We start from the raw sequence: 576,716 nt of genomic DNA on the forward strand, positions 1-576,716 counted from the left end.
CCACAGAAGGAGCAGGTGTACTTGGCATGTTGACTGATCTCGATTTTTTTCACCATTTTGCGGAGTGATGCTCCATAGCGAGTGCCGTACTTGCCCACAATCCCCACCTTCTTTGTCCGCTTTGCCTGGCACAGAAATTCAGCAGTAAAATCAACAGCCCATCCGGCTCCCGTCCCCTCCCCTCTCTTTCATTTTGCCCGCATCCCACCCCTGGGGTAAAGAAAGCGGCCACACGTTGGCACCAATAACGGGCAGGACTCTGCAGGTGAGGCCGCATCCACTGAAAGCAACATCATCCACTGGCCTGAGGTTGCAGAGCCCCAGTCACCTCTGTCTGTCCATCCCGCAGCCTGAGACACCCTTTCCCCGAGCCTCCAGCCCACCATTACCCCCCCCCCCCCCACCGTCCCCAGAAGCCCCCAAACCTCCCACAGACTCCAGGGAGGATTCCGGATTGGAATGTTCACCCCTGATGCTTCCCAACTCTTCCAGTAGTGGATTCTGCTCCAGGTTCCTGCATCTCATGTGGCCCTGATATGTTCCCTGCTCCACCCCCCAACTCCCGGACCCGGACCCGGACCCGCTCCGGCCCCAACTCCTGGACCCGGACCCGCTCCGGCCCCAACTCCCGGACCCGGACCGGCCTCAATCCCCGGACCCGGACCCGCTCCGGCCCCAACTCCCGGACCCGGACCCGCTCCGGCCCCAACTCCCGGACCCAGACCCGCTCCGGCCCCAACTCCCGACCCGGACCCGCTCCGGCCCCAACTCCCGACCCGGACCCGCTCCGGCCCCAACTCCCGACCCGGACCCGCTCCGGCCCCAACTCCCGGACCCGGACCGGCCCCAACTCCCGGACCCGGACCGGCCCCAACTCCCGGACCCGGACCCGCTCCGGCCCCAACTCCCGGACCCGGACCCGCTCCGGCCCCAACTCCCGGACCCGGACCCGCTCCGGCCCCAACTCCCGGACCCGGACCCGCTCCGGCCCCAACTCCCGGACCCGCTCCGGCCCCAACTCCCGGACCCGGACCCGCTCCGGCCCCAACTCCCGGACCCGGACCCGCTCCGGCCCCAACTCCCGGACCCGGACCCGCTCCAGCCCCAACTCCCGGACCCGGACCCGCTCCGGCCCCAACTCCCGGACCCGGACCCGCTCCGGCCCCAACTCCCGACCCGGCCCCAACTCCCGGACCCGGACCCGCTCCGGCCCCAACTCCCGGACCCGGACCCGCTCCGGCCCCAACTCCCGGACCCGGACCCGCTCCGGCCCCAACTCCCGGACCCGGACCCGCTCCGGCCCCAACTCCCGGACCCGCTCCGGCCCCAACTCCCGGACCCGGACCCGCTCCGGCCCCAACTCCCGACCCGGACCCGCTCCGGCCCCAACTCCCGACCCGGACCCGCTCCGGCCCCAACTCCCGGACCCACTCCGGCCCCAACTCCCGGACCCAGACCGGCCCCAACTCCCGGACCCGGACCCGCTCCGGCCCCAACTCCCGGACCCGGACCCGCTCCGGCCCCAACTCCCGGACCCGGACCCGCTCCGGCCCCAACACCCGGACCCGCTCCGGCCCCAACTCCCGGACCCGGACCCGCTCCGGCCCCAACTCCCGGACCCGGACCCGCTCCGGCCCCAACTCCCGACCCGGACCCAACTCCCGGACCCGGACCCGCTCCGGCCCCAACTCCCGGACCCGGACCCGGACCCGCTCCGGCCCCAACTCCCGGACCCGGACCCGCTCCGGCCCCAACTCCCGGAGCCGGAACGGCCTCATTCCCCGCATCCGGACCTGGCCTCAACCCTAACCCCACTCTGGCTTCATCCCGCCTCCTCCAGCCCAGGCCGAGCTACCGGAGCCGGACCGGGTGCCCAGGCCCAGAGCGAGGCCACAGAAGCGCTCGGAAAGCGGCTGCGGGGCTGGTGGGGGGCACGGAGCGACTCTCGGGGCCCTGGGCAGCAGGAGATGGGCGCCGATGGGCCGGATGGTGGCGGATGATTCCCCGCGGCCGCCGCCATCACTGCTCACCATTTTCCTCAGGAACGGCAGAGAGGGAAGGCCGAGGCGCGCGTGCGCAGAAAGGGGCGCCGGCCGAGCGTGGCCGTCGAGGGACGCGTGCGCAGAGAGCGGCGCCGGCCGAGCGTGGCCGTCGAGGGACGCGTGCGCAGAGAGCGGCGCCGGCCGAGCGTGGCCGTCGAGGGGCGCGTGCGCAATGGGACAGGTGGAGGTGGGGAGATCGTGGAGGGATGCAGCAGCGGGTGGGAGGCCGCCGAACGGGCCAGGTCCCCGCGGGATGGAGGCTGGGATCCTGCCCTAGTGGGGTGGAGTGGGTTTAAGGATGGGTGGACGGGAGAGGCCAGAGGGTAGTGGTGGATGGAGCTTCTCAGACGGGAGGCCTGTGACTGGTGGGGCTTCAGGGATCGGTGCTGGGACCATTGTGGTTCGTTGTCTATATCAATGATCTGGATGATAATGTGGTGAAGTGGATCAACAAGTTTGCAGACGACACTGAGATTGGAGACGTGGTGGAGAGTGAGGAAGGTTTTCAAAGGTTGCAGAGTGTGAGAAACAGAAGAACCTTCACAGAATTTGCTCCAGACAAAAACTGAGAACAAAGAACTTTTATTCTACTATTACAACAATGCAAAGTTGGGTGCTTCCCCTTACCCTGGGAATACACACAGATACTGAGGCTGACCCAACTTTTATACATTTCATTTCAGTACAGAGATACCTTCCCCCTAACATTCTTCTGCCTCCTGGATTGGTTTAGCATTAGGTAATTCTGCCCACGTGGATTCTAACTTCTTATCAGTTTATGTGCCTTCCTGCAAACTTGTTAGCCAGAGAAGTATCATGTCTTTGTTCTTCACTTCATTAATCAATCCCTAAGACTTGCTAAAGCTATCTACTTGTTATCCTGTTTTGAAGATCCTTAGTTTATTACACTTTTACAACCCTTCCTCTCATTCCAGCATCCCTTCACCCTGATTTCACCCCTAATACTTCATCTCTAATGAGCACTTGCTTGACTCCTCACATTCCAGTATCCCTTCACCTTAAGTTAACCCATAATACTTTATTCTTAATTGGCACTTGCTTCCAGTATCTCTGGACTCCTAACATTCCAGTATCCCTCACACAGAGGAATCTGGATCAGCTGGAAAAATGGGCCAGAAAATGGCAGAAGGAGTTTAATGCAGACAAGTGTGAGGTGTTGCATTTTGGAAGGACAAACCAAGAAAGGACGTACGTGGAAAATGGTCGGGCACTGAGGAGTGCGGTAGAACAGAGGGATCTGGGGACAGATACATCATTCCCTGAAAGTGGCATCACAGCTGGACAGGGTTGTAAAGAGAGCTTTTGGTATCTTAGCCTTCATAAATCAAAGTACTGAGCCCCAGGAGTTGGGATGGTAAAGTTGTCTAAGACATTGGTGAGGCCAAATTTGGAGGATTGTGTGTAGTTTTGGTCACTCAACTACAGGAAGGATATCAATAAGACAGAAAGAGGGCAGAGAAGATTGACTGGAACTTCAGGAACTGAGTTACAGGGAAAGATAATTTCTTGACGCCCCAATTATGAATTCCCCAGACTCAGCCTCTTAACGATCGACATTCAACAGGGAAAGGTTAAACAGTTTCGGACTTTATTCCCCAGGGCAGAGAATGAGGGGAGATTTGATCGTGGTATTTCAAATGATGAGGGAGATAGACAGTAAATGGAGAGAGGGTTTTTCCACTGAGGTTAAATTCAATTGATTGTCATGTCATAAAGACAGTGCAATATTTGACGCAGTATTTGTTTTCATCTGCTCTAAGGCAGACAGATTCACCAGCTGAAATTGCCTGAAGAATCTTTAACAGTCAGAGAAAGAGAAGCACAAGAGAGTTTCACCAGAGTCACCAAGTGTCTTTGGATTCGCCTCTTGTGCTCCCGTAGTCCCTGCAGCCATGCAGAGTCCAGTCCACACCATGAGCAACTTGAGATCCAGATCCGAACCTCTGACTTGATCATCGGCAGCCTCTTGAACCCCAGTTAAAATATCTGGCACCCCTTTAGCCAGTTTCGAGCCAGTCTCTAACAATCCACAGCCCAGTGTGAATCCCTCAACTCCAGTCTCCAGCAGCCAGCAACCTACACAGGTTCCTCACCACGTCACCAACAGCCCCGCCACCTGTGCGTCCTTCAGCTTCAGAGCCCCTCACTGGTCCGCCCCTCCCTGGTCCACCACTGTCCATGGTCCTCGTCCCATAGGGTCATCTCCTCTGCTTCTCCTTCTCAAATGGGGGCTGGTCTCCCCATTACTGGTGTCCTTCACCAGTCCTCTGCTTCCCTGGACTCTAACGTCTTCTGGCTGAAGCCAAGTACAGGCGCCACCATCTTGGGCACAAATCCCATCCAATTTTTAAATAAAACTACCATCGGCTCCATTAAATGGCTGTTTAAAGCCTGTATGGAGTCGACGGCAGTCAGACTGGGTGGTTGGACTACCGGTCTATACCAACACCAGCTCTACTACACCATCTTTCCAGGTAAGGTGAAATGCAATGCACAGCCCAGGGGTTAAGAGTGAAAGGGGAAAGGTTTGGGGGAACTTTTTCACACAGAGAGTGGTGGGAATGGGAAATGAGCTGCCAGATGAAGTGGTGAATGCCTCACCACCATTCAAGGCCCCAAACAGTTCTTCCAAGTGTAATAACACTTCACGTGTATCCAAAGGAGGCATCTGGAGCTCCTGTTGTAGCCTTCTCTACATCAGAAAAACTGGGCGCAGACTGGGTACTCACTTCGCTGAGTACCTTCTCTCTGTCCGGATCAGTGAGTGGGATCTCCCAGTGGCCATTTTAATTCTGCATCCCACTCCTGTGCCGACAAGTCTGTCCTTGGCCTCATGCACAGCCCAACCAAGGTGACCCATAAATTGGAGGAGCAACACCTGATATTCATTCTGGGCGCTCTCCAACCAGATGGCATTAACATTGACGTCTCTGGTTTCTGCCGGCCCACTCCCCGTTCTCCCTCTCTTTCCCATCCCCCTGTCTCCTTTCCTCCAGCTCTCCACCTTCTTTCCGCTTTCCACAGAGATGTCTCCTCCCCCTGTCAATTCTGCAAAAAAATTTAGGAATAAGTATGAATTATTAAATAATATGTTCCACTGCTACTTTCAGATCTTTTCTATCGGACAAATTAGGTCGAACTATGGCCGTAGCTCCGTGCAATGACAGAGAAACCATGATTCAAAGGGGGAACACATGGAAGTTCATCTCGGCAATGTATTTCTTGCTCCAAGTGGAAGGACCTAAACCAGGCCCTCACAAATCAAGGCAATGGGGGGCGTGGCATGATGATGTGAGCAAGGGACCTGGGAACATGCCTCCTCTGGGAGAATTAATAACTGAACAAAAATAGTTTTGTTAGTTAAAAGTTATTGTGAATCTTGCCTGCACAGTTTTAACTGTGGAAAGCCTCCAACAACTAGAAAACTGGTTCTAAAACAAGTTGCAAGATTTGGAAAAAAATGGGCCTACCTCAACGTCGGAGCCTCGGGCTGGATTTTCTCCTCCTCCACGAGTGATGAGAGCAATGGCAGCAAGAGTTCAGGTGACTCCGGCGCCATCTCTTCGGGGAGCCAAAGAAGATGGCACTTGTGTCCCTATCTACAAAGTTGACAAGGACAAGAGCTTATGCTTGAACTTTCGCAGGAGGAGGAAGATGGAAAGAGATTGGAGGAGGAGACAGAAGAACAATATCAAGGGCTCAATTCCAAGAAGAGGCTGTGCAGGTAAAGTTACCTGAAGTTAAAGGGCAAGGTAGGACAGGTAATTGATGAATCATCTGGAAGCAATGAGCCTGAAAATGGATTTACAGTCTGGATTTATTAAATGGGATGTGAATACTCAATTTGAATTAGTTAAAGGAGAAATGAAGATAATTAATCAAGAGATGTTAAAGTGGTTGATAAAGTTAAAACGCAAGTTCACAAAGTTGAAGAAAATTTACAAAAATATGAAGTGGATCAGTGTACAGATGTGGTTAATAAGTTGGAAGATTCAGTTATGGTATGGAGTGTTGGAAAAAAAAGAACTTTTACAAAAAAATTGACACTTTAGAGCAGGGGTGTCAAACTCAAATTCACGGAGGGCCAAAATTAAAAACTTGGACTAAGTCGAGGGCCGAACTAAATATTTATTGAAAATTTTCAACAACATCTGCATGTTTTCTCTTCTTTCAACATATGTAATGTTAAACTTTAGGATATAACTTTAGGAGAATAATGTTACAGGTCAGGAGTAGGTAGCTCAAGTTCACCCTTTGCTTGACCTGAGGGAAACATATTTGGTCCCTGTGGAGATGTAGTCAGCATTCACAGGCTGTGTCCATTTTGGCCTGCATCAGGACTCAGCATTTCCTGCTCATTCCTCAGGCTCTAGGCCTCTATTCACCCTCGACCCACCATCCCTCTACCTGACCAGTCCTTTACCCAACCTCTACTCACCCCTCACTCCACTCGCTCTGCCTCTACCCACCCCATCCTATACATGCCTCTCCCCTCAACCTGTTCCTCCCACTACCCGTCTCTCACCCTCTAATCACCCCTCTCCTACTCGCCCTGCCCCTCCCCTTTTACCTCTTCCCTATCCACCCCTCCTTCTACTCATCCCTCCCTCTAACTGCCCCTCGCACCACCATAACTTCCCCTGCCCATTACTCCTCACCTACACCCTCTACCCACCTCTGCTTACCCACCCACTCAGGCCCAGCGCGCTGCCGATCAGCCTTTGCAGACAGCCACCATCTCTCTCTTCACGTGCAGGGCCGAACCAGCCGTCCCTGGGGTTCGCGCGGGTGCAAGCACTGAAGGCCTTGGCGACCGGGAGAAGTGCGCTCGCGCTGTGGAAGGGCCGTTCGGCGCCAGTCGCACGGGGCTCGCGCTGCCCGGGGCTCGCGCTGCCCGGGGGCTGTGCGCAGCCTGCCATGCCCGTCGCGCCAACAGGAAATCACAGGCGCTCGCCAATCCGCCGCACCGCTCGACAGGTGGGAGAAGTGACTGGTTGTGCGGGGAGCTTTCCAACCGGCTTGCTGGCTGATGACATCGACAGACTTCTCGTGTTACAATTTCTCGTGTTACAATGGGGAAGGATGTGCAATGAAGGGGGAGGATGGTTGGAGTGACATTACCAAAAAACAGCATCGGCTCTCGCTGCAGGGCGGGCCACCTCTAATACATTTTTGAAATGATCTTACGGGCCAAATATAATTATATCGCGGGCCAAATTTGGCCCGCGGGCCAGAGTTTGACATGTGTGCTTTAGAGAATCATAGTCGAAGAAATAATGTGAAGATTGTTGGATTGCCAGGAAGATTTAAAGGCCTGATGCAGTGCATTTTTTTCAAAAATGGATTCCAGAGACCTTGGGACCTGTAAATTTTCCAAATAGTCTTGAATTGGATAGAACATTTAGAAAGAAACTGATGTTGGGTCAACTGCCGTGCTCAGTTTTGATCAGATATCTTCGTTATCAAGATAAGGAGACTATTTTGAGTGTAGCAGGGCCCTTGATTGTGGCTGAAAAAAAAAGTAGTTTTTGATTTGAATCTTAGTGTGAAAGTGGTGAAAAGAAGACAGGAATTTAATCCTGCAAAATCTGTGATCTGGAAGAAGGGCTACAAGTTTTCTTTTCGCCATCCTGCAATACTCAAAGTTTTCTGGAGAATAATCAGACAAAATTCTTTGACAATGAGATGGAAGCTTTTGACTTTGCCAAAAGATAAAAAGAAAGTGTTTGCTTATTCAAAGAAAATTAGAGTTGATAATGCTTTTTTACAGAAAACCCATTTATCTGAGAAAGAACAAAAATTGAAAAGAGATTGGGTTGGACATATAGCTTCTACTTTTAATTCTAAAGTGAAGGATGTGGCAATTTTATTTAAAACAATGTAAACTATTAAAATTCATAAAGTATTTATTGACCTATGGGAAGATTTGTATTAGAAATTGTCAACTTTATTCTGAAGATTGGACTTTGATGAATATTTAGCACCAAATATAGATGATGAAGGGTTTATTAGAGGTACATTTATGCATTTAACTGAGACTCATCAAAAATATCGGTAGGAGAGATTTTAGAATTTGCCAATTCTCTTCCAAATAATAAAATGGATCAATAGGTTGATTTATTAACAGTGGATATACCACAGAATGGGAAGAAGCAAATGTCTGATAAGGAGATACAGCAGAAGATGGCTAACCTTGAAGGAGACGATCAAGTTAACAAGGATCTTGAAGCTGCCGCCTTTATCTGAAGATGATGAAGACTATCCAAAAACCCAATTATGGATAAAACAACTAAATCAGTTGTTCGAACTAAAGCAGCTAAAGCAATTTTGAATGTTATGAAAGATTTGAATTTAAAATATTTGGAGGATATTAAACCCTAAAGAAAGGGATTATTCTTTTTATTCACATAGATTTTATTCTTATTCTAGGATAATTTATTTTAAATTTTGGCACAATTACAAGGAAATGTTATGAATATAGATTATAAGGCTAGAATTTTATCTGATCATTCACCACTTTTTTTTAAATTTTTTATTTTTCACACCATAAATCACATTAGCCATGATATACACTATTTCTTTTTCACACATATACAGTGACTTTATCTCCCCCCACCCCTCCTCCCAAGCCACCCCCCCACCCCCCCCTCTCATCCATTTTAGGTATACAATCTAGGTTGCACTAAGCCAGTCAGACAATGTTGTCATTCAACAAAAATACACCAGAAATTCTACTGAGTCCATTCTTTTCTTTCCTTCTCCTTCCATCAACTTAGGTAATGTTTGTCCCCAGTAGGTTTTCGCTATTGTATTTAATGTAAGGCCCCTATACTTGTTCGAATATTTCAATATTATTTCTTAACCTATATGTTATTTTTTCTAATGGAATACATTTATTCATTTAAATTTAGTAGTTTCTTCCTTTTAATTTGGTTATGTATTCCATTAATATTTAAAGTCATGTAGTTCAGCGTAGCCCTTTTATATTTTGTTTATCTTCTCTTTCTGTTTTTCCATCATTACCTTTCCTCCTTTTCCATTTCTGTTTTCTTATTTTCAACTCTTTATAAGACAACATTCCTACAACATCCAACATTTTCCTTATTCTCCTATTTCTATCTTATTTATCCCCAATCTCCCCTTCCCCTCCTGAGTTGTCCTTTATCCCTTGTCGGACAACCACATCTTCCCTCTCCATTTGGATTTGCGAATCCACTCGCAAGCGTCAACTGATTTTGCAGTGACCGCTATTTCCACTCACCCCGCCCCCCCCAGAAAAGATTTCACTTTTCATATGTCATAAAGGTCACTCTTTTAATTCCCTCCTTATTCTCTCTATTCCATTACCTTCCCTTATTAATTCTTGTCTATACTATCTATATTTTCCTCTAAGTACAGATACATTCACGTATGCACATTGTCTCTATTCACTCTTATACCTCTTTACCCGCATACATATCAATCGTGATAATTTTTACTCTCATTACCCGTCTTCATCCCTCAGTCTATTTTTGTCTTTACCGACATACATATCAATCGTGATCATTTTAACTCTCATTACCCGTCTTCCTCCCTCAGTCTATTTTTGTAATTGTTCTGCAAATTTTCGTGCTTCTTCTGGATCCGAGAATAGTCTGTTTTGTTGTCCTGGAATAAATATTTTCAATACCGCTGGATGCTTTAGTATAAATTTATACCCTTTCTTCCATAAAATCGCCTTTGCTGTATTGAACTCTTTTCTCTTCTTTAGGAGTTCAAAACTTATATCTGGATAAATGAAGATTTTTTGCCCTTTATACTCCAGTGGTTTGTTGTCCTCTCTTACTTTTTCCATTGTCTTCTCCAGTACCTTTTCTCTTGTAGTATATCTTAGGAATTTTACTACAATAGATCTTGGTTTTTGTTGTGGTTGTGGTTTAGAGGCCAATGCTCTATGTGCCCTTTCTATTTCCATTTCATGCTGTAGTTCTGGACATCCTAGGGTCTTAGGGATCCACTCTTTTATAAACTCCCTCATATTCTTGCCTTCTTCATCTTCCTTAAGGCCCACTATCTTTATGTTATTTCTTCTGTTATAATTTTCCATTGTATCTATTTTTTGAGCTAGTAGTTCTTGTGTCTCTTTAGTTTTTTTATTAGATTCCTCCAATTTCTTTTTTAAGTCCTCTACCTCCATTTCTGCTGCTACTGCCCGCTCTTCCATCTTGTCCATTTTCTTTCCCATTTCTGTTAAGGTCATATCCATTTTATTTATTTTCTCTTCTGTGTGGTTTATTCTTTTTCTTAAATCCTTAAATTCCTGTGTTTGCCATTCTTTAAATGACTCCATGTATCCTTTAATAAGAGCAAGTATATCCTTTACCTTGCCTTTCCCTTCTTCTTCTATTTCCCTGTACTCTTCCTCTTCTTCTTCCTCTGGGTTGACCATCTGTTGTTTCTTTGTTGCCCTTTCCTCCTCTTCTTTCTTGTTTCTATTGTCTTCTGTGGTCTCTTCTTGCTGCAGGTGTTCTGCAGCTGTCGTTGCCGGCTGTGGAGATCGACTCCCCAGCTGGTCCCCCCTCCCGTCGGTGTGTTTTTTTTCATTCGCATCGCGCATGCGTGGTTGCGCACTTTTAATCATTCACCACTTTTAATGTCATATTTATTTTTGGAAAAGGAACAAACTGTTTATAGATGGCGATTAAATTCTACATTGTTAAAATGGTCAGATTTTTGTAATTTTATAAGAAAACATATTCTGGAGTTTTTAGAATTAAATTCAAATTCAGTTCTTAATAAATTTGTTGTTTGAGATGCATTAAAGGCAAATTTAAGAGGACATATAATAAGTTTTACATCGAAAATCACCTGTACCTCCAAAGATCTCATTTACTGCATCCAGTACACCCTCTGTGGCATTCACTACATCGGAGAGACCAGTTGCAGATGAGGAGATTGCTTCGCCCAGCACCTCCTCTCTGTCTGCAACAAAAGCGACCTCCCCGTAGCCAACCTTTTCAATTCTGAGTCACACTCTCAAGCTCACGTGTCTGTCCGTGGCCTTTCACATGACCCCACCCTGACCATCCACAGATTGGAGGAACTACACCTAATTTTTCGTCTGAACATTGAGTTCACTGCATTCCACTAATTAGCTGCCTTTTCCCCCTTCCCCCCCTTTAACTAATTATTCCAGTTCCTACTTCCTCTCTCTCCACATAGCCTAGACTCCATGGTGTTTCTTCCCCCCCACTCTCCACCTATCATCTCCCACCCCCTCCCCTTCTGTTCAGACATCTCTCATGTTCCCCACAAGCCCAAAACGTTGGTTCTGTATCTTCACCTTTATTACATAAAGGCACTGTCTGACCTGCTGAGTTTCTCCAGCATTTGTGTGTTTTATCACTTTATCACAGTGTCAACAGAATCCGATGTTTTACCCCATACCAAAGAGGTTAATCAATTAGAAAGGGGAATACAGGATTTGGAAAAGGCATTACGAAAAAAAACTTCAGATGAGATAAGAAAGCAATTAATAAATTAAAAGTTTCATTTTAATGTGATTCAGACGTATAGGACTGAAAAATTGATTGATAAAACTCAGTAAAGATTATGAATTAAGGGAAAGAGCTCAAAGTTTTAGCTTGGCAGTTTAAAAACTGAACAATTTTCTAGAATAATTAATGCTGTTAGGAAGAGATCAAAGATGATTACTTACAATCCTAAAGAAATTAATGATGTATTTAAAGTTTTTTTATTCTGATTTATATAGATCAGAATTTATTGGAGATGAAGGTAAGATTGATATTTTTTTAATCTCAGACAAATGTATCTAGCTTGACATATCAAGATCAGAAAAATTTGGATGCTCCTTTTACAATAAGAGAAATTAATGAAGTGCTTAGTTAATTACAGAATGGAAAATTTCCAGTAGAAGATGGTTTTCAGTCTGAATTTTATAAGAATTTTAAAGGACCTTTTAAATCCTCCATTCATGGAGGTGCTAAAGCAGGTGATGGAGCCCATTCTTTATCAGATTCTTTTTCAACTGCAATAATTACAGTTATACCAAAGAAAGATAAAGACTTGTTAAATCCTGCATTTTATCATTCAATATCTATTGAATGCAGATTATAAAATTATTGCAAAATTGTTAGCAATTGCTGGGCGTATTTAAACAGGAAATGGACAGGTATCTCATTAGTAAGGGTATCAAGGGATATGGGGAAAAGGCTGGTAATTGGAACTAGATTAGCTTAGTGCATAGCCATGGAACAGAACCCCGTAGGTCTAGTGGCCTGCTTCGGTTCCTTTATCTTGTGATCAAATAGATTATCTAACTAGCTGCCTTGATTTAATTCATGTAGATCAAACAAGTTTTATTAAACAGAGGTATTCTCCAAACAATATTACAAGATTAATTAGATGAATTAATTTAATTCAGAAGAGGAGATCGTGGTATTGCAGTAACTTTAGAAGCACATAAGGCTTTTGACAGATTGGAATGGAAGTTTTGGTTTAAAGTATTGGAGAAGTTTGGTATTAGTTCTATGTTTATACACTGGGACTTGTCAGCCACAAACGAGCCTGCAGCTGACGTGGACATTTACCCCCTCCATAAATCTTTGTCCGCGAAGCCAAGCCAAAGAAAGAAAGAAAGAAAAGAAGAATACACTGGGATAAAGCCTTATATAAAAATCCTTCAGAAAAAGTTAGTAATAATGGACAAATTTCTGCTTCTTTTCCATTAACTAGGTCAAGTCAACCAAGTTGTCCTTTGTCCCCGGGTTTATTTATTTTAGCAACTGAACCTTTAGCTGAACTTATTAAACAGGATTCTAAGATCAAGGGAATTAAAGTGAATCAAGAAGAATATAAAATTAATTTATTTGCTGCTGATATTTTGTTTATTTAACTGATCCTAAAAGTTCTTTATTACAATTACAGATTAGAATGAAAGAATATGCAGAAGTCTCTGGTTATAAAGTTAATTGGGGGAAATGGGGAGAATATGGCCTTAGCTGTGGCCTTACAATACAGATTGTAAAACAGTCACAAATTCAGGTGGCCAGACATAGGTATCAAATATTTAGTTATTAGAATTGATAATGATTTTAAAAAATATATAAATTGAAGTAATTACCCCTTCTTAATAGGATTGTTGTAGATTTTTAAAAGTGAAATAATTTACCTATTATTTTAATTGGTAGAGTAAACTGTGTTAAATTGAATGTTTTTCCTAGAATTCAATTCCTATATCAATCAATCCCTATTCCAATTCATTATTTTTTTTTTAAGGATTTACATACAGCGGTTAGGATTTTTTTAGGGGAAGATAAAGTTTCTTTGGAAACTTTGACTTGGAAATATGAGTTAGGGGATTTATGTCTTCCTCATTTTAAGAATTATTAAAATTAAATAGATTTCAAATTGATTTTTTGAGACTAGCATTAGCTGTAGCTAGAAAATGTTTGGCAATTACTTGGAAAAATGAGGCTGATTTGAGTATTCAGAGATGGCATTTGGAATTGAGATCTTGTATTCCACTGGAGAAGATAACATATAATTTGCATAATTATTTTTTTAAATCATAAAACATGGACCCCGTATTTGGATTATATGGGGTTGAATTTTTAAATCCCCTCCCCGCACAGTAGTGGTGTTACTTCGAACCATGGTAATTAACTGATGAATTTTGTTGTTATGGGTGATCTTTTTATCTTTCTTTCTTCTTTTGGGTTAGGGGTTGTAGGGGGTTAGTTTTAAAATATGTATTTTTAAATTGTTTTTAAATTTTATTCATTAACTATGTTTCAAAATATACATAATTTAATAAATAAAATGTTAAAAAAAGAATTATTATAAAGCAGCTCAATTGAGATTTATAAATGTTTAAATTCGATATATTCCAATTTGGGTTTCTGTTGACTTTTTTTTAAAAAAATTTTATTTTTCACACTATAAAGCACATTGATCAAGATACATACATTTTCCTTTTCAAATATATACAGTGTCGTTGGGTTTCTGCTGACTTAATGGAATAGTGATATGGATCCCCAAGATTTTATTTACACATAGAATCATCTATTTGAGTTGTGGAATAATATTGATAATGGAATGGTATGAAAGGCAAAGCTGTGTTCCCCTGGAGAAAATTACTTACAACTTAACAAAAAAGTAGTACACTTTATTGAAAATTTGGCAACCAGACAAATTCCATAGGAGCACAATTATAGTGTAGACCATCGCACCTTACAGCCCTACCTTCCCCACCTACTTTCAATTGGGTCCATCCGATTCTAACCAGGAAAGGTAAAGAGAAAACAGATGGAGCACCGGCTGCTGTGCTGTGACAAACCCATAAATCCCTGATATATGTCTTGTACCTTTGTTGTGGGTGTCTTGAATGTTGTGTGTAACTATGGTTAGTTAAGTGTTAAATGCGAAGGGGGGTGTTCCATGTAGCGATCTAATCATCTCTGAAAAGATCCCATTGCGCCGGCCTCCACTACTGTTGCTGGTACATTCCACGCACCCACAAAATAACTTTCATTCTTTTTAGAAATGGATCCTTATTGCGTGCTAAACATTGCATTGATCATCGAGATAATAAAACACTGAATCTCAGCATTATCAGGTTTGTTTTAAAAGTAGAAATGGAGCTCAGACTTTATGCCTGAGGCACGATGCAAACTTCAGTCAGATGACCTGATGCAAGGCCAATTTCACTCCAACACCACCCTGTGCAACACAGTCAATTTGTTTCAATTTTACTTACAAATTGTGCAATCAAACCGTGCATAGCCAGAGACCTGGCAGGTACTCACACATGCACCGGCCACCCAATGCTCACTCAATTCTGGAATGCTCGTCAATGTCCTTTTTGAAAACTGCATTATTTTCCAAAAAAATCTTCAATCCTTCGCTTCTTAACACGAGTCTCTGTTTGATCATTTTGCTCAGTAATGCTATCGGCGGCTTCAAGGAGAAGGGCTTCATCACTCACCTCTTCAGAATTATCCAAACTCAACTGGAAGAAGTCCAGCATTTCTGTTTGTTTCAAACCCTGTAGAATAATATAATCCTGGTTAAAAACAGAAAAAGGCAAATCAAGCCCACTTCCTGCAAGAATCTAAGACAGGAATCAACAGACAAGCAAAGGTAACTTAGCTGAGGAGTTCTTGGAATGTTTTCAAAATCGTTGTTTCAAGGAGCTAGTTCTGGGACCAACCAGAGAGCAGGCATTGCTTATTCCAGGTTTAGTTAAGGACCTTATCATGAAGGCATCTTCAGCTTGCAGCATTTAATTTGTTGGATAGAAGATCGAGAACCATTACTTTAACTTGTGATCCAGTAAATTAAAAGGCATTGGTCATTTGAGAAGCAGAGGCAGACACTTATGGGAAACCTACAGAATATCTAAATACAAAGGTACATTATTCCTCTCAACCTTTCAGTCCTAAGTTTCCTTATATGCAGATGATTTTTTTTTGCTGTATATTGCAGATCCTGATTGTTCGATTCCATCCATCCTGACACTGCTTCATCAATTTGGCCAATTTTCAAGTTATAAATTAAATCTTCAGAAAAGCGAGTTACACTTGAATTGAATTTTTCCGGTTCTTTAGAACTGCCCTTTACTTTAAGAGAGCTAAAAATTAATTTAATTATTTAGGTGTTGCTATTAAAAAAAAATTATAATAATTTGTTTAAAGAGAATTTTTATACATTATTGAATCATGTTAAGTCCTTATCTCAGTGGTCTTCTCTTTCAATGTCCTTAATGGGTGAATAATGCTGTTAAGATGAATATTTTACCTAAATTTTTGAACATTTTTGAAGCTGTTCTTGTTTTTGTTCCTAAAACTTTTTTTGATTCACTTGACTCATTCGTTGACTCATATATTTTGAAAAATAAGCATCCTCGTCTTAATAAAGTTTTCCTTCAAAACCTTAAAAAGGTGGTTCGGCACTAATGTAGCAGCGCAATGGTGGCACTACAACTCCCAGAAGGCATTGAGCCGGCTATGTGACGCCAGTGCATGATGAGGTCAGCGCGTGTCGGGCACGCGATTTGGGCTTTAAAAGGTTGCGTGAGTTTTGAAGAGTAAATCCATTTGATTCACTCTAGAAATGCCTTGCGTAGATATTTTATCATTTCCACTGTGATTCCAGTGGCCACAATTGGTGACCCCTGATAAGTCCAAAAACTTTTTTTTGGACAAACATGGACCCTGCAGCTGTTGCTGTGAAGTTGCCACCTTTCTGGACAGCTGTGATTCCAACAGACTGAAGTGCAATTTCACCTCCGCAAAGTCGAATTGGACACCACTCGTTATTACCATCTTGTCAGTGCCCTGGACCAGACCATCGCTAAATGCATCAGCGACTTTCTACAGGATCCACCACATAACAGCAAGAACGACACTTTAAAACCACTTTAATATGTGGATATGATGTGTCCAGTAAGGAAAGGGGAGCCAAACTACTACATCTCGATGGGTTGGGAGACCGCGCCCCTTCAGAACTAATGGATGAAATGCTGTTCCTGGCAGCTAGTGAAAGGCCCAATATGTTATTCGAGCAGCTCTTTATAGAGCGAATGCCAGGGGATATTAGGTTCTTGTTATCCAAGTGTTAATTTGAAGCCCCAAGGGCTGTAGCAACAGAGACAGACATTCTATGTCTGGCTAAAAAGCACAGCGAGGAAAAACAGGTCTTCGCAGCCAACCCCTCTGGTATTGGCCCCAAATCACACTCTAGTGCTCTTAGCACATTACTCCCTACAAGCAGGCAATGCCCCAAGACAAGCAAGCAGCGAGTGGACACCTTGTCTTGGTGTTATTACGATAGCGGTAAATGCCCAGGCCAACCGCCAGTAAGGGCTACGGCAGTTGGCGAGAAACCTGCAAGCCTACTGTATGTATGGGACCATTTTGGTTTACCGGCGCATGTTTCTTTGGATAAAAGACCACAACTTACTTCCTCACTGTGGCCAGCCTCGTCTCACTTGCTCAGTGCAACAATTCATCATACGAATGTCTATCATCTAGAATAGTAGAAAGATTTCATCAACATCTGAAGTCACCCTTGATGACTCGGTTTGATGGCCCGAACTGGGCTGATGAGCTGCCAAGGGTATTACTGGGCATTAGAACAACTCCAAAGGAAGACCTCCAAGCTTCATCTGTGAAGCTTACCATTCCAACTCCAATGACGATCCTTAGGAACTGCTGACCAAACTACGGGAGACCGTAGGAAAATACCACCATCTTCGTATGGAGACCACTCTTCCTTCATGCCTGAAGACCTCAAAAACTGAAAATATGTCTTCGTCAGTAGGGGAACACTTGGTCAACCTTTACAAATGCCCTACAAAGGACCTTATAGGATACTCAGACAAACTAGGTCGACCTGTATTTTGGACATTGGAGAGAAGACACAGTCTTTCACTATTGATAGGCTTAACCAGTTCATGTGGGCAAGTCTTCCCCACTACAGCAGCCAACAGTTCATTGCAGAGGTTGACCATCTAAAAGACAGACAAACCTTTCTGCCAGTTCTGGGGGAAGGGGAGGCGGCATGTAGCAGCACGATGTTGGCACTACAACTCCCAGAGGGCATCTAACTGGCTATGTGACATCAGGGCGCAATGATGTCAGCGTGTGATTTGGGCTTTAAACGTTTGCGCGGGTTTTGAAGAGTCAATCCATTTGATTCATTCTAAAAACACCTTGTGTGGTTATTTCATTGTGTTCATTGCGATTCCAGTGGCCTAACTACCTAATTTAGATTTTATTATTGGGCAGCTAATATTAGATGTATAATTTTTTGGTTTCTTTATAGGGACAGAATATATGCTCCAAATTGTATTAATTTAGAAATTAATTCTATTGAAAAATATTCTCTTATTTTGATACTTGGAGCACCATTACCTTTTTCTGCTTGCAAATTAATCGCTAATTTTGTTGTTAAACATAATTTGAGAATTTGGTTTCAATTTAGAACTTTTTTTGGATTTCATACATTTTACTTGCTAGCCCTATATTATTTAATTCAATTTTTCCATCTTCTGTGCAAGATTCTGCTTTTCATGAATGGTTTAAGTTGGGTATCCAACATTTTCAAGATTTATTTATTGATAATAATTTAGCTTCATTTGAACAACTATTTTTTAAATTTAAATTACTTAAATATAGTTTCTTTAGATACTTACAAATTAGTTTTTTTTAATTCACTGTAGTTGAGACTTCCTCAGGACCTTGCTATAAACACAATAGGGATGATTTATAATTTTAAACCAAATCAAAAAAAGTTGATATCAGGTATATATGATTTACTATTAAAGTCTAGGGATAACTCCCTAGATAAGATTTTAAAATTATGGGAGCAAGATTTTCAGCTCTCATTCTCAGATACTACATGGGATTCAATCTTAAAATTGGCAAATTCCTCCTCTTTATAAAGTTCAATTAGTTAAATTTTATCCTACTATTTCTTCGAATTGTGATAGATGCAAGACTGAAGAAGGTACTTTATTACATATGTTTTGTTGTTCCTTTCTTTCTAAATTTTGGGATCTTTTAGGATCAATTAAATGATTTGAAATTAACTGTGTCTCAATCCCATGTAGTTTATTTTTCCTTCCCTTATTGCTAGATGATCAATATTGATGAGATGGAAAGATGCTGTCCCTCCTACTCACACTCAATGCTTATATGTCGAACTTTGGAAAAAGATCAGATGTTCTGTAGCATTCGCGCTAAGTGAGCCATGGAAAATAAGACTGGTTTATTGCTCTGGCCGTCACACTTATATGGGCCCCAGGTGCTGACGTCAGGGCCTCACGTCATCGGAGTGCCGGCCTGGGATAGTCCAGCATTCCCCCAGAGTTACCCATCTTCCCACGATGTGGGAGGCTACCTGGGATGATGGCCGGTGTCACTGCATTTGTCTGCATGGTCACTGCATTTGTCGGCCATTTTTTGGGCTGGTCCACTTCGCTGTGCACGAGCTGCTACACAACTACCCCCACCTAAGAACTGGTGATCAGGTCATTGTCCATTGCCTTGGGTGCTCTGCCCCTGCGTTGCAGGGGAGGAGTGGAGACTGGCTCATTACAGTCCAGATATGTCAATTTCAGGTGGTCATCGGTAAAAGTCTCCTCCTTACCACTGACGCTGAGGACGAAAGTGGAACCACTGTTCCTGACAACCCTGTAGAGCCCCTCATAGGGTTATTGTAGGGCGGACGGTGTGTGGCCCTTCTCACAAATACGTACTGACAAGTCTTTAAGTCCCTGGGTACATTATGTTTGGGCTGGCCGTGTGGTGGGGGTTGCTGTAGGACTAGGAACCCCAGTGCACTTGTGCAGGTTTCTGTAGTTGTATCAGCCAATGGGACCACCTCAGGCCATCTTGTGGAGTGGTCAACCATGGTCAAGAGGTATCTCATCCCATGGGAAACTGGAAATGGCCCCACTATATCAATAAATACATGGCTGAACTTGCAAAAGTGTGTGGATGCTCTCATTTGAACCTGCACTTTAGAGGACTGGAAGTTTGTGCAAGTTTTGGCCCATTGGCTGACTTGCTTACGGAGGCCATGCCAGACAAACGTGCTAGCCACCATTTTGACCATGGCTCAAATTGCAGGATGCGCCAGATTGTGGATGGAGTTGAAAATCTGGCGCCTCCATGTGGCCAGGACGATGGGGCGAGGGCTGCCGGTGTAGACATCACACAGGAGTGTCAGGTTACCTGGGCCAATGGGGATGTCTTCCACCCTGAGACCGGAGACGGCTGCCCTATACATGGGGATCTCAGGGTCCTGCTGCTGCGCTTTGGCGAAGGCCGCATAGTCGACCCCTTAGGGTAGGGTGAGTACTGACTTGATCACGGGGCATGACAGAGCATCGGCTTCCACGATGCATTTCCCTGCGATGGGGTGTATGTCCATGGTAAATTCAGACACATAGCACAAGTGTCTCTGTTGTCGGGCTGTCTGTGGGTCTGATACCTTATGGAAGGTGAAGGTCTGTGGCTTGTGATCGGAGAAGACTGAATTGCTGGCCTTCCAAAAATTAATGGAAAAGTCTTACTGCCAGGCACAGCACCCATAGCTCTCGGTCGAGAGCGCTGTATTTGCGTTCCGGAGGGCGAAGGTGCTTAATGGAAAAGGCCAGAGGTTGCCCCCTACCTCTGTGCTGGAGGCGTCAACTGTCAGGGTGGTAGGTGCCGCCGGTCTGGGGTGGACCAGGAGGGAGGCATTGGCCAGCGTATCTTTGGCATTCTAGAACACCTTGGAAAACTCATCATCCCAAGTAATGTCTTTTGACTTCCCTGCCATCAGCATGAAGAGGGGGTGCATGCTGTGTGCTGCTGCAGGTATGAATCTGTGGTAAAAGTTTATCATACCGGCAAATTCCTGTAGCCCTTTTTTCATCCGTGCCTTGCTCTCGAGGCTGCCGTAGGAAATTGATGCTCCTTGCCTCTGTGTTCTGATCGAGGGTGTTCATATCATGGTAGTCGCGGGTATAATCTGAGACGATGTGTTGAAGCTGAAAAACTGAGGCTCGGCCTGCTTGAGCCACGTGTGTGGCTATGACACCCAAAACATTGGGAACCTGAGTGATACCAGAATATCAATCTGTTTTCTAAAATCTTTTTCAATTAGCCACATGATTAAATGATTATTTCCTTTTTTGGTTGATTGTTACAGATTTTCTTATACAGATCTTTCTTTTGTATGTTTCATTTTTCACATGACCTCTTTATATTTAAATACGGCTTCTACATTTTGTCTTATTATTGTAAAATTTAATAAAAATATTGAAACAGTCCTTATCTTAAACCCATGATCTCTGAATTTACTATTTATTTGACAAAGAGAAATATGTCTGTCATCATTTCATATACTTCTGCTTTGCCCAAAGGAAACAGCCTGGCTGACCCAGTCTTACAATGGAAGGATTCTATCCCATCAGCCCCATCACTTCCTATTATGCTCTAACCTGAACTACACACAATGTACCTGCCTGCACACTTTTAAATTTAGACATACAGCACAGTAACAGGGCCTTTCGGCCTATGAGCCCATGCCACCCAATCAACCTGGAGCCCCCGGGGAAAACCCACAAAGACAGAGGAAGAACATACAGACCCCTAACAGACAGCATAGGATTCAAACCTGATCCGATCGCTGGCGCTGTAACAGCATTGCGCTAACTGCTACACCAACCGTGCCACCCTATTATTGAAGTAGTAGTCTGGGGCACTCCACCCAGTCCTCATCGAGGGCTCAGTAGTGGAGAGGGTCGAGAACTTCAAATTCCTGGGTGCCATCATCCCTGAGGATCTGTCCTGAAGCCCCCACGTCGATGTAATCATGAAGAAGGCTCGCCAGCGGCTAGACTTGTGAGGAGATTGAAGAGACTTGGTACGTCACCGAAATCTTGAAACTTCTACAGGTTGTACAGTGGAGAGCATTCTGGCTAGTTGCATCACTGCCTGGTACAGAGACACCAACGCTCAGGATCAGAATAAACTCCAGAGAGTTGTTAACTTGGCACCAGACCTCACTCCACTGAGGATGTCTACAGGAGGCGGTGTCTTAAAAAAGCAGCCTCTATCCTCAAAGACCCCATCACCCAGGCCAGGCCCCTTTCACTCTGCTACCATCGGGGGAAAGATCCAGGAGCCTGAAGACGAGGCCTCAGCAACACAAGGACGGCTTCTTCCCCTCCGCCATCAGATTCCTGAATGATCCATGATTCAAAACACGGCCTGACTTGGGTTTATAGAAATGTTCACCCTGAGACGCTGCTGCAAAACAAGAAATTCTGTGACTTGTTCATGACAATTGATTCTGATTCTGAAGAGGTCACAGCAAAAACAGGTAATTTTGCAGAAAAAAATGCCCAATTTATTTATGTTCCTTGAAGTACTTACATGCACTGGAGAAAAGGGAATCAGCTGGTGTATTTTACGGAGATGCCCAGAAACATCTGATAAAGTGGTGCATCAAAAGGTTTGCTGCAGAAAGTAAATGTTCCGAGCAGGGAATTACTTCCTGAGTCTGGAGAGAAGGTTGTAACTGGTTAACCAGTCAGAGTTGGCATGTTGCTACAGTGGTGTGCCCAACAATCGGTACGGGGAACTCAACCTTTACACTTCATATTAGTGAACTGGGTGTTACTGATTACAAAGTATGTCGATGACACGTGGAAGTAACGAGGAATAGAAATGAATGAGTGAAGAAATATCTGGCAAAAAATGTAGGATATGAATTATCGAGATTGAGCTGGCTTCCCGGGGCTGGGGTTCATTGCAAAAATAGAATTAAGATTTTAATTTGTCTTGATTTTTGCTTTTAAAATAGGTTATTTGTTGGGGAAACAAGCTAAGTGCCTCACCTCAAGGTAAGTGCAACAGGATTACAACACAGACATTTGAGGTAACCAAGTTGTTATTTACCTGGTGAAAATAATCAGTGGTTTCAAACTCTGAAAAATTGTTTCCTGATAGTCCAGCTTGTCCCAGAACCTTCATCTTCTCCTGAATCATGGGCCTATGCAGTTATTGAAAAGGAAAGCTGAGAGTTATGATGGTAACAAATTCATCTGTCAGCAACTGAGGCATACGTTCTTTCACAGATCACTGTAATCTCCTTTAGCCTAGATCCACCCCACATAAAAGATGCACATGAATGCAGAGGGTAAATTTCTTTGGGAAGCCTGTATTCTAATATTTTGACTGTGATGGAACATATGTTTTAAAGATGGTTAAAGGAATTTCCTCAGTGAATGGCAGTTGGAGCGAATGTGCGAGAGCAGGAGAGTTTACGGAGGTGAGAAGTACAAGTGGAGCGGCCATTGTGTGAATGGGCCAGTGTTAGAGTGAAGCGTTGAGGTTTTGGCTCAAGAGGCTTCAGCAAGAAGAGGCCACAATGATAATTAAAAGATTTATAACAAACATGTACATCAAACTGCAAGAGAAAGAGAACGAGGAAACAAGCTGTAAACCCAAACAAAAGTGGGAACAAGATCTAAACATAAAGATAAAGAATGAAACATGGGAAAAGCTATGCTCCGGAACTCGGAGAAATACAATAAACACGAGGTTACGCATGATACAATATAATTGGTTACACAGGCTATACACCACGCCCCAAAAGTTAAATAAATGGGACCCAACAGTATCAGACAGATGTTTTCGCTGTAAGAAGGAAAAGGGAACAACAGGACATGCAATTTGGGCATGTGAGAAAATGGAAAAGTTTTGGGAAGATCTAAATCAGGTATTAAATAAAATCACAAAAAGCAACATCCCAAAAAATCCAGAGATCTTTCTTCTAAGAAATATAAGAAGTAAAGATTTAGGCCTCAAACTGGATGGAGCACAAAAAAGATTTATTATGGTAGCCTTAGCTAGAATGAGAGGTGGCAAGTGAAGGGAGGGGAGATTAGGGGAGACATCAGGGTTGTTTCTTTTACACGGAGAGTTGTGGGTGCCTGGAATGCATTGCCAGGTGTGGTGGTGGAGGCTGGGACAATTGGGATATTTAAAAAAACTCTTACACAAGCCTATTGATGCAAGAAAAACAGGGTGTTGCGGTTGTGTACTTACCTTCATCAGGAGCGATGCCGGCATCCGCTGATGAAGTAAGCGATGTGATGTGCGGGGATAATAGCCAGCATGCACAGATGTATTAAATATCAATATATGGGTAACGGATCTCAGATGTAGGAGAAGGAGAGTGAGAGGGTCAGGATCTCCCGTGTGGCAGTGAGCCAACGAGAAGGTCAGAGGAGTTTAGCTGGGTGGTGTTTGGGGAGTCTTGTGTCCAGTGAATAGTAAAATAAAATCAACTTCTTGGTGTGCTGGAAGAAACGAGAGAGGGTATTCTTTATTTGTAAGCTGTGGTAAATCAGAGCAGTTACAAGGATCTGGGTGTGAGGTAGGGAAAGTTTAGATTGTTGAATAGATTGACAGATGACCATGGGGCTAAGGGCCTATTCTGTGCTGTTATGTTATATGTTCTAGATACATTCAACTATAAGGCATGACAGTCAGTTACTGGTAATTCAAAGCTGATGCTAATTGAAGACTACACTGATGGTGGCATTTTGGGAAGTTAAAAAAGCCCAGGATTTGCACAGTGGATGACAGAGCCCTAAACAGGCCAGGATTTGCACAGTGGATGACAGAGCCCTAAACAGGCCAGGACTTGCACAGTGGATGACAGAGCCCTAAACAGGCCAGGATTTGCACAGTGGATGACAGAGCCCTAAATAGGCCAGGACTTGCATAGCGGATGACAGAGCCCTAAACAGGCCAGGATTTGCACAGCGGATGACAGAGCCCTAAACAGGCCAGGACTTGCACAGCGGATGACAGAGCCCTAAACAGGCCAGGATTTGCACAGTGGATGACAGAGCCCTAAACAGGCCAGGATTTGCACAGTGGATGACAGAGCCCTTGAACCACTATACTGTGGAGTACAGGTGGACAGTTCCTCAAAACTGGTAACACGTGGACAAAGTGATGAAAAGGACTCAAGGCACATTTACTTTCATTGGGCATGGGAGGGCCTTCACGTTACGGTTGTTTAAATCTCTGGTTGGGCCGCAGGTGAAGTGCAGTGTGCAGACATTTCGACAGGTACATGGATAGAAAAGGTTTGGAGAGATGCGTGAGAAACACAGGCAAATGGGATTTGACGATTGGCACCTTTCCCAGCATGGAGTCAGGTCAAAGGGCCTCTTTCTGTGCTACATAACTGAAAGTAATCTTATGCGTAGGTAAACAACCTCCAATGGGACTCATTCGAAAATAAACTAAGGTTTCAGGTACATCGAAGGCAAAGGCAGCAAATCCGAGCAACCCTGAATGTCAAAGGATATTTCATATTGTCCTCTGTGGTAGGTTCATCCAGAGAGTCATGAAGCATTGGATCCATAGAAACCTGGCTTCATGGTTTCGGAACGGACTTGTCCACTGAAGGCAGAGGCTGGTTGGAGATGGAGAGTGTGTATTCTGCCTGGAGTTCAGGGTCTCTCATGGTATTCTGTAGGTATCCGTTCTGGGACCCCTACTCATCTTAATTTTTATAAATGACGGATGAAGAAGTTGAAGGGTGGGTCAGTAAGTTTGCAAGTGACAAGGAAGTTTGTTGCAGGTTACAATAGGATAGAGATAGGATGTAGAGTTGGGCAGAGAAATGGCAGACAGAGTTAAATAGGAAGTGATGCACTTTCAAAGATCGAACATGAAGGTGCATGGTTTATGGCTGAATTCTTAAAAGTGTGAGGAAGAGCAGGATCTGGGGTCCGGGCCTGTACATCCCTCAAAGTTGATAGAGTGGTTAAGATGATGTGTGGCCTTCTTACTTGGGGGATTAAATTCAGGAGTCATGAGGTCATGTTGCAGCTCTATAAAACTGGTGAGACCACACTTGGAATACTGTGTTCAGTTCTGGTCACCTCATTACAGGAAGGATGTGGAAGCTGTGAAGAGGGTGTAGAGGAGATTGACCAGGATGTTGCCTGGGTTGGAAAATGCCTCATGAGACAAGGTTAGCAGAGCTGGGATTTCTCTCTTTAGAGCGAAGAAGGATGAGAGGAGACTTAATCTACAAGATTAAGAGATGTCTATAAGAGGTGTAGAGTGGATAGCCAGTACCTTTTACCCAATGTAGTGGCAAAGACCAGTAAATATCGTTTCAAGATGAGTGGAGAAAAGTTTAGAGACATTTTTAAAAAAAACAGAAAGTGATGGATGCCTGGAATGTATTGCCAGTGACTGGTAAAATAAGGACATTTAAAAGACTCTTAAATGGGCAGATGGATGGAAGGAAGTGGAAAGTTATGGGTGTGAGGGAGGGAAGGTTTCAAGTGATCATGGAGTTGGTCAACACAGCATTGTGGGGGTTGAGGGTTCCGGGCCCACAGTGGGGGGTTGAGGGGTCTGGGCCCCTGTTGCTCCAGAAAAAGCAGAAACTTCCTTCCCTGTCAAGACCTTTAAGATCTATGAGTTTTAACAATCTCCCCATTTCAAATTCTAGCTAATGCAAGGCTAAACCTTACTCCCACTTCTCTCCAATAGCCTGCATTCTTTCTTCTGTTTCCCAGCCTTACCTGGGTCCTTGATGTGTAAGTAGATGGGCAGATCCTCAACAAAGCTAAGTTGAGCTGAAGCGAGATCAAAGTTTCTCAATGTGTGCCATCAAAACACTCACCAAAGATAATCATCTGCAGTGCCCTTGGCCACCAGGTAGTGAATATCCACACAGTTTGTTTGCCCAATGCGGTGCACACGGTCTTCAGCCTGAAACAGGGTCTGAAGCCAGAAAAAAATACATGATGAACAGCAAGAGAATGAAGTTGAGACCCAATCCCGTAACCCTTCCCAACAGCAAGAGCTCAATGCAGGTGAACAGATACATTCAAACCTTAGCGTCAAATGTCAGAACATTCAGAATGTGCTTCCAAAGTTTGCCTTCTCTGCTCCTAGTTCCACCTCAGTGAACAAAACCCCTCCAGAAATCTGAGTCCATGGCTCTGAGCCACAATGTCAACATGCTGTGTTGAACACCTCGTGCTGTTCCACGAGAATGCAACGCACTGTGCACCAGATGTGACCCAAGTCTGTTCCCATTAACATGTCCGACATATAAATATCACTGAATAAAAATGCATCATTTAATCTAGGGAAATGCAAGTTAACCCTGCAGTAACAATTCATATCTCATTAATCTGATTACATTCACTTACGCCGGGATTCCAGAAAAGCTCAGCAATGACAACAAGACCAGCAGAGGAGAGAGTTAGGCCCATGTTGGCTGCAGTGATGGAGAGCACAGCTACACAGCATGACTGAGAACACTGGAACTGGTCGCTGAGAGACTGGCGATCAGACGAAGAAGTGGATCCATCAATGCGGATAAATTCAATCCTCTGTGGAGAAACCAAACGTTCCATCATGAATTCATACTTCTCACTACAGAGCTGAAATGGATTGATGGTATAAAGCACAGCTTCAAAAGGTGACTGAAGCACAAGTAGGAACAGAGAGGAATAGTAGTAAAGGGGTACAACAGGCAAGGGGCGCAACAGCAAAGGGGAATAACAGGAAAAGGGACGCGCCAGGCAAGGGACGCGCCAGGCAAGGGGCGCGCCAGGCATGGGGCGCGACAGGCATGGGGCGCGACAGGCATGGGGCGCGACAGGCATGGGGCGCGACAGGCATGGGGCGCGACAGGCATGGGGCGCGACGGGGAAGGGGCGCGACGGGGAAGGGGCGCGAAAGGGAAGGGGCGCGACAGGGAAGGGGCGCGACAGGGAAGGGGCGCGACAGGGAAGGGGCGCGACAGGGAAGGGGCGCGACAGGGAAGGGGCGCGACAGGGAAGGGGCGCGACAGGGAAGGGGCGCAACAGGGAAGGGGCGCAACAAGCATGGGGCGCGACAGGGAAGGGGCGCGACAGGGAAGGGGTGCGACAGGGAAGGGGCGCGACAGGGAAGGGGCGCGACAGGGAAGGGGCGCGACAGGGAAGGGGCGCGAAAGGGAAGGGGCGCGACAGGGAAGGGGCGCGACAGGGAAGGGGCGCGACAGGGAAGGGGCGCGACAGGGAAGGGGCGCGACAGGGAAGGGGCGCGACAGGGAAGGGGCGCAACAAGCATGGGGCGCGACAGGGAAGGGGCGCGACAGGGAAGGGGTGCGACAGGGAAGGGGCGCGACAGGGAAGGGGCGCGACAGGGAAGGGGCACGACAGGGAAGGGGCGCGACAGGGAAGGGGCGCGACAGGGAAGGGGCGCGACAGGGAAGGGGCGCGACAGGGAAGGGGCGCGACAGGGAAGGGGAATGACAGGCACGGGACACAACAGGCAAGGGGCACTTAGAACGTTAGATTGTCAGTCAACATGAGGTTATGAAAAGAAAATCACAGATAAAGGAACAGAAGTAGGCCATTCAGCCCATTGAGTCTGCTCCACAAACCCACCCTGAGCTAAACTGCTCTCACAGTTTGATAAACACTTATCTTTGAGGCTGTAACCTTCAGAATACAGGCCATCTAGTTGATGTTTGTGTTTGGGTATTCAGAGGAACTTTTGATAATGTACCAGGTACAATTACTCATCAGAATACACTACTGGGTTTGATATACTGATGTGGGCAGAATAGGCAAATTTGGGATCGTGTTGGGATGTTGTGATGAGATGGTGCTGCAGGGATTAGTGCTGAGGCCACAGTTGTTCACAATCTTTATCATAATGTTTCTTTCCAAAGCATTGTTTGCAGCAAGCCTCCCCGGCCTCCATCCCTCCACCTCCCCGGCCTCTCTCCCTGCACCTTTCTCGGCCTCTCTCCCTGCACCTCCCCGGCCTCTCTCCCTCCACCTCCCCAGACCATCTCCCTCCACCTCCCCGGCCTCTCCCCCTGCAACTTTCCCGGCCTCTCGCCCTGCACCTCCCCGGCCTCTCTCCCTCCACCTCCCCAGACCATCTCTCTCCACCTCCCCGGCCTCTCCCCCTGCACCTTTCCCGGCGTCTCGCCCTGCACCTCCCCGGCACCTCTCCCTCCACCGCCCTGGCACCTCTCTCTCCCCACCTCCCCGGCCCCTCTCCCTCCACCTCCCCGGCCCCTCTCCCTCCACCGCCCTGGCACCTCTCTCTCCCCACCTCCCCGGCCCCTCTCCCTCCACCTCCCCAGCACCTCTCCCTCCACCTCCTCAATCCCCCCCCCACATCTCCCTCAGTTCTGTCCCGTGCTCCCTCGGTTCCCCACCCCACCCCTGCCATCTCCATTTTCCAGCACAACTTGCTACTTTCATTGAAAGTTCTCTGCTAATCACCTCAGGTAAGTTGTCTTGTTGGAAGAAATAGTTTCTCATTCAAAATTCATGCCTTGGAAAATTACTAAAAAATGATCATGTACATTATGGCAAAATGGTGATGTTACCTTTTCTTCCAGAGCTGTACACAATGCATCCAGGACTAAACGATGATGTCCGAACACCAAGAACTTTTCCCGCCCACTCCTGATCAAATCCATCACATATTCTCTGAAAAATTGTAATCACAATAACTTCAGTTTGTTTTCAGGATATAAACGCCCACCAGGGTCGACAGTTACCGTATCGGATCGTACCACATAACAAACGTACAGTATGGAAACAGGCCATATCGGCCCTTTAGTCTGGGAAGGTTTTGGGACACTTTCCTGTTATGTACAAGGAATGTAACAAGACTGACCATGGAAGTTATCAGGTTACTAGCTCCAGTTAGGGTTATTTTTCTGATACTCACTCATGTAAAACACTTAGTGCAAAATTATTCTGAGGGTTGAGTCTTTGGTTGTGGTAGATGAATGCCTGACAAGGGAAAGGTGCAATCAGATCGGCCATGACCTTATAAAGAGATTGAGGAGTAGTGAAGGGCCGAGTGGCCCACTTCTTCATTCATGAGATTGTTCAAAGCCTCTTGAGCTCAGTAATAGACAGCGGCGTGTCTGAAATGGATCACTCCTGGATCATCCTCTCCTCATTCGACTTGTCAATAACGTTCAGGATCATGTTTCAATCAATCCCACTCTCTCAAGTCGAGAAATTTGAGCTGAGCCTGTCTGTTCAGTCTTTCTTTAATCAACATAACTTGCAGTCTAACTACTAACCCTGGGTATTGTCTCTGAATTCCTTTCAACATACTCACATTGTTCGTTAAGTACGGTACAGTCCTCCAGGCGGGAGCTCATCAATGCTCATTAATTAAATATAAACTCCCGACTTTTATATTCAACTCCCTTCGAAACAAAAAAATAACAATGTGAGGTTTCCTAACTCCTTATTACCTTAGGAGCCCGTCAGGAAATTATACATCAGGGCATCCAGCTTCCTCTGCAACTCAATGGGAGCAGGTCCTTCAGCCAATGTGACTGCATCAAACATGATGCCAAGATCAACTAAAACGCAGCTGCCTGCAGATGATCCCTGTTCCTCTATTCCCTGCTTATTCATGTGAGGAGTTTGAGGAAATTTGTTATGTCACCGAAGACTCTAGTAAACTTCTACAGGTGGACCGTGGAGAGCATTCTGGCTGGTTGCATCACTGCCTTGTATGGAGGTGTCAACTCTCAACTCGGCCTGCAACATCACAAGCACCAGATTTCACTCCATTGAGGACATCGACATGAGGCGGTGTCTTAAAAAAGCAGCATCTATCCTCAAAGGCCCCACCACCCCAGGCCAAGCCTTGTTCATTCTGGTACCATCAGGGAAAAGGTACAGGAGCCTAAAGTCAAGCACTCAGTGGCACAAGGACGGCTTCTTCCCCTCCGCCATCAGATTCCTGAATAATCGATGAACCACAATCACTGCCTCACTTTGACTTTTCATGCACTATTTGTAATTATTGCGCAAGGTGCTTTATAGGTCAGTTTGCACTTTGATACAAACTAAATTTTGTAACTTGTTCATGACAATAAATTCTGATTCTGTCTATCGAGAAGCCTTTTAAATGCTACTATTGTGCATGATTCCACCACCACCCCTGGCAGCCCATCCCGGGCACCCACCACTATCCATGTAAAAAAAAATCTGGTCCCATACTCCACCCCTCCCCCACACCTTAAAAACATAACATAACAATTACAGCACGGAAACAGGCCATTAGGCCCTTCTAGTCCGCACCGAACCAAACACCCCTTTCTAGTCCCACCTCCCTGCACAATGCCCATCACCCTCCATCTTCTTCTCATCCATAGACCTGTCCAACCTTTTCTTAAATAATACAGTCCAGTCCTTTCACAGAATGTGTTTCCCAATCTATATGTAGAATATTAAAATCTCCCATAACTATAATATGACATTTTTCAAATTAAATTTTTAATTTTAAATTTAAACATGCAAAACGTTAACAGGCCCTTTCAGTCCACAAGTCTGGGCTATCCAATTACACCCAAATGACCTACAACCCTCGGTATGTTTTGAATGGTAGGAGCCCCCGGGGAAAATCCATACAGATACAGGGAGAGCGTACAAACTCCTTACAGACAGTGTGGGATTTGAACCCTGGTCCCGATCGCTGGCACTGTAAAGGCATTGCACTAACCGCTCCGCTGACCATGCCATCTGTTACCTTGGGAAATAGATTTGACTGTGCACTCTACCAATGCCTCTCATAATTTTATAAACTCCTATAAGATATGAGGGAAGTAGGCCATTTGGCCCATCGAGTCCACTGTCATTCCATCATGAGCTGATCCACTCTCCCACTCAGCCCCACTCCCCTGTCTTTCTCCATACTCTTTGATACCCAACTTTTCAGACATCTATCAATCTCTTCCTTAAATACACCCATCAACCTGGCATCCACAGCTGCCCATCATAGCAAATTCCAGAGGTTCACCACTTTCTGACGAAAGAAATTTGTCCACATCTCTGTTTTAAATGGGTGCCCTTCAATCCTGAAGTTGTACCCTCTTGTCCTTGACTTTCCTTACCATGGTAAACAACTTTACCACATGAAGGTGTTCTAAGAGTTTGGATATAGAAGTAGTTGGATAGCCAGGGAGTGATTAGTGATTTGTGTGTGTAGGTCATGTTTAACCAAGTTGATAGTTATTCGAGGAGGTTGATGAAATCTGTGAATGTTGTCTACGTGGACCTTAGTAAGGCCTTTGACAAGGTCCCACATGGGAAATTACCAGTCAGGAAGGTTCAGACGCTCCATATACATTGGCTAGATGGGAGAAGCCAGAGTAGAGGTGGATGATTGCCTCTTTGAATGGAGGCCTGTGACTAGTGGTGCCTCAGGGATCGGTGCTGGAACCATTGCTATTTATCATCTATATTAACGATCGAGATAATAATGTGGTAAATTGGATCGGCAAGTTTGCAGATGACACTAAGATTGGAGACGTTGTGGACAGTGAGGAAGGTTTTCAAAGGTTGCAGAGGGAACTGGACCAACTGGGAAAATGGGCTGAAAAATAGCTGATGGAATTTAATGCAGACAAGTGTGAGGTGATGCATTTTGGAAGGACAAACCAAGAAAGGACGTACACGGTAAATGGTCGGGCCCTGAGGAGTGCGGTAGAACAGAGGGATCTGGGAATACAGATACATAATTCTCTCAAAGTGATATCACAGGTAAATGGGGTCATTATGAGATCTTTTGGCACATTGGCCTTCATAAATCTAAGTATTGAGTCCAGATAGACCCTGTCTTAAGATGGGGTTCAATTTCAGGAATCGCACCGTAAGTTGAAACAACACTGCACTCTACCATTTTTTTATATTTAAATTTAATTTAAACATTGAAAACCTTTATTACAACCAATTTAAACTGAAAAAAATTACTGCAATACACACTACTGTTTAATTTAAAATTTATTTAATGCTGAAAACCTGTATTATAACACAATTTGATATGACATGAATTTGATGCGACTGTGACGACGCGATGCAAAGCAAATTTGACAGGATGGCTGGTTTGCTGTACAGTACCGTACAGTGCACTCGTGATTGCTAGTATATTCTGGGTACTACTCTCATGTTATGCTGCAATTGTGAAGCATTGCAAGAGAGTGGCATCATTTTGTCATTGCACTGCGTATCGCAAGCGCAGGGAAACATCGTAACTTGAAACCAAAATGACCAGATTGTGACTAACATAAATTTGAAATATCGCAAGTCGATCTGTACAGTAGTTGCGATAATATGTTAAAGTTATTCAAGACTTTGGTGAGGCCAAATTGTGTGCAGTTTTGATCTTCTAACTACAGGAAAGCTATCAATAAGATTGAAAGAGTGCAGAGAAGATTTACTGGAATGTTGCCCAGACTTCAGGAACTGAGTTACAGGGAGGTTAGGACTTTATTCCCTGGAGTGTAGAAGAATGAGAGGAGATTTGATCGAGGTATTTAAAATTATGATGTGTAAAGATAGAGGAAATACAAGTTGGCTTTTTCCTCTGAGGGAAGGTGAGATACAAAGGGTGAAAGGGGAGAAATTTAGGGGGAACTCCTTCACACAGAGAGTGGTAAGAGTGTGAAACAGGCTGCCAGTTGAAATGGTGAATGTGGGCTCAATTTTAACATGGAAGAAAAATGTGAACAGGTAATTGGATGGAAGAGGAATGTGGACTGGGTGAAGGTTAGTGGGTCAAGGCAGAATAATAGTTTGGCACACATTAGAAGGGCTGAAGAGCCTGGTTCCTGTGCTGTAATGTTCTATGGTTTTATGTCCCCTTTTTGCCTCCTATTCTCCAAGAAATAAAGTCCCAGCCTATTTCAGCCTCTCTTTGTAATTCACCTACCAACCCTGTTGACATTCTCATGTGTCTTTCTGTAACCTTTCCAGCTTAACAATATTTTAGATTTCAGATTTATTGTCAGAGTATATAGGTGACATCACATACGATGCTGAGATTCCTTTTTCCTGCAGGCGCGACAGAATTACCACCTACTGGTAGTGCAAAAAATAAACTGTACACAGCGCGTACATGTAAACAAATGTAAACCAACTGACTGTGCAATACAGACAATCAATAACGTGCACAAGTCAGAGTCCTTAAATGAGTCCCTGATTGAGTTTGTCGTTGAGGAGGCTGATGGTGGAGGGGGAGCAGACATTCCTGAACTTGGTGGTGCAAGTCTTGTGTCACCAATACCTCTGTCCTGATGGCGGCAGTGAGCACACAGCGTGTGCTGGGTGGTGTGAATCCTTGATGATTGCTGCTATCCTTTGATAGCTGGCTGAATAAAACTGTGCACAATACTCTTCGATTGAAAACCAGCTAATTAGATCTAAATCTGATTTTTATGTGCATAGTGAGAAATCGGGTAAACTGTTGGCTAATCATCTGAAGAATATTTCAGCTAGACGCCAAATTGTGGAGATTCGCAAACAGAATGGAGAACTGACTGTTAACCAGGAAGAGATAAATCAATCTTTCCAAAATTTTTATACATCCTTATATAGTACAGAATCCCCTCAAGACCTTAGTAATATGTTTAATTTTTTAGAACATTTGAAACTCCCAAAAGTATTACCTCAAGATAACTTAGAATTAAGTAAACCCATTACATCAATAATACTATTTTCTCACTGAACTCGGGGAAAGCACCAGGTCCCGATGGATATTCTGTGGAATTTTATAAAGCTTTTTCTTCTACTCTCTCTCCCTGGCTGATTAAGATGTTTGATGAATCTATCACATTGGGTAAACTACCACAATCATTTTACAGAGCTACGATTTCTCTAATCTTGAAAAAAAATAAAGACCCGACCGAATGTTCTTCTTATAGACCTATTTCTTTGTTGAATGTTGATTCTAAGATCTTCTCTAAAATTCTAGCGACAAGGCTAGAGAAGATATTACCATATATTATCTCTGAAGACCAGACTGGATTCATTAAAAATCGTTATTCCTCCTTTAATATTAGAAGATTGATGAATATTATTTACACTCCTTCACATAAGTCTTCTGAATGTGTTATTTCACTCGATGCTGAGAAGGCCTTCGATAGAGTAGAATGGCCTTATTTATTTACAGTTCTTGAAAAATTTAATTTTAGTCCGATATTTATATCTTGGATTAAACTTCTTTATAATTCCCCAGTTGCCTCGGTTTTTACTAATACCCAAAGATCGCCATATTTTCGATTATTTCGGGGCACCAGGCAAGGGTGCCCCCTTAGCCCTTTATTATTTAACTTAGCTTTAGAACCTTTGGCAATTGCTATCAGAGAAGCACCCAATATTACTGGTATTATTCGTTGCAGGGATATTCATAAAGTATCACTATATGCAGATGATTTATTGTTATATATTTCCAATCCTGAAAATTCTATTCCTGCAGTTTTATCTTTATTAGCCCAATTTAGTAATTTTTCGGGATATAAACTGAATTTAAATAAAAGTGAATTATTCCCTTTTAATGGATGGGTCCCTATTTATGATAGTTTACCTTTTAAAATAGCTAGAGACCATTTTATATAAAGCATAAAACATAAAGATTTGTTTAGGACTAATTTTTTCCCTCTATTGGACCTGATCGGCAGTTTACTTACCAATTGGTCACCATTATCCCTATCCATGATAGGGCGAATTAATGCTATTAAGATGATGATCTTACATAAATTTTTATATATATTCCAAGCTATACCTATTTTTGTTCCTAAATCTTTTTTTGATAAGGTCGATTCTAAATTGTCCTTGTATATCTGGCAAAACAAGAATCCTAGATTGGGGAAAAAATATTTACAGAAATCTAAACTAGAGGGAGGGTTGGCATTACCCAACTTTAGAATTTATTACTGGGCAATTAATATTAGTTACTTAAGGTATTGGTTGAATTATTCAGAATTATCTCTAAATCCCCATTGGGTAAATTTAGAAATTAAACCGATACAAAATTTTTCAATTAGCTCTATTTTGGGAGCTGCTCTCCCTTTTACTCTTACTAAATTATATAAACAAATTGATAATCCAATGGCTAAACATACACTACGTATATGGTTTCAATTCCGGAGATTTTTTGGCCTAAGTCATTTTATCTTGGAAACTCCTATTGTACTAAATTTCCTTTTTTATCCCTCTCTAATTGATCAAGCTTATTTACTCTGGAAAGTTAAAGGTATAACATGCTTTTCGGATTTATTCTTGGATAACTCTTTCATGTCATTTGAACAATTATCCATGAAATATGATTTACCTCGATCTCATTTCTTTCGATATTTGCAGATTAGGAGTTTCTTAGTTTCAACTTTACCCTCTTTTCCCAATCGGGAGACTACGACTGTTTTAGAGGATATACTATATTCAAAATTCCCTCCAAAAGGTGTGATATCTAAATTATATAATATAATTACAAAAATAAATTCTGGGACTTTTGAAAAGTTTAAAAATGATTGGGAAAGAGAACTCAACCTTCATATTTCTAATGAAAATTGGAATAAAATTCTGCGACTGGTAAACTCTTCTTCTCTATGTGCAAAACATTCACTAATACAGTTTAAAGTTGTTCATAGAGCTCATATGTCTAAAGATAAACTCCATCGCTTTTATTCTCATATCGATCCTATATGTGATAAATGTCAATTGGAAATAGCTTCCCTTACACATATGTTTTGGTCCTGTCCCTCTTTACAGAATTATTGGAAGGAAATTTTTTCCATTATATCTACTGTTTTGAATATTGATTTACAACCACATCCCATTACTGCAATTTTTGGATTACCTATGATAGATTTGACTTATTTATCTCTTCCTGCAGATCGTATAATTGCTTTTCTTACACTAATGGCTAGAAGATCTATACTATTGAATTGGAAAGAGGTAAATCCTCCCACTGTTTTCCAATGGTTTACCCAAACTATACTATGTTTAAATTTAGAGAAAATTAGAAACTCTGTCTATGAATCCCCTTCTAAGTTTGAGTTAACCTGGCGACCATTTATTCAATATTTTCATTTGTGGTGAGTTGATCTGGCTCTGTTTTCTTTCTATGATTATGTATGATAATTGGGCTGTAAGATGAGATCGGAGTGATCGGCGTGGTTTAGCTATATCTGTAGGTTTTTTTTTAAGTTTTTTTTAAATTCAGATTTGTTTTTTCTTCTTTTTTGGGGTTTTTTTTTCTCTTTTTTCATATATTGTTATTAATTATATCTTTTTTTTTAGAGATAGTTCACACCCTAAACTGATCAAAAATTTTTTTTTATGATATATTTCTATTCCATTAACAATGGCGTGAAGCAAGGCTGTGTTCTCGCACCAACCCTCTTTTCAATCTTCTTCAGCATGATGCTGAACCAAGCCATGAAAGACCCCAACAATGAAGACGCTGTTTACATCCGGTACCGCACGGATGGCAGTCTCTTCAATCTGAGGCGCCTGCAAGCTCACACCAAGACACAAGAGAAACTTGTCCGTGAACTACTCTTTGCAGATGATGCCGCTTTAGTTGCCCATTCAGAGCCAGCTCTTCAGCGCTTGACGTCCTGCTTTGCGGAAACTGCCAAAATGTTTGGCCTGGAAGTCAGCCTGAAGAAAACTGAGGTCCTCCATCAGCCAGCTCCCCACCATGACTACCAGCCCCCCCACATCTCCATCGGGCACACAAAACTCAAAACGGTCAACCAGTTTACCTATCTCGGCTGCACCATTTCATCAGATGCAAGGATCGACAATGAGATAGACAACAGACTCGCCAAGGCAAATAGCGCCTTTGGAAGACTACACAAAAGAGTCTGGAAAAACAACCAACTGAAAAACCTCACAAAGATAAGCGTATACAGAGCCGTTGTCATACCCACACTCCTGTTCGGCTCCGAATCATGGGTCCTCTACCGGCACCACCTACGGCTCCTAGAACGCTTCCACCAGCGTTGTCTCCGCTCCATCCTCAACATCCATTGGAGCGCTCACACCCCTAACGTCGAGGTACTCGAGATGGCAGAGGCCGACAGCATCGAGTCCACGCTGCTGAAGATCCAGCTGCGCTGGATGGGTCACGTCTCCAGAATGGAGGACCATCGCCTTCCCAAGATCGTATTATATGGCGAGCTCTCCACTGGCCACCGTGACAGAGGTGCACCAAAGAAAAGGTACAAGGACTGCCTAAAGAAATCTCTTGGTGCCTGCCACATTGACCACCGCCAGTGGGCTGATAACGCCTCAAACCGTGCATCTTGGCGCCTCACAGTTTGGCGGGCAGCAGCCTCCTTTGAAGAAGACCGCAGAGCCTACCTCACTGACAAAAGGCAAAGGAGGAAAAACCCAACACCCAACCCCAACCAACCAATTTTCCCTTGCAACCGCTGCAATCGTGTCTGCCTGTCCCGCATCGGACTGGTCAGCCACAAACGAGCCTGCAGCTGACGTGGACTTTTTACCCCCTCCATAAATCTTCGTCCGCGAAGCCAAGCCAAAGAAAAGAATATTATTGTTTAATATCTCTGTATTAATTCATTACTTACTATGTATTTTTTTTATATCTCTTTGAACTGTATGTGTTTATAAATTATAATAATAATAAAAAGATTGAAAAAGAAAGAAAGAAAGAAAGAAAAGGAAATGGGCCAATGACAATTTTTCTCAAGCCAAATATTTCAGTAACAATTAGATCTAGAGCAGTGATTCTGAACCTTACCTTCCCACTCATACCCCACCTTAAGCAATCCCTTACTAATCACAGAGCACCGATGCAATAGGGATTGTTTAAGGTGGAATGTGAGTTTAGGGGACAGTTTAAAAAATCACTACCTAGATCCTGTTGAATATTTCATCAGTCCATTTTATTTTCATGAAGAATGTGCAATGACCTCAATTTTCTAGCCCATCGATTCCATTCTATCCCACCCCCACTAATTCTTCCAGCGTTCTATTTGTTCCACAGTCCCATCAATCTTCGATTCTATCATTCACCGATACAACAGCTAATTAACCCACCAACCTGCTGGAGGGGTAAGGAGCAGAGACTCATATTTAAGAAATATCTTGTCAAGCACTTGAAATAAAGCAACGGGGTTTCATATGGAGTTGCAGCACAGATGCAGTCATAATTTTATTGATTAGTAGGGCAGGATCAAGGAAACCGGAGACCTACTCTGCTCTATTTCTTAAAATTCTTGACAATCCTGGCAAAAGCAACTTGTTTATTTGAACAGAGAGCATTGAACATTACAGTACAGTACAGGGCCTTCAGTCCACAATGTGGTGATTGATGTAAATCTATCCAAAGTTTTCCTAAATCACATCTAGAATTCCCTTCCCAATTTACTCTCTCAAGTTCTTGCCTTATCGCATCCCTTCCCTATTTAAACAGTTTCTCATTTTGTCCACTCCTATTCTTGTCCATAGCTAAGATAAAGGCCAGGAGGTGTGGTCACTATGTCTGAAATGATCACCCAACAAGACGTCACATGACCAGGTTCACCACTTAGTACTAGATCCAGAAAGGCTTCTCCACTAGAAGTCCACATACTGTGCCAGTAACCTTGGACACACATGACAAATTCTGCCCCTCCAGAGCCTTTTGCACTTTGGAGATTCCAGTCAGCATTGGGGAAATTGAAGTCTCTCATAATTGCAACCCTGTTTGTTTTGCACCTTTACAAAATCTGCTCCTCTGTCTCAAGGGTGATTTTGGGGGCCTATAGACTACACCTAATACAGTGATTTTGCTCCCTTCTACTCACAATGACCCAGCAGGCAATCCCTCCACCTCATCCTCTTTCTGCAACTGTTATACTATCCTTGATCATCAATCCCACCCCCCCATCACTCTTGAAGCATCTGTACCCCAGAACTTGCAACAGTCAATCCTGTCCTTGCATCATTCAAGTCTCTGTAATGGTCACACCATCAAAATCTCATGTATTGATCCATGCTTGACATTTACCACCCTTATTCTTAATATTTCTTGCAATAAAATACACACACTTCAACCACGCCAACATCCTGCAATGAATGATGCCTGGTTTTCCTCAGTCTTACTGTGGATCCCATTGATCTGACCTCACACTCTTGTTATAGATAGAGAATTTAGGTTAAAAAGGGCTAAGTTAAAATGTGATGATTAATCATAAAAGGGGAAGCCAGAATAGACAGGGAGCTTACCATAAAAGTTCAGCTAGACAATGTTATAACAAACAGAGATTTTCATGGTCAGAGAGAGACATGTAGGAGCCAAAGATTGATAAAAAGAGTGAGAAACAGAATTTAGTGTGTGTAGAGTTCGTAGTGTACAAATGCAAGTGTACTTAGGATGATTTTACAAAAACTAACCAATTAAAACAGTGTTAAAAAGAAGGGGAAGGACAAACAAAAAAGGTATAAAAATCAATGCACTGTATGTATCGGGGCTTGACTTGGCGAGAAGCCAGTTGAGTCCAACTCTGCAGACTTGTAAATAAAGCTTGTCGTGTCATCAATTTTAAAGAGACTCATGTGTGAGAATTTGTATTTCTGACACTCTGGTTCACTGCCCAGCCAGTTCAAGGTTAGGCACATTCAGTTCTTCCATCGGCACCATACCCTGCAGTGTGTGTATGATCTACAAGTTTCACTGCAACAAACATCTTTTTTTCCACAGCACCTTTCAGTAGGTGTCAAAGGATATCACCACCTGCAAGGTCTCTGAGTCACACACCAACATTATGGGCAGTGAAAAAGAGCTAACAATATGAAGTTAGGTTGCAAAACAAGGAAAGAGGTTAATAAATGGATACTTGTTTCTCACACAATAGATCGAACTTTAGCTTCTCCTGTGCGATTGTAGAAAACTATCAGTGCCTCCTTTTGCTTGCGTTTCTGCAAGGAAGAGTAGAATTTTGGAATAAACACCAAAAATATGAAAAATATTTTCTCCTTCTATCCACTGACATTGCACTGGAAGCTGAGCTAATTCCTCCATTGAAGATCTCCTTCAGACCCAGAACCCCATGCCCTCTAACCCTCAGCAAAACAGAATTTAAGCCTAATGTTCATTGGCTGAAGCAGCAGGATAAAGCAGATGGGGAGATCTTATTATACTTTCCAAATTCCCCTTTGAGGAAAAACAGATCCCAGTTGGGAAGCTCAAGGAGATCCAACACAGAGCATTTCCTGACGACACTGGGCTGAAGGTTGGGTGTTTCAGGATCAATGAACAACAGTGCAAGATGACCACCAGTCATTCTTTCCTATGGTCAACAGGACAACACCATGCACAGAATGATGGTTAGCTTCTTGAATATATCATATATCGGGAGCTAGTTGTGATTGACTACGGCATGGTAAGAATCCTGATCCTTTCTGTTTCTGTCAGGAGCTGTGTAATACTATCAAACCATAAAACACCCACCGTTTTATGGCCTCTGGCCATTTCCTCTGCAGCTGCCTTCAATGCTGTCTTGGCTTTTGCACTCATGCCCTGAGGCTCCACCAACACTACCTTCCGCCGCTTGGCAGGCAACTGCGACAGAACGTCCGACTTCAGTCGTCTCACCATCAATGACTCCAGCAAAATGAGTCGTAGTTCCGGTAGATTAGATGATCCTGAATAGTCCCATCCCCAAGGTAACTATCAATCAAAGGTATAAAAGAATGAGCAACAAATGCTGAAGGATGAGGGGGAGGGGTGCTGAGTGATAAGAGAGTGGGCGGGGAGGGGTGCTGAGTGACGGGTGGTTGGGTGGGGAGGGATGTGAAAGGAGGTTGTGCGGGGAGGGGTGCTGAGTGACAGGAGGGTGGGAGGGGAGGGATGTCTCTCATGATGGGAAGTTGATCTCAATCAAGGATTATAATCTCTACTTCTCGGCCCAAGCAAACAATAGAAGCTGCCTAATCAAATACATTTAAACTGCAGAAATGGTTGACACTAAATGTATTTCTTGTGCACCAGGATAGAGGCAGCAGACAGGACAGATGCTCCATCAAAATTAAGCGATAGAATCAGTGCAGGAAGAGTTATGAGTAGCAAAGGGAAGAAAAAGTATGTGAACTGTATGAAGGTCTCTTGAGAGTATAGATGTAGGATATTTCATAAATCATTTAATTACAGAAGCATGCAACAATGGTAGTAAACACAAAAAGTCTGGAGACATTAAAGGTAATACATTAATCATGGATTCTTTAATCTGGACGTAGGCAGAGCAACCAGACAGAAATACAGCGGAGGTGTGAACAAGACAGCAAGCTGTATGAAATTTATCGTCAGTCACACAGCATTGAAATAGACCTTCAGCCCAAGGCCTCGTGACCAAAACACAAGGGCCAGTTCTCTGCTTGATGTCTGCTAAACATGTAGCTCAGTGGCTCTCAACCTTCCTCTTCCCACTCACATCCCACTTTAAGTAATCCCTAAGCCATCAGTGCTCTGTGATTAATAAGGGATGGGAAGGGAAGGTTGAGAATCACTGCTCGACACCCAATTGTTACTGCAATATTTTGCTTGAGAAAAATTGTCATTGTCCCATTTCCTTTGGAGTTCTGAAACCGTGCACAAATCGAGCCAATTGGGGACAATTCAAACAGTGGTTTTCAAACTTTTTCTTTCCACTCACATCCCACCTGAAGCAATCCCTTACTAATCACAGAACACCTATGACCTAGGGATTACTTCAAGTGGGATATGAGTGGAAAGAAAAAAGTTAAGAACTGCTGGTTTAGCTCAAGATAGCTGCTTTGCCATTCAGCAAGATGAGGCTGATCTTTTGCTTCTACACCACTCCTCAGAACTAACCCCACATCCTTTGATTCCATTTATAGCTTAAATCCTTTCTCTTGCCTTGAATAATTTCTTAGCACCTTTGCTTATTTTGAGACAGGGTCCCCCCCCCCCCCAATTCCAGACAACCCAGCCATGAGCAACATCCCCTATCAGGACTTAAAATAATCTTGTACAGCACAGTACAGGCCTTTCGGCCCACGATGCTGTGCCAACCTATATAAACCTACTCAACAATCTAAGCTTCCCTATCTCACACCTATAACCTTCTATTTTCTTACATCTATGTGCCTGTCTAAGAGTCTTTTAAATGTCCCTATTGTACCAGCCTCCACCACCCCTGGCAATGAGTTCCAGGCACCCACTACTCCCTGTGTAAAACACATACCCCTAATCTTTCCTCCTCTCACCCTGAACTCATGTCCTCAGTTGTTTGCTATCACACTAGGCTTCCTTCTGCTTGTATTTCCTTTATCATCCCATTATCTCAGATGTGGAGAAACTGCTTCTCCTAGATTAGAGAATCTGTGGAATTCTCTGCCCAACAAAGTAGTAGAGGCTCCCTCAGTAAATGTATTTAAGACACCTAGATTTTTGAATAATTTGTTGAATTAAGGCTTATGGAGAACAAGCAGGTTGTGCACAGCCAGATGAGCCACATTACTGAATGGCAAAGCAGGCTTGACAGGCCAAATGGCTTACTCCTGATCCTATTTCTTAAGTTCACATAATTAATAAATATCGAAGAAGACTTGATGGGCCCATTAGCATATTTCTGCTCCAACATCTTGTGATCCAACCTCTTCCTCACCTGCTTAGCTGCACAATAGCGCATTCCAAAGTTGTGAAAGTTGGGGAAAAGTGTGGGCCGGATGGCAGCGATTTGGCTGTACAGCTCCGCGGGTCGTGACATGGCTGGTGTCCCGGACAATAAAATGAGTCTTCTTGCAGCCTGGGAATAAGAATTATGAAGATTAATTAAAACCTAGGGAAGTACCTCTCCTGGCCCATGGCACTCCTGTCCAGAGCAGGCCAGTGGAGAGAAATCAGAGATCAGGGTGGCGCAATGGTGCATCTGTTCCAACACCTGCATTTGTTCCCGACTCCAGAAGTGCCTGGCTACAGTTTGCATGTTCTTCCTGGAATGGCCTGGGTTTCCTCTGGATAGATGACCACGGAATATTGCCCCATGTTTAGATGGGCAAACCTGGATTTTTATTCCTTGGAGCTTAAGAGTCTGGGGGGACAGCTGATAAAGGTGTATAAAATTTAGTCAGGGCATCAAGGGTTTTGGGAAGAAGGCTGGGGAGTGGGGCTGAGTGATAAGGATCGGCTCGTAAATAAATGGCAGAGTAGACCCAACAGGCCGATTGGTCTACTACTGCTTCTATATCTTGTGATCCTGTGAAAATCACGAGAGGCACTGAGGGGTGGACAGAATTTTTTCCCTAGGAAAATATGTCACACAGGAGAAGACTTGCATTTAAGAATCAGAATTTATTGTCATGAACATGTCACAAAATTCATTGCCTTGCAGCAGCGTCACAGCGCAAAACATTTCTATAAACCACCTTGCAACAATTAAAAAAAATAAAGCAAGAAAAAGGTCAAAGTCTGTGGTTCGTTGTTCATTCAGGAATCTGATGGCAGCAGGAAAGAAGCTTTCCTTGTGCAATGAGTGCTCGTCTTCAGTCTCCAGGACTTCTCTCCTGATGGTAGCTGATTAAAGAGGGCATGGATCCTTGAGTATAGAAGCTGCTTTTTTGAGACGCCGCTTCATGTAGACATCCTCAATGGAGTGAAGTCTGGTGCCTGTGAAGTCTCTGGCCGAGTTAAGAACTCTCTGGAGATTTTTCTTGTCCTAAGTGTTGGTACCTCCATACCAGGCAGAGATGCAACCATCCAGAATGCTCTCCATGGTACACCTGTAGAAAATTTTCAGAGTCTTCGTGACATACCTAATTTCCTCAAACACTTCACAAAGTACAGCTGCTGGCAGGCCTTCTTTGTGATTGTATTGACATGGAGGCTCCAGGACAGATCCTTGGAGATGCTGACACCGAGGAATTTGAAGTTCTTAACCCTTTCCACTGCTGGCTCAATAAGGACTGATTCATGTTCTCCAGACTTCCTCCTGGTCCACTCTCATTGCTTGGTTTGGCTAACTTTGAGTGAAAGGTTGTTGTTGTGACACCATTCAAGGAGCTGATCTATCTCCCTCCAGTACGTTTCCTCATTGGGGCTTGTGATTTTGCTGATAAATTGGCACTTGAATTGTGCCTAACCACACATTCACGGATGTAGCGTGAGTAGATCAGTGGGCTAAGAGCGCATCCTTGAGGTGCACGAGGTGCAGGACAAATAGTTTACATAGAGAGATTTGGGTGTCTGGTACAGGATGCCAAGAGTAGTGATGGAAGCAGATACACGAGTAGTGTATATCCCATCTCTTAGAACACCTTCCAATAATTTACCTACCACTGACGACAGGCTCACCGGCCTATAATTTCCAGGGTTACTTTGGAACCTTTTTTGAATAACTTGAGCTACCCTCTAATCCTCTGACACCACACCCATGCCTAAGGATATTTTAAACATTTCTGCCAGAGCCCCTGCAATTTCTGAGCTTATCTCCTTCAAGGTCTGAGGGAATATCTTGTCAGGGCCTATTTGCTTTAAGACAGCAATATTGTTAATCTCTGGATTACTCCCTGTGCCACGCGACAGTGTGAATAGAAATAGAATGAGGTGGAGGATTAACACGTGGCTGAAGGGGTGGAGTAAGGGGCAGGGTTTTAAGTTTCTGGATAACTGGGACCTTCTTTGGGGGAGATGTGACCTGTACAGTAAGGACGGGTTACACTTAAATCCCAGGGGGACCAGAATCCTGGCAGAGGTATTTGCTAGGGCTACTCAGGATCCTTTAAACTAGAATGGTTGGGGGGAGGGAACAAAATAGTACAGAGCAGTAAGGAGAAGGTTAGAATGCAAACAAAGAAAGTTTGTAGTATTTGAATATGGATGGGCAGGTGATAGAGAAGGGAAATGCTCTGGAAGAAGATGAAGGGCAATTGGCAGGAAAAGTAAATAATGTTGTTCTTAAAGATGAGGGAAAACAGGGATTAAAAATTGGGAAATCCCTGAAATTCATATATTTTAATGCCAGGAGTATTGTAAAAAAGGTGGATGAGCTGAAGGTGTGGATTGATACTTGGAAGTATGATGTGGTAGCAATTAGTGAGACATGGTTGCAGGAGGGATGTGATTGGCAGCTGAATATCCCTGGGTTTCTTTGTTTTAGGTGTGTTAGAGTCGGAGGGGCAAGAGGAGGTGGAGTCCCCTCTCAATCTTCTACGCTCCAGAGAAAAAAGCCCCAGTCTGCACAACCTTTCCCTGTAACTCAGACCCTGAAATCCTGTCAACATTCTCATGAACTTTCTCTGCACTCTATTTTGTTTATATCTTTCCTATAATTTGGTGACCAAAACTGTACACAGTACCCCAAATTTGGCCTCACCAATGCCTTGTACAATTTCATCATAACCTCCCTACTCTTGAATTCAATACTCCGATTTATGAAGGCCAACATTCCAAATGCCTTCTTCGCCACACCATCTACCTGAGTATCAGCCTTGAGGGTACTATTTACCATAACTCCTAAATCCCTTTGTTGTTCTGCACTCCTCAATTGTCTACCATTCAATGTATATGACCTATTTAAATTTGCCTTTCCAAAATGCAGCACCTCACATTTATCTGTATTAAATTCCATCAGCCATTATTTAATGCCAAATTAAAATATATTTTGAAATAAACATGGAATCAGTTAAAGACAAATTTATATTATGGGATGCAATGAAAGCCTTCATTAGAGGGCAGATAATAAGTTATGTAACTAAGATGAAAAAGGATTACAATCGGGAAATAGAGCAGTTGGAAAGGAAGATAGTAAGTACAGAAAAGGAACTAGTAAAAAGGGATGATTTAACGAAAAAGAGAATTGGCGGACAAAAAAATAAAATATGAAACATTATAAACGTACAAGGTAGAGAAGAACATAATGAAAATAAAGCAGAAGTATTACGAACTGGGAGAAAAACATACATCTTAAAACAGAACAAGCTAAAAGAACTGTATTGGCATCAAGGAAAAAGGACAAACAAATTACATATAACCCAATAGAGATCAATGAAAACTATAAGAAATTTTATGAACAATTATTCCAAACTGAGAACAAGGGGAAAGATGATAAAATAGAAGAGTTTTTAGCTAAAATTGAATTGGCGAAATTGTAAGAAGAGGAACAAAACAAACTAATAAAACCATTTGAAATAGAGTAAATACAGGATATATTAAAAAAAGCTGCCAAACAATAAAACACAAGGTGAGGATGGATTTCCAATAGAATTTTATAGAACATTTAAAAAGTTATTAATTCCTCCTCTCCTGGAAGTAATGAACCAGACAGAAGAAACACAAAACTTGCCAGATTCATGTAAGACAGCAATAATTACAGTAATAACAGACAGGGAAGGATCCATCAACACCAGCATCATATGGACCAATATCTCTACTTAACTCAGATTATAAGATAAGAGCAAAATTATTAGCAAACAGATTGGCCAACTGTGTACCAAAAATAGTAAAACTAGATCAAGCTGGATTTATTAAGAAAAGACGACAGCGGATAACGTCTGTAAACTTATTAATCTAATTCATGCAGTTCAAGGAAATAAGAAACCAACAGTGGCTGTTGCTTTAGATGCAGAAAAAGCCTTTGACAGAGTAGAGTGGAACTACTTATTTAAAGTATTACAGAGGTTCAATCTACCAGAAAAATATATTAATTGGATTAAAGCACTGTATAATTGACCGTTGGCAAAGGTAGCAGTAAATGGATATGTATCTAACCAATCAACTCGACAGGGGTGTCCATTATCCCCCTCATTGTTCGCCTTAGCAATAGAACCATTGGCAGAACTGATAAGAATAGAAAATAAAATAAAAGGGATAAAAATAAAGGAGAAGGAGTATAAAATCAGTTTATTTGCAGATAACATCATAGTATACTTAACAGAACCAGAGATATCAATAAAAGAATTACATAAGAAATTGAAGGAATATGGAGAAATATCGGGGTACAAGATCAACGCAAAGAAAAGTGAAGTTATACCAATGAGTAGTGCAGATTATACAGAATTTAAAAAAGAATCACCATTTAAATGGCAAGCACATGCAATCCAATACTTCGGTATCAGGTTAGATAATAACTTAAGCCACTTGTGCAAACTAAATTATCAGGCGCTAATAAAGAAATTGCAGGAAGACTTAGAACATTGGAAAGAATTGCCACTAACATTGATAGGGAGGGTAAATTGCATTAAAATGAATGTCTTCCCAAGGATACAATACCTATTTCAATCGTTACCAATTCCCTTAACAGAGAAATTCTTCAATGAACTAAAGAGAATAATAAGGAAATTTTTGTGGAAAGGGAGGAAACCAAGGGTAGCGTGAGATAAATTAACAGAGAGGTATAACCAAGATGGTTTGGAGTTACCAAACTTTAGAAATTATTATAGAGCTGCACAATTAAGGTATTTATCAGATTTTTACCAGAGAAGGAAAATAACAGACTGGAATAAGATAGAACTAGATAAAATAGGGGAGAAGGTACCGGAACATATACTTTATAAGTAGGATGAAAAGTTGGTGCAATATAAAAGGTCACCAGTATTGCGTCATTTACTTAATATATGGAAGAGGATCCACTTAGAAAGGAAAAAAAACGGATTACCAAATACCAAAATTATTATTGACACAAAATCCACTAATCCCTTTTACAATAGATAACCTTTCATTTAAAGCAGTGGTTCCCAACCTTTTTCTTTCCTCTCACATAAGTAATCCCAATGCTATTGGTGCTCTGTGATTAGTAAGGGATTGCTTAAGGTGGTATGTGAGTGGGAAGGGAAGGTTGAGAAGCAGTGCTTTAGAGAATGGGAGAGAAAAGGAATCAAAAGAATAGAAAATTGTTTTTTGGGTAATAATTTATTAACATTTCAACAGTTTAAGTACAAATATGGAATAACTCATGGTACAATGTTTGCATATCATCAATTGAAAGCGTATTTAAAGGATAAATTGGGAAATAGACTGAAATTACCAGAAGGAAGCAGCTTTGAATATGTGATTACAGACACAATGATAATTAAAAGATTTATAAGCTGCAAGAGAAGGAAAATGATGAAATAAGCTATAAACCTAGACAAAAGTGGGAAAAGGATTTAAACATAAAGATAAAAAATGAAGCATGGGAAAAGTTATAACATAAACATAACATAACAATTACAGCACGGAAACAGGCCATTAGGCCCTTCTAGTCCGCACCGAACCAAACACCCCTCTCTAGTCCCACCTCCCTGCACAATGCCCATCACCCTCCATCTTCTTCTCATCCATATACCTGTCCAACCTTTTCTTAAATAATACAATTGACTCCGCCGCCACTATTTCTCCCGGAAGCTCATTCCACATGGCTACCACTCTCCGAGTAAAGAAGTTCCCCCTCATGTTACCTCTAAACCTCTGCCCCTTAATTCTTAACTCATGTCCTCTTGTTTTAATCTTTCCTCCTCTTAACGGAAATAGTCTATCCACATCCACTCTGTCTATCCCTTTCATAATCTTAAATACTTCTATCAATTCCCTTCTCAACCTTCTACGCTCCAAAGAATAAAGACCTAATCTGTCCAATCTCTCCCTATACTCTAGATGCTTAAACCCAGGTAACATTCTGGTCAACCTTCTCTGCACTCTCTCCACTCTGTTTATATCCTTCCTATAAGTAGGCGACCAGAACTGCACACAGAACTCCAAATTAGGCCGCACCAACGTCTTATACAATCTCAACATCACCTCCCAACTCCTATATTCCATGCAATGATTGATAAAGGCCAGCATACTAAAAGCCTTCTTCACCACCCTATTCACGTGAGTTTCTACCTTCAGGGAACGATGTACCTTTACTCCTAAATCTTTCTGCTCTTCTGTATTCATCAATGCTCTCCCATTTACCACGTATGTCCTGTTCTGATTCTTCTTACCAAAATGAAGCACCTCACACTTATCAGCATTAAATTCCATCTGCCATTTTTCAGCCCACTTTTCTAAGCAGCCCAAATCCCTCTGCAATCCTTGAAAACCTTCCTCATTATCCTCTATTCCACCTATCTTAGTATCGTCTGCATATTTACTAATCCAATTCACCACCCCATCATCTAGATCATTAATGTATATAACGAACAACAATGGGCCCAATACAGATCCCTGAGGCACACCACTGGTCACCAGCCTCAAACCTGACAGACAATTTTCCACTACCACTCTCTGGCCTCTCCCTTTCAGCCAATGTTCAATCCATTTGACTATCTTAAAATTTATACCTAAAGACTGCACCTTCCTAACTAACCTTCCATGTGGTACCTTATCGAAGGCCTTACTGAAGTCCACATAGACAACATCCACTGCGCTACCCTCATCCACATTCCTAGTCACCTCTTCAAAAAATTCAATCAGATTGGTCAAACATGACCTTCCTCCCACAAATCCATGTTGAGTGCTCCTGATCAGACCCTGTCTATCCAGATGTTTATAAGTACTATCTCTAAGAATTTTCTCCATTAATTTACCTACCACAGACGTCAAACTTACAGGCCGATAATTGCCAGGCTTCCTCCTTGAACCCTTTTTAAATAACGGAACCACATGCGCAATGCGCCAATCCTCCAGCACTATCCCCATATCTAATGACATTTGGAAAATTACCGCCAGAGCCTCTGCTATTTCCTCCCTCACTTCTCTCAATGTCCTGGGGAAGATCCCGTCTGGTCCCGGAGACTTATCCACCTTTATATTCTTCAAAAGCCTTAAAACTACATCTTTTGTAATCTCTATATTCCCCATATTTACCCAATTTGCTTTTTTTATCTCACATCTCCCAATATACTTCTCCTTAGTGAATACCGAAGAAAAGAAACTGTTCAATATCTCCCCCATTTCTCTAGGCTCCACACACAGTTTTCCGCTCTGATTTTCTAAGGGACAAATTTTGTCTCTAGCTTTCCTCTTACCATTAACATATTTGTAGAACTCTTTTGGATTAGTTTTCACCCTGCTTGCCATAGTTTCCTCGTACCTTCTTTTAGCTTTCCTAATTTCTATCTTAAGATTCCTCTTACATTCAATGTATCTTTCAAACATCCCCTTAACTCCATGCTTCTTATATCTAATGTATGCCTCCCTTTTTCTTCGAACTAAGTTTCCAATATTCCTTGAAAACCACGGCTCTCTCAAACCTTTTGCCCCTCCTTTTAACCTAACAGGAACATAAAGCTTTTGCACTCTCAAAATGTTCTGGAACTATGAAGAATACAATAAACACAAGGTTATGCATAATACAGTATAATTGGTTACACAGGGTATGTATCACTCCTCAAAAATTAAAAGAATGGGATTCAACAGTATCAGACAGATGTTTTCGCTGTAAGAAGGAAATGGGAACAACAGTACATGCAATTTGGGCATGTACAAAGGTGAATACGTTTTGGGAAGAACTTATCATATATTAAATAAAATCACAAAAAATAACATACCAAAAAATCCAGAGATCTTTCTTTAAAGTAACATAAGAAGTAAAGAATTAGGCCTCAAATTGAATAGCGCGCAAAAAAGATTCAATAGGATAGCCTTAGCAGTGGCAAAAAAATGTATAATGTTAACTTGGAAAATGGAAGAGAGCCTGAGAATACAGCAATGGTACATGGAAATGAATAAATTATTCCATTGGAAAAAATAACATATAATTTAAAAAATAAAGTCATATTGTTTGAACAAATTTGGGAACCGTACATGGAACACAACAGGGAGAGCTTCCCTCGGACCTCCATCCCCTAAAATGACAAGAAGACCAAACGACTTGATCCAGTGTATAAAAACAGATGATGCATTTTTCTTGTTTATTTTCCTTTGTGTGAGGATATTGTTTTATGGTTTTATTGCATTGTATATGTGGATTATTTATGGGTTTTGGAGCGGGGTGGGAAGAGGGGAGGGAGGGAAAGGGGGAAAAAAGGGAGAAAATGCCACTGTGTATATTTAATGAGAAACGTTTGTACATATTTTGTTTGATATGGTTCACAGTGTGAAAAATAAAAAAAATAGATAATCCAAGGTTCCCTCAACTTTGCCTTTAATCCTGACAGGAACATACAAACTCCGTTCTCTCAAAATTTCACCTTTGAAGATCTTCCACTTACCTCGCACATCCTTGCCCAAAAACAACTTTTCCCAATCCACGCATTCCAGATCCTTTCTCTGATTTAGAATCTCAACCCAAGGCCCAGACACATCCATCTCCATAATTAACCTAAAACTAATCATTGGACCCAAAATGTTCCCCGACACATACTTCTGTCACCTGTCCTGTCTCATTCCCTAATAGGAGATCCAGTATTGGACTCTCTCTCATTCATGCCTCTATACAGGTATATGGAATTAGAAAACTTTCCTGAACACATTTGACCAACTCCAACCCATCCAGCCCTTTTACAGGATGGGAGTCCTAGTCAATATGTGGAAAGTTAAAATCCCCGACTATCACAGCTTTATGTTTCTTTCAGCTGTCTGCAATCTCCCTAGATTTGCTCCTCCAATCCTCACTGACCATCGGGCGATCTATAATACAACCCCATGAGTGTAGTCATACCTTTCCCGTTCCTCAGCTCCAGCCATATAGCCCCAATAGACTCTCTTGTCTGCCCTGCCTGAGCACAGCTGTGATATTTTCCCTGACGAGCAATGCCACTCCCCCCCACCCCCACCCCATTCTATTGTGTCTGAAGCAACAAAATCCCGGAACATTGAGCTGCCTGTCCTGCCCCTCCTGCAGCCACGTTTCACTGATGGCCACAATGTCATAATTCCACGTGCCAATCCACGCTCTAAGCTCTTCTGCCTTCCTTTCTTACAATACTCCTTGCATTGAAATAGATGCCCCTGAAAACATTTCCACCACGTTTACCCACTGACTTCTAAAGGTAAATGTAATTTTAACATCTTTTCCCTCCTCCACTCCTCTATCTGCTCTAACACTGTGGTTCTCCCAACCGCCCCCCCCCCACCGCAAAATCTAGTTTAAACCCATCAGAGTAGCACAAGTAAACCTCCCCGCAAGGATATTATTCCCTTCCAGATCAGATGCAAACCATCTCGTTGGAACAGGTCCCTCCTTCCCTGGGAGAGAGCCCAATGATCCAGAAACCTGAAGCCCTCCTTCCTGCACCAGGTCTTCAGCCACGTGTTAAGCTGCATTATCCTATTTCTAACCTCATCTGCATCTGGCTGCTCATCTTCCCTCTGAGAACGCCGTGAATTCAATCTGAGATATCTCAGACCCTGGCCCCAGGGAGGCAACAGACCATCCAGGATACTCGATCTCCTCTACAGAACCTCCTATCTGTCCCCCTAACTATGGAATCCCCTATCACTTTAGCCCACCTCTTCTCCTCCCTTCCATTCTTAGCCACAGGACTAGACTCTGTGCCAGAGACCTGATCTCCGTGGCTTATGCCTGGCAGGTCATCCCCCTCAAAGTTATTCAGGGGAACGCCCACAGGGGTGCCCTGCACTGCCTGCTTGTTACCTCTCCGCCTGCCTCCTAGTGTCCCTGTAACTCCTGTCAATCACATCCTCTGCCTTCTGAATGATCCGGAGTTCATCCAATTCCAGCTCCAATTCCTTAAATCAGTTTGTCAGGGATTCTGCTGGCTTCCTTGACAACACACATCCTGCAAGAGGAGCTTTCCCCTGCCTTGGCTGCCATATTCACACTCTTCTCTAACTCACTCTAACTCTCTCCCTCCAACTCTCTCTCCCTCTATCTATCGCCACTGCTCCTTTTGGATTAATACCACCCTCTGCCCTAACATGCTAGTAATGTGGCTCCTGGGGGAGGCAAAAAAACCAAAAGACCTTGGTTAGACCGCACTTGGTACATTGTGTTTAGTTCTGGTCATCTCATTACAGGAAAGATGGGTACAGAGAGAGTGCAGAGAGGAGATTTACAAGAATGCTGCCTGGTTTGGAAAGCATACCTTACGAGGAGAAATTGACAGAACTGGGTCTTTTCTCCTTGGAGCGACAGAGGATGAGGGGTGATAGAGGTGTACAAGATGATAAGAGGCATTGTGTGGACAGCCACAAGGTTTACCCCCCCAGTGCTAAAACTGTTAACACCGGGGGAAAAGTTTTAATGTGCTTGGGAGTAAGAATGGGGGGGGGGGGGGGGAATGTTCTTCACACAGAGAATAGTGGGTGAATGGAATACGCTGCTGGCAACGGTGGTGCAGGCAGGTCCAATAGGTTCTTTTAAGAGACGATTATTGAGGTACATGGAACAGAGCAAAATTGAGGATAATACGGTAGTGAAATCTAGGTAGAGGTGGTTATTAAGTCGGCACAACACTCTGGGCCGAAGGGCCTGCACTGTGCTGGACATTTCCATGTTCTATGATTATGATGGGAATGGAGAGAGATCTATCAGGTGCAAGCAGCAGATTTTTAGTTTAATTTGGATATAGTGTAAGGCACTGCAACAACGTGCAGAAAGCAAAGCAAAACATAACATGGAAAATATTATCAATTTTATTGTTAATTTTATTCGTTTTTTTTGTTTGAAATAAATTGCTTTCTGCCTTTGGAGATGGAGGTTGAGCCAGGAATCTAGTAATGAAGTCTTCCAAGTGCTGTTTCAGCTGCTTACTGTAGGTGACATGGAATCCAAGGCTCGTACAGAAGCAGCCAATCCTGTTCTTTTAAAAAACCCACCACAATATAATACGTAGAGCATTTATTTTTAATTTTGCTTTTGAAAATTGCTGTTAATGATCACAATTAACTACGAAAAACAAAAGGGCAAAAGGATGGTTGAGCCATAGGAAGGTGGTGGCTGTAGAAGAGCGGGTGCATGAGAGAAAAAGGCAGCAAGGGAGGGAAAGGTTGGGATCATACCTGAAGCAGAGGAAGAGCAGCTTTGCATCGAGCAGTCTTCATGTTCTTCAGAAAATGAGATTCATCCTGCAATACAAAGAAGAGCACAATGTAAAGTTCAAATAGAACAAAAGAACCATAGAACATGACAGCACAGAAACAGGCCCCTTAGGCCCTTCTTGTCTGGGCCGAACCATTTTTATTTTGCTAAGTCCCACTGACCTGCACAAAGTCCATATTGCTTTATACCTCTCCCATCCATGTACCTGTCCAAATGTTTTTTAAATGTTAACATTGAGCCCATATTCACTACAGTTTGTTCCACACCCCCATCACTCACTGGTGAAGAAGTTTCCCTTCATGTTCCCCCTAAACCATTTCCCTTTCACTCTTAACCCATGTCCTCTGGTTTATATCTCACCGACCCTCAGTGGAAAAAGCCTGTCTACATTTACTCTGTCTCATCCCCTCATCATTTTAAATACATCCACAGCCTTTCCTTCATCAACTTTCTTGGTAACGTCCTCGAAAAACTCTTTAAGATTGGTTAAACACAACTTACCACACACAATGCCAAATAACAGATACTTTCTGCAAAGCAGACTGGAGGTCAAAAGGGAGTTATGCCAGAGTTTAATCCAGAACGAATGATCCCAACTCTCAAGTTTTCAACAAACATTTGGAATAGTGCCCCTTTACTAGGAGAAGATTTTCAGTACATTCTATGTGCAAAAATAAAATTCGAAATTTGCAAAAGTTGAAAATCTGAGAAATAATGCTCAGGAATAGGAGTCAGTACCACAGCATACAAAATGGGTTCTTTGGCCACCATGGACAACATCTTCCCAGAAATTGGCCTGTTTCCTTTCTCACTCACCTCGATATTCTTCAATGCTTTGAGAGTCTCATATTATCACCTCAGACAAAGCATCGAGGATCCAACCACCATGTGGTTATTCCTCAGATTCCCTTCACAAGATTCCTACTCCATGGAGTCAGAGTCTTACCATACAGAACAGGCCCTTTGGCACAACTCATCCATATGGCCATACTAGTTCCATCTGCCTTCATTTGGCTCACATCCCTTTAAACCGTTTCAATCCATGGACCAGTCTAAATATCTGTCTAAGTTGTCCCTATTTCTTCCACTTCCTCTGACAGCTCATTCCATATTCCCATCACTCTCTGAGTGAAAACACCAAAATGCTGCAGAAACTCAACTGGACTTTCAGCGTCCATAAGAGACAAAGATATACAGGTAGTCCCCAACTTAAGACTGTAATGGGAACCGAAGAGTCAGTCATATCTCGGAATGGAGATAAGTTGGAATTGTACCTCCGCGCATGGAGTACTGAAGACTTTAAGCAAACTTTTCAATTAAATCTTTTTTTCATTGTACATTTGATGATAACAACTTAAAGCTTCCTGAATTTGTTGATCGACCTTCGTGAATCTTTCCACATTCTAGCCCATGCTTACCTTGTTAGTCAGCAGTCCAGGTTCCCAGGGCTGGGCATGACCATCTTGATTTCTGTGAGTCTGCACGATCCTTCGGTGGGTTCACGTATTGGAGTTTGGTTGGCGCATGCACAAGAATTAAGTTCCCTGATATTGAAAATGCATCATTAACTCTCGCGCATGCACCAACCAAACTCCAATACGCAAACCCACTGTGCATGTGCCTACCAAAGACTCGTACATTTGCACAAGACTCAAAATGGCGATGCCCAACCCCAGGTCCCTGGTATGTAACTAACAAGGTAAGTACACACATTTTGGCTCTTACATGCCCTATATCCCTGTTATAGTTTGAAATACAACATAAATTTTCTATTTTTTTTAATATATATTTTTAAATTTGGTTGTATGTGCAGATGGTCATAAGTCGTAAATCAGGGACTACCTGTACTGCCAATGTTCAGGCCTGAGCCCTTCTGTCTAAAATCCATGATGTCTCCCATAAACGTTCCTCCCTTAACTTTGAAGAGACACCCTTTACTACTCTTGCCCTGGGAAAAATGTGCTGGCTATCCACCCTATCTATGCCTTTCATAATTTTGTATATCTCTATCAAGTCTCCTCTCATTCTTCTAAGCTCCAAAGAGAAAAGTCCCATCTCTGCTCACCTTCATAAGACACATTTCCCAATCCAGGCAGCCTCCTGGTAAATCTCCTCTGCACCCTCTCCATACCTTCCACATCCTTCCTAGAATGAGGTGACCAGAACTGAACACAATACTCTGTGATCTTATCAGAGATTTGTAGAGCTGTAACATGACCTCTCGATGCCTGTACTCAATCCCCCTATTAATGAATCCCAGTATCCCATAGACTTTCTTAACTGTGCAACAACCTTGAGGGATGTATGGATTTGGACCCCAAGTTCCTTTGTTCATCCACACCCTCAAGTAACCGACCATTAACCCTGTACCCAGCCTTCTGGATTGTCTTTCCAAAATGCATCACCACATACTTATCTGGATTGAATTTTATCTGCCACTTTTCTGCCCAACTCTGCATCCTGTCTAATATCCTCTTTTAACCTTCGACAACCTTCAGCTCCATCCACAACTCCTCCAACCTTCAAATCATCCACAAACTTACTAACCCATCCTTCCACCTCTTCATCCAGGTCATTTATAAAAATCACAATGAACAGGGGTCCTAGAACAGATCCTTGCGGCCCCTCCACTAGTCACCAACCTCCAGACAGAATACTTTCCTTCCACTACTACTCTCTGCTTTCTATCTGCAAGCCAAATTCTTATCCACACAACCAAGGATCCATGGTTCCTGTGCCTTATGACTTTCTGAATGAGACTCTCATGAGGGACCTTGTCAAATGCCTTACTAAATCCATGTAGACCACTTCTACCACCCTACCTTCATCAATTATCTCTCAAAAAACTCAATTAGGCTTGTGAGGCACAAAGCCATGCTGTCTATCCCTGAGAAGGTACATCTCTAAATGCTGGTAAATCCTGTCCTTAAGAATCCTCTCCTATAGTTTGCCCACTACTGATTTTAAACTCATCGGTCTAGAATTCCCAGGATTCTCCCTATTACCTTTTTTGAACAACGGGACTACATTTGCCATTCTCCAATCCTCTGGCACCTCCCCTGTGACCAAGAAGGATGCAAAGATCATTACCAATGCTCCAGCAATCCTCCCTTCCCATAACAATTTTGGCTATATCTCATCCACTTCCAGGGACTTATCAATCCTAATGTTTTTAAGAAGATCCAGCACTTATTTTGAATATTTTATTTTTATGTAAGTGCAAATAAACAATACAAAACATTTATATAAACATACAATAACATAAGAAAAATAGCCTAGTGTAGGAAGTTGCTCCAGCAGACAGTGGAAGATGATACACACTCGGTGAGGTTATAGTCAAGACTGGTTTATTGCACTCTCTGACCCTGCTTATATAGGCCCAGTTTCCCACCACTGTGTCCAGTTTTCTCACTGTTGTCGACGAAAGTGACATCAGCGGCATTCAGGTTGCTGAATGGTCGATATTCCCGCCGCATGGGCAGTTGGCCGAGGAGAAAGGCCATTAGCCTGTGAGGGTCTTGTGCGATTGTAGCGTTCAACCACCTTTTTGTGTGTTGGGCCGCCTCCTGTGTAGTGGGTCGCTACACTAGTACCGTCGGGATTCATGACCTTCCTTAAAGTTCAAGTACTCCGGTTGTAAAATAAACCATAAAGGGTAAAAGATAAATAATAAAAATGAAAACACACATCTTCTGTGCCGCAACCCCATTTCACTCTCTCCATGCGGAACAGTTTGTTTCTTATCTCATTACTCGGGGTTGGGGTTGGACTTTAATGAACATATCGTACTTCTTTCACAAGTTATAAGTAATCTTCTCCCGGGGAATGCAACTCGGTATTTCCATATTCCAAAGTTGAGAGTCAGCCTTCAACACAACTGCTATACACCTTTTGGCTATCGACAAAGCGACCTTTACAAATTGAATTTGGTGTTTGTATAATCTAAATCGCACTTAACCAATGTCTCCGAGAAGGAATAGCTCTGGATCCTGTGGCAAATCCACTTCTGTAATTTTTTAAAGAATGTCCCCTAGGTCTGTCCAGAAGGATCTTACCTTCGTACATAGCCAGGTGGAGTAGACAAAGGTTCCTACCCCTACACCGCATCTAAAGGACATTTCCAAAATTTTTGACTTATTTATGTAATTTTTGCAGTGTGAGGTATAACTGATGTAGGAAATAGTACTGTACCAGCATGTATCTGGTATTGAAAATTCCCATCATGCTATTCAGACATAAGTCTTCCAACCAATGTACATTCATTCTTGTACCCAAGTCCGACTTCCATCTTTCCCTAAACCGGTGTAATCCCAGCTTTGGGCTCTCACTTTGGAACAAGAAATACATCCTAGAAATAAACTTAAACATATTCCCCAGTCAAATTAGAATCTCCATGGCACTACACTCTTGTCGTCGTTGGTTCTAATTTTTCTCTTAAAAAAGATCTTAATTGCAGGAAGCAGAAGAATGTTCTGTTGGATAATCCAAATTTAATCCTCAGTTGTTCAAGTAACATTAACTGCCCCTGATCATAACAATCCTCAATAAACTTGATCCCTTCTGGCACCAGGTGTCCAGGATCTTGTTGCCCAGTATCATGGATATTAAATTGTTCTGGGTTAAGGGCATATTGGGAGACAACCCCACCTTCAATCCAATACATTGGTGTATTTTTTGCCATGTCTGGCATACATGTTTTAATATGGGGGGGGTTATCCTTTATTTGGAAATTAATTTGGAGTTCCACTTGATTCGAGACTCTCCTGCAGTCCTTTCCCCTATCACATGTCGTCCAATTTGTGCCCAGGAAGGGGACCCCCTTCCCTCAAACAGTGAGATGATAAACTTCTCCTGGGACACTCAATAATATTTCTTGAAATCTGGCAGATTCAGACCCTAATTTATATCCCCATGTTAATTTTTCCATGAAGACTCTCACCATCTTCCCACTCCTCAAAAAGTTTCTGACACATCCATTGATCATTTTGAAGGGGCAACAAAATGGGCAACTTTTGAAAAAGATATTGCAGTCTTGGCATCACCTTCATTTTGATACAATTTACTCTGCCCAGTAATGTTATGGGCAGAGGTCTCCATCTAACCAAGACCTCCTCAATCTTCCGGACCAAAAGCGAGAATATTTAACTTATATACATTTGTCTACTCTTATTCCCTTCCTGTGGCCACTTAAATTGGCTTCCCTGTTGGTAGGGTCTATAATTACCATTTAGTCATAATCTCACTTTTGTCCAAATTTACTTTAAATCCTGAGACTTTCCCGTAATTCTTCAGTGTAGTAGGTCTTCAGTTTGGCCAACGAATCCCCATGGTCTGTCAAATGTACGAACACATTGTCAGGAAATGGATTGATTTTGTGTTCCACCTGGCCCACCTTCAACCCCTTTATGTCTGGATCCTGCCGAGTGGTTTCCGGCGACTCAACGGCCAATATAAACAAAGTTGGTGACAAAGGGCAGCCTTGCCTACTAGATCTACTTAGTGGGAACACTGTATACATCTGCCCATTTTTAATAATTCTGGCCTAAGGCGTGTGATACAATGTTCTCACCCAATTTATAAATGTTTGTCCCAGTCCAAATTTCTCAAGTACCTGAAACAGGAAGTCGCATTCCAAACTGTCGAAGGCTTTCTCCACATCCAGAGGTATAGCCAAGTCTGGGTCCACCCCTGACTGCTAGATGTATTAAGCAATCTAGCTACATTATCTGCAGTTTGCCTTTTTGGAATGAATCCAGCCTGATCCAGATTCGTCAATTTCAGTAAATGTTTCGCTAATCTATTGGCCAACCTTTTAGCTATAATTTTACAATCTGCGTTCAATAGTGATATAAGCCTGTAGGAGAAGGGCTTCAATTGTTCCTTTTTTGGGGGGAATTATTGCAATGATTACTGTCAAAAAAGACTGCAGGATGATATGAATTTCCACTGCCCGATCCACCACCTTCACAAGAAGAGACATTAAAAGATCCTTAAATACTCTATAAAATTTGACAGGGAACCCATCCACTCCTGGGATTTACCTGCTTGCAAAATAAAGTGTGTTCAATCTCTTCTTTCAAAAAGGGGCATCCAGCACCCCCCCCCCACCTCTTTCTGATCCAAATTTAGCAATTCCAAAGCAAGCAAGAAATCTTGTATTTTAGCAGGGTCCCCCCGATTCTGAATTATACAGTTCTTTGTAGAACTTACTAAATGTACAATTTATTTCTTTTGGTTTATACAAAATCTTGCCATTAATTGTCCTCGAGACCTTTAGGACAAGACTTTATGAGTCTTTTCCCCCAGTTGCCTTGATCTTAGAATCAACTTTTCCGTTTTGTATGTTTGCAATGTATGCTTTTGAGCTTTTTATTCACTAAATCCTTCTACTTGTCTTCAAAACCCGATTTTTGATATTCTTTTTCCATTTGATCTATGGCCTGTTCCAAATTATTAATTTCCTTCATATACCTCTTTTTTAAATTCCTGTAGAATATCTAATTATTTGTCCTCTTAAATAAGCCTTCAAAGTTTCTCTCTGCACAGGCGTCCGTGTGTAAAACAAAACTTAAACAAACTTATAAAACCAGAACCAGTAATTTAAAAAAAATGGATAAAAAGCCCCAAAATAATCCTTTCTTCAAAGCAAACTAAAAAGACCAAGACCAATAAACCTGAAATGACAAAAAGTACGCATAACCCCCCCCCCCCACCTCCCTCCCACTCCCCCTCCGTCTCGCCCATCCCTTCTGGCACCCGCATCCCCATAACTGCTGCAATTATCCTCTTCTTTGTCAAGCATGCCTGACACCCTCATCCACCTCCTGTTCTGTCCCTTCTCTCCCTGTCCATTCTCCCCTTATCCTCTTTTAAATCAACTTTAACAATGACACATAAAAAGTATAACCATAAAAACATACAACCATATAACATGATGGTATGAGACGGGAGTTGAGTAAGATTGATTGGGTGGTGTTTATGGGGGAGTTGACTGTGGATAGACAATGGAAAGCATTCACAGATCTAATGGAGAAATTGCAAAAATCGTTTATACCGGTTTGGCATAAAAATAAACCAAAAAAGGTGACTCAACCGTGGATAACAAGGGAAATTAGAGACAGCATTGGGTCCAAAGAGAGAGCATATCAATTGGCCTAAAAAAGTACCACAACCGAAGACTGGGAGCAGTTCAAGATGCACCAAAGGAGGACAAAGGGATTCATCAAGAGAGCAAAATTAAATTACGAAAGTAAGCTTGCGGCAAATATAAAAACCGACTGCAAAAGCTTTTATAAATATGTCAAGAGGAAAAGATTGGTGAAATCCAGAGTAGGTCCTTTGCAGTCGGAATCAGGGGAATATATAATGGGGAATAAGGAAATGGCAGACCAATTAAATTCTTACTTTAGTTCTGTTTTCACAAGAGAGGATACAAATAACCTCCCAAGGATGTTGGGAAACATAGAGACTAATGCAAGGGAGGAACTGAAAGAAATCAGTATCTCTAAGGACATGGTCTTGGGGAAATTGATGGGATTGAAGGCAGATAAATCCCAAGGGCCTGATAATCTACACCCTAGGGTACTCAAGGAAGGGGGGTAGAGAAAAGGCGGGGAATTATCGGCCAGTGAGCCTTACATCAGTAGTGGACAAAATGATGGAATCCATTATTAAGGATGTAATAGCGGAGCATATGACTAGCAGAGAAGGGATCGGACGGAGTAACATGGATTTACAAAAGGTAAATCGTGCTTGACAAATCTATTGGAATTCTTTGAGATGGTGACAGGTAAAATAGATGGGGGAGAGCCAGTGGATGTGGTGTACCTGGACATCCAAAAGGCCTTTGATAAGGTCCCGCATAAACGACTGGCTTCCAAAATCAAGGCTCATGGGATTGGGGGCAAAGTATTGATGTGGATTGAGAACTGGCTGGCAGATAGAACACAGAGAGTTGGGATAAATGGCTCGTTTTCTGAGTGGCAGGCGGTGACCAGTGGGGTACCACAGGGATCTGTACTGGGACCCCAGCTGTTCACAATTTACATTAATGATCTGGATGAGGAGATTGGATGTCATATCTCCAAATTTGCAGATGACACTAAGCTAGGAGGGGTTGTGTGCACGGAAGAGGGGGTCAGGAAGCTCCAGTGTGATTTGGATAAATTGAGGGACTGGGCAGATACATGGCAAATGCACTACAATGTGGATAAATGTGAGGTTATCCACTTTGGTAATACAAACCGGAGGGCAGATTACTATTTGAATGGCAATAGATTAAGAGATGGGGAAGTGCAGAGAGACCTAGGGGTACTTGTACACCAGTCTCTGAAGGCGAGCATGCAGGTACAGCAGGCGGTTAAAAAGGCAAATGGTATGTTGGCCTTCATATCAAGAGGGTTTGAGTATAGGAACAAGGATACCTTACTGCAGCTGTTCAGGGCCTTGGTGAGACCCCACCTGGAGTATTGTGTGCAGTTTTGGTCACCTTATCTAAGGAAGGATGTTCTTGCAATGGAGGGAGTGCAGAGGCGATTCACCAGGCTGATACCTGGAATGGCAGGAATGACTTATGAGGAAAGATTGCTCAAATTGGGATTGTACTCGCTGGAGTTTAAGAAGATTGAGAGGGGATCTCATAGAGACCTATAAAATTCTAGCAGGACTGGACAGAATGGATTCAGATGGGATGTTTCCAAGGATGGGAAAATCCAGTACCCGGGGCCATGGTTTGAGGATAATGGGCAAACCATTTAGGACCGAGATGAGGAGGAATTTCTATACCCAGAGGGTGGTGAATCTGTGGAATTCATTGCCACAGAGGGCAGTAGAGGCAGGTTCATTAAATATATTTAAGAGAGAATTAGATCTATTTCTTTAGTATAAGGGTATTAAAGGTTACGGAGAGAAGGCAGGGACGGGGTACTGAACTTTAAGATCAGCCATGATCTCGTTGAATGGCGGAGCAGGCTCGAAGGGTCGAATGACCTACTCCTGCTCCTATCTTCTATGTATCTATGTAACATGTAGCAATATAACTTATATACAAGCCCATAATCTATTATAATCATCCCCAATCAGAGGATATCCCCTTTTTCACATAATCCATTGCCTCCTTGGCATTTTTGAAACAATTCTTTTCATCCCCTACTGGCCTTTTTATTTTCAAGGTCGTAGGATGAAGGAGGGCATATTGTTAGGAGCCCAAAGGACTCCAAAACCCAGCATCCATAGAAATTCACCAAGACAAATAGTTACTTAAACAAAAGTTGGTTTTTATTTTCTTTAAACATAAAAACAGGTTCAAACTTTAACTTATTACTATTAACTTAACCCGTGTATGTAACGTGCACATGTTCAAGAAAGTTCTTTGTTTCACAGTCCAATCTCACTTCTCACTCCTCCAAGTTCCCCGGTATCAGGCAGTTCTTAGACTGAGCACAGAATTTAACATTTAATCTTTACAAGGTTCTGGTGCTTAAAGTTAAATGGTTACCACTCAGGAAGGTTCTAGTTGGTTTCAGAGAGATTTCTTGCTGTTGGACACACACAAACTGATTTCCTCTGATCACCCACTTCAGGGTCTTGCTGAAGAAATTTGCCCCATTCATGGATTTTCCAAATGATAACCTCTTCTTCCAGGTCATTACAGAGTTCCTCTTGTTTCCAATATTTCAGGAGAAACATCTAGCCAGCCACTTCCTCTTGTAAGGACCACAAAGGTTTTCAACAGGCTGAAATCAGAACTCACAATCCATCTTCAAAATGAGGGTTTTTCAACAAGCTGACAGCTTGCCATTTTGCAGCCTTCACTGCTTCTGTAGAACTGACTTCTATCTCTCTCTCTCCTGTTTGTTCTTTTCTCTCTCTGCTTGTAAAAACCAAAACCTCTCCCCACGCTCCAAACCCAATCCTTGAAAGATCTTATCAGCACTTGAGCCTGGACTTTTCCATTTGCACCTGCTTTTGAAATTCTTTCCAAAGAAGTTCCATTGTCGTTTGCAAAGCCAACTGGTGCCTGAATGTCTGGCCTCAGCAAAGCTCTTGCATTTTAAATGAGATGTCTTTTGTGAGGTTTTACTGTGTTTGTGAAATGACCTTCACTAAACCCCCCACAATCTATCTCTTTTAAACATCTAACAATATTCTATCCCGTTTTGTTTCAAAACATTTTTTAACTGCATCAAATTCTTTCCTTTGGCTAACAAGTGCTGCACTAATATAAGGGAAAAGGTGTACCCTATACCCCCCTTCCACATTATTGGACCACCCCTCTCCTACGCTCTCTCTGCCACCGCACGTAAAATTGGCTCCCTGCCCTAGTAGCGAAGGAGCTTGACCAGGACTGAGTGGGATTTTGGACCTGGAGCCAGGCAGGGGGGGTGGGGTTGGGGCAGCTGAAGACCAATGGGCCCTGTCAATTTCCAAATTACCAATTTTGTTCCCTCCCTGCACCTCTGGTATCCACTTTTTAAAGAAACCTCATCCTCCGGCCTCTTCTCTATCTGTTGATCATGGCCCTCCAGACCCAACATCTTTACCCTCTCCGCCATCGCTCGCCACTCCCCTACCAGGTAAGCTTTCTCTTGCTCCTGGGGGCCCCTCCTCCACCTTCACTGTCCCATTACAGTAACCCCACACTCCTACCACACTGCCATCCACTCCCATGCCCATGTGAGGGGGTCGCCGTGGCCATCCTCCTCGCTGCCCCGGGTCGCTGTTATCACTCACAGGTCTCTCGACGATTGCTTGATAACCCTCTCCGGGCTTCTCAGATCCTCCTGCCCTCCCCCAGGTGTGTTTCTGTCCCTCCGTGCAAGTCCAATCCCCCCCCCCCCCCATGACATCACCCCAGCCATTGGCTGCGTGGGTCCAACGTCTTCTCTCGTCGCTACCTTAGCTATAGCTCTCCTCCGGTTTTCTCCCAGGTCAGTCCTTCCTGGTGTGTCTTCGCTCAGCCCTCCAGGCGAGCTTTCCTCCCGGTGGGGGTTCCGCTGCCTGGATGTCGATGCTGCTGCCGTCCTCTGCCTCTGAACAGGCCGAAGTCAATCTCTTCTTGCCCATGCGGTGAGTCCTTTCCACTTTCTTCTTTCTCTAACCTCTCTACCATTGATAATTTTACTTTCTTTCCCATTATTTTGATTTTGTTTTACTTTTTAGTTTGTTTTCCAGATCATAATAATTTTCCAGGGGATCTACTTTTCTTTGTTCGTTATATCTATTTATACGAGGAGCTCTGGAATTACACTACCACCTCACTGCCGCACTTCCTCTTTCTTAATCTCAAGATGGTCCAGCACACAAATTTGTTCTATTCTGACTTCGCCTTGACCAAGGTCCTCTCTCTGGTGAATACTGAAGCAGAGTACAATGTTCATTTAAGACTTCCCCACCTCCAAGCACACGTTGCCTCCTTTATCCTTAAATGGACCTATGTTCACTCTTGTCATCCTTCTGTTCTTCATTTATGCATAAAATGGCTTCGGGTTTTCCATAATCTTACTTGCTAAGGCCTTCTCGTGTCCCCTTCTATTTCTCCTGACCTTACTTAAGAAGGACTTTGTCAGAAAGGTCTTTTTACTTGAAGTCCTTTCTTTAAGGGCATTTTTTTCCACAATCACTCCTCTGTCTGCACTGCCACTCTGGTTCCCACCCTCTCCCCCCCCCCAACCCCCCCACCATTATCATTTATTAAATTAGAACAGCCAGTGTACTTCAAAATAATTCTCAGTGGATATTGTGGGTCAGACAGTGTGCCAATGTTGCACATTAAGCCTCGGGAGGGAGGGTGTGTGTGTGTGTGTGTGTGTGTGTGTGTGTGTGTGTGTGTGTGTGTGTGTGTGTGTGTGTGTGTGTGTGTGTGTGTGTGTGTGTGTGTGTGTGGGTGTGAGTGAGAGAGAGCTAGCCGTCCAGGTGGACGCTGTACCTCACACCAATATGTTCAGTCTGGGGTGAAAAAAAGGCAATTAAATCCACCTACCACAATAATGACCTGAAACTGTCTCTCCATCAGCTGCTTGCTGAGTTTGGCAAGCAGGTCATGGCTGATGATGTTGACAGTGGAGGACGCGAGTTGATCTTTCCCTGTCTTCACCACATTTATGGTCTCAGCATTCACAGAGGGCAGCCAATGGCTGAAAGCCTGTGAAAAGACAGTAATGCTCATAAGAATAACTAGTCCATAAACTGCACCTGGTATTTTTAGCCTTTAATATGCATCACAAACTGACATATGCTCAGGAATTCCCTGCAAATCCCAATTCACTTGATATTAATAGGCTCAATCTGGGTCGATAAGAGACATGGAGACATTGATGTTCTTTCTTTCTTGCATTAAGATATCTCATTGTGAGCCTGAGACTCATTTTATAGAAAATATGCAGAATACTGAAATATCCTATTGACTGAAGAAGGCACATACCTGTGCCCAGGTGAATTGGACTGAAGATGGAGCCACCACAAGCACAGGCCATTCCTTATGATATACTGCAGCAATACAAATAGCCTGAAGAGTTTTCCCAAGCCCCATGTCATCAGCGAGTAGCAAACGACCTTCTTGCGAAATGGCAAAACTGACAAAACACAAAGCATCAATATACAATTTGCTAAGAATGAATGCAGAGTATATGAAAAGGTGATCATGTATGCATGAGACCATTCAGCCCATCCACCCACCAACAGCTACCAGTGATACTGCCCCAGTGACAGGGGTCAAGCTTTTGATTGCTGAGTCATGGTGAGAAGTTGACAAGGAGTCAGAGTTTTACAGCATAGAAACAGGCCCCATTTATACTCATCCTATGGACCAGAACTCAGTCCGTTGCACTTTGTGTGTTTGTTATTAAAGTAAGTGCCCCTCTTGAGGCATGACATTCCAGATTACTAACACCCTCTGAGGACACGAGTCACAATCAAAGAATCACCAGTAATGGCTTCTCTTCCTACCTCTTCACTTCACAATCACAACCCACATGGATTTTTCTTACATCCATACGCCTGTCTTTTCAATGTCTATTGTACCATCCACCACCATCACCCCCAGCAATATATTCCTAGCACCCATCACTTTATGTGAAAAACCTTACCCTGACTTCTCCCCTAAATGTTCCTCCACTCACTTTGAACAGATGTCTTCAGATACTTGTTGTTTGGCGCTGGCTGTCCATAATCCTCATAATCATACAGACCTCTATTAAGTCAACACTCATCCTTCTTCGCTCCAAAGAGAAAAGTCCCAGCTCCATCAACATTGCTTCACAAGGTATGTTCTCCAATCCAGGCAACATCCTGGTTAATCTCCTCTGCCCCCTCTCTAACGTTTCTACATCTTTCTTGTCATGAGGCAACTAGAACTGAATGTAATACAACCAGAGTTTTATGGAACTGCAACATTACCTCACGGCTCTTGAACTCGATTCCTGACTAATAAAGACTAGAGTACTATACACCTTCCTAATCTCCCCATCAACCTGTGCGGCAACCTTGAGGATCTATGGACCTGGACTCTTGGATTGTTCTGTACCTCCACACTGTTAAGAATCCTGCCATTAATCATGTTCACTACTTTCAAGTTTGGCCTTCCAAAGTGCCTGCTTCACACTTATCCAGATTGAAAGCCATCTGCCACTCTCTACCCAACTCTACATCCTGTCTATATCCTGTTGTAACCTGACAGCCAATTCTACGCTATCCACAACATATCTACCCTTCATACAACTGCAAACTTATTACCTCACCTCTTCACTTCTTCATCCAAATCATTTTTAGAAATCACGAAAAACAGAGGGTCCCAGAGCAGATTCTTGCAGAATACCACTTATCACTGACCTCCAGACGGAATACCTTCCATCTACTACTACCCTCTGCTTTCTGCAGGCAAGCCAATTCAATCACCTTGCCAACACTCTTCTTCCCTTCATGCTGCCTCAAGTATCCACTGAGGATTTACTTTACGGATCCATCCCGCTCCCAAAACCAAATCCTGACCACTGCTTCCCATGTTGATTGAATTTACATGAACCAAGTGCTGAGACTTACTTCACTCCATCTCTCTGGAAAGGCATTAGGCTCTGAACCAATTTAGAGTCAACATCAGACAGATCAGCCTCTATGATCGCCAAAGGTTCTGGATGAGTCTTTTCAAACTGAGGCAAGAATACCTCCAGCACCCCACGGGGCAATGGCTCCACCTGCACAGTAGAGATTTTCAACAGCTTCTCAACTGAAAAACAAAGAAAAATGTAAGGAAAATGTTCAACTTTTTAAAACAAAACAACACTTTTCATCATCTCAAGATTTCAAAGGGCAAAGTCCCATTTGATGGGTTCGCAACTGTTGTAAACGTACAGCAGTTTTATACACAGGATTTCACACAAAGACCTGATAACATGGAGTATACTGCGGTGTCCCATTAATCATAGCACATCCCCTTGGATAAGGTCTGAATCTGAGGGCCTCAGTACTTAGAAAATACAACATCAGGCCCTTCAGCTCACGATGTTGTGCCAACCTAGATAAATCTACTTCATAACAATCTAATTTTCCCTACCTCATACCTAAAACCCACTATTTTTCTCACATCCATGTACCTATCCAAGAGTCTTTCGAATGTTCTTATTGTACCAGCCTCCACAACCACCTCTGGCAATGCATTTCAGGCACCCATCACTCCTCTGTGTAAAATAAAACATATCTTTGACATCTCCCCTAAATGTTCTTCCACTCACTTCAAATGGATGTGCTCAGATATTTGCTATTAATGCTCCAGGAAAAAGGTGCTGGATGCCTATTCTATCTTCTTCTTCTTTCTTTCTTTGGCTGGCTTGGCGAACAAAGATTTATGGAGGGGTATGTCCACGTCAGCTGCAGGCTCATTGGTGACTGACAAGTCCGATGCGGGACAGGCAGGCACGGTTGCAGCGGTTGCAAGGGAAAATTGGTGGGTTGGGGTTGGGTGTTGGGTTTTTCCTCCTTTGTCTTTTGTCAGTGAGGTGAACTCTGCGGTCTTCTTCAAAGGAGGTTGCTGCCCGCCGAACTGTGAGGCGCCAAGATGCACGGTTGGAGGCGAGATCAGCCCACTGGCGGTGGTCAATGGGGCAGGCACCAAGAGATTTCTTTAAGCAGTCCTTGTACCTTTTCTTTGGTGCACCTCTGTCTATCTAGACCCCTCATCATCATGCAATCCTCTATTAGGTCACCTCTCATCCTCGTCACTCCAAGGGAGAAAAACTCTAGCTCTGTCAAACTTACTTCACAAGACACGTTCTCCAATCCAGACAACATCCTGTTAAATCTCTTCTGATTAGAGATAGTCAGAATGACTTTGGGTGTGGAAAATCAAATCTTACAAATTTGATTGACTTTTTTGAAGAGATGCCCAAGAGGATTGATGAAGACAGGGCAGTAGAGGTCATGTTTAGCATGGGCTTTGATAAGAGTCTGTAGGGTAGGGTAGTCTAGAAGGTTTGGGTATTACACGGTGAGCTAACAAAGTAGCTTAGGGCTATGCAGGGGACCAGTTCATCGGGGACGGAGCTTTCTTTGGTGTCATCCTGTCCTTCTCTTCAAACCGTGCACAAACGTTCAGACTGTCTGGAAGGAAGGCATCACTGTATTTAATTCACATGTCCTTCTCTTCAAACCATGCACAGAAGTTCAGACTGTCTGGAAGGAAGGCATCACTGTATTTAATTCACAAGGTTGACATCATCCCTAACAGTCTTGATCCCTTGCCATACTTGCCTCGTGTCACACAGCAGTCTGTGGATCTTCTGAGCATACCCCAGCTTTGGCTTTCAGTTTGCCTTTCGGGAGAATTCAGCCCTGGCTGATCTTAGTGTCATCTTACACCCTGTTCTGAAGGCAGCATCACGAATTCTGAGAAGGGCCCGACCTCAGCAACCAACCATGGTTTCTGGTTAGCATTTGTTCTCAGTGACATCCTCAATGCTGATGTACCCAGTCACTGCAGTTGTGTGTACTCCATGTTTACATACATTGTAGGTGGCCACCTCCTTGAAATAGCTCCAGTCCATATTCTCAAAGCAGTTTTGCAACACGACTATGCCCCCCCCCCCAACCCCCAACCACATTCTGAGCTCCCTGTGAACTGACTTAGTTTGTTTTGCCAGCAGTATGCCGGTGTTAGCAAGAAGATATGTGATCCGAGTAACCAAGGTAGGGGAAAGGGACATTGGTGTTCACCAGAGCCGGGGGAAAGGGACATTGATGTACACCAGAGCCGGGGGAAAGGGACATTGGTGTACACCAGAGCCAGAATGTTCTATCCTCCGGTGGCAAAGATCACATGCCTCTGAAACCGTGGTAAGACCGTTTTCAGGCTGGTGTGATTGAAGTATCCAACAACAATCATGGCACCATCAGGATGGGAGGTCTGGGCTTGACAGATAGCACCATCAAGATCCTTCATGTCTTTACCCTCATTAGCCGAAGGGTAATGCACCAATCAGCATGACCGAGAATTCCCAGGGCAGGTAGAAGGGTCTGCGAGAATTCCCAGGGCAGGTAGAAGGGTCTGCGAGAATTCCCAGTGCAGGTAGAAGGGTCTGCGAGAATTCCCAGGGCAGGTAGAAGGGTCTGCGAGAATTCCCAGGGCAGGTAGAAGGGTCTGCGAGAATTCCCAGGGCAGGTAGAAGGGTCTGCGAGAATTCCCAGGGCAGGTAGAAGGGTCTGCGAGAATTCCCAGGGCAGGTAGAAGGGTCTGCGAGAATTCCCAGGGCAGGTAGAAGGGTCTGCGAGAATTCCCAGGGCAGGTAGAAGGGTCTGCGAGAGTTCCCAGGGCAGGTAGAAGGGTCTGCGAGAGTTTCCAGGGCAGGTAGAAGGGTCTGCGAGAGTTCCCAGGGCAGGTAGGAGGGTCTGCGAGAGTTCCCAGGGCAGGTAGGAGGGTCTGCGAGAATTCCTAGGGCAGGTAGGAGGATCTGCGAGAATTCCCAGGGCAGGTAGAAGGGTCTGCGAGAATTCCCAGGGCAGGTAGAAGGGTCTGCGAGAATTCCCAGGGCAGGTAGAAGGGTCTGCGAGAATTCCCAGGGCAGGTAGAAGGGTCTGCGAGAATTCCCAGGGCAGGTAGAAGGGTCTGCGAGAATTCCCAGGGCAGGTAGAAGGGTCTGCGAGAATTCCCAGGGCAGGTAGAAGGGTCTGCGAGAATTCCCAGGGCAGGTAGAAGGGTCTGCAAGAGTTCCCAGGGCAGGTAGAAGGGTCTGTGAGAGTTCCCAGGGCAGGTAGAAGGGTCTGCGAGAATTCCCAGGGCAGGTAGAAGGGTCTGCAAGAGTTCCCAGGGCAGGTAGAAGGGTCTGCGAGAGTTCCCAGGGCAGGTAGAAGGGTCTGTGAGAGTTCCCAGGGCAGGTAGAAGGGTCTGCGAGAATTCCCAGGGCAGGTAGAAGGGTCTGCAAGAGTTCCCAGGGCAGGTAGAAGGGTCTGCGAGAGTTCCCAGGGCAGGTAGAAGGGTCTGCAAGAGTTCCCAGGGCAGGTAGGAGGGTCTGCGAGAATTCCCAGGGCAGGTAGAAGGGTCTGCAAGAGTTCCCAGGGCAGGTAGAAGGGTCTGCAAGAGTTCCCAGGGCAGGTAGGAGGGTCTGCGAGAATTCCCAGGGCAGGTAGAAGGGTCTGCGAGAATTCCCAGGGCAGGTAGAAGGGTCTGCGAGAATTCCCAGGGCAGGTAGAAGGGTCTTCGAGAATTCCCAGGGCAGGTAGAAGGGTCTGCGAGAATTCCCAGGGCAGGTAGAAGGGTCTGCGAGAATTCCCAGGGCAGGTAGAAGGGTCTGCAAGAGTTCCCAGGGCAGGTAGAAGGGTCTGCAAGAGTTCCCATTGCTCATTGACCTCCAGCCTCATCCCATTACTGCACTTTTTTGGACTTCAGCTTGTCATGTGATTGCATTTGTTCCTTTAATAGCCAGGATCCATTGTTCTAAAATGGAAAGACCCTAAACCATCTACTATGTTTCAATTGTTTTCCCAAACTACAGCATATTTAGAGAAAATTAGAACTGGTACTGTTGACCCTTCTGTTAAATTTGAAGAAACATGGAGGCCATTTATTCAACATTTTCAATGATGCAAGTTGATCCTTTCTGAATCCTTTTCAACTTTTTTTTTGAGAGCGTAGAGGAGCAGAATTAACCACAAAATAATTGTTTAACTGTTGAAACATTAGTAGCCCAGCTTTTGTTTTCATTTTTTGTTTCTTAGTTTAGAAATTGGGCCAGTAAATGGCTGATGGAATTTAATGCAGGTAAGTGCGAGGTGTTGCACTTTGGAAGAGCGAATCAGGGTAGGATGTGCACAGTAATTGGTCGACCGTAAGGAGTGCAGAGGAGCCGAGAGAATATAGATACATTGTTCCCTGAAGGTGGCATCTCATGTGGACAGGGTTGTGCAGAGAGCTTTGGGCACCTTAGGCTTTATAAATCAAAGTGTTGAGTACAGGAGTTGGGATGTTATGTTATACAAGTCATGTGTGCAGTTCTGGCCACACAGCAGCAGGAAAAATTGAAAGAGTGCAGAAGAGATTTACTAAGATGTTGCCTGGTCTTCAGGAGCTGAGTTACCGGGAAAGATTAAACAGGTTAGGACTCTGCTCCTTGGAACAAAGAAGGATGAGGGGAGACTTGATCGAGATTTATAAGATATATGAGGGGTACAGACAGAGTAGATGTGAGTAGGATGTTGCCACTTAGAGTGGGGTCATAGCTTCAGGCTGAAAGGAAACAGGTACAAGGGGAACATTAGGGGAAAGATTTTCACTCAGAGATTGGTAGGAGTGATGCCATCTGATGTAGTGAATGCAGATTCAATTGAGTTTTAAAAATAAATTGGATAAATCTATGGATCGGAGAGGTCTGGAGGGTGATGGAATGAGAGCAGGTGGTCAAATGGCTTGTTTTTCTATGCTGTAACATTCTACGGTTCTAGAATTTGATTCCTTTTCGTGTTTGACCTTTAAGAGACTGGGAGGCTCCATGTTTGTACATGTTAACCATTGTTAATGCAATTCTGATCTCTTTGTATCTTGTTTATTAATCTGAAACTTCATAGATAAATCTCCCAGATCAGATGGAATGCATCCTCGGGTTCTGAAAGAAGTAGAGGTAGAGACTATGGAGGCATTGGCAATTATCTCTCAGTAATCAATAGATTCTGGCATGATCCTGGAAGACTGGAAAATCGCAAATATCACCCCACTATTCAAGAATAGAAATTATTGTCTGGTGAGCCTGATGTCAGTGGTTGGGAAGATGTTGGAGCCGAAGGTCAAGAATGAGATTACAGAATACTTGGGAGCACACCTATTTGAACTCTTTGAAGAAGATACCAGCCGGCTGGATAAAGGAAATGTTCTTTATTTGGATTTTTTGACAAGGTGCCACATATGAGGCTACTAAATAAGATAAAGGTCCTTAGTATAACAGGAAACATACTAGCATGGGTAGAACATTGGCTGATTGGCAGGAAGCAGAGAGTAGGAATACTGGGATCATATTCTGGTTGGTTACCGATTGCTGGTGGCGTTCCACGGGGGTTGGTGTTGGGGTCACTTCTTTTTATGTTGTATATTAATGATTTGGACAGTGGCTGAGTTTGCAGATGACATGACAGTAGATGGAGGAGCAGGTAGTGTTAAGAAAACAGAGGAACTTCAGAAGGACTTAGATTAGGAGAATGGGCAGAAAAGTTGAAAACTGAAATGCAATGTCAGAAAGAGAACAGTCAATAATTTTGGTTAAAAAAAATGGCAAGACTCTTTATTAAATGGTTAGAAAATTTAAAATACCCAGATGCAAAGGGACCAGGGAGTCCTTGTGCAGGAGCCTGAAAGCAAACTTGCATGTTGAGTCAGTGAAGAAGGCAAATGCGATGCTGGTGTTCATTTCAAGAGGAATAGAATAGAAGAGCAGGGATGTGATGTTGAGGCTTAATAAGGCCCTGGTGAGACCACACTTGGAACAAGGTGAGCAGTTTTGAGCTCCTCAATCAAGAAAGGATGTGGTGACTTTGGAGAAGGTTCAGAGGAGGTTCACTGGGATGATTCTGGGAATACAAGAAGCATTTGACAGCTCTTAAACATAGAAGATAGGAGCAGGAGTAGGTCATTCGACCCTTCGAGCCTGCTCCGCCATTCAACGAGATCATGGCTGATCTTAAAGTTCAGTACCCCGTCCCCGCCTTCTCTCCGTAACCTTTAATGCCCTTATACTAAAGAAATAGATCTAATTCCCTCTTAAATATATTTAATGAACCTGCCTCTACTGCCCTCTGTGGCAATAAATTCCACAGATTCACCACCCTCTGGGTATAGAAATTCCTCCTCATCTCGGTCCTAAATGGTTTGCCCATTATCCTCAAACCATGGCCCCGGGTTCTGGATTTTCCCATCCTTGGAAACATCCCATCTGAATCCATTCTGTCCAGTCCTGCTAGAATTTTATAGGTCTCTATGAGATCCCCTCTCAATCTTCTTAAACTCCAGCGAGTACAATCCCAATTTGAGCAATCTTTCCTCATAAGTCATTCCTGCCATTCCAGGTATCAGCCTGGTGAATCGCCTCTGCACTCCCTCCATTGCAAGAACATCCTTCCTTAGATAAGGTGACCAAAACTGCACACAATACTCCAGGTGGGGTCTCACCAAGGCCCTGAACAGCTGCAGTAAGGTATCCTTGTTCCTATACTCAAACCCTCTTGATATGAAGGCCAACATACCATTTGCCTTTTTAACCGCCTGCTGTACCTGCATGCTCACCTTCAGAGACTGGTGTACAAGTACCCCTAGGTCTCTCTGCACTTCCCCATCTCTTAATCTATTGCCATTCAAATAGTAATCTGCCCTCCGGTTTGTATTACCAAAGTGGATAACCTCACATTTATCCACATTGTAGTGCATTTGCCATGTATCTGCCCAGTCCCTCAATTTATCCAAATCACACTGGAGCTTCCTGACCCCCTCTTCCGTGCACACAACCCCTCCTAGCTTAGTGTCATCTGCAAATTTGGAGATATGACATCCAATCTCCTCATCCAGATCATTAATGTAAATTGTGAACAGCTGGGGTCCCAGTACAGATCCCTGTGGTACCCCACTGGTCACCGCCTGCCACTCAGAAAACGAGCCATTTATCCCAACTCTCTGTGTTCTATCTGCCAGCCAGTTCTCAATCCACATCAATACTTTGCCCCCAATCCCATGAGCCTTGATTTTGGAAGCCAGTCGTTTATGCGGGACCTTATCAAAGGCCTTTTGGAAGTCCAGGTACACCACATCCACTGGCTCTCCCCCATCTATTTTACCTGTCACCATCTCAAAGAATTCCAATAGATTTGTCAAGCACGATTTACCTTTTGTAAATCCATGTTGACTCTGTCCGATCCCTTCTCTGCTAGTCATATGCTCCGCTATTACATCCTTAATAATGGATTCCATCATTTTGTCCACTACTGATGTAAGGTTCACTGGCCGATAATTCCCCACCTTTTCTCTACCCCCACTTCCTTGACTACCCTAGGGTGTAGATTATCAGGCCCTTGGGATTTATCTGCCTTCAATCCCATCAATTTCCCCAAGACCATGTCCTTAGAGATACTGATTTCTTGCAGTTCCTCCCTTGCATTAGTCTCTATGTTTCCCAACATCTTTGGGAGGTTATTTGTATCCTCTCTTGTAAAAACAGAACTAAAGTAAGAATTTAATTGGTCTGCCATTTCCTTATTCCCCATTATATATTTCCCTGATTCCGACTGCAAAGGACCTACTCTGGATTTCACCAATCTTTTCCTCTTGACATATTTATAAAAGCTTTTGCAGTCGGTTTTTATATTTGCCGCAAGCTTACTTTCGTAATTTATTTTTGCTCTCTTGATGAATCCCTTTGTCCTCCTTTGGTGCATCTTGAACTGCTCCCAGTCTTCGGTTGTGGTACTTTTTTAGGCCAATTGATATGCTCTCTCTTTGGACCCAATGCTGTCTCTAATTTCCCTTGTTATCCACGGTTGAGTCACCTTTTTTGGTTTATTTTTATGCCAAACCGGTATAAACGATTTTTGCAATTTCTCCATTAGATCTGTGAATGCTTTCCATTGTCTATCCACAGTCAACTCCCCCATAAACACCACCCCATCAATCTTACTCAACTCCCGTCTCATACCATCATAATTCCCTTTATTTAAATTCAGGACCTTAGTCTCGGTTTTAATTTCTTCACTCTCCATGTCGAGTGAGAATTCGATCACATTGTGATCGCTCCTACCCAAAGGGCCTCGTACAACAAGATTGTTGATTAGCTCCTTTTCATTGCATAATACCCAATCTAAAATGGCCTGCTCCCGAGTTGGTTCCTCAACATATTGGTCTAGATAACTGTCCCGTAAACATTCAAGGAATTCCTCCTCCTCTGTATTTTTACCAATTTGACTCGTCCAATCTATATGCAAATTAAAGTCTCCCATGATGACAGCTGTTCCCTTATTGCACCTTTTCTAATTTCTCTTTTAATGCCTTCCCTCACCTCTACACTACTATTTGGAGGCCTGTATTCATTGGAATTTAAGAGAATAAGTGGGCATCTCATTGAAACATTTCAAAAGGCATGGACAATAGATGTTGAAAGGTTGTTTCCCACAGTGGGAGAGTCCAGGACAAGAGGGCATAAATTCAGGATTGAAGGGTGTCCACTTAGAACAGAGATGCGGAGAAATTTCTTCAGCCAGAGGGTGGTGAATCTGTGGAATGTGTTGCCACAGGTAGTTGTAGAGGCCAGGTCATTAGGTGTATTTAAGGCAGAGATTAATAGGTTCTTGATGAGCCATGGCACCAGAAGTTATGGGAGAAAGCTGGGCAGTGGGGCTGAGTGGGGAAATGGATCAGCTCATGATTAAATGACAGGGCAAACTTGATATTTCTGCTCCAACATCTTATGGAATAAAGCAATCATGTAATATACTTCTGACAATAGATAAAGTCAGATGTGCACATTACCATTGGTATCCAACCAAATGTTCTGATGAATGCCTCATCTCAACCATCTACAAGGTACAATGGGATTGGGTAGGAAAGATAATTGGACAACACGAGGGAAAGAGGAAGCAGGGGAGGTGGAGGGTAAACAAAATAGATTATACATGGTACTCACTCAGCACTCTGTAATCCTCCAAGAGGAAACTCCACCGTCTTTTTGTCATATCTAGAATTCAATAAAACTGATAGACATCAGTTGCTGATTAAAGAATAAATCTTTAGACCCCCAACAATGCAGAAAGGATTTAACTTCAATGAACAAGAGTAGATGAACATTTCCCAGAAAGCATTTTGACAGCTGTTGTACGGAAGGCCACCTGACCTCTTCTCCAGTGGGCAACTGGTCACAATTCACCTCACCTGCTAGTCAAGGTTAGATCCACCCACAGGTGAAGCTGCCACCCATTTGGTTCTTTTAGATTGCATGTCACATGGACATATCTGAGCCGCACTCCCCCCCCCCACCCCCCCCACCCCCCACCCCAAGCTGGCTGCAGTATAAAGCCCACCACGTGAATAAACTCACTCTCTTTGGGCCTTGAGACAAGCCCCGAGCTTCACTCCAGGTTGCGAGGTGTATGCAAGCACAGGTTGGGGGCTACTGTGGCATACACCCAGGACAGACCTCTGTTTTCACCCATTAAAATTCTAACTCAATTATTGTTCCTGTACTTGCTTATTTCATAGGGTGTGGCAGGTATAGTTTGTATGACCCTAGCTTCACAATCGGGAGGATTAACATCCGATGTACATAAATCAGGTGTTAATGCTTTGTATGTGTGTGGGAACATGCTCCATGTTGAGAATTCCTCCATATGTAAGACTATTGTTTCGTGTCCAGAACTTGTTACTTCTTGAACCCTCCGAACATGTTCTCAAGAGCAGAGGGCACTGATGAAGGCAGAAAGGATAACTTAGAACAATATTGTGCTGACGTTTAGACCCTGCCTTCCACAGAACCCTCCACTTTAAATTCTTCCATATGCTTGTCTAGCAGTCTCTTAAAATTCACCAATGTACCAGCCTCCACCATTGACTGAGGTTGTACATTCCACACTCCAACCACTTTCTGGGTACAAATCCTTCCTCTCATATCTCCCATGAACTTCCCACCCTTTTTACCTTAAAGCCATGCCCTCTTGTATTGAGCAGTGGTGTCCTGGGAAGAAGGTGTTGGCTATCCACTCTATATATTCTTAATATCTTGTACACCTCTATCACATCTCCTATCATCCTCCTTTGCTCCAAAGAGTAAAGTTCTAGCTCCCTTAATCTCTAAACCAAGTAGCATCCTGGTAAATCTCCTCTGCAGCCTTTCCAATGCTCCCACGTCTTTCCTATAATGAGGCGACCACCTGAACTGGACATAGTACTCCAAGTGTATTCTAACCAGAGTTTTGTAGAGCTGTGTTATTATCTCACAGTTCTTAAAACTCAATCCCTCAACTTACAAAAGCTAACACATCCTAAGCTTTCTTAACTATCCTGTCTACCTGTGAGGCAACTTCCAGGGTTCTGTGGACATGCACCCACATTCCTTTGCTCCTCCACACGACCAAGTATCCTGCCATTAACTTTGTCCTTCCAAAGTGTACCACCTCACACTTCTCCGGATTGAACTCCATCTGCCACTTCTCAGCCCAGCTCTGCATTCTATCAATATCCCTCTGCGCAAGCCAACTCTGAATCCACATGGACGAGCTTTCCTGGATCCCATGCCTTCTGACTTTCTGAATAAGCTTACCATGTGGAAGCTTGTCAATGTAGACCACACCCACTACACCCTCATTAATACATCTGGTCACCTCCTCAAATAACTCTATCAGGCTTGTGACATATGATCTGTCTTTCACAAAGCCACACTGACTGACCCTGATCAGACCATGATTCTCTAAATGCACATAGATCCTAACTCTAAGAATCATTTCCAACAGTTTGCCTACCAAAGAAACAAGGCTCACTGGCCTATAATTACCTGGACTTTCTCTACTACCTCTTTTGCACAAAAGGATAACATCTTCCACCCTCCCATCCCCCGGTATCATTCCCATGGATAAGGAGGGCACAAAGTTCCTAGCCAGAGGCTCAGCAATCTCCTCCTTCGCCTCATGGAACAGCCTGAGGTATATTCCAACAGGCCCCAGGGATTTATCCATCCTAATGCATTTGAACTGCTCCAACACATCCTATCTCTTAATATCAACGTGCTTTAGAACATTAACCCCACCCATATTGTCCTCACCATCATCAAGGTCCCTCTCCCTGGTAAATACTGAAGAGAAGTATTCATTGAGGACCTCACCCACTTCCACAGCCTCCAGACACATCTTTCCACCTTTATCTCTAGTCGGAGAAATTCAAACAAGCCAAAGGGGGTTATGATTGCAGTCTTGGGGACGTCCTGGGAGTTAAATGGGATTTGGTGGTACCCCCAGATGAGGTCCACTTTGGAGAACACCCATGCCCCGTTGCAGGTTGGCAGCAAAGTTTTGGATGTGGGCCATAGGATATCTGTCAGGCATGGTGGCCTCGTTGACGCAGCAGTAGTCGCTGCAGGGTCTCCAAACCTCTGCTGATGTGGGAACCATGTGGAGGGGGGAGGCCCAGGGACTGTCCGAGCGCCATTCAATCCCCAGATTCTCCATTTTCTTAAAACTCCTCCTTCGCCAGCTGACCTCTTTAGGAGGTTCTTGGCATGCCCTGACGTGGACCGAGGGCCTTCGTTCAGAATGTGGTGCCTTACCCCGTGCTTTGGCTTGGCTGCGGAGAACTGTGTCGCCACTATCCAGGGAACTTGGCCAGGATGCAGGCAAACTCATTGTCCGAAAGTGTTAGAGTCCAGGTGGGGGGTGGGTATCTTGGCTTCCCCCAGAGGCAGAGTTTGAAATGTTCTGGCGTGCACCAAGCGCTGTCCCTGGAGGTTGACAAGTAAGCAGTGGGCACGAAGGAAGTCGGCTCCCAGGAGTTGATGTGCCACTTGTGCGAGGGTGAAGGTCCATGTAAAGCCAAAGCAAAGAGGGATGGTGTGGGTCCCAAAAGTCCAAATGGAGGAGCTGTTGGCTGCCCTCAGTGCTTGGCCCTGCTTGCCATTGTAGCTGTCGAGGCCTGCGAGGGGTTGAACACTTATCTCGGCGCCAGTGTTGACCAGGAAACACTTCCCAACAGTGAGTCCCAGAAGTAGAGGAGACTATCACATGGGCCAACCACCTCAGCCATCAATGACGGTTGGCCAGGGTGTGATGAATCGGTGTCATGCTGTCAGTCTTTCGCTGTTCTTAGTCTGCTCTACTGACATTGGACGTGTATTATCTCTACCACTAAAGACTCTCCCCTTGGGTATAACTGTGTTCGCACCCATTATCATTCATTATTGTACTACTGAGTTTCTACTAATAAAAGCCATGATTTCTGGTTAACTACACAGCCTTCAATTTCTTCATTAACTGGCACTTCAATTTTATTAGTAGAAATGGATGCAGCCCTCAAGCCAGAGTGGCTGATAATCGACCAGTCTGCCCCGAGGGCCAGAGAAATCTTCAACCACTGGATTACTTGTTTCGATTACTACATGGCTCAGAACAACGTGGTCGATGAGGCAATACAGTGGGGCCACCTGAATTCCTTTCTGGCGAGATCCCTTTTGCTGTAACTCGAGGGGCTACAACTCTGGCTGTAGCCCAGGAACAACTGACCACTTACTATGCGGCACCACAGAATGTGGCATTTGCCCGGCACCAGTTGTTGATTAGACGCCAGAAACCCAGGGAAAGTGATGCTGCCTATGCACTGGCTCTCGACTCACTAGCAAATGAATGCGATGTCATATGCTTTTGTCAAAGGAATCGACTCCAGTTACATCTGTCAGAAGCTATTAGAAACAGAACCTCTGACCTATGGAAAAGCAGTCACGCTAGCCAAAACACTGAGAAGTACTATGCAGTTCAGTACAATACTGGGAACTGAAAAGGAAACACCCAGGAGTGCTGGAACCCCGAAGAAGAGGAAGGGACGTGTTCGTCCTGGCAAATGTTACTTCTGTAATAAGAGTTGGCACCCCAGACAGAAGTGTCTGGCTTGATTCGCTACTTGCAGTTACTGTGGGAAACATGGCCACTTCGTTAAAGCATGTAGGGCGAAAAATACTCCCACTGATAAGAAGCAACAAAAAATTTCATCCTCGAGCCGCTGGAAGATGACTTCGGGGGGGGGGGGGGGGGGGGGTAATCTTCAGACGAGCCCGCTGAATCGACTTCAAGTGACAGCGAGGTGGGATCAACACAAAGTTGCCTTGTGATAGCTCAATTGACTGAAAATCTTGGGGGTTGTTACGGACTGGAACAGTTGACTATGAAGGGGGAGGTGAATGGTGAGACTCTCGATTGCTTAATAGACTCTGGGAGCACTGACAGCTACATTCACGAAAAGGTTGCTAAAGCCTTAAATTTGCGGAGATATCCAGTGAACCGATGGATATCCATGGCTTGTAGTGAACTTAAAAAGACCATACGGGACAAGTGTAAGATTACTCTTGAACTTGCAGGGACATTGTCTCGCTGATGTTTGGCTTTTCGTAATGTCTGATCTCTGCACTCCCGTGTTACTGGGGTTGAATATTCAATCTCAGATGAAAAGTGTAGTGTTAAATTTTGATGGGCCGCTACCCACACTTACCATCCCCCGCACTGGTTACTGCAGCCTGACCACACTAAAGATCAAAGCTCCCTCCCTGTTCAGTAATCTATCTCCCGAGTGTCTACTGATTGCCTCTAAGAGTCGTTCTTAAAGCAAAGAGTTTATTAAGGCTGAGACTCAGAGACTACTTAAAGAGGGGACGATTGAACCCAGCGGGAGTCTGCGGTGAGCCCAGGTGGTAGTGGTGAAAAATCACACTAAGAAACAACTGGCTATTGATTACAGCCAAATAATTAACTGTTATACTAACCTGGATGCCTACCCACTGTCTCGCATTAATGAAATGGTTAATCAGATAGCACAATATAAAGTGTACTCGACTATCGACCTTAAGGCAGCCTACCACCAAATCCCCACGCGACCAAGTATCCTGCCATTAACTTTGTCCTTCCAAAGTGACCACCTCACACTTCTCCGGATTGAACTCCATCTGCCACTTCTCAGCCCAGCTCTGCATTCTATCAATGTCCCTCTGCGCAAGTCAACTCTGAATCCACATGGACTGGCTGTACCAGTTTAGGAGGGTCCTTTGGGAGTCACTAACGGTGTGTCAGTTTCAGAGGGAGATGGATAAAATTGTCAGCACGTATGAGTTACAGGGTACGTTCCCCTTTCCCCTATCTGGATAATTCACTATCTGTAGGGAGACCCAGACCGAGCATGATAACACTCTAAAAAGATTTCTAGCAACGGCCAAAGAACTCAACCTTACATTTAATGAGGGTAAATGTGTTTTCAATGCAACAGAACTACCCATCTGGGCTACATTGTTCGTAAGGGCGAAATCCGCCCCGATCCTGAAAGAATGGCCCCCCCTTAAGAAGTTGCCATCCCAAGACTCCACAAAAGCCCTTAAGAAGTGTATGAGAGTCTTTTCCTACTACTGCAAATGGGTACGTGACTACGCTATGAAGGCACGCCCTCTGTTTGACACAAAATTTTTCCATCTCTCTCCAGCAGCCCTGAAAGCTTTCGAGAGAATTAAAGCTGATATTGCCAAAGCTGCATTCTCGTGGCAGTGGCCTTCTTCTCCCACACGCTACGCTGACCTGAACTTAAACATCCAGCCATTGAAAAAGAAGCCCAGGCTATCAGTGAAGCGGAACGCTACTGGAGACACTTTCCAGCTGGTAGAAAATTCACCTTGATCACTGATCAGAAATCTGTAGCCTATATGTTTAATACTAAACACAAAAGCAAAATTAAAAACAATAAGATGGCACGCTGGCGAATAGAACTCTCAAATTATAAGATCCTGTACAGACCTGGCAAGTTAAATGATCCCTCCTACACATTGTCATGATCTGCTGCTGGTGTTCAGCTTCAAAGACTAAAGGAGATCCATAGCAGACTGTGCCACCCAGGGGTCACAAGATTCTTTCACCATATAAGGGCTAACAACCTTCCTTACTCCCTCAAAGAAGTCAGAGAACTGACTAGAAGCTGCCCTGTTTGCACAGAATGCAAACTGCAGCATTTTAAAGCTCCAGGGGCCTAATGTGCGGACCTTTTGAAAGGATCAGTTTAGATTTTAAAGGGCCATTACCTTCTAACAATAAAAATGTGTTTTTCCTTACTGTAATCAACGAATATTCAAGATTTCCCTTCGCGATACCCTGCCCTGACGTCTCATTAAGGCACTTGACTGAATCTTCAGTATTTTTGGTTTTCTCAGCTACATTCATACAGACAGAGGCTCAGCATTCATGAGCACAGAGCTGCACTAGGGTCAGTTATGCAAGGGGACTGCCACCAGCCGCACCACAAGCTACATCCCACAGGGCAATGGGCAGGTCGAAAGGGCTGATGCCACTGTCTGGAAGACTGTTAACCTCGCGCTAAAAGACACATGGTTACCCTGTTACTCGGTGGCAGGAGGTGCTGCCTGAGGCACTACATTCTATTCAGTACAGCAACAAATCAAACATCTCATGAACGTATGTTTACTTTTCCTAGGAAGTCAGGGACTGTGATGGACTGGCCAGCCTGTCTATCTGAACCTGGAACCGTGCTGCTGAAGAGACACGCTCGGTTACGCAAAACAGACCCCCCAATCCAGCCAGTTCAACTACTGCACACTAATCCCAATTATGTCCATGTTAAATTTCCAGATGGGAGCACAGACACAGTACCCCTAAGAGATCTAGCCCCTCCTGGTTCACCCCCTCCCCACTCAGAGTGACCTTGAGAGGTTGGATGCACCATGCCAACCTGCAACCCCTAGTAAGGATTCAGCTGGCCATGCTGAGGCCCCACAGCCTCACGCTGGTGATTCTGGAGCAGGTCCAGAAGACCTGGCGTCTCACACTACAGACCAGGGAACTGCTTCAACAACACCAGTTTCCAAGGTCATCACTCCTGCAAAGCCTCCACCTGCTCCGATAAGGAGGTCTTCTCGTGTTCGAAAACAACAAGAGAGGCTCCACTATTCATAAATCTCTCGTTATATTCTGATTGCGCTGTTAGTTGCTAACCTTGTTTTGGCTATGTCAGTAAATTCTCAAAGCCATTTATTTGACTGTTTTGTGTTATGCTAACAGTAGAATTGCTTGCTTGCCCTAGAAGTTACCCTAGAAGTTGTTCTTTTAATATTAACCCAACTTCTGCCGGAGGGGGAGACTGTGACGAATCTGTGTCATGCTGTCAGTTTTTCGCTGTACTTAGTCTGCTCTACTGACATTAGACGTGTATTATCTCTACCATTAAAGACACTCCCCTTGGCTATAACTGTGTCATTCATTATTGTACTACTGAGTTCCTGCTAATAAAAGCCATGATTCCTGGTTAATTAAACTGCCTCTAATTTCTTCATTAATTGGCACCACATGGCGTTTCCCGGAATCCTGCAGGGTGGGCAGCATCAATGGGCCTCCGCACCCCATCACTGATGATAGTAGCATAGCTGTCCCGGGGTATTAACTTGCCTCTCCGTTGGTCTTGATCTCTCAGGCGACTGTTTGTGGGGCTCTCCAGAGCATGTCCGCCCAGGCTGCGACCCTCCGAGGGTCGCTAAAGTCCTCATCTGTGAGCAAGAGTTGGATATCCTCAGGCAGCTGCTCCAGAAAGATCTGCTCAAAGTGCAGGCAAGGTTTTTGGCCCTTGGTTAGAGCGAGCATCTCACTCATTAGGGCGGATGGGGCCCTGTCTCCCAATCTGTCCATATTTAGTAATAGGGTGGTGCACTCACGCCGGGAAAGCCCGAAAATATAGATTAACAGCTCTTTGTGGGCCACATATTTGCCTTGCTTCAGAGGCTGTCATAGGAAATCTACGACACTCGGCGCAGTGTCCTGATCGAGGGCGCACATGAAGTAAAAGTAGCAGGTGTTGGCGGCGGCGATGTATCGAAGTTGGAGCTGAGCTTCGACTTTCTCAAACCACACACGTGGGTGTGACACACAAAACGTTGGGACCTTAAGTGAGACCGCGTGGATGGAAACTGGTTCCGCTTGATCCGTCATCTTTGACTCCAACTGCCGGTTGGACCTGTCAGGATCACCAATATAGCATTCACTCTCCGTGGGCGTGGAGAAGAATGATATGCAAACCAAAGCCTTGGAAAATGAGACTAGTTTATTGCACTGGCTGTCGTGCTTATTGACATCATGGCCCTGCGTTATTGAAGCGCTGGCCTGGGACTGGCCGGCATTCCCGCAAGTTCTCCATCTTCCCGCTATGCGGAGGTCACCTGGGATGACAGCCGTTTCACCCCCAGGTCCGCGCGGTTGCCGCATTCTTCGGCCATTTTGTGGGCTGTTCCTTGTCTCCATGTATGGGCAGTTACAATACCTACAATATGTAAATATGGGCAGCAAATTTTTTATAAATGATCGTATTTATTTCTTAAATTATTTGTAATTTTCTAAAGGGGTATACAACTATGTATTTCAGCATTCCCTCTGTCCTTTCCCAAATGTGAATCTGATTTCCATGTCACTGCTATATATTTTCTTGTGACTGCTAATGCAATTTTCACAAATTCTTTTTGAAACAATTTAAGTTTCAGTTTTGGCCTTATCCCTGATATTTTTACCTAATAAGAAAAGCATTGGATATTGAGGAAATTTTACTTTACTGACCAGTTCTAAAAATGCTCCTAATTTTGTCCAAAAGGTCTCAATTTTCGACATGACCATGTGGAATATAATAAAGTACTCTTTTTTGCACCTACAACATTTATCTGATAAACCTGATTTCAATCTATTTAATTTCTGTGCAGTAAGATATAAGGGATGTAAAAAGTTGTATTGAATCGATCTAAATCTAACATGACACAAATCCAACCAACTTTTCTCCCCAATACTAATATTTAGATCAGTTTCCCATCTTTGTCAAGATCTATAGATTCCTTGTTTTTGTATTCCATTTTGCAATAGTGTATACATGGATGAAATAAGCCTTAATACATTTATCATGAATCAAACTTTCTATTTCACTCTTTTCAAGCAATGACGTTGTTGGATCCAATTTATCCCCAAAATATGACCATTTTATAATAACAAAATATTGTATTATTTTGTATCCATCAAATATTTTTGAAGAAGTGACCAAGAGGGTTGATGAGGGCAGTGGACATTGCATACAAGGACTTCAGCAAGGCCTTTGACAAGGTTTCACATGCAGGTTAGTCTGGAAGGTTAAATCACACAGGATCCAAAGTGAGCTGGCCTGATGGATTCTCAATTGGCTTCGTGGAAGGATTGAGAAACATAGATAAGGTGGACAGCCAGCATCTTTTTCCCCAGGCGGGAGAATCAAACACCAGAGGACATCCAAATAAACTGAAGGGAGGAAAGTTTAGGTAAGCCATCAGGGGTAAGTTTTTTTTACACAGAGCTGTGGGTGCCTGGAATGCATTGTCAGGGATGGGAGTGGAGGCTGCAATTATAGGAGCATTTAAGAGACTCTTAGACAGGTATGTGGATAGAAGAAGAATAGAGGGTTTTGTGGTAGGAGAAAGGTTTCATTTTTGTTTTGGTAGGTATATATAAGTCAGCACAATATCATGGGCCAAAGGACCTGTACCGTGCTAGAGGGTACCAATAGAAGGATGCTTCTCTGATTGAATGCATCTGTTCAGTGGTGTGCCACAAGGTCAGTACTGGGTCTACTGTTGTTTCTTATCTATATTAGCAATTTGGATGGCGATGTAGTTAAATTGATTAAGATGTTTGCAGATGTTACCATAATTAATGGTTTAGTAAACAGTGAGGAAGGAGATCCAAGTTTACAACAGTACCTAGATCAGTTGGGTAAGTGGGCAAGAAGTGGCAAATGAAATTTAACTATTTTAGATGGGGTGTTGCATTTTGCTCAGTGAAACTGGGGCAGGACCAGTCATCCTGGTTTGGAAGGAATTTACTAGGATGTTGCCGGAACTAGAGGGGTGAGTTCTAGGGAGAGGCTGGATAGGCTAGGTCTTAATTCCCACCTGTGAAAGAGTCTGAGGGTGATAAGCACAGATAAAGTGAATGCTCACAATCTTTCCAAGGATAGATGATTCTAGAACTAGAGGCGAGAAAGGTAAGATTTAGGAGGGACCGGGCGACAACATTTTCACTGAGAGTGTGGTCTGTACCTGAAACAAGCTGTCAGGGGGAAACTGTAGAACATTGACAAGGCTTTAGCCTAGCTAGGTTGTAGGCCTGTTCTACGTTTACAACTCTTGATCTGTCTCCCTAGATAGATGAATGGGATGTGGTGAGGTGAAGGGGAGAAAATTGCCAGGATGAGAAACAGCATAGGATGGAAATTACCAGGGCAAATAAAGAGAGACTGGAGATGAGAGAAGCCAAGAGATGCAATTACTCACCATAGTACTTGGAATTAATCTGTTTGAAGACATTCAGAACCTCTGCATGGTAAGTGATCTCTACCTCACAGCGGGATCTGGAGAGGAGGATGATTCGTCCCTGTATCTCTGCACCAGGTTTCTTCCAATTCTTTCCCACCATCACCAGCTGATGTAAACTAAGTGCCAAATTTTGTTTTCTCCCAACTTTTCGTGAATTGTTCGTAACACCATCTGTTTCAAGCATTCCAGCTAATGGTTTCAACACAACGTTTGGAATCCACTTTACCTGCTCCACTACAACAAGGACAAAGGATGGATGGTTACAACTCCTCATGGGAAATTTACACAATTTTGTAGCATAACAGATCTTACTGTTCGTAATCCATTCTGACAGTCCCTAACCTCCAATGACCTCTACAGTTCAGAATCCATTCTCAGAGAGGACATTTTAGTGTTCTCCTCCTCCTCACCCCCCCTACCTCAAGAAGCAATATCAACTAATGACTTTTTTTCAGTTAATAATTTACTGGAATCCCAAAACTCCCGCTGAATTAGTCACATTACACTCAGAGGATAAGATTCATCCATGGAAAGAGCAGAGTTAATGCCAGAACTGATTGAGACAAGAGACCAGTCCTATCAAAACAAAGACAGACTGCGTTTATGTTCCTTGGACCCAAGAAGAGTGAGAGAGGAAAGGACTAAGGTGTTCAAAATTATCAGAAGCCGAAAAAGATAGATACTGGGAAACCTTTTCTCCATAACATGGTTACCTCTTACTAGAAGACGTAACTTTAAGTCCTAGGTTCTGAGCTTCAGAGGTGACTTGAAGAATTTATTTCTCGGAGGAGTCACGTGATGGAGTAGTGGCCGGACGGTGAACTCCAGCCCTCTCCAGAAAAGTCAGAAAAAACAAAGCAAAACACAAAGGCACAAAAATAAAAATCAAAGTAAAGTGAATATAAAGGTGGAAAGAAGATGGCGACGAAAAAAGAAAAGTCGAAACCAACGGTAAGAAGAGAGGAAGACAACGGAAGATGAAGGAAAAGGCCTTACCTGTTCGAAGAGGCCCGCGGTGCAGAGAGAAACCCGCTCCCTCAGGTCGGTAGAAAGTGGACTACAAAAATGGCTCGCTGAGCCGAGTAAAAGTGCGCAACCGCGCATGAAAAAAAAACACACCGACGGGAGGGGTGACCAGCTGGGGAGTCGATCTCCACAGCCGGAAATGACAGCTGCAGAACACCTGCAGCAAGAGGAGAACACAGAAGACAACGAAAACAAGAAAGAAGAGAAGAAAAGGGCAACAAAGAAACAACAGATGGCCAACCCAGAGGAAGAAGAAGAGGAAGAGTACAGTGAAATAGAAGAAGAAGGGAAAGGCAAGATAAAGGATATACTTTCTCCTATTAAAGGATACATGGAGTCATTTAAAGAATGGCAAGCGCAGGAATTTGATGATTTAAGAAGAAGAATAAACAATACAGAAGAGAAAATGAATAAAATAGATATGACCTTAACAGAAATGGGAAAGAAAATGGACAAGATGGAAGAGCGGGAAGTAGCAGCAGAAATGGAGGTAGAGGACTTAAAAAAGAAATTAGAGGAATCTAATAAAAAAGCGATAGAGACACAAGAACTGTTAGCTCAAAAAATAGATATAATGGAAAATTATAACAGAAGAAATAACATAAAGATAGTGGGCCTTAAGGAAGATGAAGAAGGCAAGAATATGAGAGAGTTTATAAAAGATTGGATCCCTTGGATCCTAGGATGTCCAGAACTACAGCAAGAAATGGAAATAGAAAGGGCACATAGAGCATTGGCCTTTAATCCACAATCACAACAAAAGCCAAGATCTGTTTTAGTAAAATTCCTAAGATATACTACAAGAGAAAAGGTACTGGAGAAAACAATGGAAAAAGTAAGAGAGGACAATAAGCCACTGGAGTACAAAGGGCAAAAAATCTTAATTTATCCAGATATAAGTTTTGAACTCCTGAAGAAGAGAAAGGAGTTCAATACAGCAAAGGCGATTTTATGGAAGGGTATAAATTTATACTAAAGCATCCAGCGGTATTGAAAATATTTATTCCAGGACAACAAAACAGACTATTCTCGGATCCAGAGGAAGCACGAAAATTTGCAGAACAATTACAAAATAGACTGAGAGATGAAGACGTGTAACAAGAATACAAAAGACTGCGAACTAAAAAGACATAAGTTTTGAACTCCTGAAGAAGAGAAAGGAGTTCAAAACATCGAAAACGATCTTATGGAAAAAAACTATTCTCGGATCCAGAGGAAGCAAAGAAATTTGCAGATCAACTACAAAACTAACAGAGAGATGAAGACATGTAATAAGAGTAAAAATGACCACGATTTATATGTATGTGGGTAAAGAGGTATATGTGTGTATTTGTATAATGTGCATACATGAATGTATCCGTATTTAGAGGAAAATATAGATAGTATAGACAAGAATTAATAAGGGAAGGAAAAGGAATAGAGGGAATAAGGAGGGAATTAAAAGAGTGACCTTTGTCACATATGAAAAGTGAAATCTTTTCTGCGGGGGGCTGCGTGGGGGGGTGTTACGGTCACTGCAAAATCAGCTGACGCTTGCGAGTGAATTCGCAAATCCAAATGGAGAGGGGAGATGTGGTTGGCCGACAAGGGATAAAGGACAACTCAGGAGGGGAAGGGGGGGATTGGGGCTAAAGAAGTTTTAAATAGGAGAATAAGGAAAATGTTTAATGTTTTAGGAATGTTGTCTTATAAAGGATTCAAAACAAGAAAACAGAAATGGATAAGAAGGAAAGGTAATGATGGAGAAACGGAAAGGGAAGATAAACAAAGTATAAAATGGCTACGTTGAACTATATGACTTTAAATATTAATGGAATACATAACCAAATTAAAAGGAAGAAACTGCTAAATTTACTGAAAAAAGAAAAAATTGATATAGTATTTGTGCAAGAAACACATTTAACTGAATTGGAGCATAAGAAATTAAAGAGAGATTGGGTAGGACACGTAACAGCAGCATCGTATAATTCAAAAGCAAGAGGAGTAGCTATGTTAATTAGTAAAAATGTGCCATTTAAAATAGAAGAGGAAATAATAGATCCAGCAGGGAGATATGTAATGATAAAATGTCAGATATATTCGGAGTTTTGGAATCTACTCAATGTATATTCACCTAACGAAGAAGATCAAAAGTTTATGCAAGATATCTTTTTGAAGATAGCAGATACGCAAGGGAACATATTAATAGGAGGGGATTTCAACCTGAATTTGGATTCAAATATGGACAAAACTGGGAAAAAAATTAACAGAAAGAACAAAATAACCAAATTTATAATTAAATCGATGGAAGAAATGCAACTTTTGGATATATGGAGGAAACAACACCCAAAGGAAAAGGAATATTCATATTACTCGGCTAAACATAAAACATACTCAAGAATAGACCTATTTTTGTTATCAGCTCGTATGCAAGACAGAGTAAAAAAAACAGAATATAAAGCTAGAATATTATCGGACCATTCACCCTTAATATTGACAATAAAGTTAGAGGACATCCCTCCAAGAATGTATAGATGGAGATTAAACCCCATATTACTTAAAAGGCAGGATTTTAGAGAATTTATTGAAAAACAAATTAAAATGTATTTTGAAATAAATACGGAATCAGTGGAAGATAAGTTTATACTATGGGATGCAATGAAAGCATTCATTAGAGGGCAAATAATAAGTTATGTAACCAAGATGAAGAAGGACTACAATCGGGAAACAGAACAGTTGGAAAGGGAAATAGTAAATATAGAAAAAGAATTAGTAATGAAGGAAGATATAACTAAAAGAAGAGAATTGGCGGATAAAAAAATAAAATATGAAACACTACAAACATATAAGGTGGAGAAGAACATAATGAAGACAAAACAGAAATATTATGAACTAGGTGAAAAAACGCACAAAATCCTAGCATGGCAGCTTAAGACAGAACAAGTTAAGAAAATGGTATTGGCATCAAGGAAAAAAGATAAACAAATTACATATAATCCAAAAGAAATTAAAGAAAACTTTAGAGAATTCTATGAACAATTATACCGAACTGAAAACGAAGGGAAAGAAGGGAAAATAGATGAATTTCTAACAAAAATTGAATTACCAAAACTAAAAATAGAGGAACAAAATAAATTAACAGAGCCATTTGGAATAGTAGAAATACAAGAGATAATAAAAAAATTACCAAATAATAAGACACCAGGAGAGGATGGATTCCCTATAGAATTCTATAAAACATTTAAAGACTTATTAATTCCGCCCCTCCTGGAAGTAATTAACCAGATTGATAAAACGCAAAGCTTACCAGATTCATGTAAAACAGCAATAATTACAGTAATACTAAAGCAAGGGAAAGATCCACTCACACCAGCGTCATATAGACCAATATCTTTACTTAACACAGATTATAAGATAATAGCTAAACTATTAGCAAACAGATTAGCAGAGTATGTACCGAAAATGGTAAATCTAGACCAAACTGGATTTATCAAAAAAAGACGCACAACAGACAATATTTGTAAATTTATTAACTTAATTCATGCAGTAGAAGGGAATAAAGCACCAACAGTAGCAGTTGCTTTAGACGCAGAGAAGGCCTTTGACAGAGTAGAATGGAATTATTTGTTCAAAGTATTGCAAAAATTCAGTTTACCGGAGAAGTATATTAATTGGATTAAAGCATTATATAAGGAACCATTAGCGAATGTGACAGTAAATGGACATGTATCAAAGCAATTTAACTTAAGCAGGTCAACACGACAGGGATGCCCACTATCACCTTTATTGTTTGCGTTAGCTGTAGAACCACTAGCAGAACTGATAAGAACAGAAAATAATATAAAAGAGATAAAAATAAAAGACAAGGAATATAAAATCAGTTTATTTGCGGATGATGTTATAGTATACTTAACAGAACCAGAACTATCAATAAAAGAATTATATAAGAAATTGAAGGAATATGGAGAAGTGTCGGGTTACAAGATCAACGTAAATAAAAGTGAAGCAATGCCTATGAATGATGCGGATTTCTCAAAATTTAAGAAAGAATCACCGTTTAGATGGCAAATGCAAGCAATAAGATACCTAGGTGTACAAATAAACAAAAATCTCGGCCAACTATATAAACTTAATTATTATCCACTAATGAAAAAATTACAGGATGATTTAGAGCATTGGAAAGATTTACCATTAACACTTATAGGAAGGATAAAGTGTATTAAAATAAACAATTTTCCAAGGATATTATACCTATTTCAGGCATTGCCAATACAACTGACAGAGAAATTCTTCAAGGAGTTAAAGAAAATAATAAGGAAATTTTTATGGAAAGGGGGGAAACCGAGGATAGCACTAGATAAATTAACAGAATGGTATAAACAAGGAGGCTTACAACTGCCAAACTTTAAAAATTATTATAGAGCCGCACAATTAAGATACCTATCAGATTTTTATCAAACAAGGGAAAAGCCAGATTGGACGAGATTAGAATTAGATAAAATAGGGGAAAAGACACCTGAACACATATTATATAAATGGGATGAAAAATTGGTACAACATAGAAGTTCTCCAGCATTACATCATCTCCTCAATATTTGGAAGAAGATTCATGTAGAAAGAAATAAAACAAATTATCAATTACCAAAACTAATATTGACGCAAAACAAGCTACTCCCTTCTACAATAGATAACCTTTCCTTTAGAGAATGGGAGAAAAAAGGGATTAAAAGAATAGAAAATTGTTTTTCAGGAAATAGATTATTATCCTTTGAACAAATGAAAGATAAATACAATATAACTCAAGATACAGCACTGGCATATTACCAATTGAGATCCTACTTGAAGGATAAATTAGAAAGCAGTTTGAGTTTGCCAGAGGGAAGTAACTTTGAATATGTGATTACAGATACAAGATAATCAAAAGATTTATAACAAATATGTATATCTTTGGCTTGGCTTCGCGGACGAAGATTTATGGAGGGGGTAAAAAGTCCACGTCAGCTGCAGGCTCGTTTGTGGCTGACAAGTCCGATGCGGGACAGGCAGACACGATTGCAGCGGTTGCAGGGGAAAATTGGTTGGTTGGGGTTGGGTGTTGGGTTTTTCCTCCTTTGCCTTTTGTCAGTGAGGTGGGCTCTGCGGTCTTCTTCAAAGGAGGTTGCTGCCCGCCAAACTGTGAGGCGCCAAGATGCACGGTTTGAGGCGTTATCAGCCCACTGGCGGTGGTCAATGTGGCAGGCACCAAGAGATTTCTTTAGGCAGTCCTTGTACCTTTTCTTTGGTGCACCTCTGTCACGGTGGCCAGTGGAGAGCTCGCCATATAACACGATCTTGGGAAGGCGATGGTCCTCCATTCTGGAGACGTGACCCATCCAGCGCAGCTGGATCTTCAGCAGCGTGGACTCGATGCTGTCGACCTCTGCCATCTCGAGTACTTCGACGTTAGGGATGTAAGCGCTCCAATGGATGTTGAGGATGGAGCGGAGACAACGCTGGTGGAAGCGTTCTAGGAGCCGTAGGTGGTGCCGGTAGAGGACCCATGATTCGGAGCCGAACAGGAGTGTGGGTATGACAACGGCTCTGTATACGCTTATCTTTGTGAGGTTTTTCAGTTGGTTGTTTTTCCAGACTCTTTTGTGTAGTCTTCCAAAGGCGCTATTTGCCTTGGCGAGTCTGTTGTCTATCTCATTGTCGATCCTTGCATCTGATGAAATGGTGCAGCCGAGATAGGTAAACTGGTTGACCGTTTTGAGTTTTGTGTGCCCGATGGAGATGTGGGGGGGCTGGTAATCATGGTGGGGAGCTGGCTGATGGAGGACCTCAGTTTTCTTCAGGCTGACTTCCAGGCCAAACATTTTGGCAGTTTCCGCAAAGCAGGACGTCAAGCGCTGAAGAGCTGGCTCTGAATGGGCAACTAAAGCGGCATCGTCTGCAAAGAGTAGTTCACGGACAAGTTTCTCTTGTGTCTTGGTGTGAGCTTGCAGGCGCCTCAGATTGAAGAGACTGCCATCCGTGCGGTACCGGATGTAAACAGCGTCTTCATTGTTGGGGTCTTTCATGGCTTGGTTCAGCATCATGCTGAAGAAGATTGAAAAGAGGGTTGGTGCGAGAACACAGCCTTGCTTCACGCCATTGTTAATGGAGAAGGGTTCAGAGAGCTCATTGCTGTATCTGACCCGACCTTGTTGGTTTTCGTGCAGTTGGATAATCATGTTGAGGAACTTTGGGGGACATCCGATGCGCTCTAGTATTTGCCAAAGCCCTTTCCTGCTCACGGTGTCGAAGGCTTTGGTGAGGTCAACAAAGGTGATGTAGAGTCCTTTGTTTTGTTCTCTGCACTTTTCTTGGAGCTGTCTGAGGGCAAAGACCATGTCAGTAGTTCCTCTGTTTGCGCGAAAGCCGCACTGTGATTCTGGGAGAATATTCTCGGCGACACTAGGTATTATTCTATTTAGTAGAATCCTAGCGAAGATTTTGCCTGCAATGGAGAGCAACGTGATTCCCCTGTAGTTTGAGCAGTCTGATTTCTCGCCTTTGTTTTTGTACAGGGTGATGATGGTAGCATCACGAAGATCCTGAGGCAGTTTACCTTGGTCCCAACAAAGCTTGAAAAACTCATGCAGTTTGGCATGCAGAGTTTTGCCGCCAGCCTTCCAGACTTCTGGGGGGATTCCATCCATACCTGCTGCTTTGCCACTTTTCAGTTGTTCGATTGCCTTATATGTCTCATCCAGGGTGGGAACCTCATCCAGCTCTAGCCTTAGGGGCTGTTGAGGGAGCTGGAGCAGGGCGGAATCTTGGACTGAGCGGTTGGCACTGAAAAGAGATTGGAAGTGTTCTGACCATCGGTTGAGGATGGAGATCTTGTCGCTGAGGAGGACTTTGCCGTCTGAGCTGCGCAGCGGGCTTTGGACTTGGGGTGAGGGGCCATACACAGCCTTTAGAGCCTCGTAGAAACCCCTGAAGTCGCCAATGTCCGCGCTGAGCTGGGTTCGTTTGGCGAGGCTAGTCCACCACTCATTTTGGATCTCCCGGAGTTTGCGCTGAAGATGGCTGCATGCGCGACGGAAGGCTTGTTTCTTCTCTGGACAGGACGGCTTTGTAAGGTGAGCCTGGTGGGCAGCTCGCTTCTTTGCCAGCAGCTCCTGGATTTCCTGGCTGTTTTCGTCAAACCAGTCCTTGTTTTTCCTGGAGGAGAAGCCCAGTACCTCTTCAGTGGATTGCAGTATGGTAGTCTTCAACTGATCCCAGAGGGTTTCAGGGGATGGGTCCGTGAGGCGGGTTGCATCTCGAGCTTTGCTTTGAGGTTTGCCTGGAAGTTTCCTCTCACTTCGTCTGACTGCAGGTTTCCAACATTGAACCTCTTTCTGGGGGCTTTATTGTTCCTGGGCTTTGGCTTGAAGTGAAGGTTGAGCTTGCAGCGAACCAGCCGGTGGTCAGTGTGGCATTCCGCGCTAGGCATGACCCTGGTGTGGAGCACATCTCGTTTGTCACTTTCTCGCACCAGGATGTAGTCCAGGAGGTGCCAGTGTTTGGATCGGGGATGCATCCAGGTGGTCTTAAGGCTGTCCCACTGCTGAAAAAGGGTGTTTGTAATGACAAGCCGCTGTTCTGCGCAGAGCTCCAACAGGAGGCGCCCACTGTCGTTGCACTTGCCGACGTCATGCTTGCCCAGGATTCCTGGCCAGGTTTCTGAGTCTTTGCCGACACGAGCGTTGAAGTCGCCCAGGATGACAACCTTGTCGGCTGTAGGGGTGCGTTGGATGAGGTTGCGCAGGTCGGTGTAGAACTTGTCCTTTTCTGCTGGTTCCGCCTGGAGGGTTGGAGCATAGACACTGATGAGGGTGATGTGACGCTTATTTTGAAGGGGGAGTCGCATGGACATGATTCGGTCCGAGAGGCCTGTCGGAAGGTTTTCGAGTTTGGAGGCAATGAAGCTCTTGACCATGAAGCCTACACCAGATAGGCGTCGTTCATCCGAAGGCTTGCCAGACCAGTAGAGTGTGTAGCCCGCGCCGCGTTCTTGGAGGCTGCCTACATCTGCCAGGTGGACTTCACTGAGAGCGGCTATGTCGATGTCAAGTCTGAGGAGTTCATGTGCAATGAGGGCAGACCGACGTTCAGGTCGGTGGCTGTCAGCCTTGTCTAGCATGGTTCTGATGTTCCAGCATGCTCGCTTGAGTTTGTGAGCATCTTTTGAGGGGGAGGACGTGGAGGGGGAGGACGTGGAGGGGGAGGACGTGGAGGGGGAGGACGTGGAGGGGGAGGACGTGGAGGGGGAGGACGTGGAGGGGGAGGACGTGGAGGGGAGGACGTGGAGGGGGAGGACGTGGAGGGGGAGGACGTGGAGGGGAGGACGTGGAGGGGAGGACGTGGAGGGGGAGGACGTGGAGGGGGAGGACGTGGAGGGGAGGACGTGGAGGGGGAGGACGTGGAGGGGGAGGACGTGGAGGGGGAGGACGTGGAGGGGGAGGACGTGGAGGGGGAGGACGTGGAGGGGGAGGACGTGGAGGGGGAGGACGTGGAGGGGGAGGACGTGGAGGGGGAGGACGTGGAGGGGGAGGACGTGGAGGGGGAGGACGTGGAGGGGGAGGACGTGGAGGGGAGGACGTGGAGGGGGAGGACGTGGAGGGGGAGGACGTGGAGGGGGAGGACGTGGAGGGGGAGGACGTGGAGGGGGAGGACGTGGAGGGGGAGGACGTGGAGGGGGAGGACATGGAGTGGGAGGACGTGGACCTGTCCTCGGGCCTGCGCAAAGGAGCTTTTAGGTGGAGTGCAGTGCGCGCAGTACTGGCCCACCCTTTACACCCATGGTTCGTGTGCCGTGGCCAAGCAAGCTGGGACGTGGCAGCGAGGTCCTTGGGTCGTAGGTTTTATATCGGAGTGGCCTTCTCCTATGCAGGTTTCTTACCCGGGCTGGAGGGGCCTGCCTCCAGTTTAATATGTATATTAAACTGCAAGAAAAGGAGAATGAGGAAACAAATGGTAAAACTAAACAAAAATGGGAACAGGATTCAAATATAAAGATAAAAAAGGAAACATGGGAGAAGTTATGCTCTGGAACGATGAGAAATACAATAAATACGAGGCTACGTATGATACAATATAACTGGATACACAGGCTATACATTACACCTCAAAAGTTAAATAACTGGGACCCAACAGTATCTGATAGATGTTTTCGATGTAAAAAAGAAATGGGAACAACAATTCATGCAATCTGGACATGTGAAAAAGTAGAAAAATTTTGGGAAAATCTCAATCAGATATTAAATAAAATAACAGAAAACAATATACCAAAGAATCCAGAGATCTTTCTCCTAAGTAACATAAAAAAAAAAAATTTGGAATTGATTTGGAGGATGCACAAAAAAGATTTGTTAAGATAGCCCTAGCCGTAGCAAAAAAATGTATTATGTCAACCTGGAAATTGGAAGATAATTTGAAAATACAACAATGGTATATAGAAGTGAATAAATGTATTCCATTAAAAAAAATAACATATAGTTTAAGAAATAATATTGAAATATTCGAACAAATATGGGAGCCTTATATTAAACACAATAGCGAAAACCTACCGGGGACAATCACTACCTAAGTTAACGGAAGGAAAAGGAAATGAAAAGAATGGACTCAGTGGAATTTCTGGTGTATTTTTATTGAATGACAACATTGTCTGACTGGTTTAATGTATCCTAGATTTTATACCTTAAATGGATGGGAGGGGGGAGGTGGGGAGGGTGGGAGGGTGGGAGGGGAGGGTGGGGGGGGGAGAGAAAATGACATTGTATATGTGTGTAAAGGAAAAAATGTGTATCATGGTTAATGTGATTTATGGTGTGAAAAATAAAAAATTATAAAAAAAAAGAATTTATTTCTCCTGGGAGGGGTAACTGGAATCTGGACCACACTGCCAGGTGATGGAGGTAAGAGTTTACGCAATAAAAAAGTATCATACATCTGCTTAACAGCCCAGAACTCCCGAAATCTCAGATGCCTCCTAACACCAACTGATCATTCAGTAAAAAATTTATAGGACAACAAGCCTTATATCAGTAGTCAGTGATGGAGATGTTGAGCTTTACCAACAGAAACAGATCCAATCTTCCATACCAACCAAGTTCTCTGCTTTGGTCCTATTTACCTGCATTTGGCCTATTACCCTGTAATCCTTCCTATCATTCTCTCCACCTCTGCCACTTCCTCTGGTATATACCCAAACCCCTCTGTGTGACAAAGCTGTACCTTGGCTCCATTTTAAATTTTTCCCCTCTCAGCTTAAATATATGCCCTTTCATTTCAGATTCCTCCATTCTTTAAAAAGACAAACTTAAATTTAAATTTTAACACAGGCCATTTCGGCCCTTGAGTCCGTGCCACCTAATTTACACCCCATTAACTTTCAACCCCCATACATTAGGAGGAAGCGGAGCCCCCGGAGAAAACCCAGACAGTCCTGGGGAGAATTTACAAACTCCTTACAGAGAGCGTGGGATTCAATCTCCGATTCCAATCGCTGGTGCTGTAAAGGCATTATGCTAACTGCTACACCCACTGCGCCACTTTCACAGCTTTCCTTCATTTTCATCTACCACCCCACCAGCCTCCACATCCAACATATCTTAAATGGTTTTTTTCATCAGTATTCACTCAGGAAACAGGCACAGATCTGTGGGAAGTAAGGAAAACAAGTATTGAGGTCATGGAACCTATACACATTAAAGAAGAGGAAGTCCTTGATGTCATAAAACAAATAAGGGTGGATAAATCCTGACAAGATACTCCCTTAGACCTTGAAGGGTTAGAGAAGGAATTACAGGGGCTCTTGCAGAAATATATTTAAAAGGTCCTTATCCATGAGTGTGGTATTGGAGGATTGGAGGGGAGCTCACCATGTTCTATTGTTTAAAAAAAGACTCTAAAAGTAACCCTGGAAATTATAGGCCAATGAGTCTGATGTCAGTAGTTGATAAATTATTGGAAGGCGTTTGAAGAGAACGGATATACAAGTATTTGGATCCAGGATCTGATCAGGGATAGTCATCGTGGCTTTACGCATGGTAGGTCATGTTTAACCAGTTTTATAGATTTTTCTTTTTTAAATATTTTAATTAACTGGAGGGGGGGTGCGTGGCATGATGGTGTAGATTGGAGATATGGTAATACGCTTCTCCTGGCAAAATTAATCAAACCCGAATAAACAAACTTTTTAAAAAATGACAATATTGAGACTTGTTCTGAACTTATCTACAAAGGCTACAAATAAATCAAAGACTCAAATGGCAAAGAAAACGACTATTAAAGAGTTTAGTATGATTGAAGAAAAGGGGCCTACCTTAACAATTCAGAATTCTGTCCTCTCCCTCCAAGATTGACTCGCGCTGTGATGGCAAAAATCAATGTAACTGCAGCACTTCTTCTCTGGGGAGCCAGTGAAGATGGTGCTGAAGTTCAGAAGATCATTGAATTGCAAATGTCACAAGAACAAATGCGCATGCACGAACTTTCGCGTATGCGCACAACTGAATCGATGTCACTACAAGGAGCGACTAGCGTCGCTAGTCAGACCAGGACGAAGCAAATGGCTCACAAACAATGAAGACCAATTCCCCGATCAAGTGAAGAGGAAGGAGAAATGTCGTATGAACAACTGGAAGGAGTAGGATTATTATATCATGGAGAAGAGCCCCAGTTTACTCAAGGTATGAAGGAAACAAAGATTGAATATTCTCAAGTGCAGATCCTTCAATTCAGTTTTCTTTATTTATGGATCAAATGAACTGAATGACTAAACATATGGATATACAATTCATGTCTGTAAGATCTGATGCCAATACACAATTTCAGTATCTTAAAGGTGAAATTAATTTTATTAAATTAGAAATGGCAAAATATACTAAAACTGTGGATAAGGTTAAAGTTCAGAAAATTGAAGATTTACAAGATTATCATCTTGAAGTAGAACAACGTAAAGATACAGTTAATAAGATGCAAGTTTCTTTTACAGCTTGGGAAAATCAAAGGAGAGAACTTTTACAGAAAATTGATGTATTAGAGAATCATAGCCACAGAAATAATGTTACAATTGTTGGACTGCCTGAAGATTTTGAAGGTCCTAATTGAGTACAATTCTTCCAAAAATGGATTCCGGAAATTATGGGTCCTGAAAAATTTCTGAATGGACTGGAATTGGATAGAGCACATACAGCTAAAAGAAAGAAACCATTTCTGGGACAAGTGCCATGCTCTATTCTGATTAGATGTTTATGTTATCAAGATAAAGAAATAATATTAAGAATGGTTGTCCAAAATGCTAAGAAACAACAAGGCCCTTTAGTAATTGGAAACAATAAAGTATTTTTCTATGCAGATTTGAGTATGTCTGTTGTTAAATGAAGAAAAGAATTCAACTCTAAGAAATCTGTCCTTTGGAAGAAGGAATATAAATTTTCTTTTTTATATCCAGCTATGCTTCAAGCTTTTTCTGGAGAAAATCAATCGCAATATTTTTACTGATGAAGCTTTAGAATTTGCTAAACAAAATCTAACTCAAAACCAATTTGTTCAGAGGTGAAATTGAGTCAAAATAAGCTGCACAATAAACGTCAGTGTGGTGAATCTCTGATGAGCTGTCAGTCTCCCTCTTGCCTGGCCTTGCCTTACTGACATTGGCCATGTATTATCTCTACCCTTAAAGACACTCCATCCATTGTCTTTCATTATTGTACCATGAGTTTCTGCTAATAAAAGCCATAATTATTGTTTGACCACATCGTCTTTGTCTACTTCATTAACTGGCACTTCAGTCAGGTGTTAGAACGTCAAGAATTGATATTGATCAAGTGAACAAGGATCTCAAAGAAGCTCTTTATACTTGAATGAATGACATAAATGTATTTATGTGTATTCTGTCCAGGGGAAGCAGACTTTTTGTTTTCTCCTTCCATAGCCACGTGGAACTTAGTGGCAAAAGCCACTTCCCGTACAACAGAGGGAAATAGTACTTTTTTTATTATCAGTACTTTTTTGGGTATTTTTTTCTCTTTCTTCGGGTTTTTTTCTGAAGATGTCAGTTATTTTTGAAAATTTCTGTGGGACTGGGATTCACTTGGATGGATGGCGAGAATTATGTATTTTTAAAATTTGTGATATGGCTGTTACATTTTGTAACTTTTAATGTGAATGAGCTTAATAACCAAATTTAGTGAAAAAAATTGGCATATATTAAGAAACTGAGGGTTGATATTGTTTTTTTTTTACAAGAGATACATTGAACTGAAAACGAACATCAAAAATTAAAAAGAGAGTGGGTAGGTCATGTTATAGCTTTTTCTTTTAATTCTAAGTCAAAAGGAGTTGCTATTTTTGATTAATAAGAAACTACCTTTTAAATTACAATCTGTAGTTACAGATTCTGTGGGAAGATTTGTTTTAGTAAATTGTCAAATTCACTCTGAAATGTGGATATTAATATTGATGAACATTTTTTTTCTTTTTTACATCTTGTTGAAGCAATGAAAATGTATTAATTAGTGGAGACTTTAATTGTTGTTTAGATCCATTATTGGATAGGTCACAAAAATCAGTTAAGAACAAAAACAGCTAAAAATTTTTGACTTTGATGAAGGACTTGAATTTAGTTGATATTTGGAGAAAATTAAATCTGAAAGAAAAGGATTATTCATTTTATTCTCATATATATGATTTTTATTTAATTATAGATATGTTTTTAATATCAGGTCAATTACAAGGACGATTTATACATGCAGAATATAAGGCTAGGATTTTATCAGACCAGTCTCCTCTTTTGATTTCACGTATAGCTTCTGAAACAGGAAAATCATATTATAGATGGAGATTTAATTCTTCATATTTGAGAAATGTTGATTTTTGTAATTATATAAGAAAAATTCAGGAATATTTGGATATTAATACTGATTCAGTTGATAATAAATTTGTTTTATGGGACATCTTAAAAGCTTACATAAGATGTCAAATAAAAAATTATTCAACTAAAAGAAATAGGTACATTAGAAAAAGAAATAGAGAATTTAGAAAAAGAACATATCTGAAGGAAAAAAGTGAGAATAAAAAATTATATTAAAATTCGATACAAACTTAATGAACAGAGAAATTAATTGAGAAAACTAGACAGAAGTATTACGAGTTGGGGGAAAGAGCACATAAGGTTTTGGCTTGGCAACTGAAGACAGAACAATCTTCAAGAACTATTAATACTATTAAAAAAAACTCAAAAATTACTTACAAATCACAAGATATAAATGACTCTTTTAAAGATTTATATTTTAGTTTATATACATCTCAGTTCAATAATGATGATAAGATTAATAATTTTTTATCTGAAGTTTATCTTTCTTCTTTAAATTGCCAAGATTTAGCTGCCCTGTTTACAGTTTAAAAAAAATTATTAATGCTCTTAATTCTTTACAAAGTGGTAAATCTCCAGGGGAGGATGGTTTTCCACCAGAATTTTATAAGAAATTTAAAGATTTGATAATATACCGTGACAGAGGTGCACCAAAGAAAAGGTACAAGGACTGCCTAAAGAAATCTCTTGGTGCCTGCCACATTGACCACCGCCAGTGGGCTGATAACGCCTCAAACCGTGCATCTTGGCGCCTCACAGTTTGGCGGGCAGCAACCTCCTTTGAAGAAGACCGCAGAGCCCACCTCACTGACAAAAGGCAAAGGAGGAAAAACCCAACACCCAACCCCAACCAACCAATTTTCCCCTGCAACCGCTGCAATCGTGTCTGCCTGTCACGCATCGGACTTGTCAGCCACAAACGAGCCTGCAGCTGACGTGGACTTTTTACCCCCTCCATAAATCTTCGTCCGCGAAGCCAAGCCAAAGAAACAAGCAATAGAAACCCATTCTTTACCGGAGTTCTTCTCAAATGCAATTATAACTGTTATACCTAAGAAAGATACTTATTAACAATATAGTTATCTTATAGAAAAATATAGTTATTAAATGTTGATTACAAAATCATAGCTGAAGTTTTAGCAAACAGATTGACTAAATATTTACCAGATTTAATTTATACGGATCAATCTAGTTTTTTTAAAAAAAAATGACACTCTGCAGATAATATTGCTAAATTAATCAGTTTAATACATATGTCTCAGAAGAAATCAGAATTGGCATTGGTTTTAGCTTTAAATGGTGAAAAGGTTTTCTGTAGTGGCAGCTACACTGCTCCTGCATTAACAAACACACAACCAGACAGGTTGACCTCAGTGAGCACACTGGTTTATTGCAGGCTGCTGGGCTGCACTTATACTCCCAGTCCAGACCTAGCTGAGAACCGTGCTGGAGGGCGCTGACGTCACCCAGGCGTCACGTGATCCCACAGCGCAGGTTTCTGAGCCCCGTGCTGGAAGGAAGGGAAACCCCCGATGGCGCCATTTTGGTCGACTGCCCCGCCACGTGGCTTACAAGTGGGACTGGTTCGCCTGCCTCGTGGTGAGCCGCCACATAGCCCCCCCCCCCCCAGAACCGACACCAATGTCCTTTTTTGCTGGGTAGCCTCGCTTCTTGGGCTGAGCAACGACCACGGGCTCATTGGGATCGAGGTGCGCTGGCTTTAGCCCGTCCATGGTAAACAGCTCTCGCCTGCCGCCAATGTCCAGCGTGAACGTCGAGCCGGAACACTGTACAACTCTGTACGGCCCTGCATACGGTCGCTGCAGAGGTCCCATGGTCGGGCCCCGCCGAACGTAAACATACTCCGTAGAAAGGAGTTCACTGGGAATGTGAGACGGGGGGGATGCCATGCCTGGGTGGCAGTGGAGGTTCGAACAATTCCAAGTGTGCCCCGAGGTGACAAAATAGTTCGTGCGGCGACCGCTGGGGATTGTGAGGTGCGTTGACGAACTCACCAGGTAGTACCAGTGGTGCACCGTAGACCAGCTCAGCTGATGACGCCTGAAGATCTTCCTTAGGAGTGGAGCAGATGACCAGGAGCACCCAAGGCAGTTCGTCTGCCCAATTGGGACCAGTGAGGTGGGCCATGAGCGCCGACTTAAGGTGGTGGTGCAGATTTTTGACCAGTCCATTGGCCTGCGGGTGGTAGGCTGTAGTGCGGGGTAGCTGGATCCCCAACCTGTTGGCGAGCTGTGCCCAGAGCTCAGATGAGAACAGTGCACCCCGATCGCTGGTGAGATGACCCGGTACGTCAAACCGGGCAACCCAACCATGCAACAGTGCTCGGGAGCAGGAGTCGGTGGAGGCGTCTGGCATCGGGATCGCCTCGGGCCAGTGAGTGGTGCGGTCCACCACCGTAAACAGTTAATGGGTTGCCCCAGGAAATGGGTAAGGGCCTGACGATGTCCACGTGAATGTGGCTGAACCATTACCGGACATGCTCAAACTCCTGTACGAGTGCCCTGGTGTGCCTGTGCACCTTCGACGTCTGGCAATGGGTGCATGTTCTGGCCCAGCCCGCGATCTGCTTCCGCAGCCCATGCCATACGAACCGTTCTCCCACCATCCGGACCGTGGACCTGATGGACGGATGTGAAAGGTCGTGGATGTGACGGAAGACCTGCCTGCACCATTGCTGGGGAACTACTGCCCGTGTGGTGCCCAAGGAGATATCGCACAGGATGGTGCCTTCGCTGCTCGGAGTCAGGAGGTCTCGGAACCGCAGGCCTGTGATGGCGGTCTTGAAGGCCCTTATCTCCTCATCAGATTCCTGGTCCCGGACGAGCTGGTCTAAGTCGAAACCGGATATCAGCACGCAGATGGCCGGTCGCAAGAGTGCGTTGGCAACCACATTGTCCTTCCCCACCTTGTGCCAAATGTTGGTGGTAAACTCCGCCACGAAGGAGAGGTGACGCTGCTGGTGGGCCGACCAGGGATCCTTTGCCATCACGAGCGCCTGGGTGAGGGGTTTGTGGTTGGTGAAGATGATAAAAGTTCTCCCCTCCAAAAAATAGCAGAAATGCCGCACTGGGTACATGCCCAGTAACTCGCAGTTGAAGGCATTATACTTGCGTTCTGGTGGGTGGAGCAGGCGGCTGAAGAATGCCAGCGGCTTCCAATGTGCATTCACCTGCTGCTCCAGGACGGCACCGATAGCTGTGGCAGAGGCATCAACAGAGAGTGCCATATGCAGGTCAGTGTGCGGGTGGGCGAGCATGGTGGCCTTCGCGAGGGCGTCCTTGGTGGCCTCGAATACGGCGCAAGCTTCTGGGTTCCAAGCAAGCATCTTGTGTTTGGCCGCGATGAGGGCGAATAGCGGCTGCACGATGCATGCAGCTCCCGGGATGAAGCGGTTATAAAAGTTGACCATACCCGTGAACTCCTGAAGCCCCTTGAGGTTGTCCGGGCGTGGAACTCCCTGATAGCGGCAACCTTCGCAGCAGCGGGTGTGGCTCCTTCGCCCACGATGGTATGGCCCAGGATTTGCATTGGCTCTTTCCCAAACTGGCACTTCACTGGGTTGATGATAAGGCCGAAGTCAGCCAGCCGGGAGAAAAGGGCACGTAGGTGGGCCTTGTATTGTGCCCAGTCCTTGACGGCGACGAGGATGTCGTCCAAATAAATAAAGACGAAATCCAAGTCCCTGCCAACAGCGTCCATGAGGCTCTGGAAGGTCTGAGCAGCGTTCTTGAGCCCGAACGGCATGCGCAGGAATTCGAACAAGCCAAAGGGGGTGATGATGGCCATCTTGGGTATGTCCTCAGGGTGCACCGAGTTCTGGTGATATCCACGCACCAGGTCAACCTTGGAGAAAACCCTCGCACCATGCAGGTTGGCCTTAAAGTCTTGGATGTCAGGGATGTGGCAATGGTCAGGAACGGTTGCTTCTTTGAACTGTCGATACCCTGTGGTGCGGCGAGGCAGCAGAGAACTGTGGCTTGAGGAGTGTCGGGAACTCGTCCAGGATTCGCTGGATCAGGCGTGCTGATCATGGCCATCTGCGGTTGCTCTGAGCAGGAGGCATCGAGGTGAACGGCCTGGAAGGTACGGGTGTCCACCAGGCGCCTACCTCGAATGTCCACTAGAAGCCTGTGTGCAATGATGACGTCTGCACCCAGGATGGCCGTCGGGAGGGACGATACGGTGAACCTCCATGCAAAATTCCGTTGGCCGATCTAGAAGTGGACTGTCTTGTCTCCATACGTCCGGATTACCGTTGCGTTGGCCGCACGGAGGGGAGTTCCACGAGGGCAGTTCCTGGACTCGATGGCCGTGGCCGGTATGACGCTGATCTGGGCTCCAGTGTCAACGAGGAACCGCCGGCCGCTGACTGGGTCCCGCAGGTAAAGGAGACTGTGTCGTTGGCCAGCCGCCGCAGACATTAACAGCGGCCGGCCTGGTCATTTCCCTGGAACGATCAGGGCTGACCACATTTCCAAGCCTTGGCTCTCCAGCGCTGCTGGTAGAAGCAGAGGACTGGAGCAGATGCTGTGGCCTTGGTTATGCACATGGGGGCCCCTACAGGGGCCAGGTGCTCTACCACAGCGCTAGGGCCGGGCTTGGCGTGGTCGTGCCCATGCCTTGTGACCTGCTGGACCCTCCAGGAATTGGGCAAGCCATAGCTCTTGGGCCTTCTGGGTGACCTTCCTCGGGTCGGTGAAGCTCTCCTGAACCAGCAGCGGCCGGATGTCCCCAGGCATATGTTCGAGGAAGATGCGCTCGAAGAGTGGGCAGTTGGTGTGCTTGCCCATGAACGCGAGCATCTCGTCCATCAGCTCCATCGGGGACCTGTCCCCCAGGGCATCGCGGTGCAGCATCCGAGCGGCACACTGGTGTCTGGATAGTCCAAGGGACCCAGAGAGCCTTCGTTTGATGGTCTCGTATTTCTCCACAGTGGGTGGGTGCTGAACAAGGTGCAGCAAGCGTCTGGCGGTGGCCTGGTCCAGGGCAGCAACCACATGGTAGAATTTGGTCGTGTCGGACGAAATGTGGCGGAGGTGAATCTGAGCCTCTGCGTGGCCGAACCGGGTCTCCGGCTCCTGAACCCAGAATTCAGGCAGTTTCATGGCTATAGCGCTGATCCCAGGCTCGCTCATGATGGGTTCAAAGACATTTGAACCCGTTGGGTTCACCAATTGTAGCGGCAGCTACATTGCTCCAGTAATAATGCACACACCACCAGACGGGTTGAGCTCAGTGAGCAGACTGGTTTATTACAGGCTGCTGGGCTACACTTATACTCCCATCCCGGAACTAGCTGAGAACGGCGCTGGAGGGCGCTGACGTCACCTGGGCATCACTTAGTTCCCCAGCGCGGGTTTCTGAGCCCCATGCTGGAAGGAAGGAAAACCCCCGTTGGTGCCATTTTGGCCGCTATCCCGCCGCGAGGCTTACAAGTGGGGCCAGTTCGCCTGCCTTGTGGTGAGCCGCCACATTTCGATAGATTAGAATGGAATTATTTATTTAGGGTGTTAGAAAAATTTGGATTTGGATCAACATTTGTTAAATGGGTTAAAATTTTATATAAAAATCCTTCTGCTAAAGTTGTGACTAATGGACAAATTTCTTCAGGATTTCTGTTGACTAGATCGGCTAGACAAGGATGTCCATTATCTCCAGCTTTATTTGTTTTAGCAAATGAACCTTTAGCACAATTAATAAGATACTAATATTAAAAGAATTAAAGTTAGAAGGTGAGGAATTTAAGTTAATTTTTTTGCTGATGATGTGTTGATTCATGTAACAGATCCTATGAATTCTTTCCATTCTTTACATGAGATTGAGAGAATATGGTGAAATATTAACATAAAATTAATTGGAATAAAAGTGAAATTATGCCATCGGATAATGGGGATTATAATCAATGTAAACATTTTGTACATTTTAGATGATCAGATAATGGAATTAAATATTGAGGGATTAAAAATGATTAAAATTTGGATAATTTATACGTTGAATTATTTACTATTATTCAATTAAAAAAATTAAAGATGATTGAAATAGATGGAATGATTTACCTATATCTTAAATGAGTAGAGTAGATTGCATTAAAATGAATATTTTTCCAAGGATTCAATATCTCTTTCAATCTATTTCTTATAGTATGCCTCGGAAATTTTAAAAAGATTTGAATTCAATTATTAGGAATTTTTTATGGAAAGGGAAGAAGGCTAGAAAAAATTAACCTGGAAGTTTGAATTAGGAGGTTTACAACTTCTATAGCAGTGGTATGGCGCCACTACAACTCCCAGACGGCATCAAACTTGGTATGTGACCTCAGTGCGTGATGACATCAGTGCGTGTCGGGTGCGTGATTTGGGTTGTTAAAAGGTCGTGCAGGTTCTGAAGTGTAAATCTGTTTGATTCACTCAAAAAACGCCTTGCGTGGTTATTTTATCATGTCCACTGTGATTCCAGTGGCCACAATTGGTGACCTCAACGAGTCCAAAAACTTATTTTTGGACAAACAGACTCTGCAGCTTTTGCTGTGAAGCTGCCAACTTTCAGGACAGTTGTGCCTGAACTGTGATTCTAACAGGCTGAAGCACAATTTCATTTTCGCAAAGTTGAGTTCAACTTTGAGGCGTATTGGGTGTTTTCCAATTTATTATTAATAATTGTAATTATGGTTTTTTAAAACAAATAAAAGATACAAAATATTTAATTAATTTTAATACAGAACTTATACAGATAAATCAATAAAAGGATATGGATAATTATATAGAATTAATAAAACATTCAATGTAACAAAAACATACATAAGTTGTAAATCATATCCATAATTCCAAGTAGTGTGTGTATGTGTGTGTGTGTATGTATATATATATATATATATATAAAGAATAAAATATTAATATAAAGCAATTTGTTTGAATAAAATGTGGTGTGTACCTTGGCTGAAAATAATATGATTTAAGTGTAATTCCAGATGCTATATGTGATTAATATTAAAAGAAGAACAAAGGTAGAAAAAAAAGTTTTAAAAAATTGAAAAGGTACAATGAGACAATAAAGTTGTAAAGTAAGAAAGTGAGTCATTAATGACCCCATAATGTCTGGAATCTTATATTTGTTTTATTAATTGAATAACGAATATTTTCCATATTCAAACAGGACATGATGTCCTGCAACCACTGATCACGAGTAGGTGAGGCAGCATCCTTCCCTTTTAGTGGAATTGCGCGCCTCACCAAAAGAGAGACAAAAGAGATAGCATGACAGAGAAGAATTATTCCCTACCATTATGCCAAAGAAGGCCACCAAAGGATTCAGTATTAAATCTATGTTAAAATTTTTTGACAAAGTATGAAAAACCTCTCTCCAGTATTTTTCTAGACGAGGACAAGTCCAGAACATATGAATTAATGACACTTCTCCACTTTTACAACCGTCACAGAAGGGACTCATATCTGAATAGAAACGAGATAATTTAGCTGTAGATATGTGGGCTCTGTGTTCTACTTTAAATTGTAATAAGCAATGATGAGCACATAATGAAGAGCTATTAACCAACTTAAAAATTGTATCCCAATCCACATCCGATAGTCAAATTTAAATCCTGTACCCAAGCATGTTTAATTCTAACTAACAAAGTCTGACTTAAACGTAACAATTTCTCGTAAATAATAGATATTAAACCTTTATGAGAAGGTGTTACACTAAAAAAAACTCAAAAAATTTGATTCAGGCTCTCTTATAAAATCTGATAGTTGTGATTCATGAAAATATCTAAAAGAAAAATTAGATTTGAGCAGGTTAAATTTAGCAGAAACTGCTCAACTAATGTAAAATATCCATCAATGAACAGATCCTTAAAACTTTGAATCCTCTCTCTGTACCATCTTTGAAAAGTAGCATCATGTTGAGAAGGTTGAAAAAAGTGATTGGATATGATAGGGCATGAAAGAGAATAATTATAAAATGCAAAATGTTTTCTAAACTGTGTCCAAATTCTCATAAAATATTTCATAAATGGATTATCTATTAATTTAGTTGAAAATGGAAGTGAAGAGCCAGAAGTGCTAAATTAGACAAATTTTGGGGGGAATTCAGGTCCACTGATATGATCCAAAGTGATTATGAAAGAAGGACCAAAATGTAAGATTTTCGTATATTGAATGCCCAATAATGAAATTTAAAATTAGGCAGAGCTATTCCCCCATCTCTCTTAGGTCTTTAAAGGAAAACTTTACTAAGGTGGGGATTTTGAGTTTTTGAGGTTACCAGGAAACTTGACAAAGGAAAGGATCTGGATGTTGTCTACATGGACTTCAGTAAGGCCTTTGACAAGGTCAAAGGTTAGTCAGGAAGGTTCAGACCCTAGGTATTCATGGTGAAGTAGTGAAATGAATTCGATAATTGCTGGACATGTCAAGCCAAAGTGTAATGGTAGATGATGCTTCGCATTTTGGAGGCCTGTGACTAGTGGTGTGCCTCAGGGATCAGTCCTGGGACCATTGTTGTTTCTCATCTATATCAATGATCTGGATGATAATGTGGTAAATTAGATCAGCAAGTTTCCAGATGACACTAAGATTGGAGGCGTTGTGGACAGCAAAGAAGGTTTTCAAAGCTTGCAGAGGGAGCTGGAAAAATGGACTGCAAAGAAGGTTTTCAAAGCTTGCAGAGGGAGCTGGAAAAATGGACTGCAAAATGGCAGATAGAATTTAATGCAGACAAGTGTGAGGTGTCGCATTTTGGAAGGACAAACCAAGAAAGGACACAATGGTCAAGCACTGAGGAGTGAGACAGAACAGAGGGATCTGGAATACAGATACATAATTCTCTGAAAGCGGTGTCACAGGTAGATAGGGCTGTTAAGAAAGCTTTTAGCATATTGGCCTTTATAAATCAGTATTGAGTTTATGAGTTTAGATGTTATGGTAAAATTGTATAAGACATTGGTGAGGCAAAATTTGGAGTATTGTGTGCAGTTTTGATCACCAAACTACAGGAAAGATATCAATAAGATTGAAAGAGTGCAGAGATGATTTACTCGGATGTTGCCCGGACTTCAGGAACTGAGTTAAAGGGAAAGGTTAAACAGGTTAGGACTTTATTCCCTGGAGCGTAGAAGAATGAGGGGAGATTTGATAAAGATATTTAAAATTATGGGGGAGGGGGAGAAATAGACAGAATAAATGTAGTTAGGGTTTTTCCATTGAGGATAGGTGAGATACAAACTAGAGGACATGGGTTAAGGGTGAAATGAGGGGGAAATTCTTCAGAGAGTGGTGGGAGGGTAGTACGAGTTGCCAGCTGAAGTGGTGATGCAGGCTCAATTTTAACATTTAAGAAGAATTTGGACAAGTACATGCAGAGATATGGAGGGCTATGAAATGAGTGCAGGTCAGTGGGACTAGGTTAGTTGGCACAGGCTAGAAGGGCTGAAGGGGCCTGTTTCTGTGCTATGATATTCTATGGTTCTATATTCCCTGCTCTCTCCAGCACCTACAACAGGATCCCTCCCTTCTCCACTTTCTATCGGGTTTGATCCCTCCACGATTCCCTCATCACCTTCCACCATTCGGGGCCTTGGGATCTATACCCTTGACCACAAAAGTGTTACACTTGCTTTTACACCTCCTCCTTCACCATGATTCAGGATCCCAAACAGTACTTCCAGCAACACTTCACCTGTGAATCTGAAGGGGTCTGGTGCTCTGATGTGGCCTTTACATCAAGGAGACTGAAGGCAGCCTGGGAGATAGCTTTGTGGATCACCTTTGTTCTGATTGCTGTAGTAGCAAGGGAACGCCCAGTGGCCAACCACTTTAATTCCATTCCCCAGTGTCACACTGACATATCTGTCCATGGCCTCACGTACTGGCAAGTTGAGGCCACCGACAAATTATATTCCGTTTTGGCAGTCTCCAACCAGAGCATCAATACAGACTTCTTTCATTTCCATTAACTCTCTCCCAGTCTCCCCTTCCCCCGTCTCCCCTTCCCCCGTCTGTAACTGTAAACTGTAGTCAATGCTGTTCACATTGAAACTGATAAAGTTGATAGCTGTTTAAGTTTGGAAAATCATAAAAAAGAGGATAAAGAATTTAACAGAATGCTACCTGGCTTGAAGAACATGGCTCATGAAAAAAGGGTGAGTGAGCTGAGGCTTTTCTCTGGGGCAACAGAGGATTGGAGGTGACTACATAAAGGTGGATACGATTCGGAGAGACATAGAGGGGACAGTCAGCACCGTTTTCCCAGGACAGCAATGGCCAATCAGAATCAGAACGTATTATCATGAACATGTCATAAAATTTGTTGGCCAATGCCAGAGAATATCTGTTTAAGGCAAATGGAGGAAAGTTTGGGTGAAATGTCAGTGAAAGGATTTTTTTTTCAAATCAGAGTGGTCCACCTCAATGGGTGGTGATGGAAGCTGATACAATAGGGATATTTAAAAAGATAGATACATGAATGCAAGAGAAATGGAGGTTATGAGGCAAGAGAGGGAAGGGTTAGACTGATTGAGGAGGAGGTTAACAAAGGTCAGCACAACATTATGGGCTGAAGGGCTGGGACTGAGATGTACTGTTTTTGATATGCTCTGAAATAGAAACAAATTGCAGGTGGAACTCAGTGGGTGTAGGTTCTGCATCAGATTGCCTCCAAAGATAGTGCTCAATAGATTAAGTTCCTCCAATGCAGCAGCATTCTCAAGTCTCGATAACTGCAGAACATCCAAACACATGAGCAAGAGCAGGTATATGAAGAAGCCAAAGGGAAATTTTATGAAAACGAGATAACAGGGAAAAATTAATAATAAGGGATCTAGTACTTTCTGTAAAGGTGGCAAGTCTGGCCAAAGTGATACCCTGGAAACAAGGGCTCACTTGGGTCACTGTTAGAGAGTGACTACAGTCATGGGCTGAATGATCTCCATCCACACTACAAAATTCCAAAAGACTCCAGTACTCACTCAAGTTGCCATAATCGACCAGGGAGAAATTCCACGTCTTGGTGACTGGATCTGAAATTAAACAATGACAATGAAGACAAATCCTGATATTTATGTTGACATTGTCAAATTCTGAGTGTTGGTGAACATGAGCTGAAGCCCCAGCAAAAAAAATCTGGAATTGAAAAACAAAACCAAAAAAATGCTGGAAAACAAACCAATGAAGAATGAGAATTCCCACAGAGCTCTGGAAATGGTTAATGCACATGACAGCCTGATCACCAGTCAATCAAGATGACACGTTTTGTGTTTCCCATATTTTGGGCAATTTAACAAGAAGATAATCCAACTAATACACCAGACTGCCTCCTTATTTTAAGGAAACGTGATCCCAACACTCATGACTCGTACTTACCTTCCAACTTCACAGCACTGTCAAAAAAGTTTCTCAGATGAATCAGTATAATGTAACTTGGGTAGGAGCCTGCTGGTATGAGAGCAGCACATCTACAAAAGGCATTTGTAGATGGATTAAGAAAGCAGCCTCTATCCTCAATGACCCCCACCACCCAGGCCATATCCTCTTCTCTGCTACCCTTGGGGAAAAGGTTCAGGAACGTAAAGACGAGCACTCAGTAGCACAAAGACAACTTCTTCCCCACTGCCACTAGATTCCTGAATAATCAATGAACCACAGATTCTGCCTCACTTTGACTTTTCGTGCACTCTTTTGATTTATTGTTGCAAGGTGGTTTATAGGAATGTTTGCACAGTGACTGGTTCTGATAGTCACAAATCCAGAAACCCAGGATTGATTCAGGCATTGGATGTGGTCTGTGTGGACTTCAAACATCCCTTCCATGACTCCGTAGGTTTTCAAAGTTCAGATTTATTGTCAGAGTATTTCTTTGGCTTGGCTTCGCGGACGAAGATTTATGGAGGGGGTAAAAAAGTCCACGTCAGCTGCAGGCTCGTTTGTGGCTGACCAGTCCGATGCGGGACAGGCAGACACGATTGCAGCGGTTGCAAGGGAAAATTGGTTGGTTGGGGTTGGGTGTTGGGTTTTTCCTCCTTTGCCTTTTGTCAGTGAGGTGGGCTCTGCGGTCTTCTTCAAAGGAGGCTGCTGCCCGCCAAACTGTGAGGCGCCAAGATGCACGGTTTGAGGCGTTATCAGCCCACTGGCGGTGGTCAATGTGGCAGGCACCAAGAGATTTCTTTAGGCAGTCCTTGTACCTTTTCTTTGGTGCACCTCTGTCACGGTGGCCAGTGGAGAGCTCGCCATATAATACGATCTTGGGAAGGCGATGGTCCTCCATTCTGGAGACGTGACCCATCCAGCGCAGCTGGATCTTCAGCAGAGGTCAGAGTATATAAATGGCATCACATACAACTATGAGATTATTTTCTCTGTGGGTGGGCCAGATAGAATTTCTACTTATCGGCAGTGCAAAAAACTGTAGTCAAGAACAAATTTTCACCAAGAAGGATTTTCACCAGATGCTCTGCTTTCTTCCCACATCCCAAAGACACGTTCATAGGTTAAATGTCCCTTAGTTTAGATAAGTGGCAACCAAAACTGCAAATGATTTGCTGGGTCCAGGAGAACCTGGGGGATTGTTGGGGAAGAGGAAATAGGGTACCAGGAAAATTAGAAGATACATGAGGCTGAAATGGAACTCGTCCATGACATAAAGCTGACAGGAACAAGCAAAGATTCTAGTGGTACTCCACGTTAACAAAAAACATAGAAACAGCACATACCATTCAGATCAAGATGCCTATCTACACCATTCAATTTGCTCACAATAGGCCCATATCTCTCTCGACCTCTGATCCAAGTACCTGCATAGTGATTTTTAAATGTCATACAGAACAGGCCCTTCAGCCTAACACCCATGATGACTAATTTGGCATTCTGGCCAATTGACCCACATCATTCCTATCCACTTATCTGTCCAAATGTCTTTTGAATTTCAGCATTGTGCCTTCTTCTGCAGTTTACTCTGGGAGATCATTCCAAACACAGACCACTGTCAGAGTGGAAAATATTGTAGTCCCTTTTAAATTTCAGCACCTGGGTAGCACTCCGGGGACCCAGGTGTGATTACTGGGGCAAAGGTGCTGGAAGCACCTTTCAAAACGCAGGGGGGGAGTTGACCCATTGAATTGTCAACTCGGCAATTTACAAGGAATCCTGCTCCAACAATGACGCATCACGTACTCACGAGAAGTACTACTAGACCTTCAGATGCTGGCTGCCCAGTGATGCATGCACGCACGCTGGCCCTGATGTCACCAGAATAAGTGGGTCGGCCATTTTCCTGTTCAAATGGCCTGTTGAGATGACCTAGTTAAGTTTAACTGGGTTCACTGACCTGGTTGGATTCTGACGAGGTTACCTGGGTTGGACTGTTTCTAACTGCTATGCAACTTGGGTGCGAAGCAGGCAAATTACCCAGTTCACCTCATTTTACTTGGGGGTTTGAAAGGGCCGAGTATCTTGGGTCCTTCTTAAATCTCCCTTCCCCCCTACCTTAAGCCAATGCCCTCCAATTCAAGAATTGTCTACCTTGGGGAAAAAACTGAGCATTCACTTTATCCACATGCCTCATAGAACTTAGAGCACTACAGCACAGTATAGGCCCTTTGGGCCTTGATGTTGTGCCGATCCATATAGGTATTCCTTATATTCTGGGACCTCCCTTCTTTGTGAATTTTATAAATTATCTGGATGAGGAAGTGGAAGGGTGGGTCAGTAAGTTTGTAAATGCCATGAAGATTGGTGATGTTGTGGATAGACTGGGGAGTTGCCAAAACTTTATAGAGGTGCATTGATCGGATGCAGAGCTGAGAAGAGGCAAATGGAGTTTATACCAGAAAAGTGTGAAGTGGTTCATTTCATTAGGTCGAATTTGAAAGCAGAATCCAATGTTAATGGGAGAACTCTAACCAGTGTGGACAAACCGAGAGATTTTGGGGTTCGTGTCCACAAGGCACTCAAAGCTGCTGCACAGGTTGATGGTGTTATCAAGAAGGTGTATGATGTGTTGGCCTTCATTAACTGTGGGGTCGAGTTCAAGAACTGTGAAGTAATGTTGTAGCTCTGCAAAACCTGAGTAAGGCCCCACAGGGATTATTCTCTTTCGTTCTGGTCACTTCACTATAGGAAGGATGTGAATGTTATAGAGACAGTGCAGAGGAATTTACACAGAGGCTGTCTGGATTGGAGAGCATGTCTTATGAGGATAGGTTGAGTAAACTTGGTCTTTCCTTCTTGGAGCGATAGAGAATGAGAGGAAAATAGATAGAGGAGAACAAGATGATGGGAGGCACTGATCGTGTGGATGGCCAGAGGCTTTTCCCCAGGGCTGAAATGGCTAACACAAGTGGGCATAGTTTTAAGAGAATAAGAACAGTGTGACTTCTTCACAGCAAGAGAGGTGGGTGCTTGGAGCTGAGAAAAATGGAGGGTTACGCATTGGGGAAATTATAGGCAATTAGTTCTAAATTATTGTCAGAGTACATATGTATATGACATCCCACCCCAGGCTCCCTCCCTCCCACCCCAGGTTCCCTCCCTGCTCTCACCATAGCACCTGCTTGGGATGCTCTGGAAGAGAGCCAGCAGCTCTTCGTGGAAGCTGACCTCCACCCGGAAGCGCTGTGGGCCATGCTGCACGCATCTACCGTTGAGACCACCCTGGATCCAGGCTGTTGCCTCAGTTGATCGCAGCCTGTCCGGACCAAATGTGCCAGCTTGGTCCAGGGACCCCTCCCCCAGGGCCCCACAGCCTGTCCTGGCCCTGTCCCTCTGACGCCTCTCCCTCTGACGCCTCTCCCTCGGGTGCCTCACCCTCGGGTGCCTCTCCCCCCGGGCCCCGCAGCCGCCCCGGGCCCCCTCCTCCTGGGCCCCGCAGCCGCCCTGGGCCCCCACGTCCCGGGCCCCCTCCTCCTGGGCCCCCACGTCCCGGGCCCCCTCCTCCCGGGCCCCCACGTCCCGGGCCCCCTCCTCCCGGGCCCCCACCTCCCGGGCCCCGCAGCCGCCCTGGGCCCCCACGTCCCGGGCCCCCTCCTCCTGGGCCCCCACGTCCCGGGCCCCCACGTCCCGGGCCCCGCAGCCGCCCTGGGCCCCCACGTCCCGGGCCCCCTCCTCCTGGGCCCCCACGTCCCGGGCCCCCACGTCCCGGGCCCCGCAGCCGCCCTGGGCCCCCACGTCCCGGGCCCCCTCCTCCCGGGCCCCCACGTCCCGGGCCCCCTCCTCCTGGGCCCCGCAGCCGCCCTGGGCCGGGCCCGGAGGTAGCGGACTCAGGCCTCGATGCCGCAGCCTCTGGGCCCGCCGGGCCAGCGCTTTCTGGCGGTTCTCTTCCATCCGGCGCAACTGCTGCTCGCTGAGGCCGCCCGTCATCCCGCAAAGACGAGGCTTCCCGTCACGAAGGCCGCAAGGGGCGGGAACGAGTGGCGTCGCCAGGCAACTGTGACGGACAGGCTGCCAGCCAATCAGTGACGCCGAGGTGCCCAGGTCCGGTGGACAGGAGTGAGCCCCCCCACCCCCCACCCCCACCCCGAGGTGCCCATGGGAGACAGAGCAAGATCTACCAGAGACGTGTCCGGCCTGAACCCGAAACAGGTAACAGGAGCCACAACTTCTCACCTCCCTACAAAGCCTCTGACCCCGCCCAGAAACCCTCCATCCCTCCCCCCCTCCATCCCTCCCCCCCTCCATCCCTCCCCCCCTCCATCCCTCCCCCCTCCATCCCTCCCCCCTCCATCCCTCCCCCCCTCCATCCCTCCCCCCCTCCATCCCTCCCCCCCTCCATCCCTCCCCCCCTCCATCCCTCCCCCCCTCCATCCCCCCCCCCTCCATCCCTCCCCCCTCCATCCCTCCCCCCTCCATCCCTCCCCCCTCCATCCCTCCCCCCCTCCATCCCTCCCCCCTCCAACCCTCCCCCCCTCCCCCCCCCCCTCCCTCCCCCCCTCCCTCCCCCCCCTCCCTCCCCCCCTCCATCCCTCCCCCCTCCCTCCCCCCCTCCATCCCTCCCCCCCTCCAACCCTCCCCCCCTCCAACCCTCCCCCTCCCTCCCTCCCCCCCTCCCTCCCTCCCCCCCTCCCTCCCCCCCCCTCCCTCCCCCCCTCCATCCCTCCCCCCCACCATCCCTCCCCCCCTCCAACCCTCCCCCCCTCCAACCCTCCCCCCCTCCATCCCTCCCCCCCTCCATCCCTCCCCCCCTCCAACCCTCCCCCCCTCCAACCCTCCCCCCTCCAACCCTCCCCCCCTCCAACCCTCCCCCCCTCCAACCCTCCCCCCCTCCAACCCTCCCCCCTCCAACCCTCCCCCCCTCCAACCCTCCCCCCCTCCAACCCTCCCCCCCTCCATCCCTCCCCACCTCCATCCTATGTCCCTCCATCCCCCTCATACTGACCCTTCAACACGCCCGATGTCCCTCCATCCCCCTCATACTGACCCTTCAACACGCTATTTCCCTCCATCCCCCCTCATACTGACCCTTCAACACGCCCGATGTCCCTCCATCCCCCTCATACTGACCCTTCAACACGCCCGATGTCCCTCCATCCCCCCTCATACTGACCCTTCAACACACCCTATGTCCCTCCATCCCCCTCATACTGACCCTTCAACACACCCTATGTCCCTCCATCCCCCTCATACTGACCCTTCAACACGCCCTATGTCCCTCCATCCCCCTCATACTGACCCTTCAACACGCACTATGTCCCTCCACCCCCCATAGTGACCCTTCAACACGCCCTGTCCCTCCATCACCCCATACTGAACCTTCAACACGCTATGTCCCTCCACTCCCATACTGATCCTTCAACAAGTCCTATGTCCCTCCATCCCCCATACTGACCTTTCAACATGCCCTATGTCCCTCCATCCCCCATACTGACCCTTCAACATGCCCTATGTCCCTCCACCCCCCCCCCATACTGACCCTTCAACACGCCTGATGTCCCTCCATCCCCATACTGACCCTTCAACGTGCCCTATGTCCCTCCTTCCCCCATACTGACCCTTCAACACGCCCTATGTCCCTCCATCCCCCATACTGACAGTCTTAAAGCGCACAACCCCCAAGCAGAACTTGTCTTCATTCAATCATTTCTCCTTTGACTCATCCCACTCTCTCCAGGTCAAAGGGGCAGCCCATGTGCCCCAGCTCTACCTTTTTGGTGATTACACCGACCAATCCATGCTACTCATCTACACAGGTCTGGCCCCTCAACTCTTCCTCCGCTAGATCGATGACTACTTTGGGGTTGCTTCATGTACCCATGATGAGCTCGTTGGCTTTGTCCACTTCGCAGCCAACTTCCACCCCAACTTCAAATTCACATGGTCCATCTCAAGCAACACTGTCCCATTCCTCGATCTCTCTGTCTCCTCCATCCCGGGAGACCAACTCTCAACAGACATCATCTACAAACCCACCAACTCCCTCAGCTACCTCGACTACTCCTCTTCCCACCCTGTCCCCTGTAAGGATTCCATTCCATTCTCTCAATACCTCCGTCTCCATCACATCTGCACCCAGGATGAGGATGTCCATGCTACATCATTAGCTATGTCCTACTTCTTCAAACCACATGGCTTTCCCTCTACCACTATCAACTCAGCGCTCACCCGCACATCCTCCATTACTCACACATCTGCCCTAGTCCCCTCCGCAAGGACAGGATTCCCCTTGTCCTCACCTACCACCCCACCAGCCTCCACATCCAACACATCCTCCTCCAACATTTCCACCACCTACTACGAGATCCCACCACCAGACACATCTCCTCTCCTCCCCTCTCCACCTTCCGCAGACACCACTCCTTCCATGACTCCCTTGTCCACTCATCCCTCCCTACCAATCATCCCCTTGGGATCTATACCAGTGATCACAGGAGATGTTCCACTTGTGCCCGCACCTCCTCCCTCTCCACCATTTCACTTGTGAATCTGCAGGAGTCGTTGACTGCATCCAGTGCTCCCGCTGTGGTGTCCTCTACATCAGAGAGACTGAACACAGAACGGGAGATTGAGCATTTTCACTCAGTCCGCTGCAATAGTGTGGATCTTTCAGTGGGCACCCATTTCAATTCTCCATCCCATTCCATTGCTGAATGTCTATACATGGTCTCATGCACTGCCAACCTGAGACCACCCATAAACAACACCTCATCTTCCGACTGGGTCCTCTCCAACCAGATGGCATTGACAATGATCTTAGTTTTCATTAAAACCACCCCCAACCACTTCTTCCTCCACCACTGCCCCCCCCTCCGCCCCCCACAGCCACTTTTCACTATCTCTGTCTTTCCATTCACACAAACATGATAAATTCTTACCTTGTCCCTTATCATATCCAATTAACACCTTTTCTTGGTCTGGATTCCTCCTCCTTGTTTGAATTCTGAGATTTCCTGCTTCTGTCTTATTCTCCTTGTCCTTGAAGAAGGGCTCAGGCCCGAAATGTCAGCAATACATCTTTGTCTCCTATGGGCGCTGAAAATACCTGCCGAGTTCCTCCAGCATTTTGATGTGATTTTACTACAATCACAGCATCTGAAGTGTTTTATGTTTCACCCTGAAGAAGGCTCGCTGGAAATGAGCCAGCCGTTCCTTAAACAGGGGTTTATTGTCAGATACATACATGACATCACATTACAACTCTGGGATTCCTTTTGTGGGCCAGACAGAGTTACCACTTACTGATGATGCAAAATAAACTGTACACAATGCACACCTGTAGAGAAATGTAAACAACTGACTGGGCAATACAGTGAGGTGAAAATCAATAAGAGTCCTTAAACGAATCCCTGATCGAGTTTGTCATTGAGGGGTCTGATGGTGGAGGGGGTGCAGCTGTTCCTGAACCTGGTGGTGCGAGTCTTTCCTGATGGCAGCAGCGAGCACAGAGCATGTGCTGGGTGATGTGGATCCTTGATGATTGCTGCTGCTCTCCAATGGCAGTATCCCCTGCAGATGTTCTCAATGGTGGGGAGGGTTTTGCTTGAGCTGTTGGGGAGGGTTTAAACATTTGTCAGGGGGGTGGGATTCATAAAGGGGTGCGGAGATTAGGGTAGAAGAACAAGATTTGAAGGGCAAGAGGAATCAGAATGTTAAAGTTAATGGAGGGGGGGGTGGAAAAAGTGGGAGATATTCTCTTAAGTGTATATATTTCAATGTAAGGAGCATTGTAAGAAAGGTGGATAAACTTAGAGCATGGGGAATATAATATTGTAGCCATCAGTGAAACTTGGTTGCAGGAGGGGCATGATTGACAGCTAAATCTTCCAGGATTCCTTTGCTTTCGGAGTGATAGAACAGGGGGGGATCAAAGGTGGAGGAGTCGCATTGCTTGTTAGTGAAAACATTACAGCAGGGCTATGGCAGGATAGATTGGGGGGCTCGTGCAGTGAGGCTATTTGGGTGGAAACACTAATGAGGGTCTATTATAGACCCTCTAATGGGCAGAAGGAATTAGAGGAGCAAATTTGTAAGGAGTTAGCAAATATGTGTAATAAACATAAGGTGGTGATTGTTGGAGATTTTAACTTTCCACACATTGACTGGGACACCCATCCTGTAAAAGGGCTGGATGGGTTGGAGTTTGTCAAATGTGTTCAGGAAAGTTTTCTGAATCAATACATAGAAGAAGCGACTAGAGGGGTCCGTATTGGACGAGATAGGCCAGGTGACAGAGGTTTGCGTTGGGGAACACATTGGGTCGAGTGATCATAATACTATTAGTTTTAGGTTAATTATGGAGAAGGATCAGGCTAGGCCTAAGTTTGAGATTCTTGTTTGGAATAAGACAAATTTCAAGGTGATGTGAAAGGATTTAGAAGGTGTGGATTGGGATAATTTATTTTCAGGGAAGGATGTAACAGATAAATGGAGGATATTCAAAGGGGAAATTTTGAGGGTACAGAGTCGGTCTGTCCCTGTAAGAATTAAAGGAAATGTTAGAAAATATCGGGAGCCTTGGTTTTCAAAGGATATTACGAATTTGGTTCGGAGGAAGAGGGATGTGGACAACAGGTAGAGACAGTGGGAAATAGATGGAGTGTAAAAAGAAATTAGAAAGGCTGAAAGGAGAGATGAGGCTGCTTTGACAGGCAAGGTAAAAATAAATTCAAAGGGTTTCTACAGGTACATTAAAAGTAAAAGAATAGTGAGGGATAAATTTGAGCCCCTTGAGGATCAGAGAGGTTGGTTCAGTGAGGAGTCAGAGGAGATGGGGAAATTGTTAATGATTTTTTTTTTCAGTATTCACTAAGGAAAAGAATATTGATCAGGTGAAGTGGGGAAAACTGGTAGTGAGGTCACGGAAAATATACAGATCAATGAGGAGGCTATTTTAAGGAGAATAAAGGTGGATAAATCTCTGTGTCCTGACAAGATATTCCCTAGGACCCTGAGGGAGGTTCATGTAGAAATAGCGGGGGCTCTAACAGAAATATTTAAAATGTCACTGACTACGGGGGAGGTGCCGGAGGATTGGAGGGTGGCTCATGTGGTTCCACTGTTTAAAAAAGGTTCCAAAAATAAGCCTGGTAATTATAGGCCTGCGAGTCTGACATCAGTGGTGGGTAAACTAATGGAGAGTGTTGTTAGAGATGGAATATACAATTATTTGGAAAGACAGGGACTGATTAAGATTAGTCAACACAGTTTTTTATGTGGTAGATCAGAGTTTTTTGAGGCATTTACTAAGAAGATTGATGAGGCTGTGGATATTATCTATATGGACTTTAGTAAGGCCTTTGACAAAGTTCCACATAAGAGATTAGTCAGGAAGGTTCAGTCATTAGTTATTAATGTTGAAATAGTGAAATGGATTCAGCAATGGTTGGAAGGGAGATGCCAGAGAGTGGTGGTGGAAAATTTTCAGTTGGAGGCCAGGGACTAGTGGATTTGCCTCAAAGGTCGGTACTGGGTCCACTGCTGTTTGTCATATATATGTGTATATATATATATATATATATTAACGATCTAGTAGGCTGGTAAATTAGATTGGTAACTATGCAGATGATACAAAGATTGGTGGTGTTGTGAACAGTGAAGACGGTAATTAGAGGTTGCAATGGGACAGTTAGAAGAGTAGCCTGAAAGATAGCAGATGGAGTTTAATTCTGATAAATGTGAGGTGCTACATTTTGGTCGGACGAATCAAAATAGGACATACACATTAGATAGGAGACAATTGAGGAGTGTATGGAACAAAGGGATTTGGGAATTCTGGGACATAATTCTCTGAAAGTGGAATCACATGCAGACAGGGTGGTGAAGAAAGCTTTTTGCATGTTGGACTTCATTAATCATGGTGTTGAGTACAGGAGTTGGGATGTCATGTTGAAGTTGTAAGGCATTGGTCAGGCCAAATAGAGAATATTATTTGCAATTTTGGTCATCGAATTATAGGATGGATATAAACAGAAAATAGAGAGTGCAGAGGAGGGTTTGAATTACAGGGAAAGTTTGAACAGGCTGGGACTTTATTCCCTTTAGCGTAGAAGATTGAGGGGTGATTTGATAGAGGCACCTGTATTTAAAATTATGAGGGGGATAGATGGAGTCAATGTGGACAAGGTTTTTCCATTGGGGGTGGGGGGAGAGATTCAAACAAGAGGACATGGATTGAGATTGAAAGGGAACAATTTAGGGGAAACATGAGGGGGAATTTCTTCACTCAGAGGGTGGTGGGAGTGTGGAATGAGCTTCTGGCCAAACTGTTCAATGTGGGATTGATTTTAATATTTAATGAAAAGTTGGATAGGTTTATGGAAAAGAGAGGTTTGGAGGGTTTTGGGCCAGGTACGGGTCAATGGAACGAGGTGGGAGAAGATGTTCAGCATGGACTAGAAGGGCTGAACTGGCCTTTTTCTGTGCTGTAATTGTTATATGATGAAACTTGCCCCATCAGAGTTTTCCAGATGCTAACCTCTTTCTTCAGGCTACTAGAGAATACCCTTCTGTTCCTCTTATTCCAAGAGAAACATCAGATAGCACTTCCAGCCATCCACTGCTCTGGAACTTTCTGTTTCCATCCAGGTCTTCCTGGCTTGTTTCAGCTGTGACTCAACAATGAAGACACTGTTTACATCCGGTACCGCACGGATGGCAGTCTCTTCAATCTGAGGCGCCTGCAAGCTCACACCAAGACACAAGAGCAACTTGTCCGTGAACTACTCTTTGCAGACGATGCCGCTTTAGTTGCCCATTCAGAGCCAGCTCTTCAGCGCTTGACGTTCTGTTTTGCGGAAACTGCCAAAATGTTTGGCCTGGAAGTCAGCCTGAAGAAAACTGAGGTCCTCCATCAGCCAGCTCCCCACCATGACTACCAGCCTCCCCACATCTCCATCGGGCACACAAAACTCAAAACGGTCAACCAGTTTACCTATCTTGGCTGCACCATTTCATCAGATGCAAGGATCGACAACGAGATAGACAACAGACTCGCCAAGGCAAATAGCGCCTTTGGAAGACTACACAAAAGAGTCTGGAAAAACAACCAACTGAAAAACCTCACAAAGATAAGCGTATACAGAGCCGTTGTCATACCCACACTCCTGTTCGGCTCCGAATCATGGGTCCTCTACCGGCATCACCTACGGCTCCTAGAATGCTTCCACCAGCGTTGTCTCCGCTCCATCCTCAACATTCATTGGAGCGCTTTCATCCCTAATGTCGAAGTACTCGAGATGGCAGAGGTCGACAGCATCGAGTCCACGCTGCTGAAGATCCAGCTGCGCTGGATGGGTCACGTCTCCAGAATGGAGGACCATCGCCTTCCCAAGATCGTGTTATATGGCGAGCTCTCCACTGGCCACCGTGACAGAGGTGCACCAAAGAAAAGGTACAAGGACTGCCTAAAGAAATCTCTTGGTGCCTGCCACATTGACCACCGCCAGTGGGCTGATAACGCCTCAAACCGTGCATCTTGGTGCCTCACAGTTTGGCGGGCAGCAACCTCCTTTGAAGAAGACCGCAGAGCCCACCTCACTGACAAAAGGCAAAGGAGGAAAAACCCAACACCCAACCCCAACCAACCAATTTTCCCCTGCAACCGTTGCAACCGTGTCTGCCTGTCCCGCATCGGACTTGTCAGCCACAAACAAGCCTGCAGCTGACGTGGACATTTACCCCCTCCATAAATCTTCGTCCGTGAAGCCAAGCCAAAGAAATTGTTATATGTCCCCTGGTATTTGCGATTCCTACCTGGGGACAAAGGTGATGGCTGTCCACCCTATCTAAGCCTCTCATAATCTTGTAGATTTCTATTAAATTTCCTCTCATCCTTCTATGCTCCAAAGAGAAAAATAATCTCCTCTGCCCCCTCTCCACAGCTTCCACATCCTTCCTGTAATGAGGTGACCAGAACTGAACACAATTCTCTTCAGTGTGGTTTCACCAGAGATTTGTAGAGTTGCAACATGACCTCTCAACACCTGAACTCAATCCCCCTATTAATGAAGGCCAATATCCCATAGGCCTTCTTAACTATCCTATCAACCTGTGTGGCGACCTTGATGGATTTGGACCTCAAGGTCTCTCTGTTCATCCACATTCTCTAGTAACTGACCATTAACTCTGTACTCAGCCTTCTGGTTTATCCTTCCAAAATGCATCAACTTACACTTATCAGGTTGAGGCCTTTCACTCCAGGGCATCTAAAATGTCTCTGATAAATCCCTTACCCACATCATCATTCAGATGCCTTGCTGTTCAGCGTGGGCCATCATGTCTCTCCATCCAGCATGATCTCTGACCCTCTGAATTGTATTTGTTGCCTCTTCTCCTTCGGTGAAGGCTCCAACTTTAAGCTGAGACCATAGTCGATGTTGAGTTCATGATTATACAAGGGGAAAAAAACTAAAGTGGTTTTCTGTTGCCTTCTTCAGTTACAGTCTCCATACTGGATGGGTAACCCTGGCCATTGATCAGCAGATTCATTTGCATCATTTTTAGTTTTACAACCATAAATTCCAATTTTAGAATCTCCTTGTAAAAACCATCCACCATCTGCAATCTATGGCTTCACGTGACCCTGATTTGGAGGCTAAACAGCTAGTACACCTTGCCCACGGATGACCTGCAGGCTATCAGATGGAAGGAGTGCCTTACACCTCCTTTCACTGAGCAATTGTGCAGCACTGACACCAATGCCTCCTGATTAACCAGACATTTGAATTCCTAAAATCCAATGGCTTGACCATTGACTGTTGTCATTTCAGGTCACCCCTCTCTGACCCAGATTCACTGACTCTGTGTGTCCTTTACTTGATCCTCTTCTCGTTTCTCTCAACCCCACCCCCTCACTCCTTCAGGGATCTCCCCCGTCTCTACCACCTTCAATTGCCTATCACCTCCCGCCCCCTCTGTGGCCTGATGCCCACCTTTTTACTTTCGTCTGGAAAAAAGGGGTTCAGATCAATATATTGACGAATCGTCTTACTCCATGGACGTTGAATATCTCACAACATCCCTTCATCTTTTCATGATTTGCTCAAGTTTCCAGCATCTGGCGCTATTAGGTTGCTCTAAAATCCTGGTCTAAAATCTCTTGAACCCCCTTCTTGTAATTTCCACCATAACTGCATGCAATAACCCAAATGTGAGATGACATTGACGAGGGGAGGCACAAGGATCAAATGCTCTGAACAGTGGCGAGTCACCAGTGGAGATGAGAGCTTTGCTTGGAGCATGCATGCACCGCCTTCATCCAGAAGACCACCAGAGTTGTCATCCTTGTCAAGGAAGCCGGGCCAGCAAACCGGCTGCAGTTGGAAATGACAGAAAGCGATGGAAGGAACTGTTCTGAGCAAGTTCCTTCGGCTCGAGGACCAATTAGCAGCCTCCATGCAGCGGTATTTGTTGGTGTTCTCATCCCATCCTGTCTGGAAGAAGCGCATTGACTTTCGGTGGCTCAGGTGGAAGTGTTTCCCGAGTGAGTAGTTTGTCGAGTCAGTACAACCTTGGTCATTTTTGGCACGTCCTGTCCGATTGGGGATGAGAAAGCACAGGATGGAAGACGCCGAGAATGGAGAGAGGCCGCTTTAAGAAACTGGGGGCGGGAGCTCTCCGCCTGCTTGGTGCTGAATTTCTCCGGAGCGCCGCTGCACGTCCGATGGTAGGTCCGGCTCAGCCCCGGAAGGCGAGCTCGGAGTCGGACTGATTCGGAGAGCGGTCGGTGGGTCGATGTGCAGCGGCGCTGGGCGGGCCGGGTTGCATCTGCATCAAGAGCAGCGTGAACCCTGGAAGCGGGCCCGAGCCGAGCCGGGCCGGACGAGCCTGGGTCCGACCACCCAGTGGGTGGAACTGATCCCATCCCCCGCTGCTCGCTCGGGGAGCAGAATGCATTGCTTTTGCTCCTCTCTGCCAACATGAACATTCACCCGGGAGGTTATTTGTCAGATAACCCGGGACAGGTTCCGCCTCCGGAGACCCAGGATAACACGGCGTCTGGCCCGGTGCGATCGGCCTGATCCGGCTTGGATCCGACTTGCGGTGGGGACGTTCCTGCTTGGAGCCTGGGTTGGGTTCCCGTTTCCATCCGTCTTCCGTTGCTCGTCGTCGGGCCACGCCACGCAGATGTTGCGCCAACTCCGACTGAAGTGCGGCTGCCACATGCTGTTCAGTGACTTGAAGGGGTTGCCGCTCCGGCGACCTGTTCCCTTGGCTCCCGTGATGAATTACGACCAAATCTCACGGCTGCACAACCACGGGCTCTCGTCCAACAACCACATTCCGTCGCCGGTCGCCAAAGGGAGCAAGTGGCGGCCTGGCGGCGTCACACCGGCCGAGGAATGCTGTCAGGAGCACGGTTCCGGCCCCTGTGAGCGACCCACGGCCAAGACGACTTCTTCGGACGAAGAACTTTTTCGCCAGAAAGGCGAAGAGAGAGTTTCCCCCAGCAGCAGCATCGCGAGTGACTGCAGGTCGCCCCAGTGCCGGATCTGCTTCCAGGGTCCAGAGCAGGTGAGTGAAGACGGCCGCTCCCTCATTTGGACCTCAGTTCGGATCTTGGCATCTTGCAAGAAGTTTTGAAGGAAGTCTTCACACCCTTGTGAGGGGTAACAGGCCTGGAAATGACACTCAGCTTGATAGGTTGATATCATCTCTGACCCAGTCAACTGACAGCATGGTTCCCCGGAGCATGAGGCAGCTGAAGGGTGGCCTGATGCAGAAATAATGAGGGGCAGAGATCAGGAACTAGTCTTTTTCCCGGGATAGGAGAGTCTCAACTAGAGGGCATGCATGTCAGGTGCCACGGGGACCTGAGGCCACCTTTGTGGGTGTGTGGGATGAGCTGCCAGAAGAAGGGGGAGATGTGGTTCAATTATAACATTTAATAGATAGTCACACAGGTCCATGGAAAGGAAAAGTTTAAAGCAGTAGTTCTCAACCTTAACTTGGCACATTTGTCTGCATTTGGCCCATATCCCTCAAAAGTAGTGGTTCTCAACCTTCCTTTTTTCTGCTCACATACCACCTTGAGCAATCTCTTATTTACCACAGAGCACCTATGGTACAGGGTGGGACAGGTGCTCTGTGATTAGTAAGGAGGTTATGTGAGTGGGAAACGGAAGGTTGAGAACCACTATTTTAGAGGGACATGGGCCAAATGCAGACAAATGTGCCAAGTTAAGGCCTCTATTGCTTCAATAGTTTTGGGTAAACACAATAGATCCATAGAACATTGCAGCACAGAAAACAGGCCCTTCAATCCTTCTAGTCTCTGCCAAACTATTATTCTGCCTAGTCCCATTGGCCTGCACCCAATCCATACCCCTCCCATCCATGTCCAAATTCTTCTTGAATGTCCAAATTGAGCCCACATTGACCACTTCAGCTGGCAGCTCATTCCACATCCCCACCACTCTCTGTGTGAAGAAGTTCCCCCTCATGTTCCCCCTAAACTTTTCCCCTTTCACTCTCACCCATGTCCTTTGGTTTGTATCTCACCGACCCTCAGAGGAAAAAGCCTGTCTACATTTACTCTGTCTCTCCCCCTCATAATTTTAAATATCTCAATCAAATCTCCCCTCATTCTTATACACTCCAGGGAATAAATTTCTAACCTGTTTAACCTTTCCCTGAAACTCAGTCTCTGAAGACCAGACAACATCCTAGTCAATCTTTCTACCTTATTGATATCCTTCCTGTAATTAGGTGATCAAAACTGCACACAATACTCCAAATTTGGCCTCACCAATGACTTATACAACTTTACCTTGCTATCCCAACTCCTGGACTCAATACTTTGATTTATGAAGGCCAAAGTTACAATGTTACAATCTGCTGAAGGTCAGGTGGCATCAGTGGCAAAAAAAATGGTTGACATTTCTGGCCAAAACACTACATTGAAACCTCCAACAGATCATCTTTTGGTTCGGGTTCTACATGTCTCCTGCCCTTTTCTTCACTTTGTTGACAGTTGAAAGAAGTCAGATGAAGAAAAAATGAGTCTTGGATTTTACCTGAATCTTCCCTTCATCAGAACTTATATCTCAGTGAAGTCATCAAAAGTAATTGGAAGTTGCTCAATCACTGCCCAGATCCATGGTGCTAAGGTGAAGATAGCAGACATCTTTAAGTTCTTGGACATAAATATCTCCAATGCCCTGTTTTCGCATGGATATGATGGCCACGAAAATGCACCAACACCTTAAGTCTGAGAAAATTTGCCCTTTCCCCTGTGTTCCTCAACAGTTTTTACTGCATGACAGAGCATTGTGGACTTGCTCAAATTGTTGACAAAAGAACAAAATTAGGCACAATTTGAGTGATTGTCCTCAATATTTAGACAGTGGTTACTGGGACAGATAGCAATTGAAGTCATGGGAGTAAACGCTGCAGTGAATATAGATGGATAAGTGCCTCTGTTAAACTATGGTGACCTCTATGTTATTCTGAACTTCCTTGCTGCCCATTGTCTCTTTTACTCTTCAGGGGGATCTACTGAGCCCATGTCGCTGTGCTGGTTCAGTTCGCTGTACACACCAACCGTGCCTGATAAAATGGATAAGTGAGCGAGGATCGTGGAGTTGTGAGTTGTGTTACTATAAATACCACGTCATCGCTATCAGTGCCAAGAATCCTCTCCAGGTACCACACATCTTTCTAGTTTGGCTTCATTTTGCTCCCTTTTCTCTCACCTCATGGAAACTCTTAGTGCCTGCAAGGTGTTTCCCACAACAGAGCACCTGTTAGATGCAGTGCCACTTTAAAGGGCAGCGTCATCACCCAAAAGCATAATAGCACAGCAGTTAAGCAGTTACTGGCTCACAGCACCAGAAATCCATGTTTGATCCTGACCTCTGTTCTATCTGTATGGACTTTCCATGTCCTTCCACATCCCAAAGACATGCTGGTGGTGAATTGGCTGCCGTAATTTTCCCCTTAATGGCTAAAAGAATCAAAGGAAAGTTGACTAAGTTGATCGGGGTACAGGGACATAAGGAGGGCAAATGGAACTGCTGGGATTGTTCTAATGGAGATTTGCGTGCAGGCATTATCCAGCAGTGTTAAGGAATAAGAAATACGTTTTTTATGTTTAATCCAGGAAATTGCCACCTCCAAGAATGAAATGATCCACAAATTAACCATGTCATAAAAAGCAGAATTCTTCAGTGTCATTTTGTGTGCAATCACATTTAAAACAATATCCCACTGTACTCACTGGCATTCAGAATAGGAGGCGATCTTATAGAAACAATTACAATTAGGAAAGTGAGACTGGATAATGTGCCACCAGAAGTTTGGATATAGAACATAGAAGACTACAGCACAATACAGGCTCTGTGGCCCATGATGTTGTGCCGACCTATGTAAGCCTACTCAACATACAAAACCTTCCCTCTTCACATCCACAACCAATTATTTTTCTTGCATCCATGAGCCTGTCTGAGAGTCTTTTAAATGTTTTTATTGTATCAGCCTTCACCACTACTCTCCATGTAAAAAAACTTACTCCTGATGTCTCCCCTAAACGTTCTTCCCTTCACCTCTGATGTTTGCTCCTCTTGCTCCAGGAAACAGGTGCTGGCCGTCCACCCTTCCAATGCCTCATAATGTTGTAAGCCTCTATTAAGTCCCCTCCTAACCTTCGATGCTCCAAAGAGAAAAGCCCCAGCTCTGCTAACCTTGCCTCATTTCCCAATCCAGGCAACCTCCTGGTCAATCTCCTCTGCACACTCTCCAGTCTCCACATCCCTCCTGGAATGAGGTGACCAGAACTGAACACAATACTCTAACCAGAGTTTCATTGAACTTCAGCATTAGGTCATGACTCTTGAACTCAGTCCCCCGACTAATGAAGCTAAGCATCCCATAGGTAATCTTAACTAACCTGTCGACCTGTGCAGCAACCTTGAGATCTCTGGATAGGAACCCTCATGGTCCCTCTGTTCTTCCACACCGTTAAGAATCCTGCCATTAATCCTTCTGGGAAGACTTGGGGGACATTCTGAAAAAAATTACCAAAGTGGATTTTCCATTTTTGTCCCTCTGAGAGATATTGGAGATGTGAGTGTTAGACTGTCCACATACCAAATTCTGTTTGTGAAGGCTGCCATGTTGGTAGTCAGGTGGTGAGAATGGTTTTGTGGAAGTCTAACTCCCAACTAAATACCACACGATGGGATATAGAAATGCAGAGATACATCCCCCTGGAGAAAATCAGAAACAATCTAAGGAAGGAACACAACACATTCGTTAAGATGTGACAACCTTAACTGAAATATATTGGTACACAGATTGATTAGTTCCCCCCTCCCCTCGAAATAGGGGTACTGTAGCAATACATCCCTGCAGGGAAATGAATGGGATTAAGGAAGTGGGACATGACACAGGCGACAGGATTTTCTAGTTTGGTTTTTAGTTCTTTCTTTTTTACTCCTTACCTTTTATTATTTGGTCACTCTGGGTTTTTTTAAGGTTTCTGTAGGGGTAATTGACCCCACTGGTATTTGTATCTGTCGAATGTAAATGTCCGCATTCTTGGTTGTATTGGGGTGGGGCGGGAGGAATAAATGAGTGCTGAAAGGGATTGTGTAGTTTGTTTGAATTCTTGTGAGTCAATGAAAATCGAAAATAAAATATTCCAAAAAAGAATCGTAGCATTAACCACATGCTCTGCCTTCACGTCTCACCCTCCAGAATGTATCTTTCACACTTCTCCAGGTTGAACCCCAAATGTCACTCTTATATCCAACTCTGCATCCTGTCTATATCCTGTTGTAACCTATGACAACTTTCTACCCTGTCCAAAGCTCCTCCAATCATTGTTTCGTCTGTTTAATTACTGATCCACCACTCCACTTCTCTAACCAAGACATTTGTAATAATTACAAAGAGTAGGGGTCCCAGAACAAATTCCTATGGGCTCCATTCATCACTAACCTCCAGGCAAAATACATTCCATCTAAGATCATAAGGTATAGGAGCAGAAATAGGCCATTCAGCACATTGAGTCTGCCCCACCATTCAACCATGAACTGATCCAGTTTCCCTCTCAGCCCCACCGCTTGGCCTTCTCCCCATAAACTTTGATGTCCTGGCTAATCAAGAACCTATCAATCTCTGCCTTAAATACACCCAATCACCTGGCCTCCACAATCACCTGTGGCAACAAATTGCATAGATTCACCACCCTCTGGATGAAGAAATTCCTCCACATCTCTGTTTTAAGTGGATGCCCTTCAATCCTGAAGTTGTGCCCTCTTGTCCCAGACTCTCCCACTGTGGAAAACAACCTTTCTACATCTACTCTGTCCACAACTTTCCACATTCAGAATGCTTCAATGAGATCTCCCCTCATTCTCCTAAATTCCACCGAGTACAGGCCAAGAGCTGGCAATCTCTCCTCATGTGATAACCCTTTCATTCCTGGAATCATTCTTGTGAACCTCCTCTGGACCCTCTCCAACATCAGTGTTATGTTTAATGCTTTTATTAGCAGGTCTTTTATTTGGAAACCACTAGAAGTGTGCCCAGGGGCTTTTATGTTGAAACATTGGGACATTGAACCCTGAGTGAGGTCAGCAGCTTATGTGATGCCTGTGTAATGGTGGATGCAGAACCTCACATGCGGACAGTGAAACAAGGAATAAACAGTGCAGAAGCTCCCGGAAAATGGTGTGAACCTGGCCTTATTTACAGTAGGTCAACAAGCCACCACATGGTGTCAGAGTCATAAGGAAATCACTTGGGGAAAAAAGGTAGAGAAAATAATGGAAGCCTTCAGTGACCCTACCCCAAGGTTGGACTGGGAATCACCCAACCTACCTGACGCATGGCGGCGATTCAAGCAGCATGCCGAGCTCATGTTCGCAGGCCCGGTCAGAGGGAGAACGGAGGAGGAGAAATGCAGTTGCCTCCTGCTGTGGATCATGGACAAAGGACAGGACATAAGTAACACTTGGACAGTGAGTGAGGGTGATGCAGAAGTGCTAAACACATATTATGACGGATTTTCAGCATTATCTCACGCCGAAAGCGAATCCCATATTCGCCAGGTACAAATTCCACGAGAAGACACACAGGGGAGTGGTGAGTCCTTCGAGCATTTTGTGACTGAGCTCAAACTGCTTGTCAAAGACTGTAACGATGCAAATAGTGAAGAAATGGTCAGGGACTTTGTAGTATTCGCTACCAACTCACCTCGAGTAAGGGAGAAGTTGCTTAGTCAGGGACCGGAGCTCACGCTAGATAAGGCAATCCATATAGCCCGCTCCTACGAGCTAGCACAGGTGCAGCTCAAGGCCATGGCTAGTGACAGTAGTGAAGTACACGCAATACACCACAAGGCAGGAAAGCCAGGCACTGCAAGAAACACCAGCAGGCAAAACGAAAGCCTGAAGACGTCTAATAAAGCATGTAGTGCGTGTGGAGGACACCACAACAAGCTAGAAGAATGCTCAGCCACAGGAAAACAGTGTTTAAATGCTTCAACTCAACTACTTTACAAGGGCATGTAAATCGAAGTCCCAGACTTCAGGCAGAAAAGGACAGAGAGATGTACACACTGTCAAAAAGGGGAATGAAGATTTTGACTCAGAGTTGTTTGTGGACACTGTTATATCAGAGAAGGAAGATGAGGATAGCGTGTATGCAGGCATAGATTTGGGACTACAGAATTTAAAAAATGACATTCAAGTTGGATACTGGAGCACAAATGAGCACGATACCTGCAAAAGACTTTTAGAAGCTCATGCCCAACACGCCACTAATGACTAACAAGCTACTTGGCTACGGTGGGGGGAGGTGGGGGGGCATCTGCTGAAGGTGAATGGCTACTGCAACCTGGTAGGAAGATACAAGAATAAGTCAAACACCCAGAAGTTTACATCACAGACTGCAACAGCCCACCCATCCTAGGCTACAGAGCGTGTAAAGCCTTGCGACTCATCAGGTGGCATATACGGTCACCGACACCAATGAGGAAGAGTGCAATGTACTGAGTGAGTACACAGATTTTTTAAAAGGCGTCGGTGAATTCCAGGGTGAGTGAAGTTTCAGGATATTACCCTAGCGCGGCACCAGTGGTTTGCCCACCACAGAGGTGACCATTCGCCCTAAGAGAACGCTTAAGAACGGAGTTAGACAACTTGGAAAGGGACGGCATAATCTGTAGTGACTGAGCCCACCCAGTGGGCTAATGCCCTGGTAACATGTGAGAAGCCAAAAACACACAAGCTCCAAATAAGTCTGGATCCACGGCCCTTGAACAAAGCAATACTATGGCCATACTATCCCCTACCCACACTTGAGGATGTAACATCCAAACTGGCTGGGGCAAAATACTTCAGCGTCTTAGATACAAGATTGGGCTATTGGGCTATCAAACTCAGTGAGGAATCGTCCCTGCTCACTACATTCAACTCCATCTATGGCAGATATCGTTTTCTCAGACTGCCCTTTGGCATTGCATCTGCCCAGGACGAGTGTAGACGAAGCATACGAAGGCCTCAATGGAGTGGCTGGCATCGTGGATGACATCATCGTGTTCAGAAAGACAAGAGAGGAGCATGACCGTAACGTCAGAACCATGCTCAGCCGGACCAGAGAGAGAGGGGTGCGGCTAAACCCGGACAAATGCCGTATCTGTATGTCCAAAATGAGCTACTTCGGGCCGATGGCCTGAAGCCAGACCCTTTCAAGGTAAAAGCTGTCAGGGACATGCAGCCACCAGAAAACGAGGCAGAGCTGGAGATGATCCTTGGCGTGATGATTTACCTCGCCAGATTCGCTCCCAACCTGTCCGAGGTGAGTACACCGCTCAGACAGCTGCTAAGACGTGACACAGAGTTCAAACCCATGAGAAAGCGTTTCTGCAGATGAAGACCATGATCACAGCGGAACTGGGGCCAGTGTTAGCCTATCTCGATCTTGAAAAGGAAGTGACCCTCCAAGTGGACACGTCGAAAAATGGGCCTGGGTGCAGGCATCATGCAGGAAGGCAGATCAGTTGCATATGCATCAGGGCTGCTTAATAACAAGGAGGGAGGGAAGGGAGGGGGGAAAAGGGGAGAAAATGACACTGTGTATATTCAAGAGGGAAATGTTTGTGTGTATTTTGGTCAGTATGGTTCATAGTGTGAAAAAACAAAAAAAATTTAAAGAAAAGGCTGCTTAATAACACGGAACAAATCGACACTCAAATTGTAAAGGAGCTCTATGCAGTCCTAAACGGGTGTAAGAGATTCCATGAATACACCTACGGGCGATGAGTAACTGTGGAATCAGACCACAAGCCATTAGAGACAATATTCCACAAGCCATTAGCCCTCGCACCACCCTGTCTACAGCACCTGATACTCACACTGCAGAAGTACAGTGTAACACTTATCCACAGACCAGGCAAAGAGATCCCGGCAGCCGACACACTGTCAGGAAAATCCATGGATGACGAGGACAGTTCACTATCTGAGGCTATGGAGACACAGGTACACACCGTTTCAGTGCAGCTCCTGTGAGTGCAGACCGGCTAGGTGACATCAAGGCAGCCACAGCCCAAGACGAGCACTGCCCACCCTCAAGCAGGTAATTCGGTCAGACTGGCCAGAGACGAGGAAAAGGTGTCACCCACAAATCAGCGAATACTGGAACCACTGCAATGAGATCACAGAGACCTTCTAAAGGGTGAGAAGATAATTATTCCACAGAAGCTCAGAAGAGACCTTCTACAGTGTATACACACGGGACATTTTGGAGTGGAGGAAAGCAAACACAGGCTAGGGACATAATGTTTTAGCCAGGCATGAGTCAACAGATAGAGGAAACAGTAATGAAGTGTGACATATGCCAAACACACCGCAATGCCAACACCGAGGAACCCAAGCTCCCACAGGCAATTCCAGAGAACCCATGGCAGGATGTAGCAACAGATCTATTCGCCTGCAACTCTGAGTACTACACTGTCATATGTGACTACCTCAGCAGATACTTTGAAATTGAACGCCTGCACTGCATCACCTCAGCCGCTGTAATCCACAAAATGAAAACAGTGTTTACAAGACAAGGCATACCAAAAAAGGTCATCGATGACAATGTTACAACTCACAGGAATTCCAACAGTTAGCAGAGTCATGGGGTTTCCAGAATGTTACTTCAAGCCCGCATTACCTATGCTTCTCATAATCTTGTAGACCTCTATAAGTCCCAGCTCCGCTAACCTTGCCTCATTAGACTTGTTTCCCAATCCAGACAACATCCAGGTAAATCTCCTCTGCCCCAGAGGTGACCAGAACTGAACACAATACTCGAAAGCAGGAGGAAAATTTCTCCTTTTAGAGGAGAAATGAATATATTGGTCTGAATTGTATGAGGATTAAAATACAAAAATATAAAGTTTTCTGAAATTGTCCAATCTTCACTGGTTTTGGTGGATGCCCACCTGTGGAGCTGAGATTCACATTTGATTCTTGGAATCAGGTTTACTCAAAGTTGTCTGTATTTGAGGGGAAGGGGGTGGGAGAGAGAGAGAAAGAGAGAGTGAGCGAGCGAGAGAGAGAGAGAGAGAGAGAGAGAGAGAGAGAGAGAGAGAGAGAGAGAAAGAGAAGATCCAACTGAGGCAATGAAGATTCTGGGAGTGGTTGACAGAGTAGATGCTGAAGGGATGATTCCTTAGTTTGGCAGATGGAGATTCCAATAAGGTTTAGCTGAGATAAGGAGAGATTTCTATGTTCTCTACTTTAAATAGATTCACATGCCAGGTTATTGAGAATATTGAGGATGAAATCAAATTTTGGACCACAGGCAAACCAGAAGATATTGGGATCAAGCAGGAAAATGTAGCTGATACAGAATCAGGCATGATCTTACAGGTTCCAAGGGCCGTGAGATCTCTTCTCATTTCTTCAGTCAACCTTCCACAAATTGTACTAATTCGTACTGAAAAATCCACATTAATCACCATTTCTTCAGTTTTTTTGGGACTGTCTTCCAATTGCCTTTTCCCCAGAACTCCCTCCATAAACCTCTGCCCTAACCCCCCTGAATTTACCCTTCTCTACCTTTATATTTTGCAAATCCATACTCATTGACGATCGCTATGTGAATATTCTTTGCCAAAGTCTAATGTGCAGCCTTTATATAAGTGTGTGTTATGGAAGCAAACGGCCAGAAGCCCTCATTACTATGCACAGTCCTCCTACAATAAAGACTTTGATCTCTTTCTGCTCCCCCTTCAGTGGCAGGCAATATCCCTGACAGTGATTGAGAGAGTACAGATTGCAGCTGCAATCCTTGGCTCCTTGTTCCTCATCGCGAGTATTTCTTGGTTGATCTGGTCAACAATCAGTCCATCAGCAAAATGGCAGAGACAGGACCTCCTCTTCCAGATCTGCTATGGAATGTACGGATTCATGGACATTGTCTGCATTGGTAGGTTTTCATTGATGATACGACATTCTTGAGGGGGTTGGCCGGGTGGGTGCAGGGATGGTGATTCCTCTAGCTGGGTCCCAAATTGAGGGCAGTCTCAAAATAAAGACCCAGCCATTCAGAATTGGAATGAGAAGCAATGTCTTCTTTGGAATTCTCTAAACACGAGGGCCTTGGCAGCATAATTGCTGAGTGTATTCAAGACAACAATTGATGAGTCTTTTTTCTATCTTAAAGGAATCAGATGGACATTGTACAGAGAGTGAAGCTAAGTTATTGAAGGTTGGGCTGGTCGATGGGATGAATGAACAGCTCCAACTTGAATTTCCTATGTCCTGCATGTGATTGCCACAATGGACCAGAAGGGATATGTTCCAAAAGTGAGATAGACTTTGGATGGGGAAAAAGATCTGGATGGGATGAAACATGTGTAATTTGAGGCAAGTTTGATTTCAGTATTGGCCATTGTTCACCAACTAGCTTTTAACACAGAAAGAGCCTTGGAGGTTTGTAACCATCATCAGGTTATGGCTGAAGATATATTTTCCACTCTGCACTAAACACCAAACTGCTGGGAGGAACTTAGTAGATCAGGGCAGCATCGATGGTTCAGACCTGAGTCCTTCCTCAGGAATTTCCAGCACCCACAGACCCCTTGTTTACTACAAAGTTAAATGTTAGCTAGATTAGATTTTACAAAATGATGAGGTGTCTAGATAGTTGGAATCTTTTTTGCCAGGTCATGGGAGTCTGGAACTAGAGATCATAGGTGCAATGTTTTGAGGGGTGGGGAGATTTAATGGTGATCTGATGGGTATGTTTTTAGAAGGACCATGTAAGAAAGGACGTACACAGTAAATGGTCGGGCACTGAGGAGTGCGGTAGAACAGAGGGATCTGGGGATACAGATACATAATTCCCTGAAAGTGGCGTCACAGGTGGACAGGGTCGTAAAGGGAGCTTTTGGCACATTGCCCTTCATAAATCAAAGTATTGAATCCAGGAGTTGAGATGTGATGGTAAAGTTGTATAAGACATTGGTGAGACCAAATTTGGAGGGTTGTGTGCGGTTTTGGTCACCGAACTGCAGAAAAGATATCAATTAGAAAGAGTGCAGAGAAGATTTACTCGGATGTTGCCCGGACTTCAGCAACTGAGTTACAGGGAAAGGTTAAAAAGGTTAGGACTTTATTCCCTGGAGTGAAGAAGAATGAGGGGAGATTTGATTGAGGTATTTAAAGTTATGAGGGGTACAGACAGAGGAAATGTAAATAGGCTTTTTCAACTAAGGGTCGGTGAGATACAAACCAGAGGACATGGGTTAAAGGTGAAAGGGGAAAAGTTTAGGGGGATCGTGAGGGTGAACTTCTTCACACAGAGAGTGGTGGGGGTGTGGAATGAGCTCCCAGCTGAAGTGGTCAATGTGGATTCAATTTTAACATTTTAAGAATTTGGACAGGTACATGGATGGGAGGGGTACAGAGGGATATGGATGGGAGGGGTACAGAGGGTGCAGGTCAGTGGGACCAGGCAGAATAATATAAACACAGACCAGAGGGGTGATAGGGCCAGTTTCTGTGCTCTGATGTTCTCTGATGCTCAATGATAGCAGCATTGAAGAGATGCCATTCTCAGCTGTATTTTTGGCTAAGGTCTCTGATCAAAGTTTTTGGGCCTCCTTCCCTATGAAGTGGTCAAGTTTAATTGTTCTTTTTGTGTCCTATCGACTACATGAAAAACAAAGCAGGGTGGCTGAGATAGATCCATGAATATGCAGGCTTTGAATAGTACAGGACAGGATGGGCCATTCAGCCCATGATGTAGTGCTAACCTATGTAAACTGAATCAATGATCAATCTATACTTTCTCCACACCCCATAACCCTGGTTTTCTTACACCCCGTGCCCATATTTTTAACGACCTTGCTGTACCAGCCTCTCCCAGCAGATTATGTTTCCTTCTATTCCCTGCACATTTATGTGTCTATCTAGAAAACTGCTTCCACTACTAATCCTGCCCGCCTGTTCGAGGCATCCATCATCTTTAAACTCCCCCCATCTATCAATGCCTCTCTCATGCTATGAACTTTATTAGCTCACCCCTCAGCCTCTGATGCTCCACCGCACCCCAGAGCTCATACCTTGCCACAGGAGCTGTGCAACAGAGCGGACCCACAGAGAGTGGAGAGAGGAGACACAACATTACTCCGCAGGGTCATACCACCCAGTCCAACCACGTTCTGTACAGGCTTTAAACGGCCTGTTAAAGGGGCTGACGGTGGTTTATTTTAAAATCTTGCGACCGCAGGGTCTGGACCCAGGATGACGGCACCTGTGTTTGGCAGCAAACACGAGGGGTTGCAGTCTCCAGGGAAGTGGAAGACTGGCGCAGGGGACCAGAAGACAGGGAGACCTCACTCCCCGTTTGAGAAAGAGAAACACAGGAGACAACACACGAGACGATGACCACAGCAGCAGACCAGTGATGAGCTCTGAGGCTGAAGAACACACAGGTGGTGGAGAGGAGAGGAATCCATGCAGGTTGTGGGCTGCTGGAGGCTGGTTCAAGACTAGATGAAGGGTACCAGGTATCGGAACCAGGAGTAGGTGTTCGGCATGGACTAGAGGGACTGAACCAGCCCGTTTCTCTGCTGTAATGGTTATATGATGCAAGAGGGTGCCGAGGGCTTTTTAATTGTGTCAGAGGTTCTGCTCTGATCTGGCAATCTGAAGCTGAAGCTCAGATTGCCAAGTGTTTGGACTTATGGCTATGGAAACTCCATGGACACTCAGTGACTCTGGGGGGGGATCTTTCTTGCTCCTCTTTCTCTGACCGTAAGAGGTACCAGGCAATTTCTGTTGATGAGAAATCTTTGTCTGCCTTACGTCAACTTTGTGTAATATTACACCTGTTTTATTACATGACAATAAAAGAATCTTGAATCTTAAACCGGGCAACATCCTGGTAAACTTCTTCTGTCCCCTTTCCAAAGCCTCCACATGGTGGGGCGGGGCAACCAGAATTGCACACGGTATTCCATGGTGTGCTCTAACCAGTTTTATATCACTGCAACGCGACCTGACTTTTATACTCAAAGTCCAGCCCAACGAAATCAAACATCTCATGCATCTTCTTTATCAACCTATTATTGTGGCCTCTTTTATGAAAATGGGGACCTGGACCCCAGATCCCTCTGCACATCAATGCCTTTCAGAGCCCTGCCATTCACAGTTTACATTCCCCTGACCTTCGACCACCTCAAGTACAACACCTCACACTTGCCGGATTAAACTTCACAAACTATTATCTATTTCAACCAAATTTGGAATATTGTGTGGAGTTCTGGTTGCCTTACTACAGGAAAGATATCCATAAGATTGAAAGAGTGCAGAGAAGATTTACAAGGATGTGGCTGGAGTTACAGAGAAAGATTAAACAGGTTAGGACTTTATTCCTTGGAGCGAGGAAGAATGAAGAGAGATTTGATCAAGGTTTAAAAGATTATGAGGGGTATAGACAGAGTCAATGTGAGTTGGCTTTTTCCACTTGGATTGGGGAAGATAAATACGAGAGGACATAGTTTTAGGGGGAACATTAGGGGGAAAGTTCTTCACTCAGAGAGTGGTGGGACTGTGGAACGAGCTGCCATCTGATGTGGTGACTGCGGGCTCGATCGTGTGTTTTTAGGATATATTGGAATAGATTGGCGGGTTATAGAGTTGGAGCAGGTCAATGGGACTAGCAGGATAATGGTCAGCACAGACTAGAAGGGCCAAACATCCTGTTTTCTGTGCTGTAGAGTTGTATGGTTCTAACTGTTTTCTTTTTCTGGCTGGTATTATTTAGAACTGAGCTGTGGGCTGTCACTTTCAGTGGAGAGGTTCATGCTTGCTCCTGTACACATACTGTTTGGAACTGGTAACGAACGTTTCCCAAGTTTCTCGTCACTGGAGGATGCATTTAAAATGGGTGGGGGGGGGGGAAGGGAAGGTTAAGGAAGATATGTGGGGTTGTGGTGCAAGGTACTTTTTACACAGAGAACGCTGGGTGCCTGTCACAGGCTGCCAGGAGAAGTGGTGGTTAAGAAGCGTCACACAGACAGGTGAATATTGGAGGGAATGGGCAGGTACATATCACGTGCAAGTAGCAGAGCTTAGCACAGACACATGGACTGGAAGGCCTGATCCTGTGTTGGACTGGCCCATAATCTATCAATCTGAGGAAGACACCTTTCATCCAGAAAATGATTGAAGTTTGGAACACGCTGCCTCTCACATTGAAGAAGCTTCCAGAAGAGCACTAGAGTCTCAGAGTACCGAACATGCCCTTCCACTAAACTCGTGCATGACGACCAAGTTGGCATTCAGAGCACTCCAGTGGCTTGCTTTTTGTCCATGGATCAGCAAGGTGTGTAGATCTGGATAGTGCTGGTGAATGGGAGGGATTATTGTGGACATTGATGGTTAGTAGGAACACACTTGGCCGAAGGATCTAGGTTCTATTCTACATGACTCTGTCACTCAAATACTGTCAAGAATTAATCTGCTTCCTCAAGGCTCGATTTCAAGAGAGCTGCTCTATGAATACTGACTTGGAATGAACTCTTCTCCAATACAATGCTGTCTAGAATTAAAAATCAGAAAACCAGAAATGCTGGAATTTTTCAGCAAATTCAAGTAGTGACACGACACGTGAGAAAATATTTCAGTTCAATGATTTGCTGGAAGTCCATCAGTCTGAAATATTACCTCTCATCGGTGACTTTCTGATGAAGTCACAGTTCATGAGCCATAACTTCTCCAGAATTTTCTGAATTCAAGAAAGGACACAAGGAAATGAGAGCTGAGGGCCCCTGGAGCCTGCACTGCCATTCAATGTGCTCCAGGCCTGATCCCAGGCCTCAAGCTCTCCTCTCCGCCAAATCCCCAAAACCCTCAATTCCCCAAATTTTTAACAAATGATCCAACTCCACCTTAAGCACTTCTCATGATCTAGTCCCCAAAACATTCTGGGGCAGAGAATTCTTTCCCCACTTCTTCAAGAAGATATTTTGATGCCCCTTTGAGTTAAATAACCAACACTGTTCTTGCCAGATCATTTAAAACATTGTAGGTATTGAAATGACCTTGTAACAACATTCCCTGGATTGACATTCTCCCCAAAGTGAAAATATCTCAATGTTAATCTTGTTGTGACACCCAAGGATCTTGTACGTCTCAATATTTATTTTGTATTTCTTCCTATCTTAATTCTGGGTCAAAATAATTGTTTATTTTGAAGTTCAAAGCTCCTTTTATTGTCTCAAAATAATATATTAAAAATATAATATCTATGACATACTTTAACTTCTGCCTGCCAGAAGGCAAACACAGAGTCACCATGAATATCTCCCGGGGCCCCAACAATGGGAGAAAGAGAAACCAAAGAGAATTCCTTCAGAGTCACTGAGTGTCCGTGGATTCACCTCCAGGCCTCCTGCAGCTGCTCGGATTCCTGTTCGATCCATCGGCTGCCCAACCTCCGATACAATCAGGAGGCCTCCTTGCCGTCAGTGCCCTCTCGAACTTCGACTCTGTCTGATAACTGGTTCTCATGAGCCAGTCTCCAGCAGCCCTCACGGGTCCCCCAACCATGTCGTCGGCAGGCTGCGTGAGTCCCTCAGACGCCTGAGCCCCTCGCTATTCCGCTCCTGTTACGTACCAGACCACAGCAGCACTAGAAATTCACCAACCCAAAGGTATCTTCAAAACAATAATTTTTATTAATAACTATTAATAACAGAACACTTCTTACTTAAATGTAAACTTAACCCCACTATGCATGTGTGTGTGTGTGTGGGGTGGGGGGTGGGGGGGGGGGGGTAAAACCCAAAACCATTACGTTTAGGTACGATTGTAAAAAGAAGACAATTTTAAATTTCAGTCAGTTTTGTTTTGAAACTCAGCTTCTTTAAATTGTTGCTCAGAAGTAATTATGGAGCGGTGTGAGGCCTCAGACTTCTCAACACTCACAAAATTCTTGTAGAGTTGTTTTCAGAGAATTGTTTCTTCATATGAATGATTTCCCTCTCTTGGATGGAGATTTCAGAATCTATGTTTTCTTCCACGATGATTTCACAAACTCAGGTATGAGTCTGACGAAGTAACTGTTTTCAATGGTTACGATCCAGAAACAAGAAGGATCTTGGTTTCTTTTACCCAGAATTATTGTCAGTCACTAGTAGCTATTTAAAATGGCACCGTAGCCACTGCTCTCTCTCTTGATGAAGAGAAGCTGCAAAGTGGGTCATCCCTTTTGTGGCCACTGTCAGTCTGAATGTTATGGCATTTCTGACCTCAGAGGGGCAGGACTGGCAGCTCAGTATCCCGGGCTTCCAAGGTTTAGAGGGGGAGGGATGAAAGGGGGAGGAGAGGCAATGCTAGTCAGGGAAAATATCACAGCTGTGCTTAGACAGGACAGCACTATCGACTCACCTCGGAATGGGAAAGGTGTGAGCACATTCATGGGCTTGTATGAGAGACCACCCAATAGTCTGAGAGAATTGGAGGTGCAAATCTGTCGGGAGGTAGCAGACCGTAGTAAGAAAGTTGGGGTAGTCAGAGATTTTAACTTTATGCATAGTAAATAGGGATGCAATCCTGTAAAAGGGCTGGACGGCTTGGAGTTCGTCAGATGTGTACAGGAACGTTTTCTAAATCAATATATAGAGGTACCAACGAGAGAGGATACTTGATCTCCCATTAAGGAACCAGGCAGGACAGGTGGCAGAAGTCTATGTAGGTGAGCATTTTGGATCCAGTGACCATAATGTCATTAGTTTCAAGTTAATGATGGAGAAGGATAAGGTCGGGTCCTCGAGTTGAGATTCTAAATTGGAGAAAGGTCAATTTTGTGGAAATGAGAAAGGCTCTTGGAAGAGTTGACTGGAATAAGGTGTTTTCTGGCAAATGTGATTGGCAAGTGGAAGGCCTTCAAAGGCAGAGTTTTCATGTTCCTACCAGAATTAAAGGCAAAATTAACAGGCATAGGGAACCTTGATTTTCAAGGGATATTGGTGATAGGATTAAGAAGTAGAGAGAGGTTCATAATCAGTATAGGCAACAAGGAGCAAACAAAGTACTTGCAGAGTATAGAAAATGTAAGAGAATAGTAAAGATGGAAATCAGGAGGCAAAAAGAAGGCATGAGGGGGCTTTGGCAGATAATGTGAAGGTCAATCCAAAGGGTTTCTGCAAGTATGTTAAGAGGATGACGAGGGACAAAATTGGTTCCCTCGAGGATCAGAGTGGTCAACTATGTATGGAGCCTCACAAAATGGGGGAGAGCTTAAACAGTTGTTTTGCTTAAGTATTTACTCAAGAAACTGGTATATTTTTCTTATGGATGGAAGGGACACAAATAGAAATGTCATGACATTTATGATTAAAGAGAAGGAGGTGATTGTTGTGAAATCCACTGGGCCAGATATGATATTCCCTCGGACCTTGATGGAGATAAGTGTTGAAATTGCAGGGGCCCAGATGGATATATTCAAAATGTTCTTAGCCACAGGAGAGGTGCCGGATGGTTGGAGAGTAGCTCATATTGTCCTACTTTTTAAGAAAGGTTCCAAAAGTAAACCAGGTAACTATCAGCTGGTAAGCCTGACGTCAGTAGTAGGTAAATTATTGGAAGGAGTTCTGAGAGACGGGATATATAGGTATTTGGACAGCCATGGGCTGATTAAGGACAGTCATTGTGGGTTTGTGTGTGGTAGGTCGTGCTTAACAAATCTAGTTGAGTTTATCGAGGAAGTCGAAGTGTTCAAGATTGTTTTCTGAATCAATTAGTAGAAGAACCGACTCGGGACAGTGTAATACTGTATCTCCTGTTAGGGAACGAGCTAGATCAGGTATCAGACATTAATGTTGGAGATCCAATTGGGTCTAGTGATCATAATTCTGTTAGTTTTAAGGTAGTTTTAGGGAAGAGCAAGGAGGGGCCTAAAGTTGAGGTTCTGGATTGGAGAAAAGCAAATTTTGAAGGAATAAGAAGGGATTTGAGGAGTATTGAGTGGGACAGGATATTTTCAGGTGAGGGTGTAAATGAAAAATGGAGGATATTCAAAAAAGAAATTTTGAGGGTACAGAGTAGTTATGTCCCAGTGAGGATCAAAGGAAAGGCTGGAAGTCATAGGGAGGCTTGGATTTCGAGGAATATTGGAAATTTGGTTAGGAGAAAAATGGGGGTGTACAAGAGGTATAAAAAACAGGGAGCTGAGAATTTGAAGGAGGACTACAAGGAGTGTAGAAGGAATCTTAAGAAAGAAATTAGAAAGGCCAAAAAAAGGCACGAAGAGGCGTTGGCAGACAGAGTAAAAATAAATCCAAAGGGTTTCTATAAGTACATTAAAAGTAAAAGATTAGAGAGGGATAAAATTGGACCCCTTGTAGATAGCGAGGGTAGGCTGAGTGAGAAGTCAGAGGAAATGGGGGAAATTTTGAATGATTTCTTTGCCTCGGTATTCACTAGGGAAAAAAATATTGAACCAGTTGAGGTAAAGAAAAATAGTGGGGAGGTCATGAAGCATATAAGGATAACCGAGGAGGTAGTGATGGCTGTGTTGAAAAAGATAAAGGTGGATAAATCTCCGCGACCGGACAAAATATTCCCAAGGACACTCAGGGAGGCTGGTGGACAGATAGTGGGGCCATTAACAGAGATATGTAGGATGTCACTGGCCACGGGGGGTAGTGCCAAAGGATTGGAGGGTGGCACATGTGGTTCTGCTGTTTAAGAAAGGGTCTAAATGTAAACCTGGGAATTATAGGCCCGTGAGTCTGACGTCTGTGGTGGGTAAGTTGATGGAAAGTGTTCTGAGGGATGGTATTTACAAATATTTGGAGGTACAGGGATTGATAGGTAGTAGTCAGCATGGTTTTGTCAGGGGTAGATCATGCTTGACAAACCTGATTGAGTTTTTCGAGGGGGTCACAAAAAAGGTTGATGAAGGGAAAGCTGTGGATGTTGTCTATTTAGACTTTAGTAAAGCTTTTGACAAAGTTCCCCACAAGAGGTTAGGAAAAAAGGTGGAGGCATTAGGTATAAATGAGGAGGAAGTGAAATGGATTCAGCAATGGTTGGATGGGAGGTGTCAGAGAGTAGTGGTAGAAAATTGTTTGTCCAATTGGAGGCCGGTGACTAGTGGAGTTCCTCAGGGATCGGTCCTGGGTCCACTATTGTTTGTTATATATATTAACGATCTGGAAGTAGGGGTAGAGAATTGGATCAGCAAGTTTGCAGATGATACAAAGATTGGTGGTCTTGTGGACAGTGAGGTAGATTACTGTAGATTAAAAGGTGATTTAGGAAGGCTGGAGGTGTGGGCTGAGAAATGGCTGATGGAATTTAATACAGATAAGTGTGAGGTGTTACATTTTGGAAAGGCAAATCTAAATAGGTCATATACATTAAATGGTAGACAATTGAGGAGTGCAGAGCAACAAAGGGATTTAGGAGTGATGGTAAATAGTACCCTCAAGGCTGATACTCAGGTAGATGGTGTGGTGAAGAAGGCATTTGGAATGTTGGCCTTCATCAATCGGAGTATTGAATTCAAGAGTAGGGAGGATATGATGAAATTGTACAAGGCATTGGTGAGGCCAAATTTGGAGTACTGTGTACAGTTTTGGTCACCAAATTATAGGAAAGATATAAACAAAATAGAGAGAGTGCAGAGAAGGTTCACGAGAATGTTGACAGGATTTCAAGGTTTGAGTTACAGGGAAAGGTTGTGCAGACTAAGGCTTTTTTCTCTGGAGCGTAGAAGATTGAGGGGGGGGCTTGATCGAGGTGTTTAAGATTTTAACAGGGACAGACAGAGTAAATGTGGATAGGCTTTTTCAATTAAGAAAGGGGGAGATTCAAACTAGAGGACATGGTTTAAGATAGAAGGGGGAAAATTATAAGGGGAACATGAGGGGAAATTTCTTTATGCAAAGGGCGGTAGGGATGTGGAATGAGCTTCCGACAGACGTGGTCGAGGCGGGATCATTGGTTACATTTAAGGAAAGACTGGATAGTTACATGGAGAGGAGAGGACTGGAGGGGTATGGACCGGGTGCTGGTCAATGGGACTAGGAGGGTGGGGATTTGTTACGGCATGGACTAGTAGGGCCGAACTGGCCTGTTCTGTGCTGTAAGTGGTTATATGATAAGTTACCAAGAAGATTGATGAAAGAAGAGCTGTGGATGTGTCTACATGGACTTTAGTAATGTCTTCAACAAGGTCCTACATGGGAGGTTAGTTCAGACACTAGGTATCCATAGAGGGGTTGTAAACTAGATTTGAAATTGGCCGTGTGGGAGAAGCCAGAGAGTAGTGGTGAGTGGATGGTTGCTACTCAGACTGGAGGCCTGTGTCGAGTGGTGCACCTCAGGGTTCCATGTTTGTTTGTTGTCTATATCAATGATCTGGATCATAACATGGTAAATTGGATCAGCAAGTTTGCTGATGAACACTAAGATTGGAGGTGTTGTGGACAGTGAGGAAGATTTTCGAAGCTTTCAGAAGGATCTGGACTATCTGGGAGAATGGGCCAGTAAATGGATTCACACAAGATAAAAGAACAGAAGCAGGCCACTTGGACCATTGAGTCTGTTCCATAAATCTACACAAAGCTACTCTACACTAGTTCCAATTTCTGGCCTTTTCCCCATATCCCTTGATGCCCTCACTAATGAGATACTTGTCTATTTTTTGTTTAAATACTCCCAGTGATCTGGCTTCCACTGCTGTATGTGGCAGCGAGTTCCACAGATCCATGACCCTCTGACTAAAAAAGTTTTTCCTAATCTCTGTTTTACATGGATAACTTCTAATTTTCAGACTATGACCCCTTGTTCTTGATTGACCCCCCCCCCCCCAAGGGAAACATCTTACCCGCCCGCATCCATCCTATCTAAACCTTTCAAAATACAAAATGTCTCTATGAGATCTCCTCTCATTCTCCTCTACTCCAATGAATACAACCCAAGAACTGCCAAACGTTCCTCGTACATTAGCCCCTGCATTCCGAGAATCATCCTAGTAAATCTCCTCTGCACCCTCTCCAACAACATCACATCCTTTCTAAGATAAGGGGCCCAAAACTGCACACAGTTTACTCCAAATGAGATCTCACTAGAGCCCCATAGAGTCTCATCAACACCTCTTTACTCTTGTACCCTATTCCTCTTGAAATGATGCCAACATAGCATTCGCTTTCTTCACTACCAATCCCACCTAGTCATTAACTTTTAGGTTTCGCTGCACGAGGTCACCCAGGTCCCTTTGCACATCCGAGGTCTGATGCAGACAAGTGTGAGGTGTTGCATTTTGAAAGAGCAAATCAAGGAAGGACGTACCCAGTAAATGATCGGGCACTGAGGAGTGCGGAAGAGCAAAGAGACCTGGGGATACAGGTACATTGTTCCTTGAAGGTGGTGTCACAGGTGGACAGGGTTGTAAAGAAAGCTTTTGGCATCTTGGCCTTCATAAATCAAATATTGAGTATAAAAGTTGGGATGTTATGATAAAGTTATGTAAGATGATGAGGCCAAATTTGAAATATTGTGTGCAGAAAGGATATCAATAAGGTTGAAAGAGTTCAGAGATTTACTAGGATGTTGCAGGTTTCATTACAGGGAAAGATGGGAAAGATTAAACAGGTTAGGACTTTATTCCTTGGCACAAAGAAGAATAAGGAAGATTTGATAGAGGTTTACAAAATTATGAGTGGTATAGATAGGGTTAATGTCAGTGGGCCTTTTCCAGTGAGATTTAGGAGAGATAAATAAGAGAGGACATGGCTTTAGGGTAAAAGAGGAAAGGTCTCAGGGGAACATTAGGGGGAACTTCTTCACTCAGAACGAGCTGCCGTCTGATGTCTGATTGGGTGTGGACTCAATCTTGAGTTTTAAGAATAAATGGGATAGAGACATGGATGGGAGAGGTCTGGAGGGTTAAGAAATGGGAGCAGGTTATTGGGTCTAGCTGAACAATGGTCTGCAAAGACTAGAAGGGCCAAATGGCCTGTTTTCTGTGCTATAGCATTCTATGGTTATAAATAAAAGATGTTTTTGGTTCGGTAATATTAAACATACCTCTCGAAATGGCATAATCACCTGACATATTATCACCGCTGGCTTCTGTTTGAAGTTTATTTCTTCCAGAAGTTTATAAGTTTATATGGGTTCTGAATTGTCTGCTGATCACAAGTAAAAGCTTTATTTAAACAGCTGCCCTCTGAGGTTCCATTCTAACAACATGGGTAAACAAGCAGGGCCTTTTGTTTAATTAGATGCCCTCCTTGAGCAACCCCATTGCCCGAGATATTTCAATGAACAAACACTTCTAGTTTTATTGGGTTGTTTACCAGATTTTGCAACTCTGAGTGTAATTGTGTGTGTCTGTGAATGTGACCCTGTCCACCCATAAAGCCTTGGCTAAGAAATATTTTTAATAACTAAAGATCAATAATAACAATTCCATCATAGCTGCTGTGGTTACTGCCCTGTAACCACCCCACCCCCAGAGTCTGTAAACCCTCCGAGTCTGTAATTCCCCTACTGAATCTTTAACCCCTCCTGAGTCCATTACCCGCCCCAGAGTCTGTAAAACCCCGTCTGTAACCCCTGTCCCCTGGAATCTGTAACAAACCCTGCCCCAGGAGTCTGTAACACCCCCTTATGTAGTCTGTGAACCCCCACCTCGGAATCTGCAATCCCCCATCTGTAACCCCCCCTACCCCAGTGTCTGTAAATTCCCCCCCTTCCAGAGTCTGTTGCCCCCCCCAGAATCTGTAACCTCCCCCCGGAATCTATAATTCCCCCTGAGTCTGTAACCCCCCCCCAAGTCTGTAACCGCCCCCAAGTCTGTAACACCCCCCACTGGAGTCTTCACCCCCACCCTCTGAATCTGTAACCTTCCACCCCCTCCGGAGTCTGTAAACCCCCCCCCCCAGAATCTGTAAATTCCCTCCTCCCAGAGTCTGTAACCCCCACGAAATCTGTAATCCCCCCTTGAGTTTGTAACCCCCCCCCGGAGTCTGTAACCACCCCCCCAAGTCTGTAATCCCCCCTGGAGTCTTTACCCCCACCCTTGGAATCTGTAACCTTCCATCCCCCCTGGAGACTGTAATACCCCCCCTTTATGTGGTCTGTAAACCCCCCCCAGAATCTGTAAATTCCCTCCTCCCAGAGTCTGTAGCCCCCACCGAAATCTGTAATCCCCCAGAATCTGTAATCCCCCAGAATCTGTAACCCCCTTGGATTCTGTAACCTTCCCCCCACCCCCTGGAGTCTGTAACCCCCCACCCCCCCACCCGGAGTTTGCACCTTTTCCAGTTTAAAATACATCTTTCCTCTTTCTGGTGACCGTGTATTGTAGGGCCTCACCAATGTCCTGGCTAGTTGGCATCCCTGGTTCTGTACTTAACGTTTTCTCCACTAGACACTTCTGCCAAAAGCCTCTTCACCCTCTCTCCCTGCATTACCCCTTTCATGGAATCTGTCCCCTCGAGTCATGCTCCAATCTCAGATAACATTCTTCGTACTCAGTGTACCACCAGTTTCACTGTCATCTACAAACGTAAAGACTGTGTTAACGACAATGTCTGCTGCCCGTCAGTGGGAAGGACTCCAGAACCATTCTGGCTCCCTCTGACAACTTGTACACGAGGAAGCTACATTGAGCAAGTCTCCAGCAAAGGTGACAGATGGTTTGATGGGCTCTTTGTTGTTTTTTTCAGGATTGATTATTCATGAGGGACCATCTGTCTATCGTATATTTAAACGCTGGCAAGCTGTTAACCAACAGTGGAAGGTTATGAACTATGAAAAATCTAAGGACATTGAGGATCAGAAGGAGAACACAAACCGGAATCGGAACTCAGGGACTGAGCACTCTTCCAGGACACCAAACAGTCCCCATGGCAATCGACCAATGTTATCTGTGTCCACTCATTACTGTGCGTACACCATCTTGCACATTCTCAGTCACCTGAGGCCTAATGAACAGAGGTACCAAACAAGTACAGACCGGGAACTGGTGATGAGGGTGACGACTGTGTGATGCCAAGAGCTGCTCGAGGCGCCATCAGAGAAAGGTCATGACTGAAATTCGTGTGGTCGTGGAATACTGCTCCATGGTTCGACCAGCGCTGGCCGTGAAACCAACGACAACCGGTACTGAATAGTGGCATGGGAATGCTTTCACTTTCTCAATTACTGTTACTAAATCATCTGAACACCCGTGAAATGAGATCGAATCGCCACAGTGGTTTAAACAGTTCTCTGAACACTAATATTCTTTTAATTCAGATTCCAAGTGATTCACCAGAAATTCTACGTCCTGTAATAGCATTGAAATGAGATTGTTATCTATTAAAATATATGAATAATGTCTCAGTTTCTGAAGAGAAAGTGTTAATGGTTCTGGTGCAGTAAAACTCCAAATAATCCTGTTTGGAAGCCCAATCGTTCGGGGTCTGGCTCAGCTGTGGGACAACTTTTGCATTCACATAGAACTCACTGGGTTCACTGGAAGATTTTTATGGTGTCATAAAGGTAGGATGAGGAATAATGAACCCTTTACCCGGTGTACAAGTGTCACACTAGAACAGAGAACAATATAGCACAGTACAGGGGCCTTCAGTACTCGATGTTGTGCAAACCCATATAGTCCGGAAAAAAGTTTCCTTATCCAGTAACCTCCCTACCTTGTAACCCTCTATTTATTTCTATCCATGTACTTGTCTAAGAGTCTCTTAAATGCCCCTAATGTTTAAACCTCCACCACCACCCCTGGCAAATCATTCCAGGCCCCCACAACCCTGTGTGTAAAAAGAAATTACCCCTGACATCTCCCCTAAACTTCCCTCCTTTCACTTTGCACCCATGTCCTCTGGTGTTTGCTGATCCTGCCCTGGGAAACAGGTGCTGGCTGCCCACCCTATCTATGCTTTCATTATCTTGTAGACTTCTATCAAGTCTCCTCTCATCCTTCTCTGCTTCAAAGAGAAAAGTCCCAGCTCTGCTAACCTTGCCTCGTTAGACTTATTTTCTAATCCAAGTAACATCCTGGTAAATCTCCTCTGGCCCCTTTCCATAACTTCCTCATCCTTCCTGTAATGAGGTGACCAGAACTGAACACAATGCTCCAAGGGTGGTCTCACCAGAGATTTGTAGAGTTGCAACATGACCTCTCAACTCTTGAAGCAACCCCCCCTATTAATGAAGCTCAATATCCCATAGGCCTTCTCAACTGTGCGGTGACCTTAAAGGATATATGGATTTGGACCCCAAAGTTCCTCTGTTCATCCACACTTAAGTAACCAACCATTAACCCCGTACTCACCCTTCTGGTTTGTCCTTCCCAAATATATCACCTAACACTAATCCGGATTAAACTCCATGTGTTGAAGGTGATGAGAGGTGTTTGCAAAGAGAATGGTAGCCGCCTGGAATATCTGCCAGGGGAAGTAATGGAAACATAAAAACGTAATCAAGGTACTGTATATGAATATGTAGGAATCGAGGGGTACGTACGATGTACAATTTGGGCAACATGATTGATGTTCTCTTCCAGGTTCTTACTAAAAAAGGTGAACTGGGCTATTAATTGGAATAACATCAGAGAGTACCAAACATTTTCCAGTCCTGCACCACTAGTCATTCATATTCCAGATTATTGAAGTTTGACTGTACGTATAGACAGAAATCAAAGATTTGTAAGTGAAAGAAATTTTCTCATTTGCATTTATTTCAATGCAAGGAGTATTGTCAGAAAGGCATGAGGTTAGGGCATGGATTGACATGTGGGATTATGACATTATTGCTATAATGAGTGAGGCTTGGTTGCAGGAGGGACAGGACTGGCAGCTCAATGTTCTGGGGTTCCATCGTTTCAGACATGGTGGAGGAGGAGGGATGGAAGGGGGAGGAGTGGCATTGCTAGTCAGGGAAAATATCACAGCTGTGCTTAGACAGGACAGCCCAGAGGGTTCATCTACAAAGGATATATGGGTGGAGTTGAGGAACAGGAAAGGTGTGACAACACTGATAGGGGTGCATTATAGACAGCCCAGTAGACAGAGAGAATTGGAGGGGAAAATCTGTTGGCAGATAGCAGACCAAAGAAAGAAGCAGAAAATTATGATAGTTGGAGATTTTAACTTTCGACATATTGACTGGGACTCCTACACTGTAAAGGACTGGATGGCTTGGAGTTGTTAACTGTGTTCAGGAAAGATTTCTACCTCAATATCTAGAGGTACTAATGAGAGAGGATGCAATACTTGATCTCCTATTAGGGAACCAGGCAGGTCAGGAGACAGAAGTCTATGTAGGTGAACATTTTGGTTCCAGTGACCATAATGTCATTAGTTTCCAGTTAATTATGGATAAGGTTAGGTCTGGTCCTCAAGTTGAGATTCTAAATTGGAAAAAGGCCAATTTTGTGGAAATGAGAAAGGATCTAGGAAGAGTGGATTGGGATGTTGTTTTCAGGCAAGGACGTGTTCAGTAAGTGAAAGGCCTTCAAAAGTAAAATTTTGAGAGTGCTGAGTTTGGTAACTTTGCCTTTAATCCTGACAAGAACAAGTTACCAGGCATTGGGAATCTTGGTTTTCAAGGGATATTGGTGATCTGGTTAAGAAGAAGAGGGAGGTGTGTAGCAGGTATAGGCAACAAGGAGCAAATGAAATACTAGAAGAGTAGAGAAAATATAAGAAAATACTTAAGTAGAAAATCAGAAGAGCAAAAAGAAGACATGAGGTTGCTTTGGCAGATAATGTGAAGGTAAAGCCAAAGGGGTTCTACAAGTATGATGAGGATAGTACGGGACAAAATTGATTCCGTAGAAGATCAGAGTGATCGTCTATGAGTGGAGCCTCAAGAGAAGGGGGAGATCGCAAACAGTTTCTTTGCATCAGTATTTACTCTTGAAACTGGCAGAGTGAATAAGGAAGGAAGGGGAAACAAGCAGTAGTGTCATGGAACATGTAGAGATTAAAGATGAGGAGATACTTGATGCCTTACAGCTAATAAAGGTAGATAAATCTCCTGGGCTTGACATGATAATCCCTCGGACCTTGAGGGAAGCTAGTGTAGAAATTTCAGGGGCCCTGGCAGAAATATTTAAAACATCCTTCCTTATCCACGGGTGAGGTGCGGAAGATTGATAGCTCATGTTGTTCTATTGTTTAGAAAAGGCACCAAAAGTAAATCAGGAAATTACAGGCCAGTGAATCGGTCATCAGTAGTGGGCAAATTATTGGAGGGTGTTCTGAGAGATTGGGTATACGTATTTGGAATGTCAAAGGCTGATTAATGATAGTCAGCTTGGCTTTAAGCATGGTAGGTCGTGTTCCATGAATCTTATAGTTTTTCGAGATTGTTTCCAAGAAAGTAGATCAGTGGTTTTCAAACTGCCCCCCTAAACTCACATTCTACCTTAAGCAATCCCTATGCCACAGGTGCTCTGTGTAGAGCTCGTCAAAAGAATCAAAGACGTTGATCCAAACCAAGGCTTTTATTAGCAAAAGACAGGAGCTCTTCACAGGTGGCCGACCAGTCCGGAATGATCCGACCTGGCTAGGGACACAACCCTTTAAGGCCCAGACAGTAGGCGTGGCTTAGCTCTCAGCCAATCGCTGTAAGCACAGTCTAGATACTGTAACTATATACACTATATACATTGGTGATAGATCTGTACCATCACACTCTGTGATTAGTAAGGGATTACTTATGGTGGAATGTGAGTGGAAAGAAAAAGTTTGAAAACCAGTTTTAATCATACTTAATTGACTCGTCATGTGCACGGTTTCAGAACTCCAAAGGAAATGGGCCAATGACGATTTTTCTCAAGCAAAATATTTCAGTAACAATTGGGTCTAGTGCAATGGTTCTCAATCTTCCCTTCCCACTCACATCCCACCTTAAGCAATCCCTTACAGTGAGTTTGGTGAGACAACTTGAAAACCACTGAAGCAGATGAAGGGAAGGTTGTTGGATGTTGTCTATATGTACTTTAGTAAGGGCTTTGACAAGGTTCAGATACTAGGTAGCCATGGACAAGTTGTAAACTGAATTCAAAATTGCTGAATGAGAGAAGATAGAGAGTGCTAGTGGATGATGCTTCTCAGCCTGGAGGCCTGTGATGAGTTGTGTGCCTCAGGGATCGGTGCTGGGACCTTTGTTGTTTATATCAATGATCTGGATGATAATGTGGTCAATTGGATCAGCAAGTTTGCAGATGACACTAAGATTGGAGACGTTGTGGACAGTAAGGAAGGTTTTCAAAGCTTGCAGAAGGATTTGGACCAACTGGAAAAATGGGCCAGAAAATGGCAGATGGAATTTAATGCAGAGAAGGTTTTCAAAGCTTGCAGAAGGATTTGGACCAACTGGAAAAATGGGCCAGAAAATGGCAGATGGAATTTAATGCAGAGAAATGTGAGGTGTTGCATTTTGGAAGGACAAACCAAGGTAGGACATACACGATAAATGGTCAGGCACTGAGGAGTGCGGTAGAACAGAGGGATCTAGGAATACAGAGACATAATTCCCTGAAAGTGGCGTCACAGGTGGATAGGATTGTAAAGAGAGCTTTTGGCATCTTGGCCTTCATAAATCAAAGTATTGAGTCCAGGAGTTGTTTAAGACATTGATGAGGCCAAATTTTGAATATTGTGTGCAGTTCTGGTCACCGAACTTCAGGAAGGGTAGTATCAGTAATACTGAAAGAGTTCAGAGAAGATTGACTAGGATGTTTCCAAGTCTTCAGGAACTGAGTTAGAGGGAAAGGTTAAACAGGTTCAGACTTTATTCCCTGGAGCGTTGAAGAATGAGGGGAGATTTGATCGAGGTTTACATTATTAAATGTAACTCACCCTTTCCCATCTTTCCCCCTGAATGAATCCCTCAGCAAATGCTTGTTTCTGTCTTGACTCACTTGTCCTCCTCACTCCTCTGCCTTCAGATGTTCATCTTTTTCACCTGCTGTTGAGCAATCTGTTCGGTTTAAAATTCTTCTTCACAGAAGTCTCCTGGACCTTGCTCTTCTTCCTCAGATTGACCTCGGATGGTTGCTGTATAACCAGCAGAGAGTTGGACTCCTCACATTCTCACCTGTTCAGCATTCACAAGCAGTTTGCTTTTGGTGACTGTGCCACGGCCAAAACTAAGTAAACTTTTAAATTCACTCACTATAACACCAAGACTCCAGAGTCTTCATAGTTTAAGATGTTTAGTACAATGTAAATAAAAGTAGAAAAACAGCATTTGTGCAGAGAGAAGCAATATGTAAGGGAAACCTTCCTTCAGAACTGGGAACACAATTATAAAACCACATGGAGTTACTCAGCAAGGAAACAGGCCCTTCCACCCAATGTGTTCACGCCCAGCAACATTCCCTCCTACAATAGTTCCACCTGCCTGCTTTTGGCCCATGTCCCTTGAAAACCATCCCATCCATCTATCTGTCGAAATAATTCTTAAACCTTGCAATAGTACCAACCTTAACCATTTCCCCTGGCAGCCCGCTCCACACACCCACCATCCTTTGTGTAAAAAATTACGCCTCAAATTCCTGATAAATCTCCCCCCCAGCTCACCTTAAACCTGTAACTTCTGTAACCAATTCCCCTGCTTTGGGCAAAAGACTCTGTGTTCACCCGATCTATTCCTCTCGTGATCTTGTCCCCCTCTGTGAGGTCACCCCTCATCCACCTGCGCACCAAGGGACAAAGCCCTAATCTGCTCAACCACTCCTTGTACCTCAGGCCCCCGAGTCCTGGCGATATCCACATCAGTCTTCTTTGGACCCTCTCCAGCAAGGTGGCCAAAACTGAACATAATACCCCAAATGGGGCTTCAACAACATCTTACTCAATTGGATGTGACCTCCCAACTTCTCTAACTGATGAAGGCCAAGGTGCCAAAAGCCTTTTGACCACCCTGTCTACCTGTGACCATTTTCAAGGTAAATTCTGTACCTGCACTCTGAGATCTCTCTGCTCCACAAGATTCCCCAGATCCCTAACATTCATTGTGGAGGTTGTACCAAAATGCCACACCTCACACTTCTCTATATTAAATTCCATCATCCATTCCTCTGCCTAACAATCAATATCCTGCTGCAGTCTTTGGCCACCATCACTCTCGACAAGACCAGACAGTTCAGTGTCATCTGCAACATCAATTGCAGAGAATTAGAAGGGATGAAAAGAAACAAAAGGAGTGTCTGTGATTGGGTGAAAACTAAAGGTTGGTGATAAATTCTGCAATGAACAAATGCAGAGGAAGGAAAAACACCTGCTAGAATTGCTAGGTCGAGAACAGCACAGTCCATGTGTGTAATGAGGCAGGATGACAAGGTCATTTCCAGACTGATCATCAATTATTTGAAACTCAATCATACCGTGATCACTTTCCGTGAGGATCACCAACTACAAGATCATTCATTTTACCTGCCTCGTTGCACAGGACCAGATGCAAGATAATGTTCCCTGGTTGCTTTCACAGCATGCCCTTCAAGAAAACTATCAAGGATGCGATCTATGAAGTCCCCCTCAATACTACCATGACAAACTTATTTGATTAATCAGCATGTAGGTTAAAGTCCCCAATGACCATTACTGATCCATTCTTACATGGCATCACTTATTTATCTGATCGTTGCCTGTGCTACTGTAATCTTATTGTTTGGTGGCCCAGACCACCCCAGACCAGTAACTTTTCCCCATGCTTCTTCATTTCTACTCAACAAAATCAATATTTTGCTCCTTGAAGCTGGTATCGCAGTCTTTCAGACATGTCTTCAATTTAAACTTTTCAATTTTTAAGTTTTATTTCAGCATTTTATTTTTATTTAATTTGTAAGGTGGTTTATATAAACATTTGGACTACGATGTTGCCGCATAACATCGAATTTCATGACTTGTTCGTGACAATAAATTCTGATTCTGAATTCTGCAGACACTGCGATGTAGTAAGAACCAACATTTTGGTGTGTTTTTCAAAGGGGAAAGACTGGCGGGGGAGGAGTCCAGACCAACATACAAAAGGTGTTAATTGGATATGATAAGAGGAAAGGTGAGAATTGATTTTGGCTCCGTGAAAGAAGAGAGGGACAAGGGAAGAGATAGACAAAGCTGGGAGAAATGAGACAGGGTGGGCGGGGGGGGGGGGGGGGGGGGTGGAAGGTTTCTAATGGACACCAGAGAAGACGACGTTAATGGCATCTAGTTGGAGGGTGCCCAGATGGAAGATGAGGTGTGGTTCCTCCAATTTGCAGGTGGTCTCACCCTGGCTGTGCATGAGACCATGGACAGGCATGGTACAGCATGACCTTCCCCCCAGAGCTATGTCGACTTTCCCCAGTCTGGCTGTTGCTCTCCAAATTCACAGAAATCCTGTTCCTGCCAAGGATGTTGCCGCCAATTTTCTGGTTTAGCCCTCTTTCTCTTCTCGAACAAAAGGGCAACACGTGCCACTCTCCAGTCCCCTGGGACCCTTCCTGTAGCTGGTGAGGATACAAAGATCTTCCCCAAGTCCTGTTGGAATCTAGAGGTTAAAACATTATGAAAGAAATGATTAATTAATAAGTTTATATTTACTGCATGGTTCAGGGGAAAAGAGGAATGTGATTAAGTGGCAATCACAGCATGGAGCAAAGTTGGCTGAGCAAAAATGTCTGCTCCCAAATACAGGGAGAGGAAATGCATAAAACGATTTAGGAGGAATGCTCCAACTGAAGGAGGTGGGGGGTAGCACAGGAGACACAGGCCAGACCAGAACAAAGAATGGCCTGCAAGAAACAAAGGGAATGGAAAACCAGTCTAGGAGGAAGATTAAGGCAGGAGGAGGTGTTAAAGAGAACAGCAGAAATTGGCCAGACAGGGACAGAATGGTGATTAGAAATATCTGGGGATGAATTAATTTCTGATCCAATCAACAGGATAGTCTGGCTTGGAGGATTAAGATGGGAGTGCTACTCCCCAGATATCTGCAAAACAGGAGATGACTTGTGATAACCCTTATGCAAAAAGATCTAGCAAAGGAAGACAACTTTTGTTCTGTATGATAATGAAATCTAGCAAAGGAAGCTAACTTTTGTTCTGTATAAGGTTGATCTATATAAACTGAGCCAACTGGACAATAGGGGTCAGTCTTGGGGAAAAGCTCACTGTGCAGGTGACCTATGAACTAACGACTGACCCAGAGCTCTGTTAAGTTTTATTCTTGTGCTGTGTAATAAACTGACTGTCGAACCGAATACCTTCTCCTATCACTTCATTCAAAGAACACGCTGGACTCAGACCACACATAGACTAAATTAAGAGTAAGGTAAAGCCAGAGTCCGACAGTCCCTGCAATCACTTCACTTGCCTTTTTCAGTAAGCTGAAATCGATACCATCAGGCCCAGGCTACCTGTACACTTCCAAAGACCCAACACCATCACTTTGTTAATCTCACATGTCCTAACACATGAGCATCCTCCTCATGACGCCCCCGACACTGTCCATGTCTTTCTCCCTGGGAAATACTGATCGAAAGAACTCATTTAATACCATGCTCACTTCCTCTGACTCCAAGCAAGAATTCCCTCCTTGGTTCTTGAGTGGACCTATCCTCTTGGTTTTAATAATTATTCAACGTGAGGGGATTCTTTTTAATTCTGGTCACCAAGGATATCTCATGGTCCCTGTTGGCCTTCCTAATGCCTGGGCTTGAGATCTTTCTACAATTTTTACATTCTGCCTGAGCCCTGTCTGATTGTTGTTGACATATGGCCTAAACTTTTGATTAAATCATCCAAGTTTCTTGGACCTTGCCATCCCTGTAATTTGTTGGTCTTTGAACAACTTCCACATGTCAATTTTGGGCTTGCTGGAAAACATCTGCTTCCAATCAATTCCCCCTCTCTCCAGCTCATCATGTTAGAAATACCCTTCCCTAATATAGTACCTTCTTCCAACTCCAGTCTGGCCAGGATAATTTCCCAACCCAAGTGAAACTCACAAATGTGCTAGAGTAACCCTGCAAGTCATGCAACATCCATAGCAAATAAAAGTGCTGGGTGGAAGTGGGGAGGAGGGCAGAGGTTCAAGAGGGCAGCTCTGATAGAAGAAAAGGAAGGGGCGGGGGAGGAGGAAATATTAATGCTGTCTTGCTGGAATAGGAGGTGCTCTTCCCCAGCATTTGCAGATTTTCCTGTTTAACTCCATTTGCCTGAATGAGGTGTGATATTGCCCTTCCTGGTTGGGCAATTCACATGCTGCTTCAAGAAACTCTCCTGGATACACTTTAATTCTGCCCCATCTAAGTCGCTGGCACGATGTCCCAGTCAAAACTGGGGAAATTATGCCAACCCTGTTGCTTTTGCAAATTTCTATAATTCGTCTACATACATGTTCTTCCACTTCCTGGTGGCTATTGGGAGATGTAGAGTTTTGTGTAATCAGAGCGAGTACACCTTTCTCTACCTCACCCTTGGGTCATCTCGGTGAGACTCTCCCTTGATTATCAAAGCAACATTTCTAACTCTTTCACCTCTCTCTCATATCTAAAAATGTACAGCGAAGGAACAAAGGGCTGCCCATCCAGTCACCCTTGCAGCCTGGTCTCTGTAATGGGCCACAACGTCCACTTCTCTGTTCATCCCAACATTTCTACATTGGCTTTACGTCCTTTCACTCTCTACCCTCCGCTGGCTGCAGTACATCTATTAATAAAAACATAAACATGCCAATCGTTCAAAATCAACGTTTATTTTCTCATTTTAGACATAACAGCTACATGAAGCCACTGAATGTACAATCAGCCTTGAAATCTGTGGCTGAGGAGATTAGTACAAACATTCTTGAAGCTTCAAGATGACATTTTTTCTTCTTCTTTCCCACAGTCGTCTCTGGCATTTCGACAAGTCCATCTTACATCATATCGAGCTATAAAAAACATGGAGGGAAAATAAGTGCAAACTGAAAAGATTAAAACCCAAAGCTGGATCCAATTCTGAAACACGGCTGCTGAGACGTGGCTTAAGATTTTTACATTATAACTTTTCTGACTTGCATCTCATTTGACTATTTTTCATCTCAAACCATTTCCTTTTCTTACATTCTCTGTTACTCCAAAAAACTAGAATGGAGAATGTCACATCAAACATTGTTATTGCTATGGCAAGGGCAGGACAGGATATCCCTTGGATTATTTCAAGAAATGAGTGAAGAGATTCCTGGGGGATTGGTGATGATCTTTGTGTCCTCACTGGCTTCAGGAAAGGTACTGGAGGATGGGAGAATGGCAAGAGTTCCCCTTGTTTCAGAAAGGTAGGAGGGAGAATGTTAGGAATTAGAGACCAGTGAGTCTTATGTCGGTGGTGGTTAAACTATTGGAGAGGATTCTCACGGACAGGATTTACAAGCATTTAGAGAAGCAGAGTCTTCTCAGGGATAGTCAGCGTGGCTTTGTGAGGGGCAAATCATGCCCCATGAGCCTAATTTCAAGGAGGTGACAAAATAAATTGTTGAAAGTAGGGGGTGGATGTGGTGTATATGGATTTTAGTAAGGCATATGCTAACATTCCCCACATTAGGGTCATCCAGAATAAAATGAAGACTGTGACTAGTGGTGTGTCTTCAAGTCCAGGACTAGGTTCCTTGCTTTTAGAATGGCAGATGCAGTTCAACTCAGAGAAGTGAGAGATGTTGCATTTGGGTAAATCAAAACATGGCAGGACTTGCTCTGCTAGTATCAGTACCCTAAAGTGTGTTATAGAGCAGGTACACAGCTCTTTAAAGATGGCAGCACAGGTAGATGGCATTTGGGACACTTGCCTTCATTAGTCATGGCAGTGAATACAAATGGTGGGATACAATGTCGGTTATGCAAAAAGTTCATGAGCCGCAGTTGAAATACCATGTGCAGTTCTGGTCACCTTGCTGTAGGAAGGACATGATAATGGTGGGAAAGGTTCTGAAGAAAAGGCTTACAAAGTTGTTGCCAGGATTAGGGAAGTTGTGTTACTGTGAGAGACTGGAAAAACGACACCTGTTTTCCTTTGAGTGTAGGAAGTTGAGAAGGGATCTTACTGAAGTGGCATTGATAAGGTCATCAGTGAAATTCCAAGACAAAAGAGAATGACTGTTAAGTTGAGGGAGGTGGGATTTAGAAGGTTTTAAATTTAAATTAACAAAATACTAATTTAAATTTAGATGTTTCTTCTTTTTCTTTCTTTGGCTTGGCTTCGCGGACGAAGATTTATGGAGGGGTAATGTCCACGTCAGCTGCAGGCTCGTTTGTGGCTGACAAGTCCGACGCGGGACAGGCAGACATGGTTGCAGGGGTTGCAAGGGAAAATTGGTGGGTTGGGGTTGGGTGTTGGGTTTTTCCTCCTTTGTCTTTTGTCAGTGAGGTGGGCTCTGCGGTCTTCTTCAAAGGAGGTTGCTGCCCGCAGAACTGTGAGGCGCCAAGATGCACGATTGGAGGCGATATCAGCCCACTGGCGGTGGTCAATGTGGAAGGCACCAAGAGATTTCTTTAGGCAGTCCTTGTACCTCTTCTTTGATGCACCTCTGTCTCGGTGGCCAGTGGAGAGAAATTTAGATGTAACAGTACGGTAACAGGCCATTTCAGCCCATGAGCTGTGTCGCCCAATTGACACTCAATTAACCTACACCCCCAGTACATTCCGAACAGTGGAAGGGGAAAATGTACCAACTCCATATAGATAGTGTGGGATTTGAACCCCAATCCTGATCGATGGCACTGTATAGGCGTTGCGCTAACTGCTACGTGCCACCCTCAAGAAGGCATATAGAACGAGCTGCCACACAAAGTGGTAGAGGCATGAATGTTGGGCTTCCTTTCAGAAACAATTGGATAACTCCATGGATGGAGGGGATGGGAGGTTTATGGGTCTCATGCGGTTTGGCATGGACAATGGGCCTGTTTCCATGCTGCAGGACTCTTGCTATAATTCCAATTTATGCAGTTGGTCAAGTTTCTGGTCAAAGGTAAACTCAAGGTGTATTTCCTGTCATCCAAATTCTGTGACAGTATAATATATTTTATTAGAAGAATTTTCTATTTCATTGACATGAAAAGGTAACATTGACATTCTGAGCACATTTTAAATCTTTTTTCGTTTGAGCAACCCCAATTAACGATCATAAATGCGACCATCAGCAGGTTATCAGCGACAAAGTGTAATTAAGAACAGTGGGGAGACTATAATGTTATAAATAGGATCTGAACTTTCCATCTTGGGAATGTAAAGCAGAAAATGTGATGCAGTTTATCACAGCACTAACCAGATCATCCACGTCTCCTTCATCATTGCTCACCGCCAATTCTTCCACCAACATTTCATCTGGTATGAGAAACTGCAAATGAGACCAAAACAACTCAGAACCATGTGAAAATACAATAAACTGAAACAGATTCTTATTTATTCATTTATGTAAAGTAACTGCCACTGTCAAGATGGTCACTTACCTCTCGAGTCTTGCTTTTTAAAATAATCTTCATTTAAAACTTCACCGTGAACCACGTGTCTAACAATACAGGTACACAATCCTTTTTCCGCAACCTTTGGGGGACAGTGCGTTCCAAATTTTGGATTTTTCCGGATTTCGGAAAGACAGATTTAAGCCCACCCGAATTGTGCTGCCGTATCCACTCCCACCCGCTTCCAGTTGCACTGCCGTCTCACCCCCCCCCGCCCGACTTGTGCTGCCAGTCTACCCCCTTCGCCCGCCCGACTCGCGCTGCCAGTTTCTCACCCGCTCGACTCGTGCTCCCGGTCTCTTGCCCACCCGACTTGCGCTGCCCATCTCTCGCCCGCCCGACTTGCGTTGCTGGTCTCTCGCCCGCACGACTCACGCTGCCGTCTCTTTCCCCACTTGCCGGATTTTATAGCTTTCTGAATTTTAGATGACTGGATAAAGGATTGTGTATCTGTGTACACAGATTTTCATCATAAGAATATACAATGACATTTTCAATTTTCCCCCCTTCCTCTCACCATCCCCACCCCATATAACATAAAGTAAGAAATAAAAAGAAGAAAAATAAATAAACAATAAAAGAACACAAAAGAAAAGAAGAAAAAGAAATCGTGTCGTCCAAAATTCCATATTTAGGTATTTTCGTACTTGTATCTTATCATTTTAAGAGATGGCGCCTGAAACCGGTGGTTTCTAATAAACTCTATGTACGGTTCCCAAAATTGTTCAAATAAAGCATATTTGTCTTTTAGATTGTAGGTAATTTTTGTTAATGAAATGCACTTGTTCATTTCTATTGCTGTATTTTTAAGGTTGCCTCCGTTTTCCACGTTGTCATTGTGCCCCTTTTTGCTGCTGCGAGCGTGAACATAATAAATCTCTTTTGGACCCTGTCTAATTTTAGGTCCAATTCTTTGTCTTTTATGTTGTTTAACAGGAAGATTTCTGGATCTTTTGGTATCTCTTTTGTAATTCTATTTAATATTAAATTTAATTCCTGCCAAAAAGTTTTCACTCTTGAACATGTCCAAATTACGTGTAATATTGTTCTAATTTCTTGTTTACAACGGAAGCATCGTCCGATATTGTTGAATTTCATTCTTTTAACTTTTAACGAGTCTTGCTGAGCCATTTCAGAACAAAGTTAATGAAGAACCAATTAACTGGCTAAAGTGGGTAAGGACGGTGGTGAAATAGGGAATGATATCTGTTAACCCTATGGGTTTTTACGACAGTCACAGTTGTTCCTGGAAGAAGTATCCCCACAACATCTGTTTGTAGGAAATGAGGCCAGCTGCAGCACCTCTCAAACCACATGGAGCCGTACACTTGCATAGGCATATAGTTGTAAGAAAAATAAAAGGTTTTGGGTGTGAGGGAATGAAAAATTAGATTGTTGTGGAATGGGTGTACACCATGGGTCGAACAGCCTGCATTGTGCTATATTGTTCCATGTCATTCCTTTCCCATTCCTCAGTTCCACTGATAGTCTTAGTAGACGAGCCCTGCTGTCCGTTGTTCTATCTATATGACAAACAGCACTGTGGCCCAGCATCAAACCCTGTGATGCACCACTAGTTTGAATTAAATTCCATCTACCAATTCCTTTGCCCACTCTCCCAGTTGATCCATATCTGTGACCTTAGACAATCTTCTTCACTGACCAATTTTTGTCTTTGGCAATCTTACTAAACACACCATCAACATTCTCATCCTACATATATGACAAATAATCAGGGACCAACACTGCCCAGTTAATTCATCTGCCTTATTATGAATGCTTTGTGAGCTGAGACACAATGTGGAAATTGAAAGGCTTGAAGATGATCGCTCAGCCCGACCGACCTCTTTGTTCTCCACCTTTGCACTTAGTAACTTTTGTCTTTGTATCCCCTTTTTTTCCCTTCTTTAAATAATCAAGCTATTGGTACCATAATCAGATGAAAAGCAAATCAAACCTTTAGATCTCTCAAGGTTGCCGTGCAAGTTGATAAGGTGGTTAAGAAGGTATTCATTATGTTGGGCTTCAATGGTTGGATTGAGTTCAAGAGCCGTGAGGTAATGTTGCAGCTCTATAAAACTCTGGTTAGCCCAGACTTGGAGATTTGCTTTCAATTCTGGTCACCTCATTACAGAAAGGATATATATGCTTTGGAGAGGGTGCAGAGAAGATTTGCCAGGATACTATCTGGATTGTAGAATGTGTCTTATGAGGCAAGGTTAACAGAGCTAAGGTTTTTGTCTTTGGAATGATGAGAGGTGACTTAATAATTTATATCATGGGCATAGATAAAGTGGATAGTCAGTACCTGGGGGTGACATTAGAAAATACCAGAGGACATCTGTTGAACATGGGTGGAGGAAAGTGGAGGGAAGATGTCAGAAGAAAGTTTTTTTTATACATAAGAGTAGTGGGTGTGAGGAAGGAAGGGGTTAAAAGCCAGTGAGATTTCACAGAATTTTAGTAAGGCGGGTGAGGCAATTCAAAGGGAGCAATTAGCTCAACAACTAACTATAGGAATTTATTTTGAACCAATTAGCTTGAGCAATGTCTGATAAGAGGCTGTCAATCTTATGTTGTAACCTAATGTGTATGGAAGCAATTGCATTGGGTAAGAATGTATTGTGTAAACTTTTGATTGGGCCAAATGTAATTTGACCCATGTGGAGACTGAACAAAGGAATGTAGTGAAACATAAGTGAATCAGTCTCTGCTTGTTGCTTACAGAGAAAGCGTTCACAATTCTGCAGAATAAATCAGTCTGACCAGGACGAAAGTTTGAGTGTCGTCGTTTTGCGTGATCCACCGAACAAACTGGAATTCATGGCCGGGAGTGGTGGTGGAGGATTAGACAGGCACATGGATGTAAGAAAAAACAGAGGGTTGTGGGTGTGAGGTTGGGAAAAATTAGATTGTGTGGAGTAGGTTTCCCTTGGATCAGTACAACTTCGGGGCTGAAGGGTTTTTATGTGCTGTAATGTTCTACTGTATGATTTGATTACTGGCCTGCTTTATTCAGCTGCGCCTGAACAGGACTGCAATTAAATTGACGGTAAACAACAGTTACTGTCTGTAAAACTCAGCAACCATTTGACTGACATGGACACAAGTTATCACAAAATGTTAGTTTGACCTTTTTGGCCTCATCACTGGTCACTGTACTTCCTCTTTCTTCATCATTTGTGATGAGAGACACGGCATCTGTAATGAAGAGACAGGAGTGAAGATTACACTTAGGTTGTATATTCCATATAGATCAACTACAAATGTACAAGAACCCATGAAACACAAAGGATCAGAGGAAGTAATTCCAGAAAGCCTTAAGCCATACTTCATAAAACCATGCAGTCTATTTCAACCACAGTCAGTAGAGTTTGACAAGGTCTCAGATCTGAATGACCTACTCCTGCTTCTAGATCATATATCCAAGGTGCTAAATGCTATAAATACCAAGATATTGTCTTCAATTCATGCAGCAAACTCTTGCTCCCGAGCCAGTAACCATCACTTTCCTTCCAAATGTCTGAGGCAAAGAGACAGGGTCATCGTCCAGGTGATAGGGGCAGATCTTGCAACCCTCCACCAATAAATACCACCTATTTCCACCATTAAGCAATGATCCATAACTCAACATTTTGGTTGTAAATTCCAATTAAATTCTTTCAAGGCTAACACCTTTTTCCAATTGGCTCTAGTTTAAGAATGTTTCAGGATCCAGACACTCTGATCTCTTACTTTTCAACATTTGACATTGCAGGTGCTCCCCTACTTACGATGGTCCATCTTACAATTTTTCAAAGTTATGATGGTTTGAATCTGTACTTTCAATTTTGAATTCCAATCTGTTCCCGCATTTGCGATATGCCATTCGCTCCTCTCTCATGATGCAGTTCTCATGCATCCTCAGAAGAGTGAAATTGATGACCCTGTTGCTTTAGCTTCCCCCACCATCCAGCAATTAATTTTAGTTATATGTTTCAAACATTCTTCATGCCCAGTGTGCTTTCAGCTGTGTACATTAATGGTTTTTTTCAATGATGAGGCCATTCAAAATGTAATTTAAAAAAATGGTAGGTGCAATATTCTTTATTGACTTACAATTTTTTCAACTTGTGATGGGTTTGTGGAATGTAACCCCATTGTAAGTTGAGGAGCACCTGTATTGGAAATGTCTACAGTTGCCTGGGCCCCAAACTCAGTGATCCCCAACAAACCTCTCAGTCTCTCAAAATCTCCAACTTGTTAGTGGTTCCCACCTTGTACAATCAGCTTCCAGAACTCTTGAAACCCCTTTGCTTCCAGGGTCTTTTTCAAAGTTTCCAGTATGGCGTTGAAATGTTTGGATTCTCCTGCCTAGAAATGTAGGAAACAAGAAAATACAAGGTTACAAACAGTAATTACCATAAAATTAACACAATTACACCTTCTATACTGAGCTATTATAGACATCAGTGTACGTGTTGTGGAATTGCTGTACACGTTGTCGAGTTGATGTACACGCTATGGAGTCTAGTGCAAGACTGACACTTCCATTGTCTCTGTCACATAGACAGGAAGTGACATAACCAGTGATGTCATCAGCCCAGATTAAAAAACTGTGTTGGATGCAGGTCAATTTCCCATGTTTTCCACAACACACCCACCATTTAGGGAGCTGGTTCGCTTTCTGGTAAGTGGGTGCCACATGACCCCCCCCCTCCCCCCCCAAGAATTGGCAATCCTGCTGTGGACCCACAAAGTCTGTAATTTTTTTGTTTGGGTGGCCCTCCATCAAAGCTCCTGAAACACAACTGGTCCGTCCAGATCCAGATGGGCAGGTTTGAGATGGTCAATTGCAAAAGCTTCCTCTTTCCCTCTGATGTCAATTGTTCGTGGAACCATTGGGTCATAGTACCTTGAAGGGACCCTCATACGGATGCTGTAATGGTGCTCAGTGTGCTCCTTTTTGTACGAAAATGTACTTGCAGACCTGCAAGTTCTAGGGTATGTAGGACCTGGTCTGATCATGTTGATGTCAGTATGGGCGCTAAAGAACAGAACTTCTTGCTGAGCTGGCTTAGGACCACTGCAGGTGTCTACTCCTGTCCTCATGAGTCTGATACAAATTCTCCTGGAACCATCAAGGGCGTGGTCAAACCTCCGATACATCAGATCTAAAGATTGTAGTGGGGCTTTTGTGTGTTGCTGGATGTTGGATGTCTGGCAATGAGTGGATGTCTTCATCCAATTGCTGACCTGTTTTCGATGGCCATGTCACACAAATCTGTTGGCCACCATCCGGACCATCTGGTGATTTTAGGGGCTTACTGAAGAAAGCCAATCATTTTGAATGCCCATTGATGTACTGTTCAACCACCCCTCCTACTACCGTACTGGACGCATCCACTGTCAGGGGATGTCGGGATGTCCATTCTTGGATGGACCAGCAATGCAGCATTATCCAGTGCTTCCTTGGTGTTCTTGAATGCTGCCGACGATCCTTCATCCCAAGTGACATCCCGTGCCTTGCCTGACACCAGGACAAAGAGGGGCACATGATGTGAGCCTACTGATGATAGAAACTGGCAATGAAAGTCCACCATTCCAACGAACTCCTGGAGGTCTTTAACAGTGCTGGGCTTAGTGATGGCCGGATCGTCTCGACCTTTGCCGGTAGTGGCTTTGCTCCATGTTTGTGATATTATGGGCTAGAAAGTCAATGGTCGCTAACCCAAATTGACACTCGGCTGGGTTGATGGACAGCCCAAACTCGTTCAAATAAGTGAAAAGCTGGCACAGGTGGGAAAGATATTCCTGACAACTATGGCTAGGGATAAGCATGTCGTCTAGGTGTATGAAGGTAAAGTCGAGATCGCGTTTCCCACTGTCCTTTAAACATTGGAAAGTCTGTGCAACATTTTCCCTGCAGGTTGGATGATAAATGCAGTACCATGTAGCGATCCGGTGCAGTCACCTCGTTTAACCTGCAGTATTCACCACAGGGTCTCCATCCGCCTACGGTCTTGGGCACCATGTGGAGTGGGGAGGCCCAGGAGCTATCAGACCCTTGTACGATATCCATGTCCTCCATCCTTTCAAACTCCTTTGGCCAGATGAAGTTTATCTGGAGGGAGCATGCGAGCTCCGGCATGTAGTGGAGGCCCTTCTGTTGGTATGTGTTGTTGACCCCATGTTTCGGCATCACCGAGATGAATTGCGGTGTAATTATTGTGGGGAATTCCACCTACAACCTGGCAAATTCATTCTCCAAAAGAGTAACAGAATCTAAATCCGGGGTTGGCTTATTGCAGACCATGAGAGGGGGGTGGGGCCAGTCATACTCCATGGCAGGTCTGGTTCTACCTCCTCCAGGTTGTGAGGTAGTTTGTGGACTTTATTGTCAGACAGACAATGCTTGCAATTGGTCAATGTGTCATTTCCACAGTCTGTCCCCCAATAGAATAGAGTATGAGCAGGGTCTCAACTTTTGTAGGATCACTCCTACCACCCATGGGTCTTTGTATTGTCTGTAATCTTATGTCAGCACTCTCTCGCCCACTTCCAGTGCTCTAGGTAAAGTTTGTGGCAAGGTTGATTTTACTATATGGAGGCCCAGATCCGCAGGTTGTCCTTGTCCGCAGGTTGTGGCCAAGCATTAATTCCGTTGGGGGGAATTTTGTGGTAGAATGTTGTGCGTTTCTGTACCCAAAAAGGAAATCTGCAATCTTATGAGTCCAGGAGGTTTTTAGAAGCTTCTTGGTTTTCATCACCTTCTTGAATGTTTGCACAAAGCGTTCTGCTTCCCAATTAGTACTTGGGTGATAGGGTACCAACAAAACATGCCTGATATTGTCGTCGTACATAAATCTCTTAAAAGGTTCTTTTTTTAAAAAAAAACTTTATTTATTTAAAGAATCATTAAAAAATCAACATACAATCCAAGAAGAATAAATTTGTATAAGTATATAAAAAAAACAAAAACCCCACCCCACCCTATCAGCTCCGTCTGTAGGATGAACGTACCACTTCCAAACTTGCACAAGAAAAAAAACCCAATAAAGAATGATCTGATATAACCCTACTTCTCTTATAAGGTTCTGATGTAAACTGGGGCCCATTGTCTGTGACCAATTCATGAGGCCCATAGACGTTCAATTGCAGAATAGGCTTTGGTGTTTTTCATATGCGAAACTACTGGCCATTTGGAATGTAATGTTATAAGGAAAGTCTCACCCATGAATGGCCCCGTGAAGTTTATGCAAATATGATGCTAGGGTTTGGAAGGCCATTTCCATGGGTTAGCCTCTGCCTGCTGCATTTTTGGCTGCATTGACTGACCTATTTTGCATTCTCTCACTTGTTTCTACGTCTGTGTCTTGATGGCCACCGAACATGTATCTGGGCCAGCGCTTTCATTCGTACCATTCCTGGATGGTTGTGGTACAGCTCTGATAATTTGGTGTTTTGCCATTTGGCCGGGATAAGGGTACGGGTACCCCATAGTAAACATCGTTCTTCAACTGAGAGTTCATGGCGGCGTGTGAAGTAAGTTTTCAGGTCTTTGGGTATGACCTCAGATTCTGGTTATCCATTAAGGGTGAAGGATAAAACTTTGCTTATCGTTGCCTCATTTTGGGTTTCTTTGCCAATCATCTGGGCTGTAATTGGCAGTTGTTCTTGGTTGATTAGATGCTGCTTCTGCTGTTCATTTAATAATTTCTTCTTTTTGTTCTGTTTTGGGTAGTGATAAGCGTGATAAGGCATCCACATGTTGAGTGTTCCTGGTTTATGTTTTACCTCGTAGTTGTATGTGGCTAGTAGCATGGCCCATCTTTGAATTTTGGCTGCAGCTAATATTGGTATCTCTTTCTGGGGGCCCAGAATCAAATTTAGAGGTTTGTTGTCAGTGATTAGGGTGGAAGTTCTTCCGTAGAGATATTGATGGAATCTTTTTACACCAAAAATTATTGCTAATCTTTCCTTTTTCCCGTTGTGCGTAATTGCGTTCGCTCGTAGTTAATGTCCGTGAAACAGATGCCACTGGTTGCTCCACCCTTCACTGTGGTTTGGGACAATCCTGCTCCCAGACCTACTGGTGAAGCATCAACGGCTAGAGTCACTTCCTTGTTTGGGTCGTAGGGGATCAGAACCTCATTTGTTGACATTAATATTTCCTTTAGTCAATCAACTATGTTTTTAGTTTCCGTATTCCAGTACCATTTTTGATCTTTCTTGAGTAAGTGGTTTAGGGGGTACAGGGTGTAGACAGGTTAGGGATATGTTTCCGATAGTGATTTATAAGACCTAGAAAGGACTGGAATTCCGACTTGTTGGTTGGATATGGGGCATTACGAACGGCTTCTGTGGCCGCCAGATCCATTCGTACCCCTACTTGTCGACTGCAAATCCCAAGTTTGTTACTGAGGGCAACATGAAGACATATTGGCCTGTTGTAGTCTGCTTAAGATCTTTCCAAGGTTTTGTAAGTGATCCATGTTGTTTTGGCCCGTGATGATGATATCATCGAGGTAACATCCTACTGAGATTCTGTGTAGTAATTTGGACATCAGAGGTGTTGCTGAGATTCCGTATGACCTGCGTGTCTAGGTGAACAGTCCCAGGTGGGCATTGATTGTCACATATTGCCTTGATTCTTTGTCGAAGTCTATTTGTTGGTATGCCTGTGACAAATCTAGTTTTGTGAATTTCTTCCCTCCGTTTACTACTTGGAATAGTTCTGCTTTGTGCATGGGAAGTTCTGGTACTTTTCGTGCCTGATTGATGGTGACTTTGTAATCGCTGCAAATACAAATCTCACCGTTTGCTTTGCATACAGGTATGATGGGCTCTGCCCAATCACTCTATTCTATTGGTTCTAAGATGCCTTCATCTTTTAGTCTATTTAACTCAGCTTCAATTTTTACTTTCATTGCAAATGGGACTGTACTGGCTTTGATGAACTTTGGTTCCACATTCTCTTTTAATTGGAGTTTGGCTTGAACCCCTTTGATCCTTCCCAACCCTTGTTGGAAAACCACTGCGTGGTCGTTGAGGATTTTGTTGAGTTCTGGCTGGGTGTTGCCTTCGTGCTTTACATTCAGTATTGAACTGATTTCCAGCCAGTCTAGGGGAATGTGTTGTCACCATTTTCTTCCAAAAAGTGCGGGTCCCTGAGTATCTATGAAGTAGAGAGTGTTTTTGGTTGTTGTTGCTTGTATTCTACCTTGACTGTATATTTTCCAAACACTTTGTCTCCAGTAACAGATCTCAGTATTACTCCAGCTGCTTTCACCAGATGTGGTAGCTTTAAATGTAATGGCATGAGAGACACTTCAGCCCCTGTGTCGAGCTCCACTTTCAGAGGTTCCTTGTTTATTTTCAGCTGAATATAGACTGAAGTGCTTTTCTCGTTTATCTCAGATGTTTAAGACTTCAGCTGTTGTTTTGTCGCCCTCAGAGCTGTTATTATTGTTGCTAGGGCTGCTCTCTCTCTCTCTCTCTCTCTCTCTCTCTCTCTCTCTCTCTCTCTGTTGGTGCTTTGACTTCGGCTTGGTGCTTATCACTATTTGGAGTCCACCTGCCTTTTACTGTTTCTTTAATTGGTGGACATCTAGCTTTGATAAGTCCTTTTTGTTGCAATGGTGACATTTGGAATTTTTGAAGAAACAGTTTTCTGGTCGATGGTTGTACCTCCTGCAACAGAAGCACTGTTGGGGGAGGGGGAAGACCTCCTGACCAGAGGGTCTTGTAGGCTCACATCCAAATTTTTGGCTGCCATTTCAGAGCTGCAGGCAGTTCTATAAGCGATCTCGAGAGTTATTTCGTCATCCATTGCCAGTAATTTCTGCTTTGCCTGGTGATCTGCCAACCCCATCACCAATCTGTCTCAAAGTGTTTGGGTTAGAAACTGCTCAAAATGACAGTGCTTGGACAGTTTACTCAACGCTACCAGGTATTCACTTACTGCCTCCCTGGCATTTGTTTTCTTTCATAGAATTGTTGCCTCTCTGCCATAATTGGTGGTCTGGGGCTTAAGTGGTTCCCCAATGCTGTGCATAAATCGGTGTATGTCTTCATCCTTGGGTCCTCCAGGCCCAGCAAGGTTTTAAGGAGATCGAATGTTTTGCTGCCCTTTTTACTGAGGAATAAGGCACATTTTCAGTTTACTGGAGCTTCATTAATATTATGGGCTACGCAGTAGTGGTTAAACTGTTCTACGCAACTACCCCAACTTTCATCTGCTTCATTGAATTCTCCGAACTTTCCCTCCGCCATCCCTCCATATTTTCACTTTCATCTTTTGGCGGGATCTCATGGAACTCGTTAGGTAGTTACCTTTTTCCTTTTGTTTTCTTCCCCTGGTTGATGCATGGCGCATGCGTAGGGTTCGTTTCGTTCCTCGTTGCCCCTGTTGTGTATGCACTTACACAATTAGGACTCGGAGATGTGGTGCTTTCTCATTCTTTAATACCATCAGATTAACATGGCTACTGACATACAGAGATATATATATGTATATATGGAGGGATGACATCATGATGTAGGCGTCATGATGTATAGTAGGGCGGGCTTATACCCAACAGGTGGATGGTTAGGACGTCGGGAGCTCGGACGGACAGATGGTCGGGGAGTCGGGAACTTGGATGGGAGAGTGGTTGGAGCATCGAGAGCTTGGAGGGGTGGGTGGTCATGGTGTCAGGAGCTTTGATGGGCGGACAGCAGGGACGTCGGGAGCTTGGATGAGCAGGCAGCAGGAACTAGGTGAGAGTTCATGGTTGAGGCATCGGAAGCTCATATGGGAGGACAATAAAAACACACCAAAATGCTTGAAGAACTCTGCTGGTCTTTTTGGCATCCATAAAAAGCAAAAATATATTACTGATGTTTCAGGCCTGACCGTTCTTCAAGGAATAAGCAGAATGAGCCCGAAGCAGGAAATATAAAAAAAAGTCTCAGAATTCAGACAGTGCCGGCTGAATCCAGACCAACAAAAGGTGCTAATTGGTTAGATAAGGGACGAGGCAAGAATTTATCACATTTGTGTGAAAGCAGACAGGGAAGGGATAGAAAGAGCACCAGTAAATGACCTAACCCCTACAACTTCACTTGGAAGCAGTTTGGGCCCCGAATGGTGGTGAGGGGGGAAGTGTAGGTGAATGTATAGTACTTTTTACAGGATAAATGTGGGTGATGGGGTGACTGGTGGGAAGGAATGAATTGTCGAGGGAATCAGAATGATCTCTCTGGAAAGTGGTGAGGGGATAGAGAGTCTGGCCATAGAATCAGGTAATCGGTGGTAGAAGTTGTGGAGAATATGTTGAATATGAAGGCTGGTAGGGTTTTAGGTGAGGATCGTCTACTGCAACAGCAAGGATCTCCTAGTGGCTAACCACTTTAATTCCACACCCCATTGCTATGCTAATATGTCTGTCCATGACCACATGTACTGCCTGGTTGAGGCTAATAGTAAATTGGAGGAACAACACGTTATATTCCATCTGGGCAGTGTCCAACCAAATGGCATCAATATAGACTTCTCCAATAACCCTTTCTCCTGGTCTCTCACTTTCCCTCAACCCCCTCTCTTTCTTCCTCTTGCTCCCCATTCCCTTCCCTTCCTTCTGCCTTCAGGAGAGCCCATGGGGATCACTCACCGCTGACCATTGAGGAGTTAAGAATATCAAATTCTTTGGAGTGCTCTTGGCAGAGAATCTTACCTGGTCCCTTAACACCAAGAAAGCCCAGCAGTGCCTCTACTTCCTGCAAAGGCTGAGGAAAGTACATCTCCCACCCTCCATCCTCACTACATTCTACAGAGGATGTAGTAAGAACATTCTGAACAATTGCATCACCACCTGGTTTGGAAGTCATACCACCTCAGACCGTAAGACCCCGCGGAAAAGATCACGGGGTTCTCTTCCTACCATGACGGACAACTACAACACACGATACATGTGGAAAGCAATAAACATTGTGAAGGACTTCACACACCCCTCATGTAAACTTCTCTCCCTTCTATCATCTGGTAGGTGGTACCATAGCACTCAGATTCAGAATCAGGACTTACTGTCATGAATAAATCATGTTAGAAATGATCTCAGATGCATCTATTTCAGTGCGAGGAGTATTGCCGGGAAGGCAGATGAGCTTAGGGCATGGACTTGCATGTGGGATTATGGCATTATTGCTATTAGTAAGACATGGTAGCAGGAGGGGTAGGACTGGAACAGGGGTTCTGATGTTTCAGACGTGAGAGGGGAAAGGAGGAGAAATAGCATTACTAGTCAGGGAAAATATCACAGCCGTGCTTAGATAGGACAGCACTGTGAATTCGCCTACAGAGGCCATATGGGTGGAGCTAAGGAACAGACTAGTGTGAGCACACTAATGGGCTTGTATTATAGACCACCCAATAGTCTGAGAGAATTGGAGGCGCAAATCTGTCGGGATAGAGAATTAGTTGAGGGACAGGAAGCAAAGAATAGGAATAAATGGGTTCTTTTCATAATGATCCTCTTTCCTGTTCTTACCTCTACAGTGGATATCTTCGCATTTATCCACATTATACTGCATCTGCCACATCCTGGCCCACTCGCCTAACTTGTCCAAATCTCCCTGCACTCTCCTAGCATCCTCCAACTTCATATCTTGTGCAAATTTTGAGATACTGCTATCTATTCCCACATCTAAGTCGTTGATATATATTATAAACAACTGTAGCCCCAGCACTGAGCCCTGCGGTATCCCACTAGTCACTGTCTGCCATTCTGAAAAGAACCCATTTATTCCTATTCTTTGCTTCCTGTCCCTCAACTAATTCTCTATCCACCTTAATACCATACCTTAATACCATACCTCCTACACCGTGCTCTTTAATTTTATACACTAATCTTCTGTGTGGAACCTTATCAAATGCCTTACTAAAGTCCAGATATATCACATCTACTGGTTCTCCCCTATCCATGCTACTGGTCACATCCTCAAAAAACTCTAATAGATTCGTCAGACATGATTTCCCCTTCACAAAACCATGCTGACTTTGTGCAATGATACCATGACTTTCCAAATGTTAGTTTGGAACAGTATTAGTTCCTGTTTTAAGCTTTATTCTATCTTTGATATGTTTATATAGGGGCCAATTTCTGCTTTCCGGCATTTTCTGTGTTCCTACAATGGCCAGGTCCCAATGTCGTCAGATTAACGAGGGACAACCTGTAATATCTATAACCAGAAGTGCACACAATACTCCAAATCTGCCTCACCTCTGTGAAAAGTTGCCTGGCTTTTGCCCACATCCTTTTATAAACAGTGGCATGTAATTTGCTGCTTCCAGTCTGCCGGGACCTGCCCAAAGTCCAGAACATTTTGGTAAATTGTCACAATGCCCCTATTAACTCTGCCATTTCTTTCAATACCCTTTCTTTACTGTTGCTTCGTGATTCATTGCTGGTTTTGTTCTGTAACGTACTATAGTTATTCTCTGCTCACCTTGACAGCTTCTTTCCTGCAAACTTTGACACAGTCCAAGCTTTTCATGTAATACTGGTGTTTCTTAAATTCCAGGAACTGGTAGACGCGGTCCATCAGCTGCTTGGTCACTGTGGAAAAACAGAAATCTCAGAATTTCTATTCCTTACAAACCATGTTACTTTCACAGAAAATAGAATTATAGAGCATGAGAACTGGCCCTTTGACCCAACTGGCCCTTTGAAAGTAATGCCAAACCTAAACTAAAGCTCAACTGCTTGCATGGTTCATAACCCCCTATTCTCTGCATTTTCATGTATTTAAAAGTCTTTTCAATACCAATCATTGTATCTGCTTCAACCACAAGCTTTGGGAGCCCATTCCAGATCACTACCACTCTTTATGTGTAAAAACATGACCCGCATATTTCTTTTAAACATTCCCTCCCTCAATTTAAGTGCACCTCCGCTAGTATGTGACATTTATACGTGACGAGAAAGATTTGATCTACCATGTCAATGCCCTCTGATAATTCTGTAAACTTCAAGAGCATCTCCCCACATTCTCTGATGGTCCAGAGAAAACAAGTTCATCCAACCACGCGTAGTTCATGCCAATACCATTGGGAGGCGGAGACAGGGGCGGGGGGCAGATCACCAGTGCACTGGGAGGGTTTAAATTAGGGTGGCAGGAGAACGGGAGCCTGAGAGCAGGGCAGAGTGGAGAAGTCGAGGGGATGGCAGAAAGGCAAGCACACTTGAAAGGAAGGGACACAGTGAGGGACGAAGTGTACTGTTTTAATGCAAGGAGTATTGTGGGTAGGACAGTGAACTTTGAGCCTGGATCTTGTGGCCGTGGGGCAGCTCAATGTTCCTGGCCTTCCTTCTTTCAGATGGAATCAAGAAGGAGGTAAAAGAGGTGGAACATTGCTAATCAGCTGTGCTCAATGACACATAATGGTGGATTCAACAACTGAGTTAGTGTGGGTTGAGATCAGAATTAAGAAAAGTGCTACAGAACAGCCCCCCCCCCCACCAAGAGCTGCTAGGAGGGGAGAAATAGATATGTGGAGAGATTATGAAAAGTAGCAAAACAGGGCTGTTGCGATCAGAGGCATTAATTTCCTCGATATTGACTGGGAAATCCTTTGTGCCAAAGGCATAGATAGAGGAGAATTTGTTTACTGTGCCCAGGAGGGTTTTAGGAAGCAACATGTCGATAGTTCAGCCTGGAAGAGGACCTTGTCATTGAGTTAGAGAACTAGAACATAGAACATTACAGCACAGTACAGATCTTTTGGTCCACGATGATTTGCCAATCTTTCCCTACCCCCGTCATTCTCTATTTTCCTTTTATCCATGTTTCTGTCTAAGAGTCCCTCAAATGCCCCTAATGTTTCAGCCTCCACCACCAACCCTGGCACCACATTCTGTGTTAACACTTTCTGTGTTAAAAAAAACCTTACCCCTGACGTCTTCCCTAAACTTCCCTCCCGTCACTTTGTTTACACATCCTCTAGTGTTTCCAATTCCCACTCTGGGAACAGGTGCTGGCTGTTCACCCTATCTATGCCTCTCATAATGTTGTAGACCTCAATTAAGCCTGCTCTCAACGAGGGCCGACGGGCCTGTACTGTGCTGTATCATTCTATGTTCTATTCGATGCTTCAAAGAGAAAAGTCCCAGTTCTGCTAATCTTGCCCTCATAAAACACATTTTCCAATTCAAGTAACATCCTGGTAAATCTCCTTTGCACCCTCTCCACAGCTTTCACATCCTTTCTGTCATGAAGTGACCAGAACTGAAGTTAATATTCCATGTGTGGTCTCACAAGAGATCCCTGGCAAGGAATTCCATTGTTTAAAAAACTTTGATCCTTATGATCGCTGCTGCTCTCTGACAGCAGTATTCCCTGCAGACATTCTCCATGGTGGGAGGGTCTGATGTCCTGGGCTGTGTCCACTAGTGCCTGTACCATTAGTGTGTTGGGTCCAGGAAAGATCCTCTGAGATTGTGACTCCATAGAACTTACATTTGCTCACCCTCTCCACCATTTTTAAAAATTTTTCACACTGTGAACCATATCAATCAAAATGCATACAAACATTTCCCTCTTAAATATACACAGTGGCATTTTCTCCCCCTTTTTCCCCCTATCTTCCCTCCCCCCTCCAAACACATTAAACGTTCAACATATACAATACAATAAAACCATTAAACAATGTCATCACACAATGAAATTAAACAGAAAAATTGTGTCATCTACTTTTACACATAAGAAGTCATTTTGTCTTCTTATCATTTTAGGGGGTGGAGGTCCGAGGTAGGCCCTCCCTGTTATGTTCCATGTACGGTTCCCAAATTTGTTCAAATAATGTGACTTTATTTTTTAAATTATGTTATTTTTTCCAATGGAATACATTTATTCATTTCTATGTACCACTGCTGTATTCTCAGGCTCTCTTCTGATTTCCAAGTTGTCATTATACATTTTTTTGCTACTGCTAAGGCTATCATAATAAATCTTTTTTGCACTTCATCCAGTTTGAGGCCTAATTCTTTACTTCTTATATTACTTAGAAGAAAGATCTCTGGATTTTTTGGGATGTTGCTTTTCGTGATTTTATTTAATACCTGATTTAGATTTTCCCAAAATTTTTCTACTTTCTCACATGCCTAAATTGCATGTCCTGTTGTTCCCGTTTCCTTCTTACAGTGAAAACATCTGTCTGATACTGTTGGGTCCCAATTATTTAACTTTTGGGGCGTGATGTATAGCCTGTGTAACCAATTATATTGTATTATACGTAATCTTGTGTTTATTATATTCTTCATAGTTACAGAGCATAATTTTTCCCATATTTCATTTTTTACCTTTATGCTTACATCTTTTTCCCACTTTTGTTTGAGTTTATAGATAATTTCATCATTTTCCTTCTCTTGCAGCTTAATGTAAATGTTTGTTATAAATCTTTTAATTATCATTGTGTCTGTAATCACATATTCAAAGCTGCTTCCTTCTGGTAACCTCAGCCTGCTTCCCAATTTGTCCTATAAGTAGTTTTTCAGTTGGTGATATGCAAACCTTGTACCATGAGTTATTCCATATTTGTACTTAATTTGTTCAAATGTTAATAAATTATTTCCCAAAAAACAATTTTCTTTTCTTTTAATTCCTTTTCTCTCCCATTCTCTAAAGGAAAGGTTATCTATTGTAAAAGGGATTAGCTGATTTTGCATCAATAATAATTTTGATAGTTGGTAATTTGTTTTTTTTCCTTTCTAAGTGAATCTTCTTCCATATATTGAGTAAATGATGCAATACTGGTGAACTTTTATATTGCATCAGCTTTTCATCTCACTTATAAAGTATACGTTCTGATACCTTCTCTCCTATTTTATCTAGCTCTAGCTTAGTCCAATCTGGTTTTTCTCTTGTCTGATAAAAATTTGATAAATACCTTAATTGTGCTGCTCTATAATAATTTTTAAAGTTTGGTAACTGCAAACCACCTTGGTTGTACCTCTCTGTTAATTTATCTAACGCTATCCTCGGTTTCCCCCCCTTTCCATAAAAATTTCCTTATTATTCTTAGTTCATAAAAGAATTTCTCTGTTAAGGGAATTGGTAACAATTGAAATAAGTACTATATTCTTGGGAAGACATTCATTTTAATGCAATTTACCCTCCCTATCAACGTTAGTGGTAATTCTTTCCAATGTTCTAAGTCTTCCTGCAATTTCTTTATTAATGGCTGATAATTTAATTTGTACAGATTACTTATTGGCATTGCTTGTTGTGTTGATCTTGTACCCCGAGATTTCTCCATATTCCTTTAATTTCTTATGTAGTTCTTTTATTGATATTTCTGGTTCTGTTAAGTATACTATGATGTCATCTGCAAATAAACTGATTTTATACTCCTTCTCCTTTATTTTTATCCCTTTTATTTTATTTCTGTTCTTATCAGTTCTGCCAATGGTTCTGTTGCTAAAGCCATCAGTGAGGGAGATAGTGGACATCCCTGCCGAGTTGACCTACTTAATTTAAATTGGTTCGATACATATCCATTTACCGTCACCTTCGCCAATGGTCCATTATATAATGCTTTAATCCAATTAATATATTTTTCTGGTAGATTGAACCTCTGTAATACTTTGAATAAATAATTCCATTCTACCCTGTCAAAGGCTTTTTCTGCATCTAAAGCACAGCCACTGTTGGCATCTTATTTCCTTGAACTGCATGAATTAAATTAATAAATTTACAGATATTATCCGCTGTTCATCTTTTCTTAATAAATCCAGTTTGATCTTGTTTTACTATTTTTGGTACACAGTCGACCAATCTGTTCGCTAATAATTTTACTCTTATCTTATAATTTGAATTAAGTAGAGATATTGGTCTATATGATGCTGGTGTTAGTGGATCCTTCCCTGTCTTTGGTATTATTGTAATTATTGTTGTCTTACATGAATCTGGCAAGTTTTGTGTTTCTTCAATCTAGTTCATTACTTCCAGGAGAGGAGGAATTAATAACTCTTTAAATGTTTTATAGAATTCTATTGGGAATCCATCCTCTCCTGGTGTTTTATTGTTTGCAATTTTTTTAAATATATCCTGTACTTCCTCTATTTCAAATGGTTTTATCAACTTGTTTTGCTCCTCTTCTTGCAATTTTGGCAGTTCAATTTTAGCTAAAAACTCTTCGATTTTATCATCTTTCCCCTCGTTCTCAGTTTGGTGCAATTGTTCATAAAATTCCTTAAAGTTCTCATGTACATTATATGTACATTATATGTTCTCATTACATTATATGTAATTTGTTTGTCCCTTTTCCTTGATGCCAATACAATTCTTTTAGCTTGTTCTGTTTTAAGTTGCCAGGATAATATTTTGTGTTTTTTCTCCTAGCTCATAATACTTTTGCTTTATTTTCATTATGTTCTTCTCCACCTTATACATTTGTAATGTTTTGTATTTTATTTCTTTGTCCGCCAATTCTCTTCTTTTTGTTATATCATCCCTTGTTGCTAGTTCTTTTTCTGTACTTACTATCTCCCTTTCCAATTGTTCTATTTCCCGATTGTAGTCCTTTTTCATCTTAGTTACATAATTTATTATCTGCCCTCTAATGAAGGCTTTCATTGCATCCCATAATATAAATTTGTCTTTCACTGATTCTGTATTTATTTCAAAGTACATTTTAATTTGACATTCAATAAATTCCTGTCTTTTAAGTAGCATGGAGTTTAATCTCCATCTATATGTTCTCGGTGGGATGTCCTCCAGTTCTATTGCTAATAACAATCTAGATAGCAATCTAGCTTTATATTCAGTTTTCCTAACTCTCCCTTGGATGTGGGCTGACAACAAAAACATATCAATCCTTGAGTAAGTTTTGTGCCTACTCAAATAATAAGAGTATCCCTTTTCCTTTGGGTGCTGCCTCCTCCATATATGGATAAGTTTCATTTCCTGCATTGATTTAACCATAAATTTGGCCACTTTATTCTTTTTGCTAGTCTTTTGTCCAGTTTTATAATCTTTTGTCCAGTTTTATCCAATGTTGGATCCAAATTAAGGTTAAAATCCCCTCCTATCAATATATTCCCCTACGTATCTACAATCTTCAAAAAAAAATCTTGCATAAACTTTTGATCCTCTTCATTAGGTGCATATATATTGATCAATTCCAGAATTCTGAATATTTCTGACATTTTATCATTACATACCTCCCTGCTGGATCTATTATTTCCTCCTCTATTTTGATTGGTACATTTTTATTGATTAATATAGCTTCACCTCTGGGTTTTGAATTATATGATGGTGCCGCTACGTGTCCTACCCAGTCTCTCTTTAATTTACTATGTTCCACTTCAGTTAGATGCGTTTCCTGCACAAATGCTACGTCTATTTTTTCTTTTTTCAGGAAATTTAATAGCCTTTTTTGTTTAATTTGGTTATGTATTCCATTAATATTTATAGTCACATAGTTCAACATGGCCATCTCATATTCTGTTTACACCTCATTTCCATTCCTCATCACCACCCCTTTTCCTAATTTTCATCTATCAGTTTTCCCTTTTTGAACTCAATGTATGACAACACTTTTAAAACATAAAATACTTCAACAACTCCCACATCTAAAATTACCTTAACCCCAAATATCCCCCCCCTCCTCTCTACGTTGCCCTTTGTCGCTTGCCAGGCAACCACAACTCCCCTCTCCATTTGGATTGCGAACCAGCTCGCAAGCGTCAACTGATTTCGCAGTGACTGTTATTCTCTCCCACCCAGCCCCCTCCAGTAAAGACTTTTTATCTTCACATATAACAAAGCTCACCCTCTTTTTTCCCCCCTTACTTCCTTTCTTCCCCTTCTTTAGTTCTTACTTATACATTATTTTTACATCTTTATATGTATTTTGTCGTCGTTCTTTGTTCTTGTTACATCTCTTCATCTCTCCTTCTGTCCTGCAGGAGTCTTGCAAATTCTTGTGCTTCCTCTGGATCTGAGAACAGTCTGTTTTGCTCCACCGGGATAAATATTTTAAGCACGGCCGGATGTCTTAATATAAATTTATAACCTTTTTTCATAGGATCAATTTTGCTGTATTAAACTCCTTTCTCTTCCTTAAGAGTTCAAAACTTATGCCTGGGTAAAAAAATATTTTTTGACCCTTGTCTTCTCTAATTTTATTCCTTGCCCTCTCCAGTATATTTTCTCTTGTCGTGTATCTTAGGAATTTTACTAAAATGGATCTTGGTTTTTGTTGTGGTTTCGGGGCGAATGTTCTGTGTGCTCTTTATATTTCCATTCCTTCCTGTATTTCTGGCCTTCCCAGAACCTTTGGGATCCATCCTTTTATAAATTCTTTCATATTTGTGCCTTCTTCATCTTCCTTAAGGCCCACTATCTTTATGTTGTTTCTCCTACTATAGTTTTCCATTATATCCATCTTCTGAGCGAACAACTCCTGTGTTTCTGTAACTTTTTTGTCACTTTCTTCCAATTTTCTTCTTAAGACGTTCACTTCCATTTCTACGGCCTTTTCTCGTTCTTCCACATTTTCTAATCTTTTCCCTATTTCTGTCATGACCAGCTCTATTCTACTCACATTTTCTTCTGTATTTTTCATTTTTCTTTTCATTTCACTAAATTCTAATGTCAGCCATTCTTTTAATGCTTTCATTTGTTCTTGAATTTTAAAAAAATCTATATACTGTCCATCTATTTTACCTTCTATTTCTCTGTGCAGAGCTTGGTCTTCTTCTTCCTCTTCTTCTATGTCTGCACCTGGGTTTGTGTCTTCTACTTCTCTTCCTTGTATCTGTGTCTCTTCTGATTTTCTTGTTGAGTTGCTTGTCTCACTTTTCTGGGCTGCTTCTTGCTTGGCTTCTGCTGTTGGTCCTCTTCTTCTGGGCTACTCATCTGTTGGGCCTCCTGTTGCTGTTCTTCTTTCCTATCACTCCCTTTCCTGTCGCTTTCCTCTTCTTCCAGCTGGAAAATGGCATCTCTCAGCGGATCGCGCTGTGTTTGCTCGCTCCTCAGCTGGGCCCCCCCCTTTCGGTGTTCTCTTTTTCCTTAGTGGGCACACTGTGCCTGCGCAACTCCTCGCGCATGTGCAGTTGCGCGCTTTTGTTTGGCTCAGAGAGCCATTTTTGCAGTCCAGCAGTCGGGAGGTCACGACTCTGCGGGGCCGTCACCAACCTTGGGGAGTGGGCTCTTTTCTCCATGACGACTCCCTGTTTCTTCATGCAGGTAAGGCCTTCTCCTTTCTCTTCCGGTGTCTTTTCTTCTTTTTTTCCGGTTGTTTTTACTTTTTCCTTCTTGGGTGCCATTTTCTTTCTTTTCTCCACAACTTTATCTTTTATTTGTTGTGTTTTGTGCTTCTTGAACTTTCTGTTCTCTTCACTTTATTTCTTCTTTTCTGGAGAGGGCTGGTATTGTCCTACCGGCCACTACTCCATCATGTGACTCCTCCTGGCTTTCCCTTCCTGAAGTTAACAATCAGCTCGTTGGCTTTAGTGTCATTAAGTGAGAGTTTGTTGTCAGTACACCATTCAGACAAGTTTTTAATCTCCCTGCTGTATGCTGACTCATCACCCCTTTTTATACAATCCACTCTGCGGTATCACAACTTGTAGATGGTGTTGTACTCATACCTTGCTACACACTTATCAGTGTACAGTGAGCAGAGCAGGGGGCTAAGAATGCAGCTCTGTGGTGCTCCAGTACTGATGGAGATTGATGTTTTTACCAATCCTCACTGATTGTGGTCTGGAGGTGAGGAAATCCAGGATCCAGTTACATAGTGGAGTGTTGAGTCCTAGGTCTTGGAGTTTGCTGATCAATTTGGAGGGGATGATGGTGTTGAATGCGAACTGTAGTCGATAAAGAGCATCGTGATATACATCTAGGTTCATTATCCAGTACTAGATCCAATGTGGCCTCTCCTCGAGTTAGCTAGTCCACATACTACGTCAAGAATCCTTTTTGGACAAATCCTTTTTGGGCACCTGACAAATTCAGCCCCATCTATTCATCTTGCAGTGAAGGAAGTGTCCATCAATATTTGGGAAGTTGAAATCATCCATAACAATAATCCCGTTATTTCTGCACCATTCCAAAATCTGCCTATATATCTATTCCTCAGGTCCCAAGGGCTATTTGGGGGCCAATAGACTACACCCAGTGCAGTGATTGCTCCTTTCCTATTTCTGACTTCTATTCACACTGTCTCACACATTCCCTCGACAGCATCATCCCTTTCTGCAGCTTTGATACAGAAGTATCACAAGTAATGGTACTCTCTCCTCCCCTGCCTGTCCATCCTCACCAACCCACTACATATTGCATCATCCTTTCCACCTTCTGCCCTATTCTCTGCACTCACATTCTGGTTCCCATGCCCTGCCAAACTAGTTTAAACCCTCCCCAACAGCTCTAGCAAACTTGCCCGCCAGGATATTGCTCCCTTTCCAGTTCAGTTGCAGCCCTTCCATTTGGTAGAGGCCAAACCTTCCCCAGAAGAGATCCCAATAATCCACAAATTGTAACCTCTGCCCCATCTCTTCAGCCATGCATTCATCTGCCACAACTTCTTATTCCTACCCTCTCTGGGGCACGGCACATCCAGCAATCCCGAGATTACCACCCTGCTTTTCTTTCCTAACTCCCTATATTCCCTCCTCAGGACCTTATCCCTACTCCTATCTATGTCATTAGCACCAACGTCGACCACGACATCTGGCTGCTCGCCCTCTCACTTCAGAATGCTGTAGATTCAATCTGAGACATCCCTAACCCTGGCCACCTGTACACTTCCAATAAATCACCTCTCATCCTTCTTCGCTCCAAAGAGAAAAGGCCAAGCTGTATTAACCTTGCCTTAAAAATGCTGGGCAAGCCATCTTTCTTCATCACCAACTTCCTACATACAAACCATACCCCAGTAGGTCAGCAGACCAAGCAGCCTCTTAAAAAAAATGCTGGCACAGTCTCTCATGTAGTCTGGGACAAGCTCCCCACAAACCCAGAGCACCCTGCCTTCTCAGTTACTTTATCCCTTGTTTATGATTACATACCCTCTCTGAAGTTGCCGTTCTTTTGATGGACTAAATATTGAAAATCTCTTGCTGGATGGATGCTGCCAACCTATAACCCAGAAACAAAATAATCTAGTTTCAGCATTTAAATCAAAATGTATTTTACAGGAAAAATGAGGTAATCTGCTGACCAATGGTTCAGGATCTGGCTTACCAGAGCCCCAGTTTCTGTGCTCCTTTTCATTAACCAAGGCCCTGATTTCCTCCCTCATATGACTGATAAACATTGGATCAGTGTTCATTTGCAAAGACAAGGACTGACAAGGGAGTGCAAGTAAGACTTTGAGGGAGAAATCCTGTCTCACTAACATGATTGATCTTTCGAGCAGTTATCCAAGGAGAATGAGGAATTCAGGGCAGTAGTTGCTGTTCATATAGACTTTAGTAAGTCCTGTATGATAGGGTGGTCCAAAGCACGAAGGCACATGGGATCCAAGGCAAGATAGCTGATTGGATCGAAAGCTGGCTTTGTGACAGAAGCACAGGGCAACAGTCTTGGATTAAAAATATGTGATCAGTGGTGTATTGCAGGGTCAGTCTGGGAATTTTGTTGTTTCTTACATATATTAACAAGTGAAATGCAACGAGGTATAGAGAGAAAGTTCTTTGTGTAACCAAAGCAGCTGATAAACTCAAAGACAATACAAACACAGTAAAGATGCAGATCAATTAGAACAGAGTAAATTTCACTGGTGTGAGGTTCATGCAGGTGTCTGATAACAGCAGGAAACAAATTTTCCTTGAATCGCGTGGTGGGAGATCTCGCATTTGTGAATTTTCCTCTTGATGGACAGGTGTGGGGAATCTTTTAATGTGTTGGTTGCTGTTAGGAGGCATTGGGAAATGCAGATGAAATAGACGAGGCAGTACTGGAGAATTGGGGAGAATTTGAGCTCAACAAGAAAATCTGCAGATTTTGGGGTCAAGTGCAATACACAAATGTGCTGGAGAAACTCAGAAAGTCACGCAGTGTCCACAGGAAGTAAAAGGTAACTGACATTTTGGGCCTGAACGCATCATCAGAACTAAGAACAACAGGGGAGGTTGGGGGGAGTGGAAAGAGGAGAGGAGATGAGGGAGGTGTACAAGTTAACAGGCAAGAGTAATAAGTGGAACCAGATGGGAAGGTAGAAGAGAAAGAGGCTGAGAAATGATGGGGGAAAGGGCAGAGAGCTAAGAAAGATAGATCTGATAGAAGGAAAGGTGGGGAGCAGGAGGAAAGGAGACAGAGATCAGGGGAATGGGAGGGTTTATGGAAGTTGGAGGTTGGTATCAATGCTGTTGACTTAGAGACTGTCAAGTCAGAATACAAAATGTTGTTTCTTCAATTTGCAGATGGCCTCAATTTGGCTGTACATGAGGCCATGGACAAACATGTTGGTAAAAACAATTGTATGTGGAATTAAAATTGTTGGCCTCTGGGAAGTCCTTGCTGCAGCAGACAGAGCGAAGGTGCACAACGAAACAATCTCTGCATTCAGTCTCCCACTGTAGAGGGGACCGCATTGGGAGCACCAGATACAATGAATAACTTCTGCAGATTTACAAATAAAGTATTGCTTCACTTGGAAAGATTGTTTGGGGTACCGAATGGTGGGAGGGGATGGAAGTGCAAATGTAGCATTTTTTGAGGTCACAAGGGTAGGTACCAAATAGGTGATTAATGGGAAGAGACAAAAGACAGTACTGGAGTGAGCAGTCCCTACAGAAAGCAGAGACAGGAGGGAAGACGTGTCTGGTGGTGGGATTCCATTGTTGATAGTGGAATTTGCGAAGGATAATATTTTGGATGCAGAGGGTGGTGGGGTAGCAGGTGCGGATAAGGGGAACCCTATCCTTGTTGCATTTCAGGAGGGAAGGGGCCAGGGCAGACGAGCTGGGAATGGAGAGAAGGATAAAGGCTTCATTAATGGCAGTCAAGGGAAGCCAAATTTTCTGAAGGAGAACACTTCAGATGTCCTAGAATTGAAGGACCCATCCTCAGGGCAGATGCGGCAGAGACGAATGAATTGAGAGCATAGAATAGAATCTTTCCTGGAGACTGGATTGGAAGAGGTACAGTCGAGGTAACCCTTCTAGTGGGTTTATAGAAGATGTCTAATATATAGTTGGTTTCCTGAGATTGATATAAACAGACTGAGAAAGGGGGGAGTGTTTTCAAAAATGGGCCCCATGTGAATTTGAGGTCAGGATGAAAGTTAGAACAAAATGGATAAAGTTAGAGTTCATGATGGGTGCAGCAGATAGCACCAATGTCAATGGAATGAAGGAAGAGTTGAGGGGCCTAACATTGACTTGCACCTCCAAAGTCCAAAGGTTCCATTGAGGCAGGATTTGCCTGCTGTGTCCAAGGATTCCTGACACAGAATATGGACAAGCCAACTAGAGAGTAATGAACATTTAGACCATTTAGTCTATACCTTGATGAAGGGCTCAAGCCTGAAATATTGGTTATGCATCTTTATCTTTGCAACAGAAAGTCCACTGTTCGACCTGCTAAATTTCTCCAGCATCGTGTTTTTACTTCAATCGTGGTCTCTGCAGACTTTTGTGTTTTACTTCTTGATTTCTTGTTGGGTGAGCATTTCAGTGACTGACCACCACTTCCTGACTTTATCATAGATATGGACAAGGCTAGGAGCAGGCAAAATGGAAAAGTGCTTAATTAGGGAAGGGCTAATTACCATGGGATAAAGCAGAAACTTGAGAGAGCAAATTGGGAATAGGCGGTTTTCAGGGAAATGCAAAGCTGAAATATGGAGGATGTTTAGGGACCACATGCGTGGGATTCTGGCTAGGTTTGTCCCATTGAAACAGGGAAAAAAGAGTCATGGATGAGAAGAGAGGTGGGATAGCTAGTCAAGAGGAAGAAAGATGCAGACATAATGTTTAGGAAGCAGAAGGACAAGGAGGGCTGGAAACTAGGAAGCTTAAAAAATGACTGTAGAGCTCGAAGGAGGCTTGACCTTAGTGAGATGGATGAAAGAAAACCCCAAGGCCTTCTACACGTACATAAAGAACAAAATTATGAAAGTGAGGGTAGTGCACATTAGGCATAAACGGGAAACATTTGCCTAAGGGAAAGGAAGTAGGGGAGGTCATAAATGAATACTTTGCTTCAGGAGATGTACTTGGTGAATGCGAGTTCACTGTAGAACAGGCTAATGTGCTGGAGCTTGTTGAGATTAAGAAAGAGGAAGCGCTGGAGCTTATTAAAAATATTAGGATTGATAAATACCCGAGACTGAACAGCAGATTACTACAGGAAGCGAGGGAAGAGACTGCTGGGGCATTGGCAATAAGCTTTGCATTCTCCCTGGCCACAGGTGTGTTACCGGAGGATTGGAGATGGCAAATGTAGTCCCCTTGTTTAAGAAAGGTGAGAGGGAGAATCCTGCAAATTATAGACCCTTGAGTCTTGTGTTAGTGGAGGGCAAACTATTGGAGAGGATTCTTAGGGACAGGATTTACGAGTATTTGCAGGATTCAAACCCTGGTCCTGATCGCTGGCGCTGTAATGGCATTGTGCTAACTGCTATGCTATGTTGCCCAAAGCAAGATAAACTTCAATGCAAATACCACCTGAAACACTGGGTAATGCAAAGCACATTTTGCCCATGTAATCCTACGTGACAGGCAGTCTAAAGGATTCAGTCGGTACTCACAGCTGTCACAGTGCCTTCCTCTAATGTGACAATATTGAAATCCTCATCAGATCTTGCTCTTTTTGCTTCCATTTCTTCTGGATCACTTAAAGAAAATTAAGCACATTTGTTAGGCTGGTTGTGCTCCTCACCCCCTCCACCCTCACCCCCCCCACCCCTTCAATGAGGAGAAGCCTTGAAATGAACCCTACAGAGCAGCAAACCACATCAGAGCACCAGGACAAGGCTCAGGAGCCAGACCACAAGCTGCTGGCAATTGGCTTCTGGGAACCAGGGTTCATGAGGGTGCCTCAGACAACTTCTGAATTGCTTCAGAACTGAGGAAATGTGGCGAAGATGCCTGAAGCTCTGGTTCACCGCTGGACCAAACGAGGGTATGCAGCTATGGAGGATGCAGGGGCACAGGAGGTGGCAGAATCAAAGGACAAAACGGGACTGTTTGCTTCTCTTTCTTGTCTCGATAGGGGTACCCCTGTGGCCCCTTTACAGAGCAAGGAAAAAGATATTTATGCATGATTTGCAAATGACAACGAATGGAATCCTAAATCCTCTCGGTTACCCTTATAAGGAGGTAGGGTGGCAGTACGATTACTTTATTGGCGACAGCCTGGTCTGCAAGAGCCAAGCAAAGATCACCATCATATCCGTAAGTGAAGCTATCACCAACCAAAAGCTGCACAAGAGGATACTGCCAATGTCTCAAAAGAGAAAAGACTTTGAAAAATATGTTTAAACCCCCTGTGTGGTCAGCGTTGCAGTTTTTTCTCATTTTTCGGGGTGCGTGGGAACACTTTTCATCATTATAAAGACATAAGCACAGAAACAGGGCCTTCAGGACACCAGATTGAAGATAACAATCTACACCAATACTATTTGCCAACATTTGGTCAATGACAAGGCATCGTTGACAGCACCGATAACTTGGAGCTGTGCCTGTCCGCCTGCTGTACAGCTTCATGACTCCAAATACTTAACACTCATTTGAAATTGCTTCGTCTAAAATCCACGCCCATCATACTTGTCTTTGAAGACCTGTTGAGCAATCTTCTGTTCTTTCTTCTTGCCTGAATCTTGCAGAGTGAAAAGCTTCTTCAATTGCTTCAAGGATGTCAGACTGGAATTAGCTATCTCCTGGGGCTGGTCCAACATGCTCTGCAAGTGAGGGTCTATGGGTGGCAGAGGCTCATTTGGTTGAAATGCTTTCCACTGAAGACACTGGAAGAAACCACATCAATAGCTTAAATTAGTTCTGTTATTTAGTTATTGAAGGTTTCATCAGGATAAATGAGAGTCAGCCAGATGGAGGTGAATCAGTGGAATTTGTTGCCACAAATGGCTGTGGATGTCGTCACTGGGTGTATTTAAAGCAGAAGGTGCTGGTTCTGATTAGTGGGTTATGAGAAGGCAGGAGAACTGGGTGAGAGGAAAATACATCAGCCATGATCTGAATGGTGGAGGCCACGATGGGCTGAGTGGCCTAATTCTGCTCCTATTTATGGTCATAGCTTAGATGTAGAAAACTATAGTGGGGGGGTGGGGGAGTCACGTGATGGAGTAGTGGCCGGGCCGGTGGGGTAAAACCAGTCCTCTCCAGAAAAAAAGAAAAAAAAGTCAAGAAAAGACAAAGCTTAACAAATATAAAGTATAAGAAATAGAAGATAAAGTTGCAGAGAAGAGAAAGAAGATGGCACCCAAGAAGGAAAAAGTAAAAACAATGGGGAAAAAAGAAGAAAAATCACTGGAAAAGAAAGAAGGCCTTACCTGCACGAAGGAACAGGGAGCCATGGTGGCGAAGAGCACCCGATCTCCGAGGTTGGTGCCGGCCCCACGGAGTCGCGACCCCCCCGACCAGTGGACTGCAAAACTGACTCTCTGAACCAAACAAAAGTGCGCAACTGTGCAATCAAAGGTAAAAGAAAACACTGACGGGAGGGCGGCTCAGCTGAGGAGCAGACAACCATGGCATGACCAGCTGAGGGAGGGACGCCCGACACCAGGGCTCTCAGCTGGAAGATGAAGAAGGCGGCAGGAGAGGGAGTGAGGAACCAGGCGAGGAAGAAAGTCGATGGGGTGAACGGCAAGAGGAGCAGCAGCAGGAGGCCCAACAGATGAGCAGTCCAGGAGGGGAGGATCAACAACAAGAGGCCCAACAAAGTGAAACAAGCAACTCATCGGGAGAATCAGAAGAGACACAGATACAAAGAAGGGAAGAAGAAGACAAAAACACAGGTACAGACACAGAAGAAGAGGAAGAAGAAGACCAAGATCTGCACAGAGAAATAGAAGGTAAAACAGATGGACAGAATATAGATTAAGCCTTTTTTGAAGAACAAATCAGAGCATTAAAAGAATGGTTGTCATTAGAATTTAGTGCAATTAAAAGAAAAATGAAAAGAACAGAAGATAAAATGCAAAGTTTAGAATTAGTCATGACACAAATAGGGAAAGAGTAGAAAATGTGCAAGAACGAGAAACGGCTGTAGAAATGGAAGTAAATGACTTAAGAGGAAAATTGGAAGAAAGTGACAAAAAAAATTAAAGAGACACAAGAGTTGTTATCTCAGAAAATTGATATGTTGGAAAATTATAGTAGCGAAACAACATAAATATAGTGGGCCTGAAGGAGGGTGAAGAAGGCACAGACATGAAGGAATTTATAAAACGATGGATCCCAGAGGTCCTGGGAACGACAGAAATACAGGAAGGAATGGAAATAGAAAGGGCACACAGAGCACGAGCTCCGAAACCGCAGACACATCAAAAACCAAGATCCATCTTAGTAAAATTTTTGAGATATACGACAAGAGAAAATATACTGGAGCGGGCAGGGAATAAAGTTAGAGAAGATTGTAACCATTGGAATACAAGGGTCAAAAAATATTTTTTTACCCAGACATATGTTTTGAACTCTTAAAAAATAGAAAATAAAATGCAAAATCGATTCTATGGAAAAAAGGTTATAAATTCATATTAAGACATCCAGCCGTGCTTAAAATATTTATACCCAAGGACCAAAACAGACTGTTTTCAGATCCAGAGGAAGCACAAGAATTCGCAGAGCATTTGCAGGATAGGAGAGATGAAGAGATGTAATAAGAATGAAGAACGGCGATAAAGTATATATAAAGATGTAAAAACAATGTATATGTAAAGAACTAAAGAGGGAAAAGAGAAGGGAAGGAAGTAAGGGGGAAAAAAAGAGAGCTTTGTTATATGTGTAAAAAAAAAGTGTTTTCTGGGGAGGGGGGCTGGGGGGGGGGGGAGAGACAATAACCGTCACTGCAAAATCAGTTGACGCTTGCGAGCAAGATCATAATCCAAATGGAAAGGGGAGTTGTGGTTGCCCGGCAAAGGATAAGGGGCAACTCGGGGGGGGGGGGGGGGGGGCATTTGGGGTTAAGGTAATATTGGGTGTGGGAATTGTTGGAGTATTTTATGTTTTAAATGTGTCATACATTGAGTTTAAAAATGGAAAACTGAAACTGAATGATGAAAATGGGAAAAAGGGGGATGGAGGTGGTGAGGAAGCGGGAAAGAGGTGTAAACAAGATATAAGATGGCCACGTTGAACTATATGACTATAAACATTAATGGAATACATAACCCAATTAAAAGGAAGAGGCTATTAAATTTACTGAAGAAAGAAAACATAGATATAGCATTTGTGCAGGAAACACATCTAACTGAAGTGGAACAAATTAAAGAGAGATTGGGTAGGACATGTAGCGCCAGCATCATATAATTCAAAAGCTAGAGGTGTAGCCATATTAGTTAACAAAAACGTTCCATTCAAAATAGAGGAGGAAATAATAGATCCAGCAGGGAGGTATGTAATGATAAAGTGTCAGATATATTCAGAATTTTGGAATTTGCTCCATATATATGCACCTAACGAGGAGGATCAAAAGTTTATGCAGGATTTTTTTTGAAGATTGCAGACACACAAGGAAATATATTGATAGGAGGGGATTTTAACCTTCATTTGGATCCAATGTTGGATAAAACTGGACAAAAGACAAGCAAAAAGAATAAAGTAGCCAAATTTATGGTTAAATCCATGCAGGAAATGAAACTTATGGATATATGGAGGAGGGAATACCCAAAAGAGAAGGAATATTCATATTATTCGAGTAGGCATAAAACATACTCAAGGATTGATATGTTTTGTTGTCAGCCCATATTCAAGGGAAAGTTAGGAAAACGGAGTATAAAGCTAGACTACTATCTGATCATTCACCCCTGTTCTTAGTAATAGAACTGGAGGACATCCCACCAAGAACATACAGATGGAGGTTAATCTCCATGCTACTTAAAAGGCAGGAATTTAGAGAGTTTACTGAACGCCAAATTAAAACACATTTTTAAATAAACACAGAATCAGTGAAAGACAAATTTATATTATGGGATGCAATGAAAGTCTTCATTAGAGGGATGATATAACGAAAAAGAGAGAATTGGCAGGCAAAAAAACCCCAAAACATCACAAACATACAAGGTGGAGAAGAACATAATGACAACAAAGCAAAAGTATTACGAACTGGGAGAAAAAACACATAAAATATTAACCTGGCAACTTAAAACAAAACAAGCTAAAAGAATGGTATTGGCATCAAGGAAAAAGGACAAACAAATTATATATAAACCCAATAGAGATTAATGAAAACTTTAAGGAATTTTATGAACAATTATATCAAACTGAGAACGAGGGGAAAGATGATAAAATAGAAGAGTTTTTAGCTAAAATTGAGCTGCCGAAATTGCAAGAAGAGGAACAAAACAAACTGATAAAACCATTTGAAATAGAGTAAATACAGGATTATATTAAAAAAACTGCCGAATAATAAAACACCAGGAGAGGATGGATTCCCAATAGAATTCTATAAAACATTTAAAGAGTTATTAATTCCTCCTCTCCTGGATCATATAGACCAATATCTCTACTTAACTCAGATTATAAGATAATAGTTAAACTATTAGCAAACAGATTGGCCGACTGTGTACCAAAAATAGTAAAACAAGATCAAACTGGATTTATTAAGACAAGACAAACAGCAGATAATATCTGTAAACTTATTAATCTAATTCATGCAGTTCAAGGAAATAAGAAACCAACAGTGGCTGTTGCTTTAGACGCAGAAAAAGCCTTTGACAGAGTAGAGTGGAACTACTTATTTAAAGTATTACAGAGGTTCAATCTACCAGAAAAATATATTAATTGGATTAAAGCACTGTATAATTGACCGTTGGCGAAGGTGATAGTAAATGGATATGTATCGAGCCAATTTAAATTAAGTAGGTCAACTACACAGGGATGTCCATTATCCCCCTCATTGTTCGCCTTAGCAATAGAACCATTGGCAGAACTGATAAGATCAGAAAATAAAATAAAAGGGATAAAAATAAAGGAGAAGGAGTATAAAATCAGCTTATTTGGAGATGACATCACAGTATACCTAACAAAACGAGAAATATCAATAAAAGAATTACATAAGAAATTGAAGGAATATGGAGAAATATCGGGATATCAATGCAAATAAAAGTGAAGTGATGCCAATGAGTAACGCGGATTATACAGAATTTAAAAAAGAATCACCATTTAAATGGCAAACACAAGCAACCCGATACCAAAGTATTAGGTTAGATAATAACTTGAGACACTTGTATAAACTAAATTATCAGGCACTAATAAAGAAATTGCAGGAAGACTTAGAACATTGGAAAGAATTACCGCTAACGTTGATAGGGAGGGTAAATTGCATTAAAATGAATGTGTTTCCAAGGATCCAATATTTATTTCAATCGTTACCAATTCCCTTAACAGAGAAATCCTTTATGAACTAAAGATAATAATAATAAGGAAATTCTTGTGGAAAGGGGGGGGTAAACCGAGGGTAGTGTTAGATAAATTAACAGAAAGGTATAACCAAGGTGGTTTGGAGTTACCAAACTTTAAAAATTATTATAGAGCCGCACAATTAAGGCATTTATCAGACTTTTACCAGACAAGGGAAAAACCAGACTGGACTAAGATAGAACTAGATAAAATAGGGGAGAAGATTCCGGAACATATATTTTATAAGTAGAATGAAAAACTGGTGCAATATAAAAGCTCACCAGTATTGCATCATTTACTTAATATTTGGAAGAAGATCCACTTAGGAAGGAAAAAAATGAATTACCAAATACCAAAATTGTTATTGACACAAAACCCATTAATCCCTTTTACAATAGATAACCTTTCCTTTAGAGAATGGGAGAGAAAAGGGATCAAAAGAATAGAAAATTGTTTTTTGGGTAATAATTTATTAACATTTCAACAGTTGAAGTACAAATATGGAATAACTCATGGTACAATGTTTGCATATCATCAATTGAAAGTTTATTTAAAGGATAAAATGGGAAACAGACTGAAATTACCAGAAGGAAGCAGCTTTGAATATGTGATTACAGACACAGTGATAATTAAAAGGTTTATAATGAACATGTATATTAAGATGCAAGATAAAGAAAATGATGAAATAAGCTATAAACCTAAACAAAAGTGGGCAAAGGATTTAAACATAAAGATAAAAAATGAAGCATGGGAAAAGTTATGTTCTGGAACTATGAAGAATACAATAAACACAAGATTACGCATGATACATTATAATTGGTTACACAGGGTATGTGTCACTCCTCAAAAATTAAAAGAATGGGATTCAACAATATCAGACAGATATTTTCGCTGTAAGAAGGAAATGGGAACAACAGTACATGTAATTTGGGCATGTACGAAAGTGAATACGTTTTGGGAAGATCTAAATGAGATATTAAATAAAATCACAAAAAATAACATACCAAACAATCCAGAGATCTTTCTTTTAAGTAACATAAGAAGTAATGAATTAGGCCTCAAATTGGATAAAGCACAAAAAAGATTAATTATGATAGCCTTAGCAGTAGCAAAAAAGTGTATAATGTTAACTTGGAAAATGGAAGAGAGCCTGAGAATACAGCAATGGTACATGGAAATGAATAAATGTATTCCACTGGAAAAAATAACATATAATTTAAAACATAAAGTCACATTATCTGAACAAATTTGGGAACTATACATGGATCATAACAGGGAGAGCTTGCCTCAGACCTCCAGCCCCTAAAATGATAAGAAGACAAAATGATTTGATTCAGTGTGTAAAAGCAGATGACACATTTTTGTTTATTTTTCACTGTGTGAAGACATTGCTTCATGGTTTTATTGTATTGTATATGTTGAATATTTATTGGTCTTGGAGGGGGGGGTGGGAAGGGAGGAAAAAAAGGGAGAAAATGCCACTGTGTATAGTTAATGAGAAACGTTTATATATATTTTGGTTGATATGTTCATAGTGTGAAAAATAAAAAAATTATATATATAAAAAAGAAAACTACAATCAAGTCCCTTGTGGAAAATCGTGTAGGAAAATAGAAAAGGAAGAAATTAGGAGGGCAAAAAGTCACAAAGTATCCTTAAGCAGGAAGTATTAAGAAGAATCCTAAATCATTTTAGGAGTATATACAGTGGGAAATATATTTACACAAGACATTTGATTAAAGAGCTACACAAAAGACTGCTGCATGAGAAAAGGATGCATGGAGTTGGGGACAATGTATTAGCTCTGGTGAAGCAATTGGGTTAAATGTGGGTGGTGCAGGGTTCAGTGTGATACACATAAATGATTTGCAGGGGATCAAGTGTAATGATCTATGTTTACTGACAATACTAAATTGAATGGAAAGACAAATGTTGTAGAGGACTCAGTGACATAGGTTTTTTTAATATTCAGATATACAGGACGGGAACAGGCCATTCTGGCCCACAAGCCCATGCTGTCCAATTACACCCAATTAAACTACAACCCCCATACAATTTGAATGGTGGAAGGAAACCAGAGCACCTGAAGGAAACCCATGCAGACATGGGGAGAACACACAAACTCCTTACAGACAGCACGGGATTCAAACCCATGTTGCTGGCGCTGTAACAGTGTTGTGCAGACAGCTACATTAACCGTGCTGGCCTGAAGAGACATACAGGCAGGTTAAGGATCTGGCAGACAAAATACAACACTGGTAAATATGAGGTAATGCAATTTCAGAAGGAAAAAGGGTAAATCAAAGAATATATTTAAATAGTGAAAAGTTGCAGCATTTGGATGTGTGGAGGGCTTACATATAGATCACAAAACGTTAGTTTGCAGCTGCAACAGGTGAGGAATTGTGCAAAAGAGCAGGAAAGATTGGGATATGCTTCAAATTATTCATAGCTTTGAACTACCTGTTATCAGCTGAACGAATATTATGATGCGCATAATGGTCATGAATTATGCGTACAACGGCTGCAGGGGAATTGACGGCACCGTCCTGAATATTGCCTGATAAGCTGATCAAAGCTGAGGTGCTCAAAACTGATGCAGGACATGCCTGCAGCGTGAGGTAGCTGTGAACCCCTAATCAATGGCGTTTGGCCAAAATACACAAGTGTACCTGACAACTGATGTATAAGTAGCAGCCTCGGACAGTGCACTGGGCTCACTTGGTTATAGACAACTAAGCTTTATGAGCGAGACTCTGTATATCAACTGAGCAACACAAGCTTGTGAATAAAGGGTATATGGTTTGAAGAAAGTTGGGTGTGAAGTTACTCCCTACGTCTGAACTGAGAATAGCAAGGAGCTCAACATTTTGGCACTGTGAGTAGGGTCACAATAAGTGGTAGCCCCCCTCACCAAAACTGAAGAAGTGGACAGATGATCGCTGGTGCGAATCAGAGACCAATATGTCCACAAGGTATGCTTTAACCTTGACTCCTCTCTGCTCCCTGCCGAGTCTGTTCATTCCTTCATTTTGGCAAGGTAAATCCACTGATGAAACCTGAAGGAATAAGACAAGCAGTAGCAGGTGGGTGGTTCAAATTCCCCAGAAGAAATGGGTGGTTTGAGTCTCCCAGAATAATAAGGAAGTTTGAGTCTTCTAGTAAGTAAAAACAAAGGGCATGCAAATGATAAAGAGGGGCGAAGAAGTCAATTACAGAAAATAATAGATGAATATCCAACTTGTGAAAAGAAACCTGAAACAAATGTCTTTCCAGTTGTCTAAACAATTGGTCTGCAGGAGGTTCTTTTGCTTTAAATTTAATGCAGCCAGTGGAACTGGGAATATGGAAAGATATTCCACCAGGTTCAGGAATATTCCCCCTTCACCATCACTCTCCTCAACAACAAACTCTATCAGGGTCTCATTTAAGGATTCTTACGTGTCTACTTTATTGATGAATATTATTGAATTATAGTTTGGCACAGACTAGATGGATAGAAGGACCCATTTCTGTGTAGTAATGTTCTGTCATTCTATGGTTAGCACACAAACCAAAACTTTTCACTGTATGAATTTCAGTGCATATGACAATCAACTTGTTGTTACCATGGTAGACATGACAATTTTTCATCTTTAAGGATGCAGAAAAGATTCACCAGGATACTACCAAGACTTTTTATCTGGAGTATGAAAGGTTTATAAATTTATGAGAGGCATAGAAAAGATCATAGTCAGTCTTTTTTCCAGGATGGAGAAGTTTAAAATGAGAGGGCACAGATAGTGAAGTTTTACAAGGAAAGGGCCCAAATGTTAAGCAAATCAGATAAATTTAACATGATCAACAGGAACAAGTTGTGCCAAATTGCAAAATTCTGTGACTCCAAATGTTCTCATTAACATCTGCCCTATTTCACCAGCCTGTCTTTTAAATGACAGGAAGTCACGAGACTGAAACTATGCTTTGCACCCAGTGAGATCAAGTACAGGCAGGAGACAGACTCCATTGGTGTGGTGTCAGAACAACTACCTTCAATGGTTCAACGTCAGCAAAACAAAGATGTCACGGAAAGGGGTGGAGAACATGCCAGTTTGTATTAATGGCACCGAAGTAGAGATGGGGGAGGGCCTTTAGGAGTAAATATTACCAATAACCTGTCCTGGTCCAACCATGCACATACTCAGGCCAAGAAAGTGAACCATTGTCTCCACTTCCTCAGATGTTAGAGGAAATTTGGCTAGTCGACATGGCTCGATATTTCTCAAATCTACTTGTATACTTTCCTCCCTCTATACACTGGTGTCAAGTACAGTAATGGCAATGTCATTAAATTACTAGCCCTTGTCAACTAGAGACTTTATAACTATCCAGAGACTCAAATTCAAATACCACCATTATAGCTATTGAATTTGAATTCAACTACTAATTTGGAATGATTAAAACATCATTTTCAACAACAAACCCTACTGGATGGATGTAAAAGTCTGTTTTGCTTGTGTCCCTCAGGGGAGGGATCAGGGAAAGTTTATAGAACATAGAAATTTATGCAGATTGGTGCACTAGTGACTCCAGGTCCATCACTGTGCTTTACACAAAAATACTGGAGAAATTCGGAAAGTTCTTTACGAGGCAATGACGAAGATACATAACTAACATTTCTGCTCTCTCAAAGTATGAGCAAAAATCAAGCAGGTGCCTGAATAAAATTGTAGGGTGAGGGCACAGGACTACATAGGCAGATAAGGGTGGAAGGGCACAAGAGAAAAAAACTGGGGTGAAAGGGGGAGCGGATAGCTCTGAATGGAGAGGATGGGGATCGGGGGAAATGGAGGGATGGGGAGGTGGCAGATAGGGGAGATCAGGGATGACCTACTAATGTCTTCTTAAAAAGCCCAGCAAGCCATTTAATTCAAAGGCAATTGTTAATTAATGACAAATCTAGATCCTGAATAGTGAAATATTGTGATTTTATTAATCAAGGAGCAGTGTAAAGGTCGTGCAACGACTGCAAGTAGAGACAGAAATCATAGGTTTGTATGTGATAGAAATCTTCTCAGGTGTATTTATTATAACGCAAAGAGTATTGTTAGAAAGGCTGACGAGCGTAGGTCATGGATGAATTTTAAATACGTCTATCACATCAACCTTCAACCTTCTACCCTCCAGGGAATAAAGTCCCAGCCTGTTCAACCTTTCCCTGTAACTCAAACCCTGAAACCCCAGCAACATTCTCGTAAACCTCCTCTGCACTCTCTCTATACTGGTTATATCCTTCCAGTAATTCAGGGTCCAAAACTGCACACACTATTCCAAATTTGGCCTCACCAATGCCTTATACAATTTCAACTTTACATTTATGAAAGCCAACATAATAAATGCCTTCTTCACCACCCTCTCCACACGATTCAATTTTCAGAATTATGTACATGACTCCTAAATCCCTTTGTTCCACTGCACTCCTCAATTCTCCACCATTTAATGTGTATGACCTATTTTGATCAGTCCTATCAAAATGTAACACCTCACTTTTATCAGTATTAAACTCTATCTGCCATCGTTCAGCCCACACTTCTAACTGTCCTATATCACCCTGTAAGCCTTGATAATCTTCCTCACTGTCCACAACACCACAAACCTTTGTATCATCTGAAAATGTCCTCATCCAATTTGCCACCCTCTCATCTAGATCGTTAATATATATGACAAACAGCAATGGACCCAGTACCAATCCCTGAGGCAAATCCACTCGACACCGGTCTCCGATTCTGTGCTATTGGTTGTCAATGTAATGAAGTGAATGTGCTGTGTTTAAGAGTTGAGATGTTGGATATTTTGAAGCAACTATTATAACTGTATTATGAAAGGTAGAGTAGACTTAAATGATTGCTGTGAATTACAAGGAAATGGTTATTGGGACACTCACAGACAGGTCAGCTGCAACTAACAACATTCCAGACAACTATCCATTATCACCTCTTCCATTAAGCCATCTCCTGGTTTCCTGTACACAATAAGTGCTACTACCTGCTGTTACACATAACAAGCTGTCAGATGCAGCCCAATAATAAATGGTTTCCCGCCCAAAAACAGCTACAAGCTTGTCAAACAATGTGGAAACATCAAAAGCCTGCAAAATGCGCCTGCAGAAGCGAATTCAGACCTGTGGAATGGTCGTTCACATGGCAGCGCTAAAAGTGCAGCACTGGCCATCAGAAAGGGACAGCTTCATGGGAGGCGCCTCGGAGCGCACTCCGGCTCCTGTCCCTTCGGGCTGTCAGGGTTGGGGTGGTTGGCTGTCTGAGATGGGGCAGCCCACGTGGGACGTCCCCACACTGATCCCACTGCCTTGTGCTCTCCCCACAGCCCTGTATCAGTCCCCACACTGTGGGGCGGCCTCTTATGGGGAACCTTATCTAAAGCCTTACTAAAGTCAAAATAGACAACATCCACTGCTTTCACCTCCTCGAAAAACTCTATAAGATTTGTTGGACGTGATCTACCATGTACAAAACCATGCTGACGACTCCGAATCAATCCCTGTCTTTCCAAATAGGTGTATATACCATCTCTAAGAACATTTTCCATTAATTTACCTACCACCGACGTCAGACTTACAGGCCTATAATTACAGGTCTACTTTTGGATCCTTTTTTGAACAGCGAACAACATGAGCCACCCTCCAGTCCTCCGGCACTTCCCCCGTGGCCAGTGACATTTTAAATATTTCAGTCAACGCCCCCATTATATGTTCACTAACCTCCCTCAGGGTCCTAGGGAATATTTTGTCAGGACCTAGAGATTTATCCACCTTGATCTTTTTCAATGTAGCCAACACTACCTCCTCATTAATCCTTATATTATCCATGAGCTCCCGACCATATTTCTTCACTTCATCTGGCTCAATATTCTTTTCCTTAGTGAATACAGAAGAAAAAAAATCATTTACAATTTCACCCATTTCTTCTGGCTTCTCACGGAGCTGACCAACCCCCCCCACCCCACCCCGATCTTCAAGGAGTCCAATTTTATCCCTCACTATTCTTTTCCTTTTAATGTACCTGTAGAAACCCTTTGGGTTTATTTCCTGCCAAAGCAACTTCATTTCTCCTTTTAGCCGTTCTCATTTCCTTAAGTTATTTTTACACTCCTTATATTCCTCAAGCAGTTTGTCCCTTCCCTGCTGTTTATACCTGTTGTCCACATCCCTCTTCCTCTAAACCAAGTTCCCAATATCTTTTGAAAACCAAGGCTCCCTACAGTTTCTAACCTTTCCTTTTATCCTCACGGGGACAGACCAACTCTGTGCTCTCAGAACTTCTCCTTTGAATATTCTCCATTTATCAGTTACATTCGTCCCTGAAAAGGTCTTATGCCAATCCACACCACCCAAATATTTTCTCATCCCCTTGAAATTTGCTCTCATCCAATCAAGAATCTCAACCTTTGGCCCATCTCTATTCTTTTCCATTACTACCCCAAAACTAATAGTTTTGTGGTCACTAGATCCAAAGTGATCCCCAACACAAACCTCTGTCACTGACCTACCTCGTTCCCCAATAGGAGATCCAATACGCCCCCCTCTCGAGTCGATTCTTCTACGTATTGATTCAGAAAACTTTCCCGAACACGTAACAATCTCTACCCCATCCGGTCCTCTTACTGTATGGGCATCCCAGTTAATGTGCGGAAAGTTGAAATCTCCCGTAACTACTACCTTGTGTTTATTACATATACGCAACCTCCTAATTCCCTCAGTCCATTTGGTGGTCTATAATACACACCTATTAATGTACTCCTGCCTCTGCCATTCCTCAATTCTACCCAAATAGCCTTGCTGGACGATCCCAGCAAGCCATCCTGCCACAGCACTGCTGTAATGTTCTCTCTAATAAGCAATGCAACTCCTCCATCTTTTATTCCCCCCACCCCCACCCCGGTTCTATCATGCCAAAAACAACAGAATCCTGGAATATTTTACTGCCAAATGCCCTTCCTGCAACCAAGTTTCACTGATGGCCACAATATTGTATTTCCACGTGGCCATCCTTGCCTTAAGCTCCTCCTATTTACAATGCTCCTGGCATTAAAATATATGCACTTGAGAGACTCTCCTCCACATAAACTACTTTTGTTACCAACTACCTTTACCTTCTTCCCATTTATTTTTATGTTCTGTTCCCTCCCTTCCTTCCAATCCAGGTGTTCATCCTCCCTCCTCTTCGTTCTCTCATTCTGATTCTGGGGGAGATCTTGTATAGGTTTTTTGCATCAGTTTGAACAAATGGGGATTAAGGAGGAGGAGGTGATTGCTGCCTTAGAGTGAATAAAGTTAGATAAATCCCCTGGGCCAGATGATATTCCCTTGGACCTCGAGGGAGACAAATGTTCAAATTGCAGAGGCCCTGATGAATATATTCAAAATGTCCTTAGCCATAGATGAGATGCCAGAGGATTGGAGGGTAGCTCATGTTGCCCAGTTGTTTAAAAAAAGGCTCCAAAAATAAACCAGGAAATTAAAGGTCGATGAGCCTGACATCAGTAGTAGGTAAATTCATGGAAGGAATTCTGAGAGTTGGGATATATAGGTACTTGGACAGCCATGGGCTGATTAAGGACAGTCAGCGTGGCTTTGTGAGTGGTAGGTCGTGTTTAATGAATCTTGTACAGTTTTTTAAGGAATTTACCAAGAAGGTAGATGACAGAAGTTAGTTTAGAAGGTTATGACACTAGGTATTCAAGGACAGGTTGTAAACTGGATTTGAAATTGGCTGTGTGGGAGAAAACAGAGAGTGGTAGTGGATGGTTGCTTCTCAGACTGAAGGCTGGTGACTAGTGGTGTGCCTCAGGGATCTGTGTTGGGACCATTGTTTTTTGTTGTACATATCAATAATCTGGATGATGTGTTGAATTGGATCAGCAACTTTGCTGATGACACAAAGATTGGAGGCATTGTGGAGAGCGAGGAAGATTTTCAAAGCTTGCAGAAGAATCTGGATCAACTGGGAGAATGGACCAAAAAATGGCAGATGGAATTGAATGCATTTTGGAAGGACAAACCAAGAAAGGAGATATATGGTAAATGATAAGACACTGAGGAGTGTGGAGGAGCAGGAATACAAATACATTGTTCTCTGAAGGTGGCATTGCATGTGGACAAAGTTGTAAAGAAAGATTTTGGTATCTTAGCCTTTAAAAATCAAAGTATTGACTATAGGAGTTGGGATGTTATGTTGAAGTTGTTTAAGACATTGGTGAGGCCAAATTTGAATATTTTGTGCAGTTTTGGGTGCCTAAATGCAGGAAGGATATCAATAAGATTGAAGGAATGTAGAGAAGATTTACTAGGATGTTGCTTGGTCTTTTGGAGTTGAGTTACAGGGAAAGATTAAACAGGTTAGGACTTTATTCCTTGGAACAAAGAAGAATAAGGGGAGATTTCATAGAGGTTTACAAGATTATGAGAGGTATACACAGAGTGGATGCAAATTGTTTTTTTCCACTTAGATTTGGGGAGATAAATATGAGAGGTCACAATTTTAAGATGAAGGGGGAAAGATTTAGGGTAACATTTGGGGGAACATTGGGAAATTCTTCACTCAGAGAATGGTGAGAGTGTGGAATGAGTTGCCATCTGATGTGGTGAATGCAGGCTTGATTGTGTGTTTTAAGAATAAATTGGCTAGGTATATGGATGGGAGAGGCCTGGAGGGTTATGGAATGGGAGCAGGTCAGTGGGACTAGGGAGATGATGGTTGGCATAGACTAGAGGGGCAGAATAGCCTGTTTTCTGTGCTGGAGTGTTGTATGGTTTTAAGTACAGTCAAGGAACAGGCATTATGATTTACATACCTGAAACAGTCTCTGAAAATGAGGATTAGGAATTTTACTGACTTTGAAGAGATCTTCCAGTTCTTCCCCATTGTCTATCACCAAGTTCATTGAGTCAATCAGAGAATCCACAGCTGATAACTGCTCCTCTGTTGGGGAGAAGAATCCACAAGGGGAGATAATGACATCTATTTTATGTAGGTATGCACGGGAAGAAGATTCATCAGAAATCTATGAAGCATAGAACCATAAAACATTATGGCCCTTCTAGTTTGTGCCAAACTATTTTTCTGCCTAGTCCCACTGACCTGCACCCAGTCCATAGTCCTCCATATCCTGTCCAAATCTTTCTTAAATGTTAAAATTGTGTCTGCATTCTCATCCCTTCAGATGACAGCTCGTTCCACGCTCCCACTCTCTGCATGAAGACTTCCCCCGAAACTTTTCCCCTTTCACCCTTCACGCATGACCTCTGGTTTGTATCTCACCTAACCTGCTTCTCCTAACTTGTTCCCACCTGCTTCAAAAGGGCATCAATCATCTTGGTGCCCAAGAAGAGTAGGGTGACCTGCCTCAATGACTATAGCCCAGTAGCAAAAACATCTACTGTGATGAAATGCTTTGAGAGGATAGTCATGGCCAGAATTATCAGTGTCTGGTATGGGGGTGCCAATGCTCAGGACATGAAAAAACTCCAGAGAGTTGTTAACTTGGCCTGCGACATCACGGGCACCAATCTCCACTCCAGCCGGGACTTGTAGAGGTGGTGTCTTAAGAAAGCAGCTTCTATCCTCAAGGACCCTCACCACCCATTCCATGCCCTCTTCACTTGACTACCATCGGGAAAAAGGTACAGGAGCCTAAAGATGAGCACTCAGCGGCACAAGGACCACTCCATCCCCACTGCTATCAGATTCCTTAATGATTAATGAACCATAGACTCTGCCTGATTTTGACTTCGCCACAAAACAAATGAATTTCGTGACTTGTACAATAAATTCTAATTCTGACCTCAGTGGAAAAAGCCTATTATCATTTACTCTCTCTATACCCCTCATAATTTTGAATATCTCTATAAAATCTCCCATCATTCTTCTATTCTCCAGGAAATAAAGTCCTGTTTAAAACTTTTCCATGTGACTCAGTTCCTCTTCTCTGCATTATTTCCAGTCTTAGTGATATCTTTCCTGCAGTTTGGTGTAGAGCAATGAGAAATGGGGGCTTGGCATTACCTAATTTGAGACTTTATTACTGGGCATTGAACATCAGATCTATCATTATTTGAATATCTCATAATGATATATTTAGGTGCCTCAAGATGGATTAAATCCACTAAAAGGCATTCACTTATCTCAATATTTGGAGCACATTTGCGCTCTCCAAGCTGCTAATTTAGTAGTTAGATATACTTTGCGTATTTGGCGCCATCTTAGAAACCATTTTGGTTATCAAAGATTTTTATTAATTAGTCCAGTTTTACATAATTCTTTTTACCCTCAGTTCAAGACATTGGATATACTCAATGGTCAAGGTTGGGTAGTCAATCTTTCTTGGACTTATATATAGACCAAAACGTTGTCTCTTTTCAACAATTACAGTACAACTCCAATGATCCAAAATCAGATTCTCCAAAGTCCTTAGTATACAAAATTTTTAAAAAATTTCTGATAAACGAGGATATCTGAAATCCTCATTTATCTGAAACTTTTTCGGAATCGAATTGACCGGGAACGTCGGGCTCCAGCGGCAGTGGGGATCTTGAGTTCCCGGGCAGGAGTGGGACCCTCGGTCTCTCAGTACGAGCAGGGCCTCTTTGGGGAGGTGTCAGTGATCGGTGGTGGCCAGTAATTTTTTTGGTGGAATTAAACTTTATTTTAATGCTCAAGAAGCCTTACCTTGTTGTTTGTTTTTGTATGAACACAAGTGATTTGCCGTTGCTGCTGGGCTGTTTTTAAAAAATGACCAGTTCTCCGAAAAAAACGTTTATCTGAAATGGGCCCTGTCCCAACCATTTTGGATAATCAAAGTTGTACTGTATCTGCCAAATTTAAATGACCTAATCAACATTTATTTTGCTATTTACAGATTAGGAGTTTCATAAACTCCTTAATGTTGAGGCTTCCTAAAACTTAGATTTTAATCTTATCTGGGAAGTGGCTTTATATTACATAAAATTATATAAAAAAGAGCCTTGAAGTAATTTTGTTGGTCTCTAAAACTCTGGTTAGACAACACTTGGAGTATTGCGTTCTGTTCAGGTCAAAATAGGAAGAATGCAGAAGCTTTAGAGAGAGTACAGATGAGTTTTTCCAGGATGTTACCTGCACTGGAGAAATAGGGCTTTTCTCTTTGGAGTAACAAAGGATGGGAGGAGTGTTAATAGAAATATACAAGATTATGAGGGACACAGATAGGGTGCACAGCCAGCATCTCTTTCCTCGGGTGACAATACCAAATAGCAGAGGGCATCGGTAGAAAGTGAGGGGAGGAATGTTTAAGGGAGATGTCAGGGGTAGGTTATTTACCCAGAGAGTTGTAAGTGCCTGGAATGCACTGCCGGGGATAATGGTGGAGGCTGGTAGAATAGAGACATTTAAAAGCCTCAGACAGGTACATGGATGAAAGTAAAATAGAGATACGAGATAGGGAAGGTTTAGATTTTTTATAGTAGGTTTAGATAAGTCGGAACAACATGATGGGTCGAAGGGCCTGTACTGCAGTGTAATATTCTATGTTCTATGAATTTATTCAGTTTTATTTACTCATGATGTACATTTGGACAAGAGCGGCGAGTGCAGCACGTCGAAGTAGACAGTAAATTGAATGGATAATTATGCAGAAGTTGTAGAGAGTTTGCAGAGAGGTAAATCTGGGTTAAGTGAATGATCAAGAAAATGGCAGATGGAGTATAATGTTGGTAAATGTGAGCTCATCTGTTTTGGAAGAAAAATTTCAGATCAGGTTATTATATAAATGGCAGTGCTGGTGCAGACTTGCAGAGAGCAGGGAGCGACGTCTCAGCGCTCTCCCGTGGGGTCCAACTGCCCAGCCTGTCTGCCTTTGGCTCTGCACAGGCTTGACCAGCCCATTAAAGGAGCCAGTGGTGTTTTATTTTAAGATTCTGCTACCATGGGGTGTGGACCCAAGATGGTGGTGCCCATGATCGACAGCAGCCACAAGGGATTCCAGACTCCAAGGAAGAGAGGAATAGCGCAGGGAACCAAAAAAAAATGGGGAGACCATCCTCATTTCTGAAGATGATGGTGACCACACAGAGGGTGTTGACGACTCGAGGCAAGGAACCCATGCAGGTTGCGGGCTGCTGGGGATTGCAGTCAAAGGACTCACACCAGGCTGTGGAATGCTGGAGAATGGCTCAAGGCTGGTTGAAGGAGTACCAGATATCAGAACCGGGAGGTGAGAGAGTGTTGGAGGCTTTCTGATCGTGTTAAGAGGTGTGCATCTGGAGCACTTGTTGCTGATGGTTTGGACTGAAGGCTGTGTGACTGCAGGAGCGCTGGAGGTGAAGCCATGGACATTCAGTGACTCGGAGACTTTTTTTTTGCTTCTCATTCTCTGGCTGTAGGGGCACTGGCAATGTTTGCTGATTGCGAATCTTTCTCTGCAATATCACATTTTCTGTTTTATTACATGACAATGAAATAATCTTGAATTTTGGAAGTCTGCAGTCCGCTCCTGTGCAGAATGCTCATGCACAAACTGCAAAAGGTTGGTTTGCAGGTGGAACAGGTGATCAAGAGGAAACTGAAAAGGGAACTTTAATTTTTGTTTAGATCCAGTTCTAGATAGAACAGCAAGAGCAATAACAAGGACAAAAGCAGTTAAGGCCACATTGCTGTTAATGAATGATTTAAATTTAATAGATGTGTGGAGGAGAATACATCTAAGAGAAAGAGATCAGGTTATGAAGGAGGAAGGTCATTTGAACAATTTAAAAATAAATATAAGATACAAAATAATACAATATTTTGTTACTATCAAATCAAAATATATTTACAAGGTAAAATGGGTCCAACAATGTTATTACCTAAAAGTAGTGAAATAAAAGCTTCGATTTGTAATAGATCTATTAAGAAATTTATCTCAGCCATGTATATATTATTGCAAAAGGGAACTCTAAAGCAAGAAATATAGATGCACACAGAGATAGGAGACAGATCTAAATATCAAATAGAAATATTTTAAAAATTGGTCCAAATATGTCTAGATAGTATGACAAACACAAAAAATGTTAGATAGATTGGTTCAATATAATTTTTTTACATCAACTATATCTTACCCCACACAAATTAAATAGATTGAAGTCAGATCTTCTACATGAATGTAAAATTGAGACCATTCTGTATAAAATTAGGAACATTTTTTGGAGCAAGTCACAGGAGTTAAATTTCTACAGGATCCAATGTTGTTTTTACTGGGTAATATTTCAGGGCCAAGACCAAAATTGAAATTGAATTTGTATCCTTTTCTTTTTCTTCTTTCTTATCTATCTCTATTGGGTTATTATTTTGGGGGAGGAGGTTGGTGGGGATTTATAAAACAACATGTATAATCGATTGACATGATTACATTATATATTTCGTATTTTGACATGAATACATGCATGGAAAATTTAAAAAAATATTCAAAACAAAACAAAAGTTGGTCTTCATTGCTAAAGGATAGACTTTATGAGCGGGGAGGTTCTACTGACTGGTGATGTGTTCAGCTCTGATCTCCTTACTTGAGAAATAAAGTACTGGCTTTGAAGAAAGTGCAGAGGAGAGTCACCCTAACCCTAAAGCTTTGATTCCAGAGATGAGGGAGTGAACCTCGGAGGAGAAACTGAGTTGTTAATGACTATACATTCTGCAATTCAGATGAATGAGAGAAAGAAACAATATTAAGAAAGGGATAGATAGATTGGAGGCAGGAAAGTTGATTTCACTGGTAGATGAGACTCGAACAAGGGGACGTAAAAACACAACGGTGGAGAAACTCAGCGGGTCACAAGTGTACTTTATACAGCAAAGATAAAGGTGCATAACCAACGTTTCGGACTAGAACTAGGGGATGTGCCTGCTAACATACCTGCCTCCACAATTTTATTTGGCAGCTCATTCCCTCACATTCTTTCAAAATCACAACCCCATCACCTTATAGCTATCTCCTTTCATCTTAGATTTTCGTACTCCATTGAACACACTATCACTATTCACGCTATTTATCCTATGCTCTAACAAAAACAGGCTTAGTATTTTTACAGTCTCTCATGATAACTTAACTTTCCTAATCCTGGCAACAACTTTGTAAACCTCCTCTGTATACTTTCCAACTTTATAATATACTCCTATAGATAGGAGACCAAAATGCACACAACATTCCAAGTGTGGCCTCACCGACATCTTGTATAACCTCAACATGATGTTTGAATATGTATTCAATGCCCCGACTGAAAGGTCAAATGTTCCAAATGCCCTCTTCACGACTCTGCTTCTCTGTGCTGCCATCTTGAAAGAGAACTTGGGAAATTGTTCACAGGGGAAGAACATCTAAGGGAATTGGACAAATTGTTTGCAAGATTATCCAAAGCAAGCTTAATTGCTAATTTAGCAAAAAGTCAATTTTCAAATGCCACGGTAACATACTTGGGTCATGTAGTTGGCCATAGCAAAGTTGCACCTATTCAAGCTAAGGTGAATCCAATTTCTGAGTTTCCTACTCCCAATGGCAAGAAAGCAGTGAGAAGGTTTTTAGGAATGGCAAGATATTATAGGAAATTTTGCAGAAAGTTTGCTGAGGCGGCTCTTCATTTAACCGACCTTTTGAAGAAAGGGGAGAAATTTGTGTGGACTAAAGGTTGTCAGACAGTTTGGGAAAATTTAAAGGAGATGCTATGCCATTGCCCTGTGTTAAAATCTCCTGATTTTGACAAAACATTTTCTTTAGTGCTCAGAAACTTCAATGATGGACTGTTATTTGCAAAAGGCAACAATGTAGCAACATGCTGGGCAGCTTTGTCTGAAAAACAGTTCGCTGTCTGGAAGAGTAGGTGATCTTTGCAGGCAGAGGCAGAACAGCTTTCCTTTCAGAGAGGGAGGGAAGAGAGAGAGGAGAGACAGAGACTTCAGTTCCAGAGGGACAAGCTGGCAAGCTTTGGAAGACGGCCTGGTCAAAGGAGAGGACTGGCTGTCCGGTGTTTCTCTTGGAATAGGAAAAACAGAAAGGAACTCTGTGGTGACCTGAAAGAAAGAGGTTATCATCTGGAGAACCCTGAAGGGGGCAAGTTTCGTCAGCAAGGCACTGGAGTGGCTGATTAAGAAGTAATCAGTTGTGGATGTCCTGGAACAAGGAAAACTCTCTCTGAAAACCAACAAGAACTCTCCCGAGTGGTAACCATCTACCTGTTAAGCACCAAAACCTGGTGAACTTTATTAATGTTAACTTCTGTGCACAGTACAAGAATTGTCTGCAACCAGTGAGTTTGGACTGTGAACCAAAGATCTTTTCTAAACTTATATACACATTACAGACACGTGTGCTTAGAATTAGAGGGGGGGGGGGGGGGGGGTTAAGTTAGTCAATAGAGATAAGTTAAAGTTTGATTCTGTTTTCATGTTCAAAGATAATTAAAAGCAACTTTGTTTAAGTAACCCTCTGTCGTGGTACATATCTATTGCTGCTGGGTTTTGGGGTCCTCTGGACTCGTAATAATTCTTTGATATTATTTCCTAGCTAACTTTCATACTACACCTTTTTCCTCCTTATGATTTGTTCACTATGCTTCTGGAAGTTTAAAAAAAACTTCCCAATCCTCTATCTTCCCACTAATTTTTGCTTCCCTGTATGCCAGCTTTATTGCTTATCCATTGGCTTTGACTTCCCTCGTCAGGAACAGTTGTGTCATTGATATGTATTTACCCTTCACCTTACTCATTTCTTGCAGAAACTCCATCCATTGCTGTTCTGCTTTGTCCCTACTAGTGCCCCCTTCCAATCTAAAGTAGATTATTCCACTGAAATGATATTGGCATGAGGGAGGAACTGGTCAAATTTACTCCAACACATCTGACTTTAGTTTCTCCATGTTAAATCTCAAATTGAACTCAATCATATTGTGATCACTTCCCCCAATGGATCCTTTGGCATATTACACAATGCCCAATACAGTACAGCCGATCCCCGTGTGGGCTCATCAACAAGCTGCTCTAAAAAGTCACCTCATGAGGTTTTCTACAAAGTTTTGCTCTTGAGATCCAGTCCCAACCTGGTTTTCTCAATCTTGCCTGTTAAAATCCCCCATGACTCCAGGCACAACCAGACTGAGAGCTCCCGCAAATTGAAAGGAACAACACCTCCTCTTCCATCTGTGCACACTCCAATAACATTGACTTCTTCAATTTTCATTCGACCACCTCCCCCCATCTTCGCCTGCCTGTCTCCTTTCCCCTAGTTTTTTTTCCCCTCTCTCTTTCTTGTTTTTGCTTACACCTTGAGGAAGGACTCGGGCTCAAAATGTCGGTAATATCTTTACCTCTTATGAATGCTATGAGACCAGCTGAGTTCCTCCTGCATCTTTGCCTTATCTGCCTGTCTTTCCACACAAACTCCCTACCAGCAGTCTCTGTGTGTCAACCACCTCTTTCTCTGCCCCTTCAGCTTGGTTCGCACCCCACTGTGAATTAAGATGACTACTCCTTTCAGTTCCTGATTTCTGCCCACATTACCTCACACAATAGGTACCAAGATTTGAGCTGTGAATTTCTCTTCACATTTTCTACCCACCTGAAACTGCACTTTTCTTATTGTTCTTCAGAGAAGCGAAAGTAAACTGACGGAGATCTTCCATGAATGGGAGTTGGATGTAGATCAAGCACTGAAGTGAGATGAATCATGACAACAGCTTAATTTATTATTTGAAATTAATATTGGCTCAATTATTATCCTATTGCAACAAGAAAAAAATGCATGTAAAAACACAATGCTGGAGTCAGCAGATCAAACAGTGGCCTTTTTAATAGCAAAAATAAAAATACATAACGACGCTTTGGGATTGAGCCCTTCACCCAGGTATGGAAAAATGTTGGCAGGCTTATGAAGGGGTAATGGGAGGAGCACAGTTGCAAAGGCAGGAGGTAACAGGTTGAGAAGGGAGAGGGTGCACAGCAGCAAGTGGGGGAGAAGGGATAGCTGGGTGAATCGAGAGGGAAAGGGGAGGACCGGGGGAAGTGAAGGGGACAAGAGGAAAAGGAGAGCAGGTTAGCAGAAACCAGAGAAGTCAATATTAATGTCATCTGGCTGTAGAGTGCCCAGATAGAAAAACAGGTGTGGTTCCTCCAATTTACAGGTGGGATAGTACTTGAGGACATGGACAGACATGTGAGTATGGAAGTGGGACACAGAACTAAATGTTTGGCTACTGGGAGGTCCCTGTCATTGGTGCAGATGGAGTGAAGTTCAGTGAAGCGATCTCCCAGTCTGCACCCAGTCTCTCCAATGTGATGTAGAGAAGGCCACAAAGGGAGCACCAGATGCAATAAATCAATCCTGTGGATACACACTTAAAAGACTTGTTTGGGGCTCCCAACTGTGGTGAGGGAGGAGGTGTGGGCACAGATGTGGCACCTCCTACAGCCACGAGGGTAAGTGCTGAGGGGGACAATTTGTAGGGAGGAATGAGTGCACGAGAGAGTCTCGGAGGGAGCGGTCCCTACGGAAAGCAGAGAGGGGAGGATGTGTCTGGTAGTGGGATCTTGTTGTAAGTACCGGAAATTCCAGAGGATAATGTGTTGGATGCGGAGGCTGGTGGGGTGATAAGTAAGAGGGGGCCAGGGAAGATAATGGAGATGCTGGTGGTGGAGGGGAAGTCACATTTGTGGAACAGGAATTCAGGTGGAATTTAGATTTTACTTCTGACTACAAGAAAAGGATACAGTGCAGGCAGCCGAGACACACATCAAACTTGGGTTCAGGTTCAGGTCTGGTTCTTGAACATTTCTTCTCACTTAAGATATATTTATGATCTTGCCACTAGTAACACTTACACACAAAACTTACAGAAAATATAACTTCCTCCTTTCCATTCATAATAAAATAAAACAATCAATCAGACAAAATCCAAGTCTATTACCTCGTATTTATCTTTAATCAAAGGAAAGGCCACTCCAATTTGTGGATTTGATCTCCGGTCGTAAACATAACGAACTATCGCCACCATTTCCAGCTCTTCCAAAGAGTGGATGAGTGCAGACAAAGCCACTGCAGCATACTGGGAAAAGAGAAACAAACTGTATTCCAATTGTCAGCACAACCGAATTCTACAAATGCTAAACTAGTTACATACTAGTTGTGTCATGGTCTGGTTTGTAAATTTGAATGACTAGGAATGCAGAAGTCTGCAGAAAGAGAGACAGAGCCAATCCTTGATGAGCTCTGATCTCTCTCTGCCTCAAGAACATGACACACATTACAAAGGATAACCATCAGCCTGATCACTCTCTCTTTTCACTGCGACCTTTAGGCAGAAAGGACAGAAACCTGAAGCCCAGCATGTCTATGTTCAAGAACAGTTTCTTTCTGACAGTGATCAGGCTCCTCTATCCCAACATTATCCTCATCAACCCATTGTTTCAGGACCACCACAGATAGGTCTCACTGTTAACTCACTCCATTTTTAGGGACTATATAACCCACTGTGAATATTTTAAAATTGTTCCTTCCACCTTTTTTACATCATCTTTTCTTCCCTCTTGTGCGTTGCCAGGGGTGCGATTTATGCAGTGAGAATCTCATCGCATGGTCGGTTTACATTGGTTCTCTTTACAGTTCTTTACCGGTTGACATGTGAACATTGTGTAGTTTTATTTTGCACTACCAATAAGTGGTAATTCTGCTGTGCCCACAGGAAAAAGAATTTCAGGGTGGTATGTGATGTCATTATGTACTCTCACAATAAATCTGAAATCTTATCTGTACGTCATAATTATGTACACGATAATAAACTTCATTCATTAATGACAAGAGAGTCATCTTAAGATTTCAAACAGCATTTAAAAACTCCATTATTCAAGAAGACGCAGCATGCATTTGATAAAGAAAGGCCCTGTGTTATTAATATAAATGAATTTTTGGGGACGGAACAACAGCTGAGGAGGAGAGAGCATTTGATGGGCGCTACAAGGATTTTTAAATTCTCCATCACAAAAAAGCACCAAATGGAATTGAATCCAGAGAACTGTAAGGTTGTGCCATATAGAAAGATGCACCAAAATAAAGAAAAAACAAATAAGAGACAAAAGGACTTATGAGAGCAGGCCTAAAATTTTAAGACAAGGCAAAAAAATGATTTGAAAGGCTTATCAGTTGCTTTCCTTTAATAGCTGAGACATAGATAAAAAAGCAGAGAATTAAATAGGGTACAGAGTTGCACAGCAACTGGAGGCTGAGTATTTAGATTTTATTGAGGATTGCGAACTCCTGCAGCATATTTGTATTGTGTAAACGAACGAACACCAGGAGCAGTACTACCTGGGCGAGGTCCCATTGTCTGTGATGCTGTGTTTGCAACATGTTGAGTTCTCATCACTCGAGGCACCTGAGCTGAAGTTAGTCTCATGGAGCTGATGGTTGGTGGGCGGGGAGCTGTTGGGCGCATGCTCTGGAATGCCTGGGGTCTAACACCCTGGGTAGCCCATTGAGGGCTTCGTCGAAGCTGTGTAAGCTGACTTGTTGGGTGATAGGCAACACCGTTCCGAGCCTGAGGGATAGCTGCCATGAAATATTCTGAAGGTGGAGCAGGTTGGTAAGGATTGATAACAGGATTTGGAACAGCTCTGACACTGGCCATTCTCTGCATGTATATGAACTTGTTGTTCTTCTTTGCGTTGAGCCAGAGCAACGTACAATGGCTTGGTGCTAACACTCCGGCTGTTCATCTCTGTTGACTGCTTCCATGCTGGCTGCGGCCCCTCCCCAAGAACAGAAGCAGATGTTGGGTGAACGCCTTTTCCCACTGATACAGAACATGTACCCAAATATGGCGGGTAAAATTACTGGTATGCTTCTTGAGATTGATAACTCTGAATGGCTTCATATGCTGGAGTCCCCAGAGTCTTTGCGCTCCAAGGTTGATGAAGCTGTGGCTGTACTGCAAGCTCATCAAGCTAAAGAAGCGGCTCAGAAAGTAGTTGTGCCGAATGCTGCTGGTGTTTTAATTTTTCAGGAGGAGAGGAGGACAATGAAGCTTGCATGACTGAAGAAAAAAATCTAAACATTGGAAAAAATTTAAAAATGTTTAAAACAACGCAAAACAAAAAACGTGTATTGAAAAAAAGAAGGGAATCCTCTAGGCTTATAAAACAAAGTCACTACCGGGACTGGTATAAGTGATGTTAGTTCTCGACTTAATTGGAAAATATAAAAAAAATTGTAAAATGAAAAGTTTTCTAGGCCGGGGTAGGTGTTTTATGCACAGAAATGTTTGATGCATTCCTTTCTTTAAAGTTTTGTAATCCATTACTGTGGAAATGCTCAGCAGATCCACACTGTGTTTTGTTGGCAGTGTGAGCATTAGAAACTGAAACGGAAATTTGGATTATAGAATGCTTGCTTTAATAAAAAGTTCAACTTTATTGTCACTTGTATTGAAATGCAGTGACAGAGGTTGTTTTGCAAGCACACGAGTATACATCTCACAGATGGTCATTACAAGGTGGTACAAAGGTGTACAGTTACAGAGAGAGATCAGTTGAATTTTTTGAGGAGGTGACTAGGAAAGTTGATGAGAGTAGAGCAGTAGAGGTTGTCTATATGGATTTCAGTAAGGCCTTTGATAAGTTTCCACATGGAAGGTTGGTAAGGAAGGTTCAGGCACTAGCTATTAATTTTGAGATAGTCAAATGGGTTCAACGGTGGCTAGAAGTTAGATGCCAGAAAGTCATGGTGGATAACTGTCTGTCAGGATGGAGGCTGGTGACAAGCGCTGTGTCTCAGGGATCAGTATTGGGTCCTTTGTCATTTACATTAATGATTTGGATGATGGAGTGGGAAACTGGTGAGTAAATGATACAAAGATAGGTGGAGTTGTGGATAGTGAAGTAGGTTTTCAGAGATTGAAGCAGGATTTGGACGGCTTAGAAGAGTGGGCGGAAAGGTGGCGGATGGAGTTTAACAGTGTCAAGAGCTTCATTTTGGAAGGAATAATCAAAACAAGACATATGGAGTAAATGGGAGGGAATTGAAGAATGCAGAAGAACAGAAAGATCTATAACGGTTCGTTGTTCTTTGAAAGTGGAATCTCATGTAGATAGGGTGGTGAAGAAGGCTTTTGGTAGGCTGGCCCTTATAAATCAAAGCATAGAATATAGGAGCTGGGAGGTGATGTTGAGACTATTCAAGGTATTGGTGAGGCCAAATTTAGAATACTGTATACAGTTCTGGTCACCAAATTATAGGAAGAATATAAATAAGGTACAGAGGGTGCAAAGAAGATTTACTAAAATGTTGCCTGGATTTCAGAATCCAGAATACCAAGAAATATTGTGTAGTCTTTATTCATTGGAGCATAGAAAGTTCAGGCGTGATTTGATAGAGGTATTTAAAATTATGAGGGGGATAGATAGAGTAGATGTAAATAGGCTCTTTCCCTTGAGGGTAGGTGAGATTCAAACAAGAGGTCACGAGTTAAGAGTTCGGGGACAAAAGTTTAGAAGTAACATGAGAGGGAACGTCTTCACTCAGAGAGTGGTGACTGAGTGGAATGACCTTCCGGAAGAGGTGGTCGCAGCAAAGGTAAAGTTGCATAGGTGTATGGATGGGAGGGGATTGGAGAGTTTTGGGCAAAGTGCAGGTAGGTGGGACTAGAGGAGATCACTTTGATCGGTAAGGACTAGAGGGGCCGAGTTGGCCTGCTTCTGTACTGTAATTGTTATATGGTATGGAACAAAGGCCACATAATTTTGCTATTTTGGATTTCATTTCAGGAATCTGATAATGTGGGAAAGAAACTGTCCTTCAATCCAGTCCAGAGGTACATGATCTCACTCTTGTGAATATTCTTCCTGATGAAACAGAGGTGAAGAGAATGTGGCCGGGGTGGGATAATTTTAAAAAAATATTCACTACTTTTCCTAGGCAGTGGGAACTGTAGATAGAGTCAATGGAGGGGAGGTGTGTGTGTGTTCGTGCATGTATGCATGCGTGTGTACACATGCGCATACATCTGCATGTGTGTGTGTGTGATGGTTGGAGCCACAACCCTCTGCAGTTTCTTGCAGTCTTATGTGGAGCAGTTCCTGTCTCGTGCACTGATGGAACCTGATATGATGCTTTCAAAAGTGCATCGACAGAGGTTGTCGAGGACTGCTGGTGATAAACCAAGTTTCCTCAGGCCTCTGAGGAAACAGCGACACTGGTGTGCTTTCTTTGCCATTGCATTGACATGGGTGGAATTGGACAGGTCCCTGGAGATGCTTAGGTGACAGATTTGTGTTAATATTAATCTTCAAGATAAAATATTAAATATTTTTAGAGTTACTGTGGGGTCTGGAAATAGGGGAACACAAAGGGACACGGAGAACATTACATCATTTTAAAGCAGATGAGGGTCTGTCAAGTGGGAGATGAAGAAACGTATCATTGTTCAGTTGAAAGATGTAAACAGCCATAGAAGATTTATGATTGTTCTCCACTGAAATCCTGAGACAATGAATGTTTACTAAGAACACCTGTTCAAACAAACAGCCATTTTCTCCATGACCTGTGGAGACCAGTCGGAGGCCACTGCCATGAGTTGTGTTTTTAGAAAAAGATCCATTGATGATCAAAGTAAGTCCTGTGATTAAAGGCATTTGAAAGCTGAATTTTAAGTATTCAATCTTACCAAGGGAGGAATACAGGATCAAAGTGGCTTCGGAAAAAAGGGACACTTCCACTACTTTTCTTTGTTTAGGGCAAGCAGTGCTACTGGAGCCAATTGTAATGGTCATTTCATCTAAAACCCTTGCCCGGGTTTGTGAAATCATTGTGGAAATCACAAGTTTTGTAACCTTCATGCAAGAGAGGGGAATTGTGAAAAAGTCATTTGTATGAAGAAATATTTATCTGAAAGCAACTTGTGAATTTTGAGGAGTTTGATGCCTTGGTGTCTCAACAACATAATTACTTTTGAACAAAGACTCTGAGTTTCAACACAAAAGATTTCTAAGACTGAACTTTAAATTTGAATCATCTCTTCAGAATTGTGACTAAACTATAAACATTTGAGTCTCACACACACACACACACGCACACACACAGACACACCTATTCACGTTTGTGTGCAGTGGGGTAAAGTTTTGAGTTAAGTAAGAAATGTTTCATTATTAATTTTATTGTTTTGAAGATACCATTGTCTTGGTGAATTTCTATTGCTGCTGGTCTAAGTTGTAACATTTACCCCAGGAACTTAAAGCTATCAACTATCTCCACATAATCACCATTGATGTGGAGCAGGAGGCGAACTCAGCCCAACTCTTTGGTCTTGCTGACGTTGAAGGAGATTGCTGCACTGGCACCAAGCCACTAGTCCCTCTATCTTGCTTCTGTACTTGACTCATTGTTGTTGAGAGATGCTGTTGAAACAGTGGTGTAGGAGCTGTGTTTGGCCATGCAGTCATGGGCGTACACAGAGTACTGGTAAGGAATGAGTATTGTGACAGTGTGTGTGTATATATATATATATATATATATACACACATACATATATGTATATAGATATAGATGGTTTTGGGATATAAATTGGGAAAGATTTGTTAGGTCCAACACTTTAAAACAGATCTTATTTAAAATAATGGAGCTCTGCCCCATGGTAGATGCATCGGCTCCAGAACTTTTGCAAGAGCTTTGATGAGTGCTCAAGTGACTTCACTAATGGGTTGTTGTTTGCAAAAGGCAACAGATGAAAGATCATGTCAGAGACGCTGCTGTCTGGAAGAGAACTTGCTATTGTAAGAGGGTCACGTGGTTTTGCAAAGAGAGAGTCAAACAGGTTTTCTTTCAGAGAGGGAGAGAGAGAGAGACACACACACACACACAGATCACTTGTACAGTGTTACAACCAGCAGAAGTAGCTGGGACTGGAACAGTACAAGCTGGCAAGCCCATTTGGAAGACGGCCTGGTCAAAGCCCTTGTGGTTTATGCGAGAGGCTGTCTAATGTTTCACTTGGAATAAGAGAAACAAAAAGGAACTCTGTGATGACCTGTGTTACGAGCCCAAAGGACCCCAAAACCCAGCAGCAATAGACATTCACCAACACAAGTAGTTACTTAAAAAGTCATTTTTAATTATCTTTAAACATGAAAACAGAATCAAACTTTAACTTATCTCTATTAACTTAACTAACCTAACTTAACCCCCCTTCTAATTCTAAGCGCACATATATGTATGTGTAAATTTAAGAAAAGTTCTTTGCTTCACAGTTCAATCTTACTTCTCATTCCTCCAAGTTCACTGGTTGCAATTCTTATACTGGCACAGAATTTAACATTTATAAAGTTCACCAGGATTTGGAGCTCGAAAGGTAAATGTTTACCGCTCAAAAAGGTTCTTGTAGGGTTTGAAGAGAGAGATGTGTAGTTCCAGGATTTCCACAATTGAAGTACCACCATTAGTCACCTCAATGTCTTGCTGATGAAACTTGCCCCATCAGGGTTCTCCAGTTGATAACCTCCTTCTTTCTGACTATCACAGAGTTCCTTTCTGTTCCACTTATTCCAAGAGAAACATCAGACAGATAGCACCCAGCCATCCACTACTCTGGAGCTTCTGTTTCAGTTCCAACCATTTTCTCCTGCTTGTTTCAGCTGTGACTCTCTCTCCATCTCAGATTCCAACTGCCAGCCACATGTCCTTCTCTCTCTCTCTCTCTCTCTCTCTCTCACTTGCAAAAAACCCCTCCTTCTCCAGCAAACAATAGGAGTCAGTCTTCTGCTCCCATCTGTTGTTTTAGGTAAACAAACCTCTCAATGACCTTTGAGTGAGCACTTTGCAGAAAGGTCAAAGTCTTGTAAAAATGTTCAACACAGATGACCTTTCTTCAGTCCATTCATTTCATGACATCATTTCAATTAGCACCTACTTGTGAAATGTGTACAACATTCTCCATAGTTTCTGTAAAATCACTCAATATGAATTCTTCAGAATTTTAAATAAGATCTGTTTTAAAATGTGTGTATGTATGTAACCTTCTCTATTTTTACCAATTTATCTACCAAATACATCTACAAATATTACATCACACGTGAAAGAAAGAGGTTATCATCTGGAGAACCCTGAGGGAGAAAGTTTTGTCAGCAAGACACTGAAGTGGCTGATGGAAGTACATCAATTATGGATGTCCTGGGACAACAAATCTCTCTCTGAAAACCGACAAAAACCTTCCTGAGAGATAACAATTTACCTGTCAAGCACCAAAGCCTGGTGAACTTTATAAATGTTAAATTCTGTGCATAGTATAAGAATTGCCTGCAACCAGTGAACTTGGAGGAGTGAGATTGGAATGTGAATCAAAGAACTTTTCTGAACTTACCCACGTATTACACACACGCGTGTGCTTAGAATTAGAAGGGGATTAAGTAAGTCAATAGTGATAAGTTAAAGTTTGATTCTATTTTCATGTTTAAAGATAATTAAAAGCAATTTTTGTTTAAGTAAATATTTGTCTTGGTGAATATCTATTGCTGCTGGGTTTATGGGTCCTCTGGGACATCACAATGTGGAGGATGATCGTGCAAGAGACACAGGCACCAATCCTCACACACTAAGTGTGCACGGAGTACAGGGATAGGTATTATGATCAAGGGGCAGAGTTGATGTTGGGTTCAGATGCACGTATAGACGACACTTTCTAAGTTCTAGCATTTCCCAATTTCAAAATGTGTCATCTTCAAGGAAACGTGAGCGACGATATTCCGAATTACTATCTTATTACTCCAGTAAACCAAACTTTGTAGTTGAAGCTTTAAGTAGCTTTGATTTGTTGATAAAATGGATAAACATTTTGCATAACTTTGCACTGAGATTTTCACATCGAATAAACAAATAATTCTGTATAATGACGTTACAATATTCAACTTTAAATAGATATAAGAAATAGACAAAATAAGCTGAATTCAAAGAAAAGTATCTCGAGCTTCTGTCCCCCTCGTAATTCTTTGCAGAATAAGATGCAAGCTCTCGGTCTGCTGGGATATAACGACATATGACATCATATGAAGAACATTGATAGAAGAGTCTGTACCAAGCGACGATGCTACTTCAACATGAATTGCTCTCGTAGTCAAACAAGTAAAAATAGCTCTGTATCGCTTTTCAATACTACTTCCTTGTCTTACTTGCAAAGGACCAAAATAATGAACTCTCACGTATGCAAATGGGGGTTCATCAGGTGAAACTCTGTCTTGTGGTAAATCTGCCATTTGTTGTTGTCCAAGTTCAGCATTTGCACGTCGACAAATAACACATTTTGGTATAATTCTTTTGATCAAAGAAGCACCAAGTATCTAAAATTTCTGACGCAGTTTGTAACCACCATGACCCATTTCCTCATGTATATGTCGAACAATCAATTCAGAATTATTAAATTCCTTAGCTAATATAATTGGATAATTGGACTGAATGTTGTTTCATTTCTTCTGGCATTATTGCTTTTTCTAATCTTCCTCTTACTCTCAATACATCATTTACAAGAATAGGATTTATCTTGCAAACACGACTTGCTTTTGTAACATTCAGATTCTTCTTCAATTTTGATATTTCATTATCAAACGCCTTTATCTGACAAAAAGGAATATCTCCAGTTCAGCATTCACTAACTCATCAACTGATAGGTAACAGCTCTTTCGAGACTTTGGATTCTCTTTTTTGATTCTATGTAAAAACATAGTTTTTAATCTAAGAATCCATGCTACTGCACTTTTCAAATGAAACCATGAAGAATAATAGCAAATTAATAGAATAATTGGATCATTCGTAATTAGTGTTTTGGATTTCTGGATCCTCCATTGAAAATTATTTTAAATCTTCTGGATTTTGAGGCCATTCTTCTTGAAATTGCGAAAGAAATTGAGGACCAAACATCCAAGTGTTGGCTCTTTTCAGAAACGATTGAACTTTTGATCCTCGTGAAGCCATGTCTGCTGGATTATCCACTGTTTTAACATATCTTCATTGATTAACATGCAAAACCTTTTTGATCTCATTAATTCTGTTAGTCATCTCATGGTTTTGTTATTAATGTATTTAAGCACTGATGTTGAGGACTATCAGTCCAAAACACAGAATCTGTTAACTCCATCTGTAATTCTCTTAATATAGTGTCTATTTTGTTCGCCATAGTAGCGGCAGTCAATTCCATTTGAGGGATGGTGACTGGCTTTAATGGAGCCACTCTGGCTTTTCCCATTACAAATCTTGGTTGTTTTGCAGTACTAAATAACTGACAGGACCAAAACCACCTTCACTTACATCAGCAAAATGGTGTAAATGAGCAAATGTGGCAATTCCAAAATCTGTCGGTTTAAAACATCTGTTGACTTCAAAACTTTCTAACATTTTAAGACTCTCAATCCAATTCATCCAATCTTGTGCGATGGAATCTGATATTGTCCACGGCCATTCACTGGCTTCTCCCGCACAGCCAATGTTTTTGAATATTTTAATATGAGATTTCACATCCAAAGTACAGAGAACCTATGGATAGATGTTAAAATTGTCAAAGATACACTACACTTAAAATCACCAATGCCTGAACAGGGCGCACAAAATCAGTGAACTGGTGCGGACTTGAAAGGCCAACATAGCCTGTTTCCGCTCCGTAAATGGTTATATGGTTATAGTTTCATCCCATCCAAATTTTCTTTTGCATAATTCTTGCAAAACTTTCTTGGCTATTAATACTGCTGATGTCAATATTCCCAAAGGATCATCTATTGAGCTTACGATTGAAAGAATACCTCTTCTTGTCAAAGGTAATTCTTTCAAAACAACCTTGAATTTGAAACCATCAGATTGAATTGCACCATTGCACCCCTAGAATTTTTTCAACAGGTAGAAGGTCACACTCCAAGTCAAGATGTTTTATCTCCTTTACTCTTTCTATCTCAGGAATAACAGCCAACACATCTCGAATATTGCTAATCCATTTCGTAAGGAAGAAACCTCCTTTATTACAGATCTCCTTTAACTCGTGATAAAGATCTCTTGCTTCTTTTTCTGAAACCACTGAAGTGAGACAATCATCAACATTGAAATTATTTTTGATGATGCTCATATCTTGAGACGAAATTGCTCTTCATTATCTTCAGCACATTTCCTCCGAGCACAATTTTCACAACTCAGTGATGAAGTTGCTCCAAATAAATTAACTGTCATAATGCATTCAATCAAATATTTTTACTGTAATTGCTGTTAGGCCACCCTATCAATTGTAGAAAACCATGATCTTCTCATGGTACTTTTACTTGATGAAAGATCACTTCAATATCTGCAGCAATTACAATAGGCTTTTTACAAAATCTTATCAGAACACTTAATAAAGTACTGGTTAAGTTTGGATCTTGTAAAAGTTGAGAATTCAATGAAACTCCTTGAAATGATGCTCCACAATCAAATACTACATGTAGTTTCTCCTTTTGTGGATGTATAACTCCATGATGAGGTAAATACCATTTTCTACCATCTTTACATTCAAGATTATCTTCAGATACCTTTTCTACATAACCCTTGGTTATCATATCCAATATGACATTGGTATATTCCAAATGAAAGGAAGGATTTCTCTTGAATTTTCTCTTCAAATTCAGTTTACAATGTTCTGTGATTATTGGGAAATACTAGAACTTGGACAGGGTCGTCTATATTATGAATCAAAGAAAAATGATTTTTGTGAACTTTGGAAGAAAGGCTCATAAAATTTGTCTGAAAGGACTCAACTTGATTTGAAATCAAGAAGCATTTAAGCTTTCTCCTGTACTGTCTTGTTCTCTGTTAGCACAATGCAAGGGCAGCAGTAGAGCAATCCTCTGAGATTTATTCAGGAGCCTGATGGCTGTGGAGAAGAACATTTCAATCCTGTTGGTGTGAGCTTTCACACTCGTGAGTCTTCACTCTGCAAGAAGAGATGGTTCCCAGAATATGATGGGATTCTCCTTGGCTGAGACAGCAGCATATGTTGATTGAGTGCATGGAGGGGAGGAAAATTTGTGTGATGCTGGGCCCTTAGCAACAATTGATACATGACGACCAAGTTGGCATTTGCCTCCACTGGGCCCACATCCTTGTAAACCCTTCCAGTCCATTTATCTGCCCAAAGGTCTTTTGAATATCAAAATAATACTCCCTTCTATAGCTTCCTCTGAGAGCTTTCCACATACAAAAATTGCCCCAGTTCCCTTGAAAATCTCTTTGTAGGAAGATTCCCAAGAAAACCTATTTTAGTTCAAATAGTAATTGCAATGAGAATGACATATGTGCTCCTTACCTCATCATCGTTTCCAGCGAAGACCTTCAGCACCTGCCGTCCAATGTAATAATGCTGCAACACCTGTAATTCACAGAAAGCACAGAACACTATTATTCACACAATAAAGAAACCATGATGTGAACACTGGGGCACCTCAGGGCTGTGAACTCAGTCTGCTCCTGTTCACGTTACTGATCCATGACTACATCACCAGATCCAGCTCTAACAGTGTCAGGAGGGAGATAGATGAGCTTGTTGAATGGTGTAATAACAATAACCCTGTGCTCAATGTCAGTAAAAGTAAGGAGATGATGGTGGACTTCAAGAGGAAGTCAGGGGAACACAACCCAGTCCTCATCGAGGGCTCAATAGTGGAGAGGGTCAAGAACTTCAAATTCCTGGGTGTCAACATTAGCAAGGATCTGTCCTGGAGCCTCCGCGTTGATGGAATCACAGAGAAGGCCTCCCAGTGGCTACTCTTGTCTGAGGTCACGGATACTCTCGTAAACTTCTACACGTGTCCTGTGGAGAGCATTCTGGCTGGTGGCATCACTGCCTGGTGTGCAGGTGCCAACTCTCAGGACAAGAATAAACTCCAGAGGGTTGTTAACTTGGCCTGCGACATCACAGGTACCAGATTTCACTCCATCGAGGACAGCTACATGAGGCAGTGTTTTAAAAAAGCAGCTTCTATCCTCAAAGACCCCACCACCCAGGCTATGCCCTCTTTTTATTTGAATATTATATTTTATTAGAAGATAAAGTTATGACCACAGTTACAAAATTAAAATGTTAACAACTATCCAAAAATACAACATGGTTACAAAGAAAAAAAATACAAAAACTACAAGGAAAACCCTACAAGAATTCCTAGTCCCCCCACCCCCCCCCCACTAATCCCAAAATCTACTCCCCCTGAAAAAAGGAAGAAGGGAAGAAAGTAAGGAGAAGAACTTAAATCATTCCATCACTTACAATGTGCAGGTGAAGCTGCACCAATTGCCATTCTCAAATTTTCAATTTTAAACAATACAAATATGGGCTCCAAATCTTCCTAAATACATAATATTTATCCCGTATATTATGTTATTTTCTCCAACGGTATACAGGACCTCATTTCTGAATGCCTTCTTTGTAAATTAAGTTCCATCTGATCTTTCCATGAAACCGTTATACATTTCCTCGCTACTGCTAACGCTAATCGTAAAAATGCTATTTGGAATTTATTTAATTTATTAACCAAAACCATTTCAGTAAATTCCCCAATTAGAAAAATCTTTGGATCTAAATTAAATTGTATTTTCAGGATGTCTTGCAAACAATTTCTCAATCTCATCCAAAAACCCTTAACCTTACCACAAAACCAAATTGAGTGCAAAAAAGAACCTTTCTGCTCATTACAACGAAAACACAAATCTGACTCGCTCAATTTATATCTTTTCAAACGTTCTGGGGTTAAATACAATTGATGAATAAAGTTGTACGTTACTAACCTTACATTAACCAACTTTATCAATAGTGTCTATATTTATCTTCCTCCAACTATCTATATCAAATTGAATTTGTAAATCATTCTCCCATTTAAGTCTTAATTTAAGCCTTAGGCATCTTCCGCTGTAATAATTTATACATTTCTGAAATAAATTCTTTCTTTCCTCCATCTCGGATTAATGTTTCAAATAACATTTCTTTAGGTAAAATCAAATGTCTCCCCAAAAATTCATACAACATAGACTTGTTGATAATAACAAAAAAGGGTTATTAGGAATTTGATATCTTACCTTCAATCTATCAAATGTTAAAAAACGACCCACTTCAAATCAGTCGTTTAATATCTTAATTCCTCTCTGATTCCAAATTTTAAGGAGGTTATTATCTATTATAAAAGGTAAGTTTTTGTTCTGAAACAAAGGAGTATATCTAGATAAACCCCCTAGTAATCCTATAACATTACTAACCTCTTCCCAAACACTTATCAAATGAAACAAAACTGGTGATTTACAACGATTGACAGATTTACTCGTCCATTTATAGATAAAATGATCCCTTCTTACCTCTCCAATTCACGTCAATTCAATAACCAAGTAACTATACTGTCCAAATCAAACATCCTATTAATAATTTTCAACCGCACTGCCTTATAATAATTCACAAAATTTGGTAGCCTCAAACCCCCTAACTTATATTGCCAAGATAATTTATGGGTCGAAACCCTCGCCAATTTACCTTTCCATAAAAATTTCCTCACCAAAACATTTAAATCCTTAAAAAAATTATTTGGTACTTTACAAGGTATATTCTGAAAAAATATTGTAAACTAGGAAATATATTCATTTTAATACAATTCACTCTTCCAACTGTTAAAATCTTCTTTAATTGCTGTCAATAATGGAAAATAATTCAATTCCACTAATTGACATTTTTATTCACCTTAATACTTTATACAATTTGACCATTTAAATCCTTCTACTCCATTACATTCAGAATAATCTGTATCCAACAATGGCATGATCACTCTTATTCCAATTTCGTTATGGGCTGGAGATTTGAAAAGGATGAGTTATTAAAAAAGACTGATACTTTGGAGAGTCAAAGCCATAGAAATAATGTAAAAGTTGTTAGATTACCATTGGAATTTGAAGGATCAGAATCGGTGAAATATTTTCATGAACTGATACCGAAAGTATAGGGAGCTGAAATGTTTCCAGAGGGGTTGGAATTAGATAGGGTGTATAGAGCTTTAAGACCCAAACCAATGCCTGGTCAGCAACCCCGATCAGTTTTGATTCATTGCTTAGTGGCCTGAGCCGCTACCTGTGTTTTTGGGGAGGTTTTACTTCTTTCCCAGTGGGTTGGTAAGAGAGGGAGTGTTTTTTTTAAAAAAAACTCATATAAATATATCCTTTACTTTTTCTAAGGGAATGAGTTGTTTTGATTTGTTGAGGTGGAGGTCTGGCTGCACAGAATATGTTGAGGGTAATGGTGATGGCTAATTTAAGGTTTGCTACTTTTAATGTTAATGGGCTCAATAATCTGATCAAATGTAAAAAAGTGTTAAATTATATTAAGAAGCTTAAAGTGGATGTTGCCTTTTTACAAAAAACGCATTTAACAGATAGTGAACATCAAGAATTAAAAAGGGACTGGGTAGGTCAGGTTATTTACTCTTACTTTAATTCGAAAGCAAGAGGGATGGCGATTTTAATTCATAAGAATTTATCTTTTAGAATCTATATATGAGACAGACGGTAGGGAGAGTGTTGATAGTTAATTGCAAGATTTTTGCAGAATCTTGATTGGCGAATATTTATGCACCAATCTTGATGATGAGATCTTTTTTTCAGGATGTCTTGCTTAATATGTCTATATCGAAAGACCACACGATAATAGGTGGAGATTTTAATTGTTGTTCAGATCCAGCAATGGATAAATCAGGTAGAATGGTGCATAAGAAAAAAAATGGTTAAGAAATTATTGTTATTGATGAAGGAGTTGGATTTAGTTGAGGTATGGAGGAAAATGAATGTAAAGGAGAGAGATTATTAGTATTATTCGGCACAATATGATACTTTTTCTAGAATTAACGTTTTCTTAATGTCAACACAATTAATGGATAGTGAAAATTGAATATAAACCTAGGCTTTTAACTAATCATTCTTTGATGTTATTGACGTATAAAGGAACTGAGGTGGAACAATCTTCTTATCGTTGGAGGCTTAATTCATCATTATTGAAAGACAAGGGTTTTATAAGTTTATAAAGGAACAAATTCAACAATTTTTGGTTATAAATAAGGATTCGGTGACCAGTAAGTTTATTTTATGGGATGCATTTAAGGCTTTTTTGAGAGGGCAGATTATAAGTTATACAGTAAATTTGAAAAAACAGTATTTAGCTGCATCAGAGAGGATGGAACAGGAGATTGGCGTTTTGGAAAAGGAGTGTAAGAATAAGGAGAAGATAAGTAAATCAGATGCTTTGAAATTGGAATATAGTACTTTACAAGCATATAGAGTTGAAAAGCTGATACAAAGATCTAATCAATGATATTATGAATTAGATGATAAAACACACAAGATACTGGCTTGGCAATTGAAGTTTGAATGAACGTCAAGAAGAATAAAGGCAGTGAGGAAGAATTCAGGGGTGTATAATGAGGTAACCAGAAATGAAAGTGTGGTCGTACCAGAGATAAGTAGAGTTGCTACATGACCTCTCTACTCCTGAACTCAATCCCCCTATTAATGAACCCCAGCATCCCATAGGACACTTTAACTATCCTGTCAAACTGTGCAGTGACCTTGAGAGATGCATGGATTTAGACCCCAAGGTCCCTCTGTTCATCCACACTCTTAAGTTACCGACCATTAACCTTGTACTCAGCCTTCTGGTTTGTCCTTCCAAAATGCATCACCTCACATTTTCTACCCAACTCTGAAACCTGTAAATTTAAAAAGATTGGTGGCAACTTTTTTTTTCTCTCCACACAGAGAGTGGCAGGCACCTGGAAAGAGCAGCAAGAAGAAATGGTTAGAAATGGGCCAAATGCAGGCAATAGGACTAGTCAGATGGCCAACCTGATCAGCATGGACTATTTGGGTTGAAGAGCCCATTTCCATTGTACATCTTTGAGTCTGCAACTCGATGGTGAATGGAGTTGAAGGAGTAGTTACCTGCTCTGACTTTGTAAATCCAAGGATGCTGAAACATTTCCCATTGGTTCTGTATTTCATCTGTTCCTGATCCACTTGTGAGAATGGAATAATGTCACTACCATAACGGAAACCTGCAAAGTAGAGAGCATTCCATGAACTATTTGATCAAAGGGGAGAAAAAATATATTGATGAGGGCAGTTTGAATGATGTTGTCTAAGTGAACATTAGTCAAGCCTTTGACAAGTTCCCACATGGCAGAATGATCCAAAAGTTTAAAGCTCATGGATTGGAGGGCAGCTTGTATTGTTCCAATATTTTTTTAAAAACCCAGAATATTCAAGTTGGTGAGCCTGACATCAGTAGTAAGTTATTGGGAGGTGTTCTAAGAGGTCGGACATACAAGTATTTGGATAGTCAATATGGCTTTGTGCGAGGTAGATTAGAGTTTTACGAGGCGGACACCAGAAAAGTTGACGAAGAAAATGCTGTGGATGGTGTCTACATGACTTTAGTAAGGCCTTTGACAAGGACACACATGGGAGGTTAATCAGGAAGGTTTATACACTAGATATTCACGGTAAGGTAGAGGAAGCCACTGTATGAGAGGTCAGAGTTTGAGTGGGGCTTGGAGATTTTTAGCAAACAGAGGCAGAGGAAGTGGTGCAGGAGCCAAATAGAGGGAACAAAGGATTCAGGTAGGACACAGGTAAATAGGTCATATGCATTAAATAGGTCAGATGCATTAAATAGGTCAGATGCATTAAATGATAGGCTATTGAGATGTGCTATTGAGTCAGTGCAACAAAGGGATTTAGGAGTGATGGTAAATAGTACCCTCAAGGCTGATACTCAGGTAGATGGTCTGGTGAAGAAGGCATTTGGAATGTTGGCCTTCATAAATCAGAGTATTGAATTCAAGAGTAGGGAGGTTATGATGAAATTGTACAAGGCATTGGTGAGGCCAAATTTGGAGTACTGTGTACAGTTTTGGTCACCAAATTATTGGAAAGATATAAACAAAATAGAGAGAGTGCAGAGAAGGTTCACGAGAATGTTGAGAGGATTTCAAGGTTTGAGTTACAGGGAAAGGTTGTGCAGACTCGGGCTTTTTTCTCTGGAGCGTAGAAGATTGAGGGGGGCACTTGATAGAGGTGTTTAAGATTTTAAAAGGGACAGACAGAGTAAATGTGGATAGGCTTTTTCAATTAAGAGTGGGGGGAGATTCAAACTAGAGGGCATGGTTTAAGATTGAAGGGGGAAAATTATAAGGGGAACATGAGGGGAAATTTCTTTACGCAAAGGGTGGTGGGGATGTGGAATGAGCTTCCGACAGACGTGGTTGAGGCGGGATCATTGGTTACATTTAAGGAAAGACTGGATCGTTACATGGATAGGAGGAGACTAGAGGGGTATGGACCGGGTGCTGGTCAATAGGACTAGGAGGGTGGGGATTTGTTACGGCATGGACTAGTAGGGCCGAACTGGCCTGTTCTGTGCTGTACGTGGTTATATGGTTATGGTAAGGGCAGGTCAGGTCTGGTAAGGTTCTTTTTTTTTACTTATTTCACAGAGTTAGCATTGGGATTGGGAGATAGGGCAGGGGTATGCACCTCTTGCAGAATGTGGATAATCAGGGATACCACCAGTGTTCCTGATCATTTCATCTGTGAGAGGTGTATCCAGCTTCAGCTCCTTAAAGGCTGTGTAAGAAACTGGAGTTGGATGAACCCTGGATCATTCGGGAGGCTGAGGAGGTGATAGGAGTTACAAGAAGGCAGTCACACCTCGGAAACAAGAGGAAGGTATCTGGGTGACGATTAGGAAAGGGAAAGGAAAGGCAGTCAGTGCAGAGTACTCCTGGTGCTGTTCCCCTCCATAATGCTTATACTGTTGAGGGGGAAACCTAGCAGGGACAAGCCACAGTGGTCAGGTCTTTGGCATGGAGTCTGTGTGGGAAGGGAGGAGAAGAGAGGAACAGAGGATTCAATAGCTTGGGGAACAAACAAGAGATTGAGATTCTTGGATGGTATGTTGCCTCCCAGATGTCAAGCTCCAGGATATCTCAGATCAGGAGTGAGGGTGCGCAGCCAAATATCATGGTCCATATAGGGACTAATGATATGGGTAGGAAGGGTGCTAAGTTCCTGCAAAGTGAGTCCAGGGAGTTAAATGCTAAGATAAAGGACGGGACCTCCAGGGTTGATCTCAGACTTGCTACCCATGTGGGTGAGGTTAGAAATAGGAGGAAAATGCAGCTTAACACATTGCTGAAGAGATAGTGTAGGAGGGAGGGCTTCAGATTTCTGGATCATTGGGCTCTCTTCCAGGGAGGGTAGGACCTGTTCCAACAAGATGACTTGCATCTGAACAGGAGGGGAACTAATAGCCTTGTGGGAAAGTTTGCTGGTGCTGCTCTGGTGGGGGGGGGGGGGGGGGGGGGTGGAGTTTAATCTGGATTTGCAGGGGGATTGGAACCAGAGTTCCAGAGTAGATAGTGAAGTGGTTGTATTAAGCCTATACATAGAGATAGAAATTACAAGGATGTCTGTGGTGGGAATAATGTTCTGAGTTGTGTCTATTTCAATGCAAGGAATATCTTTTAAAGGCAGACGAACTTAGAGTATGGATTGGCACTTTGGTTTGGATTGGAAACTTGGTTGCAGGAGGGGCAGAAATGGCAACTTAGTGTTCTGTGGTTCCATTTTACAGACAGTTAGTGTAGAAGTTAGCACAATGTTGTTACAGTGCCAGCAATCAGGACCTGGGTTCAAAACCTGTGCTGTCTGTAAAGAGTTGGTACTTTCTCCCTGTGTCTATGTGGGTTTTCCCCAGGGGTTCCGGTTTCTTCCCAATGTTTGAAACGTACTGGTGGTTGTAGGTTAATTGGATGTAATTGGGCTGCAAGAGCTCATGGGCTGAAATGTGCTGAATGCCTAATTTTCTTTTTAAATTTAAAAATATAGAAAGGGAGAGATGGATGCAATGCAAGTCAGGGAAAATGCCACAGCAGTTCTCTGACAGAATATTAGAGACCTGGTCTCCTGAAGCAATATGGGTGGAACTGAGGAATGGAAAAGATGTGACCTCATTAATTAGATTGTATCATAGACAACCCAATAGTCCACAAGAACTGGCAGAGCAAAGCTGTAGAGAGCAAGACTGCTGGAAAACTGTAAAAGATCTGGATGGGTTAGAGTTTGACAAATGTGTTATGGAAAGTTTTCTAAATCAATATAACCATATAAATATTAAGGTACCAACCAGAGAGAGTGCTATTGGATAGGTTAATGGAAGTATTTGTTGGGGAACACCTTAAGTCATGTGATCATGATGCCATTAGTTTCAAGTTAATTTTGGAGAAGGATAGGTCTGGTCCTGGGTTGAGATTCTAAATTGGAGAAAGGCCAATTTTGTGAAAGTGAGAAAAGATCTAGAAAATGTGGATTGGGATAAGTTGTTTTCTGGCAAGGATGTGCTTGGCAAACAGAAGTCCTTCAAAGATGAAATGTTGAGAATGCAGAGATTGTATGTTTCCGTCAGCATTAAAGGCAAAGTTAAAAGGCAGAGGGAACCTTGGCATTCAATGGATTTTGAGGATCTTGGTAAGAGAAAGAGGTGTACAGCAAGTTTTGGCAACAAGGAGCAAATTGTGTATGTTAGGAGTCTTAAAATTGTAAGAAAAAATGAAGGAAATCAGAAAGGCTAAAAAGAAAGCATGAAGTAGCTTTGGCAGGCAATGTAAAGGAAAATCCTCAGGGTTTCTACAGATATATTAACAGCAAAAGGATAGCAAGGGTCAAAAATGGTCCCCTTAAAGGCCAGAGAGGTCAGGTAGGTATGGAATGACAAGAGATTGGGAAGATCTTAAATGGTATTTTTGCACTTCTGTTTACTTTGGAGACTGAAACCGACTCTATAGAACTGACTTTATCTGTGAGTTTATGGAACCTCTACAGGACAGGTACATGGATGGGAGGGGTATGGATTGATATGATATGATGGAATTGGATGGAATAATATTTTGGCACTGTTGTGTTCTATGGATCCTTGAGCATGAGCTGTCTCTGAAGGTTTTTAAATATTTTTTATTTCTTTCTTTCTCTTTTCCAAAATTCCACCTGAGTGTCGTGTCTCTGCGAGCTTTCGAATGGCACGTAAAATAAAGTTTTTCACTGTATGTCAGTACATGTGCAATCTCAGACCTCATGCCACCAAGCCCTGCAGGCTGCCTTGCATCCCACAATGAAACAGTTCAGAAGCTAGGGTCAGGTTATTCGTAGGCAGTTTAAAAGAAGTGGGACCAACAAAAAAACGAATTTGAATAAATACCATGTATAACTGGAAAAATGAGGACAGATGTTACCTTGGATAGTGTCCTCCTTTGTAATCTCAGTCTCATTGTCGTCATTTAAGCAATAAACAGTCTCTCTCCTCACATCTTCCTTGCGTAGAGTTTTGGCATCAACAGATATCCAGGTCTTATTAATTTTTTCCTCGGTTATCTGTTTGGAGAATTTTAATTCTGAACTTTTATATGTGATAATTACACATTTTACTGTTGTGGAGAAAAGGCAATGGTTGCACTGGGGAAGGTGTAGCTAAGATTCACCAGTTCTTTGTCAAGGATGCAAAGCATCAGTTATGAGAAAATACCAAATCAACTAGGTTTGTTTTCCTTGGAGTAGAGGAAGCCGAGGGGAAACGTGTCAAAACAGAATATAGAACAGTTCATCATTGAAATGACTGACATACCTGAAATAGACCCTTTTGGCTGACATGTCTACATCAAACAAGATGCCCAATTTAGGCAGGCTCCTATCATCCTACCATTTAGTGTGGGGAAGAAAAACATCTGCCTATCTCCTTTACCTTAAGAGCACACCTTCCAGTGTGCAACATATTTACCTGGGAGAAAGATTCTGTCCGATTACTCTATCTGTACTATATTTAGTAAATTTCTATCGCATTTCCCCTCAGCCTCCAACCATCAAAGGAAGCATCTCAAGTTTTCAACCTCTCATCACTCAGACCCTCAAATCAAGAGAATTGGTGGACAAAAAAATAAAATACCAAACACTACAAACGTACAAGGTGGAGAAGGACATAATGAAGACAAAGCAGAAGTATTATGAGCTAGGAGAAAAAAAACGCACAAAATACTAGCTTGGCAGCTTAAAACAGAACAAACTAAAAGAATGGTATTGGCATCAAGGAAAAAGGACAAACAAATTCCATATAACCCAACAGAGATCAATGAAAACTTCAAGGAATTCTATGAGCAATTATATCGAACTGAGAATGAAGGGAAAGAAGACAAAATAGATGAGTTTCTAGCTAAAATTGAACTACCGAAATTGCAAGAAGAGGAGCAAAACAAATCGATAAAACCATTTGAAATAGAGGAAATACAGGATATATTAAAAAAACTACCGAACAATAAAACGCTGGGAGACGACGGACTCCCAATAAAATTCTATAAAACATTTAAAGACATTAATTCCTCCTCTCCTGGAAGTAATGAACCAGATTGAAGAAACACAAAATATGCCAGATTCATGCAAAACAGCAATAATTACAGTAATACCAAAGACAGGGAAAGATCCACTAACACCAGAATCGTATAGATCAATATCTCTACTCGACTCAGATTATAAAATAATAGCTAAACTATTAGCAAACAGATTGGCCGACTGTGTACCAAAAATATTAAAACTAGATAAAACTGGATTTATTAAGAAAAGACGAACAATGGGCAATATCTGTAAGTTCATTAACTTAATCCATGCAGTACAAGGAAACAAGATGCCAACAGTGGCGGTTGCCTTAGACGCAGAGAAAGCCTTTGACAGAGTAGAATGGAATTATTTATTCAAAGTACTACAGAGGTTCAACCTACCAGAGAAATATATTAATTGGATTAAAGCATTATATAAGGGACCATTGGCGATGGTGACAGTAAATGGATATATATCAAACCAATTTAAATTAAGCAGGTCATCTCGGCAGGGATGTCCACTATCTCCCTCACTGTTCGCGTTAGCTATAGAACCCTTGGCAGAACTGATAAGAGGGATAAAAATAAAAGAGAAGGAATATAAAATCAGTCTATTTGCAGATGATGTCATAGTATACTTAACAGAACTAGAATTATCAAGAAAAGAATTACATAAGAAATTGAAGGAATATGGAGAAGTATCAGGGTACAAGATCAACGCAAATAAAAGTGAAGCGATGCCAAAAAATAATGCGGATTTCACAAAGTTTAAGAAAGAATCACCATTTAAATGGCAAACACAAGCAATCCGATACCTAGGTATTCAACTATATAATAATCTAGGCCATCTATACAAATTAGATCATCAGCCATTAATGAAGAAATTACAAGATGACTTAGAACATTGGAAATATTTACCATTAACACTGATAGGAAGGGTAAATTGCATTAAAATGAATATCTTCACAAGGATACGATACCTATTTCAATCGTTACCAATTGTGTTCAGTTCTGGTCACCTCATTACAGGAAGGATGTGGAATCCATGGAGAGGGTGCAGAAGAGATTTACCAGGATGTTGCCTGGATTGGGAAACAAGTCTTATGAGGCAAGGTTAGCAGAGCTTGGACTTTTATCTTTGGAGCGTAAAAGGATGAGGGAAGACTTAATGGAGGTACACATGATTATAAGAGGCTTGGATTGGATGGCCAGCCGGTGCCTTTTTCCCAGAGCAGGAATAACAAACACCAGGGGACGTCTGTATTAAGTGAAGGTAGGAAGTTTAAAGGAAATATCAAGGTTTTTTTTTAAATACACAGAGAATTGTGGGTGCCTGGAATATCTTGCCAGGAATGGTGTGGAGGCAGGAATATTGGAGGCTTTTAAGAAACTCTTAGACAGGCACATGGATGGAATTAAAATAGAGGGTTATGGGGTAGGAAGGGGTTTAGTATTTAGTATTTTTTCTTAAGGAATATCTGGGTCTGCACATCGTTGAGGGCTGAAAGCCCCTGTACTGTTCTGTAGTGTTCCATGTTCTTTGGTCCCCCATGAAAGACTCATACAGAAAGTCATGAGGCATGGCATCCATGGAACCATCCTTGTGGATTCAGAATTGGCTTGCCTGCAGAAAGCAGAATGAAGTTGTAGAAGGAACGTATTCTGTCTGGAGGTCAGTGATTTATGGAGTTCCACAGGGATCAGTTCTGGAACCCCTGCTCTGTAATTTTTATAAATGACATGGAAGAAGAATTAGAGGGATGGGTCTCAGTAAGTGTGCCGATGACATGAAGGTTGGAGGTGTTGTGCATTGTGTTAAAGGTTGCCCTAGGTTACAACAGGATAGAGACAGGATGTAGAGTTGGGTAGAAAAGTGGCAGATAGATTTCAATCTGGATACAAATAAAACACAAAAATCTGGAGACAATCCGGATAATTGTGAAGTTGTTACATAATAAGTTAATACAATTATGGAATAAAATGTATCTTAAGAGGTAAGGTTAGATTGTGAGGATTAGGTATTAGTTTAGGTACACTTCACAACAGACATCTCACAAAAGATATCTCATTTGAAATGCGAGAGCTATGCCTAAGTTGGAGCCTTCATGCCTACCAGTGTCTTTACAGAAACCATGAAGAGTGCCTATGAAGACTTCACAAGTAGGTGTTAATAGGACTGATGTTGTAGAACTGGAATGGACTATTGTCTTTAAAGGAACAGATATCCAGGCTCAGAAACTGATTAATCTTTTACTGCTATTAAAACTGATTCCAGCTTGATCTAATGTTCTAAGAGGGGTCATGGGTCATGTGGTTTTGCAGAGAGAGACAGTCTGTTCACAAAGAGATCTTGGAGTTATGGTGCAGCATTCCTTGAAGGTGGATTCCCATGTTGACAGGGTGGTTAAGAAGGCATTTGGTATGTTAGCCTTCATAAATCATAGCATCGAGAATAGCAGCTGGGAAGTGATACTGCAACTGTTTAAGGCGTTGGTGAGGCCAGGTTTGGAGTATTGTGTTCAGTTCTGGTCTCCAAATTATAGGAAGGATATAGGTAAGGAGGGGAGGATGCAGAGATTTACCAGGATGTTGCCTGGGTTAAAATACCTTGAGTGCAGAGAAAGATTGAAGAGGTTAGGACTTTATTCATTGGAACGTAGACGGTTGAGAAGGGATTTGATAGAGGTGTTTAAAATTATGAAGGGAATAGATAGACTAGATGCAAGTAGACTCTTCCCCCTGAGAGCAGGGGAGGTTGAAACAAGAGGACACGAGTTGAGGGTAAGGGGGCAAAATTTTAGGAGAAACATTAGAGGATGTTTCTTCACTCAGAGAGTGGTGGCTGAATGGAATAATCTTCCGGAGGAAATAGTTGAGGCAGAGTCAATTCTTTCATTTAAGAGGAGGCTGGATATTGACATGGATAAGAGGGGGTTGGATTGTTATGGGCAGAGAATAGGCGGGGGGATCTAGCGGAGTTGTTTGAGTGAACCGGCGTGGACTTGAAGGGCCGAGATGGCCTGTTTCCATGCCATAAACTGTTATATGGTTACTGCAGCAGGTTCGTGGTGAAGACTTGGTAAAGACCCCTTTTAAAAATGGGTTTTGAGTTCTGACTTCAGCCTATTCTAAACCCTTGTAGTCAATTACAAGAGGATGTGGCTGGTTAATGTGTTTATATCCTGAAACAGGGGAAAAGGAAGAACTCTTAGTGGTCACCTAGAAGAAGAGGTTATCTTTTAGAAAAACCCATGAGGGGGCATTTCTTTGGCAAGACAGTGAAGGTGCTGATTGAAGAAGATCAGTTTATGTGTCCAACAAACAACGAATATCTCTGAAACCAACAAAAACCTTCCTGAGCTGTAACAATTTAAATTAAAGGATCAGAGCCTGGTGCAGATCATAAATGTTAAATTCTGTGCACATTATGAAAATTGCCTGATCCCAGTGAACTTGGAGAAGTGAAAAGTGAATGATTGGACAGTGATATAAAGAACTTTCCTGAACACTTACACGTTACATACACGTGCGCTTAGAATTTGAAGGGGGTTAAGTTAATAGTAAGAAGTTAAAGATTGATCTTATGATTATGTTTGAAGAAAATTAAAAACATTTTGTTTAAGTCACCACTGTCTTGGTGAATTTCTGTTCCTCCTAGTTTTTGAAGTCCTCTAGGCTTGTGACAAAGTGATGCATTTTGGAAGGTTGAACATGAAGGTGGTGTATACGGTTATTAGTGTGGAAGAATAGAGAGACTTTGGGATCCAAATCCCAAGATCTCTCAAGGTTTCCACGCAGGTTGATAGGACAGTTAAGAAGGCCTATGGAATGGTGGGCTTCATTTGTTAGTGGATTGGCAGTGTTCACAAACATTTTCATCCTCTCATTGCTACCGTTAAGGGTTTCCACCTGCTTTAAAAGGGCATCAATCATCCCGGTGCCCAAGAAGAGTAGGGTGAGCTGCCTCAATGATCATCACCCAGTAGCACTGACTTCGAATGTGAGGAAATGCTTTGAGAGGCTGATCATGACCAGAATTAACACATACCTAAGTATAAATCTAGGTCCACTGCCATTTGCCTATCGTCACAATTGCTCCACATCAGATGCAATATCGCTTGCTCTCCACTCAGTTCTGAATCAGCTCGAAAGCAGCAACTCATACATATGGCTGCTCTTCATCGACTACAGCTCAGCCTTCAATACCATTATTCCCTCAGTATTGGTCAAGGAGCTACAAACTCTTGGCCTCTGTACCTATCTGCAACTGGATCCTTGACTCTCTTTCATTGGAATACAGCAGGCAGTACAAATTGGAAACAATGTTTCCTCCTCAATACAGGTGCACCCCAAGGATACGGGCTTACCCCACTACTCTACTCATTATACACCCATGTCTATGTGGCCAGGCACAATTCCAATCTACAAGTTTTCCGATGACACCACAGTTATCAGTACAATCACAAACGGCAATGAGGAAGCTTACAGGAGGGAGATAGATCAACTCATTGAGTGGTGTCACATCACCAACATTGTGCTCAAGATCAGCAAAACCAAGGAGATGATTGTGGACTTAAGGAGGAAGTCAGCGGAACATGACCCAGCCCTCATCGAAGGCTCAGTAGTGGAGAGGGTGAAGAACTTCAAATTCCTGGGTGTCAACATCTCCAAGGATCTGTCCTGGAGCCTCCACATTGATGCAATCACGAAGAAGACTTGCCAGCGGCTATACTTCATGAGGTACTTGAGTAGATTCAGTATGTCACTGAACACTTTCAAACTTCTACAGGTGTACAATGGAGAGCATTCTGACTGGTTGTATCACTGTCTGGTGTAGAGGCACCAAACCTCAGGACAAGAAAAAACTCCAGAGGGTTAACTCGGCCTGTATGTGCTGTAATGTTCTATTTTTATAATATCCTTTCTCTAGTTCTACTACCAAAACTGTAAACAATGTACGACTTACATGACTTCAACATGATATCCCAATACTTCTATTCTATGCCTCAACCAATGAAGGCAGTCATACCAAACGCATTCTGCCCTTCACACTTCACCCCTTGGTCTCTCTGCTCCATAACATTCTCTGGCCACAGTTGTTAATAGACCAAGTCTTGGCTGGTTCAATTCACCCAAATGCAGCACCTCACTCTTCAAGCCCATCGTTCCCCAGACCTCTTCTTTCCCAAACCCTCATCTACTGAAATATTTTCTTCCTTCCCCAATTTCAGTGTAAAATTGACAACTTACTGCTTTGAATGCCACAATATTAATGGTGATTATGGAGCCAATGGTGAGCTGGCATGGCCATGCCATCGGTGTCCTTGCTATTTTCTTAAATATGGACAGCTGTTCCACACTTTCCCTAAGACATAGAAAAAATGTGCATTTATTTCAAATAAACCAAACACAATAAATTAATAATCAGGGAATTGGAATTCACTTGTAATCATTTAATGGTGCAGATGAGAGCTCAGCTATAGAAATAATGCTGGAGATGGTTTACAGATTCCTTGCATTAGCTCTGGAAAAGATGGGTTTTGAAGAAGCTAGACAGAGCTAGTTCAATATCATTCACAAAGGTTTTCTGATCCCAGTTTCACTCAAATCAGGTCCATCTTCAGCTTCCTTTTATTACACTCTTTCTTTCATGTGTCCATCTAAAGGCAGTTACAAGCAGGGAGAACTCCTATCTGTAAAGGCGGAGGTTTTCCGCCCTTACAGCTAGAGACGTACCTTTCTGGATGCATCGTGACTGGCTCCGAGGCGCCGATTCCAACCCTTCTTGGGGAAGGATAATAAGCAGAGTGCAGCGCTCTGCCACCTGACCTAAAGGTACAGCCGCTGCAAGTGGCTGGTTAAGGTTGGGCTAATGATGCCGTTGGCCCGCGAACCACCTCCCCACTCACCCCTCTTCCTCCATGACCCCCTCAAGGCAGGGGCAGTGGGCAGGAGCAGTTGGGGCAGTGAAGGCCATCGGGGCAGCGGGGGCCATCAAGGGGGGTGGCGGGGCAGCGGGGGCCGTCGGGGCAGGGCAGCCACCAGGAGCCATCAAGGGGTGGCTGGTGTGGGCTATGGCAGCCTCACCGGGTCGCTTCAGCCTTCGGGGCTGCTCTCTGCAGCTCAAAACATGGCCGTTTCCCTACCCATAATTCCCCACACAGCTGGAACTGTTATGGTTAGGGAAGGCAGCCAATGCTCTGCCGTGTATTTATGGCGAGTGGCAGTATGGCACCAGTCGTCCAACCTCCATTAGCTCCAGAGGGCGCTACGAGGTGCCTCTTGATATGAATGGGAGCTGGTGCAGCCTTTTAGAGCTGCTGCTTGAAAAATAAGTTTTAAGTTTTAGATCCGCTCTTGTAGTCATTCTCCAAGCTGAGGCATGACATGAAATGGCCTTAAGTCTCAAATTTCCCCAATGTTTCTGCTACCACCACCATCCCCGACAAGGCATTCCATACACCCACAACTCTCTGTGTAAAAAATAAAATCCCTGATGCCTCCCCTAAACTTCCCTCTCTTCACTTTCTACACACGTCCTCTGGCATTTGCTGATCCTGTCCTGGAAAACAGGTGCTGGCTATCCACCCTATCTATGCATCTTATAATCTCATAGACCTCTATCAAGTCTCCTCTTATCCTTCTACGTTCCAAAGAGAAAAGTCCCAGCTCTGCTAACCTTGTCTCATTAAGACTTGTTTTCCAATCCAGGCAACATCCTGGCAAATCTCCTCTGCCCCCTCTCCACAGCTTCCACATCCTTCTTATAATGAGGTGACCAGAACTGAACACAATATGTTAAGGGTGTTCTTATCAGAGATTTGTAGAGTTGTAACATGATCTCTCTACTCCTGAATTCAGTCCACCTATTAATGAATCCCAGCATTCCATAGGCCACCTTAACTATCCTATCAAACTGTGCGGCGACCTTGAGAAATGTATGGATTTGGACACCACACTCTTAAGTAACCGACCATTAACCCTGTACTCAGCCTTCTTGTTATTCTTTGCAAAATGCATCACCTCACACTTATCCGAATTGAACACCATCTGTCACTTTTCTGCCCACCTCTTGGAACCTTCAACAACCCTCAGCTCTATCCTCAACTTCTCCAATCTTTGTGTCATCCGCAAACTTAATGACCCATCCTTCAGCCTCTTCATTCAAGTCATTTATAAAAATCACAAAGAGCAGGGGTCCCAGAACAGATCCCTGTGACCCCTCCACTAGTCACCGACCTCCAGGCAGAATACTTTCCTTGCACTACTACTCTCTGCTTTCTTCCTACAAGGCAACTTTTTTATCCACACAGCCAAGGTTCCACTGATCCCGTGACTCATGTCTTTCTGGATGAGTCTCTCATGGGGAACCTTGTCAAATTCCTTGTTAAAATCCACGTAGACCACATCTACCGCCCGACCCTCATTAATCTCTGTTGTTACCTCCTCAAAAGACTCAGACTCGTGAGGCACGACCTTCTCTTCACAAGGACCTGCCGACTGTCCTGGAGTCGACTGGACTTCTCCAAATGCTCATAAATCCTATCCTTAAGAACCCTCTCCATTAGTTTCCACTCCACTGATTTAACTCACCAGGCTAGAGTTCCTAGGATCCTCCCTGTTCCCTTTTTTAAACAAGGGGCCTGTATTTGACATTCTCCAATCCTCCGGCACCTCCTCTGCTACCAAAGGGGATTCAAAGATCAGAGCTACTGCCCCAGCTGTCTCTCCCCTCCCTTCCCACAGCAACCGGGGGTAGATCGCGTCCGGCCCCGGGGACATCAATCTTAATGTTTTTAAGAAGACCCAACACTTCCCCTTCCTTAATCACAACATTGTCCAGCACACAAGCCAGTTCTATTCTGACCTCACCCTGATCAAGGTGCTTTTCCCTTGTGAATACTGATGCAAAGTAGTGATTGAGGACCTCCCCAACCTCCTCCACCTCCAGGCACATGCTGCCTCCTTTATTCTTTAGTGACTCCACCTTCATTCTTGTTATCCTTCTGTTCTTCATATATGCATTACCCTATCCTAGGGAAATAAACATGACTATTTACTCTGCCTCTCATGAGTTTATGAACTTCATAAGCTCCCCCTTCACCTCCCACACTCAAGCCAGTCAGCCCCAATTACGTTCTTGTGAATTGTTTCGACATCCCTTCCATCTTAATGATCACTTTCCTTTCGCTCAGTGACGAGGTATGCAAAATACTCAGCATGTAGTGTCACCAATGTCTTGTATAATTGTAACATGACATCCCTGCTTACATACTCAACGCCCTGACTGAGAAAGGCAAAGATGCCAAAAGCTTTCTTTGCCACTGACAACCTGTGGAGACTCTTTCTTGAAACGATGTGCCCAAAGAACTTCGAAGGAGTTATCAAATATGATTATTTTTCCATAAAACCCTATTAGCTTAGCTTAATTCTATTAAGCTTTTCTGAAACACCAGTAATGTGGTCCTTAATTATGACATCAGTACCCTTAGAGTCCACATGAAATGTTCTCACCTGAAAGTGAAGACTTCATCTAGTCCTCCTCCTTCATCTAAACTCAGCATTAATCTCTTGACCATTCTTAAACCTTCTTTCTGTTGTGCAGTTAATCCTTTCCTTTCTGAAGCATTACTTCGTCTTGTTTCATGATCTCCGCTGTCTCCCACGTTGGTAGCATCCAGTGCAAAGGGCAAACTGTGGACAAAGTTGTTGGGAGAATTTATAAAATCAGAATGCGAGCAGGAGGCCCTTTGGCCCATCAAGAATGCAGTGGCTCTCTAACACAACAAATGACTAGTTCCATCCACAAACTCTTCTCCATAGCCTTACATTTTTATCAATATTCCATTTTGAAGACAGCAAAGGAATCTGTATCCAGTACATCTACAGATAATGCATTCCATATTCCCATCTGTTTTCACAATTAATGCTCTTTATTTTCATTTTAGGGTCCCAAGTTCTCAACTCCTTTGCCCTACTACCATAATTTAACAAACTGCCAATCCACCCTTCAGCTTTCTCCAAAGAAAATATCCCAATCTTTAATCTGAACTGTAACATAACAAGAGATACTAGCATCAGTAGAGCATTGGTTAATCAGCAGAGAGTGGGAATAAATAGATCCTTTTCTAGTTGGCTACTGGTTATTGCAGACGTCAACATTGTATGTTATTGATTTGAATTGTGGAATAAATGGTTCCATGGCCAAGTTTGCAAATGATACAAAGATAGGTAGAGATGCAGGTGGTGATGAGGAAACAGAGGCCTGTAACTAGTGGTGCCTCAGGGATTGGTGCTGGGACCATTGTTGCTTGTTGTCTATGGCAATGATCTGGAAGATAATGTGGTAAAATAGATCAGCAAGTTTTCAGATAACACAAAGATTGGAGGCGTTGTGGATAATGAGGAAGGTTTTCAAAGATGGCAGAGGGATCTGGACCAGCTGGAAAAATGGGCCAGAAAATGGCAGTTTAGAAACATAGAAACATAGAAGATAGGAGCAGGAGTAGGTCATTCGACCCTTCGAGCCTGCTCCGCCATTCAACGAGATCATGGCTGACCTTAAAGTTCAGTACCTCGTCCCCAGCTTCTCTCCGTAACCTTTAATACCCTTATACTGAAGAAATATATCTAATTCCCTCTTAAATATATTTAATGAACCTGCCTCTACTGCCCTCTGTGGCAATGAATTCCACAGATTCACCACCCTCTGGGTAAAGAAATTCTTCCTCATCTCGGTCCTAAATGGTTTGCGTATTATCCTCAAACCATGGCCCCGGGTTCTGGATTTTCCCACCATTGGAAACATCCCACATGCATCCATTCTGTTCAGTCCTGCCAGAATTTTATAGGTCTCTATGAGATCCCCTCTCAATCTTCTAAACTCCAGGGAGTACAATCCCAATTTGCGCAATCTTTCCTCATAAGTCATTCCTGCCATTCCATGTATCAGCCCGGTGAATCGCCTCTGCACTCCCTCCATTGCAAGAACATCCTTCCTTAGATAAGGTGACCAAAACTGCACACAATACTCCAGGTGTGGTCTCACCAAGGCCCTGTACAGCTGCAGTAAGGTATCCTCGTTCCTATACTCAAACTCTCTTGATATGAAAGCCAACATACCATTTGCCTTTTTAACCGCCTGCTGTACCTGCATGCTCGCCTTCAGTGACTGATGTACAAGTACCCCTAGGTCTCTCTGCACTTCCCCATCTCTTAATCTATTGCCATTCAAATAGTAATCTGCCCTCCGGTTTGTATTACCAAAGTGGATAACCTCACATTTATCCACATTGTAGTGCATTTGCCATGTATCTGCCCAGTCCCTCAATTTATCCAAATCACACTGGAGCTTCCTGATCCCCTCTTCCGTGCACACAACCCCTCCCAGCTTAGTGTCATCTGCAAATTTGGAGATATGACATCCAATCTCCTCATCCAGATCATTAATGTAAATTGTGAACAGCTGAGGTCCCAGTACAGATCCCTGTGGTACCCCACTGGTCACCGCCTGCCACTCAGAAAACAAGCCATTTATCCCAACTCTCTGTCTTCTACCTGCCAGCCAGTTCTCAATCCACATCAATACTTTGCCCCCAATCCCATGAGCCTTGATTTTGGAAGCCAGTCGTTTATGCGGGACCTTATCGAAGGCCTTTTGGAAGTCCAGGTACACCACATCCACTGGCTCTCCCCCATCTATTTTACCTGTCAACATCTCAAAGAATTCCAATAGATTTGTCAAGCACGATTTACCTTTTGTAAATCCATGTTGACTCCGTCCGATCCCTTCTCTGCTAGTCATATGCTCCGCTATTACATCCTTAATAATGGATTCCATCATTTTGCCCACTACTGATGTAAGGCTCACAGGCCGATAATTCCCCGCTTTTTCTCTACCCCCCTTTTTAAATAGTGGGGTAACATTAGCTACCCTCCAATCCATGGGTACTGATCCTGAGTCTATCGAGTTCTGGAAAATAATTCTTAAGGCATCTGCTATCTGAATGGCCACTTCCTTGAGTACCCTAGGATGTAGATTATCAGGCCCTTGGGATTTATCGGCCTTCAATCCCATCAATTTCCCCAAGACCATGTCCTTAGAGATACTGATTTCTTTCAGTTCCTCCCTTGCATTAGTCTCTGTTTCCCAACATCCTTGGGAGGTTATTTGTATCCTCTCTTGTAAATGCAGACAAGTGTGAGGTGTTGCATTTTGGAAGAATAAATCAAGAAAGGATGTACACAGTAAATGGTCGGGCACTGAGGAGTGTGGTAGAACAGAGGGATCTGGGAACACAGATATATAATTCTCTAAAAATAGCATAATAGGTGGACAGGGTCATAAAGGGAGCTTTCGACACATTGGCCTTTATAGGAGTTGGGAGGTTATGGTAAAGTTACTCAGCATTCTGGAGGGGGACATCGAGCAGCCAGATGTTAAGGTCTACGTGGAGAACCAATGTCATAGATAGAAGTAGGGAATGAGGTCTTGAAGAAAGAATATATGGAGTTAGGCAAATTAAAACGCAGGACCTAGAGAGAGTAGGAATAGGAAAATGTGGCGGATAAATGCGTGGCTAAAGAGTTGGTGCAGGGGTCAGGGGTTCACATCTGTGGATCACTGGGAATTCTTCTGGGGAAGGTTTGACCTGTACTAAAGGGATGGGCTGCCCTTGAATTGGAGAGGGGCCAACATCCTGGAGGGCAGGCTTGCTAGAGCTGTTGGGGAGGGTTTAAATTAGTTTGGCGGGGGTTGGGAATTAAAATGAGAGTTCAGAGATTAGAGTAGAACAACACCTAGATTTGAAGGGTGAGAGGACCAAATTGTTAAAGTTAATGGCCTGGGGGGAGGGGGGGTTGTGTATATATTTCGGTGCAAGGAGCATTATAAGGCATGGACTGACACATGGAAATATAATATTGTAGCCATCAGTGAAACTTGGTTGCAGGAGGGGCATGATTGACAGCTAAATCTTCCAGGATTCCTTTGCTTTCGGAGTGATAGAACAGGGGGGGATCAAAGGTGGAGGAGTCGCATTGCTTGTTAGTGAAAACATTACAGCAGGGCTATGGCAGGATAGATTGGGGGGCTCGTGCAATGAGGCTATTTGGGTGGAAGTGAGGAATGGGAAAGGCATGAAAACATTAAAGGGTCTGTATTATAGACCCCCTAATGGGCTGAGGGAATTTGTAAGGAGTTAGCAAATATGTGTAATAAACATAAGGTGGTGATTGTTGGAGATTTTAACTTTCCACACATTGACTGGGACACCCATCCTGTAAAAAGGCTGGATGTGTTGGAGTTTGTCAAATCTGTTCAGGAAAGTTTTCTGAATCAATACATAGAGAGGGGTCCATATTGGAACGAGATAGGCCAGGTGACAGAGGTTTGCGTTGGGGAACACATTGGGTCTAGTGATCATAATACTATTAGTTTTAGATTAATTATGGAGAAGGATCGGGCTGGGCCTAAGGTTGAGATTCTTGTTTGGAATAAGGCAAATTTCGAGGAGATGGTGAAAGGATTGGGATAATTTATTTTCAGGGAAGGCTGTAACAGATAAATGGAGGATATTCAAAGGGGAAATTTTGAGGGTACAGAGTCGGTCTGTCCCTATGAGGATTAAAGGAAATGTTAGAAAATATCGGGAGCCTTGGTTTTCAAAGGATATTGGGAATTTGGTTCAGAGGAAGAGGGATGTGGACAACAGGTAGAGACAGTGGGGAATAAATCAAGTGTAAAAAGAAATTAGAAAGGCTGAAAGGAGAGATGAGGCTGATTTGGCAGGCAAGGTAAAAATAAATCTGAAGGGTTTCTACAGGTACATTAAAAGTAAAAGAATAGTGAGGGATAAATTTGAGCCCCTTGAGGATCAGAGAGGTCGGTTCAGTGAGGAGTCAGAGGAGATGGGGAAATTGTTAATGATTTTTTTTCAGTATTCACTAAGGAAAAGAATATTGATCAGGTGAAGTGGGGAAAACTGGTAGTGAGGTCACGGAAAATATACAGATCAATGAGGAGGCTATTTTAAGGAGAATAATGGTAGATAAATCTCCGTGTCCTGACAAGATATTCCCAAGGACCCTGAGGGAGGTTCATATAGAAATAGCGGGGGCTCTGACAAAAATATTTAAAATGTCACTGACCACAGGGGAAGTGCCGGAGGATTGGAGGGTGGCTCATGTTGTTCCACTGATTTTAAAAATTGTTTTAAATGTAAACCTGGTAATTATACGCCTGTAAGTTTATGTCAGTGGTGGGTAAATTAATAGTGTTCTTAGAAATGGAATATATAATTATTTGGAAAGACAGGGATTGATTAGGAGTAGTCAATACGGTTTTGTACATGGTAGCTAATGCTTAAAAAAAATCTTTGAGTTTTTTAAGGTTACTAAGAAGGTTGACATGGGAAAAGCTGTAGATGTTGTCTACATGGAATTTATTAAGGCCTTTAACACGGTTGCGCATAAAAGGTTAGTTAGAAAGGTGCAGAGGAGATTTACTAAAATGTTGCCTGGATAGCAGTATCTAGAATACAAAGAAAGATTGATTAGACTGCAGAAGGTTAAGGGGGGGGGGGATTTGATAGAGGTATATAAAATTATGAGGGGGGATTGATAGAGTAGATGTGAATAGACTCTTCCCCTTGAGGGTAGGTGAGATTGGAATGAGGGATCATGAGTTAAGGGTTAGAAGTAATATGAGAGGGAGCTTCTTCACTCAGAGAGTGGTGGCTAAGTTGAATGACCTTCTGGAAGAGGTGGTTGCGGGAAGGTCAATTTTTTCATTTAAGAAAAAGTTGGATAGGTGCATGGATGTGCGGGGATTAGAGGGTTATGGGCAGAGTGCAGTTAAATGGGACTAGAGGAGATCATTTGAATCGGTACAGACTTGAGGTACTGAGATGGCCTGTTTCTGTACTGTAATTGTTATATGGTTAAACATTAGGTATTAATGTTGAAGTAGTAGCCCACCTCACTGACAAAAGACAAAGGAGGAAAAACCCAACACCCAACCCACCAATTTTCCCTTGCAACCGCTGCAACCGTGTCTGCATGTCCCACATCGGACTTGTCAGTCACCAACGAGCCTGCAGCTGACGTGGACATTTACTCCTCCATAAGGTCCGCGAAGCCAAGCCAAAGAAAAAGAAGTGAAATGTACTCAACGATGGTTGGATGGGAGATGCCAGAGAATATTGGTGGAAAATTGTTTGTCAAATTGGAGGCCGGTGACTAGTGGGGTGCCTCAGAATTCGGTTCTGGGTTCATTGTTGTTTGTCATATATATTAATGATCTAGATGATAGGTAAATTTGATTAGTAAATTTGAAGACGATGTGAAGATTGGTGGTGATGTGAATGGTGAAGATTATCAAAGTTTCCAGTAGAATATAGGTCAGTTAGAAGAGCGACGTGCCTCAAGGATCGGTGCTAGGTCCCCTGTTGTTTATAATTTATATTAATGATTTGGATGATGGGGTGGTTAACTGGGTAAGTAAATATGCAGACAATATGAAAATAGTGGGAGTGGTGGATAGAGAGGAAGGTTTTCAGAGATTACAGAGGGATTTGGTTTGGAGAGTTGGGCTGAAAGATGGCAGATGGATTTAATGTAGAGAAGTGTGAGGTGCTTCATTTCGGAAAAAAATAATCAAAATAGGACATATGTAGTTAAGGAAAGGACATTGGGGAATGGACAAGGACAAAGAGATCTTGGAGTTATGGTGCAGCATTCCTTGAAGGTGGATTCCCATGTTGACAGGGTGGTTAAGAAGGCATTTGGTATGTTAGCCTTCATAAATCATAGCATAGAGTATAGGAGCTGGGAAGTGATGCTGCGACTGTTTAAGGCATTGGTGAGGCCAGGTTTGGAGTATTGTGTTCAGTTCTGGTCTCCATATTATAGGAAGGATATAGATAAGGTGGAGAGGGTGCAGAGAAGATTTACAAGGATGTTTCCTGGGTTAAAATACCTTGAGTTTAGAGAAAGAAGAGGTTAGGACTTTATTTATTGGAACATAGATGGTTGAGAGGGGATTTGATAGAGGTGTTTAAAATTATGAAGGGAATAGATAGACTAGATGCAAGTAGACTCTTCCCCCTGAGAGTAGGGGAGGTTGAAACAAGAGGACACGAGTTGAGGGTAAGGGGGCAAAATTTTAGGAGAAACATTAGAGGATGTTTCTTCACTCAGAGAGTGGTGGCTGAATGGAATAATCTTCCGGAGGAAATAGTTGAGGAAGAGTCGATTCTTTCATTTAAGAGGAGGCTGGATATATACATGGATAAGAGGGGGTTGGAGGGTTATGGGCAGAGAATAAGTGGAGGGATCTAGTGGAGTTGTTTGAGTGAACCAGTGTGGACTTGAAGGGCTGAGATGGCCTGTTTCCATGCCATAAACTGTTATATGGTTATATGGCTGAAAAAAGGCAGATGGAGTTTAATACTGAGAAGTGTGAGGTGCTACATTTTGGTGGGACTAATCACCAAAGGTCAAACACGGTAAATGATAGACAATTGGGGAGTGGAGTAGAACAAAGGGATTCAGGAATTCTGGTACAAAATTCCCTGAAAGTGGAGTCATGTGTCGACAGGGTGGTGAAGAATGTTGGACTTCATAAATCAGAGTATTGAATACAGGAGTTGGGATGTCATGTTAAAGTTGTACAAGGCATTGATGAGGCCAAATTTGGAATATTATGTGAAGTTTTGGTCGCTGAATTATTGGAAGGATATAAACAGAAATAAACAGATTTACAAGAATGTTGCCGGGGTTTCAGGGTTTGAGTTACAAGGAAACTGAATAGGCTGGGACTTTATGCCCTGGAGTGTAGAAGATTGAGGGGTGATTTCATAGAGGTATTTAAAATTATGAAGTGGACAGATAGAGTCAACGTGGACACACTTTTAACATTGAGAGTGGGGGAAATTCAAACAAGAAGACATGGTTTGAGATTGAAGGGGTGGTGGGAATATGGAATGAGCTTCTGGCCGAAGTGGTAGATGTTGGTTCGATTTTAATATTGAAGGAAGTTGGATAGGTTTATGGATGAGAGAGATGTGGAGGGTTATGGGCAGGGTGTGGGTCAGGGGGACCAGGTGGGAGAAGGTGTTCAGTATGGACTAGAAGGGCCGAACTGGCCTGTTATTGTGCTGTAATTGTGGTGTGATTATTTTTTCCATTCTAAATGTTTGTAGTGTATTATATAATAACTTTTTATTCTCTATTATTCTATATTTTTCTTGTGTTCCTGATATCTGATATTCCTTTTCCAATTTTGTTATATTTCTCGCATATTCTCTCTTAAGATGTTTAGTATAAGAAATAATTTGTCTCCTCAAGTAAGCTTTAAGTGTATCCCATATCAGAAAACGGACAATTGTTTTTACTATATTTCTATCTGAATCTTAAGAAATTCACAAAAATCTTTCTTTTTCAGTAATGTAGCATTAAGGCACCATCTATATATACTTTTTTGGTTTTCCATTATTGTAATAGTTAACCTTAACGGCGAGTGGTCTGATAAAAGTCTTGCCCAATACTCCGTTTTTACCATTCTACCTTTTAACTGAGCAGACATTAAAAATAGGCCAATCCTGTATGTAAATCATGTGCCCTTGAATAGAATGAATAGTCTCTTCTAAGGTGTTGTGCTGCTTCCGTATATCATTTAAATTTAAATCCTTCATAAATGATGTCGTTTTTGCAGCTTCGCCCTTGTTATTTTTCTCACTGATTTGTCCAACATTGGATCCAAACAAAAATTAAAATATCCTCCAATCAATATATTTTGCCTTCCCTCTGCAGCTTTTAAAATGTTATCCTTCATAAAGACTTCATCATTATAGTTTGGAGCGTAAATATTTATAAACGTCCATGGTTCTGCATAAATTTTTCAATGTGCCATTACAAATCTTCCAGCTTGATCTGTTAATGTCTCTTCTACTATTATTGGTACATTTTTATTAATTAAAATCTTGGTTTTGATCCAAATGAAGATGATATTACTTGCCCACCCATCCTTTCTTAATTTTGTGTGTTCCAATTTGGTATGATGTGTTTCTTGTAAAAGCTATATTGTAACGGTAGCTGCAAGGGGAAATGAAACGAGGGAATGCACACTGTAAATCGCTTGCACTTCCAACAGTTTTTTTTATTCAAACAGCCCACACTGCTCATTATAAGGCTGCCCACGTCCTGCCTACTTGCAGGCGGTGATGTTATGGCAAGGCCCACTTGATCATGGAAGAATCGCACCCAGTGGCTCCATCTTGACGCGATTCATCTGCTGCAGTGGCCATAACAATATGGAGTCGGTTAGCATTCTATTACCCCCTGAGCACGGTGGGGCCAGACTCTTGAGAGATCATCCCCAGTGCTAGGGCTGCACTGGCACGACTGGCTAGCTGAGATAGAGGTGTGTGGGCTTCAACCGGTCGGCCGTGAAAAGTTCCAGCGTGAAAGTTTTGCATGTGTTGCGGGGGACCTTATATGGGCCCTCATAGGGTTGTTGGAGGAGAGTGGAACGTGGTCTGTAGTGGACAAAAACAAAGTCTGAAGAATGGACACAGGCCAGTGTCCATGGTGTGGGGGGGGGGTGCGAAGGAAGAGGCTAACTTGACCCTTAGTTTCTGCAACGCTGCTCTCCCCTTGGCGTCTGGATCTTGGGTCAGTGAGAAGAATTCACCTGGCAGGATTAATGGGGCGCCGCACACCATTTCCATGGAGACCAACAGGTCCTCTTTGGGTGCAGTACAGATGCCCAGGAAGACCCAAGCAAGCTCATCCACCCAGTTGGGACCGGTTAAACAGGCCATGAGAGCTGACCTCAGGTGGTGGTGGAAGCGATCAACGAGGCTGTGGGATTACGGGTGGTAGGCGGTGGTGTGGTGCAGCTTAATGGCCAGAGAGTTGAGATCTGAGTCCACAGCGCTGATGTAAACAGTGCCCCTCTGTCAGTGGAAAGATGAGGTGGTATCCCGAACATCGCAATCCAATGCGTGAGTAGTGCCCTGGCGCAGGAATCAGTGGAAGTGTCTTTTAACGGGATGGCTTCTGGCCATCTTGTGGTGCAGGTACCGGGCATCCTGGGAGACAGGTAGCTGGCCTATGATGTCAACGTGTATATGCTCAAACCGCCTCTTCAGAAGGTCGAACTGATGGACAGGGGTCTTCACATGTCAGTGGACCTTGGAGCTCTGACAATGGGTGCAATTGCTGGCCAGATGGGCAACTTGTTTCCTCAAGCTGTGCCATACGAATCACTCTGCCACCATATGGGTTGTGGTCTTTATGGATGGGTGGGCGAGGTAGTGGATGGCATGGAAAACCTGGCGCCTCCATTGCTGTGGTACGACTGGGCGCAGTGAGTCAGTGGAAACGTTGCACACCAGTATGTCGAAGCTGCCTGGCAGGCTGATATCCTCGAAGCGGAGGCCAGTGATGTCTGTGCAGAAAGCCTGCGTTTTCATGTCCTCTTTCTGGTCTTGCGCCAGTTGGGAGTCCAACCTGGGGGACAAGGTTCAGATGGTGGGTCGAGAGAGGGTGTCGGCTACAACATTGTCCTTACCACAGAGGTGCTGGATGGCGGTGGTGAACTCCGATACGTACGATAGGTGGCATTGCTGGCGCGCTGACCAAGGATCCTTGACCATAGAGAATGTGTGGTCGGTAAAAACTGTGAACGGCCTGCCCTCTAGGAAATAGTGGAAATGTCCAATGGCAAGATAGAATGTGATGAGCTCCCTCTCAATCGTGCTATATCTAAGCTCTATGTGGCATAGATGGCGGCTGAAAAAAGACCAACGGCCTCCATTGACCGTGGTCGGACTGTTCACGGACGCACCCATTGGCTGTTGACGATGCGTCAATGATGAGGGCCATCTGCTCTGAAGTGTACCAGCAAGGTGACGTTGGCCAGGGCGTTCTTAGTTGCAGTGAAAGCCACGTTGGCCTCCTCTGTCCATGCATTTGGCCGACATCATGGCAAACAGGGGGTGCATGATAAAGGCTGCCCCTGGGATGAAGCGGATGTGGATATTAACCATCCCGGTGAATTCCTGGAGACCTTTGAGGGTGTTAGGGCAGGCGAACTGGCGTATGGCTGTGACTTTTTCCATTGATGGTGTTGCCCTGTCAGCAGTGATATTGTGGTCTAAGAAGTGCATGGAGTCTTTCCCGAACTGTCACTTTGGCAAGTTGACTGTGAGGCTGAAGTTGGACAGGCGTGTGTAGAGTCTGTGAAGATGATCTTTGTGCTCTTCGTGGTCCTTGCTGGCGATGAGTATGTCATCCAGGTAGATGAACACAAAGTCCAAGTCTCTGCCCACTGTGTCCATCAAGCGCTGGAAAGTTTGCGTCACCTTCTGGAGGCCAAACAGCACGTGAAGGAATTCAAAGAGTCCGAATGGGGTGATAATGGCCGTCTTCCCAATGTCGTCTGGGTGGACAGGCATCTGGTGATATCCACGCAGTAGATCGACCTTTGAGAAAACCTTTGCATTGTGCAGGTTGGCTGTGAAGTCCTGTATGTGCCGGAATGGATAATGGTCGGGCGTGGTGGAATCATTGAGTCGGTGGTAGTTTCTGCAGGGCCGCCACCCACCTGAGGACTTGAGGACCTTGTGAAGTGGGGAAGCCCATGATCTGTCAGGCCTGCAGACTATGCCCAACTCTTACATCCAAGAAAATTCTTCTTTGGCCAGTTACAGTTTATCTGGGGGAAGCCGTCTAGCTTTGGCGTGGAGCAGGAAGCCCTGAGTCAGTTGTGGTGTTCCACCCCATGCTGTGGCATAGTGAAGGTAAACTGCTGCTTGCAGATGGATGGGAACTCATCCAGCATGCAGCTGTACTTGTCTCTTGGGGCGCTCACTGTGGCCGCGCTTATGTTACGAGTATTGGTTACTTTAAGCTGGACGGTCTGGGCATGGACCAGGCATTTGGTCTTCACATCCACCAGCAAGCTGTGCACTCATAGAAAGTCTGCGCCAAGGAGTGGTGTGTCCACAGCGGCGAGTATGATATTCCTCCGGAGATTTTCTCTGCCGAGTTGTATTTGGTCTTGATGGCAGTGATGTTTGCCACCTGGTGGATGGGACCTCAAGGGCACGTTCGTCTCTCCAGGGCGGTAGGTGGGATGACACTGAGTCAACCAGGAACCGCTGGCCACTTGCCTTGTCAGTCACATGCAATAGGCTATTGGTGTGGCCAGTCGTTGTAGCCATCAGTGGCGGCTGACCTGGGCATTTTCCGAAAACGAGTAGGACTGTCTGCATTTTCACACTTGCGCCCCCCAGCGTTGGTGGTAAAAACACCAGCTAGTGTTCGGTGCCTTTGCCGGTTTGCTGGGACGCGGTTGCACTCAGTTCGGGTGGGGCCCAGTCTGCTGACCCAGATGGGAATGAGCCAACTGGTTTGTGGCAGACTCATTTTCATGTTTTATGCGCCACAGGACATTTGCTCTGGTTGCAACCTGGCATGAGTCTGAGAAATCTTCGTCCGCCAACAGCAGTTCTGTGTTGTCTGGCATCTGTTCCAGGAAAGTCTGCTCAAACATGAGACATGGCTTGTGGCCCTCTGCTAGTGCAAGCATCTCATCCATAAGGGCAGATGTTACTCTGTCTCCAAAGCCGTCCAGGTGCATCAGCCTGGTACCTGCTGTCATCTGGACAGGCTGAAAGTGCTTAGGAGGAGTGACTTGAGGGCTGGGTAGTGACCTTCCTCCAGAGGGTCGTGTAACAGGTTGGCCACCCTGGTTGCGGTCTCTTGGTCTAGGGAGCTGACGACATGATAGAACGTTGTCGAGTCGGAGGTGATCTGCCAGAAGTGAAATTGCGCTTCTGCTTGTCCAAACCAAGTGTGTGGGCGAAGCGTCCAGAAGGTTGGCAATTTCATAGCCACTGCGTTGAGTGCTGCAGCTTCCATGGTGTAGAGTCCAGAATTGTCTGGACTAGTCGGGTCACAAACATAGCGGTAGCTACAAGGGGAAGTGAAATAAGGAGACAACCATCTGTCAGTCACTTGCACTTCCAACGGTTTTTTTTAAATTCAAACAGCTCGAGCTGCTCTTTATAAAGCTGCCCATAAGTCCTGCCGGTGATGTCACAGTGCAGTCAAGTAAGCATACTCGGTCTACTTGATCGTGGAATAAGATGCGCCTGGCAGTGCCATCTTGACACGGCTGCTCTGCTGCCACGGCTGAAACAATGCGAAACTGATTCGCAGCGTTCAGATGTGCGCTGCCACAATATCTGCCTTTCTCTTCACCTTTCCATTGATTCCATTAACATTAAAACTAATACATTTCAATGTTCTATCCATATTCTTCTTTCAAACAATATTTTTGAACAATAAAATCTCTAACTCTTTAAATAGTAAAGTGATCCTTCCCTTTAAGAAAAACACACAATGTCCCTGTCCCGATAGTACGTAAAACTCCAAAAGCCCGCGAGAAAAGCTCACAGAATCTCTCGAGGATACTCCTTTCCAGGTGCCATTCTCCCCTTTGACTGGAGTCCCAACCTTGCTACTACTTTTCCCAGATTTTTTTCCCTTTTACTGATCTCTCTGTAAACATTTCTATATATTTTACTTTCAAACAATAAATACAAGACTGTTCAACAAAATTTTAAAAATACACTTTTACTAATTTTACTTTGTTCCATTATAACTATTTTCACAATCTTTTCCCTCTGCAACCTCAATCTTTTTGGTTTTACAAACTTTGCAGAAAATCTTCCACCTCATTCTTTGTCTTGCTACTTCAACCATCAAAATCAAGGGGTATATCATTGAACATTTCCAGTTTTAAGCACCTAGTTGTCTTTCACATCTTCAAATTCTTTTCTTTGTTTAATCAAAGTCAGGTTAAAGGTCTTAAAATAACTACCTTTTCATGATCAACCTCAGGCAGGCCATTGTTCTGTTTAGTGTCATTTTCCTCCTAGTGTTCCACTGGACGAGTTTCAGGTCCAATAACCTCCAGTGATGAACTGTTACTGTAATGCCTGAAGGTCCCGGCTGAAGCTCTTCTTGGGGAGGTGTTGGCTTCTTCAGGAATATGCTGCTCCCAGAATTACCTCCCATTTTCTGTAGCTTAAAAGTCTTCACTAGAAGTGGTCTTGGTCTCTGGTCGCCAGGTCCTCTGGGTCCGAGAGTTGAGTGAGCTCTATCAATATGCAGTTTTACTCCAAGTTTGTCTTCTCCCAACACTTGTGGGATCCATTTTTGAGAAAGGTTCACCGGGTCTCTTCCCTCGATTCCTTCCTTTGGTCCGATAATTTGGACATTGTTTTGTCATCTGAAGTTCTTCATATGATCAATTTTGTCCTTGTTTTTCCCCCTCCCATTCTTTGGCTTTTTTTCCCCCAAAGCCTCAAGTTTTTCATGCATTTTCATCAATTCAATCTCTGTCGACACATTCTCTCCATCAGGTCTTCAACTATCTCTTTTATTTCGTTCATTTTTTCCATCATATCTCTCATCACCGTTTCAACACTTATGTATCAGTTACTCAAATTCTCAATTTTTTCTAGGATGATCTCAGCGCTGGTCCCCACTCCCCAGTTTTACCTGGTTCTGCCCATCCCATCGCCATTTTAGCACTGCTCCCTTTCAGACTTGCACCATAAGTTCCTGGTTGGACTGGAGCATCTTCAGTCTTTGTTTTCGGTTCCCTTGGTTTCTTTGTGCTAACTTTATCCATTTTTGATGAAGAAAATGTTGATTTTTAAGTTTTAACTGTCTATTTAGCACTCCACAGAACTCAACCAAATCACGTCTGTCTAGGTCCTTTACATGGCCATGTCCCCCTCCCCCACAGGATCACTCAAGTTTTAAGAATAAATTGGGTAGATACATGGATGGGAGAGGTCTGGATGGTTATGGAATGGGTGAAGGTTAGTGAGACTAGCGGAATGATGTTTTGACACAAGACCAGAGAGCCCACCTCACTGACAAAAGACAAAGGAGGAAAAACCCAACACCCAACCCCAACCAACCAATTTTCCCCTGCAACCGCTGCAACCGTGTCTGCCTGTCCCGCATCGGACTTGTCAGCCACAAACGAGCCTGCAGCTGACGTGGACATTTACCCCTCCATAAATCTTCGTCTGCGCAGCCAAGCCAAAGAAAGAAGAGAGGGGTCAAATGGCCTGTTTTCCGTGATGTAGTTTTCTATGGTTCTAATAACAGTAGACATATTCCTGAAGAAGCCAACACCTCCCCAAGAAGAGCTTCAGCTGGGACCTTCAGGCATTACAGTAACAGTTCATCACTGGAGGTTATTGGACCTGAAACTCTTCCAGTGGAACACTAGGAGGAAGTTGAGAACAGTGATGTGGGTGATCAGGATCCTCTTTGTTAAATGTGTGTGATTTAGGGTAATAAAGTGTTTACAATCAAGTTTAAAAAGTGAAAAAAAAATTAAAGCTTAATTTATTCCAAGTTCAGTATCCCATTAAATTTTCCTAACCTTGCACAACGTCCACGTCGCATAACAGAACATATCGTGGATGTTAAACAGCGCATACCTGTAATTGGGCAGCATGGGTTCATGAGCCAAAAGAGCCTGTAACTGTGTTGTCCAGGTATATCTAAATTTAAATATATATAACCCTCAATTTTTCATTAAGTCGTGTGCCCTGTCTAAGAGTCTCTTAACTGCCCCATTATAGCCTTCACCACCACCCTGGCAATACATTCCAAGCACCACTAAGCTCTTTTGATATTTGGGATATTGCATCTCATTGTGGAATGTTTCAAATACTGGCCTATTACCATGTAACCATATAACAGTTTATGGCATGGAAACAGGCCATCTCGGCCCTTCAAGTCCACGCCGGTTCACTCAAACAACTCCACTAGATCCCCTTGCCTATTCTCCACCCATAATCCTCCAACCCCCTCTTTTCCATGTCTATATCCAGCCTCCTCTTAAATGAAAGAATTGACTCTGCCTCAACTATTTCCTCCGGAAGATTATTCCATTCAGCCACCACTCACTGAGGGAAGAAACATCCTCTAATGTTTCTCCTAAAATTTTGCCCCCTTACCCTCAACTTGTGTCCTCTTGTTTCAACCTCCCCTGCTCTCAGGGGGAAGAGCCTACTTGCATCTAGTCTATCTATTCCCTTCCTAATTTTAAACACCTCTATCAAACCCCCTCTCAACCGTCTATGTTCCAGTGAATAAAGTCCTAACCTCTTCAATCTTTCTCTGTACTCTAGGTATTTTAAGCCAGGCAACATCCTGGTAAATCTTCTCTGCACCCTCTCCACCTTATCTATATCCTTCCTATAATTTGGAGACCAGAACTGAACACAATACTCCAAACCTGGCCTCATCAACGGCTTAAACAGTCACAACATCACTTCCCAGCTCCTATACTCTATGCTATGATTTATGAAGGCTAACATACCAAATGCCTTCTAACCACCCTGCCAACATGGGAATCCACCTTCAAGGAACGCTGCACCATAACTCCAAGATCTCTTTGTTCTTGTGCATTCCCCAATGTCCTCCCCTTTACTACATATCTCCGATTTTGATTATTTTTACCAAAATGAAGCACCTCACACTTCTCTACATTAAATTCCATCTGCCATCTTTCAGCCCAACTCTCCAAACCAAATCCCTCTGTAATCCTTGAAAACCTTCCTCTCTATCCACCACTTCCCCTATTTTCGTATCGTCTGCGTATTTACTTACCCAGTTAACCACCCCATCATCCAAATCATTAATATAAATTAAGAACAACAGGGGACCTAGCACCAATCCTTGAGGCACACCGCTCATCACAGGCTTCCATCCTGACAGACAGTTGTCCACCATGACCCTCTGCTATCTCTCCTCCAGCCACCTCTGACCCCATCTTACTATTTCTCTATTAATCCCTAGTGACTGAATCTTCCTTACTAACCTTTCATATGGAACCTTATCAGAAGCTTTGCTAAAATCCAGATCGACAACATCAACTGCCCTACCTTCATCCACCTTTCTTGTCACTTCTTTGAAAAACTCAACAAGGTTCGTCAAACACAGAGTAGAATGGAATTATTTGTTCAAAGTATTGCAAAAATTCAGTTTACCGGTGAAGTATATTAATTGGATTAAAGCATTATATAAGGGACCATTAGCGAAAGTGACAGTAAATGGACATGTATCAAAGCAATTTAACTTAAGCAGGTCAACACAGCAGGGATGCCCACTATCACCTTTATTGTTTGCGTTAGCTATAGAACCACTAGCAGAATTGATAAGAACAGAAAATAATATAAAAGGAATAAAAATAAAAGACAAGGAATATAAAATCAGTTTATTTGCGGATGATGTTATAGTGTACTTAACAGAACCAGAACTATCAATAAAAGAATTATATAAGAAATTGAAGGAATATGGAGAAGTGTCGGGTTACAAGATAAACGTAAATAAAAGTGAAGCAATGCCTATGAATAATGCGGATTTCTCAAAATTTAAGAAGGAATCACCATTTAGATGGCAAATGCAAGCAATAAGATACCTAGGTGTACAAATAAACAAAAATCTCGGCCATCTATATAAACTCAATTATTACCCACTAATGAAAAAATTACAGGACGATTTAGAGCATTGGAAAGATTTACCACTAACATTAATAGGAAGGATAAACTGTATTAAAATGAACATTTTTCCAAGGATATTATACCTATTTCAGGCATTGCCAATACAACTGACAGAGAAATTCTTCAAGGAGTTAAAGAAAATAATAAGGAAATTTTTATGGAGAGGGGGGAAACCGAGGATAGCACTAGATAAATTAACAGAATGGTATAAACAAGGAGGCTTACAACTGCCAAACTTTAAAAATTATTATAGAGCCGCACAATTAAGATACCTATCAGATTTTTATCAAACAAAGGAAAAGCCAGATTGGACGAGATTAGAATTAGATAAAATAGGGGAAAAGATACCTGAACACATATTATATAAATGGGATGAAAAATTGGTACAACATAGAAGTTCTCCAGTATTACATCATCTCCTCAATATTTGGAAGAAGATTCATGTAGAAAGAAATAAAACAAATTATCAATTACCAAAATTAATATTGACGCAAAACAAGTTACTCCCTTTTACAATAGATAACTTTTCCTTTAGAGAATGGGAGAAAAAAGGGATTAAAAGAATAGAAAATTGTTTTACAGGAAATAGATTCTTATCCTTCGAACAAATGAAAGATAAGTACAATATAACTCAAGATACAGCGCTGGCATATTACCAATTGAGATCCTACTTGAAGGATAAATTAGGAAGCAGTTTGAGTTTGCCAGAGGGAAGTAACCTTGAATATGTGATTACAGATACAATGATAATCAAAAGATTTATAACAAATATGTATATTAAACTGCAAGAAAAGGAGAATGAGGAAACAAATGGTAAAACTAAACAAAAATGGGAACAAGATTTAAATATAAAGATAAAAAAGGAAACATGGGAGAAGTTATGCTCCGGAACGATGAGAAATACAATAAATACGAGGTTACGTATGATACAATATAACTGGATACACAGGCTATACATTACACCTCAAAAGTTAAATAAATGGGACCCAACAGTATCTGATAGATGTTTTCGATGTAAAAAAGAAATGGGAACAACAATTCATGCAATCTGGACATGTGAGAAAGTAGAAAAATTTTGGGAAGATCTAAATCAGATATTAAATAAAATAACAGAAAACAATATACCAAAGAATCCTAAGTAACATAAAAAACAAAGAATTTGGAATTGATTTGGAGGATGCACAAAAAAGATTTGTTAAGATAGCTCTAGCCGTAGCAAAAAAATATATTATGTCAACCTGGAAATTGGAAGATAATTTGAAAATACAACAATGGTATATAGAAATGAATAAATGTATTCCATTAGAAAAAATAACATATAGTTTAAGAAATAATATTGAAATATTCGAACAAATATGGGAGCCTTACATTAAATACAATAGCGAAAACCTACCGGGGACAATCATTACCTAAGTTAACGGAAGGAAAAGGAAATGAAAAGAATGGACTCAGTAGAATTTCTGGTGTATTTTTATTGAATGACAACATTGTCTGACTGGTTTAATGTATCCTAGATTTTATACCTTAAATGGACGGGAGGGGGGAGGTAGGGAGGGTGGGATGGGAGGGGGGGGGAGAAAATGGCACTGTATATGTGTGAAAAGGAAAAAGTGTGTACCATGGTTAATGTGATTTATGGTGTGAAAAATAAAAAAATTAAAAAAAAAGGTTCGTCAAACATGACTTCCCCTTCACAAATTCATGCTGGGTCCTCCTGATCAATCCCTGCTTATCTAGATATTTATACACACCATCTCTAAGAATACCCTCCATAACTTTCCCTATCACCGAAGTCAAACTTACAGGCCTATAATTACTCTTTTTAAACAACTTACTTCTCAATGTTGGATAGTTCCATTTTGGATTTGCCTTGGTCAGTTCCAGACCAATCTTGTTAAGGTGAGCTAACCCTGGATGGAAATGAATGAAGATTAACACTTACAAGAATTGTAGTGTGATTCCAGCTCTCTTCATGTTATCCATAATGATATCCAGCTGGTCTGAACTGAAAGGACTGTTCAGATCGGTGAACACTGCAATATGTAATTTCTCATACTTCTTCCCTCTGAAAGGTAAAATAATATTCAACTGGCAGTGATATCATCCTTGGGCAGCAACAGCGATGTTATTCCAGAGACAGTGGTGAGAGAACTTAAATTCCCAATGCAAATTAAATCCAAAAATTAAACAGCTCTATGTGGTTGGAAACATGGACAGCAATGGGAAAGTAACAAAGAGGGCAGGAGTGGTCCTTCGAGTCTGCTCCTTAACAATCATCAAGGTAGACTTACCTTCAACCTTTATGCAATTTACCTGTACCATCCCAAATCCTGTAGCCGCGTGCTACACGGAAGAATGACACTCACAAGTGTGATCAGGTTAAGCTCTGGTTTATTAGGGCTCAAGCCCGACTTTTAAATTGTTCAAGTTTCCGCCGTTTGCCCCAATTACTGATGCCACATTCTGCATGACAAAGCTGGATTTTCCCACACGTGGGAATTCCCTTGCATGACAAAATCTTCTTCCCCGCATGCTACCCCAGTCTGTTGGCTGTACAGCGGGGCCAGCGCCATTTTAGGGTCACTGCCCCTTTAGGTGGCTTTAACCGTTCTTCCGTCGGTTCACTTGCTGGGGCCAGGGCCGCTGCACGGACCCGTCCCAATCCCATATTATCAGCCACTGATCAATCTCTCTTCTGTACAAATTCAACAGAATCACATAATATTGGAACATACATTTCGCCCACAAGATCTGCACCAAAATATCCCACTAAAGAACTATCTTCTGTCTGCATTGGTGTCCACTAGGTACAGACAAAGTAGCTGAACAGTGGAGAGTAACTGAAGTTGTACCTTCATTCGAGAATGAAGAAAAAAGGGTAATTTAGGGAATTATAGGCCCACAAACCTAACATCAGTGGTAGGGACACTAGTGGAAAGGATACTTTGGGATAGGATTTACACACATTTGGAAAGAACGTGATTAGGGACAGTCAGCATGGCTTTGTGTCAGGCAGTCATGTGTTGAAAAATTTGATTGAAATTTTGAGGAGATGAAGATGGTGAATGGCGAGCATAGGGCTGTGGATGTTGTCTAGCTAGACTTCAAATGGACAAATGACAAAGTCCCTCATGGTAGTTTGATCCAGAGGGTACAGATGCATGGGATCCAGAGTGAATTCATATTTTAGATTCAGAACTTGCAGGCCCATGGAAAACAGTGTTGGAAAGGTTGCTATTCTGGCTGGAGGTCTGAAATCAAGTGGTGTTCCACATGGTTTGGTGTTGGGACCTAGTATTAGTGATTTATATAAATGACAAATGTCAAAGTAGGTGGATGAGTAGGTTTGCAGATGACTTTATGAGAATGATATGGTACTCAGGGAGGAGCTTAAAAATGGACTTTGGAGAGCTAGAAAAGGACACGTGAAGGCCTTGGCAAGTAGTATTAAGGAAAAGCCCAAGGCATTCCACACATACATGAAGAACAAAAGAATGAGGAGAGCAATGCGCAAGATCAATTCGGGATAAAGGGAAGAACATGTGCCTGGAGGCAGAGGAGTCTGAAATGAATACTTTGCTTCAATGTTCATAAGGAGAGGGTGAATGTGAGGCCAGTGTAGAACATACTAATGTGCTGGAGCATGTGGAGGTGAAAAAAAAAATGATGGATCTTAAAAATATTTAGATAGACAAGTCCCTGGAACTGGATGGGATATACCCTTGGTTTTTAGATCAGAGAACATTACAACATAGTCCTTCAACCCATGGTATTGTGCAGGGAACAAGGACACAGAGCTCCTCCACAGGGTCAAACCGCCCGAGTGAATGCCGATGGCTCTATACAGCTTGTTAAAGGAGCCGACAGCGTTTTTATTTAAAATCCTGCAACTGCGGGGTCTGTGCCCAAGATGGTGACGTCTCTGCTGGCAGCAGCATAAAGGTTGCAGACTCCAGGGGAGCAGCGGACTGGTACAGGGCACCATAAATGGTGAGAAACCGTCCTACCCCACCCTCCCCCATTGAGAAGAAGCAAAGGAGATGACACTACAGGACGGAGAAAACATCAGCGGACCAGTGAGGGGCTCAGCGGCTGAAGGACTGACACAGGCTGTGGGGTGTTGGCAACTTGGGGTTAAAGGACCCACAGACCCACATAGGCTTCAAGTTGTTGCTGGATACTGACTCATGGGAGTCAGGTGTTGGAACCAGGATTTGAAAGGGTGTTCAGGGCAAGGGCTCCCAAAAGGCCTCGGGCACTGAAGGGTTCCTGATTGTCTTGGAGGCTTGGATCTGCAGTTTGGGTCGTCAACGAAAAGAACAGGGCCTTGTGCAGTTGCAGAGATTGTGGGAGCTTTGGAGGTGAATCCACAGACACTCAGCAACTCTATTTCTCTTGCTGTAAGGGGAGCCAGGCAACACTCATGGCATGTAATATTTTCTTTTTCATTACATTACAATAAAGAATTTAATACCAACCCTAACATCCTCTGGCTCCAGGCATGTTGCCTCCTTTATCCTGAAACTGTTCTAGCTTTACTTCAGTCATCCTTCCGTCCTTCACACAGCATAAAATGCCTTGGGGGTTTTCCTTAATCTTACTTGGCAGGACATTCTTGTTCCTCCTTATAGCTCTCCCAAGTCTTTCTTTTTAATTTCCTTCCTAATCTTCCATATAATTCCCATGAGCCCTAGATGACTTTTGCTTCCCAATCCTTATGTATGCTTCCTTCTTCCTCTTAACTAGTTGTGACATTTTTCCATTGATCCGTATTTATCCTGCACCTTCCTCATTTCTTGAACAAACTCCACCCCTTGCTGCTTGCCATCTTCCCTACTCGTGCCCCCTTCCAATCTACTTTGGCCAGTTCCTCTCTCATGCCCCCTGCAATACCCTTTACTCCACTTAAATACTGGCACATCTGACTTTAGTTTCTCCTTGTTAAATCTCAAATTGAACTCAATCCTATTGCGATCACTTCCGCCTAATGGATTTCAAGATACCCCAAGATCTCATCACTTCTGGTGCATTACACAACACCCAATACAGTGCAGCCGATCCCCGTGTGGGCTCATCAACAAGCTGCTCTAAAAAGCCATCTTGTAGGCTTTCTACAAAATCTCTCTTGAGATCCAGTCCCAACCTGGTTTTACCAATCTATATGACTACCATAATATTGCCATTCTGACCCACCTTTTCTATTAGCTGTTAACATCCCAGCTACTGTTTGGAGGTCTGTATCTAACTGCCGCAGTGTCCTTTCACCCTCGCCATTTCTTAATTCAACCCACAATGATTCTATATCATCTTTTTAATGTTGTTCCTTACCTGCCTGTCCTTTCAATTAAGGGAGTATCTTTGGACATTAAGCTCCAAATGACATCCATCCTTTAGCCACAACTTAGTGATGGCAACAACATCAACCCTGCCAACATGAAGCTGTACTAAAGGTCATCCACTTTATTTCTTATGCTGCGTGCATTTATATACAAACTTTCCAGCTCTGTTTGTTACATTTGACTGTGTCCCTGTGGCAATGCAACTCATCTCCATGGCTGCAACTTTGCCCTGTCTGCCTGTCCTTTTACACAAACTCTCTACCAGTTATCTCTACTTGTTCCCACCTCCCTACAAATCCAGTTAACCCCCCCCCGAGAGCATTAGCAAACCTCCCTGCCAGGTTATTGGTTCTTCTTGAGTTCAGGTGCCACTTGTACAGAAAAAGTTTCCAATGATCCAAGAAACCTTGCTCCCTGTAACATCTCTTCAGCCACACACTAGTCTGTGCTGTCTTCCTGTTCTGTCCTTTCCTAGTTTGTGGCACTGCCAGTAATCCAATCATTACCACCTTGAAGTCCTGCTCCTCAGCTTCTTTCTTCACTCGCTAAACTTAGTTTGAAGGATCTCTACCCCAATCTTGCCTGTGTCATTGGTACTATGACCTCTGGCTGCTCACCCTCCGCTTTAAGAAAGTTCTGCATCTGCTCAAAGACATGTTGGATTGGAGCACCCAGGAGGCAACACAATGTGCTGGAGACTCTTTTGCGGCCATAGAATCTCCTATCTGTTCATTAATCCAGTCCCAACGGTGGGCATTTAGGAAAGTGCAGTCTTCTCAGGGATAGTGAAGGGAAGGGACAAATTGAGTTTTTTGAGGAGGTAACAAAAGAAATTAATGAAGGTAGGGCAGTAGATGTAGTGTCTATAGATATTACATTTTAAATTGAAATTTTAAATCTTAAATGTAGACTGACCCTTTTGGCTGACTAGCCTTTGATGCCCAATTACACCACCACTGATCTACAATCCCCCCACCCCCTGTATGTTTTGAATAGTGGGAAGAAAGCAGAGCCCACGGAGGAAACTCACGTAGACTAGGAAAGAAGGTACAAACTCCTTGTAGACAGCGTGGGATTCTAACCCCGATGGCTGTAGCAGATTGCACTAACCATTATGCTAATCATGCCGCCCTATTAGTAAGGCATTTGACAAGGTTCCCCATGGAAAACTGGTTCAGAAAGTCATGAGGCATGGGATCCATGCAACCTTGGTTGTGTGGATTTAGAATTGGCTTGCCTATAGAAAGCATAGAGTAGTAGTGAACAGGAAGTATTCTGCATGAAGGTCAGTGTCTAGTGTTATTCCATAGGAAGGACGTGGAAGCTTTAGAGAGGGTGCAGAGAAGATTTACCAGGATATTGCCTGGATTGGATAATATGCCTTTTGAGGCAAGGTTAGCAGAGCTGGGGCTTTCTTCTTTGGAGTGAAGAAGGATGAGAAGTGACTTAGAGGTCTGCAAGATTATGAGAGGCCTAGATAAAGTAAACACCCAGAACCTTTTTCCCACGACAGGAATAGCATCTGTGTGAAGTGAAGGGAGGAAAGTTTAGGGGAGACATCAGGGGTAAGCTTTTTCAAAAAAAAAGTTGTTGGTACTTTGAATGCATTGGCAGGGGTGGTGCAGGCAGGAACATTAGGGGCAATAAGGAGACTTTTAGAAAGGCACATGGATGAAAGAGGGTTATGAGGTCGGGTGATTTATTTTTATTTGGTTAGAGATTTAGAGGTTGGCACAACATCATGGGCCGAAGGGCCTGCACTGTGCTACAAAGTTCTATGTTCTACACTTTTTGCAGCTTGATATCTCTACAATAGCTGGGTGACTAAAACTGCAAACTATCCAATGAACAATAGTAAATAACAGGATCCACTGTACAATAGTGCATTTGAATTTCCTATTTCAAAGGTTTATAGATGCTCAGTTATTTAAATTAAAAACAAATATCAAAAATGATTTTGGACACCTTGAGGATCAATGATGTGACAATCCTGCATGACAGCCGTGGTGTTGGCTTTCATGTCACCAAATGGTAAAGCAGGCTCATAAGACCATGTGGCTACATCGTGTTTCTGTTACTTTGTTCCTGATGTTAACTTCTCCAGCATACTGACAACTCAAATGAAATACCAAGTTATTTGATTACTTACATGGTCTGCTTTCGAAGCAAGTCCATACAGACAATTAGTGCATCCAAAACTTGAAGAGAGTCAAGGTTCAAACATCAACAAAAAGTTGACTCTGTTTTACATTTTATAATCTATTCAATAACTGAATCTTATTAATCACAAGAGAATCACAGAGTTACACTGCATTTGAACAGACTCTTTGGTCAAACTTGTCCCTGGAAGCCAAGTGGCTATGTAAGCTCTCACCCTTTCATATTTGTAAACATGTCAAAATGCCTTTTGAACGTGGTAAGTGTACACGCCTCGACCACCTCTGTAGCTTGTACACCCACTGGCCCCAATGTGGAAAAGGTGCCCCTCAAGTCCCTTTAAAATTTTTCCCCTCACCTTTAAACTCTGCCCTCTACTTTTGGATTGCACTACCTTGGGAATAAGACCATAACTATTGATCTTATCGACACCCTGAATGATTTTATCAAACTCTGAGGTCACCCTTCAGCCTCCTATATTCCAGCAATAAAGTCCCAGTCCATCCCGATTCAGACTGGATGGAATCAAGAGCGAGCGGCCAATTGGAGAAAGAATTGCTTTGACAGGAGGAGTCAGAGGATGGACTGGTGGATTGTTCTTGAGACAGAAGGCTAGTCATGTGGTATGCTAGAAAAAAAATTGTTGCTGTATCCTCCCTTTGTCATCTAGATCAACAATATGCATGAAAATGTAGCATGACTAGTAAGTTTGCAGATGATTCCAAATTGACAGTAAATATTATCTGAGATTGCAGGAAGATCAGGTATGTATTGGGAAAGTGAGCCAAGATACGGCTGGTGGGATTTAACTTGACACAAGTGCAAGATGTTGCCCTTTGATGGTTAAATCGAGGCAGGACTTGAACGGTGAATGGTATAGCCCTACAGAATGTGGTTGAGCAGAAACACCAAGGAGAACAGATACGTAGCTCCCTGTAAGTGGCAACATAGTTAGACAGGGAGGTGACGGCATCAAGTAAGCTTGGCTTCATCAGTCAGGACATCAATGTTCCAGATGTACAAAATCTTTGTGAAACCACACGTGTTTCTGCGTGCAACCCTGTTCACCCAGTGAGAGGAAAGATAACATTACACTAGAAACAGTGAGTAAAGTTTCACAAAAATGTTACTGGGCTTGAATTTGGAAGGCTAGAACTTTACTCCCGAGAGCACAAGAGGTTGAGGGAGGATCTGAAAGAGGTTTATGAAATCGTGTTTCAAGATTCCTTTATTGTCATAGTAATAAAACAGTGTCCTATTATATGAAATTTCTTTTTGCCTGCTGCAAGGCAGACAGATTCACTACTGGTAGGAACTGCCTAAGTGCCCCTTACAGTCGGAGAGAGACCAAAACAAAAGATAGCTCCCCCAGAGTCACCAAGTGTCAGTAGATTCCCTTCCAGCACTTCTGCAGCCATTTGTGGGGCTGGACAATGCTACAAGTTCTGTAACTCCTTGGAAATCTTCACCAGCAATATTTGTGAGGAAGGAAGGGCAGGGAAGGAAGGTCGAGGCAAAGGCAAAGGTCGAGGCACAGGTTCCATTCTTGTCACATAGAATGTAACATACATGAAATTCTTTCACTTTTGTCTTCTATGTTACAAGTCCAGAGGACTCCAAAACCCAGCAGCAATAGAAATTCACCTAAACAAATGGTTATGTAAAAATGTCATTTTGAATTTTCTTTAAACATAAAAACTGGATCAAACTTTAACTTATTACTATTAACTTAACCCCCTTCTAATCCTATGCGCACGTTTATGTAATGTATATGGGTTCAGGAAAGTTCTTTGATTCACAGTCCAATCTCACTTCTCACTCCTCCAAATTCACCGGTATCAGGCAATTCTTAATCTGTGCACAGAATTTAACACCAGGCTCTGGTGCTAAAAGCTAAATAGTTACCGCTCAGGAAGGTTCTAGTTGGTTTCAGAGAGATTTCTTGCTGTTGGACACACACAAACTGATTTCCTCTGACCACCCACTTCAGGGTCTTGCTGAAGAAACTTGCCCCATCATGGATTTTCCAAATGATAACCTCTTCTTCTTCCAGGTCATCACAGAGTTCCTCTAGTTTCCCATATTTCAAGAGAAACATCTAGCCAGCCACTTCCTCTTGTAAGGACCACAAAGGTTTTCAACAGGCTGAACTCAGAACTCACAACCCGTCTTCAAAATGGGGTTTTAACAAGCTCGCTAACTTGCCATGTTGCAGCCTTAATGTCACTGCAAAACTTTCTCGCTCTCTCTTAGAGAAAGCCTGTTTGATCTTTTTTCTCTCTCTGCTTGCAAAAACCACATGACCCCTCTTAGAACAGCAAATTGCAACCAGTCAGATTGCTGATACCAGAATCAGTTTCTGCCTGTGCCTCTGTTGCTCTAAAGTCCATTTATTCCACAACATCAGTCTAATTAACACCTTCTTGTGAAGTCTCCATAGGCACTCTTCAAAGTTTCTGTAAAGTCACTATGGACATGAAGTCTCTCTTGCATTTTAAGAGATCTCTTTTGAGAACTGTTTGTTTGTGAAGTGACCTACACTAAACCCCCACAATCTATCTCTTTTAAAAACATATTTATAATATAAAATATAACCTGTAACAATTGTAAGGCACCCCTCACAGAAGCCTACAGGACCTGGTGTTCCTAGGCAGTCTCCCTTCCAAGTACTGACCAGGCCTGAGCCTACTTAGCTTCTGAGATCAGACAATTTCAGGTGTATTCAGGCAATTGGGCTTCTGTGTAGTTAGTTAGAGGGTTTACCAGATTGATACCAGGGATGGCGGGACTTGCATATGAAGAAAGGCTAGAACGACTGGGCTTGTACTCGCTGGAGTTTAGACGATTAACAGAAGATTTAATAGAAACATTCAGAATTCTTAAGGGATTTGACAGGCTAGATGCAGGAAGATTGTTCCCAATGTTGAGCAAGTCTAGAACCAGAGGTCACAGTTTAAGGATAAAGGGGAAGTCCTTGAGGACTGAGATGAGGAAGAATTTTTTTCACTCAGAGGGTGGTGAATTTATGGAATTCTCTGCCACAGGAAGTGATTGAGGCCGGTTCCATAGCTATATTTAAGAGAGAGTTAGATTTAGTACTTGTAACTAGGGGGATCAGGGGATATGGAGAGAGAGCTGGAACAGGGTACTGAGTGGATGATCATCCATGATCAAAATGAATGGTGGTGTAGGCTTGTAGGGCCAAATAGGAACATAGGAAGTAGGAACAGGAGTCGGCCAAAAAATGGCCCATCGAGCCTGCTCCGCCATTCAATACGATCATGGCTGATCTAATTTATGACCTAACTCCACCTACCTGCCTTCTCCCCATATCCCCTAATTCCTTTGTTGATGATCAGTGAGGAGGAGATGTTCTTTCCAATTTGTATTGACTGTGATCTTCGAATAAGTAAGTCAAGGATCCAGTTGCAGAGTGGGGTACAGCTTGTAGCTTCTTGACCAGCACTGAGCAAATAATGGGAATGAAGGCCAAGCTGTGGTCGATGAAGAGAAGCCATAGGTATGAATTGCTGTTTTAGCGGTGATCTGGAGCTGAGTGGAGAGGCAGTAATACTGCATCTGCTGTGGAGATGACGTACTCCTCCACCTATTTTCTGTTTCTATGAAATGTGTCTGTTTCAATGCAAGGAGTACAAGGAATAAAGGAGATAAACTGTGCTGTGTTGTTCTATGAGGCCCACAAAAGCAATTCTAAGTGGGTTAGAAAAGGACCACAGCCCCAAAAAGGACCACAGCTGTCTCATCTTTACTCTCAGCAAAAACCTACAGCAAGAAAGTAGACAATGTTTTTGCTCCCTGTGGTGAAAAGAATAAAGGTATTTTGAAGAACGCCAAGAATAATAACCATGGCATCTAGCTTCCCACAACAGAAGGGAACTTTGTGATAAGGACAGCATTAGATAAGATACATCACAAGCAGAATAAAAATACCATAAGGAAACTGACATTTATTGCCTGAGTGAAGGTCACTGAGAACAGGCTTGAAAGGTTAGTGAACTGAGGTTCAGATCTACAGTATGGAGATTGTGGTGCGAGCTGCCCGAAAGTGGGAATGCAGATTCAGTTTCACCCATTAAGAGAAGTTTGGATGGGAGAGGTATGGATAGCTATGTTCCAGGATCGATGGGACCAGCTAGAATAATAGATTGGCATGGGCTAGATGAACTAAAAAGCCTGTTTCGGTGCTGCATTGTTCTAGGTACATTCAAATGCATTCATTCCAACAAGTGGAAGGCTCGTTGCCATCACACATTGCCATGAGTTTCCCAGATAGTGAATCATCTGTGGGGAAGGGTCTGATGAAACAATGCAGACTAACCAGCCTTGTGGTGAAGTAATTTTCTGGCCAGTGGTTGGAAGCTTGGCAATGGTGACAACTCTCATCGGAACTGGTCATGGCCTGGCACTTGCAAAGCATGAAATGTAACCTGCCACCTAACTCAGGCCTGAACAGAGCTTAATCAGCATTTTTAAGTGTAATGAATAAATTCATGAGCAGGCAAATCAATGTTCTGAAGTTCAAACAACCCCAACTCAATAGCAATTCTTTCATGCAATTCTGCAGTGTTAGAGAATCCTATGCACATTAGAAACTCCATCGCCACTTCTGCACATCTATGCAATCCCAAACTCCCATGATTATCATTCCATGTTCATAGTCTATTGTTTTTTGTCACTTCATAGATATCAATAGCCATTTCTCCAAAATATAAATGCTTTTGAATAATTTTGAGTTGATGTTTGCTTTCCTCATATAGCCGTTGTCTGAAAGGATACAGTCAGCTTGATTATCACTTGTCATAATGCCATTTTGAACATCATCCAAGACACCAAAGTCAGGGATCATCAGGTTTCTGCATACAATAATGTGCTGGTACTGGTCCGATGTAGCAAGTGGGTTAGAGGTTCCATCAGCCCCAAAAAGGACCACAGCTGTCTCATCTTTACTCTCAGCAAAAACCTATAGCAAGAAAGTAGACAAACTCCAGAACATCCAGAAGCTCAGCAATTTTAATTAGTTTTACATTTTGGTCTCAAATAAGTGGATTGCGAAATTACTGCTGAAAGGATCGGACGTCTCAGATTCTTCAACACATCATGACTCTCATTTCCTGCCCTACGCGTTGAACTGGTTTGCAAGCAGGAAGCAGAGTTGTGATAGTTTCTTTCAGATTGGCAGATTAATGGGGTACCACAAGGTCCAATATACGTTAATTCCATGCACTCAATGCCCACTGTTGGGAAAATCTCCCCTGAACTTACTGCCTGCTAGAGTATTCCCAATAAGAGTAGCATGGGTTGCCTCAACGTCTATCGCCCAGTAGCACTAACTTCTACTATGATGAAAGGCTTTGAAAAGCTGCTCATGACCAGAATTAACACATAGCTCACTAAAAATTCTGGATCCGCTGCAGTTCACCTATCGTCACAATCGCTCCACAGCAGATGCAATATTGCTGCCTCTCCACTCAGCTCTAGATCACCGCTAAAACAGCAATTCATACCTATGGCTGCTCTTCATCGACTGCAGCTTGGCCTTCAATCCCATTATTTGCTCAGTGCTGGTCAAGAAGCTACACACTGTACCCCACTCTGCAACTGGATTCTTGATTTACTTATTCGAAGATCACAGTCAGTACAAATTGGAAACAACATCTCCTCTTCACTGATCATCAACTGTTCTACTCACTGTTCTACTCGTAATGCACCCATGACTATGTGGCCAGGCACAATTCCAATGCCATCTATAAGTTTGCCGATGACACCAAACTTGGAACAGGAAGAGCGAGAGGGGCTGAATACTGCTTTCTCTAAAGAGGAAATTGCAGAGACCCTGAACTCTTTGCAAGCTGGCAAATCACCAGGTGAGGATGATTTCCCCACTAAATTTTATAGAGTTTAAGGATCTGCTAATGCCACTTTTTATGACAGTGGTGGAGATGCATACCCTCCCGGAGACTTTCTCATTATTAATACAGACTATAAAATTATTGCAAAAGCACTGGATAACAGGTTGGAAAAATACCTGCCAAAATTAGCAAATCCAGATTTGTAGCTAGACTGCATTGTTGGATACGGGAATGGCTATATCTCTGGATGCGGAGAAGGTCTGCAACAGATTGGAGTGTGACTTTTTGTTCAAGGTACTGGAGAAATTTGGATTCGGTCAAGTCGAGGAGTGAGCAGTGACGTGGGTAGTGGTGGAAGTGCTGTTGGGCACGGGAGAGTCTGGGACCCAAGATCGGGGAGCCAAGTCGAGGTAGAGTCAGTGCCAACACTGACAGCAGTGGAGAGAAAGACCCCGTGGGCTGCAAGAAAAAGTAAAGTTGAAGACAAGGACTTACCTGGTAAAGCCACTCCAACCAGCAGGCATGAAGAGGTCGGGTCAGAGCCATTGGAGATGTCGGGCCTGGAGGACTCCAGGACCACATGGCCAGAGAGGATTTGGCGGGAAAATAGCATGGATGGGCTGGAGTCGGAAAGCAAGTTGGAGGAGGAGGAGGAAGAAGAGGAAGAATGGGGGAGTAAAAAAAGGACATTACAAGGAGGTGAAAGACAGATAAAGGGGAAGAGGGCCTGATGCCCTTTGCCATTGGCCAGATAAAAAGAACTTGGAATACACTGGTGGCAGGGAAGGGAGCTATCAAAGAAAGGCTGGAAAACCTGACAGAAAGGGTTTTGGAAACGGAAGAGAGAATTAAGAGAGTGGAAGAAAGATTGGATATGAGAGAGAGCAAAATGGATGTGTGGGAAAGGGATGGGGTAAAGATGTGGGAGAAGATAGATCCCTTAGAAAACATCAGCAGGAGGTATAAGGTTAAAATTGTGGGGGTGAAGGAGGGCAAGAATGGGAGAGACACGGTGGAGTTCCTGAAAAAGTGGGGGGCGTGGCAAGATGGCGTAGAGTCTAGATGTGCAATCTCGACCTCTCTGGCCAGACTTTTAAATACCCGTTTTTTAACCCTTTGTTTTCAAGTTTAAACTTTTAAAATTTTAGTTTAAAGTATTAAGGAATTATTATGGCCACTAATGGTAAAAAGACTAAACCTCAAGTTCATAAGAAGTTACATTTTCAAAGTTCTGAAGATTTAGGGCCTAGACGACTTGATACAGCCCCAGGCTCAATCTCTTCATTGTCTAAACCCCAAAGATCGCCTGTGAAAAAAATCTATTGCTCACCAAATGAAGGATGGCACTGGAATTATCTGTTCTCTGGAAGAAAGTGCGTGTTCCCAAGAAGTGGACCCCGATTTGGAAAGCCTTTCGATTTCAATGGAGGGAGCATGCAAGAAGACAACTCCATTGTTGGAAATGCATCAGGTAGCATTTCAATCTGAAGAAATCGTTTTTCTTCGTGAATTAATAAAAAAAACAACGAGATACGGGGGGAGACCAGCGGCGACCCCCTGAGGAAGTCGGGGTGCCGTCGCTGGAAGTCCAGACTCGCAGTAAAACTTTTTAAATGCCTTCTGTTGAGTTGCAGCAGGAGCTGCAGTTACCTTGTTCTGCCACCATGTCAGAGAGAGCAGAGCTGAGCTTTACTGAATCACAGTGTATGCAATTAAATGAAGTTATTCAAGATGTTATAAAACCTTTGTTGACATCTCAAATGAATGAAATGGTTCAAATGAATGCTGGTATAAGTTCAGAATTAAATATGGTTAAGACAAGTGTGGATGCATCTTATGAAGAATTTTTAAAAATTCAGACTGCTTTTTTGGACTGTAAACAAGTGACTTCTAACACAGTAAAAGTGTTGAAGGTGGAAAAATCAGTCATAGAACTAGGAGAACGTGAGAAGGAGCTAGAAAGAAAAATAGATTATTTGGAGAATCAAAGCAGAAGGAATAATGTGAAAATTGTTGGTTTGCTAGAAGGTATGGAAGGACAAGATCCTCTTTATTTCTTTAAAGACTGGATCCTGCAGATATTAGGGCAAGAATTTTCTCTGGGTGATTGGCACTGGAAAGAGCCCATAGAGCTTTAAGAAGAATACCCTCAGCTGGTCAACCCCCGAGACCGGTAATAATTCGATGTTTGAGTTATTTGGATAGAGAAGCAATACTTCGACTTGCAGTACAAAATGCGAGACTATGAAAAACCCCATTATTGATTCAGAATAGCAGAATCTTTTTTTATCCTGATCTGAGTCAAGAGGTCATTCAACATCGATGTCGATTCAATCCAGTTAAAGAAGTTTTGTGACGTAAAGGTTATAAGTCTATTTTTCGTTACCCTGCAGTGTTGAAGGTGTTTTATGGAGACTATCAATTTCGGTTTTTTGAAACTGATTGTGAAGCAATGATTTTTGCTGATTCATTGCCAGATATAAGAGAACAAAGACATAGTCCACCATTATCTCCTAAAGAAAAATCTGGTTGCTCTGGAAACAGAAGAAATGGTAGAAATGGGAAAAACGGGAATGGAAAGAGTTCACCTTCTTCTGAAATGGGATCTTCGAGATTGGAATCTTCCGGATGAAAAGAAGAATTTTCTTCTTCTATTTTTTCTCTTGTTATTATGAGATTTTGATGTAATTGACTGGCTGGGGAGGGAGAGATTTGCACCAAGTTCTTTACTAGTCATCAGCCACTGGTGGGTGACCCACACCCAATTTTTGTTTAGGGAATTACTACCTTTTGGTAGTTTTTTTTTGGGGGGGGGGGATTTCTTTTATTTTTCTTTATTTTTTTTTAACCTTTTTTTAGTTTTTAATTTGTGATTTTTTTTATTGGAGGGCCTATATACGGTGAGTTTTTATATGAAGATATTATTGGGTATTTAGTAAAAATAGTAGATATGTCAAAGTAGAGGTTTGCTACTTTTAATGTTCAAGGATTAAATAGTCAAATTAAGCGTAAGCGAGTCTTGGCGTATATTAAGAAAATGAAAATTGATATTGCCTTTTTACAAGAAACACATTTGAATGTGAAGGAAAGTGTGAAATTAAAGAGGGACTGGGTTGGGCATGTATATTCTTCTTCAATTAATTCTAGAGCTAAAGGTGTAGCAATTTTGATACATAAAAATTTATCTTTTGAATTACAATCAATGGAGGAAAAGGCAGGATGTATTCTTAAATTGAATTGTAAGATTTTTAGTGAATTTTGGACTTTACTTAATATTTATGCTCCAAATACAGATGATGAAGTATTTATTTCGGATGCATTTTTATGTTTGGGTCAGGCTAATGATAATATTTTAGTTGGTGGTGATTTTAATTGTGTTTTGGAACCTTTATTAGATAAATCTCCGAAGAAAGTTAAAAAATCCAAGATGGCAATTCAGGTCCAAGCGTTGATGAAAGATCTTAATTTAGTAGATATTTGGAGATGTCTTAATCCGACAGAGAAAGATTTTTCCTTTTATTCATCTAGACATGAATCACTTTCAAGGATTGACTTCTTTTTAGTATCAGCACATTTACAAGGGAAAATACAACAAGCGGAATATAAAGTAGGGTGATTTCAGATCACTCTTTGTTATATTTTACACATGCAACTTCTGATAAAATTCAAATGGCCTATTGTTGGAGGTTTAATACAATATTGTTAAAAAAGATGGAATTTATTGATTTTTTGAAAAAACATTAATTTTTTTAAAAGAAAATTCTAATTCTGTTCAAAGTAAGTTTGTATTATGGGATGCTATGAAAGCCTATTTGAGAGGACAAATAATTAGTTATACTTCTAAAATAAAAAAGAATCGATTAAATTAGAGTCTTGAATTAGAGAAACAGATCGATAAGTTAGAAAAGGAATTTCAGAAAGATGCGACAGAAGATCAGAAAATAGAATTATCTAGGCTGAAATTGAAATATAATACTTAACAATTTGAATGTGTGATTAATAGGACTAAACAACGGTATTACGAATGGGGAGAGAAAGCACATAAGGTATTGGCATGGCAATTAAAGAAAGAACAGATATCAAGGACTATTAATGCTGTTAGACGGAATTTTCTTATTACTTATAAACCTCGTGAGATTAATGATGAATTTTATAAAAAGTTATATACATCTGAAGGAAAACAGGAAACTGGATAAATTGATCTTTTTTTTTTAATCACAGTTGAATTTACCGATATTAGAGGATGAAGATATACAGGAGTTAGAAGAACCATTTACTGATTCGGAAATTAAAATGGCTATGCTGGAAATGTCGAATGGTAAACTGCCTGGTGATGATGGATTTTCGGTTGTATTTTATAAAATTTTTTATGATGATTTATCTACAGTGTTTGGGGATGTATTACGTCAAGTTGGAGAACATTATGAATTACCTGAGTCTTGTTCTAGTGCTTTAATTACAGTAATTCCTAAAAAAGATAGAGATCCTTTGAAAGTATCTTCATATAGACCAATTTTGTTGTTAAATGTAGATTATAAAATAATAGCTAAAATATTAGCGAATAGATTGGCTAAATTTTTACCCAAGTTGATTCATATTGATCAAACATGTTTTATAAAGAATAGATATGCTTCAGATAACATTTTGCACGTGATTAGTTTGATTAATAGATTTTGACAATCTTTAGATAATCTGATGGTGATATCCTTAGATGCAGAAAAAGCATTTGATAGAGTTGAATGGAATTTTTTGTTTAAAGTTTTGGAGAAATTCAAGTTTGGTCCTTTTTTTATTGGTTGGATTAGGGTTCTATATAGTAAACCGGTAGCTAGAGTATTGACAAATGGTTTGATTTCGGAACCCTTTAAGTTAACTCGATCAACTCGTCAAGGTTGTCCTTTATCACCAGCTTTGTTTGCGTTAGTGATTGAACCTTTAGCACAGTTGATAAGACAAAATACACAGATACAAGGTATGAAAGTTTTAGATGAGGAGTATAAAATTAATTTATTTGCTGATGACGTATTGGTGTATTTAACAAACCCAGCTCAGTCACTTTTGCACTTGAAGGAATGTTTAATACAATATGGATGTCTTTCTGGATATAAAGTTAATTGGGAAAAAAGTGAAATATTACCGGTAAGTGAAGGAGATTATTCAGTTTATAAGAATATTATTAATTTGAAGTGGACTGATTGAATTAAATATCTGGGTATAATTTTGAATGTTAATTATCAATCTTTATATAAATTAAATTCTGCTGCATTAATGAAAAAAATTAAAACTGATTTGATTAAATGGAAAGATTTATCTATTAATTTAATGGGAAAGATAAATACAATTAAGATTAATATCTTTCTGCGTATACAATACTTGTTTCAATCTATTCCATATTTACTTGATAAATTTTTTTTTCGAGATTTAAATAAAATGGTTAGGGAGTTTTTATGGAGGGGTAAATTTTCGAGAGTAGCTTTGAATAAATTAACTTGGAAATGTGAGTTAGGGGGGGAATATGTTTACCACATTTTCAAAATTATTATGATGCATCCCAACATAAATTTATTAGTTCATTGATGGATTTGGTACGGCCTCCTAGTTGGGCTAAAATTGAGATGGCAAGTATTTCTGAATTTGAAATACATCAATTTTTGTTTAGGTGGAATATAAATTTGTTACAACAATATAATGTGCCTATACTAAAACATTTAATGAAGTTATGGATAAAGAAAAATAAAATGATAGGCTCTAGGGCACACATGTCAAACTCTGGCCCGCGGGCCAAATTTGGCCCGCGATATAATTATATTTGGCCTGCAAGATCATTTCAAAAATGTATTAGAGGTGGCCCGCCCTGCAGCGAGAGCCGATGCTGTTTTTTGGTAATGTCACCCCCACCATCCTCCCCCTTCTTTGCACATCCTTCCCCATTGTAACATGAGAAATTGTAACACGAGAAGTGTGTCGATGTCATCAGCCGGCAAGCCAGTTGGAAGACTCCCTGCACAACCAGTCACTTCTCCCACCTGTCGAGCGGTGCAGCGGATTGGCGAGCGCCTGTGATTTCCTGCCGGCGCGACGGGCATGGCAGGCTGCGCACGGCCCCCGGGCAGCGCGAGCCCCGCGCGACTGGCACCGGATGGCCCTTCCACAGCGCGAGCGCACTTCTCCCGGTCGCCACGGCCTTCAGCACTTGCACCCGCGCAGAACCCAGGGACGGCTGGTTCCGCCCTGCACGTGAAGAGAGAGATGGTGGCTGTCCGCAAAGGCTGATCGGCAGCACGCTGGGCCTGAGTGGGTGGGTAAGCAGGGGTGCGCAGAGGGTGTAGGTGAGGAGTAATGGGCAGGGGAAGTTATGGTGGTGCGAGGGGCAGTTAGAGGGAGGGATGAGTAGAAGGAGGAATGGATAGGGAAGAGGTAAAAGGGGAGGGGAAGGGCGAGTAGGGGAGGGGTGATTAGAGGGTGAGAGACGGGTAGTGGGAGGAACAGGTTGAGGGGAGAGGCATGTATAGGATGGGGTGGGTAGAGGCAGAGCGAGTGGAGTGAGGGGTGAGTAGAGGTTGGGTAAAGGACTGGTCAGGTAGAGGGATGGTGGGTCGAGGGTGAATAGAGGCCTAGAGCCTGAGGAGTGAGCAGGAAATGCTGAGTCCTGATGCAGGCCAAAATGGACACAGCCTGTGAATGCTAACTACATCTCCACAGGGACCAAATATGTTTCCCTCAGGTCAAGCAAAGGGTGAACTTGAGCTACCTACTCCTGACCTGTAACATTATCCTCCTAAAGTTATATCCTAAAGTTTAACATTACATATGTTGAAAGAAGAGAAAACATGCAGATGTTGTTGAAAATTTTCAATAAATATTTAGTTCGGCCCTCGACTTAGTCCAAGTTTTTAATTTTGGCCCTCCGTGAATTTGAGTTTGACACCCCTGCTCTAGGGGTAAATTATCGGCTTTGACTCCGTTGTATAATAATCAACATTTCTTTTTCAATACATAATCAAAGTTTATTGCATTGGAGATTTAAAGGTGTGAAAAATTTGGGAGATTGTTTTAAAGAGGGTAAGTTTTTATCTTTTAATCAGATGAGGGAAGATTTTGGTATTGATAAGAATTCTTTATTTTTTTATTATCAAATTCAATCTTTGGTAAAATGTATGTTTGGTAGAGATATGATTTTACCTAAAATGACTAAATTTGAGACTTTTCTTATGAAGGTATCAGAGAAGGGTTATATTTCATTTATGTATCAAATATGTCAGGATGGTATGAACAAAAAAGGGTTGGGATAAATCTAAAATTAAATGGGAAGGGGATATTGGTTTTATTTTTTCTGAAGATGATTGGTTAGATATCTGTTATGATCGTGCAACTAGATTGATAAATGCACGTTATGCAATGATTAATTACAATTTTTTACATCAATTATATTTGATACCTGAAAAATTTTAAAAATATGGTTTTAATGAATCAGATTTGTGTTTTAGATGTGGTGATACGGTTGGAACCTTCTTTCATGCTGTTTGGTTATGTATAGATATACAATCTTTTTGGAAGAAAATTCAATCATTTTTAGAATATCTGTATAAGATTAAAATAGTTTTAGATCCAACAGTATTTTTATTGGGTAGTTTGCAACCTCTGAAAGGCTTGGGATTAGATAAATTCCAGCTTGCTTTTGTATATTTAGCTTTATCCGTAGCGAAAAAATGTATTGCTAGTACGTGGAAAGATAAAAATATCATCGATATTAATAGATGGCATAATGAGATGAAATATTGTTTAATAATGGAAAAAATTACATATGTCTCGCATGATAATTATAATTCTTTTATTAATAAGTGGCTGTTATACTCGGAATATTTACATTTCAATTTATATTGATTAGATTTTAATATGAATATTTAACTTTTTTTAAAATATATTTTTTTATGGCTCTCCTTAGGTTAGTTGGCTAAGGGGGGGGGGGTTTCTTTTCTTTTTTTTCTATATATATAAAAAAACATTAATGTTCATGTTTAATTGCTGTATATGTCATATATTAATATATTATTTGTTTTTTGAACTAATAAATAAAGTTTTTAAAAAAAGTGGATCTCTGATACACTGGGAAGGGAACAAATTGGAAATAATCTAAGAATAGAATGGGCCCACCAGTCTCTCACATACCCCCACCCCTTCCCCTCCTGCCCAGGGCAAAACCAACAGCCACACTCTATCCTGGTAACACTCCTTTGCTACCAGGATAGAGAGGATTTTATGGGCAGCGGCAAGGGTGGATCCGGTGGAAAATGAGAAGGTTTTATTCTACCCAGACATAAGCACGAGCTATTGAAATGCTAGAGGGAATTTAACCTGGTTAAAAAGAGCCTTGCACATAAAGGAATAGAGTTTACCCTCCTTCACCCGCCAATGCTGAAGATCATAAGGACGAGAGGGGAAAGAAAGTTTTTTTTAAGGATCCAAGGGAGGCAACTGACTTTGTAAGAACCCTGCCATCACTTCGAGATTAAATGTAAATGTAAATAAGGTGGAAAGAGGGAATCAGGAGAAAGATGGAGTGTAAATATTGGAATTGTGAGGAATACAATGGGAAGATGTATTTTTTTCATAATGTTAATGTTTAAAGATGAATGTATATTAGAAGTAAGAATGAATATGGGAAGCTCAAGGAATGAGAGGGAGATACAAGTGGCAGATGGGTGCATTAGGCACATCTCAAAATTGTGGGGGCATTGGCACCAATAACTTGGTTATTGTTGCCAGAGTGGTGGGGGGTGGTGTAAAGATGAACTGGGAGTGGGAAAAGAGGAGGAGGGGAATATATGAGATGCTTTTTGTTTTGCTATTGAGGTAATTTAATTGATGGTATTTTCAGCTGTATGAGGGTGGGGGGGGGGATAAATACAGACTCTGTATGTTACATGAATGTTAAAAAAAATTATAATGTTTGTTTGATGAGTCTATGAAAATTAATATTAAATATTCAAAAAATATTTATTAATTGGGTGAAGACACTATATCATAAACCCCAAGCAAAAATTATTAAAAATGGGCAGATGTCTCCAGTTTTTCCATTGAGCAGGTCCAGTAGGCAGGGCTGTCCATTGTCACCAGCACTCTTTCTACTGGCAATTGAGCAGCTAGTGGAAGACATTTGGCAGGATCCAGACATAAAGGGGTTAAAAGTGGGCCAGGTGGGACACAAAATCAACCTTTTTGTTGATGATGTGTTAGTGTATTTGACAGATCCTAGGGGGTCATTGGCCAGGCTAAACACCACACTGGAAGATTATGGGAAGGGCTCGAGGTACAAGACAAATCTTGAAAAAAGTGAAATTATGCCTTTGACAAATGGAGATTATAGACAATATCCACAGGGAAGACAATTCAAATGGCCACAGGAAGGCATTAAGTATTTGGGGGTAAAAACAGATAAAGATTTATGTAACTACTTATACAAATGTAATCATCTTGCTTTTCTATGGAAGATTGAGGAGGACCTTGATAGATGGAGGACTCTTCCCATAACACTGGTGGGCAGAGTTTACTGTGTCAGAATGAAGGCGATGCCAAGACTCCAGTATCTTTATCAATCATTACCATTTCATTTCCAAGGGGAAGACGCTCAACGAATGTGTCAGAAAGTTCCTGTGGAATGGAAAGGTAGCTAGAATCTCCATGGAAAAGTTGACAAGGGATCACAACTTGGGGGGGGGGGGGGGGATAAAATGACTGGATTTTAAAAAATAATATTGGGCAGCCCAGGCAAGGTTTATTGCCTAACTATTTGAGGGCGGGATGGGACTCCCCTTCCTGGGCACAAATTGGGCTAGAAGCAATAGCCAACTCTCCTATTGATGATATATACAAATGGGACACTAAATTAATTTCAAAGAAAATAGATATACTAAAGCATATAGTTCAGATATGGCAAAGAATAAATCAATGTATTGGATGGAATGTGTTTTAGGCTGTCAAAATATTAAATTCAGTTCGTGAACAGCACCTTGGCAGTAGCCAGGAAGTGTATAACAGTTACATGGAACCCAATGGAATATTGAAATGCAGAGTTGCATTCCCTTGGGGAGAATCTAGATTGACTAGCTCCCCCTCCCCCCAAAATATGGATACACACATGATAGAAATCTGTCCCAGTAGGGAAAGGAAAGGGGTCAATTAAATGCAACATGGCACAGGCCACGTGCAGATTTTCTTTTAGGCCTTTTTTCCAGTTTGTTTTATTGTAGTTTTGTCTTTTATTAGTTTTCTTTTTATTCCTCACTTGTGATATTTAGTTAATTCGGTTGTTCTTTTTTAGGTTTCGTGGGGAATCTGAATCCCACTTTAATTGTATAATGTCTAATCAGTACAGTTATATGTTTGGGGGCAAGGGAATGGGGGAGGGATAAAACAGACTCTTTACGTTTCATGGATGTTGAAAAAGATTGTATTGGCTGTTGGAATTACTTTATGAATCTGTAAAAACCAAAAAAAAAGTTGTGTGACAATGTTGCAACTCTATCAAACTCTGGTTAGATCATATATGGAAGAATTTTGTGTTCGTTGTGGGAAGGATAATGGAAACTATAAAGAGATTCACAAGTACAATGCCTAGATTGGAGAAAATGTCTTATGAGGCAAGGTTAACAGAGCTAGGGCTTTTCTCTTTGGAGCGAAGAAGGATGAGAGGTGACATTAACAAAGGTCTACAAAATTACAAGAGGCGTAGGTAAGGTGGACAGCAAGCACCTTCCCCCCCCCCCCCCCTCCAAGGTGAGAGCAGCAAACATCATAGGACATTTGTTCAAAGTGAGGGGAGCAAAGTTTACACAGGGAGTTGTGGGCACTTGGAATGCATTGCCAGGGATGGTGGTGGAGGGTAGTACAATTAGGACTTTTATCAGTCTCTTTAACAGGTATATAGATACAAGAAAAATAGAAGGTTATGGGTGTAAGGTAGGGAAGGTTTGGTTTGTTGTGTAGGTTTCTATCAGTCGGCACAACATCATGAGCCGAAGGGTATGTACTGTGCTGTAACGACCAAGTTATCTTCTGTTCCTCCAGTCTTTGTGTTATCTGCAAATGTCCTGATCCAATTTACCACGTTATCATCCAGATCATTGATATAGATGACAAACAACAATGGACCCAGCATTGATCCATGAGGCACACCACTAGTCACAGGCCTCCAGTCTGAGAGCTAATCATTGATCCATGAGGCACACCACTAGTCACAGGCCTCCAGTCTGAGAGCTAATCATTGATCCATGAGGCACACCACTAGTCACAGGCCTCCAGTCTGAGAGCTAATCATTGATCCATGAGGCACACCACTAGTCACAGGCCTCCAGTCTGAGAGCTAATCATTGATCCATGAGGCACACCACTAGTCACAGGCCTCCAGTCTGAGAGCTAATCATTGATCCATGAGGCACACCACTAGTCACAGGCCTCCAGTCTGAGAGCTAATCATTGATCCATGAGGCACACCACTAGTCACAGGCCTCCAGTCTGAGAGCTAATCATCTCCTACACTCTCCGGCTTCTCCTCAAAATACAATGTTTCATCCAATCAGGCTGATGAACAAAATAAGAGCCCCAGGTATCATGAAAAAGGTACCAGCATGGATAGAAGATTGGCTGACTGGCAGAAGGCAGAGAATGGGAATGAAGGAGGCCTTTTTTAGCTGGCTGCCAGTAACTAGTGGTGTTCCACAGTGGTTGATGTTGCATTCTCTACTTTTCACGTTATATGCAAATGATTTAGATGATGGCATTGATGGCTTTGTGGCCAAGTTTGCAAGCAATACAAAAATTGGTGGAGGGGCACCACAGGAGAAAGCAGAGGATTTTGCACAGGTTGGAAAAATGGACAAAGAAGTCCAAGATTGAATAAAATGTTAAGTGTGAAAATAAAGGGAAGTATAAGGGAATGCACTCTCGTGGAAAGAATTTAAAAAATAGACTATTTTCAAAATGGAGAAAGAATTCAGAAAGTGGAGGTCCAAAGGGACTTGGGAGTCCCAATGCAACATTCCCTGGAAAGTTAGGTTGAAGGTTAAGAGGATAGTAAGGAAGTAAAATGCAATGTTAGCATTCATTTTGATGTTAGAATATAAAAGGATGTAATGCTGAGACTTTACAAGGCAGTGGTCAGACCACTTCTCCAGTATTGTGAGCAGTTCTCTGCCCAATATCTAAGGAAAGATGTGCTGCTTTTGAACAGGGTCCAGAGGAGGTTTAAGAGAATGATTCTTGGGATGAGGGATAACAAAAAAGGAGCATTTGAGAACTCTGGGCCTACACTTGCTCATTGAAACCTTTCAAATACTGAAAGGTCAGGACAGAATGGATGTGGAGAGAGCTTCCAGCAATGGAAGCGTCTGGGAGCAGTGGCCACCCTCAGAATAAAAAACATCCCTTTCGAACAAAAACAAGGAGTTACTTCAGCCAGAGGGAGGTGAACCTGCAGAATTTTTTGCCACAGATGGCTGTGGAAGACAAGTGATTTGGCATTTTAAACCAGAGGTGGATAGGTCCTTGATCAGTAAAGTCATCAAGGATTATGAGGAAAGAGCAGGAAAATGGCCTTGAAAGCAAAAAAAAAAACATTGAAGTAGCAGAATAGATTCAATGGGGCGAACAATCTAATGTTGTTCCTACGTCTCATGGTCTTTGCTGTGCCACTGATCTGGTAGCTGCTGCCATTTTTACTTGAGAGTCTCTTCATCCCAACAGTATTTGAATAGGTGCATATGTTTCAATGAGGAAAGCAACAGGGAATTCCTGAACGATTTTCCTGCTTCTCCTTGCAATCACTTCTTCCTAATTTAAACAGCAGAATGATCACCTCCCTGAAACTACTTCCTCTACCCTTCTCTGTTCCTCAATGAGCCAACTGATTACTGCAATCTGAGAGTGAATGAAGTGGAGCGTCTGCGACACACAACTTTTTTATAAAAACTTTAAGATTTTCAAATTACATAAAAATAAAAACAAAATAAACTAAAATACTATAAGCCTACCCCTCCTCTCCCCCACCCTCAGCAAGCCCCGCAAGGGCAGTAAGCAAAAAAAAAAGACATATCAAATAATTAAACTATACAGTATATATTTCTAAACCCATACATTCCAAATAAGGTGACCATATCTGAACCAAAAAAAATAATTATCATGCAAATTATATGTAATTTTTTCCATACAAGTACAAGATCCCAATTCATTCTGCCAACGAATCATATTAACTTCTACATTATCTTTCCTAGTAATCACAATACATTTCCGTGCTACTGCCATTGCTAAACAAAAGCTGTCTGAAACTTATCCAGCCCCAAACCAGTCAGCAAAACACTACAGCCCAACAAAAAAATTCTGGGTCTAATGGCAATTTAATCTTGAATAATTTTGCAAAAAATATTCTAATTTTTTTCCCCAAATGGTTGAACTTTATTACAATAACAAACTGCATGTAAAAATGTTCCAGTATGTAGTCCACATCTAAAACATAAATGCAAATTACAAAATCCTATTTCTTCAATTTCTCAGGGGTCAAATACAGCTGATTTAAAAAAATTATAATTAACCAAACTGTATCTTACATTAAGTAATTTAGTCACCCCATCTTGGCACATGACTTCCCAATCCTCCTGAGGTATATCATGAGATAAATCTTCTTCCCATTTATTTCTAGATTTATTTAAATTTGGTTTATTCATACTATCTTGTAACAAAGCATACATATCAGAAATAAAACCCTTTTTTAATGTCTGCGAAATCAAAAACTCAAACTTTGTTAATTCAGGTAATTTCATTTCCCTTCCATAATTATCCCTTATCAAAGCTCAAACGTGATAATATACAAATAAAGAATTAAATGTTATTCCAAATTTTTCTCTGTCAATTAAAAGAAAGAAACTGTCCTTCTTCAAAACAATCCTCAAGCACCTTTATACTCTCAGAGTCACATACCTTTAAAAACATATTATTCATTGAAAAAGGAATATAACCCCATTTTGATTTAATGGAGTTTGAATTGATAACTTATTCCTCGTACCTAGAACAAAATTCCTTTTAGTCCACATCCCTAATAAATGTTTTAAGACAGGCATATTATATCCCTGTAATAAACAAGAATTCCACTTAAATAGAAACTGATGAACCTGATATTCAGAAATACAACTAATTCCACTTTAGCCCAACTAGGAGGTTATGTAGTATCCAACATTCTATTAACAAATTTTAATTGTGCAGCTTCATAATAATTTTGAAAATGAGGTAACTGAAGTCCTCCTAAAGCACATTTCCACGTCAATTTCTGTAATGCTACTCTCGCTAACTCTCCCTTCCATAAAAATTTCTGCACCGCCGTATTCAAATCTTGAAAAAATACTTTTGGAAGTGAACATGGAATCAATTGAAAAAAATATTGAATACCTAGAAAGATATTAATCTTAATACAATTTACCTGGCCTATTAATGTTAACGGAAGACATTTCCACTTAATCAAATCCATCTTATTCTTTTTAAATAATGGTACATAATTTAATTTATATAGAGACTGGTAATTTGCATTAACAATTACTCCTAATTATTTAATTTTATCAGATCATTGCAGTTTTGTAATCTGTTTCTTCTTCTTCTTCTTCTACTTCTTCTTCTTCTTCTTCTTTGGCTTGGCTTTGCGGACGAAGATTTATGGAGGGGTAATGTCCACGTAAGCTGCAGGCTCATTTGTGGCTGACAAGTCCAGGGACACGGTTGCAGCGGTTGCAAGGGAAAATTGGTTGGTTGGGGTTGGGTGTTGGGTTTTTCCTCCTTTGCCTTTTGTCAGTGAGGTGGGCTCTGCGGTCTTCTTCAAAGGAGATTGCTGCCCGCCGAACTGTGAGACGCCAAGATGCACGGTTTGAGGTGATATCAGCCCACTGGCGGTGGTCTATGTGGCAGGCACCAAGAGATTTCTTTAGGCAGTCCTTGTACCTCTTCTTTGGCGCACCTCTGTCTCAGTGGCCAGTAGAGAGCTCGCCACATAACACGATCTTGGGAAGGCGATGGTCCTCCATTCTGGAGACGTGACCTATCCAGCGCAGTTGGATCTTCAGCAGCGTGGATTCGATGCTGTTGGCCTCTGCCATCTCGAGTACCTAATCTGTTTACACTCACTATAATTTCCATCCAAAACTGGTAATATTTCACTTTTGTCCCAATTTATTTTATACCCAGATAATATACCAAATTGTTCCAAACATTTTTGGAAATGCTTCAAAGATTGTTCTGGATGTGTTAAGTATATCAATACATCATCACCAAATAAATTAATCTTTTATTCATCATCTACAATTTTTATCCCTTTAATATTATCATTTTGTCTAATTGCTTTGACTAACGGTTCAATGACCAATGCAAATAAGGCTGGTGACAATGGAAAGCCTTGACGTGTTGATCGTGCTAAATTGAATGACAAAGAAATTTGGCCATTCGTCACCACCAGAGCAACTGGATTTTTATATAATGCCTTTACCCAACCAGTAAAAAATGGCCCAAAATTAAATTTTTTGAACACTCAAAATAAAAAATTCCACTCAGCCCGATCAAGTGCCTTTTCCACGTGCGTCAACCACAACAACTGTTGGTTAGCTGGGTTGCTGTCTCGATGCATTGATCAACGTAATCAATCTAAGGATATTATCAGAAGCATACCTATTCTTAATAAAACCTGCTTGATCAACATGTACTAAATGAGGTAAATATTTGGCAAGTCTATTTTTGCCAATATTTTATAGTCTACATTTAATAAAGAAATTGGCCGATATGAAGCCACATTCAACGGATCTCTGCCTTTCTTTGGAATTACTGTAATTATCTGTAAAAATCAGAACCCCAGAGAAAAATGGAAAAAAATTCCAGATTGTAAAACTATTTACCTGGCGTTTGAGAAACAGTAGCACAACTTTCTTTGCTTGTTCAAATGGAGATTCTTCTCCCAATGGTGCAATGCTCATTGTCTGTCCCACATCCCAGCAGAGAACAGTTGCACTCTGCAAGAACAGCAAATATTTTAAGAAACTTCACTTTTGTAATGTATATATATTTGGGAGAAAAATTGGTAAAATTAAAGTAGGTTACTTACATATACACACTTTAAAACAGATCTTATTTGAAATACTGAAGAATTAATATTCAGTGAACTTTACAGAAACTATAGAGAAATATTTAACACAAATAATTGCTAATTGAAATGATGTCATAAAATGAATAGACTTGGAATGGAGACACTTTGGCTGTTTGCAAGGATCTACAAAGTGCTCTCAGAAAGGTCACTCATGCATTCCTGTTTACCTAAAACAACAGATAGGAGCAAAATACTAACTCCTATTGTTTGCTGGAGAAGGTGGGGGGGGGGGGGGGGTTTGTAAGTGAGAGAGTCACATAGGCTTTCTAGCAGTTGGAAGATGGAGAGAGAGAGAAAGAGAGAGAGAGAGAGAACAGTCACAGCTGAAACAATCAGGAAAAGGTGAATGCGTGGCTGAAGAGTTGGAGCCAGGGGCAGGGGTTCAGATTTGTGGATCATTGGGATATCTTCTGGGGAAGGTCTGACCTCTACAAAAAGGACAGGCTGCACCTGAACTGGAGGGAGGACCAATATCCTGGCAGGCAGGTTTGCTAGAACTATTGGCTGCACCATTTCATCAGATGCAAAGATCGACAATGAGATAGACAACAGACTCGCCAAGGCAAATAGCGCCTTTGGAAGACTACACAAAAGAGTCTGGAAAAACAACCAACTGAAAAACCTCACAAAGATAAGCGTATACAGAGCCGTTGTCATACCCACACTCCTGTTCGGCTCCGAATCATAGGTCCTCCACCGGCATCACCTACGGCTCCTAGAATGCTTCCACCAGCGTTGTCTCCGCTCCATCCTCAACATCCATTGGAGCGCTTTCATCCCTAACGTCGAAGTACTCGAGATGGCAGAGGTCGACAGCATCAAGTCCACGCTGCTGAAGATCCAGCTGCGCTGGGTGGGTCACGTCTCCAGAATGGAGGACCATCGCCTTCCCAAGATCGTGTTATATGGCGAGCTCTCCACTGGTCACCGTGACAGAGGTGCACCAAAGAAGAGGTACAAGGACTGCCTAAAGAAATCTCTTGGTGCCTGCCACATTGACCACCGCCAGTGGGCTGATATCGCCTCAAACCGTGCATCTTGGCGCCTCACAGTTTGGCGGGCAGCAACCTCCTTTGAAGAAGACCGCAGAGCCCACCTCACTGACAAAAGGCAAAGGAGGAAAAACCCAACACCCAACCCCAACCAACCAATTTTCCCTTGCAACCGCTGCAATCGTGTCTGCCTGTCCCGCATCGGACTTGTCAGCCACAAACGAGCCTGCAGCTGACGTGGACTTTTACCCCCTCCATAAATCTTCGACCGTGAAGCCAAGCCAAAGAAGAAGATGGGGAAGGTTTAAACTGGTTTGGCAGGGGTGGGGGGCGGGGGGGGATGGTAATCAAAATTTGAGTGCAGAGATTAGGATAGAAGGACAAAAGCATGACGCTATGTGCTCTGAGTTGCTGAGGAAGGACAGACAGGGGACAAAACAAAGGGAGCCAGTGAGAGGGTTTGAAATGTGTCTATTACAACATTAGAATTGTAATGGTATTAGAAATAAAGGGGACGAACTTAGAGCTTGGATCAGTAGGTGGAACTATGATGTTGTGGCCGTTACTAAAACCTGGCTGGAGAAGGGTCAGGATTGGCTGATACAGGTACGGGGGGTTTAGGTTTTTAAAAAAAATAGGATGGGAGGTAGAAAGTGGGGGGTGGAGTGTGGGGAAGGAGTAGCATTACTGGTCAGGGATAGTATCACGGTTATAGAAAGGGAGGACGATGCAGAGGGAGGTGACCGAATTGGTATGGGTGAAAGTCAGAGATAGGAAGGGAGCTATTACTGTGCTGGGAGTCGTCTATAAGCCTCCAAATAACCCTTGGAACACCGAGGAGCAGATGAGCAGGCAGATTTTAGAATGGTGCGGGAAATACAGGGTTGTAGCTTTGGGTGATTTTGACTTCCCTAATATTGACTGGCACTTCCTGACTGCAAGGGGGATAGATGGGGCTGAATTTGTCGAGTGTGTATAAGAAGATTTCTGACACAGTATGTGGACCAGCTGACTAGAGAAGAGGCCATACTGGATCTGGTTCTGCGGAATGAACCTGGACAAGTGGCAGACTTCTCAGTGGGGGAACATTTTGGTGAGAGTGACCACATGTAATGAATCTATGTTAATATTAATATTTAGGTTAACGTTAAGCTCTATTTCCTATAAATACATCTTAGGTAATGTAGTGGCCTTGGGTAATGTAGTGGCCTTGGGTAATGTAGTGGCCTTGGGTAATGTAGTGGCCTTGGGTAATGTAGTGGGTTTGGAACAGGGTTATACACAAGCATGCAATACATTCAGAAGTGAGGTCATCTTTTGGAGTTGTGACATCTGCAAGCCAGAGTCATGAAGGTCGCATGGTTTCCAAGAAACTGGAGCTGGCAACTGTTGAAGATTCCAGTAAATGGTCACATGGTTTCCAGGAATTAGACTGATCTCATTGATGATGTAATGTCACATGAGTTTAAGAAATATATTGGCAAACTCAGACATTTTGAATCAATTCAATAGTCAAGACCCTATAGGGCACACAGGAGTTGGACCCTTGTGAAAGACAGGGTTGAGTTGCAGTAAGTGGAATAGATGCTGTTATGTGTTACTTGTAGTGAACAAAGACACAGTAGTCAGCATGAGTCTATTTGACTGATTTTATTGAAACTCTGGTGTGAGCTTATAAACACCACCCCCATGATATTTTTCTGCTCCCGGGACCATTGTGGCATCAGCCTGGAGGACTGGAAGTGCTCCCTGTGTCTTGGGGCTCTCAGCCCTGTGCGAGCCTGCACCTCCATGACCCAGTTCACTTGCGGATTGCCACAGCCTGCTACATGTCCCCCACTCCACCCTTGAACCGGCATCAGGAGGTGATGAGTCCATTTGTTGTATAAAGTTCTTTCGTTTAGGCAGGCGATCTCTCCGCCATGGGCACACTACTAGCACCTGCTGCTCAAGGTTGACGTGCCGGTTTGAAGTGGTCAACGGTGAAGGCTTCTTCCTTGCCTCCAATGTCCAGTATACACCTCATTCTATTGTGTCGGAGCACTTTGTAAGGACCCTCATACAGCTGCTGAAGTGGAGTTCAATGCATCCCACTGTGCACAAACATATACTGGCAGTCCTTGAGCTCCCTTGGGACATAGTAGGTTATCAGACCATGGTGTGAGATTGGGACAGACACCAAGGTGCCAACTTTCTTCCGAAGTCACATCAGGAGAGCTGTGGGCTGTTCTTCCTGACTTGGGCTGGTGATATAAATTCACCCGTGTCCATAAGTGAGGCTCCACACACTAGTTTGGTGGAGGACGAGGCCACATCTTCTTTCAAAGCCATGCGGATTCCCAGTAGTACCCACGGCAATTCATCAGTCCAATTGGGGCCATTGAGTTGAGCCATCAGGGCAGTTTTCATTTGCCAGTGAGATCTCTTGAGGAGGCCATTGGACTGCGGTGGTAGTCTGTGGTGCGATGTAATTGAGTGCCCTGTGATATTGATCTGAAGACAACATCAGAACCTTTCAAGAGAATGAACCCTCACAAGGCGTCAGGCCCCGATGGTGTACCTGGCTGGGCACTGAAATCTGTACCAACCATCTCGCCGGAGTGTTCACAGTCATTTTCAATCTCTTACTGCTGCAATCAGAGGTTTCCATCTGCTTCAAAAGGACATCAATCATCCCAGTGCCCAAGAACCCAAGAAGAGTAGGGTGAGCTTTCTCAATGATCATCGGCCAGTAGCTCTCTCTTCTACTGTGAGGAAATACTTTGAGAGGTTGGTAATGGAGTTAACTCGTACCCAAGTAAAGACCTGGACCCACTGCAATTTCCCTACTGCCACGATCAGTCCACAGAAGATGCAATCTCACTGGTTCTCCCCTCAGCCCTGGATCACGTGACCATCAGGCCTCTTTTCACTGATTACTGCTCAGCACCATCATACCCCAAGGACTGGTCAGCAAGACCTGGGCCTCAGCACTTCACTCTGCAACTGGATGCTGAATTTCCTCATTGGAAGACCACAGTCAGTATCAATTGGAAATACTGTCTCCTCCTCACTAACAATCAACACAGGCGCACCTCAAGAATGCATTTAGTCGACTGTGCTACTTGATTGACACCAGTGACTGCCTGGCTTCACACAAATCAAATGCCATCTGCAAATTTGCTGATAACACCATGGTCATCGGCAGAATCGCACACAAAGAAACACGGAAAATAGGCCAATTGGCTCTTCAAGCCTACACCACCATTCACTTTGATCAATGAGGAAGCGTACAGGAGGGATTTAGATCAGCTAGTTGAGTGGTATCAAGCCAACAATCTTGCACTCAACATTATCAAAACTGAGGAACTGATTGTGGACTTCAGGAGCTGGGAGTCATGAAAACACAAACCAGTCCTCATCAAGGGGTCAGCAGAGAAAAGGGATAAAAACTTAAAATTCCTCGGTGTAAACATCTATTCATGCCAATGTAATAATAAAGAAGGCTTACCAGCAACTAGACTTTGTGAGGTTTGAGGCGATTCAGTATGTCTCCAAAGACTCTTGCAAATTTCTACAGGTGTACCATAGAGAACATTCTGGTTTGGAGATGCCAATACACAGCTCAGGAAAAGATTAGAGAGTTTAGAACTCGGCCAGCATCATCATGGGCATCAGCCCTCTCTCCAAAAAGGACATCTAGAAGAAGTGGTGTCTCAAGAAAACAGACTCTATCCACAAGAACCTTGACCACTGCTACTATCAGGAAGGAGATACAGAAGCCTGAGATGAACAATCAACAGAACAAAACAGGTTCTTTCCCTCTGCCATCAGACTTCTGAATGGACAATGAACAACAGACACTACCTCCCTTTCTCTTTTATACTAATTTATTTTTTTACAAAATAATTTATAGCAATATTGCACCTGTTACACAACAAATTTTGTGACAGGTTCATGACAATTAAATCCACGAGTCCACACAGATAATTTGGTGGTCCTATGGTCGGACAGGAATTTCAAGTGCCTGATAGCTGCTGGAAAAAATATTCTGGTGCTGGACTTGCTGAAGTTACAAGTCAAAAGAGATAGTGTCCAGGGTGATGTAGATCCTTTACGTTGTTGACTACCTTCTTGAGGCAGAGCCTTTCATATGTCTTCAATAGATGGTCCAGTGACCATAAAATCATGAGTTTCAAGTTAATTATGGATAAGGATCGGTCTGGTCCTCAAGTTAAAATTTTAAATTGAAGAATGGTCAATTTTGTGGAAATGAAAAAGGATCTAAGAAGAATGAATTGGGATAAGTTGTTTTCTGGCAAGGATGTGTTCAGTAAGTGGATGGCCTTGGACAAAGGCGAAATTTTGAGAGTGGAGAGTTTGCATGTTCTCTCAGGATTAAAGGCAAAGGTAAACGGCATCGGAAACCTTGGTTTTCAAGGGATATCAGTGATCTAGTTAAGAAGAAGAGGGAGGTGTATAGCAGGTATAGGCAACAAGGAGCAAATGAGGTTCTAGAAGAGTATAGTGAGGAAGATTTTCAAAGCTTGCAAGGGGGATCTGGATCAACTGGAAAAATGGGACAGAAAATGGCAGATGGCCACCAGGGATCTCGCACTGGCCGGATGTGTGAACAACGCAGAGGAAACACAGAAGCCAACATTTTGACCTGGAATAGGGTCTCATCTGCAATTAAAGAATTTGCTGTATTACCCAATGGTACTGGGTCAGAGATGCTCTGTGCTGAATGGAAAAGGTCATCGTGAGCTAGTGGAGTTGTTCTAGTGAACCGGTGCGGACTCGAAAGGCCGACATGGCCTGTTTCCGCTCCGTAAATGGTTATATGGTTAAGTGTGAGGTATTGCATTTTGGGAGGACAAACCAAGGTAGGACATACACAGTAAATGGAAGCGTACTGAGGAGTGCTGAGGAACAAATGGATCTGGGAATACAGATACATAATTCCCTGAAAGTGGCATCATAGGTAGAGAAGGGTGTAAAGAAAGCTTTTGGCATCTTAGCCTTCATAAATCAAAGTATTGAGTAAAGGAGTTGGAACGTTGTGGTGAGGTTGTTTAAGACAATGATGAGACCAAATTTGGAATATTGTGTGCGGTTCTGGTCTCCAAACTACAGGAAGAATATCAGAAGAGTGCAGAGAAGATTTACTAGTTTGTTGCTGGGTCTTCTGGAGTTGAGTTAAAGTGAAAGATTAAAGATAGAAGAATGAGCGGAGATTTGATAGAGGTTTTCAAAATTCTGAGAGGTATAGATAGAGTAAATCCAAGTAGGCTCTTTCCACTTAGATTATGAGAGATAAATAAAGTGAAAGGGGAAAGGTTTAGGGCAGGGGTCTGCAACCTGCAACTCTGAAGCCACATGCGGCTCTTCAATCCTTCTGCCGTGGCTCCCTGTGGCTTTGAAAAAATAATATGAATACAGTAAATGGCTATTTTATTTGATTTTTTTATTTAGTTAGTTTTATCAATGTAATAATTATTATTTCAGAGATTAAGGGGATCTTCTAACATTAAAATAAAAAGTGTTGTAATATTTTGTTGATCAAAATTTGCATCACAGGACTGTAGTGGTTGATACCACTGTATGCGTCACCTGTCGTCGTTTGGCAAGTGACTTGTTTTGAACTTTCGATCCGCCGGTAAGCTAACCATGGATAAATCCAAAAAAAGAAAAGTTTCTGATGAAAACAGAACATTTAATGTTTCATGGACAGATTCATTTGCTTTCACTGCTGACAAAGCTGGTTTACCTGTCTGCTTAATATGTGGCGAGAAATTAGCAAACAACCAAAAATCAAATGTTGAAAGACATTTCCAGAATAAACACACAGCTTTTCCTGAAAAATACCCATCTGGAGATGAAAGAAAAAGAGCAGTTTCGGAACTGCTGCGGAAAGCTAAGCAGAGAAAAAATACTTTGAAGAAGTAGATGAAGTCTACAAATTCAAGTACTAGTTATGTGGCAGCTTGGGAGATCGCCAGGCACGGGCCGTTCACAGATGGGGAATATATAAAAGAATTGTTTCTCGAGATATCAGAACATTTATTCTCGGACTTCAAAAATAAGAGTGAAATTGTTCAGAAAATCAGAGATATGCCACTCTCTGCAAAACGGTCAAGGACAGGACCATAAAAATGGCAGCAAATATCACCAGTCAACTAATTAGGGACATTAATTTGGCTCCTACGTACTCAATCGCCCATGATGAATCAAAAGATTATATTTAGCAAATAATGCTATTATGCAGATATGTGAACTCTGCTGGGCCACAGGAAGAAATCATTGAGTTGATACCACTTAAAGGCCATACACGGGGGGAGGACATCTGTGAGGCTGTGTTAAATTGTTTAAAGACCAAAGAAATAAACTTCACCCACTCAGTGTCAGTGGCTACTGATGGGGCACCAAGTATGACAGGAGCACAAAAGGGGTCGTGACTACTTTTCGCTCGGTAGAAAACTGCTGACATTTCACTGCATTCTGTATCAAGAGGCAATGTGCACTCAAACGTTTCCTCCGGAATGCTCAGAAGTGATGAACCTTGTCATATAGATAGTGAACAAAATAATGGCAAAAGGATTAAACCATCGCCAGTTCCTTTCATTATTGGAAGAAGTTGAAAGCACATACTCTGATCTCCTGCTGCATAACAAAGTCCAGTGGCTGTCCAGAGGGGAGGTGCTGAAGCATTTTGCTGCGTGTCTGGAACTTGTAAGAACTTTCCTGGAAAGCAAAGGCCTCACCTTTCTGGAGCTAAAACAGCCAAATGGGCTGGAAAAGCCACACTTCATGGTGGATATGACAGCACACTTTAACATGCTGAACAAAAGTCTTCAGGGGAAAGGAGGCACAGCCCTGCAGATGCTGGAGGAAGTTTTGGCGTTTGAGCACAAGATGGCAGTGTTTGCTAGAGATGTACAGAGAAGTACGCTGTCTCACTTCCCCTCTTTGAGGGAGTTCAAAGCACACAATCAGATCAATTACGAGCATTTACAGCGTGCAATCATTGCAATGCAAACTGTGTTTGGGGAGAGATTCTGTGAGTTCAGAGAGGAAACAAACACTTTGTCCTTTCTTGTCACTCACTAAACATCGATTTATCCCTGTTGAATATGACTACATTTACAGATGTAAGTCAACCCAATCTTGAGATCGAACTGGCCGATATAGCTGACAAAGACTTTTGGGTGTCTAAATTCAGAAGCTTGACAGCTGATCTTGAAGATGTTGTTCGTCAGAAGGCCATTCTTGCTCAGAAGCACAAAGGGAGTGAAATTGAAAACTTCCCCAAACCGGACAAACTTGTGTTCGAAACATGGAATTCAATTCCTGACACTTACATGAACATGAAAAAATAAGCATTCGGTGTCCTGTCGATCTTTGGATCCACATACCTATGCGAGTAGGTTTTCTCCAGCATGAACTACATAAAAAGCAAACATCGCTCGCGGCTCATGGATGACAGCATGCAATCCTGCGTGAAGATCAAAGTGACGTCCTACAGCCCTTATATTGATCAGCTGTGCAGTGAGGTTCAGGAACAGAAGTCACATTAACCAGGTGAAAGAAATCATTTAATAAGTTATTACTTTGCAAATATATACTTTTATATTGGACCCTGAACTAATGTAGTTGTGTTTTATATTTTGGTTGGCAGTTGACTGCTGTAGCTACGTGACTGAGGAAATCAACGGATGACGGAAACCTTCAGAATAAAATACAAACTGGCATTTTTTTTTGTTTGCTCTTTTTAATTAAAGTGAATATTTATTTTTTAAAAAATTCCACAAATAAGGGATGGACTCAAACAGGCCCACATTGTGTATTTTATTTGAAACTTATATGTGCCAGTGTCTTTTTTTTTAAAAAAGAGTTCAAAAGAATTTGTTGTTTTGTTACAAACAGAAATAAAATGTCAGTCATTTTCTGTTTGTACTTCCTTTACTTCATAAATGTAACGAATTATAGCACTTGTATACATAGCATAAGTGTAATTAAACTCTCTTTCTCTCTCTCTCTATATGCGGTGTTTTCTTCATTTTAGGGATCAAACTGGTTTTGTGGCTCCAGATGGGTTTTATTTGGTGGGAAACAGGCCCAAAAGGGTCTTTTAATGCTGAAGGTTGCCGATCCTTGATTTAAGAGGAGCACTGGGGGAGTGTGGAACGAGCTGCCATCTGACGTGGTAAATACAGGGTCACTCTTAACTTTTAAGAACAAATTGGATAGATACAGGGATGGGAGAGGTCTGGAGGGTTATGGACTGGGTGCAGGTTAGTGGCACTCGTGGAATGATGTTTTCTGTCGTGTTGTGTTCTTTGGGAGGTCTGTGCCCGTGATGGACCTGTCTGGGTTTGCCATTTTCTGCAGCTTTCTACATTCCTGGGCACACGAGTTTCCAAACTAGCTCATGATGCGATCAATCAGTATACCATGATCGCATGGTAATGACAAGATAGTGTTTCACCAGGACCAAGGAGCATATTTACATAAACAAGTTAAAATAGAAGTTAAGCACATAAAATATTAAATATTAAGAAATATACTGTAAGAGTCCTGGTACCAAGGTACTCTATGCACAAATGTTCAGGGAATTCAGGAGTCTGATGGCCTGAAGGGAAAAACTATTGCCCAATCTGGATGTATGGGCCTGAGTGCTGCAGTATTTAAGTTAATGTTAAGATATATTTCTTACAAATATGTCTTTGGTTAGTTGTGGGCTGGTTACAGGGTTACACATTTACAGAGAACCATTGTATTCAGTGAGTGAATTCATTCTTGGAGTCGATAATTCTGAAAAGTAGAACCGTAATGGGACAGAAGTGTTCTTAATTTAAACTCAAGTACCAGGCAATTAAGCCTCTTGAACAGAGATGAAGTCAAAGATTGCTATAGATATGGAGTGGTTTTGGAAAAGGCAAGAAGTTTTGCAGAAATTAAACTAAAACTGTTAAGGATTCCAGTACATGGTTATATGGTTTCCAAGATTGAGGTTGACCTCATTGATGATGTAAATGTCACATAATTTGGAGAAATAGATTATGAAATGCAGACATTTTTGGTTTAATTCAGAAGTCAAGACCCTGTGACACACAAAGAAGTTAGAATCTTTTGAAAGACAGGGTTGAATTACAGTAACTAGAATAGGTGCTGTTATGTGTTACTCCTATTAAAATGGGAATGTTAAAAGTAAGTGGACTTCAAAAGAGAAACCACTTTTCAAATGCTATTTTTAAAATAAAGAGTGCAGCCTCTTCATGGAAGGAAACTCCATGACTCTTAAGAAGAAAACTGAAGAATAAAACGACCTCCTGGAAAGACAGGACTTGTATTATCCTATTCATCGGAGATACAACACATGGATTTTAAATAAGTAAGACCACTTCTCATTTGTGCCCAGAAAATGGTCACTCCTGTTTGAAGAATATCTCTTATGAAAGAAAGCTCATCAAGAGAATCACGAGTCCGCGGTAGGACCTCTCTGTTGTGTTCCATGTACGGTTCCCAAATTTGTTCATAGAAACATAGAAGATAGGAGATAGGAGCAGGAGTAGGTCACTCGACCCTTTGAGCCTGCTCCGCCATTCAACTGACCTTAAAGTTCAGTACCCCGTCCCCACCTTCTCTCCGTAACCTTTAATACCTTTATACTGAAGAAATAGATCTAATTCCCTCTTAAATATATTTAATAAACCTGCCTCCACTGCCCTCTGTGGCAATGAATTCCACAGATTCACCACCCTCTGGGTAAAGAAATTTCTCTTCATCTCAGTCCTAAATGGTTTGCCTATTATCCTCGAACCATGGCCCCGGGTTCTGGACTCCCCCACCATTGGAAACATCCCATCTGCATCCATTCTGTCCAGTCCTGCCAGAATTTTATATGTCTCTATAAGATCCCCTCTCAATCTTCTAAACTCCAGCGAGTACAATCCCAATTTGCGCAATCTTTCCTCCTAAGTCATTCCTGCCATTCCAGGTATCAGCCTGGTGAATTGCCTCTGCACTCCCTCCATTGCAAGAACATCCTTCCTTAGATAAGGTGACCAAAACTGCACACAAATATTACCTGGCGTATACAATGTTCGAATACTGTGATGTTATTTCTTAAATTATATGTTATTTTTTCCAATGGAATACATTTATTCATTTCCATGTACCACTGCTGTATTCTCAGGCTATCTTCTAATTTCCAGGTTGACATAATAAATTTTTTTGCTACAGCTAAGGCTATCATAACAAATCTTTTTTGTGCTCCATCCAAATCGAGTCCAAGTTCTTTACTTCTTATATTACTTAGAAGAAAGATCTCTGGATTTTTTGGTATGTTGCTTTTTGTGATTTTATTTAATACCTGATATTTAATACCACCACCTAAAATGACAGAAGGAGAAGACGAAATGAACGGACCCAGTATGTAAAAGTAGATGACACATATTTCTTGTTTATTTTCATTGTGTGATGACCTTGTTTACTGGGTTTAATGTATCATATATGTTGAACGTTGAGTGGGTGGGGAGAGGGAGGTGAAGGAGGGAGGGGGGAAAAAGGGAGAAAATGACACTGTATATTCAAGAGGGAAAGGTTTGTGTGTATTTTGGTCAGTATAGTTCATAGTGTGAAAAATAAAAAAATTTAAAAAAGAATCATGAGTTGAAAGAGATCTGAAAATATGATGTTTAAAAGTTTCATAATTACTTCTGAACTGTGTTTTAAAAGGATCTTGAAGTCAACAAGATGTTGGAAACTAGACTTTTAAAAGTGACCTTTTCAGAATCAAGTTTAAACTGTGATGGTTTTGGGCTTTAATATACACATTTACATTTGTGCATGAGTTAAATTTAGTGATAAGTAAGAAATGTTATTTATTAATAGTTTAATAAAAACTATTATTTTGAATTTACCAGTGTCTGGTGAAATTTCCATTCCTGTTCCTTCGTTAGTTATAATAGGGTTTCTTAATTCATAACAAACGTCATACAGTCCATGAACAAATGTGAAAACTGTTTCCAATTAGTTAGAACATGTGAATATAGACATTAATCTAATTTACTATATAAATGATCCGTTTCTGTACGAACTTTGAGAAAGAGAATCTGAACAATAGGAATATCACTGATATTTCATAGTGTCCCCCCCCCCCCCCTCTCTCCCACTGGTGTAACATATTGAAGTATTAAAATGGTTTCCATTTTAAAACTGGTTCTATGGTTCTCTGCTATGTTCTTTATTTCATAAATAAGTTTGCAATGAGGGCAAACTTTAATAAACCCTTCATCCCTCTCCCATCCATGGACCTGTCCAAATTCTTCTTAAATGTTAAAATTGAGCCCATATCCATCACTTCAGCTGGCAGCTCATTCCACCTCCACCACTCTGTGTGAAGAGATCCCCCTAAACATTTCCCCTCAGTGGAAAAAGTCTGTCAACATTTACCATGTCTGTCCCCCTCATAATTTTAAATACTTTGATCAAATCTCCCCTCATTCTTCTACGCTCCAGGGAATAAAGTCCTAACCTCTTTAACCTTTCCCTTCAGTACCTGAAGTCCGGGCAACATCTTCTCTGCCTCTTTCTATCTTATTGATGTCTTTCCAAATTTGACCTCCCCAATGTCTTGAACAACTTCACCCTCACATCTCGACCCCCGTCCCCGCCCCCCGACCCCGTCCCCCGTCCCCCGTCCCCCGACCCCGTCCCCCGTCCCCCGACCCCGTCCCCGTCCCCCGTCCCCCGTCCCCGCCCCCCGACCCCGTCCCCCGACCCCCGTCCCCCGTCCCCCGCCCCCGTCCCCCGTCCCCCGACCCCCGTCCCCCGTCCCCCGACCCCGTCCCCCGACCCCCGTCCCCGCCCCCCGACCCCGTCCCCCGTCCCCGCCCCCCGACCCCGTCCCCCGTCCCCGCCCCCCGACCCCGTCCCCCGTCCCCCGACCCCGTCCCCCGACCCCCGTCCCCGTCCCCCGACCCCCGTCCCCGTCCCCCGTCCCCCGACCCCGTCCCCCGCCTCCCGACCCCCGACCCCCGTCCCCCGTCCCCCCGACCCCGCCCCCCGCCCCCCGTCCCCCGCCCCCCTGTCCCCCGACCCCGTCCCCCGACCCCCGTCCCCCGACCCCGTCCCCCGTCCCCCCGACCCCGCCCCCCGTCCCCGCCCCCCGCCCCCCGTCCCCCGCCCCCCGTCCCCCGCCCCCCGTCCCCCCGACCCCCGTCCCCCGACTCCCCGACCCCCGTCCCCCGACTCCCCGACCCCGTCCCCCGCCCCCCGTCCCCGTCCCCCGCCCCCCGTCCCCCGCCCCCCGTCCCCCCGACCCCCGTCCCCCGACTCCCCGACCCCCGTCCCCCGACTCCCCGACCCCCGTCCCCCGACCCCCGCCCCCTGTCCCCCGCCCCCCGTCCCCCGACTCCCCGACCCCCGTCCCCCGACTCCCCGACCCCCGTCCCCCGACCCCCGCCCCCTGTCCCCCGCCCCCCGTCCCCCGTCCCCCGACTCCCCGACCCCCGTCCCCCGACTCCCCGACCCCCGTCCCCCGACTCCCGCCCCCTGTCCCCCGACTCCCCGACCCCGTCCCCCGACTCCCCGACCCCCGTCCCCCGACCCCCGCCCCCTGTCCCCCGCCCCCCGTCCCCCGTCCCCCGCCCCCGTCCCCCGACTCTCCGACCCCCGACTCCCCGACCCCCGTCCCCCGACCCCCGCCCCCTGTCCCCGCCCCAATCCCACACTGACCTTCGGTGACCGGGCCATAGCTCCACTTTCTGAACCCGGTGCCCAAGGGATCAGCGCGCGCTCGCCTCCCGCCCGGAAGTGACGTAATTACGTGCGCCCGCGCGGACAGAATGGCCAACGAGGGACGGGGAACGAGTGGGAATCGCGGGGAGGCGCGACTGCGGGGGTCGTGGTGAGTGGGGGTCGCGGCGAGGAGGGGGATGGGGGGTCGCGGCGAGGAGGGGGATGGGGGGTCGCGGCGAGGAGGGGGATGGGGGGTCGCGGCGAGGAGGGGGATGGGGGGTCGCGGCGAGGAGGGGGATGGGGGGTCGCGGCGAGGAGGGGGATGGGGGGTCGCGGCGAGGAGGGGGATGGGGGGTCGCGGCGAGGAGGGGGATGGGGGGTCGCGGCGAGGAGGGGGATGGGGGGTCGCGGCGAGGAGGGGGATGGGGGGTCGCGGCGAGGAGGGGGATGGGGGTCGCGGCGAGGAGGGGGATGGGGGGTCGCGGCGAGGAGGGGGATGGGGGTCGCGGCGAGGAGGGGGATGGGGGGTCGCGGCGAGGAGGGGGATGGGGGTCGCGGCGAGGAGGGGGATGGGGGTCGCGGCGAGGAGGGGGATGGGGTCCGGGGGTGGCGGCCAGGCGGGGTCAGTCGGTGATGGGCCCCTCTGCAGGGGCGGCCGGACCCTCCTCCCTTTTCCGGGGCCGAGTCCGTTGAGAGAGACTTCTTGGAGAATGAGATGGCCAGTGCCCACATCGTGGCGGCACCGTTCACCCTGGTTCCAGATTACTCCCCATCTGCAGAAAGGTGCTGACCTTTCTCTGCCGATCTCACAGCATCCTTGAGGAAGGGCTCAGGCCCAAAACATTGCCAATAGATCTTTACCTCCTATGGATGCTGTGAGACCAGCTGAGTTCCTCCAGCGTTTGTGTGTTTTTACTGTAATGTGATGAAAGTGGACATCCAGATATTTGTTAAGTTCCTGCCACCACTTCAATGTGCTGTAGATTTCAATCGACTTGGAGGTGGAAAAAAAAATTCAGGTCCTCTCCAAACTTCTTAATTCTCCTGTAAAGCCCTGTGGTTCTTGACATTTCTTTCATGAGCATATTTATGATTCGGTGGTCTTGACCCATCATGTTTTCCTGCACTTAGTCTATAGCCATCTATTCCTGGACATGTCCAAATTCTTTTTAAATACACTGTTTGTACCTGCTCTCTCGCTTGCTCTTGTTGCTTGTTCTATGCTTTTGGGAAAAGCCTGCCTCTCAGATCTTTAAACATTTTAAACTTGCAACTTCTAGTTTTAGTCTCCTTTGACCTTGGGAAAAGGTCTGTGACTACCTACCCTCTTCACAATTTTATCAACTTCTGATTTGGCTGTCTATAACTAGCATACATACACCTTCTTGACCAGATCCTGGATATCTTGGGACATCAGCCATTAAGGGTTGGTTAATTTCCCTAAATCTCGAGATGGATTCTTAGAGAATCTTGCACTCGAGTCTACCAGGGGAGAATGCAATTCTGGATTTAGTGTTTTGTAATGAACTGGATTTGATAAGGGAACTCTAGGTAAATGAGCTATTAAGAAGTAGTGACCATAAAAATATGTTTTAATCTATAATTTCAGAGGGAGAAGGGAGCATGCCCTGGCATGGAGTGGAGTCAGAAGGTGGTGTCATACCGTGATTTGGTTTGGCTGAGGTGTCACAATGGAACGGAATTTGTCCACGATGCGTGTAAACTTGTTTTCAGACACCGTGACAGAGTAGAAATGGTGGGGGGGGGATAGTCTGGCCTCACCTACGCAGAAAGTCTGGAAAGTACTGGCGTGTACCAGACGTGAGGACCACTAGCAGGCAGTGGACTTGGAGGGAGTCTTCTTCCAGGAGTGGCTGTGGCCAAAACGGAGTGGGATGGTGCAGGTGCTGAAGATCCTTATGCTACTACTGTTCGCCGCCCTCTGTGCTGGCCTGGTTTTCCATTCCGTGTGGTGTTGTAAGCTGAGGGGAGAAGGACGCTAACTTCAAGATCCGTATTGACTAGAAATTGCTGTCCCGAGAGGGAGTCCCAGACATGGAGGATGCTGTCCCGTTGTCCAACCGCCATAGCCACTAATGATGGTTGGCCACAGTGTTTCCCTGAAACATGCAGGGAGGGCGTGGGGCAGCATCAACAGGCCTCTGTACCCCACCTCTGATGATAGAAGCAGAACTGATTGGTGGGGGAGTCCACTTGGCTTTCTGATAGTTGTTGCGACCTTGGCTTTTTTGTGTGCATGGCCTAGTGACTTGTTCCATCACGGAGCTGCCATCCCTTTTCCCTCTCCAATGCACGTCCACCCGAGCAGCGACTTTCCTGGGGTCAGTGAAGTCCTCGTCAGGAAAGACTTATGCCCCTTGGCCAGGGCCAGTATGTCACTCATGAGGATGGATGGGACCCTGTCCTCCAGGCTGTCCATATGCAGCAGACGGGCAGCACGCTCACGCCATGAGAGTCCGAAAGATTGGATTAAAAGCTCTTTAAGGGCCTCATATTGGCCTTGTTCTTGAGGCTGCCACAGGAAATTGATGACTCGTGCTGCTGTCCTGGTCAAGTGAGCTCACCACATAGTAGTACTTCGTGGCACGAGTGGTGATCTGTCCGAGCTGGAACTGGGCTTCGGCCTGCTCAGACCAGTGGCTGTGCTGTCCAGAATGTTGGCAGTTTTAAGGAAACTGTATGTAGTTAACTGGTCGGTAATCTTCGGGTTCAAATGCGGTTTGGACCAGTCAGGATCACGAATGTAGAGAGTTGCTACAGCAGAGCGTGGAAGAATGACACATACCCAATGTGGTTTAAGACAAGACCAGTTTTTTGCACTTTCTGTCCCTGTTTATATCGGCCCAGTTTCCTGCCGCTGGGCCCGGTTTTCCCACCATTGTCAGCGGAACTGATATCAGCAACATTACAGTTGGCTGAGGAGAAAGGCCATTAGCCTGTGCAGGACTTGTGTGATCATTGCATCATTTTGTGTGTTGGGCCATCTCCCGGATAGTGGGCCACTACAACGATACTTTTAATCCCTTCAATTAAATCGTTAATGTACATTGTAAATACCTGCAGTCGCAGCACCAAGCCTAGTCACCCCACTAGTCACTACCTGCCGTTCAGAAAAGGACCCATTAATCCCTACTTTTTGTTTCCTGTCTGCCAACCAATTTTCTATCCACGTCTGTTCCCTCCCCCCAATATCATGCTCTAACTCTACCCACTCATTTCCTATGTGGGACCTTATCAAAAGCTTTCTGAAAATTTAGCTACACTACATCCAATGGCTCTCTCTTTTCCAGTCTCATAGTTATACCCTCAAAAAAATTCCAGAAGAATAATCAAACATGATTTCCCTTTCGTAAATCCACATTAACTCGGACTGATCCTGTTACTGCTATCCAAATGTACCACTATTTCATCTTTTATAATTCACTCCAGCATCTTCCTCACCACTGATGTCAGACTAACGGGTCAATAATTCCCTGTGTTCTCTCTCCTTCCTTTCTTAAAAAATGGGATAACATTAGCTACCCTCCAACCCGCAGGAACTGATCCTGAATCTATAGAAGATTGGAAAATGATTACTAAGGTGTCCATGATTTCTAGAACTACCTCCTTAAGTACCCTTGGATACAGACCATCAGGCCCTGGGGATTTATCAGCCTTCAGTCCCATCAGTCTACCCAACACTGTTTTCTGCCTAATGTGAATTTCCTTCAATTCCTCCATTACCCTAGGTCCTCCGTCCACTATTCCATGTGAGAGATTGTGTCTTCCCTAGTGAAGACAGATCCAAAGTATCTGTTCAGCTCGTCTGCCATTTCCTTGTTCCCCATAATAATTTCAGCTGTTTCTGTCTTTAAGGGCCCAACTTTGATCTTCACTCATTTTTTCCTCTTCACATACCTAAAGAAGCTTTTACTATCCTCCCTTATATTCTTGTCTAGCCTCCCTTTGTACTTCATCTTCTCTCCCCGCATTGCTTTTTTAGTTCTCTTCTGTTGCCCTTTAAAAGTTTCCCAAATCTCTGGCTTCCTTTGCTATGTTATACTTCTTCTCTTTTATTTTCACACTGTCCTTCCCTTGTCAGCCACAGATGCCCCTGTCTCCCCTTAGAATCTTTCTTCCTCTTTTGAAATGAGCTGATCCTGCACCTTCTGTATTATTCCCAGAAATACCTGCCATTGATGTTCCACTGTTATCCCTGGTAGGGCATCTTTCTTCTCAACTCCTTCCTCATGGCTCCATAGTCCCCTTTGTTCAACTGTAATATTGACACTTCTGGATGCAGTAGGACAGGACCTCAGGTTTTCATTCATTTACCTAACGATATTCTGATAGCCAGCTGTAATCGCAAAGGGCATACGGCCCACCTAAGACAACTGTGCACTCGCCTGTGCAACTTTGGCCTTATAATCAACCTCGCCAAATGTCAGTTCAGGCTAGAGACAATCGACTTCCTGGGCTACAGAATCAACAGTCACAGGGCAACACCTCTGCCCAAAAAGGTAGAGGCTGTCAGGCGTTTCACCAAACCCCACATGGTGAAGGGCCTCCAGGAATTCACCAGTATGATCAAATTTTACAACCGTTTCACAACTATTCACCCTCATGGCAGGGAAGCAAAAAGAGGTAACCTGGGACAAGAAAGCATCAGAGGTATTCCAACAAGCAAAAGACAAACTTGCCAACGCTATGCTTCTGGTGCACCCTAGGACATATGCCCCAACCGCCCTCACAGTGAACGTCTTCAACACTGATCGGCGCCATGCTTGGACTGTTGATCAAAGGACATTGGCGTATTTTAGCAGATACCTCCGGCCACCTGAACTGAAATGCAGTGCCTTCAATCGTGAACTCTGGCACTATACCTGATGGTCCGACACTTCAGATACTTTTTGGAGGGGAGGCAATTCAAGGACTTCACAAACCGCAAACTGCTAACCTTTGCCTTCAACAAAGTATCGGAACTGTCCTACATATCCGAGTTTCCCACAGACAAAGAACACATCGTTGGTAAAACCAATGTAGTGGCCAACGCACAGTCATGACTGGTGATTCAGGCCATCTAGATCCTGTCCCGGAGATAGACTATGAAACCCTGGCCAAAGCACAACAGACAGACCCCAAGATTCCCGCATACAAGACGGCGGTCTCAGGGATCAGGCTAGAGCACGTAACCATCGGCCCAGACAACCAGAAGCTTCTATTTGACGTGTCCTCTGGCAAGTCCCACCCCATCATAACAGGATTCTGGAGACAGCAGGTTTTTGAAGTGGTGCACAGTCTGGTGCTCCCAGCCATCAGAGCCACTGTCAAGATGGTAGCCAGCAGGTTCATTTGGCATGGCCTCTGTAAGCAGGATAGTCAATGGGCCAAGACCATTGCTGTATCAAAACAACAAACCTATGCCAAAGCACCTCCACAAACTTTCAAACTAGCATGTTGAAGGTTCAGTCACATCTACATTGACAGCGTAGGACTGCTGGCGGTCTCCCAGTGAGCAGAGTGCATTTTGACAATGGTCTAGCGGTCCACAAGGTGGCCAGAAGTGGTTCCACTGGCAAAAACAATTACCAAGTCCTGTGTCAGAGCATTGATCAGTACCTAGGTGGCAAGTTTGGGGTATTGCAGCATATGACCTGATAGAGGTGCACAATTCACCTCAGGGCTCTGGGTGGCACTGGTCAACCTTCTGCGAATCCAACACCACCACCCACAGGCCAATGTGTTGGTGGAGCGGTTCCACAGACACCTGAAGGCAGCCCTGATTGCTCGACTCAAGGGATCGCATTGGACAGATGACCTATTGTGGATCCTCCTGGGTATCTGCACAGCACTGAAGGAGGATTTCAATGCCTCAGCGGTGGAAATGGTATATGGCATACTGTTGGTCATACCAGAGGAGTTCTTGATTGCTGCCAAGGACTCAGAAGAACCATCAGCTGTAAAGTTGGACAAGCTAAGGGAGTGACTCAGTATCTTAGCCCCAGCACAGCCCTTGCTGCAAAGCCAACCAAAGGCATTCAACCCCAAGAACCTAAAGACATGTAAATACGTCTTTGTACAATGGGGAGCACACTGCTCACCCCTGCCACAACCATATGAGAGGCCCTACTGAGTGACTTGGCACAACGAGTCAACATGTGTGCTGAATATTGGCAGTAAGGAAGAGACTTTCCCTATCGACTGCCTCAAGCCAGCACATGTGACACCAGCCAGTCGGTCACTACACAGGCCCCACGACGCAGGGGCAGGCTGCCAAAGGCAAAGGACAATACTTGGATCGCTGGTTCTGAGGGGATCATGTAGTGGCTTGCTACCCGGGAGACAGCCCGACACACAAAATGACAGTAGATCACAACGATCACACAAGTCCCGCACAGGCTAATGGCTTTTCTCCTCTGCAGACTGCCCGCATGGCAGGAACATCAACCAAACAGCAACTGTAATGCCGCTGACATCACTTCTGCCGACAATGGCGGGAAAACCGGACCCAGTGGCTGGAAACTGGGCCAATATGAGCAGGGGCAGAGAATGCAATAAACTAATCTTGTCTATAACCGCATTGAGAGTGTGTCGTTCTTCCACTCTCTACTGTAGCGACTCGCTGCAACATAAGCAAATTTGGAGATGACACAAAGCTGAAATGTGAGGAGAATGTTACGAGAATGCAGCGTGACTTGGACAGGTTGGGTGAGTGGGCAGATGCATGGCAGATGCAGTTTAATATGGATAAATGTGAGGTTATCCACTTTGGTTGCAAGAGCAGGAAAGCAGATTACTATCTGAATGGTGTTGAGTTAGGAAAAGGGGAAGTCCAGCAAGATCTAGGTGTCCTTGTTCATCAGTCACTGAATGTTAGCATGCAAGTACAACAGGCAGTAAAGAAAGCTAATGGCATGTGGGCCTTCATAACAAGGGAGTTGAGTATAGTAGCAGAGGTCCTTCTGCAATGGTAAATACCACATCTCCTCTAGTATTTGCCACTGTCACACCAGGAAAATGATGCTAGCTGTCCACCATGTCTAATCCCCTCATATGCCCTAGCTCTGCCAAATTTGCTTCAAAAGATATGTTCTCCAATCCAGACAATCTCCTCTACACCTTTTCTGAAGCTTCCACATCCTTACTGTAATGAGGCGACCAGAACTGAACACAATAGTCCAAATGTGGTCTCATTAGTGCTCTTGAACTCAATCTTCTGACTAATGAAAGCCAGCACTTGCACGTACACCTTCTTAACTATCCTATCAACCTTGAAAGATTAATCCCTCTGATGCTCCACACTGTTGGAAATCTGGCCAATAACCACATACTCTGCCAAGTCCAATCTTCCAAAGAGCATTGTTTTACCTTCTCCAGCTTGAACTTCATCTGCCACTTCTCAGCCCAATTTTATACCCTGTCTATATATAAACTTCCACATTATTCACAGCACCTCCAAGCTTCAAAACCTGAATTGTACGTTCAAAGTTCAAGTCTATTTTCAAAGTACATTCATGACATCACTTACAACCCTAGATTCTTTTCCCTGCAGGCAAATCAAAGTTGCTACTTAACTTGGTTGTATGAGTCTGGTGCCACCTCTTCCTGTTTCCTGATGGCAGCAGCAAGAACAGAGCAGGTGCTGGGTGGGGTGGATCTTTGATGATTGCTGCTCCTCTCTAACGGCAGCTTTCCCCGTAGATGTTCTCGATGGTGGGGAGGGTTTTGCCTGTGATGTCCTGGGCTTTGTCTTCTACCTTTTGCAGGGCTTTCCACCACACCAGACTGTGATGCAGCTGGTCAGTACACTTTCCACTATACATTTGTAGAGATTTGCTGAGGTTTCCGATATATTGAACCATTGCAGAATCTTGAGGATGTAGAGGTGCTGGCGTGCTTTATATACAATGACATTAGTATGTTATGTCCAGGAAAGGTCCTCTGAGATGGTGACTCCAAGGAACCATAGAACATTGCAGCAGAGAAAACAGGCCATTCAGCCCTTCTAGTCTGCACTGAAACATTATGGACTGGCAGCCAGTCCATAACCCTCCGGACCCTTCCCATCCATGTAGCTATCCAATTTATTCTTAAAAGTTGAGTCAGTCTGCATTTACCACCTCAGATGACAACTCATTCCACACTCCCACCACTCTCTGAGTGGAGATGTTCCCCCAAATCCTTTCGCCCTAAAACGATGTCCTCTTGTATTTATCTCTCCTAACCTAAGTGGAAATAACCTACTTGCATTTACTCTGTCTATACCCCTCATAATTTTGAAAACCTCTATCAAATCTCCCATCATTCTTCTACACTCCAAAGAGTAAAGTTCTAACCTATTTAATCTTTCACTCTAACTCAACTCCTGAAGACCTGGAAACATCCTAGTAAATCTCTGAACTCTTTCAATCTTACTGATATCCTTCCTGTAGTTAGGTGACAAAAATTCCACAATATTCCAAATTTGGCCTCACCAATGTCTTATACAACCTCACCATAACATCCCAACTCCTTTACTCAGTACTTCGATTTATAAAGGCCCAGGTGCCAAAAGCTTTCTTTACAACCGGGTCTGCGTGTGATGCCACTTTCAGGGAATTATGTATCTGTATTCCCAGGTCCCTTTGTTCCTTGGCACTCCTTAGTACCCTTCCATTTACTATTTATGTCCTACCTTGGTTTGTTCTTCCAAAATGCAACACCTCACACTTGTCTGCATTAAATTCCATCTGCCATTTTCTGTCCTATTTTTCCAATTGGTCTAGAACCCTCTGCAAGCTTTGAAAGTCTTCGTCGCGTCCACAGCGTCTCCAATCTTACTGTCATCTGCAAACTTCCTGATCCAATTTCCCACATTATCATCCAGATCATTGATAAAGACATCAAACAACAGTGGTCCCAGCACCGATCCCTGAGGCACACCACTAATCACAAGCCTCCAGTCTGAGAAGCAATATCAATATACCTCTCTACCTTCTCTCATTCAGCCAATTTCAAATCCATTTTATAACCTCTTCATGGATACCAAGTGTCTGAATCTTCGGAACTAACCTCCCATGTGGGACTTCATCAAAGAACTTACTAAAGTTCATGTACACAACATCCACAGCCTTTCCATCTACTCTCTTGGCTACTTCCTCGAAAAACTCTAAAATTTGTTAAACGCGATCTACCACACTTAAAGCCATTCTGTCTATCCTTAATCATCCCTTGGCTGTCAAAATACTCATATCCGATCTATCAGAACACCCTCCACTAATTTACGTACTACTGACATCAGGCTCACCGGCCTGTAATTTCCTGGTTTACTTTTGGAGACGTTTTTTTAAACAACGGAACAATATGAACTACCTTCCAATCCTCTGGCATCTCACCCATGGATAAGGACATTTTAAATATTTCTGCCAGGACCCTGCAAATTCTACACTAGTCTTCCTCAAGGTCCGAGGAAATATGTCAGGCCTGAGAGATATATCTTACCTTTATGGGCTGTAAGGCAGCAAGCACCTCCTCGTCTTTAATCCTTAAATGTTCCATGGCATTACTGCTTGTTTCCTTTCCCTATTCACTCTGCCAGTTTCCTGAGTAAATACTGATGCAAAAAACTTTTTAAGATCTCTCCCATCTTGTGAGGCTCCACACAGACGACCACTCTTGATCTTCTATGGGACCAATATTGTCCCTTACAATTCTTTTACTCTCAATGTACTTTTTGAACCCCTTTGGTTTACCTTCACATTATCTGCCAAAGCAACCTCATGTCTTTTTTCCTTTCTGATTTCCTTCTTAAGTATTTTCTTCTATCTTCTATACTCTTCTTGTACAGTACAATTCTGATTATCTGAAATCAGATTCTCTGAAATCCTCTGAATTAATTTTGGTTAAATGAGGATATCCGAAACAAATCAGAAATCCTCATTTATCCAAAATTTTTTCAGAGCCAAACTGACCGGGGACCTCAGGCTCCTGGTGAGGGAAATAGTGAATGTTGGGCTCCCAGCAGTGGCAACAGGGGATGTCGGGCTCCTGGCGCCTGCAGCAACGGACTTCGGTCTCCTATTGCCAGCAGAGTGGACCTCGGGCTTCCAGGAAGGAGCGGGACTCTTGGGCACCTGGCTCGAATGAAGCTTCGGTGGGGAAGAGTCGGTAATCAGAGGTGGCCAGCATTTTTTTTGGTGAGAATTAAACATTATTTTAATGCTTAAACAGCCTTTGTTGTTTAAAATGATTTTCTGTTGCTACTGGGCTGTTTTTTTAAAAAATGACCAGTTCTCCAAAAAAATCATTTCTCCAAAATAGGTCTGGTCCCGACCATTTCGGATAATCAGATATGGACTGTACCTCATTTGCTCCTTGTTGCCTATACCTGCTATACACCTTCTTAACCAGATCACCAATATCCCTTGAAAACCAAGGTTCCCGATGCCTGTTACCTTTGCCTTTAATCCTGACAGCACATGCAAACTCTCCACTCTCAAAATTTCACCTTTGAAAGCCATCCACTTACTGAACATGTCCTTGCCAGAAAACAACATCCCAATTCACTCTTCCTAGATCCTTTCTCATTTCCACAAAACTGGCCATTCTTCAATTTAGAATTTCAACTGGAGGACCAGACTAGTTGCTGGTAAGCCTTCTTTGTTTTTACATTGGCATGGGGGCCCCAGAATAGATCTTCAGAGATATTGACACCCAGGAATTTTAAGTTTTAAGTTAAGCACCCTAACGATATTGAATTTGTGCCCTTAACTCTTGTGCCAACCGAACTCCAATACATGAACCACACATGTGCCAACTGAAGACTTGTGCAAGCACGTAGGAATCAAGATGGGCGCGCTCAGTCTATGGACCTCAGGACGCTAACTAACAAGGTAAGTACGCACATTTTGGCTTTTAAATGCCCTGTATCCCTTTTATAGTTCGTCAAATACAACATAAACCACATAAATTTTATATATTGTCTTTATATATTTTTAACAGTTTTTCGGTCATATGCGGGTAGAGGTAAGTTGCATAGATCACAAGTTGGGAGTAGCTGTATTTATTTAGAAAATTTGCCTGAGCTTATTGACAAAACTCCAAGCCATCCGGCCTATGGGAGTCCCAGTCAATATTGGAAAGTTAAAATCTCCTACTATCACAACTTTCTGTTTCTTACATCCATCTGCTGTCTCCCTACAGATTTTCCCCTCCAATCCTCCGACTATTGGGCAGTCTATAATACAACCCTATCAATGTGGTCACACCTTTCTCATTCCTCAGCTCCACCCATATGGCCTCTGTAGATGAGCCTTATGGGCTGTCCTGTCTCAGCACAGCTGTGATGTTTTCACTGACTAGCAATGCCACCCCTCCCCTTCTATCATGTCGGAAACTGAACCCTGGGTCATTGTGCTGCCAGCCCTACCCCTCTCCTGCAACTAATAGCAATAATGTCTTAATCCCATATGCCAATCCATTCCCTAAACTTGTCTGCCTTACGGACAATACTCCTTGCATTGAAATAAATACACCTGAGAACAATTCTATTATATATAAACCTTTGATTTCTGTCTTTACGTGACCTTTAACCTCCTCCACCTCATTATCTGGTCTAACACTCTGGTTTCCCTCCCCCTGAAAATCTAGTTTAAACCCTCCAGAGCAGCACTAGCAAACCTATCCGCAAGTGTGTCAGTCGCCCTCCAGTTCAGGTGCAAACCATCCCATCAGAACAGGTCCCAACTTCCCTGGAACAGAGCCCAGTTGTCCAGAAAATGAAGCCCTCCTCCTGCATCATCTCATTAGCCACGGATTGAGGTGCATCCACTTCCTATTTTTAGCCTCATTAGCACATGGCGCGGGTAACACTCCTAAGATCACAACCCTGGAGGTCCTGTCTTTCGACTTAGCACTAAACTCCCTAAAATCTCTTTGCAGGACCTCCTCATCCTTCCTCCCCATGTCATTGGTCCCTACATGGTCCATGATATCTGGCTGCACACCCTCTCTCCTGAGAATTCAGAGAACTCAATCCGAGATATCGCAGACCCTGGCACCAGGGAAGCAACAAACTATCCTGGATTCTCGATTTCTCCCACAGAACTTCTTATTTGTCCCCCTAACTATCGAATCCCCTATCACTACTGCTCTCCCCTTTACCTCCTTCCTTTCTCAGTGTCCAGTCTCAGTGCCAGAGACATGACCACAACAACCTGTCCCTGGTAGGTCGTCCCCACTAGCAGTATCCAAAACAGTATTTTGTTTCTGGAAACGACCACAGGGGTGCTCTGCTCTCTCTGTCTATTCTCCTTCCCTCTCCTGACAGTTACTCAGCTACCTACCTTCTGACTTTTGGGAGTGACTGCCTCCCTGAGGCTCTTGTCTGTTACTGCCTCTGCCTTCCGAATGTTCTAGGGTTCATCCAGCTCCAGTTTCCTAACTTGCTTTGTCAAGAGCTGCAGCTGGATGCACCTTTCATCATGGAAAATTGTGTTTTACCACATTTACCACATCCCACAATTGGAGAAATTTACCCCCCCAGCTGACTCCATTACCTACTCCGAAAAAATTTCTTACTTGGCCTTGCTTCACTGGAAGTAAGCTTGTCCTCAGCTCACCAACACCTCTTGAGCCAAAGCCTCAAAGCTCCTCTCAGCCACACACTGGCCACTCCTCTTCAGCTTCCCCTCCTTTTATTTGTCCCCGCCAATTATCTCATGTACTCACTCCCACAAATCAACTCTGTTTAACCCTTCAGTTGCCCTCCGTGCTGTTTTTAAAACTCACTCACCTGTCTGGTTCCCTACACTCACTGCTCTCCCTAGTCCTTCGCTCCTCCTCTTGCTGCATGGTCCCGAGATCACAATGGCCCGAGTCTGCTCCGCACTGTTTTTAAACTCACTCACTTCGGCTGGTTCCCTACACTCCACTGCATCTGTTCCCCAGATGAGATCTTCTAGTCCAAATCTTCCGAAATGTCTGCCTTCTTCCACAAGCATGGCTTCCTCTCCACCACCATCAACTCAGCCCTCACCTGCATCTCCTCCATCTCCCGCTCATCTGCCCTGGCCTCCTCTGTTCCCAGAAGCAACAAACATAGAATCCTTCACCTACCACCCCACCAGCTTCCGCATCCTACACATCATCCACCAGATTTTCCAGCACTTACTACAGGATCCCACCACCAGACACACATTTTTTCTTCTTTTCCTCTCTCGTCATTCCGCAGGGACCATTCCCTCCATGATTCCCTCGTGCATTCATCCTCCCTCACCACAGTCTGGGGCCCCAAACAGCCCTTTCAAGTGAAGCAACACTTCATTTGCATAAATTCACAGGACTTATTTCCTGCATCTGATGCTCACTTTGTGGCATTCTCTGCATTAGAGAGATTGGTCACAGATTGGGAGATCACTTTGCTGAGCACCTCCTCTCCGTTCACAACACAGCCATCTCCCAATCGTCATCCATTTCAATTCTGAGTCACTCTCCTACACTCACATGTCTGTCTGTGGCCTTATATATTGTCCCACCCTGACCACCTGCAGATTGGAGGAAAACATCTTATTTTCCATCTGGGCATCTCCAGTCAGATGGCATTAACGTTGACTTCTCTGCTTTCTGCTGAAGTTGCTCACCTTTTCTTTCCCCCTTTCCTGTCTTTCCAGTTCTCCATCCCTTCCCCCTTACCCCACCTTATTGCTGCTGTCCCCATTATGTATTTTTACCCTTGCTACTTAAAGGACACTGTTTGACCTGCTGAGCTTCTCCAACATTTTATGTTTTTACTTTGACTACGGTGGCTACAGAATTTTGTGATTTACTTCCCTCCACAAGTCCTTCATTCCTCTTGTTGCGACAGTCCCGAGATCACAATGGCCCAAGTCCCCACTCTGCGCTCTTTTTAAAACTTACTCACCTAGGAATTTAAATATACTCACCCTCTCCACCTCTGACCACCCAATGATCCCTTCTTGAAGTCTACAATCAGCTCCTTGGTTTTGGTGACATTGAGAGTTTGTTGTCAGTCACCATTCAGCCAAGTTTTCAATCTCCCTCCTGCACGCTGACTCATTGCCCCTTTTTGTACAATCCACTACTGCAGTATCATCTGCAAATTTGTAGATGGTGTTGTACCGAGTCGTAGGTGTAATGTAAGTAGAGCAGGGAGCTAAGAACCCAACCCTGCTGTGCTCCAGTACGATGGAGATTGTGAAGGAGATGTTCTTGACCATTTTCCCTGATTTGGGTCTGGACATGAGGAAATCAATGATCCAATTACAAGTGGGGAGTTAAGGCCCAGGTCTTAATCTTTGCTGATCAGTTTTCATGGGATGATGGTGTTAAATGTTGAACTGTAGTTGATAAAGAGTACCCTGATGTATGTGTCTTTTCTGTCCATGGGTGCTGTTCCAGGGCTTTGTGTAGAGCCATTGAGATGGCATCTGCCGTAGACCTGTTGCTACGATAAGCAAATTGGAACAGGACCATGTTGGCGCTCAGACAGGAGCTGATATGCTTCAGCACCAGCCTTTCAAAACACTACATTACTGTGGATCTGAGTGCCCATGGTCAGTATTCATTTAGGCAGGTTACTGCTCTCTTTTTGGTCTCTGGTATGATTGAGGCCTCCTGTTTAATGCTGGTGGGTTGATTCAGAAGGTGAGGTGTACATCGAGAGGTTGCAAACTGAATTTGAAATTGGCTTGGTGGAAGAAAACAGTAGGCACCTTCAAGCAGGGAGAACACCAGTCTATAAAGGCAGAGGTTCTTCGCCCTTACGCATAAAGCTGTAACTTTTTGAATGCGCTGTGGCCACTCCTATGTGCCGATTCCAACCCTTCTCGGGAAAGGATAATTGGTGGAGCACTGCTCTCTGCCATCTGACCTGAACGTACAGCCGCTGCAAGCAGCTGGTTAGGGGCGACACATCTTCCCAGTCACCCCTCACCCTGCATGGCCCCCTCAATGCAACAGGGACTGGCGGGCACCTTTATGGGCCTGAGACTGGCAGGAGCCGTCTGGGCAGTGGGGGCCGGCGGGGTAATGGGAGCTGCTGGGGCAGTGGGGGCCAGCGGGAGCCGGAGGGGCAGCGGGAGCCGGAGGGGCAGCGGGAGCCGGAGGGGCAGCGGGAGCCGGAGGGGCAGCGGGAGCCGGAGGGGCAGCGGGAGCCGGAGGGGCAGCGGGAGCCGGAGGGGCAGCGGGAGCCGGAGGGGCAGCGGGAGCCGGAGGGGCAGCGGGAGCCGGAGGGGCAGCGGGAGCCGGAGGGGCAGCGGGAGCCGGAGGGGCAGCGGGAGCCGGAGGGGCAGCGGGAGCCGGAGGGGCAGCGGGAGCCGGAGGGGCAGTGGGAGCCGGAGGGGCAGTGGGAGCCGGAGGGGCAGTGGGAGCCGGAGGGGCAGTGGGAGCCGGAGGGGCAGTGGGAGCCGGAGGGGCAGTGGGAGCCGGAGGGGCAGTGGGAGCCGGAGGGGCAGTGGGAGCCGGAGGGGCAGTGGGAGCCGGAGGGGCAGTGGGAGCCGGAGGGGCAGTGGGAGCCGGAGGGGCAGTGGGAGCCGGAGGGGCAGTGGGAGCCGGAGGGGCAGTGGGAGCCGGAGGGGCAGTGGGAGCCGGAGGGGCAGTGGGTGCCGGAGGGGCAGTGGGAGCCGGAGGGGCAGTGGGAGCCGGAGGGGCAGTGGGAGCCGGAGGGGCAGTGGGAGCCGGAGGGGCAGTGGGAGCCGGAGGGGCAGTGGGAGCCGGAGGGGCAGTGGGAGCCGGAGGGGCAGTGGGAGCCGGAGGGGCAGTGGGAGCCGGAGGGGCAGTGGGAGCCGGAGGGGCAGTGGGAGCCGGAGGGGCAGTGGGAGCCGGAGGGGCAGTGGGAGCCGGAGGGGCAGTGGGAGCCGGAGGGGCAGTGGGAGCCGGAGGGGCAGTGGGAGCCGGAGGGGCAGTGGGAGCCGGAGGGGCAGTGGGAGCCGGAGGGGCAGTGGGAGCCGGAGGGGCAGTGGGAGCCGGAGGGGCAGTGGGAGCCGGAGGGGCAGTGGGAGCCGGAGGGGCAGTGGGAGCCGGAGGGGCAGTGGGAGCCGGAGGGGCAGTGGGAGCCGGAGGGGCAGTGGGAGCCGGAGGGGCAGTGGGAGCCGGAGGGGCAGTGGGAGCCGGAGGGGCAGTGGGAGCCGGAGGGGCAGTGGGAGCCGGAGGGGCAGTGGGAGCCGGAGGGGCAGTGGGAGCCGGAGGGGCAGTGGGAGCCGGAGGGGCAGTGGGAGCCGGAGGGGCAGTGGGAGCCGGAGGGGCAGTGGGAGCCGGAGGGGCAGTGGGAGCCGGAGGGGCAGTGGGAGCCGGAGGGGCAGTGGGAGCCGGAGGGGCAGTGGGAGCCGGAGGGGCAGTGGGAGCCGGAGGGGCAGTGGGAGCCGGAGGGGCAGTGGGAGCCGGAGGGGCAGTGGGAGCCGGAGGGGCAGTGGGAGCCGGAGGGGCAGTGGGAGCCGGAGGGGCAGTGGGAGCCGGAGGGGCAGTGGGAGCCGGAGGGGCAGTGGGAGCCGGCAGGGCAGCGGGGACCGGTGGGAGCCTTCAGGGAGCGTCTGGTGCGGACGATGACAGCCTCACTGGGACGCTTTGGCCTTGAGGGCCACTCGTTGTGGCTCAAAATGCAGCAGAGCAAAGGCCGTCTTCCCTACCCATCATCCCCCACGCAGCTGGAACTGTTCTGGGAAATCTGATGTAGTGAATCTCGATTCAATCTTGAGTTTTAAAATTAAATTGGATAAATACATGGATAGGAATGGTCTGGAGGGTAATGGAATGAAAGTAGGTCAGTGGGACTAGTTAGTTTTATTGGTCGGCACAGACCGGAAGGGTCAAATGGCCTGTTTTTCTGTGCTGTAACATTCTCTGGTTCTATGTTGAACATACATGTGAATACATTGACAAATGGGTCAGCACGGTTTTTCAGTCTTTGGCCTGGTACTCCATCTGAACCAGTTTTCTTTGGATTCACTCTCCTAGAGTCAGCCATAAATAACCACATAACAATTACACCATAGAAACAGACCAACTCGGCCCTTCTAGTCCATGCCAAACACTCTCCCACCTAACCCCACTGACCTACACTCGCCCCTTGACCCTCCATTCCTTTCCCGTCCATATACATATCCAACCTCCTTAAATGCTAATATCGATCCTGCTTCCACCACTTTGTCCTGAAGCTCTTTCCACACACTCACCACTCTCTGAGTAAAGAAGTCCCCCCCTCATGTTTCCTCTAAATGTTTTCCCCCAACTCTCAGCTCATGTCCTCTCGTTTGAATCTCCTCCTTTCTTAAAGGAAACAGCCTCTCCACATCCACTCTATCTATACCCCTAATAATTTTAAATATCTCAATCAAATCTCTCAATCTTCTATGCTCTAAATAATAAAAGACCCAACTTATTTAACGTTTCCCTAATACTTAGATCCTGTAACCCTTGCAACCTTCTAGTAAATCTTCTCTGCACACTCTCCATTTTGTTGATATCTTTCCTATAATTTGGTGACCAAAACTGTACTTAATATTCCAAATTTGGCCTCACCGATGTCTTGTACAAGTTTTACATAACATCCCAGTTCCTAGACTCAGTGCTCTGATTTATAAAGCCCAACATACCATAAGTTTTCTTCACCACCCTATCCACATGTAGCTTCACCTTCAAGGAACTATGTCCCATTATTCCTAGATCCCTCTGTTCTACTGCTCTCTTCAATGCCCGACCATTCACCGTGTATGTCCTATTTTGATTAGCCCTACCCAAATGTAACACCTCACACTTGGCCCTCTCCTCCAACTGGCCTAAATCCCTCTGCAAGCTTTGAAACCCTTCAACATCCACAGATCATCCGCATACTTACTAATCCAATTTACCACCCCATCATCCAGATCATTAATATCTATGACAAATAGTAATACTGAACCCTGAGGTACACCACTAGTCACCTGCTTCCAATCTGACAAACAATTATCTACCACTACTCTGGGATCTCCCATTCAACCATTAAACCCATTTTACTACTTTAATGTTAATACCTAATGATTGAATCTTCCGAACTAACCTTCCCTGAGGAACCTTATCAAAGGGCTTATTAAAGTCTATATATACAACATCAAACCCTACCTATCCAAATATTTATATATACCATATCCAAGAATACTTTCCATTAACAGACCCACCACTGATGTCAAACCTACAGGCCTATAATTACTCGTTTTAATCCTAGCACCTTTTTTAAACAATGGAACTACATGAGCCACCTTCCAATCCTCCGGCACCATTCCTGTGACACTTTAAATATCTCCGTCAAAGCCCCTACTATTTCTACACTAACTTCCCTCAAGGTCCTAGAGAATATCTTGTTAGGACTTGGAGACTTATCCACCTTTATTTTCCTTAAAAGCGCCAGTACTTCCTTTTCTTTAATCATCGTCGTGTCCATAAACCCCCCTACTTATTTCCCTACTTTATACAGATCAAATTCTCCTCCTTAGTTAATACTGAAGAAAAAAGCTTCAAAATCTCCCCCATCTCTTTTGGCTCCACACTTAGCTGTCAACTTTCCTCCTTTAGGGGACCAATTTTATCCCTCACTCACCTTTTGCTCCTCATACATCTGTAGAAACCCTTTGGATTTATTTTCACCATACTTGACAAAGCAACCTCATATCTCATATAACCATATAACAATTACAACACGGAAACAAGTCAATTTGGCCCTCTAGTCCGCACTGATCCAAGCACCCTCCTCTAATCCCACTTACCAGCACTCTGCCCATATCCCTCCATCCCCCTCCCATCCATATACTTATCCAACTCTTTCTTAAATGACAAAATTGACCCTGCCTCCACCACCTTTCCCGGAAGCCCATTCCACACAGTAACCTCTCTATGAGTAAAGAAATTCCCCCTCATGTTACTCCTAAACCTTTGTCTGTCAACTCTCAACCCGTAACCTCTTGTATCCATCTCTCCTACTCTCAATGGGAAAAACCTTTCCACATCAACTCTATCCCTCTCATTATCTTAAACACCTCTATCAAATCCCCTCTCAGCCTTCCACGTTCCAAGGAATAAAGACCTAATTTGCTCGAACTCTCCTTCTATTCCAGATGCTGAAACCCAGGCTACATTTTTGTAAATCTTCTCTGCACTCTCTCTATCTTGTTAATATCCTTCCTATAAATCGGTGACCAGAACTGCACACAGTACTCTAAATTTGGCCTCACCAATGCCTTGTACAGTTTCATCATTACTTCCCAACTCCTATATTCTATGAACTGATTTATATAGGCAAGCATACTAAAGGCCTTCTTCACCACCCTATCCACATGCGCCCCTACCTTCAGGGAACAATGCACCGTTATTCCTAGATCTTTCTGCTCCACTGCATTCCTCAATGCCCTCCCATTTACCACATATGTCTTGCTTTGATTCTTTCCAAAATGAACCACCTCACACTTATCAGCATTAAACTCCATCTGCCATCTTTCTGCCCACTCCTCTAAGCAGTTTAAATCCCTCTGCAATCTTTGAAAACTCTCTTCATCATCCACAATTTCCCCCTATTTTAGTATTGTCTGCATATTTACTAATCCAATTTACCACCCCATCCTCCAGATCATTAATATATATGACAAACAGCAACATTCCCAATACCGAACCCTGAGGTACACCGCTTGTCACCGGCCTCCATCCTGACAAACAATTATCTACCAGTACTCTCTGGCACCTTCCTTCCAGCCACGGTTGAATCCATTTGACTATCTCAAATTAATACCAAGGACTTAGCCTTCCTAATTAACCTCCTATATGGAACCTTATTGAAGGCCTTACTGAAGTCCATATGGACAACATCCACTGCTCTACCCTCATCAACATTACTAGTCACCTCTTCAAAAAATTCAACAAGATTGGTCAAGCATGACCTTCCACACACAAATCCGTGTTGAGTGTCCCTGATCAGACCCTGTCCCTCCATATACTTATATATGCTATCTCTAAGAACGCTTTCCATCAATTTACCTACCACAGACATCAAACTTACAGGCCGATAATTGCTCGGCTCGCTCCTCGAACCCTTTTTAAACAAAGGAACCACATGCGCAACACGCCAATCCTCCGGCACGATACCCGTCTTGAATGACTTTTGAAAAATCACTGACAGAGCCTCCGCTCTTTCCTCACTAACCTCTCAAGGTCCTGGGGAAAATTCTGTCAGGATTTATCCACCTTTATATGTTTCAAAAGCTCCAGTACAACCTCTTTCTTAAACACTATAGTCTCCATATATTTCCCCCCCCCCCCCACCTGCACAGTTCAATATCCTTCTCCTCAACAAATACGAGGAAAAGAAATTGTTCAAGACCTCCCCCATCAGTTTTGGCTCCACACACATTTGTCCTTTCTGATTCTCTATTGGACCAATTTTGTCTCTCACTTTCCTTTTGCTATTTACATATTTGTAGAAACCCTTTGGATTTATTTTCACCCTGCTTGCTATAGCCACCTCATTCCTTCTTTTAGCTTTTCTAACTTCTTTCTTAAGATTCTTTTTACATTCACACATCTTTTTTCCCTGTTTCTTATATTTATTGCAGTACTCCCTCTTTTTTCGAACCAAGTTTCCAATATCCCTTGAGAACCACAGCTCTCTCAAACTTTTGACCTTGCCTTTCAACCTCACAGGTCCATAAAGTTTGCCCTCTTAAATCTCTCCTTTAAAAGACCCTCCATTTCTCTATTACATTCTCTTAGCCTTTCTAATTTCCGTAAGATTATTTTTTACATTTGCATGGATCTGCACATCATCTTCGGCTACTGACAGTAGAGGATCATGAGGAATCGTGGGGATGTACAGTGGCTCTTGTTTTGGTGATCAAATTAGATGTGGAAGGCCTTGAGCCGATCTGGAAGTGAAGTTTTAACGGATTGGTTTTGTGGCAGGTTATGTCTTTTCAACCCTGCACAGCTCTTGAGTTTCCTTCATTGTTTCCTGCATCCTTGTTCTTTTCCATAACCACGTACATTTACAGAATAATGGTCACTTTTCAGTTCCTGCACAGGCACTTCCACCACTTGCATGGAACAAACTGTACAGCCGATCTAGATCTCCCTCTATTGCCTGCATATTAATGTGTCTACTCAAAGCCTCTCAAACCCCACAAAATCACCTTTCACCACTGGCAATTGCTTCCAGCCATCCACCACTCACCATGTAAAAGCAAATGCATTTCTGTGCTGTTATGTTCTATGCTTCTGAAGGGAATCCTATAAAATGAGGTTAGGAGAGAGAAAAACTAGAGGATATGCATAAAGGGTGAAAGGGGAAATATTTAAAGGGAACTTTAACATGGAGAGTGGTGAGAGTGTGGAAGGAGCTGCCATGTGAACTGTAAAACAGGCTCAATTTTGACATTTACGAAAAATTTATCAAGGTACATGGATAGGAGGGATGTTGAAGTCTGGGTGTAGTAGGTTGGTGGGTCTGGGCAGAATAATAGTTTGGCACAGAAGAGAAGGGCCAAAGGCCCTGTTTCTCTGCTGTAGCATTCTATGGTTCTATGATCTTGCCCTGAACATCTTTAAACTACCCCATTCTCTTCCCAAATTAGTCACATCCTCTAGTGCAGCCATTTTCACCCTTTTGTCATCTATGGCCCCCCTTTGGACTCTGTTCAAAGAATTTGAGTCCCCTTTCCTGTGAAGCAGTCAAGTTTTGGTTTCTTCCTTACTTCTCTCTCACCAACCACGTAAAAAACATTTTTAAAATATTTATGTAACATGACGTGAAAAGAAAACAAGGCCTTTACTTCAGTGTGCTGGAGCACCCCTGTTGAGAGTGGCTGCTCTGTCTGATGTTTTTAACTTGGGAGAAAGATTCCATCTGTCCACCTGAACCATACCTCTCATAATTGTATAAACTCTCAAGTCACTTCTCAGTTTCCGACATTCCAGATAAAACAACACAAGTGTGGGGAAAACATAGAATGGGAATAAAGGGGCCCTGTTCCAGTTGGTAAGTGCATATCGAATGAGCTGCCAGAGCAAGGAAAAGAGGCCCAATTACAGTGTGGAATGGTTGAGGGATATGGGTCCAACTCACCCAGTGAACTTGCTTGGGTAGGTACTTTGATCGGCATGGATGAGTATGGCCCAAGGGCTTGTCTCTGTGCTTTGACTATAATTTTCTGCAGGATTTACACGACTCCATTTTCTGAGAAGTGCCAAATGCCGAAAAGAAAGGAGGAACTTCAAGCTGTTATTTATATGTTTTGAATTGTTTTAATCCAGAATATAATGATTGTTTTGTATGTTAGATGTTTTAATAACAGGAGGTCTGTGTCCAAGGTGTGCAAGGGAGATTGTGGCAGAACTCAGAAGCAAAAGCGTTTGCAGCGTAACATGATAGCTGTTCAACAAATGAACACCAAAATGCCTGAAAACAACGTTGGCATGGAACAGACAGCTCAGGTAACACATCAAGGCTCCCCACATAAAGCTGCTCAGGTAACCAGCATTTGTGAGAAGAATAGTGAAATTACAATGGAGCGGAAAAAAAAGAGGAAAAAAGAGCCACGGCCAGAGTCAATTATAATCTATCGCACTGGCAAGGTGGAGGAAGACCAGCAGGATGCAGATACTACAGCTAAAAACACTGAAGAAAGAACAAACTTTCTCCGTCCTCCAGTTGCAAAAGGTACAGGAAATAGATTATAACCACAGGATGACCTCACCTTGAGGTTCAAACCTGTCTGATTAATTTTATTAATTAATGTTATTGTAAGTGTATTGTCGTATACATAAGTGCATCTGTAGACTGTACTTAATCTGCTGCAGTCAAACAGATGAACAAGATGTGCCAAATAGATTGGTGAAAAATTAAATGGTCTCAAATGCAAGGCAGAAACATACAAACTCTGTACTCTCAGAATTAACACCTTCAAAGGCCTCCCAAGCACGCCTTTACCAGAAAACAACCTCTGCCAATCCACGCTTCACCAGATCCTTTCTCTTTTCCTCAAAATTGGCCTTTTTCCAATTTGGAATCTCAGCTTAAGGACCAGACCACCTTTTTTCATAATTGAAAATAATGCCATTATGATCACTGGGCCCATATTCATCTATCACCTGGCCTCTCTTGTTCCCTGATAGGGGATAGACTATTGTTCTCTCTCTAGTTGGGACCTCTATATGTTGATTTTGGGAAACATTAGGCAAGCCTGACTTGAGGCTTTGGAGGTGGTGCAGAGGAGGTTCACCAGGTTGATTCCAGGGATGAACAGGTTGGCCTATGAGTCACCTGTGACTGTACTCGCTGGAATTTAGAAGAATGAGAAGGATCTTATAGAAACATAAAAATATGAAAGGCATAGATAAGATAGAGGTAGGTAAGTTTTTCCCATTAGTGGGGGTGATCAGAACTAGGGGACATAGGCTCAGATTCAGGGGAGTAGATTTAGGATGGAGATGAGGAGGAACTGCTTTTCTCAGAGGGTGGTGAACCTGAGGAATTCACTGTCCATTGAAGCAGTGGAGGCGACCTCAGTAAATATATTTAAGACAAGGATGGTTAGATTTCAAGATAGTTGGGGAAATTAAGGGAAATGTAGAAAAGGTAGGTAGCTGGAGATGAGCCAATCATCAGATCAGCCATGATCACATTGAATGGCAGAGCAGGCTCGACGGACCTTATGTCAATCTGTGAAAACTTAAAAGCATATACAGAACTTTGTTTCCTGCATCTCTCTACTCACTCTCTCTGCAGAATTGCTCCTCCAATTCCAGCTGATTCAGGTGGGTGGTCTATAATACAATCCCATGAATGTGTTCATCCCTTTCCTAGTTCCACCATTAGTCAACAAGCCCTAGTTTGTCCTATCTCAGCACTGCCGTAACATTTATCCTGACCAGCAATGTCACCCCTCTTCCTTTCATCCCTATTCCACTATCATTTCTGAAATAACTGAACCCCATAACTGCCAGTCCTCCCTCTCCTGCAACCAAGTCTCACTAATGGCCACAGTGTCAAAATTCCATGTGCTTTTCCACACTCTTAAGCTTAGCTACCTTTCCTACTGTACTCCTTGCATTGAAATAGATGCAACTCAGAACATTATTCCCACCTTACATGACCTTGTGATTCCTGTCTTTTTATACAGGCATAACATCTTTTTCCACATTAATTCCACAGTCTGCTGTGGCACCCCGATTATCCCCACCCTAGTGCCTGACAAATTTACAGTACCTACCATTTACCATGAAAGTTTGGCCTTGGTTTTTCCTCCCAAACACCTCACACTTGTCTGCATTAAATTCCATCCACCATTTTGCAGCCCATTTTCCCAGCTGGCTTCGATCCCACTGCAAGCTTGGAGAGGCTTCCTCACTGTGCATGACACCTACACTCCTAACCTTAGTATCATCTGCAAATTTGCCGATCCAGTTTACCACATGATAATCCAGAGGCACAAAGCCTCCAAACAGAGAGGCAATCCTATTGTCACTCTGGCTTCTTCCTAAACAATGTTTGATCTGGTTTCCTGCCTATTCCTAGATACCGAGTGACTGAATCTTCTTGACTAATCTCCCATGTAGGACTTTGTGAAAGGTCTGAATAAAGAGATTTCAGTAGACAGATTAGAGAGGTATGGGTCAAACTCAGGCAGAATGTTTGGTATGGACAAGATGGACTTCAGGGTCTGTTTTTGTTGTGTATGATTTAATGACTCCATGACTAAATTTGGTCCTCCTCTGCTTCAATCTTATCATTAAAATTGGACTCGTGCACCTATATGTTTTGCCTGGTTTATGAATAGCCAGGAGAATGATGGAATGGCGGTGTGGTCACTGAAGGAATTCTTTATAAAAGATTGGAGAAGCATCTTATCACCAGCTGAGGTTGTAAATGAGAAATGTGTAAATGTTTATATTGCTGATTATGAAAGAAACTTATTTGTTTGATAGATGAACGGAATTTCCCAGCTGACAGCAGGTATGTAACACTAACTGGCACAATCACCAGGGGGAAGAAGAAAGGACAGATGGTGGATATCCATGTAACACTAACAGAGAAGGAGCTGCAGGAACTGGCGAAATGTCAGGACACCCCAAAAGCAGACGAAGAAAGGAGGGAAGAACCATGCGATGTTGGACTGTACTGGGGTCCTCATGTTGTTTTCTGGAGCCTCCTGTGTGCTCCTGTGATCTTTGTCTTGTCCTTTGTGGTGTCTTTTCATTATGGAACCATAACCTGGTATAACATTTTTTTGGTTTACAATGAAGAACGCACCTTCTGGCATAAGATTACAATCTGCCCCTTTCTCATTGTTTTTTATCCAGTGCTGATTGTAGTTGTGTCATTGTCCATTAGTGTATACACAGCCATCACACAAATCTCCTGGTCACTGGCTGAGTGGTGGCAGGCAGTGCGGGATTTGGAAAAAGGTTTCTGCGGCTGGCTGTCTGGAAAGCTTGGACTGGAGGATTGCTCACCATACAGCATCGTGGAGCTACTCGAGTCCGAGAATGTTTCTGGAGGTGTGTCGGGAAGGCCAGTAGCAGCAGGAGAGCAAACTTCTGCTGTTTAATCAGTGTTGATTCAGAGGAGGAAGCCACCTCGTGATGAGAAGAAATAAAATGAAGACAGAATTCTACCTTGAATTCAGACTTGCTTTGAAATTACTCTCTGGATTTTAGAATAAATGCATGTTTTATAAACTGAGCTATTTAGACAGTTACAAGACTCATCTGAATTGAGTCTCAGTGAACCTGATACCTGACTTTCCATTTCTCACTAATGTGTGTATTAATGAAACAAAGTGATCTCTCCCAATCAGTCCGATGGGCTCCCTGGTGCAGATCCCAGGTCCTTCAACTGCCAGGAAGGTACAAAGGGCACAGATCGAAGATACTGGATGTTGAACTCTGCCTGTCTATTTATTTATTTATTTTAACATTTGTAACTTTAATCATCATAATGTTTTGTTTTGAAGAAATAGCTTAGATTTTTTTTACCACTCACTAATTCTTAAGTTTAAAAAAAACCCATTATTTTCCATTCCAAGACATCCAAGATGTCATCAGAAAATGCGGCTTCCCCTTGACACCAGCATCTCTTCCATTTCCCACACATCTGTGGCCTCTTCTCTCCCAAGACATGACAAGAACAAGGTTCTATTTGTCTTAACATACCCCACCCCAACAGCCTTCACACCCAACATATCCTCCACAATTTCTGCCACTCAGAATGGGATCACACCACAGACACATCTTCCCCTCCCATCTCTACTTTCTGTTAGAATTGCTCCCTCCAGGGCTCCCTCATCCACTCATCCTTTCCCGTGAATTTCCTTCGGTACCAACCCCATAATTGCAAGAAGTGCAAAACTTGCCCTCCTTCTTCACCACCATTTGGGGCCCCAATCAGTCCTTCTAAATGAAGCAACACTTTATGTGAATCTATAAAGGTCATGTACTGCATCTCGTGTTCTCAATGCAGCCTCCTCTACATCGGGGAGACTAGGCACAGACGAGGAGATCATTTTGCTTTGAGCCTTGCAGCAACATACTCCCAATTCCACACACCACTGCTACATTGACATGACTGTTTCTGGCCTCGTACTGCCAAATTGAGGCCACTCGCAAATAGGAGGAATGCCATCTTGTATTCCGACTTGGCTGTCTCCAAGCCATGAACTTCTCAAATGTCTTGTTCAATTTGAGCCATTCACAAAGCCAATGGTTTTGGCATGAGTTTGGAGTGATGGGTGAGGAATATTTGCTTGAAAGATTTAGTCTGGGGTCTGTGTAGATATATAGTTGGTGGATAAAATGCTTTGAAATCAATTGTTCTCTTTTTTAAAGATGTATTGACCAACTCCTGGTCTCCAATCTTGGTGTTTATCTTGTGATCTTTACTGATTTTTGTCTCTATTGGTGGATGGATGTCCAGTATCTGCAGTAAAATGTGTGGCAGGAAGGAGCGGACTGAAGGTGTGATGTCCACATTGTTGAACAAATAGGTCTATCTATTGAAGAGACATTAAAGCACTGTACTGGTCTCTTGGCCCATTATGTTGTGCTGACCTATATAAACCCACTCAATAACTTAAACTTTCTCCACCTCACAACAACAACCCTCTTTTTTTTCTATCCATGTGTCAATCTAAGTCTTTTAGATGTCCCTGTTGTATCAGTTTCTATTATGCAGGCAATGCGTTCCAGGAAATCCTACCCCTGATGCCCCTCCCAACCTTTCCTTGCTTCACCTTGTACAGATGTCCTCTGGTATTTGCTACTGTTGATGTAGGTTGTCCACCCCATCTATATCTCAATATTTTAGACCCCTCTTAAGTTGCCTCTCATCCTTTGTCATTCTAAAGAGAAAAATCCCAGCTCTGGAAACCTTGCCTCATATGCCACGTTCTCTAATCCAGGCAACATCCTGGTTAATCTCTGCATCCTCTGCAAAGAGGCAACCAGAACTGAACACAATATTCAAAGTGTAATCAAATTATAGTTTTGTAGAGCTGCACCATTACCTCGAGGCTCTTGAACTCAGTCCATCTGCACGATATGCTTTCTTAGCGACCCTATCAACCTGCACAGCAGCCTTGAGATTTATGGATTTGGGCCCCCAAGGTGCCACTGTTCTTCCAAACCGTTGGGAACTCTGCCATAATATGTTCTCCACCTCCAAGTTCAACCTTCCAGAACATATAACTGCACATCTGTCCAGAACCGGCCAACTCCGCATTCAGTTATAACCCATACCTTCTATGTATCCATGACACCACTAACCTTTGTGTCATCTGCAAACCTACTGACTCATAGCTCGACTATTTCATCCAGCTCACTTGTAAAAATCATCAGGAATCACAGAACAGATCCCATTTGAACTCCACTAGTCATTGACCTTCATGCACCATACATTCCACTACCCTCTGCTTTCTGCAGGTAAGTTAATTCTGAATCCACACATCCATGGATCCCAAGCCTCATGACTTTCTGAGTTGCTCTACCATGGGAACCCTGTCAGACACCTCACTAAAATCCATATACAACTCATCCACTGCTCTACTTTTTTGTTACAACTTTATGGTTTAGGTGGTCTCCACACATTCAATCTGAGAACATACCTTGTACCAGTGGTCAAAGGGTAGATCAGATGAGGTCTGAGAGCTGCCTTCTTGCCTCCAAAGAAGATGTCCATTTCAGGGTGCAGATTGTCACACATGGGACCCAGATATGCCTACCCAGGACAGTTCCTGTTCCATTCCTGCTCCTAGAATCAACCACTGCATGGTTGTTTCTTGTATCTGCAGAATTCAACAACTCGATTAGACAATGGCTTTTATGGGAGAAGCTAGAATGATCATAGAGTACTGTTTCTGACAAGAGGCTGTGACTCGTGCCCTCTGGTGCAGAGCCTCTTTATCATCCAGATCCAAAATCTAGATCATGTGATCAAATTGGATCAGCAGGTTTGCAGATGGCATTATGATGTGGGGGGTGGGAGTGTCGTGGACAGCAAGGAAGGCTTTAAAATGGAATGTAGACCAGAAAAAAAATAGGCTGCAGAGGCAGATGGAATTTAATGTTGACAAGTGAGGTGTTGAACTTGCACGTGCACAGTAAATGCTAGCCCACCAAGGCATGCAGCAGAACAAAAGAATCTGGGAATACAGACACATAATTCCTTGAAAGTTGTGTCAGTTAGAGGGTTTTTAAAATTCCTTTTTTTTAAACATTCAGCACTGTTATGGGCCCTTCAGTGCAGCCCAATTACACCGAATTAACCTACAACCCCCCGTACTTTTTGAATAGTGGGAAGAAACTGGGGAAAACTCATGCAGACATGGGGAGAACATACCAACTCCTTACAGACAGTGTGGGATTCAAACCCTAGTCGTGATCACTGGCTCTGTAATGGTGTTGCACTAACCATGCCACCCTATAATTGTTCTACTTCCTCAGGAGTTTGTGGAGGTTTGATATGACATCAGAAACCCTGGCAAATTTCTACAGAGGTATGGTGGAAAGTGTGCTGACTGGCTGCATCATGGTCTGGTACGGGACACTAATATCCCCCAGTGTAAAGCCCTGCAAAAGGTAGCAAACACAGCCTAGGACATCATAGGAAAAACCCTCCCCACTGTTGAGAACAAATACAGGGAACACTGCCGTTGGAGAGCAGCAGCGATCATCAAGGATCCACCCCACCCAGCACACGCTCTGTTCTCACTGCTGCCATGAGGAAAGAGGTCTCGGTGCCACAAGACTTGCACCATCAGCTTCAGGAACAGCTGCTGCTCCCCCTCCACCATCAGACTCAACAACAAACTCAATCAGGGACTTTGCACTTAACTGATTTTTTAAAATTCTCTATTGCACAATCACTTTGTTTACATTTAACCATATAACCGTTTATAGGATGGAAATAGGCCATGTCGGCCCTTCAAGTCCGTACCGGTTCACTTGAATAACTCCACTAGCTCCTCCGCAAACTCGTGAGGAATTAGAGACTTTCTTCATGATACCATTGGTGTATTGGTCCCAGGAATACAAGTTTTATTTTGTACTTGTTATCTGTTTACAATTCTTTATTTGTTTACATGTATAAGCTGTATAGTTTTTTTTATTGCACTACCAATAAGTGGTAATTCTGTCTCACCCATAGGAAAAAAGGAATCTCAGGGTTGTAAGATATCTTGTGTTTGTACACGGACAATAAATATGACACATTGGCCTTCATAAATCAATTTTTTTCTGGTTATCCCATAGGATGATGATGGTCCCTATCAATCAGTTGGTGGGGTTTGATATGAGGATACCCCACTCCTCAGAAAGGAATAGCTTGTGTATAATTGGATTTTAGGTGAGTAGGGGTTGCACAGGTCCAGACCCATCCTCTTGACATCCCCTCCTGGATCCAGCAGCAGGAACCAGGAAGCAAAAAGAAGGCACGAGGGGGCTTTGGCAGATAATGTGAAGGTAAATCCAAAGGGTTTCTACAAGTATATTAAGAGTAAAAGGATAATGAGGGACAAAATTGGTTCCCGAGAGGTCAACTATGTGTGGAGCCTCATGTTTTCATAATGTTTTTCTCCACTTTGTGTGTTTGTAATGTTTTATATTTTATTTTTTTCTCTATGTCTTCCCTTCTCATTAAATCTTTTTCTATAGTTATTATCTCTTTTTCCAACTGTTCTATTTCCCAATTATATTCTTTTAAAATCTTAGTCATGTAACTAATTATTTGTCCCCTAATAAAGGCCTTTATTGTGTCACATAATATAAATTTATCTTTTATTGAATTTGTATTTATCTCAAAATATATTTTGATGTGTTGTTCAATGTATTCCTAAAAGTCTCACCTTTTTAACAATATAGGGTTTAGCTTCCATCTATATGTTTTTGATGGAATATCCTCTAACTTAATTGTTAGTAACAAGGGTGAGTGGTCAGGTAAAAATCTTGCCTTATATTTGGTCTTTCGAACTCTCCCCTGGATCTGAGCCGACAACAAGAACATATCGATCCTAGAATAGGTTCTGTGTCTGTTTGAATAATATGAATAATCTCTTTCCTTTGGGTATTGTTTTCTCCATATATCAATTATCTTCATATCATGCATTAAATTGAATGTAAATTTGGCTGCTTTATTATTTATAGTTGTCTTCCCGGTTTGATCTATCAATGGGTCAATGTTAAAATTAAAGTCTCCCCTAGTAAAATGTGTCCTTGTGTGTTCGCTATCTTTAAAAAAATGTCCTACATAAATTCCTGATCATCTTTATTAGGTGCATAAATGTTCAGCAAGTTCCAAAATTCTGAATAAATCTGGCACATCGTCATTACGTATCTACCCGCAGGGTCCGTTATTACTTCCTTTATTTTAATTGGCAAATTCTTATTAACTAATATAGCAACTCCCCTGGCTTTTGAATTGTACGATGATGTCACTACATGACCTACCCAGTCTCTCTTCAGTTTGCAGTGTTCTAACTCAGTTAAGTGTGTTTCTTGTATAAATGCTATGTCCATTTTCTTTTTAAGTAGTGTCGGGAACTTTTTTAAAATCTTAATTTGATTGTAGATTCCATTAATATTAATAGTCATAAACTTCAATGTACTCATCTTACCCATCCATTTTCAACGTTCTCCCACCTCTTCAACCCCTCTATTACCTTTCTTTCAAAAGTACTCTTTAAATTGTTCTTACTCTTTATTATACATGATGATGCAACATAAGAAAATAACAAAAACCATAAAAAACTATTAAAAAACATTATTCCCCTTTTACTGTATCATCTTTGCCACCTTGCAAGACAACGACAACTCCTTTTTCCACCTGGGTTGCTATGTTAACTGCAAACGTCAACAGATTTCACAGTGGGGAGATCTTCCCCCTTTCCCAGCCCTCCCCCAGAGAACACACTATGTATTGTTCTTAAAAATATACAAAGCCTTTTTTTTTAACCTTAAATGTCTGTACTCAAACTATTAACATTCCAACTTATTTATAGACATAATCTTAACCATCCTTTTATTATTTCCTTTCCTCCTCTTGTTGTTTATTTGGTAATTGATCGGCAAAGCGATGACCTTCTGGATCTGAAAACAGTCAGTTTTTCCCACCAGGAATGAAAATCTTCAACACTGCTGGATGTCGCAACACAAAGTTATAACCTTTTGTCCACAGTATCGTTTTTGCTAAATTAAATTCCTTTCGGTTCTTTAAAAGTTCAAAGATAATATCTAGATATAAATTTTTTTCCATTGTACTCGAAAGGTTCCTTATTTCCTTTCACTTTTTTTATAGCCAGTTCCAATATTTTCTCTCTTGTTGTATATTGCAGTAGTTTTATTAGTATGGAGCATGGTTTCTGATGTGGTTGTGGCTTTAGTGCCAATGCTCTGTGGGCTTTTTCAATTTCTATTTCTTCTTGGAGTTCTACTCCCAAGATCTGTGGGATCCATCTTTATAAATCCTTTTATTTCTGCCCCTTCTTCACCTTCTTTCACACCCACTATTTTTATGTTATTACATCTGCTGAAATTCTCTAAAATGTCAATTTTTTGGGCCAATAAATCTTGTGTCTTCTTAATCTCCTTATCTCTACCTTCCAGTTTTTCTCTTAACTCATTCGCCTCCATTTTCGCACCTATGCCTCTGTCTTCCACTTTATCACTTCATTTTCTCATGTCTGGCATAGCCTTCTCCATTCTTTGCATTTTTACATCTGTCTCTTGCATGGTTTTTTTTTAATATTACTGAGCTCAGTCATTATTGTTTCCATTCTCATCTTTATTTGACTGTCAAAATATTCTTTATCAATCATCTGTTTCAGTTTTTTAACCCAGTATTTTTTCTTGAAAGTCATTATCTTCCTCTTGATCTTCTTTCTCTAGCTCATTTTCTTGGCTCCATATTGTTTCTTCTATCGATGTCTCCTCCATGGCGTCTCCCATTGCCGATTCAGTGTCCCGCTGTCGGTGTCCGCTCCCACCGGATGCATGACTCCTCACATATTCACATTGGCATTTACTTATCGGGCTCTGCAAACCAACGTTCAAGACTACCCCAGGAGATGTCACCGCCCAGCTACCCATTCACCGGCTTCACAGATCGGGCCATCATCTTGGGGAGAGCTCCCTGCTCCCAGACACTGGTAAAACCGTCCTCATATTTCTCTGGCAATTTCTTTATCTTCTTTTCTTGACATTGTAGTCTTTTCCTTCTTCAGAGCCATCTTCAAGTTCTTCTTATACTTTTTATCTTGTGATTTTTTTTATACTTTTCTTCTCTTCCTTGTTTTCCTACCTTTTTCTCCAATTCTCTCTGTGGAGGCTGTTTTTCCCCAACCAGCCACTACTCCATCACGTAACCTCCTCCAACATTTAAAAATCTTATGGTTTATCTGTGTCTTAAATCTTTCATGTTATTCCTGCAGGACAATAACAGGCCCTTCACCCCCATGAAGCTGTGCTGCCCAAATCCCCAAATTAACCTCCAGAGATCAGTACAGCACAGAGACAGGTCCTTCAGTTCTTCAGGTATGTGCATTACTCTGCCCAGTCCCACTGACCTGCACCTCGTCCATAGCCCCCCCCCCACACCCTTCCCATCCACATACCAGTCCAAATTCTTAAATGTTAATTTGACCCCTCATTCGCCATCACCCGGCAGCTCGTTCCACACTCCCACTACTCTGAATAAATTTCCTCTAACTTTTCCCTTTCATCCTTCACCCAAATCATCTGGTTTGTCTCTCAGTGGATAACACTCACCTACACTTACTGTCTACCCCCTCATAATTTTAAATATTTCTATGAAATCTCCCCTCATTCTAATACCCTCCAGGCAATAAAGTCCTAACCTGTTAAATCTTTCCCTGGAATTGAGTTCATAAAGTCTGGGCAACATCCTTGTAAATCTCCTCTTTTGACCCCTCCATCTCCACCCCTCCATCTCCACGCTGTGAATACTCCAACCTGTTTCAACCCCTCTGAATGAAACCCACAATAGTGCAGTTTGCTCACTCTGACACTGGATGGCGGTATTGCACCTAACCTGTGGGCTCTTGCAGTTTGCTCCCTCTGGCACCAGATGGCGGTATTGCACCTAATATGTGGACTCTAGTAGTTTGCTCACTCTGACACCAGATGGTGGGATGGTACCAATTTCTCTCCACCTGCCCTCATAAAGTGCCTGGAATAGGCTGCCAGGACTAATGGTAGAAGCAGATACAGTAATAGTATTTAAGAAATTACCTGGATATGATGAGCCAGTCTTGAGGAGCCCATAGCCCATGTAAGTCCTTTGACCACATTGCCAACAGCCCATGTGTCCTGTGTTAGCCCCTCACTGGTCCACTGCTATGGTCGTCTTACTGTAGCGTCATATTTCAGGCTTCTCCTTCTCAATGGAAAGGGGTGGGGGGATGTTGTGATTTTTTTGAGGAAGGACAGGAGGTGGAGGAAGCATAAATGTAATCAGTTGGAGGGTTTTAAATGTGTCTATTTTAATGCAATAATTATTAGGAATAAGGGGGATGAACTTAGAGCATGGATCAGTACATGGAATTACAGCAATGTGGCCATTACAGACACTTGGCTGATGCAAGAACAGGATTAGCTGATCCAGGTACAGAGCTTTTGATGTTTTCAAAGGGATAGAATGGGAGGAAAAAGAGGGGATGGGAGTAGCATTACTACTCAGGGAGAGTATCACAGCTGCAGAAAGAGGATGTTGTGAAGGGATTGTCCACTGAGTCAGTGTGGGTGGAATTCAGAAATAGGAAGGGAGCAATCACTGTATTTGGAGGTCTAGAAGCCCCCAAATAGCTCTCCAGACACCAAGGAGCAGATAAGCAGGCAGCTTTTGGAATGGTGCAGAAATAACAGGGATGTTGTCATGGCAGTCTTGAACTTCCCAAACTTCCCTAACACTTTCTTACTGCAAGAGAATGGCAGTCAGTTACTAGTGGGGTACCACAAGGCTCAGTGCTAGGACCCCAGTTATTTACGATATATATTAATGATTTAGATGAGGAAATAGAAAACAGTATTTCTAAGTTTGCAGGTGACACGAAGCTGGGTGGCATTGTAAACTGTGTAGAGCAGGGGTGTCAAACTCAAATTCACGGAGGGCCAAAATTAAAAACTTGGACTAAGTCGAGGGCCGAACTAAATATTTATTGAAAATTTTCAACAACATCTGCATGTTTTCTCTTCTTTCAACATATGTAAAGTTAAACTTTAGGATATAACTTTAGGAGGATAATGTTACAGGTCAGGAGTAGGTAGCTCAAGTTCACCCTTTGCTTGACCTGAGGGAAACCTATTTGGTCCCTGTGGAGATGTAGTCAGCATTCACAGGCTGTGTCCATTTTGGCCTGCATCAGGACTCAGCATTTCCTGCTCACTCCTCAGGCTCTAGGCCTCTATTCACCCTCGACCCACCATCCCTCTACCTGACCAGTCCTTTACCCAACCTCTACTCACCCCTCACTCCACTCGCTCTGCCTCTACCCACCCCATCCTATACATGCCTCTCCCCTCAACCTGTCCCTCCCTCTACCCGTCTCTCACCCTCTAATCACCCCTCCCCTACTCGCCCTGCCCCTCCCCTTTTACCTCTTCCCTATCCACCCCTCCTTCTACTCATCCCTCCCTCTAACTGCCCCTCGCACCACCATAACTTCCCCTGCCCATTACTCCTCACCTACACCCTCTGCCCACCCCTGCTTACCCACCCACTCAGGCCCAGCGCGCTGCCGATCAGCCTTTGTGGACAGCCACCATCTATCTCTCCACGTGCAGGGCCGAACCAGCCGTCCCTGGGGTCCGCGCGGGTGCAAGCGCTGAAGGCCGTGGCGACCGGGAGAAGTGCTGTGGAAGGGCCGTCCAGTTCCAGTTGCGTGGGGCTCGCGCTGCACGGGGGCCGTGCGCAGCCTGCCATGTCCGTCGCGCCGACAGGAAATCACAGGCGCTCGCCCATCCGCCGCACCGCTCGACAGGTGGGAGAAGTGACTGGTTGTGCGGGGAGCCTTCCAATTGGCTTACCGGCTGATGACATCGACAGACTTCTCGTGTTACAATTTTGTTTTCCCCGTTCTCAAAGTTTGCACGGTCAACCTGCAACACTCTTGCTCCCTCCGCGTCCCGTGGATCTGATGCCCGGGTGTTAGGATTCCCAGCAGAAGATTTGTGGAACTTTACCATTCTGGATTCCTTTTTGAGAATATTCTGGCCATCTTTTAAGGGGGGTGGTTTTAGGGGGGAGGGGATAGTTAGGGGGTGGGGAATGATGTGCAATGAAGGGGGAGGATGGTGGGGGTGACATTACCAAAAAACAGCATCGGCTCTCGCTGCAGGACGGGCCACCTCTAATACATTTTTGAAATGATCTTGCGGGCCAAATATAATTATATCGTGGGCCAAATTTGGCCCGCGGGCCAGAGTTTGACATGTGTGGTGTAGAGGCTGTTAAGAGTGTGCAGGGTGACTTGGACAGGTTGGGTGAGTGGGCAAATGCATGGCAGATGCAATATAATGTGGATAAGTGTGTGATTATCCACTTTGGAGGAAAGAATGGAAGGGCTGAGTACTATCTTAATGGTATCTAATTAGGAAAATGGGTGATGCAAAGAGACCTGGGTGTCGCTGTGCATCAGTCATTAAAAGTGAGCATACAGGTGCAGCAAGCAGTAAAAAAGGCGAATGGTATGTTGGCATTCATATCAAGAGGATTCACGTTCAGGAGCAGAGAGGTATTGATGCAGTTGTACAGGGCCTTGGGGAGACCCCGTCTGGAGTATTGTGTTCAGTTTTGGTCTCCTTATCTGAGGAAGGACATCATTGCCATGGAGAGAGTGCAGAAAAGGTTGACCAGATTGATACAGGGATGGCGGGACTTGCATATGAAGAAAGGCTAGAATGACTGGGCTTGTACTCTCTGGAGTTTAGATGATTAAGAGGAGATTTAATAGAAACATTCAAAATTCTTAAGGGATTTAACAGGCTAGATGCAGGAAGATTGTTCCCAACATGGAGCAAGTCTAGAACCAGGGGTCACAGTTTAAGGATAAAGGGGAAGTCCTTTAGGACTGAAATGAGGAAGAATTTTTTCACTCAGAGGGTGGTGAATTTATGGAATTCTCTGCCACAGGAAGTGATTGAGGCCAGTTCCATAGCTACATTTAAGAGAGAGTTAGATTTTATACTTGTGACTAGGGGGATCAAGGGGGTATGGAGAGAGAGCTGGAACAGGGTACTGAGTGGATGATCAGCCATGATCAAAATGAATGGTGGAGTAGGATTGAAGGGCCAAATGGCCTACTCCTACACCTATTTTCTATGTTTCTAAGAGGGTGGAGGGACAGAATTTGTCACGTGTCCAAGAAGGATTTCTGACACAGTTGTAAATCACAAAAATCTGTGGACACTGTGGTTGAAGTAAAAAAACGAAGCTGGAGAAACTCATCAGATCAAACAACGTCCTTCATAGAGCAAATGTAAACATACAGAACTGACATTTTGGGCTTGAGCCCCTTGGTCAAGGTTTCAATAATTTGATACCTTGAAGAGTGAAGGCAGTGGAAGAGGTAGGGGGCTTCCTAAATTAATACTTTGCTTCATTGAGGAACCTTAGTCAAAGTGATGTCAGAATTGAACAAGCATATATGATGGAGCAGGTTGAGATAAGAAAGAGAAAGTCCTGGATTTTCTTACAAACATTAGGATTTATGAGTCCTAAATGTACCCCACATAACTACAGAAAGCAAATGAAGAGATTGCTGGGACATTGGCAATGATCTTTGCATCCTCCCTGCCCACAGTGCAGGTACCAGAGGATTGCAGAATGACAAATCCAATCCCGTTGTTTAAAAAAGGTAATCGGGAGAATCCTGGGAATTACAGAAAAGTCAGTCTTACATCAGAGGTGGGCAAATAATTGGAGAGGATTCTTAAAGACTGGATTTACAAGCATTTAGAGAAGTACAGTATTCTCAAGACAGATAGTGTAGACAGTAAGACTTTTTTCCCCAGGGCGAGACCAGCAAACACCAGAGGACATCAATACAAAGTGAGGGGAGTGAAGTTTAGGGGAGATGTCAAGGCTAGGTTTTTTGTAGAGTAATGATTGCCTGGAATGCAATTCCAGGGGTGGTGGTGGAGGCTGATGCAATGGGAACATTTAGAAGACATTTAGGCATATGATTGAAAGAGAAATAGAGTATTATGAGATAGGAAGTTTCAGTTTTTTGAGTAGGTGTATGTAGATGAGCACAACATTGTGGGCCAAAGGGCCTGTATTGTTTTACAATGTTCTATATTCGATGATCTAATCCCTCATGGTACGATGCCTAGCACAGGCACCGCCATCTTGGGCACAGATCTCTGTGATTGCAGGATGTTTTAAAAAAAAACACCATCAGGTTTAACTGATACTGGAGAAGTTGATGTTAACATCCCTCTAGTTGGGGAGTGCCCAGATCGAATATCAGGTGGTGTTCTTCCAGTTTGCGGGTACATTCGTTTCACAGTCCATAATGCCATGGACAGACATGTCAATGTGGGGACTCTTATCCATTTAAAACCCATCCTATAGAGAATTGTCTGCAACTGTAGATGGTGGAAGAGTTCAAAGAATTAAATGCCCTTGCTACAAATAGGCATTGAGTTCTGCAGTAACACATCACCCCACTCTCCTACCATGTAGCCTATAGTTAATGAGCTTCATGCAGAAATGAATCACGGTGCAACATTTTAATATCTTAAGGTTGCCCTGCCTTCTACAAACCTATAAAAGTAATCCTCTTGGAGAACAATGTATCAAAACAAGCGTCAATCATTTTGATCTGAGCTGATAAACTCAACAGCATCATTAGTGAAGCCCATTTCATCTTCTACCATTGATGCTTGTGACAAGAGTTAGGAACTCACTGCCGTTATGCATTATTCAGCACAACCTTTCTCCTTGTTCCTCATTATTTCTGTACTGACAATAACCACATCAGCAGCTTTAATAAACTAATATGTCCACTAAGAGGGTCTTGTCTCTCTGCAAGACAAACCTGGAAGGTTAGACTGTAGCTTTGGACTGCTTTATATACAAGGTCACCAGGATGACCCCCGGTGGCCGAGTGGTGTAATTACATCTCACCACAATTTCATCTCCATCTTTATTAAACCCTTGTCTGGCTTCAAATGTCACTTTATTTTAAAGAGGTCCAACTTTTTATTAGAGATTGTTCTGTCGTGGCATTTGCAGGCATCCAAGAGGAGAGGATCAGTGAGTGTTATAACATGCCAGATTAGTCATTTGCCATGAAATTCAGATTTAGCACCCTGCATCTCAACCTTAGGTACATTTAGCACCTCTCTTAAATATGATGTTTTAGAGGGGGTCTGGGTAAGAATGTTATTTCACCCAATGAGTGGTTGCAATTCGGATTGTCTGCTTAAGGGGATGAAGGAGACAGGTACTCTCAAAATATTGAAGAAATATCTGGATGACACTTGGCAGAGCATTTGGGTGAAGAGCATTAGTATAATGGATATTTAATAGCCCGACATGTCTCCATGACTCTAAGGCCTCTAACATCTCAGATTCTAAGCACACAGGAACACTGCAACCTCTAAATTCTCCATTAATTAAACACCATAGTTTCCACCATAGTTTGGTCAAAACCCTGTGATGCTCTTCCCAACAGTATTTAACATATAGCACGGTAACTGGCACTTGCGGCCCACAGCCAGTGACCCACAATTACATCAATTAACCTGCAATCCCCATCCATTTTGGGGTTTAGGAGGAACCTGGAGGATACCCACACAGACACAGGAAGAATGTACAAACTCCTTAGTCAGAGCTGGATTTGAATTTGGGTCACTAGTTGCTGTAATAACATTATGCTAATTGCTCCAGTAACAATGCAGCCTTAAAGTATTGAGGGAGAACCTTTACCATTTTATCATCGACAAATTTCTTTTTATTTATAAGATATGGATGATACTGACAAGGTTAGAATTCACTGGCCATCCCTAATCTCCTTAGGGGTCATTTCAGTTAAGAATTATCAGTGTTTGTATCACTCAGAAGCCACAGGTAGACCAAAGCAGGTAAGCACATCAATCCTCCTTCCCAGATGGAGTTATCAAGTAACACAAAAAGAGGAGCTTCTGGAATAATGTTGGAGAGTCTCAGCAGATCAGGCAACATCCATGGAGAGGAATGATCACTCAATGTTTTGGTTCAGGACTTTTTCTCGAGTTATGGAATCACAGAGTTTTGCAGCAGGGAAATAAACCCTCGACCCAGATTGTTCTGGCCAACCAGGATGTCTTCCTCAGCTAGTCCCAATTGCCTGCATTTGGCCCATAACCTTTGAAACTTTGGAGTGAAACACAATGAAGTCTGCAGACACTGTGATTGCAGTAAATGCTGGAGGAACTCAGCCGGACTTGCAGCATTCACAGGAGGTAAAGATATATCACTGGCATATTGAGCCTGAGCCCTTCTTCAAGTGATAAGAAAAAAAAACAGGAAAGGCAACTGAATAAAGCCTGAAGAATGGCAGAGAGAGGAGGAAGACCAACAGCCAAAATGAGTTAATTGGATATGATAAGAGGAAAGATGAGAATTGATTTTGGCTCCGTGAAACAGAGTGAAAGGGGAAGAGAGACACACACAGAACTAGAGGAAAAGAGACAGGGAGATGAAGATAGAGGCAGTTCAACGGAAACCAGAGATGTCGATGTTAATGCCATCCAGTTGGACGGTGGCCAGACGAAAGATGAGGAGTTGTTCATCCAATTTGCAGGTGGTCTCAGTCTGGCCATGCATGAGACCATGGACAGACATGTCATCAAGAGAATGGGACAGGAAATTGAAATAGATGGCCCCTGGGATATCCATGCTATTGTGACAGACAGATAGAGCTGAGGTGCTCAATGAAGTGATCTATTAGTCTGCGTCCAATCTCTCTGATCTAATACTTTCCTACCCATGTACCTGTCTGGCATTTGAATGTTACAGTTGGCTCTACTTCTGGCAACTCATTTCACTTACCCCCCACCCTCTGGGTATAGGTCACTTGTAATTCTTCCACCTCTCACCTTAAATCTAAACCCTGAGAAAATGTGAGCCTTCATCTCTGTCCCTCGTGATTTTATGTGTGAGTTCAGTCATTGAAGTTAGGTGAATTACAGAACGATAGGAAAAATGTTTGATACAAAAACTATCATTGAGACCTCTTTTTTAACCAAAATTCGACTTTATTTACAAAAATAAAACCGTTCAAAGACTCATTGCACTCTTAGTGTCACGTCCATACATTCCCACCTTCGTACATTTTTACACCATTGCCACTGCTGTGGCACCCTGTCATTACCCCTCCCCCCACCTCTTCTGCTGGGCTTTCCCTCGGACTCTGCCCCTCAATGGCCTGTGATGGAAGGACTCCAGAATCAGGGAATAAAGTATGAAATGGCCACAAGGTAGAGCAGTGCTACATAAACTCTGGATGAAAATGGATCCAACCACATTGCAGTCAGGAAAACAATATTAATATTAAAGATCCATATTCATTTAATAAACATTAACATGCAAATCAGCTCATTCAGGAAGCTCACAATAGTCGCTATATTTCAGCTTTATTTCTGCCTTATATACCTTCATACAGATCACTGTCAAATGTGGCCAATAACATGTCAAAGAGGCAAAGAACATGGGCCAGGCCCATCAGCTCAACATATTCCGACTGCCCTGCTTAGCACTTTATCCATATCCTTCTCAACCCTTCCTATTTCTATATGCCTTTTCAACATTGTAATCCCCCCCACTTCTAAAGCTTCCTCTTGCTGTTCACCCCAAATGCAGACCATTATCTGAGTGAAAAAGTTCCCCCTCAGGTCCCTCTTAAATCTCTCCCCTCAAACCTATGCCTACTAGTTCCAGAATCATCTACTTTGGGGAAGGGACTGTGAGCATTCACTTTATCCATGATTTTACAGCAATGAGCTCTCTGAACCCTTCTCCATTAACAATGGCGTGAAGCAAGGCTGTGTTCTCGCACCAACCCTCTTTTCAATCTTCTTCAGCATGATGCTGAAACAAGCCATGAAAGACCTCAACAATGTAGACGCTGTTTACATCCGGTACCGTACGGATGGCAGTCTCTTCAATCTGAGGCGCCTGCAAGCTTACACCAAGACACGAGCAACTTGTCCGTGAACTACTCTTTGCAGACGATGCCGCTTTAGTTGCCCATTCAGAGCCAGTTCTTCAGCTCTTGACGTCCTGTTTTGCGGAAACTGCCAAAATGTTTGGCTTGGAAGTCAGCCTGAAGAAAACTGAGGTCCTCCATCAGCCAGCTCCCCACCATGACTACCAGCCCCCCCCCCACCCCCCACATCTCCATCGGGCACACAAAACTCAAAATGGTCAACCAGTTTACCTATCTCGGCTGCACCATTTCATCGGATGCAAGGATCGACAACAAGGTAGACAACAGACTCGCCAAGGCAAATAGCGCCTTTGGAAGACTACACAAAAGAGTCTGGAAAAACAACCAACTGAAAAACCTCACAAAGATTAGCGTTTACAGAGCCGTTGTCATACCCACACTCCTGTTTGGCTCCGAATCATGGGTCCTTTACCGGCATCACCTATGGCTCCTAGAACGCTTCCACCAGCGTTGTCTCCGCTCCATCCTCAACATCCATTGGAGCGCTTTCATCCCTAACGTCGAAGTACTCGAGATGGCAGAGGTCGACAGCATCAAGTCCACGCTGCTGAAGATCCAGCTGCGCTGGGTGGGTCACGTCTCCAGAATGGAGGACCATCGCCTTCCCAAGATCGTGTTATATGGCGAGCTCTCCACTGGCCACCGTGACAGAGGTGCACCAAAGAAGAGGTACAAGGACTGCCTAAAGAAATCTCTTGGTGCCTGCCACATTGACCACCGCCAGATGGCTGATATCGCCTCAAACCGTGCATCTTGGCGCCTCACAGTTTGGCGGGCAGCAACCTCCTTTGAAGAAGACCGCAGAGCCCACCTCACTGACAAAAGGCAAAGGAGGAAAAACCCAACACCCAACCCCAACCAACCAATTTTCCCCTGCAGCCGCTGCAACCGTGTCTGCCTGTCCCGCATCGGACTTGTCAGCCACAAACGAGCCTGCAGCTGACGTGGACATTTACCCCCTCCATAAATCTTCGTCCACGAAACCAAGCAAAAGAAGAAGAAAATACCTTGGGGAGACTTGTTACATTAAAGAGCCCATATAATTGGAAGGATTTTTGATGATACTTTTTGCTGTGCCAGTGGTATTCTTCATAATAAATGTAAGTGTGTGTGTTGTGCTTGGTGATCTTGTAGCAAATGTTGAATCAAGCTAAACTCCCCAACGCCTCTATAAGTCAGTGCCACAAAACATCACATTTGAGGAATGATCTTGCCAAGAATTGTTCAGTTATTTGGGCTCATTATGGTTACATAACATCGTTGCTGAGGGTTTAGTACAATTATAGTTCAAGTCCTGAAATCTGGACTGCTCGAGGATTGGGTCGGTCCCAATTTACAGGTTTTCTGGATTTTTGTGCAGTGCTTTTAAATTCAAATTTAAGGAGGAATAAAGAAGAGATGAACAGCTAAATGCTGATAGCTTTTCTCATTAGCAAATACAGCATGCTTCATTTATCAAAAAGAGCAGTTTAATGAAAAAATAAAGCCAACTCTTGACTAAAATATAAACAATTTTTTTTCATTCCAGAAAAAGAGTGTGTAATGCTTGCAATTATGTTTTAAAATGAACGTTCTAAAAGAAAACTACAGTATATCAATGAATTTCTTTGTGATAAGATTACCTGTATTAAGTGTGGTAATTTGTTGCCACTGTGGATCTGTGGTGCATGCACACACACAAAAGCCTACTAAGTTTAAAAAGGTTTGAGAGTCCAGATTCTTGGGTGGTTTGGATTTCTGGTATCAGACTTTTAGACTTTTGCTGCACACCTTAGAAAAAAAAGCTATATGTATGCACCTTTTATAACTATTGAGAAGATTTCCACCCCCCACCCACCCACCCACTCAGAGGAAAATGGCCGTGTCTTATTATAGTAAATTCTACATAGTTAGTGGTATCTTCATTGCCATTTTATGAAATGTGATTTATATGAGCAAGGTATTAGCTGCAATACACAAATGTGCTGATGTGGAGGGATTTGAACTGATGTTTCTGGACAAGTCATCTCGGCCTCTGGACAGGAGTAACTGAGCCGCCGTATCCCCACGCAATGAACTGCTTACCTTAATCCTGTTCGTAGCAGATAGAAAGCTGAGGACTCCTGTGAAGCTAAGCCATGACAGCAAATTCTATTTCCTGTGTGGTGCCATGGATTGGAGGGGTGCACATGTAGTTCTGTTATTTAAAAAAGGCACAAGGTGCAGGCCAAGTAAATATGGGCCAGTAAGTTTGGCTTAGGTGGTGGGGAAAGTTATGGAGGGTATTCTTAGAGATAGTATATACAAATATCTGGATAGGCAGGGATTGATCAGGGGCACCCAGCATGGGTTTGTGAAGGGAAAGTCATGTTTGACGAATCTAGTTGAGTTTTTTGAAGAGGTGACAAGAAAAGTAGATGAAGGTAGGGCGGTTGACATGATCTATTTGGGTTTTAGTAAGGCTTTTGATAAGGTTCCGGATGTAAGGTTGGTAAGGAAGGTTCAGTCACTAGGGACTAGAAGGGTTCAAAGGTGGCTGGAAGATAGACAGCAGAGAGTTAGGGTGACACTCTGTCAGGATGGAAGCCTTTGACGAGCGGTGTGCCTCAGGGATCGGTACTGGGTCCCCTGTTGTTTATCATTTATATGAATGATTTGGAGGAGGGGGTGGTAAACTGGGTAAGCAAATATGCAGACGATATGAAAATAAGCCTGGAAGGTTAATCTTAAACTCAACCGCCGCAAGTGCAGGTTTTGGCTAAACCAGCTCGGTTATGTAGGCCATGTTTTCGCAGGAGAAGGCCTGAAGGCAAACCCTTCAAAGACTAGAGCAATTAGTGAAATATCACTCCTGACAGATGTCACAGCGCTACAATGTTTCTTGGGCATGGTCAACTACCTGAGCAAGTTCATTCCGAACACAGTGACCTTACCGCCCTGCTAAGGCAATTGACGCATAAAACGTGGTTTGGTCCTGGCAGGAGCAACAATAAAATGCATTCCATGCATTAAAAAGGCATATATCATACCCACCTGTTCTACCGTGCTATGACGTACACAGACCTGTCATGCTAACCTGTGACGCAACACAGTACGGTCTGGGTACAGCAGGCTTGCAGGATGGAAAACCAGTGGCCTCCGCATCCAAGTCACTCACCACCACGGTGACTAGATATGCCCAAATAGAGGAAGAGTTGTTGGCAGTAGTTTTCTCCTGCTTAAAATTGAACGACTACATTTATGGTGACCAGTGACCATAGAGACTGACCACTTACCTCTGGTCACAATTCTGAAGCAGCTGATCCATGCAACCCCTGCATGTTGACAGAAAATTATGGTCAGGCTTCAGAAATACAACGTGACTTTAGTTTACAATTGCGGAAAAGAAATGCATTGGCTGATGCGCTATCTCGTGCTCCCAGAAAATGCACATTCCGACAAGCTGAGGAAGAGGACACGTTTGATATAATGTGAGGGATATTGGAATGTTAGGAATCCAGAGATACTGGAAGCAAGTGCCAATTAAGAATAAAGTATTATGGGTTAACTTAAGGTGAAGGGATACTGGAATGTGAGGAGTCAAGCAAGTGCTCATTAGAGATGAAGTATTAGGGGTGAAATCTGGGTGAAGGGATGCTGGAACAAGAGGAAGGGTTGTAAAAGTGTAATAAACTAAGGATCTTCAAAACAAGATAACAAGTAGATAGCTTTAGCAAGTCTTAGGGATTGATTAATGAAGTGAAGAACAAAGACATGATACTTCTCTGGCTAACAAGTTTGCAGGAAGGCACATAAACTGATAAGAAGTTAGAATCCACGTGGGCAGAATTACCTAATGCTAAACCAATCCAGGAGGCAGAAGATTGTTAGGGGGAAGGTATCTCTGTACTGAAATGAAATGTATAAAAGTTGGGTCAGCCTCAGTATCTGTGTGTATTCCCAGGGTAAGGGGAAGCACCCAACTTTGCATTGTTGTATAATAAAAGTTCTTTGTTCTCAATTTTTGTCTCGAGCAATTTCTTTAAAGGTACTGCTGTTTCTCACAATATAATGACAGAAATGCACATCTCCTCCTTCCAGTTGGATGAACTGAGACAGCATATGGCTGAAGATACAACTTTGAAGACCCTGAGCACTTTTATCAAGGGCAGCTGGCCAAACAAGCAGTGCAGCGACCACCTGCAGGGCAACCCTATTTCCCATTCCGGGACAAATTATTCATCGAAGATGGAATCATAATGAAGGAAGGGCCTGAGAGCAGTAGTTCTGAGTTCACTGGTAAAAATTTATGTCAACATCCTGCACAGAGGGCACTCAAGGGCAGAAGCAACTAAACGCAGGCTAGAGACATAGTGTTTTGGCCAGGGATGACTGAGAACATGGACTAGGAGGTACAAGTTTGCTCAGTGTGCAATAGCACCAACAGAAAGAGCTGGTGCAGCTTCACGCGGTGTCAGACCTCCCCTGGTCAACCGTGGCACAGTCTTCAAATGCAGCTTCACGCGGTGTCAGACCTCCCCTGGTCAACCGTGGCACAGTCTTCAAATGCAGCTTCACGCGGTGTCAGACCTCCCCTGGTCAACCGTGGCACAGTCTTCAAATGCAGCTTCACGCGGTGTCAGACCTCCCCTGGTCAACCGTGGCACAGTCTTCAAATGCAGCTTCACGCGGTGTCAGACCTCCCCTGGTCAACCGTGGCACAGTCTTCAAATGCAGCTTCACGTGGTGTCAGACCTCCCCTGGTCAACCGTGGCACAGTCTTCAAATGGCACAGTCAACAGTATTCATACACTGGATAGTTTGAGATAGACCTTTTACCCAACGTCACCTCGTCAGCAGTCATTATCAAGTTGAAAAGGCACTGTTCAGTGCATGGGGCTCCCCACACTCTGCTGTTGGACAATGGCACCCAGTTCACCGTGAGAAATTCAGACGCTTTGCAACAATGTGGGATTTCAAGCACATGACTAGCAGCCTGGAGTACCCACAGTCAAACGGGTCGGCTGAAAGAGCCATGAGGAGCGCAAAGCAACTCATGGAGAAGTCCCACAGGGAAAATACAGATGTGTTCCTAAACCTGCTGAACCCAAGAAACATCCCCGGCGATGCTATATTAGACTCTCCGGCACAACGACTCATGTCCAGCCAGACATGGACGACTCTATCTGTGGCAAGGAGACTCTTGGAGCCTCAGCTAAAGAAGCCACAAGAAATTAAATCCCAACTGCTGAACAGGAGGCTAATACAGAAAAGGGCCTGTGACAGAAACAGCCGGCCGCTCGTGCCATTAGCAGAAGGACTATTCATAAGGATGCAGACTCCATAGGACTATGACCATAGGGGCCTAGTCGAAAGGGGCTGCCAGGTTAATAGGGTGTAATTGAGAGGAAATTACTGGAATTGACTTCTGCTATGTTGTTAAATTTAAATTTAAAATGTAAAAGATGATATTTCTTCATCAATTGTCTTGCTTCTGTGCACCAGGAGAACACTATGACTGTGAATTAGGATGTTGGATGTTCAAAAAACGAATTCAAAACTGAGGACAAGGACTGAAACGCATACTCCTTTGAAGATTGAAAGGATTTCTGAACTTTTGAAAGTGCTATTAAATTGTCGCCACATAAAATATTCCATGAAGAAGAACCGAAGTGTTCCTTAATTCTTAACTTTCCATCTGTCAACATTGGTGACCAACATTATATGTACATTTTAGAGCCAGCCATGCACAAACCGACTATTGGGTTTCTTACAAAAGTGGCTGCTTTTCAATCAATAAGACACTAGTTGTCTAATATTTTGGGACTTTCTGAAAGGAATCCATAAATCACTCTCGACAGAAATGTCTTCATCTTTCTTTTGCATTTTGTGAGCATTTTATTCGCAAGATGCAAAAGAAAGATATAAACTTCCCTTCTAGATTATCCTATTGAATTTATAACTGCATCACCTCACAACCCCCTTGGAATGTGTACATCCACTTTTTCTGGTGACCGGTTGCGATACAAATCAAGTAAGTGCAGATCAAATTTTCAAAGGACAAGATTAATGCTTGAGGCAGCATCTCTGTCCACAAAAACCATCCACTCTATTAATGTAGTTGCAAAAGAAAGTCTCAACTGGAATGTAGAATTCCACAGATCGCTGGGAACAATTTTATTGTGAGCTTTCTCATTATGTCCTTGTGTCAGCTCATCTTATGTGATTAGAAGTAGCAGAAAGGTCAGAGATATTGAGTGCAGCTGTGGCTGTCTGTACTCGGTGGAATTTGTCACACAACCCGCTACTATGTTTGGTTTCTGTTTTACTTCATGAACAGCTTGAGTTTTACAAATCATTGCAGAAACTGGTGCAGTAAAAATGTGCACGTGACAGCTTATTTTGTGTTATTGGCAGCCAATTTATTATTTTCATCCTTTGAAGGTCCTCAAAAAAATTTAGTCTATTTTTCAGACAGTCAGTCAGTTCACTATTGCAGATAATTGAATCCCATTTTTGTAAGATCACAGAATCTACACCTATCAAGGGGCTCATTCATTCTCACTCTCTCCAAATACCAACCCTTTCCTCTCTCCTTTAAGTCAATGGTTCACCAACCCTAATTCAGTGGAGTCCAGGTAGTTGTGGGAGTTATTGAGTTTGTAATATGTGTCAGTGGAAAGCTTGTCTCCTGAGATGGAGACAGAGAGATCCAGGAAGGGGAGAGTGTTATCGGAGATGGACCAGGTGAGTTTGAGATCAGGGTGGAAGTTGGCTGCGAAGTGGATGAATTTGACAAACTCATCAAGGGTGCATGAGGCAGCCCAGATGTAGTCATGGATATACTGGAGGATGAGTTGGGTGGTCATGGGTGTCTAGGCTTGCAATGTGGATTGCTCCAGAAAGCCCACAAACAGACAGGCACAGCTGGGACCCATGCGGGTACCCATGGCTACACCTTTGTTTTGGTGAAAGTGAGATGAATTAAAGGAGAAGTTGTTTAAAGTGAGGACAAGTTCTGCCAGGTGGAGAAGGGTGGTAGTAGAGGGTGACTGGTTGGGTCTCTGGTCCAAAAGAGGCAGTGTTTACGGCTTTCTGTATGGGGGAATGGAGGTATAAAGGTATGGACATCCATCGTGAAGATGGGGCGGTCTAGCTTGGGGAATCTGAAGTCACTGAGGAGATGGAGGGCATGTGAGTTATTGTGTAAGTAGGTGGGGAGGCATTGGTTGAGGGGAGAAAAGATAGAGTCAAGGTAAGATGAAACTACAGTACAACTCTTGATTATCCGAAATGGTTGGGACAGGGCCCATTTTGGATAAACGGCCTTTTTGGAGAACCGGTCATTTTTAGAAAAACAGCCCAGTTGCAGCAGCAAAATCTCTTGTAACCAGTGTTGATACAACAACAAAAAACAAGGAAGGACTTTTTAAGCATTAAAATAATGTTTAATTCTCACCAAAAAAAAATACTGGCCACTGCTGACCACCGACACCTCCCCACTGAGTCGCCACTGAGGCCCCACTCATGGCAGGAGGCTGAGGGTCCCTCTCCTGCCCAGGAACCCAAGGTCCACTGCTGCTGTCTCCAGGAGCACAACGTTCCCAATCAATTCTGGAATCCTCATTTATCCGAAATTTAACAGGTTTTTTCAGATAACTGAAGATGTTGGAGAATCTGATTTTGGATCATTGAGTTGCACTGTAGTTTGGTGGGACAAGGACAAGCAGATGGTTGTGTTAATAATTGTGGGTAGAAGGTAGAAATGAGCAGTGTGGGGATGGGAGACACTGAGGGTGAGAGGGGGGTGACCAGTGGTGATGAGTTGGAAATGGTATTGGAGAGAGTGGCTTGATGTGCTGTGGTGGGGTCCTGTGGGAGAGGTAGATAGGAGGAGGCATCTGAATACTGCAATCTGGCCTCTGTGAGGTCGAGATCAATGTGCCAGACCACACTGCCCCACCCTTATCTGGGGATTTAATGGTGAGGTTGGAATGATTGCAGAGAGAGTGAAGGGCAAAGTTTTCAGAGAAAGTATGATTAGAATGTAAGAAGGGAGTGGTGAAGTTGAGACGGTTGATGTTTTGGTGGCAGTTGGAAATAAAAAGGTCCAGTGTGGGCAGCTGGCCAGGACAAGTTGTCCAGGAGGAGAAAGAGGCTTGAAGTGGGAGAAGGAGTCTTGGATGGTGTCGGACTCTGGCTTTAACTTACTCTTAATTTTAGTCTATGTGTAGTCTGAGTCCAGCGCGTTCTTTGAATGAAGTGATAGGAGAAGGTATTCGGTTCAACAGTCAGTTTATTACACAGCACAGCACAGCACAGCACAAGAATAAAACTTAACAGAGCTCTGGGTCAGTCTGTTAGTTCATAGGTCACCTGCCAGTGAGCTACTCCCCGAGACTGACCCCTATTGTCCAGTTGGCACAGTTTATATAGGTCAATCTTATCACACAGAACAAAAGTTGTTTTCCCTGCTAGATCTTTTTGCATAAGGGTTATCACAAGTCATCTCCTGTTTTGCAGATTTCTGGGGTGTAGCATTCCCATGTTAATCCTCCAGGCCAGACTATCCTGTTGTTTAGATCTGAAATTAATTCATCCCCAGATATTTCTAATCACCATTTGGTCCCTGTCTGGCCAATTTCTGCTGTTCTCTTTAACACCTCCTCGTGCCTTAATCTTCCTCCTAGACTGGTTTTCCATTCCCTTTGATTCTTGTGGGCCATTCTTTGTTCTGATCTGGCCTGTGTCTCCTGTGCTACTTCCCACCTCCTTCAGTTGAGCATTCCTCCTAAATCGTTTTATGCATATCCTCTCCCTGTATCTTGGGAGCAGCCAATTTTGTTCAGCCAACTTTGCTCCATGCTGTGACAGCCACTTAGCCACATTCCTCTTTCCCTGAACCATGCAGTAAATATACACTTATTAATTAATCATTTATTTCTTACTGTTTTAACCCCTAGATTCCATGCAGTAAATATACACTTATTAATTTATCATTTATTTCATACTGTTTTAACCCCTAGATTCCAACAGTCCCCCTTTTGGTCTCATGAAAATGAGACCAACCACCAGTTAATTTATTAGATAGTAAAGAGCCCTTATTGAATTTAACATCATACACTTGTCCATTATGCACACACTTACGTCCTGTGTGAGCCCCCACACAGTGTTCAGGAAAGTTAGTCCAATCAGTAAAGTACTGTTCTTTTTCGTTGTGCGACCCCCAGGCCGAGTGCACACACTTTGTACAGTGGTTTTCTACCCCAGCCCCTTCAAGGGCTCGGAATACCAGTACCCATAGTCCCCACATAGTATTCATCCCAGCTTCTTTCGTTGTTTTGATGCCAATAACTTGATTATGCCGTCAACCACTGATACACAGTCACTGTAGTCCAATAGTCTCTTTAAAAAAAAAGGACTTTAAGTGTTCTTAGTCCGTGGTTGCTTCACAGGTTCTCAGTCACCTCCGTTCGAATCTGTTCCAGTGTCCGTGTCGGTGGGTCCGTTGCTGCACACTGACTCCAATGATACCACGTCTCGCCTTTTCCTTGTAGTCGAACCGCGTGGGACGTCCTCTCCACCACTCTGTAGGGTCCTGTCCACCTGGGCTCCGACCACTTTCTTTTGATGACCTTTAGCAGAACCCACTCCGCGACTGAAGGTATCGGTGTTTCCCCTTCTCTGATGGGACCTGTTGTGAAAAATCTGACACCAGAGCCGTTAGTTTTTCATAATAAAGCTTGCATCCCATTGAGCTTACCTCATTCTTCGTAGTCTGAATTCCGGCTCCCGGTCCTGGAACCTGGTGCCCTGTTTGTAGTTCCTATGGAGTAAATCCTGTCACAGAACTTACCGAACTCCTTACTGACATTAATGCCAGGGGCAACGCATCCACCCAATTTAGTTTGGTCCGTGCCTGTACTTTCCCGATCTTACTTTTTATTGTTTGGTTCATCCTCTCCACTATTTTCTGCCATGTTAATGCCTTCATGGGTAAACGTAACATTTGGAGCATTCAGGATCTTTTCTAGTCTCGTCTGCCTTAACGAAGTCATTGTAAATGCTGTGGAGCTCACAAATGCTACAATACTATGTGTTGTTAATACTGTCAGGCCATGTCCCATTACTATGTGTGCCACCTTTTGTAAAATCTTTGCTACTCCCGCTGCATGTCTCGTACATGGTGGGTGTCTGTCTTCCGTTGGGTCTAGTGTGATACTCACATACATCAGCACACATCTTCCACCCCCTTTTTTCTGAAAAAGAACACCATCAATTGTGTGTGCTTTTTCAGAAACATCCAAAAAGAAAGGTAGTTATAATTTGGAATCGCCAAATCTATAGCTGTTGTAAGAGCTTGCTTCAATAGAATAAAACTCATCTCAGCCTGTGCAGTCCAATCCAGTGTAGCTCCCAGGTTCCTCATCCCCTTGCTCATTCACCAAAGTTCGCAGTGGATGTGTCAACTCACCATACGATGGGATAAACTGCCTACTATAACCTGACAAACCCAAAAACGAAAGCATCTCTTTAACTGTCTTTGGTTTTGTATGATGTAGTATTGCATCTGCCAAATAGGGGTGCAATCTGACAGTTCGAAGGTCATGGAATCAACCTGCTGACAAACACCCACATCTGCTGATCCCACTGACCACAGGTTCTCAGGGAGAGAGTCTAGCATCTTCTCTCTACCATGAAAGCGTTCAATCTGTCTATGCTCAAGGAGGACTTGATCATGTGTCGGAGACAAAATTCTGTATGCCTGACCAGATGAGGAGAACTGCACTGCCGGTATTTGGGTGTCAGACCAGTCCCTTAGGGACTTCCAGTTCCGACACATCGGTCCCAAATCTTTTGCCTGATGAGTAGTGCCAATTGCAAGGGTGACATGAGGAATGGCCTCACCTGCCATCTCATACCATTCCAGCTGTTCAGATGTCAGTGCCACCGCAGCGGCCACTCCCTCCTTTCCTATCACTATGTAGTCCGAATTAATTTCCCATTGCCTGCCCTCTACCTCTTCATAAAAGGCATGCTGATACATTTCATCCCCATCCCTATCGTAAAAGAGGGTCATATGGGGAGGGTCCGAGGGAGGGGTATACGGGTGTAACGTCTGGATCCACGGCTTCCATTGATTATAAGGCTTTAGCAGCCCTCCCTTCTGTGGGTCCTCAGGTTGCAGCAGCCCCCAATAAATGTCAGCCCATTGTCCCTCAGACGCGGATCCTCCAGCTGCCGCCAACAACATCTGAGAACCGGAATGCAGTGTCGTTAATGAACAGTTCATAGAATATTCATTTGGAAAGGTGACCTCTATTCCGCTGGGTCCACAAAGGATCGATGCTCCGCACTTGACCAACAGGTCTCTGCCCAAGAGATTGGTAGGGCACCTGGCTGACAAAATGTATTGATGTGTAAAAGTCTGTCCTGCCACAGAAGTGACTAGTGGTATAGAGAACGGCAGATTTTCTGGTGTACCCGAGAACCCTATCAGCTGGACGCTAGAGGATGATGTTTTATCTTGAAATTCAGTGCCAGTGAGTGTTGAAAATCTGGCTCCCGTATCCACTAAAAAGGATACTTCCATGTCCATAACTTTAATCTGCAGGAAAGGGTCTGCCAACCTAGCCTGCTCGTGGGTGCTCGGGCTCCGTCACTGTGGGCAATATTGCTCCTCCTCTGTCAGCAAAGGGAATTGTCTCTTTGGAGCTAAAGCCGCATGGGGTGCCTGATGTACCGGGGGTGGCACTGACGATCTCTGGGACTGGACCCAATGCTCATTTTGTGGTGGTCCATATCCCCTTCCCCCAGTGTCCCGAGGATCCCAAGCCAGGGGGCAGTCTCTCTTCCAGTGTCCTGGCTGACCGCATACAAAACATACGGCTGGCTGCATTCGTGGAGCACTCCGAACTCTCCCTCTTACTCGGAATCCCCCCATTGGACCTCCCATTCTGGCCACATAGGTGGGACCCGGTGCCCAATATGGGGCCGGGTGCCAACTCATATTATTCCCTTGTGGTGGCTGCGTTGGCTGCTGAATCATCTGGTTTGCACCCTTTGAGGAAATCTTTTTTACCTTGTTTGCCTTTTGCCTAGCCTCTGCCAATTGAAGCTTAAGGAGTTGCACTTGTGCCGACTCCATAGTATGTTTGTCCTCCTTTTGCTTAGCCCTGTAACGTTTCATGTGATGGGTCAAATGTTTTTCCCATTGCTCACTCGAGCAGCCAGGAATATCAGGGTTATTCTCTAATGCCTCCCTAACTACAGCTGGCAGTCCACTCGTTACTGCAGCCCTAAAGAGTGTAGTCTGCAAGGGATCTGTGGCTGGGTGTACTCCTGCCTTATCAGTCCAACTCTCCCTACACTGACTCAAAAAAGTCGAGATCTCCTCATCCTCCTTTATGGAAAAGGTCAGGGACTGCATGACACCGGGGGAAAGGGGGACTGGACTGTGATTTAACTGTGTGTTGCAGCTTGTCTGCTAACATTAGCATATGTATCATCGAACTTGTGAGTTGCAGCCTGTCTGTGTACATTAGCATATGTATTAACTCTCTCTCTCTCTGTTACATGTACAATCCTGACTACCATTCTGTCTGTCTTTGTCCCACCATGTCCTTTGTGCTATCGCTTCAAAACTCCTGTCTTTAATACCTGTGTAGGCTAAGATACAAATTAGATGTACTCCACTAAAGCTGTTTAATTCCCCTGGTCCGTATTGGGATCCCTTATATCCCATTATGACTATACATTAAATCTATGCCCTGTCTACATTCTAAAGGAGCTGAATTGCAACCTCTGCTGCCCCTATTCCAGGGGGGCTTAAAACATTAACGAACAATATTCCAAAGAAATTAGTAAACAACAATGAAGAATACCTGTAAGCTCATTAAAATACAATAAGAACTGAATAAAACACAATAAATGTAAAGCTCATTGAAAACTGCAATAAAATGCAAGAAGAACTGAATAAAACCACAATAAATGTAAAGCTCATTGAAAACAGCAATAAAATACACAAAACTGAATAAACCACGATAAATGTAAAGCTCATTGAAAACAGCAATAAAATACACAAAACTGAATAAACCATTAAAAAAACGAATAAAATTGTAACATTATGGCACTTTGTCATTAATTCTTTGAATGTGGGTCCAGCCTTTCTCTCTTGCTCTTACTGCGGTATCTGTAATTAAAAGTACACAGAAGGGACCATCCCAGGCAGGTTTTAGTTGATCCTCTTGCCATGCTTTTACATATAACCAATCACTAGATTTTAATAAAATGAATAACAATCTGACTTTCCTTTGTGTTAGTGTAAAAATTGTAAAATGAAACAAACCATATTTGCATGGGTTTTGAATATGTTAGACCTTATTAAAATGCAGTTGGAGCTGCTTGTCTGTATGGGGCACAACCCTCCAATTTGTTAGAGTGAGTACATAACAGACATTGCAGCACAAGAGCCCCTGCAAGAGAACTTGAAACATATTCAACCTTTAGTTCTGCCTTAAGTAAAATGCCTTGTGCCACAGCTCACAGGAGCTGGCCTTATTTAAAACAGTCTGTAAAACAGGCACCAAAAAAAAGTTAAAAGATGTTCTTATGAAGATTGCACACACAATAATTTAAGTACAGGCTAGTTTCTATAATATTCCACTTAAAAGTTCTGCTGCATGAATCCTGGAGCTTGTGGAGTCATTATTGAATCAAGAAATATTGGTGCCATGCCAATCTCATTCTAACATGCCAATTTCTCCAGTCCTTAAGTCAAGATGTACTGAATAGCATCTGGTACAAGATCTGTGAGTTCTTAATGATATTATTATTCTTATGCACCCAATTGTTCTGAACGATGCCACCAATTTAAATCATATTCCACCTATTGCAGTACTCACACACCACCATAGACCAGTTCGCAGGTTTATTTCTCCATTAAGCTGAATCCACTCGCGCAGGGTTTACCTCCGTGATTATTTACAATGTAACTTCCGCACTACCGGATTTAAATATAAACCTGATGAATGGGGGAAAGTTATCATGAATTAAATTACAGCGGCAATACAGAGAAATTGTGCTGAGGCATTAATTTCACTCCAGAGGAAAATGCACCAGAGAAATGAATGATTAAACTTATAGGAATCCCCATAGGAATCCCCAGAGGTCTCTTTATTCTCCAGAGGTGAGTGATCTTTAAACTCACGGACCTTGACTGCTGAATGTGTAGAAGAAATGTACTAAATCTGTTGATAGGGCTCCATACCTCTAACTGCAAGACAAGAGCCTGAAGCCTCAATTTCAAGTGCCACAGTGCACTTAAAGGGACATGCACACTCCCCCTTCAACTGGCTGATCCAGCCACTTTACACATCAGATCCTTGTCCTTTTGCCTCATGTTCCTGTACCTCCTCTCCCTTCGGTACTCCTCCCAGTAATTGATCCCTTGTTTTCTCCCACTGTCGGTTTACAGATAGGGGAACCCCTCTGTCTCCCCCGAGCTCTTGCCCTACATCCCTATTTACTCCTTCCATCTCCGTTCTGATCTTTAACCCTTTAGACTTCGTGATTCTGACACCCTGCAATCTACTTCGTCCCTTCCCACGTTGTATAACCACTAGATGACCAGCAGCTCCCTGAAAACAGGTGTTCCCCTTCAGGGATGATCAGAGAGAGAGAGCCAGCTGGGGGATTATGTGTCTCGTGGTTGTGTGAAGTGTCTGTTTGTTTTGCGGTTAGCTTGTTAGTTTCCCCCTTTGTGTGAAATGTACATTGTTTGTTTTGCGGTTAGTCTGTGTACACTGGTGCCTCACTGTGTGACTGCCTATCCCCACTGTGTTTCCCTGATCCGTATTCTAAATACCTTGCCTCTATGCCCTCTCTACCCTGTAACACAGTACAATCTGTAACCTCTGCTACCCCTTTTTCAGAAGTACTTAAAACATCGTGAGTAATACAGTGATATACACAGCAACAATACCAGCGTGCATGAAAAAACAGTTAAATGCCGAACACCTTATACAGATACTTATTACTACTATGGTACACGATTCTTAAACAAATACTTATTATACACTACTATGGTACACGATTCTTAAACAAATACTTATTATACACTACTATGGTACACGATTCTTAAACAAATACTTATTACACACTATAGAAACAAATAACTATAACACAATACACCTTATACTACTTGGCCAAGTGTCTAAATCTACCTCTCGAGATTGCTACAAGGGGCTCCAACCCCGTTCTACTAGAGGGACCTCAACCTCCTTAGAGGGATTCCAACCGGACCTCAACCTCCTTAGAGGGATTCCAACCTTTTCCTAGAGGGACCTCAACCTCCGTAGAGGGATTCCAACCTCCTTTTCCTAGAGGGACCTCAACCTCCTTAGAGGGATTCCAACCGGACCTCAACCTCCTTAGAGGGATTCCAACCTTTTCCTAGAGGGACCTCAACCTCCGTAGAGGGATTCCAACCTCCTTTTCTTCGAGGGACCTCAACCTCCGTAGAGGGATTCCAACCTCCTTTTCCTAGAGGGACCTCAACCTCCGTAGAGGGATTCCAACCTCCTTTTCCTAGAGGGACCTCAACCTCCGTAGAGGGATTCCAACCTCCTTTTCTTCGAGGGACCTCAACCTCCGTAGAGGGATTCCAACCTCCTTCTCTTCGAGGGACCTCAACCTCCGTAGAGGGATTCCAACCTCCTTCTACTAGGGGGACTCCAACCCCCTTCTACTAGGGGGACTCCAACCCCCTTTGTTTTATTCTTGTCTTTAACTAGGTCTTTTGCAGAGTAGTGACAACACACAATTGTATCTTTGCCAATAGCAGAACTTCGTTTAAACAGGCGTCTGCTTACCTCCCTTTGTAGAATGGTCACTTGTTGTTATCACCACACCACAATCGACCGGTGTTTCGTATCTTTTTCTTCCGTCACTTCTCCATCTTCATCACGTCGGGGTCACCAAATTGTCGGACTCTGGCTTTAACTTACTCTTAATTTTAGTCTATGTGTAGTCTGAGTCCAGCGCGTTCTTTGAATGAAGTGATAGGAGAAGGTATTCGGTTCAACAGTCAGTTTATTACACAGCACAGCACAGCACAGCACAAGAATAAAACTTAACAGAGCTCTGGGTCAGTCTGTTAGTTCATAGGTCACCTGCCAGTGAGCTACTCCCCGAGACTGACCCCTATTGTCCAGTTGGCACAGTTTATATAGGTCAATCTTATCACACAGAACAAAAGTTGTTTTCCCTGCTAGATCTTTTTGCATAAGGGTTATCACAAGTCATCTCCTGTTTTGCAGATTTCTGGGGTGTAGCATTCCCATGTTAATCCTCCAGGCCAGACTATCCTGTTGTTTAGATCTGAAATTAATTCATCCCCAGATATTTCTAATCACCATTTGGTCCCTGTCTGGCCAATTTCTGCTGTTCTCTTTAACACCTCCTCGTGCCTTAATCTTCCTCCTAGACTGGTTTTCCATTCCCTTTGATTCTTGTGGGCCATTCTTTGTTCTGATCTGGCCTGTGTCTCCTGTGCTACTTCCCACCTCCTTCAGTTGAGCATTCCTCCTAAATCGTTTTATGCATATCCTCTCCCTGTATCTTGGGAGCAGCCAATTTTGTTCAGCCAACTTTGCTCCATGCTGTGACAGCCACTTAGCCACATTCCTCTTTCCCTGAACCATGCAGTAAATATACACTTATTAATTAATCATTTATTTCTTACTGTTTTAACCCCTAGATTCCATGCAGTAAATATACACTTATTAATTTATCATTTATTTCATACTGTTTTAACCCCTAGATTCCAACAATGGAGAGGGGAAGGGTGGAGAGTCACAGACATGGATGTAAGCCCAGAGGCAGAGGTGATAGAAGAATTCAGCATCGTGGCGAGCATGGAACTCATTAAAGTGTGGGCGGAGTTGGGAGGAAGGTAAGGCCTCCACTGAGGACCTTGAGCTCCTCTCAGAGAGGGGAAGGTCAGAGGGGATAGTGAAGACCAAGCAGGGGTCAGAGTGGGAAAAGGTATTGTGGAAAGTGTTGGAGGGATTGGGGCAGTCAGAGGGTGGAGATGAAAGGTGGGGGAGGTTGGAGAGAGGAGATGGAGGGTTGGGGGATTGGCAGGGAGAAGGGGAAGATTGGGAAGGTCAGGGGGAGGTGGGGAGTGGGAGACATCTGATGGGAGGTAAGGGAGAGAAGGAGAAGGGTGGGGGAGGAGGAAGGCTAGCTTTCTGAAGCTTTCTACAGTTTTTTCTATTTAAATAATACTCCTTTCCTTTGTTCTATCTAAATCAAATGACTGCACACTTGCCAACTGTTTCCACTGTTTGTATTTTCTACGTAACATGCCTTTCCACCTATTCTGGTGCCTACTCCCCATTTGCCTACCCCACATGCTCTTCCTTCCTCCATGCCCCTTTGATGACTTTTACGTAGAGAAATGTATCCATCATAGTGGAGCTCCTCAACTTTAAAACAGAAAGTCCATTTCAGAAGAAAACGTATCATGTTTCTGCACAAGTTTGGCATGAAGAGTTACTGTTGAGAGGAAGAATGGACACATTAAAAGAAGGTTTCTAATAATGAACAGGCAGAGCAGTTAAATAATTGTATATCCCCAGGCATTGGTCCATTTCCTCCCATTAATGAGAGCTGATGCACTGCTGGATAACCATCAGAAGGTTCAGATGTCAGGTCTGGTGTCCCACATCTGTCTTACATTCAGAAACGTTTTAATTAAATGATGGAAAGATTTTAAAAACTGCAGAGCCTCCAGTCCTTAGGGGCTTTACAACAAAGGATATTGTGGAAATATCTGCGTGTTCACTGGTGAACACAGGGTTCATAGTTCCTGTGAGTCACGTAGGGATTCTAATTAAGAAAACTGTTTATGGAGCTGAGATGAATAAGGTGCAAAGCATGTTTACAGAACATAGAACATTGCTGCTTTATCCCATGGTCCTGCTGATCGATGTAAAAGGCATGGTTAGCGTAGCGCGTCGTTTCTCAAAACAGTTCTGTAAAAGAATGACAAATACGTCCGAGCAATGCCATTGAGTAATGGTTCTGTCTGCAACAGAATAGATGACATGAGTTAAGATGTTGAAAATAGCTTATCGAGAAGTTGAAATCGCGTAAGTTCTCAATACAACTGGATGAATCCACCATATGGGACAGCGAGGCTCTGTTATTGGCATATGTGAGAGATATTGATCAGGAAGAGATAGAAATGAACAAAATTAGTCCCCTGAATTTAAAAAATCTGTAGCAGCTTCAAGGGCAGGGTTTCACTGAAGTGACAACAATTGTTGACTGCGTGTTTGAGACGGTTGACATATTGAAGTACGTAGAAGGTGAATATGAAATATGTTTTCCAGTGTATTCCTGCCCTTAAATGCATTGAAATGCATTTGCAGTAAATGATTTAATTAAAACTTCTTTTGAATATATAATTTTTTATACTAATGGTGGGGCTTACATTTAAAAAAATTAAAGTGGGACCTTGGTCAAAAAAAGGTTGAGAACCACTGGCGCAGCAGTTAACGCAATACTGTTACTGCAACATCCACTGAGGTTTGAATCTTCTGTAAGGAGTCTGTAGGTTCTCCCTGTGTCTGCGTGGGTTTCCTCCTACCCTTCAAAACGTATTGAGGCTGTAGGTCGATTGCGTGAAATTGGGCGACACGAGCTCATGGGCTGGAAGAGCCTGTTACTGGGCTGCGTGCCTAAATCTGGGCAACGTCCAAAATATTTATTGATTTGAAGACTATAGGAATCTTTTATTTAAACAATGACTCACCTTCGAAACAGAAAACACCCTGAGGTGTCCCTATAACAGGGAGTGGAAGTGGGTAACACTATAACAGGAGGGGAAGTGGATAACACTATAACAGGAGGGGAAGTGGGTAACACTATAACAGGGAGGGGAAGTGGATAACACTATAACAGGAGGGGAAGTGGGTAACACTATAACAGGGCGGGGAAGTGGGTACATATTCAAAATAGAAGTGAGCGAATAAATAAATACTGTACTTCAGTCGATGTCTGCGTGTGTGTGAGTGGGAGAGAGAAAGAGCGTGAGAGCGTGAGAGAGAGAGACTAAATTGCAGAATCAATTTTTCAGGGAATGCTAAATTAATTTCTTTTTATTAATTCATTTCAATTTGTTTCAAGGCATTTTGTTGTTTGTCTGTAAAAGATCTTTTTATACAGGATGGACAAAAGCCATTCAACCCAACCAGTTTATGCTGGCATTTAACTGGCATTTCAGCTACTTTTCACTGATAACTTTTACCATGTAAACTTCGAGGTCTTTCATTATTTACCCTTCCACTACACATCGATCTATACTCTCTATATACTCTTCTCATCCCCTTTCACACATGCATCCCACTAAATTCACTGTTCAGTGCCCTGGGAAAGGAATGGGGATTTGGCTTTTCATACTTAACTCCTCATGATTTGGACACTGAACGCTTTCACACTTGCAAGGAGCCATCCCCGGGTTAGGACTTCTACCGATGGTGCCATGATGCAACGAGGGAGGGCGGACCCGCCCTCAGTCCTGATCAAAGTATGATGAATTTATATTTGAACAAAATAAATCATACAGAATTATAACATAATTAAGCTTTATGTACACCACAGTATGAACCCTTCAGCCCCTGTTGTTGTGTCAACCAATATAAAGCTTTATAAGGGACCGTGGGAAAGTGTAAGCAATAAATAGCAATATTGGACAATTTTTAAACAGGACGGGGAAGTGGGTAACACTATAACAGGAGGGGAAGTGGGTAACACTATAACAGGGAGGGGAAGTGGGTAACACTATAACAGGAGGGGAAGTGGGTAACACTATAACAGGGCGGGGAAGTGGGTAACACTATAACAGGAGGGGAAGTGGGTAACACTATAACAGGGAAGGGAAGTGGGTAACACTATAATAGGAAGGGGAAGTGGGTAACACTATAACAGGAGGGGAAGTGGGTAACACTATAACAGGAGGGGAAGTGGGTAACACTATAACAGGAGGGGAAGTGGGTAACACTATAACAGGGAGGGGAAGTGGGTAACACTATAACAGGGAGGGGAAGTGGGTAACCCTATAACAGGGAGGGGAAGTGGGTAACACTATAACAGGAGTGGAAGTGGGTAACACTATAACAGGAGGGGAAGTGGGTAACACTATAACAGGAGGGGAAGTGGGTAACACTATAACAGGGCGGGGAAGTGGGTAACACTATAACAGGGCGGGGAAGTGGGTAACACTATAACAGGAGGGGAAGTGGGTAACACTATAACAGGGAGGGGAAGTGGGTAACACTATAACAGGGAGGGGAAGTGGATAACACTATAACAGGTGGGGAAGTGGGTAACACTATAACAGGGAGGGGAAGTGGGTAACACTATAACAGGGAGGGGAAGTGGGTAACACTATAACAGGGAGGGGAAGTGGGTAACACTATAACAGGGAGGGGAAGTGGGTAACACTATAACAGGAGTGGAAGTGGGTAACACTATAACAGGGAGGGGAAGTGGGTAACACTATAACAGGGAGGGGAAGTGGGTAACACTATAACAGGAGGGGAAGTGGGTAACACTATAACAGGGAGTGGAAGTGGGTAACACTATAACAGGAGGGGAAGTGGATAACACTATAACAGGAGGGGAAGTGGGTAACACTATAACAGGGAGGGGAAATGGGTAACACTATAACAGGGAGGGGAAGTGGATAACACTATAACAGGAGGGGAAGTGGGTAACACTATAACAGGGCGGGGAAGTGGGTAACACTATAACAGGAGGGGAAGTGCGTAACACTATAACAGGGAGGGGAAGTGGATAACACTATAACAGGAGGGGAAGTGGGTAACACTATAACAGGAGGGGAAGTGGGTAACACTATAACAGGGAGGGGAAGTGGGTAACACTATAACAGGAGGGGAAGTGGGTAACACTATAACAGGGAGGGGAAGTGGATAACACTATAACAGGAGGGGAAGTGGGTAACACTATAACAGGAGGGGAAGTGGGTAACACTATAACAGGGCGGGGAAGTGGGTAACACTATAACAGGAGGGGAAGTGGGTAACACTATAACAGGGCGGGGAAGTGGGTAACGCTATAACAGGGGGGGAAGTGGGTAACACTATAACAGGGAGGGGAAGTGGGTAACACTATAACAGGAGGGGAAGTGGGTAACACTATAACAGGGCGGGGAAGTGGGTAACACTATAACAGGAAGGGAAGTGGGTAACACTATAACAGGGAGGGGAAGTGGGTAACACTATAACGGGAGGGGAAGTGGGTAACACTATAACAGGGCGGGGAAGTGGGTAACACTATAACGGGAGGGGAAGTGGGTAACACTATAACAGGGCGGGGAAGTGGGTAACACTATAACAGGAAGGGAAGTGGGTAACACTATAACAGGAGGGGAAGTGGGTAACACTATAACAGGAAGGGAAGTGGGTAACACTATAACAGGAGGGGAAGTGGGTAACACTATAACGGGAGGGGAAGTGGGTAACACTATAACAGGGCGGGGAAGTGGGTAACACTATAACAGGAAGGGAAGTGGGTAACACTATAACAGGGAGGGGAAGTGGGTAACACTATAACAGGGAGGGGAAGTGGGTAACACTATAACAGGAGGGGAAGTGGGTAACACTATAACAGGAGGGGAAGTGGGTAACACTATAACAGGAGGGGAAGTGGGTAACACTATAACAGGAGGGGAAGTGGGTAACACTATAACAGGGAGGGGAAGTGGGTAACACTATAACAGGAGGGGAAGTGGTTAACACTATAACAGGGAGGGGAAGTGGGTAACACTATAACAGGAGGGGAAGTGGGTAACACTATAACAGGGAGGGGAAGTGGGTAACACTATAACAGGAGGGGAAGTGGATAACACTATAACAGGAGGGGAAGTGGGTATCACTATAACAGGAGGGGAAGTGGGTAACGCTATAACAGGGAGGGGAAGTGGGTAACACTATAACAGGAGGGGAAGTGGGTAACACTATAACAGGGCGGGGAAGTGGGTAACACTATAACAGGGCGGGGAAGTGGGTAACACTATAACAGGAGGGGAAGTGGGTAACGCTATAACAGGGAGGGGAAGTGGGTAACACTATAACAGGGAGGGGAAGTGGGTAACTCTATAACAGGAGGGATGTGGGTAACACTATAACAGGGAGCGGAAGTGGGTAACACTATAACAGGAGGGGAAGTGGGTAACGCTATAACAGGGAGGGGAAGTGGGTAACACTATAACAGGAGGGGAAGTGGGTAACACTATAACAGGGCGGGGAAGTGGGTAACACTATAACAGGGAGGGGAAGTGGGTAACACTATAACAGGAGGGAAGTGGGTAACACTATAACAGGGAGGGGAAGTGGGTAACACTATAACAGGAGGGGAAGTGGGTAACACTATAACAGGGCGGGGAAGTGGGTAACACTATAACAGGGAGGGGAAGTGGGTAACACTATAACAGGAGGGAAGTGGGTAACACTATAACAGGGAGGGGAAGTGGGTAACACTATAACAGGAGGGGAAGTGGGTAACACTATAACAGGAGGGGAAGTGGGTAACACTATAACAGGAGGGGAAGTGGGTAACGCTATAACAGGGAGGGGAAGTGGGTAACACTATAACAGGGCGGGGAAGTGGGTAACACTATAACAGGAGGGGAAGTGGGTAACGCTATAACAGGAGGGGAAGTGGGTAACACTATAACAGGGCGGGGAAGTGGGTAACACTATAACAGGGAGGGGAAGTGGGTAACACTATAACAGGAGGGAAGTGGGTAACACTATAACAGGGAGGGGAAGTGGGTAACACTATAACAGGAGGGGAAGTGGGTAACACTATAACAGGAGGGGAAGTGGGTAACACTATAACAGGAGGGGAAGTGGGTAACGCTATAACAGGGAGGGGAAGTGGGTAACACTATAACAGGGCGGGGAAGTGGGTAACACTATAACAGGGCGGGGAAGTGGGTAACACTATAACAGGGCGGGGAAGTGGGTAACACTATAACAGGGCGGGGAAGTGGGTAACACTATAACAGGAGGGGAAGTGGTTAACACTATAACAGGAGGGGAAGTGGGTAACGCTATAACAGGGAGGGGAAGTGGGTAACACTATAACAGGGCGGGTAAGTGGGTAACACTATAACAGGGCGGGGAAGTGGGTAACACTATAACAGGGCGGGGAAGTGGGTAACACTATAACAGGGCTGGAAAGTGGGTAACACTATCGCGTACAAGTTATAAATACCGTGGGGAAAAAGTGATGGTAGACCTGCCTTCCCAGAATTCCATGTGGCAGAGAAAGGGCTGTAAGCCTGGCTGTATGCATGGAGCTTTCATCAAGTGGTTTCTGTGCTGCACAGTGTTCTGGGAAGTTTGGTCTACCATTGCTTTTGCCCCACAGTCTTTAAATATTGTGCACTAGAGAGCTACCAATTTTCCCATGCTATTTAAAAATTGTACATTCTTGCTATTGATTGCTATTCATTTCCTCTGTCTCTGTCTCAGCCATTGCAACTTTCTCATGGCAATGTACACCTTCATTTTAATCTTTCTTTGCAATCATGCAAAAACTTGAGACATTTCAATCCCACAATGCAATTACCCATTTGACACTTGCCTGATTGCAGCGCCAGTGGCTGCGGAAGCCAGGGATTGTACTCGGCCGTCAATCCCATGGCAGGAGATGACGTCATCTGACACTGGCATTGAGCTGATTTTGCTTTCACACTTGGCACTTTCAAGGCCGATAGGCATTTAATTCCTGGGATCACTTGAAAGTGTGAAAGGCACTTTGAATGGTTCTGTGCCATTGCATTCCCCATTTTGGCCATTCCATGGATCAAGGATTTCCTTCTTTGCTGAATCTCCTTGTGATCATCTCTTGGTGACCTTCGGTGGAAACATTCTCTTGGCACCCAATCGATCAAAACCTGGTATCGACTTTCCTGAAACTCTTCAAGTGAACCTTTCTCAGATCCCTCCTCAGATTTCTATTCTCAAGAGAAAATACACTGATTTATTCATCCATGTATTCAGATTAACATCCCTCATCAAATTTCTGGCAGGTTGGGCAACATCTGTGGAAAGAGAAACAGTTCCACTTCAAGTGCAGGACCCATTATCAGCCCACATCCACTTTATCCTCGTAATCCTTGATTCCCCTGCAGGTTAAAAATTTGCAAGGAGTGAAATACGAAAGCCTGCAGATGCTGTGATTGTAGTAAGAACATAGAAATGCTGGAGGAACAGTGGGACTCACAGCTTTCAGAGGGGGTAAAGATATATAAGGGATATTTCAGGTCTGAGCCCTTCTTTGAGGTATGAGTGAAAGAAACAATGCCTGAATAAAAGAACTGGTGTATTGACCAATGGATGGAAGCTGATAAATGGATATGTAGAATAGGCCAGGAGAAAGTAAAGGTTGAGAATTGATAGGGTGAAGGGGGTGTTTCTCTATGGATGCAAAGCTGGGCTCAAGGAGACAGAGAGAGAGAGAGAGAGAGAGAGAGAGAGAGAGCTTGAGGAAAGGAGGCATGAGTTGGGGGACTAACAAAAAATGGAATATGAGGTGCTATTCCTCCAATTGCAGATGGTCTCAGTCTCACAGTGTATGAGACCATGGACAGACATGTTGGCAAGATGGGGAATTGAATGGGTGGCTACTGGGAGATCCCTGCTATTACACAGTTGAGTTGCTCCATGAAGATGTATCCCAGGCTGTGTCCAGTCTCTCTGACCATAATGGAAGCAATGGATGCTGTAGATGAACCCTGGAGATTCACAAATGAAGTATTGATTCACATGGAAGGACTTTTTGGGATGCCGAATGGTGATGAGGGAGGAGATGTGGGCACAAGAGGAATAGGGTTATTACCCAGAGGGTGAATGGGGGCCAGACCATGAACCAACACTGGATCAAAGCAACCCGCCTCAACTCTTCTGGTCTACAATGGACATCTTGATCAACAATCAGGTGACAAGATGCCTTTTTGATTTTTGATAGTGGGACCACAGAGAGTTTTATCCACCCTGATACAATGCAGCATTATTCCCTTAAAACAAGGCCAGTAAGCTATAAAGTCACCCTGGCCTCAAAGACCCACTCAGCCGAGATCCCCAGTGACACCTCCGTGATGCTGATAGTGTGGAGCGTGGCTTACAGCAGGGGTGTCAAACTCAAATTCACGGAGGGCCAAAATTAAAAACTTGGACTAAGTCGAGGGCCGAACTAAATATTTATTGAAAATTTTCAACAACATCTGCATGTTTTCTCTTCTTTCAACATAAGTAATGTTAAACTTTTTCTTATTAAAATAATTAACAAATGAGAAATAAAATATTCAATAAATAATATTTCTCTATAGCCTTTAAACTCCTTTTAAATGTATTTTTTTTCACAAGCCAACAAGTGAAAAAAAAACAACTTGCTTCAATGACAAACCGGTTTGTCTTTTAAAATGATGAACATAGAGTCTGCCTCCCACCTGTCTTGAAAGGTCCTGTTTTCTGTCTTTCGTTTGGCCATTTTTCGTAAGGGGTTTATTACATGTGAGTTGGGCGACAGGTCGCAGATGAAAGTAAAGAGAGGAGGTGGGGGCGATTAGCGGGCTGACGGGCTGGCGCCAACGCATTTGCAAAGCATTCTGGGATTTAGCTGTGCGTGCGCTATACTGGCGCGGCGGCCATCGGGCCAGCTCTAATACATATTTGATATGATCTTGTGGGCCAAATATAATTATATCACAGGCCAAATTTGGCCGGGGGCCTGAGTTTAACATGTGTGGCTTACAGGGACTTTAAACTCTTCATCATGCATAGCTCTGAGCTCCAGTGCTGCTGGGGTTGGACTTTCATTGCCACTTCAAGTGTGTTTTGATGTAATATGACAGTACTCTTCCCCCCCTCCCCCCCCACCGCCCCCTCCCTCCCCCCTGCCAGCCCAACCAATATGCAGTCTCTCTACTCTCTGTATCAATCACCCACCACTATTTGCAAGCTTCATCCCCAAATGTAAACCAGTCGCGACAAAAAGAAGGTGATACAGTGAAGGGGACAGGGCGTTCATTAAAGCCGAAGAGTGGCGACTCTTGAATGAGGGGATCATTAAGGCCAGTACCAGCCCGTGGAGAACTCAAGTAATGATGGTCAAGGGTGGGGGTAAACACAGAATAGTGATTGGTTATAGCCAGTACATTAACCACTCTATGCAGCTGGATGAGTATCCCCTCCCTCACATTGTGCATATGGTCAATCAAATTGCCCAATATCATGTATTCTCCATGATCAACCTGGAATTTGCCTACAACTAGCTCCCCATCTGTCCAGAGGACTGCCAGTACACCGTCGTGAAGGCAGATGCCCACCTCTACCATTTCCTCAGGGTCCCCTTCGGTGTTACCAACAGTGCCTCCATCTTCCAGTGGGTGATGGACCTGATGGTGGATCAAAATGACCTGTGCACCTCCTTCTCCTACCTGGATAATGTCACAATCTGCAGCCGTGACCTGCAAGATCATGACGCCAACCTCCGGAAATTTTTCACAACTGCAAAATGCCAAAACCTAAACTACAACAGGGAAAAATGTGTTTTCTGCTCTACCTGCCTGGCGATCCTTGGCTGTGTTGTGGAGAATGGAGTCATTGGACCTGATCACATGTACCCCCTGCTAGAGCTTTCCCTCCCCCACAGCCTCATGACCCTGAAAAAAGTGCCTGGGGTTCTTTTCCTACTACAACCAGTTGGTGCCTAATTATGCGGACAAAGCCCTTCCCCTTACCAAGTTCACATCCTTCCCCCGACAAGAGAGGCCCAGGCAGGCTTCAGCCGCATAAAATACGTCATCACTTAAGCCACAATGTACGCGGTGGATGAATCTGCCCCGTTACAGGTGGAGAGCGACACGTCCGACTTCGCCCTGGTCGCCACCTTGAACCAAGCAGTCAGCCCATGCCCTTTTTCTCCCATACCCTTCAAGGTCCTGAAATCCGACACTCCTCCATCAAGAAGGAGGCGGTATGGCACTGGAGGCATTCATTACCTGGCCAGCAGACATTTTACCCTGCTCACGGATCAACAGGCCGTGGCATTCATGTTTAACATCAAACAGCGGGGTAAGATGAAGAATGATAAAATTTTGAGGTGGACGATTGAACTTTCCACCTATAACTACAATATCCTCTATTGGCCGGGGAAGCTAGCTCAACAAGCCCCCAGATGCCCTGTCCCAAGGGACATGTGCCAGAGCACAGATAGACTCTCTCAAATCCCTCCACAATGACCCTGCCACCTCGGTGTCATGAGATTTTTCCACTTCATCAAATCTCGTAATCTGCCGTACTCTGTCGGGGATGTCAGAGACATGACCAGGGACTGCTGGGTCTGTGTGGAATGCAAACCACATTTCTACCAACCAGATAGGGTGCACCTGGTAAAAGTTGCATGGTCTTTCAAATGCCTGAGTATGGACTTCAAGGGCTCCCTTCCCTCCACTAACCATAATGTCTATTTCCTCACGTTCATCGATAAGTATTCATGTTTCCCCTTTGCCATCCCCTGCCTGGACATGACCACCACCACAGTCATCAGGGCACTGTGCAACTTGTTCACCCTATTCAGGTACCTGTCATATGTCCACAGGCACCGGGGGTCCTTGTTCATGAGTGACAAGCTGTGGCAATACCTGTTGGCCAGTGGTATCGCCACCAGCAGGACCACTGGTTATAACCCCTGGGGGAACGGCCAGGTGGAGAGGGAGAACTTCATCATGTAGAAGGCCATCATACTTGCCCTTAAGTCCAGGGGGCTGCCAGTTGCTCATTGGAAGGAGGTCCTTCCGAGGCACTCCACTCAATCAGGTTGCTGTTATGTACTGTCCCAGTGCTACCCCTCATGCGTGAATTTTCTCCTTCCCCAGGAAGTCCATGTCGGGGACATGCCATCCCAGTTGATAGTGCCAGTGCCAGTCCTGCTACGGAAGCATGTGAGGGGATGTAAAACTGACTCACTGGCCAAAAGGGTCCAGCTCCTCAAAGCAAACCCCCAATAAACGTTTGTGGCCTAGCTGGATGGGTGTGAGGAAACTGTCTCTATCTGGGACCTCACACTTGCGGGGGCACCTGAGGAGCGTACCCACCAAACAGCACCCCCCCTTTCATGGCCACACACTACATACCATTGCACCCCAACACCATTCCCGCCCCAGTCACTCCAGTCGAATCACCCCACCCCCAGCAGGTCAACACAGCACTGGAGGTCGAGGATGAAACAATGGCCCAGTTACAGCAGAGAACCTGACTCTCCACTGGTCACAACAGAAGACCAGGCCACCGAACAGACTTAACCTGTCAGACCATGCCCCACGTCACCCTGCTGGGCAAAAAAAACAAGGGGTGAATGTGGTGAACCCTGCTCTGTGACTGTAGCAATGGCTCCTCCTTCTTGACCCCGTGCAGTGAACTGGGATTCACTGGTAGGATGTAGTGCTGAAGGCTAGCCCAGCCTCCCAGCTCTGCCCCCATCTGCTCACATATAACCCTGGTTTCCTGCCTTAACCCAGAACCCTTCCTAAGACTACTGTGAGACCCTACCCTTAGTTACAAACTAATAAAAGCGTTTGTTCTCCCTCCAGTCATGAGAGCTTTTATTCACGCTACAATTTTATTAGCTTGTTCCCTAATTATGGAAGCGCTACTCAAGCCTGGTATGCTACTGATAGACCCTCTGTCTCCTGACACAGATGAAGAGTTCACGTACTGGCTAGACTGTTTCCAGGCCTACCTGAATACAACCAGGGACGTCTTCCACACCGATGAACTCAGGAGGTCTGCACTCATTTCGAGGGTAGAAAAGAAAAGGTATGCCGTCATCAGGGATTGTTCTACATATGACGTTGCCATCGAGGCATTGAAGGCTGGTACCTGAAGTCTCAGAACAAGGTCCTAGCGAGGCATCGACTTGCTCTACATCACTAACGGCCAGGAGAGACCATTGGTGACTACTTGCTGGATCCGTGGACATTTGCTAAGACGCTTGGAGGTACGAAATGGCTATGGGCTGCGTTCGTGAGGAAGAACAGGTCTAGGACACTAGTCGTGGGGGTCTGCTTGAGGAACATGAGGCGGTGACTACTTGAGTCGGGAAAGACAGACCTGGCTAGCCATGTCGAGCTAGCCAAATCGCTGGAACAGGCCAAGCTCGAGAATGATGACCTCAAGGCCAGCGAGCTTGCTCATCCAGGCGATCCTTCCAACACCAGCTGCTCCCACTACCCCGGCCCTAACGGATGCCGCTTCCCGTGCTAGGGAGGGATTTTTCTGTGGCAAGAGCCAGCACCCCCCATCTCGTTACCCAGCAAAAGACTCAGTGTGTTCCAGCTGTGGCAAGAAAGGGCATTGGGTGAGGGTTTGTCATGCGAGAGAAAGCCCAGGGAAGTCCATGGCCTGCACCACCACGGATCTGATTCCAGGCCCAAGCTGTCTGCCCCAAATTCACCAGAACCCACTTGCTGCGCGACACGCCGTCGGAGGGTGGTGATGATGAAACGACGTGAAAAGGCTCGGCAGCCATCTTGCCATGACCCAAATTTAAACTTGCCACCATCATCATCGGAGGAGGAAGGAGGGCGGCCATCTTGCTATACATCTTACCCACACAGGGCAACCCAGGGTAGTGGGGACCACTCGAGTGAAGAGTATGGGGTCTCTGGGGACCTAGCCTCAATGGTTCTAGATCAGGATAGATCTCACCAGCTCAGAATCTCCAGAGTGACTGTGAAGGTAAATGGACATTCCACTAAATGCCAAAATGACACGGGCTCTAATGAAAGCCTTTTGAGGTTAGGAGGTTAGGTCATTATTTCCTAGACTCACAAACTGTGCAAGAGTACAACATAAAGATGTATCCTTCCATTATTCCATATTCCTCACATCTCATTCACATTCTACACGTATTCAACAACATTGTTTCGTACACCTGTTGTTTGAAGGAGGAAATTCCGAAAATTTCGCTTGTATATTCTTGATGAACTGTGTACACTGGTGTTGTTGGGTGTAGACATCCTGTGTCACCTTAAAAGCGTGACTTTGGTGTTTTCTGGTCCCCTCCCCCCTGCAACTGTTCGAAACGGAGGGCCCCTAAAATCTGAACCCACATGCAGCCTCTCCACAATGAATATCGACCCTCCTTCTCTCTTCCCAAATCTGTTCCCAGACTGCAAGCCCATTGTGACCAAGAGCAGGAGGTACAGTTGAGCAGACCGAGGGTTTATAAAGTCTGAGATTCAACGTTTGCTCAACGAAGGTATCAGCGAACCTAGCACCAGCCCGTGGAGAGTGCAATTGGTAGTGGTAAAAGAGGAAAACAAGTCCAGGCTAGTAATTGACTGTAGCCAAACTATTAATTGTTACACACTCCTGAACGCATACCCCCTCCCTTGTATTTCGGACATGGTAAATGATATTGCACAGTAATCGGGTCTATTCGACCATCGACCTATCACCAGCTGACAATCCATTCCGAGGACCGTCCATATACAGCATTTGAAGCCAATGGTCATTTCTATCAACAGTGTTTTTATTTTCCAGAGGCAGATAGACAGAATGGAGGATGAGTATGGGTTGAAGGGTACCTTCCCCTTCCTCGATAGTGGCACCGTAGCCACACCTTGGAAGACCATGATACCAAACTCCAGAGTTTTCATCACGTGGCGAAAGCCCTGAACCTCACATGTAACTCTAACAAGTGCATGTTCAGGACTAGACGTCTGGCTATCCTTGGCTACATGGTGGAGAATGGCATCATTAGCCCTGATCCCAATAGGATGCACCCCCTGTTCGAGTTCAGCATCCCCAGGACCATGAAGGCTTTGAGGAGATGCTGCACTTCTACTACCCCGCAAAAGTGATCAAATCATCCAGGCCCTTCGAACGGCTCAGCATCAATTTTAAGAGACCGCTCCCCTCCACGAACATGAACACTTTCTTCTTCTCTGTCATTGACGAGTACTCCTGCTTTCCGTTCACAATCCCATGTCCAGCCACGTCCACTTCGTCAATCATAAAGGCCCTAGATTCCATTTTTGCCCTGTTCAGGTATCCCAGCTATATTCATAGTGACCGGTGCTCAGCCTTTATGAGTGATGGCCACATAACTGCTGGCGAGGGGCATCGCGTCCAGCAGGACTACTGGCTCCAATCCCCAGGGGAATGGGCAGGTTGAAAAAGAGAATGCCACAGTCTGGAAGGCTGTCAAACTGGCCCTGGAGTCAAAAGGCCTTTCAGATTCATGCTGGCAGGAAGTCCTCCCTACGGCGCTCCATTCCATCCGGTCGCTACTATGTACTGCGACCAACGCTACTCCTCACGAGCTCCTATTCACTTTCGAGAGAAGGTCGGCATCAGGAACTATGCTCCCAACCCGGCTCACCACCCCTGGTCCAGTCCTTCTCAGGAAGCACGTGAGGAGAAGCAAGACCGACCCCCTGGTGGAAAGGATGAAACTGCTCCACGCCAACCCCACGGATGCCTATGTGGTGTACAGGGAGGACACCATCTCCACCAGGGACCTGGCACCCACTGGAACAGAGGGTCCATTGCCTCAGGTGCCCTGTGAGCCACGGAGTTCATTCCCACCACTCCCAGTCAGGGCCTCAGGGGATCTGGTTCAGAGGAAAATGCAATCCCCCCCTCCCCCCAACTGTAGAACTGGAGACCCAGCCCACCTCTCCTCCCTCACACGGGGACCAGGAGACTCAAAGAGTCCAAGGCCCGCAGGTGCTAAGGCGCTCCACCAGGATCTCCAGACCTCTGGACCGCTTAAATCTGTAAATTTGTAAATTACAGTATATTTTTTTTTAACCATTTGTTTCTGAACCCATGTTCTCTATCTTCATTCACAGACCCTAAATCAGGGGTAGCCAACCTTTTAATTTTTAATCTTTAATTTAGACATACAGCATGGAAACAGGCCATTTCAGGCCATTTATATGTACCAGAAGTGTAGGTTAATTGGGCGCCATAGACACATAGACTGAACTAGCCTGTTATGGTGCTGTATGTCTAAATTAAAAATGTAAAATTAAAAGGTTGGCCACCCCTGCCCTAAATTCTACTGGAAGGCGTGAATGCAGTGAATTGGGATTCACTGGTAGGGTGTTGTACTGATAGTTGGCCCTGCCCCCATCTGCTCACATATAACCCTGGTTTCCCACCTAAACCCAGAACCTTCTGAAGATGACTGTGAGACTCTACCTTTAGTTACAAGCTAATTAAAGCATTTGTTCTCCCTCCAGTTGTGAGAGCTTTTATCATGCTACAACCTTGTATAAAGGCTCCAACACCTTAACCACTCACCAGAAAGCCTGGGTCATCGTACAGGATGACCTTCAAGTTTATTGTGAATAAAAATCTTTTGTTCTGTAACTCCAGTCTTTTGAGTTATTGAGTGCACACTCCCAAAGCCTAGATTTGTTGTATGTTGAGTCAGATTCTTATTTTGGAATGAGGGACATATATAAAATGGGAGTAAAGAATCAGTTGCAGATAAGATTCATCATTTAATATTACAAAGCGTTAAATGATGTATAATGGAGCTGTGGAGTAGATGAACGGAGTTATTTTCAAGCTATTCTATGCAAGGGCAGGATGGGGAGCTGTTGTAATATCTCCGAGAGGCTTGGCCTCATTGAAGCTACAGGAATCTCCCGGCAAACTGGCCTCTTGTTACATAAGAGCCCCAGAGATCAGTAGGCAGCTGCTTCAAATTTGCATGGGAGGGGTTTGTGTCAATAATTGGTCCCAGCTCTGAAAGGCGCACAGCAAGTAGTGCAACAGGAAATTTGAAGTGGCAGAGCTCAGGCCCTCCCAGTTGTAGACCTCAGAGAAGCCTGCAGTCAGGTTCAAAGACAGTTCTTTCTGTGTTTGACCCTCAGCCAGTAGGAAGCTGAGGCTGCGAGAAGTGGGCAGCTTGAAGCAGAGAGATTTATTCTCTTTCCTTGCCACAACCCTTCTGAGGCAGTATCGAGAGGTGAGTTCTTATATGTGTGTGTGTAGGGCACTTTTCTTCCTCAGAGTAAGTTGTGGAGTTCATTCAGCCTTGTTAAACTCCTGGCAGTGGGGAATCGGCTTTTTAGTCCAACACATGTTCTCTGAAAAATTACATTGGACCACAGAGGAAAAGATTGCATTTCAAGTAAACTTCTCAAGGGCAGTGAATGTATATAAAAAAAATCTGAGTGAAGTGACTGCAGGCAGCTTTAATTTAAATACACAACAGTATTGTTACAGCATTTAACATTCATTGGAGCCTTCAAGGGTTTGGAAAGTTATTTCACACTTAATTCCTACAACTTCTGGTGGTCTGTGATTCTTTTAAAGGCTTTATTTCTCCAGCGTGCTAGTTACAGCCATTTAGTCCACCGCATGACCCTTGTGTCGAGTAGCATGCAGTTTGCCAGCTGTTAAGTGGGAAGATTCTCACTGGGACAGAGCATTCTATTTTTCACCTGATCTGTCCTGTCTGAGTGATAAGTGGAATTGCTGTTTAAGAGTGCAGCTGTGTGTGTGTGTGTTGGGGAAAATAATCTGTGTTTCAGCCCATAGAATACCAAATGAGACCATTCTTCCCATTTAATCTGTGCCAGCTCTTTTGCAGAACAATCGGGTTCTTGCCATTCCATTCAGTGTTTTTAACATAATGATTGTCTCTGTGGTTGCTGTTCTGGATAAAGAAGGTTAATGTTGTTGGCCATGTGCACCATGGAAATGGTTTGCAAGAATCTAAGCCCTGCTGGCTTCAGATAGAAATCAAAGCCAATAAGCAGAGCTTCACATATTAGAGGATTATGGCGGTGCTGCTGGTGTGGACCAGTGGGGTGCAGAGATGCAGCACTCCTGTGGGGTCCAGCCACCCAATTGACTGCCTCAACTCCATATGGGCTTTGAATGGCCTGTTGAGTGAGCTGATGGTGGTTTTATTTGAAATCCTGTGACCGCAGGGGTTGCAGACTCTGGGGAAGTGGAGGACTGGAACAGGGCACTAGAGGATGGGAAGATCACCCTATCTCCCCCCCCCCCCCCCTCCAGTCTGAGACATTGATGCGGAGGAAACAATGGTAGCAGACCAGTGAGGGGCTCTGCAGCTGAGGGACCGGTGCATGTGGCTGGTGACTCGAGTAGTGGAACCTGCAGAAACTGTGGACAGCTAGAGACTGGCACAAACTGGTTGGAGGGTTACCAAGTTTCGGAACCAGGATGCGAGGGAGTATAGAGGGCACTGAAGGGTTCCTGACCATGACGAGGTTCAGATCTGGAGCTTGGGTTGCCAATGGCTTGGACTGGATCCTGTGTGGCTGTGGAATCGCTGGGAGCAAATCTGTGGACATTCTGAGGGGCTCTCTTTTGCTTCTCTTTCTCTGGCTGTAAGAGTCGCTTCAGGCAATTTCTGCCAATGGCAAATCTGCCTTGCAATAGGATAAAAGAAATTTCACGTAATATAACACTGTTTTATTACTGTGATAATAAATTGAATCTTGAATCTAAAACAAACACGATGCTGGAGAAGCTCAGCAGGTCAAACATTATTACTCTGTAGCAAAGATAAAGATTCAGAACTAAAGAGCCCCTTCATTGTGTATGAAATAATGTAGGGAGGCACCCAAACAGAATGATTGGGGGGGGAGGGGACAGGGGCGGAGTACAGTACCAAAGGTAGGAGGTAATAGGTGGAGAAGGAGGGAGAGCTCACCAGTAAACAGGGGGAGGAGAGAAGGCACTGTGAATGGAGAGGGAAGGGGTGGAGAGCTGCAGGAAAGAAGATGGGGAAGGGAGGGAGGACAGGGAGTGGGCCAGCAGAAACTGGAGAAGTTGATGTTAGTGCTATCCGGTTGGAGAGTGCCCAGACAGAAAATTACATCTTACTCCGCGCATTTACAGGTGGTCTTGGTGGGATAGTATGTGAGGCCATGGACAGACATGTCTGCGTAGGAGTGGGATGCAGTGTTGAAATGGTTGGCCACTGGGAGATCCCTGTCACTGATGTGGATGTGTTGAAGGAGCGAAGCGATCTCCTTAGTGTGAGTCCAGTCTCTCCGATGTACATTGGTTCTGTATCTTTTATCTTTGCTATATAAAGTCCACTGTTTGACCTGCTGAGTTTCTCTAGCACCATATTTTTACTTTCTTGTCATTAAAATAATGGCGTGCATTGGGCCAGATCATCTCTGTGCTTGCCTGATCGAGATGAAGAGGGTTAACATTGCTGGCCATGTGTACCTGCTACCATGGAAATGGTTCAGAAAACTATTTGTTCTGTTAGCTTTAGACACAAATCAAAGCCAATCAGCAGACCTTCATATTGTGCGAAAAAAAAGAGAGAGCTGGGAAACTGCTTTAATTATTTTTAAATAATGTCATGTGATGTGCAAACAGACCAGTCCTTGCAGACCATCCAGTACCCAAACATATAGCACAGTACAGGCCTTTTGGTCTGCAGTGTTGGGTCGAGCTATGCAAACCTACTCCTCATCAGTCGAATCCTTCCCACCCTCGTAGCCCAAACCATAAGAAAGAGGCAGCAAGGGTGGAGTTCCTATCCCGGCAACGGTAGTGCAGAAACAGGAGAGTGGGGAGCAGAGACACAGAACTCTTCCGCAGAGTCCTATTGCCCTGTTCGGATGATGACTGCTCCAATATGTGCTTTAAAGAACTGTTAAAGGAGCTGACATCAGGTGTTTTTTAAAAAAAATCCTGTGCCCAGGGAGGTCTGCGTCCAAGAGCGGTACCCGTGCTAGGCAGCAGACCGTGAGGGGTTGCAGACTCCAGGGGAGAACTGGACCAGTGCAGGGCATCGGAAATAGGGAAAACAAACCGCATTGAGTCAGAGAAGCCTGCGAGATGACCCTGCAGGATGGTGACCTCAGCCGCAGGCCTGAAAGGGGCTCAGCGGCTGAAGGACGACACACACAGGCTGCAGTCAGTTGGCGACTTCTGGCCAAAGGACTCTCACAAGCTGAGGGGTGTAGGCGACTCATACAGGCTATGGGCCGCTGGAGGCCGGCTCATGGGAACCAGGAATCAGAACTAGGATTTGAGATGGATCTGAGGGCTCCTGAAGGGCCTTGTGTGCTGAAGACTTACTGATCATATCAGTTTTGGACCTGGTACTCAGGCTGGCAATAATTTGAGCAGAGGTTTGTGTGGCTTCAGGAATGCTGGAAGTGAATCCACAGACTCAGTCTTGAAAGGGCTGTCTCTTGTTGCAAAGAGCATCGGTTAATGCCTTACTACAGACAAAAGTTGGTCTATTATATATGCATATTACATTCTTGTGTATTATTACATAACAATATTAGGAACCTTGAAAAGGAACCTTAAACCTTCATTGTTCTTGCATTAGACTAATCCAGTGGTTTTCAAACCTTTCCTTTCCATTCACGTACCACTTTAAGAAATCCCTATGCCATAGGAGCTTTGTGATTAGTAAGGGATTGCTTAAGGTGGGATACGAGTGGGGGTAGAAAGGTTGCGAATCACTGCTCTAGATCCAATTGTTACTGAAATATTTTGCTTGAGAAAAATTGTCATTGACGCATCTCCTTTGGAGACATGAAACCGTGCACATAACGAGTCAATTGGATACGATTAAAACAGTGGTTTTCAAACTTTTTTTTCACCCACATGCCACCTTAAGCAATTCCTCACTAATCACAGAACACCTATGGCATAGGGATTACTTAAAGTGGTACGTGAGTGGAAAGAAAAAGTTTGAAAACCACTGATCTAATCCGACAGTAATTTTGTTTCATTTTCCCTGTATTCTCTTTAACTTCCCCCTAATTCTAACCACTCACCTGGGACAAGTCAAGGATGGCCAGTCAGCTTACCAATCACTCTTTGGATTGTGGAAGAAACCATTGCCATGATTGGGGAGAATGTTGAAAGAAAGTCTGCAGATGTTGGGGTCGAGAAAGTCAGCAGGTCACACGGAATCCATAGGAAGTGAAGGGTAACCAAAGCTTCAGACCTGGGCCCTTCGTCAGGTAAGCATTGAGTTAAGACTGAACCAGATGAAGATTGGGGGCATCAGCTCTACAAACTGCACCATTTTATTGCTGCCACAATAAAATGTCTAAATTATTTCATGCTCAATTAATTTGAAAATAATGGCTGAAAAAATGTAACTTTTGCACCCCTGTTGCAGTGAAGATCCATTGCAGAAGACCTGGCCAGGGATATCACTGGAGAGCTTGTTTTCTCCTGTGTAATTCTGGGCAATCACAGCAATACCAAGCTGCAAACGTGGATCAGGTATCAAGTCCAGCAAAAGATGAACTGGCATTGTCCCAATTTTAGGTGGAGCAGATGTGGCACCTCCTTGATCAGTTGCCATATTGTTGATTAGTAGAACAGACTCAAGGGGCTGAATGGCCTACTCCTATTTCTTGTACTGTTGAATAGGTTAGTGCAGTGATTCCCATCACAATGGCATTGCTTCCCCTAGTGTTTATTTAATTGCATTCTGAAATCTGCCATTGTTTAAAAATCTAGCACCAAATCAATGTCTTCCTAGTCCCAACTATTTCAAGATTTCTGAGGGTTTCCCATCTCACTTTACAAAAAAAAAAAAAAAAAAATTTTGGCCAATCATCTTAACAGCTCACACTTTAACAATGAAAATTTTGCTTCCTGAACATTTTTGGGTGCATTTTATGGATTTTGAATAATTGATGTTGAAAATCACCTTAAAACTTTCTTACCATGTAAGAGAGAGAGGGGGGAGGGAGCGAGAGGGAGGAGAGAGGGGGGGAAGAGAGTGAGAGAGGGGGGGAAGAGAGTGAGAGAGAGGGGGAAGAGAGTGAGAGAGGGGGGGAAGAGAGTGAGAGAGGGGGGGAAGAGAGTGAGAGAGGGGGGGAAGAGAGTGAGAGAGGGGGGGAAGAGAGTGAGAGAGGGGGGGAAGAGAGTGAGAGAGGGGGGAAGAGAGTGAGAGAGGGGGGAAGAGAGTGAGAGAGGGGGGGAAGAGAGTGAGAGAGGGGGGGAAGAGAGTGAGAGAGGGGGGGAAGAGAGTGAGAGAGGGGGGGAAGAGAGTGAGAGAGGGGGGGAAGAGAGTGAGAGAGGGGGGAAGAGAGTGAGAGAGGGGGGGAAGAGAGTGAGAGAGGGGGGAAGAGAGTGAGAGAGGGGGGGAAGAGAGTGAGAGAGGGGGGGAAGAGAGTGAGAGAGGGGGGGAAGAGAGTGAGAGAGGGGGGGAAGAGAGTGAGAGAGGGGGGGAAGAGAGTGAGAGAGGGGGGGAAGAGAGTGAGAGAGGGGGGGAAGAGAGTGAGAGAGGGGGGGAAGAGAGTGAGAGAGGGGGGGAAGAGAGTGAGAGAGGGGGGGAAGAGAGTGAGAGAGGGGGGGAAGAGAGTGAGAGAGGGGGGGAAGAGAGTGAGAGAGGGGGGGAAGAGAGTGAGAGAGGGGGGGAAGAGAGTGAGAGAGGGGGGGAAGAGAGTGAGAGAGGGGGGGAAGAGAGTGAGAGAGGGGGGGAAGAGAGTGAGAGAGGGGGGGAAGAGAGTGAGAGAGGGGGGGAAGAGAGTGAGAGAGGGGGGGAAGAGAGTGAGAGGGGGGGAAGAGAGTGAGAGAGGGGGGGAAGAGAGTGAGAGAGGGGGGAAGAGAGTGAGAGAGGGGGGGAAGAGAGTGAGAGAGGGGGGGAAGAGAGTGAGAGAGGGGGGGAAGAGAGTGAGAGAGGGGGGGAAGAGAGTGAGAGAGGGGGGGAAGAGAGTGAGAGAGGGGGGGAAGAGAGTGAGAGAGGGGGGGAAGAGAGTGAGAGAGGGGGGGAAGAGAGTGAGAGAGGGGGGGAAGAGAGTGAGAGAGGGGGGGAAGAGAGAGAGAGGGGGGGAAGAGAGAGAGAGAGGGGGGGAAGATGAGAGAGAGGGGGGGAAGAGAGTGAGAGAGGGGGGGAAGAGAGTGAGAGAGGGGGGGAAGAGAGTGAGAGAGGGGGGGAAGAGAGTGAGAGAGGGGGGGAAGAGAGTGAGAGAGGGGGGGAAGAGAGTGAGAGAGGGGGGGGAAGAGAGTGAGAGAGGGGGGGAAGAGAGTGAGAGAGGGGGGGAAGAGAGTGAGAGAGGGGGGGAAGAGAGTGAGAGAGGGGGGGAAGAGAGTGAGAGAGGGGGGGAAGAGAGTGAGAGAGGGGGGGAAGAGAGTGAGAGAGGGGGGGAAGAGAGTGAGAGAGGGGGGGAAGAGAGTGAGAGAGGGGGGGAAGAGAGTGAGAGAGGGGGGGAAGAGAGTGAGAGAGGGGGGGAAGAGAGTGAGAGAGGGGGGGAAGAGAGTGAGAGAGGGGGGGAAGAGAGTGAGAGAGGGGGGGAAGAGAGTGAGAGAGGGGGGGAAGAGAGTGAGAGAGGGGGGGAAGAGAGTGAGAGAGGGGGGGAAGAGAGTGAGAGAGGGGGGGAAGAGAGTGAGAGAGGGGGGGAAGAGAGTGAGAGAGGGGGGGAAGAGAGTGAGAGAGGGGGGGAAGAGAGTGAGAGAGGGGGGGAAGAGAGTGAGAGAGGGGGGGAAGAGAGTGAGAGAGGGGGGGAAGAGAGTGAGAGAGGGGGGGAAGAGAGTGAGAGAGGGGGGGAAGAGAGTGAGAGAGGGGGGGAAGAGAGTGAGAGAGGGGGGGAAGAGAGTGAGAGAGGGGGGGAAGAGAGTGAGAGAGGGGGGGAAGAGAGTGAGAGAGGGGGGGAAGAGAGTGAGAGAGGGGGGGAAGAGAGTGAGAGAGGGGGGGAAGAGAGTGAGAGAGGGGGGGAAGAGAGTGAGAGAGGGGGGGAAGAGAGTGAGAGAGGGGGGGAAGAGAGTGAGAGAGGGGGGGAAGAGAGTGAGAGAGGGGGGGAAGAGAGTGAGAGAGGGGGGGAAGAGAGTGAGAGAGGGGGGGAAGAGAGTGAGAGAGGGGGGGAAGAGAGTGAGAGAGGGGGGGAAGAGAGTGAGAGAGGGGGGGAAGAGAGTGAGAGAGGGGGGGAAGAGAGTGAGAGAGGGGGGGAAGAGAGTGAGAGAGGGGGGGAAGAGAGTGAGAGAGGGGGGGAAGAGAGTGAGAGAGGGGGGGAAGAGAGTGAGAGAGGGGGGGAAGAGAGTGAGAGAGGGGGGGAAGAGAGTGAGAGAGGGGGGGAAGAGAGTGAGAGAGGGGGGGAAGAGAGTGAGAGAGGGGGGGAAGAGAGTGAGAGAGGGGGGGAAGAGAGTGAGAGAGGGGGGGAAGAGAGTGAGAGAGGGGGGGAAGAGAGTGAGAGAGGGGGGAAGAGAGTGAGAGAGGGGGGAAGAGGTGAGAGAGGGGGGGAAGAGAGTGAGAGAGGGGGGGAAGAGAGTGAGAGAGGGGGGGAAGAGAGTGAGAGAGGGGGGGAAGAGAGTGAGAGAGGGGGGGAAGAGAGTGAGAGAGGGGGGGAAGAGAGTGAGAGAGGGGGGGAAGAGAGTGAGAGAGGGGGGGAAGAGAGTGAGAGAGGGGGGGAAGAGAGTGAGAGAGGGGGGAAGAGAGTGAGAGAGGGGGGGAAGAGAGTGAGAGAGGGGGGGAAGAGAGTGAGAGAGGGGGGGAAGAGAGTGAGAGAGGGGGGAAGAGAGTGAGAGAGGGGGGAAGAGAGTGAGAGAGGGGGGGAAGAGAGTGAGAGAGGGGGGGAAGAGAGTGAGAGAGGGGGGGAAGAGAGTGAGAGAGGGGGGGAAGAGAGTGAGAGAGGGGGGAAGAGAGTGAGAGAGGGGGGGAAGAGAGTGAGAGAGGGGGGGAAGAGAGTGAGAGAGGGGGGGAAGAGAGTGAGAGAGGGGGGAAGAGAGTGAGAGAGGGGGGGAAGAGAGTGAGAGAGGGGGGGAAGAGAGTGAGAGAGGGGGGGAAGAGAGTGAGAGAGGGGGGAAGAGAGTGAGAGAGGGGGGAAGAGAGTGAGAGAGGGGGGGAAGAGAGTGAGAGAGGGGGGGAAGAGAGTGAGAGAGGGGGGGAAGAGAGTGAGAGAGGGGGGAAGAGAGTGAGAGAGGGGGGGAAGAGAGTGAGAGAGGGGGGAAGAGAGTGAGAGAGGGGGGGAAGAGAGTGAGAGAGGGGGGAAGAGAGTGAGAGAGGGGGGGAAGAGAGTGAGAGAGGGGGGGAAGAGAGTGAGAGAGGGGGGAAGAGAGTGAGAGAGGGGGGGAAGAGAGTGAGAGAGGGGGGGAAGAGAGTGAGAGAGGGGGGGAAGAGAGTGAGAGAGGGGGGGAAGAGAGTGAGAGAGGGGGGGAAGAGAGTGAGAGAGGGGGGAAGAGAGTGAGAGAGGGGGGGAAGAGAGTGAGAGAGGGGGGGAAGAGAGTGAGAGAGGGGGGGAAGAGAGTGAGAGAGGGGGGGAAGAGAGTGAGAGAGGGGGGGAAGAGAGTGAGAGAGGGGGGGAAGAGAGTGAGAGAGGGGGGGAAGAGAGTGAGAGAGGGGGGAAGAGAGTGAGAGAGGGGGGGAAGAGAGTGAGAGAGGGGGGGAAGAGAGTGAGAGAGGGGGGGCTGGCGGCAGGGGTGTGCGTGGATTATGTGGTGCCGCATAGAGGGGTGGCCAGCGGGGCTGGGGTCGATGTATGCTGGTCAAATTGGGTGGGTGGAGGGGGGGTCATGTTCATCTCCTAAGGCTGAAGTGGGCCCCTGGTGGTCAAGGAGGCCCTTTGTGCCCCATAGCTGCATGGGGACAGGGATGTATGCCTGGTCATTATTGTCCTGGGTTGGAGGGTGGTGTGGTGTGGTAGGTGCTCCTGCTGCTGCCGGGTCCCTGGTTGAGATGGTGTCCTCCCTGCCACTGCTGAACCTAACGCAAGCGTAGTTATGGTTTGCATGAAGGGCTTCGGCCTTGTGTGTCCATACATGCTTACACAGAAGCACCGGTCCCAGGGACGTGAGCCATGCTGGAAGTGACATTCCAGTCGCTGACCTCCTGGGGAATGAGAACAGGCGTTCATGAGGGGTCTCGTTGGTAGCCGTGCACAGCAGCGACTGAATGGCATGGAGCGCCTTGGGCAGGGTTGGGCAGGACGTCCTGCCAGTACTCAATGCCCCACCCTTTTTGACCTGAGAGCCAGGAGGACTGCCTTCCAGACCACCCCATTCTCATGTTCCACTTGCCTCTCGGGTTATAGCTTGTTGTGCAACTGGTCGCGATGCCCCTCGCTGTCAGGTACTGGCACAGATTATTGCTCATGAAACTAGACCCCCGTTTGCTGAGGATGAAGGCGGGGTAGCCAAACATGGTGAAAATCTGCCCCAAAGCCCTGATGATGGTGGCCGTGGAGGTGTCCAGACAAGGGATGGCGAAAGGGAAGCATGAGTACTTGTCCACTACCATGATGAAGTAGATGTTTCGGTTCATGGAAGGCAGGGGATCTTTGAAGTCCATGCCGAGATGCTCGAAAGGCCAAGTAGCCTTTACAATGTGGGCCTGGGGTCGGGGGTTGTGGAAGAAATGGGGTTTACACTCCGCACAGACCCGACAGGCCTCGGTCATGTCCCTGATGGTGTACGGCAGATTTTGGGACTTAACAAAATGGTACAACTGGGTGACGCCCGGATGGCAGAGGGGCTCATGCAATGCCTGCAACCTGTCGTCATGCATAGACGTGAAGGTGCAAGAGAGGGCATCAGGGGAGTTGTTAAACTTCCCGGGGCGGTACTGAATGTCATAGCTGTAGGTTGCCAGCTTGACTCTCCAGTGCAGGATCTTCTCGTTCTTTATCTTGCTCTTGTGAGTAGTGTTAAACATGAATGCCATGGCCTGCTGGCCCATGAGGCCAGTGGTGGACCGCTTCCACAATCGCCTGGGCCTCTTTTTCAATGGCGGAGTGCCCTAGCTCGGAGCCGTGGATGGTCCAGGAGAAGGCAGCGATGGGGCGTCCCCCTTGGTTGAGGGTAGCAACGAAGGCCACCTCGGTGGCATCGCTCTCCACCTGGAAGGGGGAGTCCTCAACCACAGCCTCCATTGTGGTGTCCGCGATGTCTTGCCTGATGCAGGTGAAGGCTGCCTGCGCCTCAGGTGGGAGGAGAAAAGTTGTGGCTTGGACCAGTGGGCGGAACTTGTCCAAGAAGTGAGGGACCCACTGCGAGTAATAAGAGAATAGGCCCAGGCACCTACGGAGGGCGTTTACTGTGGGGGGAGGGAGGGGTAACTCCATTAATGGGTGCATCCTTTCCAGATCTGGGCCGACAACTCCATGGGCCACGATGTACCCCAGGATGGCGAAGCAGGTGGTGCTGAACACACACTCCTCCTCGTTGTAAATGAGGTTCAGCTCTGTGGCTGTCTGGAGGAATTTTTCCAGGTTAGCATCATGGTCCTGCTAGTCACAGCCACAGATAATGACGTTATCCAGATATGGGAACGTCGCCTTCAGCTTGGCCGGTCTACCATGCGATCCATCTTCCGCTGGAAGACAGAGACCCCATTCATGACCCCAAAAGGAACCTGGTGGAACTGGTACAGGTGCTCGTCCACCTTAAAGATGGTGTAGGGGTCGTCCTTTGTGTGGATAGGGATTTGGTGATACGCCAACTTCAGTCAATCGTGGAGAAAACCCGGTTGCGGGCAATCTCATTGACCATGTCGGCGATCCTCAGCAGGGGCTAGGCATCCAGCTAGGTGTACCAATTAATGGTCTGGCAGTAATCCACGACTATCCTCTGCTTACTTCCCCCTTTGACCACCAGGATTTGGGCTCTCCAAGGGCTCTATAACGCCTTCCGCCAGGAGTCACCGCACCTCCACCTTGATGAAGTCCCTGTCTGGAGCACAATAGCGCCTACTTCTGGTGGCGATCGGCTTGCAGCCTAGTGCAAGATATGGAAAGAGCGCTGCTGGGGTGATGCACAGTGTGGAGAGGCCGCAGGTTGGCGGAGCTGGTAGGTTGGCATGGTGTGTAATGTGAGTGGAGGTTGAGGCTCCCCGAAAGCAAGGGTGACACTCTGGAGGTGGCACTGGAAATCCAGGCCCAGGAGGAGTGGTGTGCAGAGTGTGGGCATGACCAGGAGCCTGAATCCTGTGTAAGTCTCCCCTCCCACCGTTATATTAACCAAGTAGCGCCCGAGGGTACCAACAGACTTATCCTTGCTGGCGAGGGTGATCGAGCAGGTGGTCGAGTGGACCTTTAACCTTATGGAATGGGCCACACTCAGGTGAATAAAGCTCTAGGTGCTGCCACTGTCGAACAGGCACTTTGTTACCTGCCCGTTGACTCGCATGACCATCATGGAGCGCCTGAGATCGTGAGGAATGTCCCTGGTCAGCGTGGTGGCGGCCAGGACCACTCTGAGTCACTATCCGGAGGGATGGGGAATGTTGATAGGGCAGCCTGGTCATCACCCATGTTGACCACATCGACTTTGGTTGTGAGGTGCAGCGTGCAGTAGCCAATGGCCTCCCGAGGCATGGGGAGCGCCGGTAGGATGGCTTGGTCATCGCCCGTGTCGACAACATTGCCGTCAATCGCTGGGTGCGACGTGTGGCAGCTGATGGCACCCGGAGGCAAGGGGAGTGTCGGTAGGGCGGCCTGGTCATCGCCCATGTTGACCACGTTGTTCTCAACGATGTTGGGGGCCCTCCATGTCGGGTGCTCCCTGGCCCAAGATGGCGGCGGCATGTGGGGAGCTGCTGTGTGGCTGGCCTCCTTCCCCAGCCGTGTCCGCTGTGCCTGGGGAAGTGACGTCATCACGGCTGGCTGCAGTGAAGTTGTTCTGTCAGCCGGAAGTGACATCACACCATGAGCTGGAAGTGATGTCGCTGTAGTTCTCAGCGAGGGCTGGTGCAGATGCTTGGGGCACACGCTGCGACAGTTGCTGGTGGGGCCTGATGTTGCATGTTCGAAGACGGGGAAGGCGGAAGTCTTCACGGGAACAATGGTGCCACCCGGCATGCACACGTGGGGGGTGGTTCGCGGAGGAAGTAGGAAGGTCATATAGGGCCGCTGAGCTGCAGCAGGTTTCGAGAGGCACACTATTGCAAAGTGGCCTTTTTTGCCACGTCAGGAACAATACTGGTTCCTAGTTGGGCAGTTTTGGCGCGATCGTCGATCTGACCCACAGTACTTACAGGAGCGCCGGGCGCCTGCCGCAGCAACATTCTCCTCTCCAGCTCAGCCTGGGGCTGCAGCTGCAGTGTGAGAGGGCTATGAGGGAGTCTGGGGGAACCAGGAATCGAAGGTTTCGACATGCAGGGCTGCTGCTTCCAGGGTTTGGACCACTTTCACAGTCCTAGTTAGGGCATAGCCTCTGCCGGATGGCCCTCGAGTGTAGCCCTCGGATGAAGGCATCCCAGATCAGCCTCTTGACTACCTCTGCACCTACCCTGGGTTCAGCCAGACACGGTCAGGCCAGCTCTCGCAAGTGTCCCAGGTAAGACTCAGCCGACTCCCCGGGTTGCTGGGCTCAGGTGTTGAGGAGGTACCTTGCACAGACCATATTCATGGGGGGCTTGTACAAGAGAGTCTCCATTGCGCTCTTGTACGTGGAGCAGCCTTTGGTTACCTGGAAGGTGCGGGGACCCAGCTTTGACTGGAATAGGACCAACCTCTTCCGATCAGAGTCCAGGATGTTGCCCTTGTGTGCCTCGACCGCGTGCTGCCAGATCTCGAAGCATGTCTGGGCTTCCGGGTGGTGTGGGTCAACCTCTCGGCTCCCTGCACTCAGGAGTTTTTCCATGGCAGCCATGGGAAAATTTTGTGGATTAAATAGTGGAGCGCTGTTAGCCAGAATCACACACACAAGGTAAAGACTGTACAATTGGCTTTAATCCACAAAGACTTCCACAGAGCCAGGCTGGCTGTAGCTGCAGCAATTCTGAGTGAGGCCTCGGGAGGCCGGCGCAGGCTTTTAATCCCAGAGGATGATTGACACCCGACCGTGTGGGGCTTGATCCATTCAGGTCGACTGATTGACAGCCGGCCAGGTGTTGTCCTGTCCCCTCAGATTCCTGCAGGTACAGAGGTTGCCCCCAGCAATAGGCCAATGATGTACTATCACATCCTTCATGTCACAGTAGTTTATCTTAGAAATTACATGAGGAACTGGGCGTGATAGTTAAAAGTAATGGAAGGACAATAAAAGCACAACTCGAAAGCAGAGAACTGATTGCTGAACTTTTCACAATAAAACTTGGTTGGGCAACAATTTGAAAGCTGTATAGAGTTCTATTCCTAGTGTTTCTGGAAGGATGTGAATGTCTTTGAAAAGGCATGAACAAGATGTTCTAAAATAGTTTTAGGAATGAGCTTTTTTGGCTACATTTAGAATAGGTTTGATTTGTTCTCCTTTGAGCAACAAAGTTTAAGAGTAAAATCATGAGGGGGTGTCGATTGTTTAAACAGAAAACAAAACTCTTCTCAAAAATTGTTTTTGAGGACCAAGGGCACAGAATTATGAGGGGAAGGCAAGGGAATAGCTATAATGTGACACTCGAGAGACTCATCAATAGAGCTGGTCGATGATGAGGAGTGGAATACGTGGAGAATCAGGCCACAAGTGTGCAGAGACTTGGGAAGGTTGTCAGAATGGAGGAATGTGGATCACTGAGGGTGTGAATGAGAGTAATATGTACCACTCGACACTCGGCTCCCTACTTGGATATGAAGATCTGTTTAACACTATTGTTGATAATTGTTTTGTTCCTTTGGTTGAGGCAATTGTTAAGACAACTTTGGATATAAGTAGTACAAGAAAAATGCGAGAGAAATGAGATTGTGAGAAACAGCAGTACCTTCACAGATTTCGCTCGAGACAAAAATTGAGAACAAAGAACATTTATTGTACAACGGTGCAAAGTTGGGTGCTTCCCCTTACCCTGGGAATACACACACATACTGGGGCTCACCCAACTTTTATACTGTTCATTTCAGTGTAGAGGTACCCTCCCCCCCCTAACATTCTTCTGCCTCCTGGATTGGTTTGGCATTTGGTAATTCTGTCTGCCTACTTGCAGTTTCTGTAAACTTGAAAGACCATGGGGTATCCTGTCTGGGCCCCATCATGTCATTGTCCTTATTCATGAATCTGCCTTTGTTCTTATTCACACATCTCATCCCCCAGGAGTTACTAATTCTTTATGCAGAACTTGCTAATTCTTTCTATCACTAGAAGACCCTTATTCTATTACACTTGCGTAACCCTTCCTCACACTCTCATCGGACTTCATCCCTACTCAGCACTTACGTAACTTCCTCTAGTCTAGTCTTCCTTATTTCATTCACTAGTTTTACTTCCTATATTCTAGTATCTCTCACAATCCGCACTTTTTCTTTAGCTACGCTTAGTAAATTCTCAACTGGAAACTTGGTCTTTTTTCCCAGCGAGTCAGCAAACGAACTGTATTCTCAGCATCATCAGACCGAGTTTGGGAAACACATCCTTTGGGTTGTAGTGATCTGACGAAGGGTCCGTTGAATTAAACACTGCACACAAGTCATTAGGCAGGGAAGTATCACGATGGCTAAAATAACGAGTCCAACTGCTATAAGGGCTGTGTGTATCCACCTCCAGTCACCAGTAAAAAGTTCAACCGCCTGACGATTGTGACCATTCTCATCAATCGATCTCAAGAGCCAGGCGGTTTTGATAAGCTGTAGCTCGTATCTGTCATTGTTCTTCAGCCAATAAATCCAAGGCTGTCGCTGTCTGTTTGGTGATATTCATCAAAACTGCCTGGAGTCTGGTTAAACGGTTTAAATGCCAAACAGCTGTGGTACTCTGGAGTAGCTTGAGCCGTTTACAACTCGAATCCCCCTTATAGTGATGGCCTTTAGCCTTCCGAATGTATTCGTGACCCAAAGGATGATTTACAAGATGCCAAGTTGGGGGGGGGGGGCGGTTTATTGTTACCTAACCTGTGAGTAGCAGCTTGTCTGTGAGCATTAGCATATACACCCCCTTCATCCCGACTCCAGGTATAGCCCTGACTAATGTTCTGCCGACCATTTTCCCACCATCTTCTTTGTACCATATTTTTACCACTCATCTCTTTAATATCTGTAGAGGCCGGGACGCCAACCCAATCCACTCCCCTAGGGCAGGTCTGTTTCCCTGGTCCATGTTGGGATCCTGAATTAAACCATACTAAATAAGGTACCCCACTATGAATAGACTCTATACCTGTGCCCTGTCTGCATTCTAAAGGTAAACTTGTCCATTCCTCAAAGTAATTATCACCTCTGCTGCCCCTATTCCAGGAGGACTTAATACATTGTGTACAATTGGGTGGTTTCCCAAAAATTGGGAACCAGCAGAAAAAACAATACAGCAATTAATAAAAATAACATTACAGCACTTTTTCCCGGTGTAGCGTAACTTTCAGACCAGAAGGATGCGAGACTGCACGCCAGGTGGAGGGTGTATTATCAACGTCTTTAGTTTGTGGGTTAACTTGTTTAATGCGTTGTATGTGAGTCCACCCCTTTTCTTTTGTCCGCACTACAGGGTCTGTAATCAGAAGTACACAATAAGGGCCATCCCATATCGGTTTTAGTTTATGGTCTTGCCACGCTTTTACATATACCCAATCACCAGGTTTAACAGAATGAATAGGATAGTCCAGGGGTGGGTTTTGAGCTAATAAACCCTTCTGTCGTAAGTCATATAGAGAAGTTGAAAGTCCCTGTAAATATTTAGATATGTACTGGTCATTAGCCTCAGGGGTAGGGGCATCAGTGTGGAATCCCATGTAAGGAAGACCAAACATCACTTCATATGGTGAGACAGCAAGGTCCTTACGAGGAGCTGTGCGAGTCCTAATTAAAGCTAAGGGTAAGCATTTAATCCAGGAGAGGCCAGTTTCCTCATGAAGTCAAGTGAGTTGATTTTTCAGGGTCTGATTCATCCGTTCAACACAGCCTGAACTCTGGGGGTGCCATGGGGTATGTAACTGCCAATCTATTCCCAGGACTTTACACACACCCTGGAGTACCTGAGAGGTAAAATGTGTACCTCGATCTGAGTCATTGGTTTGAATAATGCCCTGACGCGAAATAACAGACTAGTAATATCCGGATAACGGTGCTAGCACGATCATTAGGGGTCGGGAAAGCCTCAACCCATCGAGTAAAATGATCCACAATCACCAGGATGTATTTATAAACCCCTATCTTAGGTAATTCCGTGAATCAATCTGTAGTCGTTGAAACGGGCGTATGGCTATATCGCGACCGCCAGGCATTACCTGGCGCATGACTTTCTTATTCACTCGCTGACCGATTGGGCACCCCCGAGTACTTTGCTTGGCTATGGTGTATATTCCCGAGCAATTAAAGGACCGTACAAAAGCCTGTGTTCCCCAATCTGTCTGCTGGTGGACCTGATCAATAATCTGATGAGCCAAGGCTTTGTTCAGTACTTGGCGTCCCTCTGCCGTCCACCACAACCCATCGGCAGTTTGATGCATTCCCTGGTCTTTTATATAAACCTCCTCTTCCTGTGAAAAGATGGGAGTCTTTTTAACCTCATGTGGGGTGGGGAGTAACAGCTGCATATCTATTCTTTTTGTGAGTGCAGCCTGTTTGGCAGCTTCATCTGCCCGTCTGTTCCCCTGTGCTTCAGGACTGTCAATAAGTTGATGGCCCCGTACATGAACTACAGCTATCTCCTCAGGTAACATAAGAGCATCTAAGGATTGAACAATTAAGTTTTCATGGATCAACTTTTGTCCTTTCCCAGTTATCATTCCCCGCTCTTTCCAAATCTTTCCAAATGTGTGCACTACACCAAAGGCATCCTTTGAGTCAGTATAGATTGTGCCCACCTTTCCCTCTAAACCCTGGAGAGCTCTACAGAGGGCATATAATTCACAGGATTGTGCCGACCAATGACCGGGAAGCCGACTGGCTTCAATCACAACTCCATCATTCCCATCCACTACACTTTCCCCGCTATAACGAATGCCATCAATGCAGCGGGAAGATCCATCAATAAACCATCTTTCACCCTCCCGTAAAGGTTTATCACTTAAATCATCTCTAATTTTTGTCTGTAAATCTACCACTTCTAAACAAACATGCTCTAACTCAGGGGTGTCAAACTCAAATTCACGGAGGGCCAAAATTAAAAATTTGGACTAAGTCGAGGACCGAACTAAATATTTATTGAAAATTTTCAACAACATCTGCATGTTTTCTCTTCTTTCAACCTGTGTAATGTTAAACTTTTTCTTATTAAAATAAATGTTTAATAATAGTTTTGGATAAACTCTTTCCAGAAACATTAACAAATGAGAAGTAAAATATTCAATAAATAATATTTCTCTATAGAGGATTTGTCAAATGTTGCTAGTGTGCTGTCGAATAGTAAAATCTGAGGGCTATTGAGAATGTGGGAGAATAACATGATTCCTGAAACAATCCAATGGGTGACTGATTGTGGGCATGAACTCTAGCAGGGTTATTTGCCATGCCCTTTTTCCATTGGTACAGATATCCTTTGATTTACACACTTTTCAAGTTTTATGCCTAATGAGCTTGTATCCAGGTGCAGGACCATTTTTAACCAGGAATATATTTATCACTGTGACATGAAACGATTGGAAGATCGTTTTATGCTGAGATTAAAGTTCATAATCCTTACTCAGGCCTGTGTGCGGGAGGGCGGGGTTTGCGGGCGATCGGGTTGGACAACAACAGTGCGGGGGCATCAGCTCTCGCTGCAGGGTGGCATCTCGGCGGATCAGCGGCCCCGTCACCGTGAGTCGCGGATCGGCCTGTGGCAGGGAGGGGGAGTGGGCAACGGTCCTGGCGAGGTCAGGCCCGAGGCCTCCAGTTCCGGGCGCTGGGAAGCGGCCTTGGCTTCCCCTGACACCAGCCAGGCCCCAAAACCAGCGTCCATGGTGAGACCCTGCAACGTAAACAGAGGAGGTGGGGGCGATTAGCGGGCTGACGCCAATGCATTCTCGGATTTGTTGTATTACTGTGCATGCGCTATACTGGCGCGGCGGCCAGCGGGCCACCTCTAATACATTTTTGAAATGATCTTGCAGGCCAAATATAATTATATCGTCGGCCAAATTTGGCCCGTGGGCCAGAGTTTGACATGTGTGGTATAGGGGTTAGGTACGACCGGATAACGGGTGAGAATGATTTTGTTTAACTCCCTCAAATCCTGCACTAATCGATAGGACCGTCTGGTTTTCAGACAGGTAAAATTGGGGTATTAAAAGGTGACATACAAGGTATGAGTATACCATCTTTCACCAATTGGTCAATTACTGGCTGCAGCCCCTTTCGGCCAGCCATAGGAATTGGATACTGTTTTCGTCTAATTACTTGGTCAGGGTCTTTCAAAGTAACTTGCAGGGGAGGAACATCTAACCCTCTTCTATTGCCTCTTTCTGCCCATACTGCAGGATTTATTAGTTCCCGATCCTCCTCTGTTAGTACATAAAATTGAACCCCGATACTTGATCCCTGTGGTCTGGTACCGATAGCCAATTGGTCCTGTAAATCCCGTCCCAACAAGCAAACTCCAGCTTGGGGAACTAGTAAAATATCCTCTGTTATTATCTTTTCTCCCATTTGTATCCTTACATTCTTTAGTATAGGGACCGTAAAATCTCTTCCTCCCACTCCCGAAACCAGCACTGTCCCTTCTGTTTTAACACCCTCGGGCTGTTGTAAGATACTAGACTGTAAGATCGCGTCTCCCTGGCTCACATTGGGCATTCCCTCTTAAAGTGTCCCTCCTTTTTACAATAATAGCGAAATAATGCTCCTGTTTCCCAATTTCTACCAGGGTCTCCATGGGGTCCCGGGGATGGTCGTTGTCCCCGGAATTCTCCTCTACCCCTGCCTCTGCTCTGGTCTCTACTTCCCCACCCCTGGCGCTCCTCCCAACGTCCAGGAGCTGGCACACACATTTCCCTGCTGTCCCTCCACAACTTCCTTGACTGCCTACATCCAAATCTTAGCCTTTCCTTTCTGTTTATCTTCAGACGTCTGGATGTATGCCCTTTGTGCGATCTGTAAAAGCTGTGCTATTCCCTGTTCATGCCAATTCTTTGTCTTTTGTAATTTCTTCCTGATATCTGGGGCTGAATTAGTAACAAAGCCCGTCAATACCAACTGTTCACCTGCTGGGGATCCTATATCCAACCCCCATACTGCTGTATGGCTGCACGCAATCTATTCAGAAATGCAGAGGGGGTCTCCTTGGGACCTTGGGGAGCCTCAAATGCCTTCTTAAAGTTCTGTCCTTTTGGAACAGATTCCTTCATTCCTTTTATTAGATTAACCCTGTACTCCTCCATTTGTGTGCGACCATCATTAGTAGTCTTATCCCAATTTGGGTTTACCAGGGGAAATTTAGCTTCTCCAGGTATCGCCTCTGGTCCCCCTTGGTGTTCCCTATCCCAGACACTAATCCCTGCCTGGCGAATCATTCCACGCTCATCCAAAGTAAACAGAGTCTTAAAGATCGATATTAATTCATCCCAGGTATATATATATTAGGTCCCAAAAATTGATCTAATTGTTCTGCACATCCCTGAGGGTCTTCTATCAGGGAGGCCATTTCCTTCTTAAAATTGCGCACCTCCGTACTAGTCAGAGGCACATTTACGAACCCGAGACCCCCCACATCCCCTCCCAAGGGAACCTCTCGTAAAGGTCTCATCCAGTTCATTTCTGGCTTATCCCCTCCTCTATGATGTTCTGAATGACCCTCATAATCAAAGTCTCCTCCCTCTCGTGTCAATTGAGGCGTTAATCTTGTACTCTGTGAGCGGGTCGTCATACCACCCCTACTTTCTTCTTCTTTCTCTAACTGTGGAGGTGGAGGGGAAGGTAAAGAAGGGTAAAGCGTAGGTGAGAGGAGGGTGATAGGAGCTGGCACAGGGGGAGCATAACGTGGAGGAAGGGAATGTAACACATCCCATCCTTGTATTTTAGCGGCAGAGGGTTCCTCATCCTTGTTCTTTCATTCCTTTTCACTCAAAATCATTTGATCAAACATTCCACTGAGCCAACAGGCTCCATATTCTCTGCTCTCGGTATTACCTCCTTGATTTTGGTAGAGCCAGATGTTCAATGCCTGACACATCCAGTCCTCGTCGGATCCGAACTTTGGCCAATATGCCGAACTCCCTTTTATTGGATTATTAACCCATTCCTGATGGCAATACCTGACCATGGTCTGTTTATCTTTCCCATGGGTTTTCCCTGCACCCCAATCAGATAACATTAATCCTAACGGACTATGTTTAGGTATCTGATCCTCCCGTCCTTCTCCAGGACTGTTTCCCTTGCTACTCACTCCCCCCATACTAGCAGGTAAATAAATTCCTCTTACCGGGATCCAGTAGCTATTCCTAGCGCGCTTCCTTAACGTCCTCCCGTCGTTTGTTCTCAATACCTCTTCTCGGATATCACTCGCTTCGTCCACTGACCAGTCACCCATCGCCCGGGAGTCCAGCTGAATTAGCCGGGGTACACCTACCCCTGTCGTCGGGCACTCTGTCAGTGGAGGGAGTGGGATCCCGGACGAGCCCCCAATTGTGAGAAACAGCAGTACCTTCACAGATTTCGCTCGAGACAAAAATTGAGAACAAAGAACATTTATTGTACAACAGTGCAAAGTTGGGTGCTTCCCCTTACCCTGGGAATACACACACGTACTGGGGCTCTCCCAACTTTTATACAGTTCATTTCAGTGTAGAGATACCCTCCCCCCCCCCCCCAACATTGGATTGGTTTGGCATTTGGTAATTCTGTCTGTCTACGTGCAGTTTCTGTAAACTTGAAAGACCATGGGGTATCCTGTCTGGGCCCCATCATGTCATTGTCCTTATTCAAGAATCTGCCTTTGTCCTTATTCACACATCTCATCCCCCAGGAGTTACTAATTCTTTATGCAGAACTTGCTAATTCTTTCTATCACTAGAAGACCCTTATTCTATTACACTTGCGTAACCCTTCCTCACACTCTTATCGGACTTCATCCCTACTCAGCACTTACTTAACTTCCTCTAGTCTAGTCTAGTCTTCCTTATTTCATTCATACTAACTTTACTTCCTATATTCTATTATCTCTCACAAGATCAAAGATGGAATATCAATCTTTCAGTTCTTGAATAAAATAACAGTCATTTAAAGTCTTCCTTTGGGATTTGAAGCTGACTTAAAAAAAAACCTCCAAAAATAATTCTGCAAAAATTTGCTTCTTTGTATCGTTTATTTTGAGTTGAGCATTTAAACGGGCAGTTCCTAGTTCTGTGGTTTATGATGTAAAAGCTTCATGTTTTGCAAACACAAACCTTGGAACCCATACAGAGTAATTTGCACCAATGTGTATTTTCAATCGCCCCAGAAGGCAGCCAACATCATAAAGGACTTTTGTCATAACCTCTTCTCAATGCCACCTTCAAGTGGAATGTCCACAAAGCTGAGGACCAGCACTTCTCGGCTCAAGAACTCTTTCCTTCCAATTACTATCAGGCTTTTGAACCTCCCCTTGTTACACTGATCAGAGACTGCTCCAACAACACCAAAAAGGGATGGTCTGGACGATTGTTGGCCACTGTTTTTCCCCCATATGGTAATTGAATAGATGCTCTACCTATTTTTGTATTTATTATCCTTTTAATTTAATGTATATTTTTGTAGATTTGTTTTTAAATGAAGTACCTGTTCAGCTGCAGCAAGTAAGACTTTGCTGCGTATGTACATTGTACAATGTATATGATAATAAACTCATTATTATCGCATTTCCAACGCAGAAGTGCTCTTCGCTTTGGGGGAAATGCTTTCAGCGTTGATTGCAAAATGTGGGCTCCTATCTCTTTTCACATAAGGAAATGACTTCTCTCTCTATTGTGTTTTGGAATTAATTGTTGGGTCATGCTAAGGCAGTCGAGGAATGTTGCATCTGTGCTGTACCTTCAACAGATGCTCATTGTGAATTCTTCAGCTCTACCTGAAACTCAGTCATAGCAAAAAGAATTTGGGTTTGGTACTTTATTGGCTTAGATCAGTGAAAATCTATATTTTGATCTAAATTAATTGTCTATTATCAAATGTGATACAGTGAAAAGCTTGGTTTTGCATGTCATCCAGGCTTGCCACCCTCTACATAGTACATCAGGTAGTGTGATTGAAGTCAAAACACAACGCTGGAGAAACGAATCCGGTAAAGCAGTGTACTTTATGTCGCAAAGATGTGGGTACATAAACCAATGATTCAGGCTTGAACCCCTCATTAAGATATCAAGATATGAGCAAGATGTAGGCATGCACCCAAACAAAAGGGTGAGGGGCAGGGGGAGGAGCCCAGACACGCAGGTAATGGGTGAATAAGGGCACCCCAGTAAACAAGGAAAATGTGGATAGCTTGAATGGAAGGGGGTGGAGAACTGGAGGAAAGGAGACAGAGGGATGGAGAAAAGGGGGGGAGAACAGAGGGTAGGTTAGTAGAATCCAGAGAAGTTCATGTTAATCCCATCTGGTTGGAGAGTGCTGAGATGGAAAGTTACCGTTGCTCATCCTTTACAGGTGGTCTTGGTTTGACAGTACTGTCCATGAGACCTGTTAATGCAGGAATGGGATGCAGAATTGAAATGATTGGCCACTGGGAGATCCCTGTCACCGATGCCTACAGAGCGAAGGTGCTCAGTGAGGTGATCTCCCAGCCTCCTCGATAATAAGGCTGCAATGGGAGCACCACCTGCTGTAGGTGACTCCTGTGGAAGCACAAGTAAGTGTTGCATCGCTTGGAAGGACTGTTCAGGGACCCCAAATGGTGGTGAGGGAGGAGGTGTGGCTCCTCCTGCAGCCACAGGGGAAGGTGCCAAGGGGGTGATTAATATGAAGGAGTGGATGAGGGCGTCACAGAGGACTAATTAAAGCTCACATCTTCACAATTCAAAGTTGATGTCCTTGGATGGTCCATTCGCTGCCCATCTCTGCACTGTTAAAGTACAAATTAAACTAAAATTTTTGATCGTGTATCATGAGCTCTCATTCCATGGTTAAAGGTCGCATGTCACTATGGCTGGAAATATCAACACTACCTTTTGTTTCTAGCTGTCATGAGGGAGCATCATGTGTTAAGAGAGTGATATCCCAACATTCTGAAGGTAACACTGCCTTTAGCAACTGACAGACATTTGCCTCAGCTACCAAAATAAACTTGAGAGTACACTGGAAATTTGCTCAACCCTCTGGAAATGAGAATGCTAGCTAAACAAACTCCAGTTGGATACAGTAACTGATGGCGATGGTATTTTACCTGAGTAATTAATGATGGTTTAATTGAGCATTTCCTTATTAAACTGTAATCATACAGAGGAACATTCTACAATGTAGACCAACCAAAATGAGCTCTCATTCCATGGTTAAAGATTGCAGAGGCTGCATCTAGGGGAATGGGCCAGGTCCTGAATTGCTTTTTTTTTGTGGAAGAATTTTGGGGTTAACTCCCTTGCCTGTTTCATCCACTAGCAGGTCATTTTCTTTATTGCAGGAAAATTATTCTCTTTGAGAGGCAACTCAGTTGAGGTGTATAAGATTATGAGAGGCATAGATAGGGTGGACATCCAGCACCTTTTCCCTATGGCAGCAATGGCCAAGACCAGAGGTAATCAATTTAAGGTAAGTGGAGGAAAGTTTAGGAGAGATGACAAGAGGCAAGTTTTTTAATCCAGAGAGTGGTCAGTGCCTGAAATGCATTGCTGGGGTTGGAGAGGTAGGTTGGTACAATAGGAGCATTCAAAAGTCTCTGAGGCACATGGATATGAGAATAATGGAGGATTATAAGGAAGCAGTAGGAAAAAAAATTGCTTGTCATGGAGTAGGTTCACAAACGGGGGCTGAAGGGCTTGTACAGAGCTATAACAGGACCATAGAACATTGAGCACAGAAATGGGCCCCTTCTGCCCTTCTAGTCTGTATGAAACATTTTTTTGGGCTAGTCCCACTGACCTGTACCCAATCCATAGCCCTCCATACCCCCCCACCCCATCCATGTCCCTGTCCAAATTCATCTTAAATGTTAAAATTGAGCCCACATTCACCACTTCATTTGGCAGCTCATTCCACACCCCCTCCACTCTTTGTGTGAGGAAGTTCCCCCTAATCTTTTTCCCTTTCACCCTCACCCATGTCCTCTGGTTTGTATCTCATTGACCCTCAGTGAAAAAAGTTTATCTACATTGACTCTGTCTGTCCCTCTCATAATTTTAAATACCTCGATCAAATCTCCGCTCAGTCTTCTACGCTCCAGGAAATAAAATCCTAACCTGTTTAAACCTTTCCCTGTAATACAGTTCCTGAGTTGCATATCTGTCTCCTATAGATGGTGAAGAGATCAGCTGAGGTTCCTCCAGCATATCAGTGCATTTACTCAGTTCCTGAAGTCCAGGCAACGTTCTAGTTAATATTCTCGGCACTTTTTCTATCTTATTGATATCTTTCTTTTTTTTTCTTTGTTCTCCCTCTATTTCACTGTGTTCCAGAATTCATTGTTGGGACATGCTCAGTAGTCGAGTAATGGTGTGACTAAGTTGTTGTACCTTCAAGAATTCTGGGAAGCTCTGCCTGAAAGTCGATCCAAGTTCCGATTATTGTCAGGGTGCATACGTGTCTGTACATACAACCCTGAGATTCTTTACCTGCAAGCCAGGCAGAATTTCTGCATGTCGGTGGTGCAAAAAAAAATTACTCTGGAAAAGGTGAAAACAAAAGAGAAAATGTAAACAAGAAGGAAGTGCAATACCGAAAATAAATATTTACTAATGACTAATGTGCACAAGTCAGAGTCCTTAAATTAGTCTTTAAGTTTGTCGTTGAGGAGTCTAATGGTGGAGGGGGAGCAGCTGTTCCTGAACCTGGAGGTACTAGTCTTGTGGCACCTCGACCTCTATATATCAATAGCAAACAGAATTTTGCTTGGGTACTTTTTTTGATTAGGACAATGAAAAATCTATATTTTGATATTATTGAAATGTTTATTTGCAAGTGTGCCAAGATGCAGTGAAAAAGCTTTGTTTTGCATACTATCCAGGCATAGGACCTACAGGCAGGCATTCATACTTGTGTGGTATACGCGCCTACTTGCAAACTCCTGCCAGATGGGGAACCATAAAAGGTTATTTTGTAAAAATATAACAGGCATTTTCAACCTGTTCACTGTCATTTGACATGCCCACATTTGTAGCCCGTGCCACCCAATCACACCCAATTAACCTTTAAACACTGGTATGTTTTGAAGGGTGGGAGGAAACCAGAGCACCCGGGGAAAACCCATGCAGACACCGGGAGAACGTACAAACTCTTTCCAGACAGTGTGGGATCTGAACCCAAGTCTCGATCACTGACGCAGTAACAGTGTTGGGCTAAGTGTGCTGCCCTGTAGATGCTTGAATGTGGAGCAAAAAAAGAAGTTATTGGAGGAACTCGTTGGGTTGAGCAGAATCAATCGAGGGGTGTGTGATAGTACAGACCTATCACCAATGTATATAGTGTATATAGTTACAGTATCTAGACTGTGCTTACAGCGATTGGCTGAGAGCTAAGCCACGCCTACTGTCTGGGCCTTAAAGGTTGTGTCCCTAGCCAGGTCGGATCATACCGGACTGGTCGGCCACCTGTGAAGAGCTCCTGTCTTTTGCTAATAAAAGCCTTGGTTTGGATCAACAAGTCTTTGGTTCTTTTGACGAGCTCTACAGGGTGTCAATGTTTCAGGTTTAATTGGTCTGGATTTATTTGTTCCCTTCTGTTTCTACTACTATCTTCCATTGTATATTCTCTTCATGGGGCCTTGTGCTAATTCGTCTTAAAAATGATGATATACCAGGGACACTGCAGGAAGTGAGACTTTCATTACATTGGTAGATTGTACTTGTGTAAATATCATTGAACTCTTCCTAAGAACATAGATCACAGAACATTACAGCATGTTGAAGGCCCTTCTGCCCACAATTTTGTATTGACCTCTGTCAGCCTACACCACAACAATCTAATCCTTCCCTATCTCATACCCATTTCTCGTATCTGTGAAGAGCCTGTTGAATGTCACTCGGGTACCAGTTTCCACAAACACCACCAGCAATGTTATTCTCGGCACCCACCACTCTGGTTTAAAAAAAAAACAAATTTGCCTCTGACATCTTCCTCAACTCATCTTGAACAGACATCCTCTGGTATTTGATATTGTTGCCCCAGGGAAAAATGTACTGGCTGCCTACCCTATCTAAGCCCTATTAAGTCATCCTTCATTTCTTTAAAGAGGAAACCCCTAGCTCTGTCAACCTTGTTTATAAAACACATTTCCCAATCTAGGCAGCACCCTTGTAAATCTCCTCTACATCCTTTCTGAAGCATCTACCTCCAACCCATAATAACTTGACCAGAACTGAGTGCAATAAACCAAATTTATTCTCCTCCAAGAGATGAAAATTTGTTTATAAAAATGTGAATAATGTACATTTTAAATTACATTTACCTTTTTAAACTCAAGACACACAGCACGGTAACACGAGTTACCTTTAGGCCCTCGAGCCTGGGCTACAACCCCGGTATGATTTGAACGGTGGGAGGAAACTGAAGGCCCTGGAAAAAACCCCAACAGATGCAAACAAACTCCTTACAGACAACACAGGATTTGAACCCCAGTCCTGATTGCTGATTCTGTTGCCACATTGCACTAACCGCTACACTAATTTCTCACAGTATGAATGTGGCAAACATTTTGCTTTAACAACCAGTTGGCACAAGTGGCAAACCCAGGACATGCTTCTTTCAAGACTATTTGATAATGTCCATTCGAGATCGAGTCTGCTCTGCCATTCATTGCTGAGCTGATCCATTTTCCCACTCATCCCCACTCCCCTACCTTCTCACCATAACCTTCTGATACCCTGTGAATCTGCCTGAAAAACACCCAATGACTTGGCCCCCACAGCTGCCTGTGGAGCACATTCTATAGGTTCACCACCCTCTGGCTAAAGAAGTTCCTCCACATCTGTTTTAAATGAGCACCCTTCAAACCTAAAGTTAAGCACTCTTGTCATTGACTCCCCTATCATAGGAAACAACTTTGCCACATCTACTGTCTCCAGGCCTTTCAAAATGCTTCTGAGGTTCCCCTCATCCTTCTGAACTCCCAAGGAGTACTGTCCAAGGGCTGTCAATCATTCCTTGTATGTTAATCCCTTCATTCCAGGAATCATTCTAGTGAATAATATTCAACATTGGAATCATTGAATGGGTAAGAAAAATCTTTCTTAATCCTTTTTGTTGAATTTTCAGGATTTGCTATTTTAAAGCAATGAAGTTTCAGCTAAAATAGAATAAATGTTATGATGGCAGGACATCTTTCTGAACATTTGACTGCTTCTTTCTTCCAAGAGACTACTGATCACCTCTGCATTTACATCTTTTATTTCAGATTTCCAGCATCTGCAATTTTTTTGTTTTTATTGCCCTTTTATTTGGACTTCCTTTCTGTATCTGTCCTTCATGATTTTAAAGACTCCACAGATTGACCCTGTTTTTTTCCTCTTTTTGGGAGAAATTTCCATGTGGGTATTTCCAGTAGCATCTGCAGCATCTGCTGTGTTCTATATTGCAGTTCCATCATTTCATTTCTTTTGTGTACTCCTTCATCTCCTTTCTACTTCACCTTCAGACCCATCATTCACCTCCCTTTCTCAATGCGCACTGATGCATTTGCACTGTCTCTACCTCATTCTGTCCACCACCTTGCTACCAGAAGCATCTTTTCTTCAAGCATCTCTTAGATTTTCCTCATTCTTAAATTTAGACGTACAACATGGTAGCAGGCCCTTTCTGCCCACAAGCTTGTGCCACCCAATTGATTTACCACATTTTGATTGGTGAGAGGAAACTGTTACATTCAGACACAAGGAGAATGTACAAACTCAATACAGACCGCAAAGATTTGAATCCTGGACACTAACCATATCTTTCTGGTGAAAGGTTCAAGGGTCTACATGTTAACTCTGCTTTTCACACCTCAGATGTGCGCGTGCGCACCCCCATGGGGTGAATGAAAGTACCCCACAGGTTTCCATGACCATTAAAATTAATGATCTCCCATCTGTTGTTCTCCCAACCAGTGGAAATCATTTTTCATAGTGGACATTAGAACATAAGAAATAGCAAGTGAGCCCAGAGGTTCGCTTCAGCCTGATCACCTTCATAAGGCACCATCAATCTCCTTTTACAATTTTAAATACTTCTCTTTGTTGCTTCTCAGTTCTGGCATTCAAGTCTTTTTTTAAATTTGAGAGATTCACTACAATATCAATGTTAGATTAGGGACATGGCTGATAATTCATTCATGGCTTGGACAAAAGATGCATTTTCTATGAATAAACTCTCCCTTGAAACCTATATGATTTATGAGGTGATGCTTCAATATTTTGTACATTTTTGCTGATTAAAATTAGGTTTTTCAATCTAGTTTGGTTTTTGCAGGAACCTATGGTATACAAACCAATTCAGCCCACGTCCTAGATGTTCACCAATAGACTGTATGCTCAACCCATTTCCTGGTTCTAAGTTCATGGTACCACAGATTATGGGACTTCAAGTTCTACCCAAAGTATTTTCTTAATGATAATGACTTTATTGTATAATTATTGTACAAGGTACATCTGCATCAAAACTTATACTTGTAAAGAAAAACTATAATTGAGCAGTACAGTTAGGGTTGCGGTTAGTTCATCACTATTGCAGCACCAGTAACTGGAATACAAGTGCAGGGATGTGATGTTGGGGGTTTAGAAGGCCCTGGTGAGACCTTACTTGGAGGATTGTGAGCAGTTCTGGGCTCCTCATTTATGAAAGGATGTTCTGCCAATAGGAAGGGTTTAAAGGAAGTTAACAAGGATGATTCCAGGAATGAAAGGGTTATCATAGGAGGAACTTTGATGAAGAACTCAACCCCAAAATGTTGGTTATATATCGTTATCTTTGCTATATAAAGTACATTGTTTGACCTGCTGAGTTTCTCCACTATTTCGTATCATATGAGGAATGACTGACTGCTCTTGGCCTGTACTTGTTGGAATTTAGGAGAATGAGGGGGGATCTCATTGAAACAGTTTGAATGTTGAAAGGTGTGGACAGAGTAGATGTAGAAAGGTTGTTCCCCACGGTGGGAGAGTCTAGGACAAGAGGGAACAACTTCAAGATTGAAGGGCGTCCACTTAGAACAGAGATGTGGGGGAATTTCTTTACCAAATGGTAGTGAATCTGTGGAATTTGTTGCCAAAGGTGGTTGTGGAGGCCATTGTTGAGTGTTTTTAAGGGAGAGATTGATAGGTGCTTGATTTTTGGGGAGAAGGCCAGTCAGTGGGGCTGGGTGGGAAAATGAATGGTGAGACAGACTTGATTGGCTGGCAAACCTATTTCTGCTCTGATGTCTGTGTTTGAATCTTTCCCTGTCTCGAAGGAGTTTGTATGTTCTCCTGTGACTGTGTGGACTTCCTCTGAGTGCTCTTGTTTCCTCCCATGTTCCAAAGACATATGGGGTTCATGGGTTAATGATCACATGGGTGTATTTGGGCAGCATGGTTGGTGTAGGGGTTAGTACAACACCGTTACAGCCAGCAGTCAAGATTGAGGTTCGAACCCTGCGCTGTTTGTAAGGAGTTTGTACGTTCTCCCCGTGTCTGTGTGGGTTTTCCCTGGGAGTCCGTTTCCTCCCTCCATTTGAGACATACAGCAGGGGAATAAGTTAATTGGGTGTAATTTGGTGGTACAGATTTGTGGGCCAAAATGGCCTATTATCATGCTTTATGTCTAAAATTTAAAATGAAAAAGACAGGAATCAGAGTTCAATGGATGGAGGGGAGACAGGGGATGGAGTCCGAATCCTTGATGGATTCTGCTATGATTGATACCTTCTGCATTCCTGCAGGAATTGCCAAACCAAGCTGTGAGCCATTCAGTCAGCATACTTTCCACAGTGCATCTGTCGAAGTTTGATTGATGGTTTGCTAAATGTCTTCAGGCCCCTGAAAAAATAGAGGTGCTGGTTTGCCTTCTTTATGATTGCCTCAATGTGCTGGCTATAGGAAATGTCTTCTGAAATATGGGCTCCCAGGAGCTTGAAGGTTCCAAGTCTCTCCTCCTTCTGCCCATCAATGCAGGCAGGCACATGGTCTCTCAGGCTCCCTTCCTCAAATCTTCAATAAGCTCCTTGGTTTTCGTGATGTTAATGTTCACGTGAATAGTCAGATGAGCCCTTTTACCTAAATGATCTCTGTGGGGATAAATTTCCTGGAATGTGCTCGTGAGCCTTTGGAAATGGGCTTGATGTAATATTGTGATCCAAGTGCCTGGAAAGGATTCCTTTTGTCAGAGAAATTGATAGTTTCTCCTCTAGTTCCCTCAATTGTGTTTCCAATCAAAATAATTGTGCTCTTTCATTTTGCATTTCAGACCAGGAGGCGTTAGATCGATTTCCTCACTTGTTCATCTGCTTTAATTTGGTCTCCTGACGAAGAGCCATAGCTGTATTTACTTCAATTTTCCTCTTCCCCCTTGCTCCATGGTAACCTGCTAGACTTGGACAATGTCAACCATTCTCCCAGGTAACGGCATTTTGAAATAAAGTGAATGTTTCAGGGTGGGTGTTGAGACTCTTGTGATGCTTTGACAAGAGGGGAGATACATAAAGATCTGAGAGGTAAGTTTTCTGAAGAGAGTGATGTTTAATTGAAATGAGCTGTTAGAGGAGGTGGTGGAGGAAAATAGTCTTGCAGTGTTTGAGGTTTTTGGACAAGTACTTAGAAAGGAAAGACACTGAGGGTTAGGGCCTTGCAGGCAAATATGGTTACATCATAATTAATGCAGATATGGTCGTCTGAAAGGAACCGTTTCGTGCTATGTAACCCTTTCTTCCATCACTTTTTTTGATTCTTGAATTCCTTAGTGGCCATCCCCTCCCTGCGTCTGATCATCTGTTCTTCCCAAATTCTAGCATCTTGTGTACTGACCACACCAGCAGTGTGAGTATAAGACAGCTTTAATAAACTAATATGTACACTAAGAGGGTCTTGTCTCTCTGCAAGATCAACCTGGAAGGCTAAACTGTAGCTCTGGACTGCTTTATAGACAAGGTCACCTAGTGGTGTAATTACATATCACCACATTCACCCCCCTTAAAAAAATTGTTATTCCCCCCATCCTCCTTCCCTTGTTTGTAAGTTCATAAGTCCAAAATTTTTCGTGGCTTCCGTTGCCTTCTGTACCTCCTTGGTAGTGGTATAGGGGTGGGGAGTGCGGTCTGTCTTTCGGCCTTTCTCGGTGGAGGTGTGGGAGTGGGAAGTACTGGTTGGTCATGTGGCCATATGGGCTGGGGATTCTCTTGAATGGGATTAGGTCTGCCATCAAGTCTAGGGTTGACTAACCCCTGGTCAATGAAACTTTCAGTGCTTCCACTATCTATTAAGCAATTTACTCTCACATCATTAATTTTGATGCACACAGTGGCGTCAGATAAATTGTGTGGACTTGACTGATTCATGCGTAGGGAAGCAAGTCCTTCGTGTCCTTCTATCCGATAGTACTCGGTGTCATATTCATCTCCTGAAGACTGTGTCCTCTGCTCTGTTGCATTTGTCCAAGATGGCCGGCTGCACATGGCATTCTTCTTCTGTTTGTGAAGAAAGAAGTGCTTTTCCGCCTCTCATTAGCATGAGAATGGGCCTTGGCTAGGGCCTTGGGGCTTCTGTTCTGCTCATGTTTTCCACAGTTGGAACAGACATTTTCTCTGGCAGGGCAGAGGGCTCTGGGGTGCTTTCTTTGTCCACAGAAAAAGCACTTGGGACCCTCACTGTTGCTGCAGTGAATTCCTGTGAAGCAGCACACTTTTCTTTTCGTGGGGCTAGAGAATCCAGCAGTGTGACATTTGTCCTAGCCCCAGGGTCCTGTGAGTACTTCTCCAATTCTTTCTTGGTGCTTTCTAAAGCTTCTGCAATAGTCTCTGCCTCATCTAGCCCCACCATTCCTTTCTCCAGCAATCGATGGTCTCAGTGGACCACATGCCCGCAACAATTCTGTCCATCATAAGGTCCTCCGCATACTCTTGGGCTGATACTGCTTTAAAGTTGCAGCCTCTCGCCAGGTCTTTCAGAGAGAGTATAAAGTCTCTGGCAGACTCCCCTACTTGTGTCCTGGTCATGAGCCTATACCGGGAGTAGAGTTTGCTATGCCCCTTACTGTAATGCTTCTGTAAAGTTCTCATTGCCTCTTGGTAGGACCTGGCATCCTGTATAAGGGAATAAGGGTGGTCTCCTATCTGCGTTAACAGCAGCATTAATAGCTCTTTATCTGATGCCTCAGCACCCTCTACGTAATTCAGAAAGCATCTCTGCCAGCGGCCGAAGTGCGTGCCGGCTCCAGGATTTCTGGGGTCGAGCTCCAGCCTGTCTGGTCGCAGCACATGGCTAAGCCGCATTCTCTTGTCCCTTAGGTAATGTGGGTGTACCCTGGAGGTCGTTCCCAGTCTCCACGTGGTCTCTGTGTTTAGGTGTAGCAAGGGTGGACCCTGGGGTACTGGGAGCTCCTGGTAAAGCCTCTGTGGAGCTTGTGTCTGCTGGAGGAGTAACCTGGGTGCTTGGGGCTGTTGGCTGAGTCTATGGCTTTGGGACGTTTGCAGCGGACTTAGGGTGGATCCCAGAGGTAGCAGTTTCCTTGGCTCTGGCGTGGTCGGGAATTCTGCACATATGTGGCGATCGGGAGCACGACTTGTGGAGATCCTTCCACCCACACTTGTAGTGGCCCCATTCTGATTGGACTGGGGTTTGAGGTCGGCGGTGCCTGTACCAGCGAACCTACAGGCAGGCAACGCTGTTGGCTGTTTCTTACCTGCCCTATCGTACTTCTGTGGTCTTCCCCGCATTCCACGATGATTCCAGTACAGCGGTCCCTTGCCGTCTCTGTCCTCAGATGCACGTGTGTGCTGGTTGTTCCTGGATTCCATTCCCCAGGAAGAGTCTCCAGGTGGTTGGGAATGCGTGTTGGAGCAGGAGCAGCTTCCATGCAAGTAGCTATGATATTAGTTTATTAAATTGTACTGACAATAACCACACTAGCAGTGCGAGTATAAGACAGCTTTAATAAATTAATATGTACTCTAAGAGGTCTTGTCTCTCTGCAAGATGAATCTGGAAGGCTAGACTGTAGCTCTGGACTGCTTTCTAGACAAGGTCACTGGGATGACCCCTGGTGATCTAGTAGCGTAATTACATATCACCACATCTTGATCATCCTGACTTTAAAGAAATCTTTTATTGATACAATGCCTCCTTCAGTTAAGTCCCTAATATAGTCGACCTCTCTCCCTTTCTTTATATTCTAGGTGTTCCTTTCAAAACCCACTTCTGTGAACAGGTTTTTAGACATTTCTCTTTAATTATGCTTGTTTGTGCATAATTAATAGGGGAAGTGTTGATTTTGGGTATTTAATGGCATGGTGAGAAGGAAGTTTGAAAAGTGTTTGTTATTTTACAGCCAGAGTGTGGTGGGTGCCACGAAGCCTAATATCTGAGGTAAATAGAACTTGCAGGTAGAGGGATGGGAGACTGAATTTGCTGTTGTAATAGACTGGCTGCGGACTCCTGATTTCTACATTTTGGTATTAAATTCTGCATGAAACCTTTCATGACATATTTGAAAAGTCCTAACATAATGAGGACTCTACAATTTTAAAAGGAGACTTTGATTTGTAGATGAATTTTTTTCAGATTTATTGTTAAGAGTACTTGTACAACATCACATATAACCCTGAGATTCTTTTTCCTGTGCATGAGGCAGATGACCATTTATTGGAAGTGTAAAAAAAACTGTATTCAACATGTAAACAAATAAAGAAATATAAACAAACTCTGTCAAAAATACAGAGAGGAAAGAATAAAGTGCAAAAGTTAGCCCGTGCACCAGTCACTGAGTTTGTTGTTGAGGAGTCTGATGGTGGAGGGGGAGCAGCTGTTCCTGAACCAGGTGGTGCGAGTCGTGTGGTACCGAGACCTTTTTCCTGATGGTATGATGACCTGTGATGTGTCCACTACCTTTTGCAGGGCTTTAGACTCGGGGTATTGGTATCCTCATACCAGACGGGTCAGCACAGGGTTTATAGGATCATACCAAACCTCGCAAATTCCTGAGGAAGTAGAGGATTTGATGTATTTTCTTCACAATACAAGATAGTGACTCCCAAGAACATAAATTTGCTCACTTCTTCTCTAATTTCCCCCAATGATCACTTAGAGAACCTCTGATTTTTTTTACCCCCCTTGGTTTTGGTGACATTGGGTGCACCATTCAGCCCAGTTTTCAATCTCCCTCCTGGATGAGCAGGTTGTCCAGGTACATCAAACACTGTTCTTGCTTAAAAGTAGGGCCTTGCAGAAAATGAACAGGTCGGGCTGCGGAGGTGGGTAAAAGAACCTGAGTTACCATTGAGGGTTGATGCTCTTTCAGATGCTCAAACTCCCATCAAATTCAGCATGATCCTTCTTTCAAACAAAATCTGATAAGTCTCCCTCTGTGGGGAATGCTTGTCACATAAGCCCTAGGAATGTGGTGCGAAGCATTCCTTCAACATTAATTAGTCATCTGTCTCTTGACTTGCTTCTCAATGCATTGAATTCAGTTGGGATAAGAGTGCAGGTGTATATTTAGGGAGATATCACATGAGCAGTATTTTATATGTCATTAGGAAATACGTTTTAGATATTTTTGGAGGGCTGATAGTCTATATCAGGGATTTTCAAACTTATTATTTCCACTTACAGAAATAGTAAGGGATTGCCTAAGGTGGTATGTGAGTAGAAAGAAAAAAGGTTTGAAAACTACCATTTTAATCGTACCTCATTGACTCGTTATGTGCATGGTTTCATTACTCCAAAGGAAATGGGCCAATAACAATTTTTCTCAAGCAAAATATTTCAGAAACAATTGGGTCTAGAGCAGTGGTTCTCGACCTTTTATTCCCTAATCCCTTACTAATCACAGAGCACTTACGGCATAGGGATTACTTAAGGTGGTATGTGAGTGGAAAGAAAATGTTTGAAAACTGCTGGTCTATATCAGAAGACGATGCAGGTGTTTTCCTGCCTTTTGATTTGTCTGTACTTTACTGCAGTTCAGATTTTTAAAAAATTCTTGGAGGCATAGATAAAGCAGACAATCAGCACCTTTTTCCCAGAGGATATCTATTCAAAGTGAAGGGAGGAAAGTTTAGGGGAGACATCAGCCTATGGGCCTTACATACACAAAGTTATAGGTGCATTGCCAGGAGTGGTAGTGAAGTATGGGACAACAGGGGGATTTAAGAGTCTCTTGGAAGACTACACAAAAGAGTCTGGAAAAACAACCACCTGAAGAAACACACAAAGATCAGCGTGTACAGAGCCGTTGTCATACCCACGCTCCTGTTCGGTTCTGAATCATGGGTCCTCTACCAGCATCACCTACGGCTCCTAGAACGCTTCCATCAGCGCTGTCTCCGCTCCATCCTCAACATTCATTGGAATGACTTCATCACCAACATCGAAGTACTCGAGCTGGCAGAGTCTGCAAGCAAGCGTCGAATCCACGCTGCTGAAGACCCAACTGCACTGGGTGGGTCACATCTCCAGAATGGAGGACCATCGCCTTCCCAAGATCGTGTTCTATGGCGAGCTCTCCACTGGCCACCGAGACAGAGGTGCACCAAAGAAGAGGTACAAGGACTGCTTAAAGAAATCTCTTGGTGCCTGCCCCATTGACCACCACCAGTGGGCCAATATCACCTCCAACCGTGCATCTTGGTGCCTCACAGTTCGGCGGGCAGCAACCTCCTTTGAAGAAGACCGCAGAGTCCACCTCACTGACAAAAGACAAAGGAGGAAAACCCAACCCCCAACCCCAACCCACCAATTTTCCCTTGCAAACGCTGCAACTGTGCCTGCCTGTCCTGCATCAGACTTGTCAGTCACCAACGAGCCTGCAGCAGACGTGGACATACCCCTCCATAAATCTTCGTCCGTGAAACCAAGCCAAAGAAAGAAAGAAAGAAAGATAGGGAAAATAGGATTGAGGTTGGGAGGGTCCAGTATTTTTATTCTTTGGTAGGTATATTTCAGTCAGCACAGCATTGTGGCTGACGGGACTATACAGTACTGTAACGTTGTATGTTAATACTATTACAGCCAAAGCTATATTAACCAATCCAACTAAAATGTGTTGAACCTCATCAGCACATTGAAGGTTATATGAATAAAACTCGTAGTCTTGCTGTTTCGATTCTGATGAAGCCAAGAAATGAATTGACGCATGAATGTGTGAAAAGATACAAAGAAAAAAACATGAAGATGCTGCTGTGAACATGGAGAAGCTGGAGAGACTCTCAGGCAGCATCTGTAGAGCGAAGTGGACAATCTGTCCAAATCTAAGTATGTACATGCCTGTGGAATGGAAGGCCTTTGAAATGCAAGTGAACAATACAACTTACTCATCCAGGACAGCCTTAAACCTGATGGCATAAATAGAGATTTTTTAATTTTCCCCCTCTAAATTTGGATACCCCTGCTTCCATGAAGGGCAGCACAGTTAGCCTGGTGGTGAGCAGAATGGTGTTCCAGTGCCAGTGATCGGGTTTGAACCCTGCACAGACCGGAATGAGTTTGTATGTTCTCCCAATGTCTGCATTGGTACTCCAGTTTCCTCCCACTGTTTGAAATGTAGGATTTGGAGGGAAGTGACCAGAGGTGACGAGGTTGGAGATGGTGTTGGAAATAATGACTTGGATGTGGGGACCTGTGAGAGGTTGGAGGAAGTGTCTGAGAGCTGCCTGATAGTTCAGTGCTCCACACCACAAACAGGACCACTCCTTCTTCTCCACCCCCCACCCCCCCACCACTGCCGCAACCCCACCTTTTTATTCAGGCTCCTGTTACTTCTACCTTGAGAAAAGGATCAGGCCTGAAACCTTCAGTCCCGTTTACTTCCTATAGATGCTGCATGACCTGCTAAGTTTCAGACAGCGTGATTGAAGTACAAACACAATGTTGGAGAAACTCAGAAGGTCTAACAGTGTATGTTATATAGCAAAGATATAAGTACACAGCCAACATTTAAGACTTGAGGCCTTGACCAATGTCTGATCACCTTTATACCAAAGTATGAAGAGCTCAAGCCCAAAAATGTTGGTTATGCCATTTTTAAAAAAATAAACTTGCTGAAAACTGGTGTTGGGATGTTCTTCAACATGTATATTACACAAGAGAATTTTGCTGTCTGATATCCAAGGAGTAAAGAGTGGAACTATTCAAGGTTTCTTGTCCTCTTTAGGCAAGAACACATGTAAATAGTTTTCCTGGGCTTGGCTGAAAGGTCCTCCAAAGAAGGATGAACAAAATTTTCATTTAGGTTCACTAATAGGTCAGATTGTTTAACAATATTCAATATCTTTTCAGATTTATTAACATGGTAAACAGGTCAAGATTTACATTTTGAGTGGATGTAATTATTTTGCAACCCACCACATAAATAGATTTGAGTCTATTTCTGCTCAAGACTGCTTCAAGTATCCTTGGCTGCTGTTCACAAAGATGCTGTGAAGTCCAAATTAACAAAGGTCCTTTTCTCCAAAAGTTGCTGGCAACACCCTTCACCATTCTCTATTGCCCCAACTGCAGTTCATTCCACTTTCTCTTCCCCTTGCCAGGCTGTGCGCTTGTCATTTGAATGAAACTGGGCTTGTGGATGATGTAGATACTTCACCCTCTTTTCAGATCCTGTCCTCCTCCAAACCCCCTCAAACGTTTAATGAGATGGTTTCATGCCACTTTCCCTTGTCATCATTTTGGTTCTGAAACCTCTCCCTTGGATTTCTTCACCTCCAGGCAAGAACATCTCCTCCCCAATCTCCATCAGTACCAGGGCACCACAGGACTGGGTTTTTAGCCTCCTGCTCCTCTCACTTTACACCTATGACAGTGTGGTTTGGTACGACAGTAACACCATCGACAAATTCACTGATGATGCCACGTTAGTGGGTTGAATAAAGAAAGGGGATGAGCCCATAGACAGGAGGGAGATTGAAAACTTGGCTGAATGGTGCACCAACAACAACCTTGCACTCAATGTCACCAAAACTAAAGAGCTGATTGTTGACATTAGGAAAGGAAAGCCAGAGGTTTACAATCCAGTCATCACTGGGGGATCAGAGTTGCAGAGGGTGAACAAATTTAAGTTCTTGGGAATCACTATCTTGAAGGATCTTTCCTGGACCCAACACACTAATGGCATTATGAAGAAAGCTCGTCAGCACCTCGACTTCCTCAGAAGCAACTTTCTATAGCTGTGTGGTGAAAAGTATTCTGACTGGCTGCATTACAGTCTGGTATGGGAACATCAAAACCCCTGAGTGTAAGTCCCTTCAAAAGGTAGTGGACACAGCCCAGGACATCACAGACATAACCTTACCCACTATCAAGAATATCTACAGGGATCACTGCCATCGGAGAGAAGCAGCAATCATCAAGGATCCCCACCACCCTGCACACGCTCTGTTCTCGCTGCTGCCATCATATAACCATATATGGAGCGGAAACAGGCCATGTTGGCCTTTCGAGTCCGCACCGGTTCACTGATTTTGTGCGCCCTCTTTTCAAGTGGCTGAGACAGCATACGTCTTGGTTATTCTTCCCAAAATGAAGCACCTCACACTTGCCTACATTAAACTCCATCTGCCACCTTTCCAAACAGTCCAAATCCTTTTGTAGTCCATGAAAACCCTCATCACTCTCCACAACTCTTCCTTTGATGGCTTCGTACCTTCTGGAAAGAGGTCTCACACCATCAGGTTCAGGAACAACTGCTACCCCTCCACCATCAGACTCCTTAACCACAAACTCAGTTAGGGATTCATTTAAGAACGCTTACTTGTACTCAGTGGAATTTCTGGTGTATTTTTATTGAATGACAACATTGTCTGACTGATTTAATGTATCCTAGATTTTGTACCTTAAATGGACGGGAGGGGGGAGGTAGGGAGGGTGGGATGGGATGGGAGGAGGGAAGGGGGGGGAGAAAATGGCACTGTATATGTGTGAAAAGGAAAAAGTGTGTATCATGGTTAATGTGATTTATGGTGTGAAAAATTAAAAAAAAAAGAACGCTTACTTGTGCACGTTATTGATTTTTAAAAATTATTCTCTCTGTAGTGCACAGTTTGTCTCCATGTGTACGCTATGTCTAGTTTTTTTCTGCACCAATAAGTAGTAATTCTACACCTCGCCTCCAGAAAAAAGAATATCCGGTTTGTATGTGATGTCATCTGTACTCTGACAATAAATCTGATCTCCTTCCTTTGCAAAGTGGTCTGTTGATTCCTGCTCCAACTTCCACCCACTAATTGATCCTGTGTATGTCTTGTACTTTCACACTCCCGCTTCTGCTTTTCAGTTTTTTTAGCCATTGAGTTTAGCTGTTCAAGAGCCCCAAACATTAGGAAGATCATATTGTTTCAATCTATATTTCATGGACCAGTTTACTTAATTGGTTTAGCTGTTTTTCAAAGGGATTTAGCTGCCAATAATCACTATTTTAACAATGCAGAACAGGCTGTGGAGTCATTTTTGACACCTAACTTGTTGTCTTCTAATTTTATACTTGATTTTTATTTGTCTTAGTTAATGAAAACATAGGAGTAGAAATGGTCTGTTCAGCCCATTCAAACATGAGCTGATTCATTTCCCACTAAGCTCCACTGCTCAGCATGGTCTCCATGACCTTTGCCCTAGAAAATCAAGAACCTACCAATCTCTGATTGAAATCATCCATGGCTTGGCCTCTACAGCCACCTGTGGGAACAAATGTGACCAAATCACTACCCTCTGGCTAAAGTTATTTCTCCACATCTCTGTTCTAACTGGATACCCTTCAATCCTGTTGTGCCCTTTTGTCCTGGACTCTCCCACCAAGGGAAACCACCTTTTCTACTTTGACCATGCTATTCAATATTTGAAATGTTTCAATGAGATTTCCCCCCCCACCCCCCCAAATTCTCCTAAATTTTAATGAATACAGCCAAGAGCCATCAAACGTTCCTCAAATAATAATTTCATTCCTGGAATCATCCTTGTGAACCACCTCTGAACTCTCAACATCAGCACATCCTTTCTTAAACGAGGAGCCCAAAACTGCTCACAATACTCCAAATAAGGTCTCACCTGGGCCTTCTAAACCTCAATGTCACATTCCTCCTCATATGTTCCTCTTGAAATGAATGCCAGCATTTCATTTACCATCTTCACCACTTAGATGCGATCTACGTTTACCTTTTAGGTCATCATGCACAAGGACTCCCAGTTCGCTTTGCATCTGGTAATTTTCAGTTTTCTCCCCTTTTAGAAAATAAACTGTTTGTTTCTACCCAAGTGCATGATCGTCCACTTTCTGACATTGCATCTCATTTGCCTGTTTTCTCAAAACCACCTGCTCCTGCATCTATCTTTGTATCATCTGCAAATGTTGTCACAAATCCATTCATTCCATCATCTAACTCATTGATCTACAACATGAAAAAAAGTGCCCCCATCACCAACCCCTGTGAAATGGTCGGCCACTGGGATGTCACTGTTACTGATGCAGGCAAAGTGAAGGCGCTCAGCAAAGCGATCTTCCAGTCTGCGGCAGTCTCTCCAATGTAGAGAAGGCCACAAAGGGAGCACCGGACACAGTAAATCAAACCTGTGTTGGTAGGGAGGGATACAAATGAAGTGTTGGTAAGGAGGGATGAGTCCATGAAGGAGTCCGGGAGGCAGTGGACCCTATAGAAGGCAGAGAGGGGAAGAGGTGTCTGGTGTAAGTGCCAGAAATTCAGGAGGATAACGTGTTGGATCCAGAGACTGGTGGGGTGGTAAGTAAGGACAAGGAGAATCCTGTGCATTTGGGGGCAGAGGAGGCCAGGAAAAATGAGCAGGAAATGGAGGAGATGTGGGTGAGGGCTGAGTTGATGGTGGAGGAGAGGAAGCTACGTTTGTAGAAGACAGACATTTCAGAGCATGCTCTTTTATCGAGTTAAGCAGTCTCTAATAAACCCATCTATATGCATAAAAATCAGATTTGGTGGTACTATTAGCTTTGATAAAATCAACTGGTTGAGATATTGTCGTTTAATTCAAGTTGTTACCAATAGTCTTGTTTTGCAATACATAAATGTGCCTGAGAAACTCAGCAAGTCTCATAGCATTGAGAAGAAAAGGGTAACCAATGTTTCAGCCCTGTACTTTGTCAAGGTGCCTGAAGAAAAAAGGAGAGGCAGGGGGAGGAGCGCGGACTAACAGGTAAGAAAGAGGCCATGGGTGGATAGGAGTGGGAGGGTAGAAGAGAAAAAAAAGCAGAGGGAGGAGTAGCTCTCTGAATGGTGAAGGAAGGGAAGGAAATGGGAAGCTCGTGGAAAGGAAATGGGGATAGGCAAAGAGAGAAACACAGGGAGAGATTTAATAGAAGCTGTTGATGTTAATGCCGTTTTGTTGGAGAGTCTCCAGACAGGATATTGGGTGTTGATCCTTCATTTTGGAGGTAGCCTCAGCTCAGCAGTGCTGAGGCCATGGATAGATGTGTCTGTGCATGGAATGAAAATGATTGACCACTTGGGGGGTGGGGGGGGGGATCCCTGAATTTACAGCAGAAAGAGCAAAGTTGCTCAGTGATATAATCTCTCAGCCCGCGATCAGCCTCTCCGATGCAGAGGAGCCCATAGCTGGAGCTAAGAGGATGAGCAAAGAGTATGAGTTAAACATTTATCTCCTGAACCTCAAGCAGTTTCTTTGAGTTTGACACTTTAACTGTTATTCAGCAGCAAGCATCTTGAACCTTGACAGTTGGAAGTGTAAACTATTTCCCATTAAGCCTCTCCAACCTTGGGCAATGTCTCAACAGTGCTAAGAAACCAATTGTAACAATAAGCATTGTGGAGAGAAAGCAAAGTTGACCAGGGAGCTTCCGGGACAATGAATATCCATCACACTTGGTCTCACTCAAGTCTCTTTCTTTAACCTCTACCTCCATACAAACTCTTTCACTCCTGCTTGGTGTCATAATCTGTGCAGTTCCTCTTGGTCACTTATTCATTGACTCAAATAGGTCTGACATTGGTGATAGATCTGTACTATCACACTGACCCTGTAGGATTCTCCTTTCTCCTCCTGTTCTTTTTTCTCTTCCCCCTGGCACCCGCCAATCAACTGTCTTCCCATCTGTCCTTCACCAGTTCCCTCCTGGCCCCTCTCCAACCCCTCCCACCCTGTTCTCATCAAGCTATCTTGCTTCTCAAGGGTTTCAAACTTCTTTTTCTCCTCTAGCAGATGATTTTTTGTTCCTAATTCCAGCATCTGCAGCTTCTTGTATCTTTTTCTCCCTCTCTTCCTCATTCCTGCACAAGTTTTGTTTGCTCTCTTATTCCTCAACACACAAAAATGTTGCTTACCCTTGCTTCTTGATATCTTCTGTTGTACATTCCAAAGTGGAATACAATTGAGCTAAACTTTTAGCCCAACAAAGCATGTCTATTGTCGTGCCCTGTATGAGACCAAAGTACATTCTTCTCAATAAAATACTTCTGAACTGAGATTCTTGTTTTAATGCAGGAGATTCAGCCCAGTTTGATATTATCTTGGTTTTTATCATGTCGCTAAGAGTCCTGATCATTTTATTGCAGCTGATTGAAGGTGCAATGTTACGCAGGGTAGTTGGGGTACCTGTGTAACTCTTTTAAAAGGCCACACAATCTGTTTTGTTCCCTTGCGGAAATGGACAGAGCTTTTATTTAGTGTTTTAAGTTTGGTGTTACCAGCACTTGCTTGGAAAATTTTGAGGGGGGGGGTGATGATTTATGTTGGATGTTAGTCTCTTGACTTTGTGTTCGTGAAATGCTGAATGAGCAATTATTGTACATAGATTTAAGTTCTTCTGCATGGTACTTAATGAGGTCAGTGCATGCACGCAGTAACATTACAACTGCTGCTCCTCCACTTCGAATGATTGTGGGCCAGGGAATTCCAAGGGTGCATTGAGGGATATTGGCCAAATACAAGCAAACGGGTTTGGGTTAACAACTCGGTCAGCATGGATCAGTTGTGCTGAGGGGCCTTTTTCTGTGCATTAATACTCTGTGTGATTATGTTTCATGGAGGCTTTCAAGTGGCCCTTCTGGTCTTCTTTCCATGACAGATGACAGAATCGAATGATGTTTGGCATATGAGTGATATGGCCTGTGCAACATAGCCCACCAAATACACCAGGGCCTCAAATTTGGGGATCGAATGCCCATCAGCACAACTTGTCCACGCTGACTGAGTTGTGGACCCAAACAGGTCCTATTTGCTTTTGTTTGGGCCATATCTCTCGATGCATCCTTTGAATTCCCTGGTGCACGATGTCTCAAAGTGGAGAAGCAGCAGTTGGAATGTTACTGCAAAGAAGTTACATATCAGGAACACCTAGAATACTAGCACAAGCAATGGTTCATCTCAAGAACTGCCATGAATGAACACCACATGTTTGCTTCCTTTGCTGCCCTCATAAGTCACCTCCACCTGCACAAATAAAGGAAGAGATTTTTTTAAATCTTGAGGAACTGTCCAAGGAGGAGTAATCGTATTTCCATATGTGAAGGAAACCGAGACAAGGATTTACCACAGTACATAAAAGGCATCTTTTTAAAGACCAGAAGCTCAATGTCTCATGCAATGGGTCAAGCCTCTTTTTAAAAAAAAAAATCCAGCTGGGCAGGAAGTGCTTTCGGCATGTTTCCATCCTCTTAAAAAGTGACTGGTACTAAAGTTGTTAATGTAACAACTGTCTGTAAATCTCCTAGTGATATAGATTTGCCCGTGATATAGCTTTGCCCAGTTTTATGCAGGAGCCTGCATTCATCTTGTAATATTTAAATGCAAGTGCCAACCTCTCAAATATTTTTTAAAATTCCACAAGGTTTGTGAATTTTTCAAAATTTTGCATCTCCTGTTAAGAGGCCTGTCATAAAATCCATTTTACTCCCTGAATTTGATTCTGAAGGGAATAAATAATGATGAATCGGAGTCTGGCTGCAGAGGGTTCCATCTATTGATGAATTCTTCAGGTAACAAATCCCTTTTATGAAAATGAAATGTCTCAAAGTAGAACATAGACCAGAAGGGCCCAAGGACTTGTTTCTGTATGGTAATATTCTATCATTCCTAAACTCCCTTTTGAAGTTGTGCCAGAGAAATCATGAAATTTCCCCCCCTTTCTTGGAAGTCTGTGTGCCTGATTTCCATGTAACACTTCAATACAGAATCCTGCTGGTCTGTGTGCATTCAAACTCTGGTTCCCAAACTTTTGTGTGCAACAGTTCATGGACTGTAGATCGTGATCTTGACAGAACTTATCAATAATCTTCTGTGGCTTGTATCTGACTCCGCACCACTATGTCTGATTACAACAATTGAATATTTTAATCATGGCCCTTTGTTTTGAGAAGTTAACCTATGACCAAGTGGATGATCTGGAAGGTGTGATAATGAAGTTAGGAAGCAATTCAAGTAATTTTCAAAAGTTCTCAGAGTGCGACCCAATACAATTGTTCCATCAAAAGTGGAAGCGCATGAACGATTGTGTGTTTATAGTTTTAACATTCCTTCAAGTAATTTGCTAGGTGAGCAAAAAGGGAATTTATTTTTTCATTTGGAGATAAAGTATAGCAACAGGCCCTTCTGGCCCATAAGCCCTTGCCACTCATCTATAAAACAAAGTTAGTAGAGGAGGTAAATAATTGGTTTTGATGGGGCAACACGGTTAGCATAAAGCTGTTAGAGGGCCAGCGTTTGGGACCAGGGTTTGAATCCTGCGCATTCTGTAAGGAGTTTGTATGTTCTCCCTGTGTCAAGGGTTTTCCCAGGAGCTCTGGTTTCCCCCACTATTCAAAACATTATGGGGGTTTTAGGTCAATTGAATGTAATTGGGTGCCATGGACTGTATTGTATGAATGTCTAAATTTAGATGGTATCTTGCAAACTAACATTCTCTACCATAGAGGAAGATAAGATAGAAAACACAAAAAATTGCTTCCTGCAAGTTCCTCTGACCTGGGATAATATCACACTTCTTCCTCTGTTCATTATGAATACTGGAACTTCAAACTTTGCCGTGACATTTAAGAAAGAGGAAGAGCTGGATCTTAAAACATTAGAATTGTTGAGTCCCAGGACTGGATGAGATAAACGCAAAGTTACTGCTTGAAAAGACGCAAAAGGTTACAGGGGCTTGGCAATGTGTCCTCCCTGACCTTAGAGGAGGTACTGGAGCATTGGAGAAAGGCAAATGTGGCCCCTTGTTTAAAAAAAGTAATAGGAGAATTCTGGGAATTCTACACCAGTCAGTCTTGCCTCTGTGGTGGGCAAAATATTGGAGAGGATTCTTGTTGGCAGGATTTATGAGCATTGAGAATTGGTCTTCTCATGGACAGTCAGCACAGCTTTGAGGGGTGGGTCATGCCTAATTGAGAATTTTCAGGAAGTGACAAAAGAATTTGATGAAATAGAGCAGTAGACATGGTGTACGTGGATTCTAGGAAAGTATTTGACAAGATCCCCATGGCAGAATCCTTTAGAAAGTCATGGAACCTTAGCTGTGTGGATTTAGAATTGGCTTGCTTGCAGAGGGTGGTAGTAAGTAGACTATATTCTGCCTGGAGGTCAGTTATTTGTAGAGTTCAGCAGGCATCTGTTCTGAGACCCATAATCTTTGGAATTTTAAGTTGTCACAAAATGCTCAATTCAGTGAGAAATGTTCTTCTACAATCAGTCTAACAGGTTATCCTTAACATTCATGACGATCCAAAGAGCACAATTTACAGAGAAAAAGGTTACAATGGAAAAGATCAATTAGTTTCAAGCAAGGGCAGCAAGATGGCATTGCTGAGGGATTCGTTCAGGAGCCTCACAGCTGCGGGGGAAATATGGTCTCCCACCTTGTACAGCTGTATTATGTGGTCCCAACTTTGTATCAATAACCAATCGAATGAAGGCAAGCAAAGCCAATGTGGCCACCTCCACCCTGTCAAATTGGGTCACCACTTTTGTGGAATTATGCACCAGTACTCCTACTCTGTTCTGCAATAGTCTCCAGACCCACCATCCCAAAATTGAGGAGCACAGATCGAGTAAATGCAAGCAGGCTTTTTCCATTGAGGTTGGGTGAGGACATGGGTCAAGGGTGAAAGGTGAAATCAGGGAGAACTTCATGCAGAGAGTGTGGGATAGGCTGGCAGCTGAAATGGAGCATGCAGGCTCAATTTTGACATTTGAGAAAAGGTTGGATAGGTACATAGATGGGAAGGATATGGAGGGCTATGGTCCAGCTGCAAATCAATGGGACGAGACAGAGAAATTGTTTGGCTAAGACTAGATGAGCCAAAGGGCCTGTTTCTCTGCTGTAGTGCTCTATACCTCTCTACAAAGAGGGATGGGCAATAATTACTGGTCTTGTCAGCACCACCTGCATTCTAAAAGCAAGAAAACGTAATCAACATTTTATTATTGCAGTATGTAACACAGCTGAAATAAACTGTAACCATACTGAAGCTTGATGTGAGCAGGAAAAATGGGCCATTTAGGTTCCCTCGTTTTGTATGTAATCAGCATTTCATTTCACTCATTGATGACAGGGTTGTTCCAGATGAAATGCTCTTTCTGTACTGTTCATGAATTGTACTTGGCACACCTAATGAAGTCAAGATGCAAAGATAAACTTGACGTGTGCTTGCTGATCAGGTTCTTGAAGCTAAATTCCTTCAGAATTGGTCTGGTTATAAAGTTCAGGTGTCTCGACTATGAATTGGGGTGATAAAGTATCTCCAGGCCGGAAATCAATTCCTCTCTCCATTAGTAACTTAGAAGAACATACCAGGAGTGTCACACTAGCTGACAAACTTGCAAAGTGATGTCACAAGATGGGTGGTAATTAGTGATGAACAAAATTGAGCATTCCACCTGTGGCGCTGAAGGCTAGATCTCAGAGCTGTTCCAGTAAAGCGACATTGATTTCAATTCCATGATGAAAATAGAGACGTCTGCTCAACATCCTGTCCTCCAAATTGGTGGATGAATCCTTCCTTTAAAATATTTTTATTGCGTTTAACATAATAATCCTATATAAATGTTGTACTAACATAACAAAGGAATATCATAGCATACAATTAATATAATGCATTTTAAAATGAATTTCATCCATAATTGTTAATTTGACATTATTTATTAAATTAATTATGAATCTAAACCAACTGGGTTACATTACACCAACATTCATTATACTAAGTAATTGTTATGATCGAGGACAATCAAAATTAAGCCATATATCAGGGGTGGCCAAACTGCGGCTCACGGGCCACGTGCGGCTCTTTAACATGTAATGTGCGGTTTGAGGGGAGGGTGGGTGTCGCCAGCGGGGAGGGTAATTCAACAGGGCTTCTTCACTACCTGGAGTGTATCAGCATTTTTCAAATGGGTGATTTGCAAGACAAGGACTGGAAAATACTTTCCCCAACAAAACTGTCCCAGCCCTGATGTTCCGTGTCGGGGGGGGGGGGGGGGGGCTGTCAGGCAGTGGGGAGTTGGGTCACCAAGTGGCGGGGATTGTCATCAGCCTGCCCCCTGCTAGCCACTTTCAGGTGCCTAGGGAGAGTGCTTGGAAGCAGAGAATATCCCTCCCTGAGGTGGGTTGAGTAAGTACACCTTGGGGACAGGTTCTCCGCTTTCAGGTGGCCTCCCGACAGCCGCATTCAAGTATTTTAGGCGGATTTACATTTGAGTATTATGACCACCTGAAAGGGCCTGTTAATTATAGTGTTAGTGGGTGTGGCTTGCGATCGTGTGATTACTCTGGCTATCGAACATCTGAAGTTTATGGTATGTGGCTCTTATGTTAAGCAAGTTTGGCCTCTCCTGCCATATATGATCAACGTCTTTAAAAAAAAAACTCTAAAACTAATACTTATCTAACCCTTCCCTCTAATTAAGGTCACTTAATAGGACCAAAAAAATCTGGATCAAGTAGCGACCCTCAGAGGACAGACGGAGCATCCAAATTACCTAAAACTGCCAATTACGATAGTATTCTATGAATGGGCCCCATATCTTTTCTAACTGAAACTTTCTATCGTTAACATTGTATCGAATTTTCTCTGACCTTAGTTCATCTTTCTATCTCCTTAAAACTGCTTGTCTAGCTACCAACGTGCCAAAACTTTCTCTTGAGATGCCAACAAAGGTATATCCGGTTCACAAGAAAAAACATACAAGGCTATTAAAGGGCATGGATCTATTTCAATTTTTAAAAATTGTTGATAAAGATTGAAAGCTATTCTCCCAATATCTTCCTAATTTGGGGCACTCCCAAAACGTATCAATGAAGCTTCAAAAAATTTGCACTTTTCACATAGTTGGTCAACATTTGCATAAAATGTGATTAATTTAAGTTTAGACATGTGTATTTTATGTACCACCTTAAATTGTAATAAACAATGCCTTACACAAGGCCGATGAATCCAAGGCCCCTTAATACCATCAGTCTGCATCAGGATCATCTATCATTTTGCCTTCAACAATTCAACCAAATGGCACTTTTGTGGTATGCAACCAACGATAGGCTGAAGACATCATCATGGCTTTGGTCCAAATGTAGAATCAGATGCAGATCTTGATGGTGGCTCCTCATGTGAGCACAAGTCGAGATGAACATTGCATGTTATCCTTGCCTGTATTCCTATATAAAGTTCAATTTGTACATGTACAACCAATTGAAAGTGTTTTTCTGGTCCACGGTGAATACATATACACATATAGTACACGATATGGAATGCATTAAATTGCATAAATATAGAATGATGTAATTAAAATAAGTGTAAATAAATATTTTGGAATTGACTTGGTTACATCAATTTCACAGCCTGTGGGAAGAGCCTATTTCCCAGCCTGGTGGTCCTGATTTTGAGGCTCCTTTTCTACCATCCTCATCTCCACCTGATTGGAGTGTATCAAAGGTAGGTACACGGTGGATGATGGGGACCTTCAATAATTCCTTGAGCCTTATTTGAACAATGCTCCTGGTAAATGTCATCAGTAGAGGATTGGAGACCCCAATGATCTTGACTGTTTTAATGATCTTCTGCATTGACTTCCAGTCTGATGTTTTGCAGTTACCATCCCACCAAATGATGCAGTCAGATAGGTCACTCTCAATTCTGCACCTGTAAAGGGTTGTGAAGATAGAGGCTGGTAGCCCCCCCCCCCCCCCCCCCCGCCCACCACAAGCTGACAAGGAGGTGTTGTGGGTCCAGGATCCACCCTATGGAGAAAATAAACTAACCAAAGTAATTGTTTTCACTTGGCTTGTTTCAGGTTAGATTCTGGAATTGTTTGGCGAGCTCTTAACAGAATGGGTGTAACGCTCAGCAGAATTCTTAAAACAGGAAATTGTAATTACCTAACCTTAATTGTAAAGGTGAGGAAATGAAAGGATCAAAACTTGAATTTTTTTGGCATTCAACGCTCTTTTTAGAACAGGAAGTGTTCTTTTAAATAAATAGTGAGCAGGAATATGGAGTATTAAGCTATTACTGGTCACATTTCCTGTCTCCATGGAGAGGTCAACGAACTGAAGTTAAACAGGCTTCTGTGAGCAGGAGGAAGACTGGTGAAGATGACAAGGGATGCACATGTGCAGAAACTTGAAGTATGAACAGATCCCAGCCAATCTGTGAGCTTGTAGATTTAGTCCCATATATCCTTGAAGCAAATAACTTGTGGAATTTAATTTTAACAATACAGAACAGTAGAAGGCCTTCTAGCCCATGAAATTAGTGCCTCCCAATTTACCTCAAAGGTTTTGGAGAGTAGGAGGAGACCAGACCACCAGAGAAAACCCATGCAGACATGGGGAGACAGACAGCACTGGATTTGACCTGGGTAATTGGTGCTAAAAGAGCATAGATCTAACCATTGTGCGCTGCATGATGTCTGTTCGGGCAACGTTCGACTGCAAATGTGTCTGTGGTCTCATAAGGTTATAACAGAGTTCTGAAATCTTGATCGAATGGGACATAATGTATGCTAAGTACGTAATATGTTGTTTGCACCACACCTAATGTCCTATTTCACAGAACATAGTGATGCATGACTGTACTGTACTGGGGGTGGGGCAGGGTCGCTCATCCAGAGAAGGGGTCGGTCGGTCAGAGAAGCAATGTTGAATTAACATTTTGGGTCGAAGAGGCTTCCATCCGTTCTTCATCCTTCCACATATGCTGCCTGACCTGTTGAGACTTTGCTACCATTTTCTGTTCTTTAATTTTCTACTTCCTGCATCTGTAATTTTAGTTTTTGATCCATTGTTGTGTATTAAATAGGAGACACAAAATAACGTGAGGGAGCATGAGGAAGCAATATTACTGTTTGTGATAAGGTCAGACATGATGTATCAGTACCTTGAATCACAGCTGAGGTTTTGAAGTCACTGGAAAGCAGGGAATATTTGTATCCTCTGTCAGAAGTTTTGGGACAATCAAAGCAAATTAAGTGAACTGAAGGGGAGCTCTCAGCCTGCAGGATTGGTGCTCGCTGGTCTGTGGACTGTGAGAAAAGACAGCAGTTTCACATTTGGCAAAAAGCAAGGCTACCAAATCAATAATGATGAAGTGATCCTCTTTCTTAAGGCTTGGCCAATCTGGTCTGTCAGGTCACCAGCTCACAGAAATACTGGAAATGCTACAAGTATATGGAAGTTTTGCCATAGGCCATGGAAGCTTTTCTTTTTGGCTCATATCCTTTATTCTTGGAGATTTTGTCAGCCCATTTCTCTCCATGGATGCTGCTTAACTCATTGAACCTCTTTTGCTTTTCTTAATTTGCTTGATGAGTGAATGGGATGGTGCTGAGGGATATTTCAGGAATCTGTTGTGACTTGAGTGAGCTGACTACAGGGCTCATGTCTGTTTGCAATGAGGAAGGAGGAGTGAGAGAGATGCTGCCTTTCAAATTCTCTTGGAGTTGAAGGTGTATTGTGGAATTTGGGGGCATTGTTGTGGACATCATTGGAAGAAGGAATGCCTTGGTATGAGGGCGAGCTTGAGAAAACTGGTATGTCTCATGGATGCTGGAAGGTTCACAATGACATCTTGTCTATAGAAGATGAATGAGCTGAACTTGAAATTACAAAGGTTTCCAGAACCACAGCACTAAGAATGATTTGAAGTAGGAAGTCAAAGTGAAGTTCCCTCATTTGGGAGAAGAAAGTGATCATAATTTTAAGAAGGAAAAAAACAACCATGAAAGTTGAGGTGAAAAGAGGTGTTTGCAGAATGGTGTAATGTTCCACACTTTAAGAACCTAGTTGACTTCAATTGAGCCATGTTGGATAGAATCCCTGTCCTTGCTGCCTTAATTTTGAATTTTGAGCTTGTTGTAGCTGAGATATGAACATTGGAGTAGAATGAAAGTGTGGGTCAGTCTATTTGTTGTCCCCCTTGTGGACTCTACAATGTTATGGAAATATGGCAGAATTTGAAGGAATATATTACAGATGAGATGGTGGGTTTTGACATGAATACAATAGTGGAAACGGTCATGATAGAACCTGTTGTGTTCAGAATAGGTTCAATGGGTCCAAGGTGAATCAAGGTTGGACACGTGCTGGTATTCAACTATGCACAGCGGAATTCATGAAAGACATTTGATGGATATACAGCAAAGACGATTGTGAAACAAGGGTTAAACCTACAGTGCCTACCATCCAGAGGCACAATATACTGAGTACACAAATCAAGGAGGGTTAAGCTTGTCGTGCCTACCAGCTACAGGCACGGTATACCACCTAACTAAACAAGAACATCCAAATGAACCTGGTCTCCAGTGTTGCTGCAACTCAGAATCCAGGTCAGGCCCAGCACATTTGACCTTTCAGCATCCTGTAGCTCAGCAATGGTTCTGAGGGAGCAGTAAAGAGAGATAGTAGGGGCCTTGTGTGTGCTTTGTCAATGCAGGGTCCATCCATGTGACCTGCAAGGACCAAATGGGCATCAGCCTCACCTGTAGGCAGCTCTCACCTTTGGTAGATGAGATCACTACCAATCCCTTGCCTGCTGGAGAGGTCACGTGATCCTCCCATTACAAATCCCACTGGCTTGAGACCTGACAAAGTGTGAAAGATATTGATAAAATGTTGTAAATGAATACCTGAGGAGCATAGAGGGAAGTCCCATGTAAAGACCCACTCATTGTCTTAATTGGGAGGCAATTGCATTTCTTCACTTGCTTCCAATGTGGATACAAAAACAGAGAGCGTCAAAGGGTGAGGTCGGATCCCCAAATGGGGAAGAGGGCAGACCTGATTGAAATCCATTTTTGGGATAGCACTGAGATTTCTCCAGCAGAAATAATGGCTCAAAGCTTCAAGGTGAGAGGGGAAAGATTTGAGAGGGGACCTAAGGGACACTTTTATCACTCCTGATGGAAATTTTGTATCAAAAACCAAAGTGTCAGAGAAAGTAGAAGCAAGTGGAATTATGACAGATAATGAGAGGAAAGGTTTGGAAGAATAAGCACAAAATGTGGGCAGACAGAACCAGCCCCAGAATATCAATGGTTGACATTGGAATAGTTGAACTGAATGGCCAATTCTGCACTGTCGGACTCAATATCAGCAACAAAATTTCATTCCTTGTCTGCCTGTGTTTGAACTTGTATGTCCTCCCTTGACCCTATGCATTGCTTTTGGATACATTGTGTTCTCTCACATCACAAAGACTTGCTGGTTGATAGGCCACTCTAAATTGCCCCTCATGTATGGGTGAGTGGGAACTGGTGACAAAAAGATATGTGAAGAGAATCCTATCAGATTAGTGCAAGTACAAGTTCAGGTCTTTGATCTGTGCCGACTCAATGGGCCAAAGAGCACATGTCCAAGGATCATCAGGACTTGCGAGCAAGTGCTAACAATATTGTAAAGTTTGATCCGGAAACTCCTTGTTGAAGCCAAGTGTAGAATTTCATTTTAAGTAATGGTGTATACAGAATGGCTGATTTAGAAAATCTGGATCTGGTCAACGTTGGTCAGGAAATTCCAAATTAAGAGCAGTTAGTTAGTAAAGAAAAATTAATAAATAAAATTAAAGTCTAATTTAGGGCAGTGCAATTAGCCTGGTCTAGTGGTTAGTGCAATGCTATTACACTGCCAACAACCTGGGTTTGAATCCAGTGCTGTCTCCACGGAGGTTGTACGTTCTCCCAATGTCTGCTCCAGTTTGCTCCCACATTCCAAAGTCGTACAGGGTTAGTAGGTTAATTGGTCACATGGGTGTATTTGGGCAGCGTGGCGTCATGGATAGTCCACGAATGTAGGCAATGCTCTTGACAACTAATGGATTCTTGATCACCTATGTGCTGCAGGAATTAAAGATCGTATTCTGGATGGAAGCACAGTCCATGATAGATGTGCCTGAGAGAATACATTTGATGGATGTACAGCAAAGACTAATAATAGAAAGAAAAATAGCAGTCGATCAAGAACTGGAAAGTGAGGAAAGAAGTTAGAGTGTGCTGAGAGGAAGCTTGAGTGATATTTAATCGTGTACTAAATACAGAAATGTGTTTGGAGTTTCTATTAGAATTCACATTTGGTATGTTGAAAACCCTGCAGATGTTCGTTCAACAAATAGAGGTATGGAGTATAGTTTTCAAAGTAGCTTTTTGAGATCATTGAATACATTTGCTTACATATTGAACTATTTCTAACTTTGTCTAATGCTACGTATGAATGTTAACTGAATGTTAAAGAAATGGCTTTGTTCTGAAAGGAAAGTGAGACACGAATGTGTGGACCATTTGTAGGTTCTGTGTACAACATGGGATGATCTTGATGCATTGTACCAGACTCAAGAGAACAGTTGCCTTCAAAGAATGTTCTTTTTAACTCGTCTGTAATATTGAGTACATCAACACTTTAAAAACGCATAATACTTTTTTTGACATTCAGAATGATGAAATGCATCCTGAAAGAATTGCAAATACTACCAATTATATGGAGATGTTCAAGTTTAAGAGCACATATTTTAATGCCATGCCAACAGTATCTTTTATCTGTTAAAGCTGCTTTGCTGCTTCTCAGTCCAAATCTGAAAATGTTAAAAATTACGAAGCTGCTATTAGTCTTGACAAAGGGAGAAGATCGTTTTGATTTGTATTTAAGTTTCTCTTTTTGTTTTGCAAATATACTCAAATTCTGAAAATGATTTTTTTATTGCTACCTTACAACCTAAAAAATAATTATAGAAAAGCAGCATTTCTTGAAGCAATCCCACCATTGATGGACGATCGCTTCCTCCCTGGATTTGTCTCTAAAAAGAGAAGTTTCAATTAGAGCACATCATTCCATTCTGTTTGAACAATGTTTCTCACTGGGATAATCGTTGACATCACACAGGATCTCAGGGCTGAAACATTGGTTACCCTTTACTAACCAATGTTGTATAACCTGCTGAGGGTACATACCCCTGTGACCACAGGGAATCACAAGAAAAAGGAACAGAAATAGGCCATTCAGCCTATTGAGTCTGCTCTGCTAATCCACCCGGAGCTAAACTGTTCTTGCATCTAGTTCCAAATTCTGGCCTTTCCCCTATATCCCTTGATACACTGACTAATTAGATACCTATCAATCTCCTCCTTTAACTCCCTCAGTGAATTCCACAATTCCACGACCCTCTGGCTAAAGAAATTTCTACTTATCTTTTTTAAATGGGTCCTTTCTAATTCTAAGACTCTGCCCCCTTGTCCTGGATTCACCCACCAAGAGAAATGCCTTATTCACATGTACTCTGTCCAATCCTTTCAGGATTCAAAATATTTCTGAGATCCCCTCTCATTCTTCTATATTCCAATGAATAAAGTCCAAGAGTTGCTAAACGATCTTTCTGGAAAATCTTCTCTCTACTCTCTTCAACATTATTACATCCTTTCCAAGGTAGGGGGCCCAAAACTGCACACAGTTCTCCAAATGAGGTCTCACCAGTGCCCCATGGAGCCTCATCAACACCTCTTTACATTTTATAAACTCTTCCTCTTGAAATGATGCCAACATAGCATTCGCTTTCTTTACTGCTGACCCAACCTGGTGGTTAATCTTTAGGCCGTCCTGCACGAGGACCTCCTAAGTTCTTTGACACTTCCAAATTTTGAATTTTCTCCCCATCCCAGTATTAATCTGCCTGTTTATTTCCTCAACCAAAATGCACAACATTATATTTCTCAACATTATATCTCATCTGCCATTTCTTTGTCCTCTCTCCTAAACTGTCCAAGTCTCCCTGCAACCTTTTGGTTTCTTCAACACTTCCTACTCCACCACCCATCTTGGTGACCTCTGCAAACTTCACCACGAAACCGTTCAATCCATAATCTGAATCATCAAGATACTTTGTAAAAAGAAGAGACCCCAACACCAACCCCTGTGGAACACCACTAGTAACTGGCAACCAACCAGAATAGGATCCTTTATTCCCATCCTTTGCTTTCTGCCTATCAGCCAATGCTCCACACAGTGGAGCATCTTTCCTGTAATTCCATGGGCTCTCATTAAACAGCCTCTTATGTGGCACCTTATCAAAGGCCTTTTGAAAATCTAAATACACAACATCCACAGCATTTCCTTTCTCCACCCTACTTGAGATTTCCTCAAATAAAATTCGAATAGTTTAGTCAGGCAGGATCTTCCCTTCATGAAACCTATCTTGTTATGCACCTTGAAGTATTTCATAACCTCGTCCTTGAGGATCGACTCCAATAACTTTCCAACATAAGACTAATAGGCCTATAATTTATTTTTATCTACCTCCCTCCTTTCTTAAACTGCGGAACTATATTTGCAACCTTCCAATCCTCCGGAACCATACCAGAGTCTATTGATTTCTGGAAAATCAATTCCAATGCCGCCATAATCTCCAAACCACCTTCTTCAGAACCCGTGGGGCACCTCATCTGGTTTGGGAGACATCTTTAGCTTACTAAATCACTAGCAACCATTCCCGGAGCCCTCTTACTATTGGGTATGTTGGTCTTGTCTTCCTCAGTGAAGACTGACGCAAAATATTTAGTTCCTCTGCCATCTCTCTCTGACTCCTTACAATTTCTCCAGCATTATTTTCAATCAGTCCTATCTTCCTGTCTCTCTTTTACTTTTTATATATTTTTTAAAAAGCTCTTAGTGTCTTTTTGTAAGTTACTTGCCAACTTCTTTTCTTTCATAATAACTTTCTTTGTCTAAGTTTTCAAATGTTTCCCAGTGGTTTTCATTAATTTTAGCTTCCTTGTATGCTATCCCGTTTGCTTTTATTTTAGCCTTCACTTCTCCTGTTAGCCACATTTGCTCAATTTTACCATTCATAATTTTCTTCTCTCGTGGAATATATCTATCCTGCGCTCTCCTTATTCCGTGTAGAAATATCAACCAATTCTGCTCTGCCGTCCCTCCATCTAGCTTAATTTTCCAGTCAACTTCGGCCAGTTCCTCTCTCATACCACTGCAATTTCCTTTGTTCCACTGAAATATTGACACACCTGATATCAGCTTTTCCTTTCCAAATTTGAAACTGAACTCAATCATGTTATGGTCACTGCTCCACTTGCACCTATATTTTCCCTCCACCATCAGTTAGAGCCCAAAACGATCCTTCCAAGTGAAGAAACATTTATCTTGTGAATCTGCAGGGGTCATTTGCTGCTTCCAGTACTCCTGTTGTGGTCCCTTCTACACTGGAGAAACTGGGTGCAGACTGGGAGATCGCTTTGTTGAGCACCTCATCTCTGTCCACCACAATAGCATAAATCTCCCAGTCGCCATCCATTTCAATTTCCCATCCCATTCTCTTGCTGACATGTCTGTCGACGATTGCACTGCTAGACTGAGACCACCTGGAAATTGAAGGAACAACACCTCATTTTCTCTCTGGGCACCCTCCAACTGGTTGGCATTTAAACCCCCCTCCCCCCATGGCCTTCTTCTCTCTGTCATCTTTCCTCCAGCTCTGTCTCGATCTCTCTCTTCCCTTTTTCCTCTCATTTTTCAGAACCTAAATCAATTCTCATCTCTCTTCATATCCTATCCAATTAACACCTTTTGTTGGTCTGGACACCTTCCTGCTCTTTGCTCCTTGAAGGGCTCAAACCTGAAATGTTGGTAATATATCTTTAACTCCAGTGGACGCTGCAAGACCGGCCGAGCTCCTCCAGCATTTCCGTGTGTTTTTACTACAATCGCAGCTTCTACAGAGTTTTGTGTTTCAGAACCTGCTGAGTTTCTCCAGCATTTTTGTGTATTGCACGACAATCCCAGTGTCAGCAGACTTTCCTGTTTAAAACCTGATCTGTAGATGGATGTGGGTGAGTCCTGCTGAGAAGTGTGTAATTTGTGGACTGTTGGTAAATGGAGAAATAAAAATCAACTTTTAACCTTGTCATGAGAGGGAGATTTTGTGGATATGCTTGTAAAACTAATGGCAGCTCTTACTATTTGTTCAAGAACTCTGATTACAAAAAAAATGATCCTGCAACTGGCTGCACATTTGCCTTTCTGCTCTCTAGTCAGGAGGGGCTGGGTTTGTCGCTTCAAACATCAATTAACATTCCCAACTTTGGCCTAGTCAATAAATGTGTAGTGAGGTAAAGCTAAGGAGACAACCTTTATCATTCTAAAGTAGATTTTTTTTAACAAGGAGTGGCACAGTTAACGATGAGGTTCAAATTCCACGATGTCGTTAAGGAGTTTGTATGTTCTCACTGTGTCTGTGTGGGTTTTCCCCGGTGGGGGATGGGGGTGTTCCAGTTTCTTCCCACCATTCAAAATGCACCAAGGTTGATTGGGTGTAATTGGGCAACACGGACTTGTAGGCTGAAATGGCATTTTACAGTGCTGTACATCTAATTCTTTTTTTAATTAAAAATTTAAAAAGAGGTTGATTCTTGTCATTGAAACCTGTGCTGCCCCAATTACACCCATTTAACCTACCAACCCCATATGGTTTTGGAGGGTGGGAACAAAACAGCACCTGGGAAATCCCATGTCATTTCCAGGTAGGACTTGTCTACTCCCTGCAGACAGCACAAGATGCAAACAAAGTTTGCTGAAGCTGTAATAGCAGTAGCTGCCACGCTAACCATTCTGGCCTCATTTCTTGATGCTGTAACAGAAGTAGCTGCCATGCTAACCATTCTGGCCTTGTTTCTTGAAGACATTCTTAACCCCGAGTTAGTGTTGCAACTTTTTCCCATCTTGTGCTAGTACGATAATTTCAGAAGTGAAAGCTAACAAGCAATAACTATTGAACCTTCAATTGTGATTGAAAAAAAATCTTTCTTCAGAGTTCAAAGGATAGCAAAGTCAAAATTGTACATTGAATCTCCCATCCAGAAGTCACTGGCAGCTCTGCTGTCTAGATTCCAATTTCTGATGTCACTCACTCATCCTAGTTTTGTCCATCCCTATCTGTGTGACCCTTTGGGGGAGTTTTGGAATGTGAAGATACGGCAGATGCTAGACATCTAAAATGTTTAGAAAGCAGAAAATGATGGTGATAATTGACTGCGTTGACCAGCAGATATGAAAAGAGAAACAGTTAATGTTAGAGTTTTCATGGATTCCGAGAGCGAAAGCATGTTGGAGGTGTCGGAAGCTTTCAACTGATCCCTTGATTATGGACACTGTTAAGGTGTAATATCGAGAGTAGGAGGCCTGGTACTGTGGAGGGTGAGAAGAATCCTATACTTGACTGAATGCTAGAAGGCTATGGGAGCAGAACTCATGAGAATATTCAGTGAAAGGTGCATGGACTTCTTCCTGGATTCCTTTATTACATTAAGTGGCAACAAGCAACTGTTCAATTTCAAGGTCATTATCATATGACTGTCCATATAATCAGAAGAAACTCAGTTTCTCTAGACCAGAGTCCACACTGAGATAATATACATCACATAATAATCACACATATACATAAAGATATAATATAAAATAAATTGTTCAGAATAATTTATCTGTTTCATTTATAAGAGGTGCAAGGTAACAGAATGTGTTCATCATTCTCACAGCCTGTGGGAAGAAGCTATTTATTTCCCAGCCTGGGAGTCCTGATTTTGAAACTCCTGTATCTCCCTACTTGATGGTACTAGGTCAAGGATACTGTATTTTTATTATTTTTTTTTATTTTTCACACTATGAACCATATTGACCACAATACACACAAACATTTTCCTCTTGAATATACACAGTGTCATTTTCTCCCCTTTTTCCCCCTCCATTCCCTCCCTCCTTCACCCCCCCACCCTACCCATTTGAACCCATTAGGGTTCAACATATACAATACAATAAACCCATTAAAAATGTCATCGCACAATGAAAATAAACAAGAAATTTGTGTCATCTACATTTACACACTGGGTCAGTTCATTTCGTCTTCTTTTCCTTCTGTCATTTTAGGTGGTGGAGATCCGCGGTAGGACCTCTCTGTTGTGTTCCATGTACAGTTCCCAAATTTGTTCGAATACTGTGATGTTATTTCTTATATGTTATTTTTTCCAATGGAATGCATTTATTCATTTCCATGTACCATTGCTGTATTCTCAGGCTCTCTTCTGATTTCCAGGTTGACATTATACATTTTGCTACAGCTAAGGCTACCATAATAAATCTTTTTGTGCTCCATCCAATTTGAGGCCTAAATCTTTACTACTTATATTACTTAGAAACATAGAAACATAGAAGATAGGAGCAGGAGTAGGTCATTCGAGCCTGCTCCGCCATTCAACGAGATCATGGCTGACCCTAAAGTTCAGTACCCCATCCTCGCCTTCTCTCCATAACCTTTAATACCCTTATACTGAAGAAATAGATCTAATTCCCTCTTAAATATATTTAATGAACCTGCCTCTACTGCCCTCTGTGGCAATGAATTCCACAGATTCACCACCCTCTGGGTAAAGAAATTCCTCCTCATCTTGGTCCTAAATGGTTTGCCTATTATCCTCAAACCATGGCCTCGGGTTCTGGATTTTCCCACCATTGGAAACATCCCATCTGCAACCATTCTGTCCAGTCCTGCCAGAATTTTATATGTCTCTATGAGATCCCCTCTCAATCTTCTAAACTCCAGCGAGTACAATCCCAATTTGCGCAATCTTTCCTCCTAAGTCATTCCTGCCATTCCAGGTATCAGCCCGGTGAATCGCCTCTGCACTCCCTCCATTGCAAGAACATCCTTCCTTAGATAAGGTGACCAAAACTGCACACAATACTCCAGGTGGGGTCTCACCAAGGCCCTGTACAGCTGCAGTAAGGTATCCTTGTTCCTAGACTCAAACCCTCTTGATATGAAGGCCAACATACCATTTGCCTTTTTAACTGCCTGCTGTACCTGTAGGCTCACCTTCAGAGACTGGTGTACAAGTACCCCGAGGTCTCTCTGCACTTCCCCATCTCTTAATCTATTGCCATTCAATTAGTAATCTGCCCTCCGGATTGTATTACCAAAGTGGATAACCTCACATTTATCCACATTGTAGTGCATTTGCCATGTATCTGCCCAGTCCCCCAATTTATCCAAATCACACTGGAGCTTCCTGACCCCCTCTTCCATGCACGCAACTCCTCCTAGCTTAGTGTCATCTGCAAATTTGGAGATATGACATCCAATCCCCTCATCCAGATCATTAATGTAAATTGTGAACAGCTGGGGTCCCAATACAGATCCCTGTGGCACCCCACTGGTCACCGCCTGCCACTCAGAAAATGAGCCATTTATCCCAACTCTCTGTCTTCTACCTGCCAGCCAGTTCTCAATCCACATCAATACTTTGCCCCCAATCCCATGAGCCTTGATTTTGGAAGCCAGTCGTTTATGCGGGACCTTATCGAAGGCCTTTTGGAAGTCCAGGTACACCACATCCACTGGCTCTCCCCCATCTATTTTACCTGTCACCATCTCAAAGAATTCCAATAGATTTGTCAAGCACGATTTACCTTTTGTAAATCCATGTTGACTCCGTCCGATCCCTTCTCTGCTAGTCATATGCTCCGCTATTACATCCTTAATAATGGATTCCATCATTTTGCCCACTACTAATGTAAGGCTCACAGGCTGATAATTCCCTGCCTTTTCTCTACCCCCCTCTTTAAATAGTGGGGTAACATTAGCTACCCTCCAATCCATGGGTACTGATCCTGAGTCTATCGAGTTCTGGAAAATAATTCTTAAAGCATCTGCTATCTGAATGGCCACTTCCTTGAGTACCCTAGGATGTAGATTATCAGGCCCTTGGGATTTATCGGCCTTCAATCCCATCAATTGAAAGATCTCTGGATCTTTTGGTATGTTGCTTTTTGTGATTTTTTTTTGGTGATTTTATTTAATACCTGATTTAGGGTATTAGCAGTACAAATTGCATGTCCTGTTGTTCCCGTTTCCTTCTTACAGCGAAAACATCTGTCTGATACTGTTGGGTCCCATTTATTTAACTTTTGGGGCCTATGTAACCAATTATATTGTATCATGCGTAACCTCGTGTTTATTGTATTTCTCATAGTTCTGGAGCATAGCTTTTCCCATATTTTATTCTTTATCTTTTGTTTAGATCTTGTTCCCACGTTTGTTTGGGTTTACAGCTTATTTCCTCGTTCTCTTTCTCTTGCAGTTTGATGTACATGTTTGTTATAAATCTTTTAATTATCATTATGTCTGTAATCACATATTCAAAATTGCTTCCCTCTGGTAACCTCAGTCTGTTTCCAATTTGTCCTTCAAGTAGGTTTTCAGTTGGTGGTATGCAAACATTGTACCGTGAATTATACCATATTTGTACTTCATTTGTTCAAAAGATAATAAATTATTTCCCAAAAAACAATTTTCTATTCTTTTGATTCCTTTTCTCTCCCATTCTCTAAAGGAAAGGTTATTTATTGCGAAAGAGATTAGTTGATTTTGCGTCAATAATAATTTTGGTAGTTGGTAATTTGTTTTTTTTCCTTTCTACGTGAATCTTCTTCCAAATGTTGAGTAAATGGTGCAGTACTGGTGCACTTCTATATTGCACCAGTTTTTCATCCCACTTATAAAGTATATTTTCTGGTACCTTCTCCCCTATTTTATCTAGCTCTATCTTGGTCCAATCTGGTTTTTTCCTTGTTTGATAAAAGTCTGATAGATACCTTAATTGTGCTGCTCTATAATAATTTTTAAAGTTTTGTAGCTGCAAACCATCATGTTTGTACAATTCTGTTAAATTTATCTAGTGCTATCCTCGGTTTCCCCCCTTTCCATAAGAATTTCCTTATTATTTTCTTCAGCTCATTGAAGAATTTAGCTCATTGAAATAGGTATTGTATCCTTGGGAAGATATTCATTTTAATTCAATTTACCCTTTCTATCAGTGTTAGTGGTAAATCTTTCCAATGTTCTAAGTCAGGCCCGCAGGCGAAATTTGGCCCGTGATATAATATTTGGCACGCAAGATCATATCAAATATGTATTAGAGCTGGCCCGCTGGCCGCCGCGCCAGTATAGCGCACGCACAGCTAATACTACAAATCCCAGAATGCTTTGCAAATGCGTTGGCGCCAGCCCGTCAGGCCACTAATCGCCCCCACCTCCTCTCTTTACTTTCATCTGTGACCTGTCGCCCAACTCGCATGTAATAAACCCCTTACGAAAAATGGCCAAACAAAAGACAAAAAACAGGACCTTTCAAGATAGGTGGGAGGGAGACTCTGACCCCAGAGTTTGATGAACTTGCATCTAAGAAGAGATGCCAAGTATCTGGTTTAGACCCAGGTGCATCAGAGTAATTCACAGTGGAGCAAGCTAAGCTTGGATTAATATTTTCTTTGGTTAACTTTGGACTGTTCATCGTTGAAAGATTGGATTTTCATTGAAGCAAGTTGTTATTTTTTTGACTTGTTGGCTTGTGAAAAAATATGCATTTAAAAGGAGCTTAAAGGCTATAGAGAAATATTATTTATTGAATATTTTATTTCTCATTTGTTAATGCTTCTTCTGGAAAGAGTTTAACCAAAACTATTATTAAACATTTATTTTAATAAGAAAAAGTTTAACATTACATATGTTGAAAGAAGAGAAAACATGCAGATGTTGTTGAAAATTGTCAATAAATATTTAGTTTGGCCCACGACTTAGTTCAAGTTTTTAATTTTGGGCCTCTGTGAATTTGAGTGTGACACCCCTGTTCTAAGTCATCTTATAATTTCTTCATTAATGGCTGATAATTGAATTTGTATAGATGGCCTAGATTATTATCTAGTCTAATACCTAGGTATAGGATTGTTTGTGTTTGCCATTTAAATGGTGATTCTTTCTTAAACTTTGTGAAATTCGCATTATTCATTGGCATCACTTCACTTTTATTTGCGTTGATCTTGTACCCTGACACTTCTCCATATTCCTTCAATTTCTTATGTAATTCTTTTCTTGATAATTCTGGTTCTGTTAAGTATACTATGACATCATCTGCAAATAGACTGATTTTATATTCCTTCTCTTATTTTTATCCCTTTTATTTTATTTTCTGTTCTTATCAGTTCTGCCAAGGGTTCTATAGCTAAAGCGAACAGTGAGGGAGATGGTGGGCATCCCTGCCTAGTTGACCTGCTTAATTTAAATCGGTTATTTATATATATATATATATATATATATATATATATCCATTTACTGTCACCTTTGCCAATGGTCCCATATATAATGCTTTAATCCAATTAATATATTTCTCTGGTAGGTTGAACCTCTGTAGTACTTTGAATAAATAATTCCATTCTACCCTGTCAAAGGCTTTCTCTGCATCTAAAGCAACTGGCACTGTTGACGTCTTATTTCCTTGTACTGCATGGATTAAGTTAATGAACTTGCAGATATTGTCCGTTGTTTGTCTTTTCTTAATAAATCCAGTTTGATCTTGTTTTACTATTTTTGGTACACAGTCGGCCAATCTGTTTGCTAATAGTTTTGCTATTATCTTATAATCTGAGTTAAGTAGAGATATTGGTCTATACGATGCTGGTGTTAGTGGATCTTTCCCCATCTTTGGTATTACTGTAATTATTGCTGTTTTACATGAATCTGGCATGTTTTGTGTTTCTTCAGTCTGGTTCATTACTTCCAGGAGAGGAGGAATTAATAACTCTTTAAATGTTTTATAGAATTCTATTGGGAGTCCGTCCTCTCCAGGGGTTTTATTGTTCAGAAGCTTTTTTAATATATCTTGTATTTCCTCTATTTCAAATGGTTTTATCAATTTGTTTTGCTCCTTTTCTTGCAATTTCAATAGTTCAATTTTGGCTAGATACTATTTATTTTGTCTTCTTTCCCTTCGTTCTCAGTTCGGTATAATTGCTCTTAGAATTCCTTGAAGTTTTCATTGATCTCTGTTGGATTGTATGTAATTTGTTTGTCCTTTTTCCTTGATGCCAATAGCGTTCTTTTAGCTTGTTCTGTCTTAAGCTGCCAAGCTAATATTTTGTGCATTTTTTCTCCAAGCTCATAATACTTCTGCTTTATCTTCATTATGTTCTTCTCCACTTATACGTTTGTAGTGTTTGGTATTTTATTTTTTTGTCTGCCAATTCTCTTCTTTTTGTTGTATCTTCCCTTGTTGCTAATTCTTTTTCTGTACTTACTATTTCCCTTTCCAGGTGTTCTATTTCCCGATTGTAGTCCTTCTTCATCTTAGTTACATAACTTATTATTTGCCCTCTGAAGAAAGCTTTCATTGCATCCCATAATATAAATTTATCTTTCACTGATCCAAATTTATTTCAAAGTACATTTTAATTTGGCGCTCAATTAATTCTCTAAAATCCTGTCTTTTAAGTAGCATGGAGTTTAATCTCCATCTATACGTTCTCGGTGGGATGTCCTCTAGGTCTATTGCTAATAACAGGGGTGAGTGATCCGATAACAATCTAGCTTTATATTCAGTTTTCCTAACTCTCCCTTGGATGTGGGCTGACAACAGGAACAGGTCAATCCTTGAGTATGCTTTATGTCTACTCGAATAATATGAGTATTCCTTCTCCTTTGGGTGTTGTCTCCTCCATATATCAAAAAGTTGCATCTCCTCCATTGATTTAACCATAAATTTGGCTATTTTGTTCTTTCTGCTAGTCTTTTGTCCAGTTTTATCTAACTTTGAATCCAAATTAAGGTTAAAATTCCCTCCTATCAATATATTCCCTTGCATATCTACAATCTTCAAAAAAGATATCTTGCATAAATTTTTGATCCTCTTCATTAGGTGAATATACATTGAGCAAATTCCAAAATTCTGAATATATCTGACACTTTATCATTACACACTTCCCTGCTAGATCTATTATTTCCTCTTCTATTTTTATTGGTACATTTTTGTTGATTAATATAGCTACTCCTCTGGCTTTTGAATTATATGATGCTGCCGTTACGTGCCCTACCCAGTCTCTCCTCAATTTCTTGTGTTCCACTTCAGTTAGATGTGTTTCCTGCACGAATGCTGTATCAATTTTTTCTTTCTTCAGTAAATTTAATAGCCTCTTCCTTTTGATTTGGTTATGCATTCCATTAATATTTATAGTCATAGTTCAACATGGCAATTTCATACTTTGTTTACATCTCATTTCCGCTTCCTCACCACCACCTTTCCCCTTTTCCCCATTTCTATTTCTCAGTTTTCTACTTTTGAACACACTGTATGACAACATTTCTAAAACATAAAATACTTCAACCATTCCCACATCTAAAATTCCCTCAACCCCAAGTGTCCCCCCCCCCCCCCCTTCTCTGAGTCTCCCTTTGTCCCTTGCCAGGCAACCACAACTCCCCTCTCCATTCGGACTGCAAACCTGTTCGCAAGTGTCAACTGATATAGCAGTGACTGTTATTCTCTCCCACACAACCCCCTCCAGAAAGACTTTTATCTTCACATTACAACAAAGTTCCCCCTTTTTTCTTCTCTTTATCTTTTTGATTTATTTATTTATTATTATTTTTTTAACCCCTCCTCTTCCCCCCCCCCCCCTTCTCCATTACTTCCCTTTTCTTCCCTCCTTTCTTCTTTCTTTGGCTTGGCTTCGCGAACGAAGATTTATGGAGGGTTAATGTCCACGTCAGCTACAGGCTCGTTTGTGGCTGACAAGTCCGATGCGGGACAGGCAGACACGGTTGCAGTGGTTGCAGGTGAAAATTGGTTGGTTGGGGTTGGGTGTTGGGTTTTTCCTCCTTTGTCTTTTGTCAGTGAGGTGGGCTCACTCCTTTAGTTCTTACTTGTACATTATTTTTTCTTATTTATATGTAGTTTGTTGTCGTTCTTTGTTCTTGTTACATCTCTTCATCTTTCCTTCTGTCTTGCAGGTGTTCTGCAAATTCTCATGCTTTTTTGGATCCAAGAACATTAATTGCTGCCCCGGGATTATTATTTTAAGCACCGCTGGATATCTTAACATAAATTTATAGCCTTTCTTCCATAGGATTGATTTTGCTGCATTAAACTCCTTCCTCTTCTTCAGGAGCTCAAAACTTATTATGTCTGGATAGAAATTTTTTTTTTTGACCTTTGTATTCCAGTGGTTTTTTGTCTTCTCTCATTTTATTCATTGCCTTCTCCAATATATTTTCTCTTGTCGTGTATCTCAGGAATTTTACTAAAATGGATCTTGGTTTTTGTTGTGACTGTGGTTTCGGGGCTAATGTTCTGTGTGCCCCTTCTATTTCCATTCCTTCCTGCATTTCTGGCATTCCCAGGACCTTTGGGATCCATTCTTTTATAAATTCGTTCATATCTTTGCTTTCTTCAACTTCCTTAAGGCCCACTATCTTTATTTTGTTTCGCCTACTATAGTTTTCCTTCTTCTGAGCTAACAACTCCTGTGTTTCCTTAACTTTTTTGTCACTTTCTTCCAATTTTCTTTTTAAGTCGTTCACTTCCATTTCTACCGCCATGACACGTTCTTCCACATTTTCTAATCTTTTCCCTATATCTGCTATGACCAGCTCTATTCTACTCACTTTTCCTTCTGTACTTTTCATTTTTCTTTTCATTTCACTAAATTCTAGTGTCAGCCATTCTTTTAATGCTTTCATTTGTTCTTGAAATTTTTAAAAATCTATGTACTGTCCATTCATTTTACCTCCTATTCCTCTGTGCAGAGCTTGGTGTTCTCCTTCTTCTTCTTCTTCTCTGTCTGCTCTTGGGTTTGTCTCTTCTACTTCTCTTCCTTGTATCTGTGTCTCTTCTGACTTTCTTGTTGAACTTCTTGTTTCAGTTTGTTGGGGTTTTTTTTCCATGGTGTCTTGATGTTGATCCTCTTCTTCTGGGTTGGTTATCTGTTGTGCCTCTAGTTTCCTTTTTTCATTCTCACCCCTCCCGTTCCCGTTGTTTTCTTTATCTTCCAGCTGGGAGCCCTGCTGTCGGGTCTCTCTCAGCTGATCGTGCTGTGGAGTTTCATTCCACAGCTGGTGCCCCCTCCCGTCGGTGTTGTATTTGTCTTGCCCCTCTGTTTGGCTCCGTGAGCCATTTTTGCAGTTCTGTGGTCAGTGGGTCGCAACCCTGCGGGGTCTCCACTAACCTCGAGGAATGGGCTCCTCTTTCCACGGCGGGTCCCTGCTTTTTCGTGCAGATAAGGCCTTCACCTTTCTCTTCCGGCGTCTTTCTTTCTTCTTTTCTTGTTGATTTTGGCTCTTCTTTCTTGGGTGCCATTTTCTCCACATTTTTTTAATTTGTTGTGATTTGTGTGTCTGGGGCTTTGGTTTTTCTTCACTTTTTTCCTTCTTTTCTGGAGAGGGCTGGTATTCTCCTACCGACCACTACTCCATCACGTGACTCCTCCTTCATGAGAAGAACAGGTTGATGCCAAAGAATGCTCATTCTTCCCTTGATGAATGGGCCCCTTGCATAGCATAGGTGAGGAGACCCTATCCAAAATGAAACCACTCAAAGAGGTGGCACCAGACAACATACCCAGTCAGGTACTAAAGGACCCGGCAGACCAATTTTTGGAGGTTCTTACAGACCTCTTCAACATGTCACTAAAGCAATCCATTGGCCCAGTGGGTTTCAAGACAGCTACCATTATCCCAGTACCAAGAGGGTGACAGTAACAGGCCTCGATGACTATCGCCTAGGAGCACTGACCTCCACTATTATGAAATGCTTTAAGTGTCTGGTGATGGAATGCATAATAGCACACCTCTCAGAAATATAGACCCATTTAAACTTGCCTACAGATGGAACCATTCAAATAATGACGCTATAATCTTGTCGCTTCATCCTGCTCCATTTGGAGAACAACGCATCATTGACTTTAGCTTGGCATTTAATGCCCCAAAGACTGGTGGAGAAGCTGTCCACACTGTAACTGGATTCTAGGCTAATGGAAAGACTATAGTCTGCCTGGGTTAGTAGCAGAACATCAAGCACTGGTGCATCACGGAGCTGAGGACCAGGATCAGCAGCCCTCCACAACACAGTACTAGCTCTGACATGGAGAGAATTGGGAGCATCAAGTTCTTCAGAATCCACTTGAGAAGTGAGCTACTCTGGACACAAAACATCTCCTCACTTCCTGAGAAGAGTAGGGCAGGCAAGGCTACTGGTCACCATCCAGTCAACTTTCCACAGGAGCTCTACTGAAAGCAACACTGTGTGGTATGTTTCTTGTAGACCGTCAGATAGGTGGTCAATCCATAGGACCATAAAAACAGTAATGTGGATAACTGGGGTCTCCTTCCCCCCTAGTTGATGGCATTTAACAGGATCATTGTCTAAAGAGGCTCACACACTCAAGGAGGACCCATATAGAGCATCTTTCAGCTACACCCATTGGGAAGTAACAGAGGTAGAACCACTTGGCTGAGAATCAGCTTCTTCCAACGTGCAGTGAGACTACTGAACTGCTCGTATAATCCCTCTGTGACAACTACTTAGTTACCAAGAATTTTAATATTTGTATATGAATACTGTGCAGATGGTATTGTTTGTGTGCATGTATGTTACATCTGGTTGTGCATTTGCAGTGTGTTGAACCGAGGACTGGAAAATGTTGCATTATTGCGTTGTATTTGTCAATTGAGTGATGAATAAACCATCTTGTACTTTATTGTGAGCTTTTCTTGAGAGAGAGAGAGAGAGAGAGAGAGTCTTAATTCGTCAACATTTCTGTTCTCTCTGTTATCTTTAGGCTCTTCCCTGCTTTGAGAGTAGTCATTATTTTGGCTTTGATCATCTACTCATCTAGATGTCAAGATGATAAAGACAAAACGTGTTTAAAAGCAGGAATGAGGAAATGTCTCTATATTTGATGCATGATAGATTTAGTCTGACGAACAGGTATGATTTTTTTACACAGCCGCTGCATTTGAGGAAATTATTCCCAATTTCCCGGCACGTAGTCTGTGTCAAAACATCGGAACGGGAATAAGGACTCATTCCCAGTCCAGCATTTTACCTCCTACTCCCCTCGCAATTTTCATGGATCACCGGGGGTCTGAACTGAACTGCAGGTGATCCGTGAACAATGGGTTAATGTATAGGAAGTCCAGCCTATGAAAATACCACATTTCAGGTATTCTGTCTAAACTCGCGGCGAGATACAGATATTTGGAATTTTGATCGTTCCTGTGTGAACGGCCACTCTGGGAAAGTAGGGAGATATTTCAGAACAGAAAAATCACACAAATTTTATGTAAAAATAACATAGAGTCTCTCTAAGGCACAGTTAAAAATAAAAGATTCAGATGCTGGAAATTTGAAGTGAAACTGGAGTTCAGGAAACATTCAGCTGGTCATATAGCAACAGTGGAGGAAGAGTTTGTTTCTGGTTAAAGACTCTTTGCCACAGGAAGGGACTTGAATCTGAAATGTACTTTGAGTTTTGCTTTTATTGAGCATTTTAGAAAATGCTTATTTAGCCTGAGCTGTGATATCATCTCTTCTCCATCTGTGGGGTGTGCATGCATTCTGTGGTCCAGGGAGAAATGACTGTATGGGCCTGATGTGTTAATCAACTCCCTAAAACACTTGGCAGCACTTCCATTATTATCAGCAAAATCTCTGTCACATTCCATTTATATGAACAAGGGGAAGTAAAAAAAAAAGGAAAATACTGAGACCAGAATTTGAAAGGTTAGATGTGCCGAGTGACTAAATGAAAATTAATCGCACTGCACTGTGAGTTTGATCCAAGGTAGGAGGGAGAACTAACTTCAATGACACACAAATGCATTCCCAGTCTCATTATAATTAGGTTGCCAGCACTCCAGAGAACAAAGACTAAAATCCTGGGCACAAATGTGTGCAAAACTGTTCATTTTACTTCAAGCATTTATTTGTTCTAGCAATGTTAGTTTTCTTTTGACAGGTCCTTGACAAGAAACATTTCATTCTCTGCAATATGAATGTCTGACCTTTGTATTTAAAAAAATATATTTTTTGTCTAATTTCTAGTGAATACATCGACAGATCATTCCCAAATATGGTGGATTCCCATCAATCGATGGTTTTGAATTGGGCGGGAAGAAAAGGCTGGTGTGATGCCAACAGAGCTGGGCTGTCAGATTAAGGCACTCACCCACTTCAACTCATTGTCGCCCTGCCTCTGTAGGCCTTACAGTTGAGACTCGTTTCTCTATCACTTGGCTTGGGTTGTTTCAGATGTGGCTTGAATCTTCTCAAGCACATCACAAAGTATAGCAGCTGGTGAGCCTTCTTCGTGATTGCATTGATGTGGAGGTTCCAGGACAGATCCTCAGAGATGTTAACACCCAGGAACTTGAAGTTCTTGACTCTCTCCATTACTGAGCCCTCGATGAGGACTGGGTCGTATTCCCCTGACTCCTGAAGTCCACAATCATCTCTTTAGTTTTGCTAACATTGAGTGCAAGATTGTTGGTGTGACATCACTCAACAAGCTGAGCAATAATAATACTATGGGTCTGGGCTTGCCATGAGGCCGACTGGGAGAGCAATGGGTTTTTATTCTCTTTCAGGGTACAAATTAAAACAGTTAGGTTTACACAACAAGTAAGTAGTTTCCTTTACAATGATGCTATTATTCGCTTTTAAATCGGCTCAATCAAATGAACAATTTAAATCACCTCTCTAATCTGGTGAGTTTTAAAATCCTTACAGATCTCTAATTCAGCCATGAAAATCACCTGGAAGTCTTTCTCAAACTGTAAATAAATTGATAATGAACTTGGTGCACGAGGTTGTGCAGTTGTTCATTCAAATCCCACTCTAAGATTCAAAAATACAACATTCTTGCCCATTGTTCCAGTGAAATATTGATGGTGAGTGACATTTGCAGTGGTGCCAGCACCCTTTCAGTTGAAATATTAAATCTTCAACCCTCATCGTCTCACCTTGTGGAAGACCCTGTAGGAGCTATCCTCCATAACCTGTTTAGAGTTTCTTCCTCAGTTAACTCCCCTAAAACAATGATTCTGCTGGAAATCTTCAAATCTGTCATGAGCTGTAGAAGTTCAATGTTTAAAAGAGATTTGGACAGGAATATGGATAGGAAGGGCTTGGAAGGATATGGAGATACTGAAAGACAAATGAATATGAAAGAGATGGAAGATATCAATTGGGTGCAAGCAGGAGAGCATTAGATTGACTTGAGCTTTGTGTTTGGCACAGGCACGTGGGTTGAAGGGCCTCTTCCTATGTTTAAATGCATACAAATGGGACTCATCCCAAAATGCCATGATGGCCAGCATAGATGGGCTGAAGGACCAGTTCTATGCTGTGTACTTGATGGTGTGTGTAGGAGTTTGCTGCCCACTGTGCTTCCAGGCAGAATCATTGTTTTAGGGGAGTTAACTGAGGAAGAAACACTAACCAGGTTATGGAGGATAGCTCCTATGGGGTCTTCCACAAGGTGAGACGATGAGGGTTGAAGATTTAATATTTCAACTGAAAGGGTGCTGGCACCACTGCAATATCACTCACCATCAATATTTCACTGGAACAATGAATATTCTGGATAGATTGGGTTTGTTTACACTGGAATTGAGGAGATTGAAGGATGACCTGATTGAGAAACACAAATTAGAGGTGAATACATTGGATGGATGATATTTTCCCCCACATTGAGTTCAAAGATCTAAGAAAAGAGGTGAGAAGTTTAGAAGGCATTTGAGAGATTTTTTCTCCCCTATATGAAATAGTTGGAAGTTGAAACACAAAACATGAGTCGAAGTAGAAGTAGATCGTCCCTTTGACATTCAAGAAACTTCTGGATGAATTGCCATTACAATCATTATCTTTCTTTGGCTTGGCTTCGCGGACGAAGATTTATGGAGGGGGTAAAAAGTCCACGTCAGCTGCAGGCTCGTTTGTGGCTGACAAGTCCGATGCGGGACAGGCAGACACGATTGCAGCGGTTGCAGGGGAAAATTGGTTGGTTGGGGTTGGGTGTTGGGTTTTTCCTCCTTTGCCTTTTGTCAGTGAGGTGGGCTCTGCGGTCTTCTTCAAAGGAGGTTGCTGCCCGCCAAACTGTGAGGCGCCAAGATGCACGGTTTGAGGCGTTATCAGCCCACTGGCGGTAGTCAATGTGGCAGGCACCAAGAGATTTCTTTAGGCAGTCCTTGTACCTTTTCTTTGGTGCACCTCTGTCACGGTGGCCAGTGGAGAGCTCGCCATATAACACGATCTTGGGAAGGCGATGGTCCTCCATTCTGGAGACGTGACCCATCCAGCGCAGCTGGATCTTCAGCAGCGTGGACTCGATGCTGTCGACCTCTGCCATCTCGAGTACTTTGACGTTAGGGATGTAAGCGCTCCAATGGATGTTGAGGATGGAGCGGAGACAACGCTGGTGGAAGCGTTCTAGGAGCCGTAGGTGGTGCCGGTAGAGGACCCATGATTCGGAGCCGAACAGGAGTGTGGGTATGACAACGGCTCTGTATACGCTTATCTTTGTGAGGTTTTTCAGTTGGTTGTCTTTCCAGACTCTTTTGTGTAGTGTTCCAAAGGCGCTATTTGCCTTGGCGAGTCTGTTGTCTATCTCATTGTCGATCCTTGCATCTGATGAAATGGTGCAGCCGAGATAGGTAAACTGGTTGACCGTTTTGAGTTTTGTGTGCCCGATGGAGATGTGGGGGGGCTGGTAGTCATGGTGGGGAGCTGGCTGATGGAAAACCTCAGTTTTCTTCAGGCTGACTTCCAGGCCAAACATTTTGGCAGTTTCCGCAAAGCAGGACGTCAAGCGCTGAAGAGCTGGCTCTGAATGGGCAACTAAAGCGGCATCGTCTGCAAAGAGTAGTTCACGGACAAGTTTCTCTTGTGTCTTGGTGTGAGCTTGCAGGCGCCTCAGATTGAAGAGACTGCCATCATTATAGGCTGTGGCCAAAGGGGTGGTAAATGGGGTTAGTATAGATGAGAAAGCAATAGTGGAAAAGGCATGCTGTGATGAAGAACATGTTTTTGTGCTGTCTGCCTTGATAACTTGTGAAGGAATTGTGTTGCCCTCCACGAGGTTTATTGTTGTCATGAGGTGATTTAATGCAGTAGCACAAATATCACCAGAATACGATTTGGATATTGTAGAAGAAAAAAAGTCCATGGCTTCTTATAAATCTTTCCAACAAAAGAAAGGACTTTCTTATGAAACAAATATATGTTTTGAGTTTAAACAATGTGGTAGCTGTGCAGTTAATTGTGCTATTTAGCATGTGGTGTTCAGTAGAGTGGATAAATCCATCATGGACCAAATATGTAGAACCCAATTTGCAATCATTGTTGCAAATCAAGTTGGCGACAATATTATTTTATAGTTGTTCCAGCATAGAACATGGAACAGAACATGCGGCACATATTGGCCCATATTGTTGTGTCGACCCATTTAAACCTACTCAACAATATAAACCATCTCTACCTTACATCCGTAACCCACTATTTTTCTTGCATCTATGTGTCTGTCTGAAAGGCTTTTAAATGTCCCCACTGTACCAGCCTCCACTCCCACCCCTGGCAGTGTCTTCCAGGCACCCACTGCTCTCTGTGTAACAAATAAAACTACCCCTAATGTTTCCCAGGAACTTGCCTCCCCTCACCTTAAACAGATGTCCTCTGGTTTTTTTACTTTCACCCTGGGGAAAAAAGGTACTAGCTGTCCACCCTTTCTAGGACTCTCATAATATTGTAGTCATCTCTCATCCTTTTTCACTCTGAAGAGAAATGCCCTAGCTCTGTTAACCCTGCTACATAAGACACATTTTCAATTCCAGACAACATCCTGGTAAATCTACTCTGGACCTTCTCAACAGAGTCTGCTTCCTTCCTGCAATGTGGAGATCAGAACTGAATAGAATATTCCATGTGGTCTGAACATAGTTGTTTTAGAGCTGCACCATTACCTCACGACTCTTGAAGCCAATCCCCACCCAATGAAGGCCAGCATGCCATAAGACTCTAACTACCCTATCAAACTACATGGCAACCTTGAGAGACCTATTGTTTCAGTCCCCAAGGTCCTTTTGATCTTCCACACTGTGAAGAATCTTTCCATTAATCATGTGTGCAGACCGACTGCATCACAATTTGGTATGGGAACACTAATACCCCTGACCGTTAAGCCCTCCAAAAGGTAGTGGATATAGCCCAGGACATCATAGGCAAAACCCTCCCCATTATTGATTACATCGACAGGGAACGCTGCCATTGGAGAGCAGCAGCAATCATCAAAGACCCTCACCACCCACCACACGCTTTGTTCTCGCTGCTGCCATCAGGAAAGATGTCTAGGTGCCCCACCATCAGACTCCTCAATGACAAACTCACTCAGAGACTCATTTAAGGATTCTTAATTGTGCACTTCATTGATTTTCTTTTTTATTCTCTGTATTGCACAGTCAGTTTGTTTACATTCATTATGTTTACAGTTCTTTGTGTTTACATGTTTACACTGTACAGTTTATTTTTTGCACAACCAATTAGTGGTAATTCTGCTGTGGCTGCAATGAAAAAGAATCTCAGGATTGTATATGATGTCATGTATGTACTCTGACAATAAATCTAAAATCTGAAATTTGATCCCACGATTAGGTCTCTTCTATTCCAGATTATCCAAGATGTTCTCCTTCAAAAAAACCTGGCTTCCTCTTTATCACCATCGACAGCCCTTACCCACATCTCCTCCATTTTCTGCACATCTGCCCCTAGACACAACAGCCCTTACCCACATCTCCTCCATTTCCCGCACATCTGCCCCTGGACACATCAGCCCTTACCCACATCTCCTCCATTTCCCGCACATCTGCCCCTAGACACAACAGCCCTTACCCACATCTCCTCCATTTCCCACACATCTGCCCCTAGACACAACAAGAACAGGACTCTCCTTGTCCTCACCTACCTTCCCCCCATCAGATTCCACATCTAACATATCCTCCGCTATTTCTCTCAAGACACATCTTCCCCTTTCCTCCCCTCTCTGCCTTCTGTAGGGTCTGCTCTCTCCGTGACTCCCTCATCCAATCATCCTTTCCCACTATCACTGCCTTGGCACATTCCCCTGCCACCACAGGCAGTGCCACACAAGTGGCCAGACATTCTCTTTCATCACCATTTAGGGCCTCAAACATTCCTTCCTTGTGAATCTGTGGGAATTATTTAGTACATCTGGTGCTCCCGTGTAGCCTTCACTATATCGGAGAGACTGAATGCAGACTGGGAGAGTGCTTGGCTGAGCACATTCTTTCTGTCTGCATCAATGACAGGGATCTCCCAGTGGCCAACCATTTCAATTCTGCACCTCGCTTCCATATCGACATATTTGTGTGTGGCCTCATGCACGGCCAAACCAGGACCACCTGCAAATTGGAGAAAGCTACTCTTTCCAACTTCCCTTTTCTCCAGCTCTCCAACCCCTTCCCTCTCAATTCAGAGTTATCCACCTCCCCATTTTCTCTTGTCCCCTCCCTCCCTTTCCAACTTCCCTTTTCTCCAGCTCTCCAACCCCTTCCCTCTCAATTCAGAGTTATCCACCTCCCCATTTTCTCTTGGGCCCTCCCTCCCTTTGCCACATATCACCCCTTTCCTGTAGTCCCCCCCCCTGCCCCATCCTACCATTTTATTCAAGAGCCTCTCTATATTTTGCTCGTACCTTGAAGGGCTCAAGTCCAAAACTGTGGTTATGTCCAGTATCTATCTTTGCTGTATAAAGTACTCTGCCTTCAGGTTTAACCTTCCAAACTGCATCACTTCACGCTTATCTGGTTTGAACTTCATCTTCAACTTTTCCACTCAATTCTACATCCTGCCTACAACCTGTTGTAACCTACAACAACCGACACAATCCACAAAATCTCCAATGTTCGTGTCATCTGCAAACTGACTGAGCCATCCTCTGCTTCTTCATCCAAGTCGTTTATAAAAATCACAAAAAACACGGTGCCAGAATAGATCCCTATAGAACTCCACTGGTCACTGACAGCCAGGCAGAAAACGTCCCATATACTAATACCTTCTGCTTTCTGCAGAAAGCCAATTCTGAGTTTGCATACCGAAGGTCCCTATCCCTCATGTCTTTCTAAATGAGTCTACCACAATGGGGGTAACCCTTGTAAAATTCCTTACTAAAATCCATCTACCGCCCTACCTTCATAAATTTCTTTTGTTACTTCCTCAAAAAACATGAATTGGATTTGAGTGTGATGCTTAATCCAACAAGTAGACACTTAATTATTCAATGGAAATTCAAAATGATTGTAATCTGTCTAACAACGGAGTGGATGAGCAATTAAGGAAAAGGTCCAGATGGTTTGTTTCTTCATAACTTTTTTTTCAGGGAGAAGAGAGAATCAGTTCTGACCAAATGTTGGGTCCGAGTTATCAAGGTTGTGCCATCTGTCATTAGCAAGGTTCACCCACTCCTTTCTCAGGCTCCTCTTGCCTGAGTATGATAGCATTATTATTCATACTGAGCGACCAAAAAAAAACAAGACATCATTCTTCACTAAACACGTCATTTAAAAATTGAAATATTTTGTTGGATCTCTAACAATTGGCAAATTTCTAATAGATTCTTTAATGCATTTTCAGTGCCAGGCTCAAAATGTTCTTCCACCCAGTTTGTGGGAGTTCCTTGCAATTCTCCAGTGAGAGTTAACATGAGATTCACCTTGTAACTCCTGGCTGCTCTGGATGAGTAATCTCTCGATGTGATTTAGTGCCAGAGTGATCTTTTCATTCCACCCTTTCCCTCGTGGTTTGAATATCTATTTTCTGACCTGTCCTTTCTTTCCCTAAAACATAAAAATCCCACAAATTGCTTTAGCTAGAAAAAGCTAACACAAGACAGCAAATATCATAAGTGGAAAGTACATAGTGAGCAAACAAATTGCAGTTCACCTAGGCTTATGGGCACATGAACTTCTAGCAAGACACTGAGCTACTGAAGGCTGTGGGATTGTGGCCACCCACACCATGCGGAGGCCACTTGGTAACTGTTCAGTCAGAAGTTGCTGATTGGAAACAGGAAGGGGTGATTCAGTACTTTGTCCTCTCCAGCATGGTTGATTTTTTTCCCCCATCTCAGATATTTTTATACCTCTTTAGGAGTCCCTTTTGTTCCTCCAAATCCCAGAGATGACAGGGTCAATCCCTCATTTAACAAATGACACCAACTTCAAAACAAATGTACCTTCTCCCAATATGCAAATCAATGTTCAACATGGTAGTCCAAATGAGGTCTCACCTCAAAAGACTTTCTATCTCAGTCTTGTTTATTTTACTTAATGATGACCTTGGCTATTGACTTTCCTAATACTTCCTGTTAATTTTTGTTCTGTTGAATTAGCACATTGAGTTCCCATTTGGTTTTAACTTTTCAAAAAAACATTTCAAATGTCCATTGTTTTCCAAAGTTGTGAACAAAGTTGCTTCCATTGCTCTTGTCAAACCATAGAACCCAAAGCACAACTGTGTGAGTTGACAAAATAATGGTTTTTTTTTGCTATATTGCCCAATTATGCTCATTATCTATTTAGAGATTGGCATGTTGGCAAAAATATTTTCTTCACATTTTTCTCTGTCAAAATCCTATTATGTTGAACTACCCTGATTAAACTATTTGATATTCGAACCATTGAAACATATCACACAGAAATAGGTCCTTTCAGCCTATCTCATCAATGCCAACTGTGCTGTCATGCCCCCTATGGTATCTTATGATCATTGAGAAGGAGAAGCAGAGATAACCTCAAGGACATTGACCACGACGGCGGACAAGCAAGGGGCTCAATGGCCAAAGGACACACACAAGCACCAAGCTGTGGGTGAGGAACCTACTCAGGCTGCACGGAGCAGCAGGCCAGTACAAGGCCCCAGAAAGGGAGAGAACATAGCCTATGAGAAGGAGAAACAAGGGAGATGACCGTACAGGGCAGTAACTGCAGCAACAGATAAACCTAGGACCTCAGTGGCTGAAGGACACTACAGGGAAGGTGGATATGGCAGAAGACCAGCGAGGATGTCAGCAGCTGAGGGATCCAGACAGACTGCAGGTAACTTGCAACTGGAGGACCTGCACGGGCTGCTAGAGACTGCCTCATGAGGACCAAGTCTCAGAACCAGGATATGAGAGGGTGCTGAGAACAAGAAAGGCTCTTGGAGAGCCTTGGGTGCTGAAAGTTTCCTGATCACATCCGAGGTTTAGAGCTCCTGGAGAGCCTCGGGTGCTGAAGGTTTCCTGATCACATCGGAGGTTTGGATCTGGAGCTTGGTTTGCCGATGAATTGAACATGGGTCTGTGCAGTTACGGAGGTTGTGGGAATGCTGGAGGAAGATCCATGGATACTTGGTGACTGAAGGGACTCTCTTTTGCTTCTCTTTTTCTCTTACTGTAAGAGGTGCTGGGCAAAACTAATGGTGACCTTTTTGTCTGCCTTGAAGACAATTTTGTGTAATATTGTATGTTCTGACAATGAAGGAATCTTGACATGAAAATCTTGTGAAAATAGTTCACAATTAAACTCAGATTTTCTTCATATTTCTGGACTTGGGCATTAACTCATCATAACTTTGGAGATTTGTTGTTGTTTATGACAGACTCAATATTTCTTGGTCAAACTGAAAATTTTAAGTGTGGAATTTGGCTCCTTCTGTCAATAAATTTCTGACAACGGCATGGACGAGTAGGGCCGAACTGGCCTGTTCTGTGCTGTAAGTGGTTATATGGTTATAGTAAGACTTGTCCCACCCCAGCCACACTCTCTTCACCTCCTCGTAATGGTATGAAGATTCACAAGACTGAGAGCAAGAATCACCAAATTCAAGGACAATTTATTTTCCCCATCATCAGATTTCTGAATAAATTTTAAAAATGTTGCCTTTAGCTCGTTTATCAACCAATCTCACTCCAACTATGTTTTTCCTGCTATGTATTGTGCAGGTGGATTGGCCTGGTTCTCACTATACCTTAATACCTGTGACAATAAACCTGCACTTGAATTGTTTTAGATGATTTTATTTTAAATTCCCTTTGTCTTTTGGTATCTTAACTGTATCCATATAGTACACCAAAATCAGTGATAGGGGTAGTTTACACAAATTTGCAGAATTTCTCATACTTCGAAGGGCTCAGGCCCAAAACGCCGGTTCTCTATCTTTGCCGTTACTGTATAAAGGACACTGTTTGACCTGCTGATCTTCTCCAGCCTGTTGTGCCCTTACTTCAACCATGCTGTCTGCAGAATTTTTGGATTTACTGCTGGAGAAACTCAGCAAGTAACGCAGTAAAGATAAAGATACCTAACCGACGTTTTGGGTCTGAGCCCTTCATCAAGGGGAAGAACGCAGGCATGAAGTTGCAGGTGGATATGAGAGCAGGACAGAAGAGAAAAAAAAGCTGAGGTGATAGGGGGAGGCGATAGCTCTCTGTATGATGAGGGACGGAGGAAAGGAGACGGAAGGATGGGGAAGATAGGGAGACGAGGGAGGGGCCTAACAGAAACTGGAGGTGAGCAGGCAGGTACTTGAATTAAATATTCAGTGGTAATCATCCTCTGATGCTCGACAAAGTAAGCCAGTGTGTGGATTTAATAATATGTAGTATTGTAAATGCCCATGAGATTAAAGATACCTGAAGCACCAGTTCCTTAATTGATTTGTCAGATGTGTTTTCATCTCCTGTTATTTCTCTGCACCAGACCACATAAAATGTACCCTCCTACACACTCTGCATCGGCTTTCTTTCTCACCTTTATAACCCTAATATTTGTCCGAATGTTTTTAGTTCTGGAGTGTAGAAACAGATCATTCATCTCACCAGCCATTCACACCAGTTCCATTTTATTCTCCCACATCTGGCAATGCCTTGGAGACGTTTGTGCTCCACCATTATCAGTTGATATTTCACAGTTGTTTATCTTTTTTTTTGGAATGAACCTGTTCTTGTAAGAAGCTCATTGAAATCTGGAATGCCCCCTATGGTATCCTACAAATGTTTCTATGGCCACCAAACAAAATATCACGGCCTGGAACGGGAAGTGGTCTACCCAACTCGACAAGAAATTTCAGAGTTTCAAAAGGTACTGGACACAGCCCAGGACATCACAAGCAAACTCCCCCTACCCCCACCCCCCCCCCCCCCCCCGGGCCCCAACCATCATTAAGAACATCCACAGGGAATGCTGCCACATCACCCAGAACAAGCTCTGTTCTCACTGGTCTTCTTTTTCTTTGGCTTGGCTTCACGGACGAAGATTTATGGAGGGGGGGTAAATGTACACGTCAGCTGCAGGCTCGTTTGTGGCTGACAAGTCCGATGCGGGACAGGCAAGCACGGTTGCAGGGGAAAATTGGTTGGTTGGGGTTGGGTGTTGGGTTTTTCCTCCTTTGTCTTTTGTCAGTGAGGTGGGCTCTGCGGTCTTCTTCAAAGGGGGTTGTTGCCCACCGAACTGTGAGGTGCCAAGATGCACAGTTTGAGGCGATATCAGCCCACTGGCAGTGGTCAATGTGGCAGGCACCAAGAGATTTCTTTAGGCAGTCCTTGTACCTCTTCTTTGGTGCACCTCTGTCACGGTGGCCAGTGGAGAGCTCGCCATATAACACGATCTTGGGAAGGCGATGGTCCTCCATTCTGGAGACGTGACCTACCCAGTGCAGTTGGATCTTCAGCAGTGTGGATTCGATGCTGTCGGCCTCTGCCATCTTGAGTACTTCGATGTTAGGGATGAAGTCGCTCCAATAAAAGTTGAGAATGGAGCAGAGACAACGCTGGTGGAAGCGTTCTAGGAGCCGTAGGTGATGCCAGTAGAGGACCCATGATTCGGAGCCGAACAGGAGTGTGGGTATGACAACGGCTCTGTATACGCTTATCTTTGTGAGGTTTTTCAGTTGGTTGTTTTTCCAGACTCTTTTGTGTAGTGTTCCAAAGGCGCTATTTGCCTTGGCGAGTCTGTTGTCTATCTTGTTGTCGATCCTTGCATCTAATGCAATGGTGCAGCTGAGATAGGTAAACTGGTTGACCGTTTTGAGTTTTGTGTGCCCGATGGAGATGTGGGGGGGCTGGTAGTCATGGTGGGGAGCTGGCTGATGGAGCACCTCCGTTTTCTTCAGGCTGACTTCCAGGCCAAACATTTTGGCAGTTTCCACAAAACAGGACGTCAAGCACTGAATGGGCAACTAAAGCGGCATCGTCTGCAAAGAGTAGTTCATGGATAAGTTGCTCTTGTGTCTTGGTGTGAGCTTGCAGGCGCCTCAGATTGAAGAGACTGCCATCCGTGCGGTACCGGATGTAAACAGTGTCTTCATTGTTGAGGTCTTTCATGGCTTGGTTCAGCGTCATGCTGAAGAAGATTGAAAAGATTGGTGCGAGAACGCAGCCTTGCTTCACGCCATTTTTAATGGAGAAGGGTTCAGAGAGCTCATTGCTGTATCTGACCCGACCTTGTTGGTTTTCGTGCAGTTGGATAACCATGTTGAGGAACTTTGGGGGGCATCCGATGCGCTCTAGTATTTGCCAAAGCCCTTTCCTGCTCACGGTGTCGAAGGCTTTGGTGAGGTCAACAAAGGTGATGTAGAGTCCTTTGTTTTGTTCTCTGCACTTTTCTTGGAGCTGTCTGAGGGCAAAGACCATGTCAGTAGTTCCTCTGTTTGCGCGAAAGCCGCACTGTGATTCTGGGAGAACATTCTCGGCCACACTAGGTATTATTCTATTTAGGAGAATCCTAGCAAAGATTTTGCCTGCAATGGAGAGCAGCGTGATTCCCCTGTAGTTTGAGCAGTCTGATTTCTCGCCTTTGTTTTTGTACAGGGTGATGATGATGGCATCACGAAGGCCCTGAGGCAACTTTCCTTGGTCCCAGCAGAGCATGAAAAACTCATGCAGTTTGGTATGCAGAGCTTTGCCGCAAGCCTTCCAGACCTCTGGTGGGATTCCATCCATACCTGCTGCTTTGCCACTTTTCAGTTGTTCAATTGCCTTATATGTCTCTTCCCGGGTGAGGACCTCATCCAGCTCTAGCCTTAGGGGCTGTTGAGGGAGCTGGAGCAGGGCGGAATCTTGGACTGAGCGGTTGGCACTGAAAAGAGATTGGAAGTGTTCTGACCATCGGTCCTTAATTGATTTGTCAGATGTGTTTTCATCTCCTGTTATCTCTTGTTGTTGAGGAGGACTTTGCCATCTGAGCTGCGCAGCGGGCTTTGGACTTGGGGTGAGGGGCCGTACACAGCCTTTAGAGCCTCGTAAAAACCCCTGGTCGCCAATGTCCGCGCTGCGCTGGGTTCGCTTGGCGAGGCTAATCCACCACTCATTTTGGATCTCCCGGAGTTTGCGCTGAAGATGGCTGCATGCACGACGGAATGCTTGTTTCTTCTCTGGCCAGGACGGCTTTGTAAGGTGAGCCTGGTGGGCAGCTCGCTTCTTTGCCAGCAGCTCCTGGATTTCTTGGCTGTTTTCGTCGAACCAGTCCTTGTTTTTCCTGGAGGAGAAGCCCAGTACCTCTTCAGTGGATTGCAGTATGGTAGTCTTCAGCTGATCCCAGAAGGTTTCGGGGATGAGTTCGTGAGGCGGATTGCATCCTCAAGCTTTGCTTTGAGGTTTGCCTGGAAGTTTCCTCTCACTTCGTCTGACTGCAGGTTTCCAACATTGAACCTCTTTCTGGGGGCTTTACTGCTCCTGGGCTTTGCCTTGAAGTGAAGGTTGAGCTTGCAGCGAACCAGCCGGTGGTCAGTATGGCATTCCGCGCTGGGCATGACCCTGGTGTGGAGCACATCTCGTTTGTCTCTTTCTCGCACCAGGACGTAGTCCAGGAGATGCCAGTGTTTGGATCGGGGATGCATCCAGGTCGTCTTCAGGCTGTCCCTCTGCTGTAAAAGGGTGTTTGTAATGACAAGCCGCTGTTCTGCGCAGAGCTCCAACAGGAGGCGCCCATTGTCGTTGCTCTTGCCGACACCATGCTTGCCCAGGATTCCTGGCCAGGTTTCTGAGTCTTTGCCGACGCGAGCGTTGAAGTCGCCAAGGATGACAACCTTGTCGGCTGTAGGGGTGCGTTGAATGAGGTTGCGCAGGTCAGTGTAGAACTTGTCCTTTTCTGCTGGTTCCGCCTGGAGGGTTGGAGCATAGACACTGATGAGGGTGATGCAACGCTTGTTTTGAAGGGGGAGTCGCATGGACATGATCCGGTTCGAGTGGCCTGTCGGGAGGTTTTCGAGTTTGGAGGCAATGGAGTTCTTGACCATGAAGCCTACACCAGATAGGCGTCGTTCATCCATAGACTTGCCAGACCAGTAGAATGTGTAGCCCGCGCCGTGTTCTTGGAGGCTGCCTACATCTGCAAGGCGGACTTCACTGAGAGCGGCTATGTCGATGTCAAGTCTGAGGAGTTCATGTGCAATGGTACTGTCAGGAAAAAGGTATAGATGCCACAAGACTTGCGCCACTAGGTTCAGGAACAGCTACTACCCGTCCACCATCTGACTTCTCAACCACAAACTCAGTCAAAGACTCATTTAAAGGCTCTTATTTTTGAACATTATTGATGTTTTAGCTCATGTCAGTCAGTTTGTTTACATTTCTTTCTTTGTTTTCATGTATGCATATCTTCTAAGTACAGTTTTTTGCACTACCCATAAGTGGTAATTCTGCCTTGCGCACAGGCAAAAGAACCTCAGGGTTGTAGGCTATGTTCTCTCTAATTTTTTAGTAGTCAGTGTGAGCCAAAAATCGACATTGTGCAAATTTGTTTCCTATGACAAAAGCATGTCTGCACTAAATGCTTGTGCAAATGTAAACTTCGGCTAAAATCTTGCTCACAGTCCATACTAGATGCAAGAAAGGTTCCCCCAATGTCATCAACTTTGCAAGGTCACAAAACTGTTAACTTTGAAGTACAAATGCCACCATTTGAGCAAAATTTGCAATCCATAGGGATTTTTTTTCTTGCATGGAAAATTTGAATTCATTAAATTGTGCGCACATTAATCTCCTTTGTGTGCTGGTTGCAAAACGTGTATGCACGCTCGTGTGCACAGTGAAGAGGGAACAGTGGTTGCATGTGAGGTCATGTATGTACTCTGACAATAAGTCTGAAAATTAAATTATGAATACTGCTCAGGCAAACCATCCTTCCTTCTGTTGACTCCATTTAGACCTTCTGCTATTTTAGGAAAGCTGGCGACATTAAAGGATTAGCTCTGCCCTGTTCACACTGTCTTCACCCTTCACCAACTCCCGCCATTCTGTTGGGCAAAAAGTACACGAGCTTGAAGTCACAAACTTCCAGATTCAATGACAATCTCGTTCCTTCTGTTATCTGCCCCTTGAGTGGACCCCTCATTGATAAAAGATGATGCCCTTGCATTGTTTTTTAACTGTATGTTTCTCTATCCCCACCCAGCTCCTTGTCTTATTGATACCACACCTGGTCTTCTTTCACTTATTCTAACTACACCTTGTATCTTTGTTTAATTTTTGCAAGATCAGCTGTGACTATGGGCGGGATAGCGCACAAAGCAAAGCTTTGCACTGCATCTCAGGACGCATGACGATAAACAATTTAATTCCATCGAAGAGAGTGGCCAGTGATGCACAAAGTTCTCAGTATGTTTTCTAATGCACTTTAGAATTCTGGCCAATCAATTATTTAAACATTTCCTTTTGACAGTGCAATGCAAAGTGTTCCAAATACAATAAATCTACACTATGTGGGTAACGCCCCACTTCTCGTATTCCCAGGGCTAGCTGCTAGCTCTCTTATTCTGCAATGGAAATGAAGAGGGGATTTGTTGCTGGCCAGGGATTGACACTGCTTCTCCCAAGTTTGTGGACATCTGTCTGCCTTCTCTATTTCTCCTTCCAGTATATTTAGGGGTGTGGTTATTTATGCATCTGCATTCAATCCAATTTTTGGAGATAAGAAGTTTTGCCATCTGTTTTACATGCAAATAGCTAACTTGCTTTGGATTAGCAGTCAAAACATTCAGCGGACTAATGCAATAGCAATCCAAAAGAGTCTTTTCTGTATTCTACATATTTATTTTTCCAATTGGGCCTTCATAAAAACAGATTTTAGGACCAGGAATAGGCCACTCGGGTCTTTGGATCTCCTCTGCGACACTACGGCCACCACCTCATCGAGGACATCCACAAGAGGTGGTGTCTGAAGAAATTCCTCAAAGACCCCCCACCCTCTTCACTTTGCTATCTTTGGGAAGGAGGTACAGGAGACTGAAGATGTGCACTCAGTGGCACAAGGATGGCTTCTTCCCCTCCGCCATCAGGTTCCTGAATGAACAATGAACATAAACACTGTCTTTCTTTTTCTTGCACTATTTTAATTAATTTTCCAAGGTGGCCTACATGAATGTTTATACTGTGATACTGCGGCAAAACAATGAATTTCGCGACGTCTTCATGACAATTTATTCTGATTTTGATACTGTTCAATATGACAATAACTGGCCATCCAATTTCAATTTCTTGCTCCTAGTTTTTTAACATTGGTCCCTTCTGAGCCTGAGAACTATCTCCAATGACTTGAATCTATTTAATGATTTGGGTTCAATGACTTTCAGTGGTAGAGATGTCCATAAATTCACCACTCAGGAAAATGATGTCTCTACTTAGTTCAATCCTAGGTGGTTAACCCTTTCACCATTAACTCCTGGTCGAGGTATTAGAAACATCATCTTGAACATAGTGGTTCTGTCCTGTTAGACTGAGAAGGAGGGAATTTGTTGTCCTATGAACAAGCACAAGACACGGATACACCAAAAAAAAACCACACAGGAACATAAGAAACAATAACAATATATATTAACTTGTCACAATATCTCATGAAACAGAAATGTTGACTATTTCTGAGATTCCAATTATAGAACATTGAATGGTACAGAAACAGGCCCTTCAATCCACATGTCTGTGCCAAACACCCTACTACTCAAACCATGACAAACCTCCTGTTTGCATCTGATAGACATTCCTTCATATTTGTGTATCTCTGTGGAAGCCTCTTAAAAGCTACATTGTCTCTCCTTCCACCTCTACTCCTCCCAGCCAATTCCAGGTACCCACCATTCTGTGCAAAAATATTTGGCCCACATATCTCCCTTAACTGCATTTCCACTGGTGTGTGATGTACTTACATAGGGTGAACAGCCAGAATCTTTCTCACTATCAATGCCTCCCATAATTTTGTCACCCTTCAGCCTTCTATACTACAGAGAAAACAACCCAAGTCTGTCCAATCTCTCCCCATAGCTCACACACTCCAAACCAGGCATATTCTGGCAAACCTCTTCTGTACCCTTTCCAAAGCTTTCACTTGCTTCTTGTAATGGGGCATCCAGAATTGCACATAATATTCCAATTATGGCTGAATGATGTTTTATATAGCTGCAACATGATCTCAATGGACTTTTATACTCAATTCTCTACCCAGTGAAGCCAAGAATACCATAAGTCTTCATTACCGACATGTTGACTTGCTGAGCCAGTTTCAATGAACTATGGTCCTGGAGTCCCCAGATCCATCTGTATGTCAATACTTCTAAGATTCTATTATTAACTGTATGCATTTCCCCCTATGTTTGACTTCTCACAGTTTGCATTTTTTTAATGTACATATTCAGCACAGTATCATGCCCTTTGGCTCACAGGGCTACACTGCCCAATTAGCCCCCTGCTAACCTTATAACCTACTTGGAACGTGGGAAGAAACTGGAGCACATGCAAGAAACCCATGTGGTCAAGAGGTGAACATACAAACCCCTTACAGAGAGCAGCAGATTTAATCCCAGGTCATTGACTCGCTACTACTCAAACCATGACACCCAGGCCCCAGACAATCATCTGGATTAAACAAATCAGTCATTTCTTTCTCCCTATCTCTAACTGATCTATATCCTGACTCTTGATTCCCTTCAACCCTGTCCATAACTTCACCAATATTTGTATTATCTGCAAACTCATTCACCCACCCTTCCATCTACATTATCTCCTGAAAACATATTTCTACATTTTAAATGACCAGCCCCTCATTTTGAAATATTGCCCCTTCATTTGGGACTTGCCTATTATTGAAAACATCTTAACATCTCTTTTGTTCTGATCCTTTAGAAGAATGTACGTTCAATAATATCATTCCCCCTCCTGATTCTTTGGACTTCCAAAGAATAGTCACATGATCAGTTTGGCCATTCTTGATAGAATAGTCTTCTCCTTCCCTGAAATTTACTTGGTGAATCTCCTTTGGGTCGCCTCTGATGGCTTCAGTTAGTGTCATGGTTTGTGCAACGTTATTACACCCAGGTTCGAATCAAACACTGTCTGTTATGTTTGTTCTTCCTGTGTCTGCGAGGGTTTTCTCCAGAGGCTCCAGTTTCCTCCCACCCTTCAAACGTACGGGGGTTGTAGTTCAATTGAGTGTAATTGGGCGGCACAGGCTCGTGGGCCAGAATACCTGTTACCATGCTGCATGTCTACATTTAAAAAAATTAATACTGCACTGAGGGGAACAAAGCTGTGAGTCATAATCCAGGTGTTGCCCTTCCAACCTCCTACCCAATTGTAACAATACTCCTCCATTTCTAAATTCAAACCTGTATGTCATTAAGCTGAGTATTCTACTTGTGGCAAAGGTTCTTCAATCTCCTCTCTGCTTTGGCCAGGGAGAACAACATTTTTACAGAGGCGTATCCTATTCTGTCATCACTTGGGAAATTTCAGCGATCTTACAAGACTGTCTCATCTTAGTCACAGAGTTCCATAGCATGGAAACAGACCTTCACCCCAACATGTCCATGCTGACCAAACTGAGTTCATTTGCCTGCATTTGACCCTTCAAATTTTGCAGAAGATGGGGAGAGTCTGAAGAGAGATAAATAGGTTGAGTGAGTACGCAAGGATCTGGAAGATGGAGTACAATGTTGGTAAATGTGAGACTATTCACTTTGGAAAGAAAAATAGAAGATCAGTATATTTATTTAAATGGCAAGTAATTGCAGTATGCTGCCGTTCAGAAGGACTTGGGAATGCTTGTGCATGAATCACTAAAGATTGGTATACAGGAGCAGTGGGCTATCATGAAGGCAAGTGGAATGTTGGCCTTCATTGCCAAAGAGATTGAATTTAAGAGCAGGGAAGTTATGCTGCATTTGTACAAGGTATTGGTGAGGTCACATCTGGAGGACTGCATGGAATTCTAGTCTCCTTACTTGAGGAAATATATACTCATTTTGGACATGGTGCAGAGGAGGTTCACCAATTCTAGCAATGAAGGGGTTAGCCTATGAGGAGAGATTGAGTCGTCTTGGATTGTACTCGCTGGAATTTAGAAGAATGAGAGGGGATCATATAGAAATGTATAAAACTGTGAAAGGCATAGATAAGATAGAGTTGGGTAAGTTGTTCCCAATGGTGGGGAAACTAGACTAGGGCACATAGCCACAAGATCGTTGGTAGTAGATTTAGGATGGAAATGAGAAGGAACTGCATGTCCTCTAGGGTAGTGAATCTATGGAATTCACAGCCCATTGAAGCAGTAGGTGACCTCAGTGAAAATATTTAAGATGGGGTTGGATAGATTTTTACACAGTAAGGAAATTAAGGGATATGGGGAAAAGGCAGGTAGGTGGATATGAATCTATTATCAGATCAGCCATGATCTCATTGAATGGCGGAGCAGGCTCGACAGGCCAGATGGCCTACTCCTGGAACCATAGAAATTGCAGCACAGAAACAGTCCCCTTTGGCTCTTCTAGTCTGTGCAGAACCATTTATTTTGCCTCGTCCCACTTACTTGCACACAGTCCTTTGTCCTGAATACCTCTCCCATCCATGTATTTGTCCAAAATCTTTTTAAATGTTAAAATTGAACCCACATTCACCATCTCAGCTGGCAACTCATTTCACACTCCCACTGTGTGAAGAAATTCCCCCTCATGTTCCCTCTAAACTTTACCTCTTTCACCCTTTACCCATCTTCTCTGGTTTGTATCTCACCTATCTTCAGTGGAAAAAGCCTATCTATATTTATTGTCTATCCCCCTCACAATTATAAAGACTTCAATGAGATCTCCCCTCATTGTTCTACGCTCCAGGGAATAAAGTTCAAACCTTTCCCTGTAATTAAATTCCTGAAGTCCAGGCAACCTCCTAATAAATCTTCTCTGCACTCTTTCAATCTTATTGATATATTTTCTATCATTAGGTGACCAAAACTGCACACAATCCTCCAAATTTGGCCTCAACAATGATTTGTACAACTTCAACATAACATCTCAACTCCAGTACTCAGTAATTTGATTTTTGAAGGCCAATATGCCAAAAGGTCTCTTTACAACCCTATTCACCTGTGACACCACTTACAGGGAATTGTGTATCTATATTCCCAAATCCCTCTGTCAGGGCCCGACCATTTACCGTGCATGTCCTTTCTTGGTTGGTCCTTCCAAAATGCAACACCTCACACTTGTCTGCATTAAATTCCATCTGCCATTGTTCAGGCCATTTTCCCAGCTGGTCCAGATCCCTCTGCAAGCACTTAAAACAAATCTTTGCTGTGCACAATGATTCCAAACTTAATGTCATCTGCACGAGTGGACTCCTGCTCCTATTTCTTATGTTCTAATTGTTTTCTTCTTGTGTTCCTGCCTTTAATGTATTTTTAAAAGTTACAATTGTCTTCATGGCCATCACTTTGGCCAGTTGTTCCTTAAACCCTATCACTCTCCTATGTGAAGAAGTTAAATTTTAAATCGAAACACACAGCATGGTAATAGGCCCTTCTGGCCCACAAATTCATGCTGCCCATTTCCACCCAATTAGCCTATAATCCCTCCCCCCACTCCATGCTCCAACACCCCTCCATTTCCCCTGCATTTTGAACCATGGACCCTCCGGTTTCTTTTTACATCTTTCCCCTCACTCCTTAAATTTATGCCCTCCAGCCTTAAATTCCCCTAGCCGAGGGAAAAGATGATGACTATTTTCTGTTCTCTAACACTATGATTAAAAAAAAAAGTTCTCTAAGGTCTCCTGCATATTCTGGGGAGAAAAGTCCCAGCCTCCTGATTAATTGAAACCTACCTGTCCTGATGACTGTTTATTCTTGTAACATTAGATGAAAAAATATGGGGTTGTCTGGATTCAGGAAAAATGAATGACCTAGCCAAATGACAACAAGCATCAGGATGGATGCACGTGATGTATAATCCTCACCTAGTGTCTTCAGGGGAATTTTACCAAAACTGCATGTTCTGTACCTCAGACAACAAACTTGACCTTTGAAGTGATCGCTGCCTCTGCTTCCGTGGTGTTGGTTTTAATTTCCCCTGCACATGTTGCATAGAGATTGGATGAGACCCCACCTGCTTTAGTTTGGTTTTTCCTGACCCAAGATATAGTCACAGAGGGAGTGCAGCAAGAGTTCACCAGGCTGCTTCCAGGGATAATTGAACTGTCCTAAGAAGAACCTGAATGACAAATAAATTTTGACTGCGTTCAACAGTCTTTTTTTTTTTTTTTTTTTTAATTTTTTATTTTTCACACCATAAATCACAATAGCCATGATATACACTTTTTCTTTTCCACACATTTACAGTGACTTTTTCTCCCTCCCCCCTCAGTCTTGATACAAGGGGAAGAGGTTTTCTCTGGTGAAGAGGCCCTCAAACCAGGTTGAGAAATTCCTTTGGTGAGTAGTGAACGAGTGGCATTCTCTACCACAGGAGGCTTCAGAGGTCATTTCACTTCATACATTTATGAAGGAAAGAAGTTATGAGACTGTCCATTTAGCAGTTATGCAAAAGCGCTTCAGAATATGAAAGAGATTTCAAAGATTAGCCCTGAAGATATTGAATGAAAGAACAATCTTAAAAAGCTTAATAGTTCACTCCTATTTTACTGTTTCTGAACTGCTCTCCAGATATTAGACTAATGTGTAAACAGGTTTATTCTCCTGACACAACAATGAGTGATTTTCTATGATCCTTCATTTGTTGAAATGAGCCTCTAACATCCTGACACCCTTCAACGTGTCTGCAAATGACGTGTTTATAATTATATTTATCGTTGACACTTTTTGAAGTATTGTATTTTTTATCTCAGTGCAATATTATCTGTGGACAAAGACACCTAACAAAGGATATTTAGTAGCTTCGCTTACATTTTCGCGTGTTCCTAAAGAGATAATGCAGATTAATGTATATTTATTTTTTTCTACCCAAAATATTGCTCACAGTTTGCTCTCTTAACTTTCCACTTATCACTGACTTCTTTCCTAACTTTTAAATAGAACCATAGATCATTACAGTGGAGAAACAGGCCCTTTGGCCCTTCTGGTCTGTGCTAAACTATTATTCTGCTTTGCACCCAGTCCTTAATCCCTCCGTACCCCTCCCATCCACGTACCTGTCCAGATTTTCTTAATATTAAAATTGAACCCACATTCACCACTTCAGAGAGTAGCTCATTCCACACTCCCACCACTCTCGGTGTGAAGAAGTTCCCCTTAAACCTTTTCCCCTTTCACACTTCACCCATATCCTTGGGTTTGTATCTCACTCACCCTCAGTTAAAAAAGCCTTCTTGCATTTACTCTGTACCTATCATAATTTTGTATACCTCTATTAAATCTCCCATCATTCTTCTACAGTCCAGGGATTCAAGTTTGGAAAATATTTTTTTTCTGTATTGATCTCTTTTTTTAATTTTACTCTTGCAGGCAGCCTAGGTTTTGTGCTCAGGAATTCCTTCTCTAAACATTTGCACCTCTTTCCTTTCCTTTTGTATAGTTTTATAATGGTCTTGCCTATTCTAATTTATCCAGATGGAAAAATGAATGAACAACCAGACTAATTTTTTTTTTGCAAAGTATTGTTTCAGGAGACAGGATATTGGCAAGAACAAAAATATTCTCAATGAAATTGTGTCTCAGATTAAATGGAAAGGTTTCCCTCTTCAATGAGGTACCCTGAAAACTTTATTGGAAAGCCTATATGGATGTTTCCTTGCATCCTAAGGTGAGACTTGAACCCATATCATTCTGACTGAGAAATGAAATGCAAGTCCAAGTTCAAGGATTTTCTACATGCTATCCACAGTATATTTGGTCTTTTAGAATACCTTCCAGTAGTTTACCTACCACTGAAGTCAGGCTCACCAGGCTATAATTCCCCATATTATTCTTAAACAACAGAACATTAGCTGTTCTCCAATCATCTGGTGCTCATCTATGGCCGAGGACCTTTTAAATAACTCTGCTAGGCCCCCCACAATATCTGCACTAACCTCTCTTAGGGTTTGAGGGAATCTCTTAAATTATCTAATTTAAAAAAAAATTAATTTTAGATACATAGATCAGGCCATTTCAGCCCACAAGTCTGTGCGGCCAAATTTATACCCAATTAACCTACACCTCCAGGATGTTTTGAACTGTGGGAGGAAACTGGAGCTCCCAGGGAAAACCCACGCAGACACGGGGAAAACATACACACTCCTTAAAGACAGTGCAGGATTCGAACTCTGCTTCTGATCGCTGGCGCTGTCAAGGCATTGCGCTAACTGCTATTCCAACGGTATCAGATCATTGGAATTCAAGTTGTCATGTCTCTGTTAAATGAAAGTTTATTGGTCACAAAATGCTCTGTTTTATTGCAGAAAGCTCTCCGCCTGGAAACACTGCTCTGAGTCATGATGGTAAAATGGATTCTGCCGTCATTGGAGGTAAGAAATTCACTGGTCTTGAAAGCTAAGTGACCAGGAAGTGGTCCTCATAGTTAGAGCAAAGAATTCCATTTGTTTACGGTGGTAGCATGGCATTTAACAATTGACTCCAAACCATAGTGATGTTGTACTGGGATTGACTAATATAATGCAAAGAGAAGCCTTGGATTAGGTGTTGAGCAACAAATGAACAAAGAAACCAATAAATTCAAATAGGTCCTAGTTGAGCCATCCCAAACCTTTTGGAAGCATGAATCTGATTTCCTGTAGCACATCAACTAGATTCACATGCCAAGTGGCAGGCTGAACAAACATATCACATTCTCTGGATAACATGCTCATGCAAAGACTAGCAGGTCTACCAAAGCTTCCTTTCATCTACTCTTGTGCAGTACACAAATGTGCTGGAGAAACTCAGCAGGTCATGCAGCATCCATGGGAAGTAAGGTTTTGGGCCTGGGCCTTGTAGAGCGCGTCGAAAGAACCAAAGGCTTGTTGATCCGAACCGAGGCTTTTATTGACTAAAGACTGGAGCATATCACAAGCAGGTCGACCAGTCCAGAATGACCTGGTCTGGGTAGGAGCAATCCTTTTAGACCTGCCAGTAGATGTGGCTACACTCTCAGCCAATCATGGTCATCCTACACGACCATCTGTAGATAGACACACTGGTGATAGAATCTGTCCTATCACAGGTCTTTCATCAGGTAGAAGTAAGAACAGACAGGTCCCTGTCGAGAAAGGTGGAGGGAGGATAAGAGGAGAGAAGAGAGGCATGGGCAGGGGGTTGGAGCACAGGCTAACAGGGAAGGGGCCTGTGATAGTACAGGTTCTATCACCAATGTGTATATGTAGGATGGTCGTGTAGGATGACTGTGATTGGCTGAGAGTGTAGCCATACCCACTGGCAGGTCTTAAAGGATTGCTCCGAGCCAGACCAGGTCATTCTGGACTGGTCGACCTACTTGTGATATGCTCCAGTCTTTTAGTTAATAAAAACCTTGGTTTGGATCAACAAGTCTTTGGTACTTTCGACACGCATTGCAGGGCCATAAGGTGGATTCAGGTAACAGGGTGGAAGAGAAAAAAAAACTGAGAAGTAATGGGTGGAGAGTGTAGCTCTCTGACAGGAGAAGGAAAGGAAAGACGCTGTAAGATAGGAGACAGGGATAGGGGAAGAGTTTCCATGCCTACCTCTTCGACTCTCCCTTCACCCATCCCTCCACAAAGTTCCACACACATTTCAATGCCAACCTCTTCTGCCGTATTGATCTCTGTGCGTACTTCAACCAAGAAGCATGTGACCCCAGCATCTGAAACTTTCTTGTTGAGCAACTTTCATCTCCTCTCCATGGATTCTGGCTGAATTTCATCCATACCCTTTTGAGTGCAGATGCAGAATACCTCAACCAATATATTGATGAAGAATTCCTCCAGGTATAATCATTAGGGTTCTAGTGAGTGAAGGCATGACTCGTAGTTTTCATCTTGCTTCAACAAGCATTGCTGAGAATTGGGATTTTATCACCTGGAGTATTAATGATCATTATTTCAATTCATACTCGAGTCCATGAGGGATTTTGCACTGGAGAACTTGAACTTAAAGAAGCATAGTCTCTTGCAATCTAAAAACTTGAGAAGGAAGATGTGCGAATAACTCCACGTACACATGAACTAAAGAAACAGCAACTCTAGTATTGATCTGTGATTACATTTTAGACAGGAAAATTGTTCTTGTACTGAACAGCCTCATCTTTACATCCAAAGCACAAAAGAAATATGATAAAGGGATGAAAGGTATTAATGTGTTCACAGAAAGACTGAACTAGAGAAAGAACATAGTAATGAAGTATTGAAATTTATCCTTTAACCCCAATGTGCTGAAAAACCAACAAATACCAAACATAGTACTTGATGGAATAGTTGATACCATGTAAAAGTTGAACCCTCTAAAAATCTGGCATTTTCCATATATTGCGTGTAAAAGATGAACCCCCCTCCGGCATTTTTGGGCCTGGCTCTGACGCAGTGACACCATCTATCGCCTAGACCCCAGCTGCTCAGCCACCGGAGTTCCCAACGTCCCGATTGTGGACTGTCACCTAGGCCCTGGCTGCATGCCGACCAGAGTTCCCAACATTCCCACTACAGTCTCACCTAGGCCCTAATCACCCACTCATCCAAGCTCCCAGTGCCAAGGCTGCCCTCCATCTGAGCTCCAGATGTTCTGAACACAGACTTGGTCCTGACTGCCCACCCATCTAAGCTCCCAACACCACAAATGTGACCCAGCCACCTGCCTCCCTGCCCATCCACACTCCCAACATCCCGAATGGGACAGATACTTACCACGGTCAAAAGTAGTATGCATGTAATAGTCAACCCCCTAAATTTTACTCTAAAAATTGGTCTACAATATTTGACAATTTTGCATGTATCTTTGGCTTGGCTTCGCGGACGAAGATTTATGGAGGGGGTAAAAAGTCCACGTCAGCTGCAGGCTTGTTTGTGGCTGACAAGTCCGATGCGGGACAGGCAGACACGGTTGCAGCGGTTGCAGGGGAAAATTGGTGGGTTGGGGTTGGGTGTTGGGTTTTTCCTCCTTTGCCTTTTGTCAGTGAGGTGGGCTCTGCGGTCTTCTTCAAAGGGGGTTGCTGCCCGCCAAACTGTGAGGCGCCAAGATGCACGGTTTGAGGCGTTATCAGCCCACTGGCGGTGGTCAATGTGGCAGGCACCAAGAGATTTCTTTAGGCAGTCCTTGTACCTTTTCTTTGGTGCACCTCTGTCACGGTGGCCAGTGGAGAGCTCGCCATATAACACGATCAGTACCTATCTATATTAATCCAATTTACCTGCAAATGGTACTTAGCCTTGTTCTCCTTGGCCATCTTGCTTCTACTGGTCGAGATATATAAATGCTGAAGAGTACCCAACCCCTCAGTACATACTCCCTAAACCTCTAATATTAGACCTCTCTGATCTAGAATGCCTCTTGCCACATACCCTGACCATGCCTCTCATGACTTTGTGCACCTCCATCAGATCCCTATTCAGCTCGCTTCAGTCTAAAGAAAGCAACCCATTGTCTCTTCAGAACTGAAATGTTCCACTTGAGTTAAAGCTGAACAGCTGTCATCTAGTTGGCAGGAAGTTCAGATGAGGTAATTCTTGCTTTGTAAATCAGAGACCAAAGCAGAAACTGCATTGCAACCTTGTGCTCCCATCCAACTGCATCCTTTCTACGTGGCACAAGAGCTGAAAATCCCTGGCTCCTTTTTTTTTATCTTTGTTCAGCTGGTGAGAGGAGAGTTTTGTTTGAAGAGTGGATGCTGTGTTGTAATGGGAAGATCCAATAGTGATTTGACATCTTCCACCCAAACTCTAGAGCAGCCATTTTCAACCTGGTATGGCCCCTCTAGAACTCTGTTCAAAGTTTATCTGGCCCATTCCCTGTGAAGCAGTCAGGTTTTGGTTTATTCCATGCTTCTTTCCTATTGACTGCATAAAAATCATTTAAAAAATGTTATGTGAGATGAAAAGAAAACAAGGCTTTTGCTTACATATGCTGTGGGCCCCAGGGGAGCTGTAGGGCCAAAGTTGAGAATGGTTGCTCTCGAGCAGTGGTTTTTAAAATGCCCCCCTAAACTCACATTCCACCTGCTATTCCCTATGCCATAAGTGTTCTGTGATTAGTAAGGGATTGCTTAAAGTTGGATGTGGGTGGGAAGAAAAGGGTTGAAAACCACTGTTTTAATCATCCCTCATTGACTCGTCCTGTGCACGGTTTCAGAACTCCAAAGGAACTCTATGCCAATAACAATTTTTCTCGAGCAAAATATTTCAGTAACAACTTTCCCTTCCTATTCACATACCACCTTAAGCAATCTCTTGCCAATCACAGAGGGATTGCTTAAGGTGGTATGTGAGTTAAGAGGGCAGTTTGAAAACCACTCCTCTAGAGGGACAGATGAGTAAAGAATGGAAGTTATGTTAAATTTCTTGGAGTATACTTTGCGAACTGAATTCACCTGAGGGGGCCTGACATCAATTATAGCCATAAATGGGACAGGATGTGCCTGACAGAGTGTGTAGGTGGGTAGCTTGTGAGTGGCTGATATAGGAACGAATGCTTTGTGGACCATGTGGCAATGTCGGATTGAGGGGGCATCTGTCACTGAGCCATCTATGATAAAAGTGTTTAAGATTTTAAAAGGGACAGACAGAGTAAACGTGGATAGGCTTTTTCAATTAAGAGTGGGGGAGATTCAAACTAGAGGGCATGGTTTAAGATTGAAGGGGGAAAATTATAAGGGGAACATGAGGGGAAATTTCTTTACGCAAAGGGTGGTGGGGATGTGGAATGAGCTTCCGCCAGACGTGGTTGAGGTGGGATCATTGGTTACATTTAAGGAAAGACTGGATAGTTACATGGAGAGGACTGGAGGGGTATGGACCAGGTGCTGGTCAGTGGCACTAGGAGGGTGGGGATTTGTTACGGCCTGGACTAGTAGGGCCGATTGGCCTGTTCTGTGCTGTAAGTGGTTATATGGTAAGTACGGCAAATCGAAGGGTGCTGGACTCTTTTTTTCCACTGGCACCTATAAAGTAAGGATTCCCTAGGGCTCCACTAATTACCAACATGGACCAACATAGGGTATTCAAGTATGAGTTGAGAGTGGGTCGCGTCGGGTCACGTTTGGTGCCAAAAGCGAAGTTTGTTGTGCAGACAGCATCCGTGGAAAAAATGCTCAGTTTTCAGAGATTTTTGGTTTTCATAATTTCAATAAAAGATTTCATACATGTATTACATGAAATTTACTTTAGTCTGCTGGAGGGCAAAGATTTGCCATCAGCCGAAATTGCCCAGCACTCCTTCCAGTCAGAGAATGAGGTGCAAAAGCAAATTCCCCGACTCAACGTTTTCATTGGTACTCCCACATCCTCCCCAGCCACACAGACTTCAGTCCAAACCATCGGCAACCCAGCTCCATAGCCAAACCTTGCCACAATCAGGGAGCCTTCAGAGCCCTCGGCACTCACCCACATCCCAGATCCAATACCTGACATCTCTTCAGTCAGTATCGTACCAGTCTCCAACAGAATTATAAAAGCATCATAATTCTAAATCTGTTGAAGACATTAGACCAAGTGGGATTATAAGTGTAGAGGAAGATGGTAGAATGTAACATGGAAAAAAAATTTATGTCACCTACTTCAAATGTACCAGATAAGCAGAGCATTTATAAAGTGGTGAGAGATTGGGTAATATTGATTTTCAAAATGATGTAGGTGTGCTTGTATACATATTAGTGAAGGCCAACATGTCACTGAAGGCCAACTCTGAGTGGTGTGATTTGCATCGTGGTTTAGCACCAATGCTACTTATTCAGCACTCAAATCTGGCACTAACTGTAAGGAATTTGCATGTTCTCCCCGTGCCCTGTGTGGCCTTTCCTTGGTGCTCTGGTTTCCTCTCCACCTTTCAAAATCTTCAGGGCTGTAGATTAATTGGGTGTAATTGGGTGGTACAGATCTCAAAGGCCAGAACATGATTCTACCATGTTGTAAACAACAAAAAAATAAAGGAGGCAATTGAAAGGGCATGTTGTGTTATAATGAGGATTGATAACTGAATTAAGAAAATCTTACTGTCGTTGGGTGAGACTGCACCTGGAGATTTGACTGCAATTTTAACCTCATTACCTAAGAAAGAATGTACCTGCCAAAGAGGGAGTGCAGCAAAGATTCATCACCCTTGTTTCACTGTTGGAGAACCTGCTATATTGTGGCAAGGCTGGGAAGGTAGATTAAATAGGCTGGGTCTGTATTCTCTATTGCTCAGAAGAATGAGAGGCATAGGGTAAGATAAGCAGCCGGCGCCTTTTTCCTGTCAGTAGTAGCAAAACACCAGAGGACATCTGTACAAAATGAAGGGAGGAAAGTTTCGGGGAGACATCAGGGGTAGGTTTCTCACACAGAGAGTTGTGGGGGTCTGGAATACATTGCCAGGGATCATGGTGGAGGCTGAATTCCTAAATCGGGGCATTTAGGAAACTCTTGGAGAAGCACAAGGATGGGCTATGAAGTAGGAAGGATTTGTTTTTTTTTGGTAGGAATATATAGGTTGGCACGACATTGAGGGTCAAAGATCCTGTACTGTGCTGTAGTGTTCTATCATACAGACATTTGCAAAGTCCTGACAAGACCTGACTGGCTTGCTGCAAAGAGAATTTTGGCTCTGACTGACAGGTCATGAACAAGATCCGCAATTTGTGGATAATAGGTAGATGATTTAAAATTGAGGGGAAGAGAAACTATCTTCATTTGGCGAGTGGCAAACCTGCCAACCTCTCTATGCTGGAGGGCTGTCGAGGCTGGGTCATGCGTTCATTCAGAGCCCAGATCGATGGGTTTCTGCATATTAACAGAGGTGAGAGTCATTGCAATATTGCTTGAAAGTGGCATTTGGCTGGCTCCCATTTCTGTTGTTATCAGGACAGAATGTTTTGGTGCCATAGATCAGCAACACTTTCTAAGCTCTTGGAGAATGACCAGAAATAGATGAACAAATAGTTTTATTAAACCAAGAACCCTGCGAGATATCATTCCTCTTATCTATGTTTACACTATAGACCTGCTACTGGTTCCAACAAGCTCCACTCCAACCAGAGAGCAGTTGTTTAACTTAGCAGTTCTTAAAGTGGTACTCCGCCAGTATAATGATAAACATAATTATAACAGACTTGACATTGCAGATCGATAATCGGAGTTTAAATGAAAAATCGTCAACTTTGTTGCTGCTGTATCTGCGGCAGTCTTTAACTCCGATTTCTTCCATCTGCATATTTGATTCTTTTTATTCTCTATCTGTTGCTGAGCATTTAGGGGACGCTCCAACATTTGGACGACATAACAATTTTCCCTGCAATGCTCCAAAACTGAAAATTGATGTCTCATTGAATTTCCATAACGAATCAACACAATCCTAAAATGATTGTTACCATCTTTAGTTCCATGGTAAATACATTTTCAATAGGGGCCATTGATTTTTCTCGCTGATGGTATTTTGTAGTGTTGATAAAATCTTTAATCTGCTGCCGGTGATGTTCTGAGCGATGACCTTTATTAAATTATGAGTGGTGGAGATTGTTACATTTTCTTTTCAAGGAGCAGGTGGGTCCAGAACAAGGGATCACAGTTTGAAGGCGAGAGAGGAGAAATTGAAAGGAGTTCCGTGGGCTTTGTGAAGAGGGTGTTGATTATCTAGAATAATATACAAGGGGAGGCGGTGACAATTACAATGTTTGAAGGAAAAGAGTGAATGAAATGCGTGTATCACAGTCTGATTCTAAAATATGATTTCAAGTTCAAATTTATTGTCAAGTGTATCGAGATGCAGTGATAGAGATTGTATTGGGAGCAGATCAGTAGACATCTCATACATAGTACAAAGAATAAGTTACAGGACAGAGTGAAGGGTTACAGAGAGAGATCAGTTGGTCCAGAGTAAAGGCAGCATTATTAGCATCGCAGTAGGCCCAACGCTGCTCCAGCACCAGAAATCGGGTCCAGGGTTCGAATCCCATCCTGTCTGTAAGAAGTTTGTATATTCTCCCCATGTCTGCATGGGTTTTCCCCAGGGGCTCCGGTTTCCTCCCACTTTCGCAAACAGATGTCTGTTATTCTTGGTGGTCTGACAAGCTAATTGCAGCCTTTAGTTGTGTGTATAAACAAGCCATTTAAAAACAGCACGATGGGAGAAAAGGATTGTGCATTAACATGAGCAAGAAAAATGAAACACCCCACCATTATACTGTCAGCGCTGGAGTTATTGTTAAGGCTTTTAAGAAGTGTGGTAATGGCCTTGACGGCACTGAGGACGATGCATTATTTGAAAACGGTGATACCAGCTGGAGTGACGCTGAGCTTTTGGGCTTTGACCGTGATGACACCTGATGAATGTTCAGGCAGTGAAGATGATTAAAGTCTTTGTTACAGAATGTTGATGTTTTATTCTATTTTTGTTTATGATCATTACTGGTTTTAATGGTCTCTTATTAAAGGGTTTCTCTTGTTAATTAAAACAAGTTTTATCAATGTCCTAGATGCATGTTCTGCCCAAGTTTTACCTATAAATACACTAAAACTATCTTTTTCCTGATCATTTCATGCTAAAAATGAGGGGGGTGGGGTTTGGGGTTGGGGGACTGGGGGTGGGGAGGGGAAGTGTTATATGCCAGTTAGTCCTTTATGCTGTGAAATACGATAGTTAGAAATGGAATTCTCAACCATTTGGCTGAAATTGTTTTTGAAACAGAACATTTTTGTGACTAAATTTTCTTTCACTATATTGCATCCCATTTAATATTGCACTTCCCCCTGTGACATTGATTTCATGAGCGGAAATTAAAACTGTTGGAAATTGTGTCCTATTTCTCTCACAATGTCAAATCTGTTCACAGAAGCATTGATCTTCAAATGAAAGAATTATGTCAATTTTCCAGTGTTTTGTCTCAACTTTGGTCTTCTTTTGCATCCTTCAATTGCTCATGTGCCATAGTTGTGACTTCTGAAAGAATCTTTTGTTGGCGGGCAAGAGGCACAGTTAATAAATTAGTTATCCAGAATCCTGAGCTAATGATTGGAGAAACAAGTTCAAATCCCATACAAGAGAACTGAAATTTAATTAAAATTTATTTTGAATAAAAGGTCTGACTCCGAAAAGACTAGGCAGTTTTATTAAGATCTATTGTATTTATTTTGAAAGGAAATCTGAACTGCCATTACCCAACCTCTCTGTGACCTGCAACAATGTGGTTAACTCTTCACTGCCCTTTAATATTGCCATTTGTGGGTGTTCCAGTAGCAAAGTTCCGGCAACTCACGGATCCAGTAACTCTGGTTTGATCCCGCATTGTCTGTGTGGAGATTGCACCCTCTCCCACTGACCACATGGGTTTCCTGAGCAGTAAAATGTAGGCAGAGTTGATGGGAATGAGGGTGGAATAAAACAGGATGATTGTAACATGAGGTAATATTGCAGCTCTGGTCACACTTGGAGTATTGCATTCAGTTCTTGTCACCTAATTACAGGAAGCATGTAGATGCTGTAACAGGATGCAGAGGTGATTTTCCTGGAGATTTACTTGGGTTGGAGAACTTGTTTTATGAAGCAAGGTTGAACGAACTAGGAGTTTTTCCTATGGAGCAGTGAAGTATGAAAGGAGACTTCATAGAGATATATAAAATTATGTGAGACATGGATTATGAGAAGCATAGGTAGGATGGACAGCCAGGACCTGTTTCCCAGCGTGACAATAACAGGTACCAGAGTACATCTATTTAAGGTGGGTAGAGGAGTGTTTAGGGGAGACGTCAGATACACGGTTTTTGCACAGGGCAAGGTGGTGCCTGCAATGCATGGCTAGGGATGGTTTAGGAGGATTGTATAGTAGTTACCATTGTTGTGGTGTAAGTTTATTTAGTTAATGGTCCAAAGTCCATGTTTCAGGTTAAGGAAACTTTTTTACTCAAATCTACCAAGTTATTGAAATAAACAGAATAAAATAAGGTTAAGAAATTGAGTTTTATAAAGAATATGTGATGGGTGTTGAGAAAACATAATGGTAAAGTGAGGGTACCCAAAAGGAAGCAAAACTGCAGGAAAAGTATCAAGCAAACATATTAACTGAGCCTTATTACAGGCTCCAAAGGATCTGTGGGTGGATACAAATGTATTGGGAATAGTGAGTCTGAGAGTGATTACTTTCAATCAACTTCCTCCAAAAACATCGTGAGCTCCTGTAATCAAGCCAAGCCTCACACAGAACCTTGGAATTGAATTACAAGCCTGTGGTTCTAGCCAAATTGTTTCTGCCTGTGCAATGTTTCCACAGTGAAGCCAGAAGAGGGGTGAGGGAGGAGGGGGTGGTCACAGTTGTCAAATGACCATTGCAAGGTCTTTGTTTCAACCTACAAGGAATTTCCATCTCTTTATCCCCTCCAAACACCACACCATTAGAATTTATCCTTAAATATTGTTAAATTCTAAGTTGTTAATATTACATTAAGTTTCAAAGAATCTTAAAGACCAGAGAATTTATCACAGGATTCACAACTAAAACCCTCCCCACCCACAAAGCTCAGATGGGCATAACAAGAGGTCACAAATCCCACTGAGTCCATATTGGATCTCTGTAAATCAATCCTGTCCCCCCCACATCTGATCTTACCAGCCTTCAGGTTTGTCTCTTGTGTCCCACACTATTTCCTTTTGAAATTGATGGTCTGCTTTCCACAGTCCTGTCAAGAGCATGTTCCAGCTCATTTCCGCTCACTGACATAATGATACCTTTTCAAATAAATTCTTAAATTTCCCTTGCATCTGTTGTCTAAAATCTTAACTTTTGTGTGGTCTAGACTTCGTGCCACCAGCTAAGAGAACAGTTGTACTTCATCTCCCTTCCCTAGACCTGTTATAATCTTGTAGACCCCATGCAGAACTCCTTCATTTTTAGAAAACAATCTACTAGAGCAACTTACAGGTCAAGTGCATCTATGGGAAAAAAAGAATGGTCAAAATTTCAGGCCGGAACTAATCGTGAATATTTGAGTCCTCTGGATTTTTTTTCCTCCATATCTCATTTCTTGAAGGTGAACTCTTCTCCAATTTAACCTTGCAGTTAAATACCCTTTGCAGCTTTCAAACTCTTCTGAAATTGTTGTCGCTGGAACAGAACATTCTGAGCAAAACCAGAACTTCTTAAATGCTCATTTTCCTGCTTTTATACTTTGGTAACTACAGTAAAACTCCTGGTGTCTGTCACCTCTGGGGATTGGTAGATGGCAGTTTAATCGAGTTTTCTGGTCGTTTGAGACTGCGTGTTGCGTGAGTTGAGAACTAACAGTGAGATGCATCAATTTTAAACTTCTGGATTTTTTACCCATTTCTTTTCCGTGATTTTTTTTTGCTGGTGACTTGAATTCTGAATAGCAGGGATAATACCCTATTTCCTCAATACTTCTTGTCACTTTCAAAAGTCCATGTAAATTGAAGCTCCAGAGTGGTCTTTGCATGTAGTTTTCATTTACACTGATATCCAGTCAGCGATGATGTGATCTCTCACTGTTGTCATCCACTTTGTTTAGTTGATCTGTTTAATAGTTTATTTGATTGGGATAAAAGACCATAAGAAAATAAGAGCATGCTCCACTATTTAAAATTTCATGACTGATCTGCTTCAGTCCTCAACCTTTATTCTGTGCTAGCTCCATATTTAATTCTCAGATCTTTTAATAATTTATCTGCTTCCTTTTAAATATTCCCAAAGATCCTGCCTCCAAAACCTTCCAAGGTAAAGAATTCACCACCATCTGTGCGCCTGCTGAAATATGCCCATGTAACCAAATAACCTATGAACCCCGTAGTCTTTGGAGAGTAGGAGGAAACCGGAGCACCTGGAAAACTCTTGAAAGTCAGCACTGGACTTGACATTGTTGTTGTAGTAGCATTGTGCTAACTGACTGCACAGTCCTATGAGATGTTCCTACATACCTCCCTAATCCTGTAACAATACCCCCTCACACAGAAATGCTGGAGGAACTCAACTGGTCTCTCAGCATCCAAAGGAGGTAAAGATATATTACTGACATTTCAGACCTGAGCCCTTCCTTAAGGTAGTATAGTATGGTATAACAATTGTCCGTGCTGTAATTGTTATGTTATGTTATGTTATCTCTAGCTCCCATGGACACTGAGATCAGCTGAGCTCCTCCAGCATTTCTGTGTTTTTGTAACCATCGCAGCATCTGCTGACTTTCATGTTTCACCCCCTCCTTTGAGATTCTGCCCTCTACTGAAAACCTTCCTCCTCAAGATCGTGGACGTTTCAATAAGATCACCCTTTCTCAACTCCAAAGAATACAGATCTTTAGAGTGTTGATCACATTAGGAAATCCAATCTTCCTGCAGACTCTCATCAACTCAAAATCATTTGCTGCTGGCGACGTCACTCTCTTTGCCCTGTTCTCAGTACTTTGCTCTCACTGAGTTCAACAGAGAATCTGGGCTACCACAAAATGTTTCACTGGTACCTTCACATCTGGCACACACCTTCTCTGTCGTGGGCATGGCCAGATTGTCACAGACCTTGTTCTGAGGGAGTTTTGGAGAGAAAGTTGAGGAATTCCCCAGGTTAAAAGAGGGTTATCACCAGTACTGGACAAGAGAGTTGATGGAGATAGGTAGAAATGTATTTCCTTGTGTCAACACCAGGTTAAATGAGGTATTGATTGCCGAGATGACAGGAAGAAATTTAAGAGGCTCGATTTACTGCTTCACTTCTGTTCATGTGGGATTTCTCCTGTTGCTTAGTGAATTGTTCTTGTTGTGTCCACATTAATTTTTCAGGACCTTGCTGTTTAATTGCGATGAATGAAAAACTTTCATGCTCTATTTTCCTTTTGAGTAATAAAAATTGGGTAATTGTGACTTTGAGGTCACATTGTTACATCATTAATTTGAGAGAAATTTACTTCTTAATTGTAACTTGGGCTAAAATATGTAACAAAGAAGAATATCTCCCAGCAATGAGGTCCTGCCAGAGGTGTAGACCCAGGAGAATGGGGAGCAGAGACATTCTGCTGCTCCACAGGGTGCAGCCAACTGGCCCAATTGCCAGCGGCTGTGTACAAGCTTTAAATGGTCTGTTGAAGGAAAATCCGCGGGCTGTGCCGATGATTGGCAGCTGCATGAGGGATGCAGATTCTGGGGGAGCAGCAGGCCAGTGCAGGGTGGCAGAAATGGGGAGAAACATCCTGTTGCTGAGAAGGCGAAGCAGAGGGGGTGATATGACAGAAATGTGACCGTGGTAGCAGGCCAGCGAGGGGCTCAGTGGCTGAAGGACCCACACAGATAGCAGGCGGTCATTGACTTGTTGTTGAGAAACTCATGGAACCGGGATTCGTGATGGTGCTCAGGACAAAAAGAGCCCCCGAACAGCCTCAGTCGTATTGGAGATTTAGATCTAGAGCTCGAGTTGCTGATGGAGTAAGTGGGTTGGTGAGGCTGCGAGAGCGCTGGAGGCGAATCCATGGAAAGTTATTGTCTCTGAAGGAACTCTCTTTTGCTTCTCTTTCTCTCTGAATGTATAGGATACTAGCAAATACTAATGGTGACTTTTTGTCTGCCTTATGACAGGCAGAAGGAAATTTTGTGTAATATTACATTTTGTGTATTATTACATGACAATAAATGAATTTTGAATTTTTAATCTTGTTATGTCAACAAGAGTGATAATAAAACAAAGTGAAACAGGAAATTCAGCTGAGGCTGTGAATGTAGCAACGCAGTGTCCATAGGAAGCAAAAATATAAAACCAATATTTCGGGCTTGAGGCTTTGTCAAGGATTGAGCAGAAAGCCATCAGGTTTCTGAATAAAAAGGTAGGGGGAGGAGGAAAGAAGGGTGTGGAGTGGCGTATTGGCCGACATCGGAAATATCTCAGGTGGAAATGGAAAGGAAGAGAGAAGCTGAAATGTTTCTCCATCAGTTTGTGTATTTACTGATATTAACACAGATTTTAATTCAATAATGAATAAAATGCAGCCAGACCAGTTACACGTACTGCTTAAAATATTTACTCCACGATTATAACAAGCATGTAGAATAGCTTGATTATTAATTGGCTCCATCTGTTTCTTCTGTATTCTGATATTAAGGTGGTCCCCGTCTGATTTTGAGAGGGAGGGACAGATCCTGGGCTCAATCGCTTCAATAGAGGGAAGCTCCCAGTGGCCATCCATTTCAGTTCCTCCGTCCATCCCCATGCTGACGTCTCTCCATGGCCTCATGCTGCTGGTCTGAGGCCACTTGGAAATGGGAAGAACAACATCTCATATTTCTGTCTGGGCACTCTCCAACTAGATGGCATTAACATCAACTCCCCTCCCCCCCTCCCCATCTTCAACCCCTGTCTCCTTTCCTCTAGTTCTGTCCCTCTCTCTCTCGCACTTTTCCCTTTTCCCTCTGTCTCCTTTCACAGAGCCTAACCAATTCTCACCTTCCCTCTTGTATCTAATGAACACCTTTTGTTTGTTCTGTACTCCTCCCCCTTCCATTCTCCCCCCTTTATTGCCCAAGTCTTTAATTGTGTCACCTGCCTGCAGTTTTGTTTATACATCGAAGAAGGGCTCAGGCTCTAAATGTCGGTAGCATATCTTTAACTCCTATGGATGCTGTGGGACCAGTTGAGTTCCTAAAGCATTTGCTGCGTGTTTTTACAACAATCACAGTGTCTGCAGATTTCCGTGTTTCACTCCCTTCAAAAGTCCACCAACATTTTACTGTCTATGGTAGATTTTGATTTAAACATTGCTCCGGAAAAGTCATCACCTTTATTGATAAAGAGCAAAAACCAAGAAGTGAGAGGCAGGATCCATGAGCAGATGTGTTTGAGTCAATGTGTCAGGTCAAGACCTTTTGATAAAGGGTCCTAATATCATACATGAACAGACAATTTCTAAGCATGGATGTGGCCTGGCCCTTCCAGTTGCTCCAGCTGGCGTGGTGTTTGCTCAGAATCCCAGCATCCGCAGATTTTTTTGCATTTCTCTACATTGTCTAATAACTTTGCATTGCTCTTGTCCATCCAACCACAGAAAAATAAATCCCCAGTCTGGGCATACAGAGGCCTCTTCATCCCACCATTTCCTGCCAGTTCCTGCTTCCTATATCACTCAGTGAAGCTGCAGCTGCCAATTGTCACAATCCAGAAGTGTGCTTCAACTCCAGTTCCTGTGACCCAGTGAATCACAAAAGCCTAGGTACTGAACGATGCCAGTTTTCCACGGACACCCAGTGTCTCTGAGGGGGCTCTCTATTGCTTCTCTTTCTCTTATTGTTAGGGGTCCCAGGCAATGTTCATGATAACTCTTTGTTTGTCTGATGGAAGGGAAAAGTTGAAGATTATCATTCACATTGCATTTTTATGACAAGAAAAGGAATCTTGAAATGTAAAGACACACAAAGGGCAAAATGCAATGTGCCATTGAATGCTTGATTCAAAGTGCTGCTACCACAGGATTTGGTAGCACACAAGACAGATGTCAGAGTGCATTAGCCATGCCTGGACTAGTGTTAACACATCTGACACAAGAAGGAACTATAGGTAAACTCTTTGAAGCTGCCCAATTCACTCATACGTTAGCTTTTTTTTTGTTTGTCATCCACTTTTCTCTGCATTTTATGTTTGTCTCTTCCCTTTCAAATATTTACTTTCTGTTTGTTATCTTCTTGCCTTCATATATCTTCCTTTCATGCCTACTAGTTGTTCATTTACTGACACTCTCCATTATTTTATTTAATTTGGAGGTACAGCATGGTAACAGACACTTCCGGTCTATGAACTACGTCACCCAAATACACCTAATGACCAATTAATGCTCACCCTGTATATCTCTGGAATTTGGGAGGAATCCAGAGGGAACCCACACAGGTCACAAGGAGAACATACAAACTTGTTACAGGCAGCGCCAGATTCAAACTGTGAGAAACAGAATTTGCTCGAGACAAAAACTGAGAACAAAGAACTTTTATTCTACTATTACAACAATGCAAAGTTGGGGGCTTCCCCTTACCCTGGGAATACACATAGATACTGAGGCTGACCCAACTTTTATACATTTCATTTCAGTACAGAGATACCTTCCCCCTAACAATCTTCTGCCTCCTGGATTGGTTTAGCATTAGGTAATTCTGCCCACGTCTGTTCCCCTGGTCCATGTTGGGATCCTATATTAACCCATTCCCCACTATGACTATACTTTATATCTATGCCCTGTCTACATTCTAAAGGTAAATAATTGTCACCTCTGCTGCCCCTATTCCAGGAGGACTTAATACATCATGAGTAATTTAGGGATGTTCCAAAAACGGGGAACCAACAAGTAAACAATGCAGTAAATGGTAAAAACAACATTACAGCACTTTTTCCCGGCGTAGTGTAACTTTCAGATCAGAAGGATGAAGGACAGCACGCCCGGTGGAGGGTAGATTATCAATGTCTTTAGTCCGTGGATCAGCAGCTTGTTTAATTCGTTGTATATGAGTCCACCCCTTTTCTTTCGTTCGCACTGCAGTGTCTGTAATCAAAAGTACACAATAGGGGCCATCCCAGACAGGTTTTAGTTGGTGATCTTGCCATGCTTTTACATATACCCAATCACCAGGTTTAAGAATGAATAGGATACTCCAGGGGTGGGGAGTAACAGCTGCATGTCTATTTTCTCCGTGAGCGCAGCCTGTTTGGCAGCTGCATCTGCCTGTCTGTTCCCCTGTGGTTCAGGACTGTCACCACTTTGATGGCTCCGTACATGAACTACAGCTATTTCCTCAGGTAATGTAAGAGCATCTAGAGATTGGACAATTAAGTTTTCATGGATCAACTTTTGTCCTTTTCCAGTTATCATTCCCCACTCTTTCCAGATCTCCCCAAAGGTGTGCACTACACCAAAAGCATACTCTGAGTCTGTGTAGATCATGCGCACCTTGTTCTCTAGACCCTGGAGAACTGTACAGAGGGCATACAATTCACAAGATTGTGCTGACCAATGACTGGGAAGGTGACCGGCTTCAATCACCACTCCTTCTTTCCCATCCACTACACTCTACCCGCTATAGCGAGTGCCATCAATGCAACGAGAAGATCCATCAATAAACCACCTTTCACCCTCCTGTAAAGGCTCATCACTTAAATCCTCTCTAATTTTGGTCTGCAAATCTATTACCTCTAAACATACATGCTCTAACTCATTTATGGTATTGTCAGAATTTGGAGAAACCAAGAAAGCTGCTGGATTGTGTTCTTTATTCGTAATCAGTGTCAAATCATCCCTATCCATTAGGATCGCTTCATATTTTAAAATTCTAGAGTCTGTGAGTCACCTTCCAGCATGTTGTAAGAGAATATTGCGGACTGTGTGAGGGGTGTGAACTATCATCGGGGCACCAAACATAATCTTTCGTCCTTCCTCATCTAAAATAGCAGTGGCTGCGATGGCTTGCACACACTCTGGCCAACCACGACAAACAGGGTCTAAAACTTTTGACAGAAAAGCAACTGGCTGTCTACAGCCTACTCTCTCTTGTGTTAGTACTCCGGTGGCTACACCTCCTTTCGCATTGGTATATAGGTCAAATGGCTTATTTAGGTTGGGTAAAGCCAACACTGGGGCACTAATAAGGCACTGTTTCACCAAGTTAAAATCTTTAATCTCTTCCTTTGTCCAGACAACAGCTTCGCCCCCTAGAATCGTGAGTTTATCATAGAGAAATCTGACCAGGCTAGAATAATTTTCAATCCAGATTCTACAGTATCCCACTAAACCAAGGAATTTCCTAAATTCTTGGGCATTCTTGGGAGGGGGGATCTGTAGAATACCATGTATCCTCTCTGGACTTATTTTCCTAGTTCCCTGACTTACCAGATGACCTAAGTATTTAACTTCTGATTGAACAAATTGTAATTTGGATTCGCCCACCCTGAGACCCTTATTCTCCAGAAAATTCAAAAGTTCAACAGTAAACTGCTTAGCTAATTTGTAAATTTTTCTCGTAATTAACAAATCATCAACATATTGTATCAACTGACAATTCTCTCTCCGAGGAGCCTCATCTAGTATTTGTTCTAAGACCTGGCCAAATAAATTTGGTGATTCTGTAAAGCCCTGGGGAAGGACCGTCCACCGATATTGATTCTTGTGTCCAGTAAAAGGATTTTCCCATTCAAAGGCAAACATGTCTCTGCTCTCTGTTGCTAACGGACAGGTCCAGAAAGCATCTTTGAGATCAATCACACTAAACCATTTACTATGGGGATCGATTTTATCCATTATTGTATAGGGATTAGGTACAACCGGGTGACGGGTGAGAATAATTTTGTTCAGCTCCCTCAAGTCCTGCACTAATCGATAGATACCGTCTGGTTTTTGGACAGGTAAAATTGGGGTATCAAAAGGTGACATACAAGGTTCGAGTATACCATCTTTCACCAACTGGTCAATTACTGGCTGCAGCCCCTTTCGGCCAGCCATCGGAATTGGATACTGTTTTCGTCTAATTACTTGTTCAGAATCTTTTAAAGTAACTTGCAGGGGAGGAATATCTAACACTCCTCTATTGCCTCTTTCTGCCCATACTCCAGGATTTATTAGTTCTCGATCTTCCTCGCTTAATACATACAATTGAACCCTGATACCTGATTCCTGTGGTCTGGTGCCGATAGCCAATTGGTCCTGTAAATCTCGTCCTAACAAACAAACTCCAGCTTGGGGAACTAGTAAAATATCCTCTGTTATTATCTTTTCTCTCATTTGTATTCTTACATCTCTTAATACAGGGACCGTAAAATCTCTTCCTCCTACTCCCGAAATCATCACGGTCCCCTCTATCTTAACACCCTCGGGTGGTTGTAAAATACTAGACCGGGCTGCCCCAGAATCTACTCAAAAGGTCATCTTGTCACTGTGGAGTTCTATGCTTAAATTTACCAATGGTTCTCCGTGCAGCCCCACGGTGTGTATTGGCTGAGAACCGTGACCCCCCATAATCTGCTTCCATCTGTCGGACTCTGGCTTTACCCTACCCTTAATTTAGTCTAGGTGTCGTCTGAGTCCAGTGTGTTCGTTAAATGAAGTGATAGGAGAATCAGTTTATTACACAGCATAAGAATAAAGCTTAACAGAGCTCTGGTTCAGTCGTTAGTTCATAGGTCACCTGCACAGTGAGCTATTCCCCGAGACTGACCTCTACTGTCCAGTCTCTACAGTTTATATAGCTCAACCTTATCATACAGAACAAAAGTTGGCTTTCTTTGCTAGATTTCTTGTATAAGATTTATCACAAGTAATTTCCTGCTCTGCAGTTATCTGGGGTGTAGAGCTCCCATCTTTTTTAATCCTCAAGGTCAGAATATCCTGTTGTTTTGATCAGAAATCAATTCATACCCCAGATATTTCTAATTATTTCTTTGTTCTCATCTGGCCATATTCTTCTGTTCTACTAAACACCTCCTTCTGTCTTAGCTTCTTACTGATTCCATTCTCTTTGTTTCTGACAGTCTCTGTCAGGATTCTTTTTGTTTATGCTAATCAACACCTCCTTTTGCCTTAACCTTCCTACTAAATTGTTTCATACCTATCCTCTCTTTTGTATCTTGGGAGCAGGCAATTCTAAACCTACTGTAATCAGCCAACTTTGCTACATACTGTGGCTGCCCCTTACTTACATTACTCTTTCCCTTCACCATGAGGTAAATATTAAATTGTTACATAGTACTGGATTCATGTATACAAACTGAATAGTACATAAGCATATATTCTACATATTTTCTATGATTAATTAACCCCTATATTCCAACACATCAGTGTGTAAGGTCGCGTCTCCCTGGCTTGCATTGGGCATTCTCTCTTAAAATAACGCACATCGAGACTAGTCAGGGGCACATTTACAAAACCGAGACCCCCCTCCCATGGGAACTTCCCGTAAAGGTCTCGTCCAGTTAGTTTCTGGCTTATCCTCTCCTTTATAATGTCTAGGTTCCTGCTCTCTGGGAAATGAATCAAAGGGTTCTGCCCTTTCTTCCCGGAGGGTCTCACACTTCTCTGAATTAAAGTCGCCTCTCTCTCTTGTCAATAGAGGTGGTAATCGAGTACTTTGTGAAGGGTCATCATACCACCCCTACTTTCTTCTCCTTTCTTTAGCTGTGGGGGAGGAGGGGAAGGTGCAGAAGGATAGAGCATAGGAGGGGGGGAAAGATAGGAGCCGGCATAGGAGGAGGATAAGGTGGAGGAAGGGAATATAACACATCCCATCCTTGTGTTTCAGGGACAAAATGTTCCTTATCTTTCTTGTCCTTGCATTCCTTTTCATTCAAAACCAGTTGATCAAACGATCCCCTGAGCCAGCAGGCTGCATATTCTCTGCTCTCAATATTATCTCTTTGATTTTGATAGAGCCAGATGTTCAATGCCTGACACATCCAGTCATCCTCGGATCCGAGCTTTGGCCAATATACCGAATTCCCTTTTATCGGGTTTTTTAACCCATTCCAGACAGCAATACCTGACCATGGTCTGTCTGTCTTTCCCACGGGTTTTCCCCGCACCCCAATCAGATAACATTAATCCTAACGGACTTTGCTTAGTTATCTGATTGTTCCGTCCTTCCTTAGGACTATTTCCCTTGCTACTCACACCTCCCATACTAACAGGTAAGTAAAATTCCTCTTACCGGGATCCAGTAGCTATTCCTAGCGCGCTTCCTTAACATCCTCCCGTCGTTTGTTCTCAGTGCCTCTTCTCGGATATCACTCGCTTCGTCCACTGACAAGTCACCCACCGTCCGTGAGTCCAGCTGAATCAGCCGGGGTGCACCTACCCTCGTCGTCGGGCACTCTGTCAGTGGAGGGAGTGGGATCCCGGACGAGCCCCCAATTGTGAGAAACAGAAGTTCCTTCACAGAATTTGCTCGAGACAAAAACTGAGAACAAAGAACTTTTATTCTACTATTACAACAATGCAAAGTTGGGGGCTTCCCCTTACCCTGGGAATACACACAGATACTGAGGCTGACCCAACTTTTATACATTTCATTTCAGTACAGAGATACCTTCCCCCTAACAATCTTCTGCCTCCTGGATTGGTTTAGCATTAGGTAATTCTGCCCACGTGGATTCTAACTTCTTCTCAGTTTATGTGCCTTCCTGCAAACTTGTTAGCCAGGAAATACCATGTCTTTGTTCTTTACTCATTGATCAATCCCCAAGACTTGCTAAAGCTATCCACTTGCTATCCTGTTTTGAAGATCCTTATTTTATTCTACCTTTATGACCCTTCCTCCCATTCCAGCATCCCTTCACCTTAAGTTAACCCATAATACTTCATTTCTAATGAGCACTTGCTTGACTCCTCCCATTCCAGTATCCCTTACAAAACCCAGGCTACTGCCGTTGTACTATTAACCACGAGGCTATGATGGGCTTTGCAAATTTAAGATACAGCAGGGTAACAGGCCCGACCGCTCACGGAACGATGCCACCAAAATACACAAATTGGCCTGGAAACCCCATGTGCTTTTAGAGGGTGGGATGAAACAGGAGCGCCCAGACAAAACCCACGCAGACTTTGGGAGAAAGTACAAAGTCCTTACAGGCAGTGCAGGGTTTGAGCCCTGGTCTCAGTTGTTGACACGGTAACAGTGTTGCCCAAATCAGGGTACTAACTGTGCTGCCTTGAGCAATGTGTTTGGGTAAGTGTGGGCTGGGGATGGAGTGGTTGACCTGAGTCTGTTCATGTGGAAAGTAGTAGTCGCATTCTAGAGAGGTTCAGGATTGAGATATTTAAGAGTTTTATGCATAGAGTCTGGTTGTATGCTCACAATCCAGTGTTGGTTTCAGCCTTGCTGAAGTGACAGGGTTTGCTACATTTGAGCAAGTGATACAGAGTCTCAAAAATAATATTTATTTTCCCTGTTAAGTAGCAATATGATAGAATTTGTAATTTCATTATAACACCTAACATGAAAAGTATTGTCTGACAATAAATCTGAAATCTGACTTGAATAAACTATCTTCGTAACCCACAGGTGTCATAGCGGCCGTGATCTTTGTGGTGACTTGTCTCCTCGTGGTCCTGATCCGTTACCTGTACAGGCACAAGGGCACGTATCACACCAATGAGGCAAAGGGCACAGAATTTGCTGAGAATGCAGATGTTGCTTTGAAGAACGATCCGAACTTCCAAGACTCTGTGGATGAAAGTAAGAAGGAATACTTCATCTGATGGCGGGATCTCCAGACCCTGAAAACCACAGCCAGGACTTGCAATCTGTGCTAGATTTTAAAAACCGCTCCGGTGAGGGCAGGGGAGGGGTGAATTTGAAAACAAAATCTGTTTATTCATTGTTAATTCTTTTCTCTCTGGAAAGAAATCACAACCTGGGCTCTTCATGTGCAAGCAAAGAGAACATTCTTGAAAAATGGACTTTGCAGGTGTCGTGTAGATTTCCTATGGTAGGTTTCCAAAGATGAGTACCACAAGTGTCAGAGAGTACAAGTGCTCGTATATTAAATTGGTGTCACCTTCTAGATTTAATAATTGCTTCAAAGATCCATAAAAGCTATAATATCTCTAACAAAATCCATAGCAATCTTTTTTTCAGACTAGGCCACTGGTCAAGAACCGTTTTGACAGTTTAAGTGCCAACACTAATGAATGCTTTTTTGTGTGTTCTACAACATGATTTAAGAAATTCTGATTGATTTTATGGCCTTGTCCTCTCTTGGTTAATAAAACATCATCTTGTTTATTGCTGCAGTTGAACTGAAGACCATATTTCTGAGCACTGCAGTGAGCCAATCTCATCCTTGCCTACTTTTTTGGTTGACGTAAGGAGCGAGAGCATTCAATAGTTACTCTCTCACATCCACTTTCTCAATGGAGAATTGAAATCAGCTCCTCTCCCTTCACTTTCCTCTTTCCCCTCAACTCCTCCTCCCACTCCCCAGCTACCCGTCTTTCGCTTATTCCTGACGAAGGCCCAAGCCTGAAGCTTTGGTCACCATTTTTACGTCCCGTGGACGCTAGCTGACCTGCTGATTTTCTCCAACTCATTTGTGTATTGCACTTGAACCCAGCATCTGCAGATTTTCCTGTTTAAATTGAAATTAGTTTCTCCTTAACTGAATTTTTCCACCAATTTGTCTGTGACTTCAGACAATAATCAAAAGCTGTGCACTGCCCTCTCTCCTCGCACAGCAATAGAATAGCAATTCTTCTTGAACAAAGTCAAGCTCAGGTTTTTGGGAGCTGCACAGAGGGTTGAATTCAATGCAGGAGATAAATGAAGAAACGAATTATTCTCTCCATCCTGGAAATGTGGTAAATGGTTGAAGTAAACGGGAGAGAGTTCATTAGGTCAGATCCTACTATTGTGTGACATTTATTTACATTTAAGGTATGTAATTTCTTCAAATAATTTGTCTTTATTTATTCTCTGATGTGCAGCTTAGCTGAACTCATCATTATTTCACATCATGGGTGATGTGCACTAATTTTCTTTCCTATTCTCGTATGTACATGAAGTAATCTATTTCAGTCAGATTGTTTTTCTTATTTTTCAATCCAGCACAAGCATTTTAAGTCAGGCATTTCTAATAGCCATTTAATATTTTACTGCAAGTTTTATTATGCATTGCAAGAAATGAAGGATGCTGGATAACAGGATTAGGAAATTATATTTTTAATTGTGTGTGTGTACATATTTTCTCAGTATTGTCCACTTTCACTGTGGTCCTGGGAGTAGTATCAGATTAAATTACTTATTTCAGTTCACCTTGGACCTTCAAGGCACTAATCATTAAATCTTCACCACCCTTGCCCTCACTCCCTTTACAAATCCCTGTTTACATCCTCCGGTGCTGTGTGACAATTCGGCATTTTAATCTGCTTAAAGCTCTTCTCCACCTCACAGTTCCCCAGAAGAGAAGTACAAATTCGACAAACTGGGAGAAGAACTATCTTGGGGCCGATATCTCCATGTACTGACAGCTCGTCATCAATGTTAAAGCAGTGGGTGTAGGTTTTTACATAGAAACGTAGAAGATAGGAGCAGGAGTAGGTCATTCGACCCTTCGAGCCCGCTCTGCCATTCAACGAGATCATGGCTGAACTTAAAGTTCAGTACCCCGTCCCCGCCTTCTCTCCGTAACCTTTAATACCCTTATACTGAAGAAATAGATCTAATTCCCTCTTAAATATATTTAATGAACGTGCCTCTACTGCCCTCTGTGGCAATGAATTCCACAGATTCATCACCCTCTGGGTAAAGAAATTCCTCCTCATCTCGGTCCTAAATGGTTTGCCTATTCTCCTCAAACCATGGACCCGGGTTCTGGATTTTCCCACCATTGGAAACATCCCATCTGCATCCATTCTGTCCAGTCCAGCCAGAATTTTATAGGTCTCTATGAGATCCCCTCTCAATCTTCTAAACTCCAGCGAGTACAATCCCAGTTTGTGCAATCTTTCCTCCTAAGTTATTCCTGTCATTTCAGGTATCAGCCTGGTGAATCGCCTCTGCACTCCCTCCATTGCAAGAACATCCTTCCTTAGATAAGGTGACCAAAACTGCACACAATACTCCAGGTGGGGTCTCACCAAGGCCCTGTACAACTGCAGTAAGGTATCCTTGTTCCTAGACTCAAACCCTCTTGATATGAAGGCCAACATACCATTTGCCTTTTTAACCGCCTGCTGTACCTGCAGGCTCGCCTTCAGTGACTGATGTACAAGTACCCCTAGGTCTCTCTGCACTTCCCCATCTCTTAATCTATTGCCATTCAAATAGTAATCTGCCCTCCAGTTTGTATTACCAAAGTGGATAACCTCACATTTATCCACATTGTAGTGCATTTACCATGTATCTGCCCAGTCCCCCAATTTATCCAAATCACACTGGAGCTTCCTGACCCCCTCTTCCATGCACACAACCCCTCCTAGCTTAGTCATCTGCAAATTTGGAGATATGACATCCAATCCCCTCATCCAGATCATTAATGTAAATTGTGAACAGCTGGGGTCCCAGTACAGATCCCTGTGGTACCCCACTGGTCACCGCCTGCCACTCAGAAAACGAGCCATTTATCCCAACTCTCTGTCTTCTACCTGCCAGCCAGTTCTCAATCCACATCAATACCTTGCCCCCAATCCCATGAGCCTTGATTTTGGAAGCCAGTCGTTTATGCGGGACCTTATCGAAGGCCTTTTGGAAATCCAGGTACACCACATCCACTGGCTCGCCCCCATCTATTTTACCTGTCACCATCTCAAAGAATTCCAATAGATTTGTCAAGCACGATTTTTAAAAATTATTTTACAAAAATTTGATGACCAACAAACACTAATAAGAGTAAAGACATAATTTTTCCCTTCCTGCAAGCGAAAGAAGGAAGAAGGGAAACCTGTTGCAAAACCTTTTTGTGGGTTACTTAAATATGCACTTATTATTAAAGATGTATAGGCTTCCTCCTGAACCAATATATGTAAACCCCGCTGAGGGCCATAGAGTATGGAAGCAAGCCCTTCACTCACTGAATCCTCACTAACCATCAATTACCTACTCAAGTTAATCCACCTTGAATTCTTTCTTTATTCCCATTCATTTCTACCAGATTCTACCACTCACTTCCATGTGAGGGGCAATTTCAACCTACAATCCTACACATCTTTGGGTGTGGAAAGAGGCAGGAGCACCCCAAGGAAACCCACCCAGTCCCAGTGAGAATGTGCAAATTTTACCCAGACAGTACCCAAGGTCAATTTCGAACCAGGGTCAGTATAGTTGTGACACAGCAAGTCTACTAACCGTGCCTTTGAGCAATTGAGGAATGAACAGTAATAGCAATGATAAGATGTTGGAAGCAACAATGAAGAAACATACATTAATGGAACAAACAATATATTTAGTGTGTAATTCCCACTGGAATCCATTGATATAGACAATAAAATGTGTTTCCTACATTCATCTGGATATGACCTGATCATTTGAACCTGAATATAAATGGCAGATGGAACTGAGGTCCAATTCTTATTTTTACTAATTATTATTTGGAATGAGAAAAAAAGTGAATTTCTATAAATAAAACCTTGCGTTACCTCAGTGCCTTACTTTTCAAGTATGGTTGCCATTATAACATGCATAAAATCTTCCATTTGACAGACAAAAAGCTCCACAAACAGCAAAGAGTAATGAATAAATACTCTTGTCACTGCATCGTTTGTTTGAAGTTCAGCAAGTAAGTTGTTGAGCAAAGTGCGATGGAGGTGTAATTGCCTCAAATTATGTCCTTTCACAATGTAATCGATGAGTCAGGATTCTATTTGTGGATCATTGAGAATCTGGCATCCACCACAGAGCAATGCTCTGGACCCTAACATTAAGAATTTTAATAATTAAATTGAAAACTCTTGTTAATCTTCAGCATGTAGGGAAACATTTGTGGAGAGAGAAATAATGAATATTTCAAATCAATGACCCTTAATATCAGCTAATATAACAATACTTACTTGTATCCAGATAGACAACTGCACTAAGTCAACTTCCCTCTCCACAGATCTGCGCGACATGCTGAATATCTTGCAGCATTCTTTTACAGATTTCTGGAATCTTTAGTTATTTGAATGTTCATTAATAACACGAGACAACAAAGATTTTGCTTCCTGAACACTTTTACGTGTATTTTATGGATTTTAGGCTGCAGATCACAAAAATCATCTTAAAATCTTCCTATCATGTATGATTTATTTCAGATATAACCTGTTTTAATGATTTCCTGTCCTGTTTTAAGTCCACTTCAGCAGACAAAACCATGAAGTGCAGCATGTCATTGAAAATTCATTTTCTACCTTCACGCTCGGACGTCTTCCCTGCTGATCTTGGTTTAGTCACTGACGTTCATGGTGAAAGGTTTCACCAGAACATTGTGACCATGGAAAAGCGATATCAAGCACTGTTGGACACTGACACAAGAGGCATCAGATGCTGAGTACAAATGAATATTAGTAGCAAAATATTTTTAAGTCAATTGAACTAATGCAATGTGTCAACAATATTTTGCAATTAAAAAGGCTAAATTCAGAAAAGTTAATGTTATTCCAACTTCCTATCTGATACAGAAAATCTGGAATCATCTTTCTGTTCATCTTGAAGCTGTCTATCATAATCCCCTTCAGGAAGCAAACCTTTTGAAAAATTGTGCTGTCCAGTGTAATTGTTAATATAATAGAAGAGCCAGTCAATCTATTCCACATATATTCCCTCACAACATCAATGAGGACTATTTTCTCCCCTTAAGATTAAGGGACCCAGGCATAGAATGAAATATGAATGAGCATTAGTAGCCCTGGGTCTAGTGTTGGTGCTCTCAAGCGCATACTCTGACCATATCCCAGATTAGTTTTCTGAAAGAAATCATTAAAAAGAGAACTTGTATTTTCAGTTTTGCAGGTGCCCCAGTGTTAATATTTCAATCAAACTAAAAAACAAAGTATTTTGTACATCAAGGGAAAACAATTGAGGAATTAGTTATAATAATGTTACAATGCTCCAGCCCTTCTATAAAATACAACATGGGCAAGATCTTGAAGCACTTACACAATTCATATCTTCAATGTTTCATTTTTTTCAATAAATAGACATAGCTTCTATTTCTTACTGGGTTGCAGGTGAAACCCCAGATGCTTGAAAGTCGTACCTTGGATTACAACCTTGTTGGTCTTTGGTCCTCGAGACCAGATCTTTGCATCACCACCTATCAGACTGTTATATTTTGGACCACTTGAGAAGTGTACATCTGTGGTTGAGGGAAGAATTGTTACATTATAGAAGAAGGCTATTCGGATATGCCAATTTTTTTTGCAAGAACAATCTAATTGGTCCTATACCCTAGCTCTTTTCTTAATCCTCAATGTTTTCCCTGCTCATGACAAAACCAATAGCTCTTCAATAGCTGACATTTGAACCAATTTCCAAGAAAGATCAAAAGAGCAGATTTAACATTTTTGACAGTAGCTCAAAGAAGAGATCAATCAAAACCTTTAACATATTGAGTACCCACTCTATGAAAGGCACTGCCTTAGAAGTATTTAAGGCAATCAGATGATTGTACCTTCCGAGTGTGAAGGTAGAAAATAGTCATTGACTAGAAATGTTAAATCTGGTTCCTACTTCCAATGCCTGAACCATTCAATATTTTGTCTTTTTATATTGGCAGGGTTTTGCTTCTGGAGTCCAATAATTTTGCCGTTTTCAAGATCACAGTTAACATATTGATTAGCGCAACGCTGTAACAGTGAGCCAGGTTCAAATCCAGTACTGTCTATAGGAGTTTATACGTTCTTCCCCATGTCCCCAGTTCCCTCCCACATTTCAAAATATATGGGAGTTGTAGATTAATTGGGCAGAATGGGCTTGTGGGCCGGAAGGACCTGTTACCGTGCTATATCTCTAAATTGAAATATAAAATTTAAATGTGGATTGAAATGTAACTTTTATCTCACACTTATTTTTTCTCTCTAAAGGCAATTGTGCTGACATCTCATGACCCAATGGAAGAAAAAATAGTTAATCCTTAAATAAAATCAATATTTTCTGATTCTTGTTTTCAAAGATACACAAAATACTAGCTTTAAAACTTGAAGTAATGATTAAAATTAAACACTAACTTCACTGTTAACATATTTTAAAATATAGTATAAATGAAGAGTTTGGCTTTCCATCTAAGACCAATTCCACCCATTAATTCCATCCTTCCTCTCAATAAATGAGAAGATCCTTCATCAAGGATCAATAAATCAGTACCTCTCATTCTTCTAATTCAGGACCTTGGTCAGCTGTACCTATGTTCACCTGGAACCACAGTTGACAGCAGATTAGAACTGGAGCTGTGGAATCTAGGCCCAATGAGTCCTCCTCCTTTTAATTAATGGCCAGGCCCTGAATCGAATCCTGAATGAGAACAGATCAACATCGACTTTCTCAACTCTGACAGAAGAAGCAGCCATCAGGTTATAACAACTTATTCCCAAAGTTGCCATCCCAGTGATCTCTTCTATATAAGGTGTACAACACTGCTAAACATGGATGAATTTTTATGTAAGCAAATCTAGGCTTGACTTCATACATGCCAATATTAATAGGAATGGGACAATCACTTGGAACTCTAGGACAATAATACGAGGCATTATCATCTCAGAACATTATGTTTCAATATATGGAACACACGAAATAGTTGAAAGAAATTTACCATCATTTTCTGGAGGTTAATGGTGGTTCGGATTCCTAAGTGGTGGAACTTGAACTTGGAAACAACTACCATCACTTAAATGCAGTGATAAACTCTCAACTTGACTGATGGCATCAGCTGGAAACATATATTTGGATGCATGGTTTTGTGACTTATTTTTTAGGTGTAAATAAAAAAAATGGAAAGCTATCAAGTGCCTGCAAACATCATCAGTTCAGGGGAGAACTTCTTCACAGTCTCAAAATCTTCCAATACAAAAAGGGGCCCACTATGGGCCACTGCAGCCATTCTAAAATGTAGAAAGACCTTTGTTTGCTTTAGAGTTGGAGATCAGTTATGGTGAAATCAAAGTCTGTCTTTTGAGGAGAATTTAACAGAGCTAGGGCTTTTCTCTTTGGAAAGAAGAAGAGTAAGAGAGCTACAAGATTATGAGAGGCATAGATGGCCAGCACCTTTACCCCAGGGCAAGCATAGCAAACACAAGAGGACATCTGTACAAAATAAAGGGAGGAAAGTTTAGGGGAGACACCAGGGGTAATTTTTTTATAGAGAGTAGTGGATGCCTGGAATGCATTGCCAGGATTGGTGGTGGAGGCTGGTACAATAGGAACATTTAAAAGATTCTGAGATGGGGACATGGATGGAAAAAAAATAATGGAGTGTTATAGGTGTGAGGTAGGGAAGGTTTAGTTTGTTGAGTAGATTTGTCTAGGTCAGCACAACATCATGGGCCAAAGGAGCAGCACTGTGTTGAAATTTTCTATGTTCTATAAAGCAACGAACATTGGAAATCTGAAAGAAAAACAAATGTTGGAATCACTCAGTAGGTCAGGCAGCATCTGCAAAGAGAGGAGTAAAGAGGTTGTAGCCAATAACTGCCAGAACTATCATGTTCGGCATCTCATTTCTAACTTTCTGTCTCTAATGGCTAACAAGAAAATTAATATTAGCAGGAATACTTCCACACAAGAAAACATGAGCACAATCCTAAACATTCTCTTGGTGTTTTCCGCCTTGCTCCCCTTGCAGCTTAAAACATGCAGGTGAACAAGGAGTCTGTAGGTGGAACTAGAACATGAATTCAGTATCCATGGAAAGCAATCCGGCTGGAAGCCTTCACCGGGAATCTTAAACACACACTTGGTTTTCTTTTTCCCTATTTTTTCTGATCTGAAAAATTAATTTTTACTCCACAGATGCTATCTGAACTGTTAAGTATTTTGACATTTTTTTTTCCTGAAGAAATTTTTGAAATGAAATCAAAAGATGCTCAAAATACAGAACATGTCAGATTGTCTCTGATGAGGGAGAAACAGAACAAAAGTTTCACTTCAGTGACATTTCATCAGATCTGAACCGAGATTTTTGTTTGCTAAAGTTAAAGAGTTGTAGAATCACAATGAGTCGAGGGAGTTGGACACAAATCAACTCTCATCTCCTTGGTTGAAAGAAACCATTTAATGAATTGTATGACTGAACCAACATGGAATGAATGTTAGCAAAATGAAAATAAGTTCCAACAAACCATCCTGGAAGATTAAGCAATTGTCAGAGACTGGATACCATAACATCAACTATCTACAGTTATAAATGAGCAAGATTATCCTGAAGAAAATAGATGTCTTTTTCCTGCACTGTTTAATGTGAGCTACGTTTTAAGTAAATCTCATTTGATGATCTGAAAGAGCATAACTTAGTTTTATTTCCATTGATTTGATCGGATCCCTTTGCAGGATTTCTCTGTGCACACATTGGAAGGGGTTTGAGCAGAGGTTGGATGGTTGACATGAGATTCAAGGTTTGCTTCTCACTCTGGAGAATGGAATGCAAAAAGTTTGGTTGTCAGACCTTTGTCTAAGTGAGAGATTGTTCTACCATTTGGAACAAACTTCTCTTTTGGCATAAAAATTCCTGGTACTATTGGAAAGAAGAAAAGGTTAAATGTTCAAGAAACCCTGCCCAATATTTGCCATTCACCAAAACCTGCTTTTAAAAAAAATCAAAAGTATCATTAATTATTATTGCTGGATATAAATAAAATTGGAGAACTTTTGCAATGATAGATCAAGAAAACCATGTCCATGAGTGGGAACATTGGTCATTCATATTGAAGCACAAAAACTTTTAAGATAATTGGAACTGCACCAGGGGTAAAAATAGATAGAAACATTTTGAATTAGTGAGATACGGTGATTTGGAGACTAATGTTTGAAAGAGTAGTGGAAGTGTGTTTATGAAACTTTCCAAAAAATGTACATTCAAAAAAATGAGTGAGGGAAAATAAGCAGTGAGTTGACTCTTTCTGGGGAGCTTGAGGCATGAGACAGATATGTTGGACCAAATACTACCACCTCCCTGGTGAATCCATCAGTCTCTGACCTATTAGTTTAGGGAGGCTGATGGGTGGCCTTATATAAAATCATGAAAGGTGTGGATAAAGTGAATGCTAACAACTTTATTCTGGAGGGGTTGATCATTTTATAACTAGAGAGCAGAGTTTTACAGTGATGGGAGGCAATGAAAAGGGACCTGATGGGTAATTTTTTCATACACAGTGTGGGCCTCCATCTTCAAAAGGTTGTCAATGGAAATATTTGAAATAGGTAAAATTATGTAATTCAAAAGACACTTGAGCAAATATATGGGGAGGAAAGATTTTAAAATATATGGATCAAATGCAGGCAAGTTAGACAAGCCCAGAATGCCACCAAGTTAGATGAGCCCAGAATGCCATCTCAAATTGGCTGTAGGGGCTGTTCTGTGCTGTTTGACTATAACTGCATGATATAAAATATTCCCAATAAAGTCAAATACTTCTGAATAAATATATAATTTGTTTTGGTAAGGGAAATGAGAGAATGTTATCTAGAGTGGATAAATGTGATAAATACTAGCAAAATGTTACTGATTGATTTGCACCGCTGTCTAAACAATAATCCTTTGATGTTCACTGTCTTCAAAACCTTCAGGCAGGATTTAACAGAGGCATTAAATTAAAGGGTCTGTTTTCCTTCAAGATGATATCACTGCAGTGACAGAAAATCCTTATGAGTTTTTTTTAATTGCAGCAGATGATATGGCTTGATTGTTTTCACGAGGCAAAAATTATATTTCAGAGATTTTTTCCATGTTGATATTGGATGCTTATTGGAAGAGAAAGTAGAGGCCTCTAACGTTGGACTCGTTCAGCACAGCCTCTCATTTATGTAATACTGTTCACAACCTTATGGTGTTTCAAAGAATTTTGGAGAAAATGAGCAACTGTAATCTCTGCAATCGTGTGGGAAATTTGGAACAGAGCAAGCTCTCTCTCACAAGCAGTAAAATTATAATAGGTTAATCTGTTTATGGGAAAGAAAAATCAAAATTGTTGGAAACACTCATAAGGTCAGGCAGCGTTTGTGCTTCAGGTTAAACACCCTTCAGAATGGGGGGAAGGAGGGAAATAAAGTTAGTTTTTATTTGCAGAGATGGAGTGGTAGGGAGTTGTCTTGGGTAAACTTATACCTCTCATTTTGTTCATTTTAGATTGGTCACAGTGTTTTAGCTACCGAAAGAAAATAGACACACACACCGAGAGCAGTTCAGTTTATACAAATGTTTATTACTAATTCAAAAGCTGATTTCACACTACAATATGCAAGCCCTTCCCAACTATACTTATCAACGCTTGGACTGGTCCCAACTGCCGAAGCGAGGCAACAACTGCACACTTGTAGTAGGTTGTCAGGGCGCTGGTAGCAGCTTCTCCACCTCCCCCGACCGGGACGTTGCTCGGACTCTGGCTGTTCTTCCTTCTTGACAAGGGGTGTTCCCACCCCTCGGAGAGTCTAAACTTCAGCAGCAGGACCACAGACTTTTATACCCCAAAAACAATTAATCATGCACCCACTCCCTCTAACATTTGTCAGTCAAAATCAAAGCTGAGCATACTATTCTACAATTTAGAAGATTAATTATTATGGAGCAGGATGCTATGATATCCTGGTTTATCTCGTAGATACAAGGACTCATTAAAACTTCTTGAGCAAGACAGGTTGTGACCAATACGTCAATTTCAGAGTGTCGTATTTGACAACTGCTTTCCCTGGGCCTCACGGTGGAATTCCATTTCAAAGTGTATCTTCAGATAAGTCCCCATGGCTGAGTTTAATTACATCTGCTAGTTCTGAAAGTAAGGTGACCTGCATGTGGACCCAGTGTCGTCAGTTCCACATAAGCAAAAAGCATCTGAGTACATGGTTTTAATCCTCCATTACATTCCACCCCTTGGTCACAATCTGTCATTTGCGAGGCCTAACCAGTATTTGAGTACAGAGGGAGCGAAAAAAGAGAAATCAAAACAATTACAAAGATAAGCAATGACGCGAGCAACCAACGGAGGATATTGTGGCCCACTCCCCCAAATGTAGCAGTTAGCCATGAGAAAGGATTCCAACCAAGGCTCAAATTATCCTTGTTGGCCACAATACCCAGATACTGGAGCTCACGAACAGATTTTGAAACATGCTGAACAATAACATATTTATATAAGCTGCACTTGAGGCTGGTGACCGAGGACTTCCTTGGTGTAATGCATCGGACCGTGTTTCCCACTGGGAACTCCCTTGGAACGTCCTCGACATTACAAATCCAATTGCTGGCATCAAAGCAGCTGTTAAGCCAGATCACCAGGAGTGTAAAATGGAGAACCTGGAACAAAGAAGCCTGACACATGTCACTCACGATACCATAAGCGTTCAGTGTTTAAACAGACTAAATCATCCTGTCCCTCAATAGCTACCCACCGAGTGTTACCCTGGGCAGGTGTCACTATTTCCCCTTTTACAGGAGGGCCACTACCTGGTGGTGCCACCCATACTTTTTGTCCAACATTCTCTAGTTCGGGGATGGGGGGCAATGACTGTTATTCCTCTGGAATAGGCTGTAATTCAGGAGCGTGAAGAAGTCGGTGGAAAGGTGTACCTCCTTTTAAAGGGCGATGATTCAAATTGTCGACTGCCTGCTGCAGCACATGGCACCATCCCTTCTGGGTCCCCAGTGATGTTAACAAATGAATTTGTTCCTTCAGTAAGCCGTTCATTTGTTCAACTAACCCGGCAGCCTGCGGGTAATAAGGAATATGGTGGACCCATAAAATACCGTTGTCATTTGCCCAATCACAGATTGCTTTCCCGGAGAAGTGCGAGCCATTATCAGAGTGAATCTCCTCTGGAACATCATAACGATAAATCAAATGGTTTTGTCCTTGGATAGTGCTAGCTTGGTCAGCCGTCTTGGTGGGAAAAGTAAAAACCAGGCCCGAAAAGGTGTCAACCATTACTAGGACGTAATATTTACCCATGCAGTCTAGCATGGGGCCTATGTAATCAATTTGCCAGACCGCAGCTGAGTGAGCACCCCGTTTTATTCGGCCATGCGGACCAGGTGGAACGGTATGGAACTTCACAAGCTGACATTCTGGGCATGTACATATGACCATGCGGACATCATCCTTATGGATGGATAAAGCATGTGTACGGGACCACATAGCTGATCCCTTCTCCCCCAAATGACCACTCTGTTCATGTGCCCATCGAGCCAGGGGGACGGTATCAGCACAGCTGATAGTGGCAAGCTGATCTGCTACTGCATTATGTTGAGCCATGTTAGTCGCCATATTGGTATGGGCATCAACGTGATAAACGGTTATCTCACGATGGTGGGAAGCATCCCACAACAGCTGCCACAACTCTTTGCCCCATACTGGGCGGTCATGTATCATCCAGTTGTTCTTTTGCAAATCAGGCATCCATACCACAAGTCCATTAGCCAAAGCCCAGGAATCAGTAAACAGGCGAAGAGGGTGATCATGGGGATCTAGTGGTAAAGTGACTGCCTTCAACTCAGCATACTGACTGGAGCCACCATCCCCCTCCTCCGATAACTGAGTTCCTGACCTAGGATGGTAAGCCACCTGTTCGTGTATGCGGCCCACCCCTTCAGGCCCTCTGGTCGCACGACTCTGAATATACCACTTCCATTTAACAATAGAAGACTGCTGAGCCCGCCGGATCTTTAGATTAGCATCATTAGCCAGGACCCAATTCATTATAGGAAGTGCAGGTCGCAATTGAACATCTGCATCACCTGTCATTCTTTCAGTCTCTAGCAGGGCCCAGTAACAGGCTAGTAACTGTTGTTCAAAAACAGAATAACGAGTGGCAGCCTCAGGCATGGTACGTGACCAGAATCCTAGTGGGACTCGGCGACCCTCTTGTTTCTGCCAGAGGCTCCAGGAGGCCACATCATCAATATAATGGTGAATTGAGAGGGAAGGCGATACTGGAAGGTGGGTGAAGGTATACTGGCGCCCCTTCCAGGTAAAGGCGAACTGATCCTGTGAGTCCTCAGCTATAAGAATACTGAAGAAGGCCTTAGCGAGATCAATGACAGCATACCATGTTCCTGAGTTCCCAGTAGCAATGTTTTCAATAAGAGTGACAATGTCCGGAACTGCTGAAGCAAGTGGTGGGGCATGTTTGTTCAAAAAACGATAATCAACTGTCATTCTCCAGGAGCCATCCAGCTTCTGGACCGGCCAAACAGGGCTATTGAAGGGCGACGTTGCAGGCCTCACTACCCCTTCTTCTTTCAAAGCATCAATGGTGGCGGTAATCTCCTCCTGCCCTCCAGGGAGGCGATATTGCGGAATGCATACAGGTTTTGAGGGGGGTGGCACCACCACGGGATCCCACTTGGCCTGACCCACCACTAATCTTTTTGTAATAGTCCGAATTCCGAATGCAAACCCCCCTTGGCTAGTATTAAGGGCTGTACCGGCCAACATATTAATACCCAGAATACACTCGTCAGTGGCAGCTACCAACGCATGTAACCATATGGGGGAAGGGCCATCACCCACCGTGGCACGGACTTTTATTTCCTTTGCCAGGGTGATTGCCCCTCCCATTCCTTCTATTCGAAATGTGGGTCCGTTCCAGAGGTCGGGGTTACCAGGAATCACCGAGTGCTCTGCACCGGTGTCAACCAAAGCCAAGTATTGGCGATCATTACCCCCACCCCAGTGAATTGTTAATGGTATGTAGGGCCGCGGATCCCCGTGTGTGCGCCGTGTCTCGATGGAATAGACACGGGAATCCTGCCCACACCTTCAGGCTTCAGAAGGGTTCGGGGGTTTCCAGGACCACATGCTATTGTTATCCTTAAGAGCCTGTTTAACCCATTGTTGTACCTCATCACGGGTAACTGGGGCAGGAGAAGCTGACTCGATAGAAGCAGCAGTGGGAGCAGAAGGCACAGCTGGGCCGGGAGGACCCAGCATCTGGGGATGATGTTCCCCTGCCTTCCTCTTATAAAGGGCATACAAGACTGCAGTAGGTTTCCCATCAATATCACTTTTAGGTACACCTAACTTTAACAAAGTTAGAAAAAGCTCTTTTCTGGTCAGTCCATTATTAACAGCAGCCCCTCTCCTTTCATCCTGTCTGTCTGCTTTAACCTGGGTTGTACGTGAGTGGATTTTACCTCCCAACTCCAGTTCTTGGAGTCCAGATAGGGCGTGCACCGCCTCAGATACGAGGTGCCCAATTAGCGGACTAGTTACAGACAGGACCAGTCCCCGTATAGTAGGTTGGGCTGAACGAACCAATCGGGTATGCATTCCAGCTGTGAATAATTCTTCATCAGGGCTCCCCCCATGCATCCACAGCCTCAGGCGCCCCGCATACAAAGCAGAGGCCACGGCCTGTTGGCGAATCACTGCTATACCCTCCTCTGGTGTGCCCCAATGGTTCTGCAAATGCAGATCCCAATCTACTGGTGACGGATACACCCGTAACAGGGCTTCTCCTAGAGTAGCAAGTAAATAGTCTACATCTCTCCTTCTGCCACGTAATTCAGCAGTGACTCGAATATCAGTAGTTAATGATCCTAACCCCAACAATTCCTCAGGGGTCAGATATATGCTACCTCCCCCTTGCTCCCAAACCCACAGAAGCCAGGCCGCCAAAGTTTCTCCTGTCTTTTGCCTAAAACGATCTCCAATGGCGGCCAGCTCTTTTATAGTAAAGTCACGTATTGTTGTTGACTGCTCCCGACCCCTGTTACCACTCTGGCACATGGGAGGCTGCTGAGACCATCCCGTTGAGGGGGGAGCCCACCTAGCATAAGCAGGGGTTTGGGAGCCTTCCCCTGGGTCCGCTTGGGAGATCGGAGCACCGGTCCCTTCAGTTTCTACACTTACATCATCCCCCCTCTCGCCTTCATCTGCTTGGACAGTCCGCTGCCTTACGGGGCGGGCTTGAACAGCGGAGGGAGAGGGGAGTATGCCAGGCACATGCCGGGGGGTATCTGCATTATTACCATTATCATCATACCAGATATTCCCGTCCCAATCATCAATTACATCAGGATCATTGCCATTCCTTATCATGGCACGAATACGGTGTGGATCAGGTTCTACCCCTTGCTTTTCCTTATTCGCACAGAGCTGTTGCCGGAGTTTAATATTACGGCAAATTGTTTGAACATGCTTATCCTCCCATTCTTTGGCTCGATCCTGACTGGTGCTAACAATTTCGCTCATCATCGAGCAGCGCTGTCGCAGAGTCTCTACTTCCTCCTCTAGTTGTTTTCTCTTATGTTCAGACTTTACCTGCTGCTGAACTAATTCAACTTCACGCTGAACGGAGTGGCGTAAGGCTGTGGCCAGCAGCCAAAAACTGTCTGTCAGCGTCCCCCGTTTTTTTGGAAATTTACTTTCTCGGAGGAGAGTGGCAACCCGCTCTCCCAGAGGCACACTTAAGGGTTCTAACCTTTCATCCCAACTGATGGGTGGTCCCAACAAAGACAGGGTATTAGCCAGCATGCCAAACCCATCATCTTTGGAAGTCCATCCCGGAATCAAAAACTGCTCAGGGCTCACCTCTTTCTTTCGGCGAAACATCTTGAGACCAACCCTGCTCGCAGCGCCAATTGTCTTGGGTAAACTTATACCTCTCATTTTGTTCATTTTAGATTGGTCACAGTGTTTTAGCTACCGAAAGAAAATAGACACACACACCGAGAGCAGTTCAGTTTATACAAATGTTTATTACTAATTCAAAAGCTGATTTCACACTACAATATGCAAGCCCTTCCCAACTATACTTATCAACGCTTGGACTGGTCCCAACTGCCGAAGCGAGGCAACAACTGCACACTTGTAGTAGGTTGTCAGGGCGCTGGTAGCAGCTTCTCCACCTCCCCCGACCGGGACGTTGCTCGGACTCTGGCTGTTCTTCCTTCTTGACAAGGGGTGTTCCCACCCCTCGGAGAGTCTAAACTTCAGCAGCAGGACCACAGACTTTTATACCCCAAAAACAATTAATCATGCACCCACTCCCTCTAACATTTGTCAGTCAAAATCAAAGCTGAGCATACTATTCTACAATTTAGAAGATTAATTATTATGGAGCAGGATGCTATGATATCCTGGTTTATCTCGTAGATACAAGGACTCATTAAAACTTCTTGAGCAAGACAGGTTGTGACCAATACGTCAATTTCAGAGTGTCGTATTTGACAACTGCTTTCCCTGGGCCTCACGGTGGAATTCCATTTCAAAGTGTATCTTCAGATAAGTCCCCATGGCTGAGTTTAATTACATCTGTTAGTTCTGAAAGTAAGGTGACCTGCATGTGGACCCAGTGTCGTCAGTTCCACATAAGCAAAAAGCATCTGGGTACATGGTTTTAATCCTCCATTACAGGAGTGCAAGAAGAAAAAGCCCTGTGTGTGTGTGTGTTTTCTTGGGCATTCTGGTTTTCTCCCTCCCTTCAAGACATACTGGAGTCATGGGTTCGTTGGAATATTTGAGCAGGATGGGCTCATGGGCCAGAAGGAACTTTTCCCATGCAGTATGTCTAAATTAAATTTTAAAAATGAAATATCTCCAATCCAGTAAGACCAAAATGTGACCATGAGAAATGGAACCTGTCCAGCATCCCAGCTCTTAGCAACAGGTAACACATTAAACTATTTAATTTCAGCATGAACTCCATTTTCTTTCCACAGATGCTGCCTCTTCTTCTGGGTGATTCCATTGTTTTCTATTTTTATTTCAGATTTTCACCATCTATTTTTGTTTCAAATTAAATTGAATGAGATTATAATTGGTCTGTGCGTCAGGGAGAACGCTTCAGTTCTTCCTTGGTGCGAGAGGATGTTTGTGTCCATTTTAAAAATCACATGGCACTTTGCTCAAAAACACATGTCCCACATTGGGTGATGTGAGAGATGAGAAAAACTGACATTGCAATATGAACATGAAGAAATGAAGAAAATAAAATTGATACATAAGTCAATGAATGAAGCCAGTGCAAACAACATGAGACATGGATATTAGAAGGCAGGAAGATGACACTGACTGAGTAAGATAAGAATCTCCTACAGCAGCAAGTTCACTGAATGAAGGAGAGAAGGACAGACAATTGATGATAGAAGTAGAGTTAGTCTGAATGAGATAAGGGTCGCCAAGCCCCAGATAGAATTAGCAAGGCTTGCATAAATAATTAGAAGACCTTAGATAGTATTAGCAAGTTATACATATATAATTAGTAAGCCATACAACAGATTTTACAAGTATGCATATTTAACTAGTAAACCCTAGACAAGATTAACGAACCCTGCAGATGAAGGGACTGTAGCCCTGAGAGTCGGGAAGGTGTGAATGGGGACAAGGGCTAGGATGTGAATAAGGACAATGGAAATAATGGCATAAGAAGACACCGACAGGATACCCCCTGGTCCTCCAAGTCTACTGAAACTGCACGTAGGCAGGAAGGATTGCCTCTGCCAAACCCATCCAGGGGGCAGAAGAATGTAAGGGGGAGGGTATTCTGATACTGAAATTTACTGTATAAAAGTTGGGTGAGCCCCAGTGTATGTGTGTATTCCCAGGGTAAGGGGAAGCACCCAACTTTGCATTGTTGTTGTAATAAATGTTCTTTGTTCTCAATTTTTGTCTCGAGCAATTTCTTTAAAGGTACTTCTATTTCTAACACAACAGATTAGGTATTCTAATCTCTGGGACTGGACTTGCAAACACAACCAGCTAATTCAGAGATAAGAAAATAAAAATGTCCACCTGGCCAGATTTGGCGTGTATGAGCATTGCTGCAACCCTTGACCTAATTTTATCAGTGACATTGGTGATATATGTATTCAAAATGTGATGTGGCTGAAGGATGGTGGTTTTATGTAGAGGGCAACTACAAGCCAGAATCTAAAGATAGTGATGTAACTCCATTATGACATAGAACATTAGAGCACTATACAGGTCCTTCAGGCCAGGATGTTGTGCTGACCTGTGTAAACTTACTCCTAAACAATCTAATTTTTCCCTACCTCACACCTATAACCCTCTATTTTTATTCCATCCATGTTCCTATCTAAGAGTGTTCCTATTTTACCAGCTTCCACCAGCAACCCCCCCCTCCACCCCACCCCCGAGAAATGCATTCCAGACACCCACCACTCACTTACCTCTGACATCTCCCGAAACATCCCTCCACTCACCTTAAAGATTGGGAGATGGGGAAGTGCAGAGAGACCTAGGGGTTCTTGTGCACCAGTCTCTGAAGGCGAGCATGCAGGTACAGCAGGTGGTTAAAAAGGGTATGTTGGCCTTCATATCAAGAGGGTTTGAGTCTAGGAATAAGGATACCTTACTGCAGTTGTACAGGCCTTGGTGAGACCCCACCTGGAGGATTGTGTGCAGTTTTGGTCACCTTATCTAAGGAAGGATGTTCTTGCAATGGAGGGAGTGCAGAGGCGATTCACCAGGCTGATACCTGGAATGACAGGAATAACTTAGGAGGAAAGATTGCACAAACTGGGATTGTACTCGCTGGAGTTTAGAAGATTGAGAGGGGATCTCATAGAGACCTATAAAATTCTGGCAGGACTGGACAGAATGGATGCGGAAGGGATGTTTCTGATGGTGGGGGAGTCCAGAACCCGGGGCCATGGTTTGAGGAGAATAGGCAAACCATTTAGAACCGAGATGAGGAAGAATTTCTTGACCCAGAGGGTGGTGAATCTGTGGAATTCATTGCCACAGAGAGCAGTAGAGGCAGGTTCATTGAATATATTTAAGAGGGAATTAGATCTATTTCTTCAGTATCAGGGAATTTGGGGTTACGGAGAGAAGGCGGGGACGGGGTACTGAACTTTAAGATCAGCCATGATCTCATTAATCACAGAAACATCTATAATATGGATTGTTAACTATGAATTATTGACTAACTCGCATTTTTGTGATGCTCACTACAAAAAAGGCCATTCAGCCCATTGTTTCCCTCCCAGCACCTTATTTCCCTTTAGACGTCTCTCACAAGTCTAAATATCCTTTGATAGATTTGCCATCCACCTCCACTCAGCAACAATTGACAGCAGCCAATTAACCTCATCAGGCTCAAAATGTTGATTCCCTTTCCTAGAGATGCTGACTCCCTTCAATACTTTTGTGCATTGCATTCAACTGCAATGTCTGCAGATGATCCTGTTAAATGGAGTAACAGCCTCAATATAAGAGGTTCGATTGTTTGGGAAAGAGGTGGTAAATGTTTGGAATTCACTACACGAAGGGGCTATGAAGACTCCTTATAAACGTGCATTCAAGGTAGAGGTTGAGAGATCTTTGATGGGATCATGGACATTATTGGTGAGGCTCCCTTTGGAGGATTCGGTTCAATTTTAGTCACCGTGCTAGGAAAGAAGTCATCAAACTGGAGAGGATGCAGAGAAGATTGACGAGGATATTGCCAAGACTTGTGGCCCTGACCTTGAGGGAGAGGTTGGTCTAGGGTCTTGCTCCTTGGAGCACATGAGGACGAAGGGGGATCTCATCTCATCAGACTGGAGGGCTTGAGTTGTAGTGGGAGAATAGATCAGCTGGGACTGTTTTCCCTGGAGTGATGGAGGCTGCGTGGTGAGCTTATAGATGTTTATAAAATCATGAGGGAGATTGGTAGGGTATATATTCACAGTCTTTTTGCCATAGTTTAAGACGAGAGGGGCAAAGATTTAAAGGGAATCTGAGGCATACGCTTTTCACACAGGATGCTGGATTTATGGAATTAGCTCACAAAGGAGGAAGTAGAGGCAGGTATATTATAACATTTAAAAGGCATTTGGACAGGCCCATGGATAGGAAAGGTTTACAGGAATAGGGAATTAATGCAGGCTAATCAGATTAACGTAAATCCACAACTTGATTGGCCTCAGCAAAATAGGCCAAAGGGCCTGTATTTGTTTTCTTTCTGTTTATGAAACCACGAATCCATGACACATTGCATGAAATGGAGATCATGGGAGTAAAATCACTTTCAAATATGAGAAAGGTAAGTTGACAACATTTTTGTGGTTCTGTGGCAACAGAGTGATTGGCTCTACCCTGTAAAATTTCATCAGGTTAGTTTATTTCATTGCATAAATGGGAATTTTTGCCTTTGTTGTCACCGGAGTTTTAAGGGATATTGGTGTTTTTGGATGGAACAGCTGATGTAGTGGTTAGCTCAATACCTTTATAGCGCCAAAGATTGCGACTGGGGTTCGATCCCATGCTGTCTGTAAAGAGATTGTTCGTTCTCCCTGTGTCTGTGTGAGTTTTCGCCAGGGGCTCCGGTTTCTTCCCACCCTTCAAAACGTACCGGGAGTATAGGTTAATGGGGTGTAAATTCAGCGGCGCAAACTCATGGGCCACAATGGCCTGCTCCCATGCTGTATGTCTAAATTTAAACATTTGAATGAATTTAAAAATAAATTTTGAACCTTGACAACATTCTGAGTACCAAAATTCCCACCTAATTTAATCCAAGGGGATTATTCTTTTTTTTCAACTTTATTTAACATTTTCCAAACAAAAACTTTTACAAAATCCATAATATAAAGATTAGAACTACAACTATCCCACCCCCTTCCACCACCCTCAACAGACCCAACAAGGGAAGTATTAAAGAAAATACATACCGCAGTTTAAGATATTACTAAATTCATACATTTCAAATAAGATGACCACATTTTAACAAAAATATCATAATTATCATGCAAATTATGTTATTTTTTCCATATAAATACAGGACTTCAACTCATTATGCCAACGATTTACATTTATCTCAACTTAATCTTTCCAGGAATTCGCAACACATTTACGCGCTACCGCCAATGCTAAATGCAAAAATGCTCTCTGAAACTTATCTAACCCCAAGTCCATAAATGGAACAATATAACCCATGAAAAATTTTTGGGATCTAATAAAAATTGAATTTTAAACAAATTTTGAAGAAATTCCCTAATTTTATACCAAAATGATTGAACTTTATCACAAAGCCAAACAGAATGTAAAAAGTTCCAGCACATGATCCACATCTAAAACACAACTCTGAATTACTAAATCCATATTTTCTCAATTTCTCAGGGTTAAAATATAACTGATGCAAAAAAATTATAGTTGATCATACTGTATCTTAATTAATTTATTCACACCCTCAAAACACATCATCTCCCAGTCGGCCTGATCGATATCACAAGTTAAATCATTTTCCTATTTAATCCTGGATTTATCTAAATTTATTTTATCCATAGTATCTTGTAACAACGCATACATCTCTGAGATAAAACCCTTATCTGAAAAATGAGAAATCATGAACTCAAATTTTGTTAACTTGGGAATTTTAATTTCTCTTCCAAAATTATCTTTCACTAATTTGATAATAAACAAACAAAGAATTCCCTGAAATCCCAAATTTCTCTCTAAGTTGCTTAATTGATAAAAATTTACCCTTTTCAAAACAATCCTGCAATAACTTTATTCCTTTAATCTGCCAATTTCCGAAAAATCCATTATTCCATGTAAAAGGAATCAATTTATTTTGATATATTGGGGCCTGAACCGATATTTTACCTTTTGAGCCTATTAATAAATTCCTTTTGGTCCAAATCCCTAATAAGTGTTTCAAAACCGGTACATTGTATCTTTGTAATAAAACAGAATTCCATTTAAATACAAATTGATGTGGACAAGGTTCCAGTATACTGGCCAATTCTACCCTGGCCCAACTAAGGGAACACAAAACATCTAGCATACGATTAATAAATCTTAATTGAGCTGCCTCATAATAAATTTGAAAATGGCGTAACTGCAAACCTCCAAAAGCGTACTTCCAAGTCAATTTATGCATCGCTACTCCTGCTAGTTTTCCCTTCCACACAGATACTTATTCTACACCTACTATGGTATACGATCCTTAATCAAATACTTATTACACATTATAGAAGCAAATAACCATCACAATACACCTTATTCTAATTGGCCAAGTGTCTAAACCTATCTCTCAAGATCCCCCTTTTTTCTACAGGGGACTCCAACCCCGTTCTACTAGGGGGACTCCAACCCCCTTTTTTACTACAGGGGACTCCAACCCCGTTCTACTAGGGGGACTTCAACCCCCTTTTGTTTTATTCTTTGGCTTTAACGAGGGCTTTTACAGAGTAGTTACAACACACAATTTTATCGTTGCCAATAGCAGAACTTCGTTTAAACAGGCGTCTGCTTACCTCCCTTTGTAGAAGCTAGAGGAGTGGGCTGAGAAATGGCTGATGGAATTTAATACGGATAAGTGTGAAGTGTTGCATTTTGGAAAGGCAAATTGAGGAGACAATTGAGGAGTGCAGAGCAACATAGGGATTTAGGAATTATGGTAAACAGTACCCTCAAAGTTGATACTCAGGTAGATAGAGTGGTGAAATCTCTTGGTGTCTGCCACATTGACCAGGGCCAGTGGGCTGATATCGCCTCAAACTGTGCATCTTGGCGCCTCACAGTTCGGCGGGCAGCAACCTCCTTTGAAGAAGACCGCAGAGCCCACCTCACTGACAAAAGACCATATAACCATATAACCATATAGCCACTTACAGCACAGAACAGGCCAGTTTGGCCCTACTAGTCCATGCCGTAGCAAATCCCCACCCTCCTAGTCCCACTGTCCAGCACCTGGTCCATACACCTCTAGTCCCCTCCTATCCATGTAACGATCCAGTCTTTCCTTAAATGGAACCAATGATCCCGCCTCGACCACGTCTGCCGGAAGCTCATTCCACATCCCCACCACCCTCTGCGTAAAGAAATTTCCCCTCATGTTCCCCTTATAATTTTCCCCCTTCAATCTTAAACCATGTCCTCTAGTTTGAATCTCCCCCTTTCTTAATTGAAAAAGCCTATCCACATTTACTCAGTCTGTCCCTTTTAAAATCTTAAACACCTCTATCAAGTCCCCTCTCAATCTTCTACGCTCCAGAGAAAAAAGCCCCAGTCTCCACAACCTTTCCCTGTAACTCAGACCCTGAAATCCTGTCAACATTCTCGTGAATCTTCTCTGCACTCTCTCTAAGACAAAGGAGGAAAAACCCAACATCCAACCCCAACCCACCAATTTTCCCTTGCAACCACTGCAACCGTGTCCTGCCTGTCCTGTATCGGACTTGTCAGCCACAAACGAGCCTGCAGCTGACGTGGACATTACCCCTCCATAAATCTTCGTCCGCGAACCCAAGCCAAAGAAGAAGAAGAGTTGTGAAGAAGGCATTTGGAATGTTGGCCTTCATAAATCGGAGTATTGAATTCAAGAGTTGGGATGTTATGATGAAATTGTACAAAGCATTGGCCAAATTTGGAATGCTGTGTGCAGTTTTGGTCACCAAATTATAGGAAGGATATAAACAAAATAGAGAGAGTGCAGAGAAGGTTCACGAGAATGTTGACAGGATTTCAGGGTTTGAGTTACAGGGAAAGGTTGTGCAGACTGGGGCTTTTTTCTCTGGAACATAGAAGATTGAGGGGGGATTTGATGGAGGTGTTCAAGATTTTAAAAGGGACAGAGAGAGTCAATGTGGATAGGCTTTTTCAATTAAGAGTGGGGGATATTCAAACCAGAGGCCATGGTTTGAGATTGAAAGGGGAAAATTATAAGGGGAACATGAGGGGAAATTTCTTCACGCAAAGGGTGGTTGGGATGTGGAATAATCTTCTGGTGGAGGTGGTTGAAGCAGGAACGTTATTTACATTTAAGGAAAGACTGGATAATTACATGGAGGGGAGAGGATTGGAGGGGTATGGACCAGGTGCTGGTCAGTGGGACTAGGATGGTGGGGATTTGTTCCGGCACGGATTTGTAGGGCCAAACTGGCCTGTTCTGTGCTGTATATGGTTATATTGTTATACAAGTTACAATTATAGGGGTGTATTATAGACCACCGAATGTGGAATGTGAATTAGAGGAACAAATTAGTAGAGAGATAGCAGATATTTATAATAAGCACAGGGTAGTGATTGTGGGGGTTTTAATTTGCTGAATATTAATTGGGAAACCCATTCTGTGAATGGGCTGGATTTTGAAAAATGTGTGCAGTGTAGCTTTTTTCATCAATATATGGAGGTACCAACTAGAGAGGGAGCTGTGTTGGATTTACAGTTGGGGAATGAGATGGGTCAGGTGACAGAGTTATGTTTGGGGGAGCACTTTGCGTCCAGTGATCATGGTGCCATTAGCTTCAGGGTATTTATGGAAAAGGGTAGGTCTGGGCCCAGAGTTGAGGTTTTTGAGTGGGGAAAAGCTACGTTTGAGTAGATGCGAAAGGATTTACAAGGGGTGGATTGGGGCAATTTGTTTTCTGGGAAGGATGTATTAGAGAAATGGAGGGTATTTTAAAGGAGAGGTTTTAAAAGTACAAAATCTTTATATACCTGTTAGGTTGAAAGATAATGTCAAAAGTTTGAGAGAGCCGTGGGATATTGGAAACTTAGTTTGAAAAAAGAGGGAATACTACAATAAATATAGGAAACAGGAAAAAAAGATGTGTGGGTACTATATTGAATGTAAAAAGAATCTGTAACTGTATAAGGTACTGGTGAGACCGCACCTGGAGTACTGTGTCCAGTTCTGGTCTCCATATTTGAGCAAGGATATACTGGCTTTGGAGACGGTCCAGAGTAGGTTTACTAGGTTGATCCCTGGGATGAAGGGGTTGACTTATGATGAAAGATTAAATCGTCTAGGATTGTATTCGCTCGAGTTCAGAAGAATGAGAGGAGATCTTATAGAAACATATAGGATTATGAAGGGTATGGATAGGATAGATGCAGGAAGGTTTTTTGAGCTGGCCGGGGAAACTAAAACGAGAGGACACAGTCTCAAGATTCGGGGGAGTAGATTTAGGACAGAGATGAGGAAAAATAGTTTTTCCCAGAGAGTAGTGAATGTTTGGAATTCTCTAACCAGGGAAGTGTTTGAGGCTGCCTCATTAAACATATTTAAAAATCGGTTAGATATGATAGAGGAATTAAGGAATATGGGGAGAAGGCAGGTAGGTGGAGTTAGGTCATAAATTAGATCAGCCATGATCTTATTGAATGGTGGAGCAAGCTCGATGGGCCATTTTTGGCCGACTCCTGTTCCTACTTCCTATGTTCCTATGTTCTTAAGAAAGAAATTAGAAAAGCTAAAAGAAGGAATGAGGTGGCTATAGCAAGCAGGGTGAAAATAAATCCAAAGGGTTTCTACAAATATGTAAATAGCAAAAGGAAAGTGAGAGACAAAATTGGTCCAATAGAGAATCAGAAAGGACAAATGTGTGTGGAGCCAAAAAAGATGGGGGAGGTCTTGAACAATTTATTTTTCTTAGTATTTACTGAGGAGAAAGATATTGAACTGTGCAGGGTAAAGGAAGCAATGAGGGTAAATATGGAGACTATAGTGTTTAAGAAAGAGGTAGTACTGGAGCTTTTGAAACATATAAAGGTGGATAAATCCTGACAGAATTTTCCCCAGGACCTTGAGAGGTTAGTGAGGAAAGAGCGGAGGCTCTGTCAGTGATTTTTCAAAAGTCATTCAAGACGGGTATCGTGCCGGAGGATTGGCGTGTTGCGCATGTGGTTCCTTTGTTTAAAAAGGGTTCAAGGAGCAAGCCGAGCAATTATCGGCCTGTAAGTTTGATGTCTGTGGTAGGTAAATTGATGGAAAGCGTTCTTAGAGATAGTGTTAGAAATTGAAGTACCTTTAAAGAAATTGCTCGAGACAAAAATTGAGAACAAAGAACATTTATTTTACAACAATGCAAAGTTGGGTGCTTCCCCTTACCCTGGGAATACACACATACACTGGGGCTCACCCAACTTTTATACAGTCAATTTCAGTATCAGAGTGCCCTCCCCCTTACATTCTTCTGCCCCCTGGATGGGTTTGGCATAGGCAATCCTTCCTGCCTACATGCAGTTTCAGTACACTTGGAGGACCAGGGGGTATCCTGTGGGTGTCCCATCATGTCATTGTCCTTATTCACACCTTCCTGATTCTCGGGGCTACAGTCTCTTGGTATGCAGAGTTGACTCATCCTATCTAGGGTTGGCTAATTTAATATGTATAAATCTGTGTGCAAAGAGTAGTTCACGGACAAGTTTCTCTTGTGTCTTGGTGTGAGCTTGCAGGCGCCTCAGATTGAAGAGACTGCCATCCGTGCGGTACCGGATGTAAACAGCGTCTTCATTGTTGGGGTCTTTCATGGCTTGGTTCAGCATCATGCTGAAGAAGATTGAAAAGAGGGTTGGTGCGAGAACACAGCCTTGCTTCACGCCATTGTTAATGGAGAAGGGTTCAGAGAGCTCATTGCTGTATCTGACCCGACCTTGTTGGTTTTCGTGCAGTTGGATAATCATGTTGTGGAACTTTGGGGGACATCCGATGCGCTCTAGTATTTGCCAAAGCCCTTTCCTGCTCACGGTGTCGAAGGCTTTGGTGAGGTCAACAAAGGTGATGTAGAGTCCTTTGTTTTGTTCTCTGCACTTTTCTTGGAGCTGTCTGAGGGCAAAGACCATGTCAGTAGTTCCTCTGTTTGCACGAAAGCCGCACTGTGAATCTGGGAGAATATTCTCGGCGACACTAGGTATTATTCTATTTAGTAGAATCCTAGCGAAGATTTTGCCTGCAATGGAGAGCAACGTGATTCCCTTTGCAGATGATGCCGCTTTAGTTGCCCATTCAGAGCCAGCTCTTCAGCGCTTGACGTCCTGCTTTGCGGAAACTGCCAAAATGTTTGGCCTGGAAGTCAGCCTGAAGAAAACTGAGGTCCTCCATCAGCCAGCTCCCCACCATGACTACCAGCCCCCCCACATCTCCATCGGGCACACAAAACTCAAAACGGTCAACCAGTTTACCTATCTCGGCTGCACCATTTCATCAGATGCAAGGATCGACAATGAGATAGACAACAGACTCGCCAAGGCAAATAGCGCCTTTGGAAGACTACACAAAAGAGTCTGGAAAAACAACCAACTGAAAAACCTCACAAAGATAAGCGTATACAGAGCCGTTGTCATACCCACACTCCTGTTTGGCTCCGAATCATGGGTCCTCTACCGGCACCACCTACGGCTCATAGAACGCTTCCACCAGCGTTGTCTCCGCTCCATCCTCAACATCCATTGGAGCGCTTTCATCCCTAACGTCGAAGTACTCGAGATGGCAGAGGTCGACAGCATCGAGTCCACGCTGCTGAAGATCCAGCTGCGCTGGGTGGGTCACGTCTCCAGAATGGAGGACCATCGCCTTCCCAAGATCGTGTTATATGGCGAGCTCTCCACTGGCCACCGTGACAGAGGTGCACCAAAGAAAAGGTACAAGGACTGCCTAAAGAAATCTCTTGGTGCCTGCCACATTGACCACCGCCAGTGGGCTGATATCGCCTCAAACCGTGCATCTTGGCGCCTCACAGTTTGGCGGGCAGCAACCTCCTTTGAAGAAGACCGCAGAGCCCACCTCACTGACAAAAGGCAAAGGAGGAAAAACCCTACACCCAACCCCAACCAACCAATTTTCCCTTGCAACCGCTGCAATCGTGTCTGCCTGCCCCGCATCGGACTTGTCAGCCTCAAACGAGCCTGCAGCTGACGTGGACTTTTTACCCCCTCCATAAATCTTCGTCCGCGAAGCCAAGCCAAAGAAGAAGAAGAAATCTGTGTAAGGTTAGCTAATTAGATATGTAGGACTTGGTACTTCTATCTAGGGCTAGGAGTCCTTTATCTGATCCAGACTACCTCAACTTCCTACATTCTATTGTACCTTACCATTCCTTTTCTTAGTCTTATGTTGGCTCTTGTCACACAGAAGATTCTTATGTTAATCGTGCTGACTCTGCTTTCCTGCATCCTAATCCCCAAGCTCATCCTGTTTGTACTGGTTACAGCCATTAACTGATGAATTTTAGTTTCTTCCATGTTCATAATTTTAGATCAGTTTTCCCATCTCTCACAATAGTATATATAAGTATATGGAGGGACAGGGTCTGATCAGGGACACTCAACACAGATTTGTGCAAGGAAGGTCATGTTTGACCAACTTTGTTGAATTTTTTGAAGAGGTGACTAGGAATGTTGATGAGGGTAGAGCAGTGGATGTTGTCTATGTGGACTTCAGTAAGGTCTTCGATAAGGTTCGGCATGGGTGGTTAGTTAGGAAGGCTAAGTCCTTGGTATTAATTTGGAGATAGTCAAATGGATTCAACAGTGGCTGGAAGGAAGGTGCCAGAGAGTACTGGTAGATAATTGTTTGTCAGGATGGAGGCCGGTGTCAAGCGGTGTACCTCAGGGTTTGGCATTGGGACTGTTGCTGTTTGTCATATATATTAATGATCTGGAGGATGGGGCGGTAAATTGGATTAGTAAATATGCAGACGATACTAAAATAAGGGGAACTGTGGATGATGAAGAGTGTTTTCAAAGATTGCAGAGGGATTTAAACTGCTTAGAGGAGTGGGCAGAAAGATGGCAGATGGAGTTTAATGCTGATAAGTGTGAGGTGGTTCATTTTGGAAAGAATAATCAAAGCAAGACATATGTGGTAAATGGGAGGGCATTGAGGAATGCAGTGGAGCAGAAAGATCTAGGAATAACGGTGCATTGTTCCCTGAAGGTAGGAGCGCATGTAGCTAGGGTGGTGAAGAAGGCCTTTAGTATGCTTGCCTATATAAATCAGTTCATAGAATATAGGAGTTGGGAAGTAATAATGAAACTGTACAAGGCATTGGTGAGGCCAAATTTAGAGTACTGTGTGCAGTTCTGGTCACTGATTTATAGGAAGGATATTAACAAGATAGAGAGAGTGCAGAGAAGATTCACAAAAATGTTGCCTGGGTTTAAGCATCTGGAATAGAAGGAGAGTTCGAGCAAATTAGGTCTTTATTCCTTGGAACGTAGAAGGCTGAGAGGGGATTTGATAGAGATGTTTAAGATAATGAGAGGGATAGATAGAGTTGATGTGGAAAGGCTTTTCCCATTGAGAGTAAGAGAGATGGATATAAGAGGTCATAGTTTGAGAGTTGACAGACAAAGGTTTAGGAGTAACATGAGGGGGAACTTCTTTACTCAGAGAGTGGTTACTGTGTGGAATGGGCTTCCGGGAAAGGTGGTGGAGGCAGGGTCAATTTTGTCATTTAAGAAAGAGTTGAATAAGTATATGGATGGGAGGGGGATGGAGGGATATGGGCAGAGTGCTGGTAAGTGGGATTAGAGGAGGGGACTTGGATCAGTGCGGACTAGAGGGCCAAATTGGCCTGTTTCTGTGCTGTAATTGTTATATGGTTATATATTATAGGTTATATGTTATATGGTTATATGGAAGATTCTTTTGTTGGATGGGAAATTCAGAAGGACTTATTGAAGAAGATAGACTCTTTGGAAAATCAAATCCACCGGAATAATGTTAAAATAGTGGGAATTCCTGAAGGAATTGAGGGTTTGGATCCAATAAAAGAATTTTAGAAGTGGATCCTTGAAGTATTGGGATTGGAATTTTTTCCAGATCGTTTGGAATTAGATAGAGCACATAGGGCCTTAAGAAGTAAACCATATCCGGGTCATCCTCCATGAGCTGTTTTGTTTCATTGTTTATGGTACCAAGATAGGGAAACTATTTTGAGAGTAGCAGTCCAAAATGCACATAGATATCAATCCTCGTTGGTGGTACAAGGAATTAAGATTTTTTTCTATCTGGATTTAAGTCAAGAAATTATTAAAAGGCATAAAGAATTTAATTCTGCTGAAGAGGTGCTTTGGAGGAAGGGTTATAAATTTTCTTTTAGATACCCTGCAGTTTTGAAGATCTCTTATGGTAATTTCCAATCACAGTTTTTTGAGAGGGATCACGACGCTTTTAATTTTTGCCAATTCTTTGCCAGACAGGGCTACTGAAAGGCACTCTTCTCCGAAGAGGAAGATACCTGATAAGAAGAATGGAAATGGGAACGGGAAGACAAATATGTCAAAGATCTTGATTGATATTGATCCGGAACAAGCTTTGGGATTGAATTCATTGGGGTTGTGAGCTGATTTAGACATAATTTTATGTTCGGTTGGGGGATGGCGGTCGCTGAAGCTTTCGGAAGTCATCTGCCACCTGTGGGAGGGATTTTATTTCTTTCCACACCCAGTTAAGTGGGGAGTTACTACCTTTGTAGTTTCCTTTTCTAAAAAAAATACCTTTTTATTTGTATAAGTTTTACTTTGTTTTGAGAGGGGCTTAGTGTTTGTTTAATTTCGATTACTTAGCAAGGGGAGCTTCAAAGTTTTTTATTCAAGGGGATTATTCTTCACACTAATTGTACCAAGTTGTTTTTATTTGCCTATTTCATAGAGTAACCTTGAACAAGTCCAAAGCTTACTCAATAAGATTAGTGTTTTAATTCTCTGAAAAACAGGAAGGAACCAAACACATTGATCACAATCCAATAGCATAATAGCCTCCCAATACTAATATTACCTTTTCATTCCATAGTACGCAATCATCTAAATGACTCAGCAAAGCCTTCTTTATTCTTGATCTCCGATCCTTCATACCAAAGATTTATTGTTCCCTGAACCAGTATATTACAAGTTCCCTGACTCATCTACAAGTGGGGACTTAATGAATGTTAATATTTCTCAGTCACTCCCTATCACCAAATTCAAGACATTCATTCCCCACTCCTATCAAACCATTGAATGAACCTCTCATTAGTCAAACCATGCTGCCCTCGAAGTGTTTAATGGAACTGGAACACTATCCATGGCTCTTTTGTTGTATTTTGCCTGCTATTATACGCAAGGATGGGATAACTTAATTATAAAGCACAGAATACAACATGGAATTAAATGACTGTTCCCCAAGGCCATTAATCTGGGCTTCTACTACCAGTAGAAGGAAGCTTTATACATCCTCTATTAATGGTGTGGAGTCTGCCTTCAAGCTAACTAAGATCACAGAACTGCATGTAACCAGTATAGTTTATGCATATCAGTTAAAATATGGTTCCTTTCATTATTTCTGTGACTATTTAAATTATATTTTTCTAGGTTAGCCAAGTTATTACTAGTTTAAACCTGGTCAAGGGTGTCATAATCATTCAGGAAGATACAGTTGAGATGGATGGTCAGCCTCGCTTTGTTGAGTGCCCATGGGTTAAATTGTCCACTTCTGACACTATTCCTTGAGCATCCTAAATGTGGAGGATATTTTGTACAGCCGGCTGTTCTGCAAGACATATTATTTAGAAACTAAGTTGAAGCCTTTACCATACTCGACACTAACTGTGATTATTGACACATTCTTCTTATATTAGATAAAGCTAAGATTTTAATATACAAAGATTCTAGTGAAGGTCTTGATGTGGCTCCACAGGCTTATTTTCTGTGGGAATTTGTTTGCCTTTCTGTGTAAATATGCATGCTTGTAGAGGTGGATTTTTTGAGTCAGATAGCAGTGGAGGTTTGCTGCGTACATTCTCTACACCATGTATCAAGTGAAATTAAGTCTGTGATCAGATAATTTCCCTGACATGAGATGGCAATGTTGTCTTTTTAGATGACCCTTTACTTAAAAAATTATTGACTCTTTCTTTGAACCATGTATTGAAATGTTTGAGGTTACCACATTTAGCCTATTTAGCTAGAATATAATTGACATAATTCTTTCAATTCCTTTACAGAAAAAAATTAGATTAATATTGCATTTTTTATATCTATTAATTTTGTTGCATTCTGGTTTGTGGCTGCTGCGATTTATCAGACACTCCCAATGAAGTGTTCAGTGCCAATTAGGACTTCAGGCTGCGGCTGATAAATGTTCACCATAATTTGTTAGCAGCTCCACGGAGAAATCTTTCGATGCAGCAAGAAGGAATTGTTTAGCCTAAAGAAAATGAACATGCAGTGAATTGGGTATGGAGTGTAACTGGTGGAGTAGACATGATTCTTTTGGAATTTCAGAAGGTTTTTAATAAGGTACTACAAGAAGAATTATTGAACTGAATTAGAGAGTGCATGGTATTGAAATAATATTCAGGCATGGATTTGTCATTCGTACCTTGTCAGAAAGAAGAGATTATGAAAGAATTTTGGATTGGGCAGCTTTGATGCTGTGATGACAAACAGATATAAACCCCAAGTGTTTGCAGTTTTTTTCAGTCATTTGAAAGAGAGTTTCAAATATGATATGCCCATTTTGTTCCTTTATTAATACATTCATGTTTTTTTTATTAAATGGCAGAAGTGTACTCCAGCTCTTACTCCTTAGGCTCTTAATGGAAGACGAAATGGCAGAGTGCTCTGTGTAGGTTGCAGTGAAGCTGACAGGAGGTTATCAGCAAGGCTAGAATAAGGAGTGAAACATGTAGTAAAAACACAGAGGAATCAGCCAGTCACATAGCCTCCGTAGGAGGTAAAGATAGATAACCACAAGGTAGGACATCTGAGGAAGGGGGTCAGACTCAAAACATAAGTAATATATCTTTACCTCCTATGGACACCACGTGACCTGTTGAGTTTCTCCAGCATCTCTGTGTTTTTAGGGCTAGGGTAAGGACACAACAGATGGAATATTACCTGCATGAATGAGATATCAACCACTTTGTCAGAAACAGTCAAGAGATGAAATATTTTTAAATGGGGAGAGATTGAAAGGAGTTGGTGTTCAAAGCGACCTGGGAGTCATTTTACACATTAGTAAAAGTTCGTATGCAGTTACAGCAAACACATTGGAAAGAAAATGATTGGTTCACCTTTGTTGGAAAAGGATTAAATGCAAAAGGAGAGAGCTCTTGCTGAAAACATTTATGGAATATCGTCTGCAGGTTTAGCCTCCCAACTGAAGGAAGGACACACTTGTGATTGGAGGCACGGATGGTTCACCAAATTTATTCCCAGTCTTAGGGGCAACAGAAGAATGACGAGAGCACACTTAAATCAGGAGAGATTACACCCTCAGAGCTTCTACTGACTTGAACTGAAAGATGAATATGATATTATTTTTATGGGCTTTATGGTGAAGATAAAGGTTGATATTTATCTTACATTGTGTGCCTCGGATGAGGAATTACCATTTCAAAATAAGGGGCGGGTCATTCAGTACTGATATGAGATGACATTTTTTCAACCAGGGATGGTGAATCGATGGAATTCTCAATTCAAGAAGACTGTGAATGTTTAGACTGTGTAATTTGCAGAGCAATTTTTTTTCAGATATTAAGGGAAGCAACGGAGGATGAAGGGTGATCTGATGATGAGAGGTATTGGTGGCCACAGGCTTTTCCTCAGGGCTGAAATGTCTAACACCAGAGAATATCATTTTAGGCTGCCTGGAAGTAAGTACAGCAGTGATAAGAGAAGTATAGTTTCCACACACAGAGCAATGGGGACATGGAATCCGCTGCCGGCAACTGTAGTGGAGGGAGGTACCATAGGATTGTCCTGGGTAAACTTGTACCTCTCACTTTGTTCGGTTTAGGTTGGTCACAGTGTTTGAGCTACCGAAAGAAAACAGAGACACACACCGAGAGCAGTTCAGTTTATACAAATCTTTATTACTAAATCTAAAGCTGATTTCACACAACAATATGCAAGCCCTTCCCAATTATACTTATCAATGCCTGGATTGGTCCCAACTGGTGAAGCAAGGCAACGACCGCACACTTGTAGTAAGTTGTCGGGGCTCCGGTAGCAGCTTCTCCACCTCCCCCGACCGGGACTTTGCTTGGACTCTAGAAGTTCTTCTTCTTGCTGAGAGATGTTTCCACCCCTCAGAGGCTCAAACTTCAGAAGCGGGACCATGGCTTATGTGCGAAACAGAAGCACCTTCACAGATTTCGCTCGAGACAAAAATTGAGAACAAAGAACATTTATTGTACAACAGTGCAAAGTTGGGTGCTTCCCCTTACCCTGGGAATACACACACATACTGGGGCTCTCCCAACTTTTATACAGTTCATTTCAGTGTAGAGGTACCCTCCCCCCCTAACTTCTGCCTCCTGGATGGGTTTGGCATTTGGTAATTCTGTCTGCCTACGTGCAGTTTCTGTAAACTTGAAAGACCATGGGGTATCCTGTCTGGGCCCCATCATGTCATTGTCCTCATTCATGAATCTGCCTTTGTCCTTATTCACACATCTCATCCCCCAGGAGTTACTAATTCTTTATGCAGAACTTGCTAATTCTTTCTATCACTAGAAGACCCTTATTCTATTACACTTGCGTAACCCTTCCTCACACTCTCATCGGACTTCATCCCTACTCAGCACTTACTTAACTTCCTCTAGTCTAGTCTAATCTTCCTTATTTCATTCACTAACTTTACTTCCTAATTTCTAGTATCTCTCATACTTATATATTTACTCAAAAATGTTTTACTCATAACTTATCTCTTTGAATAAATGGTTTACTTCAAGGTCTCCAGTCTGCAACCAACAAAAGACAACTGCATCTCTGGGCCTCATGGTGTAAATTACATTATGTCTGTTGATTTAGATTATGTCGTTCATTATTCTCAAAGAAGGTTACTGATACTCAGCCTTGCATAAGCTAGTCTAAATCCTCCATTACATTCCACCCCTTGGTCGCAGCCTGTCACTTACGAGACCTTACAAGCATTTGAGTACAGAAGGAGTGAAAAAGAGAAACTAAAACTATAATATTCACAAAAATAAGCGATAATGCGAGCAACCAACGGAGAATATCGTGGCCCAATCCCCCAAATGTACCAGTTAACCACGAAAAAGGATTCCAGTCAAGGGTCAAACTATCCTTGTGGGCCACAATACCCAGACGCTGAAGCTCACAAACAGATTTTGAAACATGCTGAACAATATCAGATATATTAGTGGATACATCAGGCCGTATCCCCCACGGGCAACTCCCTCGGAATGTCCTCGATATTACAAATCCAATTGCTGGCATCAAAGCAGCGGTTAAGCCAGATCAGCAGGAGCGCAAGATGGAGAACCTGGAACAAAGAAGCCTGACATTTGTCACTCACAATGCTGTAAGCGTTCAGTGTTTAAACAGACTAAATCATCCTGTCCCTCAATAGCCACCCACCGAGTGTTACCCTGGGCAGGTGTCCCTATTTCCCCTTTTACAGGAGGGCCACTACCTGGTGGTGCCACCCATACCTTTTTGTCCGACATTCTCCAGCTCGGGAATGGGGGGGGGCAATGACTGTTTTTCCTCTGGATTAGGCTGTAATTCAGGAGCGTGAAGAAGTCGGTGGAAAGGTCTACCTCCCTTTAAAGGGCGATGATTCAAATTGTCGACTGCCTGCTGCAGCACATGGCACCACCCCTTCAGGGTCCCCAGTGGTGTTAATAAACAAATTTGTTCCTTCAGTAAGCCGATCATTCGTTCAACTAACCCAGCAGCCTGTGGGTAATAAGGAATGTGGTGGACCCATAAGATAATGTTGTCAGTTGCCCAATCACAGATTGCCTTCCTGGAGAAGTGCGAGCCATTATCAGACTGAATCTCCTCTGGTACATCATATCGAGAAATTAAATGGTTTAGTCCTTGGATAGTGCTAGCTTGGTCAGCCTTCTTGGTGGGAAAAGCAAAAACCAGTCCCAAAAAGGTGTCAACCATTACTAGGACGTAACGTTTACCCATACGCTCTGGCACGGCAATCTGTTCTCCAGCTTGCCACTGAATTCCAAGGAAAATAACCATCTGGGATGGGCCCTGCACCTTGGCAAGGTTAATGGCCCATCCTCTTTGCATCAGGGTATCTTGGACACTCTCCATACCTTCCTGTACCATCTCTTCCGTGGCCCCTTGGATCATCACATCATCAATATAATGGTGAATCGAGAGAGAAGGCGATACTGGCACTGTCTCCAAATCACGGGCATTAAGGCTGTGGCAAATAGTGGAAGAGTGTACATAGCCCTGAGGGAGGCGAGTGAAGGTATACTGATGCCCCTTCCAGGTAAAGGCGAACTGATCCTGTGAGTCCTCAGCTATAAGAATACTGAAGAAGGCGTTAGCGAGATCAATGACAGCACACCATGTTCCTGAGTTCCCAGTAGCAATGTTTTCAATAAGGGTAACAATGTCCGGAACTGGCGAAGCAAGTGGTGTGGCATGTTTGTTCAAAAAGCGAGAGTCAACTGTCATTCTCCCGGAGCCGTCCGGCTTCTGGACTGGCCAAACAGGGCTATTAAAGGGTGACGTTGCGGGCCTGTCTACCCCTTCTTCTTGCAAAGCATCAATGGTGGCAGTAATCTCTTCCTGCCCTCCAGGAAGGCGATATTGTGGAATGCATACTGGTTTCGGCGGGGAGGCACCATCACAGATCCCACTTAGCCCGACCCACCACTAGTCTTTTTGTAATAGTCCGAATTCCAAATGCAAATCCCCCTTGGCTAGTATTAAGGGCCATATCCTGGGTATCATATTGATACCCAGGATACATTAATCAGTGGTAGCCACCAGGGCATGTAACCATACAGGGGAAGGGCCATCACCCACTGTGGCGCAGACTTTTATCTCCTTCGCCAGGGTGATCACTCCTCCCATCCCCTCTATTTGAAATGTCAGTCCAGTCCAGAGGTCGGGGTTACCAGGAATCACCGAGTGCTCTGCACCGGTATCGACCAAAGCCAAATATTGGTGGTCATTACCCCAACCCCAGTGGATTGTTAACGGTATGTAGGGCCGCGGGTCCCCGTGTATCCGCTGTATCTCAATGGAGTAGACACGGGAACCCTGCCCACACCCTCATGCTTTAGTAGGGTTTGGGGGCTTCCAGGCCCACATGCCACTATTATCCTTAAGAGCCTTGTTAACCATTTGTTTTACCTCATTACGGGTAACTGGAGCAGGAGAAGCTGGCTCGATAGAAGCAGCAGTGGGAGCAGAGGGCACAGCTGGGCCAGGAGGACTCAACAGCTAGGGATGATGTTCCACTGCCTTCCTCTTATAAAGGGCATAAAGGACTGCGGTAGGTTTCCCATCAATATCACTTTTAGGTACGTTTAACTTTAACAAGGTTAGAAAAAGGTCCTTTCTTGTCGGTCCGTTATTAGCAGCAGGCCCTCTCTTTTCATCCTGCTTGTCTGATTTAACCCGGGCTGAACGTGAGTGGATTTTACCTCCCAACTCTAATTCTCTAAGCCCAGATAAGGCGTGGACTGCCTCAGACACAGGATGCACAATTAGCGGACTAGTTACAGACAGAACCAGTCCCCGTACAGTGGGTTGGGCAGAACGAACCAATCTGGTATGCATTCCGGCTGTGAATATCTCTTCATCAGGGCTCCCCCCATGTACCCACAGCCTCAAACGCTCTGCATACAAGGCAGAGGCCAGGGCCTGCTGACGAATTACTACTATGCCCTCCTCTGGGGTGCCCCAATTGTTCTGTAAATGTAAATCCCAATCTACTGGTGATGGGTATACTCGTAGCAGGGCATCCCCTAGAGTGGCAAGTAAGTAATCCACCCCTTTCCTTCTACCACATAGCTCAGCAGTGACCGGGATATCAGTAGTCAATGTTCCTAATCCCAACAATTCCTCAGGGGTCAAATATATATTACCCTCTCCTTGTTCCCAAACACGCAGGAGCCAGGCCGCCAGAGTTTCTCCCGTCTTTTGCCTAAATCGATCTCCAATGGCGGCCACCTCTTTTATAGAATAGTCACGAATCGTTGACAGCTCCCAAACCCTGTTCCCACTTTGGCCCACAGGGCCCTCTACCCCGTGGATGGGAGGAGGCCATCCCGTAGAGGGTGGGGGGCCATAGAGCATAAGCAGAGGTTTGGGTATCTTCCCCTGGGTCCGCTTGGGAGGCTGGGACATCTATCCCTTCAATCTCTACAATTACATCATACCCCTTTCCATCTCCATCTGTTTGGAAAGTCCGCTGCCTTACGAGGCGGGCGTGAACAGCGGGTGGAGAGGGGAGTACGTCAGGCACATGCCGAGGGATATCTGCATTATTACCATTGTCATTCCAGATATTCCCATCCCAATCATCAATTACATCAGGATTGTCGCCATTCCTTATCATGGCACGAATATGATGTGGATCAGGTTCTACCCCTTGCTTTTCCTTATCTTCACAGAGCTGCTGCTGGAGTTTAATATTACAGCAGATCATTTGGACATGCCTATCCTCCCATTCTTTGGCTCGGTCCTGACTGGTGCAGACAATCTCACTTATCATGGAACAGCGTTGTCGCATGGCTTCTATCTCCTCCTCTAGTTGCTCTCTCTTGTGCTGGGATTCTACTTCTCACTGAACTAATTCTGCTTCACGCTGAACAGAGGAACGTAAGGCTGTGGCCAGCAGCCAAAAACCATCCGTCAGCGTCTCCTTTTTATCAGGAAATTTACTTTCTCGAAGGAGAGTGGCAACCCACTCTCCCAGAGGCACACTTGGTGGATCTAACCTCTCATTCCAACTAATGGGTGGTCCCAACAAAGACAGGGCATTGGCCAACATGCCAAACCCATCGTCTTTGGAAGTCCATCCCGGAATCAAGAACTGGTCAGGGCTCACCTCTTTCTTTCAGCGAAACATCTCGAGACCAATCCTGCTGACTACGCCAATTTGTCCTGGGTAAACTTGTACCTCTCACTTTCTTCGGTTTAGGTTGGTCACAGTGTTTGAGCTACTGAAAGAAAACAGAGACACACGCCGAGAGCAGTTCAGTTTATACAAATCTTTATTACTAAATCTAAAGTTGATTTCAAACTACAATATGCAAGCCCTTCCCAATTATACTTATCAATGCCTGGACTGGTCCCAACTGCCAAAGCGAGGGAACGACTTATAGTAGGTTGTCGGGGTGCCGGTAGCAGCTTCTCCACCTCCCCCGACCGGGACATTGGTTGGACTCTAGATGTTCTTCTTCTTGCCGAGAGACGTTTCCACCCCTCAGAAAGTCTCAAACTTCAGCAGCGGGACCATGGCTTATATTATCCAAATAGCTTATCACTTTGAATAAATGGTTTACTTATCTTCAAGGTCTCCTGACAGTCTGTGACCAACAAAAGACAACTGCATCTCTAGGCCTCATGGTGTAAATTAGATTATGTCATACACTATTCTCAAAGAAGGTTACTGATACTCAGCCTTGCATAAGCAAAAGCATCGTTTAAATCCTCCATTACAAGGATTTTTCAGGAGACTTGTAGATATGTGCTCTGAGGAAAATGGAAGGTTAGGCAATAGGGAGAATCTCAGCAGTAGTTAGAATAGCTTATTAGGTTAACACAGCACTGTGAGCCACAGGGCCTGAACTGAGCTGGAGATTTCTATGTTCAAAGAATGTGAAGCTGGTGCAAGAAATTGATGTGAAGGTGAAAAAATCCATGCCAGGAAATGGAAGGACCGACATGTGGTGAGTGGCCTTCCCCCAGCTTTAACTTATTAGACCCAAGTTATTATGAGTGAATTCGATACTGGAGTATGGTAGATCATTAATGAAAGGATTCTCGTGTTACCAATGACAGTTTTAAAAGGTGAATGATTGTCATGTACCTACGTAACACTTATTTGAGGAAGCCAACAAAAATATTTATAAAAGAAAAGTGAATGATTATTTCGAGACGATTCTGAAATAATTGCTTCAGAAATTAACAAATTAGTTTTTTTCAAATTAGAATCCTGCAACATGGCAATTTATTCATTAAATTGTTTTAACTTTATCCACGGAATCACTCTTGTGTGTAGTTATTTTGAATAATAGTTACCAAGTTTGTTTTATTATTCTTAAAATGTATAATTAATATTGTTGATGGTTAACTTGCTTAGACGTAGTTAATATTTAGTTATGGTTTATCATTGATACTCAAATGAAAACTTTACTATTTACTGGTAAAGGAGAAATAACCAACAGAGATCATTGATACTAATAATCTTTCTTTTCTTTGGCTTGGCTTCACGGACGAAGATTTATGGAGGGGGTAAAAGTCCACGTGTGCTGCAGGCTCGTTTGTGGCTGACAAGTCCGATGCGGGACAGGCAGACACGGTTGCAGCGGCTGCAGGGGAAAATTGGTTGGTTGGGGTTGGGTGTTGGGTTTTTCCTCCTTTGCCTTTTGTCAGTGAGGTGGGCTCTGCGGTCTTCTTCAAAGGAGGTTGCTGCCCGCCAAACTGTGAGGCGCCAAGATGCACGGTTTGAGGTGATATCAGCCCACTGGCGGTGGTCAATGTGGCAAGCACCAAGAGATTTCTTTAGGCAGTCCTTGTACCTTTTCTTTGGTGCACCTCTGTCACGGTGGCCAGTGGAGAGCTCGCCATATAACACGATCTTGGGAAGGCGATGGTCCTCCATTCTGGAGACGTGACCCATCCAGCGCAGCTGGATCTTCAGCAGCGTGGACTCGATGCTGTCGACTTCTGCCATCTCGAGTACTTCGACGTTAGGGATGAAAGCACTCCAATGGATGTTGAGGATGGAGCGGAGACAACGCTGGTGGAAGCGTTCTAGGAGCCGTAGGTGATGCCGGTAGAGGACCCATGATTTGGAGCCGAACAGGAGTGTGGGTATGACAACGGCTCTGTATACGCTTATCTTTGTGAGGTTTTTCAGTTGGTTGTTTTTCCAGACTCTTTTGTGTAGTCTTCCAAAGGCGCTATTTGCCTTGGCGAGTCTGTTGTCTATCTCATTGTCGATCCTTGCATCTGATGAAATGGTGCAGCCGAGATAGATAAACTGGTTGACCGTTTTGAGTTTTGTGTGCCCGATGGAGATGTAAACCCATAAAAGCCAAGAAATAGATTTGAACTCTATTGCCTTCAAAAATTACATCGAAGAATTCCTCCTATCGAAGAAATGTTTCAAGTTCCCAGTTGTGCTTTCTGTTCCTTTCAAAGATCTGATTTCCAACTGTTTCACTACTGCCAATCATCTGTGAGTCTCTATTCCATCAGAAACATTTCTAGTCCCATCCCACCTTGTGCCATTCTGCAGTTCCCACTCACTTTGATGGTTGGCAACGGAAATACATGTATGAATAAGATAGACAGATATGTCACGAAATAACCAAAGTATCAATCAGCTGAGTTGCATGAGGTGCACTTAAAAAATTTAATAGAAATCCACTCAACAAAATAATTCTTCTCTGTGCTATTTGGAAATTTGGCATCACTTTTCAGCAAGTTTGGAATTGTGAAATCACTCTGTTTGGATTTAAACCTGTCACATAAGCAGGAGTCATGCAATAGGTCTTTGCCTCGGGCAGCAATAAATTACTAGAGTATCACATGAGACACTTCTGAAATGAGCCTTCTGCTTCATTGCCATCAATTAATATCGAGTGGGGTAGTAAATAGGCAGGAATTCCTATATCACGACTACTATTACCTCAGACGCACCTCCCGCCCATGTCCAGAGCCAAAAGGGTTAAAATGTTTTGAAAAGCATCATTCTTTGATGAAATCTAATCCGCAATTTCATCTCCACCATCATGAGTTTCACATCCTTTGATTCCTCCAGCATCTAAAAAAATTGATTCATCCTGCACTTAAAAGACAAAGCATTCTTAGGCCTCAGGAATTAAGAATTCTAAAGATCCACAAACCAGCGAATGAAGACATCGCTGCTTTAAATGCTTCATTCTTTATCTCAGTGTGGTGCACTGTTACCCAGAATCAGACACACACAAAGATAAAGACTGTACAACAGGCTTTAATCCACAAAGACTTCCACAGAGCCAGGCTGGCTGTGGCGGCAGCAACTCTGAGTGAGGCTTCAGGAGGCCGGCGCAGGCTTATATCCCGGAGGGTGATTGACACCCGACCGTGTGGGGCTTGATCCCTTCAGGCCGACTGATTGACAGCCGGCCAGGTGTTGTCCTGTCCCCTTACACTCCTGCAGGTACAGATGTTTGCCCCCTGCAGTAGGCCGGCGGTGGACCACAACACTCAGCCTTGCCTCAAGCAGAGGAAATTTCATCCCAGCATCGCTCTGTCAAGAATCGAAGAATTGTCTTGGATCAACAGTCATTTTATGAAACTTTAGCCTTCGCCTTCTCAACCTCTCCCATATGAACAACCTGTTCATACTCGGAAATTAATCCAGTGAAACTTTGCTGCAATCCTTTTGAATGAACTGACTCCTGCTGTTGTGAAACACCAAAAAATGCAGGCTCCGTGACTGAAGAAAAAACACAAAGCTGGAGAAACTCAGCTTGTCAAACACTGTCCTTCAGTTATCTTGATATAATCAAGCCTGAAACATTGATAATGTATATTTATCTTTGCTACATATAACCATATAACCACTTACAGCACAGAACAGGCCAGTTCGGCCCTACTAGTCCATGCCGTAACAAATCCCCACCCTCCTGGTCCTACTGACCAGCACCCGGTCCATACCCCTCTAGTCCTCTCCTCTCCAAGTAACGATCCAGTCTTTCCTTAAATGTAACCAATGATCCCGCCTCCAGCATCCTGTTTTCACTGTATCCTGCTGTCGATACAGAAGCCAAAACCATTCACAACTGATGCATCATCAGTAACTCCAAAAGACTAGAAGTTATGTAAAACAGAAACGCTTTTATTAGCAATAGAATGGAGGCGCGTCCATGCTGGTCTACTGCCCTGAACTGGGAAGGGAGCTGTAGGACAGTCACTTTTATTCAGGAGTCTGTGGGAGGAGCCACAGGTACAGTCGGCCAATGGGCGTGTCCAGGCAGCTAAACATGCAGCGGTTTACCACATTCACTCCTTGTTTTAGAAAGAGTCCGGTGGGGTGAAGTGAATTAGGTGTTATTTCAAATTAAGTCTTTCAGGTGGTCTGATCTGCTGCTGCTCCATTGTAGTACTGGCTGCAGTGCAGCTATTGATTCCTGGACAATCTGGAACATCTGCATGTGGTTGTCAGTGTTGGCTTGGTGGATGTGTGGTGACACATCTGGCATACTGGGGCTGGGATGACACACCATAGCCCTGATGCATCATGGAAGGGGGTGTGGGGAGATCAGTAGTGGTCTCAGGAACCCCAGAGGATGCCAGGTCCCTAACAGAGACCATGTCCTCATGCCCATCAGGGTACACCACATAGGCATATTGGGGTTGATGTGGAGGAGATGGATCCTTTTGACCAATGGGTCAGACTTATGGGTCCTCATGTGCTTCCGTAGGTCCGGCCTGGGGACGTCAGCCAGGCCAGCAGTGTGGCCCCTGAAGCGGATTTTCTAGGGAAGGAAAACATTCTTTCATGTGGAGTGGCATTTGTGATCTGATTTGGTGGAGTGTTTCTGGGAGGACATCTTGCCAGCGAGAGACTGGAAGACGTCTTGACTGCAAGGCTAGGAGGGTGGCCTTCCAGATGGTAGTGTTCTCCTTTTCCACCTAGCCATTCCCTCGGGAGTTGTAGCTGGTCGTCCTGCTTATGGCGATGCCTCTGGCCAGCAGGTACTGACACAGCTCATCACTCATAAAAGAGGAACCCTAGTCATTATGGATATAGCAGGGTGAAGAGACCATAAGGCCTTGATGACTGTGGCAGTTTGTCCGAGCAAGGGATGGCGAACGGGAAACATGAATACTCATCAGTGACGTTGAGGAAATACACGATGTGGTCAGAGGTGGGGAGGTGTCCTTTGAAATCTATGCTCAGGCATTCAAAGGGCTGGGTAGGCTTTATCAGATGTGCTCTGCCTGGCTGTTAGAAGTGCGGCTTGCACTCTGCACAGACTTAGCAGTGTCTGGTCAAATGGAGGCACGTCCATGCTGGTCAACTGCCCTGAACTGGGGAGGGGGCTGTGGGAGGAGCCACAGGTACAGTCAGCCAAGGGACGTGTCCAGGCAGTTAACCGTACATGCAGTGGTTTACCACAACCACAAAAGGCAAAACTGCGAAACTGTGGGTTATTCAAAAATTCCAAAAGAATCTTTGAAGAGAAAGGAGATGGAGATAAGCTTGTTGCTGATGGCCTCACAGCTTGAGATAAATCTTTGAACAGGTCAAGAAGACACAAAAAAACAAATTCAAATCATGATTCAGCATATGTTTGTATTTTCTTAAGGGGTAATTACATCTTGTGGAACATCTTTCCATAACCTAATGCCCTTTCTATATTCAAGAATTTGTTTATGTATAATGTAATAGTAGAAGTGTCAAACATAATTTTATTTGATATAAGTTTATTTACGAGAAATCCTAACAAGTTGAGCTTGGAAGAAAAACTGTTATTTGTGGAAGATGCTGTCTATAATAACAAGCCCTTTGGCCCACATATCTAGGTACAAGAAGAACTTTCAAACACTGCTGCTAGTACTTGATAGATATCCTTCTATCCTCTTCATATTCATGGGTCTATCTCGACAATTTGTTTTGACCACTACCCCCAGCAGACCATTCAAGGCACTCATTCCTCTGTAAAAAAATTCTCCTGCATCTCTCCTCATCTCCCTCCCCCACAACTTAAATGCATGTCCCTTCCTGTTGATGCTTTAGTCCTGAGGAAAAGATTCTGGCAGTCCAACCTATCAATGCCTCTCATGTTTTTTATAAATGCCTATCAAGTCACCCCGTCAGCTTCCCACACTCCATCCTCTTCCTTATATCCTCGAGACCAGCCAACAACCTGACCAACCTCTGTGGCACTCTTTCCAAAGCTTCCATATCTTTCCTAAAGTGGGGCAGAATTGCACAACATTTTCCAAGAGCAGCTGAACCAAAGTTTTACATTGCTGCAGAATGACCTCTCTTCGACTCGAATATATTTCTTCTTCCTGGTATTGCTGGCAAGAAAATATGCATCACAAATTGAGGGCCTGCAATACACAAAAGTGCTGGAAAAACTCAGCAGGTCACATAGCGTCAAGAGGAAGCAAAGGGGTATAACCAAGGATTCGGGCCTGAGCCTTTTGTCAAGGGCATAGTAAAAAAGCAGATAAGAACCTGAATAAAAGGTGGGGGAAGGTGTTGGAATCTAGGGGTTAAAACATTATGAAAGAAATGATTAATTAATAAGTTGATATGTACTGCATGGTTCAGGGAAAAAGAGGAATGTGATGGTGGCAATCACAGCATGGAGCGAAGTTGGCTGAGCAAAATTGTCTACTCCCAAATACAGGGAGAGGAAATTCATAAAACGATTTAGGAGGAATGCTCCAACTGAATGAGGTGGTGAGTAGCACAGGAGACACAGGCCAGACCAGAACAAAGAATGGCCTGCAAGAAACAAAGGGAATGGAAAACCAGTCTCCTTCTTTGGTTTGGCTTCGCGGACGAAGATTTAAGGAGGGGGTAAAAGTCCACGTCAGCTGCAGGCTCGTTTGTGGCTGACAAGTCCGATGCGGGACAGGCAGACACGGTTGCAGCGGCTGCAGGGGAAAATTGGTTGGTTGGGGTTGGGTGTTGGGTTTTTCCTACTTTGCCTTTTGTCAGTGAGGTGGGCTCTGCGATCTTCTTCAAAGGAGGTTGCTGCCCGCCAAACTGTGAGGCGCCAAGATGCACGGTTTGAGGTGATATCAGCCCACTGGTGGTGGTCAATGTGGCAGGCACCAAGAGATTTCTTTAGGCAGTCCTTGTACCTTTTCTTTGGTGCACCTCTGTCACGGTGGCCAGTGGAGAGCTCGCCATATAACACGATCTTGGGAAGGCGATGGTCCTCCATTCTGGAGACGTGACCCACCCAGCGCAGCTGGATCTTCAGCAGCGTGGACTCGATGCTGTCGACCTCTGCCATCTTGAGTACTTCGACGTTAGGGATGAAAGCGCTCCAATGGATGTTGAGGATGGAGCGGAGACAACGCTGGTGGAAGCGTTCTAGGAGGCGTAGGTGATGCCGGTAGAGGACCCATGATTTGGAGCCGAACAGGAGTGTGGGTATGACAACGGCTCTGTATACGCTTATCTTTGTGAGGTTTTTCAGTTGGTTGTTTTTCCAGACTCTTTTGTGTAGTCTTCCAAAGGCGCTATTTGCCTTGGCGAGTCTGTTGTCTATCTCATTGTCGATCCTTACATCTGATGAAATGGTGCAGCCGAGATAGGTAAACTGGTTGACCGTTTTGAGTTTTGTGTGCCCGATGGAGATGTGGGGGGGCGCTGGTAGTCATGGTGGGGAGCTGGCTGATGGAGGACCTCAGTTTTCTTCAGGCTGACTTCCAGGCCAAACATTTTGGCAGTTTCCGCAAAGCAGGACGTCAAGCGCTGAAGAGCTGGCTCTGAATGGGCAACTAAAGCGGCATCGTCTGCAAAGAGTAGTTCACGGACAAGTTTCTCTTGTGTCTTGGTGTGAGCTTGCAGGCGCCTCAGATTGAAGGGACTGCCATCCGTGCGGTACCGGATGTAAACAGCGTCTTCATTGTTGAGGACTTTCATGGCTTGGTTCAGCATCATGCTGAAGAAGATTGAAAAGAGGGTTGGTGTGAGAACACAGCCTTGCTTCACGCCATTGTTAATGGAGAAGGGTTCAGAGAGCTCATTGCTGTATCTGACCCGACCTTGTTGGTTTTCGTGCAGTTGGATAATCATGTTGAGGAACTTTGGGGGACATCCGATGCACTCTAGTATTTGCCAAAGCCCTTTCCTGCTCACGGTGTCGAAGGCTTTGGTGAGGTCAACAAAGGTGATGTAGAGTCCTTTGTTTTGTTCTCTGCACTTTTCTTGGAGCTGTCTGAGGGCAAAGACCATGTCAGTAGTTCCTCTGTTTGCGCAAAAGCCGCACTGTGATTCTGTGAGAATATTCTCGGCGACACTAGGTATTATTCTATTTAGTAGAATCCTAGCGAAGATTTTGCCTGCAATGGAGAGCAGCGTGATTCCCCTGTAGTTTGAGCAGTCTGATTTCTCGCCTTTGTTTTTGTACAGGGTGATGATGGTGGCATCACGAAGGTCCTGAGGCAGTTTTCCTTGGTCCCAACAAAGCTTGAAAAACTCATGCAGTTTGGTATGCAGAGTTTTGCCGCCAGCCTTCCAGACCTCTGGGGGGATTCCATCCATGCCTGCTGCTTTGCCACTTTTCAGTTGTTCGATTGCCTTATATGTCTCATCCTGGGTGAGGATCTCATCCAGCTCTAGCCTTAGGGGCTGTTGAGGGAGCTGAAGCAGGGCAGAATCTTGGACTGAGCGGTTGGCACTGAAAAGAGATTGGAAGTGTTCTGACCATCGGTCCTTAATTGATTTATCAGATGTGTTTTCATCTCCTGTTATCTCTTGTCGTTGAGGAGGACTTTGCCATCTGAGCTGCGCAGCGGGCTTTGGACTTGGGGTGAGGGGCCGTACACAGCCTTTAGAGCCTCGTAGAAACCCCTGAAGTCGCCAATGTCCGCGCTGAGCTGGGTTCGTTTGGCGAGGCTAGTCCACTACTCATTTTGGATCTCCCGGAGTTTGCGCTGAAGATGGCTGCATGCGTGACGGAAGGTTTGTTTCTTCTCTGGACAGGACGGCTTTGTAAGGTGAGCCTGGTGGGCAGCTCGCTTTTTTGCCAGCAGCTCCTGGATTTCCTGGCTGTTTTCGTCGAACCAGTCCTTGTTTTTCCTGGAGGAGAAGCCCAGTACCTCTTCAGTGGATTGCAGTATGGTAGTCTTCAACTGATCCCAGAGGGTTTCAGGGGACGGGTCCGTGAGGCAGGTTGCATCGTCGAGCTTTGCTTTGAGGTTTGTCTGGAAGTTTCCTCTCACTTCGTCTGACTGCAGGTTTCCAACATTGAACCTCTTTCTGGCGGCTTTACTGTTCCTGGGCTTTGGCTTGAAGTGAAGGTTGAGCTTGCAGCGAACCAGCCGGTGGTCAGTGTGGCATTCCGCGCTGGGCATGACCCTGGTGTGGAGCACATCTCGTTTGTCACTTTCTCGCACCAGGATGTAGTCCAGTCTAGGAGGAAGATTAAGGCAGGAGGAGGTGTTAAAGAGAACAGCAGAAATTGGCCAGACAGGAACAGAATGGTGATTAGAAATATCTGGTGATGAATTAATTTCTGATCCAATCAACAGGATAGTCTGGCCTGGAGGATTAAGATGGGAGCGCTACACCCCAGATATCTGCAAAACAGGAGATGACTTGTGATAACCCTTATGCAAAAAGATCTAGCAAAGGAAGACAACTTTTGTTCTGTATAAGGTTGATCTATATAAACTGAGCCAACTGGACAATAGGGGTCAGTCTTGGGGAGTAGCTCACTGTGCAGGTGACCTATGAACTAACGACTGACCCAGAGCTCTGTTAAGTTTTATTCTTGTGCTGTGTAATAAACTGACTGTCGAACCGAATACCTTCTCCTATCACTTCATTCAAAGAACACGCTGGACTCAGACCACACATAGACTAAATTAAGAGTAAGGTAAGGCCAGAGTCCGACAATTTGGTGACCCCGACGTGATGAAGATGGAGAAGTGACGGAAGAAAAAGATACGAAACACCGGTCGATTGTGGTGTGGTGATAACAACAAGTGACCATTCTACAAAGGGAGGTAAGCAGACGCCTGTTTAAATGAAGTTCTGCTATTGGCAACGATAAATTGTGTGTTGTCACTACTCTGTAAAAGCCCTCGTTAAAGCCAAAGAATAAAACAAAAGGGGGTTGAAGTCCCCCTAGTGGAACGGGGTTGGAGTCCCCTGTAGTAAAAAGGTTGTTGGAGTCCCCCTAGAAGAACGGGGTTGGAGTCCTCCTAGTAGAACGGGGTTGGAGTCCCCTGTAGTAAAAAGGGGGTTGGAGTCCCCCTAGTAGAACGGGGTTGGAGTCCCCTGTAGTAAAAAGGGGGTTGGAGTCCCCCTAGTAGAACGGGGTTGGAGTCCCCTGTAGTAAAAAAGGGGTTGGAGTCCCCCTAGTAGAACGGGTTTGGAGTCCCCTGTAGTAAAAAGGGGGTTGGAGTCCCCCTAGTAGAACGGGGTTGGAGTCCCCTGTAGTAAAAAGGTTGTTGGAGTCCCCCTAGAAGAACGGGGTTGGAGTCCTCCTAGTAGAACGGGGTTGGAGTCCCCTGTAGTAAAAAGGGGGTTGGAGTCCCCCTAGTAGAACGGGGTTGGAGTCCCCTGTAGTAAAAAGGGGGTTGGAGTCCCCCTAGTAGAACGGGTTTGGAGTCCCCTGTAGTAAAAAGGGGGTTGGAGTCCCCCTAGTAGAACGGGGTTGGAGTCCCCTAGTAGCGATCTCGAGAGATAGGTTTAGACACTTGGCCAATTAGAATAAGGTGCATTGTGATAGTTACTTGTTTCTATAGTGTGTGATAAGTATTTGATTAAGGATCGTGTCCCATAGTAGTGTATAATCAGTATCTGTATAAGGTGTATTGTGTTATAGTTATTTGCTTCTATAGTGTATAAGTATCTGTTTAAGAATCGTGTAGTGTATCATAATAGTTTATAATAAGTATTTGTTTAAGGATTGTGTACAGTGTGCCGCTGGTGTTTATAATAACGTGGGAAGGGTCGAAGTAGATTGCAGGGTGTCAAAATCCTACCAGGGGAGAGACCCAGTGAAGTACGAAGTCTAAAGGGTTAAAAATCGGAACATAAGATGGAAGGAGTAATTAGGAATGTAGGGCAAGAGTTCGGGGAAGACAGAGGGGTTCCCCCATCTGTAAACCGACAGTGTGAAAAAACAAGGAATCAATTACTGGGAGGATTACCGAAGGGAGAGGAGGTACAGGCTATGGCACGGTACGAACAGATATGGAAAGAGCTGCAGAGTCAGGGGAAGGTACCGCGAGGGTTTGAAAAAATCCGGCTGGTAATGTACTTAGGAGAAGCAGAGAGGGAAGCAGCCAAGGAGGTACAGGAACATGAGGCAAAGGGACAAGGATCTATATGGAATAGAAGAAGTGAAGGAACAGAGAAGGGAAGATTTACACAATATGACATTGGCTTGCATGGCTGTGGAAGCGAACCTTCAACAGGATATTAAAAAGGGATCCCCTATCACAAAGGAGAAAACGGGGGAGGTTAAGCCGTCAGCCCCGCTATATCCAAAGTTACCAGAGACATTGCCACCACCTGATCCTATTCCCCAAATGCCAGCGATACAGATAAATGAGGGAACAGTGAATGTCACTGAATTAGCAGGTCACGAACTCCAGGAGGCGAAGGAGAGACTTAAGAGAGTTATGCAGGAAAGGGTGGAGGAAATGAAGGAGTTAACGAAGGAAATACAGAATGATGTATGTAAAGTGAGGGAAACTAGTATGCGACTGGAAAAAAACAAATGAGAGAGAGCAAGAACAGACACTTGAGAATGCCTTCTCGGTAGGAATGTCAGAGGATCACTCGACCCCCACTCCTCACAGTAGACAAAAGGAGTCAGAGGATGAGGAGATCTCGACCTTTTTGAATCAGTGTAAGGAGAGTTGGACGGATAAAGCAGGAGTACACCCAGCCACAGAACCCTTGCAGACTACACTATTTAAGTCTGCAGTAACGAGCGGGCTGCCAGCTGTAGTCAGGGAGGCGTTAGAGAATAACCCTGATATTCCTGGTTGCTCGACTGAGCAATGGGAAAAACATGAAGCGTTATAGGGCTAAGCAAAAGGAGGACAAACAAATTATGGAGTCGGCACAAGTGCAACTCCTTAAGCTTCAATTGGAAGAGGCTAGGAAAAAGGCAAATGAGGCAAAAAAGAATTCCTCAAAGGGTGCGAACCAGATGATTCAGCAGCCAACGCAGCCACCACAAGGGAATAGTATGAGTTGGCACCCGGCCCCAAATTGGGCACTGGGTCCCACCTATGTGGGCAGAACGGGAGGTCCAATGGGGGGATTCCGAGTAAGAGGGAGAGGTCGGGGTGCTCCACAAATGCAGCCAGCCGTATGTTTTGTATGCGGTCAGCCAGGACACTGGAAGAGAGACTGCCCCCTAGTTTGGGGTCCTCAGGACTCTGGGGGAAGGGGATATGGACCACCACAAAATGAGCATTGGGTCCAGCCCCAGAGATCGTCAGTGCCACCCCCGGTACATCAGGCACCCCGTGCGGCTCTAGCTCCGAAGAGACAATTCCCTTTGCTGACAGAGGAGGAGCATATTGCCCACAGTGACGGAGCCCGAGCACCCACGAGCAGGCTAGGTTGGCAGACCCTTTCCTGCAGATTAAAGTAATGGACATGGAAGTATCCTTTTTAGTGGATACGGGAGCCAGATTTTCAACACTCACTGGCGCTGAGTTTCAAGATAAAACATCATCCTCTAGCGTCCAGCTGATAGGGTTCTTGGGTACACCAGAAAATCTGCCGTTTTCTACACCACTAGTCACTTCTGTGGCGGGACAGACTTTTACACATCAATACATTTTGTCAGCCAGGTGCAGAGACGTGTTGGTCAGGTGCAGAGCATCGATCCTTTGTGGACCCAGTGGAATAGAGGTCACCTTTCCAAATGGATATTCTATGAACTGTTCAGTAACTACACTTCATTCCGGTTCTCAGATGTTGTTGGCGGCAGCTGGAGGATCCGCGTCTGAGGGACAATGGGCTGACATTTACTGGGGGCTGTTGGAACCAGAGGACCCACAGAAGGGAGGGCTGCTAAAGCTTTATAATCAATGGAAGCCGTGGATCCAGACGTTACACCCGTATACCCCTCCCTCGGACCCCCCCCATATGACCCTCTTTTACGATAGGGATGGGGATGAAATGTATCAGCATGCCTTTTATGAAGAGGTAGAGGGCATGCTATGGGAAATTAATTCGGACTACATAGTGGTAGGAAAGGAGGGAGTGGCCGCTACGGTGGCACTGACATCTGAGCAGCTGGAATGGTATGTGATGGCGGGTGAGGCCATTCCTCATGTCACCCTTGCAATTGGCACTACTCACCAGGCAAAAGATTTGAGACCGAGGTGTCGGAACTTGATGTCCCTAAGTGACTGGTCCGATACCCAAATACCGACAGTGCAGTTCTCCTCATCTGGTCAGGCATACAGGATTTTGTCCCCGACATATGATTGAGTCCTCCTTGAGCATAGACAGATTGAACGCTTTCATGGTAGAGAGAAGATGGATCACCCCGACTTTGCCCCTATGCTAGATTCTCTCCCTGAGAACCTGTGGTCAGTGGGATCAGCAGATGTGGGTTTTTGTCAGCAGGTTGATCCCATAACCTTTGAACTGTCAGATTACACCCCAATTTGGCAGATGCAGTATCCCCACAAACCTGAAGCTGAGGAAGGTTTGGCAGATACCATTGATGGCCTTATGTATTCAGGGGTGTTGGAACATTCGTGTTCTAGTTGGAATACACCCATCTTACCTGTTCCGAAACAGGACACGGGCAAATATCGGAAGGCCCATGACTTAAGGCGCATCAATGGTATTGTGAGAACACCCACAGTTTCAGTACCAAACCCATATACTGCCATGACTGCTTTAACCCCTAACCACAAGTGGTTCTCTTGCATAGATTTAGCGAATGCTTTCTTTTGCTTGCCACTGGCAGAACCATTAAGAGATGTGTTTTCGTTCACGTATAGAGGTAGAAAGTTGCGGTATACTAGGCTTCCGCAGGGCTTTATCTTATCTCCAGGGATTTTCAATCAGGTGTTGAAAGAACAGCTGGGGGGGCTAGCACTGCCAGGTGGGGTAGTTCTGATCCAGTATGTAGATGACATCCTATTAGCAGCACCTGATCATACTTCCTGTTTGGAGGCCACCTGTCTCCTGCTCGTGCAGCTGTTCAAGGCAGGCTTTAAAGTCTCTCGCTCAAAGCTGCAATGCTGCAGGCAGGTGGTCACCTTTTTAGGGAGAATGGTCTCAGCGAAAGGCACAGGGATTTCCCCTGCACATCGAACAGCGATCCTACATCATCCAAAACCAAAGACAGTAAAGGAGATGCTTTCGTTTTTGGGTTTGTCAGGTTATACTAGGCAGTTTATCCCATCGTATGGTGAATTGACACATCCACTGCGAACTTTGGTGAATGAGCAGGGGATGAGGAATCTGGGAGCTACACTTGATTGGACTGCACAGGCTGAGATGAGTTTTATTCTATTGAAGCAAGCTCTTACAACAGCTATAGATTTGGCGATTCCAAATTATAAACTACCTTTCTTTTTGGATGTTTCTGAAAAAGCACACACAATTGATGGTGTTCTTTTTCAGAAAAAAGGGGGTGGAAGATGCGTGCTCATGGATGTGAGTATCACACTAGACCCAACGGAAGACAGACACCCAGCATATACGAGACATGCAGCGGGAGTAGCAAAGATTCTACAAAAGGTGGCATACATAGTAATGGGACATGGCCTGAGGGTATTAACAACATAGTATTGTAGCATTTGTGAGCTCGACAGCATTTACAATGACTTCGCTAAGGCAGATGAGACTAGAAAAGATCCTGAATGCTCCAAATGTTACATTTACCCATGAAGGCATTAACATGGCAGACAATATGGGAGAGGGAGAACCACACTGTTGTGAGAAGAGGGTAGTAAAGGATATTAAAATAAGACCTGACTTACAGGCGACACCCTTAAGAGAACCAGATGAATCCTTGTTTACAGATGGGTGTTGTTACAGACACCCCACAGATGGATTGAAAGCTGCCTATGCGGTGGTACGAAAAACTACAGGAGGATTTGAAGAAATCATTACAGGGACAGTGAGAGGAAAGGAGTCAGCACAACTGGCCAAACTACAGGGAATGATAGCAGCATTAGAATGGGCAGAAGGGAAGGAGGTCAATATATATACAGACTCGGCATATGTGGTAGGGACAATACAGGTTGAACTTAGTCAATGGATTAGAAGTGGGTTTTTAACAGCAGCAAGGACCCCAATTAAACACGAGAAGGACGTTAGGAAACTGGTTGAGGCCCTCCTGAAACCAAGGGCATTAGCAGTTCTTAAATGTAAAGGACATGATAGGACAGATACGATGGTGGCTCGGGGAAATCAGGAAGCGGACATGGCCGCTAAAAGGGCAGCAGGATACGGCCCTCAGTTTATTATGATACAGGCAGACAGAACAGCACATGACTTATTACCACCGTGTAGGGTAGCAGTAATAATACAGGAACAAGCAAAGGCATCACCTCAGGAAAGGATGGTATGGGAGGAAAGGGGGGCAACCAAGGATCAAGGACTATGGAGATCGATAGACGGGAGGCCAGTTTTACCATCTGGACTCATGAAACCCCTCCTCGAGGAGGCGCATGGGTTAACACACTGTGGAAAGAAGCAGATGATAAGGTACTTGATACATTGGTGGCACCCCTTCTTGCCGGCGATGGTGGAGAACTATATTAGAGAGTGTGAGGTATGTATAACTTTCAATGTCAAGGCGACTGTAAAGCCACATGAAGGACAGTTCCCGTTACCTACGTTACCAGGGCAGGAAATCGTACTTGATTATACGGACATGATTGAGAGGGTAAGTGGCTATCGATACCTCTTAGTAGCAGTAGATGTGTTCACAGGGTGGCCGGAGGCAATCCCTGCCAAAAGAGAAGATGCAAGGACGGGATGTAAATTCCTGATCAACCAGTATATTCCGAGACTCGGATTTCCTAGAAAAATTAGGTCCGATAATGGAAGTCATTTGGAACGGTGTACCATCCACAATCCCAAGGGAAAGTGGAAAGGATGAACCAAACAATAAAAGGTAAGATCAGGAAAGTACAGGCACGGACCAAACTAAATTGGGTGGATGCGTTGCCCCTGGCATTAATGTCAATAAGGAGTTCGGTAAGTTCTGTGACAGGATTTACTCCATATGAACTACAAACGGGGCACCAGTTTCCGGGCCCGGGAGCCGGAATTCAGACTACGAAGAGTGAGGAAAGTTCAATGGGATGCAAGCTTTATTATGATAAACTAACAGGTCTGGTGTCAGATTTTTCACAACAGGTCACAAGTCCCAACAGAGAAGGGGAAACACCGATACCTTCAGTCGCGGAGTGGGTTCTGCTAAAGGTCATCAAAATAAAGTGGTCGGAGCCCAGGTGGACAGGACCCTACAGAGTGGTGGAGAGGACGTCCCACGCGGTTCGACTACAGGGAAAAGGCGAGACGTGGTATCATTGGAGTCAGTGAACACCAACGGACCCACCAACACGGACACTGGAACAGATTCGAACGGAGATGACTGAGACCCTGTGAAGCAACTACGGACTAAGAACACTTAACTCGTCCCTTTAAAGAGACTATTGGATTACGGTGACTGTATTTCAGGATTTGAAGTGATATTTCTATATTGAAGTCAACAGAATTTAGGGGGCTGTGATGGACACTATGTTGTGGGGACTATGGGTGATGTTGTTCCTAGCCCTTGAAGCATCTGGAGAAGGAAACAACTGTACAAAGTATTTGTGATCAGCCTGGGAGGCCCATAACGAACCGAAACAGTTCTTTGCGGATTGGACTGACGTTCCTGAACACTGTGTTGGGGCACCCACTGGACTGAAGTGTGTTCATAATGGCCAAGTTTGTGAGGTTAAGTTTAACAAGGGGTCAGAGATGCCGGTCCTTGCAAAAACTCCCGAGGTCTTGGTCCCATAAGTTAACTGGTGGTTGGTCTCATTTTCATGAGACCAAAAGGGGGACTGTTGGAATCTAGGGGTTAAAACATTATGAAAGAAATGATTAATTAATAATTTTATATTTACTGTATGGTTCAGGGAAAAAGAGGAATGTGATTAAATGGCAATCACAGCATGGAGCAAAGTTGGCTGAACAAAATTCTCTGCTGCCAAAATACAGGGAGAGGAAATGCATAAAACGATTTAGGACGAATGCTCCAACTGAAGGAGGTGGTGAGTAGCACAGGAGACACAGGCCAGACCAGAACAAAGAATGGCCTGCAAGAAACAAAGGGAATGGAAAACCAGTCTAGGAGGAAGATTAAGGCATGAGGAGGTGTTAAAGAGAACAGCAGAAATTGGCCAGACAGGAACAGAATGGTGATTAGAAATATCTGGGGATGAATTAATTTCTGATCAAAACAACAGGATAGTCTGGCCTGGAGGATTAAGATGGGAGCGCTACACCCCAGATATCTGCAAAACAGGAGATGACTTGTGATAACCCTTATGCAAAAAGATCTAGCAAAGGAAGCCAACTTTTGTTCTGTATGATAAGGTTGATCTATATAAACTGAGCCAACTGGACAATAGGGGTCAGTCTTGGGGAATAGCTCACTGTGCAGGTGACCTATGAACTAACGACTGACCCAGAGCTCTGTTAAGTTTTATTCTTGTGCTGTGTAATAAATTGACTGTTGAACCGAATACCTTCTCCTATCACTTCATTCAAAGAACACGCTGGACTCAGACTACACAGACTAAATTAAGAGTGAGGTAAAGCCAGAGTCCGACAGGAGCTGGCACGCAGCCCCTACCCTTTCCTTGCTGTCCCTCCACGACTTCCTTGACTGCCTGCATCAAAATCTTAGCCTTTCCTTTCTGTTTATTGGGCATTCTCTCTTAAAATTACGCACCTCTGTACTAGTCAGGGGCACATTTATAAAACCGAGACCCCCTCCCATGGGAACTTCCCGTAAAGATCTCATCCAGTTAATTTCTGGCTTATCCTCTCCTTTATAATGCCTAGATTCCTGCTCTCCGGGAAATGAATCAAAGGGTTCTGCCCTTCCCTCCCGGAGGGTCTCACACTGTTTTGAATCAAAGTCTCCTCCCTCTCTTGTCAATTGAGGTGGTAATCTAGTACTTTGTGAACAGGTCATCATGCCACCCCTACTTTCTTCTCCTTTCTTTAGCTGTGGGGGAGGAGGGGAAGGTGAAGAAGGGTAGAGCATAGGAGAGAGGGGAAAGATAGGAGCCGGCATAGGAGGACGATAAGGTGGAGGAAGGGAATGTAACACATCCCATCCTTGTGTTTCAGGGACAAAAGGTTCCTCATCCTTCTTGTCCTTACATTCCTTTTCATTCAAAACCAGTTGATCACTGAGCCAGCAGGCTGCATATTCTCTGTTCTCAATATTACCTCTTTGATTTTGATAGAGCCAGATGTTCAATGCCTGACACATCCAGACCTCATTGGATCCAAACTTTGGCCAATATACCGAATTCCCTTTTATCGGTTTTTTTAACTCATTCCAGACAGCAATACCTAACCATGGTCTGTTTGTCTTTCCCATGGGTTTTCCCCGCACCCCAATCAGATAGCATTAATCCTAACAGACTTTGCTTAGTTATCTGATTGTCCCATCATTCCTTAGGACTATTTCCCTTGCTACTCACACCTTCCATACTAACAGGTAAGTAAAATTCCTCTTACTGGGATCCAGTAGCTATTCCTAGCGCGCTTCCTTAACGTCCTCCCGTCGTTTGTTCTCAATGCCTCTTCTCGGATATCACTCACTTCATCCACTGACAAGTTACCCGGCGTCCGTGAGTCCAGCTGAATCAGCCGGGGTGCACCTACCCTCGTCGTCGGGCACTCTGTCAGTGGAGGGAGTGGGATCCCGGATGACCCCCCATTTGTTAGAAACAGAAGTACCTTCACAGAATTTGCTCGAGACAAAAATTGAGAACAAAGAACATTTATTACACAACAGAGCAAAGTTGGGTGCTTCCCCTTACCCTGGGAATACACACACACACTGGGGCTCACCCAACTTTTATACAGTTGATTTCAGTATAGAAGTACCCTCCCCCTTACATTCTTCTGCCTCCTGGATGAGTTTGGCATTAGGCAATCCTGTCTGCCTACGTGCTGTTTCTGTGAACTTGGAGGACCAGGGGGTATCCTGTCAGTGTCCCATCATGTCATTGTCCTTATTCACACCTTCCCGACTCTCAGGGCTTACTAACTTCTTCTATGCAGAACTTGCTAATTCTGTCTAAGGCTTTTACTAATTACATATACGGAACTTGCTAATTCTGTCTAAGGCTAGAAGACCCTTATCTTATTCAGACTAACTTTACTTCCTATGTTTTATTATCTATCCTTATCCTATTCATACTGGCTTTATTCATTGCACATATATCCATACTAGTTTTCTTCATCTTTCATATTTTCATATTAGTTTTACTCATCTCTCACAAGAGTAACCAAAGTTTTGGGACTGAGCCTTTCATCCAGTATTAACCCAGAATATCTTACTGGTAGACATGGACAATTTGGTCAGAAGGGCCAGCTCCATGTTGTATCACTCTGTACTCTTTTCTAAATGAAGTAGAAAAGACTTCATCCTAAATGAAGTAGACTGGATGGTTTTCTCATCATGCAAGCTCAAATCATCGATAAAATAGATTTCAGAGATCTTTTCTAACTTCTGATTCTACTTGGGAATCGAGTGCAATTCTAGTTGCCCACTGGAAGTATCTAGAGGCCTTGGAAAAGGTATAGAAAATATTTACCAGGATATTACCTTTATTAGAGAGTATGAGAATGAGGAATGTGGTTGGACAAACTTAGGTTCTTTTCTCTGGAGTCTTCGAAGCTGAGATCAAAGTTTTTTTTTAATTACAAGTGGTAATATAGAGAGTAGACTGTCGCAAAGTTTAAGGTGAGGTGGGAGGGTAGAGTTTAAAGAGACAAGGCTAGTTTTTTTTTAACCCAGCAAGAGTTAAGTGTTTACTTTTTAGAATACTGACATAAGTCGATGCAATAATTGTTTGAAGAGGCTTCTGCACAGACACACAAATATACAGGAAATGAGGGCGATGTATCATGTGCAAGCAGCAGAATTTTGTTGAATTGGGTCATGGTGTTTCTCGCAGACAGATGGCCTGGAGACCTTGTTCTTGTGCTGTATCTGAACGACGTGTTATGTTTATTCCGATTGAGAACCATTTATCTTGTCTGATTCAATCTTTGAAAGTTTATCTCTTGTGAACACTTCAACGCAGGTCATATTCCAATAATGCTGTGTTTTGGAACCCTGTTTTGCTGGTGAGTTTTCGACTTCAAAAGTATGTTTAAAAAAAGCCCATTTCTGGAGACAGAAAACGCTGAGTAAACTCATCTGGCAGCATCTGTGCGGAGAAAACAGTTAAAATATCAGGTGGGTGATCGGTGTCTAAACGTGTTGTTTTGTCACGGAAATTTCCTGCCCTGTAAACTGATTCCAAATATGTTCTTGTTTTTACATATATCATCCAATATCCCAGCAAAGGAACAAATTTCTTATCTTGAGGGACCTCTGAACTTGGACCTGAAAATCCCTTTGTTCCTCCGTACTGCTATGAATCTTGCCATTAATCATGTACTCCACCTTCAAATTTGACCTTCCAAACCTCACACTTCTCCAATTTGAATTCCATCTGCCACTGCTCCACCAACTCTACATCCTGACCATATTCTGTGTAACACACACCAACCTTCTGCACTATCCATAACTCTTCCACCCTTCATGTCACCTGCAAAGCTACTGACCCAACCCTCTGTCTGAGTCAATTATAAAAGTCTCATGGACCAGGGATCTCAGAACAGATCCTCTGGAATACCAGTAGTCACCAACCTCCAGGCAGAATACATTCCATCTACTACCACCTACTGGGGTCAAGCCCATTCTGAATGCACAGAGCAAAATTGACAAGGACCCATGCCTCTTGACTTTCTGATGACCCTACCATGGGGAACTTTGTCAAACACCTTACTAAAATCCATATGACTAGATCTACTTCCCAACCTTCATCATCTTCTTTTGGCATCTGCTTGAAATACTCAGGCTCGAGAGGCCCAACCTGCTTCCCATCAAACCACACTGACTATTCTTTATAAGTCTGTGCTTCTCCAAATGATTGTAAATTTTGTCCCTAAGAATCAACCCCAATAGCTTTCCTACCATGGACATGAGACACACTGGCCTATAAACAACAGTTTCACTCCTGTGGCCATGGAGGATCCAATGAATGTTGTCAATTCCCCCACCAATCTCTGCCCTTGCTTCCCGTCGTAATCTGGGGTGAATCCCTTATGGTCTCAGGGACTTATCTGTCTGAAGTTTGGCACCTCCCTTTTTATTTCTGACCTCGCCCGCACTGATGCAGTGAACAATACCTCCGCAATATCTTCCAATTCTCCAGCTGTGCTAGGCTCCCTGATTAGCAATGCGACACTATCCATGTCTTTTACCCACCCTTCCTATCTCTTTTGAAACATCAAAACATTGGAACCTCAAGCAGCCAATTCTTACCGCCAAAGTTTAAAGATCAAATTTATGATCAAAGTACGTCAAATGTTATGAGCCCGGAGGACCCCAAAACCCAGCAGCAATAGATATTCACCAAGACAAATGGTTACTTCAACAAAAGTTGCTTTTAATTATCTTTAAACATGAAAACAGAATCACACTTTAACTTATCACTATTGACTTAATTAACCTAACTTAACCCTCCCCCCCTTCTAATTCTATGTTCATATGTATGTAATGTGTATATAAGTTCAGAAAAGTTTTTTTTTCGGAACAAGAACAACCTGATGAACCAACATTCTCTGGACCTCAGTGCAATTAACGCAGACACAACACACATACACATGCAGGGCACATAAGTGCAAGCAAATAGGTCTTGTTTCCTGAATATGAGAGTCTCGGAGGGTCAGTGTGAGCAGTTCCTTTGGTCATTCAGTGTCTTCACTGCCCGTGGGAAGAAGCTGTTCCTCAGCCTGGTGGTGCTGGATCTGATCCTCCTGGAGCTCTTTCTGGGGTGATCTGATCAATAATAGTCTTATTGAAAAGTGAAGCAGGCTTAAGGGCCTATCTGGCCTTCTGATGTTTCTTATCTTAGTATGTTTTTAAACTGCCTCATTATGATTGGATTATGGATTTACTTTCTCTGTTTTAGGTTTTACTTGTCTCTAATGGTGGGAAGTTCATGAGGAAAACACTGATGGATGAGGCATACATCCAGCTTGATCAAGTGGATCTGAGGAAGAGAGTGGTTAACTGGCACAAGCTGCTGATCAGCTCAACAGAAAGTCAACGAGGAGCTCCATCTGGGTTTAATGTGCAAATCTGACCTGGTCACATGGAAACCTGAAATCTCGCACTTTCATGCTGACTTGTACAGTTTGTAACTTCCAAAAGAGCCACACTTGAAGGTCAATTGTGTTCCAGTCGAGTTACACTGTGGCTATCATGGCTCCTGGAAGTCCAGTTCAGTCAGGTCTTGGACAGTTAAAGGGACAGCATTAGCAAGTAAGAAACCAAATTATGAATGACACATCATAGTTAAACTATAAAAATAAAAGGAAGATAAAATGATGAAAGTACAAACGTACAACTATGGGCAGATCCTGATTCTTGGATCGAATCCATTTCAGGAAAAGGAAATTAATCTTGAGTTTGATCATTAATAGGTTGGCACAGAAAATTTAAATGACCAAGCCACCCATTCTACTGTGTGAACATTTCCTTTCACCTATGAAAATATCGGTGTTGTCCCGATATCTCATCACAAATACACACAAATGAGCAGAATTTTGGACAATGTGAAAACATTTATATTGTTCCAAAAATGATCTCTGAAATTAAAGTATTGAGGTATTACTTTTCAACAATATGGTTGTTGATGGAGCAAGGTAATGACTGGATGTTTCCGAGCTTATTCATGAGGCGTGTTGACATTTCGAAGCCTCTTTGTTGGGGTTGAATGCCGTCTTGAAATGCTGAATGCTGGTCTTTGAGTGGATGGTTGCAATTCTCTGACATACTCAGGTGAACGACTGTAGATGTGAATCACACGCAAAACCTAAATTGGAACGGGATGATTGTCAGGACGAAAACTAAATGTGTTTGTCTTAAATTGTCAGCATAATTTCTGATGGGAACTTGGAGTAATCACAACTCATTCTTAAATTTGTTAGTTTCTGGGTCGTTCATGCAATTCTCCCAACTCTTTTCAAAAACAATTTCATGCTCCAGGTGCAAACATTGTTAAACCTGCAAAGCATGAAGTTTGAACCGAGTGATAAAGTTCCTGGCATTATATTTCAGAGACATTCATATAGAGCATACGTCTCCTTTGACAACACTAGATCTCACCAGGAAGATGCGGAAAGAGCTCTCGTCCTAATTATTTCGCGGCACAGTTGTCACATTGTTCTGCATGAGGGATTCCTCACTTTGCATTTCTAACTTGTTATTGGTTCCTTATTTCTTGTTGACATGGGCACAATTCAATTAGGTGTGCGGGTATTCAAGTGTTTAATGTTGAGATGAATTCTGTAAGCTTAATTTCAGATATATATTTTCAATACATTAATACATTGGCTATGAAGGGCTGGGAAGGAAAAGCCACACTTGAAGGTCAATTGTGTAGCTCTGAGTTTAAAATAGGCTTCCAAAGTGTGTATGGTCTTTATAGATATCGATATAGATACAAATCCTATTAAAATAAGATATATTCAGTGTGACCTAAGGTAATCTCTGCAAACTGGACTCTACAAATTTGGATGCAATTGTTAAACTAATAAATGAAGGGAAATTGCAACTGAACATGTCAAAGCACATTGTGATTGTTTTCTTGTGTTGCACTTTAATGCAGGGACATGCACCATTTACATTAATAACATGATGCTGCAGAATTGATAAGAACAGAAAATAATATAAAAGGGATAAAAGTAAAAGACAAGGAATATAAAATCAGTTTATTTGCAGATGATGTTATAGTATACTTAACAGAACCAGAACTATCAATAAAAGAATTATATAAGAAATTGAAGGAACATGGAGAAGTATCGGGTTACAAGATCAACGTAAATAAAAGTGAAGCAATGCCTATGAATGATGCGGATTTCTCAAAATTTAAGAAAGAATCACCATTTAGATGGCAAATGCAAGCAATAAGATACCTAGGTGTACAAATAAACAAAAATCTCGGCCAACTATATAAACTCAATTATTATCCACTAATGAAAAAATTACAAGACGATTTAGAGCATTGGAAAGATTTACCACTAACACTAATAGGAAGGATAAACTGTATTAAAATGAACATTTTTCCATGGATGTTATACCTATTTCAAGCATTGCCAATACAACTGACAGAGAAATTCTTCAAGGAGTTAAAGAAAATAATAAGGAAATTTTTATGGAGAGGGGGGAAACTGAGGAGGGCACTAGATAAATTAACAGAATGGTATAAACAAGGAGGCTTACAACTGCCAAACTTAAAAAATTATTATAGAGCCGCACAATTAAGATACCTATCAGATTTTTATCAAACAAGGGAAAAGCCAGATTGGACTAGGTTAGAATTAGATAAAATAGGGGAAAAGATACCTGAACACATATTATATAAATGGGATGAAAAATTGGTACAATATAGAAGTTCTCCAGTATTACATCATCTCCTCAATATTTGGAAGAAGATTCATGTAGAAAGAAATAAAACAAATTATCAATTACCAAAACTAATATTGATGCAAAACAAGTTTTACAATAGATAACCTTTCCTTTAGAGAATGGGAGAAAAAAGGGATTAAAAGAATAGAAAATTGTTTTTCAGGAAATAGGTTATTATCCTTTGAACAAATGAAAGATAAATACAATATAACTCAAGATACAGTGCTGGCATATTACCAATTAAGATCCTACTTGAAGGATAAATTAGGAAGCAGTTTGAGTTTGCCAGAGGGAAGTAACTTTGAATATGTGATTACAGATACAATGATAATCAAAAGATTTATAACAAATATGTATATTAAACTGTAAGAAAAGGAGAATGAGGAAACAAATGGTAAAACTAAACAAAAATGGGAGCAAGATTTAAATATAAAGATAAAAAAGGAAACATGGGAGAAGTTATGCTCTGGAACGATGAGAAATACAATAAATACGAGGTTACGTATGATACAATATAACTGGATACACAGGCTATACATTACACCTCAAAAGTTAAATAAATGGGACCCAACAGTATCTGATAGATGTTTTCGATGTAAAAAAGAAATGGGAACAACAATTCATGCAATCTGGACATGTGAGAAAGTAGAAAAATTTTGGGAAGATCTAAATCAGATATTAAATAAAATAACAGAAAACAATATACCAAAGAATCCAGAGATCTTTCTCCTAAGTAACATAAAAAACAAAGAATTTGGAATTGATTTGGAGGATGCACAAAAATGATTTGTTAAGATAGCTTTAGCCGTAGCAAAAAAATGTATTATGTCAACCTGGAAATTGGAAGATAATTTGAAAATACAACAATGGTATATAGAAATGAATAAATGTATTCCATTAGAAAAAATAACATATAGTTTAAGAAATAATATTGAAATATTCGAACAAATATGGGAGCCTTACATGAAACACAATAGCGAAAACCTACCGGGGACAATCACTACCTAAGTTAACGGAAGGAAAAGGAAATGAAAAGAATGGACTCAGTGGAATTTCTGGTGTATTTTATTGAATGACAACATTGTTTGACTGGTTTAATGTATCCTAGATTTTGTACCTTAAATGGACGGGAGGGGGGAGGTAGGGAGGGTGGGATGGGAGGAGGGAGGGGGGGTGGAGAAAATGGCACTGTATATGTGTGAAAAGGAAAAAGTGTGTATCATGGTTAATGTGGTTTATGGTGTGAAAAATAAAAAATTTAAAAAAAATAACATGATGCTCACTGTAATGGAAGAGTGGCTCATAGTTTAAGCAGACACTAGGGAATATTTTGTAGCACAGAATTCCCTTTGTAAGTGAGCATTCCTTTTGCTTGCTTCCACAGGCTTTATGTCAAAGTAAAATTACAACCGCATCAATAAAATCTGGATAACATTTTCTCCAACTTGTCACTGCCTGGCTTTAACTCGCTTCAGCAGCTTTGTTACATGTGTGAGAGTCTAATAAAATGGCATCGTGTCACTCTAACAACTTTTATTAACGGTTCTTTTTAAACCTGATAGAGAGCCCAGGATTTGTTTCACTTGCTATAGCTTTTCAATCCTTTTTGGAAACAACAAAACAAAAATAATTTAAACATATAACACAACAGTAATTCCGTGGCATGTCTCAATGTTTAAATGTCTAATCACAGTAATGGCAAACATTGTGAATGGCAGCTCTCTTTATTTCTAAGTGTAAAGAATATCAAATTAACTTGGATCATGAGATTTGATTTCCTAAATCATCTTTAATGATGGAAATTTAAGATTAACAGTATAGTTACATTCCAGTTTTCACACAAGTTAGAGGAAGAGAGGGATTAATTTAAATTTAACCTTGTTCAACTTATCTTAAAGCTGCTGGTCTGACATAAAACTGGAATTTGAGTTCCTGGCTTTTACATTAATGACAAAAGTCTATCTTGAAATAATTGTGAGTGATGTTGGTAAGAAAAATGTAGATACTCTAATTAAATACCTTGAAATGCAACCTATGTAGAGCAGCACAAAAGGCTCCGTTTCTTTCATCCCATTCAGTTGTATTAAGACTGTTTGATGTCTGTTTTGGTGAACTCTATATCCTTTAAACTGTTCCTGATGGGGGAGTGTCTTAGTTGTCTTGAGTATGAATAAATTATTTGTCTGGTGCAGATCAAGTGATTCCTTTGGACCATGTAAATATAACTTTTTTGCAGGAAATTTTGGAAAAAAAACTTGATTTGGTCTGACATTCAGCATGTGAATGTGAAATGTTTGTGGTTTAGAAAAAAAAACCAAACCAAAATCTCCATAAAACTGTTCTGTAGGGAGGAGTCACGTGATGGAGTAGTGGCCAGACGGTGAACTCCAGCCCTCTCCAGAAAAGTCGGAAAAAACAAAGGAAAACACAAAGGCACAAAAATAAAAATTAAAGTAAAGTGAGTATAAAGAAGATGGCGACGAAAAAAGAAAAATCAAAACCAACGGTAAGAAGAGAGGAAGAGAAGACAACGGAAGAAGAAGGAGAAGGCCTTACCTGTTCGAAGAGGCCCGCGGTGGAGAGAGAAATCCGCTCCCTCAGGTCGGTAGAAAGTGGACTACAAAAATGCCTGCTGAGCCGAGTAAAAGTGCGCAACCGCGCATGCAAAAAAACACACCGACGGGAGGGGGGACCAGCTGGGGAGTCGATCTCCACAGCCGGCAATGACAGCTGCAGAACACCTGCAGCAAGAGGAGAACATAGAAGACAATGAAAACAAGAAAGAAGAGAAGAAAAGGGCAACAAAGAAACAACAGATGGCCAACCCAGAGGAAGAAGAAGAGGAAGAGGGAGAGTACAGTGAAATAGAAGAAGAAGGGAAAGGCAAGATAAAGGATATACTTTCTCTTATTAAAGAATACATGGAGTCATTTAAAGAATGGCAAGCGCAAGAATTTAATGATTTAAGAAGAAGAATAAACAATACAGAAAAGAAAATGAATAAAATAGATATGACCTTATCAGAAATGGGAAAGAAAATGGACAAGGTGGAAGAACGAGAAGCAGCAGTAGAAATGGAGGTAGAGGACTTAAAAAAGAAATTAGAGGAATCTAATAAAAAAGTTATAGAGACACAAGAACTGTTAGCTCAGAAAATAGATATAATGGAAAATTATAACAGAAGAAATAACATAAAGATAGTGGGCCTTAAGGAAGATGAAGAAGGCAAGAATATGAGAGAGTTTAAAAAAGATTGGATCCCCAGGATCTTAGGATGTCCAGAACGACAGCAAGAAATGGAAATAGAAAGGGCACATAGAGTATTGGCCTTTAAACCACAACCACAACAAAAACCAAGATCTATTTTAGTAAAATTCCTAAGATATACTACAAGAGAAAAGGTACTGGAGAAAACAATGGAAAAAGTAAGAGAGGACAATAAGCCACTGGAGTACAAAGGGCAACAAATCTTCATTTATCCAGATATAAGTTTTGAACTCCTGAAGAAGAGAAAGGAGTTCAATACAGCAAAGGCGATTTTATGGAAGAAAGGGTATAAATTTATACTAAAGCATCCAGCGGTATTGAAAATATTTATTCCAGGACAACAAAACAGACTATTCTCGGATCCAGAGGAAGCACGAAAATTTGCAGAACAATTACAAAATAGACTGAGAGATGAAGACATGTAACGAGAGTACAAAAGACTGTGAACTAAAAAGACACATAAGTTTTGAACTCCTGAAGAAGAGAAAGGAGTTCAATACATCGAAAACGATCTTATGGAAAAAAACTATTCTCGGATCCAGAGGAAGCAAGGAAATTTCCAGAACAACTACAAAACAAGCAGAGAGATGAAGACATGTAATAAGAGTAAAAATGACCACGATTTATATGTATGTGGGTAAAGAGGTATATGTGTGTATATGTATAATGTGCATACATGAATGTATCCGTATTTAGAGGAAAATATAGATAGTATAGACAAGAATTAATAAGGGAAGGAAATGGAATAGAGGGAATAAGGAGGGAATTAAAAGAGTGACTTTTGTTACGTATGAAAAGTGAAATCTTTTCTGGGGGGGCTGGGAGGGGAGGAGTTACGGTCACTGCAAAATCAGCTGACGCTTGCGAGTGAATTCGCAAATCCAAATGGAGAGGGGAGATGTGGTTGTCCGACAAGGGATAAAGGACAACTCAGGAGGGGAAGGGGGGATTGGGGCTAAAGAAGTTTTAAATCGGAGAATAAGGAAAATGTTTGATGTTTTAGGAATGTTGTCTTATAAAGGGTTCAAAACAAGAAAACAGAAATGGATAAGAAGGAAAGGTAATGATCGAGAAGCGGAAAGGTGAAGATAAACAAAGTATAATATGGCTACGTTGAACTATATGACTTTAAATATTAATGGAATACATAACCAAATTAAAAGGAAGAAACTGCTAAATTTACTGAAAAAAGAAAAAATTGATATAGCATTTGTGCAAGAAACACATTTAACTGAATTGGAGCACAAAAAATTAAAGAGAGATTGGGTAGGACACGTAACAGCAGCATCGTATAATTCAAAAGCAAGAGGAGTAGCTATATTAATAAGTAAAAATGTGCCATTTAAAATAGAAGAGGAAATAATAGATCCAGCAGGGAGATATGTAATGATAAAATGTCAGATATATTCAGAGTTTTGGAATCTACTCAATGTATATTCACCTAACGAAGAAGATCAAAAGTTTATGCAAGATATCTTTTTGAAGATAGCAGATATGCAGGGGAACATATTAATAGGAGGGGATTTCAACCTGAATTTGGATTCAAATATGGACAAAACTGGGGAAAAAATTAACAGAAAGAACAAAGTAACCAAATTTATAATTAAATCGATGGAAGAAATGCAACTTTTGGATATATGGAGGAAACAACACCCAAAGGAAAAGGAATATTCATATTATTCGGCTAGACATAAAACATACTCAAGAATAGACCTATTCCTGTTATCAGCTCGCATGCAAGACAGAGTAAGAAAAACAGAATATAAAGCTAGAATACTATCGGACCATTCACCCTTAATATTGACAATAAAGTTAGAGGACATCCCTCCAAGAATGTATAGATGGAGATTAAACCCCATGTTACTTAAAAGGCAGGATTTTAGAGAATTCATTGAAAGACAAATTAAAATGTATTTTGAAATAAATACGGAATCAGTGAAAGATAAGTTTATACTATGGGACGCAATGAAAGCGTTCATCAGAGGGCAAATAATAAGTTATGTAACCAAGATGTAGAAGGACTATAATCAGGAAACAGAGCAGTTGGAAAGGGAAATAGTAAATATAGAAAAAAAATTAGCAATGAAGGAAGATACAACTAAAAGAAGAGAATTGGCGGATAAAAAAATAAAATATGAAACACTACAAACATATAAGGTGGAGAAGAACATAATGAAGACAAAACAGAAATATTATGAACTAGGGGAAAAAACGCACAAAATTCTAGCGTGGCAGCTTAAGACAGAACAAGCTAAGAAAATGGTATTGGCATCAAGGAAAAAAGACAAACAAATTACATATAATCCAAAAGAAATTAAGGAAAACTTTAGAGAATTCTATGAACAATTATACCGAACTGAAAACGAAGGGAAAGAAGGGAAAATAGATGAATTTCTAACTAAAATTGAACTACCAAAACTACAAATAGAGGAACAAAATAAATTAACAGAGCCATTTGGAATAGTAGAAATACAAGAGATAATAAAAAAATTACCAAATAATAAGACACCAGGAGAGGATGGATTCCCAATAGAATTCTATAAAACATTTTTCTTTTTGGCTTGGCTTCGCGGACGAATATTTATGGAGGGGGTAAAAAGTCCACGTCAGCTGCAGGCTCGTTTGTGGCTGACCAGTCCGATGCGGGACAGGCAGACACGATTGCAGCGGTTGCAGGGGAAAATTGGTTGGTTGGGGTTGGGTGTTGGGTTTTTCCTCCTTTGCCTTTTGTCAGTGAGGTGGGCTCTGCGGTCTTCTTCAAAGGAGGCTGCTGCCCGCCAAACTGTGAGGCGCCAAGATGCACGGTTTGAGGCGTTATCAGCCCACTGGCGGTGGTCAATGTGGCAGGCACCAAGAGATTTCTTTAGGCAGTCCTTGTACCTTTTCTTTGGTGCACCTCTGTCACGGTGGCCAGTGGAGAGCTCGCCATATAATACGATCTTGGGAAGGTGATGGTCCTCCATTCTGGAGACGTGACCCATCCAGCGCAGCTGGATCTTCAGCAGCGTGGACTCGATGCTGTCGACCTCTGCCATCTCGAGTACCTCGACGTTAGGGGTGTGAGCGCTCCAATGGATGTTGAGGATGGAGCGGAGATAACGCTGGTGGAAGCGTTCTAGGAGCCGTAGGTGGTGCCGGTAGAGGACCCATGATTCGGAGCCGAACAGGAGTGTGGGTATGACAACGGCTCTGTATACGCTTATCTTTGTGAGGTTTTTCAGTTGGTTGTTTTTCCAGACTCTTTTGTGTAGTCTTCCAAAGGCGCTATTTGCCTTGGCGAGTCTGTTGTCTATCTCATTGTCGATCCTTGCATCTGATGAAATGGTGCAGCCGAGATAGGTAAACTGGTTGACCGTTTTGAGTTTTGTGTGCCCGATGGAGATGTGGGGGGGCTGGTAGTCATGGTGGGGAGCTGGCTGATGGAGGACCTCAGTTTTCTTCAGGCTGACTTCCAGGCCAAACATTTTGGCAGTTTCCGCAAAGCAGGACGTCAAGCGCTGAAGAGCTGGCTCTGAATGGGCAACTAAAGCGGCATCATCTGCAAAGAGTAGTTCACGGACAAGTTTCTCTTGTGTCTTGGTGTGAGCTTGCAGGCGCCTCAGATTGAAGAGACTGCCATCCGTGCGGTACCGGATGTAAACAGCGTCTTCATTGTTGGGGTCTTTCATGGCTTGGTTCAGCATCATGCTGAAGAAGATTGAAAAGAGGGTTGGTGCGAGAACACAGCCTTGCTTCACGCCATTGTTAATGGAGAAGGGTTCAGAGAGCTCATTGCTGTATCTGACCCGACCTTGTTGGTTTTCGTGCAGTTGGATAATCATGTTGAGGAACTTTGGGGGACATCCGATGCGCTCTAGTATTTGCCAAAGCCCTTTCCTGCTCACGGTGTCGAAGGCTTTGGTGAGGTCAACAAAGGTGATGTAGAGTCCTTTGTTTTGTTCTCTGCACTTTTCTTGGAGCTGTCTGAGGGCAAAGACCATGTCAGTGGTTCCTCTGTTTGCGCGAAAGCCGCACTGTGATTCTGGGAGAATATTCTCAGCGACACTAGGTATTATTCTATTTAGTAGAATCCTAGCGAAGATTTTGCCTGCAATGGAGAGCAACGTGATTCCCCTGTAGTTTGAGCAGTCTGATTTCTCGCCTTTGTTTTTGTACAGGGTGATGATGGTGGCATCACGAAGATCCTGAGGCAGTTTACCTTGGTCCCAACAAAGCTTGAAAAACTCATGCAGTTTGGCATGCAGAGTTTTGCCGCCAGCCTTCCAGACTTCTGGGGGGATTCCATCCATACCTGCTGCTTTGCCACTTTTCAGTTGTTCGATTGCCTTATATGTCTCATCCAGGGTGGGAACCTCATCCAGCTCTAGCCTTAGGGGCTGTTGAGGGAGCTGGAGCAGGGCGGAATCTTGGACTGAGCGGTTGGTACTGAAAAGAGATTGGAAGTGTTCTGACCATCGGTTGAGGATGGAGATCTTGTCGCTGAGGAGGACTTTGCCGTCTGAGCTGCGCAGCGGGCTTTGGACTTGGGGTGAGGGGCCGTACACAGCCTTTAGAGCCTCGTAGAAACCCCTGAAGTCGCCAATGTCCGCGCTGAGCTGTGTTCGTTTGGCGAGGCTAGTCCACCACTCATTTTGGATCTCCCGGAGTTTGCGCTGAAGATGGCTGCATGCGCGACGGAAGGCTTGTTTCTTCTCTGGACAGGACGGCTTTGTAAGGTGAGCCTGGTGGGCAGCTCGCTTCTTTGCCAGCAGCTCCTGGATTTCCTGGCTGTTTTCGTCAAACCAGTCCTTGTTTTTCCTGGAGGAGAAGCCCAGTACCTCTTCAGTGGATTGCAGTATGGTAGTCTTCAACTGATCCCAGAGGGTTTCAGGGGACGGGTCCGTGAGGCGGATTGCATCGTCAAGCTTTGCTTTGAGGTTTGCCTGGAAGTTTCCTCTCGCTTCATCTGACTGCAGGTTTTCAACATTGAACCTCTTTCTGGGGGCTTTACTGTTCCTGGGCTTTGGCTTGAAGTGAAGGTTGAGCTTGCAGCGAACCAGCCGGTGGTCAGTGTGGCATTCCGGGCTGGGCATGACGCTGGTGTGGAGCACATCTCGTTTGTCTCTTTCTCGCACCAGGACGTAGTCCAGGAGGTGCCAGTGTTTGGATCGGGGATGCATCCAGGTGGTCTTAAGGCTGTCCCTCTGCTGAAAAAGGGTGTTTGTAATGACAAGCCGCTGTTCTGCGCAGAGCTCCAACAGGAGGCGCCCATTGTCGTTGCACTTGCCGACGCCATGCTTGCCCAGGATTCCTGGCCAGGTTTCTGAGTCTTTGCCGACACGAGCGTTGAAGTCGCCCAGGATGACAACCTTGTCGGCTGTAGGGGTACGTTGGATGAGGTTGCGCAGGTCGGTGTAGAACTTGTTCTTTTCTGCTGGTTCTGCCTGGAGGGTTGGAGCATAGACACTGATGAGGGTGATGTGACGCTTGTTTTGAAGTGGGAGTCGCATGGACATGATTCGGTCCGAGAGGCCTGTCGGAAGGTTTTCGAGTTTGGAGGCAATGAAGCTCTTGACCATGAAGCCTACACCAGATAGGCGTCGTTCATCCGAAGGCTTGCCAGACCAGTAGAGTGTGTAGCCCGCGCCGCGTTCTTGGAGGCTGCCTACATCTGCCAGGCGGACTTCACTGAGAGCGGCTATGTCGATGTCAAGTCTGAGGAGTTCATGTGCAATGAGGGCAGACCGACGTTCAGGTCGGTGGCTGTCAGTCTTGTCTAGCATGGTTCTGATGTTCCAGCATGCTAGCTTGAGTTTGTGAGCATCTTTTGAGGGGGAGGACGTGGAGGGGGAGGACGTGGAGGGGGAGGACGTTGAGGGGGAGGACGTTGAGGGGGAGGACGTGGACCTGTCCTCGGGCCTGCGCAAAGGAGCTTTTAGGTGGAGTGCAGTGCGCGCAGTACTGGCCCCACCCTTTACACCCATGGTTCGTGTGCCGTGGCCAAGCAAGCTGGGACGTGGCAGCGAGGTCCTTGGGTCGTAGGTTTTATATCGGAGTGGCCTTCTCCTATGCAGGTTTCTTACCCGGGCTGGAGGGGCCTGCCTCCCCTCCTAGGTCGGTCCATACTGCCCGGACCGAGGCCGAGGCCGCCGCAGTTCACCCTGTGCCTGGACTGGGGCCACCGCCTCCCACTCCCTGCCCGGACCGGGGCCTCCGCCTGCCTCACTCGACCGAGGCCGGGGCCGCCGTCTCCCCCTTGCTCCTGCCCGTATCGGGGCCGTCGCCGTCTACCCTTCGCCCGGACCGGGGCCGGGGCCGCTGCTGCTCTCCCTGTGCCTGGACTGGGGCCGCCGCCTCCCACTCCCTGTCCGGACCGGGGCCTCCGCCTGCCTCACTCGACCGAGGCCGGGGCCGCCGTCTCCCCCTTGCTCCTGCCCGTATCGTGGCCGCCGCCGTCTACCCTTCGCCCGGACCGGGGCCGGGGCCGCTGCTGCTCTCCCTGTGCCCGGACTGGGGCCGCCGTCTCCCCCTTGCTCCTGCCCGGATCGGGGCCGCCGCCGTCTACCCTTCGCCCGGACCGGGGCCGGGGCCGCTGCTGCTCTCCCTGTGCCCGGACTGGGGCCGCCGTCTCCCCCTTGCTCCTGCCCGTATCGGGGCCGCCGCCGTCTACCCTTCGCCCGGACCGGGGCCGGGGCCGCTGCTGCTCTCCCTGTGCCTGGACTGGGGCCGCCGCCTCCCACGCCCTGTCCGGACCGGGGCCTCCGCCTGCCTCACTCGACCGAGGCCGGGGCCGCCGTCTCCCCCTTGCTCCTGCCCGTATCGTGGCCGCCGCCGTCTACCCTTCGCCCGGACCGGGGCCGGGGCCGCTGCTGCTCTCCCTGTGCCCGGACTGGGGCCGCCGTCTCCCCCTTGCTCCTGCCCGGATCGGGGCCGCCGCCGTCTACCCTACGTCCGGACCGGGGCCGGGGCCGCTGCTGCTCTCCCTGTGCCCGGACTCCAAGGTCCAGACCCACATAAAACATTTAAAGACTTATTAATTCCGCCCCTCCTGGAAGTAATCAACCAGATTGATAAAACACAAAGCTTACCAGATTCATGTAAAACAGCAATAATTACAGTAATACTAAAGCAAGGGAAAGATCCACTCGCACCAGCGTCATATAGACCAATATCTTTACTTAACATAGATTATAAGATAATAGTTAAATTATGGATTGAACATTGGCTGAAAGGGAGAGGCCAGAGAGTGGTAGTGGATAATTGTCTGTCAGGTTTGAGGCTGGTGACCAGTGGTGTGCCTCAAGGATCTGTATTGGGCCCATTGTTGTTCGTTATATACATTAATGATCTAGATGATGGGGTGGTGAATTGGATTAGTAAATATGCAGACGATACTAAGATAGGTGGAATAGTGGATAATGAAGAAGGTTTTCAAGGATTGCAGAGGGATTTGGGCTGCTTAGAAAAGTGGGCTGAAAAATGGCAGATGGAATTTAATGCTGATAAGTGTGAGGTGCTTCATTTTGGTAAGAAGAATCAGAATAGGACATACGTGGTAAATGGGAGAGCATTGAGGAATACAGAAGAGCAGAAAGATTTAGGAGTGATGGTACATCGTTCCCTGAAGGTAGAAACTCACGTGAATAGGGTGGTGAAGAAGGCTTTTAGTATGCTGGCCTTTATCAATCATTGCATGGAATATAGGAGTTGGGAGATGATGTTGAGATTGTATAAGACGTTGGTGCGGCCTAATTTGGAGTTCTGTGTGCAGTTCTGGTCGCCTAATTATAGGAAGGATATAAACAGAGTGGAGAGAGTGCAGAGAAGGTTTACCAGAATGTTGCCTGGGTTTAAGCATCTGGAGTATGGGGAGAGATTGGACAGATTGGGTCTTTATTCTTTGGAGCGTAGAAGGTTGAGAGGGGATTTGATAGAAGTATTTAAGATTATGAAAGGGATAGACAGAATGGATGTGGATAGACTATTTCCGTTAAGAGGAGGAAAGTTTAAAACAAGAGGACATGAGTTAAGAATTAAGGGGCAGAGGTTTAGAGGTAACATGAGGGGGAACTTCTTTACTCAGAGAGTGGTAGCTGTGTGGAATGATCTTCCGGGAGAAATAGTGGCGGCGGAGTCAATTGTATTATTTAAGAAAAGGTTGGACAGGTATATGGATGAGAAGAAGATGGAGGGTTATGGGCATTGTGCAGGGAGGTGGGATTAGAAAGGGGTGTTTGGTTCGGTGCGGACTAGAAGGGCCTAATGGCCTGTTTCCGTGCTGTAATTGTTATGTTATTAGCAAACAGATTAGCAGAGTATGTACCGAAAATGGTAAATCTAGACCAAACTCGATTTATCAAAAAAAGACGCACAACAGACAATATTTGTAAATTTATTAACTTAATTCATGCAGTAGAAGGGAATAAAGCACCAACAGTAGCAGTTGCTTTAGACGCAGAGAAGGCCTTTGACAGAGTAGAATGGAATTATTTATTCAAAGTATTGCAAAAATTCAGTTTACCGGAGAAGTATATTAATTGGATTAAAGCATTATATAAGGGACCATTAGCGAAAGTGACAGTAAATGGACATGTATCAAAGCAATTTAACTTAAGCAGGTCAACACGGCAGGGATGCCCACTATCACCTTTATTGTTTGCGTTAGCTATAGAACCACTAGCAGAATTGATAAGAACAAAAAATAATATAAAAGGGATAAAAATAAAAGACAAGGAATATAAAATCAGTTTATTTGCAGATGATGTTATTGTATACTTAACAGAACCAGAACTATCAATAAAAGAATTATATAAGAAATTGAAGGAATACGGAGAAGTGTCGGGTTACAAGATCAACGTAAATAAAAGTGAAGCAATGCCTATGAATAATGCGGATTTCTCAAAATTTAAGAAGGAATCACCATTTAGATGGCAAATGCAAGCAATAAGATACCTAGGTGTACAAATAAACAAAAATCTCGGCCAACTATATAAACTCAATTATTATCCACTAATGAAAAAATTACAGGATGATTTAGAGCATTGGAAAGATTTACCACTAACACTAATAGGAGGGATAAACTGTATTAAAATGAACATTTTTCCAAGGATATTATATCTATTTAGGCATTTCCAATACAACTGACAGAGAAATTCTTCAAGGAGTTAAAGAAAGTAATAAGGAAATTTTTATGGAAAGTGGGGAAACCGAGGAGGGCACTAGATAAATTAACAGAATGGCATAAACAAGGAAGCTTACAACTGCCAAACTTTAAAAATTATTATAGAGCCGCACAATTAAGATACCTATCAGATTTTTATCAAACAAGGGAAAAGCCAGATTGGACTAGGTTAGAATTAGATAAAATAGGGGAAAAGATACCTGAACACATATTATATAAATGGGATGAAAAATTGGTACAACACAGAAGTTCTCCAGTATTACATCATCTACTCAATATTTGGAAGAAGATTCATGTAGAAAGAAATAAAACAAATTATCAGTTGCCAAAACTAATATTGACGCAAAACAAGTTACTCCCTTTTACAATAGATAACCTTTCCTTTAGAGAATGGGAGTAAAAAGGGATTAAAAGAATAGAAAATTGTTTTTCAGGAAATAGATTCTTATCCTTTGAACAAATGAAAGATAAATACAATATAACTCAAGATACAGCGCTGGCATATTACCAGTTGAGATCCTACTTGAAGGATAAATTAGGAAGCAGTTTGAGTTTGCCAGAGGGAAGTAACTTTGAATGTGTGATTACAGATACAATGATAATCAAAAGATTTATAACAAATATGTATATTAAACTGCAAGAAAAGGAGAATGAGGAAACAAATGGTAAAACTAAATAAAAATGGGAAAAAGATTTAAATATAAAGATAAAAAAGGAAACATGGGAGAAGTTATGCTCTGGGACGATGAGAAATACAATAAATACGAGGTTACGTATGATACAATATAACTGGATACACAGGCTATACATTACACCTCAAAAGTTAAATAAATGGGACCCAACAGTATCTGATAGATGTTTTCGATGTAAAAAAGAAATGGGAACAACAATTCATGCAATCTGGACATGTGAGAAAGTAGAAAAATTTTGGGAAGATCTAAATCAGATATTAAATAAAATAACAGAAAACAATATACCAAAGAATCCAGAGATCTTCCTCCAAAGTAACATAAAAAACAAAGAATTTGGAATTGATTTGGAGGATGCACAAAAAAGATTTGTTAAGATAGCTCTAGCCGTAGCAAAAAAATGTATTATGTCAACCTGGAAATTGGAAGATAATTTGAAAATACGACAATGGTATATAGAAATGAATAAATGTATTCCATTAGAAAAAATAACATATAGTTTAAGAAATAATATTGAAATATTCGAACAAATATGGGAGCCTTACATTAAACACAATAGCGAAAACCTACCGGGGACAATCACTACCTAAGTTAACGGAAGGAAAAGGAAATGAAAAGAATGGACTCAGTGGAATTTCTGGTGTATTTTTATTGAATGACAACATTGTCTGACTGGTTTAATGTATCCTAGATTTTGTACTTTAAATGGACGGGAGGGGGGAGGTAGGGAGGGTGGGATGGGAGGAGGGAGGTGGGGGGAGAAAATGTGTGAAAAGGAAAAAGTGTGTATCATGGTTAATGCGATTTATGGTGTGAAAAAAAAACTGTTCTGTAGAACTGTTCCAGGTGGACAGTGAAGTGCTGAGGTCCTCAGTGATTTGTGCTGTCAAGCGTTCAGTACTTGGACACCAAACCCATTGATCCTTTTGGAAAATTAAATCCTAAATTTCTGTTATGCCGATAGATGTTGCCTGTTTTATGGCTGGTCCTTGTATGTTTTTATTGCTTTTGGATTCTCTACAAAGTGAATCTATATGAAGGATGTAAAAATAAAGAAAATGATGCCACGTCATACTGGGATAAATAATGCTTGTAAATTTGTGTGGAATGACATTCTCTGTAAAGATCACAGTATGCTGACTGTGTGATTGTACACGGAGTGTTTCTGGGACACTGGATGCAAACTGTGGGTTAGAAAGGCTGTTACGCTTTCCTCACTCACAAATATCGGAGATAAACAAGTGTCAGATCCTTCGGTGACTTGGAATTTTTTTCATAGAATAGTCTTTTTAAAATTATTTTTGTAAAATGTGCAGCAGGTTTGTGTGGGAGAAGACCAATTCAGACTGCAAAATTAATACTAAATTCCAACTGTAAATGCAAATGCAGTATCTAAAGGGTAAGTGTTGCTGAGGGGAAAACCACAGGGGGACCCTGCACTGCCTGCCTGTTCCCTATCCCTCTCCTGACTCACTCAGCTACTTTTCTCCTAGGTGTGATCGTGTCCCTGTAACTTTCTTTCACACCTCAGCCTCCCAAATAACCTGGAGTTCATCCAACTCCAGCTCCAATTCCCTCATATGGTCTGTAAGTAGCTGCAGTTGAATGTACCTCTTCCAGATGTAGTCATCATGGATAATATCGGCTTCCCTGACCATCTACATTTTGCAAGAGGAACATGTCCCTACCCTGGCTGCCATTCCCACTCTCTATTAAAGACTTAGAAAAACATATTACCTTGACTCAATTCTTATACCTCCACTTCAGTCACTGCTCACCATCACCTCCGGTGCCACAGCCCAAATCCCCAGTCCTATACTGAACTCGTCACACAATGGTCGCTCCACTTTAACCTTGCCTTTCTTTTGCCTTGTCTCAACTCCAAAGCCTCTGAAAAAGTCTCAAATTCCCACTCCTAAACGGGGCCACTCACACAATGGCTGCTCCAACAATGACCGCTCCAATTATGCCCGCCTCACTGACTTGATCCTGCTAATGAATTATGATTTGATCCGCTAAAGTGCCGAGCCCCATGTGGAACTCTTTCTTTGTCAATCCATTGGTTAATTGGGCAGCATGAGCTCGTGGGCCGGAAGGACCTGTTACTGTGCTGTTTGTATAATTTTTGTTTCAATTAGAAACTGTCCTTGAGTGGTACTTCCTAATCTCTTGCCAGCTCTTCTCTGGTTTTCCAACACAGGAAACACAGGCCAAATGGCCCTTCTTGTCTGTGCCAAAAACATCATACTGCTCGTCCCACTGACCTGTACCTATTCTATCACCCTCCAAACCTCTCCCATCCATGTATCTCTCCAGTTTATTAAAACCTAAGAGTGAGCATCCCTTATTTTTACTTCTTAATTTCCTTCTTAAGTATTTTCTTTACTCTTCTAGTACCTGAGGAGCTCTTTGTTGCCTCTGCTTTCTATGACCCTCTCTTCTTAACTCGATCACCAATGTTCCTTAAAAATCAGGTTCCCTCTGCCTTTTACCTTTGCCTTTAATCCTGACAGGAACATGCAAATCTGCACTCTCAAAATGTCGCCTTTGAAGGCCTTCCGCTCACTGAACACATCCTTGATAGAAAACAACCTATCCCAATCTACTCTTTCTGGATTCGTTCTCATTTCCACAAAATTGGCTTTTCTCCAATTTCTAATCTCAACTCAAGGAAAAGTCCTATCCTTATCCATAATTAACTTAAAACTCATCTTTTTTTAAAAATTTTTTATTTTTCACACCATAAATCACAATAGCCATGATATACACTTTTTCTTTTTCACACATTTACAGTGACTTTTTCTCCCCCCCCCCTCCTCCCAAGCCACCCCCCCACCCCCCCCCCTCATCCATTTTAGGTGTACAATCTAGGTTGCATTAATTCAGTCAGACAATGTTGTCATTCAACAAAAATACACCAGAAATTCTACTGAGTCCATTCTTTTCTTTTCTTCTCCTTCCATCAACTTGGGTAATGTTTGTTCCTGGTAGGTTTTCGCTATTGTATTTAATGTAAGGCTCCCATACTTGTTCGAATATTTCAATATTATTTCTTAAACTATATGTTATTTTTTCTAATGGAATACATTTATTCATTTCTATATACCATTGTTGTATTTTCAAATTATCTTCCAATTTCCAGGTTGACCTAATACATTTTTTTGCTACGGCTAGGGCTATCTTGACAAATCTTTTTTGTGCA

At 43.4% G+C, this 576,716-nt stretch overlaps 7 protein-coding genes and 1 long non-coding RNA gene across 37 annotated transcripts in view; 5 read left to right on the forward strand and 3 right to left on the reverse strand.

Moving 5' to 3' along the window:
- The window catches only part of rpl37a (ribosomal protein L37a), a 16,064-nt gene extending 13,949 nt beyond the window's left edge, over positions 1 to 2,115 (reverse strand). The window contains exons 1-2 of the mRNA XM_069936085.1: positions 2,031 to 2,115; positions 1 to 125 (exon numbers count right to left, since the gene is read on the reverse strand). The exon at positions 1 to 125 is cut by the window's left edge and continues 4 nt beyond it. Coding sequence (XP_069792186.1) covers positions 1 to 125; positions 2,031 to 2,033 — 128 coding nt within the window. The 5' untranslated portion in view covers positions 2,034 to 2,115. The remainder of the gene's footprint in view (positions 126 to 2,030) is intronic.
- A 12,093-nt stretch (positions 2,116 to 14,208) lies between these two features.
- Positions 14,209 to 118,252, reverse strand: smarcal1 (SWI/SNF related, matrix associated, actin dependent regulator of chromatin, subfamily a-like 1). Of its 9 annotated transcripts, none has more exons than XM_069936086.1 (17): positions 117,373 to 118,251; positions 113,806 to 113,856; positions 87,887 to 88,162; positions 77,498 to 77,548; positions 68,400 to 68,583; positions 66,784 to 66,934; positions 66,343 to 66,504; positions 54,323 to 54,388; positions 43,065 to 43,205; positions 40,889 to 41,107; positions 40,286 to 40,356; positions 29,001 to 29,103; positions 26,815 to 26,997; positions 26,280 to 26,380; positions 22,517 to 22,610; positions 20,459 to 20,667; positions 15,016 to 15,108 (listed from the first exon to the last, which is right to left on the reverse strand). In XM_069936086.1, the coding sequence occupies exons 1-17, from the start codon at positions 118,187 to 118,189 to the stop codon at positions 15,102 to 15,104; spliced, it is 2,886 nt and encodes a 961-aa protein (XP_069792187.1). In that variant the 5' UTR covers positions 118,190 to 118,251; the 3' UTR covers positions 15,016 to 15,101. The 9 variants fall into 9 exon arrangements, 8 of the variants coding, with proteins under 8 accessions (XP_069792189.1, XP_069792187.1, XP_069792194.1 ...); XM_069936091.1 differs by lacking the exon at positions 20,459 to 20,667 and adding an exon at positions 17,025 to 17,091 and having other exon boundaries at positions 15,028 to 15,108; positions 117,373 to 118,250; XR_011356882.1 differs by lacking the exon at positions 20,459 to 20,667 and adding an exon at positions 21,992 to 22,075 and having other exon boundaries at positions 15,031 to 15,108; positions 117,373 to 118,250.
- Positions 117,949 to 153,103, forward strand: LOC138762327 (E3 ubiquitin-protein ligase MARCHF4-like). The gene is made up of 4 exons (XM_069936094.1): positions 117,949 to 118,411; positions 130,748 to 130,903; positions 138,490 to 138,682; positions 152,451 to 153,103. Exons 1-4 carry the CDS (start codon positions 118,358 to 118,360, stop codon positions 152,771 to 152,773), a joined length of 726 nt encoding a protein of 241 aa, XP_069792195.1. The 5' UTR covers positions 117,949 to 118,357; the 3' UTR covers positions 152,774 to 153,103.
- LOC138760253 (E3 ubiquitin-protein ligase MARCHF4-like) lies at positions 128,280 to 130,467 on the forward strand. The gene is made up of 3 exons (XM_069930579.1): positions 128,280 to 128,773; positions 129,314 to 129,366; positions 130,296 to 130,467. Exons 1-3 carry the CDS (start codon positions 128,387 to 128,389, stop codon positions 130,465 to 130,467), a joined length of 612 nt encoding a protein of 203 aa, XP_069786680.1. The 5' UTR covers positions 128,280 to 128,386.
- A 9,352-nt stretch (positions 153,104 to 162,455) lies between the features above and the next one.
- xrcc5 (X-ray repair complementing defective repair in Chinese hamster cells 5) lies at positions 162,456 to 307,174 on the reverse strand. Of its 5 annotated transcripts, XR_011356885.1 has the most exons (23): positions 307,101 to 307,174; positions 293,141 to 293,254; positions 276,145 to 276,328; positions 271,340 to 271,388; positions 265,794 to 265,916; positions 246,762 to 246,941; positions 243,498 to 243,612; positions 237,117 to 237,255; positions 232,771 to 232,883; positions 228,116 to 228,178; positions 216,728 to 216,865; positions 215,383 to 215,473; positions 207,619 to 207,746; positions 204,527 to 204,682; positions 192,955 to 193,151; positions 191,937 to 192,021; positions 188,251 to 188,320; positions 178,682 to 178,791; positions 169,471 to 169,567; positions 168,348 to 168,415; positions 165,490 to 165,664; positions 165,019 to 165,090; positions 162,633 to 162,651 (listed from the first exon to the last, which is right to left on the reverse strand). XR_011356885.1 is itself a non-coding variant. In XM_069936095.1 (22 exons), exons 1-22 carry the CDS (start codon positions 307,116 to 307,118, stop codon positions 162,637 to 162,639), a joined length of 2,325 nt encoding a protein of 774 aa, XP_069792196.1. In that variant the 5' UTR covers positions 307,119 to 307,174; the 3' UTR covers positions 162,456 to 162,636. The 5 variants fall into 5 exon arrangements, 4 of the variants coding, with proteins under 4 accessions (XP_069792196.1, XP_069792197.1, XP_069792198.1 ...); XM_069936095.1 differs by lacking the exon at positions 165,490 to 165,664 and having other exon boundaries at positions 162,456 to 162,651; XM_069936096.1 differs by lacking the exons at positions 165,490 to 165,664; positions 307,101 to 307,174 and adding an exon at positions 305,923 to 305,955 and having other exon boundaries at positions 162,456 to 162,651.
- LOC138762329 (uncharacterized) lies at positions 169,783 to 224,952 on the forward strand. 4 transcript variants are annotated; one of them, XR_011356886.1, is made up of 4 exons: positions 169,783 to 169,883; positions 215,414 to 215,478; positions 220,578 to 220,669; positions 224,796 to 224,952. It is a non-coding gene; the product is annotated as an uncharacterized lncRNA (long non-coding RNA). The 4 variants fall into 4 exon arrangements; XR_011356887.1 differs by having other exon boundaries at positions 220,578 to 220,624; XR_011356888.1 differs by lacking the exon at positions 215,414 to 215,478 and having other exon boundaries at positions 220,578 to 220,624.
- A 23-nt stretch (positions 307,175 to 307,197) lies between the features above and the next one.
- tmem169b (transmembrane protein 169b) lies at positions 307,198 to 333,965 on the forward strand. 5 transcript variants are annotated; one of them, XM_069936099.1, is made up of 4 exons: positions 307,198 to 307,272; positions 317,905 to 317,974; positions 329,424 to 329,772; positions 332,040 to 333,965. In XM_069936099.1, exons 2-4 carry the CDS (start codon positions 317,948 to 317,950, stop codon positions 332,660 to 332,662), a joined length of 999 nt encoding a protein of 332 aa, XP_069792200.1. In that variant the 5' UTR covers positions 307,198 to 307,272; positions 317,905 to 317,947; the 3' UTR covers positions 332,663 to 333,965. The 5 variants fall into 5 exon arrangements, with proteins under 5 accessions (XP_069792200.1, XP_069792204.1, XP_069792203.1 ...); XM_069936102.1 differs by having other exon boundaries at positions 307,254 to 307,272; positions 329,393 to 329,772; XM_069936103.1 differs by lacking the exon at positions 317,905 to 317,974 and having other exon boundaries at positions 307,227 to 307,272; positions 329,393 to 329,772.
- Positions 333,966 to 381,651: 47,686 nt separating this feature from the next.
- Positions 381,652 to 500,597, forward strand: LOC138762331 (glycophorin-C-like). 11 transcript variants are annotated; one of them, XR_011356897.1, is made up of 6 exons: positions 381,652 to 381,874; positions 385,708 to 385,886; positions 392,467 to 392,658; positions 412,185 to 412,336; positions 474,957 to 475,022; positions 496,663 to 500,597. XR_011356897.1 is itself a non-coding variant. In XM_069936104.1 (5 exons), the coding sequence occupies exons 3-5, from the start codon at positions 392,622 to 392,624 to the stop codon at positions 496,857 to 496,859; spliced, it is 300 nt and encodes a 99-aa protein (XP_069792205.1). In that variant the 5' UTR covers positions 381,665 to 381,874; positions 385,713 to 385,886; positions 392,467 to 392,621; the 3' UTR covers positions 496,860 to 500,597. The 11 variants fall into 11 exon arrangements, 2 of the variants coding, with proteins under 2 accessions (XP_069792205.1, XP_069792206.1); XR_011356895.1 differs by having other exon boundaries at positions 385,713 to 385,886; XR_011356892.1 differs by lacking the exons at positions 385,708 to 385,886; positions 392,467 to 392,658 and adding exons at positions 430,725 to 430,818; positions 472,925 to 472,992 and having other exon boundaries at positions 381,658 to 381,874.
- Positions 500,598 to 576,716: the final 76,119 nt, after the last annotated feature.

Source organism: Narcine bancroftii, chromosome 4, assembly GCF_036971445.1.
Source record: "Narcine bancroftii isolate sNarBan1 chromosome 4, sNarBan1.hap1, whole genome shotgun sequence".
Lineage (NCBI taxonomy): Eukaryota > Metazoa > Chordata > Chondrichthyes > Torpediniformes > Narcinidae > Narcine > Narcine bancroftii.

What these genes read in the sequence shown, in the direction of transcription:
- xrcc5 (XM_069936095.1), bottom strand. An exon ending in ATATTGTGGCATTCAAAGCA is followed by an intron (nt 237,256 to 243,497) that starts GTAAGTTGTCAA and finishes TTCTCCAAACAG; the next exon opens with ATAACCGAGGAAAAAATTAA. An exon ending in CTGGAAGCTGATTGTACAAG is followed by an intron (nt 168,416 to 169,470) that starts GTGGGAACCACT and finishes TCTTCATTACAG; the next exon opens with ATGCCGTGTCTCTCATCACA.
- LOC138762331 (XM_069936104.1), top strand. Translation starts at nt 392,622, where the DNA reads ATGCACAGTGTGGAGAGGCCGCAGGTTGGCGGAGCTG. An exon ending in GCCGCAGGTTGGCGGAGCTG is followed by an intron (nt 392,659 to 474,956) that starts GTAGGTTGGCAT and finishes GTTTTATTGCAG; the next exon opens with AAAGCTCTCCGCCTGGAAAC. An exon ending in GGATTCTGCCGTCATTGGAG is followed by an intron (nt 475,023 to 496,662) that starts GTAAGAAATTCA and finishes CGTAACCCACAG; the next exon opens with GTGTCATAGCGGCCGTGATC.
- tmem169b (XM_069936099.1), top strand. Translation starts at nt 317,948, where the DNA reads ATGGACCTCAGGACGCTAACTAACAAG. An exon ending in TCAGGACGCTAACTAACAAG is followed by an intron (nt 317,975 to 329,423) that starts GTAAGTACGCAC and finishes TCTGTGTCCAAG; the next exon opens with GTGTGCAAGGGAGATTGTGG. An exon ending in CCGTCCTCCAGTTGCAAAAG is followed by an intron (nt 329,773 to 332,039) that starts GTACAGGAAATA and finishes TTTGTTTGATAG; the next exon opens with ATGAACGGAATTTCCCAGCT.
- LOC138762327 (XM_069936094.1), top strand. Translation starts at nt 118,358, where the DNA reads ATGGGAGACAGAGCAAGATCTACCAGAGACGTGTCCGGCCTGAACCCG. An exon ending in CCGGCCTGAACCCGAAACAG is followed by an intron (nt 118,412 to 130,747) that starts GTAACAGGAGCC and finishes TTTACTCTTCAG; the next exon opens with GGGGATCTACTGAGCCCATG. An exon ending in CATGGACATTGTCTGCATTG is followed by an intron (nt 138,683 to 152,450) that starts GTAGGTTTTCAT and finishes TGTTTTTTTCAG; the next exon opens with GATTGATTATTCATGAGGGA.
- LOC138760253 (XM_069930579.1), top strand. Translation starts at nt 128,387, where the DNA reads ATGTTGCGCCAACTCCGACTGAAGTGCGGCTGCCACATGCTGTTCAGT. An exon ending in GCTTCCAGGGTCCAGAGCAG is followed by an intron (nt 128,774 to 129,313) that starts GTGAGTGAAGAC and finishes TATTTACCACAG; the next exon opens with AGCACCTATGGTACAGGGTG. An exon ending in GTGATTAGTAAGGAGGTTAT is followed by an intron (nt 129,367 to 130,295) that starts GTGAGTGGGAAA and finishes TCCCTTCATCAG; the next exon opens with AACTTATATCTCAGTGAAGT.
- smarcal1 (XM_069936086.1), bottom strand. Translation starts at nt 118,189, where the DNA reads ATGACGGGCGGCCTCAGCGAGCAGCAGTTGCGCCGGATGGAAGAGAAC. An exon ending in TTCCAGAGAGATGGAGTGAA is followed by an intron (nt 66,935 to 68,399) that starts GTAAGTCTCAGC and finishes GTGTTTTGTCAG; the next exon opens with TTTTGCCATTTCGCAAGAAG. An exon ending in CTGCTCTTCCTCTGCTTCAG is followed by an intron (nt 43,206 to 54,322) that starts GTATGATCCCAA and finishes TCTTATTCCCAG; the next exon opens with GCTGCAAGAAGACTCATTTT.